Genomic DNA, 571,163 nt, shown 5'->3' on the forward strand with positions numbered 1-571,163 from the left:
AGGCACAAGGCAAGGCAGCCTCCTACCCAGGAGCATTACCAATTCCACACACGCTGCCTCAGCAAAGCCTGCAGCAGAGAGAGAGAGAGAGAGAGAGAGAGAGAGATGCCCGTGCTGTCATCATCTCCCCAAAGCACACAACCAGCTCCCATCCTGGCCACAGCAAGCAGCTAAAAATAGTGTCTGGCCACACCTAGAGCAGAGCCAGCTCCAGTGCCAGCTCCCAGCATGCTGTCAGGAGTTGGGATGAGGTGCTGCCAGCAGCATCAGCTGCTGACATGCAGGCACTGTGAAATCCTGCATGGGGTGGACAAATGCTGTGGACACCACCTTCCCAGGAAGCATTTGTCCTCCAGGCAAGATCATGCTGGATGAGCATCTGGAATGCCAGGGCTGTTCCTGTAATATGTGCAATTCAGAAACACTTCTGTGCTGCTGACACAGAGTCCTACATCTCCATGTGAGTCCTTTGATCAAGGATTTCCTCATGCTCAGTCCTACTCTATAAATGCTCCTCCAGGCACCAGCACAGCCAAGAGACACAAAGAGAGGGGAACAACACTAGGCTCACAGCTCCAGCACCAGCTTTATTTTCACCAGGGCAGCAGCTCCTGCTGCAGGGCAGGCATTTCCTGGTGCCACCAGCACCCACATGGCACAGTGGTACCAGGACAGCTTAGAGGTGACAGCCTCTCACTTGAACCTGCTGACATTTGCAGCTCAACTACCTCATTCAGGTCCTTAAAGCCATGATCTTTCCCTTTGCCCCAGAGAAGAAAGTACCAGCATTGTCATCCTCCTCCTCCTCTCAACTCCCTGGCCTTCCTACATCTGCAGCACAGAGCTGATCTGCTCCCTGCTGTCAAGACCCAGAAGAGAGTCAGCACCACCCTCACCATGCCACAGCTCACTGCTCTCCTAAGGCACCCCAAGTGTCAAAGGACATGCTGGCTGGACTGCTCAGGGCCCCTGACACCAATTCCTGCCCTGCCTCTCTGGGATAGAGGCTGAAGGGCTGGACTGAGGCTCCCCAGGTAGAAGGCATGGCACTCTCACCTCCACAGGTCAGCTATCTTGTCTTCCCTGCAAATGGCCTAGCAGGGGTACAAAACAACACCCTGGCAATGCCCAGAGTCACACCACACTTGCACAAAGCCATGAGGACATGATTTGATGCTGTTTGTGCAGACAGCCTGGGGTAAGGCTGAATTCCAAACCTTAAAAGACAGAAAAGCAGTCAGATAAGGTCTCTTCTCTGACCTGGGAGCAGAAAGAACTGCAGACAAGGAGCTTGAAATGATGCAAGTATTAAGCATGCTGATTTAAAAGACAGGCAGCTCCAGTGTGCATACAGATCTTTAGCACAGAGAACAGATCAGAAGAAATTATCAACGAGGGAGACTAAATTTCCTATCTCACTTCTACTCCTCTCCTCCAGCACAGGAAATGCAGCATTTCTCATCTCTGCACCTTTCACAGCTCCTGCTGTCATGCTTGCAGCTATTCCATGAAGTGCAGCCCTTCCCTTTTCCTCCTGCTGCTCAGCACACTGCAGCAGCATTCCTTAGCTGGTGTTGGATCGTGCTGTGCTACTGGGAGACCCATGAGAGCAATCTCAAGGACACTTCCAGGTGGCAGCTGTCCCACCTGCCATAGGACCGTGTCCCTGACAGCATCTGGCAGCACAGTGCCCAAGTGCCAGTGCCCCATGCAAGGGAGACATAACTGGGGCCAAATTCCCTCTCATGCCAGGCAATATCACCTCCTGTTCCAGCCTTTGCCTGCTCTGCAAGGTAATTAGTGCTGTGTTCAACTCTCCTCTTGTCTCTGGGGGTGGCTGAACTGAGCCAAGGTAACATAATTTTTTCACGTCAGGGGATGGCACATATTATTTATCCTTCACCTTTGGAAAGGTACAGAAGTTTCATTTACACAATAAAAGTAAACAGTAGCCATAACACCTGTCCTCATTAATGGGCTGCTGCAGCTCCTCCAGCTCCCAGCATGGAAACAGCAACCTTCACAAGCTATTTCAGCATTGCCTGTCATGCAGAGAAAAGCCCAAGGCAAGGGCTTTTTCCCCAGGCAGAGCAGCGAGGCAGCACACAGGGACATGGATTCCATGCTAGCATGAAGTGGGGAAATGTGAAAATACTGTCTAGATAAGCACTGTTTTGTGCTGAGCTCTAAAACAGAGCAAGGCCAAGACTAGTGCCCAATCCCCAGAGTCAGAGCAATATGGCTACAAACTCACCTCCTTGGAAAACAGCCCTCTGTTTAATATTCACTGTGCCACACTGAGTCCCCTTCCATCAGTCACTAACAGAAAATGACATCTGAAATCATTGCATATTAAATGAATGATCTGTGCAGAGCACAGCATCCTGATGGGAAGCCAGCTCCATAGTCCAGCAACCCTAATTTCAGACAGTTAAAAGGAAGGAAGACACCTGGCCTGACAGACCAAAAGCAGGAAAGAAGAGTCCCTTTCCCCCTTGTCCTCAAACAGCAGCACCTTTTAATGCTGGCCATTGGCACAGCCCACACATCCTTGGATATGTTTCAGCATCCCCATGTGGGCAGAGGATGGTTTAAAAACATGGCTCAGCTCCTGCACATTTCTCATTTATTCCCTGCTGTGCAATTCAGGTGCCAGGAACAAAATTACATGTAATCCAAACTTCTTCCAAAGGAGAAACCCTGAATATGTGCCAAACCTGCCTATCTTTGCACTAGTGTTCAGCACACATCATTCTCTGCAGCTGCCTTTGGGTTAGGCTTGTCCTCTTCTAGGATGTCCCCAGTGTTTGTATCTTCAAGCTGGGAAACCTCTGGGCATACTAAGACCAGCACCTCTAAAACCAGACAGGAACAAGAGAACAAGGAACATAAACATCAGCCTCTCCTGCAGCACCAGACCAGTTTAGCCAAAGTAAAATGCCAAGAGTAATAGGAAAAAATACCAAAATTCTTTATGGGAAATGTAGAAACAAACTCTCTGACAGTTAATTGCTCCACAGGGATGACATAAAGCCAAACCTCATCTCCACAGCTCTGTTCTGCATTGCTGCCATGTCCAGTGATGCCAAATCTGAGCAGTCAACTCCAGCTGGCAACAACAGCAATCTCTGCCAGCCCATGTTCTCCTAAATAAACCACTGCATCCAAAAGGCAGTTGGTAATTTCCAACAATTCCATTTGTCTTCCATTGCTAAGGCTTGCACAGGAAGGCTTTCAGCAACAGAAAGCCCTCATGGTGCAATGGATTCACAAAACTAACAAAAACATTTTCCACCCTGTTGAGGTGTGCTCCTGCTCCCAGCTAATAAGAACTGAAAAGAGTTTCTCATTAGCACTGCCCCAGTGTGTGTTTTGAGAATGTCTCTCAATGCAAGCTTACTCATCTCCAGTTCCATTTTTATGTCTAAATCTGCTTAGACTGTCAGCTGCTTGCTCTGCTTTTTTTACCATTGCCCTGCTATACACCCTCAACCAATTAAGCTTCCGTTCCTCTAATGTACACACTTCAATTACAGCAGGCAGCTCCCCAAACATATACTGCTGCTTGCTCAAGGTTCATTTAATATGGACAGCTTAATTTCATCTGCCAAGCAAAGTTACAGGCTGCTCCTGAAGTTGCTTTCACCAGAGTGAAATGAATGTAAGGAAGGACAAAATTACCACACTAACAGAGTCATATATTTTTTTTTGAGACAAAAGCATGCAGGTGCATTTGAAATGCATAGTAAGCCAGAGCAACCCTCCTGCATTTCACAGCACTAGGCCACTGGGTTATTTCAGAGAACAGGTACAAAGCCAGGAGCACTGTGGAGGAGGACACTGTTTAAAACATAGAGCAAGTCATAAAGAATTGCTGCAAGTCAGCAACAATCAAAGGGGGACAAACACATTCTGTCTTTTGGGGGAGCCCACTACAGCCCTCTGTGTTTTAAAAACAAAAATACCCACAGTCACTTGATAGCTAATCACTGTAACTGATACAAACCAGGATATTATATAACCTGCCACCCCCAAGTGACAAACGCCAACATAACAAAACAGGGCGTTTTCAGGTTTATCTCAAGGTTTCCAGTGTGAGTGCACAATGAGAGAGATAAGATGTGACAGAGGCTTGTAAATACATAATAAAATGGTGGGGTAACAAGAAAAGAAGTGATCCCCTCTGTCAGCAGGGTAGGATGTTGTGCTTGCTCCAGGTACCCACCTACCATCTCCCAGATGTGCAGAAATGCCATTTTCATTTCATTTATACAAGAGGAATGGGAAAAGGTAAAGACATCACTGGGCTGTGCATGGGGGAAGCAGGAGAGATGCTTCAGTAAACCTGCAACAATTTTGAGAGGCAATGTTTTCACCCAGGGCAACATCAGTAAGCTTCTTGTCTCATTTCACACAGGGTGACCCCATTCACGGTGCTAATGAAATCCTCTGGCTAACAAAAACCTATCAGAGATGGGCCAAGTGCAACAAAGGAATGAAAGCTTCTAATCACCAAAAAAAACAGGGGCAGAAAAGTATATATTGATATCCTTAGTGTCTGACCCAGAGATATTCCTGCAGCACTGCTGGGTGCTGAGGCCAGTGCACCCCACTGTACTTCAAAAAGTGCCCTTGGTTTTCTGCTTCTTGCTGCCCCACAACCTTCATCCTCAGTCACACATGGGTGTAAGTACTTACAGGCCATTTAGCAAGCAGTGCTGAGCTGCTGTGTCACAGCCAGAGATGCTGACTTTCAACTCTGGTGGGCTGAGTCTGCCTGTCTTGCATTTGGTGCAGCACAAACCAGGCACACCCCGCTTCCAGACCACGCTCCTGGGTGTTAGAAAAGAAAAATTAGTGTCATTTGCCACCACAGGACTAAAGGGCTGCTCTGCAGGCTCTGATCCATGGACCTATGCCAGATCACACTGCATTCCATGAGGTCTCACTCACATCATGAGTGGGGCTTGGGCAGTCCTGGCCCTCAGCCTGCACAGAGGTAAAGGAGGCAGAGAGATGAGCTGGGGGAGGCAGAAGGTAACATCCAGTTCAGACAGAAGGAGCTGGGGCAGCAGGCAGTGAAACCAGGCAGGAGAGCCAGGGTGAGCTGAGGAGAACTGCATTTTGCATGTGCTGTGTGTTTCTTTGCCCCAGGGATCCCATTCTGCTACAGAGTACCCTGCAAGATACAGACATCCCAGCTCCTCCTGACCTCAGGGGATGCACAAGCTCCCAGGGAGTCCTCCAGTGTGTGCTGGACTGCCCACCTCCCAGGGCAGATGCCTTACCCCCTCCAAGTGCAGATGTTGAGGAATACAAGCAGCATCCTGGTGAGCAGCTGCAGTGGGAGCTGCAGGTTGTGGTTGTGGCTGGAGCCACATGCAAGGGGCCATGATCTGGAATCCACCCCTTGCCCAGCAAAGGGCATGAAGACCTGTGGCTCATCACCCAGGTCACCACCAAGGGTGGCTGGTCACCCAGAGACTCTGTAGAACCCAAATGAACAGAGAGAAGATCCCAGACTAAGTATCACAACTGGAATGGGCACACATACTGAGGGTATAAGAGGCCAGGGATTCCTCAGTGCAGGGATCCCCCTGCAGGCATCAATCCAAGCTGTCCTGCTGTTACTGCACCATGATTAAATTACTTAAAGGGCCCAGGCTTCTGGGACTCTGCTATGGGAATGCTGGGGTCCAGTCAGTGAGGAAAACCTGTCTGACTGTGCAAATGTGGGGTGTGTGGGGAGTCAAGCAAGGCACACATCAGCTTAATGGAACCAGCCACTGGTGAAAGGGCTTCAGTCCCAGCAGTAACAGCCTGGGGTGGTGGGAATGTGACTGACAGTGGCTTCTGGGTGGTCAGACAGAAAAGTTTCCTTAACACAGATATGCTCAGGACTGGGACCACTTTCACCAGATTTCTGAGACACGAGGGAAATCTCTAGCAGAGTCTCAACACAGACCAAACCCACAGTCTCACACCACCACCACAAGGGCATATCTTCCCCTTGAGAATCCTTTGGTTTGGGATGCTTATAAGAAGGGTACTTACCCAGCCAATCCCCAAAGTAAAGAGTTGCTGGAAAATGAGGAGGGCAAAAAAGGGTTTATAAAAAAAAGAGACAGCTTTGCTGTGCGAAAAGAGGCTCTGAAACCATCTCCTTGCTCTGCATCAATACAGAAATGCAGGGTGATGTTATGGTAAAGCCCAGGAAGTCAGAGGCACTGTGCAAATAGACTGTCCAGTGATTGTCCTCCACCTCAACCACCCCAACCTAATGGAGCAGCAACAAGCAGATTGAGTGTTTCTCCTCCCAGAACGTACAGAGGTCTTGAGAGGGTATTAATAAACTGATAGAGGTGTTTTATTTGCTCCTCACTTTCAAAAATCACAAATGTCCAAATCGAACATTTCCAAATGGAAATGTCTTCAATCATTTCCAACCTGCACGAGCAAGCAAAGCCAAGACACACATTACATCGGAAGGGGGGAAGGAAGTCTGCCCAAAAGGTTTGTCCCATTATCAGGAAAACAATGGAAGTGTTGGGAGTGGCAAAGAACACTTAACAGGGAGGTGAAACTTCAAGTGTTGACTTACAAATAGCTTTGAAGGTAAGGAAAAACAGCCTAAGCCCAGGGGAACAGACTTGGCAGAACGTTACTCCTGATCATATTGTCTCCTTCTCCTGTAGTTATGGATGAGAGAGTACACGCCCTGCAAGGCTAGAAAAATTCCAGGTTCCCCTGCCTTTTCTACCCTGCCATTATTTTTACCCCACCAAACAGAAAACACACACTCAAGCTACAGAACTTCTCATGGGGTATAAGCAGGGCTTCTCCCACCTGTTTACTCTGTCTTTCTTACCCCTTTCACCCCTCCTCTAGTCACCTTTTGGATGCATAAGCTCCTTTCTTCATTGCACTTTGCAGCTCTACACTTCTGGAGGGATGTACACTGTCCCCAGAGCAGCAATTCCTTTGGTAAATACAACTGGTCATGGGGAAAACACCCAAGGCCTGTGAGCTGTTAGGGGACTGTGGCAGAGCACACTGTTTCTCAGGCCAGTTTTCCTTCACCAACCTCTTCAGCCTGAGGACACCTCCTCCACAGATAGAGGTGCTCTTCTTCATGTATTTATTAACCATCAAAGCCCCAGAGGAGCAGCAACCAGAGGGTAATGGGCCAGAGAGTGAGCTAAGGAATGGATATGCAGTACCCACGACTTGGATTTTGTCATCCCACTAAAGTGACCCTCTCTGGCACAAGGATTGTCTTTTGACTCTGTTGAGACCTGTGCAAATAATTTGCCCTGAAAGGCAAAGTACAAGGAAAGCAATCACAAACAGCATTTCTGTGGTGTTCACCACTTCATTGCCAGCATTCCTTATTTGTAGGAAACAATTTCCTCTGTTTACCAGTGTCTCAAGCTGCTACAACCAAAAAGTGCTGTTTGTAGGATGTTTGGGTAAACTACAGTAAAAAGGTGCAATACAGCATTCCCCTTCAAGCAAACACAACAGAGGGGAGCAGGGAACAGCTTCCAGCTATTAAATAGTGGCCAAGCCTGTGTGAGCAGCTTCTACATTGAATACAGACAGATTATTACTTTTTAAGTCTATTGAAATATCTTCAGAGTCAGACTTTCCTGTAGGAGACCACATTAAACCACCTCCAAGAGCATTCAGCTGGGACAGGACCACACTGGGGAGGTTCTCTTGCCAAGCTGTGGCCACCCTCAGTGTCTTGGCCAGCCAAAACCCACACTTGCAGTCCTGTGGTGCCAAAACTGGGCCACTGGCTCTTCTGGTTTAGGCAGTCACCACTATTAATACCAGTGGTTCCTGATGGGAAGCAGGAAATAATACAGCAAGAGCTGAAGTTCTCTCTCTAAGTACCTGGACCTCCCCCAGCTCAGGAAATTGCAGGGAGGATGCTGGACACTCTCCCCACCATTGCAGCAGATCAGCCCACATCCTCCAGGCTTTTGCTCCCTTCCTTTTGCTACCCATGGGAGAGGCAGCCCAGACCTCTCTCCAGCAGGCAGGACCATCCAGCAGCAACCTCAGCATTAAAAATGTGCAGTAATCCCCATGTGAGGCAACCTATAGCCATTTTAAAAGTTCCTTTCATGGTTTTTGAAGCTTCATCAGTCTTTTCTTCTCCTCTCATTCACTCTGCCCTTCTCTCTCCACCTGCTCCCAATGTGTTTTCCTTCCTTTTCACTCTCATCCTACCCTCATCCCTGAGCCTCAGCTGACCTCTTCTGCAACCTGCAGGGACATAAGGCGAGGAGAGACTTTTGCAAGTTTTCTTGAGACATCAAAATCCCACAATTATTCCCATTTGAGACATTCCCAATATAGACATTTTAGCCAGTGATTTGCTCACTGAGATGTCACACTGGAAATCAGTGACACAGAGGACTGTGCACTCAGAGTCCTGGTCCAAGCCTTCTACTACTGCAGCAGCACCCTCCTCACCTGCTACTACCTCCTATCCCAGTGAAGCCTTCCCAAAATACTGCCTAGGATGGCCTCTCTTTTCTCACCTTTCTTTGCTTCTTTGCTCCCACTTAAGCTGCAATCACAACTCATTGCTTCAGCTTGGACTGCAGGATTGGGACATTAAAATCTCTCTGTTGAGCCAAACCACAATCTTGCAATCTCAGGCTGCCCGGAAATGACTGGGGGGGGGAGACAAAGCCATGGATATGACAATTGTTCCAAGGAAAAAAAAAAAAAAAAACAATTGAAAACGTTGGTGTTCTTACAAGCACACATCCCTGCTCTGCATCTGAAAACCAAACACTGCAGCACAAAGAGTCTTAAAAGGGGAAATTAAACAACTGCACTTTCAGCACCCAGGTTCAGAAAATGCTGAATGGGCATGGATAATCACAACAAAACAATCTGACTTTTAATAGTTCAGCAGTGAAATCAGAAGCAAGACATTAGTCAGGCAAATAGGAATCCCCTGTCTTCACCCCATTACCCAAAGGCAGAAAGAGGGCAAGAATCGAGTCCCCTTCTTTGGGGCACTGTCATCTGTGTGAGCACAGAAAACACAACAGGCAGCCAGTGTCAGATACACCATTCACACATTGCTCTCCTCCATGTTGAATTGCTATTCCTAATTAACCAGGCATGTGTACATTGCCATGGCATGAGGATTGTGTGAATGCTCATAGGGTCGCTCTCACAAGTAGCTTTGCTTGAAAAGAAAATAAAATGGAAAAAAGAAGGCAGAAAGGCTTACTCTTAATTTCTGCAACCTTTCTACCTTAAGGGCTCTGAATCAAAGGTCTGGCACAGGCATGATGCTCTGACTAAAAGATGAGATCCCAAGCGACCCTGGACATCATCACCCAGCATTTTTCCGTCACTCAGAGAGAGGATCTCGCCCTTCCCTCCGGAGGCACCACAGCTCAGCTGAACGGCCTTTCTGACACCTTCAGTGCCCTCCAGGGAACTTAACCGGACACATCCTGACAGCACCTGCGGAGGGCAGGGCCTGTCCCACCTCAGCCCAGGTGAGCTTTTCACAGAGCTATCACCCTGCCGAGCTGTCCCCACCACGGCTGGGATGGACGCCCAGAGGGAGGGACGCCGAAACCCGGCCTGGGCGAGCAGCGCCTCGGCGGGTCGCTCATGCCCGGGGTGCGGCGGCTCCGACCGTGCCCCCAGCCCGTCCCGGGGCTCCCGGCTCCGCGCAGGCCGCGCCCCCGGCCCCAGGGGCTCTCCAGTCGCGACAGCGGGGCGGCAGCGGGCGGGAGGGAGCCCGGCGCTCCCGGAGCGGCTCCTACCTGCGCACCTGCGGCGGCTCCGGTCCGGCGGCACGGACGGCAATGGGCCGGGCTGGCCCGAGCCCCCGCCCCGCCGAGCCCCGCCCCGGACGGGCGGGCCCGCAGCCGCCGCGGCCCCGGGGCGCTGGGGAGGAGAGCGGGGCTTTGCCAGCCGGGATTGGGGTGCCGGGATCCGCCACAGCCCCCACGGAGCTCCAGGGCGTGCCTGGGGCGCGGGCGGCGGCACCGCCCGTGTGCGGCCGCGGCCCGGCGGCATGAGGGGCTGGGCCGGCTGCGGGCATGGCCGAGGGTCTGTCTGCCTGCCCAGGGCAATTCCAAAGGGTCCCTGATGTGCCTTCTTCCCTGCCCGCCCTTCCCAGGGCCAGGAGCACCTCCCCATCCCGCAGCTCCTTCTGCCCACAGCCCCCGGAGCACCCCCGCACAATCCCTGCATCTTTGCAGCCCTCCCAAAAAGTGCTGCCCTATGGATGGATGCTTTAAAAGGCTGAAGGAAGCAGCCACTCAGTAGCAAGAGACCCCAGGAAGAACCTCTTTCCCCTTTTTCCCTTTCCTACTGGATGGTGGGCTTTGTGATCTCTGTGAAGTATCCCTGTGGTTGAAATTTTGGGAAGAAGCATTCCCAGCAAAGCAGCTCAGTGGTAACCATTTGGGCTTGTTTCCTGGGATGGAGGGTTCACTTCACTCTCTGATCTTCATGGGATTCATTCATTAGTGTCACTTCTTTTTCCTTTTCCTCCCATCTCTCTGTGTCAGGATGACTGATGTTATTTAGTGACTGTCTTGTTTGTTTTCCTAAAAATCCAAATTAGGTGGCACTTAATCAAAATTTTGTCCTGGTGCCATCACTTATGAACCAACACAAAACAGACAGATGCCTAAATCCATGTCAGCCCCCAGAACTGAGCTGAGTTATACATCAGCAGTTTATCAGTATTTTGTAGGCTGCCCTTCTAGCAGGCAACACTCCTTCACTCTGCAGCTTTGGCTCTCATGGAACACTGAAGAGATTTTGTGTCTCTGATCCCCAGGGACTGAAAACCCTGATCCTCAGAGCAAGCTCTGCACCAGCAGGTCCCCTGAGCCCTTACCAAAGTGGCTGCATCATCAAGGGAGAGGACAGATGCTCCCCCAGAAAGGCATGTACTGTGTATGCTTCTCTGTGTTTTAAAGGCCAGGGGGGCTAATTTTAGAACTGAAATAACATTCTTCCTGCTTTGGTATTTCAAATCTTATGTTATCCTGGAGTAATAAATGTTTCCTTGCAGGATTTGCTTTTTTTGCAACCCCACAAAATCCAGAGATCTTAGTCAAGTTTCCCCTTTGCATGCACTACCCCATGGCACTGTCACACTTAGGAGTCACAAGTGACTTCCAGGCATGGCTTTCCTCAGGCTATTTCCTCAGCTGCTATTGCCTCCATATCACCAAGAGGGGCCCCAAAATCGGGTGCCTGGAAAAAAATATGCTTGAGGTATCAGCATTAACCATATCCCTCCCTGCAAGGCTTCTTGTGACAGCAAAAGTCAAGGAAGCTCACTTTAAAAGTAATAGAGGGCAAGTCTGAATCCCAGTGCCCTCTGGCTTTCAGGAGCTGAGGCTGAAGAAAACCTTCTCTCAAACAGGTGAGAAGTGGCAGTGCTCAGCTCCAGAGATTTTGGCCAGAAAGGAAAATGCAGCAACTAATCAGAAACTGCCTTAGTCACTTCACCTCTACTGTCAGCCAATGCTGGAACGGGAACAATGCACCATATGGGATTTTAAGACAATTTCATTTTTGGTAAACTCTGAGTGTCTGAGACATTTTGTTCACAGCTCCTTTTTGAGCAGATGGTGTCCCTCTGAGTGCTGGAAAATGCATGATGCTGACAGGCCCACCAAAAACCTATTACAAATTTAAAAAATCACAGCTTGGAAAAAGGGCACAGCCTGAGGACAGCAAGCATGTGTTGGAGCCCACCCAGTGCAGGAAGAAAGAGAGATGCAGGGAGGCATCAGCCATCAAGGGGTGATGTTAAGTGGGTCCTCAAAGATATTTTCTGCAATGACTTCTTCATGGGACAGCATGGGAGGAGCAGCAACTCTCCCACAACCCTCATCCTGCAAAGCAACCTCATGTCCCTCCAGTTGGTGTCCTTCCCAAGGTGAAATTACCATTGAAGACTGGCTGTGGTTATCCTGGACTGCTTTTATTTTTTGGAAGGAAAAGGTGCACAAAGATGAGGAAAATGGAAAAGGGCATTGCTTTGAGTTGCATTCATTTCTGGGAGATACATGTTTTCTGAAATTGTATTTGCCACCTTTTTCTCCTCTCTTGCTCCTTTCTGCCCCAAAGGTGGAGTGAGGCAAGAGAGGTTGTTTACCCAGAAGGAGGAGCAGTGGGGAAAATGGGCCTAGGCATTACTCAGCAGCAGCCATTGGATCTGCTCCACACCCCAAGTCATGTATTAAATACAATTCAAACTGTTAAAAACCTGTTAAAACTGTTTCTCAGTTGAAGTGTTAACCCTCATTTTATTAGCCAGATCATCTCCTATCAAAGCCATCTGTTCCTTTATCAAGCTTTTCAAATATTGTGATAGACTTCATATCTCCAAATGCCCTGCTGATAAACAGATGCCACCTAAGCAAGCCCACCCCTGCTTGGCTGTGACAAGGTGTGCTCAGGGTGGCTGGAGAGGCAGTGACCTGCAAGGTGCACTCTCTCATCCTAAGAAACATCCCCAGATCCCAAAACTACAAGATTAAGCTCTTCCCAGTTCACCCACATGATCCCAACTGAGAAAAATCCACCTAGATGAGGGAATGGAGCAGCAAATTGAAGAGACCCATTCCATCTAACTGCAGCAAAATGATACCATTTGAATGTTAGGAAAGGAAATGGAAACAAACTTATATTTTATTTTCCATAAAAAGAGAAGTAAAAAAAAATTACTGCTGTGATAGCAAATACATGGGATAAAGAGGACTTGTGAACTCTGGGGAAGAAATTTGCAGTGCCAGTGTATGCAGATGAGAGTTGCAGACTGGGGTGCCCTGGCCCCAGGGGATGTGTATTCTGACCTGGGGGAAAAAAAGGAATTTTTTACCGTTTTTTTTAAGAACAATGAGTTCAGGTAATTATTTCCTATTATCATTATATAAATGCTAAGGGAGTTGTGTCAGTCAGGAAAGTTTAGCAGCCACAGTGAATACAAAGGTTAGGCATGCTGTGCAGATGTGGTAAGCACCATTTCACCTACATTTCTTATCTGAGCTGCTCAGTAGAGCCTTTTCTCCAAACATTTTCCAAGCCCTGCAAGAGGGGATTTTTTTTTAAATTGTTCTGCAGGCAGGCTTTGTTGCTCATCAGCTTCTTTGGGGAGCAGATTTATCTTTAAAAATGCTTGTGTGGGACAGGGCCTTTACCTGCACTGAGGCCACACCTTTGCCCTTTTAGCTTTAACCCCAGCTTGGCCACAGCTGGTGCAGAAAGGGGAGAGGCAGTGGCACAGCTCCTGGAGTCACTTGTTTGAAATCCAGGATGGGAATTCTTTCCTCATTTTCTCAGAAAAAGCCTAAATCAGGATTTAACTCTTTGGGGAGTGGGGCAGCAGGAGATGGACTCACTAAAAGCAATTAGTAAAAAAAAAACCAGTAAAAGCCTCCAAACCATTCACTGGGCAATTTTGCTCATGCAGGGGCACCTCAAGAGTTCTAATTTTTTTTTCCCCTGTTTAGTGGGGCTGGTGCTGCTGGGTAGAGGTTTTTGCCAGAGGTTTCTGGTCCCAAGCCAGGCACAGCTGTGCCAGAGCCACTGTGGGCACATGGGCACATGTTAGTACATGGCCTCTGTTCCTACTGGGCTCTGCTTTCAGTTTTGCTTTTCATTCCTCTTTTAAGATAAGATTTTCGGGGAAATTGCACCTTGATTCCCATATACACCCAGACCATGGTGAAACACACTGTACACAAACACCCTTTCCACTTAAAGGGTAGAGCTGTAGAACAGCCTTGGGGCAAAAATATCGAGGTAATACAATCCATGTCTTTGGGACCACTGTCTGGGGGCTGATACATCATCAACCTCCCTTCAAACTGAGATGCCTCCCAGCTGCAAATACCTCAAACATCATCTAACCAGAGCCCACAGGTCAGCTCACACTTCCAGCCTTGCATGGATTCTCAGGCTCACATGGCCACAGAAGACCTTTCAGATATTTTTTTTCCCTAGGAGCCTCCCACCCCTGCAGCTGAATGTGATACCTGCAGTCAGGCCACATTTCCCATCTGCTGGGCTTATTTCTAGAAAGCTGTGTTCTGGCTGCCAGCCGGGGACAGCAGTTTGCCTTTCACTTCCAAGCTGCAGAGGGATGCAGACAATTCCCAAGGCTCACCAGGGAACAGCAGAGCCTCTGGAGAAAGCAGGCAGAGCAGAAAACCACCCCTTGTACCCCTAGAATGCAAACCCTGATGCATTTCTTCAGCACCAGCACTCACCCTCTCCCTGCAGTCTCTTCTCAAGGCGTCACTTCAGTGCCAGCAGGTTTTGCTCATTGCTCCTGCTCCAGGGATTATCCCAGTCCAGCTGCAGCAGGGATGGGGCCACATGGAGCCTGGAAATTCCCCTGCAGCAGACACCACAGCCTTGGCCTCACCTCACACCTTGACAGCCGTGTCTGTGTACAGCCCTGATGAGGGGCGGGTTTCACCGGTGTTTGCATAACCAATTACGTGCTCCAACTCGGAGAGTAAATCCTCCTCTCAGCTGTAAAATACAGATTAGAACCTCCTCCAGAGATTGTGCCAAATCCCAGGGATCCCAGGGCAGGCCAGCGTTCCCTTGCCAGAGAGCAGCTGACCTGCTCCACTTGGAAGGAGCACACAGCTCCAGAGCCAACACTGCATTTCACATAAGGGCCCCACCAATTCTGGGAAAAAGGGTAAAACCAATCCAGTGCCTGGTGAGTGCCAAAGCTGAGAGCCTGGAAACACCCAGTACATGGAGCAGAGCACAATACCTGTCCCACTGCTATGTGGTGTTATTCCAGAAGGTTAGTGTGCCAAGAACAGAGTTAGAGACAACACAAGGTCAGGCACTGCCATCAGGTCTCAGACAGTCACTGGTTAAGTCCAACCTACAGCCAGCCACCAATCCACCAGCAGTGCCTCAACACTCTTGCACTGCTCAGAAAGCTCTGGCCACCTCTTCAACTACCAAATCAGCAGGACAAGTGCCAAAGTCCACAGAAATAAGCACAGCTCATGCCCTAGTACCCACCCTACCAATGCTGCACAACTTCCCCACATCACTTTATTCAACAGTGGATGGATCCAGTAGCTACCCTGGGAAATGGCAGTGGCTCTTCTGCCTCCCACAGACCCTACATCATCTCGAGGAAAGCCACACTAAAAAACTGTAAAAAAAAATCAAAACAAATGAGCAAAAAAATGTTCAAAACAAACACAAAAATGCAAACAATCAAAAAAAGAAATGCACAGAAGTTTTTTTTTTTTTTTTGTCAAAATTTGAGGCACCCTCTTTAAAAATCTAGTTTCCTGTAAAGGCTGACACTTTTTTTATTAACTCTACCACATGGAGAATTTAATCTACAAAAAGTGGGATTCAGGTAGCATAAGCTTTTAGATAAAACATTTGATGGAGGAGCTTTTTCTATTCTGAACAATGTTTCTTTAGTTATTTTCAGTTGTTCAAAACCAGGTAACTTGACAATGGCTTCAATTTCAATTTTCAAATCCCTGAAATGCCCTGGAACTGTGGCTGCTTTTGAAGTCTTATCCCTGGGGGAGGGTGGGGGGAACATTACTTTGTAATTTCAGGTATTCAGAGTGGCTCAGAACAGCATGTGCCTCCTAGCAAGGCCACTTCTTCTTACACCAGGCACTTGACAAGAACGAGCCTAAGGAAGTCCAAGCAACAGCAGTACAAAAGAAAAATGATAAAGACCAACGGGAAGCTGTGGATCTTGGTGCATTCCCTGCAGTTCTGTGGTCAGGAAATTGCACAAAGGACGAGAGCACCGGTGAGATCAGGCATTTGCACATCTTCCAAGCCTCACTCCTACACTCACATCCCAAGTCTAAACCCATTACACACATCACTTTGAAGGCAGGCTCCCTATGATTTTTGCCATGTAAGGAACAGCTCTATCTTTCTAACCAGCAGGTCAGAAGCCTCCCAGCTCCGGGAGCTTGTGTGTGTGTGTGTAATTCCTGTGTCTGCCAAATGGCTCTGACTCCTGATGAATGCACATCAAAACACACCTTCAGGCACACCCGGGTCTTCAGGCCCATCTCAGCAGAAAAAAAGAGAATTTACAGCAAAATCTAAGTAAACTATTTAATATTTTTGGCCAAAGCATTGTCCTGCAGTCACACTGGGCTGGTATTTTCCTATTAAAGCAGGATTTTTGCATGCAAGACTGCCATGGTCTCTGTCAGCTTCCAGTTTTTTTTCCCCCCTCTATCAACTTGGCCAGGAAACCCAAAGTAATCAAATCCCTTGGTGCCCTTCCATTTGACAGCCTCCTCTTCCCCTGACATTCAAAAATGCTGAGGGGGGAGGTATTTTGAGCTGCACTGAATGCATAGCTGGAAATGCCAAGCGAAACACTGCTGTAATTCTGATGTGTGATGCACAAAGAACTTTGCTTTGAGAGATGTTTCAAAATTAAACACACTGGCCAGGCTAACTCATAACTGTTTATTGTAAATCACTCAAGAGTTTACACATCATTAATGGCAAAATAACACTTTTAAAACACCTGCTGGATGAAAGACAGAATAAAGACAACTCTTTTATATTATATGGCATCATTTGAAAAACAAGAAACAGAACAAAAAAGAAACCATTTTTTCCCCCCCCACTTTTGCATCTTTCCTGAAAATATCTGGGCCTGAGTCTCAGTTATCTTGAGATCCCTGCCTTGCCCAGGGTGTGGGGCTGTGCAGCTGGGAAACAGACACTCCCTCTCCGAGGGGCAAGGCAGTGACCTTCTTTATAAATGAAAATCATGCCCTCTATCTTCAAAAGTGCTCCAGTGCTGACAGTACAAAGCCTCTCTCCTGCACTGGCTAACATCTAACACAAAGGGCTACATGTCCCAAAATCCACATGCCTTTTTTTCAGATTTTTTTTCTTTTTTTTTTCTTTTTTTTCCTTTTTTTATTTTTTTGGTTAAGCAAGGCAACCGTTAAAATTCAGAAGCTACATAACTGTCTTTATATTTTGCTCAAAAACCAATGGATGTTGCATGCAGCTGAAACATTAGTACAGGCTCTGACTTAGATAAAGGTCAGTTTTCTAAGACCCACTAGTCAAAGGCAGAAAAAGAAATTAAGAGGCCTCTTGTGCAAAAGGAGCTAAAATATGCATGCATCGATGGCCATGACTGATTAGAATATGATTTAGGTCTCCAAACATTGAAACCAAAGCTTTATTTGGCTTAAGACATGGTTGAGCTCTATACATTTACAATTACAATGTATATATGACAACAAAGGAACCATCTCAATATAGCATCAGTTGGTATTTTGGCCTGTATAGAGACTAATCTTCAACACAAAAGCCTGCTCAGCAATAAATGGTTTTCATATTTAGCAAAGACAGCAGTGCACTGGGCTGGCTAACAGGGCTAACAAAAAAGAAGAAAGCAGGTTTCCAAACTAACATCTAACTAAACTGAGGGTGGTTTTTCCACTTGGATATACTGTTTTTCATCAGTGGTGTTACTGTCCTTTCCATGAGTATGCAGTTGACACAGCACACTGGGCTCTGCCCCATCCCCCCCAAAAGATGCACCTCAAAGCCTTATTGGATTATCAGTAGGAACAAAAATCTCCCCTAACTGCACTTGGAAAGGACAGTTAGTTCCTTCAACCTGCCAACATTTACCATGAACTAGCAAATTACAACAAATCTCAGACATGAACTACAGTGACTAAAATCAAATCTCTCTCCCGCTTAACTGCAATATTAAATAATATATAACAATTTACACTTAATAAGTCTTAAGTTTGGACATAAGACAGCTAATAAAGAAAGAAGAAGAAAAAAAAAGCTGTGGCTGAATCAATTCCTGGGGAACTAATTCAGCCCAACCCATCTGAAACAAAAAAAACCCTCCTTTTACCCAGAGGTAAATCCGGCACAGGCGCGGGCCGGCCCAGCACAGCGTCACTCCTCAGGCACTGCCATCCCCAGTCCTTTCCTTGCGAGCCTGGATCATCTCCTTCGGAGCCTGCTTGCGGTCAGTGACCAACCCCAGCCAAAACATGAAGTCAATGAACCAGGTGGTGGGGTTGAACTTCAGGCCCAGCTCGCTGGCTGAGTAGTCAAACGGGAAGGTGTGGTGGTAGTTGTGGAAACCCTCACCTGGAAAACAGAGAGGGAGTTTAAAGACCACATGGCTGGCACTTCTGTCAACACAGAACATGCCTGGGCAGGACACTCCAACACCCATTTCCTAAGTCTTGCATCTAGTGTTCACGCTCCACCCCAGACCTCTGGGGCAGACCCAAACCAGTGTCCACTTCAGTGCTCTGGGCTTTCCCCCCCACTAGGAAGGGGCACGTCCCACACCTTATGCACAGGGAAAAAAACCAGAAGTGCTTCAAGAGGGGAGAGACACAACTGAGTCAGAAGTGGGGTCACTCACTTCTGCTGCACTATCTGCTGAGCAGAGCTTGCTGCTGGGTGCTAACACCTCCCTTCCAGAGACCACGTGGTGTTATTACAATGTGGGCACCATCAGCAGAACAAGGTGTGTTGGGTTGATGTGGCCAGAAATGTGTATTCTGTCACCATCTGTTGAAGCTGGGTGGGGCAGTGACCCTTATCTCTGTGGTACATATTATCTGCTAATGGGGCATCTTTAAAACCAGGTGGGGCAGTCATCTTTATCTGTTCCACAGCCCATCCTCCCTCCAGGAGATATCATCTGCTAATGGGCCATTCAGTCCCACTGCATGACTGATAAAATTACATCATCCCACTGGGAGATGCTCCAGCCAGGGGAGGAGCCAAGCCTTTCCTACCCAGATAAAAACTGAGATTTTGGACAGCAAGATACCTTCTTTCCACTGGATTCCAGAGGAAAGCCAGACCTTTCCACATCATCCCTGGACCTTCAGAGGAAAACTGCACCTTCTACAGGAGCAGTGCTCCAGCTGAACCACATCTGCCACTGCAGGAGGATGCAGCCACCATTTAATGGGACTGCTACCAACACCCTGACTGACAGGGTGTCAGGCTGTATTCTGACTCTGTCAGGGTTGGGATTGCTCTTTGTAATACTATATTTCTATTTTAATTTTCCTAGTAAAGAACTGTTATTCCTAATTCCCATATCTTTGCCTGAGAGCCCCTTAATTTCAAAATTATAATAATAATTTGGAGGAAGGGAGTTTACATTCTCCATTTCAAAGAGAGGCTTCTGCCTTTATTGGCAGACACCTGTCCTTCAAACCAGGACACAAGGGCACCTTCCTCTAGGACACACAAGCTCCAGGCTCCTCCAAACCCCGTCTCCAAGCGCTGTGCAGCTGCAGGCAGCCAGATTCCCACCCAGGGCGAATGAGGATGTGACTGTGCCAGGGCTGCAGCACTCACCGATGGCTCCCAGGGTGACCAGGGTGTTCTGCCTGGGGTTGATGTTCTTGTCGTAGGGGCGGTTGCCGTACATGTGCGCGGCGCTGTTGACCAGCCAGGTGACGTTCAGGGAGATGGTGTACCGCAGGATGGAGGCCAGGAAGTAGGAGTTCCACAGGCTCTCGCCCCACAGGTACCATGGCACGACGGTGGGGATCACAAAGCACATCAGCACAACTGAGCTCTTGTAATACCTGCGGGCGTTACGGGGCGACAAGGGAAAAGGAACGCAAAGTAAGACACGTCTTGTTCGTCCCCCTGTGACAGGTGGAAAATAGACCCCTGCTTTCGTCGAGTTTTCTGCAAGGGATGAGGAAAAACTTAGTGTGTAACCCTGAAACTTCTTAGTAGGTGTCAGTAAGTTCTCTTCACAAAACAATCCCTTCCTAGTTAAAAAGTCAAGAACAACCATTACCCAAACAGCATAAACAAACAGTGAGGGCAAGCCAGGGGCTGAGACTTTATAACCTGGGGCTGTGGTTGGATAATTGACCCCAATATGCAGATGAACCAAAACTTACACAAGTGTAAAACTCGTGACCGGGATCCATCTTGATTTGGGTGTAGCCCCAGCTGGGCTCTTGCACATCCCAAAGTGTATCCTTTCAATAAATACCTATTTTATCCCTTTTGCTCTGTCTAGTCTCTGTTCCAGGTCAGCCTTTCCAGGCATCAAAATTGCATTCCCTGAAAGTCTTTTGGATAGGAAGAACCGTCATTTTTATTTTACAAAAACAAACAAACAGCTTTCAATTAAAACCCACAGAGAACTGGAAAAATGTTAATATTAGCAGTATTTTTGGAAGGAAAGAAGTTTTCATGAACACATGAAAACTCTCATCTGTAACACATGAGCTAGTTTTGATCATCTTGTGCATGAAATAAATCAACCTCTTGCCTTGCAAGTTCTTTGCCTGATGTATTTTGTTGTTGTTTGGAGGTTGTGCCTCACATCCTGGGCTCCAGAAGAAGATCTGCAGCTCTACAGCAACATGGTGAAGTCATGTTGAAGAGGGCATTCCTCAGCTGTCTCACAGACTTCAATCCTCACTTACCTGAGCTAAGGCCCTCCAAGCAAACAAGTTCTCTTTCTTTGCTGCACCAAAGGTACCAAATAATTTCCCACTCATATCACTGACTTCTGATAACATCTGCAAACCTCATCAGTTCAAGGCCAGAGCTGGAGGAGAAAAATACTTTCCAGTCCAGAAAACTCCTTCAAAGTTCAAAGCCTCTACCACTCTGGGGAAATAGAATAAAATATGAAAACAGCTTATCAGGCAATTAAAACTATCCTGTGAGATGGAAGAAGCCCAGACCGAAGTCTTTGAGAAAGACATGAAATCTCCCATCTGAACAAGCATCAGAGTATTGTCTCTCTTTGGCTGAAACATCTACCTTGGAGTGAGAAACCTCCTTACTTGGAGTGTAGGGAATCAATGCCTTGACACATGCCTGGGGAACACTGCTGCTTTCACCACAGGAAAACTTTGTCACGGAGACACCTTACCTGTGAGCTCCTCTCTCAAATCACTTGCAGGATTATTGCTCCCTTATTCACAGGGGGGAGGTTTTGCTGTCAGTTGTGCCTGGAGCAGTACTGTGATTTCAGCTGAAGTGGTTTTAAACTGACTGAGAGGTGCCTTGTCCACAGCTCAGCAGCACCACTAAATTCAGCAAAGCTAACAATTTGGCCTTAAAACAAAACATGACAAGAACGATTTACTACTATTCTTAGTGATCTGGCCTGCTAGTTTTTCCACACTGTCAAAAAAACCCAACGCTGTAACCTTGTAAGAAGGAGAAACCCAAATTCTGGGTAAAGGACAAAGTCCTAAATCCAAATTCAGAGCAAAGGCATTTGCTAAGACAACTTTCCTGCAGAAAACACACTTCTTCACTAGACAATCTTTGCAGCATGACCAAAGCAGTAAAGCCTGCTCCTCGTGGGATGCTGTTGTCTTGAAAAAGGTAATAACCAAGAGAAGCTGCAGCAAACTGCAAGGGAGCTGTTGGAGAAAGGCACTGCTAACTGAGGAACCAGTAAAAGCAACCTGGAAGTATTCCTCACTCCTGGAAGATTTCCATTACAAGGGCAATTTTTTTGCTTTAGCAGCAGAAAAAACCCTAATTTTTAGACTTAACTGTCTGCTCCCCTCACTCACAAAATACACAGAAATGGCCTTAAGCAGTTTTCCAAAGTGCCTGGATAAAATGCTTGCAAGCAGAAAGTCTTCTTGTGCCTAAAATGCAGGTACTCACATAGAGTATAAAGGATGTTGCTCAAATCCCAGCTCTCACAGCAAACTGAGCTAGGACTGTGCTAATTCCCAAGGGAGATAATTAATCCTGTATAGAATGGCAGTCTTGGGAGAGGTGGCACTTGGCCTGCACTGGCCCAGGGGTGCCAAAGAGGACTTTACAGAGTGAAATGTGCACTTCTGTGTTAAGGCAATTAGTGCTTGCAGAGTTTGCTCCTGTGATCAAAGAAGAAGGCCAAGATCCGAGCAACTTCGGCTATTTTCAGAACCAGCCCTGGCTTTTTGGGAAAGCAGAAGCACAAGGACAAGGCTCACAGCCAGCCACATGGGAATAGTGGTGGCCAGAGGAAAGGCATCCCAGCACTCACTGGTGGCAGGGATGGTAAAGAGAGATGAAAACAAGGAATGAGCCACAGCCAGAGCAGCAGGCGGGAGGGTCCCTCCTGGCACTCACTTTCTCTGGAACCTGACGACGGGGTCATCCAGCAGGTCAGTGAAATCCAGCTTCCTGCCCTTCTCGATGACGTCGCGGTGCTTGCGCACGAAGAGCCAGCCGATGTGCGAGAAGAAGAAGCCGCGGCGGGCGTTGTGCGGGTCCGCGTCCGTCTCCGAGTACTTGTGGTGCACGCGGTGGTCCCGGCTCCACTCGTAGATGTCGTTCTGCACAACACATGCAAAAGGTGGGGTGACAGGAGAGGGGCCAGGCACCACAGTCCAGTCCTCCCACACGTAGGAACAGCAGCAAGCCCCTCTCTGACACACTCCTCAAAAAAGGATGTTAACATCACACGGAATGGGACCTCAGCTGGGAACTGGTGACACACACTGGACAAGTGTCAGGGCTGGAAATGGCTCTGAGTGCCTCTTGGGAGTTACCATCTGCCCTGGGTGTCTGAGGATGGGTACATACACGTTTACATTGTTATTTTAAGACTGTGCTGTGGGGAACCTTGTATGTTTATTTTCGGGGGACTACTGGACAGAGACTCTCAGTTCTGGCATCCTCTTTCTCAGCTGGCTGCAGCTGGTGCCTTCCAGGCACAAACACAGTGCTGAAAATGGGACAGAGCCTGTGGATCACTACAACCACTGTAGTGAACAACACAACACTGAAATAACTCGTGGCTGACTGCAGGGAGGAAGGGATGGACCACAATTTCACACTTGGATCCATAAACAGAGACTTTCTGAGTTCACTTAGCCAGAGGGATTTCAGTTTGGTCTATAGGATGCCCTAGCTTGATGCACTGGATTAAACTGGTGGTTTTTGCAGTGGTGCTGAGCTATTAGTGCAGGGCATTGTAAGCACATTCAGCACTTGTAAACCTCAGGCCACACACTCGTCTAAGAATTGAATTGCTCAACACCAGCACCAAAACATGGAAATGTCAGCTAACGCCCAGATCCACAGGAACATGAACTTCCATCAGAGAGTTCTGAGCAGAGGTTGCTGTTTCCATCTCTGCACAGTCAGGGAGGTACCCAAGCAGAAATACCCAAGGAAGGAAAGGCTTGCGTTAGCTTTAGGAACAGCACCCACAACCACCAACCACAGCAGCTTTGCTCCCAGTAGAACTGAGAAAACCATTTGCAGTGTCTCTGAAGTAAGAACAGTACCCCACCCATCTGGGCACTGAATATACCATGCTAATGAAACTGTATGTACCTCTATTTTGTGGGGCAAAAGCCCTGTGCTGAAAGCATTGCAGAAATCATTGCTCTTTCTTTCAGCTATTACCATTTGAGAGAAAGCACTGAGGGGACTCTGGAACAACTGCAAAGAGCAGCTAAAGGATCCAGCTCAAATGGCTCCATGTCCAATTTCAGCTTTGCAGAAATGCTCTCTGCCTGCAAGAGCACACCAGGGACAAGTGAGGAACAATAGCCCAGAAAGATCTCAGCTCCACTGCATTCAGCTATGCTCAGCCCTTTACTGTTGTCATGTAGTGAACACAGTGATGCTGGGAGTGGGCTGGGGATGAGGGGGATATTTTTCTGCAGCACTAACGCATCTAAGCCACTGAGAGGAGGCAGCAAACATCAGCCCCTTGACAATGCTCCAGTGTGTTGCACCTTAACTATCTCACTGCATGGAGAAAACAAAGTAAACTGCAAAAAAGCAAAGGAAGTCACCCAAATCCTCAGTGAGAACAACAGGAGACCTCTACCTTCCTACAGAGAAATCAAAAGGAATGAAAACCTCTAGACTGCTTCAAGTGTTTTCAGTGGGAATATCCTTATGACTGGAAAATGTCAACATTAAGTAACTTAAAAATAAAAGAAGGTTATGCAAGAGGCACACTTAGAAAAGGTCTTCTTTCTTAACCAGAAATAATTTGTCAAGTGAGCCTATTGATAAGTTTGTCACAAGAGCACTTGATAAAGTCATTTGTGGGACAGCAGATAACCAGGAAAAGCAATGATACTGTGACAAATTAACTTGGCTTTTCATGCCACAGCAAATGCCTGCAGAGCTGGCAAAAAAAAAAAACAAAACAAAAAAAACAACAAACCCTCGATTCCCCAGATGAAAGTGTTAGGAAGCTGTGAAACAACTGAATTGCATCTAATTAAAAACCACAAAGGCTAAGAGGAAATAAAGGCCTGAGGCCAGAACTGTTGACAATAAATACACCAAGAACTGGAGCACAGCATGTGTAAATATGCTCCAAGTGTATTATTAGCAACCATTTTTCAAGAACACATCACTTTTGATCAAGTTTCGGGTAAACACAGGGGTGAAATCCCTTCTGGAGCAGAGAGCAACAGCATCATGTTGTGCCAGTGATGCTGCCATGAGGTTTCATTAGCAGGTCCCTTAACAAACCTGCAGACTGAAATGTGCCCATAGCCTGGGCTGTGACACAGATTTCCACACCACCCCTCCTGCTGTGTACAGATGCACCCAGCACAAACACAGGCTGTGCCACAGAGATGGCACCAGCACAGCCCAGCTGAGGTGCTGGAATTTAAATGCCAGGAGATCAACAAGCCAGGTATTACCTATGTCTGAAACAGACAAGTGACACCAAGAAGCACAGTCTTTCAAAATTATGACAGCTTCATTCTAGATGGAGAGAAGAAACACAGCTCATCATGCTCCAATCATAAAATAACCCAAAGGGCAGAAGTGGCTGCATCTGATGTGTATTCCAGAGGAGGTACAGCATGTCACAGCCCAGGCAGCATTAAGCTAAAACTCTACAGCACAGTTTCCTTCCCCTGCCCTTCAAGAATTCTGAATAGTTCCTCCTCATTTAGCATCCAGGGATGCTGTAAGCATCTCCAATGCTAACTCTTCCTCCCACAGCAAGAGTGAAGGAGATGGACCTGAAAACTCATCTCTCACTGTCTATTTGTAGTGGTGGAAATAGCCTTTACAAGCAATGGATGTCATGATAATTAGGAGCAGGCTTCAGATTTACAGTGGGTAATTTGGCCTTTCCTCTAATTTCTGATACAAAGGGCACAAGGGTGGCTTGAAGCTACTTTGAAGTACTTCCCTGCTTCAGAATCCCACTGTGTCCTCAGACAAAAGCAGTGATGAGGCCAATGCAGCTGAGAGCAAAATCCATAGCAACAGGGGAGCAGAATGCAATGAAATTCCTGTGTGCAGGCTCACTGCAAACAGCTCTACACATTCATTTAAATTACTCGTGAAAGATAAGATCTGCTGTGTAACAGGGAGACAGTAGCAGGGGCTTCTCAAAACTCCAAACAGTTGTTTAACATACTGAGCAAAGGGCTTGTAAAGCTCTGCAAGGAACCAAGCAGCAGATGGAAAATGGTTCAGAATAAAGAAAGGTTATAGTCAAAATGGACACATTTCCATTTTCAAGCAAGAGCATTGTGCTCTTTGTAATGTGTAGAGGGGATAACTAATTAATTCTTTCCACCCTAAAAAAAGAAAAAAATCAAAGATGATAAATGAGCAGTGCAGAGGTAGATAAAGGGACTCTTTTCATTCTCTGTCAAGGCAAAGGAACAAAAAGTCAACCAACCAGATTGAAAGGAAACAGATGAAAACAGGGCACAACAATATGTGGTACATGGTGCCACAAGGGGCTATGGCAGCCAAGCTCAATAACTTTAATTTTAGTGCAGGTTCCTATCTCTATCCTTACCAGCTAGAGGAGGAACCAAATTCACACTGAGCAGATCCTGGTTCAGGGCTAACTCCTACAACCAGCTGGGTGTTACACAAGTGTTTCTGTGGTCTAGGACTGCCTACAAGCAAGTACAGAGCTAGTAACACACTTCTTCACAAATGCATTTGAATTTGGCTGGTGAAAAATGCTGCATAAAACAGAGATAAATTAAGATTGTGAAATGATGCCTGCTCTCCTTTCTGGGCACAGTCTCCAGCTGTCTGGATGAACAGACTCTTGTTTACACACACACACATTTGCATTGAATTGGCCCTTATAGAAGTCTCCATGTTGTCCTGTGAAGTGTGGGGCCTGGCCTGTGCCACAGATGAGTTGCTGGGGTGCTGAGCCTCTGATTTGATCACATTCAGCTTGCTCCTAATGTAATTATTGCTCCTGGTCTGCCTAATGCACGTTGTTACGTGGGTGGTGAGAGGGGCTCTGCATCCCCTGAACCAGCAGAATGTGTTACAGCAAATAAATGTCTTTCTGTCTTTCTGCCAGATTTTTTTTTTCTTTCTTTCTTTTGCTGTCTCTAAGCAGAGAGAGCTGCCTGGAGGCCAAGAATCTGAACAAGCAACACCATCTCACCTGGAAAGCCATGGAGTTAGCTGCAGCCAGAAAGATCCTCAAAGGCAGCTTGGCTTTGTAGGAGCGGTGGCTCCACAGGCGATGCGCGCCAGCTGTCACACCCAGGGCCGTCAGCAGGAAACAGAAATATGCTGAAAGACACAGCAACAAAACACAAAGTGTGCCACGGGGCTGACTGACATTATTTGTGCTCTTTTTGGTGTAAAAGCTCCTTATCCTGCCTGCCAACACCTGCAGGGTCACTCAGGAGACAAGACTGGGCAGACAGGTGAGGTTCTCAGCCCACCTCTGCCTCACACACTCCTTGCCTAAAGAAGACAGGCTTATTTTGCAAGTGTAAAATTAAAACCAGAGCAGATTTAAACATTAAAGAATAGTACAGGACAACTTCAAATCAATTTACACTATCTGCAGAATGTGTTGTTTAGCCACCCTACACACAGACATGTTTTGGTTAAAACAGCCTATTTCAAATACCTAAACAGAGTTACCAGAACTAAAGGGAAAACGAGATCCCCAGAAAGGGATTTTGTACTTGTGTCTGTCCACCAGGGAACCCTGTTAGACAGGCAGTGTCTTGGCAGGAATTCACAGTCTGCTTTTTTCAGTATGCAATGTAAAACATTTGTCTTTGCAAAAAGAAAACAAATGTATATGTAGGTGTGTGTGTCTACTGTGTCCCTCTATCAACTCCCAGCTCACAGTGCTTGAAATTGCAGCATCTGAGAGAAAATAGCATGGAAAGATATTTGGGAAAATAACAGCAACCATATTTCACATTGCTTGTCACTCCTGCAGACTGAAGAAGCAAATGGACTTTTTCCACTCTGCTGGCAGATCCATCAAAAACAGATTTACCAAACTACTTGTTATTATGTCCATGGCCAAAATCCCCGTCTCCTGTACAGCAAACCAAAGCCTTTCTCACAAGATGCAGCAGACAGCTGGACTCAAAATGGTCCCAGTAAAAATGATACCTCTCTAAAACCTGCTTTGGGTGCCATCATTGAAGAGACAATTCTGATTTTTAGCAGGCTGAGTGCTCATGGTACTCCTAGAAAAGGCTCGTTTTTGCTGTTATGCCCAGTGCACTGAAGTCTATAATGAAACTGAAATTTCTACTTACCTGAAGACAGCCACAGAAATGAACTAAAATAATGCGTTCTCTCTGCACATTATCTACAGATTTTGCTGAATTTACAGATTACTCTTAGATCAGTAAAAATGCTGACAGAATTCCTCACACTCCAGTCTCCACTGCAGAGTTGCAGTTTTTGCATATGCCTTGTTAGAGCAAGGATTTGGACTTCTATGAAATTAGGGAATACCTATCCTGCCATTTGCTGTGTGTGATGTTGAGCTGTGCAGAAACATCACTAAATAATGCCTTCCAAATCACTCAAATGACTGTAATTGTGGGAACAGATCTGTGACACACAGAATACCAACATTATCCAGCAAACATAAAAATATTAAGGTTAGAGTCCTGAATCATTACAAGAACATATTTTCTGTGGGCTTTATGACTGGTTAACCTCCTGCTAGTCATGGGCTGAAATCTCCCATCTTCAGCAGTTTCTTTGCTTCCTTAAAGCACAAGGGGGCTTTAAAGCAACAAATCATTTCATTGACCAAGTGCTTCTCAAGGGCACCCATCCATCTTAATCATGAATGATTGCTTAAAATGAGAATGAAAGATAAATGGGTAAAGTGAGAGATATGTGATGCCAGGGTTGATTTCACTTCCCTTCTGTCCAGTGTAAGGAGGAGGCTGCATGGTAGGTAACAGACCGTATGGAATAGCTGCACTGAACACAATCACAGACAATCCCCTCTGGCCCTTTCCAGCCCCAAGGGGACTTGCCAGCCCCAGCCCACCCTTCAGTGCTCAAGTGATCAAGGAAACAGCTGGGGCTCATACCCACGCTCCATGCCTATTTTCTGGCTTTGCAGAGGAGGAATCATAAGAGCAGGAATCTTCCTAATATAAATCCTGAGGGCTGGAACATCCCCAGAAACAAACAAACAAAATTACTCAGGAGGTTCACTGTCAGAGCAGAAACAAAACCTGCCAGACAAATGGACTGCTTGGTGATAGCAAGTTTTGTGATTCTTACAGCAATTAAGGTGCCTGAAAATAATATTTGACCACTAATTCCCAATGTATAAATAGCCAAGGTAACAAATATTTGCCATGTAAGGAATAGGTCTCAAGCTCTCCTTTGCAGAATAAATTAGGATCTCAAACAAAAAGTCAGACTACCAACCACCTGATTAGATATTAATCATGTACCTGTGTGAGAAGAAAGGCACTGCTTGCTTACCTGTCCCATTTTTGGGATATGAGTGTGTGTAGGGGGTGAACATGTCAGTGAAACATAAAAGGATTGCAATGTGGAGCAAAGCAGACAGTAATTCCTCCTTATACTGAAAACACCCTCTTAGAAATGTAGCTAAAGAGGTTTCCTAAGTAATAAAGAGTAAATCATATTTATTGCAGAAAAAGGGGAAAAAAATAAAGCCACAAGAAAAGTACTAATTAACAATCTGGAATTCAAACAATTCATGCTATATTTCTTTTTAATTTAGAGGGATAGTTAATGTACAAAGAGGAAATTGAAAAAATACCCAGACGTGTCCTTTGCATGTTCTGCTAAGGTCTGACAGGAGCATTTCCAACCAGCTCACTCAATAGAGCACAGCATAGACAAAATGATTTAGAACTGGAGCAGAGGGAGAACCACTTAAAACTGAGAACAAAGAGGAAAGGGGGAAGAGAAAACAGCAAGTAAACCTGTGCAAAAAGACAAAAGAGAGACCCAGTGCACAGGGGCAGGGAGAGGATGCAAGAGAAACAAGACACAAGGTTAAAGTGATGTGCAGGCAGGGAGCTGGAGGGTTGCTAGGCTTCCAATACACTGTGCCTGTGCACAAATGCTATTTATGGGAACACGCCAGAATCAATAGGCAGAAGATTTTTATTCAACATTCTTATTAATGACCTGAAACAAAGGCAAACAGCATGCTAATTAGAACAGTGGATGATGCTATTTTTGGAGCAGCAGTGAGAGCTAAGAAAACACGGAAGGATTCATGCAGAAACCGGGAAAGTAAGGCTCAAAGTAAAGACAAAGCCAAGTAATGCAGTTGGGGAGCAGTAATTGGAGAGGGATCTGTGATGAGCATGAGAAGCTTGAGGAAGCAGGAGCCTGAAGGGAGGATCACCAACAGTCCATAAAATATTCCCAGTGAGGCATATGATAAGGCAGCAAGACATCAGTGTGATTTTGAACAGCAGGCACAGAGGTACATCTCACTGTCAGACAGAAGCAATGAAAACTACACCAGGCAAATAATTCAAAGATGGATGGGAAATCAACAACATCAAACATTTGAGGCATGTTTTTCAGAACAATTCATTATGCCCATAGCTGGATTTCCAGAAAAGCTTTACTAAGCCCACTTCCAAACTCTTCCGAAAATCTCAGTATCCAGGGAACTGACTTCTTATGAAGACATTGGAGAGATGTTGCTACAGTCTGTATCTACTTCACAGGCGTCAGGAAATCATCCTCTGATTTTAGTGGTTTCTTAAATTGGAGCAGATCTCACCCCCTGAAAATTTCAATTCTGTTTTAAGCTAAGTATCAAAATTAGAACTTCTGTTTCTGAAAGGTGGGACCATATTAGAAAGACATGTATTTGTTGTCTGTGAACCCAGCACACTATAGATTGATTTTGACTTCTATCTCGTTATTAAAAAAACAAATCAACCAAAAGAAGATGCTCAACAAACACTGGATTCACGCTGCATATCTGAACAGACAATTCTGGCTCGTGAAAGCCAGGACTGACTGGACATCCTTGTTGAGCACAGATGACAAGGAGACACTGTGGGATAGCAACTATCCACACATTACCAATGTCAAGCATAACCCAGTTCTATGGAGCAAATCACAATTATCTCAGAAGGACAATACATCAGACAGGAAAACAGGAGCAGTGAAACAAAGTCAGCTGCGCGTTCACAGCAGCACTACTGTCAGTGCACAAACCATCTTTAAAATACAGAATAGTGTCACACAGTTGCTCCCATGGGGTGGCAGCACATGGAGCCTGGCACCAGCTCACACCCAGTGGCTCTGATCCCTGATCCCAGTGCGTGGATGGCATAGACAGGAGGGAGAGCAGGAATGGGAGCAGGGAAGGGAATCAGCCCCTGCCAGTCTCACTGCCAGCATCTCTCTCCCATGTGGCTCCCAGTCCCTTCACAGGGACTTGAACACTGCATTCAACCACAGCAAGGTGACTACTCTGAACCTGGCATTTGTCTGGAGAGCCACCATCCCCAGTTTGCTCTCTGTGAGTTGTTCCAAACACAGATCCCACCATAGACCTACTTTCCCAACACACTTTGGGACTGGGCAACTTCTGTGAACCTTTTAAGTTTTTGGTATGTTACAGCATGTAAGAAACTTTTTTCTGGTCCTGGAGCAGCCTTGCTTTTAAGTGACACATCTTACACCAGCTAGGATTGGGGTGCATTACATCAGTGCCAGCAAGCAGGGTAGAAACTCACAGCCTCTCCTGGACCAACAATGGGAAAAACATGTGGGGGAAAGTGCTCACCCCTTCAAACAGGACAGACAGGGCAGGCCTTGTGAGATCAGAGCAGTGGCTTACCTGACCTCATACTTTCTTCTAATAGGGGTAAGGGGAACTGCTATGCAGAGGAGACTGAATTAAAGAAGAATTAAAAAATAAATTTAAAAGGAAAAAAAAAAAAAAAAGACAACACAGGCCAGCTGTTGTTGCACTAGCACTGCCTGCACACTTTAAGTGGTGTGGACCTTAAGATGTGACATTTTGCACAGAGAGTATGTGGAAAGCAATTACCGAGGCAAGTAATCACTGGAGACTGTCCCAGAGTTGTTATACACTTGCTCTGACCAGAAGGGTGACAGACCTTGGGTCAGGATAGCCACCAAGGGTCAGGGCCTTGGTTTTGTGTCTTGTTCTGAGGCCATCAGCCCCATTTAGTCCCGTGCTGGCTGCTGTCACCTCCTGCCAACCCCCTGATGCAAAGCCTGCTCACAACCAACCTCAGCATTATATTGTACGTGCTCAGGGAGTTGCTCCTGCAGTGGTGTCTTCGCCCTCCAGTTGCTATTTTGGAAAAACCTTGGCTCTTCTACTGCCATCTTTTGGGGACAGCTTCAAAAGCTGTCCTGATGATGACATGACATTCCCAACATTGCCTACAAGGTCTGACATTCCCAGGCCCAGCCTGAAGCTACATTCAGAAAAGGGTCATACACGTATACAAACACACACACCAGTTCAAGGATCAGGATGGGAGATCCCATGGATACAGGAGGGAGAATTTCCTCAGACGTGAATTCTAATCACATTGATGACAAAGCAAGTACATCTTTTGCTCAGGGAATTCAATTTAACAAATGCAGGGGCTGTACTTCACCTGTAGACATCTGTTACCTCTTCAACAAGAAGAGGTAACCTCTTCAACAAGAGTTCAAGGTACCTCTTCAACAGGAGGGCAGCTGGAGACAGCTGACCTTAAAATGCTGTTCATGATGAAGACAACTCATGACATGACACCATTTGGTGGAAATCCTCTCTCCACAGTGGCCAGCAAAGTCTCAAGCAAGCTGATGGGAAATTTTCATCTTAGCACAAGCCATTTTTTCTCTCCTGTATATAAAAGGATACAACTACTTGACTCATTTGTATTAAAAAAAAAAAAAATCTATTTGGGGAATTAAAGATTATGAAGGGACACGAAACTTTTGTCTGCTTACACACCAGCATCCTGTGCTTATTCAGTCAGATAAAAATTGCTTATTTGGGAATTTTACTAACCAAATGAGTCAAACCCAAGTTTTACATTATGCTGCAAGAACTGCATGAGACATACAAACAGCAAGTTGCTCAAGCACAAACATGCAAAGCTGTCTGTCTGACATAAATATGTAACACTCCTGTAACTTCCAGTAGTGATTTTTTCCTTTCTAAAAATTAAATTCCATCTGCAGATCCTGTACCTGCCTTCTCACTTGTACGGTTTTGCTGTTGTTCAGTGGCAGATTTAGGACTAATATGACCAAACCAGGGAACGTGAAGTTAGTGCCTAACTTCATTCCCACTGAAATTCAGGGCAGCATTGCCACCCATTTCAGCAGCTGCACCATGCCTGGTCTCTTCTGAACTCCTAAGAGATCCTTCCACTTCACTACACACAGAGACACAGGTAGAAGACGCTCTTTGGATTCATCATCAGAGCTCAGAACAGAAATGCAGCCATAAATTTTGTGGTGCCTCATATGCTCTTTTATGCTTTCATTAGATAATGTTGAGTTTGGGGATAGATTTTCTTAAAATGGCATGTCTCTCCTCAGAATGGAAAGTTTTCCTACCCCCAAATCAGGCCAGCAGTCTTTCCAAACACCTCAGTTAAAAATGCTGGCTGATGTCACACACTGCACCCATGGGAAGGCCAGGGCCAACATGCAGCATTCTTAGATGCAGATTAGATATCAAGTGCCCAGTACACATCTCTACTGCTAAACTCCAGGGAAACCTTGGAGATCTCTTCCTCCTCAGCAAAGAGACACCAGGGAGCAGTAACATATTATTTAACTTGCAGCATCCTACTAAAAAAGCCTTCTGTCCTGACCTGGAACTACCTTTATTAAGGAGGAAGAAATTGTCACCTTACTCCCTAAATTGCTGCCAAGAAGTGATGTTGAATTAGTGCTCTGGCCCTGGGGTCTCTGGGAAGGAAGCACTGCTCTGCTAGCCAACCCTCTGCTCACTGAGCCCTGCTAACTATCAAAGGCTGGCATCAAAAGCTCCTTGGGCTGGATTCAAGAGAGCAAATGAGAATTAAAAAGCACTGGCGTGCAGCAGCAGCAATTCCCTGGGCCGCCCACCATACAGGTCATGCCAGCTCTCATAGGGAGCTGCTTTCCTGTGGAGACCAAGCATGTGAAATCTCAGGCCAGAAAGTTTCATCTAAAATTAGATCTACACATCCTCTGAGCTACTCTAAATTGAGCCAAGAGAGACAGAGATAAGAGGAAGCACATCAAAGGCAAAGGGGAAGCGGATTTTCAGAGCTGCAGGGAAGATGATTTCTGATGATGCCCTGCTCCACTGTGGTGGAGCTCCAGGAGAAACCATCTATCACATCCCCTTGGCCCTGCCATCACCAGCTCATGAAATCCAGGCTGCCTCTGCCTGAATGCACATGCCTGCATCTGCATTTTCAGGAACATTCCCCAGAGCCAGCACTTTTGGCTGAGTATACAAAAGAGTTTATTCCGGTTGGAATAGCAGAAATGTTCATATTGACAACTGCAGCCAATGTGACATAAATCAAGCCAATAGAGAAATGGAAATCGTGGCTGACAGCAACTATTCCAGCCAGTGCTAGAACTCCCCTAGGAAGGAAATACAGATTCCCTGAACTCACCAGCAACTGAAGATTGCCTTAAGATGCAGAACAGCTTACATATATTTTTAGATCAAAAGAGAAGGCTGGAAGATGCTTTGGCTCCTCTGAAATTTTTGGTGCTTATGTGTAGCGTGTCTCAGCTCAGCTGGGTCCTGCGTCATCACAAAACCACGGGCAGATTTCACTTCTCTCCCAGTGACCTCATTGCTGTCCTCAATCCGCACACTGACTCGGGCTCTGGTGGGTTTTAAGTGCTCTATAAATGCCAAGATAGAATAAATGCCAATTTTACCTCTTTTTTTCAGGCACAGAGTACAGAAACAGCATGGCTAAAGCATAGCACAGCACCCCAGAGCCTTGTGTTGAGCAGGCAGCTCTGCCCTGAGGAAGAAGGTTTAGTTATTGTTTAGTTGTTTTTTAGCATCCCTGTCCAAAAAGGAACAAAGCCACAGCTCACAGTATGCAGAACCAGGTAAATGACAGGGGAATGCTCTGCTCTGACCCAGTGCCCTCCCCATGACCACTGAAGCAGGTATCCCATGGGTCTGGCTTTCTAGGACTCCACAGTCCAGATGCTGTTTCCTTCTGTATCACTGCACCTTGCCTCAATGCTTTGCGTTTGCTCCACTTGTGTGCTACCAGCTACACCTTTTCCTCCTCCTTCCAAAACCCAACAGAGCTCAGAGTAAAACCTATAGCAAAAAAAAAAATGGCCTCTTCCAACCTTCTCTCCTGGCAGTTTTAGCCTCAGAGCTGGGCTGCAGAAAGAGCATGCAATCATTAAAATCAGAAGGCACAAGTGCCCTGCACCCAACAGGGCCAGAGCAGTCAGGCTGGAGGATGGTGCCAGGGCAGAGGAGGAGACCTTGTGTGTGGGCAGGCTGATGCTCCCTGGGGGCACTCACCAATGACTGCTCCCCACACCCCCAGTGACTCCTCACTGTGTCCCTGCAGCATAAACAGCCCTGCCCCAGACCAGCTCAGCTCCTCCAGTGAGCTCTAGCACTCAAAACATCATCTGAGATGCCACTGTCCAAAAATGTCCTGAGAAAAATCCTCCAGAAATCCTCATTCCCTGCTGTAGAAGCCCCTGCACAAGAGGGATGGCAGGCACATGATTCTCCATGCCAGCATCACAAACAGCCTTCCCCTCTCTTTCACATCAGCTTTGCTTTACTTAGCACAGTAATTGGTAATGTTTCACTCTCCAGTGGGGCAGCACATTTTATTGTTAGCTTACATGGTAAAAATAAAATGTGATTACGAGGAATTGCTTGGCTTCAATTATAACATCAGTGTTAGTTACAAATGCAACTGTGACTGCAGGGAGGGTAGGTGGAATGGCAGAGATGAGGAACCACACTAAATTCAATGCAGTAAGCCCCTTGAGACTTCTCCTGCAGAAAAGTTCATCCTGACTCATCCACTGAAACTCCTCAGAGCCTGTATTCTGCCATCCCCACCTGCACATGTAACCAAAGATGAAAAGCTAGAGCCAGAATTCCCTGATGACTCCCCAGAGCTGCCTGCACCAGCTCAGGGGCTGTGGACCACAGCTAAAGAAGGCACTTTGTGCTTTTGTGGTCTTTGGCTGGGCTTTTGTGTGTTTGCCACAGCCAGCTCTGGGGGTGCCAACAAACCTGCTTCACAAGGATGCCTCTCCTGAGCCCACCATGTCAGGGGGCAGCCCAAACGCCAACAATCCTGCCAAATTCAGACAGGGATTTCTACCTTTGCTGGATCCAGCTGTCACCTCTGTCCTCATCACAGAGATCAAAGGGAAGAGTGCTTGAGGTTCTTGTGGCTTGGCTGGAGCACGGGTCAGAGCAGCCCAGCATCCCAATGTCAAGCACGCACAGCTTCACTGCTCACTCATCCATTGCCACTGCAGGAGCTCTTCAGAAATGCCCTGAACCCACTCCTGAGAGCATCAGGACCATCACACACATCCAGGGCTCAGCACACACATGGAATGGAATTTTTTTCCTGTTCCTTTGCTGTGCAGTGACCACATGATGTGCAGCACACAGAACAGAGGGAAACAACACAGGAGCACCAATGCACTGGGAATGAAATCAGGATAAGGAACAAAAACACATACTTAGAGCTGAACATTGTGACAGACAAGACCTTAAGGGACCATCTCCAGCAAAAGTTAAAACAAGAGAGGAGTGAACATTGGGGAAGGAAAAACATCCAACAGGCAGGAGTGCCCTCAACAGGAGATCACCTCAGAGCAGGATTCAGGAACAGACCCAGGAACACTTGTGTGACTGTATCCATCCATACCTATTCCATGAACAGGCTGCCCAGAGAAGTGGTGGAGTCTCCACCCCTGGGTGGATTTAAAAGATGTGCAGTTGTGGTGCTTAGAGACAGGTTTAGTGGTGGACTTGGCAGTGTAGGCTAATGGTTGGTTTTGATGATCTTAGAGGTCTTTTCCAACCCAAGTGATTCGTGATGCTGTTCTATCTGTGCATTATGTGAGGGTGTGCCTCCAGTTTTACCATGGACACAGAGCTCAGACCATTCCCAGACATGTTACAGCCACTCCCAGATCCAGGCCTCATGCCATTTTTAAGGACAGAAACACTGTTTAAGAAAAGACTTTGTTCTTGTCAGAGATGATGGGAGTTCAGCTCTTGATGCCATGATGGAAGAAACAAGCCAAGAATTTGGCTATTAAGAGTGGCAGCAGTATAACTACACTTTCAAATGGGCCAGGGGAGAAAAATTCAGTCGAAAACTTCTCTGGAGACAAGCAGGGCTACTCCCCTGTACAGATGTGCACCTCAGAGATGCAATTAACATTTGGATGCTCCACCTCTTCTCCACTCATCATCTAGTGGACCAGCTGCTGTCTCAAGCTGCTGAAAGCATGGTGGAGCTGGGGGCTGATGGGCAACAAGGCAGCCTCTGTATTCCACAGAAACCTCCCAGAGCTGCTCCCTGCTCATGGCTGGGACTGTTCTGGGAGCCAGCAAACAGCAGATCACTGCAGGGAGTGAGGTGAGGAAAGGTCCTTCTGTTCATTAAGCCCTTCCCACTAGGAATCCAAGATAAATGCATTTGTTCCCTATTTCTGGCCCAAAACCTCACCTGCAGGAATCACCTGAGCATAACCACTGCCATGCCACAGAGGAGCATCACCACTCTCCAAAGTGGCAGCAGGAGCGACAGAGAACTTTACATCAAATGTCTCCATTTCACTGCATGTGAAACAAAGATAATATTTCCACTCTCCTTCATCCACAGAGGCACCATGGGGAACTTCCCTGGAGCTAGGATTTTTTTATTTACAGCTGTCTGCACAGAGTTTCCAACGCTGTGCGTGGAAATGGTTTGGGACTAAAACCAGTTAACAAGCAGAAAGCCAGCAGGTGGCACTCAAGAATATCCAAGACTCTGGAACCGTGCAGGACCAATAAAACTTGCATCTGCAGTGCACAACAGCAACCTGTGTCTCATTACATGGGCGTGCTACCTATCAGCAGCCTGAGAAAGAGGTGATAATCCAAAGTGCTAAGAACACAATTGCTTTAATCTCTTTTATTGAAGGGATCCAGGCATCCCAGGCAGCATTCAGGCATCCCAGGCAGGATCCAGAGTCCTGCCTGGCAGCAATTTGCATCTCAGCAGGGGTGCAGCTGCACTCCCAGACATCCAGCACTCCTGCATGGGGAAAGCTGAGGATAAGCATGGCACATGGCCCACCGTGGCTGAACATGAACAATCTGGTGCTCTCAGGAGCACTAAAACATCTCCTAAATGCTGCTAAAACAACAGCAACAAGCCTCCCTTCCCATATGAGCACCATTAGGGCAAGGCCACCCTCCTTCCCAACCCCAGGTTCTGGCAAAGCACAGCACTCTGTGACATCCACTCCTCCCTCAGGCAGCTCTGCTGAGCACATCCAGGTGGTTTGGGATTTCTGTGTGGCTCAAGTTGTTTCAGCAGCCTGTAATTAAAGGTTCTAAAGCAGGTAAATAGCCTAACCTTTTTTTTTTTTTTTTTTGTGGTGGCTCTACTTCCTAAAATTATTTTGGCTACTTCAAGTGCTTCCTCACGAGCCCTCTGCAAAGATTAAAAAGCACATTTTCCAAACAAAATCTGAGACAATCATGATGGAGTCTTTAAGAAGTTATCATGAGCCCACCGAAAGAAACTGTGAGCAGCTGTTAGCATCGGGCCCTGCAGTGAATCATGCTGGTACTTCCCTCTGTAAAAGGATTTGAGAGTTTTTAGTTTGCTTTCCTAAATCAAATAGACAAACCTCACTAGGACTGCCACAGGATGAACCTGGCTGGAACAAGGAGGTTCCTGGCTAAGAAGCATCATTTAATGGCACATTACTGTTGTAGGGGATGAGCCTTGCACAGTTTTCTCCCAGGTGACCTCTGGAAGATGGGGCAGCATATCCAGTCCAAGAGGACATCAGTGAGCCACAGCCTCAGCAGGCCACAAACACCCCTTTGCACAATTTCACTCCTGGAAAATTTGCATGCTTGGCCCAGCCATCATCATTAGCAGTAAGCTATTCCCAGCTATTCCCACCCTGTTTCAGTTCCTCCTGAGAGCCTGGAGAGAATGGCAATGCCGCCCCTCCAAACCTGCTGAGCACCATGGAGAAAGCAGCAGGGTCTTCTCCACCCAGCCCTGCACCAAAGCAGAAGTTGGGCTGGCAAAGAGCAAGGCAAGAGCAGCCTGGGCTGCTGCAGCAGGGGACATTCCAAATCCTCTGGGCCAGTTCCACAGCCATCCCACGGGCACAGCCCGGGGCTGCTCCGTGCCTCGCACACACCGTCTGCTGCCTCTCGGGTCAAGGCAGCTCCCAGCTCATGGAAAATTTTGACATGAGTAATTTCATTGTTTTTGTTCAGCTTGGACTGAAACCAAATTCCACAGAGACACTGGGATGGCCCTGAAAGCCTGTGTTTTAACCGGCTTATCTGTACATCCCTTGAAAGATAACCCAATTCCCCGTTCTGCACCAGTTCAATCCCCAGCTCTGCACCACCCAGAGTGCTGTATGAGATCCCTTGTGCAGCCCCAGCTCCACGTGGGCAGTGGGAAGCTGCAGCATGGGCCTCAAGGTGCTGGTGCGGGAGGCAGTGGGAACAGAGGAGCACAGATAATCCTGAGTAAACAACCAGCTGAGCCTTCCTTGGCAGCGCTTCCCCATTGTCTATTATGTACAGCTGGACAAATGTCAATAAATTACCAATGGAAATGAGCCCTGCAGAGCAGGCAGCTTGGCCTGAACAGCTGTTTTCTAGGTGGCACAGTGGCATTCCAGCTCCCCTTTGCAATCGGTGCTGCATCAGCTGCCTCCGGGGGTGGGGAGGGAAGGAGGAAAGCAAGCCTGCACACAGGGAGGGTTTGTACCCAGCCTCCCCCAGGGGAGAACACAACAAGAGGTGGATATCGTGAGGGAGGAGAAGGTAGAAAGCCAAGCAGGCAGTGGTGAGTCATGGGAAGCTGTCGGCTTCCTGCCAGACACCATGGAGGTCACAGCCAGCACTGGCATCCCACTCCCGGCACACTTGTTCCTGCAGCTTATCCATGGGGGAGCAGTGGTGGGAACACGGAATGGAGCAATGCAAGGGCTTGCACAGCATCACTGGGAAACTTCCTTGGGAAAAGAAAGAAAACCATAGAGGGATGCATGGAAGGCTGCAGCTCCTCCATCTGCACCCTTCAGCGTACACACATGCCTGCACTACCTGACACTACTCTGATACCATCCCAGTTTCCCCAGCCTTCCTCCCAAGGCTGGCTGGCAGCCAGCACCCACAGAAAGGCAGTCTCACAGCTGATCTGCACAGGGAAGATGTGGAGAGCTGGGGAGGGCAAGGGACACCTCTGATTGACACTTATTACTTCCAACACAACTTCACAACTTCACAAGGTTGGCTCCTTCCACACCAAAGCGAGGTGCGTTTGTCAATCTCAGCAACAGCCACCCTTTTTTATCTACCCTGACTCGCTCAGAAACAGGTCACCAGTGTGACAGCAAGCTGATTTGTCTGACATATTCTGCAGGAGAATGTGTGTTTTCACACTGCTCAGCACCTCTGAGGGGAGCAGAGCTGGCAGCAGCCAGATGTGAGAGTGGTAGGCAGTGTCCAGGACAGCTGGAGCCAGCACACTCATTCCCTGCTGTGGAGCCCCTGTAAAAACCACCCACCAAACTCCTGTAAAAACTCTGTGGTCTGCTCTAGGGTGGCTGTTAAAAATAACAATGTCAAGAAATGAGAGGTTCTCACTGTCAGAAGGAAAGGCATTAAGCTGTAAAGTCATTGAGAACTGTTTATTATCTAGCGTCTGTTTAATCTCCACCAGGAAAAAAATACCTCAGAGGATGCAGGGCTGAATTGGTAATTCTGCCCTTTGCCTCCAGCCTCAGGGATTTTTGTAATTAAGCACAGTGAAATCAGAGATGATTTCAAATTGTCTTCTTGGAAAAGCAAAACAGAAAAAGAAAGCCCACCTGCCTGCACACAACAGGACCTAAAAGGGTTGAAAGGAGACCACAGGCTGTGCATTCCAGCCACACGGCTCCCACAGACTCTCCTGGTCTCCCTGATCTCCAAGCTGTGGCCAAGATAAACTATGAAATCAGCCTGAACACAACCAGGAATAGGGAGGCAAGAGGAGCAGCGCTTACAGAAGGAAACTATGCAAAACACATCCACCCCACAAACTTCTTCTGGTCATGAGCAAGCCAGGTGAGGTGCAAACCAGGCTGCCAGTGAAATGCAGGAGCCCTCCAGGGACCAGAAACTGAAGATGGGAACTGATGGGAACATTCACTTCCCAACTGCAAGCAGCAATGGTGATCACCTGTGAAAAAGAGATTTAGGACTTGTCCAAACAGAAGGAATAAGCCTGACTTCTAAAGCATTTAGCTGGGGCTTCTGAAGAGTCACCTCGACAGTAATGACGGCAGCCTAACAACCGAAATTCCACATTTGTGAGTTCCTGCAGCAAAGATCCTTCTTTCCTCTGTATAAAAGAACCCCAGGCTGTTCTATTCTCCACTCATCTCAAAGCAGGTTATTTATCCAAGAAATTGCATCAGCTGTAAGCAGCACTCAAGTTTTTACCCTCTTGGCCACCGAGATTTGTAAGAATCAATACACAGTTCTGCCTGCTGAATAGTGATGCTGACATTCACCATCTATTTGGTCTCACAAACCCTGACAAGCCTTGCACAATACCGCAGTGCTTCTCTGTAGCATTTTCTCCCAGCACCATTCTTCTGTGGAGAAAAGAGGACCTCACCACTGTGGGATGGAAGAAAAGACGCTATATTTCATTTTCTCTTCCTCAAACCGAATCCTTGGCTTCTCACGGCTGTCAGGACAGACGCTGCAAGCCATCTCCCCTCAGAAAGCACAGCCTGGCTTACCATCTCTTACAGCTCTTACTCGACTTTCACATCTTCCCCAGTAAAAATTCCTACCACCTTCCCCAATAAACCAACGACGAGCAGATTTTCTACTCCAGACCGGAGCAGAAAACCGTGGGTGCTCAGAAAGTGACACGGTGAAACAGCACAGGGGCGGCCAGCGCGTCCTCCCTCAGACCTTCAAACCGAAACGCCAGCGCCTGACTGGGCTTTTTTAACTAAAAAACCTGATCAACGCAACCGGAGGGAGAGCGCCTCCTGTTTCTACAGCAACCGAGGGCCCGGCGCGGCGCTGGCGACAGCATCCCGGAGCTCCGGGGGGATCGGGAACAAAAGCCACCGCGAACAGGGCACGGACACGGGGAAACCGAGCCGGGCCGGCCGCCCCCCGCCCCACCTGTAGCGCATCGCCCGCACTCACCCCAGAGCAGGGTGAGGATGTGCGCCCGCGGCACCAGGCTCAGCGCGTACACGGCGCCCAGGTGCAGCAGCCCCATGAGCACCACGTTGCGCCAGACGATGGCCTGCCCTCCGCCCGCCGGGCCCGTCTCGCCGCCGGCCGCCCTCCGGGCCGCGGCCATGGCTCCGGCCGGGCGCTGAGGAGGCGCGGCCGCGGCCCCCGCGCAGCGCGGCCCCGCAGCGGCTACGGGCGGCCGGGCCGCGCCGCCGCCGCATCTGTTGCTGCCGCCGCCGCCTCCATGGAGCCGCCGCGCCGCCGGCTGCGCCCCGCACCGCGGCGGGGACGGGCGGGGGGCGGCCGCGGGCACCGCATAGCGACAGCCAATGGTGGCCCCGGGCCGCCCGCTCCGCCCCGGCCCCGGCTCCGGCAGCGGCTCCGGCTCCGCCCGCGGCCGCCCCCCGGCGCGCCCCCGCGGCAGCGCGGCTCCGCTGCCCGGCTCCGTGCGCACCGCTCCCCCGGCCCGCACCGCTCCCCCGGCTCCCCGCAGACACAGGTTTCAGTGGCCCGTGTTTAATTTTGGGATCCCTTGCCGTCGAAGTAAAAGGTGCCGCTGTTGCTGTGCAGGAGCAGGTGTCGGAGTTTCCTGAAGTTTCCTGCCCGGGAGGGACAAGGAGTGAACACACGCGCCAGACGGGCAGCCCGCTCTGGGCAGCGCACCCCCGCACCGAGAGCTGCCGCACTTGTTCGCCCCGTCCCAGCGCGGTGTTCAGCGCTCAGCTGGGGCTCCGTGGGGCCCCCCGGTTCGGGAAAGGATCCCGGGGCACCGGGGATGCCAGCGGGGACCTTGTCGGTGGCGGGTTCGCCGCGGGCAGCAGGGCGAGGAGGAGCTCGCAGCTCCGAGCCAGGTGCTTCACCTGCCGCGGGACAAGGGCATCCGCACCAGCAGCATGCAGAGGGTTTCAGTCATTAGGTGGGAGCCAGACTCTGATTCCAGATAAAACGTTTGCCTGTGATGCATTTTGTTTGGTGTTGAGTGCTCCTGGGAGGACCAGAGGGAAGGAGCACCAGCTGCCCTGTGTCCTGGCTGGGACCAGATTTTCCGTGATTTCCAAGCCATGTGCTTCCATTGCTGCACCAGGACCGCAGAAGAAGGTGATTTAACTTGCACTCCTGACCTCCTCCAGGTGCCCAAGGTCAACTGTCAGGCTTCCTTCAAGTGTACCTAATACTGATCTAATACTCATCTCCCTGTTGGACTCCGCAATCTGATGTTGGGGGCAGTCAGGAGAGAAGACTCCATCCTTTAATAGTTTTTCCATGTCTTGGTGCCTGAGAGCAGGAAGAAGCAGGAAGAATCCCTGGCACAGCAGCTGCTCCCCAGCTGCTGCTGGGCACACCAGGCAGAAGGAACCTGCACAGCCAAACTCAGCTCTGCACACCACAGATAGGGTGCCCTGAGTGTTTAAGACAGGAATGTCAGGGTTCAAGGTGAATGAAATGGGAGTACTACCAGGCAGCAAGGAAGTCTGGAGACCCAGGGAGCACATCTCTCTGAAAAGGCAGGGTGTAACCATTCACCCTGACCTGTTTTTGCAGGCTGTTCAAGCATGGCACAGGGTAGATGTCAGTCTTGTGTGCTCATGAAGATGCAAGTGGCACTGAAGTCTCCCAGCTGCCTTCCACAGACAATTCCTGCCACCCTGGCAAGAGGCAAACACAAATTGCTTTGCCAGATTTCCAGCTAATTTGAGTCACTGATGAACATATCAGTGAAGGTTCCCTCTGTGAGCCTTGGAACACAATCGTGTAAGTTTCATACCCCACATTTATCTCTATTTCCCAGCAGTTTGCTTACAGAGTAGCCAACACAGCAGGGAAAGCAGGTGAATAAAGATGACAAAAACTGCTCTGCTGTGGCCCCAGGTCCTCTGGGTGCAGGGAGTGCTGATGCTTAGGGTGACACTGTCAGGTAACTTTGAAGGAGAAGTCCTCATGTCCCTCTCCAAGTGAAGCTGGCTGCAGGCAGAGAAAGCTTAGCAAGTGCAACAGCAAAAGTGTAAGGGGGATAGATATTCTGTGGTACCCAGCCCAGATGGCTCCAGAGCAGTCCCTAATGCTCATGGAGTTGCTGTTCCTGATGGAGGAGCAGAGGAAGCCCAGATTTGAGAATGCCATTGCACAGTGTCATTCCTCATGAGTGGAGCCCGTCACTGCTCCCCTGATCCCAGAAAATCACTGCTTGGGCAGTGGCAACTCAGTGACTGCATCAGCATTTGTCCCAGGATCACTGCAGTGGCTGTGGGAAGCAGCATATTTTGGGACATAATGCTGTGAAAACATCTTGAATAAAGGTACCTGGCTACATAGATACTCATGTCAGGACTACATGTCACAGAGAGGTCTGGACTTTCAGATTAAGGCCTTGCTAGTACCCAGAAATGCAAAGAAAAGATTTTGCAAATTTGAATCCAACTTCCCATGGTAAAAAAATAATATTGGAAAACATTCAGCGAGCCAGAATTGCCTAGAGAAAAAACCTGGGGAGCTGCAACCAAAACAGCAACAGAGTTAAAAGGAGATTTTCTCAATAAACATTCCTGGGCTCATATTTTTAAAAGTGAAGGATGTGCAAGTCTGGAAGGAAAAAAAAAAAAAAAAAAGAGCTTGAGCGTAGTTCAGAGATCTGGAAATAACTTGATTTTGTCTGCTGTACCCAATGGTAAATGTAGATGTGCTGAAAATGAGAACTCAAGGCAGTGTTTTGAGAGGAAGGTGACAGCCTCCCTCTTGTCTGCACATCTTGCCTTTACTGGCAATTCCAGCTGGACTTTCTGTTGTCATGCCTGTCCATCTGCTCGCTGGGTTTGGCCTCAGCTGCTGCAACAATGCCTTTTCTGTGCAGGTGAAAGGGACACCTGGCACTGAGCTGTGATCCAGGGCACCTGCCCCTAGCTCTTGTTCCTGCCTTGTGCACTGACTTCAGATGATCTCACCGTGTGGTCTGCCTCACACAGCTCTTGCTCAAATCTCACTGCTGGGCTGGACTACAGACTCCAATCCACCCACAGGAAGCAAGCAAGAGTGTGATTCCCCTGGGGCTGAGCCTGCCCTCCTGAATGTGAATGCTGAGATGCTGCACCAGGTCGCTCAACAGGCTGGCACGGGCTCTGGGTAGTGCCTCAGGGCACCCCACAAATGGTCACACATCCTCCCAGCCTCACCAGGGAGAGAGTCCTCATCCATTATCCCCCTCTGAGGTGTGAAATGCTGCCCTGGACACCAGCCTGGGAACACCTCACTGGCAGATTCCCACTGCTGATGGGCACAGCCGTCTCTGTGCCACAAAGACACTTCTGTCTTGCTGGGAGGAAGGAGGTTACAGGTTACTCTGCCAGCACAAGTGAGTGTCTGACAACCAAAGGACAAAGACGTGTATCTTGTGGGGCTTCCTATTCCAGCAGAGAACATCATGGACTTGCAGGAGTTCAGGGTTCAGCACTGCTGCTGGAGTTAGACACTGCCCCTTAGACAAAGCCTGTTTTCTCACTGTGCAGGGAGAAACACGGGGGAATCCACTCACACCTGCAAATGGCCCCTGCCTGTCATGTTCGTGTGTCAGTGCACACCTGGACAGCAGCAGCAGCTTGTCAGGCTGATGCTGTGCCTCAAAACTCCTCACTGCCGAGTACCACGAGGCATAGAGGATCACTGCCTTACAGGGGTGAGCCAGGCTGGGATGGTCCTCTGGAGCTGGGGCTGCCAAGGGCCTGAGAGTCTTTGTCTCTTCATGTTTTTTGTTATCACAAAGGTTTCTGGAACAGCAAAAACTGACCCCTAATGTTGCATAGCTCCAGAATTTATTTGTCCTTCTCCAGCTATTTGACCTATTTGCTGCCTCGGAAGCCACTCAAAGGAGTTCAGAGGGAGGCTTTTGCCAGGCTTTGGGAGTGGTGTGGCAGGCACCAGCTCACCTCCATCCCAAGTGGGACTCAGCACAGCACTGGCCTCGACTCCTGATGGGCCTGGACCCAGCAGAGCGTGGCTTAATGAGTGATATTGCTGCACAGCACATTAGTCTGCTGGCTAATTAATTACTAACTACACCTCCTGAGGCAACTGAATCAGCAGAGAGCATGTCATTAAACCCAAGATTGTTTTTTGCTATATTTTGAACATTCTTCTAGAATTCTCTGCCCAGAAGAAAGAAAGAAGGCAGCAATGATAAAAAGCAGTGAATGATTCATGTGAACACTTAGGATCATTTTAATGGTACTCAGTCCTGCCTGCTACCATTACATTTCAGTGCAGAGCTATTTAACATGTTGTCAATAGTGTTTTTTCTTTTCTTTTCTTTTCTTTTCTTTTCTTTTCTTTTCTTTTCTTTTCTTTTCTTTTCTTTTCTTTTCTTTTCTTTTCTTTTCTTTTCTTTTCTTTTCTTTTCTTTTTCTTTTTCCCCGTGAAAAATAATGACCCCAAAGCATTGTTCAAATGAACACTTTAAGTAAAGAAGGAAACAAAGCCTAAAAGATCAGAGGGACAAAGAATACATGCTCAGTTTTGTGGATTGAAGTTCTTCTTGTGTACCTGGCAAAGAATTTGAGAGACAATTTCTAAAGAAGACTTCAGTGTGCTGTCCAGGCAGGCATGGACTTACTGAGTGAGGTCAGCTGCAGCTGCTTTTTTAGAGTGCTTCATAATAAATCCCCTCTTAATTAGATGCTCTTCTGGATAATTTGCAGCTCTAAAGCTCAGAGGAATTTTAATCAGTTCAGCCTCTTTTGGGTGAGGATTGCATTAAATGTATCCATACATGCCTGCTGACCATTTGGTGATGTATCTGTTTGATCTGCAGGATCCCCAGAGGAAACATAGGAATGCTCAGCCCAGCATAGAGCATGTCAAGGCTGGGAGGTTACCCGTTGAAGACTGGATGTGCTGAAAGTGTTCCTGGTATCAGTACAGTATTTATTGCATTCCTCAGTAAAGGCTTGGCCCTTGCTCAAGGCTGAGCTCAGCTGAGCACCAGGCACCTCAACAGGACGCTCAGCATTCCCTGCAGGGAGCTGCTGTCAGCTGGTGACAGATGTTTGGCTGGATTTCCCTGTAGCTTTGAGCCTCTATACCTGCTGCTCTGCCTTTGCAAGGGATGCCTCGGCACAGGGAACATTTTGGGGTGTGGAGCCATGTGGGATTGCAGGTGGTGGGGAGGGGAGGCAGGGAGGGAAACACCTGGCTCTGGATCTCCTTTTTCCCCCTCTCAGGCACAAGGGGCTCCCCAGCTGGGCTGATGGCACAGCAGGGTTGGTGCTGCTGGAGCTGAGCACCAGCGTGGTGGGGAAGGTGAGGATGAAGCTGAGGGAGCCTGCAGAACTCTGGGGAGTGGTGCCACATTCTGCATGCTGGCTCTGCCATGCTTCCCAAAACATGCCCCCTCCCCTCCATGGCTCTCTGGGGAAACAGCTCTGGCAGCAACACCCCTGTCCCTTGTCTCTCAGTCAGTCTAGCACATGCTTCCTTCAGGGCAGAGAAAACATGGTTACTATGCAGCAAACCCACATTCCCAATCTTTATGTTTGGGAACTGTGATCCAAAAGGCACAACACAGGAAAAAAGTGATGAAAACTATGCACAGGCTCAAAAGGCAGCAGCAATTAAAGACAATCTCCAACATTCATGCCTAATGCTGACCTTGGAGCTCTGCCAGCAAATCCACCAATCCATTACAGAGCTTTACAAGCACAGCAAGGTTTTCACTCAAGTGCTTAACGTGGATGTCCTGCCTGCAGCCAGACCTCCCTGCAGTACTGCCACTGCTACATCCCCACCTGTTTCCAGCAAGTAGGACACAACTGCATTAACTCTGCCCTTTCCTGCTGCCCCTTTTGCTTAGATGGTGACCACTGAAGTAGCAAGGTACCTCCTCATGGCAGCTGCCATCAGACAACACCTATGCTGCTCAGAATACATCCTTGGATTTCCTGCCAACCCTTCTTATAATTCTGCAGCCTTGGGTGGAACAGCTTGGTTGGTGTTATGAAGGTATAAATCTCTCCTCACTCAGTGAGATCAAAATTAGGCTATTTGTGGCCAAATGATTTTACCAGCATAACTTGGCAGGGCTTCAGTGCCTTCTGTAAATGAAGATGGCCATTTGCATTTATCCCATCAGATGGGAGGCTAATTGCTTGGCGTTCCTTGCAGATTGGAACAGACGGCAGCATAACTGAGAATTCATCTCAGCTCTCAGGAGAGAAGTAGCAGATTTTGCATCCACTCCTGTTACACACTTGGGCAGTGCTCAGTTTTCCTGTCCTGACAATGGCTGAGGTGGAAAGCAGCTTTCCTTTCAGCAAGGAGAGGAGATGACTCCATTGCTGACACTGTGCAGGCCATGGTCAAACATCAGGATACTCTTAGGATCCTATCACCTCAAAACCCCTCCTCATTTCTCTCTTATCTGGTGGTCTCATTTTTGACCCCTTCAATTTCCAGACCAAACCTACCCCCACTCAGCTCATAACACATACACTCTCTCTAGTTCCAACCAACCTGATTCCCTTGTGCTCTTCACAAGGAGAACAAGCAAAATTTAATTTCTTCCCATTAAAATAAACTCTTTAGTTCTGTCCCTGGTATGTGTGCCTTGCTGAGTCCTTTCTAATTTGGCATCCTCATTGACAAGGATGCAAATCACTAAACATACCTTGGCTTTTACAAAGCCTTATCTTACACAGGAGATATTCCCAGCTACTCAACAGTTACCCAGCTCTCACATCCTGCTCCTCTTGTTCCCAGCTTAGGAGCTTCCAATTTACAGCAGTGCTTTTGCCTACAACTCTGCACCTGCTGGAGGGCATGCCCTTCTGCCACCAACATCAGTCTCCCCCGTTGTCACTGCCAGGAACAGCCAGCTTCCCAAAATACGAACCATACCCATCCTTCACAAGTGCCAGTGCATGTCACCAGTCCTGCTCCATGCCCAGAAGAGCTCCCAAAAACACTCAGGGAGAGCATATGGAAGGGCAGCTCCTGAATTCCTCCAGCATTACCTCCTATCTGCTGCTTTGGTCCTGAAGTACAGAGGTTGCTTTTTGTTTTCCTTGCTGAGCAGTGCACCACAGAAACCACAGGCCAGCTCAGCACAGCTGCTTTTCACCCTATTGAGAGTGAAAATTTATTTTACTCCTGTTTGCCTTGGAGTGTGTTCTTTCTTTTAAAACTTCTTTTCTACCTTGAATCAAGATACAGAGGTGCTGAATACACTGCTATAAGTACACTTATACAAGAAGACTTGCAACAATGCTTATAACCTAGATAAACCTATAACCTTATAAACCTATAACCTAGATAAAAAAAATTTACTCCAATTGTTGTTTACCCCAAAGGTAACTCCAAGCTGGAACCTTGTGTTCACCAATCTTAAAAGCTTAAGTAAGCTTTTCTTACTTAAAAGTAAGAAAATGCTGGAAAGGAAATAAAACTGCTTTGCCTAACAAATCTCTTTGAAGTCACAGAAGTCAGCAGTGATTTGCATTATTATTGAGATTATTTCTTGCAGTATGCATTGCCAAATCTACATTCCACAATTACTGATATTTTAGGTTGTTTTCATGTAAAACTGCTTCCTGTTTCCCAAACCCAGACATTTCTTCCAACTGCTGATCTTTTTGTGTTCTACACAGATCTGTTAGTGATAAAAGAGGAAAAACAAAAGTATTCTCATGCCTAGGACACAACAGAAAGCAGCCCCACTGTACTCCAGTTCAAAATCTCTCCACTGCACTTCATAAAAAAAACTTCTAATAAATTTACATTGATTGAAAATATCACATTAGCTTTTATTTTGTTCATTTGCTCCAGTGCACAATTAAGCTATTTAACGTGTAAATTGTAATGACAGAACTGCAAGCAGCTTGATAAAATGAAAGACCAAATACACTTGTAACCTGATCAGACCATTTTTAATCTGGTGGATAAGGAACAGTGGGGTGGGTAGAAGGGAATAATCTGTTTTAGGGTACAATACACAACCTATCCTGTTGTTTGAACACATACATCTGTTATTAAAAGCCACTGTTTAGCAGTGTAACATGCACCTAAAAATTGACAACGTGGGACATCATCCATTAAATATGCTATTTGTAGATGACAATCGTTAGGGATGGGAAAAGGATTAAAAGAAAAGCACCAGGGCTCCACAGCCCTTCTAGAACAAAGTACTTTGCAGGGAGAGTGTAATGCCATTTGTCAGCTCTACTGCGCCATGCTGCGAGGACGAGCGCTCGGTCCGTTTCCCGCACGTCTGCCGCAGAAATGCACTTCTTTGGGAAAGCAGCCACCCAGCCAGGGCTTTGCAGTGCAGGGCTGCCTCACACCCCCAGCTTATTGGCCTGGGTGAGGACAACCTTCAGGACTGGCATGAAAGCAGAGGTCTCGCTGAAGTTGCTGGTGCTGACGATGTGTGTGTGGATGTTCAGCCCCTCCTGGTAGTTGCGCGTCTCGATGCTCTTCACGATGTTGTGCAGGCCACTAATGATGGTTGGAGAGAGCTGCAAGGAAGGCAGGCAAGGCAGGTCAGAACAAAGGAAAAACTAGAAAAAGAGAAATTCTGAGGGTGGTGCTTGGTCATCAGGAAGGTGCAGCACTTAGTTCCTTTCTTTGGAGATAGCCATCTTCAGAGTTGCACCACACTGGGAAGTCTAACAATACTTTAAAAACAGAATGGACCTTCTCTGCAGTATTGCTACACCCTGCAAACCTTCCCTGCCAGACCCTGCATGCAATTCCCTGGGGTGTCAGACTCTTGGCACCAGAAAAACCTACTAAGCTTTTATGCCTTTGGGTAAAGGTAATTGCTCAGCAAACATGGCCTGACAACAAGAGGATTACATCACTCCAGTCTAAAGGTACTAAGACATTTAAGCACACTCCTTTATTCTGCCAAAGCCTCCTGGAAACCTTTGGAAAAATTACCAGATATTCAAAAGTACTTGCACATCTGCCTTCCAGTGAAGTCAGTGAGCCTCCAGCATCCAAGTCCCCTGGGTTCTGTTTTGACCCCAGGCTGTGTCTCAGCTCCTGCCTGGAGCACAGAAACAGTGCCTGTGCAAGATCTCTCCTTTTTGCCTCAGCACAGCACCATAAAACTCATTACATGACCCCAAAACAACACTGCAAAGTCTGCACAGCATGTGGAGCCAAGCACAGAAACTGGCTGTTGTTTAAGAAATCCATGCAAACATCCAATAAATTGTTTAGGAGCACATTTCTGAAGGAAAAATGTAAAACAGAACTTACTGTCTGTTCCCTAAGTTTGTCATACAGAAACTCCAGGCGCTTATTTGCATCATCCAGTTTTCTCTTGGTTTGCTGCAAGACAAATAAACACATCAAAGCACAGCGATTTTAAGAATCCCAGACCAATCTGGTATCATTGCAAAGAGGTCCATGCAGCACATCAAACTCCTTTCTCAACAACATTTTCCTAACACATCATTTGGATTCTTGGTTCTGTACTCCTCTCCCCTGATTTTGCTAGGAAAAACCACGACTGTAGCTCTCCACATGTAAACACTTCAGTTGTCTATAAAAAATAGCACCCCAAAAGCCACTGGTCATTTGCACATCCCACTGATAGGAATAGCATGACTGATAAGAAAAGTGACACAATCCTGAGTTGCAGCATATTTGTTTTTTTTTCCCCCTATGGTTCTGAATAAAGCATAACTGGATAGAATTTTTATTGGAATGAAGTATCCAGCAAGATTAGCGAGAACTTAAGGGCACATGCAGATTCTCCAGTTCTAAGTGTGTACAACTCACTCATCACTTATGGCAAATCCTAATTATATTTTTTCTCATTTGATTAGCAAAGCAAAGCCAGCAGTTTGTCTGTAAGTTTTTAGTGTCAATAGAAAAACTAACAGCCTAACCCAATCTGTCCTTACTGACACTTTATGCTTGTATGAGTTTTATAGAGTAAACCACCCAGTGATGTGCCTGGATTTATTTTGCCACCAAAGGCTCTTAAAATAACCCCAGTACATTTCATCTGGAGCTGCAGCTGCTGGAGAAATGAATTTTCATCCACTTTTTTTTTTAAACAACATCTAAAATTGTAGATTTTACCCCAGAGTAATAGAAAAGTAATAAAGCATCAATGTTACAATTGCAGGAGCACAAAAAAGGTGCTAGTCAACAGCAGCAGAAATGGCATCAGTGCACAAGAGTAATGGAATTTCCTCCTAAATCTGTCTGTGCATTAATCCATCTTCACTCAGGATAATTGTCATTTTCCCTGGCAACTGGAAACATTTCTCTGGACTAAATAATTGTGGGGAGAAAATAAAGCCTGTGGGAATGCTCTAGCTCAAGGGTGAAGACTGCAGGTTGCTTGCTGTGCTAGAAATTAGGGAAAGCTGTTCAGATGGCAAAAAGGAGAACACAGCACATGGATCTTGGGCCACATGCAGAAAACTCCTCAGCTGCAGTTATGTCATCAAGGAATTGAGATATCTAAGGAAAAATTACTCCAGGAGGAGCAGGTAAGAAACCCCCAGTTCTCTTGGGCTGCAGAACTCTCAGATGCATGACCAGAGAATATTTGTTTCAAAACCCATGAAAAGGTGCACATGCTATTTTCATTTTACAGATGGTCAGCTAGGACAGAGAGGAATAAATTGTGTCTAGGAAACAGCAAGACATCTCTCCAGCCAAAGCTATTAGGTGGAAGTGCAAACTGGTTGTCCTCCTCGCTCCTTAGTTCCCATTCCCATTTTCCCCTTTAGAATGTAACAGCTGAGCAGTGCCTGTATTTGCTCTGACAACAGCTGATGTGTACAGACAGGGTGGTGTCTCTTGTCTCTGTGGACTGAAACACTTTCACTGCCTAAGAAAATTAGAGAGACTTAACAAGAAAAGCAGAAAAGCAAATCCTCAGGTGCAGATATGAGTGGAATGCTTTTGCCTTCTTTGTCTGTCTGGATGAAGGGGCACTCGGAGAAAGACAAGCTGAAAGGGAATGCAGAATACACTATATACACATACAAACATATATGCACCCTACAGCCTTGAAATAAAGGATTTTGAGCAACTGGACCAACAAGACCAAGTAAATTCAGTGCACAAAGCCCACTGCATGCCACAGCACCACCTTTTAGCATGTGGAAGGCATAAGCTGAACAGTCAGGATCTGGGCTTTGTGGTGCATGCTATTTACTGGCCATGAGAAATAAATGAGAAGCTTTGGGAGGGATAGCTCATTTACAATGTACTGGCTGCCACAGGAAATATTTTTCCTATCCAGCTCCAGTGGTTGTGTCAAAGCTGTTCCCTTCCCTTTCCCAGGTAACTGTTGTTTCCCTCTGAAATGAGTTGTTATCAGAAATCACCTACCGGATCAGAGGCAGACAGCAGGCACCTCTGGATGAGGGCTTCAAAGGTAGTCTTCAGAATAAGGTGCTCCTCAGGGATGGGCTTCTTGGTGATCTTCTCTGTTGGTAGTGCCTGCACGTGCTGAACAACAGGGAACAGGTGAGGCTATTCCAGGTCACTGTGCCCACATGTTGTTTTCAGCTAAACCAAGTGGCATTATTACCTAGCTTGGCACAACTCCTATTTCTTCCCTGTGGGTGTATGGAGGTGACTTTACCAGCACCTGCTGTTGCTCCCTCTGGGAAGCAGTGAAAGTTGCAGAAGGAGGCAGACTGTTGGCCCATACTGACTAGAGGATTAGTGGCACCTTGGTGGAGTTGACAGTAACAAAATGCCAGCACGGTGCAAGGACAGTGCCTAGAAACTCCACAGTACACTTTGTGGCTACAAGAAAAGCCTGCACAACAGGATCCTGCCTGGCAGGCTCTACTGATGGACAAACAAACCCACACAGTGCTGAGGTTACCTTACCTGGATGGCATTGCCAATTGGGGCCCCCGGGGCCCCCTCCGTGCTGGGTTTGGAAACAGTGGGTGGCATGATGGATGGCCCCAGGGGCTGGGAAGCAGGCTGGAAGCCACCCTGCAGCACCATCTGCCCTGCAGGGAGGTGTGGAGGCTGGAAGCTGGCTGCACTGCTGGGTGGTGCTGGAGCCTGGGGCTGCTGCAGCTGAGCCTGTGGATCCGCCAGCGGGTTCATGATGGGGGAGGTGATGGGCACCGGGGGCAGGAAGTTGTCAGGGACCTGGGGGGAAAAAAGCAAAAAAGCAGGGCATTTATGTTGGTGTGACTGCTGCAGGCATAGCACAACACCCAGCTCTTACAGACTTCCCAAACCACAGTAAATGGGAGTGCTGGATACAGAAATGACAGGGGCAGACAACACAGAATTTCACTCTGGCTACCCAAGCCCATCCTCTGGCTGCACACTAAGAAGTGCCTTGGGGCAGCCCAGCCTGCCCCTGGCCACAAGAGCTGAGTGCAGCCACCTCAAATCAGAACCACCCTCCCTCCAACCCGGAGGTTTGGCAGACCAGCACTATTAGAAGAGAAAACTAACCCACACCTACATCTATTCTTACTATTGGGTCATTATATTTAGACTTTTGTGTCTCATTTTCAAGGGTGTATTTTTGTCCATGCAGTACGTAGGTCACAGCCAGCAACATGCCCCAGTAAAGCTCCTGAAAGCCTTTCAAGCTTCTGGCACACAGGTCTGCTCAAAGGCAGATTACATGGGCATTTCAGATTCATCCTTGAGCATCTGCCAGTCCTTACACAGGGATGTTCCACAAACATTTGGTGGAGGGAAGACACAACAAAATGAGCTACTGGCCTCTGCTACACAACATGCAGGAATCAAAACAACAGAAAGGGCTTCCATGGGAATGTGCACATGGAAAAAAAAAAAAAGATTACAGAACCCTCAATGAATGATGCTAGACTTAAGCTAGTGGTTTGGGACAGAAAAAAAAAAAAAGAAAAAAATCCCAATCCTGCAACAAAGTAAATTATAAAAGAAATGAATCACAACAATAAACTTTTGAGTGGTGAATAAGTTCTTAGTTAGGAGGAAAACAGCTGAAAATTATGGCTTGAAATGCCAGACATTTCTTCTATTTTATAATAGTCCATGTGGTGAGTCATTTTATAATATCCTAAACCACCCCTCAGACGGTGGACAGAAGGGAAACAAACATAGAAACGCAACTGACAGATTTGTTAAACACCCAACAGGGAATGCTACAAACACATTCCTCATTTAGAAGGAGCCAACCCGCAAGCCTTGGCTATGGCAGAAATTCTGGCTGTGACACACAGAAGTAGCAAACACCCTGTGTGCAGAAGGCTGCTTCTTGAGCTCTCTGCTCCAGCAGTTATTCTGACACTAAGAGATCTCTATCCAGCCTCCAAAAGCTTCTTCACCTTGAACTGCAGAGACCAAAACCTAAAGGGTAAGGGAGATTTCTGCCTTCACCCAGACCTTATCCTTGGCTGCTCTAAAGTTTTGTTCTCCCCACACTTTACATGCTCCAGACTAACTCTTGCTCCCCAGGGTCAGAGAGTGGTGGATAACACTGCTGTGGAGAAACTCCAGGCTACAGCAGCACCAGGGGATGAAAGGGCTTGCTCTGCTCCATGCCAAGAGTTCCCAATTATCCTGCCCTGCTGCAATTTAAATCCATTTTGCAAAACTACATTATCTCCATCACGGAAATTGTCTTGCTCTCATCAGATCTCTCAGGGTCAGATCCTTAATCAGGATAAATTGCTTTCAGCTCCAGCAATGTCAATAAATTGCTTTCAGCTCCAGCAATGTCAATAATCTATAACAATTTGCAGAGCCTCCTCATTTTGCCTAAGTATCATCTTCTGCAAAACTCTGCTGCTTTACTGCAGATGAAAACAGTTGGAAGTATTTGCTTCAAACCATGAACAATGTTGTTATTAACAACCACAACTTCAGCAAAACACCACCATCCCTTTTAGAGGCTTAGACATTTTGAGAGGGATAATGCATATTAGAGAGCCATAAAGGCCATTTCTGCTCATGAGATGCAGCTTGTGTTTGCTGCTAACCCTTCTCTTCCATTATCCCGCCAACACATTTCCCAGGAGCAGCTTAAATTATTGTTTTTCAAGTGACCAGCACTCAGTAGTATTGAGGTAGGACCTCCTAGAGTACCTTCTTCTTCTTGGCAGCTCTGTTGAGGGTGGGAGGGTCATTCCAGCCGTTCTGAGGCCCTGGGACAGAAAGAAGAGAGACTGTAAGTACCTGGGAGGAAGGCAGTGGTGCCTTCTTAAGCTCAGCTGGGCCAGATCCATGTCACAGCTCTACTGGCAGAGCCTGCCCTGCCTGCTCCTCTGCTCTTCCCTGAGAACATCTCCTGTGCCAGCCAGAGCCTCCCAACATCCCTGCCACCAGACCCTTTGGGCTCTGTGCCCACCGGGCAAGGTTTGGGATCTTGACCAACTGTTCTCAAGTTAATAACTCAATTATTAACTTTTTCTTCTCTTGCAGGAAAAAAGAGCTTTGAGCAGACATGCCTTTGAAGAGGGCCTATCATGCCCAAAAAAAGCTCTGCTACACACACTGTCTATGTGAAGAGAGCTCAGGACATTTGTACATGAAGTTCCCCAGCAACACCACACAAAACACCACAGAAAAAGAAGAGGCATAAGAGGCTTTGAGCATTTCAGGTTCACCCAGTCACCTTGGAAATACAGAAGAGCCATAAACCCAACTTTCCCCTGCCAGCTACAGCATGGTTTTGGGTGCTTTGTACCCCAAATCAGAGCAGAGCTGCTTAAGCAAGGTGGAAAAATCTGGCTTTCTGTACCAGGGGCGATTTGTTTGAAACTGGAAGCACAGAGGATGTCTGAGCAGATTCACTCCAAGCCTGGGGTGCTGCTCTGCACCAAACCTTCTGCTCTCCCAAGAAAGCAAGCCCCCTGCAGCTGTGAGATTTGCACCCCAAAGCTCCCATTAGTGCATTAGAAAGAGCTGCCCATCTCCTCACGGAGCACATGGAATTGAGCCCATGGCATTACATCCAGGCATTACTGCTGCCACCCCAAGTAATCAGGATTTATTGCACAAAGCCACAAAAAGCCAACAAAACCAAATCCCTGCTCAATGGACTTTTTCACCACAGTGTTTTTCACTTAGCAGATGATGAATTTACCTTAGCGTGGGTTAACATTACTGCAGAATTTTCTCAATTTATCTGAAATTTCATTTGCTCCCAGGCTTTTGTCAAGCAAGTTTTACATCCAGAGCGTGTTAACCGAAGGCAGTGCCATCTCCTGGCAGCCTCCTCTATTCCTCTCTATCCAGAAATCCCAGAGTATTTCAGATACATGGAGTCTAACTGATAGCTAACATTAAGAAAATCTCCCAGACAGTTACTGCAGTTAATTTCCTGGAATAATTTGCATGAAAAAATGGAAACATTTAAAAACACTGTTTCTGTGGTTAAAAACTCCAGATATATTGTTATTGGTTTCAATTAAGGAATTAAAAATCAATTTGATTAAAGTCTAATTGGCAAACAGCATCACACTTAATGTCTGCTAAAGAACATTTGCATAATTGATGTCCGTTCAATTAATTTCATGTAGTGGCTGTAATTATTTTCAGGTTAGGTGGTACCTAGTTCACCTGTGAAGAGTGAGGCCTGGTCTTGAGATGGTAGACTTTCTGCAGACAAAATGCAAAGATAACTAAAAAAAATTTTCTTCAAAAATAATAAAGCAGTTGGTCTTTAATTTCTGACCAGCAATTTAGTTTCACAACATGCATCAGCAGAAAAAAACCCACCTAACCTAATTACAATGCCAGCGTGGAGACAAGTCATTTGTTCAAACCCCCCATGGAATTGCTTTTGTCCACCTTCCCCCAAGACAAGCCTGTTGCTCTTTCCATGCAGTAAATTAGTGTTTCTAGTTGTTTATAACAAATGTTGCAGCATTCCGGCTCTTCTCATCTCTTCTGGTGTTCTCATTTTCTATTCCAGTGCAGCTGACAGAACATTACTCTTAGCCATAATCTTCTCAACACCATTTTACCATTCCAGAAAGCTCTTCAAGAGATGTTTGAAGTACTTCACCTTAAGGTGGATCTCCCAAGAATTTTCTCAAACCAAGGCACACTCTCAACTGCATGCAGCCCAGCAACACGAGTATGTTCACACATCAACTTTATACTCACACAAAAAAGACACACTGCCTGCTCAGACTGAGCAACAACCCAAATGGCAAAATGTAGCCAATAAATCCCTCAGCATTCCAAAGAGGAAAGGAGCTTTGGGGATAAGATAACTCCTGTCCCTGGGGTTGGCCTGCTCACAACTTCTGGTGCAAGCCCTTAGTTCAGCTCAGGATTTGTCTCCTGCATTTTCAAATACGATTCAAGATGTTGAAAATTAGAACTCCCTTGAAAGCAGATTCTAAGATCTATCACAAGACAAAGTGAGAGGGACTGAAAATAAATGTGGGCTTTTCTTGCTTATAGAAGCTTCAAACACAGCTTAACATGGTGATGTTGTGTGCCTTTGCAAAAAAACCCAAAATATTTACAGAACTCTTCCTTTTTACATGCACCTTTAAATCCAAGCCAGTTCAAAAGTCGGGTGCTTTTCAAGAGTTCAGATTTGAGATATTTTTCCTTCCTCCCTTACTCCTGGTCTTTAAATGAGTCACAACTGCAAAGTGAAGCATGATGTTCCCAGATTAGATCATCACCACACACAAAAGCACTTCATTGCCAGGATCAGCATCACTGCACCAGAACACTCAGTTACAGGTGAGATCTACTTCTGGCTGTGGATCTCAGTGGTTCTACAGGAGCTCATGCCAAGGCATCCCCCACTAGGCAGAAAATGTGTTGGTGGTTAAGCATATCAAGCATGTACACTGCCATTGCTGCACTTAGAAAACAAGGGTTTTTTCATTCTTGCTTTCTGAAAGGTGTAATCTAAACACAGGAAGAGAACACTTGGCCTTTTTTCCATAGCTCCCCAGCTGCAATCATCACTTGTGTGCATGCATGAGCCATCCTGGGCTCTGCACCTCACCATGCCCTGCAGTCCATGTCTGCATTTCAGCCTAAGGCTGCACAAATCAGAGGCAATGTCCAAGTTGGGGTTCCTGAAGGTCTGACACTTGGTACTGACAACCCTGCTCACCACAGCTGCTGAGAAAAACAGAAGCAGCATTGATAATTCTAAGAAAGCCTAATATGAACAACTTTTAACTCTGAAAAGAGCTTCACCCACTCTGAGCATGCCATGTGGGACTATGCCATGTCCCTGCAAAGAATTTAGCAAATGGCAGAGCCAAAGTGCCTGCCAGTGATACAGGTTGAGTATTAAAACAGGTAAGAAAGAACAATTATCTTGCTTCTTGCATTTATCTGGAAGTGCAGAAGCTATGCTGTCTGCATTATAATGTGCTGGTTGACATCCCAGGCCTAGAACCCTACCCAACACCTCTCCCTTCATCCAATTTAATAATTCCTCTGGCTTAGAGATTCAAGTTTGATGTGACCTGTAATGTAGGGTCAGGAGAGGTCACAGCACAGCACCTCCAAAAACAGAAAAACAGTATGGTAGATGGAAAAGGCCTTTTCTCCCCTTGCAACTCTGGCAGCCCTACACCAGTCCTATTTCATGACACAGTAGAACTCACTTTTCCCCCAAACACAAAGGGGCTATGTGAGCTGCCAGCCTCAAGGACACCAACAGGAGCACCCACTCATAGGATTCATGCTGCCAAAGGCAAAATGCCTTTTCTGCACAGCACCATCCCTAAAACATCCCTCAAATCTTGCCCAGTATTCCTTGCAACCTCTGCTTCCCAGATCTGCTCATTGACCTTGCAGCTGGACCACCTGGATATGAAGGATTTTCATGAGCAGGTTTAGAAAAGGACTGCTGATTCTTCCTGCACTACCTGACATGCAAAGCTGTTGTTTCACAGGCTGCTAAGTGAAGGGACAGGTTTGTTATGGCAGGCAAGGTCACTGTCCCACAGCAGCAACACCCAGGCAGTCACAAGCAGACATGGAGCCCCACCTCAGCAAGTGCTCTCTCACCAAGCATGCTCCAACGTGCTCCTAAGTGTCAGCCACACACACATGCTTTTAATTGACATTCAGGGAAGAGACATGTAAAAGCATTTCTAAATCACTTCTGATAATCTTTTAAGGCATTTGCAGCCACAGTACATAACATTGCAGTAAGTGGTTAGGGACAAAATAATGAAAGAGAGCTGATGCCACAGGAAATGCTGATTGAATTAAATATGCTGTCAATCCTGGGCTTAAAATGCTGCTCAAGAACCTGGGACACAGACAAATCACATCTGTAAAATCATTCAGTGAGGAGAACTGGGATCATCTTGTCTGCAGCGATTAGGAAAACCTGCTCATTTCTGTACTTGGCTCTCCAGTCACAGTGCAGGCTCTGACACCAACGTTAAAATTAAGCCATGATCCATCCATGGCATACAGCAGCCTCATATCAAGCCTGTTGTAGCATCTGTCTTTGGCAAGACAAAAACTCTGTGACTGTGGCAAGGTCTGGCTCACCAGACAAAGGTGACTGCTCATGCTGCTCAGTGCAGCAACACAGCCCTATCACAGATGCACAGGGCTGATGATGTGGTTTAGAAATGCTTTGAACAGATCTCTAAGCAAAAGCAAACTTTTTACAGAGCATTCACAAGGAAAAAAGTGCATATTTAACTGAGTGGGTAAAGACCAAAGCCCTCCCTCCTCCCTGCCTGCCCCCCTGTCCAAGCGCAGACCTGTTCTCTGGGATGCAGGAAGGTCACTGGTTGCAGGCAGAGTACCTGTTGGTCCAGTAGGTAATGCATAAGCCACAGAAGTTGCTGGAGGTCCTGGCCTGCCATGCTGAAAGGATGTGCCAGGAGGAGCAGGGAAGGAAGAGACGGGATTCAGGCTCGTTGGGGAGGGCTGAGGCTGCCCGGGGTACAGCGGAGAGGGCATGGGGTGGGCAGGGGCAGAGGGCAGGTAGGAAGGGGTGGTGTTAGGGGCAGGGCTGGGGTAAGAGGCTGAAGCAGGGGCAGCAATGGGCTGCTGAGGCTGATAGAGAGCTGGTCCCCCTGTTCCAGAGGAGTACTGCTGTGTGGCCTGATACGCTACAAACAGGGAGAAAAAACAGTCGGTCAGTGAGTTCACAACAGAGCAGCAGGTTTCATCTGCCTCTGCTTCCTTCTGCACCTCACTCCCTTCTCTTCATGCCCCTACCCCCCAAAATCCAGCCCAGCCAAATCCTGGCTCCCACAGCTCTGCCTGCACCTGCAGGTCTGCTCAAATGCCCAGCCTGTCGCTGGGAGCGGGGAGGCACAGAGAGGATGGCCTTGGCTCAAGGACTGCTGCTCTCCCACACACACCCTCCAGCCCAGAGCCACCGTGCTGCTTGGGGTGGGGCTGGGACACATGGACACTGCTGTCTTCTGGACCACTGCAACCCTCACAGGGGCTCTCAGAGAAAGGAAAGCCCTGTCCCATGTTTTCACAAAGGGAAAACTGACACCAAGGAAGTGAATACAGACTCTGGAAGGGAATGCAAGCTCACAGCCTCTTTCACTGTGGGCCCTGCAGTCTAATTTCACTGCCTCTGCCCATCTATGGCCATTTTTCCTCTCTCATGCCAGTACTTTCAGTCTCTTTGAGTGAGCCTGGACTCTTCCCCCTTCACTCACCTCTATTACTGCCCTCATTTCTTCATCCCCTCTCCCATTTCCATGGAGCCTCAATGAGAAATGGATGGCCATATGCACACAGATGAGCTGTGTCTCTCTTTACCAGGCCTGTGCTGCTTTACCAGGACTCAGACTTTGGAGTTTCTGACCCTAGCACGACCTTGGTAAGGCCAGGTGAGGAGTATGAGAGCTGAGGGGGAATGTTTGCCAGAGGGTGTCTGATGCCTGGACCCCACCAAGAAATGACAACCCTCAGATGCCACCTCATCTTTCTCCCCACCCTGCAAGAACTGTGAGACTGGTGTGGTCTGAACACTCCCAGCCACAAGGAGGGGACTGGTTATCCCTGAGTTAATCTGGCCCACCTGGGCAGGAGGGAGAGGGGGAAGCTGCTGTCACTCACTCTGTGGGTACGGTGGCCGTGCTCCTGCTTGTGAGTACATGCTGTAGTTGGAAGATGTGGCTTGCTGTGGTGGCATGCTGGGGCCAACAGCACCTGGCATGATAAACCCTGGAGGAGGTGGGTTTTCCCCCTGTCAAAAAAAAAAAAAAAAATCACAGGAAAAATGGTTGGGAGAGACAGGATTTAAATGCAGTGCTGAAGCAGAACTGTAGCAAAATGATGAGTTCACATTTCAAGGCTTGAAACCACATTCCCTGGAAGAAGGGAATCACCAGCACAGGGGTAAATGCCTTCAACCACCCCAGTGCCTTAGGGTGTCCAGCACAGCACTGAAAGCACAGCTGGATGTGCAGTGACTTCAGCAGCAAGCAGAGCAGCACACACCTGCCTGCACAAGGAAGAGTTTCCTGCCAGTGCTGCCTGGTGTTCAGGCAGCCTGAACATCTTTCAACTAAACTTAAATGGTAACTCTGAAGCTTCTAATCTCCATGGAAAAGGGGGAAAAATCATACTTCAAATATTCCAGTGTGGGGCAAGGGTTAGGGAGACTCAGGTCACACTGAGTTCCTACTCGAGACTTTCAAGTGCCACTCATCTGGGCATTGGTGAAAAAAAAAAAAGGTAAGGAGATGCAGAAGAGTAAAACCAAAGCACACATGGGAGCTGCTCCTTCCATCTATTTGTATCAGACTGTGCCAAGCACAGAGACTACACCAGGGGACATACTGGGGTGGAGCAGAGGCTCAGAGAGGAATAATGAAGGTTATACCTGTGTGTCAGAGGGACAGCCTGCAGGAGGATGGCTGGGAAGGGCAGTAGGAGTTTTGTTACTCCAGGTAGTGACAGTAGGGGCAATTCTAACCTGAATTGAACAAAGAAATAGCAATCATGGAAAACAAAACAATAAAAAAAGTCTAAAGGGTTTCACAAAACAAGATGCAAAGAAGTGAACACAAGGTTTGCATGCTGGCACTTGTAGCAGCCATGAAATCTCAGAGGAAGAAGGGAATTGCATTCAAGACAGGCAAAAATCATTGTGCACTGGAGCCAAAGTGAATTGCAGAGTGAGGACGAAGCACAGTGGAGTTGCAGCTGCAGTAGGCTGTGGAGCAAGTGCAGTGTTATGAGTGCCAATCAGCCAGGTCTCCATCTTCCATCCCACTTTCCCACTGCAGAAGCCCCCCAGCCCCTGGTCCATGACAGCAAGCATCACTAACCACTGCAAGCCCCAGGTTCCCTGCTAAATTGAAACATATGCCTCACAGAAAAGGAGTCTTTTAAACTGAGCTTCAGATGAATTTGAAAAGGTTAAAATATAATTTTTAAAGGTTAAAAACTGATATTCAGCTCTTGCACATGCACAAACACACATCATAATGGTAACTGCTTCCCAGCCAGTCCCCCATAGCTCTTTTCCTCCACCTTCCTTCTTTGCCACTCCAAACAGCTTCAATTCCATACAACCACTCCTGCTTTTCTGATGGGACAGGAATGAAGTACTTCCTGTGCCTGTGACATTCCTGAGCAAGGAGTGGGCATGCTGCCCAACAGCAGGAGACGTGGCTGGGGTTCAAGGATATAAGCAGAGGGAAAGCTGTGACCCTGGAGCCCTGGCTGGCTCAGCTGGCTTTGGTCTATGTGTCTCTAACCCCATGCAGTGCTAAGCTAATGGTGCAGTCAGCTGCACAACAGCCACTGCTAATGCCATAACTCATCACCAGAGTATCTAAAAGACTTTTTCATCCCCTTTCACGCCTGGTTTATTCAGATGAAAACCAGAGTTCAACAAAACTATGTCGAAAGGAATCCAAGTCTTAAGAACATGTTCCTATTTGGGACAGCAGTTAAACAAAGGCTGCCTCAAGCTTGAACAAGCCCTACGTACATGTTTGCTTAAAGGAAGTCAAACAAAGCAAGTATCCTAAGACACAAACATGTCATCTCTCCATTCTGGTTCATCAGCTGGGAACCTTTCTGACTGACACCTGTCCCCTTCAAGCCCTTCCTGCTGAGGATGAGCTCCCTGAGAAGACAGCAACATAGGGGGTTGTAACTCCCAGTGAACTCGTGGGGTTGTGATACACCCAGCCTTTAATTAGTGAGCAGGGCTTGCTAAAATAATTGCTTGAGGCATTCTGGAAACAGAAGGAGAAAGAGGGAACTCTAGTTTAAAAAAGCATTGCTTATGTCTCAATATCTAGAGGAGAGCTCTGGAGAGCTTCTCCAGAGTCAAACAGGAAACACAGCTTCACTTCTCACGGCAACTCCTTGGTTAGGAGGAAGAATGCTAAAGACACAGACAGCAGAGTAGACTTGATTATTAATGATGATGCATTTAAAATCATATACAATGGGGTTAGCAAGGTAAATCCTGGATGAAGGCTTTGTCACTTCTGAAATCTACCTTGCTAACACCCTGCAGAGAAGGCAGAGCCACACAATACTGCTGACATCAAGAATGCCCAACTCCCCTCCAGCCTTTCATCCCTTCTTTCTTCCTGGCCTGGATTTTCTGGCAGGCAGTGCTTGAGGGCAGCACAGACAAGAGATACCTCTGCTTGTGCCAATCTCTGCATAAGGAGAACACCCACAGCCCTAACACAGCTCTGCTCTCAGAAAAGCCCAGCCCAGAGCACCTTTAGAGGGTACCAGATGAGCTGCACTGCTGTGCTGGGGAATTTGAGACCTGGCAGTGCTCTCTAAGAACAGACATAGCCAGGGCTGCCCAACACACCACACTGACCTGATGGCCAGTGTGTTCTGCTGCACTGTCATCCTCACTTTAGAGGCAAAATCAGAGAATTTTCTTCCCCCATTTCTCCTCTTCCTCCCTGCACAGCACCCTTATTAGTCTCATACTCACCAGGTCTTTCTTGTTGCACAGCTCACTCTCAGCCTCCCCACCAGCCCATACCCCCTTACACCTGGCTGAGAAGGTGTTTTCACAGCAGGCTGCACCCACAGCTGCAGAAAAATGCCCTCAGTGTGCTATTGCCACTGCTTGGCAACTTCTGCAGCCAAAATCAGAGCTGGAGGTGGGAATAATCTGCCCCAAAGGAGGCTGGTGAGCTGCACAAGCAAGCCCCGAGGCCTGCAGGGCTGGGACAATGTCAGGGACTGTGAGAGGAAGCACAGAGAACTCTTCTGCAGTTCTCTCCCTCACAGCTGTCCTTGGCACTGAAGCACACTGCTGAACAGAGGGGGGGAAACACCTAATCTTCAGCAGTAGGCCACTTGACAAGATGTTTAAAGGATGTTTCCAGATGAGTAAAGGAGGCATCTGTGCTGACTGAGAGGAAGCACCAATGACCTTCACCACAAGGCTCTCAGTAGAGGTTTGTCACACAGCCTCAGACCAAGAGAAAGGAAAAAATTATTACATCCATCACTCTGCAGAACTAAAGCACCACATCCCTCCCTATTGCCCAAGCCCATTTACCTGCTGGTAATACTGCTGGGCTGGTGCCTGGGGCGCCTGCATCCGTCCAGCCACAGGGCCAGCTCGTCCTTTGGCCATGGGCTCTCTCTCATATGGTCCCTTGAGGCCATCCTGTCCCACTGGGAGCTCCCCTTGGGCTCTGCACAGCCTGTCCCGCAGCTGCACGATGTTTGGCTGCAATCAGAACAGTGAAAGGAGCTGAAATGCACCGCCTGGCACCCAGTGCATCACACCAACAGGCTGAGTGGCCATTGATGAGCTCTCTCAGAAGCCTGCTCTGCTTTATTCCATTGGAATAAGTCTCTTCTGCATGAGACATGAGGCCATTGGTGCTGCATTACAACTATCTGCCTCATTCCCAAATCAGCCTGTCTACAAATATCAGCTGATGGAAGTTGGGAAGTCGTAAGAGAACAACCAAATGTTGATGTCATTTCATTTGCCATGTCTGGCTTGCAGGAGGGACACCCTTTGGCAGTCACTGCCTGCAGGCACAAGGGTGCGAAACCAAGAGGGAGCAGAAGCCTTTGCACATCTGCCAGCTCAGCAGGGCCAGTGCAGGGTGAGGGGAACAGCCTGAGGTGCACATCAAGGGCAGTCCTGGTGCTGAACTGCACCATGCAGAGACCTCTGCTTCAAACACACCTGTTCAGAGAGCGAGGGAGCAAAGAGCCTGAAGCCCATACCTGGTTGGTGTTGGCAGGGAGGAAGGTCAGTGCAGCAGCCAGGCTTCCCTGAGCAGCCAGGAGGTTGGCATACTGGCTCATCTTCTCAGCCAAAAGGGCGCCCATGGCGTTGGGGTCCACAGCCTGCGTGAGCTGCACAGCTTTGCGCAGGATCACAACCTTCTCTATCAAATCCTGAAAGAACAGCAAGGAGGAAAACCCACCCACAAGTGAGAACAACTAAGTGAAGTAGGAGAAAGACTGTCCCTGGCAAGACCCCTCTCACCCAGTGTGAGTATACCACACAAGATTTCAACCATACATTACTAATACAGATTGTTTTCTAACCATTTGTTTTTCCCTACAAACCAGCATTTCAAAAGGGGCACACAAAAAAACCCCACTATCATAGTAAACAAGCCACCTAAATAGGACTTCAACAATATTTTCCAATTTTACTGCCTCAGAGAGCAAAGCCATGCAAATTCAAACTGAAGGTAAATCTGTAAATAAAGCCCTCAAAAGCAAATTATTTTATTAATTCAAAGAGTTAATGGCATGAAGCAAAACTCAGAGACACATCAGTTCCTTCAATTAACTAAACAAGAGTCTCAGCATCATCAAGTATTTTCTAAAACTGGTTCTTCAAAGGCCTTAAACAGATAGAAGAAACTAACATAGTACTATAAAATATTCTATTACTGCTTCATTCCACACATCAACCCTATGCCCTCAAGGTATCTGCTAGAAGCAATGTATTTCACAGCTGAAAACCAAGTTTTGTACAGGCAAATTCCTAGAGAAAGCTCTCATGAGAGCCTTCCTACAACTGTCTCTCTGGATTTAAATCTAATTCTATTGATTTCCTCCCCTGAACTTCCAAAAGTAGAAAAGTCCAAGTATTTCCTAACCACAACAGATGCAAGCACTGAAAGACCCAAACACCAAGTACTACAATTATTTTACACAAAAAGTGCATTAGGACTACTACCCAAAGAACAAGGCAAGCACAAGGGCCACTGTACTTCCCAACATGTTTTCCAGTATCATATTTATGTGTTATTTTTCCAGAAAGGAAAGGCTTTGCATCTTGATGTACATCAGACAGCAAAGCTCTACACTAGAAAATTTGGTTTAAGAGCTAAATGATTGCAGTCTTTTATTTCCAACATCTTTCTTAAAAGAATTACCAACCTGAAGGGACAGGGGGCTGTTTCCATCCTGAACTTTGGTCCAACAAGCAACGAGTTTATCCACATTGCCAGCACAAATATAACAGAGGCAAGCTTGTGTCTGCAGAATGCTGTCCCCCTCATTCTCCAGCCTACTACCCAGGAGATCTAGACAAAACAAGAACAAAGAAGCTGGTAAATCCCTCTGAGTATCCCTCCCCACCTCTGCTGAAGCTGGGGAAGCAGCTGGCCAAGGAACTGTGAGCAAAGCCACGATACTGCTCTGGATTACCCGCTCTGTGGTGTCCTTACCGCAAAGCGCTGTAAACTCGTCTGGCCTGGCGTAAGTGAGCACAGCAGCCAGAGCCTCTCTCCAATTCTGCAAGTCACAAGACTCCACAATCTCTTTCCAGTTCTTTGTTACAACTGCAGTGATGAGCTAGAGTAGGAGAGAGACCACAGTTAGGATCTTGTTAGGATTTCCTCTGTATAATACACAGGATAATCTGGAGCTGTTCCAGTCTACCCATTCCCACTGTATCAACAGCCATGACAGGTATTGCATTGCAGTTCAACAGCTGCCCAGAAGCACATCTTTCTTAAAAAGGAAAAACAAAATCACAAAACAAGCTCAGAACATGCAGAGGCCAATTATTCTGGCTACAAAATGTACAAGAAAAGAATAGACAAATTTCCACAAGCTGTTGCAAATGGTTTTCAGCACTATTTTTGCAGACACAGGTAACCTACCAAGTATTTGCTAGAGTCTTGTACACAATGCCCAGGGAGATGTATGAATATTGTTTGTTAAACTGTTTCATTCAGCTTTAAGCTCTTGGTCTCAAGCTGACCAGTGAGGGGCATTTGATTAGGCTGCATAAAGAAAGCAGAATTTGGCAGCAATATCAACCTCAGCTGGCTGCAGTAACCCTACCCTCCACCCACCCACACAGGCTGTCTCTGCACAGCCCTCAGAATGAAATTCCAGTTTCTTCTAAAACTCTGCCTCCTGTTATTTTGCTTTGGACAAAAGACAGACTTGGCAGCTGTGCTGCTCTTTAGTGAACAAAGCCCTTCTCATGCCAAAACTACAAGCTCAGAAACAGCTGAACAAGCAGTATATGAGTTTGGGACCAGAAATAAAAAAAAACACCTGAAAAACAAATGCAACATCCTAGCTACAAGGTCAATGTTTGCCTGTCAGCATAAGCACAGATAACTGGTCAGCTCTTCACAGAAACACCTTTTCCCAAAGGATGAACTCCATTGAAGAAATTCCTCTAAAAGCTGCCACCCTTGCTAAACCAATTGTTCTTTTAAAGCTACTTCTCCTGTTTCAACCTCCTGTCACTACTTTCTCATATTGGTAGTAAAAAAGAAAGACTTGCACAAGCAGCATCAGTAATCCCTAGCACTGCAAAAAACTGAAAATAACAATAACCAGCTGACCGTAACACGCTGTCTCCTAGACAAAAGGTGATTAATCTACCCTGGGTATACTTTCCTCTCTCTTCTGTGCATGCAGTAAAACAAAGCATCAGCAAAATCTGTGAAGACTGATCACAGGCAGAAATCAACTTAATGCTGCTGGCCCTGAGCATGGGTCATGTGTGAAAAATGAGACAGAACAGCAAACTGAAATGTGCCCTGCTTAAGGTATTCGTGTTTATTGTTGAGAATCCATTAGTGTGTATGCAACTCAGAGACACTGAAGATGGGATAAAGAGTACTCTTGTGCACTAATATTCAGGTGGTGTGCCTTTTCTCCCCTTATCAAAGCATTAAAAAAAAGTAACAGAAATCCTCCTGGCTCCAAGATCTTACCAACGTGAACACCTACTAACATTTGCCAGAAAAAAAGCCTATAAAATGGCAAAACTTTTTAAAGTGAAAAAGGGATTTGCCAAAGGGATATGAGCATGTTAGTCCTGCCCTGAAAACACATACCCTGGTAATTTTGCTCCTCATTTTGGCAAAGTACTTCTCCTGTGTCCGGGAGAGCAGCTCCTGCCCGCCGGCGATGGCCAGGATGATGGCGTCGGCCATGCGGTTGTCGTGCAGGCACAGATCCACTGCACTTTCAAAGTTCCCTGTCAGCAGAGCCTGTGTGATCAGCCCATCCACATCTGCAACGAGACAGGGGTGCACTTCTAAACACTGCCATAAGAGATGCAGCAGCAGGTGACACTGTCTGGTTGTACAAGGCTGGCACATGTGTCTGCAATCCAGCCTGCTCTTGGCCAGGTGCTCACCTTCACCTCCAGCCTCAAACACACATGGGCACAGCCAAGCCACAGGGACACTGCCAAACATTACTTACCTTATGACAGAGCAAGTTCCTTGAACTCTAAATGGCCCCTAAAACAACTACCTGAATAGTGCCATAAAAAGTCAAACCTCGACAGGGGTCAGTGGCTTCTGTGTTACTCAAGATCCCCTGGGAGTTTCTGTATAAGCAGCACTTCGTGCCTGACCAAGCGTGTCTTCTTTTATATCAGAAATCACTCAGAGCAGCTGCATGTCAGCAATGGGGTACACAAGTGCTGTATAACTTCCTTCCTTCCTTAAAAAAATTGTATTTTCAAGTGCCTTGAGAATGTGTGAGAAGTCAGTTAGCAGCAAGTAATTACAATCCTTCACAATCTGTGCAGAATTTGCCTTCTCACTGAACACCAGTATCAACATCAGCACTTATAAATAACAGCACATACAAGGAAATCAACATCAAGGTGGTTTTGTACCTCCACTAACAGAAATGTTAAATGTTGTCTTTGCAGATCCCAAATCTTCAGTTTCTTTTTTATGGTCCTTCAGTGTCTAAAAGAAAGGAAAAGCATAATTTCTGAGATCATGTAAACACTTTGAAAGCACACATTTAAAAACCATATGGCTCTTACACTGCAAGTTAAATTTAAAATTTCAGACTATCAGTCAACTCAGAGACCATTATCTTAGAAGGGAAGTTTATCCCAGTGTGCCAGTTTGGGCAGAGGTAAAGTTACTTTTCTTCACAGTAGCCAGTACTGGGCTACCTGATTTTTCCTGGAAACAGTGTTGATAGTACAGAGATGTTGTTGCTTTTGCTGAGCAGCACTTCCACAGCCCTAAGGCCTTTTCTACTTTTCCTACTGCATCTCCAGGGAGGAGGTGGGAAATGCATGGGAAGTTGGGAAGAGACACACCCAGGACAGCTGAGCCCAAACTGACCCAAGGGATATTCCAGGCCATATAACATCATGCTCAGCATAATATAAAGCTGGAGGAAGAAGAAAGAGGGAGATGCTTGCAGTGATGGCGTTTCTCTTCCCTCATCGCTGTTACATTTGACAAGCTCAGCTTTCTTAGGGGTGAAAACCTGCCTGCTCATGGGAAGCACTGAATTAATTCCTTGTTTTTCTTTGCTTTACCAATTAAGCTTCCTTCATCTCACAAGAACCAGCAGCCAGACACCTGGATCCTGGGTACCAGCTTGCATCTATAATCACATACAGACAACCCCCTCTGAGTAAAGCTACAGCTACAATGAGGAAAAAATGAGAATCCTTTTCTTTCCTTCTCTTTCAGCTTTAACCCCTAGCAAGAACAGTCTACCATTAGATTCCACTCTGGTCCACTGTGAATTTCAGCTCATCCTTGAAACCCTCTGCACTAGACATACACCTCAGTTCAATTAAGCAAATTACATATTAACACAAGCTTAATTTTCAACACAGAAGTCCAATGTAGCACTCCGTACAGCAGTGCTCAGTAGACAGAGGCTGATTTTTTTTTTTATAAAACTCCCCTGGAATTAAGACAGATACCACTTGGTGCAAGCACTTGGATTTTGGGATTTCAAACAAAACATGTGAATAAAAAATAGTATCAAAAGGGAAGTCTCTCTTCACCATCAATTTTCACAGCACAGGCTAAGTGGAGTGCAGAACCTGACCCACAAACCATCTCCTCACAAGCTATTGCTTCAGTACACGAAGGGAGTTCAGGAACACCCTGCTTGTTCAGCTAAATTCAAGGACTCAGGAGACCCAAGACATTCATTTGGATGGGGAAGTAAGTCTGAAACAAGCTTTATGTTTGGCTCATAAAAAGGACACAGTGTCTGGAAAATGATTTTGTTGTCAGCTAACACTGGATGTGAGTTTGGTATCGGTTGAGAGCCTGCTGTGACTACCACAGGAACAATGTACCCATCCAGTCACTTTATGTATATGACAGCATGCCCTTGATGCATCACCAGAGGCTTCAGGCCAGGCTCACAAATATTTAGGTAGGCTAAGGTCATGTTTGGCTGTGAATTCTCTCCTAGAAGAGACATTTGTTATGAGATATCCAGTATCTTCATGGCTGCATACAGCATAACCCTTACACAGTCAGACACGTGTCTGCCACTACAGAGCCTGAAGAATTAACAATCAAGCACCCAACCCAAGAAGAGCATTCTGATTTTAGTGTCTTTAACAGGCTGTTTGTTATGTGGAGTCAAGTGCACCACCTCAACATGCATGAGCCTCAAACCACTGCCCCATCTCCACAGACATGCTACAGACATGCACCAAGCACAGAAAGCCCAGCTACCAGCCCAAATTCCAATCCAAAAGGGAGACTGAGGGAATGGGGAAAAATGAAGTTGGCCTTTTCACACAGCAGTACATTATTTTCAGTGCTAATGACACCTCACAAGGTAGAGGATGGGTCCTTAGTGCTAATTAGAGACCTGTCTGTATGCAAAACACAGGGCTGAAAACAATGCTGATCAAATGGTGTAGGATCCCAAATGGTTGAGCACAAACTGCCTGCAATAAACCTGGCTGAACATACTGCATCAAGCAGATGAAAAAAATCTTAACAAGACTCCAGTTTTACCACTATAAATATTTTTTTCCTATTTCTGTATATCCTCAGCAGCAGCAAAAGCCAACTAAATGAAATGATATTAAAAGGAACAAAGTAAATATAGGGGAGGTCAGCAGGGTTAGTCTAGAGGGCAAGAGATACCTCTCCCAAGAACTGATCCTCTGTAGTCTGGCCTTCATCTCCCTTGCTTGGCACAGATCCATCAGATTCTGCAGGAGCCTTCAGCAGAGAGAAGATGCCATAAAAATCCACCAGCAAAAGAAGCAGAAATACTTTGCACTGCAGAGTACAGTCACCTTTCCACCAACCAACAGTTAGAACCAGACTGAAAATCACAGAAATGCATTGGCAATATATGCTTGAGCATCATAAACAGGGTACAGGCCCTATTTCCTTGCTCTCTCTCATTACACAGTACTTTGTGTTATTTTCATCTTAGCTCCCTCAAAACATGCTACAAAAGCTTTCTTCCCCATGAGGCAGCTACAGATGACTGTCTGTGGCACAAAAGCACTGCAGTCCTGCTGCAGATTTAGGCCACTGCAATTACAGTGGGCAGTGCCTGAACTGTAGTTACCACTCTTGCAGAGAAAGTTACAGGACCACACTCTCAAGTCATGCTTCCTTTAACGCCCGATGAAGGTGCTGTTCTTGAAATTAGGTGCCAGGAAGCAAGGTTCTGCCCTACCTCACAGGCAGCACAAACTGCCACAGTGGGCAAGGCACAGGCAGCAGCAAGGAAAGGTGGAGGGACACCACTGAAACCTCATATTAAAACCTGTGACTGAGAGCCCTTCATTGGAAAAGGAGGGGAACATCAGAGTGGAAAAGAGCTGGTTGACTTTTTTCTAAAATAATACCTTCATCCTACTTAACCTAGGAACTTGCCACATACTGGATTATTTGTGACTTACTTTGGGACAGCTATCAAGTGGAAAGAAAAATGATTCTTACTTTATAAATTACCATGGCATTATAAAACTAACCACAGAGTTACATACATGTCTTTGCTCACCTCTCCCAAGACACCATCTGCAAGACCTTCTTTATTCAGAGCAGATGTGATCTACAAAACAATAAAGTTTTAAGTAAGTACCCTTTTAAAGAGTCACCAAATTCTCAGATTGCAGAACTGGCACATGTAGCTACTATGTTGCTTGCACAACAGCTAACATGCAATTAAACATTTTAAAAATAAAACTAAAGCCATTTCCTTTTCCAGCCTGATGACTGATTTACTGCTAAGAACCCTGCACCCCAAGCCCTGATGGAAACAACAGCTGCCCTATGCCTTTAAACCTTTAATTGCTAACTCAAGGGCCTCAAATCTCACTAGAGTTGCTGGAAACCATAGGAATATAAGCAATATCAGAACATTAAAGACAAAACCCTCTGTCTGTTCTGGTCAGGGCAAATAAAGCAGTGACAATCCTTGTGGAACAGAGAGCCTGTCAGGAAATTGTGGGTTTAAGTACACCAGGCACTTGGCTGTGGGCTAGGATTTTCCAGAGGAAAGGAAAAAAAAAAAAAAGTTAAAAAGCCCAGCTTCTACTGCTTGGCAAAGCAAACCATGACTCCAGCTTCAATTAGGGCTCTCAAAACCAGCAATTTTATGTATAGAGTTTCTGTATTATTTCAGCATCAGGGAGCCTGGGTTTCACATTGCTCCTAAAATTATCTACTGCTTTTTGTATTGTAGGCTTTATTTTACCCTTGTAGGCTGGTTTGTGTAAAGAGCTGAATTCAAATTGCTGGAGACAGTTTTCTCTTTCTTTTTTAATCACTGGTTTACAATAAAAATGAGAAATCCAGGACTTGGCTTGCATGAGAATCACAGGTTTTAAGACTGTAATCCACCCATCCCCACGGTCTTAGCAGCTTATTACAAGAAGCTGAAATCTGTTATTCCTGTTTTTATTTCCCTAATGCCATCAATAATAGGAAAGCCAAGTTGTGATTTAGTGAGCTTTCCATCTGGGTATCACAAACTTTCAGATGAGCTGTACTGTACTGCTTCTTGACACTGCAAAAAACATGGACTCAACTTCTACGTGGAATGTTTTCAAAAACAGCTACATAAAAACAGGACCTTGTAGCTCCTCTCATTTGTTTCCTAAATACTGAACTGATGGGATAGGCCAACAATTCCAGGCCACCCAGTTCAGCTGTACCCATTTTCCCAGCTTCTCCCCATGCAGAGGGCATATCAAACCCAGAGCAAAAGCAAGCAGTAGGCTTTAATCTCATGAGGCCACTCTGCAGAACCACTACCAAATTTCAACTAGATTTCCTAATTGAGAGCTGCTTTTCAAATACAGGATTACCCTTGCTGTGCTTGCCTTTGCACGAATATTTAGAAGCTGAGGACAAACTGTTATCAAAACCATGATTTTTTTCCCCCCCATAATCATATTAATTTTGCCTTGAAGGACATTAAATATGTGAGCACAGTGACACTTTAATGGAGCCAACCTATGAAAATAAAACAGTTTGATATAAAAAAATGAGTTAAATCTTAAAATACACTGAAACAGAATTGAAGAAATACTAGACAGTTCCTGGGTAGACAACTGAATACAACAGAGCCAAAAGGCACAGCAGGTAAGTCCCTGTAACACTGAGTAAAAAATCTTCCAACTGGGAAGAAAGGTCTATAATGATGTGCAAATTGCTTCCTGGTAATACAAATTTTGCTTCTCCAAATGTAACCACGTTTGACCTTTGGGCTTGTTCTTTTTTCTTTAAAAAATGACTGCTGTCTCCCACAAACTAAAAAGACTAACCCAGGTTTTCCTAGTTAATGAAAACTGCTTACATGTTCTTCAACCAGAAAGCCTAAAATTGGATTCCATTCCACAATGCTCCAGTAGAAGGATGTCAAATAGCAAAGTTACATGAATAGCCTGAGTCAATAAATATCAAAGCTTCTTGATGAGTGAGAATTTCACATTGGCAAGGGACAGTCAGATGCAGACACACCTCTGAAGTCTGCTGCCTGATCTGACATTTCCACTGAACATCCAGATTGCAAGAAGACACAACTAATTAAAAAAACCCACAGAGCAAACTGTTTTCTGTGAGAATTCTGAAATTACTCAAGTTATTTATCTCACATATTGCACATTTACCTTGCTCCTCAGATCATCCTTCCTGTATCCCAAGAGCTCCAGGTATTTAACACGAGAATCTTCTTCGAAGTTCACCTTTAAAAAGTTAAAGACTGTATCACAATTCACAGTTTTTCATTTTCTCCCTTACTGGCACAAATGACCCAGTGAGATTTAGTGACTGAGTAGACTGAATGTGATAAAGAGAAATGTGGAAATCTTCAGTGACCTGGGCACTGTTTATCTGCTTCATTTGGAAACCTCTAAATGCTTAGAGTGAGCAGTGAAAAGCTCATCTAAAGCTATTCCAAAGCTTTAATCCTTCTCACCAGCTCCCTGTACGTGTTGACAGGGAATATCAAAAACCTCACCACCCACACTTTTGCTTTGCCACGACTCCTCACAAACCCTACAAACATCCCTGGTCCTGAGGACCCTCCCTCTTCTGTTGGGCCCCCTCCAGTGACATGGCTCATGGGCACTATTCCCACAGCCTGCAGCTTTTGGTTCCCAGCACCTCTTGATCTAAATGTGCAGAAGGAACCACATCCTGGCTTTCCCAGTCCGTGGGGAACTCGTGAAGGGCTGTCCCCCTGTTACCTTTAAGAAGGCCCACACGTTCCTGTCAAAGTCAGCCAGAGCCATGTCAATTTTCTTCTGGCAGTAGCTGACAAAGCCCTCGGACTGCACAGCCTCCTGCAGCTGGTTGGAGCGGGCCAGGAACTCCTTCTCTGTGACAACCTGGCTCACATAGACATGGGGATGCTGCTGCTGCTGCTCCATGCCCGGCTGCTGCGCAGATTTGGAATTCTCAAACGTCACCAGCTTGCCTCCAAACTGGAATTGAAGCACACATGCACTATGTGAAAATGCAAGTATACAGCAGGGAAGCATGTATGCAAATGTGTTTTATATAACATATACATGATTACTGGCCAATAACTGAACACTCCTAACATCTGCTCATTTATTTGTTTCCCATACACGCCATACTTCTACGCATGTAAGGAGCTTGCTGGATAAGCAGGTTCACATTTAATAGGATTTATAAGCACAGCCATTCCTGTACCTGTTTTTTTTCTCAGACAGAAGACAGACCAGAAACTGAGAGCTAGAACTGTGGGTCTACACAGTACCAAGCATCAGTGAGTATCTCATGATATTGCAATGCAATTGCCAAAGAAACCTATGCATAATTAAGTAAATGCTCAAGCATGACGTCTGCCCTTGCTCTTCCCAGGCTGTTTAGCAGCTGAAACTCTACTGAGAGATAGGCAGTAAGCTTTGACAACATTTGAAGAGGTAACATCAACAAAAAATAATTAGAAGGGGCTTATGATATTATTTCATTCTATAGGTCAAAGTTAATTTACATGGGCCAGCCCAGTAAAACCTGCATTAAAAAAAGGTAAAGCCTAGCCAGGGAAAAGAAACAGGACCTGGCTCCTAGGAAACCAGGACAAATAAGGGAATAAACAACATCATAAAATGACACATCAGTCAGTGGCTAGGCAACATTACTTCTCTTTGACAGGAGAAAATTCATTTAATTTGTGCATCAGATCATGAATAAGCAGACATATGATGCTGAAAATTGAAAAGTATTGCTGCAGAGAAATCAAATTCAAATAGACAGGCTAAAATCTCTAGAAGCTCCCAAATATATGGCCTGTGGTTTTAGAAACAAGCCAAAAGTGGAGTCAAGGAGCAGATGACTGCAAAAAGCAGAGCTTGCCATCCCCTCAGCTGCTCCTCTGCAAATCAACCAGCATGGCGGAAGCCAGCCTTGTGCTGCTACAGTAACTCCTGCTACCTTGATCAAAGCTAACCTGAGTATTCTCTACCACATTGACTCACATGAGTGCATTTTGAAGCTATTAAGTTTCAGATACTTGCCCAGTTTGGTCTCATCCCTCCATCCCATTTCCCCCAATGTGTATTCATTTACTCTAAAGCAAGCACTGTGCAGAACAACAGCAAAGCCCTAATGACAAAACACAAACATCTCTCAGCAACATTTCTTCTTCCCAAGCATTTTGGTCAGGCTTTTGCTGTCCCCAGTACCCTGTCTGGAAGCTGCCCCAAGCATCTCCCACTATAATGACAAACAGGAAGACCTCCCAAGGTGAAGCACCACACTGAATTCCCTGCTTCCCAAGGAATTAAGCAGGTGCCAGCACTATCTCCCTACCTGCCTGGCCAACCCTGCCCATCTCTGCCCATCCCTGTCCCCTTCCTTACCGAGAAGGACGCTCCCATGGGTCGCCGGATCCACTTGGGTGGTTTCTTCAGAGGCAGCACCACGCTCTGTGGGGCAGTCTGCTGGGGGAGCTGCAGGGGAGGCAGGGGCTGGCCTGTGCCAAATGGATCCAGGTTCCCAAAAGATGAGGAGAGCTTTGATAACACAGAGGGGGGAAAAACAGAAGTGACATTTCTCTAATAAATTAAACATTTATTTGTGCTGAAGTGCTACTCCTGCAAGCAGGGCTGAAGACTTCCCTCTTTTGTTGCCCCCACCCCTTTGTGTCCCTATTCTTAGCTGAACAGTTTTCAATACCTGGTCAACCTGCTTCTGCCTCAAGCCGTCGGCGCTGCCGCCCATGATGGAGTAGACACTGATGCGCCCGTCGAAGGAGGCAGCAGACAGCACAGCAGGGTTCCTCGGGCACCACTGGATGTCAAAGCACCACTGGGTGTTGGTGGGCAGCTCGTACAGCACCTGGGGAGCAAAACCAAGCCAACACATCAGGGCTTTCATGGAGCACCTTGCCTGATAGCAGCAATCTCCTCGTGTGCCCTGAGACTGGTCTGCTCTTCCTGCTGCCCAGCAGCCTCAATACACAACTAACAGTGGGCAAACCCTGATCATCTCCTACCAGCAATTATCACACACCACTGCTTCATCTCCTCCTCCTCCCTTTAAACCTTCTGTTTAATCCACAAATGATGCAGGTGGGCTATGTCTGTGCTGAGAGTGTGAGCTGTTGACATCCACGTTAGCTTATTCAGAGCTGACTTAGGTATCCTCACACACTACATGGAGGAAGTCTGTTTTCTCAGGAAAACTGAACAGGTAAAACCTGCACCCTGGGCAGAGAGCCTCTTGTGCCCTGGAACAGACAAGCTCCCCTTAAAGTAGACATTTAACTCTAAACCAGGAGAAACTCAAAGAACAAAATGCTGTCAGCAAATGCTGTCTCCCAAGGAACTGGTTTTTATTTTTAATAAAAAGATGCAGCATGATTCAACCACATGTAAAAACTTCATAACAGCTCATGATCCAGCTCAGATAACTCATCTACCACTGTACAGCTTTCATGCTTTAGGCCAATGTCTGAATTTCAGAAACACTTCCCACTCTACAATTACTGCCCACTGGAGGCAAGGAGCTCTCCAGCATGCCTGAAGCTTATCTCCTAGTCTAGGGACAAACATTGCCTGAAAACATAGCTGCATTTTCTTTGAAAGGTATCCCCAGGCACAAAAGGGTGGGAACACATTTGAGTGGCTCTCACTGATCTGCCACTACTATGGCAACCTACAAAAATGCTCCAGTCTGGATAAAGTTCTTACAGAAGGAAAAAGGCAATTGCAACAATGATCCAGTCACACTGGACCCAAAATAAGAGTAGTTTAAGTGAATTAATTTCCATCTCTTATAATGAACAGAGACATCACAACTCAGTAAGAGAACAAGCTGCAAGAACAAATGTGTAATATTGACAATATCAGGAAGGAATCCTGCACCACCAGAACAAGCTCAGAAGACACATTTAGCAAATAGGATAGGGAGCAACATCCCACAGAATCATTCCTAGGAATGCAAGCACAGGAACATGTGCTTTGCATGTACCACCTCTGGACAGACATTTTTGGGTTTTTTTAAAGTGGTGTGCATACAATACCTCGCCTGTGTTAGGGTTGGAGCAGAGGATTTTAGCATCCTTCCCACAGCTAAGTAGCAGCTCTGGATCTGCCATACTCCAAGCAATGGCCAATATGCCCCTGCATGAAAAGACACAATAAAAAAAAAGCTTAATGTAAATGCAAAATGGTGATTAAAAAAGCATATTTAGAAGTTCAGCGTCCCACGTCAAAATGCTCTCTCCACCCCTTCCTCTTAAAGGAGGAGACATTTTTCAATGTTATCAGGCCTTGTTTTGTTGAAATAAATGTTTTCTATTTTCTGCATTAAAAGGTATAAAGGTGCAGCCACTGTATCTGAAAATTAAATGCAATAGCTGTATGGGAGAACCTGGGCATTAGTAACAATATAGTTTGTTTGCTGCAGTGTCACCAATATCCAGTGTGCAAACCCACAGGTAAGGTCAGTGACTAAGAAGCTTTTCAGCATTTTATCAGCAAGACATTCAAGTCTGCAGAACCCACTGGCAGCAGTTTTGGCAGATGTCACAAGACTGTTCTCTCTTCTTAAATCAAGTATGGGATTTGAGGAAAGTTTCACCAATAATGGAGGAGGGACAAGAATTTAACAAAATCACCCACTATACCCAAAATAAAGGCATTTAGGGGACTGAGTGGCACAAACTGTGCAAATCCACACATGTGCCTGGGTGCAGCTTTAGTACATTACTCAGCCAAAATCAACTACTAACATTTTTTTTCCTTAGCTTACTCTTCTTAAACTTAGAAACAAACTAGCAGCTTCACTGTTTCAGCAGCCTGGTGGGTTTGTTTATTTATTTAATTGTGGGGCTTGTTTCCTTCAGAGTACCAAGCTCCAAAAAGGCAGGTCTTTCATGGCACAGGGCTGGCTGGTCAGCAAGCCAGCATACAGCACTGCCTGCTGCTCAACCTGCCACCACCAAGAGGGCCTTGTTTCACAGGGAACAGCAGAAGTGAGATGTACAAACCAGGACAGTCACCAACAGCACAAACACCATGGAGCTCCACGCTGTGCAAGACTCTTACCTCGTGTGACTTTCTAGAACACGAAGAGGTGAGGAAGCAAATCTTAGGTCCCACATCTGAATAACAGGCAGTCTATCATCCTCTGAGGCCAAAACCATCTGGGTGGCAACTTCAGGGTGCCATGCCAAGCCTGAGCAGTGCATCTGAGGGGCAACATTGGGCCAAAGCATCACATAACTGAGCAGTGCTCAAGGAAAAAGAGAACTAGACCAAATGTGTCTGTGTGCATGGTAAGACACTGCTGCAAGGGAATTTGCAGCTGTGTTTCCAGGCATTATTTCTGACTGCATTCAGACTGGGATATTCTCCTTATTCTGGTGAATGAGGAGACTTGCACTTCAGTTTCCCAAGGTCCTCTCAGAGAGATTACACTGTGCTAACTATTTCACAGTGCTATGTTTTAAATGTGAGAAAACACTAAATATAAACCATTTCATCCACTATTTTTATTGCTATTTTAATAAAAGCCAACATTAGGCAAAAGTTATTGTCATGAGAACACTATCACAGGACCACCATCCCATGATGAAGACAGTCTATTGTGATGCTGTTATGCGAGGCAACACAGAAAACACTGAAAATTACACAGTTTATCAAAATAATAATAATATAGTGAGGAAAGAGCTACTTCACAACCACCCATTTCTAAGTTTCATTTTTAATTCTTGCTGTATCTTTGGGGTTTGTTACAGCAATATTCCATTTAAATAATATAAATTTATACAAATATGTCATTCTCCAGGAGTTGAAGAGGCTAACCTGCTCAATACCACAATTCTCTGTGGCAAAATCAATAAAAATCTTTCTGTGCTAGCCCCAAACAGATAATAAGTGCTTTTTCAAAATTAAATCACCACTCTGATAGGACATGTGGGTGCCTTGCCTTGCATCATTCTGCATCCAGCTATTTTAATTTGTAATGCTGACAATTCCTCCTGCATAAATATCCTCTCAAGAGCAAATTGGGCCAGGCCCCCTTATCTCTGTCAGATAAGAAGGGGTGCCATGACCCAGCCCTACAGCCCAGCAGCTGCAGGAGAGAACTCACCCTGTTGTTGTGGTCGCTGACTTTGATGATGGGCTCATTCTTCCTGAGATCCCACACGGTGGCCCGGCCACTGGGGCTGGCAGATGCCAGGATGTGCTGGACTTGCCTGTTCCATGCAATGCAGCTGATGTCCTCCAGAGGCTGCCACACACACAACAGCCTGTCACAGCCCTGCCACGCTGCAGACTCAAACCCTGCTATTTTCAGCACTTGCTAAGTGAGAAACCTGCAAGGAGAGTGCCCCGTGTACTGGGGGTGTTCTGGCTTCCTTTCTACACATGCTGTAGTATAACCTTCTTGTCTCCAAACCATCATGCAGTAATAAACTAATTTTCCAGTAATCGTGAACTTCTGTGGAATTGTAACAGCAACAGAAGAGTATTTGCATTCAAACAACTTCCTCCCATTCTTTCACTTCCTTCACAAGACAAAATGCACAAAAGACTATTGTTTTTCCCACAGATCATCTTTAACAGAGACAGGCTAAACACTGGACCTTGAGTATAGCAATTAAGCCACTCCCAAACTCACCAAGGTAACTGCAAAACCTACTGTCTCATCTGACTTCTAAGTAGCTGCTTTTTATTTTTCTCCTATTTTTCTCTGTGTACCTTCACTATCTCCAGATTTGTGCATGCAGTGAAGCACACAGAGAAAGACTAAAAGATCTAGAGAAGGATGCTAAAATGGTTATGCTATTTGAAAAGGAGAGACTCTGCTTGTTGCTTGATAAACATTTCTCAAAGATTAAGGGAATACTACAGCTTTCCCTGGCCAAACACAATTTCTTAACAAAAAATTGCCACATGAAGACATGGCTGGCTTGTGCAGCAAGCCAAAACTGCAGGTCTGTTGTGGATAAGGAAGACAGCACATCCAGAGTTGCTGCAGGGGAAGCACAGCACACCACTCATTGCATGAACCCATGCACACCTGCACTTAGAGGCACAGCCAGGACACTGCTCTCCAGGGGTTACAAAAAACAGCAGCATCCAGTCACCCTTGTATGCAGCTACTACCCAAGTTAGACTTCAAGAGGCTTCCCCCACACTCCATGCCCTTGAGACTGCTTTAAAACTGCAAATTTCAATCAGCTCTCACTTAACTGCCATGCATCTTTTTCAGGAGTTGGCTCTGGAGAATTTAATAAACACAAATCTGATACCTGTGTCTTGACTCCTGGTGTCATTGGTGTAGCAAAGTTGTTCAAGTCCCAGATATAGATCTCAGACTCATTAGCACCAGAGGCCACCAGATTAGTCTGTAAGAAACATTAATAGACATTAAGAGTATTTTCAGCATCAGCTTTCCCAGTCTTAGCTGCTGGAAGGCACCAGATCTGCAGGACTGTGTGAATGCCCCTGTCAGCTCAGGATATAGGAAAAGATACAGGAGTGACAGGGCAGGGGAGGAAGCAGTGCTGCAGTTACAGCCACCATAGAGCTTTGCTCCAGACAGTGTGGCATTCCTGCCCTGCCCACAGTGAGTGCAGCCACCCAGAGCACTCCTGCACCTGAGATGCCAAAGTCCAGGCAGGGCAACATGAGCCAAGGTCACCAAGTGCCCTTTGGTCACATTTTGTGGCTGTTGACAGGCAAGTCCTGAGTTCATAACAGGCAGAAAGGGATAGAAAGGAATTCAGAGAGGATACAATGAACACAGCACAGCCCTGCTAGAGGCAAGTGTGCAGGGACAGAAGTGTTATTTAGGGAACAAATCCAACTGAATTCTCACACAGCTGGTGGCAACAAGGAAAAACCAACACACTGTATCTAGAAGGAAGTAAATGCTCATTGGTGATGTGGGAAGGATTGTCAGCTTTGAAAGCCCTTCTGCTAAAGAGGCCACATGGCTGTGTTTCCTTGCTGCCTCCTTTTTCCAAACAACAACACTTAGAGGCCTTGCAGGTGGATCCTACCCAATCCCCAAAGAAGATACCTGAAAACTGATCTCACCAGAAACACGAATGAGAGCACATAATTCTTTCCTGTGTGACTGGCACAGTGCACAGAATCCAAGAGAAGAGACTGACTAACAACACCCTGAAGAGCACCTCTAGTTCACACATAAGCAGAGCTAAAAAGATCAACTAAATTGACAAGGTAAACTGATGAGGGGAAGGAACAAAGCAAACACCTCAGGCACTTTTATTTCCCATCCTGAAATGCCAGTAATGGGACAGGCTTTTTTACTAAATACAGACACTCAAACACCAAATACAGTTCATGCTTTTCAGGGGAGGGGAAGCAGCAGAAACATCTGAAGTTACAAGTTAAGATAGGCCATTCCTCTGTTGATGGTATGTTAAGAGGAAAGCAGAAACACCAACCTGGAACATGTTGACATCCAGCGCTCTCACTGGTCCCGTGTGCTTGTCTTTCTGGGCTATTATTACCTCAGCCTCTCCATCTAAGATTTTGGCTGTGTCATACAGAATGACATTTCCATTTTCACCCCCAGCAATCAGGACTCCAGACACTCTGTCCCCTGAGGTCATGCTGTGAGGGCCCCAGATCAGCTTGTGGTACCTGCAAGACACAGAGGGGCCCACAGTCTTAGAATCATTCACAGCTCCCTGTAGGTTGATAATGTCATTTTTTCTTACTCCAGGTAAAGTCAGAGAAAAGCATTGCCTGCATTTTTCCTGAAGGACTAGTATCTGTACAACCCCTTCTATCAGGAAGACATGCCTCCATTCTGCTCATTAACAAGAGGTACAACACGCACAACCAATAACCCACAAACTGAAAACACCTCCCATCTCCTGGCTGCAGAATCAGGTAAGTGCTCCCAACCACACACAGGAATAATCAAAGTAAGCCCATCCAGCCACAGTCTGGAAAGAAACCTCTGCATTCTGCAAGCAGCTTCATACAGGAGAAGAAAAAGGTGAAGCTAGAAAAGTTCTATATCCTTTTCTACAGCTGTGCTTTTGGATGTGTAAGTGTTTTTCTGCCATACCAAGAACTCAGCAAGTTTACTCAACATCACAGACACATCTCTTGGACCACAGCCTGATTTCAGGCTAACTCAAGAAGAATCAAACATACTTTAAGAAATTAAGAACACTATTGTGTCTATCCGTAAATACCCAAATACCCTTCAACTCAATTAACTTCCTGCATAAGCCAAACAGCATTCCTGTGCACTTAGCCATGCAAAGAGTGAATATGTTCTACATAAAATGACACAGCCACCTCAGCTCTTATGCAAGCAGAAAGCAAACCCACATTGACTGGAAGGTTACAAGGAGATACTTTAGCATTCACTGTAATATTGCTCATCTCTCTGTTACCTCCAGGAAATCTTCAAGTAATTTCTTTAAACCATAGCAGCTTTAGCATGGTAAGATAGATACTGCAGAAAGGTACCCAAAGAGCATATGCTGGGTGAAAAATACAACAGCCAGGTGTGCTGACATTACAGCAGGGATTCACAAAGAATGATGCTACAAATGGAAATTGGTCTGTGATATCAGACAGACCCACTCCTGGGTATGATTTTTATGCTTCTGCACCTAACTATGGAAGTTTACAAGAAACTAAGTGACTGACAGAGTTGTCCAGGTACCACTAGCAAGACTGAACAGGACTTAACCCAAAATGAAGGCAGGAAACAGTGAGGAGCAAAACTCAAAAAATTAACTGTTCATATAGCTCTCTCTTGCCCTTTACTCTTTCCAAGATAAAGCATAGTTCTATAAAAGCAGTGCAAAACTTTCCTTGGAGAGCAATTAAGGATTTATCTTTTGTGGGTCTAATTACCTGGACATTTTCATTTGCCACAAACCAAAATACAGCCTGACGTATACACTGCTATCTAATCTTTAAAACAAACAAACAACCCTCAACCTCCTTTTTAATCATTTTCTGTGGGCAAAGTCAAATTCTTGTGCTCCTGGTCAAGTGAGTTACTTTCCAAGGAGCAATGCAACCTATAAGGAGTGCTTCTAGAAATTCAGTAAGCAAATGGCAAGTCTTGAATCTCAGCCACAGTTAAAACAAGGTAGAAGAATTAAAAATCCAACACTGCCTCCTGCTCTGAGCAGGTCAGTAAGACATGCTGGGCATTTAAAAAGGGATTGTGGCTGTTTCAGCTCTGCCAGAGAGCTGCTATGCTGAGATGGAAACTGGATGCTCTGATGCTAACAATATTTGTCTGGATAAGCACATGGTAAGGAACTAACAGCTAAGTGGAGCTGCACAACCAGAAATCTGGCTTCCCAGCTGTAGGAACACATACACAACAGGAGTCCCCCTGAAATGTCTAAACACAAACAGGATGGTGCAATATGAAAAGCTGTATTTTCACAATTTCACATTTTCTTCTGTTCTCTTGTGAATCCCAAAGGCTTCCTAAAATAAAGGGTCCACACATATATTCAAAAATGTTCTGTTTATGTCAAAGCATAAGATGCTTGCTTGGAGTCCAAGCTCACTACCCCACAATACCAACTGCACACACTTGCCTTCATCTTTCAGTGCTGAGCTTCTGCTTTTCTCCTCAACAAGTGCAGGCAAAGCACATGAAGTGACACTTCCACAGAAACCACGTGTAACAGTCCCATACTCTCACAACACTGCCTACCTGTGTGAGGAGGAGAACGTGGCACAGCTCTTCATATCCAGTGAAGGGTCTGCTAAGTCCAGCTCAAATATTTCTAGAGAAGCACTTGTACTGAAGGTTGCATCCAGCTGCTGAGCTGATGTACCTGTGAGGAAGCATGTTGGGAATGAGAATGCCACGATGCACTCCAAATGCAGCACAAGGGGAAAAAACCATCATCCTTCCAAAAAGGATTCTGAGATGGGGTCAGGCTTTTGTTTCTGTTACTTAGATATAGTCCCACACAACTCTCCTCCCCATGGTTCTCCCTTCAGGTGTTCCTTAATGAGGAAAAGCTTTGGGCAAGTACCTCTCCCTGATGATGCACAGAATACGATTAAAGTTACAAAGGAGCCACAAGTGACTAGTGCCTTGGATTGGTGTCAGCTTTCCCTGGCAGAAAGAGCAGGATGCTTGCTGTCACTTGCAGAATGCAAAGCATGTTTTTAATCAACACAGTGCAAGAATTCCACTCAAAGCCCCACAACACATACCCCACTCCAGCCCTCAGGACACAGCTTTCAATAATGGCCCCTTCATGGCAGCCAGCACACACAGCACGTGCTTCCCAAAAAAGCTCACCTGTGGCCAGGTAAATGGGGTGCTGCTGGGCAGGGCTCCATGCCTGCATGGCAGTACGGTCTATTTCCTTCAGTTTCATTTTGCTGAAAAGTAAGACCAAGAAAGGCGATGCTGAAATGGTGCATGGTGAGACTGCACTGCCACGATTTCGGGAACCGCATTAGGACTTGGCAGAAGCAGCCAAGAAGGAACGGTTTTCCTAAAGATATCCCACAGACAGACACCCAAGCCATCCCCTCCCGAGGAGACCGGGGAGAGGGGAGGAATAACTCTCCATTGGCAGAGTAACATTGACACGTAGAGGAAACTGACGAGCACAACACAGGAAAACGTGGGCAAAGCTTCGACAGCTGTGAAAACCCCTCTTCTCACGGCACCAAGGCATCGAATACCTTACAGCAGCTTTCTGCCTTAACCCACGAAACAAGCCCAGCCCGGGAAGACCCTCCCCAGACGGTGCCGCCGGACACCCTCGGCGGCTCCTTTCTGGGTGTTATTCCAGCCCCTCAGGGCTCCCCCCGGCCCGGCCAGCGGGGCCGCCACCCTCGCCCCGCTCCCGAAGGGAACCGGAGGAAAACAGCCGCAAACCAGAGGATTCCGCCGTGCCTGCCCTCACCTCGGCGTCCCCGGCGCTCAGCCGTGCCCGGACCGCTCCAACGTGGCAGCCCCGGCGCCGCCTCCCGGCCGCCACCGCCTTCCGGGCGCGCCCCGCGGCTTCCGGGCGGCGGCTCGGGCCGCGCCCGCCCTCACGGCGTGCGGCGGGAACCGCGGGGTGGTGGTGGTGGGAGTGGGGGTGTGTGTGTGTGGGGATGGACAGCCGCCTCCGTCCGCGCGTGTCCTCCGTGTCAGCAACCATCGGCCCTGGGGAAGAGGGAGACTGGTTAGGGGCGCCGGGACCGGGGGGAGCGCGGGGGCCGCGGTGCCGCCTGTCCTCAGCTCAAGGGCAGTAATCATGGCGTGCTCATGATGTGAACAGCAGTGAGGCTCATCACGGGACAGGGGCCGCCCCAGGACGGGGGAACAGCCCGAGGGAGCTCAGCCGGCTTCCACGGCCGGACCCACCTCCTCACGGCAGCCGGGGCACAGCTCCGCTGTCGCCTCCCGCCGCCGCGGGGCTTCGCAGCCGCTCTGCGGGCACACGCCGTGCGCGGGGCGGGCGCTGCCCGGGCCGCATGGCACAGCTCGGCAGGGCACAGCGGGAGAGACGGCGGGCGCCGCCGGCCCCGCTATAAATAGGAGCTGGAGGCCCTGCTCCCATTGGCGCTGAGGATCGCCGCTCCCGGTTGGCTCGGCGCGCTCCCGGTCCCGCCGCGCCCAATGGCGAGGCGGTGGCGGCGGCCAATGGGCGGGCCCGCGGTGGCGCGAGCGCGGCGGCGGCGTTGCGCGCGGGGCCGCCATGACGCGGAGCTGCTCCGCGCTGGGCTGCACCGCGCGTGACACCGGGCGGAGCCGCGAGCGCGGCATCTCCTTCCACCAGTGAGTGCGCCCGCCCGCCGTCCCTCCATCCCTCCATCCCTCCATCCCTCCATCCCTTCATCCCTTCATCCCGCCGTTTCCCTCTGCCGCAGGTTCCCGGTGGACGCCGCGCAGCGCCGCGAGTGGATCCGCGCCGTGAACCGCGTGGACCCGCGCAGCCGCCGCGCGTGGCGGCCCGGCCCCGGCGCCATCCTCTGCTCCCGCCACTTCGCCGAAGGGGACTTCGAGCGCTACGGGCTGCGGCGGAAGCTGCGCCGGGGGGCCGTGCCCTCCCGCTTCCTCCCGTCGGTGCGGGCGGGTACCGGGCACGCTCCCCGCTCCCCCGGGGATTCTGCCGTGCGCCATGACCGCCCCTTTCCTTCCCCCGCCAGGAGCCGCCGGGCGCCGGCCGCAAGAGGAGCGGGACTCCGGTGAAGCAGCCGCTGCCCAGCCCTCCCGCCGGGGACCACAACTACAGCCTGCAGGGCCAGCGGGCGGCCGAGCCGCGGGCCCCGCCGGACCAGCAGCCGCCGCCCGCCGCCGGGACACGGGGCCCCGCGCACCGGCGCAGGACCGTGCCGAGCATCCTCAGGGAGCTGGCGGAGAAGCGGCAGCTTCCTGGGGAAATCGTGAGTTCGCTGCAGGCGCAGTTTCCAGGTACTGCTGAGGCAGAGTGCACTCCCTCGGCCCGGTTTCGTGTCTTTGCTTAACCCATGCCGAGGAAGAGGCGAGGCACAGTGGTGTCATTGCTGAGCCCTACACTTCACGCCAGACTTGTTCCAGAGGCCACGCTGTTGCCTTGCATTCTGCAGTGCATTTGAGTCATGCATCCCAATGTTTGCAGTAATTTGTTTCGCTAAAGTTCACCTTTTGTGCTTTCTTAAGCAGATTTGCCTCGAGAGTTGCACAGCTGGAGACAGAGAGCAGACTACTCACCAGAAATGAGGCAATTTGCTTGTCTTCTCCATCTCTACCATATTAAGGCCTACGATTACCTACGGAAGATTCTTCCCCTCCCTCATCCTTACAGCCTGACCAAGCAAGTTTTTATTTATTCATTCATTAATTTCCAGGTACTTGTGTAGAAATAGGTGTTAGAGATCTGTCCTGAAGCTGCTTCGTTACTTCCCTGCATGGTCAGTGCCTTCCCTGGCTTCCCATCTGTAGGATGAGAGGCAAGAAACTCAGACTGTGCATGAAGGAAAGCACGGCTGCCTTCTTTGCCCTGCATGCCTGCTGTGCTACTCTGGGCATAGCTGACCACGTCCTAAAGTAAAAAACGCTGCCTATTGCTTCAACTTTTCCAGAATTGCATCTCCTACTCACATCCTCCCTCTTTTTTTTCCAGCTGGCTGTCTAACAAGGAGGCTGCTGCAGGCTTCAGCAGCGAGGTTTTTCTCCGGCTTCAGGAAAAGGTGGAGAGAGGGGATCAGGCCTACCGCTCCTGCGGCGTGCTGGTGCAGGCTGTGTCCCTGCAGAAGCAGCAGGAGTGGGACCCACAGAGCAGGCGGCTGACGGGCTTTGTTGACTTGGGAGCAGGCGTGCTCGATGCTGACGAAGCTCCGCTGGCGTCGGAAGCGGTAATCCTCATGGCAGTCGGCATCTCCAGCTCTTGGACAGCCCCCCTTGGCTATTTCTTGGTGAACAGCACGTCCGGCCACTTCCTTGCTCAGCTCCTTCGTCAGGCTGTCAATAAGCTGAACAACGTTGGGATTGTGGTCCTGGCTGTGACATCAGGTGCCTCTGCCCGTGGTGCTGAGACTGCCAGAGCTTTGGGGATCAGGATGGATCCCAAAAGGCTTCAGTGCACTTTCCAGCATCCACCCGGTTCTGCTCACAGCATCGCGTACTTCTTTGACATTTGTCATGCCCTCCTGCTGGTAAGGAACGCTCTGCAGTGCCTCCAGAAGATAGAGTGGCTCGGTGACACCGTGTGCTGGCAGCATGTGGTGGAGCTGGCAGCTTTGCAGGAGCAGAGGCTCTGCAGTCCTGAGTCAGGCAGGGCTAAAGGGAGTTTCCACCTGAAGGTCAACCCTGCTACCCTGCTGTTCAGCGAGGGTGTTGCTGAGGCTCTGGAGCACCTCCAGAAGCTGGGCCTGGCCTCGTTTCAGAGCTGCAGCGGTACTGTCAAGTTTGTGCGTCTGATGAGCTCTCTGTGCGATGCGTTTGATGGCACAGGTCCCTATGCAAAGGAGCCCTTGCTAGCTGGAAATCACACCAAAATAAGCAACCTCTTCGATGAGGCCAAGAGCTGCTTTGTCAACTTAACAGACTCTGCGGGGAGATACATTATTAAGAGCAAACGCAAACTGGGATTTCTGAGCTTCTTGCTCAATGCTGAAAGCCTCAGGTGGCTTTCCTCCAACTACACATGTCCAGAAGGCACTCCTTCCCCCCACCTCCACACACATGCCTTCAGCCTGGACCCCCTGGAGCAGTTCCTCGGGGCCCTCCAGCAAGCCTGTGGCAGCAGTGGCAGCCCCACCTGCACCGTGTTCCAGGCTGCTTACCACAAACTGCTGGCCAGCTGCAGCCTGGCACCCAGCTCACCACACAGCAGTGGCAATGCCAGCCCCCAGGACGTGTCCCTGTGTCACAGGAGAGCTCTGACTCTGGGCAGCATTCGTGCCCAGTATCACCCAGCTCCTGGGAGGACTGTGGTCCCAGAGTATCCCTACAGTGCAGGCCTGCTTTTGCCCAGCTGTGCCTTGAGCAATGCCCTGACAGATCTGTCTCTGTATGCACAGAGCCTCGCCTGCACTGCTGGCTGGCTGGCTGAGCAGCTGGCCTTGGACTTGCACTGTGAGGCTTGTCTTGCCTCTCTCTTCGAGGCAGATGAGAGCAGGCTAAGATGCAGGTCAGTGCTCTACATAAAAAAGTTGGGTGGAGTGAGTCTGCCCTCGGCCAGTGTGCACCATATAACAAGCATTTCAGAACAAGTCCTGAACCAATATGGCAAAGTAGGAGGTGCCAACAAAAATACCAAGTTGTGGCATTTACCTCTAGAACAGAAAGTGTTCCAGGAACTTCTGGGAGAAAGCCCCCTCTTTCCCACCCTCACAAACCACTTCTTTGAGGGGGAGCTGGGCATCAACAACCACTACACAGTCCTAGTAAGGAAAATAACACGGTGTTACCTAAACATAAGAACAAATCCTGCCCAACACCTGAATTTGAAATTCCCTTGCACAAGGCACAAATTGAAGAGACTGAAGGGAAAGCATTTATTTCCATCACCACTGGGTAGCTGTCAGTCAAGTTAAATCTACACATGGTCTAATTGAGTATTCTGGTTCCAAGGATAGCTGTTCCTTGAGGCTCAGTGCTGGACACATCTAGGCAGCACATGAGGAAACAATGCTGGCAAAACTAGTGGTGATAAGCAGTGATGTTTTGGGCCACTGCAAATCCCCTAACCAGAGTTTAACTGAGCAAAACAAGGGAGTTTATCTGATCCCCTGTTCCTTCTAGCAATCCTGCAAAGCAGCCACATATTTCATGAAACTTGTGTGGCAGATCAGGATGAGCAGTGGTTGCTTGTGGTGCCTGGGGCAGTGGTAGGAGACTCTGCACTGTCCCTGGAAGTGCTGGGTGGCTTTAGTGCTGTGAGTGCTCTTGCAAGAAGAAAACTGATAGTTGATGGGTTTGCAGGGGAATCGCATACACTGGCACTTGATTTCACCAAAGAGATGTGCTTTATAAAAGCTGGGGGCAAGAAAGCTTGCAGAGCTTCTACTTAAATAGGAAAATAAAGATGTGAAAAGAACATGTCAGCTTTCCAACACCTGCCAACATCAAACAGCTAAAGATGTGGTCAAGTCTTGATCCTCTAGCTCAGTGCTAGATTGTTGTGTCAGTGGCATCCAGGAGCACCAATACCCTCCTCCAGGGGCAGGAATACATGGCTGTGCTGCAGCAGGACAAGCATTTCAGTTCCCATTTCATGGCCCCAGCCTCCCAGGGCTGGCCTGTGTCCTGCAGCCCAGGGCACAAGTGCCACCAAATAGGACAGGCTTCTTCAGTTAGTTCATTTCCATGGAAAGGCAGCTGCCTCCAGTGCTGTGCCTAGAATAGCAAAGTTTGACAGTACTGCTGCTAAGGGCTTTCCCTTTGCCATACAGAACAAGAATTGCATCCATAGAGATGGAAGACAACTAATTCCCACAAAACCTGCTGTTCAATCACTTTCAAGATCCAGAGTGGAGTTGGGATGAAAAATGATGATCTGCCACATCCTAGGGCACTAATAATATTAAAGGTACCATTCTGCATACCAGTGACTTGACTGGTTGGTTTGGGTTTCTCTTCCTTCCCTTAGCTCTGCTGCATTCAATCCCTCAAGTTTTGCTTTGCACCAGAGAAATTCATACAATCACTGCTGGAAAGAACAAATTAGAACCTCTGGGCTTTTTTTACCCCAATCCAAATATCTATGCAGAAAACCATGTTTAAGCAACCACTGTCACAGAACCATTCCAGCTACAAGAGACACTGCAGGAAACTATTTCTTCCCTCTAAGTGATTTTTGGGACAACTGGCAAAATGCTGCTGAAATCCCAGTGGCAGATTGGTTGCAATTATGTAATATTGGAACATTTGCACTGCCTCTACCTCCAGCTCTAAGATGAATAGTTGTGAACTGTGCCATGGATTGCTGTGCATGACAGCACACCAATAACCAAGAGATACTTATTTATCTCTGATAGCATTTGGTCTCACACTGAAAATCCAAGTCAATACTTGCATCAGAAGTGGACCTAGTATTAACAATTTATTTTGATATTTCAGTGACAAACCTGAGTATATTTGTCGGTGCTGAAGCAAAAGAGTGCAAAAAAAATCATATTTACAGAATAGTATAAATGTTTATTTTTTGTGATTTATCTGACTGTTTTATTTGTACAATATAGAAAAGTGTATTCTTTGAATAGGTCTTGTAAATATAAATTTAATTTTCTACTTTTGGATGTAAACAGAACTATAAAATGAACCCTTGCCCCATTCCCAATTATTTTTTTATGTAACTGGATGAACTTGACTGTTAATCTTGTCCAGCAGTTTGATGCAAATGGCTAAGGAAGTACAAAAACCAATTAATACACTCTACACCAGGGAGAAGGGAGAGAGGAATCCAAGCTTAATATTTGAAAAAGCTTGTTAAAAACAAAATAGAAGAACTAAGAGCATTTGATTGCACCTTCAAAGTCTTTACAAGCAAAATATTCTCCAGCAATGCCATCATACATAATTACAACTGTAATCTAAATTTCACAAGTGCTTTTGCACACTGTATATAAATACACATCACAAAAGGTGCAATTTAGAGTAAGACACTGAATATATACAAAATTAACACAGATTGAAGTCTAAACAAAAGGCATATTGCAATCTGTTTGAAAAATAACGTAAGTAGGTATTACTTTATTCACTTACACTAATTTACATTTATACAAATCTTACTGGACAGACTAAATTAGGTCACTAGAAGGGAAAGGAATATCTGCACTATCTACAGGTAAAGTTACTGCACTGATTTTTTAGTAAATGCATGTCCTAATCATGAAAAAACGTGGCATTTACTTACACAAGAGGTGGATTCCCTTTTCAGAGATTTGCACAAACACTGCCATTTATGCTCAGGGAGATGTCCTTAGCAGACAGAGCCCTTCAGACAGTCACTGGCAGGTCAGACCTGGTCTGTGAGCCCACCAGTGCTGCTGCCTTCTCCCAGGCATTTCAGAGAGGCACCAGAGAAGGGTCAAGTGCCTTCTGCTCAGTGCACAGGGCTGGGAGGTGAAGCATCTTCCCAGCCTATTGCCTCCACACACACAGGCACATATCTCTGCTGCTGGTGTGCCTAGCCCCTACCTCTCCCCAGTCTGGCCCTGCTAGAAAACCTGGAGAAAGAGCTCTGCTGCATTTCTCTGTATTTACAGTTTTACAGAAGGAATACAAAATCCCTTTTGGAAAAAATGTAGCTAGTTCAGGCTGCAGTGAGACAGGTAATAAAAATGCCTGTGATTAAACATGGTTAATGGATGTTCATGATAGGTAAGTAACCCACCAGGTTAATTCTGCCAATCAAAAATGTGATATGAGATTGCCTGTAACAAATACTGAAAAAAATCCCCTGCCTTACTCTATACCCAGCTATAACTGATTGCCCCCCTTTAGTGTAAAAGGATCTGTGTCTGTTTTTGTAGCAATCCTGATTCTGTGCTAGTACTTTCTCTGATAACAGCTCTCACAATTATTCTAAACAACTGTAAAAGAGTCCTTATGCCAAGTAAATCGCCAACATGGAAAGAAGCAGCATCCTGAATACCCACAGCCAGGCTGAACATGATCCCTACCTGCATTTGCAAGTCCATTCAGATGGAGATTGTCATCTCCCATGACTCCAGCTTCTCAGGCCTAAACACTTTTCCAGGGTTACAGCTTGATCCTAGAAAACACAATGGACTACACAGCCCTACCACCAGTGGGGGATTAGGCTGCTGCAGACCCCTGAAAAACCAAGCTTGACCTAAACAACAGCATCAATCTGCTGCACACTTAGGAAACACCATGCTGGCAGACAGCCTGGCATTGTGGTGTGGCTGCTCTTCCTCACTTCTGAGGACAGGCCACTGTCCTAGCCTTCAAGTTCCAGCTCAAGAAACAACCTGAGCACTCTGCCCCATTCCTATCAAAAATTCCCTGTGCCATTCACCTCTACACTCCTTGGGCCCTGCTCCAGAAACATTCTCCATTACTTGCTCAGTGCTACATCTGCAAGAAACCTCTCTGTATTATTGCCTATGTATCTCACAGTGCTCCTTGCACTAAAGGGACATGCTGTGTCAAGTCCTACATACAAGTACTACCTTCCATTTAGATGCTTATTTCTACATATTTCCTTTCAGAATTATCTTGGATACACTGGTACCTCCATATTACAGGTCTGTCAGCAAAAGCATGACCTGGTTGTTGACAACACCTGTGTTTTCCTGTATGCACAGTGATGCAAATCCATACACTGTAAATAATATATATTATAATAATTTATATATGCCCTTCAGACAATTTTTCTGGGGGAAAGGGGAGAACACACCTAATTTTTAAGAAACCCAGGGTAAAAGCTGTACATTGGGAAGAAGAACTGACCTTTAGGTATTGTCTTATGCAGAAGAGGATTTAGCTAAGATTTAAAAGGTTCTACATCCTGTTATAAAAGAATTTCTTGTTTCAATCTTACACGGGTCAATTTACAACAAGCACCAAATTAACAAATATTATTAAATCCTTTATGCTAAACCAAAGTGTCCCTGTGCCTTAAGTGTTCTGTTCAGTCCTCTTGGTTGTGGCTCATGTGCACGAGTCAGCAGTTCATGGCACAAGGGTCACACTTGGACTTCCCTGCAGAGCTGATAACCCTCATCAGGCAGCGCCCAAACTCCTCCAGGATCATGCGCTCTGCTGCAGCTTTGGACTTGCCCGTCTTCTCCGCCTGCTCCGCCTGCGCCAGGAGGCATTCACAGGTGGCATCGGCCACCTCCTTGGTGACAAATGTAAAGGGCAGCCTGAAACAGAGAAACATCCACTTAGGGCCTGCAAAAACACACAAGGCACCTAACTCCAGGGCTGGCAACCTTTTGGTCTGAGGACTGATGGGATTTCATCTGTCCCATTGCTTCCAACAGTCTTCAGATAGTAAATAAGCCTCAGTTAACTGCCAAAAGAACTAGTGGGTCAGAATCCCTTCTGTTACAGGAACAAAGTGTTCCATTCATCTGACTGCTCCCACCCCTACAGCTTACACAGACAAAACTCAGAAATGACAGGGACATAGCTGTCACACCCATCAAAAACCTGTGTTAGAAACTGCTCAAAAAAGGTGCAGCATTGACTTACTTCCCACCACCACTGCTGAGTGCTGGTGTTGGCCTTGTCAGCAAGTCTGAGATCTGGGAAGATAACTTGGTCTTTGCAGCAGTCTGCTGCTGGACCCTGACCTCTGCAGCATCTGCTAAATGCATCAATGTCTTTCGCTCTGGGCTTTCTTCAAAATTTTTACAGCCAATGCATTTGCATATGGAAGAACACATGATTTTTGCCTGAAAGAAACAAACAGAATGTAAGAAACCTGTTGCAAGTTTGACTTCCCTTATGAGAAACCACAACAAAAAGGAAATATTGTTTTAATCTCTTACCAATTAACCACCAGAACAAACTCCCAAGTTGCAGTCTTCTCCCTACATTCTTACCTCAAGTTGAGAAGTCTTCCCAGAATATATACTTGAATCAAATCATAGAGCATAGAATGTAAATTAGTGGCTTCCCACTCATCATTTTCTTCATCAACCACCAGTTTCCAGCTGAATTTTGAGAGAAGTCTGTCTACACTGTCTCTACATCCACAGACTGATCAGTTAGCAGATGAAGTAACAACAACTTTTGCTTTTGAATTCCACAGACACATTCTATCCCACAGCATCTGTGGGATGCTGCTTCAACTCCTCCTAGGGACTTGATGCAGTAGATTGCTTTAGGAAATGGTGCTATTCAGTCAAGAACAGATCCAAGCCTAAGTTCAAAGTTGCTAAATTGTTTAAAATTAAAATTACAGAACAGTAATGAACAGTTTTTCCATGTATATTGCTTTCTATGTGCAAACTGCTGGGAGAAGAGGTAACATTATAAGAATGGAAACAAACAGAAGAGAAAACATTATAGCAATACAAGGAAGAGACAAAGCAAATGAGAGAAGTCACTACTCTAAAGGGAAAAAGCTATTTTTCAAATGAGATAATGTTCCTACCTCATAACACTCGCAGTAGTTTTTGAGACATCCCGAGCGTTTACAGTTACACCCTTTGCTGTGCCTCCGATCAGATTCTCCCTCCTTTCCTTTCCCTATTTTGGGCTTGAAGGCTTCAGGGTTTCTGTCCAGGCAGGCCTGTCAATGCAGACCCAAAGGGTCAGTCATTGCATGCAGGGAGCAGAATTTAGAGGTGCAATAAAAGGACTTAAGCCTTGCACATGTGGGAGGAGATCAGGGCATTATACACCCACTCTGCCCCGCTCTGGAGCTTCAGAAAAAAGCAGCTGAAGGACTGTGATCCCAGGGGGCATGGGAAGAGGCCCCTCACCTTTATTGCTTTTTGCCTATCGTTCTCATGGTCCAGGTTGTTATAACAATTTGTACAGTTGCAGTTATTGCAGAATTCACCATTTGCAAAACAGTCACAATACCTGAAACAGAAGATGCAGAAGGCATTTGTAAACATGACCATTACAGTGGTGTGTCAGAACTGACTCACACACTGCAGGAGCAGAAGTTCCTACTCTGGCACCAATGTGGGTAATGCTCAACTCCACACATACAAGGGGCACCAGCCTCACTTCAGAGCCAAAATCCACTAGTGCAGGTTTAGCTGCTGTCTAAAGACACAAGTGGAGCTACAGGGTGTCCACCTGAGCTCATCACATAGCACAGGTCTCCAGAGCAGCAAGACAAACTAATTTTCTGAGAGTGACTCTCAGGTCACCCACATTTTGAGGGCCAGTCTGCTGCAGCCATCTCACAGCCAGCTCCTGACACAGTCAGTCCAAGTCAGCCCTCAGGAGCCAAAACAAAAGGCAAGCAATTGGAGTGACAGTTAACAGGCAAACTAACCCAGCAAGAAGCTTTTTTTTGGTTAGTTTTGCCCTTTAGCTGGGATGGAAGAAGAGAAAAGGAATAACAATTGATACATCTGGGAGGCTTTGAAGCACAGGTAACCAGGGGAAATATCTGAATGAGGTTAAGGCTGACTTTAAAAAGGAATAAATATATGAACAAGAAGCAGCAAAAACATGGACAGGGAAAGCCAATCACGTTGCCATGCCTCATGTACCTCTGGTGCCTCCCATCAAAAACAACATCTCACCAATTCACAGCTTCACAGATCTGATGCATGGAAATACTGCATTCATCCCCAGCTCAAACATGGCTTTAGGCCACAACAAACTCTGACATGTTTCAAGGCTTCCAGGGCCACCTTCAGCTGATAGCTAAAAACTGCTGATCCTTTTCATTTGCTTTTCAAAGCTTGCTGGAAGTGTATGGTCATTTTTTGGAGCCTAAACCCATTGCTAAACTGGCTTTCTGTGGCTTGCCCAGCCTAGCACTACAAAAGCCAGATTAGGGCTGCCCTGGAGCCCAATGTAACCCATCAACAAGTTGAAATGGATTTTGGAGATTTTTAGCATCTTGAATGGCCCCAGGGACAAACTAAATCAAAAGCTTCTACAGCCCCTAATAGCTCTCCTGTATTTTTTTTTTTAATTCAGTGGTAGAATAGTCTTGGTTTCCAAAAGAAAAAACAAAAAAACAAAAAAACCAAAAAAAACCCCAAACAGTGCCAGCATCAATCCAGAATGTAAATGAGCAAATAATTTAACTGAGGAGATTTCTTAGTAGAATAAAAAGTGTGCCTATCTTGCACAAGCATTTGGGAAAAAATAACTTACTCTCCAGACAGAAAAAAAAAGGCTTTACTAGTGAGAAAGCACCTGTGTCAGAGTGAATTAACCATTTGCTCTGCACTAATGCCCAGAACACATAACATGAGTGATTTACAAGAAGAGATTTACAAGAAGAGCCATTACTCTCCCAGAATTTCTAGAGCACATTCAGGCACCAAAACCTAAACCCCTACACACCTAATATACATTGGGCACTGTGAGGTCAGTCATGTATGTAAAATATCTGAAAAACAGCTACACATCTTCCTGCTATGCAACAGACAAATCTGAGACTAGGGAACACCTCCCCATACAGAGGTGGGGTGCACAACACAAAAAGACACCCAAGCTTAAGAGTTTAAGCACACCTCTTAATTTGGATTCAGATGCCATTGCATCACTTCCCCTTCAAGTACCACACCCCTGATTTCCTCTTCATTGTCTAGGATTCAGGGAACCACAGATTAACTTTAGCATCTCCTCCCATTCCTGTCTCAAAAATACCAGTAAACTGATTTTGCCTCAAGGTGAAGAAACTCTCCTCCAAACTCTTCTCCTCCAAATGCTTTTGTGTCAAATTCTTACAAATATGTGAAATGAAAAAGCAAACTATCTCATGGACAAACAAGAGGCAGACCTATTAGTGAAGAATCACTTGTCTATTCAATCCTTTTATAAACCACACACAGCCCAATTTTTCTGAAGTATTTGATCCAGCATGGTATTACTGGTGCACTTCACCAAAGTACAGTAAATGCCCCTGAATGATACCATGAGATATCATTTCACTCATGGTACCAACAAGGCAACCAGAGCAGCTGAGTGGAATTTGCTCCACCATGCAATAAGGTACAAGATGCAAAATTAGATATTTTTAGAAGTTATGGTCCATATAGCTCACAGGAGTTACAAAATAACACATGCTCTGCAACATCTCCACCAACATCCACCTTAAATCAGCATCCAGACATACAATTTTTGACATACTTAAAGCCATTATATTCTGATACTTGGTGCATATTTGTGATCTTAAAAATAAGGCTTAAAAGACAAAAACTGTACCAAGCTGTACTTACAATTTCAAACACAGAGACTTAGTACAATTGCAAGGCTTCCTGGGGCGGTTTGCAGACTCAGAAGAAATTATTCTGTGGGGGGAAAAAGGGCATTTATATACACACAGTTTTATCAGTTTCTTCCTAGTTTAAATTAATGTGAACAGCTCATAATAAAAAACTTTGGAAAAAATCTTCATATTCTCCTTCCATTAGGCTTTTGGCTGACTGTGTTTCAAGAACTATTATAAATAGTGCCTTTCCAACCCAGAAAGAAATGCATTATTTGCTGCAAATTTGGATGCATGCCTGAAGTAGAAATTAGGCTTTAAAACTAGATGAAGCATAACTAAAAAACTGGAGTTAGGGAAACCTTCTCCAGAATCCCTTCAAGTGGAGTGGGACCAGATCCAACCAAAATTCACACAACATGATTGTGCCTTTTCTTTTGTTCTACTTGGAATTAAAAAAATCCCAGAAAACAAAAAATATCCTCTTTTGAATTATAGGAAAGCAAGCCAAACCACAGTATTCAGTTTTCAGATAAATTTTGTAGTAGACACAGTCTTTAACTGCTCCTAAAACTTGGATTTTGTGACACTAATCGCTTCTGATGAGATTTGTTCCATCCCTATCCAGCAATTTCTGCACGTAATACCATGGAGATTAAATCAAACCCGTTCATTTGAATAGCTGCATCTGGATTTGGGATTAGTTTGCATCAGTTGAGGTTGCAGCAACAAAAAGCACCTTCATGTTCACAATTTCCAGCAAACAGTAACACAAAAGGATTGTGCAGAACAGCTAAGCCTGCTTGCTGGATTGGCAAGGGAAAAATAATATACATTAGCTGCTTTTTTCATCCTTAAAGGAAAAATGCAAGACTGAAAAAAGCCAAAGCCTCCTATCAGGATCCATTTTGCTGTCTGGCTGAATTTCTGCATGTGTTCTAGCTTATATGTTGTTCAGAACCTCTGTGCAGCAATGTTGAGAAATAGTTGAGACCTGTAGCTCACAGGTACAAAAAAATGAGCAACAAGAGCTTTCAGATCAACTTTCTGCTACAAGAGTTCAAAAAACAGAAAGGAAAACACAGCTTTGATCAAGAGACTGGCTCAAATGTCAGAGAGATCCACACCCTTCAGTCAGAGGGAATAACCACACCACACTTGAGTATCCTGGAGAATTCCCCAAACCAAACTCCAAGATCTCATGCTTATCCAAGCAGCCTATTCTACAGGTTTTGGGATTTTTTCCCAACTCTTACCCGTTAAATGGCAGCCGTGCCTGGGACTGGACACTGGATGTCCCTGTGAAGCCAGTGTTGCTTGCTATAGATACATAGGATGACTGCTGCAGCTAACAAAACAAAAAGATTAATGATTGACATGAAAGAAATTATACAAGAGGATGTGCTACAGGTCTTTAAATTCCTGCACAAATCAGGAGCTTCCTTTATATACAAGCCACTTACTATGAAAGTAAGCAAAATGATTTGCATTCCACCTCCTCTGCATTCCTGAAACCACCACTTATTTTTCACATTAAAAAACCAAAATTTCTTCAGAACCTGCAACACTGCTCCAGGCTACCTTCTTTAGCATCACCTACAAGCAGCTGTTGGCACCTGCTGGGACAGGTTCTGGGGACATATTGGCACAAAGCAAAATATAGACCTACTGGGGCCAGGAAAATGGGGACAGGTTGTAACTGGAACACAAACCTGAGAGGAGAGGTTCAATAGATGCTAGTTTTAAGTAAAAATTGCAGAACTAGACTGGAAGGACATAGTAACAATCTTCAGGGTCAAACTGCAACTGTGACAAAACCAAAAGGCAACCAACCAGAAACCAGTCTGGCACCAGTAACGCCAGGACCTATCAGAGTCTTTGCTTCTACAAAGACTCTGCCTTCAGCAGAACATGAAATTTATTCCTTTCATCCTGATCTTGGCAAAGAGCAAAAAACTAATCCCTTGGCCTCAGTTGGGGTGACTGGTACCAGCTGCATCTGACCCCTAGCAATGTGCTTAGCATTAGCTAACTCCATTATAATGAAGACAGCCATACTCTGTGACCAAGCAGGTCACATATATGATCCCTTTCTCCTCATCATCAGGCCCTAAAGGTCCTGTGAGCCAAGCAGACAAACCAAAATTATTTCTTCTTCTCCTCCCTACAGGTCTCAGGATTCCTGGGTACCAGGCCAATTACTCTGTTCCTTACTAGCCATGGAGGTCTCAGGCACCCAGACAACCAGGTGCTGGTGACAGGCACAGAACAGGGAAGTGCAACAGCACAGAGCAGTTATAAAATCAAGCTGTTCCACATCCTAAGTGAGGAACCTGGACTGGAATTGCTGCTGGGCATTGAGCCCTGTGACTGCCAGTGACTTGTACTCTTCCATGTGATTTTCAAGCCTAGGTTATAATTGTTAAAGTGATGAAGCAAACTCTGTATCAAGATCTGATCCAATATGCAGAGCATCTGTGTGATTAGAAATTCCAGGCTGATCTAGATGATTTGAGTAAGTTGGCATAATAAATTCTGTACTGCACTATTGAAAATTGTACTACACTGATTCTGCTTCTAGAAATGCTGTGCTATTATGCTAATAAAAAGTCCAGGTGAGAAAACAAAGCTTCAGTTGCAACTATGATTGCAATTAAAGTGCCATCGTCATTCTGCCAAGGGTCCCTAAAAGAAACTGTTGCCTCAGTGTCAGGTGACAGTCACAGAGCAGGAATCTTTAAGAGAAAGACAAAATGTTCCACAAGAGCAGTATTTGCTTAAGCATCCCTGGGAAAGGCCATACCTGTGTGACATACTGAGCTGGAAGGACTGCATAGCCAACATTTCCTGTGCCAGGGGCTGGTGCCAGCACAGTGCCTGGGGGGAGGTTGGTGAGGTTGGGCTGGATCTGTGGCAGTGGAGTGGCTGGCATGATAAGTCTCTGTTGGGGCTGACTAGTAGTGACTATCTGAGAAGTTGAGTTGATGGGTTTGGGCACCACCTGGAGAGAAAAGAGCTCATTATGAAATCAGTGTTTCAGTCATTCAGAACACAGTTTCCTTTGTAGAACATTTCTTTACAGAGCTGGACACAGGCTTTTTTTCTGTCCAGCCAAAACAGGTGAGGAATATGACATGACAAATTGACTCACCTGTTTCACAGTCTGTGCTGGTACTATGGGAACTGACATACGCACTGGGGTTGCATTCACCACCACAGGCTTGGCTGGAGTCAAGAAACAACATCACATGAATGTGTGTTAGTCACCCCAAGCCCACAGTTCAGCCCTCCAGACTCCCACATGTGCATAACACAGAGGTACTTAATCCTGTAACTCACTTGGGTCTAGACAACACCTTTGGAAAAAGGTATTTGGCCCAAGAGCATGTGCACGCATTTCACAGCAATGGCTTAAAAAAACCAGCCAGGGTGCAGACCTCCTCTGGACACTGAATCTCCCTTACATCCCTTTTTCCTTGGAAATCTTTTATTCCATCACTGCTCTGGAAAGCATGGACAGAAACCAGCAAAAACATCTGGCACTTTTAAAGCAATTTACATGGGATGACCATGTTACAGGAGTTTTGGTAATATGCTTGTGGGCTGTCCTGCCTTCACACTTTTCATTTAGAGGAGGTGGAGGAGGTCATGAGCCACCCACCAGTCTGGTAAACTAGGGAAAAGCAATTTAAAATGCTCCCAGGACTCAGGCCCAACTACAGAGCAATTCAACAAAAAGGAGCATTTTCATATACAAACTAGTGATAGCAGCAGAATATGGAATTTATGGAAGTCTTACCACAAACAAGTACATCTGGCAGCCTTGACAGATCTGTTATGTATTTATTTTAATAGTTACAGAACAAACATGAAAGAAAAACCCAATAAAGAAGTCAGACAATATGCTACCACCAGCACTTACCCTGTTGCAGAGGCTGAGTATTCGTACTGGGATTCTGACTGGCAGATTGGGTTGAACTACTGGCTGTTGTGGCAGTAACCAGTCTGACATAATGAAACTTGCTTCCAGGTACCTGAATCTGCTGAACATTGGGTGCAGTTGCCAAGGGAATAATTGTCTTAAATTGAGATGTACCCACTCCTCCTACAGTAATGGTCTGCACTGCTGATTTCACAGCCTGTTAAGCCAACACAGACAGCACAAAGTTATTTGTACAAAGGCAGAAAGAACATCAGCATTTTTATTTTTCAATTTCTTAGTTGGCAACTCTAGCATACCATTCATACCCTTGAGAGAGAAGACAGTTACTCCCTTTTTGCTTTCAAAAGCACAACAGATGCAAAGGGATTAAATGCCTCTCAACAGCTCAGAGTAAACTCGGTTCCATTTTCAATGTTCTACACCAAACACCACAGTAAACTAGTATTTACATGAGTAGGGTAACTCAGTCTACTTCACAAGATACATCTGCCAAAACTATTTCAGGTGATTACAGAGAACATGGCTCAGTTTGTTTTCCAATCAAACAATCAAACATAGAAATATTCCTCTTATTAAAAACACATGGTGAGAACTTGCAGAACAGTTTGTGCTGGACTGCATCATGATTTTATTTGCATATGTACAGACATGTCCTGTTAAGATAGTTTGTGATTAATCCATAGAAATCACTGTGCAACCCTTGAGAGGAAAAGAGAACAGAATCCATAAACTTGTGGACATCAGAAAGAGTACAAGCTGAGAAATGAAAGAAGCAAGAACAATGAGGAATAGCAAAACAAATTCATTAAGAAAAAAGGCATAATGCTGAAAAAAAGGGAGCTTAGCAGACCTGTGCTATCTTACACCTGGAGAAACAGTATACCTGAAATTTGCAAAAGTTCGTTTTTTCCAACTTTTCTCATACTACAAACTAATAACAAGAAAGTTTTATTTTATTTATATACATTCATCAGTCTACTGGTTTGGTAACAGTCTCTTTTCCCAGACTTGCTCAATCTCAAACCTTGATTTAATCCTTCTTCTCCTTCCATTTAACTTTTTTTAGAGCTCAGCTTTTTTTCCTCAGTACCTTTTACTATTGGTATTAACCATATTGTCCTTGACATCAAGTTTAAGTATTACATTTGGTTGATGGTACATGTGAATTCTTATGAGAACATTTTCCCAGCTGCCCAGCTTTCAGCAACTACACAAATGAAATCTCAATTTGCACACATTTTACTAGAAAAACAACCCTGATCTTCTAAAAGGTGTTTTCCTGGGATTTTTTATTTTTCTTAAGACACTGAAACCTTAACAAGCTATAGCATCAAAATAAGCACTATGTGCAAGCACAGTCACAGACATTATTAAAAGGAGACCAGTACTCTCTAGCACACAAATGAGCAGCTGCTATCTAAGGACAACTGGGAAAATTGTAAAATTCAAGGGACAGTTCTTTTAAGGCATGTTCTTGAGCCCAGTGAAGATAGGTGAAGCCCCTGTGTTGTCTCAGGCAGCTTTGCATCAGAACTCCCACAGACATCTCTATTTTCTCACTTAGGGTGCTTGCATTAGAGAGACTTAACCTTTTAACAACTATTTCAAAAGACAATTTTCCCTGGGGAAAAAAAAAGAACAAATTCAAATCACTATGGTGTCCATATTCCCATATTAGCATTCCAATTATCTCCTGTATCAGTAAGATAAGACTGGAAAAATCTGAGTCTCATGCTGTACATGCATGTCCACTCCCAGCTATATCCATACTCTGGATGTATTTACACCCATAGACATCCCTTCATATTTACCACAACAAGAGTACAGATATTATGACAGAAAAAGATTTACCTAAGATCACAAAAGAGGAAAACAGCAGAAACTGTCCTTTGTAAGAAAGGTCAGTTTTGTCTTGTGATTAATTAATGGAAAACTATTTATAAAAGCTAATACGAAAAACCCAATTTTTCTAAAAATGAGACACAGGAAATAAATTTCAGGTTCTGTAGTTTTCAGCCCAGACCTCTCCAGCAGGAATATGAAGTCCACTGCTGTAAACCTCAGAAATACCTGAAAAGCAGCCCTAGGCAGTGGCACGGAAACATTGGCAGAAGAGAGAGAACCACCCAAAGAACTCCTCCTCCTGTCACAGAGTTTTTCAAGTGACTTGGGAGATACAGTAAATAAACAAGAATTTGCACCAAGTGGGGCTTTCCAGGTAGGAAAGCTGCTTTCTAACAGCATGCCCTTGCATGGGCTTGCAGTGGTTTGCACCCCTCAAGTGAAGAAGTACATGCTCCTTTTGCCAATTCCTAAGAAAACACCATTCCAAGAACACCGTGGGGACCAGTGCCAACCCGTGGTCCAACACTGCAGTTTCCAGCAAGCAATGACACAGACACACCAGAAGACAAAGGAAAGTCATCTGTACCTGGGTGGTTGTGTGGTTGACTATAGCCTTCCCAGGGGAGGAGGGTGCTGACTGCTGCACTGTGAGGATCTGCTGTCCTAACGCTACATTCAGTGGGACGCCCACCGTCTTCTGGGGGGAGTTGGGAGGCTGGGAGGCCACTGACACCACTGTTAGCTGCTTGGCAAAACAAAAAGCAGTTTAAACCTCTGTGCAGGATACAGGACCCTGTACATACACATTCCCCTCCTCAGGACAGTACAGCTCTCCACCAGAACAGAGCTCCTTCTGTAACAAGGGTGCTGCATTTCACCACAACTCACAGGTCCAGCTGTAACAACAGCAGATAGAGCCCTTAGGAACTTGAAGGCATCACTAGTTTCCAGCAGCAAAAGGCTCCTGCAGAAACCTAGCACTGCATCTGCATGGGAGTGAGAGGTTATCTTTTCATTTGTTTGTCAGGGCTTTTAAAAGGAATTTATCCCATTGAAGCCTGAGCACGGTCAAGAAGGATCTTCTAAATAACAGCGTTATAATTGGTACAATGACTATTTCACCATAAGTAGGAATTTTAAAGAAAAGCTGTTCGAAAGAAAAGAAAATTCTCACCTCACACTACTGATTCAAAGTATAAGAACATCAGTACTTCCAAATCTACACTGTAGTTTCCCACAGAGATCCAGTCTTCTGACCACATTTCTGCAGAGTGCAATGTTTGAACACTGTATATAACCACACCCTTTTCAAGACTGGTTTTCTACTTTTTGTTCTGAACTTCCTTATGTTTTAAGAAAAACCTGAAACTTAGAATTACTTATCTACAGTAAATTCAAGATGTAACCCCACAGAGTCTTTTCACACTCACTCCTAGTTAAAACAGTAACTTTAGAATAAAAATTAATTTCTTCTTGATGTTGCATCTCTTACTAATAAGTGTCAAACACAAGTCTTTTACTCCATCTATGTAACATTACATCACTAAAGCACAGCCAAACTAAAAGAATTCTTTATTCTTACTTTGCTTTTTATGCATTATATTTAGTCTGCCTTCACTGTGCATCTTGTCCCCCTACCTCCATTTCTCCAGCAATATTCCTGTTCTCAAGACAATTATCTAATCTAAAACACAAGTGTCACCTTTACCTGTGCCAATCTCCAGCTCTGTGTTTGTCAAGAACCACTGCAAATCTCATTTATTTCAGAAGTGATCAGGGAAGACTGAATTTGCCTGTGCAGTAGCAGGCAATGGTTAATAAGCACTGACCTATTAATATTATTGAGGTCTCCTCTCAAACAGCCTGTTGATGCTTTATGAAGGCATTAAAAATAGTCTGAGTGCTTGGCTAAGAGGGAACAGCTGCTCTCAGAATCAATGCTTAGGGAATGGCAAGAAATGGCAGGAATGGGGGAACTATGCAGTAATGCATATCTACTTAAAACCACAGTAAGGGAGCCAGTTGAAAAAAATCTAAATTAGGGCATTACCACAGAGCATTGTGATGCAAAATGGAGACTCTGGAGATATTTTTATGGACTCTGGAGATGTTTCTCTTGAGAGATAATAAAGAGCTTGTAGCAAAGACACAGAGAGCTCCATTCAGACCACTGTGCAGGAGGGATAGAAGGTCCTTACCTTATTGGGGGATTTGAGTGGTGAGATAGCTATTTTATTCGGTGTCTGTTGTGTTGGTGTACTCAAGGATGATCCAATGACTCCGCTCTCAGAGATGGTTATTGTCTTTGGTGGTGTCCCTGGAGCAGACTGTGAAAAAACCCTACCTATAAACAATGAAGATACCATCAGCTCCAGTTAGCCCTGCTCACAGTAACTTTTAAAGCAAAGATTTCCCTGCCATTTGTGCAATTTATCCCTGCTTCTGAGAGGGTATGGCCTGACAGGAAGGACACTGGCATTCCTTTAGTTAGATTTAGCAACAAAGAAGAAAACAATTGCTATTATTGCAAATAAAAAAAACAAGTCTGCTCTGGCTTTAAAAAAGAGCCAAAATGCACACTGAGCTTTCTGTGGCAGTCAGCTGATAATTCTTGACAGCCAGGACAGCATCCTGAGGAGCAGAGCCCTCCAATACACCTGCACACACACAAACACCCAGCCAGCTGGCAGTTTGCTGGGAAAGCCCTGGGCTGCAGCCAAGGTACAGAGAAACTGAGCATCTGTGGGGGACTACCTCCTTTGAAACCTCAGCCATCAAAAATGAGCTGTTACAGTGACAAAGAAAAAGGTGTTTGGTTTGTCTACAGTAAGCTCTGAGCTTCTGGGGTTTTTTCTTTTCTCTATTGACAGTTGTTTCTTTCACTGCCTAACAGTTCTTAGTCACACTACCACCCATGTTTCCATGTGTGTGTTATATATTCTCTCCCTTTTTACAATGCCAAAAAGCTAAAACATCAAAAATAGCAGCTCCAAATCATGACATAAGTTTCAAGAATGTTGCAAACTCCCAGAATGGAAAACAGATTTTTTTTTTTTCATACTTTCTAAGTTTCTTTCCAAAGAGTGCTTGACCACTGAGCTTTCCTCTGCTCCACTTTGGTTCAGACTCATTTCTGTCATAGCTTCTGTCACCCATTTTCTTGTACTACATTTATAAAAATAAGAAACAAACAAACAAATACCAGCATAACTTATCCATTCAAAATCAACTAGTGGCATAATAATTAAAGTTAACTGGAACTAACAAGAAAAAGCACTATCCTCATGGAAAGCTGATTTCCTCTGAAGTCTACGTGCTCTAAAATAACCACTTTTGTACAATCTAACAGCAGCTGCTCCATGCAACCTGAAGAATGTCACTCTGTGGGGAATTTCATCATCTATCCTTTGAGTTATTTGCTTGGTGAAGAAGCTTTTCCCTTCTTACTACATCTCCTTTGTACCCCTTGGCATCAGCTTCCTAAACAGAACCTAGCTGCCTCTATTGATAAGTCTTTCAAATTTACAACTTCCACCTCAGCTTGCAGGAGTTTCCAGGCAGTTAAGAATATTTATTATATTCATGAAAACATACATACAAAATCAAAATACAAACCACAAAATGTTACACCTTCCCTAAAATGATGCCAGCCTCTCAAAGCTGGTAAGCTGTGCTGGCTGTTTGGAATGGTGAGGGAAAAAACACTTTTTAAAGATTTCCCTCTCAATTAGTGAAACAACTTCACCTCCCAGTGATGCTTCTCTCACAGGCTCAGACACAGGTGATTTTTCAAAACACTGATTTAAAAACTGCAAGTTATTTCTAACGTTTTTGGGTTGGGTTTGTTTGTTAAACACAAACAACTTAATTAAAATATTTAAAAGCATAGCAATCTTCTTACAGGTCGATGTATTTGGTAGGGAATTTGAGAAGGGACAAATGGGGAGTGGGATGGGGAATTCCTCTCTCACCTGAAACACTCAAGGAAAAGATTATGCTCCAGCTATGGGCCATTCACTGGCATCTATCAGGGTTTTGAATACAGGAGACAGTTGCATCCTTTTTAAAACCAGCTCAAGTCCCAGAGCTGTAAAGACTTAAACTTCTTTTAGGCCTACTTAGGCTGATCAATCTGTAAGCAGTTAAAGACATCCTTCAAAGTTCTAAACATGACTCCAGCTTCCTACATTTGTCTTTTTCAAAAAAATTAGATGTCTAAGAGGTTTAGGAACAGATACACTGCCATCATAAAGTATTACACAGTGTTTTTTTCCTTAATTTTGTTGGTGTTTTTGTTGCTGTTCTGTGCTCAGTTTGGCTTTTTTTTTTCTTTTAAATAAGGATAGTTTTCCAAAGTTGTTTTCCAAAGAGAAAGACCACCTGTTATTTGTCTTAATTACTTTCTTAGACACTTCTGTGATGGTTATTTTTAAAGTAGGTGAGCAACTTAACAAATACAACACAGCTTTATTCACTTTCTTCATTCAAACTTTTTTTTTTTCCTGTTACTTGCATGTATTACATTTAAGTCCAAATATAAACAGATTAAAGTAATACAAAAGCATGTGTCTCCCTTTCCCCCTGAGTATTTATATAATGTTTTTACAAATACTTTCTGTTCATCAAGTAATCTTTTCTGTGGCTCTGGGATTTTTTTTCTCCTCCCCAAAATCCATGAAGTAAAAGTACCTTGCAGTAAAAGCAACTCTGCAATTGCCAAGATTATTCTAAATGAGCTAAGTATAAAGGTACCAACAACTGCATTTACCTGCTTCTACCCAAAAAGCTTTCTGATTTTTTTTTTAATTGCTTGAAGTACTTTGACAAAACCTACAGTAAAATTGTTGAGACAGAAGAATTTCTACAATTACCATTTCTTTGAAAAGCCTTTAAAAAATGGTAAAGCAAAACAAGTCAAAGTAGTACAACCTGCAATGACTGGTGACACTTGAGTGGTCTGCCCTGTAACAGCTTTGCTATTGATTGGTTTTGCAAATATCAGCTTGGTGATCACCGGGCCAGAAGTTGGGGTTCGAGTCTTCTTCGCAATCTAAAAGATGGAGGAAAAAAGATCTAAAGTAACTTGAGCATTTTGGATCTAAATTATTGTATTGTTAAGTACATAAAAAAAAAATAAAAAGGGCAATACTTGCACACATAACTAGAAGAATAAGTGTGTATCTTGCATTTCATCTCCATTTCTCCTTCTGGAAAGAACTAGGAGATTATCCTTGACACTTCAGAATGCCAGCTACCAAAACAGGAGAGCCAAATTCCCTCTCAGCTTTTTCAGAAGATAGCTCTCTGTGCAAACATCTCATCTTCAAGATGCTGAAATTATTTCTTACGTGTGGTTGGTCTACATAAAAATGTTAAAATTAAATGCACAACTCTTAGTATTTGAAGCTTTAAATGAAGCAATTTCTTTTTCAGCCAACCAGGACAAAACTGGTCCCCTGGTGATTTTAATACAACCACTACTGCTCTGAAACACCTCTTGACCATTTTGACACATTAGCACTCTTGTTTTGCAAATGGGGAAAATGCTTCTGCAACAGTTCCCCAAAAGTACATGGATCATGAGTGCCTAAAAGTTTTGAGCACTCACTGGCCAAGAACAAATCAGTTGGCTACCTCCAGGTACAAGGGGATCTATTTTCATATTGTAATCCAGTCTCCTGAAACACAGCTGGACCAAGAACACATATAGCAATTCAATGACAGATCACTTCAGCTTGACATCTTTGTAAGCAGGAGTATATAGTCTTAAAAGTTTTAAAGACTTGTCCCCCTTTTCCACACTAAGAGAAGTTATTATCAGATGCATTTATTCTAACAGTTTTGATACACTGGCACCAGCTAGTGAATAGTTCAATTTAGAGGCTGCCTGAGTCTGTGGAAGGCATTACTGCAGCCCTTACACATTCCCACCCCACAGATCAGGCACATCCACCACAGAGCCCCAGGCACATCCCATGGGCACCAGCCCAACACACCAGCAATACCAGAGAGGCACAGATTAACATCCCCGTGGAGAACCACCTCTCAAGGGCACAGAGCCACCTTTATTATTCAAGCAGCTAAATCAGAAATCTGCCTGATGTGCCAAGATACAGACCTGACAGCTACTTTTGACAGCCTGAGAAGTTACAAATGCTCAAATGAAGCAATTGAATAGGCTGGAAGGTGTGGTTTCCTACACAAAACCCTATCTAGAGAATTTGTTGCCTGAAAACACCTTTTTTACAACCCCATGAGGCAAAAACATTCAGAGTATTCAGCAGCACATAACAAATTCCTCAGCTGCTCCACAAAAAGCACACATGAGGCTCCTCAGCTGCCAGCAGCAGCCATGGCACAGCCAGGGAACTGGAGCTCCCCTCTGCCATGGCACTGGAGCCCTCCAGGCTGCTCTGGAAAGCCAAGGGCACCTCTGTGCCTGAGTACACCCAGCCAGGAGCAGCTCTGACACCAGGCACTACCAGAGAATGGATCTCATCTAAGGGAAACCATGTGCTGCCCCACAGCTACACTGCTCCTCAGGGGAAAGCTCCATCTCAGAACAAATATACTGCTTTATAGGTGATGTACAATTGTCACTTGTAAAGCGAAACAGAGGAGAAATAAACCCATTCTTCTTGAAGACATATTAACTAAAACTTTGAAACATAAGTTGTTTGAAGAAGGAAGCTTCATTCACAAATTCAACTCAAATTCATTTTAAAACTTCAAGGATTCAATTATCTTAGCACATAATACAGCTGATAGATGAGCAGGCATTTTATTAGTAAATTTTTTTTCAGCTTGGACACACTTAAATTTCTGATCAATTCTACACAGCTCATCTGCTTGACTTGAGATTTCTTGTTTTTTTTAAATTAATCTTACCTTGCCACAAGGTATTATTGCAACTCAACTGCTATTGCTTTTTCTCTGAAGTGAGAGCAAAGTCTGGCTCAGAACATGATGAACGCTCAGCAGGAACAGCCAGCTCTGGATAACAGCAGTTGTTTCCCAGTAACAGCCAATAAATGTGCTTAAATGACTTACACGAATGTGTGTAAAATACAACCAACCATTAACACAAAATATTTCAGAAAAAAACCTTAAAAATCTCAAGATAACAGGTCAACACAAGTAGCCCTGCTTCCCTCATACTCAACTTGCAGTATCCTCCTCAAATAAATTTCCGCCTGCTTTTTAGGTGAACTGTTTGTCTACAAAGAGGGAGGTCTAATAATCAAGTGAATCCCCTCAGGGTTTAGGAAACAGCAAGACAAATGTGGTTGGCTATAAATGAGGAACAGCACTCCTGCCCCCACCTGCTGCCAAGCAAGCCTTTCTGAGGTTTATGGCACTGGACAGCCCCAGCCACCAGGGAAAAGCTTCTTGGCACCACTGGGAAACTCACTGCCCATTTCAGTAAAGAGTGGAGAAGCCAGAGGAAAAGCCCAAGATGCCCCTTTGATACTTCAGAACGGGCAAGCTCTCTAGAGCACTCTGCCATTGCCTGTACTGATCCCAAGGACCCCCTGCCTATGTAAGCTAAGCATGCCCTCTGCAAGTTACTTGGAGTTAGACAGCAAATACATTCCCTTGGAGCAACAAGCTCTTCCATAAGAACGTTATTTATTTAAGAGCACACACCAACCTTCTTTCCCTTACACAAGTCAAGAGATTTACCTGCAGGCAACTTGACGTCAAAGGTCAAGTTATGTCTTCCTAAACACTCTCCATTAAAAGATGAACTAGCAAGCTCATGTGGCTGGAGCTTGTTTTCAGACTCTGTTCTACTCATACAGAAATAGGCACACTCAGACCTCAGATTTTCTGCTGGATATCCACATAGTGAGCTACCACAAAGGAGCTAATAAACTATAAACCCACTGCCTAGATGGCCTCTTGGGAGCCTGTCCATGTACCCACTCTCTGTGTAATTTATATTTGGCATAGTATGAAAAATCAGGGACTCTAGAAATAGAAAAGAACACCTTAACTTCAGAGATGAAGAAACTGAGCTAGGAATGGGAGTTTGAGGTTAGGGAATGCACAAGGTCCCTTTTCAATGATGAAATAAAGCCACAAGGATGGCTCAGCAGCTGCCTTGCTATGGTAGCAACAATGCTATGGACACTGTTAAAACCAGAGCCAGTTACCACACAAAACAAGCATAAGTCAGACTTGATGGCAGCCATGGTGATGTGTCTGGACACCTAGCTCAGAGTCAAGTGCAAGGCCAAACTCCTGTTTAATGAACCTGGGCCAAAGTAGTAGAGCAGCAGGCACACCTCCACTTTTAAGCTGTAAGCAGGAGCCAGAGGCTGAAAGCAGATGTACTTGCCCAGCAGTTTTTTCCCCACACATCCACTGCACTAGCTTCAGCTAAATCAGGACAAACTGCTAAGGACAGTAATTAACCTCTGGATATAGATGAGGCCAAAGGCCCTGTCACACTTACACCTCACAGTCTCACACACCTAGAACTGTAAGTGGAAAAAGAATCAAATTCCAAGAAACATTTTGCAGAACTCTACCAGTTATGCCTCAGGTGCTGAGACTTCAACTATGACAATTAGATTACAAGATTAGACTCAAGGCAATCGAGTTTCTCTAATGATATGCAAATCCACTATGATGGTGATCACAAGAACTGGAAAGAGCTCTTTGTCATCTAATTTGTACAAGTTCACTTTTCAGCACCAAGTCAAAATCTTGTGCTGCCCTCCACCTGAAATATCTGATTCCCAAAGTCACAAGAGAAATCACACAGGACCCATGGGGAGTCAGGGAGGCTTTCACAGCCTCCATTTCCACTCACTGAAAGCTTAAGGGGCTCCTTCAGGGTGATGGGGTAAATGAATCACTTCATTTTCTGAGACAGAGAGTCAAGGTGTGGGTTACCTCCCCTGTCATTCAGGGCAGAGTAGAGGCAGAATCTCTCACCCAGCCTCATATATCACTCTGATACTTTAGAAATTCTCTGCAGGGAAAAGCACTGTCTGTGGAACGTTAACATAACCATTTCCCCTGCAATACAGGATGCTAACCTTGTCTTATTGCTTTTCATTTCTACTCCCTTCTCTTCTTGTGGGGAAAAAAGCAATGTCAAGTGCTAACAATTCAATCTGTTTTGCAAAGGGAACCAACAGCTTAACAAAAAGAAACCACAACAAAACAAATTTACTCAAACTGCAATTAAGTAGATTTAAAAATGGATGCAAAACCATTAGTAAGAGCTTCTGCTAAAGAACTGTAGAATTTCCAATGGCAAATTGCAGAGGTTGATGGCCAAGGCACTGATTTGAATCACTGACAGCACAAATCATCTCATGTAAGGAAAAACCACATCACAGCTAAGTTGTTCTCCTCAGTTTCCTGTATCTGTCACTTGGCAGTGAATGATGAAGCCAAGTAACAGGAACTAATCCACTCTTAAATGTTCCTGGTAATGACTAAAGAGCAGAGACTTTCTTGAAAACTATAGTGACAATCATTTATGTCATTATAAATGGCCATTATTAAATAAGTTTCCAGTATGATGTAGCAACAAAAAAGGAAAAGGAGAAATTGGTGCAGGAATCATCTGTAACTTTAAAGAAAATATTCAGAATTGATCTTATTCACCTGCCATGAAATACTAATCAAGGAACATTTGGCTAATAAAATTCATTAAACTTTGTCCTTTTTATGTGCAGCTGATTATTTTAATAGCATACTTAAGAGTTTAGACAGTAAAATACATATTTTTTTTATTATAACCTGCATTGAGTTCTACTTGTCCTTCACTTTAAGAGGTCTTATTTCTGCCTCATTGCAAATAGAACAGTCACTCACATTTAGTTCTGCCACGTAGCAGATGAGAATCAGACTCTTTGGGTCACAACCCAAGTCTTTTCAACACATTTTTAGATGCAAGTAGATTCTCTGTGGTTTCAAATATCTCAAGATCCGTGCTAGAGATTGCAAACAAAACCTTGAATGTTCAGTTTATGTCAGTGTCTAGTCCATCACAGTCTATTAGCAAACTTAACTAGATTTGAGGCAGACAAGATACACCTTTCTGTTCTTTTTCAGATTGTAGAAGTTTTTCAGAGAGTTTATTTAAACAATCTGAACACAATAGGCAGAAGCTACTCTTCCATAAAGGAGCGTATACTTTGAATAAAGAACAACAGGCATATAGAGTCAAATTCGGTCTTCCTGAAAATATGTAGAATTTATTTTTGTAAAATGAAAATAATGAGAAAATTATCTTCAATTTACTGAGTAGTTCACTTTCTCTGAGGCAAACCCTAAGTTTCTAGACAGCAGCTAGAGGCAAACAGCATAAAATGGCAAACGCATCCACAGATGAAAGCATGGGCTAAGAGCAGCATTGTATTTTTTAATACAAAGAATAAACGCAAAGGCTGAAAGCAACAGTGTGTCAATCAGTGCAGGAAACAGACAACAACTGCAGCAACAGAACTGGTTTTCAGATGCTTCATCAGCACAACTCATTTTACCTGCACAGTTTTTACTTGCTGGGACTGCAGGACAGAGGGCTGGGCCGCGGTGTTTATCAGCTGACTCCCCTGCGCCAGAGCCGAGACACCCACCACGGGTTTCACCTCCGACCGACCTCCAATGACAACTTTGATCTGCTGGCCCTGGAGCTTGGAGTCTCCCCCCTGGGCTGGGGACACGGCCTTCTGCGCCGGCGGCAGCTGGCTGTGGGGCAGTGCTAGAACAATAGGCTGGCCAGACTTGCCCAAAGTTGTTACAATCAGCTTCTGCCCGTCCGGTTTAATACTCTGACTGCCTATTTTAATATCAGTGGCCTTGTTCAGGATAATCTGATTAGCTGAGATAGTGACAGGGGTCTGAGCACCAAGTTTATGGAGGCCACCTGGAAAGGCAGGCTTTCCAGCTGCGTTCACATCAGGGTTTGGGGCAGTGCTGGGCAGAGCTGCATCTCCCGGGTGGCTGCTGGGAGCAGGAGTCGAGTCCGTGCTGGCTGTGGCTGTAGGTGTGGCTGAGGAGTCGCTGGTGGTGCTGATGTTCACTATCTCTTCCAGTTCTGTTTCCATGGGAATGGAGTCTCCCATGGGTGAAGACACGATCACGGCCTCGATGCTGTCATCTTCCACCAGAGTTATGCCCGTGTCCATGATCTCCTCAGGCAGCAAGCTGTTGACTTCTGCTGAAACCACCTCCATTTTAGTAGCTGTGGCAGTGATGGCCGGAGCAGGTGCTGCAATATTTTAAAAAGTTATTGGCTTCCAGAAAACACATACTTTCAAAGCTTTATGAATAATATTACCAAAGAATAAAACACATTAAAATTTTTCAGACTGAAAGTATTGTGCGTGCACAGGAGGGATATAATGGAAAAAAAGCCCAAACGTTTTCAAAATGTAACACACTAAGTGGAATTGACTGTCAGTAATAACTTATACCAAACTTTTACAATATCATTCCCTGAAGTCAAATGAAGGCATTACCAGTCACAACACAGTACACAAAGAAGCAGTGTTTCCCCCCGAAGATATGGTCACAGACATTAAAACTCACTGAACTACAAAGCAAGAGTTAAACAGCTTTAAAAAAAATCTAATAGATGATGATGTCTTCTCATACATGACAACACTGGTTAGCAGGTTATCTTGCTCAAGAGATTCATTATCCATACCAGATGTAACATTCTTGCCAAATTTTAACTTTGGAAATCTCAGAAAAACAAACGGCTGTTTAGTGATGGACTTGAACAACCCCAAAAGCTCAATCAACAGCCACGGGATCAAGCCAAAGCCCTGCCACTCACAAGATGAAGAGATAATCCCTTGATGCTGGCTATGAAAAGAAGAACTCAGAAATTTTTTTCCCCTCAATACTCACCAGAAAATACAACACACAAATTCATTATTAATTTGAAAGGTGTTCTAAACATAAAACAAATAACACCATATAAAAAAACACAACAGATTTTTTTAAAAGAGTACCCAAATTATATATTAAACAAACCCCTGCAGTGAGATTTGAAGCCAGAGTCACTTCCACTTGAGAAACTTCACAGACATTGCTGGAAATTGTCACATTGTACCATTCCCCTAAAGCTGCATCACTGTCAAGAGTCTGAAAACAGATCAGCTTAATAAGGCATTTTCTGCACTTGCTGACCCCATGAGCACACTTGGGCCCTGGATGGGTGAGCACAGCACGTGGGTCTGCCTGCATGCTCCTGAGTACTAATTATAAACTCAAGGGGACAAAATCCTTGCAAATTTTGTTTCCTACTTGCTAGGAAAAACAGAGCTGAGTTTTACTACTAATTCATGGGGAACTGTGCCACTAAAAACACTGACCAAATGCTGAGGTGACATTGCATCTCCTGGAGTCACTGCAGACCCATTTTGTACAGCAGCTGACTACAGACCAGTCACACGAGTGGAAGGATTGGGGGAAAAAGCCCTGCTAGAATTACAGAGTTTCCATGCCCAGCTCCAGAGGCTATGCTGGAGCAGTGCTGGCTCCCTGATTGCCAAGGGTGCCACTCTGACCCTCTCAGAGTTCCAAGCAGATCAAACTGCCCTGTCACTCAAGCTCTGAGAGAAGTCAAACTCACAGCTCACTTGTTGGCAGGCATTTAAAGGTACAAAGTTATCTGATGTCAGTGCCAGAAATAAAAAAGAAGCATTGGAAAGCATATCTCCCCCAGTAATGCCAGCCCTGGTAAGCAGCCCTAGACAAACAGCCAGCTCCAGGGGACAGATTAGTAATAGTATCACATTGCTGCCTTCAAGTCAAATAGGTTAACTGCACAGATGATTACTCAAAAATAGGAATAGTAAAAGGAGACTGTTTCTGAAGACACCATATGTTAAGGCCACTTCTGAGCTGTGTCACTCGACTGTCACCTCAGCAATTTGCAAATGCTTCCAGCTCAGACAGTACAACTTCAAACTATTTCAGACACAAAAAAACTAAACCTCAAACCAAACTATCATCCTGTTCTATACTGATATGCACATAGGTCTTGGATCCAGAAGTTAGATTCCTAGTGTCAGGCACTATCCATGTAACGATTACCTCTAAGTCTGAAAGGGAGAGAATCATCTAAAACAGACAGTGGGAAAACCACCTCACTCTGTAGTTATAAATAGTTTTAAATAACTTGATTTTGGTTTGCATTTGTATATGTTTTTCCCAAGAAAAAAGGCCATTCTTAGTATCTTTTAACAGTATGACCATAAAATACTTATATATATCTAAGTAGTTTTATAGTTCATCAGTTATTTGCATTCTTTATCCTTGCCATTTGGTTATGTTACAAAGCAGTAAGTGGTTATTAAATACCTATATCTACTTGAAAGTATATTTATATTAAAATACATGGAGTCATGCTCTTAAACAGCATTTTGAGTCCAAACTAACCTCTGCAAGTCAGAATGCAGAAGAAAAAAAATACATCAAGTCTGGAATCAGAAACTGAGAATTGAAAAGAAAAGAAATATTACTCATAGTTACTGAATTAACAGCTCATGGCAATCACACTGGAAGATTTTGCAGTTATCAGTAATTTTAAACTTGGCTTCTGTCAATGTATTCAGGCTAGTGTGCCCAACAACACCAAAAAAGAACCATAACACAACCCACTTGTTCTATTTCTTCAGTCCATATTGGACACAACTGAAATAGATATATGGAGGGCAACAAGGAAAATTTCATCCTGACTATACCAGAGGCTGCTGTCAAAGGCAACTTCAACATCCCTGCAGATTTTTACTTCTTGGGATCTAGCCAGGATTTCTCAACAGTTCAGCTGTTTATTTTTTACTAATGCTTTTATACAGTTTCCATTTTTCCAGCTCCTCTACTAAAGCGATTACCAACAGTAAAACCATGCCAACCTCTTTAAAGATCCTAACAGCCTTGAGATTGTCAAGAAAGGGTAGAGAATAGCTTTAACTATTTAAACCCTTGAAAGTTTCCTTCACTTCAGCAGTTATGCTTTTAGTACTGAATAATACACAAGCTCTAACTACAACCCCATGAAAAGATGCATCACTAAGTGTTTACTCAAAATCTGAAGGAAGAAACCAATCTAGGCCAAGCAAGTGTTTAAGCTTCAGACTAAGAAACACAACAAATATCCTAGGTTCAGATCACTAAACAGATAATTTTGACCTAAAAAAATCATGGCCATACAATTAAATAGAAATTCACAAAAAAATTCACCATAATGAAGATTTATAAACATGGCTAGCTCAGGAAACAAAAACAGCCAAACACATTAAAAAAAAAAAAAAAAAAATTAGGGACTAAAGCATATTATCAACCAAGTCTTGGACCAACAACTTTGAGATGTGCTAGGTATAGTAAGGAGAGGAACAAACTCTCAGCTTGAGCAAGCCACCTGTGATCATCTTACTCATAAAACAGATTCCTATTTTTGATATTCACCAAGAACAACATACATATGACAGTGTAAAGGATAAAGAGGATTTCTAAGGAAGAGGACAAAGAAGACCAGGATTGTTAGCAAAAATAAAGAATGATGTCTGACAGGTATCTGTGAATTTTGATCTTTTTTCTCTGTCACTAGCATATCACTACAAATCTAAGACTCTCTGTTAAAAGTGCTGAAATCAATCATATCAACATCTTTGTTGATATAATATCAGAACAGCCACATTAAACAGGAAAAAAAACCCAGTATAATAAAGCACAGTGATCTAAAAAGAAGTAAACAAAATACAAGACATATTAATGCTTGTACTTGACAGTAAGTGTGTTTTATTACTTGCAGAAACATCTCCATTTCACTAAGAACAGCCAACCTTCCAGCCTGCAAGCAAAACACATGTTTATAAATTCAATTATACAGAAACAAAGCTGCTGAGACCAGCTTTACACAAACTCCTGGGAAGGTGATGCACATGAGCAAGGCCATGACAACAAAGCAGAGGGCCAAGGCACTTTTCACCATTTGTGGCTGCTGCCTGGTGGTGCTCAGCCATGGGAACACTGGGATAACCTGACAGATCCAGGAACACTGGCCAAAACTGCCTCGACTCATTGCAATGCTCATTTTTCAACCAAATTCTCAAGTGTCACTTTCACCAGAAAATAAGGAAATAGTAACAGCTTTTGTATGAACACCTCAAAGCACAAAATAAACCCACATCACCCAAAATCAAAAGCCTCATAAATGCAAGACATCTAATGCACCCCTGAAGCAGCAGGGATTCTCTTGGGACCACCATTTTATTAAGAAAATGCTAAGCAAAACTAAGTATCAATGCCAGATACAGCAGTATCTGTCAGCACATCAATAAAGCTGGGACAAGATACATTTAAGAGTAGCACTCTCAAGTGCCAGAAAGCTCAAGTATTTTCAATTTCTGAGCTAAAACTGTGCAAAAACCTTTAAAAGCAGCATGAAGAACAATGAAGCCTGCCCTCAAGAAAGGGGATAATGAAAACCTGAGATAGATGAATGGCAGAAAACTAAGAGTGGATAGCCTAACAAGTAATTATTCACTGCAAGTACAGTGGACTCTAATGAAAATACAATAGAATGCAGGATCAACAGTCAGTACAAAAGGGGTAACAGCTGGAATTTCCATTGCTGAGACAGAAATGTGCCAACACCATCTCTTTCCAATCCAGGTGCAGCAGAGGACCACCAGCAGGCTATGGCTAACATGGGAGGATTTTGACACTCAAAAATCCCACATTACATGGCTCCATTCATAAAATTGACATATTTAAACCTTAACTCGCAAAAGTTTAAAAACTCAATATATTTAATTCCTAAATCCATTCATTAGAACATAAACAAGAGTAGGAGGAAAAAGGGGAAATACAGACTGGATCCTTGATGATTTTAAGTGAGAAGGCATGAGATGCTTTCAACCACATTTTCTCCTTAAAGACTTTTCAAAATTTTCAGCTTGTGGTTATCTGCTCTCTCCAAAACTGGCAGATATGTGAACTCCCGAAGGCTGCTGAGCTGAAGAAATCAAATTTTTTAGGGCCTTAACACTTAGAGATTAAGCAATTTGAAATGCCCAGACACAAACACATGCAGTCTGCCCTAGGCTGGGTTGGACCAGATGATCTCCAATCCCAACCATTCTGAGATTCTGTGAGCAGCTGGAAGCTGCAACAATTTAACTACAATCCATTGGAAACACTGTATTGCACTAGCAATTCATTCACCCACTGTGATTCCTCTTCCTGATCTTCCAGCTCTTGGGGTGGAAGGGAATAAAAGGTGTTGCAATTATTCCACCATGAAACAGTTACAAAGCTCTCCATGAAGCTCTCCATGCTGCTATAATTAACAAATAATAGTACAAAATATTCACAGGGACACTGAAAACACAATGGGCACCTCCTCTTGCCCAAAAACACCCAACACAGAGGAAGAAAGAGATGATGGTCTTTGCAGACCTGCTGTGAAAAAAAGCATTTTAGAGTTTCAAAAAATATCTGCCTTGCTGTCTTCAAAATAGAAATGTTTTACACAACTGCATCTTCTTCCTTCACCACAACAGCTGCTACAAATACACTTTAAGACTCAGCTATCCTGTGACCTATAGCTGTTTTCTTCACATCAAAATTATTTCTCACATAGAAGCAATCTCAGCATGCTACCACAAAAATTCGATTGCACACATCAAGTACAAAAGCAATTTTCACAATTAAACTAACAAGGACCTTAGAAAGAGGTCCAAAAATAATAATAACCAAAAAATCCCCATGAGTCAGAGCCTTTCAGGCAAAATGGAAGGTGGAGAGAAAAAGGAAAAAAGCTATAACTAAGTTTTGGATAAAAGCAGCATGTCATACAAATTGCAAATGTTTGAATTATATTACATGTACAAGTGAGTGCATTGTTTCCTAGAAAACCAGCATTTCAAAACACTGGGATATCTAGCTCTGGATTGGACAACTCCCTTTCCACCACAAGAAAACACTACATTGCCCAAAGGTACCACCTACAACAAAAGATTATTAAGGAAGAACATTGCAGCTGTTGAGAGGTACAGAGTGATATTACTAAACAAAACACAACAAAACTCCAAGCACGTACTCAGAGTCATTAGTTAAAGTCTTAAACACTGCTTGTTTACCACACACTGCACTTACAGCAACTTTCCAGGAAAGTACTGGAAATAACATTCTGTGCAGCAGAATACTTCAAAGCAGTTCAGATTGCCTTCTGTAATGGGAAACAATGTTCCACTTTCAAGCAGAGCTTTAGGCAAACTAAAAGTAAAATAGAAACTAAAAATAAGAACATTCCCCTTCACCCTTCCCTTGGTTTGCATGCCAGTTTCAGTCCTTTTCAAAACATACCATAGCACAAAAGTTAAAACAGAACTGAACAGGTGCTACGACCACTAAACACATTCTGAAAGTGTTCACTACAGTGAACAATCCAAATTCTGGGTTTGTAGATTCAAGGGCCTTTACATTTAATCCAGTGCTTCTAACCTTATGTTCCATACAAACTTTGGGGTGAGACCAAAAGAAAAAACTCTAAAATAACTTCAAGTAATTTAATTTTCTGCAGTGTTTGGTAGGCCAACAGTAAGGCATTACGAATCTAAAGTTACACTGAATAAACATGTAGTGAATTTAGCTTGACTGATAAAAAAAAACCAAAAACCAAACAAACCTGAAATGTGAAAAGTACTTATCACTAGGCCCCCAAAAAATGCAGATTTTTGTCTTCTATATATAACTTGAATTAAAGGTCTTGCCTTCCAAACTCCAGAAACCTCTTGAATGTGAGGCTCCAGCAGAATTAAGAAGACACAGCAGTATCACACCAAGAACACTCTGAACATCAAGTGTTAAAATTACCACCATAGGCTTGATATTGAGCTCCACAGTGACTTTTAGCAGGTGTTATCATGTTGCACACCTTTAGGATAAGGCTTGTTGCCAGCAGTTTCAACAAGAGCACATTTTAGGGCTGTACTTATGAACAAGAGTTCATCACAACAGAATTGTAACCTACCAGTTTTACTCAGACTTTGCCAACTGGGAACCACAATGATGATTCAAGTGCATCTCATCTATACCACACCAGCACTGCCCAGCTGGGAGGTACAACACATGAAGTTCATTCTAACAAACAACCCCCCATGACACTGTTTTAGTAAAGCATTTAATTTCAAAAAAATATGCTAAGATGGCACAGAAAATTTTGCCCTAAAAACTTAATTCTGTATGTGTCTTATGCAATCACAATCCTTTTCAAAGTGAGAACACCACAGAGATGAAAACCAGAGAAAAACCTTAAGATGATAAAGTGCAATGCTTTAAAGGTAGTGCTGTCAAGATTTGAACAGCAGTGAAAGCTGCTGTGGCCACTACTGCTTTTTAAACATATCTAGGTTGGCTTTCTTAATTTTTGACTCAAGTGGAGCATCAAAACAAAAATAGTCTGAACAGTTACTTTGCAGTGATTTGCAGGAAAACATGCTTCAAGATGCAGATCTCAGCAGCTCTACCAGCTTTAAACATGACAATACTTCCCAAATACAGAATATATTTACTTGCAGAAAGGCTGAGCTGAAGATAAATAGCTCACCTGCAGGCAAACCAGGATTTCATACAGATTCCTTTGTTCAGAAAAAACACTATTTTTTCCAAACTTTCTTCCCACTTCAATCTCTAGATAAAGCATGTCTGCATTCATTTTGGGAAAACTTAAACAACTACAACTGTGCAATACCTGACTGACCTTTGTGGAATGAAATTCCACATTAAGATTTTGAGTTGAGATCAATCAAACAGGAGAAATAGGAATTTGTGTGGAATTTCCATCCCTGCTCCAGTACCACGTGGGTCACTTCAAATGCAGGCTGCTCAGACTTCTGAAGTCTCATGTGTTATAACAAGTTGAAGAGTTTCTGAAACACAAACTCATAAGTTTCATTAGCTGAAGGTAAGAAAACCAACAGCTTTGGATACAAAACCTTCAAAACCTTAAAGATGGGACCAGCCAGGATGAATCATTTTAGTGACTAGGACTGTATCTCTTAGAACCTTTTTTTTCAATATGCTGGAAGTGACACAGCAAGATATTGACACTGTATCTTATTCTATCCCTGGAGAAGCTTTATTCCACACAATAAGCCAATTTAGGAAGAGTTCTTTGCATGCACCCTCCATGCTTCCACTGGGAAGTCTATTCCAGGGCCCAATCACTCTCTGGGGAAAGAACCCTTTCCTAATACCCAACTAAACAAGCAGCAGGCTTTGAGAACAGCCCCAAATCTGTCCTTACAAGATACCCTCTGAAATTTGATTTTCATGGCAAATATGCTCAACCACCAGTTGGACAAGTCACCACTACACTGTCTGAGTTGATACAGATCCAGAATGTTCATCACCTCAGAATTACTAAGTGAAGAAACAATAGTATGCAAAGCCTTAACTGCATTTTTCCATGGAAAAAAGTTGCTTGGCTTTTTTTTTTTTTTTTTATGTAGCAAGATCTAGCTCTTTACTACATCTAAAACCAATTTGTATATACAAAAGAAGCTTTTGCAAACTGTCAGTTCATAATTTTGAGGATTGGAGATGAACAGTGATTAACATATGACAGGACATGGAGCTGACCTGCAGCTTGGCAGGTTCTCTGTGTGACTCAGCTGCCCTAGTTCATCACCACATACCCACAAAGAGCTGGACACACCTGAACCAGAGGCTGTCACTCTGTAAATTCTCCCACAATCCAGCTCAGGATACACACCCAAAAAGCTCCCTGTCAAACTGTACAGACAACTAAAACCAACCCAGCAGCAGAACTTGAAAATTACTGTGGAATGTCTTTCTGAAAATTCTATAGCATCTCCATTTATCAGTGTCATTAAGGATTTTTGTTAAGAATCCAGGACATCCAACTTGTCAAAATCTTTTAATCAGCTTACTTCTTTTTGCTGACATAACACCAAAACTCACCTTCCTGTTCAACAAAGAATGAGCTCTTATTTTTCCCAGTCATTTCAGCAGCGATGGTAAAAATCCTCAAGTAGCCTCCCTCTTGCCTATTTTCTGCTTCTCTCCTGGGGAAATCCACATTTTTTTTGTCCACAAGAAACAGGAGTGACAAACTGCCAATATCATTGAGTGCAAAACTGACTACAGCCTTTCTGGTCATTCCAGTGTAGCCAGTTCACAGCATTGGCACCAGAATTAACCTCTGCAAATGGAAAAACACCCACTGGTCATTTAATGGTCCAGGCATTCTCCCAGCAAAGAGAAAATTTATTTTAGGGAAAGATCAATGCATAACTGCACAGGGTTCATAGTTCCCAGAGATTCTTCACTGCTTTCTAGGGCAAGGGATTTAGAACATCTACCTATGCAAAGTAGAATCAAGTTACAGATTAGAAAGTGAAGATCACTTGTTTGCCTAAGTTGATTTCAAGGGGAAAACAAATAAATATTAGAGAAACAAATCCTTTTATTGGGTCATTTTATGAGCAAAACAAACTAAAGAACAGGCTTGGTAATCTCCTTGTTTGCTGTGTTTTCTCATCCCTTTCTGACAAATACAAACAAGCACATCAACTATTCCAGGCAACTGAAATTCACAAAGAACAGTAAAAATAACTAACTAACTAACTAAATAAATAAATAAATAAAATGCAGTTCTTAAGAAACTATTGGCACCAGACATGCTATCATTCATTTGTTAGAAAAGCCTCCATAGAAGCATATGTATAATCAAGACTCACCCTGCTCTGTTGGCATATTGTGAAATGAAAGAGCACAACTGCACATAGGTGATCTTGCTGCACTACAATTCTCCCAATTAACTGCCATTCTTCAATCTTGCTATTTTTTTTTCAATAACGAGTAAAATGGTGTCATTCATCTCAGGCATTCCCCATTTTCTTACTCTCTCTGACACTCTATGTTTTGTCTCTAAAATTGAAAAGTTTGTTTTGTCATAAAGCAAAGAATTACAAAATCACTCAGCACTGTGTTTTTTCAACAGAGAGGCTTTTGTTTAAGTTTAGTGAGCTAGAGATGCTTTAACAAAATGCATGTCATGAAACCAGAAAAAGATGAATCCATGAGGAAGCTATGATTAACAAGGGTAAATGGAAAAATTAATCATCTAAGACTGCAAACTCACCATGTTTGCATATGTAATAGCAGAGGGAAAGCAAATAGCTTTAACACAGTAACAAAATATGTATGTGGAACACAGACAAAATTTCCATTCTCTTTCCCAATCCCCACATAAGACAAGTCATGGAGGCACTTTGTCTGCATGCTTCCCAGACAATTGTGGCTCTAGGTTTGTCAAATACAATACCAATGGCAAACCATGGAAAGGAGAAAAACCCAAACTCACTCCTCATCAAATGCTGAACACATAACCAGTGTAAGTATCCAGTCTTTTCCAACTGTTACAAAGAATACTTAAGAAAATACCAGGTGTTCTTCTACCACAAATTAACCATCTATAGTCACAAAATAGTTCCCAAGGCAACCATAATTCCCTCAACCAACGCACACCATTCCCTTCCCCTAAATGTACATTCTGCTCAGTGAGTGCTTGCCTGAGGTACCACACAAACAACTGTGCAGCAGATCAGAAGAATGGGCAAGGTACACAAATTAGCAACTCCTGTGTGTTTACACTTGTCAAGTGATACATACATGAGAATTTTATATTACACAGAGGTTTTTGGGTTTGTTTGTTTGCTTTTTAATGGGAAGATGGCTTATGCTCATGTTTCCACTGCCATGTTTTTAACAGAGGTGCTAGTTGGTTTCTTTTTAAGACTGGGCAGAGAAAAAAAAAACCACCAACAAACCAACAAAACACCACATACCAGTTATGAGGAGATCCTTCTTCCCTTGGCAAATTCTGAGCAATTTATGCTTCCATTATAATTTTAAAAGGAAAAGCAAAAGCTAAAAACCTTATATGTCAACAAACTGATAATTACACACTAATAAAACAAGCACCTGCTACAATTTTATAGGATTTACTGTGAGCAATATCCTAGCACTATCTTTATTGCACTGTTAATTTCAAATAGCACCATTTGCTACTTTGTGTGTACACGAGCAGCAGCATTACCTTCCCTGTATTTCAATTCCCTGTCTGTATTAAGCCAGCTCTACTGCTAAAGGTCTCCTGCCCACCTTTGGCACCTGCCTTTTTGTTTCTATACATTGTCCCTCCTTATGCCAGCATACATCTGCAAGGGCAGCCCAGATAAAGGAGCCAAGCAGGAGCAAAGCCATCCAAAATCAACTGTAGGTTGTCACAAACTCAAGTAGTAAGCAAACTCTGGTGAGTCAGTGTGCTGAAACAGCTCTGTTCAAAGTCTATGAGCACCACAGCAGCACCAAGGGATCACACCTGAAAGACTTTGCACAGGAACAATAGTTTCACCCAAGGAAGATAGACTTGAGTCTATAACAGAAACTGCTGCTATTCCAAAGGAATAAAAACCCCCATTACAGTCAGTCCCTAAAGAGGGGGTTTCAGTATGTATGTACCTAGAACTCATACAACAGCTCAAAGCAGACCCAACACTAAGGCCTAACACCTGATGGCAGAAGGACTGAAAGGGATTCTGAAGGGAATGATGCACAAATTAAGGAGCTACCAATCTACATCCAGATCTGGGACACGGGAATCTCTCACATCACGTAGCTTTGTGCCCCATGACTAATCAAGGGATTATTCTGTTAGTCTCCCTCCTTCTTGTGCAAGAACATTCTTTTCCAGACTTCTAATGTTGTCAGGTGAGCAAGCCTAGTCACAGGCTGTACTGAAAGCCACATGCTGTTTATCAGCTTTCTGAGCAACTGAGGAAACCAAGGTATTCAAATCAAAGGCCTGCAAAATACAAACCTTCAAAACCACATTTTCCACTTCTCTGGGAGTTCTTGAAACTAAGAATAAAAAAAACCAACAAAGAATCCTGAGTTTATCTCCTAGGTACTTGTTATGAAGGGCCCAACTACACCCTTCACTGCTGTAGTGTGCAACCTCTGTAGGACATTGGGATGTGCCTCTCAGAGCATGTGACAAAGAAAGCACTACTTCTACAGCACATAGAGAGAACAAAAGCACAAACATACCAAGTGACAGATGAGGAACCACAGTTTGTTGCAGAAGCAGAAATCAAAACACAACACCCCCAATCTACCTTAGTTGCCCCTGCAAGCATTTTTCAAACAAGAGTGAGGGAAAAAAACCCAAGGGGCTGTGATGATTTTTCCAAATCTAAAATAAAAGATATTTCAGTGTATGCGATAACTACATCTCTAAGGTTGAATTCTTCTAGTACTCTTCATCACCACCCTTCTTATTCACCTGTAATTATTAGATACTCCTCCTGAAAGCATTTAAAACTTCCCAACAATTCTGACTGAACTGTTCAGAGCATTCAGTTACAAAGGATCTGAGCGTGGACATCACTGGAGTATAAGCAAACCAAACATCAGCAGATAGTTCTTGATACATAAGCTGAACAAGCAACCTTGCATAACAAACTGCTGAAGCTTACCCCATCACAGCAAGCATGAAGTACTTTTTTAACCCATTAGGGAAGCTGGGCTGTGCTTTCAAACACACTCTCCCAGCCAGCCTGTATGACTGATGGGCCTGCAGAGCAATAGGGCCACACATCTCTCTCTAGGCTGGTGAAACACTGTACAAGGCATGTAACTCAGGGACAGATATATAAACTGGATGTCTTGACAAAAAATAATTTAAAAAGAATAAAAAACAAGTCTAACACATTTCATTTTACAAAAAAATATCACTGACAGAAGAAATATATCCTGGTGATAACCCACTATTCTTCTTGCTTCCAATAAGATAAAAGTTATTGTGAAGAAGATAAGCACATACTCAAGGATTGAGCAACCTGCCTGTTATTGCAAGCCTCATGTAAACATTGCAAAGTGTATTTCAAATTATTTCTCTATATTCAATATTTCCTACAGTAACCATAATATATTTCAAGAAGCTGTTCAGAACAATGAAACTAAGTTAAGATGATTTAAATACCTGTCCTTTCCTCACCTGACATCTTAAGTCTGAGAGTTTCCCTTCTGATTACAGTATATTCCAGTGGGCAGTTTCATATGCTGTCAATGCCACAGAGCTTTCCAGAGCCCAAATCCTCAAAAATCAAGCATCACATAATTAGTACATGACGTGCTTCAAAGTCAAGGCCGCAAATAATCAAAAACACATTCTGAATACTGATATACCTCATAATGAGCAAGATGGTGACAAGAAGAGCTGGGACTATCCCAAAAGATGATCTGGCTATATTTACAGAACTAAAGAACTGTCAAGTTTGAAAGGCACCCCTGGAATGAACCAGTCCTACCTCCCTGACAAGGCAGGGCCACTTGGAGCAGGTGACACAGGACCATGGTCAGGCGGGTTTGGAATGACTCCAGAGAGAGGGACTCCACAACCTCCCTGGCAGCCCGTTCCATAAAGAACATAAAGTTCTTCCTTATGTTGAGGTGAAACTCCTTGTATTTTTATTTACAGCCACTTATCTCTATCCTATTGCTGAGCACCACCAAAAGCTCTGCCACCATCCTCTTGGCACCCACTACTGAGATATTTATACGCATTAACGACATCACTCTCGCCTTCTCTAGACTAAACAAGCCCAGCTCCCACAACAAGAGAGCTGCTCCCGAGCCCTCATCATCTCGGTGGCCTCGGCTGGGCGCTCTCCAGCAGCTCCTGGTTTTTCCTTGCCCGGGAGGCCAGGAGCGGCCGCGCCGCGGCGGGGCTGGGGCGGTCCGGAGCCGGGCAGCGCTCGCTCGGGGCACAGGTGCGCCTGGCACCGGGCGGAGCGGGGGCAGCCGGGGCGAGCATCCCGCCGGACGGCCGGGACGCGCTCACCCACCGCGGCCGTGCCGGGGCCGGCCCGCTCTCTCGAACGGCGCATGCCGGCCACCCGCCCGGGCCCCGGAGCCGCCGCCGCGCTGCCCCCGGCCCGCAGCGCCCGGGCCCCGCTCCCCCCGCGGCCCCCGGGCCGGGTCTCACCTGGCGGGGGCGGCCGGGGCCCGTCAGCGCCGCCGGCCGCCGCCGTATTTCGAAAGATCCGCCATTTTCAGCCCGTCACCGCCGCTCCCGCCCCCGCCGCACCTGCCCCCGCCGCCCCGCCCCGGCGCCGCCCCCGAGCCGCCAACCCCAGCCCCTTCCGCACCGGCGGCTCCCGCGCGCACCGCGCTCCGAGGGGCGGCCGAGCCGCGACCCCGCCGCTCCGCCGGGCTGCGGGCGCAGCTGAGCCCGGGGAGGGGACGCGCCGGGCGGGCATCCCCGCGGCCGAGGGGCGGCCGGGACCGACTGTCCGCGCCGTCCCGGGGAGCCCGGCCCGCCGCGGGGAGAGCGCCCGGCCAGGCCGGGCCTGTTCTTTCGCGGCGGGCGGCGGCTGTCAGCCGTGCCCGCACCCCCTTCCCTGTCCTCCCGCCGCCGCTTTCCCGCCCCTCGCACTCACCGGGCGGGCGGGCGCTCTTCTTCTTCCTGCGCTAGCGCTGCCTCTGGCCGCTGCCGGCGCCCCCCGGTGCCGCTCCCGGCGGCCGCGGCGGCGGCGGCCGCGCCCGCGCCGATCCCGCCGCCGCGTTTGTTCAAAATCACGCGCCCCGCGCCATTCCCCCGCCGCATCCCATAATACCGCGCCGCCCTGGCAACCGCCGGCGCAGCGCCCCGCGCTTCCGGGACCGCCCCGCCCCGCCGTCCGCTTCCGGGCCCACGCGCGGGCACCACCCGTGGAGGAGGAGGAGGAGGAGGAGGCGGCGGGGCCGCGGGCCGATCCCACTGGCGGTGTAAATCCCGCGGGATATCTCCGTGGGATACCCGCCAACCGCGCGCGCGGGGCCAGGCCCGCCCGCGGCCCCTTCCCGCGGCCCGCGCGCGCTCCCCCGTCACGTGACGCGCACCCCCCCCCCCCCCTCCTCCCGCCAGCGCGCGCGGCTCCATGGTGGGAGGAGGCGGCTGCCAAGATGGCGGCGGGCGCGGTGAGGCAGGACCTGGCGCAGCTGATGAACTCCAGCGGCTCCCACAAGGACCTGGCGGGAAAGTGAGTTGCCACGCCGCGTCCCCGCGGTGGGGCGAGGCCTGCGAGCCGCCCGCGGGGTGCGGGGTGAAGGGGCGCCCTGCCCTGGGGGTTGGTTCGCGCCCCGCGGCCGCGTCCTTTCCGATAAAAAGGAGACAGAAAGGTTTCACTTCACGGTTGTGGAGGTTTTTCGTTCACCCTCCCGCGTGTCCGCTCGGGCCCCTCAGGGCTCGGCTGCTGGCCCTGGGCTGTGCTGCAGCGGGAGGCCGCGGAGTTTGTTCTCTGCTGCCGTGGGTATCTCAGCGACTCTTTCCTTCTTGTTAATAATTATTGCCCTTTTCATTAGGTGGGTGTTTTGGGCTGCAGCCTTTAGGGGTTTTGCTTCTCGTGGCGCGATGTGTCACACAGCTCTTCACTCAGATGCGGATTTGTCCCCTGGAATTCTTTGGCTCCCTGTCAAGGATCAGTTGCTTGTGTTCTAGGGGGGCTGTGTCACTTTCAGGATTTAAAGTTTTCCCCTCAAAATGTAGCTTCCATGCAGATGTAGTACTTCATCGGTATCACACACACTGAGGCAAAGTTTCATTAGCTTGCTGAAACAAGAAAAGACAACTTGATATTTTTTCAGCAATAAACACTTGAGAACACATAGAGTGCACCTGTGTTCATGCCAAGTGGCTGTGACATAGTTATCACAACAGTATTTCTCAATCACACTGAATGTGGCATTTTGAATGTTTGACTACCTTGATTAATCTGAATCTATGGGCAATAGAGTTTTCATTACTTTCTCTGTGCATTATCCTGGGTATTGTATTATTATTATTATTATCTTAAGCTTCCAAAATTCCACATATGTTCTTAGATAACAAAATGATGAGCTCTGTTATTTGACAATCTAGCTCTAGTATTTAAGAAGAGCCAGGTACCAATTCCAAATGAATGTTCATGACTCTTGGAACCAAACTGGGGCATTTTCACCACAAAAATAATGAGCAAAAATAAAGTTTTGACATGGAAAGTAATCAGAGAGGCAGAAGTTCTTGGTGAAAGAAATTGTGATTTTTAACCTTTAAAAATTTATTTATTGACAGGTACCGTCAAATATTGGAAAAAGCCATTCAGCTGTCGGGTGTGGAACAGCTTGAAGCTCTGAAAGCTTTTGTAGAAGCAAGTAAGTGTGCCTGGTATAAGTGGTTGTACACTGAGTCAAGGCCAGAGGTCTGTGGGGTTGTGTATTTGTTAGCTCTAGTGAGGCCGTGCAAATCCAATATATTTTTGTCCTGTTGGAACTCAGAAACAACAGGGAGAGGAACCCTCATCAGCACACTCAGAAGTGAAGAGGGAATGGATTTTTAAGCTTTGTGGTTATTAGCTCTCCCACCTGTCAGCACTGGAAGGTGAAAACAAAGCAGTCTTTGAAGTTGGTACTGGATGTCAAGTGGTATTTGAACTGACAGTCTCCTTCTTCACCCATTTTTAAAACTGCCAAGAAATTGTTAGGGTTGGTTTTTTTTTGGTGTTGTACTGGGTATTTGGCTTATTGAATATCTCTGTAAATTATATCTGCTGTAATGTTTTTCAAGTTGAGAATAAGCTTAATGAGATTTAGCCCAAACAAGTACTTTGTCCAAGATATTTCTGCAACTGAGAACTATAAATCAAGGTGAAAAATTCATTTATTATCTGCCAGGGGTTAGAACTCTGGTGACCTCTAGTGTAAACAGTTTCTGGAAGAAAAGAAAAACCCACCTTTATAAAAGAAGAAAACAAAATCCCCTTCACTTGCGTACAATTTTTAAAATTGAAATATTCAAATTTGATGTAAAAGTAAATTATCAGCTGTAGTGAAGGCCCTGAAAAATACTGCATCCATTCTGTGTTTTCCTTCTGTGAACCAGTGGTGAATGAGAATGTCAGTCTGGTGATCTCTCGGCAGCTGCTGACAGATTTCTGCACGCATCTGCCAAGTCTCCCTGACAGCACAGCCAAAGAAATCTACCACTTCACCTTGGAGAAGATACAGCCCAGAGTTATTTCCTTTGAAGAGCAGGTGAGAGATCAATGGTGAGGGAGGTTTGGGCTTGTGGGGTTGGCTTTAGTTTTGATCTTCCTTGTGTGCTGACTATTTCAAGACTTTCAAAAAGCTGTTTAGAACGGATATTCCTGCTTAGAGTCCAGTTTTTCAGTCCTGTACACAGAAAACCTGAGCTAAATGCAGAGAGCCCTTAGAACTGTGCAAAGGACTGTGCCTTGCTTTATTGTGGTGATGGGCTGTAATTCCTCTGCTACCAGCAATTGGCTTGTTACAATGAAACAATGCTTGAGCTGCTGGAGGTGTCTCGAGAGACAGACTGCTACTCCTTGCATTGCCTTCTACCCCAGTAGTAGAACAGACAGGTGGTGTGAAGAACATGCACCTTTGTCCTGGTTTGAAGGACAATAGCTTTTGTTGAAAAATAACTTTTGTTTCAAAATAAATAAATTTTCTGTCTATGTTTATTTTAGTTGTAATCATTTTACCACGAAAAAATATTTTCTTCAAATCCTATTCTGCTTAACTACTGAATATGCTGCCCTACTTTTTCAGTTCAGTTTTGTGTTTTGTGGTATGAATGTGCAGTATCATTTGAGAGTTCTTAGAGAAGCTGTTTATATAGAAAGCCCTTAGGATCTAGTATTGGAGTAGAAAGTCAAGGCAGTTTCTGCCATGATTTTTATTTGCTTCTCTTTATATTTTGTCTTTTTGAGCAGCTTTTACTCTCAGCTGAACGTGATTGCATGTTATGCATGGTTATGCATAAATTAAATCAAATACATCAGATGATTTATTTTTTTACCCATACTTCCAGTAAAAAACCCAGGTTGTAAGCATTAATACTTTGCCTGCTGACAGCTACTCTCCAAAGTAGAAGTTTCTTCATTTGGATCTAATCACAGTTCACCTCATTCCTACCTCACAGGCATGATATGAGGGGTAACTGCAAGAAGTGGCTTGTGGCTCCTGTTGAAAGATTTGTTTCATCTTTTTAAAAACTTTATAAATGGTGGCTACTTCTGATCTTGATTTTTTTTGCTCTTCAGGTGGCTTCAATAAGGCAACATCTTGCATCAATCTATGAGAAAGAAGAAGACTGGAGAAATGCAGCACAAGTGTTGGTGGGGATCCCTTTGGAAACAGGGCAAAAGTATGTGACACCCAGTTCTGTAGTGTTCACCTGTACCTGCTCTCTCTGAATTGAACTGAGCAAGTGAGAATTTGGAGGTTTGCTGCACCAGAAGTTGCCCACTGTTAATTAGTCGTGCTGATAAACAAATCTTCTTAATAGTATTTTGCAGAAATATTTCTCAGGTTATTGAAAGGTCCTTGGAAAGTGGGAGTCTTTCAAAGTGTCCACCTTCTCAGTTCAAAACAAAGACATAATTTGAAACTGGATATTAAAAAATGCAGTTGGAGATTCTTTTGTTTGTTTTAGTTTGGTTTGTTTTAGTTTGTGTTTTTCTAGGTAGAACCCTTGCTGTTTCTTTTCTCTGGCAGTCCTTTGCCCTTTCTCAGTTGCACATAGAAGGAATTGCTGTAGGTTTTGCCTATTTAGCACCTATTTTTTGCACTGCAAGGTTGATTGTTAATTCAAGTGGCTCACCGCTGGTGGAAAACTTATAGACCACAAAAAACAGATTATGAGAGTTTGTGTCTTGGTGGACAGCATTATTTCTACTGGTGTTTGCAGGAGCCAGTTCTGCATTGGCATTCATCTCAAATTTCCTTACTTTGTACAGAATGCACTGATTAGGTAGAAGGGAAGAAGAAAGCAGGATAAAGCAGATGTTGCCAAGTGCTTAAGAATCATAACAAATGTTTAGAGCAGCTAAGAGCAAAGGTAGTTCTGGAGCAACTCTGAGCACTTGCTTTTTTCTTTCTCCTACAGACAGTACAATGTAGATTATAAACTGGAGACCTACCTGAAAATTGCCAGGCTGTATCTGGAGGATGATGACCCAGTTCAAGCAGAAGCTTTCATCAATCGAGCTTCCCTGCTTCAGAATGAATCAACTAATGAACAGCTGCAAATCCATTATAAGGTTGTCTAACCTGCTTTATTGCTTTCTCTTAGTAAAGGGAGGCAGTTCCATGATGAGATGCTTTAATGCACTGCCTCTAAAACTTTCATCATGAGAGAAGAGGCAAAGGGAAAAGCTGTATAGTGTTGGGAGCTTGAGAGACACATCCTAGCAATAATTAAACAACTCATTTTTTACCATTTTGAGAAAATAAAAAACAGGCTAAAACCCACCTGAAATATTGTTGAAAATATTGCCTCCACCTTTGTCTAAAAATCTAAGAGGAGGAAAAAATTGCATCTAATATTAGAGATCGTAGAAATCCTCCTACTCCCCAATAATTAAATAAAAAGCCCCATGCATAAAAGTAGCTTATAGACTGAAGTAGTAAATTAACTGCTGACATTCCTGCTTTTTGTGGGTTTACTGTGTACATAGTTCATACACAAATTTCTTAAACCATTTTAGTAACTGATGGGCAGTGATGACTCCAGTGTAACAGAACTGGTCAAGTTTGGTGGTGTTTAAAATTCTGTGGCACAAAGCAGATGTGCCATGAGCAGTAACTCAGCATCTGGTGGTTTTAGTTTGTTGGTTTTCCCTTTCATTTTTTCCTCATCCTCTGTTACATTTTGAAGTGTGCACTCAGTTGAAAGTGTAAGTATTTTCTGTGAATCTTAGAGAAGCTCAGAGGAAGGAAGAAATATCAGGTGGTGTTCCCATGCTGAAAGGGGAAAGCAAATACTTGAAACATGAATTGCTAAGTGGTAGCTGTCAGTGTCAGTAGTATAGGGGAAACATACACACACAAGCACATTATCAGCTGTACAAGATTTCAATTATTTAGGCTCAATACTTGTCTTTTAGACATTTGCAGTGCTTAACACATGAACAGTGGTGGGAAATGCCCTTTCAATTGATTTCCCTGATACTTCAGCAAGGACTTGTCAAGTGAATCTAATTCTTTGAAGGCACACACATCCCTGGGAAGCAGAAGAGCAGTATTTATGGGAGCTATCATTTCATAGTGTGCAATTTTTACACACCTGTATTTTGCAGCCACCTCTGCTTTGTTTCTTCTGAGATATCCTTCCTTTCCAGGTTTGCTATGCTCGAGTACTCGACTACAGAAGAAAGTTCATTGAGGCTGCCCAGAGGTACAATGAGCTGTCCTACAAGAGCATAGTCCATGAGACTGAGAGGCTGGAGGCACTGAAACATGCATTGCATTGTACTATTTTGGCATCAGCAGGTAAAATGCACCTTACATTTTTGTGTATGTGCATTTCCCCTGAAGCAAATCAGCTTGTGTATTACTTGTGTTCCTGAGATTTTGTGAGGAATCCAAAGTTGTGAACATGATGTCAGAGTTACGTGTTGGCAAACTGTTATCTCAGAGCCAAATTAATTCTTCAGTAGAGCTTTGTTGGCTGTTATTTGCATGCATTGGGGAAAAAAGGTTTTCCTTCCTGCTGTTTACCTCTAAGTATTTGGGGTTCTGGTGGTCAGTTATGAGAATTCCTCTTGACTTTCCTAGGACAACAGCGTTCCCGCATGCTTGCTACTCTCTTCAAGGATGAGAGATGCCAGCAGCTTGCAGCCTATGGGATCTTGGAGAAAATGTATCTGGACAGAATTATCCGTGGAAATCAACTGCAAGAGTTTGCAGCTATGCTAATGCCTCACCAGAAAGCGACTACATCTGATGGTACACACTTCTCTAAAACCTTGTAATATTAGGTGTTCATCCATGGGAGTTAGACTTCCCAAATCAGTCAAGAAGTGCCATGGAAAAGTTTATTATTGCTTATATCATTATTTAAGAAGTATTTTTCAGAATGTGTGGTTAGATAGTAAGCTTCTTAGATATAGTTCTGATCTGGCAAATCTTTCTAATTTTCCATTAAGGTTTTGAAATAACTTCTGGAAGATAACTTGTCATGTTTTCTTTTGCTGTCCACGTACAGTCCTCTTCACTGACAGTTTCCCAGTGTTTCTAACAGAGTCTCTGTCCTTGTGAGCTTCTCAGGCACTGAAGGTGCAGAGTAGGGTGCCTAGAAACCCATGACATGCATAAGCCATAAATGGTCTGTACTGATGATACATTTATTGGAACTGCTTCCTGACTTGACAGGAAGGTGACATAGTGAGGGGATGGTTTGGAACCGACACACGTCATCTCCACTGACATGACACAATCCTGAACCTCTGAACAGTCAAAAAAAATGTCAAGTCATGACTTTACTTTTATCCTAAACATGCTGGTCTCAGTTTTCTAGATTGGAAGAATATAAAAGTGGAAAAATACATAAGCATGAAATAGCTCTCAATCAGGAAAACCTTCCTAGTGAAAAGTAATTGTTGATTAAGGTAAAATAAGTAACCATGTACTTGCAGAAGGGAAAACTGGGTTAAAGGTACTTAACTTGCTAGCAATATGCTGCATTCCTTCCCTTGGTCAGTTTGTTTACTTATAACCTGTACTGTTTGTCCTTAAAGAATGCAGGTTAGCTGGTGTTTAATAATGTGCTTGTCTTCAGCTAGAGTTATACTGTTGAAAACAATTCAGTCAAGAGGAGAGACATCAGATAAGCTGACTGAGAGAGAGGTTAATTGTACCCCTAAGAGCCATAATGAATAATAAGAAAACCCCCAATAGTCTTTCCATTTGTCACGCTAGGGTCACAGAAGGTTAAACTTCCTCAATTCAGACAGTAAGTCTTGTAGCAAGGGCTCTACTTGCTTACTGTAGAAATTAAATTAAATAAAGGATTTAGCTGTTTTAATCAGCTGTTTAAAATCAGCCATGTGCCATCCATTTGATTTTGTTCACTGCCTCAGCACAGCTTGACAGAGATGCAAGGCAGATGCATCTGGACCTTCTGCATGTGTAACACTTCTGGAAAGAAAAAAAAAAAAGGTGTTTTGTTTGCTCTACTATATAAACTGACATTTCAATCTACACTAATCATTTGGGTTTTGTTTTTTCTTTTTTCTTAAATAATTCCAAAGGTTCCAGTATTCTGGACAGAGCTGTTATTGAACACAATTTACTGTCTGCAAGCAAACTTTACAACAACATTACCTTTGAAGAGCTTGGAGCATTACTAGAGATCCCTGCAGCTAAGGTGTCCATTTCCTACCTTTTTTTTTTTTTTTAACAAGGATCATGAATGTCATGAGAAAATATCTGTGGTAAATATTAGAAAATTTTGTTAAATATTAGGGAATAATTAAATACTACATATTATGGGGAAGGTTAAATATCTAGCACATCTTGTGAGAATGGGAGTGGCTCAATGTGGAATGAGCAACAGTGGAGTTAGATGCCACTGATAGTTTGTCTAATCATTTAATGAGTGCTGTCTGTAGGTTCCTTCCCACCTGTGTGTGGACCTGGTTAAAAACCCATAAGACTGTTAAGTCTGAATAATTTCTAGCTTCTTTGGGAATGAACTAAATTTCTGACATCCTTGTCATTCCAGGCAGAGAAGATCGCGTCTCAGATGATAACTGAGGGTCGCATGAACGGATTTATTGATCAGATTGATGGAATTGTTCACTTTGAGAGTAAGTGCAACCACAACATCATTTATTTTTTAGCACCTCTCAGAGTGAGCTTTTCATGTGGTGCCTGCCAGGGTAAGGAAAGAAGTTTTATTAATAATCCCTTTGCCTGAAGTGAGCATGCTCATCCTGCTGTGGCCAGGAGATGGCAGAGTTGGCCACAAGGGACAGCCTTTGACACCAAACACTTCCTACTCTGCATCCTCTTACCACAGGAAAATGTGAATTTATTCCATCAGCCTCCTCTAGGAACAGGTTCACCAGGAAGTTCTCTGTTCAAATCTGCTTCAATGCAGGAGTTAGGCTTGTAACAGGCAGCCAAAATAATTGTAGCTTTTGAGTACAAAAGTGGTCCTGATGCCACTGCAAGGAATGCTTCCTTTGTGAGTTAGGTGAGGGTAGCAAAAGGAAAGGTTGCAGTTGACAAGGCCAGGGAATTGCTAAGACTCAATTTGTTTAGTTTGGGTTGTTTTTTCTTGTCTTTTCAGCTCGTGAAGCCTTGCCAACTTGGGACAAGCAGATTCAGTCCCTGTGTTTCCAGGTGAACAACCTGCTGGAGAAGATCAGTCAGACAGCCCCGGAGTGGACAGCACAGGCCATGGAGGCCCAGATGGCTCAGTGAGGCAGGGGAGCTGAGCAGGACTGGGAAACAAACAAAAAACCATCTTCACTTCCTCATATTCTGCTTCCACTATGGCTTAGGACACAATTAGCTAATACCATGTTTGGTGTGACAGGCTCCCAGTTCTCTGAGCTTGGAGTGATGCTCTTGTTGCCTCTGCATTGCACTCTGCTTGTCCTGAAAACTGTGTTTTCCTTTTAAAAGAAGCTGTAATGTCTGCAGCAAGCTTTGGGTTTGGTTTATTTAATTTTATTTTTTTCCCCCACTGTGTTGCTATAGCTTTGTAGCCCATTACTTCCTATGATGCTCGTCCTGCTGTGAAAATAGGAGCACCAAGTTTCTTTTAGTTGTAATTATTCTAATAAAGGCTGAGATAAGCCACTTGGTTTAAGTGTTGTAAGGCCCTGTGGTTTTGGTTTTTTTGGTTTTGTTTTCATTTTTTTCTTAAATGGTAACTTGAAATAAATCAGATTTTTGTAATTGCATTTTCAGCCCCTGAAAATGTTGAATGAAAACCATTTTTTCCCTTCTTTGCTTATGCAAAAATGCAAGTCAAGGTGTCATGTGATAAGCAGGACTAACTTGAAATGCTTATGCACAGTGATGAAGTACAAAAATAGCCCTTCTGATGTTTATCAGTCTGGGGTTGGGCACTCTTTCATGTGCTTTGCCAGATACATTTAACAAACATGACAAATATTTGGGTCTTCAGAGGCTTCTGTGCTTGGTTAGCTCCAGTCTGTTGGAAGCTCCATCTACTCAGTTGCATATCTAGCTGCATACCTTGGATCCATCATATTTTTCAGTTCTTTAATGGCTTAAAGAAACAAAACCAAGCTGGCTAATGAAGCAAATATCCTCAAAGAAAGGAATTAATAAGTTTCAGCAGAAACTAATTGCCATTAAATCAAAATCTTTAAAACAGGAAGGAGCAGCATGCACACTTGATATACTTACAGTTGTCATTGTTTGTAAAGAATGCCTTATTTCAAGGTGTGTTGACACTACTACTCAGTAATAAACTGTCAAGTGAGTATAGGCCAAATTTTAATGTTCTTTGCTGTGCAAGTACTGCACACCTTAGTACAACAGCATCATAAAAGTAAGCAAAGTGATGGCAAATGATGAGAATAGGCTGAAGGGTATTTTTGACCACCTATTTCCAAGGGAAATTACTTACAACTTAGTGTCTGAGAATTTGCTCTCCCTTCAAGAGAAATGCAGACATAGTCATTATTAGTTTGGAGCCTGTTTTTCTTTTTGGTTATGCTCTGATTTTTGCACAGAGCTCTTCTCTTGGAGCATGCCCTTGCAGGTGGAGGTGTGTCATTCATCTACATTCCCATTTAGGCTATTTGCTGCTTCAAAGGACTGGATTGCCCTAAAAAGCCATATCAGTGTGTGTTCAACAGCTGTTTTGTGGACCTTTTCTCCCTGTGGGCCAGGACTGACTTCTGGAAAGCAGTAAATAGTTCTACTGAGCCATTTCTGAAAGGACAGACCTCAAAACTAAGGTGCCCTTTGGTGATGCACATGTCAAGCCACAGGTTGATTGATCTGATGGCCCCTGACTTAACCCAGACCTAGCCTGGGAATGCTGTGGTGAGCTAGGAAAGGGTGAGGGAAGCAGAGCCACTTCCAGCAAGGATGAGCACACAAGGGACAGAGCTTGTAGCCTTGACACGTGCAGTATTTGGGGTGTGCCATGCAACAGGAATGCTATGGAAAGAGTGCAATTTTCACATCAGCAGGGAAGATCTAATTTATTAGAGTAAGTGCAGTTACCTGCAGAAATTGCTGGAGTCCATTGCCCAGCCCACACTAGAGGCATTACAGAGACTGGTAAAGGGAATGGCTTGGAACACCTGCTCCAATGTATTATATATCTGCAAAGAGTTTGAGAAGTGGAGAAAGTGTGCTCAGTGGTATCAGCCCAACCCACCTGAGATACAGGTACATGAACCTGGACATGGAAGTGTTAATGAACATTTTCTCACAAAAATCCAAATAGGAACATAAATGACAGGGGCTGTACACTGTCATACTTTGTTCTTATTTTGCAGTTAACAATTTTAGGTAAGGAGAACTGGATTCACCATTCTCACATTAGATGAGTAGTTAAATGACTTATCAGTTGATCAGCAAGTGACTTTAGAGAACCCTTAATGATTTTATGTTGATAATCATTACTAATCCATGGCAATCTTGTTGGCCTTAATTCTGTGACATTCATTACTTATAAGGACAGTGGTCCAATACCTTGACAGTTTTATTTCTTTTTCCCTAAAGTGAATCAGCATGTATGCTCCGTTAAAACAGAGGGAGCATCACCTGCACTAGAGATGATGACCCAGCTAGTGGCTGGAGCTCCCCACTAGATGGAGAGCTAAGCACACATATCCATGGATCCCTCAGCGCCTCTGGGAGACCAGCACATTCCCACTTCCATTCTGTGATTCAACTCTGCTCATCCACAGATGAACAAACTCATTGGCCTCTGGGCTCTGCAGATTCGTGAGCCTTTAGCTGCACTCACAGCAGGCTACAAAGTTTGTTACCCACATGCAGGGCTTAGGTTGAACTTAACTTCAACAGTCCCCTGGTACCAAAAAGTTTTCCCTTCACCAAAGCTAAAAATGACCAAAAGTGAACTTTGTTCAGAATAAGACAGCATTACCACAGGGTCTCACAGGATGATTCAAAACAATATATAATATGTTTTTAAGTATAATTTGGGATTAATGAGCTCTTGGTAGCTTAACAGTTTTGGCTTTTTTTTTTTTTTTTTTTTTTTTCTTTAATAAAATCTTTGTACAATGAGTACATTAATCTAGAAATAAAAAGACTTCTATGAAGAAACCTGAAAACAATGTAAGTAATCTGTTAGAGGGACAACACCCATGCAAATGCATTTCCTTTTTTCTTGTTTAAGGCTTAGGGGCTTTGCTTTACAGATGATAAATGAGTTCTCTGTAAATGATGCTTTTATTCTTTGTGGTAGTCACTGTTCTAACTTTGCTATTCATTGCAAAAACTAATCCAAAAGCAAAGTAAAAGAGTTTACCAGACTAAGAACATCAGACTGAAAAATAAGGGGCATCCTAGGTTCACAGTGAGTGCACAGCATTCATTTTGTTGCAACAGTGTGAACTTGAAATTATGACTTTGGAGGGAAAGGATGTCACTCAGGGGCACTTTGACAGGCTTCAGAGGTGGGGCTGTGTGAACCACGAACCTCAAACTCAACACAGACCCAGTGTGAGATCCTGCATGGGGGATGAGGCAATCCCAAGCACAAATGCAGGCTGGGCAGAGAATGCACTGTGAGAACTGCAAGGAACTGGGGGTGTCTGTGGATAAGTGTTGGATCCCTGTGAGTTTAGAAGTTTCTGTGCTGCCATGCACTGATCCCCAAAAGAAAACTGCTCTTGACCTGATGCCTTGGAGAAGGCTTCCAAAATTGAATGGTAGGACTAGAATCACTGGTGTGTAGTTTGAATAGAAATGTATAACATCACATGGTAAAGGATTTGGAATTTGGGGTTTGAGAATATAGTAATAGGTATAGGACAAGATGGAGGTTTTAGGGCAGAGGTTTCTTTTCTTCTTCACCTTCCTCTTCAGTGGTTTAGGTGTCACTTCTTAATTGCATAGAAAATGCTACACTGAGGGTCACAGGGGTTTGGTCATTGGATCAAAAGTAAAAATAATTTAGGTGTTAGTTTTTAATTGGACAATTAGGCCTCAAAAGACCTTGTAACAAGAAAGATACATCACCATTTCTTCATTTTTAGCTTGTTAGGTAGAAGTGCTGCAGCATTCACTGTAACATAGGTAAGAATTAATAAACGCCGGAGTCCAAACACAAAATTCCATCTCTCATGCTTTCAATCCTGACTCTGACTGAAGAGAAAAAAGAAGATAAAAAACAATAGATAAGCAGCTCAATATGACCTACCAACATGTGCCCACAGCCCAGAAAGCCAAATGTGTCCAGGGCTGCATCTAAAGCAGCGTGGCCAGCAGGGAGAGGGAGGGGATTCTGCCCCTCTGCTCTGCTCTGGTGAGACCCCACCTGGAATACTGCATTAGCTCTGGGGTACCCAGGGATAATGGCTTTAAATTGAAAGAGAGCAGGCTTAGATTAGCTTTTAGGAATAAATTCTCTAGTGTGAGGGTGGTGAGACATTGGCACAGGTTGCTCAGAGAGGCTGTGGATGTCCCATCCCTAGAAGTGTTCAAGGCCAGATTAGATGGGCTTTGAGCAACCTGGCCTAGGGGCAGGTGTTGCTGCCCATGGCAGGGGGTTGGAACTAGACCAGTTACCATGCTGTAAATCAAGCAATTGGTGTATTTTCACAGCAGAGCATGTGTGGATTGTTTGGGGCAAGGATTGAGGAAAACATGTGTTATCAGTTCCCTCGCAGCTTTGGGTCAGTCCCAGCACGATTAAGTTTTGTTGGCTTTCAAATGCTGCAATCATGGTTGTAACATATATTTTAGGCTATATAATGCTTCCATCATTGCCTGTATGATGCTGTATTTCTGGGTCCAAAACACTTCTCAGCTGCTGAGACTTTGCTTTCCAAACATGCACTTTTGTTGCACACCTGATCACCATGAAAGCCTCCTGTGACAATTGGTGCTGATTGTTTGGGAGGGTATTTAAGAACCAGGGAGGAGAGAGACTGCTTTTCCCAGCATGGTCTGGTTGACTGGTCTTTACTAGGTATGAAGAGTCCCAAGGTGATGCTCTGGCTATGAATTTAGAGGAAAAATGGTAAGGTATGTGTACTATTTTGTAATTATTTTACATGGTTAAAGCCTGTGACCTGCTATAATATTCCCCTCTGAAGATTAGGGAATAGCCACTTTCTAGAGTTTCTACTGCCTTGCCTTGTACATTTGTGTTGGATGTGGCATTTTGTTGTGACTCTACATAGTTTCTGGTGTTACAGGCAGCAATATGACCAGGTTTTTGTCCTTTGAGTTAGCTTGTTTGTTATCTGTAAACAGATAATTGTCAGATACATTTCTGTTTTTCAGTAATGTATTAAACCAGAGAGGAATAGTTGGAGATTCTTTTAGTTCTCACAGTCTTTGTTAGATGTCTTGTTACTTGAATGTGCTCCCAGCCTGTGATATTTCCATTGTTGTCATCTTTTTGAAGGGCTGGAAATCCAGATCTGCCTTTGTAAGCCTCCTTTATCAGCAGCTTGTCAATAGCTTTGATCTGTGGGGTTTTGCTAATGGAGCTCAATACCTGTTCCCCTAACCTGAGGGCATCTTCTCTGATCAGATGCTTTTTCCTTCCAAGCAGAATAAAGATTAGCAGCCAGGGGAGGATTAGCAGAGAGGGTGAGATTATGAGTTCCCTGGAGGCTGATGGGGAATTCAGGATGCACATTCAGCCACAGGGGCTAATAGACTATGCATGACCTACCAAGGTATATTTGTACTCTAGGGGTAACTGAAAAACCAAGGCAGGATCAGAAGGAATTTTTGTTCTTGCTTGCAAAAGTTGCTGCAACTTTTCTAGTGAAAAAAGCCTGAAACCTCAATATCTACCCCAGATTTACATTTAAAAAATCAATGTGTGTTTTTTAGCTGGAATTTGCCTTTGTATTGTAAGTGCTGTTTCTCCTCCTTATGGCAGATGTGAAGAGATAAACAGATGGGAGCTGATCACTGGACTAGGAGCTCACATTAGTTTAGGGCTCATCCATAGGCTGGCTATCCTGTCAGGAGTCCCAGGGAAAATATGTCAAAACTGAAATGAGATTCACTCAATAAAGCATTACAGGATGGGAATGTATTAGTGCAAGTCAATATGGCTTAAAGGGAAACAGGTGCTGGCAAACAAGATAAGTAGGGTTATGAAGCGAGTAATTGTGCAGGGGACAAGAGGTACCAACTTCACAGGTGCTTTTTATTTGCCAGAATTAACTGCTCAGAGCTGATTGGATAAGAGTTAACAAACTGATGTCATTCTAGATATTGATTAAGGAATCCTTATCAGCTGGGGGCTTTTGTTAGAGACAGCCTCAACTCAACATTTGTTTGCAGTCTGCAAGTAAATAGCTAATAGAATATTAGAACACAGTGGGTGCTGTGTTTCAGTGAAGATAAACTGGTAAGGCAAGACATTCTGGTGGAGGGGAGTCATTAATGCAACATAGAGCTTGAAATGGCTGCATGGAAATGAGATACAGGTGTGTTAGTGTTTCATTGCTTTCTGTGTTGCACGTTGGTATTAAGCCATTAAGAGGAATAAGCCTGAAATAGTCATACATGTTTTTAAAGCTCTGTTAAAACATGAACAACACACTAAAGCACGGTCAGACTGATTTCAAAAAAGTAAATACTTTTTAGGGAGGACCTGAAGAATTTAGGCTGTTCTCTCAGAAGTCCCTGAAATGGCTAACTATCCATTTTCTTCCATGTGAATCATATTTACTGAACTAGGGTGAGAGATGGAGTAACAAATGGGTAAAAATTGAAAATATGCAGCTGTAATGAGAAAACAAAGCAGCAGTTCCTCAGAGCCAGAATTAAGCTCTGGAACTAACTATCAGGGAGCAAGGGTAGGTTTCCAATGTTTTGCTGCCTTGAAATCCAGAAAGGCTGCCTTGCTGGAAAGTGGCTTAGTCAGCTCATGCTGGCTGAGTTCAGCCCAAAGGCAACAGTGCAACTTAAGGGTCTGACCTACAGGAGGTCACCATGACCTAATGGTCTGTTCAAGCCTTAAGCTTGTTCCATCTGTGAAGTCATTTGAAGGTGAAAAGACTTGTACCTTACTCAATTCTGCACAGCAGCTGTGCTGTAGCCTGTAATTGTTTCTATTCTGTGATGCTTGTATTTGAGGCAGAACTGCATCAGAAATTTATGGCCAGACAACAAAGCAATCAAATGCATCTAATAATAATTACACTAACTTCTGGGTCTGAGTGGAAGGTTACATTCTATTTTCTGATAATGTAATCACATTTTATCTGGCAGTTATGACTTCAATAATGAAGTACATATTTAAATTCCTTGATCAGAAAGTGAGCTAGAGGATATACATGTGAAACACACTGTTGTTGTTGCTTGCCTTAGTCAGGAAAACATTTTCTGGGGAGTTATCAAACATGGGTGAGAAGCTGATAACAGCTGTGCCTTGCCTTCAAGTGAGAGACATTGACATTAGTGCTGATGAGCAGCCCTGCTGGATACTTGGGCAGAATCCAAGGGCAGGTGAGAGGCTTTCAAATCAGCCTGCCCTACCCTGCAGGTCTGTGGGCTGTTAGCAGAGTGGTGGGGTAGCTCAGAAATGCCTTCTAGCTGTCAGCTAGAGCCTGTGGCATTTGGCTTATTCTGAATTTGATTTATAGACTGATGCTGGTCATGAAATCCCATCAGACACTGCCTCCTGGCATGACTGTGGACAGCCTTTGGGAGACAGATGGGTAAGAGACCTCTAAAGGACACAGATTGGATTATCAGTTGTAATACTTCATCACAAGCTGGACTCCTGCATAATTTTTAATTGAAAAAAGATAACTGACAATTCAATTACATGTCCTGTTGTGCAGGCATTCCATTTCATAGCCAGTTGTTCCTCTTCTCTCTGCCCATCTGCTTTTGCCCTCATCTCAGTTTTGTGGCCCTGTGACCATTAATCTCATTGCCAAGCTGCTCATGCACCAGCCTGTGCAGAGGAATCCTGCTGGAAGCTGCAGCTGGTAGGAAGAGAAGGTATTGCAGGGAAGTCTCTTGCATCCAAGGGTTTCTTAGAATCCCACCTGTGCTGACAGCAGGCACTGGGGATGTTTAGGTGTGTTTATGCATGTTGTGTGAGCTGGGAGCAAAGCCATGTGCTCATTGCTGATGACTTATTTTTGTTCAAGTGTCTGACTAGGAGACAGATACCAGCCAGCTGCTGCTCCTGAGGGTTTAAACATTTCAGGTAGTTGAGAGAGATGATGGTTCAAGACGTTCCATGTGCTCCTCCAAGCTTATTTCCCACATTTGTAGAGCTTTCAGGCATTTTCTTCCATTGTTGACCTTCTGAAGTTGCTTCTGGCTGCTATTAGCATTGATTGTGGTACTAGCTTGTACTAAAATAAGAGAATCTGTGCAAATGTTTGCTTTTCTTTCTCACCAGGTCCTGGCAATCAACTTTTAAGCTGCTGAGCCTAGAATAAATTGTTGCATTTTCACGAAATGAAATCTATTCCATCTTGGTAGGAAGCCCTTTGTACTTAGCTGGATTGATCTTGAGAGCACTGTGGAGCCAGCTTAGGATTTCTGCAAGTTAGATGTAATACCTGGGAAGGGAATCTGTTGCCTCATATTTTCAGGGCTTCAGAAGTGAAACACTGATTGTGTCTCACAGCAAATGTAACTAGGGTTACATTCAGCAGATGCTTTGTATGCTAGGTGCTGTCATGAACCTGTCCTGCATCTTTCATGTGGCTGGGATATGGCCCTGGATGGGTTAGAGTTACAACCTGGCAGCCCAGTGTGCCCCATTTTCCTGTGCAGCAGCTGTAAGGATGCCCCAAAGTGCCACAGATGTGCAAGATTAACCATGTTTGTTCATAGTGAGGAGTCCCTGAGAAGGAGACCCCTGCTTGAATTATCAGAGCTGTCCTTCTGAAAGCTGGTGTTGCATGAAAAGGGGGCACATTTTGACAGGACTTCCACATAAATATGTTGACATGAGCCTGATTCTGAGCCAGTGAGAAATCTGAGGTTGGATTACCAGGCTAAAGGATGTGCAGCAGAATCAAGTTTGGAAAGCCAAGTGAAAATATCCTGTCAGGATACCTGAGAGTACAATGGCCACTGTAAAAATGGCACCAGTTTTAGTACCTAAAATATTCTGAGCTATGCCCCATTCACAAGTTACCCTTTAAACTGTTCAGTTGTTTCAGGGGCATGACTTGAAGAATCAATGGTGTGGTATTGTTTCAGCTTGTAATAAGGGCTTCTCTTTATTGCCTGGCATGGGCTATGTTTATTCATGTTTTCCATGCAGTTGGTTTTCTGTTTCCTGGAAATGGCTGCTGTGCATGATGACCTGGAGAGCCACTGACTGCATCCCACACCTGTGGGGCTGAAATGACTGAGTACTTTCCCTTAATGAGCAGCTGAGTCCCACAGTGGAAGTTTCCACTCGAGCCGCTCTGGCACCTTGCTCAGCCCATCAGAGTGGCTCCCATGGGAGCTGTGAGTGGAGACAAGAGGAATCTGCTCCAATCCTCACTGCAAAGTGCTTGTTTGGGGTTTTGCCTTGTGACAGTCAGGTGGTAAAATGCAGATTTCTGTTTTAGACTGTTTCCCCACGTTGTCTGTGCTCCAAAGGGTTTTGTTGTGCTATAGACACATCCAAGCATGTAAAACAGGCTGTGCTGAATTCTGGGGTTTTGTACCTACTCTGTCATAGGCTTTTGGCTCACCTCAATTAAGTTTGCTTCAATATCTCTTAACTGTCCTATGTCATAATTAGCTTCTGTGCATGGCTAATTAGAGGCTTTAGTTTCTTTGGAATATACAAGCTGCTTTCTCCATGTGTGCTGGTTTTGGCTGGGGCAGAGTTAATTTTCTCCATAGTAGCAGGTATGGGGCTGTGTTTTGGATTTGTGCTGAACTCACTGTTGATAACACAGGGAGGTTTTAGTCACTGCTGAGCAGGGCTTGTACAACATCAAGGCCTTTTCTGCCAGCAAGGATGCTGGGGGTGCAACAAGGATTTGGGAGGGGACACAGCCAGGAAAACTGACCCCAGCTGACCCAAGGGATATTCCAGACCATATGGCATCATGCTTAGCATATAAATCTGGGGGGACATGTTCTCCTGGATAACCCTCCCCTTGTCCCCAGTCTATCCCCCCTCTTTTTGTGTTCTACAATACTGAACAACCAATTTGCTGCCATGAAACCTGAGTACTAGCCACAGAACATTTCATAGAACATTCTCAGACACTTGCTGCTTTGTCACATGGCTCATGTTTGAAGTGCTCTGCAGCTGGTCTCCTTTGCTGTTCCTAATCTGTGATGAACAATTTTAAGCTCCCAAGAACACCCAGTGGTTCAAAGTGGTGTCATAGTTTATTTCCAGTATTAACACATTGAAATCATAATTTCACTGAACACAAGAGCCTCCTGTCTAGTGCATTAAGGACTGTCAGTAAAAACCCAGGGGCTGTTGAGCAGAGACTACAAGATCCTTTCTTAAACATAGTAATGAAGAATTTTTTTTTTGAAAACCTGACTTTTCTCCTCTATCAGAGGTCTCTTGGTGGTGGTTTGTTTAAAAAAAAAAAAAAGCTAACTTCCCTGAATTAGAGTCCCCAAGTACCAGCCAGGAAAGCCAAACATGAGGTGTCCCAAATGATCTTAGTGAGGTCAGGGAGCAAGGATGTTTCTCACAGAGCATTGCCTGTTGCTCTTTGTGCATAACTAACCATCCAGTCTCCTGAAGTTGGGAAACACATAACATGTTAGCCAGGGGTTATTTTTGTTAGATCAAAAATGCCCTGCAAGGATTTGTCCACCACTGGAGGGCAAACTGGTGAATTATGTCCATGGTGGCTCCTTCTGGGTTTAAAATCCCTCGGGGGAAGGCTTGAGAGAAGACTCAACCTGAGTGGTTTTACCTGGAGGTGGAAATGACTCTTTGCTCTTCCACTGATTTCCCTTCAGGAAAGAATAAGAAGCAGTGTGTTCTAAGATCTGCTTAGACAGGAGGAATTACAAAATGTGGCCAAGATTATGTAAAAGCTAAGGATCCCTTGAGGGGGAGTTTGAGTTTTTCAGGCTCACTAGGTTTGGAGACAATTCTTGGGAGCAGTAGCCTGAAGCTGTAATGGGAGCCACACAAAGACTTTGTCTGTGCAGGCAAAGGAGCCCAAGAGTTTTTCTCAGGGGGAAAATGTAACCTGATCCAAGTCCCTTAATGTCAGTGCTTCAGTAAGGGAGGACATGGACCATTGCCCTGCACCTTTAACTTGCAAATGTGCTCATAGGAGCCCACCTGAATCAGGGCTTCTGAGAAGAAGAGAGGACAGCCAAATGTGAATTGTCCCAAACCTCCTTAGTGTGGCCTGCAGGGTGGTCTGGGAGCAAGGATGCTTCTCATACAGCATCACCCATTGCTCTGCTGGGATAATCAATCATCCTCTCTCCTGAAGCTGAACCACAGAAGAGTGGCTCACATTTCAGGATGTGTGGGACACCTTAAGCCCAGGAGAGTGTTTATTTTCCTGCTTGCCTATGGAGGGAGCCATCCTGCCTGGGATGCTGTGTGCTTACACTGCCTTTAGACAGCATTCACTGGACAGGAGAGATGACACTCAGAGCACTGTCCCTCAAACCATGACAGCCACATGACCCCCAGGGTTAACCCTTCCTCTGACACACTCAGGCCATGCCAATGGGATAACTGCTCATCTGGAGACTGAAATAAGCCACAGATAGCTCACATGAATGGAAAATGTGGTGGTGATGGTAACAGGTCCAGTGTAACTAACATGTGACTGTACAAAAGGCCAAAAAATATAGTTTATACTCATAAAGACAGGGCTAATGGGACAAAAAAGGCTATTTCTTCTTGTGTATGTTTCTGGATATGATTTTTTGGGGGTTGTTCTTGGCTCCTGTCTGCAATAAACATTTTACTGAGGAAGCAGAGCCACTGGTACTCAGTGATCCCCAAGACTCTGATTTAATGCAAGTAAGTTTTGCTAAGGACTATTGGTATTTCTATATTATTTAAATATCCTCCCTCCCCTTCCATTTTACGTGATATAATTTGTCAGCAGCACTGACAGTGTCAGAATTCCTGTGAAGTCCTGGTTTGCAAGGAGATCTTTGAGGTAGCAATACAGAAAATCTACAAAACTTAGCCTGAAGCAAGAGCTTGTTTTCAGCTGAAACCTTCCCAGCAGCTCCTTGTCAAAGGCAAGGTGGAAGATGTATAACAGGCTCTGATGCCTGGCTGTGAGCTGAGCTGCCTTGGGATTGTGGCACAGCATCAGTACAAATATTGTCACACAGTAACAATAGGAAATTATCTTCTCTATCTACTGTAATACAGATTTTCCTGCAGTCATGGAGTAGTAAGTAATAAACACTATTGAGGGCTGTCATAAGGAAGATGGTGATTGCTTATCTTGGGATTTAGGTTTTGTTTTCCTTGCACAAACTATCTCAAGGCTTGCAGCTGGAGAAACTGTTGTGTTACTACTTCAAAATGTGCCACAGTTAACATTGTTTATGACTGAGGAAAGCAGGATGCAGTTATTCTGTCTGTGATGGAGTGGGAGCAACAAAAAAGGGACAAGAATGTGCAGAAACTATTCCCTTTCCTCTTGCATCTTCCATCAAGTGTACAGGGTCAATTATGTAGCTATTGGAAAACGTATGGAATTGGCATTCCAGCTGAGGATGTGCAGAATGATTCAGTGTGCTTTGACCATCTATGCTGTATAAATGGGGTGGCTGGAGCAGGAAAATGAGCTGAGGAGAGTAGGAAATGAGCCAGGCATTAGGGGTTTATCTGAAATTCTGAGTTTGAAGGTAGAATTTCTGCTGGCAGGGTGTACTCTCAAGACACACATCAGCAACTTTGCCTGGATATCCCACCCAGTACAAACCACTGTGCTCACCAAGATCAGTGGTGTTGGGCTTGTCATTGGGATACTAACAGTGAATTTTGTGCTGTTAACACCTCACTGCTTCTGAGCACAGGGGTCCTGCAGACACAGGTTGGAATCCAAACAAGGTAAAGGCTATTTCTCAATGAGATGGCACTAATGAAGTGTCCTGCTGCTCTCTACTGTTCTGTTTGCCCAAATGCCATTTATTATTGTGTTTTCCCAACTTGCCTGTGTGAAAGCTGAGTAGGGACTGTCTCTGCCCCTTAAAACTGCTACAAATCTGCTAGACTGTACACATCATGGGTCTAAATATACATTTAGGTAAAATATATAACACAGCTGCTAGGCAGTTTATTTTCACCAGTGGAAAGACTATATTTCAAGAGAGTGGTGAAATGTCAAGTGAATTATGGGGTTTGTCTTCTTACTTGTAAAAATAAATTGTATATTCTATAATCTGAACCAGACTAGGTTTTAATTATGCACTGTTTTGCTTTGATTTACTAGGCAGGTTATCTAGAGGCCAAAACACTAGCAGATATATTGTAGTAAGTCTGGAATGACTTAAAGGGCAAACATTAGACTGATTAATTCATTTTCAACAAGCTACCATAGGTTTTTTTTGCTAGGCTTTCTTTCATCTTTTTGCCTCCAAATTTAACTCTTTCATGGATTACTGTAACTTCATTTCTGCTTCATATTTTGGTTGTTGGCTCTGCACATGGTTTATCTCCATAGGGTTCTGGAGACATAGATGTAATTGAACTTGTCTCTGCAGGACTTTTGACTAATTAACTGATTTTTCTTGTGGAAAGATAAGCCACAGGCACTGGTGTTTCTGTGAAACGTGCTGCACACAATGGGAGATGCTCACTGAAGTCTCACATTACTGGTGGGAGCACTGATGTCTAATCCTCCTAGATATATGATAGTCCAACCAAATTCCAGGGAATTTACCCTCTGATTTTTGTATCATGCTTGAATTTTTTGCTCAAATCAAATGCCAGAGGTTTCTGCAGAGCGGGATGGATTTTGAGTTGACAAGAATTTCTTACCAGTGGATCGAGTGCTTGTGGTCAGTGATGAATAATTGAGTTTGACATTCTCCTGCATGCTGGTCATGGATTCTGACAGTACACTGAGAGATGCTGTCAGTAGGATTTCAATGTCACAGTAACATGTCAGTCTTTAAAATGGCAATGGAAAGTGTTCTTTTGGATTAGTAAAGATAAGAGCTGAGAAATGTTCAATGTAAAAATTACCTCTCAACATCCTAAATCTGGACATCAAATTTAGTACATTTGATGAAATCCATGAAATACAAGGACTGAAAACTGATATCAGACCAGAATCTCTGTGTAAAGAATCCAGTAAACTTACCTAATGTCAAGTAAAACAACACAACAAAAGGATGGTCTGAACTGATGGCTTGGAAGGTTTTTTGATGGCAAATGTTTCAAACCAAAGCAAGGAGGTGTTAACCTTCACTAGAAAGCATTTCAGAGAAAAACTTACATCAATAGCTGGGCAGCAGTGGTTGAAACTGCAGACAGAGCAGCTGTCCAAAGTTAGCAGTGATATTGTGCTGGAATAATTACTGTTTTCATATCAAGTGATGTTCTAGCCTGACCCTGCTTCCTCCTGGGATCTTAAGTATTTTTAGGCTGTAAAATGGACATATGGACTTTCAACTTGTGTACTGGAAAGTGGTTTTCTGACATGTGATCAGGTGCTGCAAGCTGGTACTTGTCAGTGAGTGGTGGGACTGGGTTTGTTCACTTGGATTTTTAATAGTAGTTACTGAAGTTAGATTTTGAGTTGCTTTTGGACTTTTCTTAGATCAGTATGAAGTTTATAAAAAGGTATCAGATCTATCTGAAGAATTATTTAAGTAGAAAGCCAATTACTTAGGAGTAGTGCTCTGTACCCTAGGAGCTCTCAAAGTATTTAGTGCCCATTATTGTTTGCAGTACTGGAACAGAACAGCATCTGCCTCACACCAGACCCATGACTGTGGTTTCTAAATTAAGTCAGGGAAGAAAATTTGGCTCTGTTCCTCAAATAGTCTTTTTCTATTTCAAAGTCAAATATCCTCATTTCAAAGAAACTCCATAACCAGCAAAACTGGGTGGAACTCTTAATTCACCCACTTTACCAAACAGTAAATGCTGAATGGATGTACTGCCCCTGCTATAAACATTGCTTTGGGCTGGCCAGAGGTGGCTCTGGAAAAAGCCATGCTTTTTTCATTTATTCCTGTAGTCAGCATGCACTGGCCAGGTTGTGGAGAGCTAGATGAATTACTAAAATTTAGCAGTGCTAGAGCTGAACTTGGCTATCTTTTAGCAGTAATTTTTTTTATTACCTTGTCACTTACACCAAATTTGCCAACAGGCTTCAGTGAGCCTGTGCATTGCAGTATAGCTGCTGAATGTAGCACAACATGGTTGGTGTGCTTTATCTTGTAGGTCTGTCAGAGGGGTTTTCATTCTTTGTATTAATATCAAGTTTATTGTATGTGGAACTTTAGAAGCATGCCTTGTAAAAACCTTTTAACAAGAAAAAAGTAATCTGTTAGAGAGAACTCTACCAGTTGAAAAACACCTTTTACCATCAAGAATCAATGCTGTGTTCATTGCCTCTTGTTGTCACAGGAGCTTCCTAGATTTTGTATTTTAATCTTTTTTTTCTGTTGTGGTGAGTGCTTGCTGTTAGAACCATGTGATCAACTGCTGCTTAGGCAAATTATAGACAGGTGTAGAAGGAAAGGTTGCACTCCTCAAAAGGAGGAAATAGCAACAGGGCAGCTAGTAAAAGTGATGTTAAGTAAAAGGGAGGGATGATGAAAGATACTGAAAGCTGAAGTATAGAGAAATATTTATGGAAAATAGCAGGAGATAAATGCAGCCTTGTGCTGCTTTTGGCCTCTGCCTGATGACTAAAAAATCAGCTGCAGTTGTCTGTGTAATACTACCCTGGCTGTGGCCTGACAATCACCATTTGTTACTTGGCAATCTATCTCTCTGAGTTTCTTCTCCTGAAGGAAAACTGAGACAATATTTATATCTGCCTGCATCATACATTTTTCTTGCTGTAAACAAGTATCTAAAAGTCAAACCTGTAAGCTGTGTCCAAGCACAACAATTAAACAGGAAGGAAAAGGAAGTTTCTCTGTAGAGAAAGACATCTTGGAAAGAAGCAGTGGATTCTTAACTTGGAAATGCTTCAGCAGTACATGGGAGGCTTGAAATTTCCTTTATTGCTTCACATGACTGTACCCACTCTGCTTTCCTGGGCACAACTGTATCCAATAAAAAATGGCATAAGGTTTTCACAGCAAGTGGCATTACTTGACTGAGGTTTTGCACTTTCTTAACTTTAAAGGTCAGTGAAGTTTCTCTGGGTCTCAGCAGAATCAGATGCTCCACAGTACCCAGCCTGGCTTGCTCTTTGCTTGACACGAAACAAGGGGTAATTCTGTGCCTCTGGAGAAACTCTGTGTATTGCTGGAATTTGGGAAGTCAGGTGTCATGATCCCATCTGCTTCCTTTAGGTTTGAAATCAAGGGATCTGTAAGTTAGAGGAAATTTAAGTATTTTGCCTGCTCATCAAGGCCAATATTTCAATTTTGCATATTCAAATGTAGCCATTGAAATTCTCAGTTTTGTGGTCATGGTTTCAGAGACCGAAATATTGAACATCTATTAACATGAATGCAGCTTAAGCATTTGCACAGCTGGGTATCATGCCATACATGGAACTTGGGTATAACCTTGGAGAAAAGAAAGCTGGTAATTTCCACTTAGCTGCATTGAAAAGAAGTCCTGTTTTCAAGACTTGCAGTGTTTTTCTAAATAAATGTTGTTGGGTTGCTGGATGTGTGGCTTCTCTTTGTATTGTTTTACAAATTACTTATGTGCTACCAAATGTTAACCTGCATTTGATGGAATAACCAAATAAAGTTTAACAAGCTGTATTACAAAGATGGATATCTATGTAGACTGGTTAATTCTTGTTCTGGTTCACTTGAACGCTGTTGGATAATAGGAATGTGGTGTTTGTTGTGGCTTATCTGAGTAGAATTATCAGGGTTTTCCAGCAATTGCTTCCAGCTGTTTCCAAGATAAGTGTGAGCAATGGAAAGCTGTGGAGAAGGGCTGGTTGCAGATATGCAAACTCTTCAGACCCTGTGCAATAAACACTAAGTGTGAATTAGACAGTGCTGCTTTGAGGGTATGTAACAAGGATTTTGAGGATGGTGCTGTGTGGCAAATATACTGAGTGCAGGCAGGAGGAAGAAAAATTATATCTGTAAAAGAAGCAATTCCAGTATCAGAAAAAAAAGTAGTTCTAACACTTCCTGTTAGTGAGATTTCCTGACTATTTGGTAATGTATGGTAGAATGACACAAAATGCAATTTCTCATTTGCTGCTACAATTCCTGAGGGTAGAAAAGCTTTTTTTAAAGTAATACTTTCATATCTGAAGAAATACATTGAGCTGGGTGCTTCAGTGAGGCCCAGTTTGGATCTCTGATGGGAAACAAACCACAGATACTACCAGAAATTATATTAAGTGAAAATGAGCATCACTTAAAAAATCAGGCACTGCATCTTAAACTGCAGAGGGGAATCCAAGGTTGGCACAGCCTCCTGTGCCATGGTTTTTTTGTTATGCAAGGGTTAGAGGTGTGAAGTCCCAACCTGACTGCTGCTGGGGCCCCTGGAGCAGGGAGCAGAGTTATTCTAGCTGGGCATCTGCTACATCTGAAAAAGTGAAGAAAAAGTGCTGTTCATCCATTTGCTGGTATTATTATTGATTTAGCAGCATCCAGTGTCTCTAACTCAGTGACTGGCACATTAAATTAATAAATGACACCTTATTTACAGGCACATTGTGCTGTGATGCCTTTGCCAGTGGCCAAATGCAAATCATCCCTGGTCTTTTAGTCCCTTTTAGTCTCTCAGTCTCCTGATTATCTCAGGGAACTTTCCAGAGCTGTCCAAAATGCAGTAGAGGCTGCTTCCAGTCACTGGAAAGAAGGCAAGGGCAAGGACACAGAGCCCAGGATCAGCTGGTGTTCCACAGGCAGATGTCAGGCTCATCTCACCTTCCACAGGCTTTATCTTGTGTCTGACTCTGTGAATATTCCTGTCAATATTCTAAGTCTTAAGGATATAATTCTTCTTTTAATTGGCTGACAGGACAGCATTGTTCAAGGTTTTTACAGGAGAGGATAACAGTTTGATCTTAAATCAGAAACTTAGTTGGTGTTTTCAGCTCCTGGAAAGGTTTCTAGAGAAGAATTAAAATGGTTGTAGTACAAGTTTCAAATTTCCTTTGAAAGGGAATAGATGTTCTCCAAAAATGTGTTTTTTCACAATAGATTAAAAAAAAACCCAATACAACAAAACCCAGGAAGTTCAGAATAAATACATATTATTGATACACTAATAGCTAAATTTTACCTCCTGTATGCTCATGTGCTAAATTAAAAATGCTTTCATAAACAACTTAGCAGTAGAGACTTAAAATTCCTCTTCTGCAGTCAGTCAAGTTCACAAAATGTGGTAAGCAGAGAAAGTTCTTAGTTCTTGGTTAAATTAAATGAAAAACATTTGATGTCTAACAGGGTCATGGCTAGAGTCTGTGCTTCAGATTATTTTTTTAAACTTTTTTGTTCTGCTTGACTGAGATGCCTGAAGCACAATTATGGTTTCCCACATTAAAATGAAAGCTCTGAGCAGCCTTTCTAGTGGTGATTTTCTGTGGGATGCTATAGTATAACAAAGATGCACCAGTCTGTAATACCATCTGCAATTCTGATGCAACTTCAGCTGTAAGCTATGGATTATAACTTGCCATGGCTTTAATGTCCATACTACTGATTCTAGGAAATGCTGATCAATATTTTCCCCTTCCACAAAAAGACACCCAAACAAATATTTGTGCTTCCCTCTCCTCTCCTAGAACACATGGTAATTCCTAAGATTTAAATGTCTGTAAGAGCAGGCATGAATATGTGGATTTTCCATCAGAATGATTTATCTGCTTGCACTGGAGTGGTCAGTGATCTAATAAATTTTCATCTCTGCAAGGGGAGAGTTAGAAAGCTGCTGCATTACTGCCTCATTTTGAAAAGCAGTTGAGGAACAGCAAATAACACACAGGGTTTTCATACTCTTTCATAGAATGATTTGGGTTGTAAGGGACCATAAAGTTCTCATTTGTGCACATTTTGTGGTGGATGAAATGACTGCTAAAGCATTTGTATAATGGGAAGTCCTCAAGGATGTGCATATTTTTCCTGCAGGATCCATGGGTCCTGTGCTAGTACCTCAGCTGAACTGCAGTCAGAAGGAAAAGGAGAAAGTGTATTCATGGCCTGCTCACTGCAGGTGAGTCAGATGATTTTGGCAATTCAAGGTGTTTGCAAAGAGAACAGATGAGAAAAGGAGTATATTTTAGAAGGGAACAGTCACAGGGTTCATATTCCTGCTAGGACAAGTTTGTATTGTTCTGTTAATATAAATCATTTCTTGAGAGGTCTTGGGAATGCAGGCAGGCAAAAATGTTGACACCCTAGGATGTTTGCCCAGGACTTTTTCCTCAGAGGCTCTATCTCATGGGACTGATCCTGATAAGGAAAAATCTTTCAAAGTAGCAAATGACCTTGTAGTTAAACCAACTCTGACTTGCTATTCACTCAGCTCTGCATTGCAAGGTTTAGTATTTTAGAAAGTCCTTTTGGGAAGATCAGCTGTAATATTTATATAAGTTTTCTTTTGTCCTGCTCAGCTATTCCTTCTGCTTGGAGGAGCTTGTCATTTTCTCACTAAGTGTTGTCAGGAATGCCCTTCAAGGGCTTCATTGTTCATAAAGGAGTTTAATCAGTTTGGAACAAGACATCTATGAGACATGATTATATCCAACAGGAAGAATAGCAAAAGAAGTGTCTTGTGTGTATGTTCACAGCAGTGCTCTGTGTGTGTATCAGTTTTGCTGTTGGCATAATTGTGTATGGGACAGGGCTCCAGAGATGTAAGTTAATTTGACACTCTCATAGCTTAGGAGAAATTATTTTGCATGGAAATAGTGCTGTAAACCCAAGGTTTTTCCTTTCAGCAGGATCAGGAAAGGAAGCTTTGAAGCTTCTCAGGTGGCTGCTATATATATGCATAATAAAATTTCTCTAAGATTGTGTGATGTTGTGTGACACTGGCCTGTCTCAGTTCTGTTACCTGGAAAACAGGGAGAACCACTGACTGCCTTCTCCTAATCCTTTCTACCCTGGTCCTCCCCATGCTGGGAGAAGGAGAGGGCTCCAGCCCTCCTGGGAATGCTTGAGGAGTGAGCAGCTGTTGTACTTGATTGTCAGCTTGGGTAAAACCACAGCACTTCCACATCTGTGGGGGAGAACACAACACAAATAGCAGCAAGGAATAATTTTTTGTTCAGTCTCACAACTGCTGTTGTCACAATCCTCACTTAAAGGTGCCACATGTGGAAATGTGCAGACTTGCACTCAGGTTAAGTTTCTGGCTTGTGCAAAGTAAAAGTTACTACTAATCTGTTTTGTCCTGGGGATAAATTGTCTCCTGATCACAGGTGAATACACATTTTTCTGTGCAGTAGGCTCCCTTCACTTGTGGAGACAATGGACAATAAAGGCTTTGCTGTGGTGCTAAAGCAAATTTGAAGTTTCAAATTATTTCCTTTCAGAGTTGGTATCTATTATTCATCTGAGTGTAGCAGTTCTGAAATCAGAGATCTGCTCAGGGAGTGCTTGGCTTTGGCTCAAGAAATAATAAAAGAGGAAGAATAAAAAGAATCGTTTCTACAATATATGGAGCAATGGCACTTTGAGATGCTTCAGTAGACTTCTGTACCTTGAGTGCAGCCTTTTGTTACCTCTGGCTGCACTCACTTATCTGCAGCCTCTCCCTCTTTCTCCTGGTTTGCTATTCTTCTCTTTGAAAGGACATTTTTTTCCCCCTGGATGAATTGTCTGGAATCCACTTCAAGGGCTTATTGATCTTGATGGAGTTGACTTGCTTTGGAACAAGCCTCTGACAAGGCATGGTCTTAAGGTGCTTCCTATACTTTATGGTCCATAGATCATATTCTTTCATCTGCTTCCTCTGTAAACTTGCTGTGGCCAGGTGTTCCCCAGTCTCAGCTTGCTCCCACACCTCCAGTGAACTGAGAGGGTGCAGTGAACCCCATCTGTCCAAGGTGACTGGAGAGCAAGGCTTGTTTTGAAAGGAGTTGTGCCAAGTTCCCCTAGATATGTGAGTTTTGGAAACTATGCAGAAATGTCTCTTAGTACTGTGCCAGTAATGAGCTCAAATAAGTTTAAGCTTTTTTTTTCTGCTAAAGAATATAGAAAGACAAGTCCCTTCTCATCTGTTGCTTCTTACTGAATTTGCCAGAGATTTCTCCAACTTCACATTTAGGAGGAAATTATCAAAGATTTGAAGAAATGTGACATGCAATGGCAGATTCCAAACCTGGAGTCATGCAATTTCTTGTTAGAAGGAAAACAGGTTTTGCAGTAAATATTGAGAGGCCAGTACATCCCAAATGGAAACCTCAGAGCTGCAGCTCAAAATCATGTTCTGGCTGGGCTGTGGCAGGACCTTTGTGACATGGGGAGGGCAATGGAGCAGCTGAAGAAAATTTCACATCACAGAGCTGGATGAGGACAGAGTGGCCCCTTGGGAAGAGTTCTGTGGCTGCTTTGCTTACAGTGATCATGTATTGTATATGTTCAATGTTGGTATTAAACTTCTTTTGGAAGGTATAATTAAATAATATATGTATGTATGATCTTATCTGACATGTGATGTGCCCAGGTGGCACGTGCTGGTGGAAAAAGGTGGTGCTGTTACAGATGAGCTCATCCTTTTCTTGCTGTGGCTCACATCTTGTTGCTGAAATAGAATATTCAATGTTTTTCTCATCTACAGCTTTTCCTTCCTTCCATCACTTTACAAATTGAAGAAGACTATCAGATACCTGAAAAATGTCTTTTCAATATCTCTGCTTCCTAAATACTTCAGTTTATTGTTTACTTTTCCACTGGTGCTGAGCCTGTTCAGTTGGAATTCAATAACTTCTATACCATTCTTAAAATTAAGTCTCTGGTTAACCAGAACTGAGCTTTGAGGAGAAACTTGTTAGTCTGCAACTCCCTGAAAGGAGGCTGTAGCTAGGAAGGTGTCAGTCACTTTTCCCAGGTAACAAGTGACAGGATGAGAACCTCAAGCTGCTCCACTGGGGGTTTAAATTGGATATTAGGAAAAATGTTTTTGCTAAGTTATCATATTGGTCAGGTGCTACAAGAGCAGAGCCACAACTGAGCTGTTTTCAGGGGAAGTGCAGTTATGTGTCTAATATTTGAGAGTTCAGACTTCCCCAGTATAAATCTTTATTCATCATGTATTCAGGTGGGCATGTGGAATTTGAGGGACCTTTGTGCTAAGGCATCAGAAGTGGACATTTGCTTTGCACAAAGCAGTACATTAATTTAATGCAGCTTTAAATTCTCACGGTTTTTTCTTCCACATGTTAATTATATATTCAATCCTCCTGTCAGAAAGTGACCAGTGGCTTTGGAGGGCCTTTTTATTTAAACAGGGTCACACAGAAGAGATAAGGATGTAGATTGAGAAGTGAAAGATGTAGTTCTAGAAAACAGTATGTGAAATAATATTTTTAAATGCATATTTTAGGAGTGCATGAGAACCCATATCTATAGCAAATCCTCTGTAAGTGCTGGAAGTAAATGGTGCTGGTTATGACCTGCCCTAATACTTGGATGGGTAAGAAAGCATTATAATAAAATGAATTTTGATTGAGAGTTAGAAGTACTTTTAGAATAGAGACAAATGTTTTAAATTGACATCTTCACGTATTAACTGCAATATTTCACTGGTCAGGACTGTGAGGACTGCTGAAATGCAAGAGTGTCAAAGTTCAAGTGTAGAATTTTTGTGAGGAAAGAAGCTTTTCTCTTCATAGTTAGAAAACAGATAAAAATACCTCTGCTCCAAACAGTTTGAAGACAAACATGAATTTAGACCACAGCTACAACTAAAAATGCAGTTTTACTCAGCAGCATTTTTATGAATTTATTAAATGACAATTTTATTTCCCTTGATGCTCTGAAAGTTATCTTAACACTGTCTTGTTACTAGACTTGTTTGCTTGAAGAAATTAATTTTAATTAGAAAAGACCCAGCTGTATCCTGTGTATCTCCCTGGTGGAGATTGTGTGGATTGCTGTGTAGCTGCAGAGTGATACCTCAGTTATTAACCTCTGAGAAATGGAGGTTGTGATAAGGGAGAGGCTGGCACGTGTTTGTGGGGCCACAAGGAGTGCTGCTGTAATAACAAGGTCTTGTTTTGCTCTGTGAATATTGTGAAGAGAGACCTTCAGCTGCTCTGCTCCCTTTGAAAAACAAATTAATTTGATCACAGGAGAAACTTTGGGATGGACAGCCCTAGAAGTGAAATGCTGGGTTTTTTAATGGAAGAGATGTAATGTGGAAAATAGAGGTGTGGGTTTCCTAAGACTTACAACTAAAAGCTGTGAATTTTTAAGGTTGGTTCCAGAGTATCACAGAATCAATTGGGCTGGGGAAGGCGTTGTGGATTATAGCTCATGTCATTTTTATAAAAGAAGTACCATGGTTTTAAACAAAAATTGTTCTATTTTCAATTAAAATACAATGCAGCTTTTCACTAGGAATGCTGCTTATTATCTGGTGCTGCAAGATGTAAAGTGAAAAACAAGATGAATTGATGACACAGTAAAATAAGGTTATATAGCATAAGGGAGGACTGCAAAAACAGAAGGGAGTGTGGTACACTAAAATGCAGCATAGAAAGTTTAGTTTCAATTTTTGTTGTTTATGGCACTTTCTTTTTTTGGGAATTATGAGTCTCCTTAATGCATACATACCATGAAAATTCCATGATTGGTTTTAATAGCATAAATTCATATGGATGTATAAAACAGTCTATTGCTAATACCAAGAAAACCTTCCCATTTAGCCTAACTCCATTAAGTTTTTGCCATCATAGAGGAGCAATAAATGCCTTCTGAACAAAAGACTTGTCTTTTGCTCTGAACAAGGTTGGAGTGAGCATGTGCTGGCAATCCCTTTGAATCTCTCCTCTAAAAAGAAGGGAGGGTGGAGTAGCTGTATTTATAAAAGTTTACTAGAAACAGTGTGTGTGTTAGTGCCACAAAACTGTCTCGTGATAGTTCTAGCTGAGATGTCTTTCCATGTTTTAAATTAGTAGACTTCATGGAATGTTTCTGTGATAAATGCAGCTTTTCAGCACATCTTGTTTTCCCACCATTTTTTTTTCTGCTGGATCAAAAGTAGATCAAAGGGGAGACTTCTGGGGAGAACTAACATGTGAATTTAAGACAGTAGAACAAGGATCAGAAAAAAAGAGGAGGGCTGGGAACTGCCTTGGGGATGATGTCTGGACAGCAGGCTGCAGCAAATGCTTTGGGGTTGGAAGTGAATGTGAAGAATGGGGACCATGGTATTTTTGTCTTCCAGTCAGCAGAAGAGGAGGCATTGAGGGTGTCAACCCCAGCAGCAACCAAGGCAGAAACAGGAGTAGAGATGGAAAAACTGCTTTTCCATGGGCTCCCCTTGCTGCTGGGAGGTTACAGGAGGGCTCCTGGAGGGAAGGAGCCTCCAGCAAACAGGGGAACAGCTTCACTCCCCAAGAAAAACCCCAGCAGGACTTGCTGGAGGAGCCTGAGCCAGGCAGCCCCACCAGCTTTCTGCTGAGCTGATATTCCTGTGGATGAGAGCTTGGCACAGACAGCAGGGGAGGCCAGACCCCTGAGGTTTTGTGTATGGGACAGTCAATATTTCTCACAGCAGAGAACAGAGCTTGGGGCTGCTTTTGGGGCAAAATGGGAGACTACTTCAGATACCCTGCAGCTCGTTCTGTGCAATGAGTAGGAGTAAGAAAATGGAGCTTTCTGCTAGACCAGAGTACCAGAGCCCTGGATATTTAGCTGATGAAGTCAATTCCACAGCTAAAGCTTTAGCAAATTAGCAGTTTGCAACGTTTTTATGCACCTAAAGGTGAACTAGAATTTTTCTGATGAAAGTGGGCAACTGGAGGAAAAAGAATAGCCTTGCAAGATTATCAGCAATGTGGTAATTGCTTCAGTTGTCTGCTTTGGGATGCAGGACAGTGACAAATGAATTGCAGTCATCCTCTGAAATGCACAGCTTCTGACTTAGCCTGAAAGAGTTTGTCACTTTAACAGTGTGTGCTTGTAATGGTTATCAGCATAAGTGGCATGAATTAGTAAAAAAAAAAATAATGATCCACTATTTAAATGAGAGTTTGGCCTAAGGAAAGTGGTTTTCTATCAATTTTTTAATAACATTTTAGCAGAAATAAGGGTAAATTGTATTTCAGTCAAGTGCATGTGATTATTTTTTTTCACCTTGCTCTCTGGTGTGCTGTTTTGGTGTTGGGCTGAAGCTCCAAACTATGAGACTCAGTCTGGATTTCACATCCTGCACTTCAGAGGCACTGGAGTCTGAGACTTGGCTGCTCAGCAAATAGCAGACACCAGCTTCTCCTGAAATCATTCCTGGAATGGAACTCGTGTTTCTGTCCAGTTTAATTGTTTGGCCCTGACTTTTCCTTCAGTGACACCTCTGATGGCTCTGTTAACCCCATAAAGTCATATGTGGCCCATCTAAGGGTGAGGACCCAGGGCACTGTGTCACAAGGCTGGCTGGACTGTGGTTCCACCCAGCTCTTCACAAATGGAAGCTGGTCTGTCTTGCTCTAAAGTGGAAGAACAGGGTGAGGAAGAAGGAAACAAACCTGTTAGCTAAGAAATAGCTTGGCTTTTAATCTTCAAGCTGTACTGAGGCAAAGGCAGCATCTCCAGTAATGAATTTCAAAAATACCCGAGTTCAATTCATCCTTCTGTCTTGGTTACCTAATTGGCTTTCATTGACTTGTTTCCTGAGTCCCTGCTGGCTGGCTGCTGCTTTGAGATTTGTGGAAATGTCCATTCATTCCAAGCTAAATTCAGGGTAAAAGTTGAGGTAAAAGGCAGAACTTTTAATGCAGGTAGGTCCTGTAGGCTGTATTTGCTCTGTAGTCAAGCATATGTACTGCTAAAATCCTAGATTTGCTGAAATAAATATCCAGTTTTGGTATTACAGGTACCAAATTAAAGAAGTATGAAAAATATTAAAGGTTATGATCAAGGGAATGTTTTCTTTGAAAATATGAAAATAGATATTCTGTCCAGTAAGGATTGCTAATTATCCTAGAGGGAAGCAGAAACTACTCAGCACAGCAGGGCAGAGAGAAGGAAATTTGTTACAAGTTGCTAAGAACATCAAGCTTAAGCTTATCTAGGCAGCTACCTGTCCTACACAGTTGTAACATCTGTAGGAAAGCACTAATATAATTAGGTGATCCTTTCATCCAGTCATGTCATTCCCCTTGTCAGACCAGAAATGAGTATTAGTCAAAGTTTTCTTGAGCTTCTTGAGTCTAGTTTTAAATGCTCAGGGTGCAAGATTCTGTGTGAACTAACCTGCAGATAGCATCTGGTGAATGTGTAAGAAAATGAAGTCCTTGATCTTTTCTTATAATTTTTGAGTGGTTTAATAAAATAATTGTACTTGCTGAATATGAGCACAACTTAAACAGTTGGATTGTGCCTTTTTTTTTTTAAGCATTTTTAATCTCTTTTTTTTTTTTTGAGGGAAAAATTTGGATTTAGCAGTAGAGTAGGGAAGCTGCTAATTGAACACAGCCATCTCAAGTTTATCCTGTCTCCAGATCACAGTAGTAGTTAGTTTTATTTGTGTGTCTAAGTAAAGACTATTCAAGTTTATAGCCCAAGAAAGTTTTGGGGGAAAAAATACCTTCTGTGTTGCCTGGATAGCCTGTGAGGCAGACTGTCCTCCCCTGTGAATTCACTAAACTCATGTTTGTTTCAAGGATTTTGGAGCTTCAGGCTGTTTTTATAGCTGCTGCTCAGACTGTGCAGTTGCACATCCCTTCACCTCTGTATCAACTGAATCAATTGTGCAGGTCTGGAAAAGAGGCTGGAAGTGTTTCTGTGCAAAGCTTGTGGGAGCTGAGACTTGGAGGTTGAATCATCTTTTATTCTGATGGTTTTTAAACTACAAGTTTCCTAACCCAGCTTGACTTAAATTTTAGAGTAACTGTTTTCTATTTAGGTAATTCAGCTTAAGTTTTATATGATGTCTGAGTAATAGAAAGTGTCATAATTTACAGGCACTGGAGATGACAGTGCTAAATTGCTCTGCCTCACACCAGGGCAAAAGGCAATAGATAAGAAATTTTTCCTGTGAAAGTGGTCAAGAGGAATCAGGTATTTCTCAGACTGTGCAATCTCCATTCTTGGGCTATTCAAACTTCATATTAACCTGGTCCAGGACAGTCTGTTGTAGGTGCTATATTGGACCAGATTATCTCCAGAGGTCTCTTCAGCTCAGTCCTCTGCTGTTTTGAGCAGGCTGTAACCATTCCCCCTGTGAGAAGCTATGGGAGGTTGAAAGCTCATTGTTTTGCTACAGTAAAAGGAAAGATTTTTGCTCAGCTGTGCAAGAAAAAAAAGATCTCAGAAATGCTGTCCTTTTTTTTTCCAGAAACTCACAATAATTTCCTGTTCTGGGCTATAAAATGTGTGGAGGAATTCTAGGCTTTATGGTGTTACCTGTAAAAATAGGCTGATTTGGTAAGATTCTGTACCTGCATGAAAGCCTATTAAGCACAGTTGTGATTTGCCACAGCCTGATTCATGACACATTTAACAGGTCTATAGTTTTCAACTTGCATGTTTCAATATCTTCTTACACTGACAGTCCTGTTAAAATATGTGCATAAAAGCAGGTACAACACCTGATTTGATAAAAGTGGCTTTTTATATGTATTACTTTGAAATGGCAACCTCAGCTAAAACCATACCAGCAAAGCTTGCTGTGGAGTTGATGCCTTATTACCTGAAAATTCCTCTCATGGATTTCAGATTCCCTTAGTACTGGCTTGAAGCTGGCTTTAACTCCAGAGTTTAAAATTAGGGCTGCGTCTTTTACTTCACTTGCAACACGTGTAGGTATTAGAGATAATGTAAATTTGCTTTTTGAGTGCTAGCAGGAGATTGTTTTGAAACAATGATTTTTGATCTAAAGAGGATGAGTTGAGGAGCATTGGTTTAGTTCAGCTTACATAAGCATCAAGTTCACTGTGGTGTTGAATTTAAAATACATTGGAATTCCATTAACCTCCAAATAGAAGCCACTCTGCCTTCTGCTATGTGCCACTATTATTGGATGAGTACAACTGTGATGTTGCCATATCCTATAGACAGTTTTCCTTCTGTTCTGCTAGGGCTTGAGAACAGGTCAGGCAGAGAAATGAATGCTTTTAAGAGTTTGCAGTTGTGTGTCTACTGCATAACAGACTGTCTGTGATGCTGAGTGCAAGTCACGGGTCTGTGTGGTTTTTTAAAATAACTGAGAAGGACAAGGGAATACTTTTACATCTCTAATGCTTCTCCAAGTGAGGTGGGGTGGAGGTTAAGGTTTGTATTTTTAACAGACTTGGTAAAATAATGCAATAAACAAGTGCAAGTAATTAATTTAACATGCTTTCTGTTAATGGACTAAGCATTTGTAAGAATGTTAGTGTTGAGAGTTGAAATTGATTCTTAGCTTGCCAAGAGGAAGCACTTACCTTTACAGAACAGTGCAGGGCTGTCCAATTTCTACACCAATGCCTCTTGCTATGGGCTCTGCTTTGGCAGGGAACTTTTAATTTATAATGTTAATTGTAGCTAATATAAATGGTATCTGACTATGGCAGGGCTCAGTTAAAGCTGCTCTGGCAGCCCTGGCACACAATTATCTGCTTCTCTTAGTTCATTTTGTGACTTCATGGGAAAAGACCTCCAGGATCAAGCACAACCTTTGACCAAAACCCACTACCCCACTCCCCCTGACTAAACCACAGCACTGCAGAGTGCCATATTCAGCTGTTTCCCAAACATCTTCAGGGATGGTGATCCACCACTTCCCTGGGCAGCCCAATCACCCTTTCAGTGAAAAAACTTCTTCCTGATTTCCAACATGAACGTCCCCTGGCTCAGCTTCAGACTATTTCCTCTCACCCTTGGAGAAGACACTGCCCCTCACCTCTCTAAAGTCTCTTTTAGGCATGTATAGAGGGTGATAATATGTTCCCTGAGCCTCCTTTTCTCCAGGCTAAACACCCCCAGCCCCCTGAGCTCCCCTTCCAGGACTTGCCCTTTAGACCCTTCTCCAGGTCCATTGCCTTTCTCTGGATTCCATTGTGGTCCCTTCAAAATCTGTTATTTTTGAGCTTGCTGCCTTTGGCATTAAATAGCTATGGTAAAGCTGAACGTTTGAGAAATTTTTTAGTAGCCAGCTGCAAGAGAAAGTATGAATGTCTTTAGCTATTTAATTCATAGAAGTCAGTAGACAGCATCTACAGCATTTTTTGGGAAATAGATAAGCTTTACTTTTCTTGGGAAAGCAGTAGAAAGTTGTCACAAACCTTGCTGTAAACAGTGGGAGAGGTATGTGTACACAGCCAAGCTATCATGAATTCCAAAGAAAAACATTGTGAATCACTTGTAAACATTTTTAAGAGAAACCTCAGGACAAGTACAATTTTATTTTGAAATAAACTAGAGTAAATATCTTCAAAAATTTTCATTCTTAATGTTGAGTAACTCCTGCACTGACTTCAAATTGTGTAAACCAAGTGTGCTTGCAAGGAAGCTGACTTTGGCATGACAGAGGTGGAACAAAATGCAATTTAGGCAGGGGTAAGATGAGAACTGGAGCCAGCTTTGTATTTACTGCTGTTTTATTTGTTACACCTACCTCATTCTGTTATTAATGGTCTTTGAGGTATCTGGTCTGGTGTTTGCAGTGCCACAGATGTCAGGAGGAAACCTGCAGCTGATGGAGGCTTGGGTTTGTGCAGGGGCTCCCCACAAAAGCAACTGCAGAAAGCATCATGCTGTGTCTGAAAGGATGTGACCTGGGCTGATGTTCTGAAGGTTGACATCAAGTGTTTGTAGTTCCACAGGATAAGGCAGAAAGTGAAACTGGATCCCAGCTGTTGCAGCTGGTCTGTATTCCTGGGACCTGCATAACAAAACCCGCCAGGACTGGCAGTGGAGGGACCTGGAAGAAGGGTTCAAATTACATCCAGAATTATGAAAGTCCCCAGTAAATAGAACCATTTACACTTTTACACTTTTTGCACTAAATGCAGCAGTGACAGTTGTACTTAATGGGCTTTGAAGGTATGTGCCTCTACAACATAAATTCTATTTTACTGATCATTTGCTTCAGTGATACTTGAATTTTGTGGTGGATGCAGAAGTTTCTGGCATTGGCTGAAATGAATTATCCTTTTAGCGTTCTCAATTGCTTATTGATTTTGATATAGAGTCAGAAGATAAAGTGTTTTGAGCTAATTATTAAAAAATAAGCACTGAGAAAATTGATAAGTGCCTCTTGGTTTTCTTAATCTGTGATTGCAGAGTTATTTACTGTTATATTGCATCATTGAACATGGAATAACACTAAGGTGGAAAGAAAATTTTGCAGGCTTTTTTAGTTCTGATATTGCTCACCACCTTTTAGGTCAGTAATGATTGAAAAGCCTTTTCATGCTATGAAGGTTTGTTTAGCAGCTTGTGCCAGGCACAGGTGAAAATGTCAGAGGAGGTGTCTTTGAACTTTTTCTGGCCAAAATAACCAGAGTTTGCCTGAAGTGATACAACAAAGCAGACAGGACTTTGCTCCTTCTGTCAAGCAGTTCTTCCCAAGCTGCTGTTGTGGAACATGTTTGTATTTCCATGCCTCCCTTTAGAAGATGAGGTTAGTATCCTGCACATCTGCCCTCCTCTGGGATTAAAGTGGGAGAGGTAAGGAAACAGTGAGCCAGGGCTCACTGGTGCAGAGTGAGTGTGCCTGCTTTGAGTGACAGAAGATAAACAGGGCTTGTGCTTACTAATCAAACACATGCAGGTGCTCCAGAATTCATGGTGCCATGGGTGATTGATTTTAAGGGGATGGAGAGGACTCTTAGGATTTCAAGGAGACTATATATATATTTTTTGAGATATTAAAAAACCCCAATAACTTGAGAAATGATACCTGTGTACTGTTTACTGTGATGTACTCTCCCAGGAACATATTTCTCATTTTGGGAAGCTGTACTAATTTAGGAGTTTGGCATCTGTAGTTCTAGATTGATTTTTGAGGCTGTAAAATTCACAAACACAACCCAGGCTCATCTCCTAATCAGTTTCTGTTGTTTTAAGTTCCTTGCATAAGATTCAGTCAATTGAATGCCCAGGAAAATCAACAGTTCTGCATGAGTTATTTGCTCATTAAATGTGCTACTCCATGGCCAGGGTTTTGTTGTCTGCTTTTTGGGCTGATACTTCAGCCCTGATATACTGTAAGGAATAAAAAGTCAGTGGTTCTAGCAGAGGACTAGCAGCAAGACCTGCTTCATTCTGGGCTGCAGTGCAGGTGTTACTATGGTAACTTCTTAAATATCAAAGTACCATGTGGGTATGGTGCCTATTGATTTTTGCCTTTTTTTGTTTTATATTTTCTCTGCATTCTTTACACATATTTGTAACTCTGTAATGTATATATAATTTCTTTTTCCCTCAGGATTCCCAAAATCTATTCAGGATCATCCAAAATCCCCCCAGGACTCTCTTACCTCCCCTCAATCCTCCCAAAACTGCCACAAGACACTCCAATTACAAATTCCAAGATCTATAAAAACTTCAGGAAAGTTACACTGGGGGAGAACCCTTGGCATTTTGTGGGGTTGCAGAGTAGGATTTAGGAATCCCAGTGAGGTCAGTGGAATGGGGACTCCAGTTTTATTCTGCTTGATTTTGAGAAACAGCTGGAAACACCTGGTCTGGGAAAGGAGAGATATGAATGAGAACCTAATTAGCAGAGAACTGTAACCAACAGGAAACCAGATACTAAGAACTAACTTGGAACCAATGAACACTAAACCAATGAAGCTCTATGGGTTGTGACTGTATGAAGTTTGTGAAAAATCAGATCAAATTCATGTCATGGAATGAATTTATCAGCACATCTGGGCAATGTGTGGATAAAATTATTTCTTGCACATCCTAAAAAAAATAATGCCTTGATTCTCTAACACTAAAAAGAAAAAATGTTGGAGGGCTTTTGTTTTTCCCATGGTTTCAATGATACTAGGAAGGTACAGCATTCCTGAACCTCCTACCCCATATTCCTCCCCTTGAACCTATTATTTTACCCCAAAGTTCAGAAGTTGAGGCTTTTGCAGACCCTTTACATCCATTAAGACCCATCTCAAAGACATTCACATCCACACTTTCACCCATCAAATTATTTGTAAAGACATGACCTTTGTCTCACTTCTGACTGCATCACCCCTTGTGCTCCTAACTGGTGCTTTTTGACAATTATGCTAATTTACTAAACTTGTAAAACTGTCTGCACTCCTGTGGGGTGAACCTCTGTAGACATTTCTCTATAACTGCCTCTGGCGGTCTCCAATAAAGACCAGCTTTTATATACCTCCTACACTAATATTATCTTGGAAGTGTGTGTTTCATTTCTAGGTTGAAAAAGGCATCAGGTGCAGAGACTGGGAGACACTTGGTTCTGTCCATTTGAGATACAGGCTCTGAGATGTATCACAGCAGGGCATCTTACTGAAACCCAGTGGAATCAGGAGCTAAATGAGTTTTTAAAAAGTCAATTCACTGATAACAGGGTTTCTGAGTAGTTAATAAAAGTGGATTGAATAGCACATGTAAGGGTGGCAGGATTGGCCCTTCACTAAAATAGCAGTGGGGAAAGGAAATATTTATAGCAATGATCTGAGGGTTTCATTGTCCAATCACCTCTAAGTTCCAAATTATTCCTTGAAGACCTTCTGCAGGCAGCTGTTGAGGGCAGGATGAATGTTTCCAAACCTGTACTGTGCCAGAGATTCACAGGCTGTCTCAGCTGACTTCCAGTTAGTTGTCACTGTGGTCTCAAGCAGGTTTGGCACAGGATATGGGTGGCAGATGGGAAAAGGCAGCACATCTGTCTTCTGCTGACTTTAACCCTTGAAGCTGTTTGTTTTTGGTGGAATGTGAGACCCCTAGCACATCAAATCTGTGTTTGCTTTCCCAGAACACAGGAAAGCTGGCTCCCTGGCAGCTGTTACGGTTTCATTAAGATCTGAGATTTTTATGGGGCAGAACATTTTGTGATGGTTTTGCTGCCACTTGACACCCTGGTGATGGGATTGAAAAAACCCTGATCTGTTTGTGTGTACACATGCCCTGTCCTAAACAGGGATTGCAAGGATTATTTCCTTCAATATGGTAACTAGATACTAAGAAACCTATCAAAAGGAGAGCTGTAAATGTTCCCACACACCCTCTCCAAGGCTCTACCCCTGCAGCTCTCTGTGGGTTCTCTTTAAAGCAGGCAGAGCTGGTGTTGGAATAACACCCAGGCTTCTCCCTGGTCCTTCAAGGGGATTTACTGTTATCTGCCTCCTGAACAAAGGTCAGACCAAGTGAAATCCACAGAAGGATTATTAATGACACCTGCCAGGACAGAGAAGAAGAATAGAACAGAGGAGACAAAAGGCCACAAAATCCCCTCACATGAACTTGTCAGGCTCATGAATGAAACAGCTCAGTCTCCTGACTTCTGACTAAAAGCAATGTTCTCAGTTGTTCCAGCTTTCTGGAGTAGCTGCACAACACAGTGACCATAGAAATGACCTCTGTCTGGATACCCAGAGGGCCCACAAAACAATTATCCACAAATCGGAGGCTGCCTCTGCAGACTGGGTGGGGAGATGGTTTACAGGACTTGTGGCTGGTGAGCTCATCAGGTGAAGGGCTGGAGCACTAGAGGTGGTGCCATCCACTGTGTGCTGGTCATTCTCTGACCCTTCATCTTCCCCCTGAAGATTTCCACATCACGTGTCATGGCAGCACTCTAAAGCTCAGTTTTGTGTTGTTTTTTTTTTTTTGATTGTGCTAATGCAAAATTGACCATTGTATGTTGTGTATTGAAAACTGATGTATACCAATTCAGGGACTTGTTTTTTGGCTTGAGTTCCAGATTCATTTGCTTGCAAGTGATAGAAATTTTCAAACAAAGAATATGAAATGATGCATAGTGCTCTTCAGGTACAGATACCTCGGACTTAAATTTCCTTCCCTTCTATAGCCTGCCCTTACCTACAGTAAAAAGGTATTTCAGATGGTACAACTGGTTCTAGGTTAAGTGTTTTATGCATGTTTTGGCATAAAAATTCAAGCATTGCTGCTCCTTTATTAACTAGTATCTGAGTTCTCTGTACCAGTTATGTGGACATTATTTCAAGTGTCAGTTTACAGATAGGGTTTGTTTGCATTCATTCTCATGCTTGCTCTGTGCCATAAGCTTCATACAGTTATAGGAAGCAACTTGTTTGAACATTCCTAGTTGAGAGTAAAAAAATATTTTCCCATGAGTATCATCTTTTTGGCAAACACTTGTGTGAGAAGGAGCTGCTGTGGAGGCTGTTCTGTGTGCTTGAGAAGATTTTACTTTGCAATCCCTTCATAATGCAGAAAAAAAAATTAAAGTATCAGTCATGACACAGAAGATCTGCAGAAATATAAACTTCACCCACCTGTCTGGGGTATTAATAAATAGCACTGTGTTTTCCAAGATTCTTTGGAGTGAGGCTGAAGTTAAGGGCCATCTTTTTCAACAATATCTGAGGAAACCTCATGACCCATTTGGATAACAAGAATATGCTCCTTGGTTTTGTATGGGTCAATGACATCTTGTTTTGTGATGATTAATTAGTGGGAAAATTTGATGTTGGTTTCTTGGGATGGAAAGAGTTCTGCTGAGTTCAACTGTTACATGCTAATTTTATTGATGTAAGCACTGTCTTAATGACACTGCCAGCTTGTGATACTGTGTCTGTAGCTGGAATCTGGTGTGTTTTTAGTTTTGGTTTGTCAGGTAGCACACTGAGGGAAAGCTGGGATCCTGATTGCAGTTTCCCCAGCTCTGTTTTTGATCTGAGGTCTGTAGGAGGTCACTGGGGATGATGGCTGGGAAGAAATGCAAGTGTGCCAGTACAGAAAGCTGCAGTGCTGTAGCTGAGCATCTGTTGCTGTAATGTGTAAATGCCTGGCATTCTGGGAGCTGGGACACAGATTGTTGCTTGCTCTTTCCCAAGGTTATTTTGGAAGTGCATGGAGCAGCTGGCAAGGTCTGGGGCAGGTTTAACTCTCTCCTGGCTTCCAAGTGCATGCTGCATTAAAAGTTAAGTACCCATCAAGAAGCAGTTTTTCTCGGCATAAGTTTTTTTTTTTCCTGTAACTTGTTTGACCTCAACACTAAATCCCTTGGTCACCATCTGAATGAGTTACATAGTGTGAGACATGCAAAACCAGAAAATAGAAAACTGCAATAAGTTTTGATGGGGTTGGGTGATTGTTTTTGAAAGGGATTGTTGAGCAGGACTGAGCAAAATATGTTTGTTGTAAGCTAACATTTACAGTATAGCCAGACATTAACTGCCCTGAAAACAACCTGTAGGATGCAAGGAGAAAAGCTTTCATCAGGCACCACTGTGCTATCCAACTAGGTAGCTAAGGATACAGCTTGCCATTCTTCCTCCAAAAGGCTCACTCCACAGCTGCACACTGTCTGCTGATAAAATACAGACTGTAACATTTTTCCTTTACATTTGATCTGAACTTTTTACCTATTTGGTAAACAGACTTGGTATAATGAAATAATAATAGGCAGGAGAAAGTATAACTCATATGGGAAACAAAGTGCCATTGGTACTTGGTCTGCTCTTAGACCTATCTTGCTCCTCTACAATTCAAATGTGTTCAGATTGCTGAAAAGCTACAATGTGAAGTCACAGAGACAGATGAGTAAGTCAAGTTAAATATAAAAGTGAATAGTGACAGCATTTTTCATGGCCTCTTAAGACTTGGCACCTTTGAAACTTGAATTCTCCTTGAAAAATTTCGGTGGTATGTTTTTATTCAGATAGAGAAAAATGGATGAGTGTGGTGAATGGCTATGGATGCTTGCTGTGCTTAACAAAGAAGTTGCTCATGGATGCCTCCCCTTTGTTGCACTTTCAGATGGTTTGTGATGATTTTGGCATATAAAAAACATCTGGAGATGAGCAAATCAAGGTGTCTAGGTGTATACAGGAGCTAAGAGTCACTGCATGCAAGAGGTGAGGTCATCCTTCAGCACTCATGTGCTGGGTGCCTTTTATTAGTTGCTCATTACACAGCATCTTCTGCTGCCCAGCTTGCTTTGAGGCACAGCTGCAGGATACTATCTAATTCACAAAAGGCTATTCATGCTGTTCATCCTTTAATGTTGAATATGATCTTATTTGCAGTGTGTTTTTATTTATTTAATCTTTAGGTAAGTTTCCTGTTGTCATCTGTCTGAAGTGTTGGATGAGGGAAGGGAATGCACCTTGGCTGGTAATTACCCTGCAGTAATCAGAAGTGATTTTCTCTGTAGGTGTTACACAAACACAACTGGCCACAGCAGAGCTCAGTTTCTCCATGACCTGGTCCTGTAGGTGCTCCTGTATCTGATGGAAGGCCTTACATCCCTTACATCCCACAGCTCTCCATTTCCCTGCTGTCTCTGACACCTGTGCTGAGTGACAGGAAGCAGGAGAATAGTGTGGTGCAAGTACTTATGCAGTAGAACTATTTATTTTTCACTTTCTGTTTCTAGAGGAGAATGTTCCTTTCAGTGCTGTATATAAAAACATCACATGTTCATTTTATGCCAAGGGATTCTCTCTTAGGTACTTGTGCTTGACTTGAGACATGAGAACTGGATCCTTATATGAGGACTAAGTTTAAAGTATAAATCCAATTGTTCAATCAGTGCAGGATATGATTTCTAAACTAAACTGAAACATGGTGGTGGTTCTCTGGTTGATGGAGGTTTGTTCACTGCATTTATTTTTTTTTTAAACTTTTTTTCTGCTTTAGGCTCTATTTCTCCCTGCTCTCCCTGTTCTCAAACCTTACAGATTGTCCACAAGTGTTTTCCTATGAATAAATTGTAGGTTTTGGAAAAAGAATAAAGGTAAAACACAGTTTATTTTTCATCCTGCCTCTGCTGTAAGAGAAGCATAAGCAAAATACACATTTTCAGATCAGTAACAGTAATTGTCAGCATATGTTGTCCAGAAACTCATAATGATCAACTCTACTTTGTCCATTCTTTTTTTTCCTCAGGCAGCCTCATGTCTACCTTGCCCATTAGATGCATGTGTAATGTGTAAACATTTTGTATTGATATTTTTCCATAAACTGGAACTAAAAGAAATGCTGAGCTACTGGCAAGTCTCAGGGGAAAAAAAAAAAATCCTGTATTGACTTAATGCCATGCTCAGTGAAACAGAAATTTTTCCAGTGTACTTTCCATGAAATTATGTACTGGATTTCTTCCTGTATGAACATGACAGGAGAAAAAAGAGATTTTGTTTTCTAAAGGTCAGATGATATAAAAAAGATGCACTGTTTTGGGGGGATTCTTCTTGCACATGTGCACTTTTGCTGGGTCAGATGTGGGTGGCCTGCGTCGATAAAATCAAATATCTGAGTAGGCTGCTTGTGGACTGCTCAGTAAACAGCTCAAGTACTGTGTCCAGAAGTGCCTTAAAACAGTCATGTAATATTTTTGACTCAGTGTATTGCAAAATCTTTGGTAGTTTCTTTACAAAAATTTGTTTGCCCTAACCATACTGTTAGATTTCTGTTTTTCTGCATTACTGGAAAAGTCTCTCTGGTAACACTGAAAGTAATTTATTCTCTTGACCAACTTTTCCTTTTATCTTGTGTATCCAAACCCCTTAAAGGGCTGTAATGGGTCAGATTATCAGCATATTGATGCAGTGCTCTCCTTTATAACAGCTTTCATGTTATTTGCTTCACTTACATGTTTTTCCTCTCCCCATTCCCTGCTGTACACAGGATGTTGCAAACAACAGGAAGCTCTATTTTCAGGCACTGTAAAGTTTCACAGTTTACACATCTTGTTTTCATGGTTGATGTGACAATAACTTGGTTTCAGGGTAGGTAAAAATGCAGGTATCTTGGTAAGCATCTTTTGTGAGAGAGGAAAGTACAAAGATGGTGTTTCAGTAAACTGTAAGAACACCTGGAATTACTTTGATATGTATTGGGCATGTTCTCTTCTGGATTTTTTTTTTTTTTTTTTTGGCTTTGTTTGGAGGGCTTTTGTGGTTTTAGTCATTGTTAGTTGTCTGATTTCAGGCACATGGATTTTATAAAGCAGGCTGAAATTTGACTTTGAGCTCTGTATTTCATGAATTCCTCCTCAACAGTGATATTAACATACTGATGATGAAAGGAAGCATAAATTTTCCTTCCTGGTATATCAACCTATATACTGGGCGAACAAGTTAAATATTAAAAAATTAACTTGACAGCTGCCTACAGTTGAGATGTTTGATTATCAGCATCTGGTTATCACAGAGCTGAACCGAAACATTCATGTATAGTCAGAGAAGAATAATCCTCTTGAGTTGCTTCCTTGCCACTGCTTCTTTGGGGAGGATCCTCTGTCTGTCACAGAGGTAGAAGCAGAAATTGAGACTGGAAACCAAGTTTGGTATTCCAGCAGTGTGAGCCATGTGCCAGAAGAAAACAGGCACATTTTGTGTCTCCTCAGTGGCACCAGCTGGAATTTGTTTTGAGCTGATGCAGTTTAAACTGATCCTAAGTGGATTTGGGCACACTGATCTTAAGTCAAGATCAAAACTACTTATGTCACACATTGGTAAAGCTGGAACCATTTATCTAGGTTCTTGCTTGTTTTGTCAGCATGGTGTTTGCAGCTGTTCTTGTTTTTATTTTATAATAGAGCTCATATTCAGCTGTAACAGACTTGATTCACTGTGGTTGCTGTCTTTCCATTTTTCTTCCACTTGCACCCATTCCTAGGCTGCCTCAGAAGCCTGGCTTAGCTGGGGCTGTCTGCAAGGAAGGTACTGTCAACTTGAAAAGGCAGGGGAAGCCTACAAGAGGAAGGTGAAAAACAAAAATTGATTTTTAAGAAGCTCACAGAAGGCAAAAGTTTGGGCTGAGCCAATATAAAGTTCTGTCAGGGGCCAGGATCACATCACAAGAGTTCTGAACACTTTTTAGCTTGTAATTTAATGAAAACTGAAATTCATAAAGGAAGTGCTTTATAAATCTTTGTGTTAATAAAATGAAGTGTTTTGGAAGATCTACCCTGGAGGTAGAAGCCACCAAAAATTAAAGATTTAAAAACCAACCAAAAATCACTTTACCCATACTTCTAGAATAAAAGCAATGAAACTAACCCAAAACTCATTCTTTTTGATGTAAAGTTGTCTGAGCCTTAGATATGACACAGTTTAGTGGCATCCATGGCAATAAATAGGAAGTATACCTGTTTTCATCATTTGGGAAATGGATGTTATCAGCTCTGATTTTTTTTTTTTTTTTTTTTTCAGATTATGAAGCACTGAGGCAGGACCCAGGATGAAAATCTAGCTTAGTGGTTAAAGCAGCAATAACCCTCCCCAGAGCTGTTATAATAAAGTTCATTTCTGATTTAAAAGAACAGCATGCTGAAGCATTAAATTTTCCAGATGAAGACATTAAAATAAATGAAATTAATTTGGAAGCTTCTGATTTACAGCATCAATAGATACAAAGCTTTAGAAGCATGTCTTGTTCAGAAGCTTAGAATTAGAGCATGAGTTTTATTGTGGGAAACTGTTTCTTTGTAAAACCAAAAAGACACATTCTTTACTAGTTTTATCATCTATTTATTTTTCCTGTTATGATTCAGACAAATCAAAGGTTAAAAAGTCAGTCTTTCATATCTGACAAGCTGTGACTCAGCTCAATTAAAAAAAAATTAAATCATACATTCAATGGGAACAAGCACTCTGGACTGCCTTTGTTACACAGAATTCTGAAGAATTGCTGGTTCTCTTCATGCACACATGTGAATTTATCAGCTGATATTTACTGTGCTTTCCTGCTAGGGCTTGCTGCCCTTCCTGTGGGTGCCAAGCAAGAGGACTCAGATCAAAAGTTGTGGAGCAGTAAAGTCAGCTGGACTGCTTGGAAGGGGGAGTGTAATCAGTCTTGTATGAAATAAATGTGTCTTTAAACTTTACTGCCTTCACAAAGAGCTCCATAGGACATGTACAGCACCAATTAATGGTGTTTAGCAACTATTGCTTGCTGAAGAAAACTCCTGATTTATTTTCTTCTCTAACTAGTTTCTCCATTGTACTTTTTAGTAGCATGTCTGATTGCTTTGAATGAAACAGTAATCAGGTTTTCTTCCATTTACTATGCAGAGATGAAAGTATTTTATGAGCATGTAACTTATTATTTCCCTGTTCCTTTATTTATGTGTGTGCTACAATAAGAGAACCCAACAGAAATGATATATATTAAATTTAAATATAATTTGTGTGTTGGATTCACTGGCATGCAAACTTTTGTGTAATGGAAATAGGGTTAAATATTTTCTTTAGTAAAGGACATATGTGTAGTTGGATGTGTTTTATTAACAAACCTATTCAATTCCACTGATGTAGAGATGATACTGCTGCAGCAGAATTCTCCAGTGGTAAATGTTGCTGGCATTTAGCCTGTAGAGGTTTTAGTGGGATTTCAGATCCCACTTAGAGGTTTTTTTTTTTTAGAATGTCAAAATAATGTGCAATTTTAAAATCTAAAAATGGTAGTTAGGACCCAAAATACCAGTTTTCATTTCTGTAAGGATTTATGCCTCTGAGCTGTTTTGGTCATTTCTTATATTCCATTTGTACAAGTAAAATGACTATTTTACAAGTCCAATGAAAAAAACATTATATGTTTTTGTGTGCAAGTAAAATGACTCTAGTAATTGGAAAACAGAAAAGAAATATATTACATAGCTTGTGATTAGCCCAAGTGTACATCTAAACTGTTTAAAACTCAGAGTTACTTGATGACAGTGATGTATGTTTGCCAAGTCTGCCTCCCTCTTAGGAATAATGTAGTAGTGCTTTCCATATCCTTTATAAGTTGTTTCAGGAAGTGAGAAGACTCTGGGATCACAGTCTAACTCAGGTTGCAGATGAGCATCTAGTCTTACTATAGTTCAAATGCTTCCCTGGATTAAGTAGAGCATGAATATTGTCCCATATTGGCATTCCCAGAGAGCATTCCTGGGCTGTGTGCTCCAGTACCTGAGGGCTGCTTGCTTAGGAGGTGCAGGAGAAGCTTTTCAGGAGTAGAAATGCAAATTCTGGGCTTTGCCAGCTTTATTTGTGACACTCTCTTTTACACTCTTCTAGTTTTTATATCTGGAGAGTGCTCTGTTTGTCTGTGCTCAGCTGGATGTCTGATTTGGTGCAGGTGCTTCCTGCCTAAAAGTCCATTTTGTACAAGAGTTTAACTGAGAAAAGGCTTAAGGAGAGGCTGCTGGAGTTTATGCCTGATTTAGGTCAGCTGTCCCACCTTTGGGAGCACAAGTACCAGCCAAGGGGAGCCTGTTGTGTGCAGTTAGTCTCTTTTTGCTACATTCCCACTCTGATAAACTGAAGGAGCTCTGACTGAATTAAACTTTTGCATCTTGCTCATATGCCTCTGTAGTTTGGCTCAGTCAAGATGGCCCTTTTTAAAAGAGTTCATGATTTAAGCTCCAGATACTGCAGTAAAAAGGAAAACAACAGAACAAGCGAGTGATGGATCCTGAGATGAGATCATTGGGCAAGATAATGAACAACTCCTTTCAGAGATGAAATACTACTGTAATTCTGGCAGTGTTCTGGCTATCAGAGTTGAGTTACTATTGCCTTGGAGGTTTTGTAATCAGCCTGCTGGAGTGTAGCCTCTGTGCAGCCTCTTGCCAGCTAAAACACTCCAGTTAAGTGACTCTCTTGGTGCAGTTGTGCTCCTTTATCAGACACTTGGATTCACTGTAGGCAGAGACATGAGGGCAATGCTCTGTGAGGGGATAATCACAACTGGGCAGGAAATTCAGCATCCATAGAGAAGGCCAGCAAATGTGCAAGGGTGAAAAAGACTGAGTCTGGATGAGTGGCTGCTTTTTGCCTGTCTCTGGACCTGCTCCACAACATTGGTTTTCCCTCCCAAACTGAGAGGCCCAAAACAGGACACAGCACTCCAGGTGTGGCATCACCAGTGCCCAGTACAGGGGACAATCGCTGCCCTGCTGGCCACACTGTTGCTGACCCAGGCAGGGTGCCACTGCCCATCTTGGCCCCTGGACACAGCTGCCTCATGTTCAGCAGGTGTCACCAGCACCCCCAGGTCCTTTTCTACTGCACCATTTTCCAGCCACTCATCCCTCAGACTGTGGTGCTGCCTGGAGTTGTTGTGACCCAGCTGCCACCTGGCCCTTGGTCAGGTGTAACCTCATGCTGTTGGCCTCAGCCTGTCCAACCCCTCTGCAAAGCCTTCCTGTCCTCCAGCACATCAACACCCCACCCAACTTGGTGTCATCTGCAGATTTGCTGATGGTAGACTCAATCTCCTCACCCAATCATCATTAAAGATATTAAACAGGACAAGAATCACTGGACACCTCTCTGGGGTTATGCAGTCTATTGAAGTTGCAGGTTCATCAGTGGAAATCTGTGCTTGAAATGTTCATTTTTCCTCACCCAAAGAAGCAGTGCTCTACTTACCTTATGTTTTGTGCTTGTACTTTGGTGCTGTGGGATGTTGTAACTCTAGCCTTCATTAACATTAAAGCAGCAACCATTTTCTGAGTCTGTGGTGAAGTAAGATTGAAAAGGTCAGACTAGTAATCTAGCCTAGGCTGAGGAAAAAAGGTTATTCTCAAATTGCTCTAACTAGTGAAGCTGCTGGTTTTTGTCTGTATGCTTTGGATGAAGGACAAACAGTAGTTGGTGGGGCCAGACCAGGTCTGTAATAGACATGGAATGTCTCAGGTTGGAAGGGTCCCATAAGGATCATCAAGTCCAATTCCCTGTTCTTCACAGGACTATTTAAAACTGAACCATATGACCAAGAGCATCATCCAGACACTCCCTGAGTTCTGTCAGGCTTGGTGCCATGTCTGCCTCTCTGGGGAGCCTGTTCCACTGACCACTCACTTTCTCACTGGGCCACTCTCAGAAACTTTCCTGTCCAGTCTGAACTCCCAGGATGAAGGCTCAGATTATGTTTGAGCAGAACAACTGTTAAGACATACATTTGACCTAATTTAAAACTCTCCTGTGGGCAGCAGAGACACCTGAAATTGTCTAGCTATACTTGTTCATGTCTTGTCTTCACCAAGTATTGCCAGTTGATGTATTTTCTTTTAAAACAAGTTTATTGGTAAATACTTCCTCTCTGATGAAATAGTTTAGTGATGACTGGATGTTGCTTAGTTTTTTTCTCAGTATGCCTTACCAAATGTTTCAGATCTGTTGTTTCCACTGTGTTCTACTGTTAATATAATTCTTGTGCAAGATGGTATTTTTTTCACCAGCAAATTGCTGACCCTTTTTCCAGTATCTCCTAATTTTTCTCATGGACCATACTTCAGAGACTGCAGGAAATTCCTAATTATGGTTAGACATAGCATTGAGTAGTTCCTTAGAAGCTTCCAGGGTCAGCTCAGATGAATTTCAACCATGCTCTGAAACCTTTTTTTACATTTTTCAGGCTTCAATTTTTCAGCCATTTACTTATGCTTGCTTTATTATATAGATTTAATGTAAAGATTAGCATGAATGCAAGAGCACTGATGATTTCTGTAATAAGGATGAGTAATTTCCAAAACAAAATGAAGTGAGCAGTTCAGGTACCCATGATGCAGGTCCATCTAAAGATATTTTGCTTGTATGAATATCAGTCTTAGTGTGGCACTCTGTGGAGAATAAATCAGAAGGAAATAACTCGGCATACTTCAGTGAATTCTAATATCTGTGTTTTCTTACATCTTTTCAGAACTGTGGATCATTTGGCTTCCAGCTGGCTGAGGCACAAAGGTGTTACTAATTACTGAGGAAAGTGAATGTCAGTGTGGTGTTGTGAGGCTTTCAGCAGTAGTGTTTGAACTGTAGGTTCTTTTTAAAAGATTTGGTTTACCCTTCTTTCTTTAAAGCTGAGGTAAACCTTTACCTCCTTGGAGACACTGATATGAAGCAGATTCAGGCTGTGGCTCTGTTGGTGTTTTGTCAGTTTTCTTACAGTGAAAATTGCAGTAGAGATAATAGTATGGATAAAAAGAGAATATTCTAAATTTTACACAGAAAATCATCGAATGCTGCTTTTGCAGAGCACAGCTTAAGATGTGTTTTGTAGTTCCCTCTCTTTGTGTGACTTTCCTGGTCTGTCTGACCCTTCTGAAGTCACTCAGCTCAAAATGCCCAGTAGATGGTTCTGTTGGTGAAGTCAAGCAGAGGAATGGCACCATTGCCTTCATGAGCTGCCACCAGCTCAGCTGAACTACCAGGCATCAGTGTCAGCCCTTAAAAGTGCAGCTCTGGAGGTGCTCTGTGATAGTGCTGGTGAAGGGAGCCTTTAGTGCTGTAGAAGAAGTGGATCATAAAAATTACATGTGACAGCCAGTAGGGAAACTCATCTATTGCAGAGGCCCCGTGCAAGGCTGAGTAATGCTGAATAACCCTGGTGAAATATTGCTGCTGATACAAAGAGGCCTGGAGGCTTATCTTGCAGGTACTTGTCTGTATATTCTTTTTAATACAAAGAAGTATTTTATCTACAGGAGTAGCTTCAAATGTGGCTGGGAGAGCTTTGCAACAAATGCCCAGAATCCGTGTGTTGATGTGAATATGTGCATGGAGTTTAGTCTAATTAGCAAATACACAGTGTAGCATGTTAGGGCAATTATTGCCTGTAAAGGAAACCATGGCCATTGAATGTTTTTTTTTTTCACCATCTGGAAGGTGAGGACAAAAGTTAAGCTATTGTTTTGCTAATACCTGTGAAAGCTAAGACAGAGCACATAATAAATGAAAAAGATTTTGTGGGAGTCCTGCCAGTGTTGTCTGTTCTTGGAAAATGGTAAAGGGAGTATGTTCACCTTTTTTGGTATGGGATTTTGGGCTGGAGGAAAATTAGTTGTAATTTTCCATTAAATATTGCCTGAAGTTGGAAGAGGAAAGAAAATGCAGAGTCCTAACATCAAGGAATGCCCAGATTGCATCATTTAGACTACAAAGTTCTTAGATTATTTTAGGTTATAAAGGGTTATTAAAGCTACATAAAATTATGTTCTAGTTCAACCCCCTAAAATCAGCTATTGGAATAGGCTTACTGCTGTATTACTACTGATAAGGCAATATCCATTGTAGGAATCTCTACTAATTAAAGGTTAATGGTACTGAACTTTTAGGAGAGCTTAAAGGTGGTAGAGATCCCTTACAGGAGAACTTGAAATAAGATGGTAATAATGGATCTAGAAACATGGAGATGAAGAATAGGTGAAAACACTTTTGATCGATATCAAACATTAGATCATAGTTGTAAGGAAAAACAAACTTGGGAGGGAGTGTCTGTGGGAGAAATATTTTTCTGCATTTAACAAATAATAACTTGTATGGCACCCTGAGTATTGGGTTTTCATCCTAGCTAAAGCCAACTTTTAAATTGCTGTCAGTGCTATCAGAAATACAAACTGTTTGTTCCTCAGTGAAAAGTTGTGTCAGATGTTCTTCCTGACCACAACAGCCATGCTTTGGCACTTGGAGAGCAGAGCTTGTGTACTGTTCCAGCTGCACAGCAGCCCTGGACTCCAAGGTCCTGTTTTCATTTTCTTCAAGCAGCACTGGATGTTCAGAGTGAGCAGGATGATGAACTCATTGTCATTGACTAAATGGACAACCAAATTATGTCCAGAACATAATTATATTGCTATAATATGTGCTTTTATTTTTTTTTAAGAATAGAATCTTACCTGTGCTGCTCTTGCCATGACACAGATAGAAGAAAGTCTGCATGATGGACTGAGTTTTTTAATGCATTTTAGAGTAAGGGCAGAACTGCTGTGCAGAGCAGTGTTTTAGCATGTGGCACAGAATCTGTGTTGTCTTTCCAGTTTCTGTTGTGTTTTTCTTGTTTGTACATGGCCCCAGGGTGCCACGTGGCTAAGAAAGCAATATTCCTGTGTAGGAAATAACTGTTTTCTATTTCCCAAAGGTAGAAAAATGAAGTTTTTACCAAAGAATCATGGCTGCATTTGTATTGACTTTTTAAGTTGACTTTTCTGTGTGTCTAGCAAAAGAATACACTGCCTGTGTTGACAGGGGGGCTATAGCATCCAGGAGGAATGCTGAGCTGTTAAGTTGTATAAATGAATAATGTCTTGCAACAGTTGGACTTGACAACCTTACACTTTCTTAAGCGGATTTACAATCATCTAATATTTGCACACCTCCTTTCAACACTTAAAGCATCAGCTTCTCTTCAGTCACCATAAATCTGGGGCTTTTTTTCCAGGAGGAAGTTCCCCCCCAGTGATTTCAATGACCTGAAATGCTAAGTGAGATGGCTGCACCTTTAATGAGAGGAATATTTCTTAGTTCATCACCAGCTCTGTCATAAGAGAACATTGGTGTTCTTATTTGGTCAACAAGAGTCTCATAATAGCAATTTCCAGATAGGAGAGAGCTGAATGCTGAAGCTCAGCTTTAATTAAGTGTGCTACATCTAGTTTAGCTTCTCTAACAGGCTTACATGAAGAAATATCAAATAATTAAAGGGATCAAGTACTAGGAGTTATAACAAAGAACCAAGTCTGGTTCCTTTTAATCATGAAATGTTTTTCTTTTTTTGTGTATGGAACATTTCAGTCCTTGTGGCTCAGTTCACTCAGCTGAAGAGAAAATTTTTTATAATGCTTCTGAAGAGGTGAAAAATAGTTGACAGAAACCTTACCAGACCTTTTATTTTTTTATGTTGCCACAGAGGAAAGCAGGATATGGTGATGGGTATGGATGAATTTTTGAAAGGTTAGCATGTAGATGGTTGCTGCAAGAACAATTACAGTTACTGTGGGTTTGCTCACAAAGAAATCTGGAAATTTGTTATGGTTCTGTGACAATGCAAATTGTGGTAATTTTTTACCAGAACTCTCTCATGCTGTAGTTTTCACATTCACTCCTTTGTAGTGCAGCTGAAAATTGCAAAAAAAAGTCAAACAAAAAACCTCCAAATGAATATCAGTTGTAGCTAAAAGCATCATTGCAATACTACAACTCCCAAGAATTTACAGACCATGGAGCAACACCACCATTTGATTCAGACATTTCCAGACTCTGGACAGTGGACTGTTTCCAATCTTTCCTCTTTGTTATCCAAATTTTAATTTCATGCCTTGTAAAGTTGCTGTGAGATGCTAATTATAACCTCATGGTCAGCTTGGCACTAGCTGTGGTCCCAATAGTTTGCAGGAGCATAAAACATACTCTAGTGCTTTTTTCCACCAAACTAAGCTCTTGCAAGGAACACATCTTCATGCTAGTGCTCCCACTGTATTACTGTATTCTAAGCAGAGAATTGCCAAAGGAAAGCCACACTTCAAAGAAGCTGAGCAAGGGGTGATGAAACACAGATGCTAGTGTAGGGCAAGATTCCATTTAAAAAAAAGAACACCACCATCAAGAGAGGTTCAGCAGTATGGATTCAGCCTTTTTCTTACTTTTCCATTCTCCTGATATTCAGATAATTGCAGTAGCTATTTAACTATGTACTATGTCTCTCTATCGTGTCCTGAGGAAATGGGATAAGGCTAAGAAACAGGGATAGTCCAGAGGAAAATGAACAATGGAATAGCACAAAGGGAAGTCCATGTCTACCCTAATTTCACTCTGCTGCAAACTGTTGAGGACTTTATAGTTTGACAACAATGACAGAGCTGTCATCAGTCCCCACTGTCAAACCTTAGACTTGTGCTTTAACTAGTTCACCACTGGCAAAACAGGAGGTTGTAATGAAATGTGTTATGTCTTGTGACAAAGCTGAGATACACAGAACACTCTGCAGTTGTACAAGGTATCATGAAAATATAAAGACAAGGATCCCAGATGAAACTGAGGGCTTGTCTTTTTATTTGCTTAGGAGTTAATTGTAGTTTACTTTTTTTTTTGCCTTGTGTGTGGTTGAATTTAAATGTTTATATGCACCAGCAATTTGCTCAGTTTATGGATCTGAAAAACTTGTGTGGAGCTTGGTGTGGCCTATTTCTAGTGATAAAGGGGGAACTCTAGTGTGAGGTTTTTCAGCACCTCAGGCTGTAATTGTCACCGGTGTGTGCTCTCATTTAATGAGGCATCCAGTAGTTAATCACAGAAATGGGAGACTTGTGCACAGTTTGTACCACTGAGATAATTGTCAAACGTGTTCATGCTTGGCAGCTGAATGTTAACTAGTGGTGACTTGCCCTGATGAAGCAAACAGCTGTCTGTGCTTGACATGCTGGAAAATAATATATTTTATTTTTGTTACAGGTTCAGAAATATCAATTAAGTGTTGGAAAAGGTTTGAGGCTATGAAATGGCCACTTTGATGGAGGATTCCTTGTTGCTAGGACTATTTCAAGTGGTGAAGTTTGGTATGGCTCCTTGTGGGGATAGCCTGAATAGAAATAACTGTTTTGAACAACAATTATTGCTTTCATCAATACACCTGACCATTGAGGCATAGGTTTTCACTTAGGCCCATTTCAGTGTTCTTGTCCTTTTTGCTTGATCACTGGATTTATTTCACAGGGCAGAAATGGTAAAATACTCATGGAAGTGATGTTACACACAGTGTAACATGTAAAAGTGAGTTGTGTGGAAAAAGGCAGGAACCAACTGCCCTGAACATCTCAGATTGGCTTGGGAATCTTGAGTTTGATGAAAGGAGGGTGAGAGAACAGTTGGAAAATTTTGAGTCTTAGAAAAAATGGTGGGTGATTGAGATTTAGAGACCTTAGGTATGTAGGCTTATCAGTGACTGACGTGGTTTCCTGAGATTGCTGCTTTAATGCAGCAAATTTGTAATTTTAGGAAAGAAAAATGGCATCTGCAGGGAAAAGACTGAAGAGAGGTGTGAAGGAAAAAAGCATTGAAAGGGTCCAGGTGACATTGTAAACCACCAGACCGTGTCTAAGTGCTTTATCATGTCACTAAAAACTCCCCCTTTCTACTTTAGTTTATATGCTTCATGGAAATTGAAAATCTGGCCTTGAAATATATTTAGAAATCTCTCAGGATTTATGGTCTGATATTGCAATAATCTTTTTACCCTGGGCTTGACAAACACCTCCCAAAAAATCCAACCCCTCAACTGCCTCAAACCACTGGAGTCTTTCCATCCTATTCTTGTCAGTGAAATAAAAATCTTTTTATTTGATAGGAAAGCTGCTAAGTAAAAGTACCCAAAGCAAATCAATCCTTCCTTAAAAAAAAATCTGGAATTACATATTGTACATGGAATTAGATGGAATTAGATATTGAACTGTGACTATCCTGCCCATATTAGGAAATCAATTGCAGCTTTTTCAGAAGCCAATCTATTTAAAAGTCAATTAAATTGCTTACTTTTCTCTCCATGGCATCTCTTTCCTGCCTATTGCATTCTGTCACAATTATCACTGGCTGCATCTCACCCCATGCTCATAACAAAATGTCATACATTATCTCATACACAAAATGTTTGGATTTTCCATTAAAACTGAACAGCCAATATAAAATAAATGCTTGCTTTCAGCCTGAAAAATAATATAAACAGTTCTTATTTGACAATAATATTCACAAAAGCAACTCACAGAATTAATGATGTCTCGGCCTGTATCATCAAGTATTTTACATTTTGCAAGTATTTATAAAGTACTTGCAAAATGAGACTGCAGACTAAAATTCTGTAACAAGGTGAAGACTTGGAGATTTTGCCTTATGATCTGGTCAAGTTTTCCTCTGGGCTGCTCCTGTAATGTGAATGCTAATGGCTGTCTTTTCAGCTTTGAGTGATGAAGGTTAAGCAAGGACAAAAACCTCTTCATTCTGCTAAAAAGATTTTCATGCTCTGATGTCACTGTAGTTTGGTTTGCTTTTTTTTCCCCAGGAAATGCCCAAATGATTAATGTAATTACATTTTATTAAAATCAACTGTGATTCACTTGTATTAGATTTTTGCTTTGCTACTTCATCTTACGAAGCCAAAGCTTATAATTCACCCTCCTAGTTCTTCTCTTTACCAGTCCTGTATTTCTTATCCTGATGATGACACCTGTTCAGTGTAATTAATAGAAGTGTTTCCTGGTACAGAGAGAGATCTGCAGGTGGTGTGCAAGAGCATTTAACCTCTGAGTTCATCAGAGACAGGGTGATGGATAAAGTGATTCAAAATATCTGTAAAGTAGTATTAAAGCAGCAACAATGCAGTGCATTTTGGCAGGAGGTACCAGGCCTATCTAGCAGCACATATCTGACTGAGCAGACATGATTCTGCTCAGTCCATGATTCAGCTTTCTCTCTAAACCCTCATCTGTGTTGTGGATATCCATTTCCTCTTTGGGAGCCTCTTCCTGTGTCCCTTTTCAAGCCAGTATCATTTCAATAATCAGGGAGTTGCTGCAGGTAGATGCTCACAGATAGGTAAGTGAAGCACTCTGTATTTTAGCAGGGCAATAAAAATTGCCCTCCTGTAGCATAGAGCTGGGTCACAGGCTTTAAAGGAGTTTAGTTACTGAGTCCACTTCTCATTTGCTCTTTTGAGATGTTCACCCCACAAAGTTGGACCAATACTGCATTACTTTTTACTTCCCTTTTCCAGACCATCTGCATATCACCAAATATAGAAAAAAACTGAGTTGTCTCTGATTTTTATGGTCTGGGTAAAAGTTGGCAAGGCATTATTTACTTGTGCTCTGTACAGTTACTTGAAGATGCATTTCCTGATCTGTTCAGATGGGATTCACAGCCCAAATTCCTCTTTACTTTGCTTCCAGTGCAATGAGTGGGTGACTTCATCCTGTTTCCCTGCAGCAAAAAATAGGGAAAATAAAATCTTGTGCCAGAACCTTTGAGAACTAAGCCTGGGTATCCTAGACTCATATAAGGTTTTTGTTGCTTCCTAATGGAAGCACAACATGATGGGCATTGTAGCAACAGAGAGTCATTGTCCTGGAGAGCTTAAGTTGAAACAGATGTGTAAGAAGTGGGGGAGGAAGAAGAAAGACATAGAATAGCAGCATGGGTTTCCCAGATTTGCTTGGCTGGCAGAAACTTGGACTAGAACTCAAATCTCAAGGCCCCTAGCTCATTGCTTTTTTTGGGCTGGATCCTGCTCTCTGTTTATACCACTCATAACATCTGTCTCATTTTTGAGACTTGCCAGGTAGGTTGAAGAAATGAAATTAACAGGACAATACCACTGCAGTATCCCTAAGTTCCCAAAGCCACAATTATAATATTTTTGAAGGAGGAGAAGTAGCAGTGTTTTTTTTTTTTTTTTTTGATTGGAGTTTTCTTTTAGCATCCAGTTTTGCTGAAATATTCCAGTTACAGCATTGACTATGCATGACTTGTAGGCAAGCATCAGGTAGGAGTGGTTTTACAGTCTGGGATGTATTTTCCTACTCTGAATTTTTCAGCTCTGTTATCATGTTAGCAGGGTAGCAACTTGCTGGGAGTGGCAGGGAAGCCAGTCAGAAGAGCATTGCACTTTCTGTTGCTTCTGGTCCCCAAGGTCTGTCAAGCAGGAAGACTCTGGTTGCTACAAAGCCCTGGTCTGTGTTTGACAGCTTGGTTCTGGCTGAGAGCTGGCAAGGGTTTTGGCAGCCTCTTTGAAAGGGATTTGAATCCCACTGCAGGCTTAATGGTAGATGCAGTATGATCCAGTTCCACAGAAAGTTTCTTTAGTAACCAATTACATTTTCTTCCTGCTCCTCAGTCTGTATTGTTTGATCATAATTAGGTGGGTGATGGGGGCTTGAGTGGGCAAGGGGAGCTTGGGTGAAACAGGGCTCAGTAAGTATCATGGTCACACAGCTCTTCTGTTGCTTACAGATACTAGTCTGCTGTTTATTTTTGGCTGATGGCAAAAGTTTTACCTCAGAGCCAGAGATTCACAAAATACAACCTCATGGGCATTTCCTGTAATATCCTAGCCTGGGGCAGGGGGAAAGTGCCTTAGCAGGAAAAAAGGTTAAAAAGAGGAGAAGTTTTTAACTTTTAAGTGCTTGGAATTTCCTGTGAAAGGCTTGGTGTAGATGATGCTGTTCCTCTATCAGCCATTGTTTGTGTGGAAAATGCTCCTTGCAGATTTCCTTGTAAGTGGGCAATTTCTGTTTGTTTGCTGCTGCCTAAAAGTCTTTGAGAACTGCTTCTCCCTAAATGGAGGTAAACAGATCTCCAGTAGCAAAGATAAAGGGTCAGTAGGGACACATCAGGTTGCAGAGGTGGTCAGACACATAAGGAAAGGGAACCTGAAGGTACTTTCTGCAGTGTAATTTCTGCTTAGTATTATTTATCTGGTTGTTTAGTCTCATCTGCTGGCTGTTGGGATTTAGCATGCTTCTTATCCCTTGGTTTCTGTTCCCCCATAAGTAATGCAGACAATGATGCACAGTTCAAGGCAGGTGTGAATCACTGGGAGCCTCTGCCAGACCACTCCCTTGTTTTTCAGCACTTCCTGTAGAATCTAAATACTGGAATTGTGTATTGGCTTAGAAATGCTCCTGTCTTCAAGGAGTGAAAGGTGGCAGCTCCCCTTATGGCCTTGGTTGTGTAGTTTTTCTCATCTGGGGGCAGCTGTGAGTTTCTTAATTTTAGAGATACCAGGTGTGATCTCAGTTTTGCCATTTTTGGATCTGGATATTTGCCACAGGAGCCTTCTTCCACAGCACTGAGGAAGCTGGTGAGCAGCAAGGGTTTGACTGTTGTAGCTTGCTTGTGAGGGGCAAGCAATAAACTCAGTGCTTACAGTATGTACTGCAAAAATGAGATTAAATTAAAAAAACCCAAAAAACAACAACCCAACATAACCTGTGTGTCAGGTCCTTTGTATATGTATTTAATACGAAATTCACTAGCACTGGTTAAATTGCACTATGAAATTGTGGGGCCAAAAACACAGGGGGTCGGTTTGTCATCTGTCCTGGATTACACTGCATTAAAGTAGTAATCCCCACTGTTTTTGTGACTCTAAAGTATTATTCTGAGTACTTAAGGAAGGGAAGTTATTTTTTCTTCTAGAAGAAATAGCCTTAATTACCTCATTGTTACAAGAAGTGACCCGTTTCGTTCCTGTGGCTGCTTGCCTAGAGGAGGAGGTCGCTTGCCATGACACTTTGATAAAATCTCTGGAATTAAAAACTTGGAGTACACAGGTCATCAGGCATACATTAGGTGCTGGAAAATACTCATAAAACTAAATGAGGCATGTGGAGATGAGTGCAGCAGCCTTTATTGCCATGATTAGGTATCCAGTTATGTTGCTTCATTTGTCTCTCTGGTTTCACGTAGCCTCTGCTCACAGCATCACCTCCACTCTCACTGCATCTATTTTGTGTCATGTTGGGGAAATTGCAACAGGAGCTTAAGACAGACCTTTGTGGCAAGCAGAACATTAAACTTTAAAACATTCAAATGTAAAAATTCTGTTCTTGTTGGCAGGGTTGTTCTTAGGTAAAAGGTCTTGATGAAAAGGGGAGTATCCATAGGGAGCTCGAAAAGAAAAAAGAACAGATGACAAGGGTGTATTGCAAGAGAAACCCAAGAGCTAGTTGAGAGGTTTTTTTTTTTCTGCTGAAAGGTTTTTATTAAGCACCTGGAAGGCATAAAATACATCTCAAGTACCTGGAGTCAATTGACTGGCCTTGAAAACAGCTTGTATGTGGGAGAAGAATGGCCAGTTACTAGAATGGCTTTTATGCATAGGATAGCTGAAAGAGGTTCCTATTTATGCTTGATCCAAAGGGAGTGTGCTGAGTGGCAAATGGGGCTTTTTGACTCTAAAGGTAAAAGCCTTACTTTTGCTATTAAAATCAAATGGCTCAAGAACTCTCCCTAGTATTTGGAAGTAAATGCCTCTGAGATGGGAGTCTCTATCAGTCATGCCTCAGGATGCATCCAAAAGAAAGGGGGAGAAATTACTTGGGACTGCTGTGTTTTCTGTTAATGCTTAATCTGTTGCTAGAACTATCTGTTGCTTGACTCACCTGTTGTAATTGGAAGGTTTTAATTGGAAGATCCTCAAGCTTTTCTTACCTGTTACTCCTGTGAAATGCATGATGAGGATTGGCAAACACTGCTGCAGCTTTGAGTGCTCAGCTTCCCAGTACTCTAGGGGTAACAAAGTTTATAATGAAAATGTGATGAAACTAATTAGGATCAGCAATCCACAAATATGAATGAGATTGCATCCTATCTTTTCCAATGAGGTAAATCTCATCTTTTGTCTTTACTCTGTAAGTCTCTGGTCTTAGACCAGATTTACTGTACTGTAAATAATGCATCATGCATTAAAGATCAAGTGCAGCAAGAACTGCTAGTGAAACTTGGAAAGCAAACAGCCCACTAGCCAAACCATCTGAGCTGTAACCATTGGAACTTCTATTCCAGTTTCTTCTAGTCAGGACCACAGTGGAACAGAAGCAGTCATTCACTAAGGCCAAGTGATTCATATTTTGGTGAGACACTGAACAATTCTTAACCATTTTTCCCCCTGGATGCCTAACTAGACTAACTGCAGAGATATGCCTTAATACATGGTTGAAAGAAGTCCAGACATGTACTGATCATCACTTATCACCAGTAAAGTAAAACTTTTAAAAGTAAAATGAAAGAAAGCAACAGCAGCCTTAATAAAAGCATTTTCAGTGGTAGGGTAATAAGAATGCATCATAACACTAACAGGAAGATGATGAGTCTCCTGGAAGGACTTAGATGAAGTAAATATTGTGCACTGTAGATGCCAATCAGTGATGTTAATACATCATGATATATTAGTCAATGGCACACTGATGGGTAAGCTATTCAGAGGGGTAGGATGTGACCACTTATCTGGAAACATTTGTTGCAGTAGTAAGATGCTGGATGCTATTCTGCCACTGACACAGCCTAATTGCATCTGTCCTGGAAGGAAGTGCTGATGGATATTCAAGGATCCTACATAAATTATTGCAGAACATAGATATTGCAGGCAATGTCCTGCAAGAAAATAATCTGTGGATTTACCAAAGGACTGAGGTTCCTCTAATGTACAATATCTTGGTGATAGAAGGTCTGGATTTTGTACAAGTACTATAAATTCAAGACACCCAGCCTGTGACAACTAGTATCATGATGATGCAGTCATGCTAGAAAGGATACTTACACTTGGAAAAATGTCTGAGAAAAGGTGAGATTTCCACAATCTGGGAAATGCTATGCTCCATTTCTAAGGCATTGTGCAAGTCCTGATAGTAGTAATCTTGACACAGTAACTTTATTGGATGAATTCAATATTTTTTAGCGATCCTTTTTGACTCACTCTTCAAAAGAATCCTTTGGTAATACAGAACAGATAATTTGTTTCCATCACTCTTGATTTTGATCACTAATGAAAGTTGAATTGAAAAAGCTATTGGTGACTTTTTTTAAAAAACTGCCTTATCCAAGTCTTCAAGAGCAAAATTTCTAATTTCTCCCTGGTGGCTAAGCATGTTGTCTTGTGCAGGAGAGTGTTTCATGGGTGAATTGGGTAATTATTTTTTGCTTTTTTTTTTTTTTTTTTTCTGGTCATGTTAATCTTACCTTTGTTCCTCTTTGCACCTTAAATGATGTAGTTCATGCAGTGGAGCTTGTCACTTCAGAGCTTAAGTCCAAGAGGTTGGGACTGATGTCTGGGAATCTCTGTTGCAGTTAAACATGGGTTTTGTTAGAGCTCTCCTCCTCACATGCCACCAGGGTAAAATATAATGCAATAGTTGTATTGGTTTTCTTAACTATAGCAATACAGATATTTCCTAGTGCAAATTGTTTGAGACACTGACTTCCTACCCCTCTCTGCTTGTTCTTAACTGATCTAATGTAGCAGTGACTGACTCAGAGGGTGATGTCTGGCTGCAGATGTCACCAGAAGTGATTGCTGTGATAGATATGGACTTGAGTGTTTTTAAACAGACAAAAATTGTGCCTCGTGCAATAACTGGACCTGTACATTTTATAAAGCTTTTTGTTGTAAGAAAGCATAGGAAGGAGAACACAGTCACCTGAGGAGGATGTGCTCTGTGGTGTTTTCATGTTTCTCCTTGAAATGTGACTGAGTGTCCTGTCAGACTGTGCAGACATCTTGTTAGAAATCATTGAATTGCAAAGCACAGAGACAGTAGCACATAAATTCATTGTTTAGGATTTTCTGAATTCTTTATCTGCTGCCTTAACTGTTAAATTTATCACATTTGATACAGTTATCCCTGTGTATTATTCCAGGTTCTCTGTGGGCTGCTGTTTTCCCTTGTAAATTTACTGCTGCTTTACAGAGTGGCTGTTTCTGGTTTTCCATGTAAACAGGAGCTCCTGTTTACTCCTGATGAGAAACATCCACTTCTTAGTGACTTGAGAAGATTGCTTGGCCAATGGTGAACTCCTCTGAGTTCTTAGGGCTTGGGGTTTTTTTCCTACTGCTTTTTTTTCTACCAGCTTTCTACTTCAGCTGCTGCTATGCTGCTTATGAAAGTGAAGTTGCTCAGAGTCTGCATCTGCTTGCATTCTTGTGCATATGCATTTTAAGTGTATCACCAGAAATTAACCCTGACACCCAGTATTTTTGGGCTTGCTAATTTCATCTTGGCTGCTCCAGCTGCTAAATAGACAAGGATTTTTTTTGTAGTGTATTGCAGAATATAAGTGTAAATGTTAATTTTTAAGGAGGAGAAATCTTATTCTGCAATGTCAGTGTTCCCAAGAGGTACAGGGAAAAATCCCTTTAATTCCATGTGAATTTCAGCTTTGAGGAAGATCCCATTATTTGGGTTTTTAAAACTTATTTTAAAAATACCCAACGTTATTTTTGCATGGCAGCAAGTACTCTGCAAAATGTCCTTTGTCAAATTTGGAAGCAAACACATTGTATTTGTATATTTGAGGGTTCTACTCTCCATATAGAAAGGAATAGAAGTAAAACTTTCCATTCTAAACTGTCCTGTGCAAATAGGATTCAGAATTTGCTGTGCCCTATAATAGTAAGTCAAGATTCAGTGATGGAATGACTACACTAGGAAGGGTTTTTATTTTTTCCTACAAGGAATGGCAGCAGGTAAGGATACATTTGCTTGTGTTTTGTGCTTGTGACCAAAGACATGAGGTCAGTTACCTTCTGCCTGTCCTGTGAGTCTAAATGAAATTTGTTTTATAGCTGAGAAAGAATAGTATGTTTATACTAGTAAGAGCTAATTCCAAAGTAATCTTGGAGAAAAACTGGAAGATGTTTAGGAAGTCAAAGCCAAGTGGTGTAATCTAATCTGAGATCCTGGCAACAGCCTTGTGAAAGAGTCAAGTCTTGTAGTGACTGAGTGCTTTAACAAAAACATTAGTTTTAAAGCCTTGTGTTGATGGTCCTGATCTTGGTTGTCTTGTTCCTACATTTCTGCCTCCCTTTGCCACACTTTATCATCATTTTATCTGCTGAAGCTCTATTCTGTGCCTTCTAATGCTTTCTCAGTTCTAAGGAATTTGTATAATTTGAAGGACATATTACATGGGTGACTCTTTTCCTCAATCAGGACACAGTGGAATCAGCTTCCTTCTGTGTGTCCAGAATAACCTTGTTTTGTTTTTCATAATAATTTTAGTACAACTCTAGACTCAACAATCTGAACTTGAAGGAAGTAGACCAGATAAAATTATTTGGACTCTTATAAGAGGAGGAGAAATTCTCTGCTGAATACTGACATCCAACCTAAATACAATGTTACTCTGAGCACTTGTACAGAAAGAAAAAGTGATGAAAAGCCTTTAAAAAAAAAAAATCAGTGTTATCATAGTTTCTTGGGATTTGATGTATGACACACACATCTTAAGAGTCCTACATTAGTCCCAGTTACCCAAACTGGAAAACAGAACATGTAGCTAGAAATTGTTACTGAGTGCAGCTATCATATGTGAGGTTCAGATGCCAAGCACAGAGATGGAGTTACAAGACAGGTAAAGCAGAAAAATCTACAAACTGGTAAGGAACAGTTTGCTGCATTTGGGGGAAGTGGATATGTAAGTGGCAGGATGCCCATGGGTTATTTGAGATAAAATGATTCCTAGTCAGACAGTTTGATAGATTTGAAGACCCAGAAATTATTCAAACATTCTTGATAACTTTGAGTAGAAGTTTCCTGTATGTGGAAGGAAGAATTTAACACTTTTCAAACCATTTTCAACATTTCAGGTTTTGGCCCTGTCTCTGAGCACTTGCATGTCTGTACTTTATGGCTGTTAGTGTCAGCAGCTTTACTCATTTCTGAAACATCTTGCAGAATCTGTCCCTAGGGAAACAGTACAGATTTAAGCCACTCTTCTGGGTGCTGTCCCTTAATTCTGAGTGTGGCTTGTGTTTTTCCTGCTGAAGACTAAAGATAGAGAAGTATATTTATTCAATGAGCTGTAGTTGTGTTTTCTACCTTGTGGCCTTAAATTTTGATGACACTTGCTATTTGAAATTCCAGTTCTTTCCTTATTGTCAGCTGTACTACTGTATAAAGGAAATAGTGGTGAACCAGTACTCAAAAATATCCAACAAAAGTTAAAACACTAGCATAAAACATAGAAAAAATACTGCCTCTTCCAAAATAATTCAGGCACTGGGGGAATAAGACAGAGTTTGTCTGTGAGTTAATGATAAGATGAATTGATTTCATGAAAATGAGAATAGGAAGTGACTGTCTAGCTTCTTCTATTGAAGAACATAACCAGTGAGAATAGGATGAGAAGAACAATGTAAAGTGAATTTAGTAGAGTCTTCTCTCTTGGTACTATACAACAATCTGAAGGGGCAGCAGATGCCTTCTGAGTTTAGTTACATGGAAAAAAAAAGTGTTTTTTTTCCTGCTTGCTTAGACTTTTGCCCACTTTGCTCACCAGACTGCATAGATGTCTGCAGAGAAGTTGTGTTAGAAAGACTGTGTATATTGATGTTTATATGGATACTTGCCTTAGGAACATGTTTGCCCAGAGCAGGGGGATTACCTTTGGAAATGCTTGTCAAGAATGTTCCATGCCTGAGCAGGGCCAAACTGTCTGTGGCAAATGCAGATTTTTTCCTTCCTGTTTGATTGTTTGGTAAAGTGTTTCTAGTTTTTGTCATTAAATATTCTGGCAAAAACCACGTGTTGTTCTTCCAGAGGCAAAGATTGAAAATCTTAGTTCCCTGTCATGCAAAGGTCAAGTCTTCAAAGTGTCTCAGTCTTAGGTTTGGTATCTAAGAAATTAGATAGAAGTTCTGACATGAGCTGGTAGCTGCTGGCAACAAAACAGGCTTTTCTTTGCCTTAATTGTGTATTGCCTGTTGGATAAGCTGTTTCCAGTTACAGGCCTGTTACTACTGCTTTTTTCCCCTGACATAGCTAATGAATGACTGTGTATTGATGATGCACATGTAAAAAAGACAGCTCAGGCTGAAGGATTTTAATGCTCATAAAACTGCAGATATGAACTGGTTTATGCTCTAAACCTCAACTTTAGAATCAGCTAGCAAACCACAAACAGAACAGGAGCCAGTCATCACCCATAAGCCAAGTAAGAAAGGAAAGCTGATTACAAAGGGTCTCCTCATTGTTATAGTTTGTAATTTTGTATTGATAGCCAGATTTCACATGTGCAGTTGCTCAAGGACTTGAAAGCACCTGTGTTGTGGGCACAAGGCTGTGAGCTGCCTGTTGTGCATGAGCAGGTCTGGCACAGCACCAAGGGGTCTGTGTTTACCCAGTGCTGCAGCCAGCAGTTCCAGTTTGCCCTCCAGCTTGCTTCCTGTGTGTCCCTGTGCTTAGGAAGTGCATTGTACCACTCTCCTGCGGTAGCTGGAAATTTCCCTGGGGTTACTCCTTTCTTAGGAGAACAGCACAGTAACAGAATAGTAATTTCCTATAATTTAAACAAGAGGTCTTGTGTCTTAATATGGCTGTTGTTCAGATAAAGGCACAGAACTACAGAGAGAAAAGTTACAGAAGTGCCTGGGTTAAATTTTTAATAGTGTTGATAACTGTGATGCATAAAGTGAGGCTGCCATACATACAAGCACCTAAACAGAGCAGGCATGGTCCTTGCTGGTGGAAGGCTTTCCAGCCCACTAAAAAAATGTTTCCTCTAGTGTGTCATTCTGGCTGTTCTCCCTCTGAGCCTGAATTTGGCAACCAAGCAAACTGAAGGCCAGCATAGGTATCCTGCTGTGCATGTGTTTCATTCTGTGCTCCTCACCATCTAAAGTCTGTGCACATTTATTTTCTCTTCCTGAGCAGCCATGTATGATATACCCTGTTTATTCTTTAAAAATTACATTGGCAGAGAGTCAGCAAGACTCAGGGGTTTCTTCAAATTGGTATGGCTCCTGGGAGAAGCTGAATTTTGGTGGGGTGCAGCATGCAGTTCCAGATGCAGCATGCTGTTCCACATCCAGAGGATCCAGAGGACCTCTGTTGGTCAAATCTCTCCATTTGGCAGGGAGATCACAGCAATGAGTTTGCTCTGCCTCCTCCTTGCTTTATCTCTGTGGATTTCTCTTCCAGAGGCAGAAGCAGGGACCAGCCCTCATACTTAATGGCTTGTTTAGTTCACTTTTCTGGCTGGCTACCTCATGAAATGCTGGGAAGCTGAGGAAAGTGCCTTGGGTATTCTCCTTTATAAATGTATGGATATCTGGGCTGACTGCTGCAGGCCACAACCCTTCCTGCATCATTAGTGAGAGACAGAGCTCTGAGGTTTGATTCAGCATGGATAACTAGGTACATTATTATTTTACTGTTAAAAGTAGAAGCTTCTACAGGGCAGTGGTATCCCATTTATCACTTCTGCAAGCTATGACATGTTTGTCTTCTGCTACTAATATAAGTAAATATTCTTCAGACCTCATGTATTGAGAAACCTCATAAATCTGAGGAATAAACCAGAAAACTGATTGCTTTTGAAAGGTTGTACCCTATTCTTGTGGTACTGGGGATTTTTTAGTGCTTTCACATTGGGTGGAGCTGGAACCAGCAAACACAGAATTGTGAGAAATGAGTATGGGAGGGAAGTCAATGGGAGTGTGGCTATATCTGTCCAAGCTGCACTCATCAGATGCTGAGATTCTCATGCAAAATCTTCTTCTAGCTTCTACAGACCTTTCAGCTCCAGTCATTAGAGAACACCACGTGCCTGGTATGTACAGCTGAAAAAGTGAATGATCTTATTAGTGTGCACAGTAGGCTGAACCCTCCTTGGGCTTCAAAATGTGATGTTGTACCATCTTCAAATATCATTATTAGTAATTTCTTTTCTTATGAACTCATTGTGGTATCGAGTTAGAAACTTCTTTTTTTGTCTCATGACGAGGATCTGAAAGAAGAAACGGGGAAATGCAGCATCTAGGATTTTCCGAGAGAGGTTCTTTCCCCCAAAAACCAATACTGCGGTGGGGTGGGAGGGAGGACAGAGGTTACATGTCATTCTCTGAGTATGGAGAAAAGCAGAGTGCAGCCTGATGATTCCTGAGTCACCCGGGAGCAGGCATCACTCCTGCCAATCCGGGAGGGGACAGCAGCTCCCAAAACCCTGACACAGCTTCCATCCTAATTCCCTGATTTCTGCTGGGCACTCGAGCCAGAGCTCGGCCTTTGGACCCTCGTTGTGCGGGTCTACGGATGGGTAAAACCCCAAGGACGGATGAGCTGTGCTGGTTTACAGAGGCGATGGGTAAAACCCCGAGTCTTTCTTAGGGTGAGTTAAGCCAGGCTGAGCTGCAGAGTGCGGCTGGAGGTGGATGGGTCGGGCCGCTCGCAGTGCGTTCAGCCGACTCAAGCCGCATCCCAGGCACAAAGGCGAAGGCAGAGGGGGCGGCAGAACTCTGCGCAGGATCTGGCTGTCCTGTGTCGCCTGGGAGCGTGGCGGGCTTAGGGACAGCGGGGAGCCCGGCACGGCTCCCGGCGGTGTCCCGGCGCTGCCATTCCCAGGGGATGCGGCAAGGCAGGCGCGTTCCTCCGGCTGCCGGCTGCCCGTGAAACCCGAAACCCGGGGGCTGGCCCGGCGAGGCCGCCCCGGCCCCTCGGCCGGCGAGCGCCCAGCACATCGCACATTATCCATCACCCTCGCACGCCGCCGCGGCCCCCGGGGCATGGTGGCGGCCCCGCCCGCGCACAGGTCGCCGGAGCGGCGGAGGGAGGGGGCAGGAGGAGAAACTTGCGAGGTTTATTTCAGCGAGCGCAGCCGGGCTGCCGTCAGCTGGCGGAGTGTGCATGGGGGAGCGGGGCGGCCCTGCGTGAGGGCGGGCAGCGCCGGGTGAGTACCGCGGCTGCGGGCCCGGCTGGGCTCCGGCTGTGTGTCTGTCTGTCTGTCGGTGTGTCTGTGCAGGCAGCTCCGCTCCTTCTGTGCCAGTGCTTCCCAGCGGGGTCCGCGTTCTCCTGCCGGGGGTCCGGGCTGAGCCTGCGTCATCGGGCACTTGTTGACTGCACGGGAGTCAAAGCGCTTTGTGCGCTCTGCGGGCTGGCATGATCGTCCTAAAATCTTCCTCTTTCCGCATAAGTGACCGTAGCAGGATTTGTCCCTCCTTGGGACACATTTTGAAATGAGGACTTTCCCTAACTCCTTTGTGATTAGTCTTCCGTGGATTTTTAGAGCCACTGGATGGATTTCATTTTAACGTAAAGGAGTAGTTGTCTTTTTCCTTCACTGGGAAGGAAATTGAAGGTAATACTTGTCTCTATCTTCCTTTGCAGTACTATGCATGTGTGTTGTCAGTTTGGGAGTTTTCTTTCAGCAGGGTGGAGAGTACTAAATAATTAATGTTTGGTGATGTTAAAGAAATTTTTGCAACAGATGACTGGAAGCAAACAGCAGGGTTGTTGTTGGGTTTTTTGGTTTTTTTTTTAAGATGGGTACCTTTGTCCTGAATAGGCAGAAATAAGAAAACAAATTTCCTGTGTAGCACAGTGACTTCACAACACAGAATTTATCTAATATCAATCTGAATTGTCTGTGGAGTGGTATGATTGCTGGGAGAGGATGATGGTAACTCTGAGATCAGCAGGTATTAAGATGTTTCAAGTTCCTCTCTTGCACAGTAGTTCTGTACCTAGGAGGTGACAGTAACTCCTGTACATTCAGGATTCCTCCCGAGGTAAGTAAGAATTAAGGGAGTGGGCAGTACAAAGAGCCAAGTATCTTGTCCTAGCTAAAAATCATTTAAGTGGAATCTCATGGTAACAAAAGATGTGCGGAGTTACAGGCAGAGGTAGAGAGAAGGAAGGATTGGAAGTCAAGTGCTTGCTTCCAATTCCATGAAATTTTCATGTTGTGGCAGGTTTAGCTACTGCAAAAAGCATCTTCTAGTACGTGATAGAGTGACTTAAAGTTAAAAATAAATGTGCTTAGAGCTTGTTCCTTTGTGCATGGTATCTAAAGTTATTAGACTGCCTCTTCTTTGATTGTTGTCCTGTCTCTCAGCTGCATTTTTTTTTCTCCTGCTCTTCACTTGGCTTTCATTAATGAAACTAACTAGGTGTAGTTTGGGATAAATGGGGTACCCATCCCAAAAATACCAAATCAAACAAAACAAACAACAACAAAAAACCACCACCCTGGAAAACAAGATGGTAATTAAGTAAAAAATCAACTGAAAACATCATTCTGTGTGGAAGGCATGACTTCTTGGTGCTGAAAGGTGATGTGCTGCTGGGGCCAGGTGAGAGGAGGCTGAGAATTGTTCCTTTGACATGTGCCTCTCTGTGTTTGCAGACTGGTTCATGAAGATCACTTCTACTAGTGGCTCTATAACTAGGTTAATTTTTCTGAAGATGGAGTTTATAAAGAGATTAAGATGCCTTTAAGAAATGGACTAGGTAATAGTTTGAAGTTCTGATAAGGGCGTATCTTCAGAAGCAGCCTGAATTAAAACCCCTGTGACCTCCATGTGCAGCTGTAGCACACAAGCCTGTCTTGCTGCTTGATTCAAAATCTTGGTGGTTGTTTTTTTTTTTTTTTTTTTTTTTTTAAATACACCAGGTGGAAGAAAGAGTTGAAATTCATGGTGGGTAGTTTGAAGTGATTTGCATCTGCTAACTTTAAATGTCTTCTGTGTAGACTTTTTTGTGTTTATTGTGATCTGATGGCCTTTGGAAGTATGTTTCATTCCTGGAGCTATTAACTGTTTTTCTCTGTTGGACAGAGGGAATGCTTGATACAGTTTTTATTTTAGAATCTGCTGGAACTGAGTGTGTTATTTCATCATATTGGAGTGGCATTTGTGTTTTACACAGTTTTGAGAGTGAATGTTTGTTAGCTTTCAGCCAGGCAGAAAAACAAAAGCTTGTCTTCTCTTGGTGTTGTTAATCAAGAAAAACATGGCAGGAGTATATCTGGAACAGTTCCAAGTCTGGAACTTGGTATTCTGTTATGTTGGACACTTAAGGTGAGTGGCTGATAGTGTTGGATGATAAGGAAACACACAGCTTTTAATGACATTTGCTGCTCTGCTGCCAGTCTTGGGAGAGATAGAAACTTAAAAAGGCAATAGAGGCCAGATTTCCAGTTTAGGTTCTCTTCCTTCATGTAAGGCTTTAAGAGGTAGGATTTAGTGTGTTGGTTGCTGTTATTATGCTGAAGCGAGAATTTTAAGTTAGAATTGTTTTTTATAGTTGCTGCCTGACTTTATTTAGAAAAATCTTGATTAAGTTTCATTTTTTTAATTGAAAGCACTGAAAAATACATAAAACTATCAAGCATCTCAAAGATGGATATACTTCAGCTTTAGTAGCATAGCAGCTTCTTGTACATTTCCTGACTTTTCTTCTGCTTCACCTTTTTGCCAGTTACATTTGGGTGATCCAAGTGGGTATGGCAAGGACAGGAGTGAAGCTGTAAATTGATCTTGTATTTAATTGAATATGGATCCAGAATAAACCATAATGGTCCTTGATTAGCTTCCATTATAAGCTAGATCATTTAGTTGTGAAGAATACCCTGTTTTGCCAGCAAAGTAATTTGATAGACTCTCCAGTATATTCATTTGGTGTAATTATTATCAGTCAGCTTTATTGCATGTTTTTGACTGCCAACTTTGTTAGCTCTGATTCTTATTAGCTCTTTGTGTTTAGCAGCCTTCTCTAGAGAAAGATTTGGATAGAGTTACTATTTTATTCTTCATCTTCTCTTTTAAAAAAAGTGAAAAATACAGTTTCTCTATTTTCTTTTCTCTTTCTCCATTCCAACATTTTAAAGATGGTTTCCAGAGAAGATGCTCTCAGGTACCATCAGTTCTTCCCAGTTTGAGCACCTGCTGAGCAAGGAGACACAGACTGGTGCACAGGCAGACAGACAGGCTGTCGGTGGCCTTTCCTCTTTGTAATTAACAGCTTCTTTGGTATTTGTCACCTGCGTAACTTTGCAGTCATGGTCTTTTTTTTCATCATTTTTCCAAGTCAGTGGTTACACTGCAAAATAAGGTAGTTGCTTGGAGACTGGAAGCCACCTGCAGTGTGGTGTTTTCTTCTGTTTACGGTCATGGTCTTTGATTTATCTGTTAAATGAATTAATCTGTTAATCTGAATTAATTTTGTCTGCTTGGCTCAGCTCTAGTTTCATTGGGCTTTTCTAATGAAAATGTCATGCACCATCAAGCCAGAGGTCTTGCAGGAACACAAGAGCCCAGTGCTTTTAACTTGAGCAAACTTCTGTTGTTCACTGTTGTACTTGTTAGTTTGGAGGGGCTTTTGTGTCTCTCTCAATGAGACAAACCTCAGCACGTGTTGAATTCCTTGGTAATGTGTATAGTTGGTCATGGACTACCTTTCATTTTCCAAATTGAGTTTTGTGTTATTTTCTGTAATGGCAATTATGATTAGTAGCTTTTTAACAAAGACATTTTTCATGTGTGTTACTTCCAAGAAGTAGTCATGCATTCCCATGGTTCTTTCCCCACATTTACCTTTGCTTTTAGAGTAGCAATTTGTTAGAAAAGAAAACAGAACTTAAAATTTAAGTGGACTGATACTCTTGGCTATCAAATTGAACAATCATGAAGTGTTAGTAAAACCCAGCAATTTGCCTCCTTTCAAAACAGGGAAATAGCCAACACATTTTGGCCCAGACCACACCAATCAGAGAAAAAGCATGTTTGGTTCTCCCACTTAGTGCTGTCTAGAGGGATCTTTCTGCCTCCCAGGTCCAGGCAGAGTGCTCCTGCAGCAGACAGAAAAAGTAGCCTTCCAGTTAATCCTTGCTTGGTTGACTCGACCTCAGCTCTGGCAACAGCATCCTGGATTTTCCATCAGCTGCTTTTCCAGCTGTATCTTTGACTTCCCCCAGCTGCCACATGCTGTGCTGTGAGAAGAAAATCATGGAGGAGGATAGAGGTGACATCAGGGGAGGTGGGTTCTAGTAATTGGCAGCTGAAGCTGGAAAAGGTCTTAAAAAGGATGAAAAGAATGGTCAAGGACGGCACAGCTTCTGTGCAGAAACAGTGCTGCAGGAGGGAACTTTTCAGCCTGGAGATGAGATGGCTGAGAAAAATTCACTGACAAGTGGCAGGAAAAGGGTGAACAGAGACTACTTCTTCCTCCCTTATTTTTCAGAAGTCCCAGAGTGCGTGCAGGAGTGATGGTGGCAGGTTCCAAAAAAATGAAAGGAGGTAATATTGTGCACAAGATCTAAGGTGTAATTAATAAGTACTTGCAGTGTAGGGGTTAGTGAAAGGAAAACCCAGTGTTAATGGATAGCTAGCCCAAAGTATTGCTGCTTGCTTTTTGTAGCTATCCTGTTTCCCTGAGATTCTACTTCAGTCAGAGTTGGATATGGGATGCTGGGCTGGATGGGCTTTTTCTCGTCCCACTGTAGCCTTCCATTTGTTCAGTTCTGACCCTCTGTCCTTTTAGTGTTACTTACATGGAGGGGAAAAAAGATCTGATATTCTGTCTGTGGCTTGTTGAAAAGGAGCTGAATAACCACAGCAGATTATGCAGGGCTGCCTTCTTCAGCTAGGAGTGTGTGGATACAAGGAAGAATAAGAGCTGCTGGTGCCAAGCAAATTGTGATCTTTAAAAATCAAGATTCATCACTGTTTTGTTTCCAGGCAGTACTGCAGGAGTGTAAGCATGGTCTTACAGGATGAGTCTTTAGAGAATGAGTAACAGTAGTCACATCAATTGAAGTGGAGCAGAGACCCCCTGAAGCCTGCTGGAGCTTGGTCAAGTAAGGCTTCATCTCTGTACCCAGCCTGACAGCTGACTCTAGAGGTGAAGATGAAGAAGTTCAAGTGCTGCTGTGCTGCAGCAATCCCAGTGTGCTAAATGATTGTTGAGTAAATGGGAGAGTGCTACAGTCAAGGGTGACTTAAAGTATGCTTAAGGCCCTCTTGACTTTCTTGAGAAAGAAAAATGATGCAGAGGCTACAGGCAATTAACTTGGCTTCTCATTCTTCAAATCCTGCTGTGTGGATCAGCTGGATGATGTGACTTCCCTCCATGGCTGTATTGGTTGACAATTCTTTCAGTATTTTGGAGGGGAAAAACATATCAGTAATTCACAAACAAAACTGTGCATTGTACAGTAGCTTCACGATCTTGTTGCTGTGTGTATTTAGAAATAGTGACTTTAATTTAGTTGATTATTAGTGTAATGGAGTTTTAATCATATTCATCTTACCTACTTGAGCATGGACTGAGAAGTAAGAATTGTGCAATTATCAGTATACAGCACATAACATGAAAAAACTAATTTTTTAATCTGTCCTGTTGGAGCATAACAGATTGCTGCTGTTCAAAGAAAAGTATGTGGACACAGACATGTATCTAGGAGATGAAGACAGACTTCTGGAAATCTTATTTATTTAATGACATCATTGCCGTATTTCAGAGTGTTGTCTTGGAAAGAGTTCTGAGTAATTTGGGGTCTTAGTGTTGTTAAAGGTGAGATAACGATAAAGGGAAAAGCTGTGCTGTACATTTGCTAGTAATTATAAACTAGCTACCATGGAATTTTGTCCAGAAGTTGGAGCAAGCAGCCTGCTTGCTGTACAAGCTTTTTTGTTTAGCCTCTAGACAGTTCCTTTGTTTTGGGTTTCTGGTTGTTTTCCCTGTGTGTTTGTATGTCTGTGGTGGGCTGGTGTTGAGCTCTTGCCTGTTATCCGTGATGGAGATCAGAATTGTGTGTCAGATGTGTGGATAGTCACTGTGGTTATCCACTACTAAGTGTTCTTGCAACACACAAACCCAGAAATCCTGGACGCTAGAAAGAAATAATTCCTCTGGCAGTTGCAGTATTTGTGCAGCTGTTCCCACAGATGTTTCTTCTTTCTCGGATTTTTTTTTTTTTTTTTTTTTTTTTAATTTCTCCTAAGAAGTAAGCAAACTGAGGCAGAAATGTTAAAAAGCCTGCCTGGAGAAAGAGAGAAAATGCAATACCTTTTAGTTTGGACATAGTAATTTATGTTCTTTCAAAATCATTGTGAATTCTTACTTTGTTTGCCAAGTCCAAAGCCTGCTTAGGCTCTGCAGAGCTGAATGGAAGTGTCCTAAAATGAAAGCTTTGCAAATAGACTTTGAGAGTAAGAATCTGCTTGAGGTAATTTGGGATCTTAATAGCATTGCTGGAACCCAAATGGACCCAACTTCAATGTCTAATTTGCTTATTTTAGAAGTGAATAGGAAACATACTGGTCAGAAAACTTGTGACAGGGTTCTGCCCTGTTGCTAAAAATGCAGTTTTGGAATGAAAACAAGGTAACAAACATCCCCCCCTCCCCGCTAGTCAATAACTGATTACAAGATTGAGGACTAACTCTCTGCATATGTAAGATGCATTTGTTCATTGCTTTAAAAAAGCAAATTTAATTCTGTTATATTGACAGTGGAAAGTTTTGAAGGTGCTATTTTAAATACAGCCTAAGTAAAAATTCTTTAAAAGTCAATGAATTAATTGAAATGTAAAACATTATGAACACTTGATGTATGATGGTGAAACCCCTTCTCCTCCTAGGAGAGTTCAGGGCTCAAACTGGAATCAGTTAACCTCATCCCCCAGAAATCTTTAATAAATGATACTTGGGCAAATATACATTTGTATAAATAGAAATCTATGTGTCTTGATGCCAGCAGCTTTGTTACATTGGGTTTTTCTCTTGAGGGTCACAACTGAATAAGCAGGAAGAAGCTCGAAGAAGGCACAGGTTGTAAGTAGTGTTTTTGAGTAATGAAAAGCTAAGAAAAATAATAAATAACTGTGAGTGTAGAAGACATGGTGCTTTTGAGTTGTTTAGCTTTCCATGTAGCATGCTAGGTGTGTGATGTCTGCTGCCTAAACTTAACCAGCCATGCTCAGGTCCTTGTTCTTCAGAGAAATTCGGACCTGGCTTTGTGCATTCTGTGTAAATGAGAAAGCAGCCTTAGACTCTACACATAAGTATGTCAGGTGTGTAAACATCAGGGAGAGAGCAGAACTGTTTTGGGGTGATAAGGAGTAAATTGGTGTAGCCTGTCTATGAGTGTGCTGTGATGAAAGAAAAAAATTCTAACAGAGTAAGGAGTTCCTGGGAAGCCTTGGGGCTGCTGGGGTGGGGGAGAGGGGAACTATTAAAATAACTGTTTTGATGGTGTTTTTTCTGTCAGAAAGTAACTATGTTGCTGGCTTGCACTGGGTTTTAGGTATTGGACTTAATGAGTAGGGATATCCTTTGCTGTCCTGCTTGTTTGTCATATGTGGACAGCTGGGAAAAATAAGTCTAGTTTTGAACTGGGAATATTTTACAAGTATTCTATGATGTGCCAGAACAAAAATATAATTGACATCAACATCAATAGTAGGACCCTTATTATTTTCACTGTGATGATTCTGTCCTGCAATGAGTCAACAGTTAATTAATTTAAAAGAATCGTGGAGCTGTTTGGTTTGGAACAGACCTCCAGGATAATTTTGAACACCAACCACTGTGCTGACTAAACCACAGCACTAAGTGCCACATCTAAGTGTCACTACTTGAACACTTCCAGGGGTAGTGACATCACTTCTTTCTTTCTTAAGAGCTTCACTGCTTTTGAAGAATTTCCTGGTTTTTAGCACTGGTGTTACAAGTATGGCCATTTGCCATGGTGATTCAGCTCTGAATTGGTCAGCTGGTATTGCTGGTAGGATTTACCACACTGGCAAAGGGTTGTTGGCTCTGTCCCTTGCAGTGGTCAATGGCTCTTTGTATGGGAGTAGTTGGTTCCTTCAAATGCTGTCTTCTGCCAGGCAGGAGGGGAGAGAGGCTCTTCTGGGAAGGAGCAGGGATGATGCTGTTAGCTGGGGAGCTTGGTGGTTTCTCATGCACACTCTTGCATTTGGCTGTTCTCCTGTTTAGTATGTGCTGAATTCCTGCCTCTTGCTGTCAGCTGGGCTCAAAGCTCCTGGTGCACTCAGCTGACACCAGGAAAGGACTAAAGCAGCCTGTTGGGCGTGCAGCACGTGGCACGTTTGGTGACAAGACTGTTTATCACCTAACAAGATTAAGCCTCTCTGCAGCACTGCTGTACAGTGCACTTCATGCAGCCCTGACACCTTGCTTGGCAACTGGGAAAGTGCAAAAGGCGAGTTGGGCATAGGTGTGATCCTCTGCCAGCACTGGAAATAAAATCCTAAATTCTCTCTGACTCACTTCAGACATTTGTGTCATGTTTGATGGTGTCACTCCTGGGACACTGCTTTGGAGATGTTCGTCTCCCAGCACCCACAGGAAGGCTCTGAAACGTGAGTTTTACCATTTTTTACGTTCATGGGGACTGCTAGAATAAAATGGTCGATTATCCAAAACAACATAATAGGTATTGGTAGTCCACATATAGCTATGCAGTATTTTGTGCATTATTTAAGTCCAGTAATGAGTGAAAAAATACTGTACAATACCTGGTGGAAATATCCAGGAAAGAAGATAATTTCTAGTCTGGCAAGGGCTGTGCACCAAGCCTACAGCCTTTTTGGAGGGGGAAGGAAGGGTTCATAGTTGAAGAGATTTTGTAGGAGGTTATCCTGCTCAAAATGCGCACCTGGGTCAAGCCTCTGTCCCATAAGCTTAGACTTCTGAGGAAAAGTTAGTTCTGGTAACTGAGCTCACTTTGTGGCACTATGATGTGCCTTTTTAAGGATCTGAGTACCTTCCTATGCCTTGAAGCTCAGTGTCTAGGCTGGAGGAATTGTATAGAAATAAGCCAAAAGCCAGTGTCTGAGACCTGTGATACCACTCAGTTGTGAACCTAAGTTAATTCATATTTATTTTCCAATACCACAAAATATCCAACACCTTTCTATACCAGTGTGGCTCTTGGGGACAAAATATGGTAACTGTGATAACAGTGTGTTCAATGAGTGGTTTGGTTCTGAGCTGCAAGAACATTGCTATTCTTTTTGTACTTTCTCCTTGGAGAAAAAGTTTTTAATTTTTCTTCTGAGTTGTGGAGGTGCCACATTCTGGACCATAGTGTGTGTGACAAGTTTCCTGTCATGTACCTAAAAGAGAATAATCTGTGTACAGTGTCATGTTCTGTGCTGACTCATATGGCTCATTCTCTAGCTGAGGAGCAGAGGTGCATGGTGAGAGATGGTTTGTATGCATCTTATGAAAAGCAGTCTTGTACTCAGAAAATTCACGTGATGCTTCTTGTTAAATCTACATCTGTCATGGAACACTTTTTACTGTGTTACTGAGCTTCCTTAGGTACTGGGGAGTTTCCTAGAAACATGAAAATTAAACAGCAGATTTGCATGGGGAGATTGCTGTACTGTCATGCCATGGACAATATTCAACATATACTGTCTGAAACTGTCAGCAGTCTTGGATGCTAGCTTGGAACATATTTAGTATGGAGCTGGTGGTAGGAAGATCCTCTGTAGATGAATGTGAAGTTAGTATCTGTGCTTAAAAAATAGGATGAGACCTTGAGCTGGGAAACAAGCTCTGTGTGCTGTTGAAGGTGTAGAAAAAGCAGTTTTTTGTGTGTTTTCAGATGTACTAAAAACACAGCTTTTTTGGCATCTGCTGTATAGATTGCAAGCAATGAAGGGTTGAAGTCTTACCACAGAACCAGAAAGATGATTTATTAGAAATGTCAAGAAATCAATCACGGAGCCTAATAAGCCAGTTAAACAAGCTTTTCAGTTTGGGTATGTTTAAAAGCAAGGAGACTTGAATGGTTCTTGTTGATAAACTTGGATGCCTAGACAGATTGCTTGGAAACTGATAGGAGCAAATAGTTTGTTCTGAGACTCATTGAAAGTAGAACAAAAAGAAATTTTTTTTGGCTAGTCTGTTATTTGCATTTTTTTTCTTTTTTGAGGCTAATAAAGTAGGAAAAAGTAAAGTGTTGTGGAAGTTGGGACACAATCCTGTAATTTTCCCCCTTTAACGAGCCATCAAAATTCAACACAGCTCTTTGGAAAATGTTTTTAAGCTCTAAATTGTCATATTTTTGGTGGTGGTAGTGCTGGAACACCTCTACAAAACAAATGAGTGTTTAGCTGAAAGCTTGTGTGAAAATGTTGGTATTGATCAAGCTGTCATGAAAAGATTACAGAATTCTAAGATAGAAGATACTCATTTGCCATCCTGGGACAAAGGAGCACAAGTAAAATTGCTGGTGGCTTGGAGTGGTCCAAGTATTATTTTATGCTGGCTCTGTTTAATATACTGTATGACAGCATATGAATGTTAATGAAATTTTCAGTTTAATTTTAATTACCTTTGGAATAATAATAAAAAAGCTTTTCTATTAAGTAGCCTCTCTTATTAAGTCCTTTGGGCTCCTTTGTAACACTAGAATGTTTATTTTACATTGTAAACATGAATTTTGTGAATAAGTAAATAAGGTATGGAAAAATTTCTCATAGTAGGTGTTCTAGAGATGGGGGAATAATACCAAAGTACTTTCATCTGAAATGGGGAGAAGGGAAGAAGACCTTGGTTTTAGACATTTGCACAGGGCAGCATTGAATAACCTTGATAGTATTCTTCAGATAATAAATTAATGGACAAGGTGACAGGGATTTTTGTTGCATGTGTTGTGTGTTTGTAGATGCATCAGAGCTGCTTTGACTTAGAGATCCTCAAAACAGTCCCACATCTGTTGTTGCCAGTTCCTGCTAGTTGCATCTAGGCTTAAATTTGGCTTTTTGAGTAAGTTGTAACTTCTTTGTTTGACTTGGCACCATTTCATCAGCTAACAAATTACTTTCAGGTGTTTGTGATTGATTCTTGTTGCCATATCATTATATATTTTAGCATTATGTATATTCTTATGCACAGTCTAAAAGTGCTTCATTTTCTAGTTGTAATGTTTTTCTACCAATTTATCTTTTGTCCCCCCCTTGGTCTGCCACAGGCAATGCTAGTTTAGTCTGGGAAAATCTTGTAAAATTAGCTTGATTTGCAGAGAGATAAATGAATGTGGCTGTTTGCAAAATGTGTAAGAATAGGGTTCTACAAAACTCTGTTGAAAATGTATTGTGGAGTCTTGAAAACATTACAGGAAAAATAAGGTACTTTGAGTTGCCTCCTCAAAAAGTATCACTGTTGAACTGTTTTAAAAATTGTTATTCTGGTTGTCTATACACATGAAAATTTAGAACTATAAATCATGTCATTTGCAGAGCTGAAGGTGGGCAGGACTCTCCTTGGCAGTAGAAATTCATTAATTCCTGTCTTTCCCCTTCACCTTAGCCAAGCTGGCACTTCCTGCATTTGCTGCTTGTTAATTGTCATGCTCAATGTCATTTAGTGGAATGAATGTGTGACTCCACACTGCTTTTCAAATTTTTAAGGCCTTTATGGAAAGGAAATATTAAATGTGGGCAGTTTGTAAGTGTTCCCTTGAAAGAAAATAAATTTTCTGCAGTCAGCAGACACTATAGTGCAGTGTTATTGATCACAAACACCAAGCACAACCAAAATACAAAATACTGCATTTTGTCTTGCTGTAGAGCTTGAGAAAGCACTGCATGGTTCAGGGTGGTATTTTGCAGAAATACTTCATTAATTTGAGCATGTGGGATGGGGGAATGGAAAGTTAAATAAAGTGATTACAAATGATCTTAAGTGTTTAGTGCCTTGAGAATTTTCTTAAATGTTATGGTGAACTTGAAACTGCTGCTTTTTCTTGAGCAATGATGAAATTGGGTCCCCCATTATTTCAATTCACCATTCATAATTTCCTGTTATCAATTAGGATATGGTGGTGCAAAGTTTTAAAAGCCACATAAATAGGCTTAAGCATAAAAAAAAAAATTAAGTACATTATGAATGGTTCAGTCACTTCTCAATTATTAATTATTTTTGTTACTGTGTGTGTTCAGTCAGGTGATGTGCTGTCACAGGTTTAACACGGGGGAGGGCTCAGAATTTCACTAGCAGGTTTAGGATCTGTTTTCGTGTGTGGTGGATTTATGGGCTTTTTCCACTGAGCACCTTCTGTCCTCTCTCTGTAGCAGGATTTTGCCACGTTTGCTTTCACAGGTTATTAAAAATTGCCAGTGACCCAGTGGCTGCTGTGTAGAAAACTGGGAACACTTAGGTGTGGATACTTGTGTGCTTTCAGCACTTTTTTGGACTGGACTTAGTGTTGTTCAGCACATTGACCTGCTGTAGAGGTTGGTGGCAGCAGTTCTATGAGCCATACTATTTTATCAAAATATCTTGACACATCTTTCTTTCAAAAAAAAAAAAGGTGTCACCATTTGACTTAGTATTGAAGTTGTTACCTGAAGTGTTGCTGACACTGTCTTGGTGTTCTTTTTGCATGAGGGATCTGGTTCATTACCAGAAGATCCGCAGCTCTGGGCTTTTGGTAGCTGAGGTGATTTTTCCCTAAAGAAAGCTTCTATTTATATTGTGTTCAGTATCTACTGAATCAAATAAAAAGGGCAAAAGAAGTATTACTGAGAAAAAAGGCATTACATACCAATTAAAGAAGAATCAGGTGAAGAGAGTAAAATAATCTCAGTTGGGTATTGAGTCAATAGTGAGTTGAAAAATGTGCAACACAGATTTATGGTAATTCCACTTGTTTGTAACAATCTGCAGACGGAAAGAGGAAAACTTCCTGCAAATAGTCATGCAGTTCATGGAATAAAATTTTTTTAATTGTTGAGAGGTAAAAATGCTTTTCTTTACTGCTGTTTTGTCTATCACACATTCACAGGTTTCTTCATGTGCTTAAATCTTTTGGTTTGACCTGTACAGTGTAGGTGATGTCGTAATAGAAAACAGTATAAAAATGGGATGGCTCTTTCCATAGAGTGGATTTAATTAGAGAGACAGTTTGTTGAATTATTGCTATCAGCTTTGGATTTATGGAATTGTCATCTGGATGGCAAAAATGTTTGAGTATTCAGGGTGCCTTTTATAGTACAGATTTGGATGCAGGTGTTAAGCACGGACAAGCTGAATTTGTGTTGAATGGTGTACATGAATTTCTGGCTCCAAAGAAATTATTTGATGCAGGAGTAGTCCTCACTGGAATCTTGGAGGCTTTTGCCACACAGCAGAAAGGTGGTGCTTGTTTCTTTCTCTGAACAAGGGGCTTTTTGCTCACTCAGGCTTCTTGTGAGAAAGTAACTTTGGTTTCTGTTGCTGCCAGTGGTACTCCTGATGTATTTCTTGAGCCACTGATTTGTCTGCCTTAGTGAGCCAACATGTGCCATCCCCCCCTTAAAGTAGTTTTTGCTCCTTGCTGTTTGCACCCATCCAACATTTGTGGAATGTGTTGTGTTCTTGGCTGTCAGGGTGTCAGTCCAACCAAATGCTTATCTCTGTTCCCCTTCCCTGAATGCCTGCCAAGCTGTCTTTGCTGTTTCCAGTGGAGAAAAATAGAACTTGGTAAAGAAGATATTGATATATTGATATATTGATATGGTGTGTTATTTTCCATATTGAATTGGAAAGCAAGTTTGCAAATAGCTTGTTATGTACTACCACTGTTAGGGAACTTAGTGAAGAAAAAGCATTTATATTTATTCTGTATTCCTTCCAGGCTATTTTTATCAGAGAAGACAAATAGTATTTTTCAAGTGTGAATCTTGCAAGAAATAGCTAAGCATTGCAGTGTCTTCTCTGTTTATTCTGTCCTTCAAATGTGATTTTTTTCAGTTCTCATGAGGATCAGATTGTCTTATAAATCTTAAAGGCAAGCTGTCTGTTCAAGAGCAATCACCTCACTGCCTCAGGATAGGAAGGAAAAATTCATATTGGTTTTGATGTAATCTGAGTTTTGCAAATTGTTCCATCACTTCCAAGTTACCACTTTTTTTTCTGCAAGGACACTAGTACAGATAGTTATGGTTTTACTTTTCAGATTTAAGCTTGAATGGGCTGCTTGAATGGTAGGTTCTTCTGGAAATATGGACTATGAATTGAATTATGCCAGGATAGTCCCTGGGTCCCAGACTTGAGATATCTTTTGAGAAACCTCCAAATCCTTGGCAGTCTCTCAGGAAATGTCATGGTGCTGTGAGAGCTACTTATGTTCTTCCTTCCTTACAGGAAAAATAAAATTCTCCAGTGAACCATAATAAAGATGATAAAACCAGCTTTGTTCTTAAAGGCTGTGTTGAAATCTTAGAACTGTTTCTGAATTTTTTTTTTCCATTCTATGCTGTGCTGCTTATCATGGGGTTTTTTTCCAGCAGAAATTTGCTTCCCTCCCCCCATTTTTTCCCCCCCGGTGGCTGTGGGTGGTTTTTTTTTTTTTTTGTGTATTTCTAAACTAATTCAAATAACTTGGGATTAGAGTTTAGGACATCTAATGCATATTTGCCAGAGAGAAAAATTGGAAGTAATATTAAAAATATTTGGCTTTCATGATATCCAGATGTGTCTAGAGCTTCCTTTGTCTATCAGCTGTGGTGACAACATCTGTTTTCTTCTTTTCCTTTCACTTTGTGTTTTTCACAGTTGAGTAATTCAAAGGATAAATTGTGGCTTAGTGCTCCATATAAACTGTGACACAGGGACATGGCCAGGTTCCCCTCAGCATCTGCTCTGGGTTGAAGTTGAGTTCTGCCTGCACAGAGGAGATGTTGTTAAGTGTGTCACTTTTTCATGCTTGATTTTGACAGCTTGTTGTAGACTAATGTAATAAATAATATAGTGTGTGTTCACTTTGAGGATGATGGAATGGATCTGAAATGATGAGTTTAAATGAAAAGTAGGACTAAGATTTAAGTTTGAGAGGAGAAAAGCCTGAGAAAGGTGAGGGGGACTCTTGACAATGTGCTAAGGCTCAGTAGGAATAGTCATAATTCTACTTTTAACAGTCTTAAAATGATGCTTCTCATCTTCTCAGAAGCACTTACGTGTACTTGAGCTTGTCCCTGGATTTGGCAGTAATTCACATACAGAAACTTACTACTAGGTGATTGCCACAACAAATATATTTACTTTTATTTTATATATTGTTATTCAATTTCTGTTGTGCCATTTTCTGGAAAATTGTGTACTCACTTTTATTGCAGGACCAGCCAATAAAATGCATTCCTGGGACAGAAGCTGGACTGGTTTTAGCTTCCCTGCCACTGTTTGAGAGGGGTGGGTGGAGTTTTATCCCCACCTCTCTTACATTTCTGCCCTGTTGAGCCAGGTGTGGAGCTGGGAAGGGCTGAGCACAGCTGTGCCAGTGTTATGCTTGGATCCTCTGCATGGCTGTTTGTGCAGGAAAAGCTGTGTGACTGAGTGGGATGAAAGAGGAGTACCAAATCACTGCCTGCTAGATTCCTGGGAATGTATTTATTTCCCTTGTACAAAAATATTTACAAAGGGAATGTTCTTTTGCCAGTTCCGAGCAGAAAAAAATTAATTGAGGTGAAATTACAAAAGAACAGTTTGAAGAGGGAACAGGGAAAAAGGAGATGCTTTGAAATCAATCACACATATTCCTCTTCCACCTGCAGGTTGGTGGATCCAGAAAATGAACCCAGGCCTCATTTCTACTCATACTAGTTTTTCAAAATGGTTTTAGAATGACTAAAAAAACTCCTCCCAAAACAAACCTACCAAAACACTCTATAAAACTATTAAAATAGTTTTGAAAAAATAATCTATTCAAGCTTTATGGGTTGTTCAACAAGCTGTAAATAACAGCATGAATTATTGCAAGTGTATTTTGCTTAAGGAATAAGACTTTTTTTTTTCTTTTTTAAATTGGGACTGCTTATTGTATATTTTCCCACTCTGCCAGAAGAAACCATTGATTAATATCAAGCCTAGGGTCTCTACAGAGATCTGGTAATAGTGATAGAAATTAAGTAGTAGCAGTTCTTGTGATTTATCTCTGTGTCTTGCACTTAGCTTTAAAACTGACAGTATTTTTCAGTGAGTTTTGTTGGAGGTTCCAGATGAATGTAGTCATATCTGTATTGTCACTGGAGTTGAGAAGGAGGAAGAGTTAGCAATTTACAGAAGTTTTCAAGGATTTTGGAAATAAACATATGCAATTTCTTCCTTAGCTGTCTGACACCTGTCTCAATGTGAACAGGATTGTCTGTATGGATACATCAGTAATACTAGCTATGTTGATGTGTTTTGGTCATGTGAATTGTCCCAGTGAAATGTATATATGTCTGATGAGAAATATTTGACACTCTTCAAAAATCAGAGTGGATATGTTATTGAAAATACAGTGGTAATGGTTGAACTCTCAAGCTATTCAAAAGCTTTTTGTGCCACTGAAGGCAGAAATAACTGCTCCTTTGGGGAAGTTTCAAACATATTTTGTGTAAGGACTAAAGCATCAACTCATATCATGGATGGACAAAATTCTCATTAATCAGCAAGTACTACAGCAAGCTATCTCATGAAAAATCTATTTCTGCTTCCAAGTGTCAAAACTATGTCCTGCAGAGCTTACAGATAAAGCTAGTTCCTGTCAAGCTGTGTGCTAAAGGATGGAGCTCCAGAAGAAGAATTTCTTCATCATTAAATAACTTGTAATTTGTAGAAGTACTTTTAGAATGGGTGAGGAAAAAACCCTGGGGAGCTGGGACTTAACTCTGCTTTTCATGTTTTGGATTTGGTCCCTGTTATGTTAATATTTGAGGACAGACTAAACACTGGGAAACTAAACATAAATCCTGCCTGCAGCACCAGTTAAAGCAAGAAAGCCACCTACACTTGGTGGAGGGAATTGGTTCTTTTCACATCTGTAAGGAGAAGTTACATTAGCAGTGGATGTACAGAAATGTTTTTTGCTATGCTGTAACTACTCAAAAAATAAAGAATGATTGAAGTTCATGTGCTGGTGGCTGAGACCAAGGACTGCAAATGCTTGTGCTTTCAATTTCTTTCTTAGTTAAACATCTTGTAGCCTTGTCTGTCCTGGGGGTGTTGGGAAAGTGATGGATTCAGTCCTTTGGTCTTGGGTTTCTTGGGGCTTCCAGTACTGAGAGGTGTACATTCTTTCCCCTTTTGTCTAATTTCCTCCCTTTGAAGTGGAGATCAGGCTTCCATTGGAAACAGAGGTTGTGCAGATACATGGCATATGAACATCTGACTTTATTTGAGAGTACATGAAAGGCTTTTATTAGTTTCTTTTAACATTTCTGTCTCATAATATCTTAAATCTCACTCTGAAATGAAATCATAATAGTTGCTGCCTGGATTCCTTGTGTGTTGTAGAAAGCTTAATGCCTTATGTACAGGATCTCTCAAGGCCTAGCTGAGATTTCAGCTGCATTGTCTGCCACATGTTTGGGAAAAAAGCTCCTTCATCATCTGCCTCCAATTTAGCAGAGAGCTGGAATGCCGGAAACATGTTTTTGGTCTTGATGAAATATAACTGTGAGCAGAAGCATCCCATTGGAGTTGTTGCTGTGTCTGTGCAAAGCAGAGATGTCCAGGTTCTAGCTGCTTTTATTTATTTGTAGGTTTTGGTCAGTTTCTCTTTGCTGTGGGCTGAGCCTGGAGCCATTGAGTCAGCTGTGGTTCCACTTAGCTCTTGGTGCAGGGCAGAGGAGCCCTGCTGCTGCTCCTGCTGCAGGTATTGGAGTGGGGTCTCACCTGCTGAATGAGCCAGCTGCTCCTGGAGCTCTGTCCCAGAGCCTGGCAAAGGACTCCTGGTGATGTTTGATAGCTCAGTGGATGCTCCTTGGATGCTCCAGCAGGCCTTGGTGCACAGGGCAGGTAGGTGATGCTGTTCCTCTGCAGTGCCTAGTCACAAACAGCAACTGGATTAGCAATTTTCCTGTTTGTTTTGCTGAAACACGTGGCAGATTTTATCATCCAAAGAGGCAAAGTGTGTCAGTTCTTGTAGGCATTGGTGTGTTTTGTGTGTGTTTTGTCCAGATTCCTTTACCAGCCTACTGCTGTGAAGCTGAATGTCTTCCACAAACAATGTCTGCCATCTGTAATCTGTGCTGGATTGTTTGTGTCAACTTGAAAATTGTATGCATAAAGCTATTTTTTTATTTATTTGAAACTTCCAGGGCATTTGGCTGTTTTGTTAGGAAATGCAAGGTCAAATAAATGTTTTTGAGTCTTGCTGTTTATACTTAACAGCTCTGAAGTGGCACCAGCAGTATTATGTCTTTGAAACAACAAAGGCCTTAGGAATAATTGGAAACAAAGAAGTGAAGAATTAGAAAAGCTTTGCCAGAGCTAATATAAGAAGGGCAGTCAGGTCACAAGACAATAATCAGAGCATCTGCTCTGCAAACTCCCAAAGCACGAGGTTCTTTGTGTTTTCTGGAAAACCCAACTGTTGCTACAGTGTTGTCTATTTGTACTGGTTCATCTGCTTTGATAAAAGGTTAATTATCTTTTTCCATTGGTCAAGGTTCAAATGTTGTCTCAAGGACCACTGTCTTGGAAGAGAATCTGAAAAATCCTACTCCGTCTACATCTGATCTAGTTAAACTTGGCTCCTAAATTTGGGTGAATGATGGATCAAACTTATAACCAGACAATTCTATGTAAAAATTGCTTTCTATGGGGTTGGTACCTAGAGATTTTTACCTTCCAAAAAGGGTACCTTCCCTTTCAAATCATTACCTGACCTAGAGCAGATGAAAAAGTAAGGGTGTAGTTAGGGATGAAGTATGAAACTACTAAGAGGCTGGATTAATTTAATTAAGCCGTACATTGGTTTTTCTGCTGTGTTTGTTCTAGAGGTTGGATGTGAGTGTGATTCCTTGGGAAAAACTGTCCATAACTGGTAGTTGTAAAATAATTCAAGTCACAGTTGTGGCTTTCATCCATCTCTACTGGCCTGACTTTGTGAACAGAATAAACTGTGGTGCTGATTCTTTTAGCAGTCAACTCATGTAATTCATACTTTCCAGAATGCACCTTATTCTGCCAAAAGAAATCCTCAAACAATCTGTGCTTTGGCAAATAAGGAGCTGCTTGAGTTTGTGAGATACTGATTTAAACTTCATTTGGTTTCCGGCACTGATGAAACATGTTGCTTTGAAATTCAGGATGGTGCAGGTCACAGATAACCTGAAGGCTACAGACAAGTTAAAAAAACATGTCCTTCGTTGTGAAAATAAAGAAAAAAAATCAAGAAAGCAACTGCAGATCCATCATGGTTATATGGAGAGAGATGGGGCTTTTTTGGGTTATGAGTGGCAAGGTTTCTCTGCTGTTTTGACTAAGTAATGTGAAATAGTATGGTCTGTCTGACTGGAGGTGATCATCTCCTTTCCCTTGGGCATGCTGATGTTCTCCTCTGCAGATAGTGACTTATATAAAACACAGACTCCTTACTGTGAAGGGAGTTAGTAACATAAAGGTAGATTTTGCTCTTTTTTCTTGATGCTGTTTTATGCTGTTAATGACCTCTGTCATTTATTACAGGAGAAATTAATATTGTCAGGATACCTTTCCTCTCTTAAATTAGATAAATTTAATAAATTGAACTCTGTAAACATGAACATGCTCAGCACAGTCTCAAAGTGGCTACAGATCCAGGTCTTGCCATCTTATTTTTCTTCTGCTTTTGCATCTATTTTTTCTAAAGTGCTTGTCCTAGTTAATGTAACTCTCTTTTTGTAGCCTGTCTAAAACCTGAAGAGTGCCTCATGTTGTTTGCTACTAGTTGGTGGTTTTTTGTTTTTTTAAAGGAAACCAAACAAAATATTTTCCTTGAGTTTTATGTAGGTAAGCAACATATACATGTTTGCTGTTTTTGAATCCTTTTAGGTGAAAAATATTTTCCCTTTTTTCTTTTTGGGTGCAGCAATATCAGTAAAAGGTACTTCCATGTTTTTAGCTGGCTTTCAGGTCACTGAAGGTAACCAGTTGAAGTATTGCTAAAGTGTTCTTGACTTCAGTTCTGCTTCTCCTTCAGCTGCCATAGCACAGCAGTGACCAGAAAGAGACACATGAACATAAAATGCTTTCAGGGAAGGCATGTTCACCTTTTAACCGTGGGTTGTGATGGTGGAGTGAGAAGACTACAGCAGAGTTGGCTTTGCTTTTAATGGTTCCTTCAATACAAGCTGGAAGAGTAGGTGTTAGCATTCATGCACAGATTGACCTTTTAAAGGGTAAGGATCCCATGAATTTATTCCATTTCCCCATATGAGTTGACTGAGAGTCAAAGGATAGTGTTGGTGCTGATTGAGGATTTCAGGGATGGTACTTGCTTTGCTTAGAGCTTTACTGGAACGGGCAATACCACAGTGGTTTTACTAATACATGATATTTTTTCATTTACTAAAAGAGTTTAGGTGGCATGACATACACACTGCTGCTTTCTGAAATATATAGGAAAGATTGTGGACTCTATTTTTCTGATGTAAACTTGGTTTAAAGAAAGTGAAATGCTAGTTCTTTAAGTATGAATTAATGCTTTTCCTGGGCAGAAGATAGAAATGTCAACTACAAAGTAATGGTGCTTATTTAGAGTTGGCTTTTTCAGTGGAAAGACACACATCTGCATTTTACAAATTTGACTATATTGTCTCCAATATTTCTAGCATGGAAATTTATGTCAGTATGGTTAATGTTTTTAAGTGACAGAGGCAATTACCATTTACATAAAACATTTCTGAACAGCATTAAAACTATACTGATTGCTGTTTAAAAATAGGTCTTTCAAGTTTAGGTCCCACTGGGGTTGGCATGCAGAAAGGACACAAATCTTGGCTCTGGTACTAAATTTAGTAGGAATGGAAGCAGATGCACCTCTGAGATTGCCAAGTTTGAGCCTTTGGTTCTGACTTGCCTGTGTTTATTTGTGTTGGGGCAGTGCCAAGATACTCTGAGGCTGGGTGGATGCTCACTACCTGTGTACAGTATGTGCCTACCTGCTTAATTTCCACATCCCCCTCTGGATGCATGCAGGACAGCTGGGAAATGGGATGGTCATTCTGGATTTCAGTGCAGGCACAGGCTGTGACTCTGTCAGTTCCTCTGGTGCCCTGGGGCAGGATGCTCACATGTGCATGTCTGTGATGCCATGATCCTTCTGGGGAGCACATGGAAGTGGGAGAGATTTGCTTCAGAGGGATCTCTCAGCAGATCACCAAATGCTGCTTTTACTTGAGCTTCTTTGGACTGAAAGGGATAAACATTACATTGTGCATAACAAAGCAGAGGAAGTAATTTTGCATGTTTTAGCAAATACAATCAAAATAAGTCCATGGATTTCTGCTTGTCAAATGTGAACTAATGTGAGACTTAAAAGGTCCTTGTGGGCTGAGTTGAGGTGGGTTGAACCTTGCTTTGTTTCCCCTGAGGCTTCTGTGGAGGCACCCAGAGATGAGGTTCCTCCTGCTCTGCACATCTGAGTATCTGCAGAGATGATTTCCTTTGATTTGCAGGTACTGCAGCAAATTTGGGAGGAGGCTTTTGCTGCCATAGACAAACTGGAATATATTTTTGCTGCTTGGCAGCATATTTAGTGAATGTCACTTGGAACATCTTAATTCTCTTGGTCAATTTTACAAGGAATGTGCTAGGCCTGAACTGCTGTGAATTGGACAACATGGAAAGTCCCATTGTGTTGGATTTCCTAAAAAAGCATTCAGCCTTGTTTCATTCTCAGTGATTCACTGTCAGAGGGCTGCTGACATCTGTACTCAGATATCTTTTGCCACCAGTCTTTGAGAACAAAGAGCAGTGCTGGAGATTATTTTTATACTTTAAGAGATCATCTGTTGAGATCCTGCTTGGGTACAACTCTTAATGCTTTTGTAAGTGAAGCCAGTATGTGCTGAAGTATTCACCACTCACATGTGGGAATTAAGTTACTTTTAAGCTGTCCTGATGACCACTTTCTCCATGTGAAGTATGAAGCTGTAAACAGGGTTTATGTATTTCCAGTGTCAGATATTCAGAGGCAGCATTACCCTTTGGTTGGAAGAGACATCTGGGGCTTGGATTCTTTCAGCTGTTCCAGATGCTGCTTTTGACTTGCTCCCTGACCTTTTCACTGCTCAGTATTTCAGCTCCTGAGACTTGTCAGCTATTCTGCATTTTTTGTCCATCTTGCACCACTTGACCCTTTCAGCTACCAGTCGCTCTTTTTTGCCTTGTCTATAGTTTTTTAAGCTTCTCCAGATAGTTGCAGCTGATCTTCTTTGTATGCAGTTTACCTCTGGCATTGCCAGTTGTGCAGAATAAGACACTTGAAATGGGAGTCTGGGCAGAAATCTGGAAGGTTAAGGATGACTCCGTTCTAATCATAGAATAGTTTTGAGTTGGGAGGGACCTTTTAAAGGTCACCTAGTCCAACCCCTCTGCAATGAACAGGGACACCTTCACTCTTCCAGTCGCTTTGGAGGCAGCAACCTTGTCTTGCAACTCTGTGCTACCATGTGAGGAAAAGCTGAGGGGGTATACACTTAATGGGTAACATGCAAAATCCTTACAGAGATGGTGTTGTCCTTGGAAGTTGTTCCTGAAGTTCTTCAAAACCCTTTCCTGTGCTGTCCCATTTTGCAGTCACTCTTAAATCAGGTATATATCTGTACTTGAGGAACAATACCCAACTAGTGTGCAAATGTCTGCCAGTTACACAAATCTTCTACAGGTGGAGTCCCTCTCCAAAAAAGTTAGTGAGATTAGGAAGTAGTGGTGAGAACCAAGTGTCCTTTCTAGGTGTCAGAAAAGGATCAGCCATCAACAAGGTACTCTTAGCTTTGCAGTTTTATTATGGCTCCTGCTGCCACAGCAGTGGTGGGAGAACAAGAAAGGAGAAAGCTGCTGTGTGGATTTACACCGAATAGGACTGAATGGCAAGAGCAGCAAAAGTTAAAGCTATGAAAATTACTCCAAATGCCAATCTGACAGTATGATGCTGCAGTAACAGAAAGGCTGCAATTGCTTTGCTTTTACAAAACTATGCATGTGTTTACTAACACTAATCATTATCATAGAAAATAAATATACACGTACTGAAGTGGATGTTTTCAAAAGTACCTGATGGAATTTCTTAACAAGTTCTTAACAAGTTGTAATTCACAAGAAGTTGAATGTCTTCTTATATTCTTTGTAAATCCTCAGGTCCCATTTTATTTGGGCTCTTTATGGCTGTGTTTGAATTCCTATAAGAAAACAGTAGGCTTGTAAAGGTTGGCTGGTCTAAGAATGTGTTAGAAGATTCTGATATGAAAATGCAGATCAGGCTCTGAAGAGTTGTATTTGACCAAGGCCTCAATTTTCTGGCAAAATTATTGGGTGTTGGTTTTTGAACTGATCCCAAAATATATTGAAAAGTAATGAATGTCTTTCCCTCGGCTTCACCTACTGCAGTTTGACTGCTGATAGTATCTCTCTGTTTTTTACTGTCTAAGGAGTAATTATTTAGACCTTGGAATGAAAATTCTTTCATGCAAATATATTCAGGCTGTCCCTGTTAGGACAAAAGGGAGAGTGAGGAATGCAGAACAGTCAGATGATCTGTGCCTAGGAACCTCACTGCCAGTGGTACAGGAGGCTTCTCAGATGTCTCAGAAAACCTTTTGGATAAATGTATAATGTCTGTTCTAAAAGTTTGTGGAGGAAAACTGCTGGCAAAGTGCACTGCTGCAGGTTTTGGAAGAGCAAAACAGGAATGCTGTAAAGTCTCTCCTTGCAGTGACAGAAACTGAGACATGTTCCATGTGATGTAAAAATGCTAAGCGCAAACAGAAAGTTAGCTGTCTCATTAAGTTTGTTTTTACCTCTTTGACACGTTTTTCCTTCCATGTGCAGTATCTCATTGGCACAACAGATGAGTAGCAACTGACTGCAAGTGCTCTGATGGTGGGAAATGTGCCAGTCTTCTGCTTCCTGCCTCTGTTCAGCAGAGATTCAGGTGTTTTGGGAGGTCTTATGAGTAAGATAAATGCTGACAGTGTTTTCACATATTCAGTGATTTTAAGAAGTTGCTACTCAGCAAGACTAAATCAAAAATAAATTGAAAGAAAACGTGTTGGTCAGAGGCAGCAACTCTGTATCTGAAAGATACCAATAAACTCAGGCCCTTATGCTCTGTATAGTTTGTTGTAAATAAGGGAACCCAAAATTGGACATCACTTGGAAAGAGGTATAAGTGTTGAAGTATTAATCTAATTTTACGTATTACCATTGTGTCACAAAGACTTCTATGAATTTTCCATGTGTATATGTGTTTGGCAAATATGTTCATCAATAACCAAGCCAATTGTTGCTGCAAAATTGCAGCCTCTAACTGGCTGTCTGGCCACATGCCTGGTGTAGAGTGGTCATGTCTGTGCAGTTTAGTGTGTGTGCCTGCTCTTTTGTGAGAGCAAGGGAATTGGATGAGACAGGCTGAAAGAGCATGGATCTGGGGCAGGCACTCTGGCAGCTTCCCACATTTATCCATTTTGTGCTGGGCTGACATTGGACTGCAAAGAACAGCTTTTGAGCAGTGGCAAAGATGAAGAGTTACTGGAACTGAACTCTGCTGATGGTTTGCATGCTTGAAATGTGCTGTCTTGGCCATGAGAAATTTCAGTGAGAAGAAAAACATTGCCTGCAAACCACCAGGGTTTCTTGCCAAACAGATCATCTTCGTGCAGTCCTGTGACTATTCTTGTAACTGGATTTGGTGCTTTAATGAGTTTCTCTGACTATTTCCTGGCAAAATGCTGGGATCTGGGGGAGATGCCCAATTCCATAATTCAAGTACTGAGTGAGTGGTAGCTGAGGAGAAACACTTCCCTGCTTTCTGTGCCTGCAGACAGACCTTCCACACTGGCAAGGAGAACATAAGCTCAGTTAGTTGCCTTCTAGACAGACCAGTGAGAGAGGCAAGTGGCTTTATGGGAGCAGGAAAAGGTTGGATTGAGGCCAGCAGTGGTGGATGGTGATGGTCTCAATGGACCAGGAGATGTTGATGCAGAGCCAATGTGTCAGGGAACATTTCTTGTTTTGTTTGCTTTGCACTCCTGATGTTCAGACAAGCCCAGGAGTGTGAGCCCACAGGCATCCCCAAATGAATATATTGCACAGAATTTATGCAGTTCTGGTCATTACCTAACTGGAGGCTGGCCAAGTCAGTAGAGTTGACTCTGGCAGCAGCTACAGGTTGTGTTTCCTGTTGAGAAGATGAGTTTGAGGAATATTCTCATTTAGGGCTGAAAATGCATGGCTTTCTGCCTCTTCTTATGAGACTGAGAGGACTTGGAGTATGTTGATGTAATTCCACACTTTGTCATGTGTTGTTTACATACTGTTTGCACCTCGCTGTTCTCTGCATCAGTGCCAGCACCCTGATATTTCTGCAATTTATTTTTATGATCTTAGTGTTGAAACAGCTGTAAAAACAAGTAGTGAAAGTGAGCCAGCTGCTGGAATTTCTGATTCCAAGTCTGGTTTGTAGTAGGCAGACATTGAAAGGGAAGGATATATGAAAAATAACACAAACTTAATCTCAGGACTTAATGGAAACAAGTCAGGTGGCTGAATTTTTCACTGCTAAAGAGAATCAAGTCACTAATGAATGAAATAATACAGGCACTTTTTTCTTTTTTTTTTTCTTTTTTTTGTACAGAGTGTGTCTAAGTATATACTTCTACTTTAAAGGAGATCTTACACTGTCCTGTGAGGACTTGGAAGCAGTAGGGCTGTTGTCTCCCCTACATCTCATTTGTTTTAGTATTGTGGAAATAGAGATTTTACCAGACAAAGAGATGGAGATGTATTAACATCTTCCTTGGCTAGATAAAAATCCATATACTTACTTTGTACACTGATGTTAGCACCATTGGCATGTGACTTAGTGAGAGAAAATAAAAAATAGTCTTTCATCCAAGCAGCTAATTGATTTTGACTTTGGTATTTAGATTCTTGTTTATAGTCCAAGTGTAATAGGGACTAATGCCTTTAGCACTGCAGTGATATGCTTAGATACTGTGTTTAAACTCCTCCTTTGTCCCTGCCTTGAGCTTGCCCAGGCAGCAGAGATGAGCTGATCAGCTCAGCAGTTGTGCACCAAGGAGCACAGGGTAGTAATGATTTTGTTCCTTTTTTCAGTGCAGTAATTTGCACAGAGCAGGTAATGCTTTCCATGAAATATTTGCTATTCACTTTCTCAAGGTGTGAGTTGGAGGGCTGTTTTTTGGCATCTACTTTGATCCAGCCAAAACCCAGCAGCATCCAAGAGATTCCTGCTGGTATTCAGAAAATGCCAATTATGACTTGGGTGCATTTCCTTCTGGAGAGAGGGCAGTGTGGTCTGAGAGCTTGTCAGCTGATTCCTTGTTATTGTGGCAATTGTAACCACAGACACACACACCCAAAAATCTTTATCTGCTCTGGAGAAGGCCTGACACCTTTGTATGTTTTGTGGTGACACTTGGCTCAAGTAAACCTCACAGTACAAGTGTTGTGGGTGACTCTAGGTGAGCTCTAAAGAGACAGGAGAAAGATTTCCTTTCTCTGAGAAGAATACCAAGTGGTTTAAGTTTTGATCCTGCAATTTGTACTTTGCTGAAACCTTTGTGTTTGTGTTGAGGCCTGTTAACCCCAGTGGCACAGGGCAGTGAGGAGTTGTAACCATGGCAAGCAGATTCCAGGGTCCAGCCCAGAGCAGGGATGTGAAAACAGACTGTGTGTGGGTATTGAAAGAAAAAACTGTAAACACCCAGCAGAGGTGGCAGCTGGAGAAGTTCCAAAGGGAATGTGTGAGCAGTAGGAAGAAAGGAGCCAAAGGAAAAAAGGAAAAGCATTTCTGATTGTAATCTATTGATTCTTTCTTGTATTGAGATTTATTTCATGGTGATGCAACACTGTCTATTAATTGTGAGAGGGATGGCCTCATCTGTCAAATGAGTGTGTTTTCTGCATTTCTAGTCTGCCTTAGAAGCTGAGTACATCCCTTTGCAATGCTGATGCCGTTCCTGGTGTTCAGTGAAGGTTGTGTAGGGGACCCAGAGCAGGAATGCCAGGCTGGGACTCACTAACCCACTTTTCCAAAGTGGGAAAATGAACCTTCTGTCTAGATACTCTTGGAGATGTCAGCTGCATGCAATGTGAAGAATATTGCATTCTTCTGTCAACCTGATGTTTGGAAACAAAAAATTGCCTAAGAAGCAGCTGTTTCTGGGCCCTAACAGCTGTGCAAGCTCCTGATGAAGCAAGAGATTGCCAGTGGTAGTAGGAAAGGAAGAGAAACATGTTGTTCTTCAAGCATTTGCAGACAGTGAAATCTCACTATTGATTGTGTACCCTGCTGTGTTTGTGGTCACAGTCACATTTTATTCTGTTTAGGCATAAATAAACTGGCACATTTTGGTAGATGTCGGTTTGATTTATATTTTAACTGGAAATGTCAGAACTTAAAATCCTGTGTTTCTGCTCTGGACTTAATAGGGCATCAGGAGAAGCTTTTTGATCGTGAAGATTGAGCATATTACTCCATGAATATATGTACAAAATCCATCAGGAAGAGTCATGACTGTCCAGAAATGGCATAGTTTTATTAAGGCCAAAATGCTGTGTGAAATTTTGTCAAGTTCAGTTCCACAATTCAGCTCTAATTTTGACACAGTTCTTTTGCCTTAAGATGGGCCAAAATTCATAATGAATTGCCAGATCTCTGTAACAAGTGTCTGGGCACATACTCATTTCAGTCAGGTTTGTACAAGGTGATGTGCAACTATTCTTGCATTTACTGTCCCCATTCCTTTAAATGGACTTTCGTAAAATGGGCAACAACAACAATACAAAGAAAAAAAACCCCTGCTTGTCTGGTGGGGTAAAATTTAGCTTTGGTGAAGCAGAGGCTTTTTTATCATTCCCTGAAAGCCCCAAAGCTACCAAGGAATTTTAAATGGGGACTTCCAGTAGTCAGCTGCTTTCCTTAGTCTGAGGAAATACTATAAATTCATTCCTTATTACTGCCTGCAACCCAGCAGAGCTCACCTCAAGACACAGCTGATGTCTTCTTCAGTGCCGATCAAAATATCTTGCACAGTAGTTAAACAAAACTTCTGCCTCTTGCCTGCATGTTAGCAGTTCATTATTATTTTAGTATTTTATAGGTGAGTAGTAATTCTCTCAGCTGATGGGGTGCTGGTATGAGAACAAGCAGGCAGGTGGCAAATCCTTTTCTAACACACTTTTGTAGCCGAGGCGTGTTCCTTTTCCAGCTGTGTTGAAAGGAACAAGTTACTGCCTGGATAATAATCTGATTATTTTACCTTTTCCTCTTGTTTGCCCTACAGGAGAGTTGCCCATTGCCAGTATGGAGGAACACAATGGCTCTTCAGAGACTCCTGCCCTGAGCCAAGGCCGGCATGTTGCCATCAAGTGTGGGTGGCTGCGGAAGCAGGGGGGCTTTGTCAAGACCTGGCACACGCGCTGGTTTGTCCTCAAGGGGGACCAGCTCTACTATTTCAAAGATGAAGATGAAACCAAGCCCTTGGTAAGTGAGAGGAGGAGATAAGATGGGAGATCAGGGAGAAAAGTATATTAATGCAAGAAGAGCTGTCTGGGGTGTAAAGCACCAAACTTCCCCATCTGTGTCACTGACTCAGCGTTGGATATGGGATTTTGATTACACTGAGTCAGGCCCTGACAGTTAATGTGGTTTCCCCATCAGACTCATTTCTAAAACTTCCTTTCCCAGGTCAGGTTTTCTCATTTCTGCATTTTAAAAGGAGAGAAGTATACAAGAAGTTCAAGTAGCAAAAATCATCAGTCAGATGGACTTGACTGAGGCAGATGAATAAGCTATATTTGACAAGCTACTGCTTGGTTTTTACATTTTTTTTTCTTCTGCTTACTGTGCAGACTATCCCTGCTTTTTGTCTTCCCAAATAAGACCCTAGCCTGAATACATTGCTGTCTGTAATATGGAACAAACTGGTGTCTGGCTGCCTGGTTCTGTTGGAGTGATTTACTGCTCCTTAACCCTCATCTCTTTTCCTATTTATTTTGCTTTTTCACCAGCATGCTTCAGGGCTGCCTATCCCCAGAGTACCATAGGAGTAGAGTTAAATAGTGCTGCCTCTTGGGTCAGGGCAGGCCTGAGGCTCTTTGATAGTAAAGATCTCCTGCTGGCACCTGCAGGAGTATGATAGTCTCACGTGTTAATGATTTTCCAGATATTTGTGACTTTAGTAAAAAAGCTTTGGCATCTGTTAGTTACTTCTGTGAAGGTACTAAAATATGATCATCATACCCTTATTTTTTATGGTTACTGAATTTCTGATGGTATACCTTTTGAATGGAATTTCACAGGGAGTTCTCAGAGATGTAAAACCCATCTAATCCAGCTTCCTGTATGGAACAGGTCATGACATTTGGCCAAGCTTTAAGCTTTCATTATAGTGCATGTGTTAAGAAAAGTATTCAGTCTTGAGGAAATCGTTTCCTAAATGTGAGTTCATTTCAAAGTAACTGTTTCACAGTCTTGGTAGCTGTTTTCCCATAAAATTCTCTCAGGTAGTACAGGCTAATCAAATAACACACTGTATATTTACACAAATTATATGATTCAATGACTACTTTGAATATAATTAATTTCTGGGAAATACAGCAGATCTTCTACTATCCATAGATATATTTAATCAACAGTGTAAAAATCAGCCATCAAAATAAAATGTTTGTGGGCCAGACCCTGGGTTTCCAGAATATAATGCTGCTTCCTAGCATTTGGTATCTGCCAGGATGTTTGCATGCAAACATTAATTTAAGAGGTGGCACAATGCTGTGTTTCATGGAACTCTCTACAGCCCAGAGCCCAAATTATTTTCTTGTCCATCTGCTACTGACCTGTGGGATGGCTTCAGAATATCCTGTTGACTTTGCTGCTTCCCTTTTGTGAAACAGAGGTGGTGATTCTCATTTGATACTTCTGATGGGTTAGGTGGCAGCTTGTGAAATATGTAAAAGCTTATTTGAATTTTTCACTCTCAATCAAGTTCATAAAGAAATATAAAGTAGGGTGGGAGAAGTGCTGAGAGAAGGGTAACTTAAAATATGCCAATGGGTTTGGAAAATTAATGGGCCTGTCCAAATTAGGGTTGATCAATACCTCACCTTGGTGTAGCTTTTGAAATGTTTCTGAAGCAAACTGCACAAGTGTCAGTGCCTGAAATATGTCCCAGGTTCAATGCCACATACAGAACTATTTTTTTCCCATTACTTTGAAGGGTTTGCTGCATTAACTGTGACAAGAAAATCACTATGACCTTCTGGGAACCCTGTTGTTCTTGCTGTGGAGAGCTAAAGTCAAGAACTCCCCTGATAACATGAATTTTCAGTTCACAGGGATATTAGGAAATGGCAAGCATATTTTTTTTATATTCGATCTGTACTTAGGATAAATACCTATTTGTTTACTGCTGGATTGTACAGTCTGTACAATTTGCAGATGTACAGTAATTCTTTTAGACAATAATATAATGGAAGAAAGTTAATGAGATTTTGTTCCAAATCAGATTGTAGTTTTTATTTTCCTGCTGGTTGGTTGTGTTTGGAAGGAGGCAGAGAGCAGAGAATACTTGAACTGAGGGATATTCTAGTTGCACACCTTATGTGTGTCTATGTGTGTGTATATATATGTTTTTATGGAAGAAGGAGAGGACAAGACAAATCAGTGAGCTTATATTCACAGCTAACATTCATATTAATGTGAAGTAGAGAAAAGCAGAATCCAGTTTCTGGTGCACATTCAGCAGGTGTCCTGAGCACCAGTCTGCTCAACATTTGGGCTTGTCTTCTGTTCAGTCTATATCAGATATTATACCATGGTGTTTGTGTTTTTGAAAGTGAGGAATATGTGAACAGAACCAAATTTTAGAAAAATTCTCATTTGTCAGATCTTATTCTTCAATTGGCTGTGTCTAATGAAAGTAAAGAGAAGGAGGAATGTTTTCTGTCTAAACCATCAGTAAATGCTTTGGAATTCCTGCAGCAGGCTCATTTTCTGCTAGTAACAGATAGGTAGCATGTATGCTTTAGTCACTGTGTGTGTACATCTCCTTGGTGTCAAGGCTATGAAATTTAAAACTTATTAACTGTCAGTGTGAGTGTGGGGAATTGCCTCTGCCAACCTGTGCCTACAGGCACACAGAGCTGGTGAAGAACAACAGAAGAAAAAGCAATGTACAGCTGTTATAGTCAAGGTCAGTGAATGGCCATTGATTCTTTATTATCATCAAACACATGAATCTTTCCCATGTAATGTTTTATCAATAAGTTAGCATCTATTGTTTTCTTTGATATTCCTGAAATATCTCTGAGGATCTGGCAAAGATGGCATTTCTGTGTATTGAAAAATGTGTGTTTGGATAGCAATAATCTAGTTAATTCTACAGGACAAAAGAATCTAACAAGTGAGCAAGCCATGTGAAGGAATAAAATCTGATTTCTGATAAATCTGTTATCTCTACTGCTTGGAAGTGAAACTGGATTTTGCTTTCCTAATGTTTTTTACTATTTTGTGCCTTAGAAAGCTAGTATTATGCTGGATCTGAAGGTCAGCTCTCTGAGCTTGAAATGTGGGCAGCTGAAGGAAATCAGAGTTTAGTGTTCCCTGTTCCACAGTACAGCTGTTGTTTAAATACAGCCCATGAAAATTCATTTCTTCCTTTCTTCTCTCCTATGGCTAACCTCTCCAGCTGTGTCAGGCTTGACATGGTCTTCACTGAAGCTGGGAGGAAGAAGTCAGTGCCAGCTCATGACACATCATGTTTTTTCTGTATTTTTGTGAGCAGCAGAAGGGAGATTTGAAGCATTGTCTCCTTTTTGCAATTTTGCTGTCTCACTCTTCTGGTGTTACTGAGGAAGTGGGAGCAAAGCTTGGTAACCTGTACTGGAACATCATTGATACTGGGTTGTAGATGAACAAGAATGGAAAAACTCATCCAGTCTAAACAGCATTTGAGTTTCAGGCACTTCTTCAATGTTGTTGAGACTCAGCTTGGTTTATGGACTTGAATTTGAGGTGTGTACAGCAGAGAGATGTTGAAAAGCTATGAATTAGCCTTCACAAACACTTGTGGTGTGTGTCTGGAAGCTGTCAAGGATCTGCTGTTTCAGTTCATATTCCATCCAGAACAGTTTGCTGTGCAGTTTTTATCCTCAAGATCTTTATAAGCTCTTAACTGTTCAAGTTAAGTAATGCTAAAAAGTATTCAGTGGCTCACAGTATCTTAGACAGGCCCTGGGATGGGACAGGAGATTGAAGTGGAAAAGTGTCAATCTTAAATGTGACATTTGAATTGGTTGTTGACTGAAAATGAGTTAACAGCGACTGCAGTCTTAAGTACAGGTCACTGTTTTGCCTCTAAGGGAAAGATGTTCTCTGATGTACAAACAGAATATATACAAAATACAACCTATTACTTTCTGGAAAAGTCCTGGAATGACCTGGATTGGGAGGGATCTTAAAGATCATCCAGTTTCAACCTCTTGCCACTGATGTCCATGAGGACTCTGAGTCTTTGACCAATACCCTCTGGATGTGCCAATCCACCTAACAGTCTAACCATCTAATCCATTTCTCGCCAATTTAGACAAAGATTTTTTGGGGAGCCATGTGAAAGGCTTTACAAAAGCCCAAATAAATGTCATCTGTAACCCTCCCCTGTCCCCTGATGGAGTCACTCCATCACAGAAGGCCGTGGGGTTGGTCAGGCAGGACTTGCCCTTGGTGAAGCCGTGCTGGGTGTCTCAAATCCCCTCCCCATCCTCCATGTGCCTTAGCACAGATTCCAGGAGGATCTGATCCATGATATTCCCAGGCACAGAGGTGAGGCTGACAGGCTGGTAGTTCCCAGTACCTGCTTTCTGACCCGTTATAAACCTGCTCTCTGCTTACAGTGGAGAGACTTTGCTCCCCAGTCCCCATCCTGCTGTCCCTCTGGAGAAGTGTGGGAAGGGAGCTTGCCCTGAAGGCTGAGGCCAAGAAGTCGAGCACCTCAGTCTTCTCATCTGTTGCTAACTGTGTACCAGTTTTGTTTTTGGGTTGGATACACCTTTGACCTTCCCTTTTTTGTTAACATACTTGTACAGGCCCCTCTTTGTTATTCTTGATGTCTCTTGCTGGATTTAGTTCTTCCCGTTTAATGCAATTTGTGTAAAAATTTCATCGACCGATAAATCCATTTAATAGCATTAATAGGAAATGTGATAAACTACAGTTGCATTTTAAAATTAAAATCGAGCTTCTAATGAATGTAAATAGAAATTACTATGATAATTACATAATTTGTATCCTAGTCTGTTGAGGAAAATCTTTCAGTATTAGTATTGAATATGATTAAAGATTGAGCATCATGGTTAAAAGGGAGTAGAGTACATTTCTATTTGGAGGGCAAAAATCAAATTCTATGTGCAGTAGGTGCTGCATCACAAGAACTGATCTCTCCTTGCTGCCTAGAGCATTTTCAGTCAAGGGTGATAAGAGGATGCACTCTGGTCCTTCCTTCTCTCTGGGAAGCAGCAAGAACCAGCTTTTGTGCAAATACTGATGAGCAGCACAGAAAGTGAAACAGCTTCTCAGTAGATTTTGCTTTGATTTTTAAGAGCAGCCCCCTCAGTCTTGTTGAAAGAAGGATGTGAAGCACCACATCCATGCTTGGCTTCATGGGCCTTGAAAATCTACAAAGCCAATTCAGGGATTTGATGTGAAAACAGCAAGGAATACCTGAGCCACTGATAATGGTTTTTTTAATTTTTCCATTTCTAGGCAAAGTTCTTGTTATTAATCTAGGAAAGTCGAAACAGTTTTGGCATGAGCATGTCCTGCAGGGTGAACGCTTGCCTGTGCAAACCTATTTTAAACTTTAAAGGGAAAATTTAATCAGATGAAATTATGAAGGTGTCACAAGAAATGGGGGTAGGGGTTGATAGAGAGATGCTTCTCAGGAATGTCACAAAAAATTTAATATACTGGATGAAGTTGAACAGGATTTTCCTGACATCAATAGTAATGTTTACCACATATCAAACTATTTACCAGGAAGACTTTCTTCTATTGGACAGTGGTGAATATAGAACTTAAAAAAACCCAAATAAGTCTTCACAAAAAAAATCTGTCAAAAAGCATGCTTTCAATAGTTCATGTGAATACAGTGGAATGGAAGGTGAAGGGAAAGGTGCAGAACTGCTTTGGGCTCTTTAATTGGGTGTTCAATTAATGGTTCCTCAATTATATGGATATAAACAAGCTTCTGCAACTAAAAGCAGTGCAATCTCTGAAATACAGGGAGGGTTATCAAAGGATAGGTCTTAGCTTTTACCTTCAGTAGAAAGTTGTGCTATTTCTAATAGCTTTATAAGTTTTAAAGTAATTTACCACTGCAGGCTTCAGCAGCTTACTCATAGAGACACATTTTTTTTACTTCAGTGTCTTATATAAGTGCTTTTAAAGCTGTAATAATACACTTTGGTCAGTAGATACCCATGGGAGTTTTGTATGTGAGAGATTAGTGTGATAAGACTGTGTTTATTTGATACCAGGGTACTTCTAGTGCCATTATTCTGTTGCTGGGGAGGGGTTTCTCAAATTCACTGAATTTTTGTCTCGGCCTGAGACAAATAGCAATAAGATCCATCACTGAGGTACTCAGCTTGGAGTGATCAAATTCCAACTTTAATCCCCTTTTCTACTTTTTTCAGATCAAAAATGTGAACTTGAATTTTCAGTGGTTATTCTTTGTTTTGTTCTTTTGAAAAGTCTTTGGGTTTGACCCAGCAGGAGTCTTACAGATTTTCACAGGGATAAAAAAGTTTTTCCTGAAGCATTAACTACCACGTTAATTACAGGAGTGTTACTAAACATTGTGCAAGATTATGCAGTTTGTGCCAAAATCAGGCATTTCTTGCTCCACGTTTTGTCCCAGCTTATGTAGTTGAAAAGTTGGTTCCCCTGTGAAGATGGTTTTTAGGTTTGAGTGCAATGCAGGGAGTATTCAGTGTCCTTTAGTTCAGATTTTCATGTAGCAGTTGTGTCATTGCTGTGTCCGCACTGGCAACATCTGCAAGCTGCTGTATCCTGCTGTTAATACCAGTTTGTTTAAATCTGTGCATGCTTCATTCCCAAGGGCTTGGAGTGTTTCATGTTCCCTGAACTTGACTGAGTTTTCAAAGCAGTTCTCAGGTGCAGTCTTTGTCTTTCTTCAGATCCAGCTCTGGCTCCCATTTCTCCTGGGTCTTCCTTTGCCTCTGAATACAGTGCCTGGTGAAATGACTGTCCCCCTCTCCCAGTCCCTGTAACATTCATAAAAAACCAGCTTGGATGGTCATTGCTCCCTAACATGGTTCATTGTCTGTCCCATTTGACAATTTGGAAAATACAGATTAAATTGTTGCCTTCCTATGGGCCTAGATGCCATGCCAACCTATGCCAAGCTGAGAATGGCTCTATCTCATTTTAGGCCTTAGAAAACAGGTCCAGTGACTGAATTTCAAAGTTCACTGAAATAAGACAGTGTTGTAGGTGGGAAGTGTCAACCTTCGAGGGTGTTCCAACTTGTGTGTTCCACGGGGACTTTTTGTTGTTATAACCAAACTCAAAATGCAAGATGGTAAAGAAAAGATGATCTCACATGACTCTGCCTCTTTGTGTGGCAATCAGTATTGCCCCAGCTCCTCTTTTCAAAGCTCTTTGGGAGCAATAAATACATGTTCCCAGACTTCTGTATCTTTAATCAATCCAAACTGGGAAATTAGTTCCAGTAAATATTTTTATAATAGAACAAAGCAAGAATGCCTGGTGGCACTGACTGAGAGTGCCAGCACCATTGACCCATGTGTGTGCATTCAGAAACTCCTGAGTATGCTACCATGTGTTATATAAACTGTGTGTGTAATTAAGACTCAGCCAACACCTGCTGTTAGATTGGAAGAGAGAGGCACTCTAATAAGATGTAAACTGGCCAACAGCTTAATTTCAGGTCTTGGCTGACAATGCATCTGCCTAGTCCAAATGTTCAGAGGGCTGCCCCCACCATTCTCTTCTTGGGACCAGGAACTGGCTTGTTTGTAAAAGCTTGCTAATGCTGAAGTTCAACCCTTAGTGTGCTTCCTTGCATTTCATGGATGGGCAGGACTTCCAAATGTAAGAAGCTGCTACATGGATGGATGCAAAGATCTGCTTTTCAGTCGTGGTGGGGCTGCCCAGCCTGTAGCTCTCTGGAGCTTTGTATTTCCCTTTATGCTCCCACCATCTCTCCTTCTCTCTTTTCCCTGTGTTTCTGACTCATGCCAGGGTTTGGGACAAGGGGAGATACTGTCTTTTTCTTTTCTCTGTTGGCTGCAAAATGAGAAGAGCATTTCTAGTCAATACTAATGAATGTATATTTAATAGATAAATGAAGCTGTGTGGAGAGGAACAAGGATGGTGTAAGGCTGGTTCAAAAATACACCTGATGTTATGTTGGATGGTTGTTATTGGTCATCATCTTACTACCACCTTCTTGTCTGAAAGGCACTGATCTAAATTCCTAATCCTGTCTGGTTTTATGAACTCCAGGGCAGTGTTCAATGCCTTGTGTCATATTCATTGAGACAACAGTGGTCTGCTCTAGATGTTTCTCTTTAGATTTCCTTGCTTAATAGAAGCAGTAAAGCAACTAATGTGAATACTGCTACACAGCACATGTGAGACCATAGGATGAAATTCCATGAAAACCAGCCTCCAGATTAGTCTTTAAGTAAAACTGATGCTTTTTTTTTTTTTTTTTCTGAGCATATATGGAACCTTAACCATTGTAAAACTTGATCTTTTTTCACACTTCATAAATTTGTGCAGCAGAGGCTATGTTGCAATTCTCTCTTATTTAAGGGCAAATGGGAGGTAATAAATAGATGAGTATGTTTTAGAGCCTGAAAGTTGAAATTCAGTAACATTTGATCAACTCATAATCTGAAATTCCCGTTCATAGCTTTTAGTTTAGCATGTGCTTTTAAGGGAAGTTTGAGGTGTGGAAAAGTTCAGTTGGTTCTGTTATCTGGTGTAGGCCACAGGTAGTGTCCCAAAATAAAGAAATCCTAGGTGTGCTTGCTTATTTCCTTGTATATTGCTAAAGATTTAGTTAATGTTGTTGCTGCAGAACTTACTGTTGTTGCTAAGAACTTACTCTAGCAATAATTTTTAGCAGCATTCATACAAGTCCACTAATTTCAGCTTGATTCAGCTGGATTGCATAAATGCTCTTACATGGAAAATGACATGAATCCTATGCACATTTGAACACAGCAACTTGGTGAGGATCTGCCATTTAACATGGACACTATGGGCAAAAAAAAGCTTCCTCTGTGTGTTGGTTGTTGGAGCTTTTGGGCTGCCACGTGTTCCTTGACTAGCTGAGCCAGACATTTCAAATCCCTTTGCATGGAACAAGTTTATGAGAATGGCCTTCACAGGTGGTATTTGCTTTGGCAGCCTCAGAAGGGAGTCCAGGGGTTGAATAGTAACTGAAGCAGCTAAATTAACTTCTAATGCTGGAGGGACATCCTTTCCAGCAGGCTTGCAGCACAGAAGTTGAGCTAACAAGAACTTTTCTCTTTTACTGCTTGGACTGCAGAATAAAATCCATTAAAAGTCCATGCAGCTACCCACGAAGTGCTCCTGCTTTGAGTGAGTAATTGCAGTGTTTCCACTCTTTTGCTCTTGAATAATAACCACAAGCAATTGAGGAGTACTAAGGACTTTCTTAGACACAGAGGTGTTTTGGAAGCTGGTTGACATGAACTGAGCATTACTGTAATGATCTGGTCACGCAGGTGATAGAAAACAGACACAAGGCTGTGTTTTGAAGTGTATGAGCTGATGCTTTAGTAAGCTACTATATGTGTATTTGGCAGGGTCCAGTGGGGATCTCAGAAGAAGCTTCTTGAAGGAAATAGAGAATTATTTACATGTTTTGGAGCCCAGTCAGGATGAGAGACCCTTGCATTTTTTTTTTTTCCACATCCTTCCTTTTCCTCACTTAAAGAGCAATAAATAATGCTCCACATCTGAAGAAGAGGTTTAGTATTTGTGTGGGAAAAGGATATTGTTAAAAACTTGAGCTTGTCATTCTTATTAAAGTCACTATTTGCCATAAACTGCCTAGTGGTAAGATGCCAGATTTCCCAGTCCTCCCTGGACTTGGAAGTGATACCTATCCCACTGTGTACCAGCCATTACTGAAACAGTTGAGCTTTTGCAAACTAAGAATGTATTTAGCAAATAATGTATATATTGTACTCCTCCTGATATTTTTTCTGCAAATGAAGTTGTTGCTCAGTACACTTCATTATAAAACCTTTAATTTCTAATGCAGAATCACTGACAGTATCTTGGAATGAGCTTCACTGCTTTCCTTGATATCTTTTGTTGACTGCAGTATTACCTCTTCACCTGCATACTCTTAAATCTTTTGTAATGATCCAATTTCATGTGGGTGAGACAGATGATGTGCTACATAAACCAACTTTTTCCATGTTCACTTTCAGCTGGAAGAACATTGCCTAGAGGGACTTTTTGAGAAAACACCCCATGGGAAATGCCAGCATGATTTGTGTTTGATACAGGTCCTGTTAGCACGTCTCTGAAAATGATAAAGAAAAAAGGCAGACTGAGATAAATTTGTTTTCACAATTCCTTACATAAATGTTTAGGAGCAGAGAGCTTGGCCATGGGAAGAGCTTGGATGAGGCATGCAGTGGTGTTGGGAAAGGAGAGGAGATAGGTAACAGTGTGAAGTTTGATGTGCTGTAACCTGCTTCATGTCTCTCAAGAATGCCAGATCAGTCTCAGGAGCACCAAACTGGCTCAATTGCCTTTAATGAAATTGTATTAAATTCCATGCAGTATCCAACCTCTCCTGTCACCAAAGTATCTTTCCTGGAGTGAGAAGCTCTTGCTGGGGATGAGGCTTAGCCAGATCTGTGTGAGATCCTGAGGGGATGGCATGGGAGTTCATTAGTCTGGAAGAAGCCTAGTGTTAGATTTCATTCACAGCCTAGGCTGTAAAACACATTCCATTTAACTACCTTCGGATCAACAGAAGATCTTTTTCCTTTTGCTTCTTGGGTTTGATTGTTATTCCAGGTGTGTTTCTTCCTTTTTTTTTTCAGTATTTATATAATGTCATTTATATACCAACACTATCTGGGAAGAAGAAGTGCCAGTCATAACTGAAAAATAAAACACACAGATCTTGTGTCAGGTTTCTTTGATGTACTGAAATTTTTGATGTTTAATTTTCTGGCCAATTGCCTCAGTTTTTTTATAGGTTAACCTAAGGTGAGGGTGGAGGGTACAGAGGAAAGTACATCTTTGGCATTTATAATGGGATAATAAGAAGAAATGCATAAGGTAATTTTCTACTCTGGTTCATACTAAGGTGAAGGTAAAGGTTTTTATGAGTAATCAAACTGTTCTGAGCCAGTTGGAGGCAAGGATTCATGTACATTATGCTGAAGACATGCTGGAGAGGGAAATGGGGAGGTTGTTTTTTTTTTGTTTTGTTTTGTTTTTTTTTTTTAGTAAATTTTTATTGAAGCACTTGTTCCAATAAAAAGCCTCAGTGTAGCAGAAGTCAGTGTTATCACTGTTTGTAGAGCAATTTTCACTGGGAAGATCAGGCCCAGTCCTTCTCACTGCTCCTCTGGAGGATTATATTTCCCCAGGCACTTGTGAGTTTGGACTGTGAAAACATGGATTTTACTCAAGTGTGAAATCATGATTTTAGGACCAGTACATTATGACCCTTGTTTTTTCTCTGAAGGCCTGTTTGTGATTGCAAGAAACAGACTACAGCCAATTCTCAAAACAAACAAGTGTGCCTGATGGCATTTGTTTTAACCTCCTTAGTGTAACAGTTAGTTTAGTAAACACAGTGATTATTTTGGTGTCCTTTTGCTACACTGGAAAGAAGTATCCAATTAACTGAGTGAAAAACCTCATCTATTGCTCTGAATGTTACAAAAGGCTGATTTAATTCTCATTCTGAGAGTATTTAACGTTGTGAGTAGAGCTAATTAAGTTGTTAAGCTGACATGAGGAAAACACAAACCCAAGTTCCCCATTCTTGGCTCGAATTCACAACACAGCTTTATTCTTGGACTTTTTAAATATGATTCATTAATAACTACATAGGTTTTTTTTCTAATTAAATGTTTAATTAAACAGAAGGAAGGTCTACTGGGTTAAGTTGTTGGTGCTTTTCTTAGTTTCCCAAAAGATGACAGTATTGAGACTTATTATGGTTATGTCCTGCTGAAAATACCCAGAATAGCTGTGTATGTGAGTGTTTGTTGTTTGCCTTGAAGCAGTGTTCTGGCTAGAGCAGTGCTGTGTGTGGAGTCTGTACTACTACAGATCTATCTCAGTGTTCTCTCCTTGCTGGAGCTCCTGCTCTGTTTTCTGCCTCTGGGTATAACTGAGTTATAAAACCAGCAGTACCAGTACTGCTGTTCAAATATACTAGGTTTCAGAAGTTAAAATGTTTTCTTTAATTGAGTGATTCATGTTTGCTGTATTTACAAAAACATAATAATTTCTCCCAAATATTCTAATATTTCTCAGATACCTTCCTTCATAAATATGCTTAAGTCTGAGACTTAAGTGCATTTAGTGCAGCTCTCAGAACTGGTGCAGCTGTGTGATGTTCTTTGTAATGGCAGCAGTATGACTGACTTCAGTGCAGGGATCAGCAGTTGTGTGTCTCCAGTATGCTACAGCACTCTGAAATGCAACATGTGTTCCAGACTCTCTTCTCTTACTTCAGAAGAATGACTACTTCTGAAGTGTACTTGACTGATGCTAGTCTGCTAGACAGTGTCCATTCTGTAGTTTTAACTTACCTTGCTTTTTTTCACTCTAAGCATCCACAGTGTGCTGCTGCTTCTCTCCCTCTGTCCCACTGCACTGTGCTTGGGAGAGGAGCAGGGCTGGGTGAAAGGCCCTTCAGTATTGTCCACACTTGGTTTCCTCTGGCAGCATCCATGTATCAGGACTGAGACCATCTGAAGGGCATGGATCATGGATTCCCATCACCCTGTCTTGCCATCTCTTTGCTGCTGGGAATGGAGTCCTGATGCAAAGACAGAGGAGATGCTGCCCAGTACTGTGACTGCAGCAGTAAAAGTGCTTTGGGGTTACAGTAGCTCAAATGTGAACTCGTTAAGTTGTTCTTTGTGGCTTGCAAACCTGAACTGGCAAGGTTGAGGGAGTGCAAGCTGGAATAATTTTAGAGAGAGGTTAATTACATGCAGTCTCTTTCAGATCAGGGGCTTGAATGTGATGCTGTGGGAGGTTGGCCACGAGTGTAGCATTTGACGTTGGGAGAGAGGGTGAGGTGGTCAGAGTGGGGCTGTGTGAGAATTCAACTGTGCTGTGTAGGCTGGAGGAATGTAACCAGAGATCAAGGGAAGAGTGTGTTAAATGAGAGGCTGGAGAGCTGCACCAGGGCTTCATAGCAGGTGTGGGGAGGAAGAGCTGAACTTCCAGACCTAAAATGTTGGCAGAACTTTGGTTTGTTAACCACTATTCTTCACATTCTGTGTTTTCTTCAGAGAATAATTATTTGCTTGCATTATTCTGCTTGGCTCACCTTATGAGCACAGTGTGCTTCTGCAGGATAGCATTTAGTTTCAGCATTTGGCTTGTAGTGTTTTCCCATAAAAGATTTCAGCTCTGTTTTTAAAACCTTCAGCAGCTCACAGTAGAGCTCATGAACATATGCTCTATGATACAGGCAGAAAAAGGCTTTTTTTGCAGAATGGTCTCTAAATCTTGATATGTAGACACTTGTGAATGAACATTTGAAAAATGATGGCGGTAAAATGAGTTTTTAGAATAATACCCATGCTTCTCTCAAATTGGTGGTGTTGCCAGCAATGGTACATAAGGCTGCTGAAGAATGAAACCAGCTAAAGGCAACCCTGCTGCCAGTTTTCCAGCAGGCTGTGTCCAGCAGGTCCCTAATGTGTTGCAAACATTCAGGAAGAGCATAAAGGCTTTTTATGTAGGGTGACTGTGAATAATGGATACTATCCAGAAAAGAATTGCTGTGCATTGTGGAGTTTGCTGATGCCTGTGTAGTCAGCAGGAAGGTTCAATTATAGGTTTCTCTATTAACTGCTTACACAGTTAATAATCCAGCTGCTGTGTGCACAGCAGGAGCGAGGCAGTAGAAGGTCCCTCAGCAGAGGAAAACTCTGATCTGCTTTGGGAAATACAATGGTCAGGGTTGGCAGAGGAGAAGAGATGTCTGCAAAAGTAAGTACTGTGAGATAGGCTCTGGCTTGACCCAAAAGTTGGTGTTAGGTTTTGTTCTACCTGAATCGTTTCAGGAAGAGATTACCAAAGGGGTACAGTTATCTGAAATTTTGGAAAGTTGTCATAAATGGCTGTTTTGCTCCCAAGTAGTAGCAGTGTTGCAGGCAATGCTATTATTGTCTACCTTCTTCAGGGCACTATGTGGAGGAGAGGGGGAAGGAAGTTTTCAGAAGGGGTTGCTGAGCTCAGACTGACTAAGTCTGGCTGGGTTTTGGGCAGTGAAGTTGAGCTGGGAAGGAGGAAAGAAGCTGTGGTTCTTCCAGAGAATAGCTCACATGTTAAGGACTGTCTGAAAAGAAATGCAGAAGGTAGTGATTTAATGAAAGGGTGCTGGAAATGTCTTTTGACTTCCTCTCTGAAGTGAAAGTAATCCTGCATGATACTTTGAAGATCCAGGTTCATGTTACTTTTGAAATGAGTCCAGTGTTTTTGTGGGGAGCCTCTCTAAGAAAATCCAAATTTTTGAGACAAGCCATTATGTATGGGGAGCCTGGTAAAAAGACTAGAAATAATTTTAGAACAGGTAGATAAGAAGTGAGCTTTAGTCTTTGGCCTTGTTTGTGTGCATAAAAGCCAAGAGAAAACCTGAGAGACCCAAGTAAGAATGGTGGGGGGGGGGAATGTCAAAATAGATCACTACATCTTTTCCTGCACAACAAGAAAGGGACTGGAAAAAGGTGTACTTCAGGTGAGAGTGAGGAGAGTGGTCCTCTTTTCATGCCTGTATTTGTCCTGAGTGGTAAAAACTAGAAATGCCTTTGTCATGTAGCTCTGGTGTCAGGTCCCATTTTGCATCTTGCACAGTGACACAAAGCATGCTCAGGATACAGTTGTATTTTACCATATAATTACTCCAGGTAACACTATCCTTCCATATTCTTCTCACTTTTGTGCTATTTAAGTGGAGTGGAAGGACAAAATGCCAAAAAAAGAGCTGGGGTTTGGAAGGTATTTGGAATGTTCATAAAGAACAAGTGTCATGGAAGAGAGAAGGGCAGGAATCCGAAGGGTGTAGATCTGGACAAATGTTCATCCTTGAATGCCCTGTGTCCTACCTAACCTGGCAATATCTGAATGAACAGAAGAGTTTCTGAACTCCACTTTCAGAAAGTATTGCCTGTTTTCTGACTTGCAAAATATATTTACACTTGTGCAGTCTTCTCTGGGGAGGAATTTAGTGTCCCAAAAGGAAAAGCCTAGGCTTGTTGTTTTCAGGTTTTTCAATTATCCACAGTTAGTTTTGGTGTATGGTAATTTAATAAACACTTTTTAGCTGTAAAACACTGCAAAAATGATTAAAAGCAGATAGAGATAATATTTTAAATACAATTTGAAAAGATTCAATTGCATTTAATATTTTGAAAATGCACAGACATTTGTGAGGGGTTTGTAGACTATTAGACAAAGAATTAAATGGAATTGATAATCACTAATTTAGTTTCATTTGTGGATTGCATGCATAATAGGATGCACACATTGATGCATTCTGTGTGGCAGTGATTTTTGTTTACAAGACAAAGCCCTGGATTCTGTCAGGAGCATGAAAAAACTTACCTTAAATAAAATAAGAGCTCTTCAGAACTGTCAGATGCATAAACAGAAAAAAAATAAGTCACTTAAGCCACTAGTGGTATAAAAGCTGAGTTTAACAATGGTTAAAAATGGGATTGTCATTTCAGGAGAAATTGCAAATGCTAGGCTGTCTTCAGCAAGATAGACAAATATCCCTGATTTGTTTTAGCAGTGTTTTATAGTGAGCTCCAGGAATTACATTTTTGTTGTTGCTCAAGGCCTGCCTTTTAGTGGAAAATAGAGGAAACATTCCTTCAGAAGAAGGAAATACAAGTTTTGTGCATTCAGCACTTCCATGCATAAGCAACCTACCGAGCCCTGTGAAAATGAGCAGAGCAATGAAGATTTTTTTTATTCACATGAAAGAATTTGGGTATACTACAGTTAGCTTTCTAGAAGAAAAGAGTAATTTTAAACCCAATGAGTTTGTTTTGTAAGGGACCAAGAGGGTTTAGCTCCCTGTGGCTCAGAGAATGGGGGCAGTGTGTCACATAAAGACTCCATGAAAATGGTAATTATTCACTGCAGCCTGGCTCTTGCTATCCAGGATATCACTAAACTTGCTTAAGAGCACATGGATCTGAATGTTAGGAGCTTGGATGTGCTTTGTTGACATCTTTATGTTGACTTCAGTGTGTTCTTAATGGGTTGGTGAGTGTGCCAGAGCTGGGGAGAACAAGTGGGGTGAGCTAGTGCTTTGGGATAATACCCTCTTCCACAGCCTGTAGGGTGGCTGCTGCTGGTGACAGTTCTGTGCCAGCCACCTGTGAGACCACTTTAGGGATGAGTAAGATGCTTCTGTATTCTCTCTAAATTAGCAGTAAATTGGTTATAAGCACAGCTGGCAGAAATCTGTGAATTCACATTTGAAATTCCTGTGTTTGAAATTCTGTAGCTCTTCACCAGAGCACTTCCCTGTCTGATGATTGTTTCTTTGGTCCCCTTTGCTTACTTCACTTATCTGCAGGAGGGAACCATAGGCTTTGTGTTAACTGAAAAGAAAACTTACTGTGAAGTTGTAATTTCTAATTTTTTGGAAAAAACATTATCTGCCCTGTCTTGAAATAAGTGAGTAAGGGCCCTCTACAATCAGCTGTGTAAAAATGAAGGACTTTTTATTACTTTCTATGAAATTAGAAATTACTTTTTACTACAGAATGTAATGGTAAATTACATTGGACCTTGCACACTGTCTCGTGGAGGGAGCTGGTGACACAGTGAAATAATATGTGTATCAAGTGTTTGCATATGGGCAATTATGTGGAGTGTTTTTCTAGGAGATGACATCTGTAGGAATTGCATAATAATACTGGGATGAATGCAGTCACTTAGCATCAGGTGAGGCCCATCTGCTCTGGTTTTGCCTCCTAACTTTATTGGTGGCTGAGTGACTGACTCTCCCAGTATCACATGAGGTGAATGGGCTGGGAAAAATCACATGAATATAATGGAGCAGTGCCTGATCCCTTTCTTTGCCAAGTGTATCCACTCATTTGTGGATACACTAGTCTAAGCCTATGTCATAAATTAAAACAAGCCTCTTCCCATGTCCATGGTTTGATAGATATTAGCAATGTGATATTAGAGGCTGGTGGGTGTTCAGTTCCTGTAGATTTTCCCATCTTGGCATGCACAGAGAATAATGGGTGCTGTGCAAAAATGCTTATTATGTAATGGGAAAGTAAAAGGGACATGGCTTTGGAATGTTAGCATGTGTGGTGCAGGAACCTGTCCACTTCTATTCCTGAGATTTGCAGTAGCACTTCTCATCACAGGATTTTTCTCTATTTTTGTGTAGGCAAATGCTGCTGCTGGCTGTTTTATCAGATTGTGAAACTGAGACCAGGTTTCTGCTTAAAGAGAGGAACAAAGATTAACATTCAATTTTATTAGCCATTTATTCCAACCATAAAATTCTCCATAACATTTATGGAAATGTTGTCTATCATGTAAAAGGATGGAAGTAATTCATTGTTGTTTCATACTGCAAGTTTCTCTGAAATAGACTGAAATGTTTCATGACCTCCAAACATTTCTGTAAGGAATATATCATCCCCTTTTCAATTCAATGGAATCATTTCATTCAACCATTAACCACAAGATTTTACTAGCACCTGCATGAGTTTTTCACAAGTGTCTCCTATGTCCCATATTATTGACACGCAGAAAATGAGTGAGCAGGTGACAGCTCCAATCAGTTTTGGATTGAGAGAATAACAGTCCCAATAAATTAGAGATGACTTGTCACCATTCATCATCCTCAGTATGAAATGAAGCTCAGTGGAGTAGAAGGGATGTCCTTGATTGTGGTGATGAGGCTCATGGCAGGATTCCTAAGATCAGAGAGAAGTCAAGGGAACAAAGTGTTAAAAACAAGGGGGGAATTCTTCCATGTGACCCCCCTGCCCTGCCAGGAGGCAGCACAGGCACTTATGCAGGTCAGATCACTTCTGGTTGGGTAACCTGAGATAACCCTGCAGCTTTCAGACAATACTCACTGTTTGCAGGCTGTGGGGTGACTGCTGCTTTTGCCAGACAGATTTTAGTAGATAAGGCAATTTTGATTTGGTTTCAGTTTCTACTGCTCACCAGAGGCTGATGTTTTCTTGCAGACTGATACTCATGTCTTACTATGTTTACACTGACTTGTGAATGCAGTAGCCTGTGCATTTAGATAGGGAGTCAGATTTGTTCACTCAGAATTATTTACCTGAATGTGTAAATGAAATTTGGGATAAACTTGTGAAAGCATAGTTGAAGAGTTTTCAGTGTTCAGGTGAAAACAGACTATATGACAAAATGAGGCTCATTTCTCAGACAAGTTGAAAGTCTGAAACTACAGCTCCCTGCTTATTCATCTCAGCAATGAGATGAATATAATAATCTCATTTCATCATCTGCTGATGCTGCAGCAGATAATTAAAATACCTCAGTAAGTCATTAATGATGGAAAAAAATCTTGAAGAAAGCATGTGACCATGTGGAAATTATTCTGCATAAAACCAGTAAATGCTTAGTGTCTGCTGAACTGTCTGCCATTCTGGCTAGCAGAGAAGAGCTTGAGCTTCAGCAATAGCTTGGACTTGAAAGGGAGTCTTTCAGACATTTGAATTTCTTTTTTACTATTTCTTGATAAGATGGACATTTCTGAAAATGATGACTGCAGTAGTAGCTTTAGAGTCTGAGGCCTTAGCAAAGAATTTTATTGTAGTTTATTTTGCTGGGAAGATTGACGGGAGTGGGAAGGAGATGAAGCAGAATTGGTAGAAAAAGGTTTGCAGGCTGTGTGAAGCAGCTGGGGTGAGATGGAATGTTGTTGCATTTCTGCCACTGGCCATCACTCTGCTCTCCAGTCTGTGCAGGCATCCTTCACAGGCTGCCACCTCTGTGCTGTAAACAGCCATGAGGAAAAGAAAAAGTGGCTGAAGGATTTCAGGTGTCATGACTGAGCTAGCAGGAAATCAAATTAGGCTCAGAGAGCCCTTTTGTCACAGCAGTAGAGAGAGAAGGGATCTAGAAGCACACTGGGCTAGCATTACATCAGGAGCAGCCAGACTGAGCTCGAGGGGCACAAATCAAATAATAGTGACTTGGGAAATGGAAGTTTTATTTTGTTGTCAGTAGCATGAGGTGCAGCACTGAATCATGGTGCCTTAATTTTATCTTTATTTTTTTTCCTGTGTTTCATGTTTTCAGTAAAGCATTAAGGAGTTTTAGCAGCAGCACAGACCACAGGCTGCTATTACTACCTGACTTAGCCAAGGCTTAAATAAATTTGTTTGGTAGATGGAGTAATAGAATATAGAAGCTACACAGATACTGAGAAAATAAGGTTTTCTTCCCCACACAAAATGAAGGCTGTCTTCCACCTTTCTTTCAAACAGCAGAAATAACTTTCTGTCCTTCAGTGGTTAGCAACCCTATTGTGTGTCTTAAGTTTTTAAAGGTGTGATGGGAGAGTTGTGGCAGTGAGAATTGGGTGGCCACAGAGGATGATACAGTGGGTGTGTCCTTTCCAGAGTGAAGGTGACATAGGAGTAACAGTGGTGCTGTTCCTTGTAATCTCAGATAATCTGTTGATCTTGTCAGATAGGAGCACTTGTGCATTAGAGTAATCATGATCAGGTTAGGATCAATGGCCTGAGAGAACCAGAATTCAAGTGTGTTCCATCCCACACTCAGTCTAAATGCTGTAAAAATTCCCAGACATTTAGGGATGATAAGCATTTGTGTGATAATCAGTCTTTTCTACAGCTTGACCTTTGTGTGGGTGATGGGCTTTTGATGATCTTCGTGTTTAAAGGGAATTCCAGCACTGTAGGAGGTCTGTGTGCATTAGAAGTCATGATGACTTTTTTCTTCCTTCCTTTTATTTACTTGGATGTAGTACAAGTGTGTATGGCTCCTGAAGTAGCAAAATGAATAGCTCACAGGAGAGCCTCATTAGTCTTGAAATTAAAATAATTGAGTTCTTTTAGCTTATTAGTGCTTAAGAATAGCCTTCTCTAAGTCCATTACCTCTGGGATAAAAGCCGTATTTGCAGCTGAATAAGCATGTACAACATGACTTGTTGCTAGGGAAAGAGGCTTTCTTACTTCTTCACCAGGCTTGTGTAGTAGAGAAAAACTGAATGACCTCAAACTGCATTCCTGAAATCCTCTTTATTCTTCAGCTGGCAGTCTGAAAATATTTCCATAAGTGACTCTGGCTTTCTGGAGCTGCTCTTGTTCCCTTTCCAGCTGAGACAGTGATGTGGGAAAAGAAGCTCCTTCTGCCTGCTGAGTATGATTCTATGATGGCAGCACTCACTTGTTTTTAATGGGTTGTCCCCTGGTTTCTGTGGAGTTGTTGATCTGAGCCTCCATCAAGAACCATTCCAAGGTTCTTCAAATAAGGTAAAAATGTGTTGAGAGGAATCTTGCCAGACTGTCTTTAAGCAAGACATTTAATTCTCTATCAATATGTGCCTCTATGTATGAGGCACATAAAAATAATTTTGCTTTTTTTAGCAGCTGAAATTTGTGATAATTGTACAGAACACAGAGCAGTAGAGAAGAGACTGAGATGGTGCTGTACTGGTCTGTACAAGAAACTTGATTACAGCAGGTCAACAGTATACAGCTTGGGTTAATCAAATTAGTCATTTTTCTACACTGGGAATGAGGGTACTTCAGTTTAAGAAATTAAGATTAGCCAATTCAGGAATTTATTGTGGATGGGAGAAACAATTTTTACAAGCTTAAGTGCCAAAAAGGGCTTGGTGATTATTGTTCTGATGTCTGCTGTCCTACTTTCAAATGCCTTTTTGTAGGAAGGACATTGCACAGGGCAGCAGGGGCCGGGACAGTCTGCAATTCCCTTGATACTTGCTTGATATTAATAACAAAGAGGGACAGAAGCTCCAAAATCCTGACAGTGTCTATCACAGGAGACTGTCCTTATCCACCCTCTGGATAGATGCTGTGGCTGTCTCAGTTTAATAACAGAGGATGAGAGTCCCATAAGACTGATGGTGACTGTCATTTGTTTGGCTGGCACTCATATTTAAGAAGCAACTTGGTCAGAAATGCCTGAAGCCTTGAACAGATGGTACAAAAGAGATGTGTACCACTTAAAAGGCCTTAAACCAGTGACAAGGACTGAATATTGGACAGGAATGTCTACAGGTTTTGGTACTTGCTCTGCTTTTCATAAAGCCATTTGTGTTGAAAAATAATTTTCTTTATCCTCAGTTCTCAAAACTTGAAATCTTTGTATAAATGTCAACACAAGCCTTTATCTTATACTCAAGAGGGAGGTCATTAAATTGTGGTACAAACTTGTGTTCCAAAAAGAAAATCTACTCAATCCCTAGAGTGGAATTTGATCAGATCAGTTCATTTCTCTGCTTTAAAGGGGAAAGAGAAAAGAGAAGAGTCCTGGAGCGATCATTGAAACAGACTCTTCTTAGGAGATAGAAAGGAGATGATTTAGACATGGGTTTCTAATTCAGAGTTGTGGAAAATACTTCTGTTCTTTAACATAAACCCTGCTAAAAATAGATGGGTATTGTGGCTTCAGATGAACTTGCTGCTGTTTGTGTTTGAGTGACTGTATGTTTATCATTTTGCAATTCAGTGAAGCTCTCAGCTGGAGAGCTTTCTTCTTCTGTTTTGCTAAGTGTATTCCACAGGGTCCCACTTCTTGATTGGTGCTCTGACAATGGATCATAGCAGTAGAAATTTTGGTGATTTGCTGCATTCTGCATAGCTCTCTCTTCTGACACCTCTGCTGATGTTGGCTGAAACTTAATCTAAAAGTCTTCTCTCTTAAGTTTAGGCTGTTGCTCAGTGGCACTCTGTTGGACTGGATCTTCATAGTATATATATATTTAAATGTTTTTTGGGCTAAATACCAAGTCTTTGTGAAAGGTTCCTAGCTGGATGGATGGGTCTGGAATGTGAGACCCTGGCTTTTGTGCATCTAAGTGCATACAAAAATAACAGTTTCTGAACAAAAATGGAAATGCAACAGTGTAACTCCTTTCCCCTCAGACAAATGTTTCTGAGGACAGCTGTTCAATGAAAAGCCTTGGAATGGCTGAAATCTTGCCTTTCCATGAAAGCAGCCCTTCACTTCAATTCCTCATGAAACTCCCAAAATCTACCTGTGAGTCTAGATGTCTTTTTTTTTGGGTTGCCATGAGACAGCACAGTGTGCCTGCTGTCTGCTTTCCCTGGAGTATCCATCCAGCCTTTTTTAATGACTCAGCCATTTGCTTGTGTTTGGTACTTCCTTGGCTATTGTAGATCTAAAATGAGCAAAATACCAAAATTGGAAGGAGAAACTAATGGGGAGAGCACCAAAGCTGTAAATGAGATGCTGTTTGTCAAAATTGATGCTAACATTTTTACAACATGATTTGATTGATGTAACACTTCAAACAGCAGCCTTGATCAGGATGCTTTTGTGAACAAGATAATTTATCTCAGCAAATGCCTTCACATAAATGTTTTAAAATGAAAGGCGTGATAAATCTGTCTAGAGCCTGCACACAATAGAGCTGCCAAACCTGCCACCTGTTAAAGCTTTTAATGAACTGTTCTGTATTTCACAGAAAAAGTTTAATTAATGTTGTCACTTTCCTTTGCTGAGACTCCCCTTATCTCAGGCACTTTGAGATATCCTGTAGCAAACGATTCTGAGTGGAGCAGCTCTGGTGTTTAATTAGACTTTCAGCAAAACAGGGAAGAAGCCATTAAATCTTAAATGTGGCTTTTGTGCAGCACAGGCCTTTTGTCCAAAGCCACAGGGAGACTGTGTTTTGTTGGGAGTCAAAGGATGCCCAACCTCACATAATGTTGTTAGATTAATGGGAAATTAGTTGCTCTGGATTTTTGAAATGGAAGATGATGTTTCTCAGAATAAACCAAAAATGTAGCAGGATGTGTTTGAGAGAGAGAGAGAAAGCCTTTGAGTGCATTAAGACCTCTGAGACAGGGGCTGGTAGAGGTACCTCTGCAACAGGTAGGAAAAAGTATTCAAGTCTTTCTCCATCCCTCTTGTAGCCCCTCTTTAGGTACTGCAGGGCTCCTGGAAGGTCTCCCCAGAACTTTTTCCTCTAAGAAACCCCAACAGGATGCTTTTTTTGGTGCTCTTCAGTGAATTCCCACTCTGTTTTTTCACCCAGAAGCACACTGGATGCTTGCTGTGTAGGTCCTTGATTGATTTCAATTGACTGTGGATGTGGAAAGCATTTCTGGCTGAGTAAAGAATACTCAGTTTTTAGTTAGGCTATGCAGTGACCAGACTAAAGCTCACTGATGTTGTAGAGGGGAGCTAGAAAAAGTAAAAGCAGTGGGTAAGGAGGTAGAATAGCAAGGGAGAAAGCTGTGTAGAGCTTTGTGAGGTACATGGGCAAAGTTAGGAGCATGATCTGTAATAGCCATTGGTAGCAGCACTGGTGTTGTAAAATGATTACTACTTCAAAAGTAGTAATCAAATGTCATTGATTACCTTCATTGTGTATTCTGACTTCAGAAAGCAGCCTGTGAAAGTATCCTCAAGCCAGTGACTCAAGTGGATATTAGAATTCAGGAGGTTTTCTGTTTTTCTTTTGGCTGAGTTACGTTTTGTCCCATGAGACAAAACAGTGTGATAGTTTTCACAAACTACTATAACCTTTCTTTTTCTTGCCACATCCTAATCGGTACCTGGGTTTCCCATGATGATCCCAGATTCGAAAATGGGGTCACTTCTGGTCAAGCTCCAAAGTAAAGTTTTTACTTGCAGATTGGTGCACTTACTAATTTGACATGTTTGCCCTATGTTTTCACTTTGGAGAAAACAAATGTGCAACAGAAATGTGCATCTAGAAATGCTTAAAGCTTCTGGAGCTGTCTCTCAAAAAAAGCGGATTCCAAAGTGTTGACAGCAGATAACTGGTGTGAGCTACTTTTTCTTAATAGCTGGAAGAAAGGCCTCTTTTTAACAATAACTCCAGGCAGGGAGCAGTTCAGTGGTCAGAATATTCCCGTGTTTGCTGGAAAACCTGGAGCTTTGTTTCTGTTCACCTGCTGTGTAGGCACTGCTTGGTTTCTCCTGTTCCATAAACTGCATTTCACCCTGTTGCTTTTGTAAAAGATTTCTGCAGTTTCTCCTGCAGACCGTGAAGGCCTTCATGGTCATTTATATTTTGATAACTTATTAAAATAGCAACATGGAATCTAAGGTATTTATATTAATATGGTTGGAACAGAGCAGCTGCTGGAGTGCAGTTATTAATGCTGGCCTCCAGTCACTCTGAATCCATTTTTACTCCAGACTGTCTGGCACTCTGCAAATACACCCCCCTCAACAGGTCTGCAGAAAGCTTGTCACACTGTCTTGTGCAAAAGCACATAAAACATGGTTTGATATTTAAATCTGTAAAATTTTAAGAAGCTATAGTAAGCCCAAGTACCCTCAGTTACTCTTGCTGTACATGTAGAGAATGTTGTAAAATACCTTTGGTAGTGGTATTCAGAGAACAGTATAAAAATCCAAATTATGAGAGTCTTATTTATTCTCAGTGAGGTAAGTGCTATTTTGAGACAGCATAATCTTGAAAAATATGGGCTATTTTTAAAAGATATCTCTAATTAAACAGGTCAGGCTCTTTGCAGACCCTGGTAAGGTACAGGAGCAAGTCCTTCTGGAAGCTTGCATACAGAGGGAGCAGCTCTGTGGCTCAGCTTTGGCTTTGGTGTGGTCTCCCCTAGTGTCCTTACAGCCAAATTGCTGAGATAAAAGATGGAAAAGTGGACTTTTTTTCTCCGTGGTTATCTTCTGAATATAGCACCTTCCAACCTGTTAGCCTAGACTTTGTGATTTTAATCACCACTGGTAAATTCCTCCTGGGGTAACAAACTGTCCAAAGAGATATTCAAGGGGAAACAATAGGTCAGTTAAACTAGCACTGAGAGAAATTGTTTGTAGTGGTCCTTGAGTGGTTGCCTTAGCCTGGGTTGCTTTTGTGGTCTCCATCAGTTCATGGAGTTGAACTGGTGTCAGCAACTTGCCACAGCTTGAAATAGTTCTGAATGCACATTGTGCCAGTTGAAGATTATGAAGAAACCACGAGTACACAGAAAACCCTCACTCACCCTGACTTGTGCAAGCAGAATTGCAGAAACGTGCATGTATTCAGCATACCTGAACTGATGCACTTGTACTTGACTTGACCTAAACTAATTCCTACTCAACTCTGCCTTGATTTTGTAGTTATTTAAATTGGAGATGATCTGTCACCTTTTCTTACATAGCTTGTAATTTAAGCCTTGTCCTCAAAAAACATGTTACTAATACTCTAATAAGAGTAATAATAAAACTCTAAATCTCATGCAAAAGCTATAAAAGTGTGATATTCAGATCAGTTATGGAGATGAAACTATCCAAGAACTCCAGTTTCAAATTGGAAACAGTATCACAGAATGAATGAAGCAAATGAAGATGCTGGACTAAAAGTAAAATGTGGAAATGTCAACTGCACACAAATGGTACTGCAGGAGAAGTGATTTGTAATCAGGGAATCAGAGTTTTCCACTTGTGTTAATTGTTGAGGTGGCACCTATTTGGTGTAGATAGCACAAAAGAAATGACACTGGTCTACTCCTGAGATAGGATCACTGCTACTTAATGTAATCCCTTAAACAAGGACCAACAGAGCATCTTATGCTAGAAAGCTAAACGAGTTTTTTATTCTGTGGTTGTGGTATTTGTAGTGTGGTAGCACTTCTTAAGCTGTGCTCATAAAAAAATTACTATATAGATTAAATATAAACAATATATAGATGTTAAACCAACAGGCAGTATAGTCATTAAAAAACCTTGCCAAACAAATAGAAAACCCTTGTCATTAATACCTTATTTTTTTTCCATATGAAACTAAATTTTTTTCTTCCCATAAGAAACTGCAAGATAATTACTTAAGTTAGGCAGATTTCTCTGCTATGTTTTTGCTAGACAAAAGCTGACAAGAATATCTGCACCAGAAAAAAGCAGTTTCAATGGAGTTGTGGTCCCACTTTCATGTCTCTCTGCCACCTTTTTTATGCTGTGAAGCTTGCACTTTGTAATTTTTAGGAAATCTGCAGCAACTTCAACCTTTACTGCACATTGGCATGGGAATGAATTGTCCTAGGTGGGATACTTGGCCATATATAGGTTTCCTGAAAAAAACATGGAGTTGGCCTTTTCCCATGGATCCAGCCTGTTCAGATCCCTCTTCAGAGTCTTGCTACTCTCCAGCAGATAAACACCACTTGTATCCATCTGCCTTCTGGATTTTACACCAATCTCTGTGCCCAGCCATCCAGGCAGCTTTTTAACCCAGCCAGGAGTGCCCCTATCCAGGCCAGGAGCAGCCAGTTTCTGCAGGAGAATGTTGTGAAAACTGTGTCAAAAGTTTTATCAGTGTCTTAGATAAACAGCCACAGCCTTTTCCTCGTGCCTTAAGGGGGTTTCCTTGTCATAGACAGAAATCAAGTTAGTTAACCTGCTTTTCATAAATCCATGCTGGCTGGTTCTGATCCCAAGGAAGGGATTGAGTACATCAGCCTTTTCTTCATCCTCTGTCACTGTTTTACCCCACATCCAGTGAAGGGTGGAGATTTTTTTAGCCCTCCTTTGTTGCTAATGTGTTTATACAAAAATTTTTACTGTCTTTTACATCAGTAGCCCGATTAAGTTTTAGTTGAACTTTAGGCCTTTGAATTTACTCTCTGCATAATCTCACCACATCCTTGTAGTCCACCTGAGTTGCCTGTCTCTATTTCCAAAGATGATAAACTCTCCTTCTTTCTCTCTCTCTCCCAAAGCTGTTCATCCAGGCTGGTGGTCTTCTTCACCAGCTTGTCTTTTGGCACATGGGGACAGCCTGCTTCTGCATTTTTAAGATTTCCTCCTTGAAAAATGTCCAGCCTTCCTGGACTCCTTTGCCCTTCAGGAATGTCTCACAGGGGATTCATGTCAACCAGGCTTCTAAACAGGCTGAGTCTCTCTCACAGTGTTGCTGTATCTGTCCAGACTGTCACTGGAGAGCTTTGTATATAAATGAGAGGTCATACTTGAAATTTTCCCCTTGTCAAATATTGTCCTTTTGGGGAATAATTGCCTTGTTTTGATCTAGATGTTCTCAGGACTGGAAGTTGGTAAATTTCCTTTGCAGAAGAGATGTGTAAAGCAAGACTTGGCCCTTTGTGTTCTGGTGCTTTACTGGGTTTTTGTCTTGAGAAAATAGTTTTATCTAATTAAAAGCTGAATTTCTTACTGACCAGAGCTACTGTAGTAAAACTCTCTAAAAATTCACTAATGCTTAGTTTCATTTTTGTATGTTGATCACAATGTAATGACCATTGTGAAGCCTAATTTTATCAAAACTTCCATATGTGCATATAATAATGCTCTCAGCTTGTATTCACGTGTTCTTAAACTCAGTGCACTCTCTGAATTTATTTATGCATCTTACTACTTTCTTTGCCTTTGGAATGTACCAAGGGACATTTCTGTGAGGAATATGGCAACTGTAGAGTGGGTTCCACAGGAAGGCACCTCCTGCCCCTGAATTCTGTGACCTGTCCTCTTCTTTTACCTGAGCTCAGTCTTACAGCTGTTTCTCCTCTCTTGTCCTTACTAGAGAAATCAAAACCATAGGCATGCAATATGGATGTAGCCTCTGGGTTTAGGCAAACTTAATTTTTTGTGCAGTCAATAGCTTAACTTGGCATGAGCTTGCTTTCTCTTACAGGACAAATAAAGGAGTTTTTTGCCTAGTGGCTGCTCAAGCCAAGATTGCTTCATTCTTGAGGAAAGAAGTTTCTCTCAAGCAGAGAAGCACTCAATCATTAAGTGAAATGTCTGGTAGGAGAGGAGGAGAAAAATCTCTTTAAAGAAACTGTAAGCACATGGTAATAAAACTGTCAGCTCTGTCTCTCATGTCACAATGAATGTTTTGGTGCTCCATATCAGGCTAATAGTATAGGTGGTGTTCACCACCACAGGAAAGAATTTACCTTCCTTTTTTTTGAATGTTCAGCTATTACGTAAGTTTGAACTTTGCTTTAGGTAAAGGAAAAAAGATCTCTTTAGGCTCCTATTTGCAGAGTTTCTGAGAAGGAAACAATAGTTCTCATTCTTTAACAAACTGTAGAGATGTGTTAGCTTAGTGGGACAAGAAAATGTCAAATGCAATGTTATTTATGCCAGAAAAATGTGTGCTGTGTAATGGCTTAATTTCATCCAGCCAACCCTGGCTTCTTTGATTTTTGATTGTTTTTGTTTGTTTTTGTAATTTCTCTTTCCTTCTCTTCATTCCTTGCATGTTACACTTAAAATCTGAAAAGTCACCCCCAGCCATTGTTTTCTCCTTGTACAGATTGCAAAACTGTAAATGTCTGCAATAGCTATGAGCCAAGGGGTCTATCTGCAGTAAATGTACTTCTTCAAATGCTTTGGTTCCTTAAGCAATATAAAAATCCATTCTTATGATAAAAATTTAAAAAATCTTCACTGACCCAGGGTTTGGAGCCAGCTGGGGAATTTGCTCAGGCCCAGTTTGAAATGCAGATCTCTCTGTGTAGGCAGTCAGAGGAAAGGGCTGGCTTTGAGTTGCTGTGCCCTTTTGTAGTGAGTGATTTCACTGGAATTTTGGAAATTAGTTGTAATAATGGAAGTAGAGTTGAATTTCTAAAAAACCACTCTAGTCAAAGTGCCTGTGGTGACTATAGTGGATGTTTCATTCAATACTGACCTCAGAACAAGGGGATTTCTCTCTGTGCTGTAAATCTTCCTCCTGACACTGCAAAGGGCTCACTTAGACTTGAGATCTATTTTTGTGGTAGCTGAAAAGCAGAAATGGCAATGCGAGGAGCAAGAATTTATAAAAACCTGATTACAATTTACATGTTCTTTCTCCTTCTTTGCTATGCATCACTTATTTATGAATTCACAGGACATGTGCACATATGTGTATACACACAGAAATATACTTGTGCAAATGTATCATGTATGTTATTTAATCTACATTGATTAATAGCTTTCTCTGTGAAATACAGTAGATGCCTTTCTGGTGGTGACCTTGTAAATACTAGTGATGTTGAGAGTATTATTCACTAAAAGTAGTGTTCTTTAGTTTAAGATACCATCTGAGCTGAAGTCCACTATTGTTCCAAAGTTTGACAGCCCAGACTTTGCAGAAACACCAACAGTGGCAAAAGAAACCACAGAACACTGCTGTGGTGGTTGTGGCTGTGAGTCATACAGAAGACACAAGTTCCAAAGATCCCTTCTGCCTCAGCTGCCTCCTTCCTGCCTCTCTGAAAGCTGATGTGAGGGGTTTTCCTTGAATCCACAAAAACAGATATGTCAATGCAACACCTAACTTGAAAGTCAAAGTAGAGTTCAGTGATCTTTCATAAATAATCAAAGCTGGAAGGGCAAGAAACATCTGATAAAACTGTTGGTGCTGTTTGCTTCTCATCCTTTTTTAAGGGGTAGCAGGACAAACTACAGCAAGCAAATAGCCCTGGGGAAGTGTATTAGGATAAAACCTGAAAACTTAATTTGGGCAAGAAAGCACTTAATTACCTCATGCCTCCATATGCATTTTGAGTAAAATCCATCCATCATGTATTTGCCTACACATTTGCCAGCCAGCATCCTCAAAGCATTGGAATTCCTTGCATCATAAGCTTTCTTGGGCAAAACCTGGTGTCTCTTGGACAAGGTGGTAAGTCTGCTTCAGAAAACAGAGTTTAAATAAAGCAGGGGAGAGTGTACCTAGGGAGAAATCATGGAGCAGAGCTGGCAGGAGGCACAGGGTCCCTTCCCTACTGCAGTGTGTTACACAGAGAGTGCAAACAGGAATACCAGCTGTCAGCTGCTCCTCATGAAGCACTTGTGCAGTGGCCATCCTGTCTCCTCTTCCCTGCTTCCTCCTGAAGTTCAGCTGCTGAATGGTGCTGAAAATGTTTCCAGGGAGCAGCATGGGATAAAACATCTATTTGAGCAAGACTGTATCATGCTGTGAGACTAAGCCAAAGTAGATTGATGTCATTCTTGCTGCACTACAGTGTTTTATCAAGCACTTCTTTTTTTCCAAATGAAATGCTTCATATATGCTGGTTTTTTAATTTTAACAAACATGTTGCTCTGCTGTTTAGGAGATCTTTGAATTGAAGCAAAAGTGTGCTGTAGAAAAATCCATGTGTGTGAGAATCTCTTTGAAAGTGGGCTTGTTATTCAGTTAGGGAAAAGGCCAATGCTTCTTGGGCAATCCAGATTGCTTCTGAGTGCTCTGAGTCATCCTGAATGCTCTGCTAGAGAAGCAGAACTGCCCTGGTAAGGACAGAAGTGTTGGAAGTGGAGAAACAACTCATATGATGGGCATATCACAGCAGGAGCTCTGCAAAATGCTGCTGACCTGGTGGAGGCACAGCCTGCAAACAGAATGGCAGTGGGAGCCAGGAGGGACTTTGGTCAGGGCCACATTTTTCTCCCACTTCCATTTTTCCTCTATTTCTATAGACTGTATGTCTTGATTCCTGCTGGCACCATGCTGGTTTGGTCTTTTCCCTTTTTTTTTTTTTCTTTTTTCTTTTCTGAAATGAGAATATTAATCTGGTTCAATCTGCAGTCTTGGGTTGAGATTTTTAAAAATACTTTGAATAAGATGAAGACTTTGATGTGAAGCTGCCTTATTATGGAACATTTGCATGCACATATGCACTGATACCCAAGTCAAAACACATATTTCCTCTGGAAATCACCTTCCTCTTTTGTATGCAAATTACTGTCTTGCTAGGTGTCTAAGGCTGTATAGTTAGTTATAGTTAGTTTTACTCTTTTTTCCACCTGGAATTAGATACTCAAGGCAGAAAGCAGAGCTTGAGCTTGTTGAAGTTTTGCAACTGACTGATAGGTCCATACTCTTGGGATTCTCCAGGGTGTAAGGACTGGCCTAATGTTGCACCTTAAGGGGACCAACAGTGATCTGGGTACCCCATTTAGATCACATCTGTGCTGTAACAAAGCCCTGGCTGCAGGGTATCTGTTCTCTGGGCATCAGCTGCTGAGAAACTCAGCCAAGGGACACTCCAGACAGCCTCAGTACAGTATGCAGACAGCTACAAAACTTAGCAAGGGGAAGTGTAGCTGTGTGGTGAAGGCAGATGGGTGTGAAAGCAGACAGAAAGGGAAGTGAGAGAGCTGCAATCGCTCTTAATGCATTCTCCAGTAGCGTTGGACACCCAGGTGCATGTTGCACAAACAAAGCTGTTTTTTTTAATTTGAAAAAGCCCCTCACATATGTATATTGAAGTATTTCATGTGCTCTGATGTTTGCAATAATAGTTCTGGAAATAGCGAAATGAAATTGTCACTTGAGGACATTTTCTTTTTAAACTATGGCAATATTCTGTATGGTGCTGCTGTCTGGTTTCTCCTCATGCTAACTTAGCTATTGTGTGTGGCTTTAGGCTTTACATTTTGGTAGATGGAATGGGTTTTATCTATGAAATGAAGGTTATAGGGTTATAAATATAACTTTTATTTCTGTGTTCTCAAAGATCTGTCTTTGAGAGCTCCCTGTAAATGGTAAAAGAGTTTCACGTCAAAGAATCAGAAAACTTCACACTGTAATGAGTCTGCAGCGTGCCTGTTGCTAATGAGTTGACAGCAAAGTTGAATGCAGCTTTCATTTACTGCCTCATTAATTGATTTTAGTTTACAGTGCTGTAGGCTAGGTCTCGTTAATTTTGTATTTTTGTTTAATTGAACAGCAAGACCCATGATGAGCTTGAATATGCTATCTGTCCTCAGTGATGCAGGCTCCTGAGACAGTGAAACTCCAGCATGAAGAGTGATCTGCTCATGCAGGGTGCTGAGTGGAGCTTCTGGGTAAAACCAGCTCAGTCTGAAAGTGGGCAAGAAAGTTATACCAGTCTTAATGATCTGTTACATGGGACAAAAATACATGTAGTTAAAATGCCTTTTAGAGATTCTTATTCCTGGTCTCCCATAAATTTCAGAAAAAATGTGTTCCTTGCATTTCCTAGTTTTACTTTGAGTGTTAATATGAGAAGTTGAACTACATCGTGACTTATGTTTTCCTGTTTGTATAATAACTTCTGTTTATGATATTGTGCTTGCCTAATATGGTATTTCACAGAAGACTTTGGAGTGTGACATCTGTTAATTAACAGGTGCTGCTTGTGGCAGGAATGAAGGAAGATAGTTCCAAATGGAGCTCTGGGATCAAGGCACTTAATGTTTATGATGGATTTGTATATGCAGTGAGTGGGGACATCTGCCCAGAGCTGTTAATACCTGCTGCTGGTACCACCTCAGCAGAAATCTGTGCTGTTTCATCTGCTTTCAGCAACGGGCATCATAGTGTTTCACAGAGGTGATTTTGTATGTTCTGGTGAAATCTCTGTGCACCCTCTCTTTGCCTTCCTGTGATAACACAGTTCTTGCTGGCACATGGCACTGACAAGTTGGTATAGAGCCCAGACTCCACATCAGCTGGTACAAATTACTGATTTTTATGAAACATTTGTTACCTGTTCCTTCAGCATTCTAGGATGCTGCCCTGAAATTTATCCCTGGACAGCCATCCCGGCATAATTTCACTGACGAGTGTCTGCTGACTAAGGTTGAAATGGTACTAGGAGGAGCTGTAATTTCTAAAAGTGAGAAGGAGTTCTCAGAGGAAAGGGGTGGTGTCAGCAGGCCAAAGGGGATGGAATAAGCTGTGCCTTCAGCACAGCCCCAGAAATGTTTTGAAGGTTGCAGGGGGTTGTTTTTGTCTTCAGGTGTTGCTAAAAGTATGCACAGCTAAAATTCCCCTGCTCTCTCAAGGTAGTGAAGTTGTAATCAAGGCTTTCAGTGCTCATCACAGAGATTTTCTGACATCTCTCTGCCTGTAGCAAACACATCTTTGGACAGAACTCTCTGTGCCTGCTGTGGCTTAGCCCCAGCAGCCTGGCACACTGCAGCCACTGGATGGGAGTGTGATGTTTTATCTGTATTTCTTCCCTGGGATGCTTTGGGAAAAGGGCCTAGGGCAGGAACTGGGTATGCACCCCACAACTGAGGGTACTTTTCTGTCCACACCCCCTTTGTCTTCAGCCAAGAAGCCTGAGTAATGAGTTCACCTGCCTCACACATGCAGCTTCCTAGCTTTTCACTAACACTGGCTTTTAAATCTCCGTTTTTCCCTGCAGAACAGTGAACTTAGTATATGTGCTAAGTACAGAACTCTGTGTGATATCAAACACCCAAGAGATTAAAAAACTCCAAAACTGTTATCAAATGGCTCAGTTAATTAATGGGATCTATGATGTTGGCTTTTGGGATAATCCCACCTCAGTCTCACTTTGGAAATCAGCTGCTCAGGTGTTTACAGTGAAAAATTCATATTTAACCCAGTCCAAAAAGAAGCAGCATTAGCCTGTCAGAACTATGGTAGCAGTTTTAATCCCATGTTTGTTCTTACTTTTTTCTTTAGGGTACCATCTTTCTGCCTGGCAACAGGGTAATTGAGCATCCCTGCAATGAAGAAAGTCCAGGAAAGTTCCTTTTTGAAGTTGTTCCAGGTAGGATATTCTATTCCATATCAAAAGCCTTTGCAGTTTGTCCTCAGTGACAAATGGCCACATCTGTTCTGCCAGAACAGAAGCTGAAGGTGATTAATGATTCAATTTAAGGAAAAAAAAAAAGGCTTAATTTGTTAATATGTTGGTTCATAAATTTTTCATTCACCTCCAGGCAGCATAGGAAAAAGATGTGTATTTTATTTGTCAGTGTAAAGCAGAATTCTTCAGGACAAGGAAGTGGCAGGTCCTGCTCTTGGATCACAACAGCCCCATTGTGGCTCTGTGGGTTGGCAGCAGAGTGGCTGGAAAACTTCCCAGCAGAAAAGGACCTGGGGGTGCCCAGCAGCCCCTGACCATGAGCCAGCAGTGCCCAGGTGGCCAAGAGGCCAGTGGCATCCTGGCCTGGATCAGCAGTAGTGTGGCCAGCAGGAGCAGGGCAGGGACTGTCCCCCTGTACTGGGCACTGCTGAGGCCAAACCACAAATCCTGGGTCCTGTTCTGGGTCTCTCACTGAAGAAAGTCACTGAGGGGCTGGAGTGAGCCCAGAGAGGGCAGTGGAGCTGGGGAAGGGTCTGGAGCACAGGGCTGAGGAACAGCTGAGGGAGATGGGAGTGTTTAGCCAGGAAAAGGAGCCTGGGCAGGGATCTTATTGCAGATAACAAGTGATAGGATGAGAGCAAATGGCCTCAACTTGCACCAGAGGAAATTTGGATTGCATATTGGGAAAAACTGCTTCACTGAAAGGATTGTCCAGCACTGGGACAGGCTTGTGGAAAGGGAAGTAGGGCAGTCAGCCATACCTGGAGTTATTTCAAAGATGTATAGATGTGGTGCTTGGGGACATGGTTCAGTGGTGGATGTTGCAGTCTTGGGTTAACAACTGGACTTGATTTCTAAGCATGTTTTCCATACTAAACAATTCTGTTTCCACATCCAGTCAGCCCAGTGTATTTATGCAATATGTTCTGTTAATCCCCACATTACTTCTCAAATTACCTCCTATCATGGCTGTTTGAAAAGGCAAACAGATAGTAATGTCTGCTGTTCTTGTTTTAAATCATCTTAGTATCAGGGCACAAATGTAGCTGTGTTCACTGATGTGCCAAGTTATAATATATTGTAAAAGTGTAAGAAATATGAAATAGACTTCAAAGCTTGATTATGAAAGCCATGGGCAGTTAGGGATTATTACACAAAGACAGCCAGTGTGGTATCTCTGAGGTTTAACACTCACCCTTGTCTTGAATCGGTCAGATTTGAAGTTTCTTACTGTCTCTCTGCAAAGTCTCTTCTTTATATGTTCAAAATATTGAAAGAAACCTGTTTATTTATTAGCATTGCAAGTTTGGAGTGGACTAAAACCTTGTTTCTTTTGGAAATTAAGGGAATTCTCTGTATGTACTGATTCATATGACACCTTAATCTGTCTGATAATGCTGACCCTGGGGATGCTTATCCTTAATGCCCAAGTTAAGCAGTTGCTCTTGTGATTTCCCAAAATGTCTGTTACACCACCTTCCTATGGAGTCAAGCTAAAAAGTAATTTGTAGTTACTTTTGAGCTGAGTTCAGTATTTATGTGGAACATCCCTGAGAATCAGGTAGGCTTTTTTGTTTTGCTTGTTTTCAATTCTGAGAATGGGGCTTTGAATGTGTTTTAGGGTAGCACCAGTGTATTTCTTTCCTCTTGCTCCTTACTAACAAGCATGTGGCTGTAGAGAGTTGCTACTGGACATATTATACCAAGGATTCATGACCAAAAAAAAGTTGTTTTTTTTTTTTGAAAATCAGGACATTTCATGCCATAGCACTAGTCTTTGGGGGATGAAATTAAAAGAAGACTGACTGTGGAAGAGGCATCACAGTGCAGATGTGGAGTAGTGAAGTAGAAGTGACAACTGTATTTTATGCAAAGATGGAGTGAGCATTGCCACTGTCGTCGTGTCACTGTTGCTTCTCAAGGCAAGAATTTGTCAGCCTTCTGTAATGGAGCTGTTTGTCATCTGTATCCTCTTAGTGACTCAGTATAAAAGTCAATTTTATAGGCTGACAGCAACACAACTGAGCTTATTGAGTGTAACGCAGAAAAATGTGTTGTAGCTAAGGTTCTGTTTAGCCTTTGTTGGCTTTCAGATGGGAAATCAGCTATGGAGCAACAGGATCTATTTGCACATTTTAAAAAAATTTGTCAACTGGGTATTGTGTTGAATGATGCTGAAACTCATGCTGCTCTTGCTTTTTTTTTTTTTTATTAAAAGCTGAAGCAATTTTAGTTACAATCACAAAAGCAAAAGTGACAAGTCCTCTTTTTGTCTCTCGTGTCTGTGGGCGGCCTGAAAACTTGTGTGCGTGTGTTTGTTTATTGGTAATACATGCAAATTATTTTGGGAATGTACGTGGGAGTAGGTTTATACTGTGAAACTAATACTCTGTATGCAGACATCTCTGAAGATGAATGAAAAAAATGTGTGTGGAGACAAGTATCTTGCAGTTTTGGTGCTGTAATTAAAATACAGATGCCTTCAATTTGCATTTTGAAAACATTCTGTTCATTCCCTAAGTCATTAGATGATTTAATACTTAAAATTCCCCCCCCCCCTTTTTTTTTTTTTTTTAATTTGGTTTGCTGACAAAATTAATTTACAGGAGAGAAACTCTTTCCTGTACAGCACAAGGCCCATGTCACACTTGAGTGTGGGAGTTTTCTGTGCTGGAGTCAGTGGCCATGAAATGATGCCTGTGCTTGTTAAAAGCTTCTCTTGCACTCAGAGGAATGTTTCATAGTCAACAAAAATCAGAAGAGGGTTTAAATTAATACATTCTTAGTGGGAGATGTGCACCTATAGCCAAGCTGTGTGATGAATTTTGAGCGATTGCATTGTATTTGCTAATTGTTCTGAGTGGATATAGTGGATAAACCCTCATTCTGTTGCATTCTAAAGGAAACCTGAGCTTTTCCTTTTGGTGTGCAGGTATAATGGGGGAAGGCATCTGTGTTACCAAGAACTGAAGCAGGTGGCCTTGCTGTATCTCAGTGGATTGCATGTCACCTGTAGGTGCAGAACGGGCACAGCTGGGGCTTGCACATGTGGTGGCTTGCAGACAGATTCCTGCACCTCCTTGGCACCAGGAGGAGCCAAGCACAGATGTGGAAGCTCAGGCTGATCCCCTGTTTCTCCCACAAGCTCAAGCATCCTTTTTAGAGTCCCCTGGACTCTGCAAGGGTTGCAGTCTGAAGACATTTTGAGCAAGTGCAGCATGAGAAGCCTTGCAGCAGGGGCCCATGGCTCTCCCAAGGATGACTGGATGCTTGTAGGAGCTCCAAGGACTTGAATCCTCATTTCCTGATGCTCTCAGGAAGCACCACAGCTCAGAATAATTTGGGATTATGCTGGTAATTGGTCTAGAAGAGATGATGGTTATTGGAGGGACCAAGGAATGTGCTTCATCATTGACTGGACTTTGATCCTGGAAACTAAGCTGCTCATACTTGTACCCCTCCAGCTTGTTACTTGAGATCCTTGTGATATCCTTCTCTGAGTCTGCTAAGTGATTTTGCAGCTTGGCCTCAGGTAAGAAGCCAGATCATGTCTCCAGTGATACTTCACCATTTGGATATTACTGAATCACATCTTCCTTTGTCCCTGCCCTGTATTAATGCAGATCTCATGAAAAATTAGCACAGAGGACAAGGTTACTTTCAGGACCATATTCACTAGCAGGTGACCTGTTTGCATGCTTTGATCTAAATTATGAATTCCCTTAGAGACCACAGATATCCTAAAGAATTTTCTGACGAGTTTTGCAGTTGCATGACTTTTAGTATTTATTTAGTACTGTTTAAACTAGAACATAAATTTCCAAATATTGGTCTTCAATATTTTTTTGTGGAATCTTTTGCTTGTCAACTTCATGCATCTGTGTTGTGTTTTTACAATTCACAGAGTATCATAGCCCAGCATGTGCATCTGTGTGGATGAATTTGAACTTTGGTCATGCTAAGGTACCAAGGTTAGTTCACCCCACTAAAAGCATTCACTGTGCTGCCCCAAGTTATGTGTCTTGCCGCTTAAGTCAAAGTTTTGCACTTAAGGATTATTCAGACTGTTAGGAAAAGTGTAATAATTCAGCAAAGTCACTTGGAGTCTCTGGTGATGCTTTTTTCTGCATTTATGTGTCTGCTGATTTCTTGTGCTTGTGGATCCTGGGTTATATCCCTTCCTATCAGGCAACACGAGATTTTATCTTGAGTCATGGATGGTGGAGACTGCAGAAGGCAAGAATTACCTTCAGCACTGTCCTCTTGTTAAAGGTCATTTAGGCTCTTAATTAAAACCTCTGTGAGGGAGTGAAATGCTAAATTCCCAGAACTTTGAAATAGGGTTTTTTTTTTTTTTTTCATTAGTCAGAGGAAAAGTGGCATCCAAAGGCCTTTTGTCTTTGTTTCTTTCTGTATTTTAATTGCATGCTGTATGGGAAATTATATTTCTTGCAGATTACCTGTTCCGGTAGGGGTTTGAAGATTGGGATTTTTTTAAGGTTCCTTCATGTGAAAGGCTGGATAATAAACGATTTTGCTGTTTCTGTTTTTGCTGCAGTAAGTTTTCACTCCTTTAGGTCACTGAGATTTGCAGAGGTAGGTCTGTGTCCCCATGGCTGAGAGTCCAGTGGGCTCTGTTCTGCATGTGTGTGTCACACTGCTCTCCCCGTGTCAGTAAACAGGGCCTGTAGCCTCCACAGTGGTGGTGTGAGGTTTGAGAAGATAAATGACTGCCACTTTGTTGGGAAGTTACCAAAACCTCTTCAGTTCCCTGTTGCTCTACAGTGTTTAGCAGATATTCAGCCCTTTGAGATTTTTGCAGTGAGTTCTCAAATGAGTCTGAAATGGGAAGGCCACACTAGGTGCTAATTTTTGCCACCTACTGATTCACAGTGGTTTCAGTTAAGGGCCCATGAAGGGCTGGAAAATGTGGATTTGATAAGTTCACTTTTTTTTTTTTTTTCCCTAAGGGACACAAGTAAGACAAAACAGGAATTGCAGATGCATCTTTTTGGCTAAAAAAGCAATTTTCTTTGTAGTGCTTTTGTGTACCTTAGCAGGTTAGATACCAGGTGCTTACTGCAGCTTCTGGTTCAATACCCTTCTCCTCTGATATCAGTACTTTTTAATCCTCTAAGTCCTGTTGACAGGCAGACCTCTGTGGGATGGGAAAGGTTGGACTTCAGAGTGGGGCATCAAGCAGGGCAAATGATTAGCTGATACGTTTGACTGTGGCTGGTATGATGCAGCATCATGTCTCAGGGATAGAAATGTTTTGGAAGGTTTCCAGCCTGTTGTTTTGAAATAGAACTGTGTAAGGATAGCCTTGTAAGAAATAAGGAGCAAGAGTCTCTTGCCTTTTCTTCTCAGGAGTAATTGCCCTGTTTTAAGTGAGGATACACCCACACATATAGCAAATAGCTTTCCTTGAAGGCTCAGCAAAGTATTGGCAACACAATGCAATAAGCACATTCTCTTCTGTTGACTTCAGGAAGAAGTTGTTTGTGTATTAAGAGGTTTCCTGCCCTGATGCAAAAAAAGGCTTCCCACAGCTCAGATGTGCACACCTGAGCGCTGAGGGTGCTCTCTCTGCCTTTGCTGTCAGGCAGATTCTCTGTGTTCCCTTTGCCATCAGCACAGCTAGCACCATTTATTCCCTTTTCTCCACAATATAAACCCCAAACCGAAGTGTTAAACCCCTCAGCTGCTCTGTCTCCGTGCCGGTGCTGAATTCCTGACTCCCGGTGCGATGCCGGCAGATTTAGCCGGTGCTGCCAGGAAGATGAATGCCTCCCCCTGTGCGTGCTGACAGCCAGCAGTGCCTCTTCATTAGTCGTCGGGAGCACAGGACCTCAAGGGCATTGCTGATAGCACCGACTGAGCTAATTGTGCCTCTGGTATCTTGCGGAGGGAGCAGACAGGCTGTTTCATCAAGCGGGCAGCAGCCTCGCTGCACACACACCTCTGTGTAACCGTGTGCTGCACTGGAGCGGCTCGGAGCGCCGCTCCTTCCTGTCCAACATCTCTGAAATCACTCCTGTCCTTATTAAGGGTGATGCATTTCTCAAAAACATGGTAGAGAGCCACCTCTCTGCATTGAACACATTGGCATGCACTGCCTCTTTCTCATCCTTTGAAAGGTGATTCAGAACTGATTGCTGGTTTTTTTGAGTGAGTCTTGGAGGTGCATGGAATCAGCGAGCCAGGGAAATGAAGCTGGCTGCAGCTCTGCCGCACGTTTCTCACAAGGTTAATGGTGAGGGCTCACTGGAAAGGAATGCTTTTCCATCTTGAGCAGCAGCTCTCGTGATGCAGGATTAGTTGATGTGCCCATAGCAGTTTTGTCTCCTTAGTAGATTTCAGAAAAACAAAACCTAAACCATCTTCAATCCTATATCCCTGTGAAATGAGATGATGGATCATGCCACTGAGCTGTTGTGCTGCCACCATAAAATCTGCTCGTTTCTGTACAAGTCAATACATGCAATATCCTTTTTTTTTACTTATGTTTTCATGTCTTTCTTGTCATGGCTGCTGAGCAACAACTGGGTGAAGGCACCGAGTTTAAGAACCCTTCTTTTTGTTCCAGTGCCCCCTTCTGTGACATTGGACCAAGTACTGCCTTTCTGTGTACATATTTAATTGAGATGATACCTGCAGTACAAGCCTTGCATATTAACAGTGTCAGTCTGAATTAATGATAACCTGTATAGGAGAGCTTTGGGGGAGAGAGGAAAGGCTGAGATTTTGACAAATTTTCAGAGTGACATGAGTAGTTTTGCCTCCTTCATATGGAAGATCCCTTCATGGTGCTGCATTTGATTAAAGACTGAGATTGGTATCACTCAGATTTGGGCTACTAAAGACCTTCCAGAAAATGTCCTGTTTATCATGCAAAGGGAGAGGAGGCACCTTTTCCCATTCAGAAGATTAGGTGGCTTTTCTAGTAGAACTAAAGCACTGGTATATAGCAAAGAAGAGCCTGAAATAACTGTTTTACACATAACTTCTTCAAATATGGAAATGTTAATTCATAGGTTTTTTCAGCCCAGAATTATCTGACAGTAGAAGTTTAGTCCACCTGCTTTCGAAGTGAAGGAATTTAATCTAGATGCAAGAACCATTTAAAAGAAAAATAGAAGAGCCCTTTATGAACATCTTCTCTGAGGAATGCAGCATGTGCAGAATAAGCACATTTCTCTTTGCTTAGATGGCTTGGGTGTTTAACTTTGTATTTAGTGGAACATCAAAAATTTTTGTATATTAAACCCATTATCTTGGATCCCTTCTATCATGGTGAATGAGTGCAGACTATGAGTTAAAAGTGTGTTTGAATTAAAAGTAGTAATGTTGCTTGCTTTCTTAATGCTATTTCCTATTTATAGTTATTTTGAAAATAGGTGAGAGAGGTGGATAATTTCTGAAAACTACTGAATAATTGTATATTTTATTTTCTTTAATTCTGCTTAATCATCTGTTCTCAATGACATTAATTTCATGTGGCAGAAGACTGCACAGACTCTATAAAAATTCACTCATTTATAAATATAAAAATATGCTGTTATTCAAGTATGGTGTATGAAGATGAAGTTAAAATGTTATTTTTCACTTGTGTCTTTTAGATTAGAAGTGGATTGCTTTTATTGATCCTGCTTAGCTGGTGGTGCATGTGATCTGAGATGTGTTAAGTTAGCAATATCAATCATTTGTGACCCACTGCTGTCATTCTGGAGGTCATCTGCTTCACAGAATTTGGGACATAATGGCAGTGGTACCTCTGGAAACTTGAGTGGCAAAAAAATCAAACTTAGTAGTCAAGTTTGTGATAAACTTTTTCCACCACTTTTGTGTACATGCACCAGATTGGCTCTTTTTGAGGGTATAGCTGATCATGAAAATTCCATTGAGGGATATGGCTTATTCCCACCCTATTTTAAACACTGCTAGTTGTAATCACAGCAACAATGAGATGTCTTTTCTCAGCCTCAGCACTGCAGCCAGTGCTGGATTTTGATGATCATTAATAATGTTGGAAAATGGCTTAAGTAGTGCCAGAAATGCAGAGTTCCCACAAAAGTGGTCTGTGGGAAGTGAGAATGGTATCTGCAGTGAGAGCTTGTTGCTTGGACCATTTCTGATAGTGATTTGGGGACCAAATTGTGTGTGTGGGAGCACAATATTGTCTTTTTCCATTGTTCTGTTAAGGGTGTGAGAAAATCCCTGAACTTTGATTGTGCAGGCTCTGTGGGGCTGGGGATAAATTGCACTCCAAAGGTATGGCTGGAATGAGTTGTGAAGCTACAGCAGGTCCTCAGTAAGGTTTGTGTCCATTAACCTGTGTCCATGGCTGTTTCATTTGCCAGTACAAAATCCTGTGTGTGGATACTTTTGGGGTGCAAGTACAAACTCTGCCTCAAAAGAAGCAAAATGCCTTTTTCTAGATACCCCCTTCAGATACCTGAAGGGCATCTGTGACAGCTAATGAGGGTTTTTTGCTTGGTTGATTGCTTGGGGGTTTTTAGCTTCATGTAAGTCCCTCTAGTGGCAACATCAAAAATTCTAGTGAAGTAATAGATCTTCTTGTGACTGGAATACCCTGTCCAGGGCTTCAGTTTTTAGCTTTATGATTGCTTTTTGGAATATCCTTGCCATGTCATGAATCACATTTTGAAACTTAGATTCCCAAACAAATTCTGTGAAATGGAAATAAAGTACTGGGAAAAAGTGAAAAGTCAGTGGCAGTGATAAGTCAAGCTTCTTTTGGGAAAAGATGTTCCTAAATGCCCATACTGATATTTTTGGATGGATTATGATGATTGTTTTGCTCACAGAACAGCGGATCCATCAGCTTTAGTCAACATGCAAGGTTTTCATTGCAACTTTCTGTATTTCAGTTGTTAAAAGATGCTCTGTATTTGATTAAGTAATGGAAATAGCATTGTAGGAAGAAGTGAGACACAAATGTGATGGAGGCAAGCTCCAAAGCATAGAAATTCAAGATGTCATTATTTGGTGGGGCATTTTTTTAGTACAGCTGTTTACCAGTCTTCTGTAATAGTAATAATAAAAACCAACATAAAATTCCCATGCTCATTACAGTTTTCAACAATAATATCTGCAGCTGCAAAATGTAACTCAGTCAAGATGCATATATACTATTTCTGTTATATAGCTGGTGGGATCCCACTCTAAGTGGCAGGAAAGACAGAGAGGACTTTGCCTGAAGCTGTCTAGAAAAATGGTGGCTGAATCTGAAGGCAGATCTCACCTCCTTGGTGCTCCAAAGAGTTGTGCCCCTAATGTGGGACAAAAATGACACAAGCTTGTGAAGTCTTCTCATCTCTGACAGTTGTAGGAAAATCCAAGTTCTGCATGGATTAAATGATGGTTTAGTAAATCATCCTCAAAATGTGTTTGTAGTGCTTAGGCAATCTGAATAGGAACTGAATTATTTTCCACAAGTTTGCAGATGTCATGGCAGACAGCTCATGTTTTCTCAAGTGCTGGGGTGTTGCTGCCTGACTGAACCCTCCACCCTGTGGCTGTGGCACTACAAGTCCCTTGCTCTCCATCCCACCCCTCTGCAGACTCTTTTATCTTCCCCCTTTTCAATTACTGGTGCCTGGGGAACACTGATCCTTATTTGAAACAAAACTTCATCCTTCTTCCTTCCCAGCCTTATATTAAAAGGGTGGGAAAAATTTTTTAAGCCCATGGTGATTGCTGGTTTCTCCAGCATGGGTGTAAAATTTAATGCTGAAAATGCAGAATATCAGCCAGTTTCAGAGTTACATCATGTACTAGTACATGGTGCTGATTTGTTATGCAGCATGGTAAAAGTGAGGTTAGGCTCATTCCTTCCCTTTGACAAGGAAGGAAAGCGTTTCCGTGGAATGTGAATGTCTCTTCCTAGGCCAGCATTGTCTCATCTCTCCTCGTGGGAATCGTAGCTTGTACTGCTACCTCTGGAGGTGGAAATCTCTGCTAATTAAACTGTCTCTTATAAATCTGATGGGCATAACTTGTGAAATCGTGATACTCTGTGCTGTACTTCAAATCCCTGCTATATCCATAAATTCAGTGAGCACTTAAGTTTTATTTTCTGGAAGAAATGGCGAGGAGGACCATGTGATTGATGTGTGTTCATGAAGAGATAGCGTGGAATAGCAAGCCCGTGTCTGACTGTCAGGTTTTACTGGAGCAGGCCTGCAATTTAGGTGATGGTTAATGCAAGCATGAAGTCAGGGAGCACTGTTTGATGGTCGATTCCTGCTGCAGACCGAGCACTGTGTGCTGCGGGAGGAGCGGGGCTGCAGCGCGCCATTCCCGGCAGCCGGCGATCCCGGTGTGCGTGTGCCGGGAGCAGCCTGCCCCTGTCCGTGCCGCCCATCCGCTGCGCAGGGCCGCTTTCGGGGTGACGGTGGAAAATGTGACAGCGGAAAATGTGACAGCGTGTCCCCACTCCGCTGTGTGCCAGCGTGGAGGAGGAGAGCGCCCGGGAAGGGTGGGATTGCAGCTTGCCAGTGCAGCGCTGCAGTCCGGGCCCGGGGGGAAGGTGCCATATGCCGCTGTTTGGCACGGCGGCTGCGGGGCACAGCGCTCATCATTGTCCTCGGCCTGGGCCGAAGGGGCTGGCAGCCTTTGGCAGGGGATGGGAGCGGGGGAGTGCTGTAAAAGGGCAAACCTGTCTGTGCCTTGCGTGCCACCCTGGTCCGAGTGCTGGGGAGAGGGACAGGGTGCCCGCCTGGGGCACCGTGTGCCGCTTGCATTCTGCCACGGAAGGATCAGGGCAGCAGCAGCCACTGGGGCCAGCACAGGCTCCCAAACCACGGTGGGATGGCGTGTCAGGAGCCATAACACCATTCAGCTCTTAATGCTAGAGTGGCAATAACAGGGGGCTTATGCCAGCTGTCAGCTGGCTCTATGAAGACCTTTCTGAACTTGGATAAACATCCCTAAACTAGATTAGGTACACCAGCGGCTGGCTTGCTCTGGAAGGACATAACACCTGCAGCTTCATGCCTTTCACTTTGTGTTGTGACTTACTAGGTGTACCCTTCATTTTCTAGAGACTAAGGAGAAAGCAGGTGCTTAAGAAAAACTTCAACTAAACTGCCTAAACCACCCAATTTATCTTTGCTCAGAGAATACAATACTGGAGTCTCAATGATGAGAAGAAAATGGCACTGAGGTAGCAGAGTGTACCTTTAGCAGCAGGCAAGCCCTACATTAAAATCAAAGTATGAGATAGAATAATGGCTGGAGCTAAGGAGAAAAAATAATGGAATTAAGCTGTTGGATACTAAAAAGGTATATAAAGGGAGAGTGTTTACATCTGAGGAACATGAAATCATTTGTGCCATACCCTTATTTCCTTACCTATTGAGAGTCAGATTGTGGTGAAGGCTCAAGAGCAGCCCCAGTATAAAATCTATTCCTGCAAGGCACACGTGCATGCCTGTGCTGTCTTTCCATTTGCAGTATTGCAGAGGAGCAGCTCTGGAAGGAGGAGAAAGCATTCTGGCAGGGAGAGCAGCCTGCAGTTGATGATGGGCCTGGGATGGTAAAAGCACATTTAGCTTCCATCTGTTCTGGTTTGCATGATGCTGATAGAAGGGTCAGAGTTTTGTCAGTGATGGATATCTGAAGTCACTGCCATTTTTATCTTACTGAAAAATTTCCCCCTTCTCTTTCCTGGACATCTGTTTTTCTTTTTGACGTGTATTGCCAGATACACTGCAGGTGGTGATGAGCTACAGGTGTTAGATCAAGGGAACTCCCCTTGCTGTCTCTCCCTCTCTCACTGCTGTACATGGTACAGAAATGATGGGGAATGGCGCTAGTTAGGGGTGTGTTTTGGCACTGTTCAGATGACTGCAATTTTGCTTTCCTGGAATCATATGCATAATTACATTGAGTTTTTGAGATGTTGTTGAAGTCTGAATGTAGCTTGAAAATAATGAGTGTAGATGTTCAGCTATACTGCAGTTCAAGAAATGGATTACCTGTCAAATACTTTATTTTCTACATACTGAAATGTGAACATTTATCATCTTTTTTATATCAGTGCTGCCTTGTGTTTAAATAAAGGCATTATGACATGTCTTAAATAATTCTCCTTTAATTAAAAATAAAAATTGTTGTGATTATGGAAAATGGTGCTCCATACACTGAATGCCCAAATACATCAGTCAGTAATTCTTCCTGGAAGGTGACAAGAGCCCAGCATTCTACTTTGGAAAGCTGTTATTATGACAGGAGTTGGACCCATGGACAAGCCTGTATTTCCTTCAGAGAGGTTTATTCTTTCTGTGTCTCTCTAGAGGCAGTCTGTAGGAACTGAAGAGTAAAATTTTGCCACAAAAGATTGCAAATCCATTTATTGTGGTTCCATATTAATAATACTTGTGAACTTTTGTGATACCCAACCTGCCTGTATTGAAAATGCTGTAATTGCTGTCTGAACTTGAAGTGCATATTTGTGATTCTCATTTAAAAGCCTTGCCAAAGGTGAATTAGACTCCAGTGTTCTAAAAACCTATTTAAAGAATCCCCAAAGGCTTTTTATGTAGCAGACTCACAAAGCCACAAATCTTTGCAGAGAAGTGGGCTTTCTTAAAGAAGGTGCTATAATAGGTGTATACATATATAATATTTTGGTTGTAATACTGTTTTGTCCACACATGCAGATGATGGGAGAAGAAAAATGTGAAAGTCACATCCCACTTGAAAGAGCTTTTGATCTTGTGGGACTCCTACACACTTCAGTGATAAAACCACAGTTCACATAGGTTTGGCAGAGTGTCAGCACCAGAGCTAGGATAACTGGGGTTTACATTCTCAGAGTACCATTAAGTACTGTTGGATCTGCAGCTGTTTTTTAGTGCATCAGCTTTCTTTTAATTCCATGGCATGTATGACACCCCCTCAAACCATGCTGGCCATGGTTGTGTCCTCCTGTCTGAATGCAGAATACTTTCCCCAAGGTCTTCTGTGGTTTTCTTCTTCAAGTGAATTTGAGATGATGCTACTGAGTTATGTGAACTTGACCTTAAAATTGTAATTGGTCACCATACTTATTACTTGACTTTTTTTATTATTATTTGTTTTAATATCAGTATTGTTATTATGTTCTAAAGCAGATGATTGGTACAATTCAGAGTTAGCCCTGCTGATCAGCAGAACTTGTCATCTCTGTAAAAGTAATATGAAGTGATGGGGAGATCAATATAATGTCAAGTGTGTGACAGTTCTTTAAGTGATCACTTCACTAATTTATGTACTTAAGTGATTAATCTTGGCCAGCTCTTACACAAACCAAGGTTTAAATCCAAGCTGTATTTTTTCTGCATCTGAGGCAGTGATGCATGACCTCTCGGGGTTCCACAGCAGTGTTTTGTTCTGAGGTGTGACAGAGAATCCTTCTCCTGCTAAGCAGACCTACTGAATAGTTTCTCTATGCTTAAAATTAATCTCAGTACTCACAGATCAGCTTCTCTTCATTCATTTAGTATTTCTACTGAGGTGGATGACAAAGCAGTACATAAAGACCTCTCCAATGTAAGGTCCTTGTAAACAGACTGTGCTGTGCCCTGGTGCAGTGCCAGCCCCTGAGCTGAGAGCACCCTTGCTTGCTGCTGCTTCCAGTTTCCTTCAGATTTTGTATCCTGTAAGCAGTGGTATTGTCACCAGGCCTTTGGCTGTTCCTGTACTTTTTTTAGTTCTCTCTCTGTCTTGCTAAAGGGAAAGAATTGCAATCTGCTTTTCATCCCTGATGACTCTTTGCTTCCCCTCTCCTACATCTTCCTGCCTTGGAGCTAGCTGAGTTTTTTCCTTATTGTTTTCTCTGGGAGCTGTCAATGCCAGTCCTGTGCTGGTCACTCCATGCCCCAGCTGCCCTTTGCAAACCACCCTGGTCTGAGTGGCCAAAGCCTTCATTTAGCCTCACAAAAAATTTTGCCCTGACAGTCTTGTAATGAGGTGTGTGGGCAGGAGTGAAAGGAGTGTTGTCCCAGCTTTTATCATGAAATGGCCAGTTATGGTTCAGTCAGCATGAACAAAGTCTGATTAAGAGTCCACTGGTTTTCAGAGAGACCTTAAAATCAAGGAAATTTTATGATCCATGCAGCCATGAGGTTAATAAAGTTAATGTTTCGTTTTTATAGCCTGTGCTGTACCAGGATGGGTAATGCAGGCCAAGTGCATGGCAGTGCTGCCCTCTGCAGCCTCCTGCTCTGTGGGCAGCTGCTCAGGGCAGCTCTGCCTGGGTGAGCTTTCTGCTTGGAAAGCTTCCCACCCTCAGCAAGGGCTTCTTAAAGCTCTCTCCTGGTGTCACCCTGCTGATGTGCTGTCCCAAGGCAGGCCTTTGGACATGCCAGTGAGCCCTTTCTGGTGCTGCTAGGCAAGCTGGACTTGTCAGGTTTCTGTGGGATGCTCTAAGCCTTAGCCCATGTTAATGATGCTCCTCCCAATTATCAGTGCAGACATCTGGTGAGTGTGGTGAGTGGGTACCCTCACACACAGTCACAGCTGTGTCTTGCTCACTGTTCTTCTTTGTCTGAAAGTCTGTGCTTTTTGTGCCTGTCACCAGTACTGGCAGCCCATGGCAAGAAGTACTGCTGTACAGATGGCATATTTTTGTGGAGTACACTTCTTTACTTGAAAACTTTTGGACATTTTTTGAAAATGGATGCTGTGCCCTTGATGTGGTGTGTTAATTTGTATGGACTGTGCACTAGGATGATGTTTTGAAGAAGAGGGGGGATTTCTGTGTTTTTCACAGCAGTAATCTTGAGTGTGCTGCTGCTGAGTAGTTAAATCTGTTGAAATACCTTTGAAAAAGTCAAACAATATTTTCCTGCTCGATTTTTGTTTCTGTAATGGATAATCAAGTCTATTTAATTAATTCAGTGTCTTGTGAGCAAAGAATGTGGTATTCTGTCACCAGATACACCTGGTCACCTCATCTGTATCTGCTGGTGTACATAGTTGTAGTGATCACTTAATGTGCCTCATTCAGCTACACATGCTCTTCTAAATGTGAAAGTTTTGTGTTTAGTCTTAGTTACAGTGTCTACGTGAAGTCATCCTTCATTTTCTTCATTGTGAGTAAGAAGAGAGTTTGGCCTTGGTGTAATTAATTTAAACTTATCCCAGCAACATAATCAACTTCCTAATAAATTATGTGAAGTCCCACAGTTGTCCGTATGATGACTTGGAAGAATTGAGCCAAGCCTTGACTTTCAGGCTGGGGAATTCAGTTTTAATCTATCCATCATGTCCTCACTGCATGTTTCTCAGCAGAAAAGCATTCAGTGTTTCTTGACTTTATTATTATTATTGCTCTTTCTTGTGTGACTATTTTATGTCCAGAAATGAAACATGAGCGAGGATAATCTTTTCGGGAAGCCAGTAGGGAAGCTCCAGAGATGTATTAAATTTTGTAAATGGAAATGATAACTCACAAAGCTTGCAGAACCAAAGTAGGATGCTGACTACAATTTTGATATTGACTTTATTGTTCTGTACTCTCAGTTGTGAGTGCAGCTGACAGAGGAAAAAGGTGTATTTTGGTAGCTAAAATAAAACCATGATGCTGTGTGCTGGAAAGACAGGAAGGATTGATTCCATATATTATGAACTGTGTCAAAGCAGGGAGTCTCAGCTGTGCCAGCATTTTACCAAGGTGAATCATCCCATTCAAAAGTTGCCATCGAGTATGAAGCAGTCCAAAAAATTGGGGATTTTTTCCTTAAAATGTTGTATCAGGTCCTGTAAGCAAAACTAGCAAGAAAGCAAAGGCAATGAATGCTTAATAGAATTTTTCACTAGTATAGTATCAAAGATGACAAATTATAAAAGGCAGCAGGTAATTGCATACTTGAGGATAGACTGTTTTCCCTCTCTGTTGATAGCATATATATCTGTATTGAATTAATATATATTACAGGAAGAGAAAATAAATATGTAAACAGTTTCTTGAATTTGCATTGGAATTACAGATTATTTTGAAATTTGAAAACCTACTGATTTATGCCAGCAAAAAGCTTTCATATATAAATGTAAGTTTGTTTCAGTGGGCTGCTCACTTGATTTGTATAAAATGCTTTCCAGTTGTATTTCTGGTAAACACTGGTACTCCTAAATGCTCTCAATGCTATTTTGTAGGTAAAAATAATGACTTAATGGTACTGTGCTAATGATACTGTAGGTGTCTTGTTGTCCAGGGTTACTTGAAAATTGAAGTATATTTGAAGCAGTGCAGGAGCTGCTGTAGCCATTTGGTGGGATGAACAACTAGGGTTCAAAAAAAATCACAGTCTGGCTGCTAGCCTGAATTTCAAGAGGTGTTGGCAGACAACAGCTATAAAGCCCAATTCATCCCTATGTACAAGAAAAAATAAATAAAGGTAATCAGAGAAATCCCACCTTCTGGAAAGTGCTGGTAGTTCAACCACATAGCAGATGGAAGTAGTTAATGGAATATAAGTACAAGAATTAAAAAGCATACTAAGAACAAAATTGAAGAATCACATGGTATTAAAGTGTATTCTTTAAAATCAAGCACATAGATGCCATTTAATTAAAACTATTTCTTAATATTTGTGCATGTGTTTATGTGCTGAAGATAATTTGCATTGAGAACAGTCAAGTGGAAAATTATGCTTGGGCTTTGCATTATGTTTTCATAAATTTTAGTTATCCCTTACATCCTGTTTGGATAAAACAGGATAGTGTGTACCTCTCTAAGGTACTCTGAGGTTCTCTCCTTGTCCTTGATGGCTCTCAGTGATGTGAAAAAGAGCATTAGAATTCTGGTGTTAGGAAAGCTCACCTGAGGTATAATACACTTCAGATACTTTTCCATCTGCAGGATGTCCTGAGAAGCAGTATTTTCTTTGTGGGCTTGTTCTCCTTGCATTGCTGCTCAACAGACTGGCTTCTGAAATTGCTCTCAGCCTCATGGGGCAGCTCTCTCCCTTCTTCTCTGCTTTCAGACTGTCTGCAGGAGAGCAGATGCTCCCAAACTCTAACATAAATACTGCTTCATAATTGCCATGGAGCTTTGGGCCAGTGACCAGCAATGGGAATGGAACCTACACTGGCTCATGCTGAAGCAGAGTGCCAAAAACAACCTTACCTTGACTTTTTACATCTCTGTCTTACAGGGCTTTCTACATCTAATTCTCTCTAGGAGAGATGGAGGATGCTTCCTCTGCTCCCAGCCAGTTCTGCTAAGTATCTCCAGAAGCAGTGTCCCTGACAATGCCAAGTCTTTTGGGTTTGTGGTCCTCTGCCCAGCTCCAACACATCTTAATTCTGGAGCTGTCACTGAGCTAGTCCTGCTGTGGTGCAGGCTAGCAAGCCAAGATGCAGTGGTGTCACAGCAATCACATGCAGTCAAAAGGGTAAATCTGGAATGGTGTTTTTTTACTAGATAAGGGGTACCATTCTCAGAACTGAAACATGGTTTACATTGCCATACTTTTTCTATTAGTACTGGGAAGATTTTATTATCTAGTGTGCACAAGAGTGGTGCTGCACTCTACAGTCACAGGAGTCCTGTGATTGTACCCATGTGGATTCTTTACCTAAAATATATCTAGGATGTGCAGCCATTTTAGAAAATTATTTCTTGAATATCTGTCTTTTAAATTTTGATTAATAAGTAAAAATTGTTCTACCTTGTATTAATACATTTCAAAATTATATTTCAAAACTAGCCTGTGTTGAAGAGGATGATTCACTCTTCTTTTCAAAGGAAGTCTCCCCTCACAGTTACTGAAGGTTGCTGAATATTAAGTGTTTGTTGTGACACTTGACCTTAATATCTGTGTAGCTCTGTGAATACTTGGAAGTCTGGTCCCAAATGGCCTCTGGGCACCTCGGAAGTTGTTTTGATTTCTGTTCTTTTCCCATTCCGCTATTAAACATTTAAATATTCAATGGTTAGGGTGAATGTTTCAGATGCTTTACTGTGCTAGCAAGTATTTAACCCTTGTGATGTAAGGAAATGAAACATAATTCCTAAACTGAGGAATTGAATAATCTTTTGGAAATGTTTTATGGGAGGCTTCTTGTACTTTAGGTTCTGTTACAATTCTTTAATGTTCTGCCTGCTGATGCTGCCTCAGGAAAACTGGAGAATTCTGTAGTCAGGCCTGTCTCTGACTGACCCCATTGCCCAGACAAGTAACAGGAAATCTGAAGCAGGCTGACATGGAGTGGGAGAGTTTCCCTCCAGGTAGCCAGGCTGGAGAGCAAGGGAAGCATAGAGCTCCATGGATGCAGGCATGGACTTGGCAGAGGATCTGGGGCTGCCCTTCCCTGTGCACTCTCAGGGACAGTCCTGGATCTGTCTTTGGCAGGGTGGATGGGATTGAAAGCTACTTCAACCATACTACAAGAGATTAATTAAAAATAAGCAGAGTAGATGGTAGAGCTGGAGGGAAAATGACAGTTCTCTGCAGGTGCTGGGATCAGGTTTCAGCCTCCTGTGCCCCAGCTCAGCTGGAGTTCTTATTCTCTGACATCCCTGCCATATAAATAAAGCTATGTGTTTAAAAAAAAGTGTGTACTATAGTGCCCAGGACTGTTTAAATTTTAAGAGTAGATTTACAGAGTAAACTAAAATAGTTCTTCTTGCCTGTTCTTCTGTGGTGCCTCTTAAATCTTCTTGAGAAATTTTTACATTGAAACACACCACATTAAGAAAATAATCCCGGGTGCAATTGGAGTCTGTCTTGGTTTACAAGGCTGGAATATTCAGCAGACTGGGTAAATTATTCCAAATTCTCTAAAAGACAGTGGGATTTAGTCTTGAGTTTTTGAGCAAATAAGGTTAACTGTAAATATAGGCTGGTTTATTTTTTTTTTTTTCTTCCTCTCTGTGGAGGTTTAGGTTGAATATGAGGAAAAGGCTCTTCACCCAGGGGGTGGATGAACACTGGAACAGGCTCCCCTGGGAAGTGGTCACAGCTGCAAGGCTGCCAGAGCTCAAGGTGGATTTGGTCAAGGCTCTCAGGCACATGGTGTGACTGATGTGCAGAGCCAGGAATTGGACTTGATGAATTTTTGTGGGTCCCTTCCAACTCAGAATATTGTAGTTTTATGGTCTGAAATTGGTTGCTTCCTGCTTCAGGTTGCAGAGGGATGGAAACAGAACTTGAATGAACATGAAGGCCATGCTGTGACTATTTCTGGTTTTTGAACCACTTCTTTTCATGTAGTTTTGTAGTAAGTGGTCAGATTTATCAGGGCTTGTTCTGGAAAGTCAGTATTATGATCTGAAAAGCTTCAGATGTGTTGGTCTTTGCTGCTATACCTCATCTATGAAATACATGAAAATGCTTGGCAAAATTGACTTCTTAGTGGAGATTAATAATAATAATGATGATGATTTTCTCCAGAAAGTAAAAATTTGTGACAAATCAGAATCCTGTCGCAGAGTTGTTTTGTTGTTTAGCATCTTGCAAGAGAGTATTTGGCCTGCTTGTTCTTATGTTTAGCTGCCAGTGTTTCAATATTTACATAAGAGACCCTATTATAAATAAAATATGCAGTTTCATTAATGCAGAGGGACAATTTAGTTTTCAACACAAAATGCTTTTGTGTCAATCCTACTTGTGACTGGCTCACGGATTCCTATAAGAATTTGCCCAAATACTCCAAAAATCTGTTGATTTTTTTGTTTTTTTTTTTGGTTTTTTTTTTTTGGGATTGATTGGAAATGACCTCTGTCTGGAAAACCACCACTTAGAATTTTGCAGCATTACAGCTGACTCCTGATCCCAGTGGCAAAGTTCCCAGCAACTTAATATAAACAAGAAGCAGCCCAATTATGACAGGATATTATGGAAAATACTATAATACTTTGAAATGGGAAAGAGGATTTTAGATTGAAAACTAATTAGTATCAAATCCTAATTTTGCTGTAACAGCTATGTTTAAACATCCTCTCTCTTCATTTCCCTGTGAATGTTCTAGGGGGTAAAAGCATTTCAAGGACTTGAGAAACAGCATGTGGTGAAGAAGTTTGTTCCAGATTTCCAGATTGCATCCAAAAGCCTTATATGTAATAAGATATACCACAGCTCTGAGAGTATATTCTTAAGCAGAAAATCAAACAATAACATTGGAAGCTAGTCTGTTGTTCTTTATATGGTTTGTTATTATATAATTTATTATAGAACTCCATGAAAAAAGAAACCCACACAGCCATGCTCTCTCTGAGATGCTCCTTATCTATAATTTATTATAATTAAAAGAAAAAAGAGGAGGACTCTGTGGTTGAGTTACCTGTGAAATGTGTTGACCTTTAAATAAGAGCAGTATCTAGGATTTCACTTTTGCTGGCTAAGAACTTTCTCTTGAATTTACTTAGAACAAGGTTTACAAAGATCAGGTCCTGTTTCAGCAATAAGCAACACAATTTTAATAAGGAAAGCATCTATGGGGTGTGTTTATATTTAGCAGAAGGAATGTGTGTATGTAAATAGAAGGATGTATACTTGGCATTGTTTATTTATAAACATAATTATATGTTTAAAAACACTTTTTCCATTCTGAGGTCAGAACTTAGGCCTACTATAGATAAAATCCATCTACAGGGGTGATTGTTTTCAGGAACTTCAAACAAGCAGTGCAACATCACAATTCTTTCACTCCTTCCCGTCCTCTGTGCAGGCATCCTCTTGGGATCCTCTTTTGCCTTTAGTGGCTACACACCCAACAATTCAGTGTTGTACATAGTGATTTATAGTGTTAGATTTATTTATACAAAGGATTTTTTCCCCTAAAAGATCAACTTTTGCATACTTGTCATTATATAGAAAAATACATTTTAAAATGAGCAAGTCAGTGTGGTATCATCTTTAAAAGCTTTTGTCAGCTATAGAAATGTCACTTCAAAGATAGTGTGTAGCTGTTCTTTACCTTTTTTTGCTTGTACCTAGAATTCAACAAGATTCTGGCATTGGAAGAATTTTATTTTGGGGGTTTGGTGATGCTGAGGAGGGTGATTCCATGTTTTCCCTTGATATTGCAGAATTTTGGTGGGGCTAATAAGGAAAGATATTTTTGTCCTATCCTGTATCTAACCAGCCAGCATATTTGACAGTGTTCTGCATATTATGAAATCATATCAGTATGTCCCATGAGGCTCAGCCAAAGATGAACTTTGTGTTCCTTTAATGGCAGGAAGCAGAAGAAAAAGGAAAAGGGCATTCATGTACTAATGCTTCCCTTTCTGAGCTGACTCTATTTTTTTTTTCCCCTCGCAGATGATTTAGTGGTGTAGCCACTTAATGACCTCAAATAGCACTAAAATAAACAGCTGCTTTCAGTACTTTCTAGCTAATGCAGCCTATCAGCTCAACGAGTCATGGCAGAGCCATTAGATCCACTTCATTACTGATGGCAGTAACTGGGACACTGCAGGCAAAGGTGTTTCCAAGAACTGGCAGGCAGTTTAGCATCAACCTGATGTCTCAAAAGTCCTGGATGCTTTTCAGCTGATTTGTTTTGGGAATCAGAGGGAAGAAAATCTGGGAGCATCCCTGGCTTCTGAGAAGCACTGGCAGTAAATTATGATACAACCCTGAGTTTGTACAGTATTCCTTAGATCTTGGTCATCTTCAGAAGCTGCTTTCTAGAGCCAAGTGAAGAGGACACATGAAGAAACTCTGAAGCAGACAGTTTCAGCTGGGGAAGTGTCTGGGTGAATAAGGTCTAAGTTTAAGGGAAGGCTTCAAGATCTTCCTCTTTCTCACTTTTCTGCACTGCCTGGGAAACAAGACTGCACAACATTTGGGGGAAAAAAATTGTAAAAAATCTCTAGCAGATATATATGCTTTTCTTCTCAGAACTTATCAATGTTGGAGCCAGTACTTAGTTGGTGAAATATGCATCCTGGAAGCATCTTTGGAACTTTAAATGACTGCTGTTGGATACCAAATGAATAAAACATGCATTCAGTACAATGGGTGCTCTCTGCAGTCTCTCAGACAGGGAAGCTGTGCTCTTGCTGACATCCAGCAGGAGCTGGGAGCATTGCAGCTCATGGTGCTGCCTTTTGACTGCCATCTAGCAGTGTCCCCTGCTCCTGGGGCCATCTCTGTCTTGAACCTTCTTCCTCCTAATTTTTGCTGGGAACAGCAGTGTAGCCAAACCATCACCAGGGATGACTGAGGTGCTCAGGTCTTCTCATGTAATGTGTGGGATTGCCATGAATCTCATTTAAACTGTTTTTGTGCTGTTGCTGAAACTTACTGTCAGGCAGCTACCCACCTGTGCAGCCCCTGTGGATCTTGTGCTCTTTATCTTTCCTGCTTTGGAGACTGTCCAGCTCCCCTTAGCTCACTTGTGTTGGGCAGACACTGCTGCCTTGTGATGAGTGGCCCTTCTGCAGCTGTGCTGGGAGCTCATGTCCCATTTCAGATTGCACAGGCTGATAGGAAGCAAAAGCCAAGCACATTTCTCCTTCAGGAATGGATGTTTGCTGGAGTGAAATAGTTATTGGCCAGATACATGTAAGAAAAATTGCTATAGTCTTTATTTTCTCCTCCTACTTCATGTAGTCATCCTGTTCCAAGTGCTGCTTGGACTGTGTTGTTCCTTGCTTGTTAATGGTTGTGGATGTAGCATGACACCTTTATCTGGGGGTTAGAACATGCTTGGGAGCATGAGAGTATCATTTACTAGTTTTAAGCATCTAAAATGAAAGAAGAAAGTGGTGAATTGAAAAGGAATTCTAAACCCAGGAAGTAAAAATGGTGCTGGCTTGAGTTCCAGTTGTTAGGAAGCCCCTAGAGTTTATAAACTGGGGGACAGTGCTGTTTCTGCTGACATACAAAAGAGTGGGTCTGGAGTCTGCATCTAGATGGTTATTCATTTGCAGCACTGTAGGAAATGTCTTGACAGTTATTTAGACCTGCAAAAATGTATGACAGCAATTTTAAAAAACCTCCACTTCCAATATATTCTTCATAGCATAATAGTTATTAGGCCATTATCTGATTTTTGGGTCCTTGCAACTGTGTCTGTCTGTTATTTCTCCCAAGGAGGCTTTTTTTTTTTCTGGGAGTAGGAATGTAGCCTAAAGATGTAGCATGGGAGAATGTATTTTTCTTTAGTGCCATGTAAATGTTAGCTTGATCTCTTCCAAGACAAATGTTTCATGACAAATGGAAATAGTAATACTCTAGTACAGGAGATTCTCCTAAGGGAGTTTAGGTTTTTGAAAAAATATTTTGATTTCTAGAAGAGAAAATTCGTATCTGCAAACTGTGGTGCCAGATGGACACTTGTGTTCCCTAAAGCTGATATTTTTGAAGGCCATTTGGAGGTTTTACATTAACTCAGAAAGTAAATAAAAGAGAAATTCAACTAGCATTACTAGCTGGAAAGTTAATTTCTTGTAAGTTTTATTGTCTCTTGACTGTGAGCCAAGTTGCATTCATGGGGTATTTGATATACCTGCAGATAATAGTTTTGTGCTGCAGTCAGAAACTTGAATGTTGGCATGACTGGTATTGCAGACACATGAGCAAAACAAGGCTTAGCCCATAATTTTTATTGATAAAGTAAAAGCATACCAGTAAAAAGAGTTTATGCAGCATAGATAACCCCAGTTTATGCTGCATTATTAAGGCAATAACTGTGAATGGGATTTTGTAATGTGATTTATTAATACATGTTTTCTTTTGAGTACTAACATTTCTGAGGGATTTTATCCTACCATGTTTTTTAATTCTATTCAGTGAAAGATTCAGACTCAGAGGGAAAATAAGGCTCATATCCTGCAGCTGCTGGAAGCCATTAAGATTTGTATATGAACATGCATCCAATTTTAAAGATTATTTAATGGAAATGTGTTACCAAAAGCACTGAAATACTTGTTGGAGCTATGTGGTATTTGTCACACATGAAGGAACAGGCATTCCCAGAATGTGAAGTTGTGAGTCCTCAGTGCACCTTTGGCAGGGTGGCTGCTGTGCACCCACACCTGGAGAAGGGAGCTTTGCTGTCTCTGTTTGCACTTTAAAACTCAGATCTACTGAACTTGAAGATCATTGGGTGTCACCAGATGAAGGCAGGGATAAATTGGTAAATAAAAGCACTTTTTCTGTCTGTGAGTCATAACCTTTCTGCTGCCTTATGGCAGTGGTATGCTAAGCCTATTGTAAGCCTGGAATTAAATGGTATGATCCCTAAGTATTTTCCCTGGTTGTAGCACGCATGGAACAAGCCCTTCCCTTCTGGCACAATACTTCCCTTCAGCCTGGCTGCATGGGAAGCATGATACAGGGATGTGAGCACTGTGTGGAAGTCCTTAAGATTTGTGTACCATGCATAGGGAAACCTCAGCACCAGTTAGGGCATTAGGGTACCCTGAACAATGAGGGATTTGCCATAAGGTGTGGAAAAGAGGAAAACAAAATGTAAGCTGGGATTTTCCAGTCTGCTGAGCCTTGTTCTTCCAGACTTACTCATTAAGAGATTTATAATAAAAGAGCTAAAAGTATCTATTAAAGGGTTTATTAAAGATTTATTAAATTAGAGGGAAATAGCCTTCAGAGGCACTTACTGCCTTTTCCCCTTCCTTGCTGACTTGAAGGCACTGTTGGAAACAGCTGAGTGCACAACCAAGCAGTGGCTTGAAGAGGCTCCACACTGGGCTCAAAATTGTAAGCATGGGTAGTTTTAAGGCTGGGATTATGAAATGTAGCAGGTTTCTGCAGAGAGCAGGAAGGTTTGGGCTCTGGGTGCAACAATTTATGCTCTGGGTCTTACATATTGATAGACTGCATACAGCACAGAAGGATGAAATTGTCCTTCTGGCAGCATGTCCCTGGGCAAGGAGTGTTCTTGGGAATGCTTCAGGGTTGTGATTTTTATGCTTAGATTTTTATGGATCTGTGTTAGGGATATGTGGATGTGGTCTAAGTCTCCTGCATGGAAGCCTGCATGCTATGAAGACCAGAAACTCCTGAGCAGACACAGAACACTCCAGGCATTGCAGACTCAAAGAGAATTAGAACAGAGTTAATAAATTTGTTGGAAAAATCAGTTTGAGGCGGTCAGCGTGGAATGGGCACTTCTTCCCAAAAGAAGCAAGGAAATTGCAAAAGCCAGGAAAAGCCCACTCTTGTAATTGGAAGCCCAGGACCTAAAACTTGGGAAATAATGTAGCTTGTTGGAGAACTCAGAATCAACACAGAGCAAGCCAAGATGGGAGATTGAATTATCTATAAAACTGCCAGTGTGAAATGGTTTGCTTTCCACTTCCAAAAATGTAATAAACATGTTGAAAATAGTTTTTCTTCTATTCTTGAAGCATCAGTGGCTGAAACAGTATCAGTTAAAATTCTCAGTAATGGAGAGACCAACACTGTCGTGGGTCTGCTATTTCAATTAGTTGAACTTACTATGTTTAAGAAAACAGTGAAGCCAGGAAGCTTGGGAAATAAATGGTAAGCCAGACTCCCCTTAGTTCCTGTTTAGAGAAATGGTTGCTCTTTTAGGCTATTAAAATGTCTCCAGAGCATCAGCTGTGCATTTAGTGTCTGAAGAGATTGGCAGTTAATAACTTGAATTTAAGAGAGGCAGAGATAAAACTGTCCATCTGTGTTGATAGTGTTATGTGTTCTGATTTGTGTTCTGGGCTCATATTTCCTGTGGTATGTGAGGACAGAAGTAGTTCACACACATTTCTAAAGACATCAAAATATGCACACACTGGAATGCAAAAGATGATTAAAATACCACCATTTTCTACTTCCTATAACTAATCAGTCCAGTCCACTGCATTTCTAAGCCCCTCATTGATGGAGTTCTTTTAAAAAGGCTTTTAGTGAAAAGGCTGAAATTGTGAGCAAAAATTATTTATTTCACTACTGTACATTTTGTAAAGTCAAGTCATGGCCACAAAAATGAGGTACTGCATTTCTCTGAAAGACTGATGGAGATTTTAAAAACATATTTTTGTAATGCCTATTATGCTTCTGCTACTGCTCTCAGTGGAGAAGGAAAGGATTTGAAACTGTTGTTCTATTTGCCCACTGTAACCCAAGAGGTTCTGCTGCTCTGCATTTCCTGGATGAGCAATTAAGAAAAATAGTGTCTTATGCGTTGTTTCTGAAAAACTTGGATGAGAAAATGCTGCTTTGTACATCTTGATGCCTGTGCTTGAGATAGTGTAGGAGTTGAAGGGGGATGTAATTTGTCTTCAAGTCTCAGACTATTTTTAATTGTTACTTGCCATTATTTTTTTTTTCCACAATTTTTTTTACCACTCTCTTATTTTCTATTTAGGATGGCCAAATAGTAGCAACCTGGAGTTGCCTAACCCTGGATGCCAGTGGTCTGAGACTTGATCCTCTTCCCTCTATTGAAATGGTTTGTGAAGATGTTTAAATGACTTGAAAGAAGTGCTGACATTCACTGGCATTAATTTTGAAAACTTTAAATTATTCTGAGCCTACAGTGTTGTTGTGCCACCTGGTGCAAGGCAGCACATGAAGAGATGCAGTTCAATGAAATGGTTCTGTGAAAAGGTCACAAGATCAGTGTGCACGTTTGCTGCATCCTGAAGCAGCAGGAAAACCTGGAGCACTGCTAAATAGTAATACTAAAAATCTGTAGTATTTTTAGGAATCAGAAATAGCATAGCATTATACAGCAAAAAGTAGCAGAAATGTGGGTAATTTAGTGTGTCACTACATTTTTTAAGGTCAGACAACCTCTCTGAATTCTTCTGCAGTAATTCCTCAGTGGACAGTGGCACTGAGTGTTCTCCCGTTGCTTTTTGAAATTGGATTAATACCACTGAGGGCTGCTGACATGAACTGTACACCAGCATTTAGATGGAAATTCCTGCCTTTCCTCTGGTGCTAAGGGATTCCAACTAGTCATTGTAGCTTTAGAAATATTTATTCAATATCACAGAACACAAAAATCTCCCAGAGACTCGTGCACAACCAGCCTGGCTGGTGCTGGCTGGGTGAGCACAGCTTGGAGTCTGCATGGGCATCACTTGTTCTGCTGGAGTTTCTGTGGGGCTCTGCATTTCTCACTTGACTTGGCAGCTGTTGTCTGCATGAACAAATCCATCTCCCCTTTCCCAGACCACATCCTACTGGCATCCTGACCACAGGAAGCTAGCAAAAGGAAACATTATATACAATACCTCTTTTTCAGGATGCTCTGAGAGTTAGGGATTCTACACAAACTCCAGATTTATATCCTGAATTCTTCTTGTAGTAGAGAAGCTTATGCCCAGATTTCTGTCAAGGGAAGGGTGGGCAAACAGCCCAGCAGGCATCAGCTGGACATTCTGGGGCCAGGGAGGCCAACTGTGTTATGAGCAGGTCAGAGAAGGGAACCTGGTCCAGTTTGGGCTCTCCAGTGAAAGGAAGATCCCTGATGTGCTAAACTGTCAGGGAGATGGCTGGAGCAGTGACAGAAGGGGAGAAGCTGAGGGAGCTGTCTCTTTTCAGCCCTGAGGAGTTGAAGGGGATGTTATGTTGCTGTCTGTGGATATATGCTGTAGGGAGGATACAGAGAAGGGGAAAGATACAGAAATGAGCTTCCCCACTTTGCTTCACCTAGGTGAAGCTTTCCTAGGTGAGCATTTGTATATTGCTGGCTGCTTTTACAGCAGATTTTTGGTACCATGGGTAGTAGAATAAAAGTTTTGCTGCACAGGGATAAGGCAAAAGAGATGCACACACAATTTTTTTGCACCAGTATAGTTGCTTGATGTTTATTTTGATCCCCCACCAGCTGGGTGCCTGCCTTCTTTCTACTCTGACTTAGCCTTTCTTGGAAAGAGAGCTAATTCCCATTTGCATTCAGGGGGGACAGCCTGCTCATGTGGCTTCAGTGCTTCCAGGGATCCTTCTGGGTTTGTGCCATGCCCCAGCTGGGGCTAGCTAGTGACAGGCATCCATATGGGAAGAATTTATATTGTCTGAGAGGCCTGAACACTGAAGTACTGTAAATGGAGTTTTGACACACTGCAGCTAATTCCCACAGTTTCCATTGCTTTAGGCTGTTGCTTCTGATGAAAAACAAACAGCACAGTCTGGGAGCTGAGGAATGCAGTCTGCAGCAGTCAGCATGCTGTGGCCTCTGCTGGGGTGGACAAATGGGGCTGGAAAGGGATCTGTGTGATGCCTGGACAAAACAGGGTGTACAGGCACTCCTCAGTGGCAGGCCTGCAGTTTTTTGAGGCTCTTGGAGCTTTATGGACTCAGCAGGGTAATTCACTTCAGGGCTAGATGCTTTACCCTGCCAGCAAATGGAAGGGATTCCTTGAAGGCACAGCAACTTCCAACTGTACAGTCAATAAAGCAAGTTTCCCAGTCAGGAGCAAGTAGATAGAAATCCTCACTAGAGCACAGTCTCTCCTGAATTTCCTAATGATAGTAGGGTAGGGGCAGTTTTTGGGGGTACACTGAACTAGCACAATAAATGTACCACAGGGCTTTAAAATGTTAGGATGACCATGGGTGTCATAATGATGCAGCTTCTCTGTTGTCCTATTGCCTGCCTTTTGCTCAGGCCTCTGTGTTCCTCTGTCAAGCCTTGATCTTTCCTGCTGTTGCTGGAGTCCCCCTTCTATTTGCATGCTGCATTTTCTCTTGAAGTGAAATGTGTGATTAAAAACCAGTCTGGTTTGGACACTACTTAATCCTTCTAGTGTGCATGACAAATGGTTCCAAATTCTGATATTGGTGATCAGCACACATTTATCACATCAATAAATAATTCTCTACTTCTTGCACAGGACTCAGCCTTTTTTGGAGGCTTCCCATGCATAGCAAAATACCTTGCTGTGTGCAGTATCTAGGAATTTTTCCTTGGCTAATTCTGCAAGATCTGTGGAATTGCCCTCTGTATAATGCCTTTTGTCTAACCACCATGTTGTGGTTTAATATGAAAAATAATTTAATAATTTTTTCCATGAGCTGCTCTTGGACATCAACCAAATCATTTTCACAGTATCCATCCACCTGTTGGGAGGAATTAACAGTGGGTTTGGGGGATTTTCATATTTTATTCGGATGCAAAGATAACCTTGTACACAAAGAGATACAGTGCTACAGGGACTTTTTATATTCTTCCCTATGAAAAAGTAGAGGTAATATAATAAAACTTTAAAAGACCAAATTGTGTTGGCAGTGGAACTTCAGACAGTGCACATCTACCTTTGGTTATTTGTGTGCTGGGAAATCTGTGCAGGTAAATTCAAATAAATGTGTGTTGTGAAGAATATCACACAAGGACGAGACTTTGTTGGAAGTGAGTCATCAAGGTTCAGCTGTGTGTTCACGACCAGGATTGGCTCTTACCCAGTCACCAAATGTCCTTTTGAGACCCACAGATGCCCAAAGACCTGCAGCATCTTCCTGACAAACTTCACTGTGTTTGCAGGGAGCAGAAGGCTCCCTGTAGGCAAATGCCACATGCTTGTGTAGCTCATACAGCCTAAGCTGAAATGTGTGAGTCAGCCCTGGCCCAGAAGGAAACCAGTTTCTGGGTAATAATGCCATGAATGTCTCTGAGCTGTCTGGGAATGCCACAGCCAGCACTCTCCTTCACTCCCTCTGGGAAATGCTGCAGCTGTGTGCATGCATGTCTGCCACAGAGGTCAGGGGAAAGGAGTGTGTGCAGTTTTGACTGGTGTTCTTCCTCTTCACTGCATTTTGGGAAGAGGGGATATTTTTGTCATATTGACCGGATCAGATGTCACAGCTCAGTATTGCCAGCAGTGCCTGGGCTCTGACCTTGTGAATGTGATGTGAGTTCCCAGCAGGACAGCACAGGCTTTTAAGATAAGGAATCCCTGGGGACAGGGTATTCAGTGCTTAATTTCTTTTGGAGTATTTCCCCTGTGACCTGTAGCACTTCTTATTTTGGCCATGGTACTTGGAAATTTCATTTGAGGTCACAGAGGTTCCTGAGTGTTGTCTGCTTGGGATTGTTGAATTGTTTCAAGGTGCAGATGCTACTGAACAATCTCTGTGTAGGGCTGGCCCTATAAAATCTCATTTTAATTAAGATGTGAGTGTAAAAGGGGATTTTGAAGAGGGAAAATGCCTTGCCCATGTCCAGGAGGTTGAGTTGGTAGTAATTACAGTTATGGAGTTGCTATGCTGAGTTCCCTCTCATGAAAAGATGATCTTGGTTTCCAAATCAGTGCTTTTTTTCCCCCCTCACAGCAGCTGGCTGACCACCCTTGACACACCTGGTCCATACATGGGGAAGTTGGGGTGGGGTAGGGGGACATGTAATCTGGAAATCTCTGCTGAGTAGCTGGCTGCACCACTGTAGTTGCAAAGTGCATGAATTTGAATTTGTGACGGCAATACAGAGCATGAGACTGAAAAGTCAGTCACCAAAAACCTGAGTGCCTCTCCTTGTGCATGCAATAAATGCAGTGTTCTTCCCAAGTCAGTGAAGATGCAGAGCAGGGGCAGTACTAGGCTCTCCCCTCTGGCCTGTCAGTTCCTAGAACTGCTTCAGCTCTGCTGTTGTCACAGATGAAACCATGGCAGGCCATACTAAAGTTACCCAAGAAAAGGGGAAGTTATCCACTTGGAGGCACATTTTTTCCCAGAAGCCTTCAACCTTTAATCCTACTAACTCTAAACAAACCCTGACCTGGAAAAATCTTTTCAGTTTCTTTTTTTCCTCTTCAAGTGTGGGAAGAGAAGTTCTACTCCTTAACCTTTGCACAACCACATATTAATCTAATTTCCTACTCATCATGACCTAGTCATTTGGAAATTGCAACTTCACTTAATTTGATTTTTCTTTCCATATTTTTATATTAAGTTTTTGTTGTTTCCCTGGCTCTTGTTTTTTGGTTCAGCACTGGTTCATTAAACTTCAGTCACAAATACCAGCTGGAGGGCTCACAGCTTGTTGTCATTTCAGCTAATCAGACATTTGTAGATCACAAGGGGTTATTGCATATGCATGTGAAAACTAGGGCTCTCTCCTCTTGTTCCTTCTCTTTTTTGGGAGACTTTGGCTGATCACTGCTTTTCTCTGTGTTGGCCCACCAGGATACACTTTTCTGAGAGCTTAGCATAATAATACTCTTCTTTTCTAGCTGATTCAAGAAGCTGTGTCATGCTCTGCTCCCTGCTGCTACTGTTGTCCTTGTGCAGTATTTTGGAAGTTAGAACAAGTATTTTAGGATGCTAGATTGCACCTTATGTTTTGCTGTACTTTCAGTCAGCAGGTGAAGTCCAATTGCTGTCTCTCATCACTTAATTGAATAATAATAATAAAAAATTCAGTTTTCCTCAGAAGAAAAAATAATATTTTTATTGCTGTAAGAAATATTGTAAGTTGCAGTTAAGGTGTAATGGCAGTAGTTCTGAGTGATCAGTAGCTGCCATTAGGTTTGATTTAAATCATTAGCAGCAAATGCTCAGATCTCAAGAGATGTTGTAATTTTTCTGTAGCATAAATGTAGTGGGAAAATCAGAAACTTATGCTGCTTTGAATTAAAAAGAAATAATAAATTGAGTTATGGTTTATGACAGGCAGTTGACACAAGTATTTTTTTAAGGACATGCACCTCTCCAAAGAGGGATGGATGTGACTTTTTTTTTTCCTCGTATATCTTCCACTTGCTGAAGGTTTCACAAAAGATTTTCATTTGAAGCCTAGTATTAGTATTTGATTAGCACCATACCTTTAACGCCCTGATACTGCATAGCATAACATCTTTTCCCATGCCTGTTTAATTGCTGCAAATCCAGCAGTTCCCACGACTTGTTAAGAATTCTTTCCACTAAAATTGCTGAATCTTGGAATTCCAGCTATCAAAAATTGCATCTGTGAAAGTAATGAATCTTACATCAAATCCTAAGTGATTTGACATCACTTCCTTAACTGTTTTCCATGTTCTCCCTCCCATTGCAAGTTTTCTTTAACTTTTTTTTTTTTTTAAAACTTTGTTCTCTCATCTAGGGGCAATATTTTTTTTCTGAATTGCTTAGATTGGAAGAGCAGTGTCATATCAAACACAGTTGTTGCTTTGATTGCAGCAGAACAACACATTCAAAACTTGGCACGAGCAAAAAAAATCTCTATAGGCCTTTCCAAAGTCCCCCAGTTATGGATTTCTTGTGACCAGCAGGTGCAACCCAAATGTGCTGGCAGAATGCTGTAAGGGAGCAGGCTGCCTCAACCAAGCTTCAGTGGCTAAATTGGAAGAAAAGCAAGTTTAAGTGACAGTAAAAATTGTGAGCTGCTAAGTTATATTGCAGTGGGTTTTTTAATCATACCTGACATTATTTTTAATAGGAATAGCAGCTTTGCTGGGGGCTGTTGCAATAATGCAGTAGATGGCAATTGAGATTCTCTGCACATGCACATTGCAGCACACATACAGATATATATATATATATACACACACACACACATATATGCTGAAAATTCAGTAGCCTGCTGGCTCCCAAAGAAGTTGGCTGCATAACCAGATCACTGTACAGCTGAGCAGTCTCTCATTCAGCAGATGTCTTGCTCCTTCAGAGCACGTGTATCAGAGAAAGAAAAATGCAGGGAAAGCATCCTGACTTCTTTCAGTGGTGTGGGGATGTGCCTGTTATTTCTGAGAAGTGAAACAAGATGTCCCTGAGAGGTTATTCTGTCCTGTCCTGTATTGACTTTTCTTCTTTTTTTCTCCCTTAAAGTAAATGAGGTCAACTTGAGCTTTCTAAAACCCTTATTGGAAATCTTTTTCCCAGAGTTAAAGAAAGTGTTTGATTGAGTTTCCAATTAAGAAAAAAAAACCCTTAGTAATATAAATCAGTTAGCACCCACTGAAGTAGTAAAAAAATAAACCCAAACAAATGAACATCAAGCCTTTGAATGTATTCCTTCCCTTGTCCAGCATAAAGCAGTGATAGTTGAGATTCTTGGTAACTCTGGGCCTGGCCCAAGAGTGTTTTGAGGGAAGATACAGGTGGCTTTTACAGCAAAAGGGCTATGTTAGAACCCTTCCACAAGGCATTTGCATATTCCATCCAAGATCAAAACAAGGCAATAATAATTCCAGTTCATTTTACTTACAGCTGCATTTGAGGGGAGCTGTGTATGCTGTAACGTGCTTCCCTACACTCACATCTTCTTGATTATCACCAGTTATTATACATTATCCAGAGAAACTGCTGCTCAGCTATTCCTCTGCAAGGGTAATTTCTCTGTTAGTAGACTTTGATTCAGATGGTTGTCCCTTGATCAAAGCTGGAACAGCAGGCCACACATCTACTTAGAATTATCTTTATTATTAAATTAGCAAACAAATAATAACTTAAGATTATTTTTGAATCAACACACTGTACAGGGAGCAAAGCTGGGTTCTTATTACCCAGTACCCATGGTACTCACCGTGCCACTATGCAAATGAATAGTTTCAGGTGAACCATCTGCCCAAAGTGCAAATAGATGCCACATTAAAATGGAGGAAGATTACATTTGTAATTGCTCACCATTTATCGTTTTTCTTGAAACATTTATGGTTCATGAAACATTTATACCCATTTATGCTAAGAAGCAAGTAGAAAATAAGTGATTGCACAGGGTCCCAGTGTTCTGAGGCAGAAGTACACACATGCATTCAGTAAACTGGAAGATGGAGTAATTTACCCACTTTCTTAGAGAGATGTGGACATTTTAGCCTTAGCTCCTGCTCTCGTGCAAAGAGGTACTTCATCTTCTCTAAGAGCAGAGCACAGGGATTTTGTCATAAAGTAGCTAAGGATAAGTGCCTAATAAAGAAGTGCTGGTGAAATTATGCACAAACAGCCAGTCCCTAATTCACCCAGGAATTTACTCCATGTTCATTCCCTTCATGTTGGCCCTTAGGACATTACCTTTGAGCAGAAAAAAAAATAAAATACTGTGCCCATGGGGCACAACTGGAGGATCCATGATGGCAGAGTAACATGTGATTTGTGGATCCCCAGCTCTGAATTGCTCCCTTACTGTGGCAGAGCAGGGATGGACCAGCCTTTTAATCCTGCTCTTTGGCATTTTAGTCCACCTGCCTGGTGCACAGCTCATCTCCAGGCTCCCTCAAGATGAAACATTTCCCTGGGCTGAAATGAAATCCCCTCTAGCTCCTGAACACATTCACGATGTGCTTCCTTGTGTGAGCTAGGTCACATCCTCTCTCCTTGTGTTGTGGGCATGGCAGACTATACCTGCAGAAGGGAAGGGAGGCTGGGGCCAAGCCAAGGCAGCTCTGATGACAAGCAGAGTCCTGAAACCCAACTCTGAGAGAGCCTTCTAAAGGAGGCAGCTCATTTTCTAGTTCTAAGTCATGCTTAAATAATGTCAAATGATTTGGCATTTGCTGGTTTCTAGCTAAATATGGTCCTAGGAAGGTGTAAAAGGAAAAAGGAAAGCTGTGTAGTAATTTTATAGATAAGTTTTGTAGGATCAGTTATGTTGAAAGATGCTGAAGTTCCTTTTGAGGTTTTGATCCTCTTTTTTCCACCCTCCCTTGTGCTGTAAAAGCATAACCTTATATTTACAGCTTGTGAATCACCTTAGCATGGACCCAGGTTGTTTTTCAACCTCTCATTATCTTTTAATATGCACTTGATAAAGTGAGCCACTTACTGACTAATTGCTCTAATTTGCATATTGATAAACTGAAGTGATGGTAACTGAGCTTGAAAAGCTCTCTGAGCAATTCCTGTGGAAGACAGGGAATATCTCTGTTAATATTACTTTCATAAACTATAGTTGTTCTCATTATCTTGGAGCATCCTTGATTCAAAGGGCATTTGCATAGAATCACAAAAATGGGAAAACTTGCTTACTCAGGCTGGAGTGGTTTTTGTTCAGAGAGGCAGATCTCTGCTAAGAGAGGATTGTACTCCTGGACAGTGCCTCTGATGACAGTGCTTGCTGTTTCTTTTGAAAGCCCTTTGCCCTTCTCCATTGTGTGGCTGACCCTGCAGCATTCCTGTGTGCCTCTGGCTCTTCCAGCAGTATTTTGAGATCAAACTGTTCACTGTGATGCATTACATATTTTAGCCTTTGGAAGTGAAACTTCCCGAACTGGAAAAGAAACTACTACCCCATCAAAATGTACTGCTTTCTTACATAATTCAGATGACCTGCTCCTTAAACAGAGTAGGGTCACATTTGCTTTAAACAGCTGTGTCCCCTTGACATTGCAGGCAATTACTTTGCCTTCACTGGTAGCTGGATTGCTTTCTGTAATGCAGGCATTCACAACTGTTTCATTAATGTGGTTCAGTGCCTGGGGCAAAGGTGTGCTGGCTCCTCTGCCCTCCCTTGCCCAGATGTGCTCTGCACAGTACAGGTTGATCACTCATGGGCTGTGCCTCTGGTTGGATGCCAGGGTGCATGGAGAGACTCTTCTGTGCACCTGCGAGGCTTAACTTTGTCCTCGGCACTCTTGATGTCACCAAAATGGGGATTATGATACCTGCATTCCCTTGTACAGGACTTGCCTTGAATGGCCAAGCTGTTCTCCAAATACATTTTTCCTGTCTTAACTCATAAAATGTGAATTTTCAAGGGAATCCTGAACAGATAAGACAAAAGAAAATCTGGAGGAAGGCCTATTTCAAATTAAGGCATGTTTTCCATCATTAAAGGTTTTTCCCCTGAAATCTTAGAAAAGGCTGCCTATAATCATATGGTATTTTCTCAAAGCAGATGACTTTCACCAAGAAACTTGGCTTATGCCTTCCTGTAGAGCAGCCAAAGGAGAGGTAATATTTACCAGATTTGACATGAGAGATCACTAGGAATGTAAATAGAGTAGTCCTCCAAAAGACACTAAAGCCAGAGCAATCATCCTGCAGCTTTGACAAATTTGCTAACATCTGTTCTGGTGCCATTTCTGCTGTACAGACCTGCCATTAACCATGGAGATGAAAAGGCTTTAATTAAATGAGCAGATTGACATGTTAAACTTTGATAGCATCGTGCCATCTGGGTGGGTTATATTTGCAATTCTCCCTGCATCTTCTTAGATTTAGGGGATGTTTCAGCACTGCCCATTATTTTTGGGAAGGTACACTGACCCTAGAGCTTTGGGGTTCCTAAGGCAAGCTGTCAGGCTTTAAGTATGTATACCAAGATGTATATTGCAGCATCTCACTTCTGAGCTGCACATTTTTGTTTTAAAATTTTAATTTTGCAGTTAGGTCTGGTTTTACTAACACATCACTACCTAGTGCTGGCTACACCTGCTACTGTAGATTTCAGATAATACAAGGAGCATAAAAATTACTTATTTATCATAACTATACTTAAGTACTAGATAGGCTGGGCTACAGATTAATAAATCTTTAAGATGTGCCTTAAAACCCCCACACTGTTCATATATTCATTCCCTGCTGGCAGTGTGTTTCTGGGTTCATACAAAGTAGTCAGTTCAAGAGAAGATTGCTCTTAATTAAGGTGGAAATTAATAAGTAAAATTTTGCAGTGCTTTGGATGCCTAATGTGCTGAGTGTATTCAACTTACACTGTAGTATTTGTCATCCCTTCAACTTGTAATAGATTGGAGCAGGGTGTTTAATATGATGAGATGCTGTTATAAATAAAAGGCTTTTATAGCTTCAGAGAAAATCTTTATACAGCTTAATTGTGTAGACAGGTTCAATTCCCAGGAAGGCCAAGAGGGAAATCAGTTGATAATTTTAATCCAGAATCAATTTTCTTTAAGCTTTTGAAACGTGCTCATCCAAGTTTTTCATGCAGCAGTTGGTTTCTGCTGAAGTAGCAGGTGGAGTTGGCTGGTGTGTTACTTCAAATGGGCTTCCCTTTATACAAAACTGAATGTCTGGTGAGCAGATGAACCTGTTTGAGTTCAGGTAAATACTTACCTGTCTGCCAGTACTTCATCTCTGAGTGAGATAATCTTTCTGCTGCAACCTATGAGCCAATGCTGAAAGCACTGTTGCTAAAGGCTGCCTTTCTGCCTTTTCAGATGCAGGATGCTGTCTCCAATATTTCATGTACCTAAAGGAAAGAATTTGTCAGGACTTGAAGAGGTTTTAATGTCTGAACAGCTGCATGGGAGGCTGGATAAATTCTAATGGTTTGGGTAGAGTGCAGGAAACAGCTTCTGACTCTCTCCTGATAATGACACTTGAAAAAATCTATAACTTGGTACTTCAGTTTTTTTGTATCTGGTTTCTTCAAAGCTCAAGATGCAAGGTTCTCTTTGACCAGCTAGGCCATCTGTTATCCAAGAGGCAACAAGCTTCTTGACAGATAACCATGACTTGCACTGTATTTCATCTCTGTGTAATCACTGTTTGAAGGAAAGGTTCAGCTATGACAGGTGTGCTTGTAAATGCTGGTGATGTCAGATTGTAGCTCACTGAGTGTGGGGAAGGACATCAGGGGTTTGTAAGTTCTGTTAGTCTGGCTGTAATACCATGCCTGTGTACACATTTTGTCTGGATAGGCTTTGAAGAGAAATCAATATAGGCATCAAATGAAGGAGTTGTGCTACCAGACGTAGATATAAAGCCAAGGAACAGGGAGAAGGATACACAAAATGGGATATTTATTCTTCTGATAGTGAATGCACATCTGCTGTTTGAAACATGCTGCATTTGTAGTATTAATGAGAAATTAATGAGAAGAGAACTTTTGAAGTCCTCTTCCTCCACTTGAAGTTATTTAAAGGATTTTTGCAGGACATCACATACCCTGTGCATCACACTGTGTTTGAATGTTGCCCTAGAACTGTGCTTGTTGGAAACATTTTGATTATTTATCCTTCAGTAAATAACACTGGCTGCTTCCAAATGTTACTGAACAGTTGTGACTCCAGGTGTGGTAGTGTGTGGCATATAGATGTATATAGAATACCTGAACCAAGGCTTGTGGATTGTCTGTGTGCCTGTGTTTCACTTGGGGAGAATGGTCCTGCTTTACAGAGCCAGGATTGATTTGGCTTAGTTCCTCCAAGTTCCCAACATGCTTGTAATTGACACAGATGCATTTAGGATGTAGCATGCTTCAGGGTGTTTAATTTCTTAGTGCTCCCTAAGGATGGTATGTTTGTGAAGGGAAAACCAACTGTGCTTTATCTCCTTTGAAAAATGTGCAATTGTAGGAGGTAGAAGAAAAGGTCATCTGACCAGTGTAAGACCATGGAACTATATTGGATTGGTTTAGGGATGGTGATTGCAGTCTAAATAGTCAAATTCTTGCTTTCCAGAGGACAAGACAAAACTGCATCTTGTGTTCCTGGCCACAGGCATCAGGGCTGCAGTGAACCTGCTGCACAGGTCAGGGGAGCATGGCATGGGGCAATGCTCTAATGAGCCCTGTCAAAGTAAAAAGCTCATAAACATCACTGGAGCAGTGAATCTATCCCCATGCCTCTCTTTGGGTGTAAAACAGACCCTTCATGAAGGGCTGGCAGCAAGCCTAGATGTTTTCTGAGGGCTCTGCTCTCAGCACATTTTGATCCTGCCCTTTGGAAGATATACTCATGACTTGTTTCTTCTCTAGCCTGGACTGACCAAGAAATTAGGGCTTTTTTAGTAGCTGCCAAAAGTTGTTCAGTGAGTGTGACAGCTCAGCTCCAACAGCCAGCAAAAATGGGCTGCTCAGGTAGGAGGCTGTTAGGAGTGGTAGATTCCAGGATTCCCCAGGGATGCCCACTCCATACTGCTGCTGAGCAAGCCAAATTGGAAATAAGCTCGTGGCTATACCCTGCTGCCACTCAGAATGGAGGTGTCTGCTGAGGACATCTCTACCCTGGGCAAAGCAAATATGTAATTTATTTTTAGCCTTGCTAGTGATGGAGTGAGTAGTGGCAACAAACAGGAAACAAATACACTCCATTTCTGTTCCTGGAGCTGCCTCTCAGGTCATACTTTACTGTTGCCCCATTACATATTCAGCTCTTTGGTCCCCAGCACAGGAGCAGGTCCAGAGAAAGGATATCACTCTGAGCTGTCTGGTCTTGTGAAAGGTGTCTCTGCCCATGGCAGGGGAATTGGAACTGGATGATCTTTGAGGTCCCTTCCAAACTGTTCTATGATACATTCATTTTGCTATTTGTGAAAGGGGATAGAGATACTTATTTACTTAGTGCAGCCTAGAGGAATAATCTGTTTAAGTAACTGCCTTCTCAAATATATTTTATTAGCATTAGCCATAGGAGAAACTATTCTCTTGTCTTGGTCCCTCCAAGGGTGTTTTCCCTTGACCCTCTCTCAGAGTTAGAGCAATGCAAAGCACAGAAACTTACCTTTACCTTCCAACTTGCTACTGAGTTTGTATTTTTGGAATAATATACTGATCTTAGCTGCCAAGTAGTAGCTGATGTGCCTCTCTGTGTGTGAGTTGTGAAATGGTGGTGCACAGCTAATTCTTGCCCTGTCCTTGCTATCCTCTCCCAGGACCTTTGGAATAGGCATAAGCTTATGGAAAGGAACAGTGATGTCTTGACAGAGCCCAAGTTACACAGGATGAGACAGGTCTCTGATGGAATTGATACTGTAACCTAGGAAAACTACTGGAGTCCATATATGTGATTTGTGTATTGATATTCTATAAATTAGCTGTGAGTCAGTTTTTTTGTAGGGTCTTTGAAGGTCTTACAGATGATATATAAAGACAAAGCCTCTTTTCTTGAGCTGGATATCAGAGGTGTTACTGATTACAGCCATTTTTATTGTGATGCTTCTCCAGCAGCCATGAGAGTCAAGCCAGATTCTCATTTCACTGGAGCTGATTTACGGGTGTCAGGCTATGGCAAGTTTCAGTCATCTCAAACTAAGGCTCTGTTTGAACTGATGACCCAGGAGGGAACAGCTTTAAAGAGCTGAATTCATAACTGATCTTGCAGATGAACTGTACCATCCTGGTGCACATGTCACTGAGCTGTTGGAAAAATTGCTGGAAACAAACTCAGAGGATAGGCTGTTTCTCGAGGGATAAGAGTTTGAGAAGTTTTGTTTGCCATGTAAGTGCAAATAATGTGCTTTTCTGGCTCACAGGGGGGATTGTTTTCCATGGTCAAACCTCAAAACCATAATCACCTTCAGAACCTTTGCTTATTTTTTGACTTCCTATCTGGATTTGAAATAACAAGATGTTGCTGTCACCAGCATTTCACTGTGATCCAGAGGGAGACACAGGTCCCGTGTGCTCTCCTTGATTGGAAGTTGACATGATTGTGTAATAAGTCTTGAATCCACATCTGAGCTTTCTGAATTCCGTGTTTAATTAATAAATTTTTATTTACTCCTTCTTTTTGTAAACCAAGGAAATAACAGCTGGTGTTTGCTTATGTCAAGTAGACAGATGCATCACACAAACACCATACTTTTCCAGCATCAAAACTGAAAGGGAGTTAATATCTCAAGGCCATTTTGTGCATGCATCTGTGTTTATGAACCTGTTCATTCCAAATGTAACAACCAGATATAAGGGGAAGATAGAAAAGATGTTGTCCTTATGGATTGCAGTTTCATAGTAATTTTTTTTTTTCCTAATGTTTCTCCTATCTCCCATTCCCCTTAGGAGTAAGTTCTTTGAAAAATATCACATTTTGGCAGTTTTTTCTTGTGACCTAGCTCTTGGAGAGGGTTTCTCTAAGCTGCAAGGCATAACAGCAGCCAAGAATGTAATTGGGCAAGTTAAATAGTGTGCAGCTGAGAGCCCTTTGCATGGTACAGCTGACAGAAGCTTCCATGAGAAGATCTCAGCATGATATTCAGAGTTATTTGGGCATCCCTGAGGACTGCATGAATATAACCAATTCAAAGCTCAAATACACAAACATATGGAGAAAGACTAATTTCTTACATATCAGCTGAACTGTATTTGGACTGCAGTGAAGTTGGAAGGAAGTGGAGGAAAGCACTCTGGATGATTTATTCTTGTGCTGGAATATTCAAAACCAGATGCTGCATCTTTCTCTCAGAGGAAATAATTTCTCTTTGTTATTATGGTTGTGTTTGACTGACTTCTCACCTGTCCATGAAATGTGTACAGCAGTTTTATCCAGCACAGTAACTGAAAGGACAGTTCAGCTTCTCCTCAGAATGTCTAGTAATGCCTACCACTGCAATGCTGCCTTCAGTAATGCTGAGGGATAAGCTGACAGCTTTGCTTTCAGCAGAGATTATTTTATTGACAGCAGGACACTTGCTGATAAAGTGGAGGGCAGATCCATATCTGGACATCCTCGCATTTTCTAGTGCTTTTAACAAAGAACCCCAAGTGTTCTTGTCATACTGAATTCCCTAGAGCAGATGCGGATTTATGGGTGCTTCAAAGACTCCCCTCATAGTCTTCTGCAAGTACCTACACTGCATAGCTGTCTTCCTCTGTACCTCCTTCTTTAATATATTTGTGGTCATATTGTTAAACACATGCCAGAAGACACAAGGGATATGCTCAACAGCTAAATTTACATAAGCATATGATACTTAATTCACATTTTTGGGTGTTACTCCCATTTTGCATGGGTGTAGCCCAGCTGGCACCTCTGAAAACATTCCTGCCATAATGTACTAAAGAGTGAAGAGGAGGCTGAAATCCCACTTAAGCAGACACTGTGAAGAAAATGATTTTGTTCTGAAGTCACATAAGTATTAAAAATTATCCCACAGTGCAAAGTTGCAGTCTCTCCAGGAATAAGTAAGAATCTTTTCAGTGGGATGTGAAGCACATACTTTAAGTGGCAGATCCCAAACCCTAGAGGCAGAGCAGAAATCACCAAGCGGTTGGTTTCGTCAGTTAAGAAATTTAATTTACTGCTGGTGGTGGTACTTGGGAAGAAAGTAAAATGTCTGGCAAAACAGCTTCCCTCACATCAGCCAGCTGGCACAAAAGGGAAACTTGTTTGGATTCAGGGAGCTGCAGTCAGAACCATGACATTTGCAGGCTGCAAAGTTGCTGTGTTTCCCATCTTGCCGTCCCTCCCCTTGTTCCCTGCCCACCTACACACACAGCTGCTCCCTGCCCAGGCGGCCCTGGTGTCCACCAGTGTCCAAAAATGTGAGGAACGCAGCCCCAGAGTGCTGTGGCCATGCTGCACCAGCCACTGAACACGTGCTGTTTACAAATACTGCTCTAAATATTCCCTGCTGCCACGGAGAACAGAAGTGTGAGGCAACTGGAGGAGATTTCTTGCCTTGTTTGTGAACTGCAGGAAAGGCAGGAGGCTGTTTCTAGTATAATTTTTACTAGGAGCAGTGACTTATCTAGGCAGTGATCACTTGTATTCAGACTCTGCTCCTCTGAGCCCTGGGGAGAGCAAGTGAACCCAGGGACTCTCCAGGCTTGTGGCACAACTTCTTCCTGAGTTTCTTCAGTGTACTCCCAAGCCCAGCTGATTCACTTAGGTACAGCAACAGAGAGGATTAAGGCTCAACCTGATTTGTAATAAGGAATCCTACAGCACAAAGCATTGGAATTTGCTCTCAAACAGTTAAAAAACAACTGCTGTTTTCCAGGGCATCGTTCTTGCTCATGTGCTTTTGACTAAAATATGCAGAGTCTTACAGGTTGGCTTCCAACCAAATCCATCTTGTAGTCTCTCCCACCACTCTATGGGACCACCACACTCTGATTTAGGTGGATGTTCAGAAGGAATTTTCTCAGGAGGACAGAGAGGTTTGACCTCAGCAGTTCAAATGAAAAATGGTGCATACTTGCTGTGATGTGGTTCAGTTGTCTGCAGGGCCTTGGCAGTAGCAATCTCATTGCAAGTCCAGTAGTGAACTCTAAATCTTGGCAGCTGTGGTCCAGTATTTCCACTCGTCTTTCCATGCGTGGTGTCGGCCAACATCTGACTCTTTGGAGAGTGGCTGGCTGTTGAATACTTACATCACTGGCTCACTGTTAAACAGGAGAGGTGAATTAGTCACCAACAACACTGAAAAGTTCTTAACACTCTCTTCTCCTCCTTCTCACCAGCACTTCTGGGTCTTAGGCTTTGGGAACAGCAATCCAGATTGGTGCAAACACAAACCCACTGCTGTTGGGGGAGGAAGAATCGGTGTGTGAACTATTTCAGGAGTTTCATCCCATGGAACAATGGGCCTTGACAAATACCCATTTGAGAATTGGTGTTGAGAGTGCTGGATGGTCTCATTGTAAATCTGCTCTCCCTAATCTTTGAGAAGCCATGGAGATCAGGGGACATCAGAGAAAGCTACAAAAGAAGGCTAAACTCACCTGGGTCTACAAGAAGGGTTTAAGAGAGGATCCAGGAGATTACAGGCCCATCAGTGATACTTCAATTCCTGTGAAAATTACCAAAGGAATCCTCCTAGGAGTTATCACAAGATACATGAAGCAGGGGATTGGAAAAGCCAGGATGTATTCACAAATTTGTGCTTGACAGAGCTGATCACCTTCTGTGGCAAAGGAACTGCTCAGCTCAAGTGGAGTGGGTGGTGGACACAGTTTATGTGGATTTCTGCAGGGATTTCCATATTGTTTCCCACAGCCTCCTCCTGGACACACAGACACATCATGGTCTAGGAAAGTGGTCCTGGCAGTGGGTGTGGAGCTGGCTGTCAGGAAGCACCAGGAGGTGCTGGCAAGCAGCTCCTCTTCAGGCTGGTGACCTGTCACAGGTGGGGTCCAACAGGGATCAATATTGGGCCCAGAAATGTGTAATATCCTTACAAGTGATCTGTGTGATGGGACCAAGTGCACCCTGGTAGGGTTATCATTATCCAGTTCTACTCACTGCTTGTCAGGCCACACCTGGAATACTGTGTTCAGTTTTGGTCCCCACAATACAACATATATAGACAAGCTGGAAAGGGTCCAGGGAAGGGCTGCAAACATGATCCAAAGACTGGGAAGGCTGCCATATGAGGAAAGGCTGAGAGAGCTGGGTTTGTTCAGCACTGAGAAAAGAAGGCTTAAGGGAGGCCTTGTATTTTTCAGTATTTAAAGGGTGCCTACAGAGATGGAGACTCTTTTTTACAAGGAGTTGCATGGAAAAGGTGAGGCTAATGGTCACATGTTACTCCTGGGGAGATTCCAGTTTCTGTGATCATTCCATGAACTCACTGGAGGAGAAGCAGCTGCAGAAAGCAGGCTGCTCAGACCTGGGGGACGGGTGATGTCTGTAGCTCTCTCATTGCCCTTCTAACTGGGTAGGATTGGGAATTATTCAGAAAAACAATGTTGAGTGTGATACTTGCTCAACATGACTGCAAGAGGCTGCAACCCAGGGCTGTGTTCATTTTAACAGCAGTGTTCCCATGGATTTTGGTAGGGAAGGAGCTGCTTTGTAACATAGGAATATGATGTATTAGGAGGGGAATATTTCTCTCCTATGGTGACTTCACTGGGTGCAGCTGGTCCTCAGAAGTGTTTTGAAGTAGTTTCTCATTAGGATCAACTCATGGGAAGTAACAGATGGTGAAGTGAGACTAAATTAGTGAGAACGTTGTGCTCTGTTAATGCTCTTTCTCTCTATAAATAATAGCTGGGGAGTGGAGCAGGCATGAGGACACTGTTATGCTTGTGGCTACCTCTCTGCTACGTAGATGTTATATGATGCCTTCCAGCATGTTTGGTCAGCACTAGAAAGGAGTAGAAGGAACTTGCCAGCACTTTCACGAGGGCAAAAATACTGCAATTCTGCTACAGAACAAATAAAATCTATTAAATGCTTAAAGGCATGTGAGGTGAAACCAGTGTGGGAGACGATTTTACATTAACCAACAGTCTTTTCAACTTCTTCCTATGAAAGTGAAGCAAACCCCAGCATCTCTCCTCTGATATTCCCAGTAAGTCTCTAACTTTTTAGTATTTACTTCTATCCTAAAATCTTCTCTTTAAATATATGTATCTTAATATGACTTAACTTGCCGTGGTTCAGACATCCTGGCTTGTTGCCAGCTACACTTCACAGCTGGAGCAACTGCCAGGAGAATCACTGTGGCTTTACCAGCCTTTTAGAATGCCACAAGTGGCTGCCCCCGGCCATCACCTGCCCCTTCCCATTTCTTTGTGTGCCACAGTGAGAGGCTGGCATCCACAGACTGGAAGTTTTACATTCAAATCTGCATCTGGCATCCCAGCTCAGATATTGGCAGCAGCTCTGGCATCTTTGTCTTGAATGACATCTTGTGCAACTTTGGTCTTCAGTGATTTTTTTTTCAGGATCCAACAACAAAAAGCTTTGCAAAAATAATTCCTCCTGAGAATATTTTCTGGATTTATCAGCCTGTGCTGTAAACTTTCCTCATGTGCCATTCTGTAGACTTTTTTTCAGACCTTATTCAGTGCCCTGCAGGATGTATGCTTCTGTTAGTAATCCTCTTGAGGTGTTAGCCAGGATAAAATTCTGCTGTTTCCCATGCTAGTCCTGACTCCACAGTGGAAGCAGGTTGCTTATACTATTACAAACCAACACAAACCGAACAGTGTGAAACTTTGATTTGCAGGGGGGCATACGGATCTCCGAACAGCTCAGAGACTAAGGAGATACACTTCCTCCAGGGATCTTTTATCATAAAAGCAGCTTAAGTGACTCACTCTTTCCCGAGGATATTCTTGAAACAACCCCACTCAGCTCGTCTTTTAGTGGTCAGACAGAAGATTTATTTTGTGCTGTCTTTCAAAAAAAAAAAAAAAAAAAGAAAAAAAGAGAGAAAAAAAAATCTTTTGAAAAAAAGTCAGTGACTGTATGTCCAAGATGATCTAGGCTGTATTAGAGGTCTGTACAGCTCTCTAATGCACGGGCTGACTGGCACTATCTTCACTCAAGCAAGTGCTCCAGTGAAAAATCCAGTGCTATTTTTAGTTCCCTTACAACAAACGGGTTGATGGTACGGCCTGGGGAGCCGTGACACCGGGATCGTGCGGGTCTGCTGAGCGGGCAGGGCGGCGGGCGGGCTGCGCCGGGGACTCGGGCCGATGCACACAGCACCAGGTATTTGAAATCGTCTGCTGAGCCCTGCTCTGCCCACCAAGTGAAGCTGCTGGCCGGAGTCAGGGCATGAAAGCGTTAGCTGGCTGCCTCTATCTGCTCCTGCCCTTAAAGATTTCATTCCATAAATTCCTGTCCTGACCGTCAGCTTTTAAGTCGTCTCCTCTGGTTTCCTAGCCTTTTCTGGGATTTTGCAGGATCTTTAGGCAAGTTAGGGAATGGCAGTAGCGGCGGAGAGCTAAGTTTTCCGAGCGGAAGGCGTCGCGCTGCGGTGGGAGCCCCGCCGGGCAGTGCCTGGGTGAGTAGCCGGCAGCAAGCGGGAGCCGCGGCGGGCAGAGGACGCGGCCGTGCCCGAGTGCCCGCCGCTCCCGCAGCCCGTGCCGGGGCTCCGGGGCTGCTCTGGGCGCGGTGGTCGCCATTCCCGGGCGGTGCAGTCACGGCGGGCAGGGCGCGGCTGCCCGGGCTCGGCCGCCGTGCCAGGTGAGCGGGGCGGCTCCGCAGGGACGGGGTGAGCCCCGCGTCCCGCCCGGCTGCGAGCGCTGTGCTGTCACAGCCTGCCCTGCAGCGAGGGTCCCGGCCTGCTGGGGACACCGGAGCGGCGGCGGGGCTCGGCAGGGACAGCTGTGCGTGTGTGAAGTGCCGCGGGGAGCGGGGCAGCGCTTTGCTGTCTCGCACCCCTTTGTTTCAACTCGGCTGTTCCTTGCTTCGGAGCGAGCCCTGATGCAGTTTAACTGCATTGCTGTGTTTTAAAATAACTGCATGAGTTTCACCCTTAATGATACCATTATCTTAAAATAGCACCATGAGCTGCCTCCCTTGAGTTAACTTGGTCGAAAAAACAAGGAAGGGGAACTGCTGAATTCCCACGAACTTTTTGTTGAGAGATCCTGCTAGGCTTTGAGCATGCTGGGCTCCGTGTACTAGCAATGTCTATTACTGAGCTATTCTCTGCTCCTGGGGTCACGTTCTCTGCCCTAGCTGTGCTTAAGGTGCATTTGAAAACACAGGTGAAGTGGCACTTCCATATTGTTTTTTTTTTTATGGGTTTTTAATGTACCCCTGCTAGATCTGTGTATTTGTGTATTAACAGTGCAGGTGGTGCAAGCAGAGTGTGTAGCATGTGTAGTATGTCTTGGCTTACTTTTGTATTTACTGAGTTATATAATTGGCTGCTAATCAGTCATGCTCATGTGAGATGAAATAGTTAATGTTTTGGTGCTTTTCTAAAAAAAAAAGTAATTAAAGATTAAAATTTAAATACCTTGTTTTGTTCTCACTGGTTCTGGCCAATCCAGATTTTTATCCTCCAGAAATAGTCTTCATCACTAGTTGCCAGTTTCAGCACTAGTTACTAAAACAAAGGCTAGTAGAATGAAAAGTCAATTACTCCATGGCTTGAATCCAGGAAACTGAGTCTGCATGGAGTAGAACTTGTTCTACTTTCAGAGTAATTAAGATGAATTAGTTGGTTTTTCTTCTGGGAAAAAGTAGAGGTGGATGAGATTTTATTAAAACTTCAGTGACAAGTGTTTTAGTGTTAGGGCACTTTTCTGGGACATGCTGTACACATCAGTGTAGATGAAAGCTCAGTGTTTGCTTATGGTGATCAAATGCACAAATTTTACCAAACTGCTGGAAAGGCTGATTGGTAAAGGTGAAAGGTGTTGTGTCTTCCCATCTCTTTGTCCTGTTATCCCGAGTGTTTCAAGGCCAAGGTACCACACAGTGCACTTCTGGGATTACTCACTGGCTTGCTGTAGTGTGTTTGCACAGAGGATACCTGTGCACAGTGCAGTCCTGCTGCCTCCTAGGTGAGCAGTGCAGTTCGTGTCTGGATGTGCTGGAATCAGCCTGGCACAGGGGACACTGTGTGACTGATTTTGGTTCTCTGGTTCCTCTGTGTTGGGAAGAGACATAGCCCCCAAAAGACAAACTCCATTTCCTCAGGGGTACTGCTGTTCTTCTCAGCTGCCTACAGATGCTGTCCACTGCCCTGCTCGAGGAGCTCAGAGCAGCAGCAGTTCACTTGGTGTTTGGTAGTGCAAATATGAGAGGTAAGGGGAGGGGAGTTTCAGTGCTCCTGAGAGCTGTTAAGAAGTGAGTATGTGTTTACACAACTTTGGGATATAAAACCCCTCTTTTCTCTTCCCTCACACCCTTAAGCCTTTTAATTAGGTCAGTGGGTGAGATGCTGTGCTGTGGGTCAGGCATCACCCTGAGCACAGGAGAAGGTGGCCCTGCAGGGTGTGTTGCAGCACCCTGATGCTGGACCTCCTCATGGATATTGTAGAGCTCCCTTCCTCTGCTCTGCAGCATGGCCTGCTGCTGCCTCTGGGCTTCTCTTTCCTAAATGGGGTTACACTTGTACTTCAGTGTCTGTGCAGGTCCTGAGACAGGTCAGAAATCCCATTTGAAGGAGGTGAAGTATCCTTCTGGCTTTATTGTACCAGTTGGGAAGTGATGGATTGCACATAAACTCTGTACCTGATATCTCTTGCAGGCCATAAATCCAAGCAATGCAGCCCAAAAGCAAACTGTAAACTCCAGACTGGCATTGTCATTTAAATGTCCATTTAGAGGAATACTGGTTTCTGAGCTATGGCTAAAGATGAGCAGGTGTCAGATTCATTCTCAGGTCCTCTAAATGCAGTGCAATAAATCACACTTATCTGTTTTAAAACAGCTTTCTGGGGTTTTTTTTATTTTTTTCCCCTCATCTTTGTTAGCTAATTTAAGTAGAAGTGGCTTATAAATTAAACATAATTTTCTAATGAATCCAGCTCATCCTTCTTAAGCCAAGTCTGATACAAAAGGAAACTCATTTTAATCATTAAATGAAGTCATTGACTTTTTTGTCTGTGAATGTCAGATGGTAGCAGATTACTGAAGTACTTAACCTGAACATTATCCACAGATTGCAGCTCTCTCTTCTTCCAGGATATAGTTACAAAACGTGCTAATACCATGCATGTAAAAAGTTGCAAGTTCTTAGTGTTCACTCCTACTGGCAGAGGAGCAATTAGAACCTTCTCTTGGCAACAGATTTTGTGAATAATGCAGATTCCTTCATTTAATTATGAAAGTAGGTGTCAGACTTTCAAAATGACCAGGCACACATTGGGATCATTTAGGTTGCCAGAAGAGCTGGTCTGCGTGTGATGCCTCTGAAGTCTTCCCCCTTTCCAGATATGCAGCTAGATCCTAGACCAGTACACTTTTCAGCCTATCTGGCAGCAGGGTAAAGAGGAAACCTTGTACACAAAACCAAAAGAATCCAGTTTCTATGGATGAGAAAGGTGTCAGAGAATACCTGAACCAACATTTTACATTTAGCCATGAATAAAAACCAGGCAGCTAGAAGCAGCAAATAATGTTTGTGAAAAATAAGGATTATATATTTAGAGATGGGATAAGCTAGAATAGAAGTAGAACAGATTTTTTTTTTTCTATTTGGAAAGGACCTATAAATGCCCATTCAGTCCTACTGCCTGTCCACTTCACTTGACCAAAAGTTAAAACTTGTTATTAAGGCCATTGTCCAAAGGCATCAGTCTTGGGACAACACCCAGATGTCTGGGAAACCTGTTCTAGTGTATAACATCCTCTCAGTAAAGAAATGCTTCCTAATGTCCAGTCTAAATGTTCCACTGCAGTTTGGAACCGTTCTCATGCAGGAAAATACAGGTAATAGTCATCTGCCTATGTGCTAAGAGTGTTTCCTGAAAATGTGTGGAAGAGCTAACAACATCCAGCAGTTGTTATAGCTTGTTTGCTGTCTGCTTTAGGCTTTATTTGGTTTCCTTTATTCTCCCCCTGGGATGTCTCTATTACAAATGTGTTGGATTTGTAATGAGGAAGCACTAGGTTTCTAATACTAAGTGAACAAACCCCAAAATGTTTCCTCTAACAGTAAAAATTCACCATGCTGTGTGGATTTTTAAACTTCAGCCAATTAGGAGGCCAATGTATGGTGGTTTGTTACCAGAGGAAAGAGAGAGTATATTTTGGCACCATTTGTTCATGTCCTCCCCTGGCCTACCATTGAGGTCTTCATTTCAGTATAAAGGAGGGTTAGTGGCTTAGGACATCTGTTACTGCATGCTACTAACATGGAAACTAATAAAATGAGAGGTTGAAGGTGTAAAATACAGGGCCAGAATGACTTAAAATATGGGAGAGATGGCTGTACAATGGGAGCTTGCAATAAATGGTCAAAGACAAAATGGAGAAATCTATCCTTATTAAAAGTGGTGTGTGTAATTTATTTATTTAGGCACTCAGAGTCAGGAGAGTTGTGGCTGCATCAATGAGAAATGTGTTCTAAGGAAATACTTTTTGTATTTAATTTGAGGAGGTTTGAAAGTAGAATTCATTTTTGTGGAATTAGATTATGCCCTGGTTGTTATATTTCACCCTTCTACATCATCATGTCTTTCTTAGTTCCACAAATAGCTTTTTCAGCTTGGTTGCCACTGGCAAAAGCCTGTAAGTAGGATTTTTTGGACACATGTGAGTGAATCAGAAATACTGTGGTTGGAAGTTTTGCAGTCATTAGAAGGAGGTGCTGGAGCAGTAGAAGGTCACTTGGCCAGATTTAAGCAAACTTGAAGTTTTGGTTGGTTTTTTGGTTTTTTTTTTTTGGTTTTTTTTTTAAGAAACAGCATGATAATGGTGAGGAGCTGGTGCCAACAAGCAGCCTCAGTGCTGAATCACAGTATCATCTGCCTTTCTGCAGCTGATGGAAGCTGTACCTCTCATTCTCTTCCTTCAGAAATCAGGGTGCATACCTTACCCAGATCACACTATCATCACACTGTGATCACTATTACTGGCAGGAATCAGTCTTGGGCCACAACCACATTTAAGTACTGACATCCTGAGGGGAACAAATGAACATGGGCTCTTTTTTCTGCCTCCAGAAGATGGGAGGATAGACTGGGAAAGGCAGATCTCATTTTGTCTTTCCCCTGGGGTACCCTGATGCATGGCAGACACTGTGTTGGATGGATAGGACACTGCCTAAGAGCAGAAGAAGCTAATGGAAGCAGCAGAGCAGTAGAAAGAATATACTGAGGTCCTTCACCAAAGAAATTCTTACCTTAAGCAGTCCTTGTCTGGTCCAAAAAGGGTGTGAAGCCACTGGTGGGATTTACCTGCTTTATAAAGGGCTTTGAATACCCTGAACAGTGTGATGTTCATCAGGCAAAACAGGAAGGGCATCAGCCTTACAAAACCTGCCCTAACACCCAGAGGCTCACACATGGAACAGAGAGCACTGTTAGGGGACAGAAAAAAATGCTGTGAGGATTTGGGACAGAGAAGATGGCAAATTGCATAAACTCTTCGTAACCCTAAGGACACTTAAGTGAACAGTCAAAAACATTTTTTGGGCCAGCTTTCCAGCAGGAGTACAAGTGCCCAGGCTCTTCTGGGAGGGTTATCCTCACCTGCCAGCCCTCTCTCTCTCAAGATGGTCAGGTTGTGCTCCTGACTGGATTTGAATCCTTCTGCTTAGCAGGATTGCAAGGCAGCAGTGGGTGCTTGTGAAATGGCGCAGTCACTGCTGTCTAATTATTACATCAAGGCCTCTGAGGTATTTGCCCTGATCCGTGACTTGACTTGTGATGCTGGCTGGCAGCTGGCAAGTTGCTAAGTCGGGGCATGGGATCCTGCTTTAGTGTGAAATCCCTGGGGGGCAAAATCTGCAGCTAACCCAGTGGAGAGGCAGCAGCCTGTCCCCTGCCCTTGCACACACCCCCTGCCCTGTCTGCCTCTTGTTTGCTCCCCTGCAGCTCGGGAGATCCTGTCCTTCAACCCTGGAGGAACCCAGGCACTGAAAGGAGCTGATTTCTGCTTTTAACACCAAAACTGAAAGGAGGCTTTTACTTACAGATAGCAATAAGCAGTAGTGAGAGACATCTCTGCTTATGTAGGCCCTCACTCTGTCTTTTTAAAACAGATAATAAAACAACTTTTATTGTTAGTGGTTCCTAACAGTTATCAGTGATTGCAAATCACCTTATTTATCTATTTAGATTCCTTCCAGTTCACTGAGTAGCATGTGAAATTGCTGCCTTTCTGATGAGTGTTCTGAGTAAAATCTCAGTTAAAGTACGGGACAGCCTGTTGTAGTTATTTAAATTACAACATTTTTTTTTTCAAACGGGATACTTACTTGACACACTTCACTTCAGGTATGACCTTTTGTCTCTACTGGTACATTTTTTTAAGTTTATGATGCACTTCACATTCCTATAAAGCCTTTCACTGGGTGCTCTTAGAGTCTTTACAAGATATAATTAAGTAAAATACTTTGTCTCCCCTGTGAGGTCAGTAAATATTCTTAATTGCTTTTTGCAGAAAGGGGGAAATACGGTAGAGGAATTTTTAAGGAATTCACCAGTGCTGGGTGAAAGCTACTGAAGAGGCAGTAAGAGGCTGTGATTCCTGAACCCTCTTTGGTGTGCATCATTTCTCTTTCTTACATAAGCATAGGAACCATGTAACCCAGTAGAGTGAGGCAACATGTAGGTCAGGTTTCTTTTGTCAGTATATCTTCTGCTTCTTGACCTGCAAGTTGCTGAAAGCAAAAAAAGCCTATGGATGAGGGAGCCTTTTCAAAACTGGTTAAAAAAGCAACAAGCAACCCCCAAAAGCCTCAGTCCCCTCTAAGGAGCTATTTTTAGAAAGCTAAATCAGAGAGGAGTCCCCTGGGGGGGTCTGTACACAGAGTTTCTGTCTGACTGCCTTGAGATAGCTTCAAGTTTTAATGCACTTGTCAGTCTGTCGCCTTTTGTGCCTGGTGAAAACAAACCAGACTGAGCTGTCAGGGGGGACAGACCCTTCTTCAAGGCTGCTGGTGCCAGGCCCAGTCACTGGAGGTTTTGGGAAGAGGGAATGTACAGTGTTAAGATGAACTTTCAGTCCCATTTTGATCAAAAGATGATGTTTATTTTGTCCTGAGTTAAAGGAGAAACAGATTTCCCTGTGTTGTTGTTGACTGCTTCATCAGAAAAGGGGCAGCACATGGAACTTTCAGCAGAGATTACCATATGTACTGATAACAGTATAAATGTCATGCCTAGTTTTAAGGACCACCCAGGAAGGAAGCTTAACAGGGCATCATTGTCCTTTCACAGCTGTGCAAAAACTTGTGTCTGTCCCTTCAACCATGCTCCACACCACGTGGAAATTCTTTTTTACACTTGAGTACTTGGTGCTTTAATTTTCCTGAAAGTACAATGGCTCTAATGACAAGGTTGGAAGGACTTTGAGGCTTTATTCTGCATTTGAACATCCTGAATGCAGAGGCAAGAGGGGACAGCACAAACTGTTCTGTTAAGAGGAAGGGGAATGAGGTGCTGGAACCAATGTCAGAGCAGCAGTGCAGAGGTGCCAGGGGGAGCCAGTCCTTGCTGCTGGTGCTCTGAAACACTTCACTGGGAGCTGAAGCACTACTGGCTTTGTACAAAGCAGGCTCTTGACTGTGAAAGTTGCAGAGAAGCCAGGAGCAGCTGGGACAAGGAAGACCTTCATTTCCTGAAGCCTTTGGCAGTGGTTTTACCATTTTCTTTTACCCAGCACATGTTAAATAGGTATAGTAGTAAATGCAGCTGTGCAACAACAGCAAATTGGATGAGCTGATTTAGGTGAAATGAAAATTGATGAGTTAACTCTAGATTATTATTGCTTTGATGTTTGCAGCTCCTATATTTTTTTCCTAAAAAATAGATCACCTTTTTTCTGCAGAGACACTAGAAAGTAGGCTTTGGCACAACTCATTGTTATTTCAGTCCAACAGATCAGGAGTAAAGGCATATCCCTGTCATGACAGCAAAGCTGCTTCATCCCAAGAAAGCCTCCTTAAAGCAGGGAAGGTTGGAGGCACTAGACATTCTGTGGCCTTGACCTGTGCTGGCACAGGATGGTTGTTGAAACAGCAGTTATCACTTAGAATTGTTTGGAATTCTTGCCTAGAGACTTCTAACAGAATTACCACCTGATAATTCTGTGTTATAGTGAAGAACTGTGATAGGTCATAGGGTGAGTTAATATAATCTAAAGCAAGTGCAGGTGCTGGTGACACTCATTTAAACCCACAGGAAACTAGGGACAGAATGAAGAGGGGCAGACCCACCATCTGCTGTGTAAATACTGGGAAGCACTTTATTAGCAAGCAGACTGTCCCAGTCAGCCAGCTGAACTGAAGGAGGCTGGAGTGTGTCACCTATGGCATGGGAAGAGACTGCAAGGTGGAGCTTTCAGCCCTTTATTTCACAGGACATAGGTTTGGTAGGTGGTGTTCTGTGAAGGAAATTGGTGTGGTGATTTTGCATTGAGGACACTCTGCCTTATCTCCTGTGGTTATTGCTGTTAAATTTGGAATGTAAGAGTGGTTTAGTTGTTGAAATGAAACTTACACAGCTGAAGTGGCTTGCTGTATAACTCTGTGCATCCATGGCTATCTGATAATGCAGCAAAGCCAAACGAGGCCCTGCTGCAACCATGCATTGGGAGCTCCTGCTTTGCCAAACCTATTTGAAATCAGTGTTAGCAAACTACATGCCTTAGTGCTTGTCAGCCAATTCCAGGTACTGAATATTTTGAAAGTACCAGAAACTTTGAAATTTCCCTTATTGTGCCAGCAAGAAGTTGGTAATACAGGCAAGGGACCTTAGTGTGAGAATTCTTCCAGCTAAGGAAAGCTTGGGATTTATTTGGGGTGGGAAAGCCCTACAAATCCTCCTGCTGCGTATCCCTTTTTCCTGTAGTCTGCCTGTGTTGTGTCTGCTGTATTGCAGATGGAACTCAATGTTTCTCTTGCATCTTATTATGAACTAGTGAAAGTTCATAAACAGCCAGAACCAGGCTGAAGACATAGTGGACCTGACCTTTATTTTTGATGGCCTGTCTTCAGAGCTCATGGTTAGTATTACCAGTGGTGGAGTATCTACATAAGGATAAGAGTAATTCCTTTTTTCCTTTTGCTGTAACTAATTATGACTAAAGCCATCATTTTACAGCCAAAGACAGATCAGGAAGTGCTTCTTGGCCCTAAGCAGGCAGGATGCAGGACTGTATAGCTGATTAATAATTGGATCTGGAAGAGGAAATGCTGAGATGTCTCTCTTCAAAGTTTTCTTTGGTGCTTTGTTAGCTTCCAGTTTGGGGAAAACTGACAGGTTTAAGGATAAAAATGTAGCTTTAGTCTAGAAAATGTAATTTACTGAATAACACCCTGTTGTTGGTAGGTACCTGAACATTTTCAGCACCGAGATCCAAGCATTGCAAAACCAGATGACAGGCACTTTCTTTTTGTGTAGTCTGCAGGATTGACCTCAGTGTTACAATAACAAAATCATTGCCCGCTGTCCATCCCTTCTGTTACACACCCCTGTGTGTTTTCTAGCTATTTCATCTACTTCTGCAGCTACCAGCTCATTGAAGTATTGGATCAGTATTTTGGCTAACTCTGAGTGCATTGCATATATTCAGAGCACTCAAAATAGTCTCCTAGTGCAGCTGAAACAACGCTGTGATCTGAATTGCATAACTAAAGTGAAATAATCCCTTTAGATTAATTGCTTGGCACTTAATATCCAAAGAAGATGGTGATTGTGTACTCAAGTGCTATAAAATGAGTATATCTAAACCTGTATACCACTGTGGAATTAAGCAGTTTGCCATCCCCTCTTGCAAGCCACTTTCACTTCTGACAAATCGAAGCTGCCATTTGTAAAGTGGGATTGAAAACAGCCTCAGACAGCAGCCCCAAAGAAGGGCTGGTGTCCCATGGCTGGCAGCCCCATCCCACTCCCCTGCCCATTTCCAGGGCACGGGGCTGTGTGGAGCAGCTTCTGCTGCTGCAGGCACGAGAGGCATTAACCAGAAATGGCCCTTCCGCGTGGAAACCGCTGTGGCAGCGTAATCTTTGTCCAGGGCTGCTCAGGCAGCACTCTGAGCTGCCCTGGTGGGAATAAAACATACATTGGAGCAAGGCTGGAGAGCTGCACGGATATGCTCTGTTGGTAGCTGAAGGTGGGGCTGAACTGGGACAAACCAGGGTGTTCACACTGTCCTGGAGACCTGGAAAAGAGGTTGGAAAGGAGCAGCAGCAGTGAGGAGCAGAGGTACTGCATGTGCTCTTGGGCTTTGCACTGGGCAAGTGAAACCAGCAGCAGCAGTTAAAGGGACTTTGTGTTCGTGGTGAGGTGGAAAGGTCTCTTTTTCAAAAGTTTATACTGCAAATTTTCTCAGCATAAATATCACCAGATTAAGTTTGTTGTGTTTTGTTTTGTTGTATTTTGTTTTGTTTGTTGTGTTCATTTCGAATGGGTTTGCCAGCACGTGGTCTGTAGTCTTACAAAGATCTGCAGCATATGCTGGAATCTCTTTCTGAAAAACTGGGTCTGCTGAAACTTACCTGTAATGTGGAAATTTCAACTTTGGTTAGTTCCTTGGAGTGAGCATGTGGGACCTGTGGCTATAATCCACCACCAGCTGAAGGGCAGAGCAGTGCTTCCTGATGAGAAATTTCCACTGTGTCTGCACTAGAAAAGCCTGTACATGTCATCATGTGCTATGAATTAATTCCCACTGCTCCTGACAGAAGAGAGGCCTTGTTCTGGAGTTTGGATTTTTTTAGGTAGCAGAAATAGAAATGATTTTTCTTTCTTGGAGAGAATTGTTTCAGTAAGTCCTACAAGAAGGCAGGATTATTTATGGGCATGTTTTGGTTTTTTTTTTCCCCGTGAAAAATGAATCAAAAGGTTAAGGAAATATCCTCTCAACTTCCCCAACATAAGATCAGATTAGAATAAATCAAGAATATGTTAGATTTTTCTGTATCCGTGCTCTCTAGCTGTTACAGATCACAGTGGCATAGAAGTGTGGTAGTTTGGAAAGTTGTCAGCAAACAGGAAAATTAATGTAACTGTCATACTTCAAACAAAATACCAGCTTCTTTTGTCAGAGACTTCAGAAAAGTCACTGCTTTTTAAATGTAGACCTGCTATGAGACAGATTTTAATGCAGCAGAAACAGAAATGCTCAGATTTAGAAATGGATGAAGTGAAAAAGAATTAGAGGGTAAACTGTTCTTGCAAATAGACAGGAAATAATATACTGAAGTGTGATAGTGTTCCAGGATATTCTCATACACAGCTTTGAGGAGAAAGCTGGTAATGTAACTCAAGAAAGAAATTGGGATTTATTGTGATTGTCTCTGAGACAGTTTTCAGATGACCTGAAGGTTTATTTGTGGCACCTTTTCTTTCCAGTGCTATAGTTCAGCTGTCAACCTTTTTACCTGAATAGAGTGGTTGGTGAGATGGGAGCTGTTAGAGAGGAGGATGGGACAATAACCTGGAAGGAAATGGCTGTGTCTGTATCAGCTCTGTACCTGCCTCTACCAAATGTCAGGACAGTTGCCCAAAAGCATAGCTGCAGAGGTTTGGGAACAGGTAAAAGTGGCAGAGTAAGTTGTAGGGCTGGTATTTTGTACCATTTCAGCAAAATTTACAAGTCTCTTGCCAGATGGAATTAGAGCTGCTGTACTCATTCAGTGTTTGGTGGTAACTTGTTAGATCTGGACAGAAAATACTCTTTGCTTTGCTAATTAAATTCTCTATTTTTTCCATCCCAATTTTCAGTCTTCCTTCTGCTGCTGTTGGTATTACACTGGTATTCCATCCTCATTGCTACTGCTGAGTTGGAAGGAACTGACTCCCCCAGTTTGTTCAGCCAGCCATGCTCATGAAGGACTTTGCTTCTATCCCAGGTGCTGAGGAAGGCAGTTCTGTTCTGGGTCAGCTCAGCACAGTAGTCTGCAGGGGGACTTGTCCTTGGTAACTCCTTTGGTGTCTCATGCTTGGGTTGCCTCATTTGCAGGGGCTTGGCTTGTAGAGAGAGGGCAGTGCCACCTCACTGCTGCCCTTGCACAGTGGGAACTCTGCCATGGGATCTGGATCAGCAGGGGCCAGTCCCTCTGGAGAAAGCAGGATCCCAAGGGGTGTAAAAGTCATGCAAGCACTGATAGCCTCAATGCTTGTCTTCCTGTTGTTCTTCTGTGTTGTATAGGGTGATGTAGTTCAGTTGCAAGATTTAGCTCACCAGTCCTGCTAGGAGCTAGAATAATTTCCCAAGGATAATCTAAAGGATGGGATCTAAAAAATATTCTATTTTCAGGCTCAATTTAAGTGCTTCTGGTATTGGAGGCAAAAAATGTCTTGCTTTGCTCTGGTGCTCACAAAAATGTGTTTTCTCTTTCTTTTTATCAGGCCTTTCAACCCTTAGCATTCTATAAACCACATGTCCACCAAATCCAATTTTTCGTGGCTTTTTTTTTTTTTCATAGCTTGGTAGCACAATGCAGGGAAACTTGGGACAAATGAGCTCCCTTCCAGCACCTGCACATTTTACTTTCCTGCCCCTTTCCTAGCACCTGCAGCTTTAAATTCCTCAGTTTGTGCTTGTTTTGCTGTGAACAGAGGCTCATTTTCAGGAGCTTGCTCTTCAGCATGGCTTTCCTGGAGAAATGTGAACGTGATGAGCGTCCCTGACCTTTTTGTCCTTGGCCATAAAAATCTTTCCATTGTATGCAGCTGCATGTACAGCAGATTGGTGTTTGCCTCTTAGAAATACGTTAGGGATTAACCTTTTGCAAAAGCAAATTGCAGACAATGAAAACTGCCCCCAGTGCAGGCTCCCACTGCTCCCCTTCCTGGGGCAGATGTTTGCCCCTGGCTTGGGGCTTTGTTTGTTTTTTGGCAAATAAAGCATCTGTCTTGCCCCACCGAAAGGAGAACTTCAATGAGGTTCTTGGAGACCTTCTGCACTCTTCCTTGAAATGTAAATTTACCCTGGGATGGAGATTATTTTGGAAGAGTGGGAGCAAGAAAGTGATGCCTTTGTCACAAAGATGGAGAAAGCAGCCTGGTGGCTGTGTTCAAATGCCTGTGCCTTTAATTAATATCGACTGAGTCTGCTCAGAAGAGGATCTTATATTATGTGATGTGGCTGAGGGGATGTTGAAATACAGGCAAGAATTGTCAAGCAGGTTTCTGTCAGGGCTGTCATCACTGTTGTGTTTCTCTTTGGCTTTTAAATACTTTCCCTGTTTGTTAAAAGAGCAATTCACAGAGCACCTTTCCTGGTGGAAGCGTAAGAGATGGATGACTGCAAGAATAATAAAGTGTAAATTAGTTAAAAATAAACATTTTGCAGTATGTTAAATACTGTCTGTGGGCTAAGACACAGTCTCCCTGTAGTGGAGAGTGATGGAAGCATTTCTGAGAAAAACAGGACTGGGTTCCTATGGGGAAATGAGTGGAGCAGAGAGGAGACATGAGGCCAGTAGAAGCTGTTAACTGGACAGGCAAGTGCAGTGATGGGGCAGAGCAGAGGGAAAGGGACCATGCTGCAGATCACCTGCATTAGCTCTGGAGGTCAGATCTGAATGCCAGCATTGGAGGCCCAGGTCCTGCAGTTCTGGCTCCTGTGGCTGCAGGTGACCTCCAAAGAAATGCCCCCCAAACATGCATGGTAGTGCTAGTCCCTGGAGCTCAGCCATCAAAAGGCACCAGTTTGGGACATTAAACAGTATTTGTGATTATTTCCACCTCAGTGATTATAGCTTTGTTTTGAGCTTGGCTATTAAGTATACATTGAGTTCAAAGCTGGAACAGCAGAAACATTTGTTTGCATTATGAACAGAAAGATCATTTGCAAACATTGAGGATGCAGATCAGCTTTCATGCTGGCAGGTAGTTGCTTGACCCAGGTCAGGAAACTGGGCAGCATTTCATGGGCTTGAGCCCAGACTGCCCAGCTGGTGCAGGGAATCAAGTTCCATCCCCTTTCTTGCTGCTGGGATCCTTCTGCTAAACCAAACAACACAAACACATCTGTCTGGTTCTGTACAGCAACAGACCAGAGAAATTGCTGCTGCTCTTTATGCCTTACATTTAATTCCCCATATAATGTATTTAATTGCCCATCTTTAATGGTTTGTTACTGGGATTACAAAATGTCATCTTGCTTATAAAATAAGCAAAATGCCAGGGTTGGCATCTAGGTCCCAGGTAATGCATTGGCATTGTATCAAAGCAACTTGGTAGCAATCAGTGTGCCTGTGGACAAGGTATCTGTGTGATAATGAATGTTTAAGTGTTTACACTGGTTTTACTCTGGTCAATAAAACAGGTGAGGCTGGAGGAAGCAGAGAGGACGTGAGGAATTGAGCTGGAGACAGTGCTTGGGGAGCTGCACTCAGGCTGTGGGTGCTGCCTGCAGCCTCTGAGAGCTTTGGCCATTGCCCTGACCACACAGGACCAGATAAAGTATTTTGTGTTACCCAAGGCTTGGGTGCTCTAGTAGGAGGACTGGGACACTTGCCTGATATTCTTGGTTAACTACAGCCATACATTATGCACATTTGAATTTGCCAAATGGGTCAGGTAAAAAAAAAAAAAAAGAGTAGATTTTGTGTGATGTTTTCAACAAGTAACTGGTTTGGTGTTTTTCCTCTTGAAAGAACCTCACACTGCTTCTAACATTATCAAGATTGTTATTGGCATTAAATGAACAAAATACTTTAAATATTGCATTATGGTGTATTTTTACTGCTCTGAAACAACCATTTGCAGTTTTGTTTTACCAAGGAAGCCAAAAAGCTTGTCATTTTCAGTCAGTGAAGGGACTGTTTGGCTTTCTTTGGCCAGCACTCCACAAACTCACTTATTCACATAGCTATAAATACCTTAATATTTTCCTATCTACACATTTTGATTTATAACAGCAGCAGCTAAAGAAAATAACTGCTTTCCCAGTCTGCAGTAAACTGCTGAAAAATACTCTCACATATGTGTCTTTTCCTTTCTTAACTGAGTTATACACATGACAGAAAAAACTTGATGATATGAAAATGTGTGTTGCCTTTGGGCCACAGCCTGTGATGGATATACAAATAAAAAGATTTATGTGGGGATCAAAGGTATTTGTTGAGAGGGATTTTCATAAACAACAGCAGTGAAGGTCAAGGTCCCTCAGGGTGCTCAGTGACACAGAGCAGACTGAATCCCTCCCTAGGTGTGGGGTGAGTTAAGGAAATACTGACTTCACATTCTCAGCCTCTTCCCCAATTAAGAACAGGTTCAATTAGAAGCAGATCTGATTCTGTAGCTGCCTGAACCATGTTTTCCTTCTCCCTTCCTCTCCTTGCCATGCAAATGTGAGTGTGTGAGAGCCTGAGAGCCTCTCCTCAAGTGTCCCCTTATTTTGCTTGTCTAGGCAGGGTTTTAAAGGAGTCTCAATGACTGTGTTAGCCTTTCTACCTCACAGCCTCATTCAGGGAACCTGTTGCTTTTTGTTGGCTGGCCTGTCAATGCATTTCAAAAAGTAAAAGCATAATTCTTTAGTGCCTCACAGGTTGCATCTTCCTGTGGAGGGTTAATTCACAGATCCTGGGGCAGGCTGGAGAGAGGATGAGGGGAAAGGCATGTTCATGCTGCTAAGTGTAATCAGTAGAGCAGAGGGCTTTGCTTGGGATGGAGCCATTTGTTATCTCTTCTTTCTTAGGTAAGCAGAGATTGATTTCCTGACTCTTGTTCTGAAATAGCAGTCTATAGTTTAATGAAGCAGCAGTGTTTCAAGGACAGCAGAGATCTGATGTGTTCTTTTAATCTTGGCAGCCCCAGAGGGGATGAGCAGCTACCTGGGTGGGTGTAAGGCTGGCTGGGCAGCATTGCCACACAAAGCTTCTGTCACTGGGGCAGAGCTGTGGCTGCTGCTGGTGCATCCCCTCCTGCTGCTCCAGGAGAGCCTGGCCCAAAGGCATCTGCTGAGGCTGTTAGCTGGTTAAGCCCTGGCTCTGATTTCATCTCTGTGGGGTCATTAGCAACTTGGCATCTGCTAGCAGCTAGCGTCTTCACCTTCTCATAATGGGCTTTTGTTACCCTTCCAGTTACAAAGGCCCCTTGTAAAGGGGAGCTCCACACGTGCATTACAAAAAGAGCTGTGTGCCAAAGCTGTAAGGGATGGTTGTTGTCACCCTGGGAGCTGGAAGTTGTCTGGTATTCTCTTCCCTGTGTGATCACAACACTTGGCTTACAAGTGAATGTTATGTGAAAAGTAGCATGGGCTCAAGGCACAGAGTCCTCAGCTCTACCAAAACGTTTCTAGGCAGAGGGGCTCAGGTGCTGCTCTGTGGTGCAGGGCTGTCACTAATGAAAATGCTTCACTCGGGTAGTTTCTGCATTTCTGTCTCTCTGATTTCATCTGCCTTGATGCTCTGTTGTTGTCTGGGCTGCTATGGCTGTGCCAGCATGAGGCTGGCTCCCCTGCAAGGAATCACAAAAAGAAGTGGCTGCCTTTCTGCTCCCTTATCAAAATATGCCAGGGGTGCTCAGCAACCTGGAAAGCCTGTGTTTGTTAATAATCCATGTCTGCAGCAGCCAGTTGTTCAGCACCTCTCCGTGCCTTTTCCCTGTGCTGGTTGTGATGGTTGCTAATGCCTTTTGCAGGTGCTGAGAATACAGTGGAGCTGCTGCTGTTCAGCAGCTCTTTAGAAGTAATCCCTGTATTAGGCAGCCTCAGCTATTTAACTTGTTTTGGGGTCTCTGTTTAGGAAGGATGTCTCCAGTGAAACAGCAGTGCTGACAGCAGGCTGCCTGGTTCTCTTGTTGTGACTGCAGTATTTCCTTGGGATATCACCAACACAAGGTGCTATTAGAGCTGCTGGGTTCATGGAGAGAATGGAACATCTGCTTCCTACAAAAGCTGTTGCCATAGCAGCTCTGTGCCTTAAGATTGGCTTCCTGATACAGTCGAGGTATTTAATGTGTGCCATAAGGGTTAAATGCAGTACAAAACAATAAGTTTAAGAGCCAGTATAGTTGGGCCTTGTGCTAAGCCATGAGCATAACTGGAATCAAGGCTTTGTGGCCAGCAGACCTCAGCCAAGCATCTCCACACCCATCACATCAGCAGTACACAGGCATGTCATGTTCAGAATTGCCTTCTGCAAGCTGAACTTAGATGGAAGCAAGAATTGGATGAGAAAGCCAAGACAGAGACTGGTTTGCACATTTTTCTGTTGCACGTGTAGGAGAAGATGTACTCAAAGAAATGAGGCTGGATCTGCAAATGCAAGCCACGGCATGGTTAAATTCCTGAACTGACTTTTTTTAGTTTTTAACTCCATGTCATGTATGATTGATCTCTAATTTCTGCCTACTGGGAGAAGGAATTTCAGTGTCAACTATGTTTTCATTCTCCTCTTGCCACTTTAGCATGGAAAATGGTAAAATGTCATTTGTTTGTATAAATATTTTACATTCTCATTTTTCATTTGTGTTGTTTTAAACAAATCAAAATTGCTTGGGACTGTAATAGCCTCATTTTAGTGAGGCACTTTTGTGAATCTGTAATGAGAGAGGCTAAACGAACAGAGAAAAGGGGAAATAAGAGTTTTGTCAGATTCTTGCACATAATGCAAGTTCAGGACCATAAATCCCAGTGGTGCATTTGAAGTCCAAGGTCTGGATATAGTGCAGGGTTTCATTCTGACTAAAATCCTCATCAAATTAGAAGCATCATCTGTAGCTGGCTAATGGGATGGAGTGCCCCTTCTTTTGTGTGCCAGCTTTGGGCTGAACACCATGAGCACTGTCTCCTGTTAGCCCTTGCTGTCATGAACAAGACCAAACCATGCACGTGCACACATTTCTAGGCCAGTTTGTTTTGTCCCCAGGTTTCTGTGCTGTAGTCAGTAGGTTTTGGGGATCCATCTACAATCTTTATGGCTGTACATGTTTATCCAAATGCTTTAAAGCATCTTGTAGAAATTGCAGCTGCCAGTTAATGTTTGTCTTCAGTATCCTGAATGTAGAAACACTCCTCTCCTTCCTTCCTCTACCATTAATTTTAGCTTTTCAGGTAAAATCTGTGGTATACATCCTGTGTGAGTAGTGCCAGAGCAGAGTTGGTGCCCATGGCCTATGCACTGTCCTGTGCTGGTCAAGAGCAGATAAACTGCTTAGTCCCCATGGCCATGGGGTGACCTGGACCTGTGCCTCTGTGGCCTGCCCACTCCAGCTTAGTTTGCACAGACCACTTGCAGGTTAGGGCTGGGAGCTGTGGGTGAGGTACATTATTACATTTCCAGCCCCAGGCACTCAGTCTTCACTCTCTCGATCTCACAATTTACCAGCTGTGTGTTTTTCTCAAATATGTCAGAGTAAAGTAAATTTGTAATTCATCTCGTTTTTCTTTAGCAATTACACCACTGTATGCTCAAGGTTATGTGTTACCAAGTTGACTTACAGACACAGTGTGTTGAGTTGGAAGTACCATTGTCAATAGATCCTGCAGTTACTGTGCAGTAATAACATACCTGTCACATCAAGGCAGGGAACCATAACAGCATGGTTTAAAGCCTTTTTCATTGTGCTCCTTTTACCAGAACTTAGTGTGACAATTACATGAATTAAAACTGAAGCAAAGTGTCTAATGATGTAAAACCTGGCAGACAACTATACTCCAGCTTGAAATGCCACCTTGGTGTGTTTTAACCTGTGCTTTACATTAATTGAAGGACTGGAACTATATCTGAAAGAATGAATTCTGAATGAGCAGAAGAGGGAATATCCTTTTTAATAAATGTTAGCCAAAAATCTGCTTTCTTCCCTTCAGAGCTTTGCATGTTAGTGCTGTCTTCATGGCTGGATCCTTGCTGCCCTCTAGGAATTTTTAATGAAATATTGTCAGCACTACCACCATACCTGTATTGTAAGCTAGGGATTCCTTTATTAATGTTCAGTAATAATATTATGGAAAATACTTCAGATTTCTACAGGGACTGCTGAATTATCATATCTTAGTTTTGTAAGACCTTCAGGAATTCTGCAGAGCCTCTCCATTACTGCAGTGTTCCTCAAGGCAGTGACAAAGTAAGCAGAAAGTGACTTTTAAATAAATTAATAGTTAAATCAGATTTTTTGTGCAGTTTCAGATTTCCAGGAGATGATGTGCAGCAAATCTAATAGAAATGTAATGTCTATTATTAGAAAGGTGTTCTGCCCTGAGTACCCTGCAGCAGAGTATTTAGCATGAATAGCATTGGACATAATGGCTCCGTATGTTATAATGAGATCTAGATTCAAAGCAAAACCCAAACTGGGAAGGAAGTTTAATTGCAAACTGGCATTTTGTAGCTCTGACAATTAGGGTCAGTATTGATGCCTCATCATCCTTCTTCCTCTCACAGGAGAGAATAAGTGGTGTGACAACATTGTGTGGGATCCGGCCCCTGTTATGAAAATAGTGGATTAAGTAATTGTCTGTGGTTAATGAATGCAACTTGGTTAGCTGGGATTAATCCAGAGAGAAGTGCGGTGAAAATGCCTAACCCTGGACAACTGAGTATCCTGGAGGGTCCTTTTTTAATTTTACAAATTTCAGTTTAAATTAAGAAATACATTGGAATACATTTCAGGGATAGATACACAACCAGTTATTAAAGAAGATATTGTAATTAATACTTAAGAAGTGGAATAAACTCCACCATGGTTGATGTGAGTTTTAGAGGCACAGAGCATCAAATACAAGAGTTGAGTGTCCTGAATTCCCTGCACAGGAATGGCACATGGGCAGCAGAGCACAGCCTGGCTGTTGGCAAGGACATTCTACCCTTACTGTCCCTGTCCTGCTTCTCGGGCAGCAGGAGACAGAGGGGGGATCACAAAGTGGAGTTTGTGTGGTGCAAGGATGAGGGATGGATCAGTTTCCTGGTCTCCAGCCCTGGTTTCCCAGGATTCATGCACTGAAATCAGCTAGCAGTACACAGGTGCTTCTCAGCAGGAGGAGGGTTTTCTGGAGCAGGTCCTGACACAGTGTGTAAATTGAGTGGAACTGCAAGAGCTGGGTGCAGGCTTGCCTCTGACTGCTGGATTCATTCTCATAGTTAAATTCATTTTTACAGGTGATTAAAAACCAAAAATCTGTTCATCTCTCACGAAGGCCAAATGAAAAGGACTGCAGTGTTTTTCATAAAATTGAAAATGAAAGATATTTTGAGTAATGTTTTTTCTTCTAGTATATTCAGTTGTGCATTCTTTCATGACATGATTACCATTGACATCAGTAGCTGTTTGGGAAATAAACAGGAATGAGATTTACATTTTTATCATAAGTGAAAAATCAGCTTGCAAAAGCCTACTATGAATATGTTTGGACAAGTTTCCTTGTCCAACTGTTCCTACTGTTCTCAGTGGAAATGTTCTAAACTTGCACTTCATATTGGAGTTAGAATTGGCTGGTTACTTCTTGTGTAGTCCCATAATAAATTCTTGATGCAAAAACACATTTCTATTTATATGTTCTAATCAATGAAACAGTGATGTCTGAGGTGAAATAAGCAGCTTAAAGTCAAGGGCTGCTGGAAGCTAATACAAATCCCTGTAGTGAAATTAGGGATTTAGTTTGCTATGGACTGATTTACAGGAAGGAAAATACTATCACCTACCCAGAGTTGGTAAGACACAATGAATTTATGCTTATTGCTGAAACACTGCTGTGTTTCAGTCCTGGCTGTGCTTTCAAGGGAGTGCAAGGACCTAGGTCTGGTTAAGGGCACAGAAACAAGTCTCAGTCCACTGCTGCTGGGTGGGTACAGCCTGCTGGAGTCCTCAAGTCTGTCCTTCAGGAAGCACTGGGGTCTAAATGCCATTTATTCCAGGTGCATGTGGAGCCAGATGCTTATCTTCCTGTGGCACATACCTGAGGCTTTTGTTCTCACAGGAGGAATTAATGCTGCTCCTGATAAGGGGCTCCCTCCTGTTGTGTGGCCATACCCCCCACCAGCCAGGGGCAATCAGGAGCTGTGTTCATTCCCTAGCTCAGCTTTCCTGTTCAAACTGGATCCTGAAGCTAGGAACAGAAAGGAGGTTCCCACTAAGCAACTGAGCTTTGAATGCCTCCTACCACCCACTCAGGGGGACATGGAGAGCTGCTGAGTCAGCTCTTTGCAAGATTTGCCATTATTTTTAGGAGTCTGTATTTTCCTTAATTTCTCTGATGGAAGAGTTATGTTTTGGATTTACTTGGAATTTCTGTTGGTTTTTTTGATACTCTTTGTTTCTATTTTATGAATCAAATAATTGTTCACTTAGAATTTCAAGCACAGACTGTTTGTGTGTGGTGTGTTTACAGTATTTTCAGCAGAGGATTTAGGCTGAGAACAGCTCCATGACCACATGCAATATGCAATTCTTTCAGAAGGCAGCGTTTTTATATCAATAACCATCATATGTGCCTTGCAAACTGGTGTGTCAGTAAATTTTTGTTCTTGTGGTAGGCCAGTGAAAAGTCTGTGTTTACTTGATGGGGTAAATTCTGCTTGATTTGCTCTGTGTAACCTCACAGACCACTCATGGAGCTTACTTTGATCAGCAGTTGAAGTAGGTGCTCCTTTTCTAAGAAGTCACAAACAATGAAATATTCACAGACCTTTCTTAAATATCTCTGATTATCTTGGGCCATTTGCAGATTACATGATAGAAAAAGTACAGAAATTGTGTGCAGTATAGGCTGTATTGCACATCTCTGTAGCAACCTTTTTTTTTCCCAGTGCACTGAACTTCTGGTAGTGCCATGGGGAAAACTGTACTGCCTACAGCAATGTGTAAGTGCAGGGTATGGAAAGGACAATGTATGTCTTGGGTAAATGTACCCAAATGTCATCACCAGGTGGGCAGGATGGCAATATACTTATTCATCACACTGTCATCTGAAATTCTATTAAGCTAATTTTCTGTGTTTTGATGAATCTTTAATAAATTTCTAATGCAATGAAACTTCTGGGTCCTGGCACCTACAAATGGACAAGTAAATTATTGGTTCCAAAAACCTGGCTGTGACACTTATCTGTTTCTCCAGTATCTCTTCCAAAACCAGCTCTCTGATCATTTTTTTTGCTTTATGGAGTTTGTGGTCAGGATCAGGAACTCCTTTATGCTTAAATTAACATTTCAGGGACTAAATATAGAGGAAGTGGGTTTGGGTATAGAAAACGTGTTTGCTTGTTTTAAATAAAGTGTCTCTACACTTGCCCAGTTGAGAAAATGCAAGGTTTTCTTTCAGAATTGAGCTTTCTTCCTCCCTTCCCTGAATTGCATCCTGGGAACAATTTCAATGTGGTTTGTCCTCAGAGAGGATTTGCTTTTTTAAGTGGTTGGCTCCTGCAAATCCCACAGTCTCCCTCAACTTGCTCCTTCTACATTAAGGGTTTTAGCTTCCACCACATAGTGTATGCACTGGGATAACTTCTTTGGATGGCATTTCATTCCTTGAAAAAGCCAAACACATACACCAGCAAAATACTGACCAAAGATATTTTTAGGTGATGGCTACATTTCAGTTCCCAGATGTATCCCATAACCTCAGAATGAAGTTCTTCATTTCACTCAGCTGAAGTGCTTCACCTCACCCTCTCACTGCAGAGAATGTTTGACCACTGTGGTTGGTGGTGCAGATAACATCAACCTGCCAGTTTCTTTCTAGCCTGTATATTGGGGTAGGATTAGCAGTTTATCCCATGTGTAGTCTGGAAGCATAACTCTTCTCTAATGGAATTGCATATTCCAGCCCAGCACTGGAAGCAGACACTAAGGCTGGAATGGCAAGTGGTATGCAGACAGCTGCTTTGAAGATGCAGCCACCACCTTTCATTAATTAACTCTTGCAAATTTACTCTTGTGAATTTACCATTGGATTGCTTTTCTGTGTGCAGGCAAGATTTTCCTTTGTGCAGTGAAGGTGCTTCTGTCTCGCCATGTGAAGTGTCCTTCCAACTAATCAGATACCCATGCTGGGAATGAGTTAAGATGTGATTTTGTTTTGACTGCCTCCAAGGTCAGAGCTGTTGTTTGCATGGCTTCAAGCAGATTTAGTAGGCTGCTGATATCCGGGTCTGTCTTCTTTTGGTGATAAGCCTCCTTTGTCCCTTGAAAGGGAGGGGAGACATATGAGAGGCCAACTGCAAAGAAGCATGTGTCTTGCAAGGCACTGCAGGTGAGTTCTATGGCTGTCAGAGCAAAAAGCTGTGGAGCTGCCTGAAAGGCTGCTTGTGAGCCAAGCCACAGGCAGCACACAGTAGCAGTGCATTTTGAGCAGTGTTTCCTGTTCCCATGTGTGAAACAGCCAGGGTCTCTCTCATCCACACTGGACATGAGCAAGGGCCAAGGTGAGCTGTTTGCAAGGTGTGCAGAGATTCCTCTGGTGGTCTGGAGTTGTGGTAAGCTGTGCTGTGATGGTGATGGGAAGTGGTGGGAGCAGCCCACCTTCTGGACAGAGCCAAGTTCAGCTGGGCACCCTGGCAAGTGACAACAGGCAGTCTGTTCCATGGGTGTGCTAGCACAGGTGACATGTCTGTGTCTTCTGCAGTAGGGTGGGTAGCAGCAAAAGGGCTCTCTTGGCACATACCAGTGCACATCAGCTGAGCTGGCTGAGCACAGCCTGCTCTAGGATGGCTCTGAAGTGCTCTGCAGAAATGTCCTGCTGTGGCTTCTTTTTCAGTGCCTTTAGAGGGAGGCCACATGCAAGAAATCCAGGTGAGAATTACCATCTCCTAGAGGCGTGGGCTGGCTCTTCCTGCAGCAGTCTCTGGGGGAAATCTAACAGGCAGCAGCCTCTGACACAGCAGGTTTGGTGCCCAGATGTGGGTTTTTTCCAGTTGTATGCTTGAAATACTAATGGGAACTCAAGTGGTTCTTTTGTCATCTCTGAGAGCAGACAAGCTGTCTGGGAGGATAAGTTTTGTTTGGTAGTGTCCCAGAGAAACTCAGTTTGCTTTGTAAACAAACTCTTGTCCAGAGGTTTTACTGAGGCAGCGTGCAGCTGCTTCCATAGGCTTGAAGCCTTATTTTAAAGGTTAGCAAAAGCAAATAAATGGATGTGTTGGTCTGCTGTGCCTGTGTTGTAGCTGTCCCACACCAGCAGATGGGGAGGTGGAATGTTTCATGCAGCCTTGTGTGGACACTGAATTTGCTGATTAAGTGGAGCTTTGTGAGGCTAATGTGACTGTAGCACATTGGGATGTGCAGTGCCAGTGTGCTGCTGTGTAGGTGGTAGTGCTGTACCTTTTATAGTGAGGTGGCACATTATTTTTATATACATTCTATATATTTTTCTATAATTATGACTGGCACAGTTACCTGCTGAGCAGATCTCTTCCTGAGCTGGTGTGATTTATGGAGTGGTAAGGGATGTTTGTTGTGCTGCATTACTGGAAGGAGATGCTCCTCTCCAGTTTCAGTATGGGGCCTCTCTTCTCTCCTGATGCTGCTTGGATGGGCTGTGTGCATCTCTTGGTCCTTCTGTGAGATATGGGGTTTTCTCATGTCATGGGAGGGTGAATGAACCTATTCCACATGTGCTGCAGTTTGGTTGTTGGATTTCAAAATGCTTCTTTCAGCCTGGGAAAAGTAATGCACTAGCAAAGTTAAAGGAAGGGAATGTTGCAAATTGTTGGGTTTATAGGATACCTGAGGGAAATGGAGCAAAGCAAATTTATTGTTGGCTGGCTGTTCACATGTATTTGTCTGGAGGGTTGATCCAGGGTCATCCTGGAATTGTTGGAGAATCCCAGGTGCTTTAGGTGTCTGCAGGCTAAACAGAGAGTGTCCAAGTCCTGTTATCACGCACCCCTCCCTTGGCATTTCCAGATGTGTGTCCTTGTCCAGTAAAGCCTTCTTGGAGCTGAAAACTTTATCCCCATTATCCCATTCCCAGAGGTCACTCCTGAGATCCTGTCTTAGCACAAACACAGTCTTTTGTGGCCTCTCTCCACAGGTAATAACCTTGCATTTTATGAGTTACCTCTTCATATCTGTGAGGTCAGGAAAATTAATCACAATAAAAAAAAAAAAGAAAATAAAAAAAAGGTGGCTATGCCTTGTAAGAAGGCCTCTCTTATAAACATGGAAATATAATTCCCCATTTCAGCTAAGAGTTTAATTTTTTTCCTGAAGACTTAGGCTTCGGGAGCATCATGTGGTAGGAGACTTTTCCTTATTTATGGCAACTTAGAAGCTTCCAGTTTTGATGTCTGGGTGGGTGTGTTGGGATTTCACCCCACAAACAGGGATTCATTCCTACCCACCCATTCATGTGCAGATAAACACCTTTATTTTGTCACTGCCTACTGGAGCAGAGCTGCTGGTTGTGATACCAGAGTCCTGCTGAGAAGCAGTTACTGAAAGAATTAACCTTTCAGTGACCCAGCCTCTCTGGCAACAAATCCTGTCTCCCAGACCTAGGAGTGTGGTGTATATTTTAATACAATCATGGGAGTTGCCCTAGAAGGTCAAGAGCAGAGATCTGTGAACTTAGTTACATGGCTAAGCAAAATCTATTTTAGGGAGAAAAGCTATTAAACTGCAGAAATCTTATTAGCAGTCCTAAATGGTAGACTTTGCCATTAGTTTTTTTGAATTGCAATCTTGGTATGTTTGAGTTCTTCAGATTTATTTGAGGCATTCTTCTGAGAATTGTGCCTACATGGTAGGAATGCATAGTGACATTTAGTTTAATAAATTGATTCATTACCTCTAGATTTGTTTACCACTCTTAATTGTATCATTATATTTCCACTATCGTTTTGAATTAACTTACACTGTCCCCTCAGATCGTGCTGCCACTTTCATTTTCTCTTCCATGGGATGTTGTCTCCTTTATAATTATTTTATCAGCATTTAAATAGTGTTTTATGCCAGAATAATAAGCAGAGTAAGGCAGAAGCATTTGTCCCCATTTAGAGTATCTGAAGGTCAGGAAAATGACACAACTTCTCCAAGATTCCTGAGTAAATAAGTAGCAAAGAGCTCTGTGACAGTGGAAAACAAGTTCTGCTCTTCTATCCCATGCCTGATTATTGGAATATCCACGTGGCAATTCAGTCCTACACAGCATAACTTCAACAGCAACTGAGTACTGGGGAAAAGGACAACCTGGTCACTGGGGCACAGGGCTGAATCTGTGAGCCTTTGGGACTGTGTTAATCCATTTGTTGATCTGTCAGTGTCCTGCCAGCTGGAACAGAAGTTATTTCTGTAAGTAAGTAGTCCAGACCCCTAAGAAGGAAGGCTCATGGATTACTGCTGCCAGATGCCTTTCATGGCATTGATAGTTAATCCTTCATTAGAGGAGAAAGCATCATGTTCTTTTATGTAAATGAAGTTTATTTACTCTCTGCATTGCAGTTAGAGAACAGATGAATCCAAATGTCAAAAGGGCCATTTCCCCACTCAGTCTCTATCCAAGGGCTAAACCCTAATTCACTGGGAGTGATTCTGCATGAGAAGTGAGTATAGTCAGAGACTGTAAAGAGAGAAATCATGGCAGAAAATGCACTGCCCTGCCACAGCAGACTTGGGAAAGAGCTCCATCCTACAGCAGGTGAGTGCAGCATTTCTCAGAGCCTGAGTAGCCTGAATACAGGAATGATTTTTCCTGGAGTGATGTCCCTGAAGTGCCACAGGGGTGTAGCCAGGTGAGGTTTTGGTTGGCTCACTCAGGTGGGGCTGAGCAGCCTGGCCACAGCCTGTTTCTTGTGTTATGGACCCTGCATCCCAGGTGGGGATTTTTAACCTGGTTGAGTTGCTTCTTCTCTTAGTCATGTCATTTCTTACTTCATCTGTGGGTATTGTAGCAGCTCCAGGCAGAGAAATGTGGTGTTTTTTGTTATTTTTAGCACGGTGTGCTTTGGTCATTCAGCTCAGTTTTCATGCCATTCATTTCAAACAACTCTTTTTTGCTCAAAAAAAATCCCCAGCTATTGAGCTGCCAAGCATAAGTTTCTCCCTTTCAGTGCTGTGTAGTCACAGAGTATTTTGCAGTGCTGGGCATTGGCTGATGTTGTATTTAATATGTAAGGAACATGATGAGATTAAGAGGATGTGACCAGCTGTCGGTCTTCAAAAATTAAGTTGTATTAAGTTTTAGTCTCTTTCCCTGTTTGATTAGCCATAATCAACTTGAGTTTTTATTTTTGTAAGATTTTATTATGGAATAAAAGGTTCTCCTCTGAATTTTGTGCTTTTAACTTCAAAATATAGGCATGTGTGATGGAAAGTGTATCCCTGTTCAGCTTGTGATCAGTAAGTGCTTTTACAGTAGAATAATCACAGGAGGCAACACAGAACAGAGTTCCAGGGAATTTACTTAAATTCTTGAACATTCAAAGTGACTTTGTATCCAATTTACTTTCTTGACGGTTTGGCAAGTGACAAGGGGCAGTATGTTTGCAGAGGATCACAGAGATGTTTTGAAGAGGAATTCTTTGAAAGGAAGTGAAATTTGCAGTGCAGGCACCTGCCCATGGTTGAGTCTCATCTAAGCATCCTCTTTGAAGTATTTTCCTTTGCTCTCCTTCATTTTTCATTTTGAAAACCTAAGCAGATGCTGGTACCTAGGAAATCAGTTCTGCATCCCTCAGCACTGGCTGAGCAGCTCTTCAAAGAAGGGTTTGATGAGACTGGTTGCCCTCCATGTAGAAACAAGAACACCCCCAATCCACAGCCATTCCCACAGGATGTTCTAAGGCTGCTGTATGCCAATATTTCCTATTGGACAGAGTAGAATTGGAATTTAGCTCTGTGTGAGTGCATAAAACAGTAGCCATCTAAATGTTTGATTTTTAGAGAGGAAACTGCAAGAGGAAAGTGGTTTTGAACTGGTGCTAATTGCTGTGTGTCTGATAGATTAACCACAAACTTTGATGAGGTTCTGTGGCACGCAGAAGAAGCAACTCTGCTTTCAATATGGGGAACTCTTTGCTGGCAGCTGCTGGCTGTATCATAAAATACTTGTGGAAATAAAGTGCTGTGTCAGGCTTACCTGGGATTTCTGCTCAGCTCCTGGGAGTGCAGCTATGCCTGTAATGGGGCTGTGCTACCTAAAACCACCATGTTTTTGAGGGTGGCCTCCCTCTCTCTCTGTGCTGAGTGCCTGGGTACACTACAAAGAGACTCAGCAGTTCAGCTTGGATAAGCATCAGAGTCTGTGTCCCTGTCAGAAGACTTAATGTGGGAAACCTTACAAGAGCTGGCTCTCACCCAGACTTTGTGATACTCGCCAGTTCTAGCTGTGCCATTGATAACGAGAGTCTTTCTAAGATACCAGTCACCTTTCCAAAAATTCACTCAGGATTTGGCAACTTTGATGTATAACATGAGATCCTACAGTTCTCTCTATATTTTGAATAGGTGATAAATCTTGGTGATGAGTTTAGTAATCTCACTGGCAAATACTTCTCCCTTACTGACTTCTGTCTTATCATACATTTTTTCTGTTCCTGTTCTTACAAAAATATCTTCTGCCATAAAAGTCATATGATTTAGGGACAGCTGCTTGCTATGTCCATGTTCAGCATACTTAACAAAAAACTATTTCATACTCTTCATATAGAAATAACATCCTCAGTGACCTGTCATTGAATGGATTACCTTTCTTTTGAATGTTTAAACTTAGTTGAAGCATAAGGCAGAATTTTAAAGAATCTGCCATAACTTGGCATTCAACAGTTTTGTAGATTCTAACATTACTAGAGAATCTTGTTAAACTTCAGTGAAATCTCTTTGTCTAGCTCCTAGCTAACATTGGCATGCCCTTCTATTGTTCTGTGAGGACACCAGAAAGTTGTAGCAGCTTCTGTAGAGTGGCTTTAGTGGCTTTAGTTTGCAGTGCACATGGTGATTATGAACAGTAAACTTTGCAAAGGAGAGCTGATGATAGTTAAATTCCTGTCTCCTGTTCTGTCAGTGGTACATATTTGTATGTCATTGTTAGGTCCTTATCCTAAGCTTATAACTTTCTCTGGGTTCAGGCTCTGTGTTTCTTGAGAGGGCAGTGATTACCTGGAGGATAGGTGCTGTCTCTTTGGTATTAGCTAATGTCTGCTGAGTATGTGGTTTTGTTGGTTAATGCATTGTTGTTGTCCTGGCTGTCAGTGATGGATTTTTGTTGCCTTTCCCATTATCAGACTTGGAATCCCTTTACTGATGCACAGAAATTTGCTAATAATTGTGAACCAAAATCAGAAATGCCTGCTGGTAGCCTCTCAGGTTTGTCATGACTTTACTATAAGAAGTCTTTTGTTTCTTTCCTGCTAGAAGAATCAAGCATCTTGAATAACTTTTTCTGCTTAATTGAAGATTACTTCATAGGTTTACTGATATTTCTTAACAAGTAAATGGTTTGTAAATACTCAGTGTGTAATGTCCCTTAAAAAAAAGAGTAGTGCAAAGTACACTGGTTTTCTCCTTGCAAGCATTTTCTGTTAGTGCACTCTGCCAGAAATGAGACCCAAGTGATTTTTGTGTGAAAAAACTTTTCTGTGGTATATGGGCTCCAGCTGTCAAGGCAAAGGTATAGACCTACCCAGATGAGAAGTAAATTCACTCTGGGATCCTTCTGTGCTCATTAATGACAGGGGAAATGCAATGTCCATGTTATGGACATATCTGTGTCATAAATGTAGCAGAACAAGGCTGAAATGAGGTTTCTGTTCATCCTGCTCTATTGCAAGGCATGGAGATGTGCAGAACACTAAGCTCTGTTTGCAGATAACTGGTATTTGATGGCTCTCTCCACTTGAAAGCTGTGCTGGAATCTTGACATTTCAGATGCTGAAATATCTAAAGGACTGGAGAGTTAAGCTGATAATTTATTAAGCCACACACTTTGGTTTGAGTCAATATTGACTTGGTATCCCAAAATAGTGCAGAGAGGAACAGTGTTCCTGGAGATGGCTGATTTTAGATGAGCTGTGGAACAAATGTCCTGAATTGATGACCCAAAACTCCTGCTACTTTAGATAAGCAAGGTTGTCTTATGCTGAGACTTAACACTCTATTTGGTAATTTGTTTTGGCATATGTCAATTAGCCCACATGCTTTATTGAATAACTTATTCTTGATTTATTTACTGAATTGCTAAAACATGAATTTGCATTATTTAATAAGTAATGTTTCAATAAAATTACATGTATGCATAATATATACTTGCTCATTTAGGATATTTGCATCCTTTTCGTTTTGTGTCTATGCCACAAAGACCTGTTATTTTTATCTGTGATTGAATTTGAAGTCAGATATGAACTAAAAGGACTCTAAAAGGCTGCTCTCTGGAGAAATGAAGAATTTTTGTGTTTGGGTCTAAATCAGTGCAGGCTAGAAAGCACCATGTCCAGAAGCAGGGAGGAGTATGGTCAGTTCTTGATGGAGAAGGGAAACTGCTTTTCTTGGAAAGACATTATCTTTTCTGTCTACAAAATAATTGTCTGTAAAATTAGAAGGCATGCAATCAGTGTTTTCTGTGTTCGGGGCAGATCACTCTGCTTGTGAATAGGTCTCTTTATGAAACAGAATTTTAAAGACTGCCTCAAGTTATGACTTAGCCACAATTCACTGTCCTGGGATACTGGATGGTAATTTCCTGATGAACCTTCTTTTTGGCTGTCCTCTCTGAAGAAATACAACTTGAATTCAGCTGTTTTGAACTGACTTAATTCCCCACCTTGTGCTGTGCACACAAGAGCTTGTTTGGACTGATAAAAGAGCATCTCAGTTTTTATCTGCTGAAGGCTCAGGACATTCCATATTCATGAGGAACGGAGAGCTTAATGAATGGATGCTGAGAGCTGGAGAGCTTAATGAGTAAATGCTGAGGGCTGAAGTGAGCATGTACTTTGAATGTTGTTCTTGTTAGTCTCTGAGGACAACCTTGCTCTGACATGCTGGCTTTGCAGCCTGAAGTTCACATGCCAATGTATATATGGGTAAGTCCTGCCAGTCCCGGGGTGAATTTACACTAGAGGACTTCCATTCAGGTATTGATCCTTCCTTTCTTAAAATCATCAGAAGTTTTAATTTCCTGCTAGATCAAATGCCATACAAATATGTGCTGTGGACCTGACCTTTCAGAAAAATCCATTTCGGGTTGAGTGTTTGCACTTCAGTGCAATTCAGGATGAGAGGCTGAAGAGCAAAGAAAGAATTCAGTAGTGCAGGGCAGTCGTTTCCCCAGCAGCAAAAGCTCCAGGATCTTGTTTTTTCCCAAAGCAGTCAAGTTTTTTCCCAGAACTGCTGGAGTCCTAACAGTCAAATTCTTTTGAAGCATTTTGTGCATGTTTGACTATGACTACACCAGCAAATGCATGGGACTTTTCCCCCTCTTTCCTTAGAAGCAGAGATATTTTTGTAGAGACTTACTCTAAAATCAGCTTGGAGATAAACCAAATTTCAAATAACATAATGATCATTTTGGTGTCCAACTTGAGATACTTCACAGAAGGTTCTCTCAAATGACAGTAATTTATCTTAAAGATGTGTCATGTAGGGCAGAAAAAATAAGTTTCTGTAAAAATTTGAATTTATGATTTTCTCTTAGAATAAATTAGTTACAACAGGTAACAGTGACATCATCCACAAGTTCTTGCACTACCAATGCTGTTTAACATTATGTGACCCTCAAACTCCTCCCTTCACAGATCATTGAAACCCTCATGTCCTTCTTTCTCTGCTGTTTATTCTAGGAGGTCCCAAACAAGTTCTGCTATCTGATAGGAGCAAAGCTATTGTTCACAAAGCAAATCTCTCTTGTCTCTGTCCCCAGGAAACAAGCCCTGACAATTTGACATCTTTTGTGTGTACAAGTTTTAACTGAAAAAGCCACAGTAGGTTTTTAATAGTTTGTGGCAGTAGGCAAAACTCTGCTTTATTTTTACTTTCTTTAACTCAAAATTTCAGAGGAAAGCTCTTTATCATTGAAGTTTTGGAAATAGGGCACTGTAACAACACTGTACATTTATATAGACAAGCATGGCATGCAATGTTGTTTTTGGGTTTTTTTGGTTTTTTTGTTTTTTCCTCTAATTGAATAAATATTTTATGTCTCAAGTCCTAATAGAAATGAAGGATATAGAGGAGTGGATTTCTTATGGCCAGTCTCTGGGCTTTTGTTTATTTATGCTTTTCCCATCTTTCTATTAAAAAAAAAAAAATCCCACTTGAAATTCCATTTCAGGAGGCAGTGTGTGCTCAGGGGCTGGTAAAGTGTAGGGCTGTGATGGGGTTCACACAGATTGATGGACTTCTATTAAAACCTGTAAACAAACTGTTCTGTGTGGTGTGCCCTGAGCAAGAAGAGAGATGAGATTTTTTCAAGTGAGAATGGCACTGGGAAAGGGCAAGGTATGAAAGTGAACTGTGTTGGCACCAACATCTTAGAGACAAGGGTGGGATGAACAGACTCCATAAAATAGGTACCACTTGGTATTTGTGGCTGGGGATAAGGTGGAGGACTGTGAAATCTGTTTGAAGCATAGCAGAAGTTCAAATTAGGAATAAAGGAAGGGCAGCAGAAGTAGGGGGGAGGAATGAGACATGCCTGAAAAGATTAAAGGACTCTGGAAAAATTGGAGCTCTTATATTGTGCGAGGGATGGTTTGAATTCACATCTCTTTTCCTCTTTAATGATCTGATTCTCACACAATTATAGCTGCTGATGAGCAAGCATCACAGTTCTTTGCTCAGGTATTTAAGCAATAATTACAGCTATGCAAATGCAAAATGCTTAAATAAGGCACTGCTTTTATGCTTTATACAAAACACTATAAACTTATTCTTACAGATGATGGTGCTGTGGCTGTAGCCCTGCAGCACAGGAGAGACCTACCTTTACAGAATGTTCATCGTGTCACACACGAGGAATTAATCTCCTGAGCCTGCTTTCATGCTGGTTCAGTGCTTCATGGAAACAGCTCTTTCTGTTGGAAAAGCCCTGCTGTCTTGCAGGCATTCTGCAAGTGGGGAAATTGTGCTAGAGCACAATGCCCACCAGGGAATGTGCTTGTTAGCAATCTTCTGCCACTTAGCACTTAAATTAGGCTTCAGCTTTTATGTTGAAAAGTTAATATGTCCCCTTCAAAAAAATACACCCATAGTTTAGACTAAAGCACCGCTGTTGCAGATCATTAATGCAAAAGATTGGCTGGATATGGGCAAGAGAAAATTACACTTGTATCAAAGTATTTAAAAAGCAGTATCCTCATTACAGACTTTTTCACAGTTACTTGATTCCCTTTCTAGGAAAATGTGTTAATTCTTTGTGAAGAGAGAAATTTAATAGGGCACCTGATGTGTTTTGCTAGTAAAAACCAGTGATTTTGATAGCTCTGTATTTCAAAGCTGAGATTTCTCAGTAATGGTGCCATCACTCAGTTAAAGCACAAATATTTCTCCAGCCACATTTTTGTCCTTGAGATGACTAAGCAACCTTGAGCCAAACAATTACAGCAGATAGAGCAGGGCAGTCCTGGGAAATTGTAAATGGAATTGTAGTTTGTAGCTCTCCCTCAACCTGATCTATTACCTGCCATTGAGGCTTTAGAGGTAATGCAACCATGTAGTATTCTGATGACATGAGGTTTTGCATGATCGTTAAGAACTTGGTTGCCCAGACTTTCTTTTTTGTAGTAAAGAAAAAGAGGGCAGTGACTTGAACTTAGGCCATATTCTTCTTTCTTCATTCTCAGATGAACTAAGAAGGAAGGCTGTAAATTCTTGGTCAAGTTTTACAGAGTTAGGAAGAACAGAACCAATTACCAGGCATATGCAGAATAAAGAAGCTTTTTAGAATTATAAATAAACAAACAAAAACACAGAAAAAAACCCCCAAACACAGAGAGAGCAAGTTTCAAACAGCTTTGTCTCTTTTGGTTTTCCAATTGGTAGTGTGAGATGCAGCAGTTGCTCAGCCTTCAACACAGATTGTCACTTGCTATGAAGAGAAGTTCTCAATGAATTCTGGACCCAACAGGACATTAAAATCTCCTTAAAATACATTTGCATTCTGTAGCTTAGCTCTTTGTTTGTCTTTGCTCAGCCTATGCTCTGCCCAAGCTTTTTGCAGACAGGTTTTTGTGCTGCCCCAGCTGGGATGAACATAAAACATTATAGTGTTTAAACTCATCTACCAGTTTGATGGCAGTTTAAAGGATAAATTGTCCCATATCAGCTCAATGCAGGAACCCAAATCATCCTTGAAAGAAGCCATGTGTGATTTTTGTCACACTCAAGGTGCACAGGATTCATGAACAGGAGTGGCCAGCTGAATAGTTCTTACATTTCATTAAAGTGGGGCATGATTATAAGTTTAACAGCTACAATGGAATTCCTTGTCTCACTTGAGGATGGATGGATCCCATGGTCTCCAGCTTTGTATGTGGAAGACAAGTGTGGATTTGTATTGTAGCACATCAGTGTGTCAAACCAGACCTGTGCTTAAAGCAGCAGTGCTTAATACTGTTTTACTATCAAGGTTGAGTGATGAAAATTCCTGAAGAAGTTTCTTTAGGAGAAAAGGAGAATAAGTTGTTCATCTTGTTCTCTGGTACTCTATCTCCACAATTTGCTGAGATGATTTCTGCTTTGGATTCAAATATCTGAATACAAATGCTTTAAAATGAAAGTTGATTAAAGAAATCTAGGTGGATTTTTCTGGAGACACAGATTAAGTGTATCAATTAGTGTGCAGTTCATTTGCAACCAAGGGAAAAATTTAAGAACACAAAGTGTAGTGGAAGAGCCGTGAATTTTATAATTATTGGTGTTTTGCTTGTGAAGAAATACTAACTGGAGTCCTGATCAGGAATATAAGTCACACAGTCTTATCATCCATCTGAACAGAGAAGAGTGTGCTGGGAGGTGGTGAGTAGACAGGAGTTTCTGTTTGGATGCCATATGGAGGTGCATTTAGTGTATTCATCTGGAACATCAGAAGGCTAAAATTTTACTATTTAGCATTTTCCTGAGGAGACAGCTATAAAGCATCCAAGCAGGAGGATGTTTCTAGAGAAAACTTAGTGAGTTCTGTTGTAAGGCCAGTCTGCCTTTCATATTAATTCATTTCCCAAGATGAAGAGAGTATGAGTTCCAGAAACTGTGGCTAAGAGAAATGCACTGGGAAGTAGGAAATGGTTTCACTTTGAAATTGGTCCCAAATTTGTTTGTTTGTTTGATTTTTTTTCCCTTTTCTTCTGTTTTGTATTGTTTAGATTGTAAATGTTCTTCTGAGGTTGGCCATTCTCAGCTCAGAAAAATCGGATTAATCCTAGTTTTTTGATGTTCCTCCTGGGAGAAAATTCTCTCTTAAACATTTGGTATGAATTTAATCCTTTCACATTCCATTCTCAAGAAATGCTGGAACCACTGTTCACAGGAAAGCCAAGATACTTTTAAAAGGACAAAGGCAGTACTTCATGCAGAGTTCATCTCGGGTATATCCAGGTAAAGGAGAGGTGTTGGCTTAGACAGGAAGAGTCTACAAAGCAGCAGAAACACCTTTCAGGAGTGCATGCCAGGATGTCTGTGCCTTCTCTTTCAGCAGATGGGCACTAAGGAGAGCAGAGCTTCTGAGCTGGTACTTGAGGAAACAGTCCCCCTGCAATGAGTCCCTGCTCCCAGTTTCTCTGTGAGTGTGAGCTGTGGTGCTGCATCACCAGAGCAGCCTGGTGCTTCTCCTTCCCCCTGCAGAGGGGATCCCTGCAGGAATTGCCTCTCCATATTGCAACTGTGGGTTTGGATTGTTTGCTGTTCTTTTTTTCTGGATGCTGGCAGGAGTTTGTAAAATCCCTTGCTGGTGCTGAGGGTGCCAGCAGCATCAGTGTGTGGGTCACCGAGCCCCTGAGCAGGCAGCTCAGAGCACTGGGTGATATGGATAGATTCCTTCAATAAATAAGAGTTCATTTCTGCTGCTGCCAAGATCATAAAGTGGATTATGGTCTGGTGAGGGTGCAGGAGTAACATTATGTGATGGTACATTGTAGTTGTGAGACTCCAAACAGTGTCAATCCAATTACTTCTGGCTGTTTCCAGAGGCTGGAATGTCCAGGGTATACACATCAGTTGTACTAACAGCAGTTTTTCATCTCAAACATGCCAGAGTCAGCTTCTTTGGTCAGGTGTCTGGGTTCTGCTCCTTTCAGCTCCTGTGACACCTGCAAAGTAAAAAAGGGAAAAAAGTGAAGTTGATATTCCAGCCCCTTGAGCTGGCTGTTCACATCAGGCAGCTTAGGCATTTCTTGGACTGCAAATGCAGTCATGGAAATTTGAGGAGGCATAATCTGAAGCTAGAAAATGATGTAGGTAAAATAGGATATGGTTTGCACACGGGAAAGAGTGTGGATTCACATCTGCAATATGACTTCATGCTGAGCACCATTTTCAAGTTGATGTTCTTAATGTTGGTATCTATAGTAGAAATGGATGTCTGATTTTTGGAGATTGTAATCATAAAAAAAGTATTAAAAGGAAAAAAAGAGCAGAAGTGGGTATTCCAAACAATGTCTCTCACAAGTGTCCTGAGGACCTACTGAAGATTCAGAAAAGTCCTAATTCTGTTTTTGTTTTTCTGATATTTCTTATCTGAGTTTTTTCCCAAATCATTGTAATTTCTTCTTGTCTCATGTTGTAAATTTTGCATTTAAAATGTAGCCTCACTAAAAATGAATATTTGCAGTAAAACACAAATTCAAGTGTTATTGTGTCCGAAAAAAAAAATCTTTTAATGAGGCTTTAATTAATAAATGATATCTACATTAACATACAAGTAGGAAAACCCTGCAAGATCCAATATTGTGTTGTGAAAGAAAGGAGTATGAATTACAAAGTAGATCCAAAATTGCTATAAAATGATGAAGCTCTTTCTGTTAGGAAAGCTTCACTTTCTCCTAACAAGGTAATATAACCAAACATTATGCTTTCCTTCTCTGCAAAATCAGGCTGATTGTGTATTGGCTCACTGGGTGTTTACCTGAGCTGAAGTACTGCTCTGGAATTCACACTGTAAATAAGATAGCTAGACTCCAGGGATTAATGCACTCTATCTGGAGAACACCCTCTGATTTGTCATAACATGATAACTTGGTAAATACTACATCATCTGCTAAGCAAGTATTACATAATCTGTTGAATTTAAATATGCAGGCTATTAAAAGAATATGGATCAATATGGCAGCACGTGAGAGGACCATCACATGTAATATTTTTTATTGTCCCTTTACTGGAAAAAAAAAAATCAAGTTTCCACCTTTTTTTTTTAATTCCTTGATCTGATATACATTATGTTTATGCATGTTTTTGGTTTGTTTTTTTTTTCGTGTGGCACCTTGAAGGATCCTAGTGCACTGAAATGAAAAGGATAAGATAATGATATGATAAGATAAATATTTTTTTTCAGGTTTTATAAGTCACAGAAAGGACTCAATTATGGTGCATTATTTTTCTCTATACTGTATTTATTCTATTATATTTAATAGCTGTGAGAATATATTGCAGTTTTATGCTTCTATCCCTATTTTTTGGTCTTTTTAGGGTGAGAATTCTAGATGATGTGTAAAATAGGCCTTTTGAAATAGGCTTAAGATGTCATGTCTCCTTTTTGTCCTTGAATGAAAGATCTGTCCTTGTTCTGGTCAGAATGGCTGTGTTAAAGGTAAAAATGGGGAGCAAATTGCCAGGGCCAGACTGTGTGTTTTCTGCAGGGCAGGGTTGATGTGGAGTGCTGAGGTCTGGGATTCTGATGTTTCCCTGTCCCTATACCCTCATTCTCTATGGTAAAAAGGTGGAACATAGCACAGAAGTAAGACCCATGTTTTGTACTTACCTTGGGCTAGTCACTGAAAAGATTTAAAAAAACCCAACCCTTAATATTAACTAGTATTGACACTTAACATAAGTTCATCCTTACTCTGTCTTAGAAAAAAACAACCCCATTGTTCTTTAGACTTTTGAACTGTGGTATGATCTAAAATGTACTGTAATTCAGGTTGTTGCATTATTTGTTTGTTGCCTTTTTGGGGAACATAGGGCATATGAATAGCTGAGTTTTGACCTCAGAAAACTGAAATCTCTGTTTACCTCAAAGTTAAAATTTAAGTTTTGAATAATGATGCAATCCTTGAGAATAAATCTGCCAATGTCTGGCTTTTGCATTCATCAAGTTTCAGTTAAGTCCCTTTTACAGTTGTGTGTCCTATTTCTGTAAAGCTGTGCCGGGATTTTCTATTCCTTAAGAAATTTCTCTGTTAAAACCTATCTGCTCCAGTGCCCAGCACTAAGCATGGCACTCTTCCAGGAGCAGTATTCCTGCTGTAATGAGCAGAGGTATTTACTTTAGATATCACTAGGATAAAAAATGGGAATGTAAGAAGCTGGAGAGGTGTGAATACGGGACTGACAGGATTTCTAGGTGCATTTGTGTCTGAAGTGCTCGTGTATGCCCTTGGCTCAGTGATAAGGTGTCAAAATGCCACTCTTTTTCTGGAAGGGTTTGGCATTCTGCAGTGCAGGAAAGGTGGTTTGAATCCTCAGTGCCCTTGCACTAACATGGTACCTTTTAGAATGGAGATGAAACAATACTGCAAGTCTGAAAAAGTGGAGCTGTGGCAAGCCAAGTTCTAGTTTTGACCTTCTTGTTGTGGAGCCATCCTTTAAAGAAAAGGCAAAAAGGCAGTGTGTTCCCTTTTAACCTAATCCTCATCAGCCCTGTCCAAGGCAGTGGGCTGTACCGTGTCTGCCTTCTCCTTAGGGAGTCACAGCAGCACTTGGCTGTATCAAGTGTTACTGCCTTCAGTGTGGCACAGTGTGTTCCTGAAAATAAGAATGGAGTCATCCCCACTTGCTCAAAGCACCCTTATCAGTCTCTGCATTTATTCTCTCCATCGTGGTACAGTAACTGCTGCGAAATTTCCAGTGTGCGTATCGAGTTACAGATTAGTGCAGGCCCCTGTGGTTCTTGGAACAGCATGGGGCTGTTTTTGTTTACTGATGACATTTATCCTCTCATTTCCTTTTGGAAGCATGACAGCTTCTCACAGTCTCATGGGGAACATATTACAGGGCCTTCTTTTCATGCCATGTCTGACAGCATGCACAGTGTCCATGCCTGCTATGGAGCTGGTTCTTGCAGCAGTCAGACTGGCAGGAGCTTGGCTGGGCACAGGAGCAGAAGGGTTTCTGAGTGCCATTATCTTTTCTTGCAGGAGGAGACCGAGAGCGGATGACAGCTAATCATGAGACCTACCTCCTCATGGCGAGCACGCAGAATGACATGGAGGATTGGGTGAAATCCATCCGCAGGGTGATATGGGCACCCTTTGGAGGAGGTGAGTCACAGTGCTCACAAAGGGCTTCTTCTCTTATCTCTGAGTCCCAGCCAGGGTTTTGAAGTAAAGAGGAGAATGGTCTAGATCTTTCCAGAAAAGTGGAGTAAACGTTTCCATGCAGAGGGCTCACTTAAAGGACTTTGAACTGTCTGGAATCACTTCCCTTGATGAGGACAGCTCTTGATAGTGTGAGGGAAAATTCTCACAGAAGATTGGTCTTGTATGAAATTGGCTTTCCTGCAGGGAGAGGCAGGGTAATTCCTTTGGTCACCAGCTGAAAAACCATCCATGGTGTTTCTTAAATGCCGAAAAGTTGTCAGCAATTTTCCTGCCAGTGATAGCTAAGACCAGAAATAGTATTAGATGAAGCTGTGCCTCAGAATATTAGCACTAGCAGTGTGGGAATTTGACTGGCATCTCCAATGATTTTAGTAGTACTGGACCAAAAATTAATGCCGGGAGTCTAGTTGCCTTTTTAAAAAGCTCTCTTATGTTGAATGGGCTGCAAATAATTGTAATAATTTTCATCATTACTATTCTGGTGATAATATCTGTATTATAATACACTTGCACAAAATGTCTGCATGTTAATCAGTCTGTTCCTTGGAGCTCTCAAATCTATAAGTCTCAGGACAAAAATATTTTCCTGCAGTGGAAGACCACCTGTATTGCAGCAAATTATTATTCTTGTCTGCAAGTTGCTGGAAAAAAAAGTAAGGAGGGCAAGATTGTCTGTGCTGTTTCACAGTGAAGAAGTGCAGTTATCACTGAAAACTCTTATTGCTGACTTCTTTCTCTTGGCTCCTGGGTAGAGCACAGGAGGGAGGAGGGAGAGACTAATGGACATTTAAAAGAAAACTTCCCTTGTAAGCCACTCATCTTCCTTTATGCTTTATTCAGGTCACACAGTATTTAGGAGAGGACTTTGACCTCACTGGTGGGCTGCACTGAGGGACTTGGTCAGCTAGGGCATCTCTGAAACATGACTGCCTTCTCCTTGGCTTCCCCTGGGGAAAAGTGCCTTGAAAAGATGGTGCAAAGCAGGCATGTCACTGGCATCAGGCCCTTTGTGTTAAATAAATAGCACTGTCCTGAATCCAGCAATGTAGGTCTTAGAATGCTTAAAAGAAACCCCAAACGATACCAAAGAGACCCCAAACTCACAAAGTGGAAGGTCTGTCTTAAAAGGCATGAACTACTACAGGTACATGGAGTTGACTTGGGAAAGGGAAGGTATGAGTAGCACAGTCTTCTGTAATTAGGTAAGAAACTTGGGTTTTTATGTAGCACAAAGATTACCCATCCCCAGGTTTCTGTTCAGAAAATAGGCCTTGTGTTGAGCTCCTCAGCATTCTCCTACTCCAGTCCAGTAGCAGCATAAGCTGCTGTGGCAGTAATAAATGTGGAGGCTTAGCAGAAGTGGATTTTTCAGGGAGCATCTTTGTGGATTTTTGCACTTTTTGGCTTCCTGGACCACAGTATGTCTCTGTGGCAGATGATAGGAAGGGCAGCCTTGCTGTTCTCTGCAAGTGGAGGTGTCTCTGCATGTCACAGGCGGGGAGCTGCGATTAGGTGAAACTAAATTCTAGCCCAAGTCAATGAACAGGGCTGCAAATAGAAACCAAATCTCTCAAGGCCTGACCCTGTGCTTTCTTCACCAGCTCCTCATTTGCTTTTATAGGGCAAGAGCTATTTCTGATTTGCAGCTGGGAATCCTTCCAGCCACCAAGAAAATTCTCAGGACACCATCATTGTTGTAGCAATGTTTAATGCCAGTTACTTAGGGAAGCACCTCACTGATGGTTTTGCTTGCTGTTTTATGTAAAACTAGAGGGGTGCAGTCCTTGCATTACCTTTTCAATTCATTTGCAGTTAAAACACTTCAAGGTATGTTCTTATTTTTCTCTTTGGGTTTCTTGAGCAAGTATCCTGATTCAGGGTTGTTTGTATTTGTCTTACTGTTAACTCCTTGGAAAATTCAAAAATGGCTGGAATATAATTTAGGGTGTAGTGTTCATGGAGAAAGTTTGACTGTGGTAACACGGCAAAGGCAGTATCATGGGATGTGTCACCATTAAGAACCAAGTTTCCAACATGTCCCCCATTTTATTAACTACTTGATAGAACTATAAGGATAAATAAATCCTGTTAACTGTTCTGTAATTAGAAATGACCAGACACACTCATATTTTTATTATCCCTTGCTATGTGGATGTTGCTACAGCTGCTGCAACAGTCTGACTCTTCTTAAGGCAGACACTTGTGACTTAAGATGTCTTAAGAGCCTGCCTTTATGATCTCTAGCTGCTGAAGTTAAAAATGGTTTTACTATTACAATAGATGTAAAAAAGATACAGGAAAGTGGCAATCACATGGTGATGACTAGCCAGTAACAAGTAATTACTTCCAGACAGCTAATTAATCAAAACACTAGTTTTATATCAGCTTCCTGAATTCAGTACTTAATGGTAAACCACAATAGCCTGGTGTCACACAAGTCAAGTGCCACTTTGAGTAACATGTGAATTTTCTGGTTCTTTTAAGCATTGTAAGTAAGCTGTGCGTGTGTGTGAAACGGATGCGTACAAGCCTTGCTGAGCCACTAATATTTAAAGTTTGGCAGTGGGAGAGGACTCCTGGTACCGAAGCGAGGAGCTCTGTAAATGATTAACTGTGTCATTAAAGTGTTATTTGTTAACCCGTGCTAGAAGGAGAAGGCGGGAGGGGGGCAGGTGGGAATCTGCTAAGCTCATCAGAAACAGGTTGTTTTTTGCTCCAGAGGAATAAGGTGACTGTGGAAAGAAAAATCTGAAAGGGAAAAGAAATGTAAATGAGGCAGGGCATGTAATGCCTGTTTGCACATGAAATTCTCTTCCTGATTAGATTAAAAAGGCAATATTTTACAGAGCCTGCAACTAAGGGGGGGAGGGAGGAGGCGAGAAGAAGGAGCATGAGCATTTTAGCAGGGGCAGTAGTGTAAGGTCTGGCACCTCCTGCAGGAGCCAGGCACAGCCTGCTGGCTTTCCCAGCCGCCGCACATGACAGGCACAGCCTGAAGTCAACTCAAAGTCACCCGAGGAGACACAAACCTGCGCTGCGGCTGCCGCGCCGCGTCCCGCCCGCACCTGCTGCACGCAGGCGGGAGCAGCACAGCCCCGGGGCCAGCCCTGCTGCCAGCCCCGCTGCCAGCCCTGCCCTGGGGCCAGCCCCGCTGCCAGCCCTGCCCTGGGGCCGCCACAGCATCCCCCGCTGCGGGCTCGGATTCCTCAGCCGCTCCCGGGATCCTGCCGGCGAGGATGCGCCGCTGCCGCATCTGACGCGCCTCTCCCCGGAGAGCTCCTGCTACTTGGAAGGCGATAAAACAGGCGAGGAGCCCGTGAGAGCATCGCACGAGGAGCTGGCTCTGTGAAAGGACTTTGGAAGGGAATGTACTATGGACAAAGAGCCTTTTGGGTGAAGGGACTGTTATTTTTGCTTCTCGGTTTCAGAAATTAAGGGTGCCAGTGTGGAGTGTTGTATCCTGAAGGATTCTTCCGTGGCCTTTTTGGTATTGTTCTTCTCTTTCCCCTTGCACACTGCACAGTGCTGAGCCTTTGCTGTGGAATTAGTCTCTGCCACTCAGCCTCCTGTTCCAGCCGGGAGGAAGAGGTCTTTCTCCCCCTCCATCTGTGCAGGCACTTCTCTTTGAGTGGAAGATACATCTTTTTGCTGAAACTCTTTTGTTGTGACATTGCATAATAGGCAGTTGTCTTACTGCAGAAAATAAAAGAAACGAAAGGAAATAGATGGAAGAAAATTGTTCCCCAAAGCAAAACTGAAGCAGAGAAGAGAACATCAAAATCGTTTCAAGCCCTACCCAAGATCTAGAAGACCACACATCTCCTAGCTCCAGAGGAAAATACACTGATAAATAAAACTCCTCAGCAGTCAGTAGCGATGAGTAATCGTGGTGCTCTGTCTGGATGCTGCTGGTAAAGGAGAGCTCTGGAGGGACGTGGGGGCTCTGGCCTGTATGATGCCTGAAGACAGAAATGCTGGAGTCCGCAGCCCAGGTGCCTTAGCAGCAGCTCCCTTCATTCCCAAAACTACCTACAGGAGAATTAAGCGGTGTTTTAGTTTCCGCAAAGGTAGGTCTGCTCTGTCGCTGTGCTCTGCTGTGCTGCTGAAGCCATGGCTGCTGAGAAGTCAAGGGGGCTCTGTGTGCAGGGGCAGATGAGAGCACTGGAACAAAAGGCATTAAACAATGCAGATGCCAACATTCACCAATGATTTATTTACTCCTTTGTTCATTTGTTTGTAGCTGGCCAGCGGATACGGATACCGTCTCCTCTACATAACAGCCCGTGAATGCAGGAGTGAGGTGGAATGAGACAAGATTATTGCAGTGCCTCTGAGCAGAATTGAGTGAGAACACTGAGGGAATTAGACCTGTGATGCTCTGAGTTGCCTATTTGGCAGAACATCAGGAAAAAGAGTTTATATTTGCATTTTGTCTGTGTGGGGGGAGGGAGAAGAGACAGGGCAAAGCAAAGTGATGAATGTTCATCTGTGCAGAAGCCTGAGTCCTTGATTTCAGAGGCTTTTGGTGAAGTGTATCTCTACAATGCACTGTCCTGGTGCACGGGCTGCATTGCCATTTCATCGTGCTGCCCTGCAGCCTGCATGTGCTTTTTCACCTGCGGCATAGAGAGGTTTATAGCCAGTTTTGTTTTGCATTGCACATGCTCCTCTTGGAGCAGAGAATGGAAATAGTCGGGGTAGGAGGGCAAAGAGGAGGCTGGATGTCATAATATGTCAGCTGAAAGCACTGGAGGGGAAACACATGTCTGAGACAGCGATACGATGAGTGATAGTAAGGTGCTAGGTGCATTTGGGATGTGTCCATGGCAAGGACAAAAACTTTGTGTGGGGAAGAAGAGGGGGGATATTAGTGCTGTTTTAAAAGCTCTGCTGGACTGAGAAATCCAAGTGAAAGGGCTAAATTGTCATGTTTTTCTGAAGTGTGAGAAATTATTTTACAAATTATACAAATTCTTATACAAATTCTGTCACCTTCTGCTGCTGCTCCTTCCTCCATGCTGCCACTTGCCCTGTTGCAGGACCATGCAGCTCTTTGCTCCCAGGGCTCAGCAGCAGTGTAGTGACATCATTGCTTTCGAGGGCTGGTGAGCAGGCAGTCAGGGGCGATGTCTTGGAAGGAAGGATCACAGCCAGCGAGGGGCTCACTGCAGAGCTGCTGCAGAGATCAGAATCACCTGCAGCTGAGGCAGCACTGGGAGCTGTTTGCCCCCTGCACCCCCCTCCCCAAGGCCCTTGGCTGCTGGAGTTCAGTCCTGCTGGAAGCTGGCCAGGAGGATGTACATGTGTATTGCATTTCAAGGTGTAGGTGTGAATTAGATCTGTCTGTGCCCCGTTTATGCCCTTAGCTATTTGAGAAATGTTTGGAAGTTGAATAAAGGATTAACTGATAATTTTGCAGACGGCTGCCTTTGTGCCTGAGTACAGCCTTAGCTGCTCCAGTAAGAGCTTCAGCTGTTGATTCTTCCCCCATATGTTGTGATACAGAAACTCTTCATGTCTAAAACTCTTAAGTGAAGCAGCAGCACTTCGGAGCAGAGGACAGAGTGATGGAAATGATGCTGCTAATTTGCTTTCCTCTGTGTAAAATTTATTTTGGTTGCTTTCTTTATACATTTTCTGTCAAGGTCCCTAAATCAGAGCTGCAGAATGCTGGGGCATGTATTTAACTTGGTTGTGTCCCACTGAAATCAACAGAAAAATGGACATTAAGTGGACTCAGTCAGGCCCTTACTATGGTGGTACTGGCACATTAGGCTAACTATACTTGTCTTATTCATTGGTTTACTGGATTATTGCAATTTCATTTGCAGATTGTATACCTAAGCATAAAAAAAAAGGCAAAACTAGTCTTGGAAAGATAATCCATAATTGCGTAAAGCAGATCAATTAGCTGTAAGCTGTGAAACATGATGCAGAAAATAAAGTCAGCAGGGAAAACCACTGGCTAGTCATGGGAAGAAGTACAAGAGAATCATGACATCATCTTCACTAATGATATCAGGTATAGGACCCTTCCTGAAAATCCAGATCAAAGTTCCATTGTGATTGGCACCAAAATATTAGGTGCCAAACTTCTGGGGTTTGGTCATGTCATAGGGGAAGTCAAAGCTCAGAGGGCAGCATCTGAACAGAAATAGAGCCAAACATCTTTAAACTCCAGCTTGAAGCAGATGCTCTCTGTTTAAGTAGCACCACAGGAACTTCCATAGAGAACATGCAAGGTCAGTGGAGAAAGCAGCATCTGCGAAGGCATGCAATGGTGGGAACATTCAATAATGTGCTGAATTTGGGTGGCAGAGTTGTGGAGAAGGAGGTAGCATTGGTTGTGGCTAGAGAAATAGTGCAGGCTTAGATGTAATCAACTGTGACAAGTTCCTGGTGATGTTTTCAAGATTTTCTCCTTTCCTTTCCTGTATCTAATTCTACTCTTATATCAGAGTTGTTTTTGCAAGCAGGTATTGGGGTGTACAAATGTCCTAAACTTCAGGGTGGGAGATTATCTTACCTTCTCTCTGACTGTGGGCTGGGAGAAGTGTTAAGGAGAAGAAAATCATTCAGGCAGGAACAAAATTCTGCTGCCACTGGTTTTGGTGGGGTTTTTTCTCTCCTGGACATTATGAAATTCGGTAGAGGGGAAGAAAATAATCCCTGTCTTTGATCCACTCAAAACAGCACTTACTGCTGGGGAACATCTGAGCAGAAAGCTGAAGGGAAATAAAAATTAAAATCTCCTTAATAGGTGTTATGTGACCATGACAGCTAGATGTGTTATTCCAGAAACTTTGTTCCCAGCCCTGCTGTTGAAAGCCATTCATCTGATCTGTTATTTTCTGTCAGTGAATTACTGATGAAGAATTAAGACCTGTTTAAAATTCACATCCGGATTCTGAGATCAGTTCCCTTAACCTTAACTGACCCTTTCTGATCAGTACAGCCCATGAAACCAGAACTTGTTTTGGAAGCACTAGGATCCCTTGATCCTTTGTTGCACATGTACAGGAGTGACTCATGTATGAAAACATCAGCCCTTTGCTGATCATCAGTGCTTTTTGCTGTCTGAAACCTCTTGGCTCACGAATGTGTGTGCTGTGGTAGATCCAGAGTGGCAGATGGGCTTTTTTGAGATATTCCTTATTTCAAGCCATTCCTCATGGAATGGCCACCTAGATTTTTCTCCTTTTTTTTCCTTCTGAATGAGAAGTCCATACACTTTAGATGTGATGCCTGCCTGTGTTCAGTTAGCTGAGGAAATAATTGACTAAGAGCATTCTTAGATTTTAAAGCCATGCTCTAACTGTGTACCGTGAAAATAACCACAGTGCTTCCACAACTCTTGAGAGGACACATGCAGAATTTGCACATAGCACTGTGGTGTTTTTCATAAGATTTCTGGCTATCTGTTAAGCATGGATAGCCAGTATCTCAAATTGTTTACAAAACTTCTGCCACGGGAATGTTCTAGTTAATGAATAACTGCTCAGCATGCCCTTCGCTAGCATGTGATTTTCCTCTTTGATGTTATGCGTGATCTTGGCTTAATTGGATATAGCTTTACAGACCTGCAAGGGCTCTCTGAAAAAGCAGTTCTGCTGATTAAATCTAATGACTGGTCAGAACTGGATCCTGTGCATTTCTCTGCTTTTCACCAGCTGTGGGGAAGCCAAGCCAATGCTGTTCTGAATCTTCTGGTTTCTTGTTGATTTATTTGCTTCTCCTCTGGCACCCTGTCCCAAGGATGAACCCAGCCACAAGTCAGCTCTTGTGCATCTGTGCATTTCTGGATTTTGGAGACATTGAGATTTAGGAGGAGCCACTTCAGTTTGGATTACAACATGAGTTATGAGAGCTCTCTTTTACTTCCTTCTCCAACAGAGATGTTCTTGCTTAGTTACTATAGTGTAAATTTACTCCTAAGAAACAGCATTTGAGATTGTCTCTGTGATTTTGGTTATAATCTAGTCTCCATAACTTGGGCTATCTTTTCCTTTCTTTTTTGTAAAGGAGGTGCAAGTAATTACCAGTTATAGCTGATAGTGTTCATAATTTTCTTTGCCAAACATTATGGAACTGCAGTTTTCACAGGAATGCCTTTGCTTCCAAATAACCCACCTTCTTGATGTTTGTATAATGTTCATCTGCAGCATCTCTGTAGCAGTTATTTGTGGCAAGAGAGGGGATAAAAGCATTAGAGAGGGGCAGTGGGAGAAGGGTACACCTTGCCCAGGAGACACCAGGATGATGAGCCAGGTAGAAGCTATGGCAACACGATGTGGAAGCAGAGTTGTCACATTTCTGTCCCTTCTGTCCCTGGCAACAAGCACCTTTGCCATAAGGCATCAGCCAGTCTGTAACTTCAGGTCAATATTTGTGCAGGCTTATCATGATTGATTCATTTCATGACCAAGTGCTGCCTGGTGCAGTGTTCTGTGTTTGTTAGGTGGAGGAAATGCTTCTTCTGGAGAATCTTGTTCAGCCTACACTTGGACACCAACCCAAGCCTGCCTGAGAGTAATTCCAGTACCAAACACAATGAAAAATAGTGTTTAATTCCAGTTACAGACATCTTAGTGCTTTCTGGTTCCCACCTGTTTTCAGTACATTTTGTGTTGTGGTGCATCAGCAATTTATAATAACATAAGTATAGGTTTTTGCTTCCACTGCACAAAAAGCCCTTATTCTGATTTTATTTATTATCTGTTAGATGGGCTTTGAAAACCCGTTTTAAAGTGAACTTAAAAAAAGGCAGCATCCAAAAATGTATTAATAGAAAGTGATATATTTTGACTGTAGTGTCATTACTAATTGGAGTTCCAAAGTACTCTGGTAGGTCTAAGAGCTCACTCTCTCTTGCAAATGGAAGCAGCAATATTCACATTACTGATTAAAGAAAGTTAGCATGATGAGAAGAAGGTATAGCCAGTAGGAGAAAGCTTATTCCTGCTAATTGTACTGTCAGTGGGCATGAATTATAATTATGTGTACATTGTAGTGGTGTAATTGGAATATCCTGTAGTATTTTGTTTGAAAAGAGGCAAAAAGTCTTGTGTTTAAAACCAGGGCCTCTCATCTGTTCTTGCGAGGAGGCTTAGGCTGTGTGTTCATAGAGCAAACTGGAGTAGGATGGCCCAGTCCTGCACCTAAGAAGGAATCACCCCAGAGAAGCAGCTCTGGGGAAGGTGCCCTGGGGGACAGTAAGCTGGACATGAGCCAGCAGAGGACCTGGCAGCAAGGAACATTTGGCAGCAGTCTGGGCAGTATCAGCAGGAGCAGAGCTAGCAGAAGGAGGAGAGCAATGAACGGCTTATACTTAACAATTTTTAGACCTTATTCCAAATATTGTATCCTTTAACAAACCAAAACCCACAAAAACCAGGAGGTGGAGGTAATACTAACATGAGTTTAGCAAAAGATCACTGAGGGTTTGGAGGAGCTGGAACACTTGCCCTTTGAGGAGAGGCAGAGAAAATGGGGTTGTTGAGCTGGGAGAAGGGACAGACTGGAGGGCACTGAAGTGCAGCTTTCCATCTATTAACAGCTTTGAAATCCCAAGACTCCCATAATCACACAGAGCCAGTAGCTGACTTAGAGTAGACCTTCCTCCTTAATTCCACTACTTTGAGAGGGGAGTGTAGCAAGTAGAAGGACTTCAGGATTTTTTTTTGTGTTGACCAGCTGCAACTGTTAACTTGGAAAAATGCAGGGAACACAAATTCAGGTAATACTCCTCCCATCCCCATAGTCAGTTTTTAGGAGGTTAGGATGGTATGCAAGAATTAAAAAAACATACTTAGCATACTTGACTCCTCTGCCAGCCTCAAGGCCCCAAACTTTGTGGATCCTACATCAGTCAATATTCCTCTGAACCTGACTCTGAAGTTACAAAAATTCCTTCTTTAACTGCTAATTGTTGGGCTTTGGGTTTTGTACAGCATGAAAAAAAAAAAGAGCTAATAAGGAGTGACTGTGTGATCTTCATTTCCCTTGCCTACTGCTGATTTTGGCATCCCCAAGTGTGGGTACCATGGAAATCACAAAGTACACTGCTCTGCATCTCAGAGACACTTTGGACGTCTTAGCAGGACATCATTTACTCTCTCCAGTTTCTTCCTGTGCTACAGTAAAAAATAATTGCCTTTAACTACAAACCCCAGACCTTTCATATGGTTAACTTGAGACTTGCCCTACATCCTTGAGCATTAGCAAGGCAGCTGCCCTACCTGCAACTGAGGTATAAGTTACTTTTGTGTTAAAGGAAAAATGTACACATCAATGGCTACCCAGATGGATGCTTCAGTCTGAATTGTAATCTATGGGAGAATTAAGTTTTAGGTCAAAATTAAAAGCTGTCTAACTCAATTTTGGGCTTCTTTTTAAAAAAAGCATACCAAAACAAGTCTGTTTTTCTTGTTGAATATTTTATATTTTTAAACCAGCAGTGCTCAGTGAAGGGCACAATTTACTGCCTCTTTGGGGTTTTTTTTACACTTTGCATTGTACATCATTGCAAAAGCAAAGTAGTCATTTGGTCTTTAATTTCTGATCGTGACTGCCTTAGAACTATTCATTGTCTTGCTATATATAGAAATTGGATTGCTTTGCTTCAGCCCTAGCACTGTTCAGCAAGTGGTGGTCTCAAGAGAGAGCTTCCAGCACAGATGACATGCCAGAACATTATTGTGCTGCTCTGCACTTGGAAAAGAGAGGCAAATAAGCTCTAAAGAGTAGCTGTCGTTCCAGTGGTAGCACTGATATCCTCAGATCAGGGTTGAAATTAATTCTGTCAAAAAGCCTCCATTTTCTTCTGAGCTTAAGGATGAATTTGAGTTTCCTGCAGTTCATCTGACATATTTCACCTTTCAGGTCAGGAACTTCTTTTCCTACACAGACTTTATTATTGCCAAAGCAGATGGTGATAATGCAGTTGGTAATGCATAATAGGCTTATCGTTGTCTATTTGGAGAACAAAATAATAATAATTTACTTTATGTTTATTATTATTTGTTATTTAATTATTAATGCTGAGTTACATTTATAAATACTGTTTTCCTCCATGTGTTACATAAACAAATAATGTTTATATGTCTTTGGAACTGATGCAGGCAGTACTTAGTAATTAGGCATTAACCAAAAAAGATGGAGATATGCATCACTTTTGAATTAGACGTTTTGTGACAGAAAATCCTGTTTATTTCTGTGTTTTCTGTGCTTGTGGTGTCACAAATAATTAGAAGTGTTTTATTTTAATTAATGTTTTTGAGCACTATTGGGAAATATGTCAGCACTGTATTTCCAGAGGAGTGTCAGTGGTGAACTCAAGCGTGTTATTCTTAAGAAAGGAGTGGGTTGATGGTGGAACTCAGAAGCTTGGGAGTTTTGAGCTTTCTGTGCTTTCTGACACTGACCCCCAAGAAAATACAGCTTTTGACTTAAGGCCTTAGAGAAGGCTTCCAAGTTTGGGTGATGGAGTTAGAGGCCTGGGTGTGTAATTTCACATGGTTAAACTGGAGTTTTTAGAATACAGTAATAAGTATGGAAGAAAACGGAAGTTTTTGGGTGTTGTCTCTTTCTGTCTTCTTCTCCTTCATAATTTCAAGTGGTAGTTTTAGTTAGTTAATACTGCACTGCAGGTGACAGAAATTCAGTTCCTGTGTCAAAGGTGCAATTAATCCAGATGCTGGCGGTTCCTGCGGCGCTGTGCGGGCGCGGCAAAGCGCGGCTCCCGCTGAGTCGCGGTGTCTCTCTGGCGCAGGGATCTTCGGGCAGAAGCTGGAGGACACGGTGCGCTACGAGAAGCGCTATGGGCCCCGCCTGGCGCCCATGCTGGTGGAGCAGTGCGTGGACTTCATCCGCCAGCGGGGGCTGAGGGAAGAGGGCCTCTTCCGGCTGCCTGGCCAGGCTAATCTCGTCAAGGAGCTGCAGGATGCCTTTGACTGCGGAGAAAAGCCTTCCTTTGACAGGTAAAGCCCTGCAGCTGTCCCCTGTCCCTGCGGCAGGACGCGGCGTGCCGGGCTGGCTGACCCGCAGCGCTGTGGAACACGTGGCAGCACAGACAGAATGACGTGTTTCTGTAGCTTTCTAGGTGTGTTTCCTATTACCCCTCCGAAATGTCTTCCTTTTTGTTCTGACTTTGATGTCTGATTTCAAAGCGTTTCTGGAGAATTTCTTTTTGTGGAAAGTTGGTTAGGAGAAGTATCGCTAATGTTTTGGCTTAATCAAAAATATCTGGATTGCCTTGATCTTAATATCATTTGAAATGCAGTGGTGATGCTGGCATTTATAGTCAGTTTCACAAAGGAAGAATTTCTATTATCACCAATCTCAGCGTGTTCTGTTATCTATAGAACTGGCTTGGAAGGGAAGTATATTTTCATGCATTTCTTTATCACTTGGACCTTTGGTCTTATAATAAAAGTCACTCTGACCATAAAAACAAACCTATGTGGTCCTGAGGGTCCAAGTCTGATTTGTATTCCAACATTAATGGATTTTTACAGAGTTAATGAGAATTTCTGGGCCAAGGAAAACCTGGTCCTGTTCACACAGCTGGGTATGACTTTACTCTCCTGTAAGTAATTGTAGTCCCCTGTTATTTTTGTACTGTCATCCTGTAAGCATTGACAGAAGTAATCACATACCCAGAGTGTGCAGTCAGGAACCAGAACCAGTGGATTACGAGTGCCACACAGACTTTTTAGCTCTGACCAGAATTAGTATGATGGTCGTGAAATTTTGGTTCCAGAGGCTATTAAACAGTGGTTGTCCTCATCATGTGCCCTAAGTGACGTCCATAATGCACCCCCACAGTGGCATTGGGATGCTTCACTGCCATTGTGGACCCAATAGGAATTAGGAGAAAGAGGCAGATTGCATTTATTATGTGAGACCTTTGTCTGATAGCAATCCAAGTAACAGGAAGGAAAGTGTAGCTTGATCTTTTAGTGCAAAAACATGCCATAATTCAAACCTGATTACTGGAAATCATTTAGGTGCCTCCATTCCCTCTTCCTGTGAAGTGAGCAGATTCATTAAGCTTGAAGGTTTGGGTGTCAGATGCACAGAAGGCAGACACCTGTAGAGCTCTTTCATCTCCAACAGTTTCTCAGTTCCAACCCTCACTTGAAAAGAAAAGAATTTATAATACTCTGGAAAAGTGACTTGTCTTCTTATGAGGTTTATTCCTTTCTCATTTGAAGGTGAGTTAGGATAATTGATGAGTAAATGGCTTTATGGAGCCAGAGGACTATGGGAAGTGACTGTGTTAGCTAATAAATGTTAATGGCACGCTCACTCACTGTTCAAATACCATGCAGTTTATTTTAAAATGATAAAGAAGTATCTGCTGGGTACATTTCCTTACTTGGACATTATGATGAATATTACTGATTATGTCTGTTTCTACCAAAGAGTAGGCAAGTGGCAGAAACAAAAGGTTATTTTTTTTCTGTGCCTGTAAACCAGATAATTGTGGAGGAAATGCTTAAGAAAACAAGCCATCCTGAACTGTGGGAAGATGATGTACTGAGCACCCCACTGAGAGGTACAGCTTGAAGGAAGTGCACAAGTTCTAACTACTCCAAACAAATGAGGCCAGGGCTCAGCCACACTAATTTTTTTCAAGGTTATCTTGCAACATCTGTAGCACAGACTAATGAGCCCTATGAACAGGTATGCTGGCAGAGCTTTAGCAGATGAAAAGGAGAAGAGATTTTATTTGCTACTGCTGTGAAGGATGCACGTAATTTCTACTTGAGCAATTAGGAACATCAGCAGGAGCTGCCTATAAATCGCTGGTCCTGCAGTTCTGTTTCTGAGGCTCAGAATTTATAGAACACTGACCTTGTATGTCCCCATGTTTTGCACAGGGTGCTTTTCCTGTTTACTTTTTCACATTTGAGTTTGCAGAGTTGGGATTCAGGTATAGCAGTGGTCCAAAAGTCAAGCAGACAAACTCTGCTCTGATCTCTGCATAATTTCCATTGGGCATCTGCTTTTTTTCCTCCAACCTGTTGTTCTATTTGTAAACTCTTGAAGTGAAGTTCATATCACAATGATTATGGAATACCTGTGTGTTGACCTTGGTTTGGGATAAATTTTCATTGTGCTGAACAGCAGCCTGGGCTCCAGTTTGATGCAGTTTCTTGAGCAAGCTTAGTTCTTGGAAAGTGGCCACAATATAAAAAGTGATGTAGAGAAAAACACACACATTGGGCATCCATGCTTACCTTTTCTTGTGTACCTCTAGATCCACTGTGTTTAATATGTAATTACATGATTGTATTAGCCAAAATTCCCATCATGTGAAATTTGCCCTGGTTCTCTCTATTAATTTACACCAATGGTAATAGAGATTTTTGCAGTTGGGGCAGAGCTGACATTTTTGTTCCTAGGGCATGGAACACAATGGAATACAGGTCACACTTCTGTAGCAGTACTGGGTCACTGGCTCTAACAGGGAGAAAGACTGGCTGCTGTCATCAGTGTTGGAACTAACACAAAGAGCTGATGTTTGATGTTTGCCATTTTTCATACTCACATTTTCTCCTTATGCAAGTGCACGTAAGTCAGACAAACACTTAAGGACATGTGAAGATGCTTTGAAATATATGTGTAGGCTTGTGTATATTTTTATGTGATAAATTGTTGTTAAATTATTCTTTTTATGCCTTCCCAGCCAATTCAGTAAAATATGTATCATAGAATTAAAAGCAAAACCAAAGGTAAGGTTCATACACCCATAGTTAGTGCTCCTTAAAATGTTATCTTTGTTTTAAGATGGTTGCACACCTTGAATTGCCATATAGGTGCTGGGAGATGGAGGCACAGATCTGTTCTTTGTCCACAGTCCTGTGGAGACCCTGCCCTTCTTTCTCCCCTCTTGCCTTCCTGTTTGCATCCCCTTGGCAGAGAAGACCACAGAGCAGGCACAGGCAGACTGAGTAAAGCAAATTAGAAACAAGAATAGCTTCACTCAAAAGAAAATGCAGCCATATTTTGAAACATAAAACATGTCAGAGAAATGGTTGCTCTCATGTGAGATAGCAGCTGAGTTTTACAATACTGAAGTCAATTATGAAAATGCAGTGGAACGAACCACTTACTAATTTTGATCTTGATCTTATGGTTGAAAGAAGATTTTGCTGAAGAATTGTGTATGAAAACAAAACAAGTGTTTAACATTTTTTCATCTCAGAGACTGAGAAAACCCTGTGTCTGATCTGAAACATCCAGCACCCCAAGCACCCTCTTACAAAAACTACAACATAATTATTTCTTGGAGTATTGGGAAGGTGAGGTGCAGCTGCTGCAGCTGGAAACTGCTGAGGCCTTTTGTGTGAAGAAAAACACAATGCCTCAAAATAGTGTCAGTTTAGAAACAAAAATCAATAAATACCTCACTCCCTCTGAACCTATCTGCACATATTGTGAAATTTGCTTTAAGGAACTAGCAGTGCAATTAGGCAATCACTCATGCTTGCTGCTATTTGAAATATCCATGGTATTTCCAGTACAGCTCCACCTCTGTGTAAAATTGCCCCCCTCCAGGGAATCAATTATTTTCCCCCTTGGGGTATTTACTTCTTTCTTCTTGTGTGGCTTATATTTTACTTATGAAGGTCCCTCATCTCCTTTACAAATCATACATTTACAATGACACAAAGTGAATTATGACCATTTGTTCTGTGAAATTAGCACAGAGAATATGGCACTGTGTAAGGAAAACTGTGTAAGGATTTGTTCTTCAGTTTTTACCTAAGAGGGGTACAAAACTGGATTTCTTTTTTAAAATTGCCTCTTTCCATCTGTTGTTCATCACAATTACTACCAGATGACATGTGAGATAAGATTGCTCAGGGAGAAAAAATATTTGAAATGTCACTGAAACAAATATTAATAAAAAAATTAGTGTGATTGATGTGTGTGGCTTGGATTTCCAGAACTATTACTGATGTACATAGTTCAGAGACTTTAAAAGTTGCATAGCTCACCTGCCAGCATTTGTGTACATGCCCAAGAGAGAAGGAAAGCAAATAAATGCATATTTAGCAAATCAAAATCCCCAATACATTCTCTTATGGGTATGGATTGCTCAAAGGAGGAACAAAATGTTACTGCTCTGGTCACCATTGCAGTCAGCTGAGAAAAAGGTGCCTAAGTTGGTAATATGTGAGAGCTGGCAAATGCTTATTCACTGGAGCCAAATAATCCAGAATGCAAAGCTGCTGTGTTCCTGTGCATTTAATCACCAGGATTGTTGAAGCAAAATATGCCGAGGTGAGGAGGAGCACATGCCTAATTCTTGTAGTCCTTCAGAGGCAAAGAATGCTTTAAAGTTTTGGTGAATGCAGGAAACTCTCAATGGGGCTGCAGTTTACACTGGCACTGTGCAGATGGCAAATAGAAAACACTGGTTGTAAAAATTGTTCCTTGTTTCCCAGATCCAAGCCTGTACATAAGAAATTTGTTTAGAAGCAGGTAATTTCCCACAAAGAAGAGGCTTTGTATGCCTTCCTACTGGCAAAGTGCAGCTATCCCTAAAACTCCACATTTTTATGTGAAATGAAGTCTTTACTCGAGAGCTTGTTCCTGCCAAACAGAAATGGCCTTAGGCCTGTGAAAATTCCCATTTTTTCCTCTGGTTCCAGGCTTTCTTCCCTGATCCTCTTAATCTGCTCATCAGTTATGCCTCTGGACCCACTTCCATGTCCTTTCCAATTCCAGCCTTTATTCTAACCAGCTAACAGAAATAACCTCTGCATATGGCACAACTTAATGACCTAGTCTAGTAATTAAATGCACATTAGGAGACATATCTAGTGTGATGCAAAGGTCATTAAATCAGTTTAATTGGTGTCCTGTTGTGTTTTTAGTTAGGTTTGGTGTCCTCAGAGTGTTTTTAGTTATTGGCAGTGAATGAACATTTGTAGTTAGTTTGCATGAATTTCAGAAATGGTTGGTATGTCAGCTCTGAATTAAAAAAAAAAAAAAAAAGAAAAGGCAGCTTGTATTCCATTTACCAGAGAAAAATGATTTCTTAGACAGCCATGGACACCTTTAAGAAAAGATGACATTTTGTTACTATGTGCAAGGTCTGAGAGAGTGGTTTTTTTCAAGCATTGTTATCTGGGTTGCAAAATTTGTGGCTTTTCTTCAAGTAAGCAAGAACAGGTAGGTTATTTATATTGGGTTTTCATGTTTTTACATATGCTTGAAATCCCTGAAAAATCTTGGAGAAACTTAACAGTTTTTTTCTGAACAATCTATCTAGTGAAAATAATTGCCGGTATATTCAGTGGAGCTGGTAGATGTTTTTCCTAGAGGGAATACATCTGTTTTTAGAACTCTGCCCACCTTAGCTGAAAGCACTTGTGTCTCTTTCTTTAAGGATCTGTACTTTTGAAAGTAATTTTTAGCACCTTTCCCTGTAGAGTTTTTTTCCATTGTGCTGTATTGCTGTCTTCATTGCTGATTTTGAAGCCTTTATAAACCTGCATAAGTTGGCTTCTGTCACAATTACTGCAGTTGGTATATAACTTGGAACAGTCTGCCAATCTTCACTATTCCCTGTGGACTGTGGAAGGTAGCATGCTTTGTAAAAATGGTCAGCACAAGGACAAAGGAGCAGGATAGGTTTGGTTTATTTCTCTGTCTAAACCAAAAAGCAAGAATAGAGGCCAGTGTTAGCTTATACTAGAACCAGACTGGAAATGCTTTCATATAGGGTTCACAAGTTGTAGGCAAAATTTAATCTGGTACCTAAATGAGGCACAGGACTGTTTTTACTAGATCCCTATATTATGTAGGAAAATTATATAGAGTGATGCTTTGAAGATACCACATAGGGGAAGAAAAATCACATAGCACATTAAGTTAACCTGACCTTTGAATTTCTGGACCAAAGCCTGTCTCCCAAAATCAGTCAAACTGGTACACAAACTGTAAATGTTCTCCTTTGTTTTATTACCAGGACTCCTAAATTAAATTACAGCCTCGCAGCTTGTTGTTCCCTACTGTTTGTTCTTCGTGCAAACTGTTTATGTGCCATCATGATCTAGAGCTATTTTTGGCACAGCATTAATCTTTGTGCAGTGTGACCTTGCCTTGCTCATGCTTCCTCTTGCAGGGTTGATGAGGGGCTGGTTGGCTTTGTGCTCTGGAGTGCTGACTCTGCTCTGAGTGCCAGGGCTGTGCCTGGATTTCTGGTGGCCTGCTGGGCTTCAGGGATACTGTTTGTGGTGCAGAGAGTGAAAAACTCCAGGAAGTGTCATTGGGCTGACAGCCATGTCCACGGTGTCCGTGGTATCACAAAGGAAAGTGCTGTCAGAGCAGCCACGCACTGAGATATTGATGGAAAGCTCAGAGGAATGGGGCTTGGAGTGTGGGCAGTCTGATGGCTGAGGAGAGGCTGGCACACATTGGCATTTGTCATGCCTGTGCATGGGCTCCTTTGGAAATGCTACCATGCAGTTTAGTATTTTGCTGAGATAAGTCATCTTTGAGACCTCCCACCACACCATTCCAAAATAGCTGTTTCTCAGCTTGCTGGTGCTTTTTATGTTCATTCAATTCCCCACTTTGTGCTCTGTCATTCCCATTGCAAGCTCGTAATTGTGCACTTGGAGAAAGTCTGGCTTGGTTAATGAGAGTTGTTCTAATTTAGATAACAGAGGATTTTCTGCCAGAATTGACATTCTGTATTTTAATAAAAATTAATGAATACTTCTAATCATGGTAATTATGAACATGTAATCATTAAACACTTTGATATTACACAGTCAGATAGCAAAAGAAATATGAAGATAGGTATAATCATTGAATTTCTGTAGCTGTAATGATTCTGGAATGTAGGCAAGAACAGTGCTCAAGGGGGGAAATTCTGCCCTGTATGAATCTGATCAGTTCTAGCTGAAAAAAGTCCATGAGGAAAAGGTCCTCCATAGGCCTGCAAAGGATCCATGTTTTAAAAACTACACCAGTTATCCTCAAGGCAGAAATGTAAGTGCTGTTGTTTGACTTAGACTGTGGATGGAGCACCATAGACTAAAAAGGGAAATAAATGTCCCCAGTCCTCCACTTCAGCACTTCTTTGAAACCTACAGCTGTCCTTTATGGCTGAAAAGTGCTTAGTGGTGTTTGTGGACTGAAATACCCAAAATACAGAAGCATTAAGACTGGATTCTGCCATTTAAAAATTTTTTCTCTGTGATTTAAACGAAAAAGGTGAAAAAAAAAACTCAATCACTACATTGCAAGGTCTAAACAAGTCTCAGATTCTGAGACAGAGTCTTTTAGTTACATTGTTAATAAAAATACTGATATTTTTATAGCCACAGTTGCACTCAAAAAGCAAAGTTACTAGCTTTGGTCTAAACGTTGAGTAGCAGGATTTAAAAGTCCAATTCTTAAAAAGCTTGGCAAGTAGTATGTCTGTGTATACAGACTGTGTCTATTTTGTTTGTGCTGTATGGTAATGCATTCCCAAATCTGTATGGTAATTTTTGTACAGATAGATTAAATCTTAAGAAGTGCTCCAGTACAGTTAAGGAAAAAATAATGAATGTTCCAAAATCTTACTTTGCAACCCCACCATCTCGTGGCAGTCTGTGGTATTGCCTTAGAAAATAATAATAATAATAATGTAAAAATTAATTTTAAATATTGTATATTTGTCTCTGTCTGCTGATTGTGACCAGGGTTTGTAATCCCATCCTATGAAACACCTTTTTATATACTTTTAAATACAGCATGTGCTTCAGGAAGTTAATTTGAGAGCTTGAGAGCAACACTTTCCAGTTTCCTTCCTCCTCAGCATCCTGCTTCTCTCTGTTTCTCTCTCAGTTCTGTCCACAATTTTTGGCACTCAACTTACCTCTTGCAGTGATAATGTAACAGTACTTCACACTGAAGAAAGAAAGTCTATAAATTTCATTCATTTTCAAGACTTCTGTCCCCTTCTTCTGCCTGTTTATCCTTCAGCTGCTGTGCCCTCTAGGAGCAAGTATCCCTCAGCAGGGACTAGTGTAAAATTATTCTTACATACTAATGAAGGATGCTCCTGCTAGTACAGAGAAGGGAAGATGTTACTGTGAAATTCCCTTACTGAGAGCTGTATGCCAATTTCTAATTGCTCTTCAGTAATTTCCCTCACTTAACCTGTTTCATTCTTGTGTTTTGGAAAGGCCTCTCCAGTTTTATGCCAATACACTCTGTAAAGATGTAGTTAAGTCCTTCAGCAAGGTGTGAGGAGTTTTCTTGTTCAAATAAAAAAACCAGTAATAATAAAATCTTCTGAAGGACCATCAGTGCTGAATTGAGAGTAAGTAGCACAGAAAGATTAGAGGCCAAATCTCAGCAAGCATTTAAAATCTCATAAAAGAGTACAATCATACCTAGTTTCATGCTAGTAGTTGCTCACATTTATAATATATGTATCCAAAAAGTGTGTGGAGTAGGTAAACACCCTTTTGAGTTCAAGCTGCTCTACAACAGGGGGTTGCAATCAAGAGACTAGAATTTGAACTTTCTTTAAAAATGTGGGTTTGCATTAGTGTTTTATGGAGTTTCTCTAGAAAATGCTTTTTGGAATTTGGGCTAGGAATTATTTATGTTGGAATTAGAAATGTTTTATGTGCATTCATTTTGAGGAGTTTGATAGTGAACATTTAAACATATAGAGTACTTGATCATCTCTCTTCTTCTGACATACCATACCACATTACTCTGAGGTTATTCCCACCATTTCTGTTAAGATTTAACTTAGTAAAAGCCATTACTGTTTTAACAGATTATTCCAAAATAATGATTAACATACCTCTAGCAAAGCTTAAGTGCATCAAATACCAATGGCACCCTTTGAGGTGCTGTGAGTTTAAAAAATACTCCATGTGTGGAGTCTTCAAAGAAAAAGAAAATACATAATAATGCACATTGTAGGCATGTGTGTGCATTTTCTGTTTCTTATTAATGAAATGAGCAAAATTTAGTGCCCCCTTCTGTGATTTTTCAGAAATCAGAGGGAGAGAACAGCTTGCACTACAATTTTTTATCTGAACTAGGGAAAACATGTAGAACATTCCAGTAAGGATTTGAATAAATACCTGAGTAGCTAAACCCAGGGTTGGAGCCAGACATAATGCTAGAGAGATTTCTTCACGCTGACTTGTGCCTTATATCTAATTTCCACTTACTTATTTTCAGATAAGGACTCCTAAGTTAGCAGAGTGTAACTTTACACACCACAGAAACATTGAAGCAAGTGTGATTGCATTGTCTGAGCTTGTGATTGCAGTCCTGCCTGTGTTACTTTCAGTGTGCCTGATAAACAGCTGAGGCTCCTACTAGCTGTATCCAAAAAACACTTAAATTTCTGCAAATGCAGGTATGGGAAGCACGTGCCATATTAGTTCTTTGATTGTTGGCCCTGTGATGTTACCTGTTCTGCAAGCATGCAGACATTTTCTGTTTGGTGCATCAGCTTATTTGGTACAAGATTTCCCAGAGATTTGTGGTTCTGAGTATAAAGTATATCCAGGTTTTCAGTGTAAGAGTGCAGCCAAAAGGCACAGTAGTCATTTAGTGGAACCCATAGGAAAAAGATGCAGTCAGGGAAAGAGCTGTAATTCCAGTAGGCAGACTTCAGCTAAATACCTGTGGTATGTATGGTTTCCTTTCAAACCTGCTTCCTGAATACTGGTAACAGAGGACGTGGTGATAAAATGGAATTGGGCATGTTTTGGGAGCTGGGGCCATCTCTTGTAGGAGAAAACAATCCCAGTGTGTGAATGCTTGTTTCTAGCTCAGGTAAAAAAGAAAAGTGCCATTTAAGATGAATTTTGCATGTCTGAAGGGAGTTGCTTGTCAACAAGAGGCAGGATCTCTCTCTTCCCTACCTGCCTCTGCAAACAGGGCCTTATGTGTAATTATTTATGGTAATAAATCACTAGAGTTGACAGACATTTGCCTGTGGGTATCCTGAGTTCTTTATAGGACAAAAAAACCCAACAAAAAACAGATTACAGGTAGGGTTTGTAAATGTATATATATTGCTGATGAGTAAAATGTGGTGTGACAGTGGAAAAGTGGCAGGTTTTAGCTTGTCAGTCTCACAATATCATCCTGATTCAATTTAATGACTTGTTGTATTCCACCCCAACAGCAACACAGATGTGCACACTGTGGCTTCACTGCTCAAGCTGTACCTAAGGGAACTCCCAGAACCAGTTGTACCATATGCAAAATACGAAGATTTTCTTTCCTGTGCCAAAATGCTCAGCAAGGAGGAAGAAACGGTGAGTTGGTAGCTCAAGTAGGATGAAATAAAAGGCTGTTCCAGTTTTCAGGAGGAGAGAAGCTGGCAGTTGTCCTAATTTAAATGAGCGTCTATTAATTGAAGCAGGTTTTATATGGAAATTGTTGCCACCTGGGTGGGTCCTTGGGAATTCTTAATATAAGGTGTGTAGCATAACCTTAGCTGTATTTATTGCATGTCACTGAATCCAGTTCAAGTAAATAGGATTGTAGTCAATAGCTTCCATTTTGCATGGAAAAGACATGTATTTTTATGGATTAGACTCTGAACTATAAAAGGAAGGGTCTGATTGGTGCTGTTCAACTCTTGCTGTTAAATCAGGAGCCATTTATTAATCAGAATCTAGTATGGACCAGAACTGGGTAAAATAACCAAGTAGTTTCTTGTAGGAAATGCCAGCTAGGTTAAACCAGAACTCTTTGTGGAACTCTAAGCCTTGTTATCAGCAGGAGGATTGGAGCTGCTGGTCAAACAAAGAAAGCATGAAAGAAGAAGAAAAAACATGATGAGACCAACATATTTATTTTTGTGTTTTTCCAGAGCTAATCCATGTTAATCTAATCCAAAATGGGTTCTACAAGCTGAGCTCTTCCGGATCATAACCTGTACTTAGTGCTGCAGTTTCAGTGGTGTGTCTGTCGTCTCGTAATTGGAATTGCTGGCTTTTTAAAAAATCTCTGATAAAATATTAAAAAACTGCCTACTCATTCTTTTATTTTTCCTTAAAGGGCCTGAAAGAACTGGTGAAGCAAGTGAAGAACCTGCCAGCTGTCAATTACAATCTGCTGAAATACATCTGTAGGTAAGTGCCCTTGCAAGAATATCACAATGGCATTTATAAGTGTGAGCTGACAGACAGACCTGTCTGTGAATGTGCCCTGAAGGAAAAACATTACTCACACTTGGAGGACTGGAGAACTCAAGTGAAGTTACTAAAACTGGAGGTTTACTGCATGACTAATTAGTAATTTGCTCTGTCAAGATTGTGACTTTTCTTTCATAAGCAGGCAAGGAGTGCAAGAAGGTAGAAGTGAGTATGGTCTGTTGTCTTGATGGACCTTTTTTTTTCCATATCTGATTGCAGTTTTTGGCTTTATTTGCATTTGGAATGCAGTACTTAAACATGTTAGGAAACAATCATGATTTGGCTTTTTTTCCCCCTAATTTTCCTCCTTACATGTTCCTTAAGGACCTCTTTCTCCTCCACAGATTCCTTGATGAAGTCCAGTCATATTCAGGTGTAAATAAAATGAGTGTGCAAAACCTGGCTACGGTTTTTGGCCCCAACATCCTGCGCCCCAAAGTGGAAGATCCTCTGACTATCATGGAGGGTGAGCTTTCTGTGCATAACTTGTAAAAGAAGAAATGTCTTTAGGTTTATTACCAGCACATACCAGTCCATGCAGTATATGCTGTACACAGGTACAGAAATTTTCAACCTGAATGAGATTTTGGGTTAAGTTTTGCAAGTTATCATGAAAGGGATTGAAACGTGCAGCATTGCAAACAGACTTTGCATGAGATTGTTCTGCCTTGGCAGCTTCACTGTATGTGGATCTTCTCTCTCAAAACTTCTGCAAGCATGGCATGTTCTTACTCAGCACATGAAGCTGGAGTGCAGTTAATATTTCACCTGTGGCTCTTGAGGACAAGGAAAAGCTCAGGTTCACTCTGCAGTGACCCGTGTAGAACCCCCACAAGGCAGTTGTGCATTACATGCCTTCCTGAACAACAGGAATCATTTACCAGCTGCATGCTCTCACAGCCATGGTCAGCTGTAGCATTTTGCTGGGATGAAAACAAAATATAGATGAGACAGTGTCCTCCTAGACTTCCTTCTAGTCTTAGTCTTTGTGACTTGAACTCTGCATGAAGTACATGATGCCTTTTCTGCCATCAAACATGCTTAATGTGTAGAGTTTACTCAGCTTTCTCAAAAACCAGGGCTGTACACAGACTGTGCATGGAAAATTTTCAAAAATGCAGTTTTCATAGTTTATTTGATGGTGCATGAAATTACTCTTTTCCTGTGAGTATGCTGCTTTTTCTCTTCCAGATACAATTCCCTCTATACTTTATCAATTCACTTATATTTCTGAAGCCTTACTTTTTCACCTCCTCCTTTTTAATTCTTATGACAATGACTGTGTTGTTGTGAACAGAAACATGGCATTTCCAAATAGTGCATGAAATCTGTAAATACTGTCTGAGCAGCTCTCCAGCCTGCTTATCAACAGCCCTACAATTAATATGATGGAACCTGTTGTAGGAAACGGGATGGATACTACATTCTCTGCAGGAAAACACATACACCTTTTTAACTAATGAGAAATAGCTTTGATTAAACAGTTTTATGACCTCTTTTAAGCATAACTATAAGATTTGACTTAAGACAGTGTTGTTTGCAATTGGGCTATTTATTATTTATTACATATTTAAATGTAGAGGGACTTTGAACAAAGACTGCACTTTGGTGCTCATGGCCACCTTTCATCATTTCTGTTTGCCTTTTGGAAGATATAGAGTGCTTTTCTTGCACAATCATTCAAAACAAAACATGGGGATGAGGAGTTGGTTTTGTTTGATTCAGCAGAGGTCTCCTTCAGAATTCCAGCCACAGAGAAATTTTTTCCTGTCAAATGAAGTCATAAAAGTTGCCTGAGGACAAAGCAATGTTTGTAGTAAAGTTCTGCACACAACAGGTAACATTCTCAGAAGGAATTCAGCTAAGTGTGCCAAGGATTAGCTAAGTGACTTTTCCTACTGCCTAGTTCTAAAGTATCATTTTACCTCAGTAAACAAACAAGTGAGAACACCTAGAAAAGATGTTAAGTACCCACACTGAATTGACTTCTGGTACTTGTATTTTAAAAGGACGGGATATAAAATCCAGAGTATTACAAAGGAGTTGATGTGAAATGATTGTGCACAGTGGGAATTTATTGATCAGAAGAGCACAGCATGCCTCTGAAAGCTTTTCTAGCAGTTTAAAAATGAGGTGGTTGTTTTAACTACCTTAACCTTGTTCCTGAAATATTCTTAATAAACCTTAATGAGGGTCTGCTTAGCAAAATAGAGTTGCACATCTTTATCATGCCAAGTCCAGTTCTAAATGCTGGTGTGTAAATTGCAGTGCAGTCAAGTGGTGTGCACACCATGGGGCTGTTTTTTTAGAGGAAAGGTGGCCATCTATTAGAGGAAGCAGCAAGCTGTGGTCCTGCATGACTTCTATAATGTGGCAGAGTTCTCTGGCTGCATATAGTGGAGTGGTTAAATGCATTCACATTAGATTAATTCTGTCTCATTACTGCACTGTTTTGCTTCAGGAGACTAAAATGTGTGTTCCAACAGTGCAAATCCCTTTTCTGCCCATTTACTGTTAAACTACCAAACACGAGTGCTGTGCCAGAATGAGACTTTGGTTTTAAAACGTTTTCCACATTAAGTGGAAAGCCATCATTTAGAATGATGATACCATGTTCTGCTCATTATCTCCTTCTGTGGTCTTCGTGGGAAGCAGTTACTGTCACAGTAACAGCTTCTTTGCAAATGTTCCTGTTGTTTTTAGGGGTCTGGGAGGCCTTGCTGGCTTGGTGTGATGGAAGGAATAGATACTGCTGATGTGGCCCTGTAGCCAAAAGGCATTTCAGCCTTGTTAAACATGCAGGGCGTTACACAGATGAATGCATTGTGTCAATGTTTGTATAAGCTGAATGTTTGCTAAGTATTTGTGGAATCTGGCAGATAAAATATATTTATGCCTTAAATGAAACAGGCCGTTCACAGCCACGTGCTTGGTGTCCCCTTTCAGGTACAGTAGTAGTGCAGCAGCTGATGTCAGTGATGATCAGCAAACACGAAGAGCTGTTTCCCAAGGATGTAGACCCTCAGACGGGACCCGAGGTGTGCAACAACAACAACGAAATTCCAAAGAAAGCCACTGCAGGGCAGCTACAGAACAAAGAGAACAACAACAGCAAGGAGACGGCGGTGAGGCGCTGCTCTTGGGACACACCCGAGTCTCCCCACAGGGCAAGCATGGACTGTGAGTCTCCGCCTGCTCTGCCAGGCAGCAAGACAAACAGCCCCAGGAACAGCATCCAGAAACCAGATGTCACCAGGAGCCCGCCGCTCACGGTGAAAAAAAACCCCGCTTTTAATAAGGGCAGCGGCATCGTCACCAACGGGTCCTTCAGCAGCTCTGCGGAGGGCCCGGAGAAGAGCCAGGCCTTGCCCGGCTGCTCGCTGCAGGCCAGGAGAGCGGCGTCGCTGAAGGGGCCGGCGACCAGGATGGGCACGCAGAGCGTGCAGAACGGCGGTGCCCTCGGCAGCCGCAGCCCCGCCTGGCCGCACAACGGCCTCGTCACCCTCAGGGACAGCAGGCACAGGGAGCCCTCGGCCGAGGCGGGACAGCACAACAGGCTCTCCACCTACGACAACGTGCACCAGCAGTTCTCCATGGTCAACTCTGACGACAAGCAGAGCGTGGACAGCGCCACCTGGTCCACGTCCTCGTGTGAAATATCCCTCCCGGAGCACTCCAACTCCTGTCGCTCATCCACCACCACCTGCCCCGAGCAGGACTTTTATGCGGGTAACTTTGAAGACTCTGTGCTGGACGGGCCCCCGCACGAAGAGCTCTCTAACCCGGGTGACTATGAGAACAAAAGTGACAGGAGGAGTGTGGGGGGCCACAGCAGCCGAGCCACCAGCAGCAGCGACAACAGCGAAACGTTTGTGCCCAGCGGCACCAACAACCACAGTGCTTTGCACAGCCTGGTGTCCAGCTTGAAGCAAGAGATGGCCAAGCAAAAACTAGAATATGAGACGAGGATAAAAAGGTGAGATGGTTCGGCGCTCTACTGACTGCCTTTTGCAGAGTAAATCCAAGTTTTTCCTCTCGTGACTTGCACTGCTGTGTCACTCACCAGGTGTTTGCCAATGGACTTGTCATCTCTCAGTGTTGACATTGCTTCAGTGATACTGTGATCCAGAAAAGTGTTTTTGCAGAGCAGTTGTTTGCCATGGTTGTTACACGCCATCCTCTTGGTGTCACGCCATTCTCTTGGTGTCAAAAGTAAAGCCAGAACCTTGTGAGTGTCTGTGTACAATTTAAATAACAAAATCCATAGGCTCTCACATTGTTTCCATTAGTTCATGCCAGTTCTTGAGAGAAAGGCAGCTGGGTGTCACCTTTCAGTGAAAGCTATGTTGTGGCATATTCCACTCCTAGTTTTTGGGGCTGGGGAGACTGCTGAACTCCTTTGCAGTCCTCATTCCTCTTAAGAAAGTGCAGCATCTGGGAGTTACCTCTGCTCATCGTCCTGTCTGTGTTGTGCTGCTGAGCCTTTCCTTCAAAGCTCAGACCTTTTAAAAGAGGGCAAGGGAGGGATGTATCTTTGTCCAGACAGTGCAAACTCTGCTCATACAGAGCAAGGTTGCTGGGCTGGGTGGTTGTAATGATCAGTGAATAACCTCAAAGTGTGGGTTTAGTGTTAATTAGTGCACTCAGCAGTGCAGAGCTGAATGTGCTCTCTTTGTTATAAAGGTTCTTCAGTCAAGCTGTTCGGGACTTTCTGTTCTCATCTCTGTTATACAGCAGCTCTGTGCACTGGTACCTCTGGCACTGCAAGTCATGGATCACAATGTGAGAGCTGCTGGCAGCAGCAGCTGCCAGTCAAAGTGCAGCACACAGTGTTGCAGTCTTTCACCCACATCACTATTTCCAGCCAATGTGAAGTGTAGTAGAGCACATCATGTGCAGTTTAATATGTGTGCTGACTGTGTTTAGTCCTGCTGACATCATAGGATGGTTTAGGTTGGAATGGATCTTAGATCATCCAATTTCAACCCCCTGCATTGGGCAGGTACACTTCCACCAGACCAGGTTGCTCAGAGGCCCATCCAGCCTGGCTTTGAACACTGCCAGGGATGGGGCATCCACAGCTTCTGTGGGCAAGCTGTGCCACTGCCTCAGCATTATCACAGTGAAGAATTTCTTGCAAACATCTGATCTAAACCTACTCTCTTCCAGTCTGAAGCCGTTCCCTGTTGTCCTGTCACTACAGTTCCTTATCAAGGGCCCCTCTGGCTTCCCTGTAGGCCCCCTTCAGATACTGGAAGGCTGTAATGAGATCTCCATACAACCTTCCCTTCACCAGCTGAACAGCCCTAACTTTCTCAGCCTGTCTTTGTAGGGGAGGTGCTCCAGTCCTCCTACAACTTCATGGTCCTCCTTTGGACTTACTCCAACAGGTCCATATTCTTCTTATGATGGGGGCATCAGAGCTGGACACAATATTCCAGGTGGGGTCTCACCAGAGCAGAGCAGAGGGGAAGAATTCTTTCCCACACCCTGCTGGCCACCCTGTTTTGCACTTCCTGGGCAGTGGGTGCACATTGCCAGCTCATGTTGTGTTTTTCATCTACCATCACTCCCAAATCCTCCTTCTCAGCAGGCTGCTCTTAATCTCTTCTCTGCCCAACCTGTAGGTGTGCCTGGGGTTGCCATCACACAGGTGTAGGACCTCTCTTTACTGGACTTCATGACACCCATATTTACAGATACATGCAGGTCCATATTGGCAAATAGATACAGCAGGCAGGTCAGCTGAAGAAAGGAGATTGCCAGTGGAACAAAGGCATTCAGGGTGCTATTCTGACCTTGTAGGTAACACTAGTGCAGCTAGCAGCAGCTGGGTGTCAACACTTCGGGAAGTAAAGGGAATTGTTAGCCTACTCCTAGAAAATTAGATTAACTGTTTGCTTCAGTGCCTTTTGCTGTTCCAAGGCATTTTCCAAATGAACTACCCAAGAGACAAAGGCATTTTTTTCACAAACTGTCAGAGAGCTTGCCCTGTGAGAACAGTTCATGGATGAAGCCGTGGTTTGTAGATAGGCTCATCAGAAATTGAGTCTAAGCTTTAGAAATGAAGACATGTATGAATTTGTTGGTGGTGTGCATTTCTGCTTGAGTGAGTGAGGAGTGCTGCTCAAGAGCTGTCTGCTTTTATTTCCTTCATGCAGCCTGGAGCAGAGAAATCTCAGCCTGGAGACTGAAATGATGGCCCTGCATGAAGAGCTGGATCAAGAGCGGAAGAAGTTCACAATGGTGGAAATCAAAATGCGCAACGCAGAGCGGGCGAAGGAGGATGCGGAGAAGAGGAATGATATGCTGCAGAAGGAAATGGAGCAGTTTTTCTCTACTTTTGGAGAACTGACAGTGGAGTCTCGCAGACCAGAAAGAGGCAACACCATCTGGATCCAGTGAGCTGTGGAAGAGTAGACTGTGGGACTTGAGGGAAGGGCTTGGGGGTGTTATACTGTATCAGGTGGCTGGTCACCTGTCTGAGGCTAGTACTCAACAAAGTGTTACAAACCCTTGAAGAAAGAAATCATACATACATTAAGCACTCATATCTACAGTGTGTACTTACCAAGTTATACTCTTTGAATGCTTCATGAGACTACTGTCAAGTGTTACAACTGGATATGTGTATATAAATTTAAAAATCACCTTAGAGCAAGAGATGTATCCGAAGAAATATTTTAATGCAAGTCTTGTATTTAAGCTGGTAAATTGAGATGTTGTTGCAATCAAGCTTTATATAAAGGCTTTTCTCCCTTGCACTTAACATAATAAGCTATTTTTGGCATTGTGTTACCATCAGCTTATTTTGTATATCAAATGGTTTTTTTGTTTTTGTTTTGTTACCCCTTTTGCTGGGGAGTGAAGATAAACAGATATGTTAAGGTAAATGTGTGGATGGTTTGCCTTGATCTGCGTCACTTCCAAACAGACATCAGGGTTGAGAAACTGAAGCAAGCCACGGGCAAAATAAAGCAATACTGATTTCACAGAGTTGATGGTCAGGGGACAGAGTTCCAGAGCACCCCTGGACCCTGGGTGCAGGTAAGTCCTTTTTGTGGTGCTGGTGAAGGGACACACAGGGAGGTTTAACTGGGGATTGTGGTAACGTTATTGGTGTGATGAGTATTGAAAAAAATAACAAAAAAAAAATGCACGTGGTAGAAGTTACTGGGGCAGCTGGCAACAAATGGTAATTAAGGAAGAAAACACATCAACATATTCACCACTTGTATTTACAGTGTATATTAGTGAGTATCACACTGTCTGAATGCTTCAAGAGATTACTGTCAAGTGTTACAACTGTGAAAATTCCAGGCTCTCAGCATCTCCAAGGGAGCACCTAGAGGGAACAGCCTGGGGTGTCACAGCATGCAGAGTGCCAGTGGAAAAGAAAGAGCAGGGCCATCCTGTAAAATAATAATCTGTTTGGCATCTTTAAACACAGTAAGTAGAACCTCTATTTTCTACACCATGTTGAGGATGTTTGGTTTTATTATTAGGGAGGGTTGTTGAGATATCTTGGCTTCCCTCTAGTGTCTCTTAAATATATTGCAATTATTTTTTAATTCTAGCTGAAAAAGAATGGAGAAGGCAGCTTCAAAGAACCTTCTTGCTTATAGTATGGATATTAAACAAGTATTAAATTGGGTGTGGGAATTACACTGGGAAGCAAACATGAGGTTTTAAATTTCACAGAAATAGAGAGCATTACATGTGGTGCTTGTGTCTGGTGAGGTTCAAAGTCCTCAGTCAGGGCAGCTGTTTTATTGATTGCTGTGAATATGTCCAGTGCACCTCCAATCTGTGTGTAAATAAGAAAAAAGTCAGGGAGAGATCAAGGCATGAGTTGCATGTTTTACATCAGTTAGCAGCAATCACAACATGTACCCACAATGGTGAGAGAATGAAACAGATTGTTATATTGATTCTTATTTTTTAAATTGAATGAGAGACATTAATGACTGATGCAGTAGGCTTCACACTTTAAGCAGTATCTGACATCTGTTGACATGACATCAAAGTCGTATTTTCTTAAATGGAATTTCTTTTTGAACACTAAATGTACACAGTAGTGAATGCTTCTATCACACCTTGTGTTAGGCAGGATTTGTCTGTTTGTTGGGCTTGACTTTATCTCCATTTAAAGCTTACATTCGTGTTCCAAAAAGTAATTCAGTCAGTTCTCAAAGAATGTTCAAATTCCAGTTACATGACTAAGCACTGACACCTAAATTTCTTGCTTTGTAGTCCAGAACAAGACTTCACCTCACCGTCTTTCAGAAATCATCTGTACAGAGGAGGAACTTGAGCAAGCACAGCAAACTTAGAAGATATCACTGATAGCAGATGTCAATTCCCACTGTGATCCATCCAGAGTACCCCACTCCTCCTGTGAGATAGCAGCAGCATATAGGCTGTGGTGATAAAGTCCTTTAAATGGCCATCTTCATTCCCCTGTTATTGTCCTAGTTGTTCAAAAGCACAAAGTCCTTGGTGTTTATTACATTCAGAATCTAATACTTGTCACTTCTCAGCTCTGTGATACCATTCTCAGGTGGCAACTCACGACTCATGTTCTGCTCTGTTCCCATCAGCCTGTGTCTAAACTGACCTGCTGGGGCCGAGTGGCCAGAGGATAAAATCACACTCCCTATCATTCAGTGCAGTGGAAAGGGACAAGATTTATTCACAGGATTAGGTTTAATGCATACTGAGCCTAAAGGCTGTGAAAAAACTACAAGGATTTCACACAATGTATCTTCTAAAGGCAGTTTTTAGGATTCTTAACTGTTAAGGTATTGATTATAACTGAGACAACTGGCTTCATCACCAGTTTGTGTAATGAAACAAATCAAGTCATTAGAGGCCAAGCTAACAGTGTTACCTGCTGCAAGAGAACTCCACGTTTCAAGTATCAATTACAATAAGGTTAATAAATTGGCTTTCAGCTCTTTCTCACAGGTCTGTGAACTCCCCAAGTTAATAATCTGTTGTGTGAGTTCACTAGCCAGCTCCAAGCTGAGAACAGCTCAGCTCTTCTAGCACATTGTTCCTCTGCCTCATGCACAGCTCACAAGAGACAAGGCTTTTACAATTAATCAGCACAGATGGTGGGGGAAAAAAATCTCTCAAGCTGATGACCTTCTGGTCCAATCCCAAGGTTCACATTACATCCAAAAGTGTAATTTCAGGACATGTGAGCAGCTAGAGTTGAGGGACAGAGAGTAAGAGAGTGATGCACACTTGCCACTGTTAATCCCATCACCTGCCACTTCATGGGGTCACTGGGATGGGTGCTCATACCTTTATATGCCTTTGCACAGCAGACTGGAAAAGTGGCAGACACACCCCATAACTCTTGAGTGTTAGATTCTGGTGTTCTGCTTTGAGAAGCTTTTGTCTCCCCTTCTGTTTGTGAGAGTCCTGCTACACATTTGGAGTATGCTCTGGTGCAGCAGAATAAATAAAGTCACTACACATCTTTGCCATGTGTTATTTTAACATCTCAAACTCAGCAACTCAGCATCAGTTTCATAAACACAAAGATTTAATAAATAAAATGCCATGATAAATGATATGCAAAACTGGTGTGTTAGGTTTTCATAGCAACAAAGAGGAAAGGAGCTTCCTGCTCTTATGATCTGTAAGCAGTACTTGATGCAGTAGTTAAAGTGCTGGTCCAGAAATTTTTGAGAAAGATACAATTTCCCAAAGAAAATTAATATTTAACAAATATGTCTTGTGTGGCATCCCTACTGGGATGGAACAGGGGCAGGGTAAGGAGAGAATGAATAAGCAGGTACAGTGATTCACATTTTGACAGCCCAGTCAAAGCAGTGAGTTGCCTCCAGCTGCTGTGCATTTGAACACTTCCTGGATGAGTGAAACTCCTAATTAATTTCCTTTCTTACTCTCAACTCCCTCTGGAGTCTGTCCATTGAAGAGAGTGCAGACTTGGTGCTCCTGGCAAATCTGCAAGGAAGTAGAGGAGATGGAAAGGGGAGATGGGCAAACAGAAATTAACACGTGCTTGTGATGTGGGCATGCAAAAATAGAGGAAACAGATGGGAGAGATGAGGAAAACAAGGAAGTTAATACACCTGAAATTGCCATGTGTAGGTGGCAGTAATTTGCCCTCAGTTAAGAGCATTCTTTCTGAGAGCTTGCCTCTACAAATGGATTACTGCAGTTGTGTTATTCTTTCAGAGCATTTTGGCTCTAAATTGCCTTGTGGGCTGACACCAGGAGCTGGCTCAGCTGTTTCACAGTAGCTGCCTTGCTGTTGTCTGTCCTGTGGGGAAGCACCCAGCAAAGCCACTGCTATGGGAGTGGAGGGAAGGAGGGAGCCCAGAAGGCTGGGCACTTCCCCTGGGCTGCCAGCACTTGAAAGAGCCAATGGCCCTGGGCTGTCATCCAGCATCCCTGGAGCAGTGCTGCTCAGGAGATGAGAGCCCATGCTGCAGAGGCCCTGCTGATGCCAACTGTTGTAGCTCTGCAGAGGTTTAGGAAGCAGTGGGAGATGCTGAGAGCTTTCCCTGCCAGGCTTTTAGAAGCTGTCATAATGTGTGTAATTACAATTAGCACTGGTGATCTAGTTTTATTGGAAAAAGGCTTGTCAGCAATAAAACAGGTTTCTTTAGTATGCCAGTAATAATGGAGAGTTCAAAAATTTTTTTGAAGCCAGAAACATGATCATGATGCAAATATATTCCTTGCTTTTTCCTAGGGGGATCCAGGATAATGAGCTTTATGTGCAATACAATTCCACTTCTGAATCTTCTAGATGCAAGAATGGAAAACCCTTTCTACCTCTGTGTATTACTGTCTTCATGTGAAAGAGGTTTAAAGTGATTAATGTTCAGCAGGATTTTGTGTTTAAAATACTATTATGAGCATGGCTGTAATTTTTAAAGTGTGTGGTACAAGGAGGCTACTTGGCTTGGGAGCAAAATAGGTAATTTTGAGCACCAGTATTTTCTCAGTTGTTCATGTGAGAAAGGTGCAATCTTGATTTTTTGACCTTAAAAGTTAACATTTGCTGAAATGTAGTCTACAGTTCTGTAAAAATAGTAGTGATTGTTGCTTGTAGAACTACTTGCCAATCAATTTCCTAAACTATAACCAAAAATGTTCTCCAAATCCTCACATTGCTGAGCTGTGCAGTAACTGGTATTTTTAATTGCGCGTTCTATGTATCAGGATGAATGACAGAACCTGGATTTTGGTAGAGCAGGATGACAAATGTAGTGCTGTTCCCACTTTTAACCTAGACTGAGCACTCTGGTGAGGTTTTGCTTAATTTCCTTTTGCAGATGTGTGCCTTGTGTAACAGTGAGACCTTACTCAGGGAAAAAGTTGTGTGTGGAAAAAGTTATAACTTCACACCTCCCTCATTCCACAGGAGTTCCCATGAGTACACATGCCCTAATGCTAATAGTGCATGTGGCTAATGGATATATTTGTATAGTTTAATGGTATTAATAGTGAGTGTATCACAATTGACTTAATTTATATTCTTCTGTCTGACTGGAGGGACCTACATCAAAGGAGGCTGAAATGGAAAGTAAGCAGGGTATGAACCATGGCAGAAATGAAGCATCTCTGGAGGCAATTCCAAAGGCCATTAAGAGAACAGTTCATGAACTATTAATGTATATCTGTGCTGCCAGCTAAGCCTGTTTTTCCCAAGGCCCAAAAGCACACTGAGCTATTAAAAACCTTGTCTAACAAGGAAAGAGGTGGAGAGCTGCTAGTATCCACTCAGGGGGAGATGCTGAGTCAAGATGGGCAGCTTTGGATGCACTGGAGCCAGCAGGGGCTGGGTTGATTTGCAGTAGTTTGCAGGACCAGGCACAGGTCCCAATTGAGGCTCTCAGTCCCCAATCCAGCCAATATGCCCAAGTATTTTAGGAATAGTTGTTCATAAGAACTGTCTTCTGTGTTCTTCTGTATTGATTACACACGCATTAGAGGTGTGTGGTGCAGTTGTGTGACAGGTTTTTGTTTCCTGACAGTTTCTGGGCAATTTTTAAGAAAATGTAAATTAATTACTTGTATTCTGCTTCTCTGTTATTCAAGTTCTACTGTCAAGGCAAACAGAAAGAAAGAAGGGGGAAAAAAGAAAATCCAGCTACAGTTATAGTATCTTTTTCTTTGTTTAAACTTTATAATCTCAGTGGACCTGTATAAATCCTATTCTTTGCAAACTTGTAATTCCAATGCTTCAGGCAAGTCCTGCTCACTGCCACTTTAGTTATGCATTGCAATACTTAACCCCTTTTTTTACAGTGGGGAGCCAAATCCACTGCAACTCAGCAAAGGCAATTAAAAATGCAGATTAGCAGGAGACTAATGTCCACACTGATGAGCACAAATCATCAGGCCTGTTGCTAACATTGATTTCCTACTTAGTAATAAAAATTTAAAAAAAAAAAAGGTCAGTTGTGATTGTTAGGTATAAATTTTGCATTGATTTTGATATGAAATACCTACAGAAGAGGGGTAGATAATTAAAAGGTGTGTGCTGAACACATTAAAAGAGGTCAGCAGAATGAGTTTGATTTGGCCAGAGAAGCTGGAATCAGATCAGTGACCCAGCTGGGGACAGCAATAATGCATCACCTTCATGGCTGACACTGGGGGTGCTGATGTTTGACTGAAAGTCTGGGATACTGCAGAAATACAAATCTACTGTTGTCCTCTATAGAGTCTCCTCTAAGTCATGCAGGGCCTCATTAAAGGCCTTATAGACTTGTTAAAAAATTTGGGATCAAATGTGGCCTACTATCAACAGAAGATGGCAACCAGAAACTTCTTGGTTAAGTTCCAGAAAACAGGCAACAATCTTGACAACTTAGTGGTTGTTCAGTGATCAATCTCTGGGCATCTACTCTTGGATTTATTTCCTTCTTTTTGATTCACTTTTGCTGAACTCTGGAGCACCACTTAACAATGAATATTCCCTAAGTTCTGTTTAATGCACAGGATGTGTGAGGTGGGGACACAGAAGGCAAGAGAGATGTCATCCTGCCAGAAGCAATGTAGCCACAAACCCCTGCTCTTAGCACTGCAAAAGCTTTTCAGTACCTTCAAGTACAGATAGCTGTGATCCCAATCCAGAAAATGTGGATAAAAACCAAAATTTTAGGAAGGATTGATCTACTCTATCAAAATTATGTGAGTTTATTCAGGCCAAGAATCACTTTAAAAACCCAACAAGAGAATCAAAACCAAATAAATCACAACACTAGAACCTGCATCTATCTCTAAATGCTTTCTCACATGCAATTCAAGTTTTGATCCTAACACTGAATGCCATTACTTGGCATATAAAACTTGTTCAATGTGTGAATTACTTATTTTTTTTAAGTGATGTAGTGGAAGGAGAGGCTGGTCTCATCCTCTGCAATCTCAGTGAGAATCATGCTTTCAGAAAAACCATGAAGGATGGCAGTGGTTTCAAGCTTTAAGGAATTCTTTAGAGGAGGAGTAGATAAATACACAGTGATATATAAACAAATAGTACTCCATCTATATCTGAAAAGATAAGCGAAATTTCCTGAGACATATATAACATATATTGTAATATATATAAATGCCTGTATAACTAGGCATTTTAATTTTTCCTATTTGACTCCAATAACCCCAGCATTTCTTGCTTGTAACCATCTGTTCTTACTCAGAAGTTCAGGTTATCTGTAAGCAGCCACAATAACATGAATTTTGTTACCAGTGAGGCAGTTCCTCTGAATACTGATACAAAGAAGAAAACCCTCACAGCCTGTAATGCACTTTATGGAGTCATTTTTGGTAGCAATACATGGGCTCTGTTCTCTCCAAGGCTTCAATCAATGCTTACACACCTGTTTTTGGAGGGTTTTGTTGGTCCTTTAGATCAGTGCTGTGTAAATATAGAATATTAAGTTTATCTGGAGCTGCTGCAGTCTATAAATATTCAAGTGTCTGCTGCCAGTTTTGTGGATGTAAGACTCACATTGCACTAATGGAAATTATAAATTCAATCACAAATGAAGAGGACTTTCAAGAGACACTTAAGTGCACTGAAGTATTAGATAACTAAGCAAAAAAATCCTAATAAAAAAGAAAATAACTGTGGCTTTTCAGGTAAGCATCACAGCTAGTTCTACAAATATTCTTTCTCTGCACCAGAATCTCAATAACTCTGAGAACATAAAAAAAAAAAAAAAAAGAAAAAAAAATCAATTTTATGTGTTTTGTGAAATGTGGTTATTTAGTTCTGCCACCATGTACATGCCACTGAGTGTTCAGAGAAAGAAGTGTTGTTTACATGGTTCCTTCAGTCTCTCTGGAAAGCCAGGCAGCTCTCCTCTGTGTTCTTTTACTTAGTAAAGAAAACTGGGGTGGAGCCTGGTGTCACAGAATTTGCCATGTAAGGACTGATCCATGCCTCGGCCTTCTCTCCTGAGAAGTCCAATACCTTTTCAATCTCTCTTATCCTGTTTTTAATTGTGTGGCCGCTTTATTCTTAACATTCTTACATCTCCTTGTGCCTTCAGTGATTGGGAGAGATGAGATTCATCAATATTCCCACTTTATCACCTGTGCCAAGAGATTTTAAGCATCAGTGCAAATGCTTTTGTAAAGGGATTTCATTCTGCTAGCTATCAAGTGTTGCAGTAGGTGCTTGCAATGCAGAGTTGCATAATAGCATGACTTGTTCAGAAAGCACATTGCAATGCAGGTTTTTAATCTGGGCACCAGTGTGAGTGAAGGATAACAATTTTCACACTGTGTAGCTTCCTGAGGCTACAACACAGGTTCCATTTAGCACAGCTCACGTGCTAATAAAGTTCAGAGCTGTTAATTACAAATTTATTGAAGGTTTATATGAGTGCTTTATCTGATAAAGCATCTAATCATGCCTTGATGGGTGCTGATCACAGACACTTCATCATTGCATAGGAGTTTAGGAAGCACTTTGCTGTTCAGAAATAATTCCAGTATATCCTGAGCAGCATTAGGGATCTGCTGGAATACATGTTCTTACATGTTGAAGATTCTCCAGTTTAATCTGTTGGTATTTTTAAATGGCAGAGAGGAGCTGGGAAAATTCTGTTTTCCAAATACATGTAATCCCTTTATTATTAAAAAAGTAAACAATAACTTCTGATTATCATCAAATCCATAAAGTGTTTCACTCAGAGCACATGTAGCAGCCTGTAGTGGGCAACAATCATCACATTTATCAAATTCATTGGAAATCACCTCTTAGGCTTTATCATTCAAAAAGCATGCCACATTGCAAAATTCCAGGTTTCTGCCATCTGTGGAGAGTCCAGTCACGAGTTAAATTTGGAATTACTAGAGGCAGCACTCCAAGTGAGCTTTTTTTATTGACCACCTCTTTTTATCTCCCTGTTCCTGTGGTTTCAACCTCTATTTATCTGATACACTTTTCCTATGCAAAAATTTACTGGAATGGTCCAATATTACTGTCAGAAATCTCTCTTGCAGGTTCTTCTACTTCATTTACAGGAAGTTTTCCATTAAATCATGTTACAGCTCTTATCATCAAAAGCACGTTGAGAGCTCTGTACTGGTGCCAACTGTTTTCACAAGGTGTTAATACCAGAAAGAAGAGTTCAGTACTAAATGCCATGCAGATCATCTTCCCTGAGCTGCTGAAAAAGCCTTTCTAGGGAAGGTGTTTACTGCTCAGTTCAGAGATTCACCCACTGGCCTTTGAGGAGGAAATTCTGCTTTTTGTTTGCTTGTTTACTCAGGAGAAAAGGAATTGTGTTTGCTGTTACAACAACTAGCAGTGGCTGCTATGTGAACTAAGATTTGAAGCTTCTCAAATGGAAATGAGACTTGCAATCCCAAACTGAGCCCCCATGGCTAAATCTTTTTGATGTGTTCATTAATTAATTACTGATAGCTGAAGGAGATTAGAGCAGAGTTCAAAGCTGAGAAATACGCAAAGGAAAATACTGTATTAGACAAGAAAATCAACTGGAAAAAGTCTAGTTGAGTTTTATTAGGGTCTTGCTCTTAGGAAAGTTTCACCACCCATTCTAGTGAAGATGTAGTTTCACTGGAATTCCAGCTCTAGAAAGGGTTGGAATCTCAGATGTTTGTGTATGGTGCCTTTCAAAACATATGCTGCCAATTTAGTGCAGCCTTCTGAAATATATTTATAGCCAATCATACCTTTGGGAGGTTGGGATGGACTGAAGCTTTAGGGGGCTGAAGAAGCCCTGGAGCTTGTCATTCCTGATGAAGTTTCTGGATGTGTAAAGCTGTTGTGGTGCATCTAACCTAAGTCTGAAGACAGTAACAGAGTATTACTTTAATTTTCTTTGTAACCCATAAAACCAGGCACAGACCCCAAGCTTCTAAAATTAGTTCACAAGTTAATTAAGATATTAATCTTTTCACCTGTAATTTCTGGTAAGTGCAGGTGAAGCAGAACTATACAAAGGAAAGATGAATTACAGTAAAAACCATACAACTCAGCCTTTTGTTCTATAATTTCTCCAAGCAAAATAAGAGAAAGCAAAGAAAACTAGCAGCAAAGCTGCAGACAATGAAATGGTTTGCAAAGATATGTAATGGTTTTACTGAATAATCATATTGAGCTGAAACCAGCCAGCCAAACAATGAAAACTTAAAATCAGATTTCCTCACTGTGGGATGGGCAGTGAGTTCATTGAGCTATGTAATTCATTAAAGATAGTTTTACAATGCAAAGGATGCAAATCTCTCTTCTAAATGAAGGGCATTGGCCTGTGTCTGCACTTACTGAATTCACTTGAAATACTTTAACTTCAGCTGTGGAATTTCCCAGTCTCCTCTTCCCCAAGTCAAGAAGGGGTTGGAGCAGCAGTACAACAGGTGAGTGTAATTTCTCTGATACAGACTTTTCTCCCTTCCTTGTCCCCTGTAACACTGTTTCCTCCTGTAATTCATTCAGTAGTGAAATCAGGTGTATGTTGCTTTGAAATGCAGTGCAAAAGTCCATCTTACTGCCTTATGAGTGTGTTTCCTGCCAGATTAAAAATGCTGTGATTTATGAAGCTTCCAGAGAAGAATCCCATAAGGTAGGATTAAACAGAAAGATGTTCTAGGGTGTTCCCTGCTATAATGAAAAACTGTAGTAAATAGTTGACTGGAATTTTGAGACCACTGGACTTAGAATTTAGGATATTAGTGTTTCTTTAAGGTAGAGTTAATTTCTCACTTAGTGAAAGCTTCATCAGCTAGAAAAGACCAATGGACACTAAATGATTTGAGATTATTTGTGAAAGAAGATTGTGCCAGCCAGGATTGAGAAGAAGAAATGCCATTCTCTGTCTGGAAATTCATTCCCTCCTGCTTGTGGAAATACAGACTGGAATGGAATATGTCCCTGGGTCCTGGTGGGGAAGAGCAGATTAATTTTCCAATAGCACCACAGACCTGGCAGGTGCAGATGGGTGCTGCTGCAGGGCTCCTGCTCTGTACACTTTTAAAGGTGGTTGGTGCTTCAAGGGACACTGGAGGAGAGAATTATGGTTATTTTTAAAAAGCTTTGACAGTATAATTTGAAAAATAGCCTGGGAGTGAGGCACAAGGATAGAGAAATAGTACTGAGGATCACATCTCTAGTGAGGTAATTCTGCCTGCCACCAGAGAGAAGATTGAAAAACCAGCTCAGGTAGGAAGAAATTGAGAGCAGGGCCATGGGTGAGCTTCTTTATCCTTGCAGATAATGGAGTGTGAATGCCAAAAAGCTGAACCAACTGCTGGGGATCTGAATAAAAAGCATATTGTTTATATAAATTATATATTATATTTACATATACTTATATAAAGCATATTTAAAGCATAACATATATATACACACAGACATATATACACACATGCATATATATATATATATATGGCTCATATAACTTAAGATAAAAGTCTTCCTCAAGTAACTGAGATGTATTTCAAGGAACAGAGATTTAAATTTGCATGTGTGTCTAAGAGCTGTGTGTTACTTCTTTATCACTTCTATACTAACAGGGCAAAGATTTCTCAATTCCCCATTTTTTCCTAGCCTTTTTAACAAAGGCTCTCTGAAGAGTGGAATTGTAGCTTTTTTTCCCTTTGATTATCTGCTATGCAGTTCTGTTCTCCAGTAGTTGCAAGCTCATGTTAATTTAGGATTTGTAGAGAGAAAAAATATAAAGGACTGGTTTCTAACTCATAATATGCTGCTTGCTGACAACATACTCATGGTTCTGCAAGCAAATTAATTTTCCCTAACTATTCTATTTTTGTGTGTGTGTGTTCATTCAGCAGCTGGAATTTATGGCTGAATATAGCAGCAGTACCATAGAATGTTTTCAGGTTAAGAAAATTATGTTTATTGGCTCTTTTGATGGAAATAAAATAAAAAACTTTGACCAAGCCCCCTCTTATAACTGTGCTGTGATACAGCTAACTCATAAGAGGTCAGCGCTTTCTCTTGAAATGACCTAAATATTAAAAAATAAATTAAAAAAAAAAAGAGAGAAATGTTTAGTTTATCTGGGATGTGTTTTTCAGTCCAGAGTGTAGAAACCATAAACTCAGGGCTCCTACAGCATCCCTAAAGTGCCACAGGATGGCAGCCTTTCAGAGTAGTGCACTGCTATCCTGTGGAAACCTTTAATTCAATTTCTGCCTGAAAACTGATGAGTGTTCTGGTGTACAGAAACCTCTTCTTTGTTACAGAAAGCACTGTCCAGCTGCATCATACTGTGTTTTGTCTGGATGCTCACAGAGCTTGAAAGGTTGTTCTCTGTAGTGCAGTCTGCATTTTAAGTCTGAAACTGAGATTAAAAAACAAGGGCTATCAAATATGGGTGTGGAGTTCTAGTTTTTGGGTTTTCTCCTTTAACCTACACCATGCTTAACAGAATCTGGAGGGTTAATCTCTTTTTCCTCTTGCATGTGATTGGTTCATGACTCAGATCCTTCATGTATTTTCAATTGTATTTTGTTTTGTATTATTCAATTGACGTTTTGTTTAAGGAGAGATTGCAACCTTAAAGAAGTATTTTGAATAAGGACAGCCATTATTGTGGATGGTATGAGAAAAACAATTATTGCTGTTGGTTGTTGCAAAAGAGATTCCTGCAGGTGTGCAGGTCTCTAAGATTACCACAGACAGTGCAGGAATTGTGTTCAGATGGAGCTGACTGTCTCATGAACTCTGCAGGAGTGTGTGACCTCAAAAAGTATACAACTTTAATACCCATATAAAGAATTAATCAGCTCCACACAAGTTTGCAGCTGTGTTCACAGAACAAAAATTTCAAACACTTCTTAAAATCTTGGTCTAAGATTCCTTAGTACATGTTTGTGATATCAGACAACAACTTTGAGGTTGCATTGGAATTCATGATTGCATCAGTTGTGAAAACTCAGTCCTCATGAAATTAAAATAATAGATACTTCCACATAAATCAGCAGAAGTACCAGGAATTGAATTATCTTCTGGAGCAGGTGCCTGGGTCACATCCAAAAATGTATGACCAGCAGATTGAGGGAGATAATTCTGCCCCTCTGCCCCACTCTTGGGACACCCCACCTGGAGTGCTTCATTAAGCAGGTCAAGGTTAGGTATTAGGAATAAATGTGCAAGAAGGGTGGTGAGGAGCTGGCACAGGTTGCCCAGAAGCTGTGGATTCCCCATCCTTGGAAATGTTCAGGAAGAGGCTGGATGGGACTCTGAGCAAACTGGTCTAGAAGAAGGTGTTCCTGCCTAAGGAACTGGGTGATCTTTAAGGTCCCTTCCAACCCAAACCCTTTTGTGATTTTATGTTGGACCCAAGCCTCATTTCAGGGCATTGAGGCACCTTGATCTTGTCATCCCCAAAGTCATCTTGTACATATTTTGTCTGCTAAATACATAGCACTCTTAAACCCAGATTTTTTCTTCCCTGTTATAGGGCATGACAGAATATTGTCATCTGCTTACATTTCCTCCAGCAGGGCATCATCCTGTAAAGTTTCCTCCAGAGGCCCATCCTGAGCACCTCAACATGAGTGAGCAGAACAATGCAGTGAATCCATCTGTATTCAGCAGGAACTTGTTGCCCACAGCCAACCCCTCTGTGGTGGAACCTGCTTGCCAAGGATTATAAAATAAGGCAATTATTTATGTTAATGGGGATCAGAGGAGAAATGGGGCCAAATGCACAACAGTAATATATAATGTTTTCCTGGCTTCATGGGATTATTTTGATTGAGCTACTCTAACCACAATTTATGAGCCAGAGTCTCAGTTTGCTTTGGTGCACCAAAGGGTGCAAATCATACTTATGCTTATGGTAAGCAGATTCTGCAAGCATAGACTTGCAGTCATAAAATCAGTGTATAGGTTCACAGCAAACAACCAAAGCTTTATTAAAATAAGGACATCAAAAATTAAGCTATTTCAGAATTTTTCCCATTATTAACATTTTCTGTGAAGAAACTCTCCCAAAAAGATGACTGCTTTTATTCTTTGCCAATTCAGTTATGCTAATTTTCGATCTAATTTCTTACTGTTATGACTGTTATATGTGTTAGGATGTGTTTCTTTCTGTACTTTCCTTTGGGATTTGTTTTCAAGAGGTCTGCAGTTTGAAGAGAAAATGAAGGAAACATTCATAGGCTTCACTGGAAGTGAGGCAACAGACAGTGCCATGCTATATCAGCATTTGAGTTTTTGTTTTGTAGTTCTTGCTTTTGTTTTGAGGAGGAGAGATGGTAACCAAAGATGGGCAGATGGTGCTCCTAGGCTAAGAAAACTCTAAGAAATCTCAATATTTAACCCAAATAGGGATTAAATAACTTGTTAAACTTGTGCTGCAGCACAGTTCTGTGACCCTACAGCTTCTACCACACAGAAAAGCAGAACCTTTTAAAAGCATGAGGCAGCTGCTCTGCCTTCTCCATCCCGGTGATTTTCCAGATCCCCAGCTCACCTACCACCCACGTGGGAAGGTGGTTCACAATTTATGTTGCACCTCAATTACCAGCAAACCACAAGCCTTTCTCAGCTTCCAAGGCTGAATGCACTCGTGGGTCAGCTGAGAGTAGCTGCAAAGGCAAGGTTTTCTACCTTTAACTTCCTGCCTCCCTAAGAAAAAAAGGGTTCTCTCAGATGAGGAATAATCTGAGGGGTGGATATTTTTGGCTCAAACTTCCCCCAGCTACTGCTGCATAAATCCAGGTGCTGCATTCTCTGGAAGCACTGATTATATGATAGGAATAGGATCATTTTTAACACAACTGAATTGGTTCTTCCCAAGTAGCTCAGACACATTTTGAATGACTAGTTCAGCCCTTTGCTTACATGATCAAGAGAAAGAAAAAATGAGTCATCTCATTTTGAGAGCTTCTTCACAGAAGAAAAAGTTCTGCTGTCCTAATGGTGGTATATGCATTATTCTCTGTGGACAGGCAAAAGAAAAAGAGGAGTGATAGAAGGATTCTATGGCTGGGATTGTTTCATAATGTGAGGGAACTTGAGGAGAGCATATGAGAAGACAGAATCACTGTTTTCCTTTTCCTGTTTCTAAAGAATTTCTTGTAATGATGGGTGACACAGTCTGTCCTACAAGGTAATATCAAGTTACAGTCCATCCTACAAGTTAATATCAAGTTGGTTTTCCCACCCCCCACAGTGAGTGGTTATATAATACCTTAGTACTGTACTCCCCAGTCTCCTAAGAAATGCAGAGTAAGTGGATATTTGATTACTTTGAGAGATATTCTGGTATGTGTATTGTGAGAAACCTGAAAAAAAGTAGAGATTGTGTGCTCCAAGGGGTCAGATAAATAAGTATTGATATTCATCTAATTTAAACTTAACTAAAAGATAATCACATATTTCTAATTTACTTTAAGAAAATAGCTTATATAAGTAAATTGATAAATAATTCTCAATTTCTTTATTAGTGGAATTTTTGGTTTTGGAGCATTCTCTTCAAATCTTAAATTCCTCAGAGGACAGTAGTTCCCTGTTTCCCTTTTGAGAGTTTGGAATTGCTTGGAATTGTCTGATTTAGGATTGAGTTGTAGGTAGTAGCCTGCTGTAATTCATAGGTAACCTGTATATATAAATGTAATGATACCTCTTAGGCAGAAACTGGAGAACCTAACTTATTTCTTGCCACTGTGTGGAGAAAAAAAGGAACCCCAAATACAGCCTTTTAGTTCTGGAGATGTTATCCACAGCATTGCAATTGTATTGTGCCTTTGAAGGACAAATAGAGATCAGTGAATTTAAGTGAAGTTTAAATTAATCTCTGCACAAGAGTATCACCTTTGAAAACTCTAAATAGTCATGTAGATATTTTGCTTTTTCTGAGCTGGGTGCTAGAGATGTAAACAAATGAGTACCAACTCTGTTCTTGGACAGGATTTTATATGGTCAATAGCTGCACTGCCATTCAGTTTCATGCAATGGAACTAGCAGAGACTGTGTGATTTTCTTTCCCCTGTTCAAATTAAGAAAAAAACTCACCATGCTTCCATCACAGTGGAAAATTTGCCTGCGTCTGTCACTGTCAACTAATGTACTGTTAGCTTTACTTGAGGCATTTCCTGTGTCAAATATACAACTGTAGACAATTCTAGAAACACAACTGGTACAGACCATCATTCTCTCTGAGCTTAATTTACACCTTAATTAACTGTGTGTCTGTCCATTGCTCAGTGTATTGCTGCTCTTTGACAGAGCATGAAGTGCTATGGTGTTAGGAATAAACAATGCAGTCTTCTGCAGGCTAATGCACAAAGCCAGCTGATGCTTATGAGGCTCAAAAAATATTTTAAAATCACTGGTTGAACTGTGCACTATGTTTTCTAGAACTTGAGCAGCAGTATGATTTCTGCATGCTGAAGAAGGCAGCAAATCAACATTTTTGTAAATTTTCAGTCCTTACTTTCTTCATGTCTCAGGTCTTGTAGGTGCTCTTTGCTAGTGGCTCACAAAGGCAGACAAGAGCTTCTGTGTACATCCTGTATGATCATATATTGCCTGGCTATGCTGATTTTTTTAGTCAAAAAATGCCTTACTGGCTTCATGCTCTGTGTGTAGAAAGCAGAATTTTTAAAGTTACTTAATTTGATATCATTTTTTTCTAGATTTCAGTTCCACATGAAAGCCAAAACAGCAAGCAGGCTGAAAATTTCCACCTCAAGTGTTTCTGTGCAGGCACAGACAGCACACCTGGTTCAGAAAAATGAATTACCAATGTACTGAAGCTGTCCTAGCTGTCCTGCACTGCCTTGGTGAAAAGGTATTTATTTCCCTGTGCTACTCCCTGTGGTGAGCAAATGTTGTGAACTTCCCAGGTACTTGGCCACGAATTGCATTTTTATTATTTGGGGGCTGAAGTTACTTTGGGAATGCCAGATGCACAATTACAGTGCTTTCCTGGTTCTCCCCTGGGGGGTGGATGGATGGATGGATGGATGGATGGATGGATGGATGGATGGATGGATGGATGGATGGATGGATGGATGGATGGATGGATGGATGGATGCAGCCCTGCAGGGATCTCCAGCTCCTACCCTGCCACCACCAAATGTGCTCCCAGGCATCCCTGCTTTAGGATGAAAAAAGGGCTGAAAAGGGCCTCATTCAGAGCACAGGTGTGAGGAGTGTGGCTGTGAAGTTTTGCCTTTTCCCCCCTTTTTTTTTATTTTTAGAATTTATTTATTTTCCTGGTTACTGGATAAATACCCTTCATAGAGAGCCCCCTCTGCAGAGAAGGTGCTCATCTTATCTGAGCTTGCAGCAAGTCACAGGTGCTGCCTCAGCTACCATAAATACACATTTTTATTATTTTTTAAACCTCTAGGCTTTCCACAAAAAGCAGTTTACTGTGATGCTGTAAAAACTTGTGTGTGTCTTCACACAAAACAAAACCCTAACTTTCTTAAGGTGCTGGCCACATGGTGAATAATAACTGTGGTTTTAATAACTGTTATAACAGAATTAATTGTTAAATTTGTTAATAATTTTATCTGGTGGCATTCTCTGAGCTACTCATTGTTTTTGTACTCTTGGTCTATACGTATTCCACAACCAAGTTGCATTCCTGATTATATAAAAGATTATTTATATATTGGTTTTGAAGCTTTTTAGGTACAATTCTATCTTCCTTTAAAAAACTGTTGTGTTTTTTCTGGTTTTTGTAATTTTTTTGTTTATTGCTGCCATAGTCCTGTTGCACCCCAAATCCACCACTGTCTGTTTCATATGGAGTTTAAACTTGTTTGAGCCCTATTTCAATTGTATGAGTCTTGGACTTCAGTGGGATTATCTCGTGAAAAATTTCTATTTTGTATTAGTAAAATTGACCATTGCTTAATCTTCCCTCAAAAAAAAAATTTTCTTATATCTTGTGTTTTCATTCTAAACAATCCTAAAAATAATTTGTTTTACTGAAATAACACCATGTGATTTGACACCAAAACCCACTAAAAGTATGAATCTGATAGCCCACAGCATTTTTAAAAAACCTAAAAAATTAGGGTTTTTTGAATTGTACCCTATATATATACATATTAAAATTGTTTTCCCTTAAACATTTCAAAATTATTTGAGATACTCCTAATGGTAACATCTATAATTTTAGAAAGTAATTATTTCTAGTCTTAGTTGTTGAAGGTAATATAAATGATAGTTTAAGTGGAAACTAAACTAAGTCCCCCAGATGCAGAGTTAGGATTTTGTAGTATACTTATTTCAGGAGGTTTAGTTAAGCTGTGCCATTTATGGGGGAATTCAGGTGCCAGGGATGGATGGGATTTCCTATTCAAACCTTTAAGGGACTGCCTGGTTTTACTGACAGGCAGATGTTCACAAAACAGTATTTTATGTAAAACATTTCTCCCTGTGTGCAGTGTTTTTTTTAATGTAATTGTTGTCTTATTTTAGAGGCAGTGCAGCAGTTAATTTAGCCAGGCCCCAACAGCAGTGCTCTGTTATGCCAGTGTAATTCTGCAATAGCATTAGTCTTATTCTGAGATGTGTTTATTTTTAATCCCTGCTATTATCCCTGAATTTTCAGGTTTCCAGTCTGCTTATCAGTTTTCTTAGAATGGTCTTGGGAGTCTCCAGGTTTGGAAAGAAGTCTGTCACATAATCTGCCCTTTTTATCCTGCTCAGTTAGTGATTTAAATGCTGAAAGAGGAACTGCTTACACTGAGCAACCACAAATAAAAAACCCAAACAAACAAAAAAATCCAAGCCCACAGATAATCATGTGCAGCTAAAATTCACCAAGAATCTTGCATCCTGCTATTTGGGTAGGTTTATAACTAAAGCTCTCTTTTTGATTACTATTATTCCCAGGAGCAAAGAGATTTTTCATTCAGCAATGTGTACATGCCTTGTATCTGAATTAGTAAATAAGTGTGAACACTTCCCATCATATCAGTAGTTATTGTATGCACACTTGTCAGACAAAAGTGCCTTCTGTGGTGTCTGTAACACCAAACACTGTCCTTGAGGCTGACCTCTTGAAGTGGGGTGCTTATGAGTGTGGGGTGGATACAGCAAGGGCAAATCAGTCAGAGCTTCCCTGCCTAATCCTAGAGATAAGAATTTGGGCTGAATGCAGTGACTCCCATGTGTGTTGAGATTCCTGAGTCCTGTGCCTCCACCCACCACAGACTGTAGTGTGAGGGATTCTGCTGTTCCTGGGAGAATTTGTATATAGCTGCTGTGAATCCCTCTGGCAAAACCTCTTTGGGCAGAGTTGAAGATAAATGAGAGCCTTTTGGTGATAATGCATTTATTAAAAGCTTGCTTTAACAGTTCAAATAGATACCTAGTGTTGGACATCAAGACTAACCAAAAAAACCCAAACCCCAAACATTTGCTGTTCAGCCATGAAACAATGAATTTTAATTCAAAGTTCTAGGTAGATCTGGTTCTGTTGGCTGTACTCCCTGTTCCCTGTGCAAGGCTTTTGCACTCAAAAAATGGAAATGGCAATGTGCCATACACCACATATTAAAATTGCACTGTTATAAAAGCAAGGGAAAAAGCACTTTGCAGTGCTTTCACTTATCATTTAGTGCCAGCTGGCAGTGTGGGATTGGGAAAGCTATTGGTTAGTCTTTTATATTTGGTCTTGCTTGCTGTGAGATAAATAATAGGTCTGTCTTCCCTGACACCTTTTATCTAGGATCTTGAACTGTTTCAATTCTGCCTGTGGATGGGAAGGGTTCAATTAAATAGTCCCTTTGCAGGTGTTGTATTATACAGGCTTGTATTTTACAGTTTCTTTACATGGCTGTGCTGATATGCACACAGGTGCTGGTGCCAGTGAAACTGTGGAATGCTGCTTGCAGTGTGCACCCATTCCATTGATCATAATCAAAACGAAATGAAAAGATGGAGCCCCATGTGCTCTGGAAGTGCAGCCCCTAGCCTATTTATATTGTGTTGTTTGCATGAAGGGAAAGACAGTGGAGAAGTGGGAGAGTTTGTGGTGGAACCACATTCCATGCTGTGCTGGGATAAAGGGAGAAGATCAGTGATGTGGGGCAGCTTGGACCCAAGGGACAACTCCTTTTAATACCAGTTGTGGTGGTGTGTGTAATGTACTATGCAGGAACATCAGGGAATATCCTGGAGATCTCTCAGTGCCACCAGGTTGGCATCCAGCCCAAAGCTGGATGTGCAGTCACAGCCATTCTGGAATACTTGGGGGAAAAGAGAAACCTGAAGTCTCTCTTCCCACAAATGGAAGTTAAATTATACCATACTCAGCTGTAAAGAAACCTCTTGATTTGTGCAGGGATCAGAAAAGTTCTATAACATGTATATAATAAGATAATTGGAATATAAATATAGCTTTAAAAAGATGGTTGATCCTTTGAAATCTTACTTGATGCCCCTGCCTATGGCAGGGGGGTTGGAACCAGATGATTTTTAAGGTCTCTTCCAAGCCAAAACATTGTAAATTCTATGATATAAATAGTTTGGAACCTGAAATAGAAATCATTGTATCTTCAGTCTGCTTTACTGACTTGAGCACTTCTTTCCCATGTTGAGACTTGTATGTGGAGAATGTGGAGAAATAAGACATGCCCATAATAGGCTAAAATAAATTTTTGTAATGGATGGTTACATTTCCTCTCTGTTTACCTGTCTGCAAAATACATGCCTGCAAAGAATGTGAAAGTAAAAAATTACATTCTGGACATGAGTTTCTGTAGTTTTGTAGAAACTGAGTATAAAACTTGTAGGACGTGATCAAATAAAAGTAAGGTGGGATTTTTTGCCAGCTTTTGTGTGATATTGGTGTCTATGTAAAATGGGCTGCTACATATTGATCTATGTGTGAAAAATAGATTATTATGGAAAAATTGGCCATGTTTCTCTGTGCATTTTCTAGGAAAGAAAACAAAAACAACAACAAAAAATATTCATGTTTATTTTTGCTTAGATGTGACTTTTCAAGAGGAGATGCAATTACATAATGAAAGTGTGGTGGCTGCACATAACTGGAATTTTCTGTGAAGATGAAAAGGGACCAACTGCTTTTGCAGTAAGTTATCACTGGCAAAAAACAAACACAAACAGGAAGCACTGCTGAACAAAAATGGTCTCCCTTTCTAGAGAAATGTTAAATGCCACAGAAAGTGATGTCTGGAATCCATATTTCCACATTTTCTTTTAGATACCAAGATTCCAGTCTTGCTGAGGTTTTGCATTTCTGTGTTCTGGAAAGGATGGGAAAGTTGTACAAGATTTTGTTGACCAGGAATCTCTCAGGTGCCCAGGATAACCACTGTAAAATGGTATTCACTCATCTGCTCATGTCTGAACAGGTCTGTGCTGATGAACTTACAAACTGTTTTAAGAATTGTAACCCAGGATATTAACAGTTTAAATAATCTAGATCCAAGTGTTAGGGTAGATTTAAAAATACCCAAACAAATGTAGTATTTCATTAATACTAAATCAAGCCAATCATTGGAATTCAAGTTTGCCTTTGCTTGTTGGTTCTGTTATCCAAGGGTCTGATTTACACTCTCACATCCAGAAACTTATGATTCATCCTTTTAGTTTGTCCAAGACAAACTGCTTGGACATCAGGGTCACTGATGGAAGTAATCTTGTAGCTGTTGCTGGTTTATTCTGCATTGACAGTAAACATTTTACTTAAAGATCTTTCTTTAATGATATTGGGAAAAAAACAAAATACCTCAATTTGCAGCAATAATTAAATTTAAAATGTTTGCTTTTTCTGAAGTAATGAAATTTTAAATGAAAGATGCAAACAAAAAGCAGAAGGGACAAAGTGAACAGACTATGAAAGAGAACAACAGGATAATTTTAAATTTTTTTTTTAATTATTTCATTCAGGCATAAAAGTAAAATATTTGGTAATAACTGTTAACTGGTATTGTTCATGAAAACATAATAAAACTAGGAGAATGGTATTCAGTCTGCAGCAACTGGAAACCATCAGATGATTTGGACTACACTCACAGTATCGTGTATTTAATATTTGACTAATATTTTTGATAAATGGTTCATCTTCAGCTGTTAGGAGCTGAGCTTTTTTAAAAAATAACTTGTTTGAAATTTTGAGGCTCGTCTGTGGCTTATCCCTCATCTCCACTTTGCTGTTCAGAGCAGTGGTGAGAAGGACAAGTGTTCTCAATCTGTGAGTTTTTAAACACACAAAGCTGTAAAGTCTTATCACTTCCTTATCTTGGCACCTGCAATTCTATGCTCTCCTGTATGTATCAGGTGAGATAATCACCTATGCCTCCCTTAAATGTAGGGATTGAGAAACAGAGCTGAAAACATTCCTATCAGTTAAGCTGGGCTTTTGTCACTGCAGCTGTGAATACTTTATTTAGGAAAAGCAGCCAGAGATAGAGGGATGTGAAAGGCACTGCCTGCCATCTTAGTGGCTTTGCACATTCAGCACAGGTCTGAGTTTATTTTTCATGCTCCAAAACCTGCTTTTCTCTGTTTAAACATTTGTGGGAATAAACCCAAGGATGCTCTTTTACCCCTTTTGCAGGGCTGCACGAGTGGGTTTGGAACACAAGCCCTATGGAGGGAGCTGGGTTTGTTTATCCTTGAGATAAACAGACTCAGGGGTGACCTTATCACTCTGTACAACTCCTTGAAAGGTGGTTGTACTCAGGTGGGGTTGGTCTCTTTCTGCAGGCAGCAACTGACAGAACCAGAGGACACAGCCTCAAGCTGCACCAATGGAAATACTGCTTGGATATTAGGAAAAAGGTTTTTATGGGAAGAGTGATAAAGTACTGGAATTGTCTGCCCAGGAAGGTGATGCAGTCACCATCCCTGGATGTGTTTAATAAAAGTCTGGATGTAGCACTCAGTGCCATGGTCTAGTTGAGGTGTTAGGGCATGGGTTGGACTCAATAATTTTGAAGGTCTCTTCCAGCCTTGTGGTTCTGTGAGTTATTTTCCCTATGTTTTCTGTTTCTGATTTTGGGGTTTTGCATTCAATTATGTGCAGTGAATCCAAGCCTGGGAAAGTGGTTATGCCACTGAGCTGTTAGCTAAAAGTGCTGCAACTTCTTCCAGCTGCTCTCCAAAAATAAACAGGAGTCCTTCCCTGGCCATTCAAAGAACAGCTGCAGGCACCCAGGGTTGTGGGAGAAGACCTGGACTGTCCTTGTTCTGGACAGAGAGAGGGGTTTGGATTGAGAGCAGTGGAAAATGTTTGCTCTGAGGCAGCAAGCTGGCTGTCATCCTTCAGGCTGCAGCTTCAGAAGCCTGGCTTGAAGCTCTGGATCACAGCTCTGAGACTGGGATCCCATCCAGGGAACCACAGGCCTGGAGGACAGATGTGTCAATGGGCCACTCCTGGGGATGCAGGCTTCTCACTGAGCCCAGGGGTTTTAGGAGAGGCTCTGCAGTAAATGTTGGGTTTGGTGGAGTGATCTGGGGCAGTTTTGAGGTGACTATTTATGGCACATATTGAGTACATTCCCCAGCGTGAAGGTTTGGTTATATAGCATTTTGTCCATCTGTTCTGTGGTTCTTTTTTTTGTTGTTGTTGTTTTCTGTGATGGGAAATAAGCTAAAATTACTTTGGATTTTGTTCTTCTTCCTTGCTGCTTGTCTAAGGGGGAAAGTGAAGTGAAATGTCATGACTTTAATAGGAATTTCATGGATTGGCAATGCTTTCTTTTCCAGTCAACATTTGAAGAATTGTTTTTTTTTTCCCATGTCTTCTTTTCCAATCTTTACAATGCCAATTGAAAAACCAAAAAAACCCAAAAAAAACCCAGAAACAATTATTATTAACCTTTGCTGGGTAACCACTAAAAATTAAGATTTACTTACTTTTGGCATCAATTTCCATGTTACCATTACTACTGGTGGTAATGGTAACTCTTGGTAACAATAACTTGCTCTTCTTTTTAATGTTTTTTTAGCACAAAACCTTTGAACTCTTCATCTCATTTCCAATAATTTTCTGTGTTAATGACAGCACCTCTTCAGAAAGTAGTGCTACAGTGCTAGTTAAGAGATTCTTTGAGAACTGTTGGTTTGAAGATATAAGCAAAACATATTTCTATCCTAAAGAGGGGAAAAAAAAGGCTGGCCAGATGCAAAAGTGGAGCAGCTTTGAACTTTTTGTAGCAAGTGTTAAGATTATACCTACAGAAGCACTCAAAAGACAGCACAACTATTTCTGTGCTGAGGTTAATAAATATGCTTGCAATTGGAAATTTTTAAAACTTTATTTAAGGAAAGTCAGTTGAAGCAAAGATACACAAGCAGTCTATAATTTCTGTTTGTGCAAACTGGATTTATTGAATCTGTGCAGTTATCACTGATGTCCAGAGTAAATATATTTTGGCTGCTGTCATCAAATGTTTTTGTTTCCTTCAAGAGGCTATCTCACTAAGTTCTGATTAATTCTATTATTTCATAGGAATTTCAAGTAAAAATACTTGTGCTTGATTTCAGGAATTAATTTTAAAAAATTAGAATGTTCCTTTCCTGTGAATCTTGCCCTTTGAGAAAAGGGTGAGTGTGAATTTCTTCACATGAAGGTGCTACCAGTTCAGAAGTGATGTTATTAACAATTGTTACATTATAGTATTAATGTTTTTTAATGCCTGTAATGTCTTTCATCCCAAATCACTTTACAGCAAGTGTGTCAGCTGTCACCTACTGGATGGTTTAATGCCTTGGTAATAACTCTAAGTGACACTGCATGCAGATGAAAGAGCTTCACTGATTGACAAGGACTCACTGGGGCACCTGGTGCTTTGTTTCAGGAGGAAAAGTGCTGTGCTTGAAAGGAATCCATGACAAGATTACACCTGGAATCTGGGATCAAGGAAGAGGAAACAAAAGATGTTTCATGGGTTCTTCCAAGCCATAGTTTCATGTTGTTACCTTGCTTCATCTGTGATAACAAGGGAAGGTGAGCTGGAGCATGTCACAGATTGCAGCTTGACTTGTGGCTGGTGTGGAGGTGATGTCCAAGGAGATGAGGAGCCCAAATCAGGGGCATCAACAGAGACCAGAGGGATGGGAAATGCCACAGGGAGTTTTGTTTGTTGTCTGGATGCTAGTTCAGGAGGAATGGAGCTCTCCCTGATGTCCAAGCCTGTGTAGATTGTTTTGGAGTACAAATGGTGTGTCAAATATCATCACGTGTTCCTGATGAGATGACAGAATCCTGCTCCATAAGATGCAAGAAGTCCAGCTCACCCAAGAGGGTTGTTTGGAATCAAAATGTATGATTTCCATGATGTGTTTGTTTTGCTTGAGTCCAGGGCAAATAAGACAAATCACTGAGGGGAAAGCACAGGAGAGAGATCTGCTAGGTAGGTGTCAGTCAGAAATGTTCCCTGGTTTTTGTTCTGGATTTCAGCTCAAGTACAACAACTATTTCAGTAGTTTTCAGTCCTGAATTTCTGAACTTTTTAAACTTTCTTTTGACTTAATAAATAGCAGTAATATGTTTTCTTCTGTAATATTCTGCCTCTTCCCCACCATAAACATAGAAGGATGTTGCAGTCCTTCCTCAGTGATGTAATTAAATCAGTTATAAGAATAATCCTTGAGAACTGACCTCTGCAAACTATTCTCAGTCAATGAAAGTGGTTGTCTAAGCCTTTAAACCTTGAGGCAGGTTATGGTCTTGACTTTTCCTGTCAGCAGAAATAATGCAGTATTAGACTGAGGTCTGCCAGGTGCTTTTGGCATAACTTTCAGGACATGGTGGTATGGGGGTTTTTATAAAATTTTTCAGCTTTGCCTAGGTTGATATTTCAATTGCTGGCTGTAGATTTATCCTGATTTACAAGATTACATGACTGTCTACATCAGATAACTTATTCCAGTGTAGAAAAACAGACATTGATCACACCATCTCTCTATTTTTTCAGTGAGGTAATAGATTAGGATCCTTCTGTTTCTCTGGCCTTGGCAGGATTTTCATGAATTCATAAATTTTGGGGGGTTTGGAGACTGGGGGGAGGTTGTTTTTGTTTTTTCTTCTTGCTGTTTCTGAGACAATCTTTGCAATATGGCAGGATGAAAAAAAAGAATGCTGAGGCAGTGAAGAAGGGGAAGGGCTAGAAGCACAAACAATGCCTAAGTGGAATGAGGATGCCTGAAAACACGAATAGCTCTGTTATATCTGAGCTATTACTTCAATTCTGAAATTGAAATACGCTGCCTTGGAATTACACTTTTTTCACATCTCTGTTCTGCACCTTTGGGCAATTATGGAACTGTTGAGCACAGCCAGTCTGTACATTGTCCCCACTTAGTTGCTGCTGTGTTCCAGAATCAGCATTGAAATGTGGTGTTTGAAGGTGTTGCTTTGACAGACCTGCATAATGCTGTATGACAGCAGCAGCCAAGCCATGGAGCAACAACCCCAGGGTCTTATTCTGTTTATCTTCAATGTGTCTGCTGCTTTGTCTTGGCCAGCAGTATCTGAGTGTGGCATTAAATGGTGTTTGCTCCCATTCTAATAGGGACCTTGGATCACACGAGGACCTGTGGGAGGAAGAGGAAATGTGGTTTTCCAGGTGTTTTCTCAGGCCCCACGCCAGGCTGTGTGCACAGAGAGGTGCAGGGAGAAGCAGCCAAGGCTCCCTTGGGCACTGTTGTCTCAGGTGGGAAGGGCTCATGCAGATGCTGGTGCAGCATCCCATATTATACACGCTCTCCTGCCTTTGCCCAGCTTTGGAGAGCATCACAAGCATTCCTGAGGCATCAGGTGTGGAAAGCAGGTGTGGTGAAGGGAATTTTTACATGCTTTGGGAATGTGCATCTCATGTACATTGCACTGGGTAGTTGCCCTACCTTATCTCACTGTGTTTTGTTGTGAATGAATTTTCTACAAATCAAATGAAAGCTTAGCTGTTCTACTTCTTCTTAACTCACAGGCAGTGCTGGAGTCCTCAGGGCTAGTTTCTGTCTCTATGAGCTGCAGCCTTTACAAGTGAAACCTTGTTGGTGAAACCTTTTAGTGAAACCTTTTTGACCTATTTCTTGGGTCAGGGCAGAGATAAAATGCTTCCCAAAATGCTTTTTCCATCATGTGATCATTCTGCTCCCAAAGGGGAACAAGAACACCTTTGAAATCACATATTTGGAAGAAATACTTGGGGGAACCAAATGGACAGAGGCAGTCAGTCCCAATTGCTTTTAAAAAATGATCATGTGCTGCTAATTCTGACATTCTATAATCTTAGTATATAGTCTTAGTTGGAGCTGTTTGGCTTCCTTGTGGGAGCAGAGACTTGCTTATGTGCAAGAAATGTGTAATCAGGACTTGGTAAATGAAAGCATCACCTGGTGAGATTGAGAAAAAAAAAAGGGAGTTGTCCAGGCTCTTATGTGAGAATTAAATTTGAGAAATGAACCAATTCCCAAGCAAGTAATGTACCAAGAAATATTTTATAAGAAAAGGCAGTGTATTGAAAGCTTTTGAAGCAACCCAGGAACCAGAGTTTTCAGTAGCAGAGGAGGTTGAGCCATCTCTCAGCAGGGTGCTGAAATCCATGTAGTTCACTAAATCTACTAAAGCATCATTTTCCCAATTCAGTAAGTCTGTGCAACTTTGAATGCATTTCTAGCCAAGAGAATGATTTGGCCCCTATCTTCTAAATCCTACCTTGGGGAACATATTATTGTCATGGTAACATTGCCAAAGCTTTCACGTTAGCTCAAGATGGGAATCTGTATTGTTTCAAAATGTATGTTTGGAGCACAACTTACTGAAATAATAAATATTTATACAGCAGATAATATCTTCAGACAGGCTGGACACCATCTGTCACAGTCTGATTTAATTTTATGGTCGTAGCAAAGTGAACTGACAGTGTGGAATTTTTCACAGAAGTCAGCTGGAAGTGTGTCATGATTTTCAGGTAGACCTCAGAAATGTTGATAATGATGACTGTGCATTCATGTTATGTAAGTAACATGGGGAGGGGTTGATTTCTGTTTGTTTGGATCCTGAAACAAGTTGAAATTCTGTTTAGTGCTCGATTGTGCTGGAATAATTTATAATTGAATCCATCATACATGCCTTATGTATCTCTGCAGGGAAAATTGAGCATGAAATCATTTGCTCTGGAAGAATTACTGAATACAGGAAGTGGCAATTTTTAAAATTAAATAAGACTTGAGCTGTTCATGGTGTTGCCTTCAGATGGCAATTTAAAATTAAGTTTGTTTTCTTTTTCATAGTAAGCATTTGGTTTGTGGCACCTTTAGCATTTTATGTAATGTTTTATATTATTGGAACAATTAATACCCATGATAAATTTATTCAAAATTGTATTAGTGCATTTTATGGTATATTAATTTGCTAGAGTTTTACAGGACATGCAGCCCTTGACAGCAAGCAAAGCAGTTTCAAAAATGGCAGTAGTGTTATTATGTGCTGAAGTTCTTCTGTTGATATATGTCATCAAATAGGTAATAAAATAATTTTTGCTAATGATGCATTAATTGAAGGTATAGATGAAATAGGTTCTTGTGAAACAATCCTGTTTCTCCAACACTTGGATGCTTGAAGTTATTAATTAAGTTCATTCCCTTAACTGAAGTCATTACTCAACAGTCCAGTTTTGTACATCTAGTTGCTGCCAGTGAGATAAATGTGCATCTTGCTGTCCCATGTTTATGGGCTTCCTTTCAGGACATCCTTTTTCTAATGATGGTGAGTGTAAAGCTTGAGCCCTCGAGGTTGGTGCATTCATGTTTGTGCATGCATTTGTGTGCACATTCCTCCTGTGTTAGTGCCTGTGTTGCTGCTGCTCAGTGCACACCTGATAAGACTCATTTTATCCTGTGTTTAATCTTGATTTAGAAATGTATGGGTAATGAAATGCACTCCTGACTGGAAGAACCACTTCTTCTGAATTTGCTCTTGTTCTCTACTGCTTCTAAACCAGGATTTCAGTATCTAAAATAATGCATTTTGGCCAGATAGCTGTTGGGTTTTGTTCTTGTTTGTACAATGTGCAAGTGATCAGTGCAGCTCTTTGTATCATTTGCTGTTATCAATCTGTCTCTTAAGCATTCTTCTGGTGCATCTATTGTGCGGATTCACTGTTTCTTTCACTTAAAACATCCCTTGTGAAAAAATGAATCAGGTGGACTTGGCCAACAGCCATGCCCTGCCCTGTGATATCACTGCCTGTTCTCAATTACCAGATTTTGTCTCCAATTACATTTTGTAATTGCAGCATCTCTATATTGGTCAGGGCTCATGAAGGTAAAAGGAAGGTTTACATTGTGCTTTTCAACCTCATAATTATATAGAAATTATATATATAATATAATTATATAGAAAGCTGACATGGTGCTGGTCATATTTAATTCTCCATCTTAGTTTAGTTTAGTTACATTTGTCCACCTGTTTAACAAAGTTAAAGAAATCCTAGGTTTAAAATGTACTCTTCTTCATGGTATGGCAGTGAAGAGGTAGTGGAAGGAAAAGGGGAGAAAGAAGGGTTATTTGGAGTGTGTGTAACACCCTTTACCTTTTAAAAAACTCTCTCACCATTAGATAATAACAAAGTGAAAAATGTAATGGCTTTAAAGATCTCTTGATGGAGATGAACATGAAATCCAAGATTATTGTTTCTTTTTTCTAGGATAAAGTCCAGGTCAACCTTCATCTGTAACTTTTGCTTGAGAATGAGACTAAATAAGAGCAATGAAGGCATTGTAAGTTTTTGGATTTTGTTAAAAGCTAGGTGAGAAATTCAGTGCAGGGGAGGGTTATATGGCAGACAAATGAGAGCTGCAAAAAAATATATTGCATCCTCAAGCTGGAAAAGTAAATTTGTTCCAAAGACACTCCTGGATTTCGTGTGCAGTGGGTACATAGCTGGGAGAGCAGCAGTGGCTGGTTCCATGGAAAGCCTGGACACCTCCACTGTTGCACTGCAGAGTGCAGCTTTGCATCAGGCTGGAATCCCACAAAACTGTGGCTGAAAGTGATGTTGAGAAATCTTTTAGTTCTGGCTTTAGCACCAGCTTGGGTGGAAGAATTTGTTCAGAGATTGGTTTGTTGCTTTATGCCTTAAAACAAGAGTATGCTTGCTCACTAGGATTTTATTTTAGTGGCCTTAATTTAATGTGATTCAGAGCAATATGATCCCTGTAAGGCAGGCAGAGATGAAGGGGGTGTGTAGCTGCTCTTAAACCATCACAGTTTGCAACCCACTGCATTTAGCCATCACCAATTTCAGGTTTTTTAATGTGCTGGATTGAAAACTGGCAATTCAGGAGTTGCTACATTCAGCCATCCATGCAGCAGGCTCTGGGGGAAATGTGTTCTCAGTGTCTCATGAAAATCAATGACAGAGGTACAGTCTAACTTTCATTTTCTGGGCTACAAATTGTATGCAGAATTTGCATTTGAAATGAAATTGTTTTTGTAGTAAGGAGGACCAACAGTGAATGATTTAGAGGCACAAAGAGGAGGTCCAAGAACTTAACTGAAATGAGTTTAGTTGGCTCATTTTGACCTTTATAGATAATTTGTGCTGTAAACATGTGCTGCCATCCAGCCAACCTTAAATTTAGACCATACCCACTTCTGGCCTTACCTGTCACAGAAAACATATCCACCAGTTAAGACTGGGGCAGCTGTTCTGGGAAACTGGTGCCAAAAGTGATTTGTTGAAATTGCTTGATGCCAATCTGATGCACTATGTCAGGCCATTACAGTGTTTAGCTGAGACCTGATTCTGTATGGAATGCATTTTTTGGCATCTTGGTGTATCTTGCCAGTAAAGCATCTCAGGAGGACTCTAATCACCCAAGATGAATTTGAAGAGAATTGGTGTTGAGCTCAAGGAAGCAGCATCCCTTGATTGGGAAAAGAAGCATTGAAAGCCACTATTTTCCAGTAGATATTTTGTTTCAAGGGCAAGTACCCTAATTATTCTTCAAAGCTGCTGTCACTTCTACAGAAGCTTAGGCTCTGTATTTCCTATTTGTTTGTCCAACCACACTCTTGTAATTATGACAGAAGCAGCCACTCTCAATCCCTTCTGCACCACTGAGTGGTCAGTTAATGGTATTTTCAAAGGTATTTTCCTGACTCATACAATAATCTGGGGGTGTTTGTTTTTCTTTAGGAAATTTAAATTTATTGTATTCAGAATGTTGGGGGTTTTTTATTTTTTCGTTTTTTGTAATACAGCAAAATATATGTATGGTTATATTTTTAAGGAAAAAATCTTCAGAGAGGTAATTAAATTCTGGTATTTTGCCTAACAATAGTGAATTGTTGAGAAGACCAGTAGTGAGGCCAGTAGCTTGACACATTAAATCTATCTGGCTTATTGCTTATTTCTGCTGGTGACAATGGCAGGACATCCTCACATCTTCTCTTAGTAATATGTAGAGTGTGGGGAGGACTTGCTGTGGTGATTATTAGTTTGTGGTAGAGCTGTTAAGCAAATGGGGGGGTGAGGAGACAACTGTGTGAAATTTGGAACCATAGAATTTTTTCTTGCTTCAACTAAATGTGTTCAGACCTTCATGCATGTATTTATGGATGCAGGAAGAATATATGGATCAAAATAAAAACCTTCAGGTCCAAAAAAATAAGAACATGCAGGAGAAATAGACTGATGGAGAAGGGGGAGTTATATATGTAGATAAGAATGAGAATAGCTCAGGGGCCCATCACAGCCATTGACCTTGTCTGTATTAGGTTAAACAATTTAAATGTTTGTGTGTCATTCCATATGTCAATATATGGGCTGCTCAAGGCACTTGGGTGGCCCTCAGAAAAGCAAGAGTTACCCAGCCTGGGTTAGATAACCTCTGTGTTCAAGTTCCTGGTCACACAGGACTGTGTTTGCCTCTGGGTGTGGTAAAACCTGTGGAATATTCAAACCTGTGGCAGGAAAGCTGCAATGAGCTCCTTGGTGTTCTTTTTGACCAATGAAATTGATACACTGTAGAAAATGGTTTGGGTTTTTTGAAAGGGTGTTTTGGCAAGATGACATATCTCCATAATAGGAGGAAAGGCAAAAAAGGGTTGGGATTGTTCAGCCTGGAGAGGTCTTTGGGGTGACCTAACTGTGGGTTTCTATAACCTGAAGGGAGCCCACAGGAAAGATGGACAGGGACTTTTTACAAGGCCCTGGAGTGACAGGATGAGGGGGAATGGCTTCAAACTGAGAGAGAGCAAGTTTATGTTAGATATTAAGAATAAATTCTGTGCTGTGAGGATGGTGAGGCACGGGCACAGGTTGCCCAGAGAAGATGTGGGTGCCCCATCCCTGGAAATGTGCAAGGCCAGGCTGGGAGGGCTCTGAGCAATCTGGTCTAATGAATGACATCCCTGCCTGGGGATACTGGAATTGGATGATCTTTAAGGTTGCTCCCAATCCAAACCATTCTATGATTCTATGACAATATTTCTGACTAGCTCTTATCCCAGCCTACATCTCATGGAAGTGTAGTAGCCTTCCAGTGCACTTTCTTTGCTGTTTAATGTCAGAAGAGAGGAGACATCCTGCAGTTTGATACGTGCAGAAGAAATGTTATCTGCTCACTTTTTAAACTGGAGGGCATCAGAAGTCACCACCAACTCTGCTTGGTTCTGTGAGCAAAGCATGCAGTAGTGGTAGTTTTTAGAAGTGGGATTTGTGGCAGTCTAGCATGGGCACAACATAATGCTACTGGGGAGATCTTTAGCAGGTCCTGAGGAGGAGATGTGTTGTAATTTTATTATTTTTTAAAATCCCTCTCCTGAGTGTGAAACTTGATTAAATTTTAAACATATGTACATTTTTTTTAGGGTGATGGGCATTTATGCCTTTGCACAGCAGCTGATGTAAACAAAAGAGCAGATCCACAGTGCTACTGCCACCTTCCCTCTGTACTGCAGATGTCTGAGCTGCTGCTGCTGCTGCTGGTAAGTGCTACAGGAGGCTGCTCCATCCCCTGATTCTCCAGGAGATACCGTGGCTGTGGCTGCAGATTAGATTTTTCTCTCCCTCCCCCTGCGAGACCTCTGTGTGCTTTGACGTCATGTGTGCTCCTTTCAGTTGCCATAGCAGCCCCATTCCCCAAGCTCCCTGCCTGTCTCCTCTGGTAGCTTCCACAATGGTACAGCCAGCATCACGCTGCACAATGGTTTCCAGGCAGTGAAAGAGCGTGATTCAGCAAGCCACTCTTCCCCCCCCTCCCCTTTTATTTCATTATTATCAGACATTTTGCCTCCCCTTTTTCTGTTCTCTTCTACCCTCTCCCCCAGGCTTTTATTCAGTTCTTTAAAGGAAAACAGTGATTTACCTTGAAACCGACTGCCCGTCTTTTTTCTTTTTTTTTTCTTTTTTTTTTTTTTTCCCTATTATTATAAATAGCCCCATTTTTTATTTTTATTTTTTTTTTCCCCTCGGCACTGTTTGGAATGTGATTTAAAACCACCACCTAAAGTCGCAGTTTGGGGAAAAGCTTTCTGGACGAGGAGAACAGCTCGCAAGCAAGGAATGGTAGGTGGCTGATGCTAATATCCTTTGACTAACTGCTTTGGCAGGGTGGGGTGATGAATATTGATTGCTGCTTGAGGGGGGAAAAACATTAAAGCAGGGGGAGAGGGAGAGAGAGGTTAATGAAGTAAGCTGCAAGGAGAAGCAGGAAGCTGCACCTGTCCATTTTGTGGCCGTAGAAGCATCGCTGCCCTGTGCTGGGGTGTGTATGAGCTTTGGTGCTGGTTCTTGGGTGCTGTAGGTGGCTGTGGCTGAGAGCAGGGCAGGGGCACCCCGTGGATGGCAGTGTGGTGGTGCTTCAGCAGCTGGCCCATGTAAACAGTGGGGTTTGGCTCAGCCTCATCACCTCTAAAGCTGCCTGCGGGCTTTGGGGGGAAGGAGGCGTCTTGGCTTGCAGGAAAATGAGGGGGTTGTGTGGTCCATACACAGCCACATAAAATTTGAATGTGGGAAAATAAAGAGAGGACGAGGAGCTGGAAGATTCAGAGGACAGAAGCCATGGCCTTTTGCACAGTGATTGAATGCCAAAAAAAGAAAAAAAAAGTGTATGTGTGGAAGTGTTTGACAGACCTTGTTGGATGTGGGGGGGTTGTTTTTAAGAAAGTAGCCTTTAATCATCACTCTTCCACATTACTTGAATTCAAGTCAACAGCTCAGCACACTGGGTTTTACAGAACCACAACAGCTTGCAGGAGAAATGTTTATAGCAAGCTACGGGCCAGTTATTTTGCAAAAGAGAATTAACAATCTGTGGATGCTGCAGTGAAATCAATGTTGCTTTGCAGGGAAATCCTCTGGCAGAAAAAGCTCCTGCTACAGGAAGAAGTATTGGGTTTGTTTTTTTACAGCAGAGTGAGGTTATTAGAAATAATGGAAATTTGCCTTGGATAATTAAGTGTTAGAGCACTGTTTAATAAGCAGCCTGTGCTCCCAGTGAACCATGATGGGCATGTTTCACACCATTCGTGTGCTGGGGGATTGTCAGCTTGTTTACATGGGCTCCCTTTGCTGCAGAGCTTCCTGATATCCTCAGTGCAACTTTCCACTCCTCTGATATGTTCACTGTAAGTTTTGCCAGAGGCTTCTACAGGGACAAACCGATGCTATGTGAAAATTCAAAATTTGAGGGTAATTATGGCAAGGAGTAGAAATTTATTAGGAGGAAAACACAAATGAGTATACTGTAAGGGATCAGAGGAGTCTGAAATCAGCTTGGTTGAGGACACAGAGGTTGTCCTGTCTCTTCAGCAGAAGAGAAGGGTTAAGATAGAACAGGCTGGGGTAGGTACAGCACAGGGCTGCTTGTCTTTGCTCACATTAAACCTGTATTCCATCCCCATGCCTTGGGGAAAACGAGTGCACCAAACCCCCACTATTTTAACCTTTTGTCAGTCCATTGCTATATTATCACTGGTCAGGAGCACTGGGGTAATATTTTCTTCTGTGTTCCTCTGGCTGTCTGCTTTCTTCCTGCTAGGAATGGTGGCACAGGAATATCTTTTCAGTTGGCTCAGCTAATGACTTTGCCTCACAGGGATGCGGATGTGAACGACAAGGGTGATTTGACCTCAGCCATTAAACAATATTCTTTTTCCCTGACTCTCAATAAACTGCACTCTTGCTCATAGCTCTCTCCTGCTGTTTCAGAGTATGCATAATTTTTCAGGGTCCTGTTGTAATTATGGTTTTGTTGAGGAGTACTAGGATTACAAGGTTGTTCCTAAATAGGATAAGGACAGAAATCACTTACCATGAAAAATAAGTTAACTTCAGCTGCCTATCTGCCTGCTTGGAAAATGTCCATCTCATTGTTAAAAAGCCCTTTCAGTGCACACACACATTTCTATGAGCAGACCACAGGGATGAGTGTTTTCTTGTAGGTTTGGGTTTTTTTTCCCTGCTGTCAGTGGCTGGCATGTTTGCAGCTGTTTTTTAGCAATTTAACAGTGCTGGATCAATATACCTTCAAACAGTGTTACAGTACCAAATCTGGCTCACTAAAGCAAAGAGAGACTTATCAAAATTTCACTGCCAGGGTATTGGAGAAGGTCATAAAGTTCACTTGTAGTTTACAGTTCATTGCAAAATTCATCAAATTTAAGGGAGGGCTAAAGCAGGCCCAAAGGAGGATGGTTTCAGCATTGCTTTTGCAGAAGACATCATAGTTTTCTTAAGACTTGGAAGAGAGAAAAGCTGCATTTAGGGAATGGCCTCCAGCTTTAAAAATTGTTATTAACAATTTTAAATTAACAATTAAACTGTTGTTCAGTAGGTACTACCCAGTTCCCTGGACAATTCCAGATTATGGAAAATAAGCTTGATGGTAAATTTTCAAATCCCTGTGAATGTTTGAATTTTTTTTATCACAAACATTCTATACCCATAGCCCCTCCCATTCCACCGATTACATTTTGAGCTTATAATAATAACACTATTAGAAATTATGTCCTGAAATCCTGGTGATTGCAGAATCACCACAGTTGCTGCTCTGTTATGCCATCAGGAGTAAAGGAGAGAGTCTTCATTGGACTACAATACTGAATATACATATATATATATATATTCTGGCCTTCAGTGTTCTTATTCTGCTTTTGATTCTTGCATACTTACTGTTCCTTTTCTATAATTCTTGCTCACTTTCTGTTTTGAAGGTTGCTTGCAAGGAAGATGAACCCTCATAAAAGGACCACCAGTGATTAAAGTAGAAATCAAAAACAGTAGAGGGGATGGGATGGAATTTGCTGGTCCCCTGTCCCCTCTTTATGAAAGTTACACAGCTGTCCTTGAGCTGCTCTACTGTGTTTCAGCCTGATAGCTGTAGCTTTGTTAGCAAGCTTTAGAATCAGTCTTGTCTAGTTGTTAGAAGAGAAAGGCAGGAAATTCAAGCCCCAAAACTTTGCAGTTTTATTGGGGTTTCTTTGTACTGTGAGATTTTTGGTAGAAGTTTTGGTGTATGAACTCACTAGTGGTGATGGTATTTTCTCAGTTTCATTTCTATACAAAGGATGTGAATTCATGAACTTTACTGTACCCCAGGATCTTCCTGACTATGCCTGGAGCACAGGGCAGTGTCTTCTTACAGCAAGAAAAAGGAAAATCTGCTGCTGTATTTTTAGGCAGGTTCTGGGCTTTTCTGCTGTCTAAGAACAAGATGACGTTGATGACCCTGTGAGTGCAGCCCCTTGCTCACATCACTGCAGTGATGCTGGAAATTTGGGCTGCTAGGACCTGATCTAACATGAATCTTTGGGTGTGTTGGACTCTCTCAGGACTTTTGTGAGGTAATAATCACTGAAAGTTGGAGGTCTAGAAGAGCCTTCCAAGTCAGTCAATAGATGCTTCACCAGGATTCTGCACTAAGAGGTCAAAACCCCAGCAAATGAGGAGCTGTAATTTGAGGGTGGGGTTTCAGGAGCCTGAGCTGGGCCCTTTTGTGTTAAGTAGTTGTTTTCTCATGAGGATTTTTCATTTTCTCTTCTGAGTAGAAAGTTTTAGTTATTTTCTGAGATACTTGAAAGCATGTCAGGATAAAGGGGTAAGACAACGTGGCTCAAAACCTTATATTTAATAATAATCACTTAGATTTTTTCAGTGGTTAGTACCAGAACACCATGTTTGATTGTTCCTTCTCTTATTCACTATTTTAACACCACAGCTTTTGCTTTTTCTTACAGTTCTTGAGGTTGTCTGTAAGTTTCTTGGCTGCATGTGCTTTGTCAGTTGAACTTTTATATCACATGCTTTATTTGTTTTTAAGAGGGTACTAATTTGATTAACAGCAGTAATTCACAGGCCTTTCCTGATGCCTATATGTGTCCATATCACACAGTTTTTAAAACTGTTCATTATGTCACAAGTCAAATTTCATTTCCATCCCCAGGTATTTTGGCAGGTGACTGTGTCCATATCTCAACTTATTATAGGTAAAGTTTCTGCTCTTCCTTATTCCAAAGAAAAGATCTGGCCTGAAAAAGATAGATAGTATAGACACAACAATAATTATTTTAGATCAGTTTTATGATTTTTTTTTAGTGCCATCTGTTCCAGTTTGAACAGTCTTAAACATGTGCTTTTGAGCATTAAGGCCTTGATGATTTTTTTCTTTTTTTTTTTTTTTTTTTTTTTCTGGTGGGGAATAACTGTGACACACTTTTCCCATTTAAACAGCACTTCATTCTGCATAATTTTTTGTCTCCTGCCTTTCTTCTTTGTGTGAAAGAAAGGAAATTTATGGTACAGATACTGCCTGAACAGGATGCATTATGGTATTATCAGAAGAAAATCTAAAGTCTTTGTTTTATGATGTGCAGATATTGATAATCCAGGTTAGTTTAGGTATCTGAAATTCTCTGTGTCAATCAAACCCCAAATATTTCTTTCTCTTTTTTTGTGCTTAGGGCTAGTATTAGAAACCTGCACCACCAGCAGGCCAGACTCAGATATCAGCCATGGCAACCCATGCATGAAGTTGATGCCTTTGAACTATTTCCTATAGATGAGAGACATAGCACATGCTGTGGTGAGTCAACAATGTATTATTTTATTAAATCATTCTTCTTGGCAAAACAAACAAGCAAACAAACAAACAAAAAAACCAGCCAGATGCCAAAAGATGCTTAATGCCAAAGTGCATGCTGATTTTTTCCCTTTTTTTTTTTTTTTAAAGTTTTTTTTTTTTTTTTTTTGGAAGGGGGAGGCAGGGATGATTAAAGTTACAACTTGTAGTAATTTTTAGCAGACATTAACATAATGCTGTCATCTTATAATGAGTTTTCCAAGTGTGTAATTTCTGCACTGCACAGTTATCAGATGGAGTACATTCAGAATGTGTTTTCAGAGGAAGTGTTAATATAGCAAAATAATTTTATAAAAGACCCTACACATGCAGTGTTCTTAGCACTATTTAAAATGGAAAAATCTGTTTCACTACTGCCAAATCCACTGTTTTGGACCGATTTTTCTAACTAATCTCTGGTGTGGGGGGAGAGGAAAGGTTGTTTTGTTTCTCTTTGAGATGACTGAAGAAGATTGTGGGGAGTCATCACAGATTATTTTTACTTATATCTCTTTATCCTTGGACAGGAAAATAGTGAGAACAGTGATGAAAATCAAATAGTCTTTTAAAAAATACTTTGTAGCTTTAGCTATCTTAAGTCTGCTAATAATTTCAGTGCATATTTCCTACATAGTAAGTTCATTTTGGTTCTGATAATTTCTTTCGGATGGTTTTGGTGTACCTTTGGGAGATAAGAAATTGTTTTGAGATTTCTCATGTAATCTCAATAGAATTGTTGTCAAAATTGGTAACTGCTACTCCAGTAAGGTGTAGCTCCTGTAAGTCCCCGAGTGTTTTTGCAGGGAGGTAGAACTCTGACTTGTAGATATGGAATGTGACACTTTCATCCTTGGTGGAGATGATGAAAAAAAAATTAAACAGGTGTCAGTTAAATGTATATGACTGCTTTGAAGTGAGATGAGTAGCAGCAAGCAGTGCCTACTAGAGTGCCACAGAGAGAATTTGTGTTCTGTTGGAACCTAGAGGGTTTCCCAAAGGGAGCAGACATACCCTGGACATGGACAATGATTGTGGATGAGGAATCACAGTCTGGATGATCACATCCTTGACCTGTGGACATCCAATGGCAGCAGTACATTTATGTAGAGCTTAATAACCTCTCCTTTTTACTACTGTGATATTTTTAACTTCTTATGGCTCTTAGGGCCTATTGTCCTAAGGTAATTCTGGCTAACAAGGCAGCCTTCATCTTGGTTTAATGTCTGGGCTTTAGAAACAGTGACACTGAGCCTTTTGCATATGAATGGGTCTGGGTGACTTCTGAATTTAAAATGAAGCCTGAAAGCATATATCTTTTTTTTTTTTTTTAATTAACATTATTTTGCTTTAATTATGTATTTAGGAGCATACAGATAACTTGCTAGTTGTAGGTAATGAGAATTTTAAATAAGCTGGCAACTGCCAAACTATATATGATTTATGGCAGTTGATGGAGTGGTGCAAATAAAGGATTTTGTTAACATGTCCATGAGGAATGGTTGTTAAACAGACATTGCATGGAATTTTTATGGTGTTTTGTACATGTTAATGCAATTAGCTGATAGTCATGGCAGCTCAGTTCCTCTCACCATTAACATTATTAAAATTGCTGTGTAAGTAGAAACATGGTTTTTAAGAAGCTGATAATCCCCCCTCCTGGTGATTTTGCATTTAGCAGTATATGCAGTGCTAATTTTGGAACACAGTGGTACTGCTGTCTACAGCAGTGTGACTTGGTCATTTGACCCCCAGGTCACCAAGATGTCTTTATCTTGATGTTGCAGCTACTGATATTTGCTGTGTGCTATTTCAAGCATTTACCAAGGGCTCTGTTCAGGTTACTTTCTGAGTTCTCTGCACATCTAAGTCACCTCCTCCAGTTCTGTTCTTCCAATTTAGATTTTAGGGTGGGTAATCAGTGCAAATACCAGGTTTTCAGAAACAACATATGAAATGTGTCAGAACTCAGAGATGTCATAGGGAGAGAGTTGCTTGAGAAGTTTTCTCCCAGATGACACAACATTAATGGGCAAAATTAATTAAATGTGCTTAACAGAAATTAAGGACTGTAAGATTTTTTGTGAGGCTACAGCTCCACAAAAAACACCTGTAGGTGTCTCCAGGCATTTAATACAACCCTTTACCATGGATTTAAAGCTTTGTCTGTATAGGAATTAGTAATGCACTTCTGTAAACAATTGTGTAGCAAATGCACTTTGAAATATGGGCTTATGCTCTCTGTGCAAGCTCTCTGCAGTTAATATTGCTCATTAAGGCAGGCAGTTTGATCATATAACTTTATTTTGTATTCAGCAATTTCTGATGAAAACACAAGCTTTGCATCTGTAGAAATTGTATGTGAAATCAGAAATCGCATCTAAAATTATCATATAATTAGTGAAGTTGGTACTACTGTCAAAATCTTTTAAAATAGTCAGGAAAAGTAGCATTTGGAGAAAAAAGTACCTATCAATATTCATCACAGAAAAGAACAAGCAAGAAAAAAACTTGGGATGTTCTGTTTAACAAAAACTAATGTTAGTGCTGTGGGTTATGGGCATATTTTTAGGCTGATTTAGAAATTTTGTTAGAAATCACATGAGAGAAAGATGTTGCTACATGTGTTCAGAGAAGCAAAATACCTGGGATAAAGGAATTTTTGGGTTTTTTAAGTACTTGAAAAAACTTTGGAGGATCTATTTTGTGGTGCCTTGGCTTGGTATCTTGCTACTACAGTCACATGTTTTTTTGGAACATTGTGTTGGTTCCTCTTATGTTCATCACAGGTGTTAAGTGCATGAGAAAAAAAATCAGAGGAACTCAGAGCACAGTTTTCTCTGAGAAACTTGTGTTCTGCTCCTCTGCCTAATAGGAAAACCATGTTTATATTAAATTTGCTGCATATGAAAAATGTAAAAACTTATTACCTGTTACTGATGATGGTGATGTAATGTGCAACACATTTCCCCTTGGAGCACTGTTGCCTGAGCCTGTTTCCAAAAGCTATTTTCATGTGATCAGCTACATGCAAGCACAGGTTTTCCAGAAGTGACCTCTAATACTCAACACTTCAGCTGCTCACCTTCTCTACTTTTCAAGGGGGCTGGATTTTTTCCAGAAAGTGCTGGGATCTTCACTTTGGCTTATAGACTTTGCAGTGGAACCACTTGATCACCTTTTATTTCACTAAACCCTGCTGGAAATGCCATAAAAGGAATTTTCCTATCTTTGCATTTTTTGTTGTTGATTATCTTTTTTTCCTTTATATGGATTTTCTTTATTGTGTCCTTAGGATATTGTTTTGCAGAGTATTTTCACTGCCCTTTAGACTCAGATGTGGGTTTATGCTATTAGTTCTTATTCTGATCCATATCCCTTGTCCCTCCATCCTTGGTTTGTCTTTAGTTATTCCTACAGCCCCTAAGATGAATATGTTAATTAAATTATATTGAAACATAGCATTGTCAACTCATGCAGTATTTGGATTTTTTTAAATCAGCCCTGGGCTGAGTATCACATACATGTGAGAAACTATGAGATTTCCTTTAACAAAATGTAGGCTTTTTGTTTATATTACTGAAAAAAATGAAGCTTGAGTATGTGAAAGAGAGAGGCTTCAAAAATGCACAGCCCTCCCACCAAGATTATTCCCTAGTGGTATATTGGAATTTTGAGATCATATAACGTGAGTCTTAGACATTTGGGACAGCTAGTCTTAAAAGAATTTTTTTTTATTTATTTGTAAAGTGAATATTTGTTGTTTTTCTAATGCTTGTAAAGACACAGACGTACCTTGCGTTGTATCTATGTCTGTATTCCCCCAGTAGTTTAACTGGCCCAGCAAAGGTCAAGCTGTTTGCATATTTAAAAAGTGAAAATGAAATTTAACTAAAAAATTCAAGTGCTTGGTGCCTGTCTTAGAGGGATCTCCAGTTGTTTAGTTTTTCTCTGGAACACTGCTGGACCAAATGCTTTTGTTCTGCCATGTGTCAGTCTGAGCTTACTGCAAAGGAGTGAGCTTAATTTATGAGCTTAATGCTTTCCTGTGTCAGGCGTGACCTGTGAATATATCCCATGAAATATTTGTGTCTGATGTATTTTTTGAGTTCCTGGTGGAAAAAATAGCTCTGAATCACCTGCCAGGCTAGTTCAGTGTTTGGCAGGCTCCTCTCCCAACCTTAGGGAGCACATCCAGGACTATTGCTGTGGAATATGGGAGTAGAATGTCAGACAAATAACTTCTGAACCTTTGAGTAGTTTTTCATTGTGATTCTTGCAAGCTGTATTAAAATAATTTTAGTAACCTGCAGAAGAATAAATGGAAATGCCAAATCAATAACAAAAAGCATCTGGAATGATGCCAGCAGAAAGGTGGAAAAGAGACCAGGAGAGCAGTAAACTCAGCTCTGCTAATGGCCATGGCATGCAAACCATTATATAAAGTGGTGGGAAGTATTTTGTGACCACAGGGCAAAAGGTTTTGCTTTCTTCCTCTTCCAGACTTGTCATTTGATGTGTCTCTGTGCCTCCTTCTTTGTGGCCTGTCCTTATCAAAAGTGCCTTTCCTCCTCACAGTTTGTCAACAGCAGCAGAAACCTGAATGTACCATATTCAGGCAGCACTGCCAGTGCTTCCTCTGCTGCTGTGTGTGCTGGAAGGATTGGGGAGCACTGACTGTGGGTGAGGGGTGTAGAGAGGAGCACCCAGAGTGCTGGCAGCATCAGCTCCTGCATCCCTGCATCCCTGCAGGAGGATTTGGGTGGGGTGGGCTCAAGGCTGCAGTGTGCCAGCTGCTGTACAGGCATTAGGTGAGCAGCTTTAAGCTTTTGGACAGTCATTTCCCAGCTATAAAAGGGAGTGGAAGAAGCCAAAGGCGTGTGTGGGGTTATCAGTGCAATGTAGCAAGTATGACATTAATGTCATGTTCCTTCTCTCTTAATTGTCCTCGTTGAGATGGAAAGTGGCAGATAAGTGAAAGCACAAAGGCAAAACTGCACAGTGGAAGATTGTCCAGAAGAGTGAGGTTATCCAGAGGTCATTCCAACTCATTGTGCATCCACAGCCTTGTGTGCAGCACTTGGTATCCTTCCTGCATTGGATGCAGGCTGAAGGTTGGCAAGAAGAGAGGGAACACTGCGGGCCTGGTGCAGCACTTGAGCATTCTTAATATGTTCAAATTCCTGGGAGAATTAATAGGAGCAACTCACCAGTGAGGAGTTTGAGGAGATGTAATTGTTAAACAGGCATTCCTGAGCTGTTGGATGTTGAATAGATCTGCATTAGTTTTATAAAAATCAGAGTTGCTGAGGCTTACAGTTTATAATCACCTTAAAAAGATAAAGAGAAATAAATTGATCTAGAAAAGGCTTCTATCCTCAGTAGCCATTAGTAAATATTTGGGGAAGAAAAGTAAGAGCAAGATAAGCAATCACCAATGGTTCTCTTCTTGTGTCCTCCTGTATTCTGGCAGTCTGACTTTTTTTAGGGAGAGAAATTATGTCTTTCCATTAAAAATTCTCTTTCCTCATTCAAATTCACTGTTTTCTGCCCAGTATGGGTTTTATGAGACCTTTTTCTAGATACTCAATATGATGATCTTGTTGTACTGAAAATCCTGGGATTTTATTTGTTTCAAAAAGTGATGCTGAGTGTATGTATTACCACTATTCTGGGAAAAAAACCAAACCCATTTCTTGTGTGAGCCCACTGCAAAAATTCAGGGGCTTAAAAAATACTATAAATGCGTAATATAACCCTGATAAGATGTTCTGCTTCTGGCAGATATGAAATCATGGCTAAAGGTAATATTTATACAGCAGGCTCTGGAGTAATTTATTTTGTGTGTAGCTTTATATTAGCATGATTGCTATCCCAAGCTGGTTTATCTGGACTAGTGCAGCAGGTAGAGTAATACAGGTTTGGCTGGAAGGGCCTTTGGAAGGCAAGCCCTTCTTTCTCTGGGATTACAGGGACTTTCTGATTTGCTTGCTCACTGCCTTTGTTTAAAAATCTAACCCCAGCAAGGTATCCAGCTGGTGGGGCTGGTTTCCTTGGAGCAGGTGTCAGTGCTCTCCATGCTGGCCTGCCAACACTGCAGGAAAGGAGCCGTGAATGGGAGGATTTTCTTGATTTATGGGCTGTTAGGGTTGAAATAGAGCACACAAGAGAAGGCAGGGTGGAATTAATTACCCTGTGCTTCATGGAGTGGATGTGATGGTTTTTTTTGGTCACACATCAGAACCAGGTGAAATGATGACCTAAAATGGTATCCAAATGTTCCTGTATTCTCAAAACAGTTGTGTCACTGAATATAAGTGGTTATTGTTATTTGTGTGTATCATAATTTTTTACTTCACTACTTCATACCTAGCTCAAATCAGTATGAACACTATATATATGATTCACCACCAAAAATTCAGAGTTAGTATTTAAAAATTAACTCCAACTCTGAAAACAGGAACTTAAAGGGCAAGTCAGAAAAAAAAATTAATTTTAATGCTGGTTTTCTTGAAACAAAAAATTCCAAGATGTTCCCGACAAAGACCTGCATAGCTTAATTGTGAATCACAATACTACTTAAATGCCTGCATTAATTTTATGTTAGATTTCAGTCATCAGCGTGTAGATAAATGTTTTTGTGGCATTATCAATGCTTGATTTGCTGTTCTACTTAAAATTAATTTTTTATCTGCCAAGCTGTGCAAAGACAATCTCATGGATGTCTTCCATGATACAACACTGTCAAAAAATAGTTGTACAAAAAATGGTTCTACAAACAGCAAGAAACTATAAACCCTTGCATAAAGATTTTTGAAGGTGGTGTATAGAGTCCTCAATGTAAGAAACTAGTAGTGCAATTATCTGCTTTTCTTTTGAGAATTTGGAAAAAATGAAGACAAGGGTATCTGCTTGGTTTTGGCTTTTTTGGGCAGATGTGGCCAAGTTGGGGTTACATGTGTGGCTGTCAACAGAGTGTAAAGCCAAGCTGGCACATGGGAAACAGCTCTGTCAGAACTGAAGTATTCAAAAGCCTGCAGTAAAACCTTCAGGCTTTGGACTGGTTTGTTTTGTGTTTTGGGCTTGTAGCCACCTTTGCATCTCATTGTTAAGGTTTAGTCTAAAAATCAAAAGGATTTGAACTTGGTGTGGTCGTGGGAACAATGTGAAGGTAGATTCTGGTGGAGGTTGGTGATTCTTTAACAGGTTAAGGGCAACAGGGCCAGATTTTAAAACAACAAAAAGTTTTACACATGAAAACTAATGCCTAGAGACCCTAGAGCACACAAATCAAACAGTAGCCCCTTGTATGTTACAATGATTATTGGTTCTAGGTATGAAGGAAAGGATAACATTTCATATATTCTGTCTTCTGTCAGGATTTGACTGCCAGTAACAAAATCCAGTGCAATGGTGATTACTAAAATGAATTTGACCTCTGACCTCACACCTGGAAACGTTGCAGAGAAATTTTGTACTGCACAGTGATCTAATTTAATTTTAATCATCTGCAAGCACACATCAGTTTAATTAGCAAGTCTACTCCTCTCTGAGATTTCACCTGGAGTGCTGCATCCAGCTCTGGAGTCCTCAGTAGAGGATAAACATGGACCTGTCAGGGCTCAGAGAAGGGCCAAAAAGATGATCAGAAGGCTGGAGCACTTCTCCTATGAGGAAAGGCTGAGATACTGGTGTTTCTGCCTGGAAAAGAAGGCTCCAAGGGAAGACCCACTGAAAAGGAACTTCTAAGAAAGATGGGGATGCTCTGTAGTAGGGGCTGTAGCAACAGGACAAGGGGCAATGGTTTTCAGCTGAAGGAGGGTCAATTTAGAGCAGGTATAAGGAAGAAATTTTGAGGTTTTTTGGGTGTTGAGATACTGAAAAAGATTGCCTAGAGGTGGTAGATTCCCTATGCATGGAAACAATCAGAATCAGTCTGGATGGGGTCTGAACAACCTGATCTGGCTGAAGTTCAGGTTGTACTCATTGCAGGGGATTGGACTAGATGAGCTTTAAAAGGTCCCTTCCAACCAAGAAGTAAGGAAATAAAAGCTTGGCTCAGTAGATAAACCAACAGCCCTGCAGTGGCTGTTTCACAGTGGCTGTGTCCATCAAGCAGCCCTGCACACTTCTTCACTTTCTCATACAGCCTTTGGGGTCATCAAGCCTTTCTCCTACCCATCCTGCTGGGTTTCAAAGCCCAGATCTTGTGATGTGAACTACTTCAGTTCCACACCTACTCCATTTCTTGCTGCTCTAGATAAACACTGCTTCTTTTTTAACATTGCCATTTAAGCACTGTGTTAAAATACATGTCATTTTCACGACCAGCACAGTTCTCTGCATGCTGGATCTTTCTGCAGAGCTCAGCAGAACTCTGGTTTGGATTCCATTCAGAGGTTTTGGAAGGATATAGAGAAGGAAGCTTGCTCTTTTTATTTCAGCCATCAGGACTGCCAGCATTTTGCTTTAGAACCTGGCTGTCATAAAAACAGATTCCAAAATCAAGTTATTCTTATTTCTGTGCCTTACTGACAAAGCCATTGTGCATCCTCTGCATCTACCAACTGCTTATTTTCAGTTTCCAGTCTTTTTCAGATGCATTGCTTTGTAGTTTCATCTTCTGCAGTCTCTGTGTTAGAAACTGTCCTTGAAAAGGTTTGGTGGATGTTTCCCAAAACAGATGCTCAAAGTAATACTGTATAGAATGCCCAGAAGAGCAACTGCACGATTTTTCATTAGATCTGCAGGCTTGTTTTGTGTCTAGTACAGCTCAAGGTGCTAAGGAAATGTGATGTTAAAAACTTGAAAGATGATTAAATGATTTCTTCAAAACAATAACATAAAAATTAAACTTTGCAAGAGAAATTCAGCCTAAACATGTAGACCAAGTTCAGACAAGCAAGTCTGTACCTGGAAAAGCTTGAGTGTGATGAGACTGTTTAATAGCCATGCTGGAAAAGAAATAGATTTCCTTGCTTGGGATGCTCCTTTATTCAATCAGTAAATCCAGTGGCTGTTTGAATTATTTCACTGGGCACCTTGTCTCTGGATGGGAAGAGGGAGAACACACAGCAAAAAAGCAGTGTCCCTTTGTTCTGCAGGATTTATCTCGCTGATTTCTTTCCCCATATGAGGCACTTGCTTTTGACACTTCAAATTTATGTTATTTATTTTCCATCCTTATGTTCTAGTGCAGAGCTTCCACTTGGAGCTGAGAGTTATCTGAGGGAGAGAGTGCTATGAATGCCTTCTGTTTGTCTGTGAGAAGAATGTCTCTGTCCTCCAGGAAATCTGTGTTGGAGCAATGAGCTGCAGTTTGGAAGGACTGTGTGTCAGTGCTCTGAAGGACAAGCATGTGTAAAGATAACTGGCTCAGCAGCCAGATAGAGGCAGAATCAGTTTTAAACAAAGGAAGATTTAGGTTTGACTGTGTCATTATGTTTGATTTATATCTGTTACATCATTGCACTTAATGCGAACATGAGGAGTTTTGTGATGTTGAATATACCTAAACCCATGGAGAGCTTTTTCATGTTTATTTCACCTTCATCTGATATTGTTTACAGTAACTTTAATAAATATATAACTAGCCATAAACCTTAAAATGTTAATCTATATTCATGGTGAATGGTGTTAGAGTATCTCTTGGTACATTTCATAGTTCTACATTAATAAAACTTTTTGCTTTTTATTACCATGCAGGCAAATAAAACATGGTGTCAAGAGAGATTTAAGCCAGTATTCCATATCCAATACTGTGTTATTCTGCAGATGGATAACATGAAATTCATGCAGAGAATCACTTTGGCCTATTGTAAAAAGAAATATTTGGGCTCAAAGCTTCTGCTAGGCTAGTAAGTCATTAGAATGAACAAGATTTTCATTGTAGATTTGGTATTATGAGTTTATGTAAAATATTGCTTTTTAGTAAGTGATGTAAGTATTTTCATTCAGTTAGGATGAGGCCCAAAATACATCTGCCTCTTTATCAAAAAGAGCAGATGCTGCCATTAGATTGTTCAAATTTACTGTCAGAAAATGGTATTGCACTTCTGTTTTGGCACTTAGTCTTTATATTCAGTTATTTTTTTATGTTAAATATCAGCCTTTTAGTGATAACTTCTGTATAACACACATAATGGTGATTGGGGGTGGAAACCTTCAATGCTGGAGTTCACTGTATTTTTTTTGGCAAGATATAAAATGCTGTAAATTTATGGAATACAAAGCTATTTCCTCAGGATACAGAACTTGGCCTCGTTGTGCATGTGGTGTTTTGTGCTATTTTCAGTGCTATAGAATTTTATGGCTTAATTGTCTAGCAAAGTGCATCATCAGCATTGCATATTTGCATTGGCTTGTCAGTCTTGTTTTTTTAAATAAATAGAATATGTAGTAAATCATAACTGGCTTTTCTGAATTAAAATTAAGTCAGGCAATGAATTGATTTGTCCTTGCATATGGTAAGTGTGTTTGTTTGCAGAGTACCATGCTTGTTGTAACTGAAGGATTGAAAAACAAGGAGAAGAGAAAGTGGAGATGGTGTGTGACAAAGGCAAAGGACAGCAGCTTTGACACAGCTGCTCTTGGAGCCCAGGTTTGGATGCTGTTTGTGACATCCTGCAATTTTTTTGCAGGAGGCTCCCACACAGTCAGTGAGGGTTTGTTAAACATTCAATAAGTCCAGCTGACAAGTGTGCTATGCTTGCAGAACCTGCAGCCTAGAAACATGGAGGACAATGCAAAGGGTGTTTGCATAAAAGGGCAGAAAAAGCCTGCTGCTAATATGACATTTAAGCCTTTGTCATTGAAGTTGGTTGGTAGGACAAGAAAGTGCCATGGGAAAAATCTGCTGAGGGAACAAGTGCAATTAGTTACCAGCATTTGAATTATCCATCCAAATTAGGACTTCAATCTGTTAATAAAGTTAGGAGTAGGAAAATATAAGTGTCAGTTGCAAAACTTTTGCCTTCAGCTGTTTTGAAGATGGGAAGTTCTAAGGACAGTGTGGGTGCATGCAGGAGGGACGAAACAGCAACCCAGTGGAACCTTGTGGTTTTCTGAATTAATTGTGACTGAAATATCATCAAGGGGAAGAGACAAGCCACAGGTACAGAGAGGACCAGGCACATGCTGGTCCTTAACTGTGAGATTTCCATCCTGCTGTAGCTCTGTGACATTGTTCGTGTTCACTGGTCCATCAGAGCCTGCCAGTACTGAGGATTTATTGCTGCAGCTGTTCTTATTTTCCCTTTGTCTGGAAGGCATCAAATAGGCTGTTCCATCAAGTAATTTTGGTGTATTTACTCTCCCAGTTCTCCATTTTCCCTCTCTCATCTCGAGCTTGGGGAGGGAGTGGTGGTGATGCTCCAGGGTCCAGCGACATGTGATGGCCACAGCTGACTGAAATCTCTTGGTTTTGCTGACAGTTTTCAACTCCTGCTGAAAATCTGGAGAGCTCTTTCTTTAAGGCTTGTTTTTTAACCTCACAGAACTTAATTTAGATTAAGTAGTCCTGTTGGTGATTAGTGAAGAATCAGTGTCTCCTTCAGTTCTGCTCACATCCTGTTTATTGATACACACATTTGGTTTTGGTCAGTATTGGTCGACATTGGACAATATTGGATGCCTCTCTTCATCTCAAATCTTGGCTTTTGCTGGATATTTTGGGTTGTTTTTGTTTTGTTTTGGATTTTTTATTGATTTGGGTTTTTTTTGTTGTTGTTGCTTCACACAGCACCTACCCACACACCCCTTCCCAGCATGAAGTGTCTTTTCTTTTTTTGTGACCATGGACAACTGCCATTGCATTCCCAGACAGCAATTTTGGGCAGGAAACAGCACAAGCCCCCAGTTCTAGAGAAGTTTTTTTAAAGGCACTTTGTTTTAGCATCAAATACTTATCCTCTTTTTGAAAACTTTATGAGTAGTGCCTTATCTAAACAGATTTTATGTTTATTTACCTCTTCTTGTGAGCCTCTGAAGTACAAATTGGTGACAGGGTTGGAGGAAATGGAGTGAGATTATTTTCTTTCTGTTTATTATCTGGAAATGATCCCAGAGCTCTGCTGTTATTTGTATACATTGAGTAAGTGTCAGAGCTTAAACTCATAGAACACATTTGCAGAAAATTTGGGAGTGATGAAGTGATACTTGTTTTGACAAATACATTATGGCAGGTAAAAGCAAATGATTTTGCTCAATTCTTTCTGTACAATAACTGTATAATCTTCAGTGTTTTATTCTTTTATAAGTCCTGAGTTGTCTTCTAGCAAGCCACTTAAAGGATTTCATATTGTTTGATTAAAGGAAGAACTGTACTGTTTAGGATTTGCAAATTTGTGGGAGAATCTTATTGCAAATCTTATGTTATCTTGGTTACTTGGTGACTTGATCTTCATAAACCCATAGAGTGGTTTGGGTTGGAAGGGACCTTAAAGATCATCCAGTTCCAAGCCTTCAGTAGACCAGGCTGCTCATCCAACCTGGGATGTGGCAGCCTGTGCCAGTGCCTCAACTTCATAATAAAGAATTTATTCCTGTTATCTAGTCCAAGCCCACCTTCTTCAGTTTAAGGCAAATCCCTCTTGTTCTGTCACTATACACCCATGTAAAAAGGTTGTACACTCCAACTCCAAAAGGCTTCAACTTTCTTGTAGCCCCTTCAGGAATGCTCTGGGACCCTTCCCTTCTCCAGGCTGAGAACACCCAGCTCTCAGCCTGCCTTTGAAGGAGAGCTGATTTAGCCTGTTTTCCAGGTTAGAGGTTGTACCAGTGGCAATCGTGTAGCTTATGTTTGTATATAGCAAACAGAATGGGTTTGTGTGGGCACTATTTTTTATTTTTTTAATTAGGCTTCTAGTGATGACAGATCACCAAATATGTTACTAGGTATTGCTCCTTGATTGATTCGACACTAAATTTAATTTGCATGTTTCCTCTTCTTTGCTGCAATATGGAAAACAAATGTAGGATTTAGAGAAGAGGGGATTAGTGATAGCAAGATGCATATAAAATCATCTCACACTGTTTTGAGAGTGAGCAATTGCTGGCTTATGATTCAGAATTCATTTTTCTAATACGCTTATGTTAACAGTTTTATAATTAAGCTTCACTTAAAATTATAATAATAATTTCCTTTTCCATTCAAGCGTAACAAAGCACTTAAACAAGCATTAATAAGCCTCATATCATCTTTGAAAAATAAGTATTATTGCCCCTATTTTATAGTTGGGTAAACATAATTGAGGGTAAGTGATTTAGTCAGAAGTGACAAATCCTGCAAAGGGCATCTCCTGGATACCCTCCCAGCTCTGTGAACCTCAGTGCTAAAGTGCAGATGTCAGGGTAGATCCTCGAGTATTGAGGCTTAGTAACAAAAAGCAACCTCAACAATGTTTAATGTAGATGGAAAACTGTGTGATAATGTGCATGGTGGCAGGAAATGTGGGTGTGAGGTTCTGGTGGAAAGGCAGGTGTGTGGTGCATCATCCTGGGCGAGGGGGAGATCTCTGTGCTCTCTGCTCCTGGGGAGGTGAGGAGCCAAGGACACTCCTGAGGAGGGGTGACCACAAAAGCAATCCATGGGCATCCTGCTCAATCTGTTATCCACATTATTTGTTCAAACTTGGAGACCCTGAATCTTGACTGGGTTGTAGGACCTTGATCCATCCCTTGACAAAATGCCCAGCCCTGGCTGGATTTGAAGGACTTTGTGTGTTACCTCAGTTCTCTGAAGTTTGTCCAGAATCTTCCAAGCAAAGACTTTGTATGTAACCTCTCCAGAATGTGTGCAAACAGAAGAAGAAAGCAGTCTAAGGTCAGTTGCATATTCACATAGGGAAAACTTTCCTTTCTTTTGGGAAGTTGATTGGTGGGAAGTTATCAAGATGCATTTAATGAATAAAAAACCTAAGAGTAAAATTAGACTGAATTAAAGCTGACTTTGCTGCCACTTCCAGAAATATATCCTCACCTGCACCACAGCAGGAAATGCAGGCTAAATAATTACAGATCCCTCAATGGAAGGCATACCACAGCAGGCTAAGAATAGAAAACCTTCCTTCAGAAGAAGAAAAAAAAAAAAAAAGGAAAAAGAAAAAATAGAAGCAAGCCATCATAAATAGTGATGAGGCTACCTGGAAATTAAAAACCCACCTTTTGGGGAGATAGAGCATTTCAGTGTGGCCAAAGACTGCTGTTGGCTTCTAACTTAAATTACACTCTGGTGTTGCTTACTGATATTTTTTAGACATATCATCCCTGTACCTGTGTAGCATGCTCAAATACAGAAGTTAATGCCATTTACATTGATCAACAGCTTGCATTCCTGTGGTTGAAAAGGCCATGTAACATATGTTATATATAACAATCATATACATTGCTGTATAACATATGGACACCTGTCTATTGTAAATTCAATATTAAAAATTTATAGGCAAAACATTTTGATATGACTGAAAAATTTTTTCTTTTTCCTGCGAGGTACTTGAGATATGAGAATATAAGATGTTTCTGTCAAGTATTTAACCTTAGTGCATATTAGAAGTTCAAGTACTTACCATATCTAAGCAGTATTTGTCTTTAAATTAATTATTAAATAGAAGTTGCATTCATGAATATTAATACTTACCCAGAGATTAAAGGGTCAATGAGTCAGTTTGTACCTGACTACAACAGAAGGAGCAGAAATTGAAATAGTGCTATCTCTTGGTTCATTTTTAGGAGTGAACAACTAGGATAAGGAAGTTTTATTTTCTAATAGGAAAAAATATAATCCTTTTGCTGTATTGTTGGTGTTGGCAGTAGACTAGAAGTAAATCTAGTCTGTCTCTAGAAGGCCTTATGATGAACCAAATAAGCAATGTAATCAGGGTACTAGAGTCAAAATGGAAGAAAATAAAAATTTGGGGTACTCCTCTGCATTATTAGCCAACAGATGGTTTTGTTAAACCTTGGTTTTGGATGTAACAGCATTCATTGACTACAAAACTTTAGTTATGAAAAAAAATATTCAGCTGCATTCTGTCATTTTTGGATGCTTTATTGTTACTATCAACAGCATTTCTGAATGCAGTATTACCCACAGGAGTGAAAAAGAGAGAGCTCTTTACCAGGATAATTGTATGCATAACTTATTTTTAAACAACTGAATCATCCTAACAAATCCAACTTTAAGCAGTTGAACAGTGCCTTAATTGAACTGTCCAGGTACTTAAAATTAAGCACAGCACTAAGAACATTACTGCATTATGTTTGAATGCAGAAAACAGAATTGCAACACAGCAGAAAAATAGTTTCCACAGGCAGATGTCAGTTCTGTCTCCAGTGTATATCTTTGACAATCTCCTACATGTACAGTTGCATGCACATCACAGTTTTATTCAACCCAGCAGTATCAGCATGTTTGTTGGGTAAAACTGATGAACTTTCTCACTGCCACTGCAGTTAGACCAAGAGTGAAATAAAAGGCACGAGGCTGAAACAGAGCTCTCATTATTAGGTACCTGACAGCTATAATCCCATCTGTGGAGATATACAGCCAGCATCTGGGTCATGTGAAACACTCCCTCCCTCCAACCAGAAGCCTTCTAATGATTATTCATGATTAATTTTAAAGCAAGCACTGCAATATATTAAGTGAATGTATTCTCATTTTTAGAATCCCTCCCACTGAACAGCATTTCAAGCAGCTATTATTATAACAGTCCTGACAACTCCCTGATTAATCCTCACCCATGTGTGTCAGATATTATTAACACTTAACTGGTCAAAGCTCAATCTTTATTACTCTCTGAGCCTGTTTCTTCATGCAGAGCCTGAGTGGAGCTGTCACATGTGTCACTCTGTCAAGCAAGGATGCATAACCCATTCCCACTTGTTAATTTGTTTACTGACGTGTCTTGTGTGAAGTGCCTCCCCAAAGATGGTGCTGGCAGTTCTCATGGCTGGTGCAAATGTCACTGGTGGTGGCTGCTGCTCTTTAAGGAGAAGTGGGTGTGCTGCAGATGTGGCACAGGGAGTGCTAGGTGCCTCCCATCCTGCTGCCCTGGTGCTCAGCCTGCTGTGGCTGCAGTGCTGGGCACAGAGAGGGCACATCCTGACCAGAGCAGGTGGCTCAGATCCTCCCAGGAGTTTGTCCTGCTGCTCCGGGTTCCTGATCTTCTTATGCAGAGTTGCTGCAGTGGGCAAGATGGGTTTCATCTGGTGTATTCTGCATCTTCTGAAACAATCAAACAGTTTGAGGTTTAGAAGTGACACTGAGTTCCCTGACTGGGTTCTGTAGGTGTCTCATGCTCTTGTCTTCTTTCATTACAAAATGGATTTTACCTGGACTGACCTTAAAATTTTCTGCTTGAGCCTTTGCTGCCTCTGGCTTCAGAATCTGCCTGAACTGATGCTCTTATGCTGTCATTAGCTATTATGTGCTGGCAACACCTTTAGGTTTCTGGGGGCTTTTTATGTTCATTAGCAAAAATACTTTGTCAGCTCATTTAGTTTAATTCCCAGAAATAAGAATGCAAAAGCATTTTTTTTCCTTCTTCTCCCCCACTCCTTCAAAGTGTGTGGTTCAGACAGCTGATGTTCTGATCTGATTTGTCAGTATCTGTATGGATGACTAGGTATGTTTTTAGCAATGTGGCTGTACTGAATGTCTGCTATGGGAACTGAGGAATGCTGTCTCTCTCTCTACCCTTGCTAAGATAACTGAAGTAGAGGTGGATTCTATTCTTGCTGTATTCTCTTAAATTTGGCCAGGCTCATGCAGAGTGGGCTTCAGCTGTGAGTGCCTCTGTTTACCAGCTCTGTCATTGTAAAGAACCTATTTCTGCACCCACATATGATAGCTGTCACTCAACAGTTGATGTATTAATTGGGCTTATTCAAAACTCTTGTACTTCATCAGATTTCTGGGTATTGTGTAATCAGCTCTTTTTTGGTATTGTGTCTCTGTTTATGATAAGATTATAATGCATGCAAGATGTAACTTTATATCTATCCAATTGACATTAAAGTAGAGGTGGGGAATTGCAGAGTGGCCTTATTCTTGAAATTAAGGATTTCACTACCAACTGTTCTCTGATCTCCATAGGTTACAAAACTAAAATTCAGGTGGTTTTTTAAGTACCTTTATTAAATGCAGAGTAGTAGATGAACTTTAGTTGCAGTACTAAAGTTGAAATGTGTGGATATATTGCTTTAACACTGAACAAAGTGCAGCTGAACTCCAGTCTTCCACTGAACTAGCAGGGTTCCTTTCCCAGTATGGCTCAGAAATGATACCTAAAATACACAAAGAGCCTGACTGATAACTTGCATTGCCTTGGTGCTGCAGTTTGGGTATTTTCATGCAAAGATTTTTCACTCTTCATCTGTGAGGTCTTACACACAAAAACAGCTTAATCGCATCTGACTTCAGCAAACCATTTTCAGGTCTTGAATTACTATTTTTTGTCTATTTGGGTGGGAGAAGAGGTATTTAATTTTCTGCATTTTTGCTGGTACTTCAAGTACTGATCATATTTTGTGTGGCTTTGTGCAGTTGCAGAGTCCTTTCAATTTGTGTGATCTGTTGTTCTATGTTTATTTTCACTGGTCCAGTTCTTGCTTTTCTGACCTTGAAAATACTTTTATGCAGGCTGGTTGGTACAAGAAGTCTCAGTTCTCTGTGGCTCTGCCATGATATGTTACTTTTAGCACTTTAAAGCAGGAACTTTGAATGCCTCTAATTTTTGTCTAGTTAGCTATTGCTAGGACTTCCTCACAGGACCTGGTGCTTTGGTCTGTCAGTCTGCAGCTAGAAACATTTTTTTCCTTAATTTGCAGCTATTTTGGTCACCACCATCCATTTTGATCCTCCTTGCTAGTTTCATTCACTGTCTTTTGTTGCAAGTGGTAAATAAACCCTCACTTCTGGCCAGTTCAAGAGGTTGTCAGAAGTAATAGAGGTATTTTTTTGGTGCATCTCAGCTTGCTTTACACACACACAAAAATAAGTGAATTATCTCCATGGATTCTCTATTTGATATAGCTGAAATAGGAAAAAGTGTGTGGAATGAGAGATTATTGGCAGGCAAATATCAGTACAAAGCAGATTAAAAAAATATTTTTAGGCTTGCAGAGAAATGTTGATTCTAAAAATTAATTTTAGGCACAAAGACCAATATGAAGAAAACTGACAAAAATCCTGCAACAGGAAGCTGAATATGTCTTCATGCAGCCTGTGCATTTGTAAATTCATAACAATAGCAGCTGCTGCACCAGATAGTCTCTCTGGCTCATTCCCTGTCCTTTCCTGTGAGAAGATAAGAGGAAGAAAAGGGGAATTGCATTATGTTTCCTGTTCCTGCTAATTTTGGATCTGGAAAGGGCTTCTGCTTTACTCTGGTAATTGGGTTATATACTGCAGAGGACCAATACATTTTTATGATTAATAATAATCTGTTTTGGCAAATTATGTATTTCTGAAAAGTACATGGAGGACACTGCATTTTAATCTTAGAATAACCATGGTTTGCTCATCTTTAAATATGCTTCTCTGCTCTTGCATAGAATGTGCATAAATCACATTTCAAACATGAGATAATCATCAGCAGTCAGTAAAAAGGATATTTCCATGGCAACAGTTGCTAAATTGAACAGTGCATTGGTACCTCCTCCCTGGTTTTGTCCAGAAGCCTCCCTTAGCTCAGATAGCATCTCCCTTACCCATCAGTAACCAAATAATCACACCTCTTACAAACCAATAACCTCACCATTGCCTGTGTAAAGAATTATTAGAGCACAAATTTGCAGAAATTATTTATTGCTGCTGACAGTACTGGGCATCACCCTTTTACATCTGCACTGCTGTAACTCTCCATGGGCCCTGTCAACTTATTATGGCCTTTCCCCATGCCTGGTGGAGTTGCTGTAATTGTATTTTGAGAGCTCTGGAAAAATCATCTGGCCTAGACTAAAATCCTTAAAACCAGTCTTTCTGGTTTCTTCTTGAAAGAAAATAAAAAAAAAACCCCAAAAACGGATAGTACTTCTCATGGGTTTATGGTCTTTCTTGCTTTTCCTTATATATGTCCAGCAAAAATTGCTCTTTTAAGGGATGAGCTGAAGTTGCTCAGCAGATATTTGGAGGTCATTGCTCCTACATGTGCAGGCAACATCAGAGTGAGCATGAGGATTACAGGATGATGGACACTGGGCTGATGTGATACCATACTTGATGGGAAATTTGAAGAGGCACAGAGGGACCTTTATAGGAGCTCACCTGTGATGGAATGTTTGAAAAGAAAATTGGGGATTATTTCCATGAACAGCCAACAGCATCTTTCTGCTGTACTGCTTTCCAGGGTTAATTACTGTTAGGCAGTTTTTAACCATAGGAAATAGTTTGCTTTTAAATCTACCTTATTACTAGTGTGAACTGTTCTAAATTTCAAATCAAAGTTTTCTAATGAAGAGCTCAAACAGGCAGAGAATTAGCTGATACTTCTTCTTTCCAGTTTTTTTTGTTCAGGTATAAGCTGAAGCACATATTTTGACTGTGTCTGTATTGAAAGAAGGAAATCTCTTTGCTAGTATCTAAAATGTTTCCTATTTACAACCTTTTACTCAGTCTCAACCCTCTCAATATCCTTTTTTTTGTTGTTGTTTTGTAAGGCATAAATTCACATTTCTCCATCACCTCCTTTATGTGACCTGGCTTATCTTGTGCCTTGTCTTTATCTTGGCCTGTTCTTCCTTCATCCTAAACTGGGAACTTGAGGACTGGAGAGAGAATGGCAGACCATGCTGATTCCTGCAGCCTTGGCAATCTGGTGGGAGGCTGAAATCTGCACTGCTCTGCTCCCTGTCTCCCAGATCTGGCTTAGGCACAGGTGGAGAATATAGGTGCTGAGGCAATCAGAAACATTTGGCTTTCCTTTTGGGGCAGTTGGAGATGTGGAAATGGATTGTCTAATGGGAGGCAGCTGAGGAATGATGAGTTGCTAAAGGGCTTGGAGGGATGATGGCTGCTGTGTCATGGGTTTTTAAATCCTCTGTGTCCCTGACCCAAATGGGATTGTCATCAGGTTGCTTGGTGTATGTTAAATTCTGAAATAAATGTAGAATGTTAGCAGGTCTTAACTGATTTTGCACCTGCTTTTTTTTTTTTTTTTAATCTGAGAAGTAAAACTAAATTTAGCCACTGTTGCTCTTTATTAAAAAAACAGAAGGAAAAATCTCAGTTGCCTTTAACTGTCCCTGCATCTCCAAACCAGCTAATTTTGCATTTCCATCTGACTCTGCATGTGATCAATTTTGCTTCATCTGCTGTTTATGAAGAGAGTTTAATGAAGTTTACCCTGGCAGGAGTAAAAGCTGTTAATATTCTGGGCCATTCTGAGTTCGGGGGGTCGTGTGATTGTATTATTACAAATTTCCTCATAAATCTGAGAAGGAACAGTTGTGGAAAGTCACAGTTTCCCAAGGAACACCACTTGCTTCTACACTAAGAGAGCTTGTCCATGTTTTCTGGCAACTGGCTGTTCCACTGGAGTAACATTTAAGAGGCTGTTTTTCATTATTAAACTTGGAAGATCAGGGACACTAATGATACCTTAATCAGTGTCATAATTAAACGCAAAAAGGCTGGTCTTGGGAAATAGTTGTGTGAGCTATTTCATTTTTAGATGCTCTAATTAACTTTGGAATGATTTGACTATTTGTTGGTTTTACCAATGTAGGAAAACTGTTTTTTTTTGTATTCTTTTGGTTTTATTTGCCTGCTGAGGTTGTGCCTCAAATTGTGTGTGGAGTTCACAGACATACTCAGCAATATTAGGAATTCCAGGTGGAGTTATCTGTAATTTAAATATTCTGATCCTTGTTTCCAGGGTAACTTAGCATGGGGGACATCACCAGGAAATCAGGCAGACTACAAAAGGGGTAGGCAGTATGGGTAGAAAAAGCAAAAATAGGGAACTGTGAAATGTGTAAAAAAAACCAAAAAACCAACATGAAAAATACAAGTGAGACACAGAGAAAAAAATATATACTTGAAAGAAGGAATGCATTGAATTGTGAGGCAGTAAGCAAGTTCAGGGGTGGAATTAAGAAGGAGTGAAATTAGTGAAGAAAGATACCATCCCCTGTCTGAATTCTGTGCTTCCCCACAAAGCCTTTCTCTGCAAACATTTCAGATGGACGATCCCCTTTGTCTGCTCTGTCTTCCTGTGCATCTTCAGTCAGCCTCTCTTTGTGCTCCATGCACTAATTCCTCACTCTGGTGGATACAGTCCCTCCAGAGGAATGGCAGCTGCTGCCAGCAGTTGAAGTGGGTCTGTGGTTGTTTAGTGTGAGTAAGAGGCTGTAATTTTATGGGTTTTCTCCTTGTACCTCACAAGAATTAAACCCCTGTTGATGAGGGTAGAAGTGAGCTCTGCTGGCTGCTGCTGTAACTCCCAAGGCAGTCACCACTTGCTGTTGGAAAAACATATTTTTATGAGACCACAGCAGTGATTTTATCTTTGGCTTTTGAAAACTGGCCAGTCCAAAATTCCTGCTTTGTGTCTCTTTTTTTCTTTGTACTTTTTCACCCCCTTTTTGGCATCTGTCAAGGGACATGCTGCTTTGAGGCAGTGACTGACAGCACAGGTGACAGAGCTGTGTTTAGCCTGTCCCTCTGAAATTGTGTGTTTGTGCCACAGAACTCATTCATATTCTTGCCATGGGTGTAGTGTTCAAATGTTGTGAAATGCCTCTGAGTGAGACCTGACCTCCTGGCCTGATGCTGATTATTATGCTCAGTACAATGCATCCAAGCTCTGTTTGCCTCTGCAAGGTTTAATAATGAGCAGAAGATGCAGTAGTTAGACATACACATGGGTTTTGTGTATTTACACCTGCTGTCGTGTGTGTTTGTTTGCTTCTTGGCTCCAGAGACAGAAGTCAATTAAACCAAATGTGGAAGTAATGGGGAAAAAATGTTATTTTGTGAGGTGTATTTGTTTCTGAATTCAGTGTCTTGAGATTAAATAAAAATGATTTAAATTAATATATAGCCTTAAATTAATATAGAAGATAAACAAGACTAAAAGATTTGAAAGATTTTTAATTTAGCTTCAGGACATCAGTTAGGTCTTTTTTCACCATGAGAAAGTTAGACTTTCATTCTTCTGTAAAATTTTTGCATGACTTTGTGCCCATTTTGGTGACATGGCTGGTGGTGACTCTGAGTAAAGGCAGTTGATGGATGGAGTGCTGGGGTGATAAATAATGCAAGCTCTGCTGGGTTTTAGCAGTGACTGCTGTTCACTGCCTGTATTACTGCTGTTGTTAATGGCCTTGGGAAGATGGTGACTTCCAGTCTGTGTCCTGCCTTAAAGTCTGCAGGGAGGGGCTGGTTTGGGTCATCAAAGAGAGGAAACTGCAGCTGACACCATTTCTGGTACATCTCTGCCAAGAGATGGAGAGCTTCCATAACTTCCCAAGCATTCCCTGTACTTGGATGTACAAAATACAACTTACAAGAAATTCAAACTGGTATGTTTGGGTCTTTACCCATGTATTAATTATAACAGTTATTTTCATATATAATATATAGTATAATTAATATTGATTTAATATTAAGGATAATTCATATATATATTATATATAGCATAATTAATTATAATAGTTGGATCAATGAATTTTAATATTCCTAATGAGTATAGAAAGGATGAAAATGAAACTGCTCTGTTAAAGACTAGTTCCTTTTGAGTCTGTGAATGGAGCTGGGCCAGGTAACAGTAACAGAGTTACAAGTTGGATATTTGACCACTCTACTCATCATTTCACTCATCAGCAACATTTCTGCATTTCAGCAGCATGCACACCTGCTTTGGACTTCGCTGCACTGTTCTGAGAACAAAACAGACACAGATCATACTAATAACTTTTTGCAAAGTGTAATGCATGAGAAGGTTGGACATTTCAGAGTCAGAGTTCAGAGCATGCTGGGCTTTGTGTTCTGCTGTGGTTTGATGATAAATTTGCATCTCAGAAATCCATATTAGCAAGCATAGAAAAACATTTAGCTCAGCCAAAGGAACTTTTTTGGTTTTTTTGCTGAGCAGTACAGCCTTGATGCAGTGAAAGGTCCTGAGGCTCTCCACATGTCCTGAAGGAATACTCCTGTTTTCTGGGTGGAAGTGACTTTGGTGGAGTTTCAATGTGTGATGTCAATGTGTATGGAAAACATCTGGGATGTGAAGCAGAACCAATCTTCCACTTCTGCTTGAAATAATTTTGGCATGTCAAATGGCCTGCTGAACTAAAGCTAAATCAAAGACTGCTCAGTGCCTTGTCACAGATGAGAACTGTAATTAATCAGCTGTTTAGAGAGTTCAGGATCTAAGCTGAAGCAAATAACCCCACTTATGTTGAAGATAAGTGGTTATTGACATGGGAAGATTTGCCAATACTATTAAAATGATCAGCAACTGTTGCACTGTCAGCAGTGGAAAATGTTTGAAGTTAATTTCAAATTGATATCTCAGAGCTTTCATCTGAACATCTGCTGTTCAGGATTGAGATATGAAACATTAACTGTGATTATTCCCACTCCAAAAGGCACCCAAACCCGAGCAGGTGTTACACCTTAAATTAAAATTATGTCTAACATCAGTGGAAAAGCTGTAATAGCAGGGACATGACTAGACTATGTAGAGAGTTCCTGGGATTCACCCTTTGTAACCAAGCACAACTACATCCTGCTGAGGGATCAGAGAGTAAATTCCTTGTGGAACACAGCCTGTGAGATATGAGACTGCTGGCCATTTCTGGGTAGAGATGAGCAGAGATGCTGTTCACTGGGAGGGACAGGAGAAGAGACAAAAAATGTTGCTTTGGTTGCCAAGCTGAAAGGCTTCCATGTTCAAAGAACTCCTTATGTTCAGTGGGTCTGGCTAGATGTATGTACATGCTGTAAAGATAGCTGGTGGATGTACTGGATGTGCTGTAAGATGTGGGCTGTGGAAGTGTTTGTGATTTAGGAAATGTAAATAGCATTAATCTGGACAGGACATATGGTCCATGCTGTGGCTTCTTTTACACTGCTGTATATCTGGTCTTACTTAGTGTGATAAAAGCTAAGAGTTTATGGGGTTGTTCTTGGAGGAAAAGAAATAAGAACTAGCTCTCAATCTTTCTGGGGTTTTTATAGTCCAATTTTGTTTTTAATCAGCTTCAGCTCACTGGGTAGTTTTTGTTTTGGATGAGGAAAAAAAGGTAAAGAAGGAGTATCTTTACTTTTTATTTTAATACACAATGGTTAAAACACTTAAAAAAAAAAAAAAAAAAAAAAGCAAGATTCTGAAGGCTTCCACTGTTTTGGAGCATTTCTCACTTTTCTGTTCCCAAAGAAAGAATACTTTGGAGCAGAATGTGATCAGACTCCTATGGAAAGTCACTGGATTTGTGAGTCTTTTACTAGTCCTACATTTCTGCTCTTGCAGACAGTTCACATAGTCAGAGCTTGACACAGGATGAAGAGAATTACTGAAATTAAGTGCCCCCTGTGAATTGTAAGTGCCTATCCATTTTTATGCCACCAGAATTGCTTTGATAGCAACACAAATGGTTTTGTTGCCTGGGATTTGAGGTGTTGGGAAACCTCTGAGCCCTGCAAGAGTCGAGCAGTAGCAGAGGGTGGGAGCAGTGCCAGCCTGCTCAGTGAGCAGAGAGCTCTGCTGTGCCATTTTCTGTGTGTTCTCTGCAGAGGGCATGGCTTATTGGATTCCATTATGGCTATTTTATCTGACTGTTCCCAATATCCCTGTGGATGTTGTGATTTATGTTTGGTATTTCCAGCCTCATTTGCTGTGGGCAGAATAGCCTTTCTGAGAAATGCATGTGAAATAATAGCTTAAACCAATGATCTGAGTAGTCCCAGATTATTAGAATTTTTACACTGCACATGCAGGTAAAAGCAGCCTCACCTGGATCATTTTGAACCTGCTGAGTTCTGTTAAGAAAGGTGCTAAGGCTGGGTCAATTATATTTCAAGCTGTTTGTCCTACTGCACTTTATTTCCTCCTTTCCTATGTCATCTTTTCAGAATGCATCTGTTTGTAGAAGGGCTTTGTTGTAGACTGCATTTCATACATAAGAAGTGATTGAAGGTGTAATTGCTTTTTGAAGCTCCATTTGCATTTTCCTTAACACATTAAATCACTCAGTTGTACGTGCCAGATCTACCTTATCTGACATCTGCATTTTAATATGTTCCTGTGCTGAGAAATAATTTCTAACCCTACTAATTCTTCCAATTTCTAACTCTCAGTACTAGATGCAGATGTTAGCTAATGTTTTGGAAATAATTTTTTTTCAGGATAATGCCTGTAGGAAGATGAAATGGAAAATGTCATAGAGTCTGTTAATTTAAATATTTTTGATATATTTCACTATCAGTGCTTTTTGTTGGTTTTTTTTTTTTTAATACAGTGGAATTTGTGGGAAAGCTTACTAAGATAAATTTGCATAAATTTACTGTAGATATTAATATACACATTCATCTGTAAGCTGTGATTTTATTTAGAGATTTTCCTGTATTTGCAATGGTTTCATATTTCTTTATCCTGATTAAAACTATGCTCTGCTCACATTTTTCTGTCCTGGCAATGCAAAGGTATCATAGACTAGCCAAATAAACAAATTTGCATCTACTTTTACCATCAGTGGCTTTGATTCAAAATTGGTTTTCTGTAATCTAAAACTCTAAAAGTTACTATAATTCCAAAATATCAGGAGTGACAGCTTTATATTTAGAACTGAGAGTAGGCATTTTGCTGTTGTCACCAACAGCAAGGAAGACTACAGGTATTGTAATAAAAAGTTCTTAGCAGTTGGCTGATTAAATGTTTTTATATGGATAGGTCAGTTTATCGTGGCTAACAGTCAGATGTGGAATATGAATATTATTCATATGCTGCTTTTTTTGCCCCATTGGAACAGCTGATGATATTTTAAAGACAGTCAGAACTGTGGTTGCCTACGGCCCTTCCCAACGAGGCTTTTTGTGTTGTACCAACAAAGTACTGTTATCTACTGTACAGAAAACAGACTGAAAAATGGTGAAACAAGACCAGCCTGGGGTTTTTGTTCTCTGTTTGCTTTAGCAAATGCTTGTGTTGAGTCTAGGGCAAGATGTATGGCCTGAAGTTAAAAGGAGGAAGAAACTTATCACTGGATGTCAAGACGTCACTGCCAAAAGGGAGAGCAATTAGTAAAATAAAGCAAGTGATCATGGAGGCAGCAGTACTGCAGGAAGCCATGGCTTTCCAAATGATGATTGGCAAGGTGCCACACAAAGAACAGAGGCTGGACTCTCCTAGCCAGGGTTTGCTGTGCTTGTAATTGTACCACACACCAGAGTCACCAAACAGCAGGACTTCATTCCAACATCACACTGCAGGCTCCACGTCCAGGTGGCACTTCAGGTTATCCACTGACTCTCCTCTCCTGCAGTGTGCTTCTTGCCATGACATTTTATCTAACTAATTAGAAATTCAAATCTCCACACAAAGTGAGTAATTTCAGCTCAGGAATGCACTGTTGCTCTATTTTTAGTGTGCTGCTCTCCTTGATCAGTGCACACTAGCAAGTTCCTAAGCGTACAAGGAATGCCATGGAACTGGATATAATGACTATTCTCTTTGAAGTTAGACATGTATTAATTTTCTGGATCAAGACAATGCAGCCAAAGAAAAGCATCTTTGGAATAGGGAATACGTTTTCTGTTCTGGGTATTACATTGTCAGTATTAGTAGCATACAACAGGTGGCTTTGATAGTTTCTTATTAGGAAATAAGAAAAAGGATGGTAGTAATAGCAGCAGCATGAATTTTGACTACAGGAACAGAAATTATTGGAGTTGGTCTTTTTCTAAGTAGAAGGTAAATGTAACTTGTGCCAGAATCACCAAGTTGTTTGTTGCTATTTAAGTATCCTAATTTAGAAAACTTATCAAATATATCTCATGGTCTCATTGTCTTTACAACTTAAAATGCTCTGGTAATGTCTTCTAATATTCATCTTGAAAATCATAAAATTTTGTGGTATAGGATCAGAGGTTGAAACCATTTTATTCCAAACATTTTTTAATACATAAGGCAAGGCAGTTGCCTTATACTGTCAACATGTTTTGTTTTAGTGAGTCCAGGATCTGAGCTTCAGTAAAGATACCACCAAGACATCATTCCATTATTATTAGAAAGCTTCAGGTGCTGTCTTCAGTGGGGAACCCATTCATCCTGGAACAGTCTGGTTTGCCCCCACAGGGCTTGGTAGGAGAGGATGTAAGGCAGTGTGGTTCCTGTGGCTGATATGTTTGGAAGGAGAATGTCTCAAAGTTGAGTCATTTGAAATATTTAGTCAAAGGTAGCCATAGGTTTGTAAACAACATAAGTTTTGTCACCAGAATTATGTGGGATGGAATCTGGCTGATGGGACAAGATTTCTGGGAAGTCAGGATTGCTGTTCTTGCAGCTGATGGAGTCAGGCTGAGGAAGGGGAGCACAGAGAGCAGCACTGTAGGAACCACTTACACTGTAATCCTCACTCCATAGGTGCTGACTTGGGAGTTACAGCTTTGGAGTTTGTTAAACTCTGCTAAGTTCAACTCTGTTAAGTTAAACTTTGGAGTTTGTAGCAACAAATCTCTCTAGTACTTGAGCACAAACATATTGGAGGCAGAGGAGTCAATGGGAATGTACTGTGCCCAGGGCCAGGCTAATATAAGTAGTTGCTTATTTTGCCTAAGCTCATGCCTGAACTTAACACCCCAAGTTTGCTTTTGCTCAAATGTGAGATATAGAAACTTACATTCTGTCATCTTCAGCCAATCCTTAAAATGATGATTACCATTTAGTAAGATTGCACATTTTGGGACAGCAGAGGTTTGGGACAAAATTGTAAAAAATGGTAAAAAATAAGGAAATAGGAAAGGAAGAACAGTGGTAAGGTGGCAGAGGAATAGAGAGTTCTACTTCTGTTTGGAATGGTGAATAAAATGTCTTTGTATGAAGAATTTAATTTTTTTCAGGCTAGAATTTATCATCTTAGGATAACTGGTGAAATTGTGAAAGGACCATTTTGAAAGGATGTTCTGAAAATAATTAGTATCCTTTGCTTCAAATCCTTTAATAACATGAAAAGCAGACAATTTCTCTTTCTATTCCTGTTAACAAAGAAAAATTTACTTTTTTGATATATTGACAACATCCTTGCATTTTAATAATAGTGAAAAACCATTTCCGTAGCAGTATTGTCCCTCCCTGTCATTTGAGTATGAAGGCTTGTTTCTGGAATTCAATTAAAGAGAAAGAAGCAGCAACTCCTGTAAATTCATTCCAATAAAGATGGAATCATTAAGGACATGATAGAATATCTTTGTCTGGGACTGGGACAAAGGCTGACAAGCTTTCAATATTTCTACACGAGTAGAAATGTCATTAAGAAAGGACATCTGCCTACTTTTGTAGTGGACTTAAGAGAATCTAGGAGGAATGCCAGGAAGGAGGAACACAAACAGGCTCAGTTACAAGAATACAGCTCTGTAGTAAAGTCAGACCAATTAATTCCTTAAAGCACCCACCAAGGCATGTCAAAGGTTACAAGCTGGGCAATAGTCTGAAAAATGGAAAATATATTGCCACCTAATTTTTAATACTTTAAACTGAAACTGCATTTGAACACTTGAATGACAAGAAGAAAATAAACCCCAAAATAACTTATTTGAAGGAAGATCCTCTGTTTGTGCATTTCTCACTCATTCTGCATTTTAGACATTTGACAAGTTTTTTGATGAATGTGCTTATTAGGGTGATGAGAAACTGTTTCACTTCTAATATGCTGCAAATAATATCCTTCTCCTTCTAGTCTTATTCTCTTCCTTTTATGGCTTTTCAAATTTATTTTTTTTTTTCCCAATGGATCTTTAAAGACTGCTTTACTACAATGGAAGCCTGTTTCTGTTGTACTCCTGTAACATTTTAGAGTTTGCTGTTTTCTGTCCAGTAAGTGTGCTATAGTTGCATATCTGACTGCCTGGTATGGAACAATGATAAGCTTGCTCTGGGACTTTGAAGACCAGAGTGATGTGCAAAAATAGAAAAATATGTTTTTGTGTTGCATCTCTGGTCTGGCTCCTGGTACAAGAGTATCTGCAGGTCACAGTCAATTCCCTAAACCATGGCATTTAAAATCTTTAACTGATGGGTAAAAATCATCTTAAAGAAGGAGGGAGCTGAAAAAGTGCAAGTTTAAGAATATATTTCTGTCCCAAGGCTCAGACTGGTAATTTGTTCTGTGTCAAAGCTCGTCTTTGAGGGATTCCTGAGTTATGACCACTTTGGTTGTTTGATGTGCATTTAGACTCTCTGAGCTGCTGTTTGTGAAGGTTGCATTTGCTAAGGGGCCTTCAGGCCATTCCAGAATTAACTAACAGATTATGACACCCAGCAGAGTTCATTTCATTTAAAACAATGTAGCGTGCAAAAAGTTGTCCAGCCCTCTTATGAAACAAAATATGGTGAATTTGTACTTTACACAAGGTCTTTGGCATTTTGCTTAGCAAAGGAATTGTCCCCCTTTACTATCCTCACCTCCATTAAATTACTTAAATGGGATAAGAGGTATTATAGACAGAGTTATTAAATTAAGCATCTTCCTTCCTGATGTTTTTTTCTTATCAAGTGTGGTTTTTTTCTTTTTTTTTTTTTTTTTCCTCCTTAAGGAACCTAAAAGATTGATCTTATCCATGCAGTCTGGGGTCATTTTTTGTTTTGGTATGCCAGTAAAATCCATTGGTTTTTTAGCAGTTATGAGGTGTAGAAAAGGGCAGTTGAGTTGATCTTTTTATTTTCTCCTAATTAGATTGCTCTTGAATAGCTTCATGTAATATTTTAAAACAGTAGAAGAACAAAACAGCCAGCCTTGAACTGTCCTAAAATTCCTAAACACTGGGAAGAGGGCAAAAAAAATAGTTTGTTTGTACCAGATGTATTATTTCCCTGAACAGGGAGAGGCAGAGAAGTTCTGTTGAAAGATTTTATCGGTTTCAGGCTTTGAAAAAAGTCCCTTGTTCTAGAAACAGTTTTAAGTTTATAAAGTCACTTTGGCAATCAGCTGCTTAGTGCTGAGGTTCTGCTGCAGTGCTGTATTTGCAGAATGCTGGTGCCTCTATCTGTGCTGCACAAGACACAAAAACAAAGGGAATTTCTGCTCCAGTGAACTCCAATCCCAGAAAGCAGACACAAAGGAGGGCTCAACTTGCTGTGCATCCCAGAGAAAGGAGGTGATTGCAGATATAATTTCATGTCATTAAATAATTTCTGGAAGGCTTCCCTTACTGCTTTTAGTTTTTAGTGATTTGGGTTGGCAGCTGCAGTTTACAAATTTACTTGGCAATGTCTGGGGGTTTTTCAAAGTGGTTTTGATAACCTCTGGCAGGGAGCAGAAGAGAATTCACTTTTTTTGGAACAAGTTTATAGCTTCTTACTTTTGATAGTTTCTTACTTCTAATAGTCACGTTGAAGTGTGGCTTTCCTTGCCTGGTGACTGAGATTTTTTTGCTCTAGTTTCAGTTCTTCAAGCTGTTGGAGATATCTTTCAATTCAGTGCCCAGATTGTTGGAAAGATGAAGGACAAACAGTTCACTGAAAGAAGTCCAGTTCATTTTTTCCTACTTGTACAGAAATGTGCTTTTACTGCTTTTGACAAATTATAGGATTGTGACAACTGCAGGCTTGTGACTACTCTTTGCTGTAGGGCTTGTGGTAGGAACAATGGGAGATAAATATAAGCTTGAAGGACAAAGATGTGCAACACCCAGCATGAAATGGACATTGGTTATCTGTCTAGATAGCTGGTAAAAAATAATGCAGCTTCTTAAAAATGAGCTCTAGGGAATAAAGCCTGTGATGTGGGTATGCCAAGTTTCTCTGGAGAGGGATGGATGGGAAGGGTCAGGAAGGGTCAGGATGGACAATTTTTTCTCCAAGGTTTTTATTGTGTACAAAATTATTAAAACAGTCTTAATAAGTTAGAATCTTCATTTTACATCTGGTGTTATTGATGTGAGACTTTTAATAAAACCTTGATTGTTCTCGTGAAAGACTTGGGTGAAAACTGGTGAAACTCAGTGAGCACACTGGTGCTTGTTGAGTGTGATTGTTGCTGGAAATTTCTAATCATAGAGGAGCAGAGATAGGATCTAAAGAGAAGGCCCACGTGGGAACAGTAGGGATTTACTTGCACTTTGAATGAATATTCCTCAGTCTCCCATGCTGCTGCAAACAGAAATTATCAGAAATTAGGTGCTCTGAAAAGACCTAGCAGGCTAGAAAAAACTACAGCCAACAAGGAGACAGAAAGTGATCTTTAATCAGAATTAAGAAAAGCTTTTTTGTTCAGAAAGAGGGTTATAGTCATCTACATATACCTCAAATACCAAACCATACAGTAGTTAGATGAAAGGATAGTATTTTTTTCTCCCAAAGATTATAGAGGCATTTTCCAGGAAGTTCTCTGGTGTACATAAATTTGTTGACACATCAGCATGCCCAAAATAGGTAATTTTAACAGTTTCACACTGTGTGCCTCCAAAAGTTCCTTTATAGTTCATAGAAACACGCAAGAGGGTGGAAAACTGCTTAAAATAAAAATGCTGTATCATTTTCTTTAATGGAAACACACACAAAAATATGTTAAAAGAAGCTTGATAAGAGACATTTCAAGAAAAGAAATGCAGAATTTGGAAATTGAGGATGTAGGCAACACAAATATGTTATTTCTGGAAAATGTGCTTGTACCATGAAGGAGACAAATATTTTCTCAGGAGTTGGTAAATAGTCAGGTTTGAGAGGTGGGGAGGGGTATACAGGAAGCTCTAAAGGGTTCTTCTGTTTGTTTTCTTTAATTTATGAAGATTGATTTTCTTCATTGATAGTAGACCTTGAAGAGACTTCCACTTAAAAAAAAACTAAACACAAAATTATTTACCTTTTCTGTTGTTTTGTGGAAGAAACAGTTCTTTTATTTAAAAAAAAAAAACAACTTCTTTTTTTCTTGTCTGCCAATTCACTAAGAGCTTAACACTACTCAGCATGGAAACACTCATAATTTACTTTATATTTCACTGTATTGTGGTTTATGGCTGTGTTTTGGTGTTACAGGCTATAGCTCTGACTGAGGGGCAGCCCATATCAACCAGTGTCTGATATGAGGGCAGCAGCTGGGGACATCCAGTGACCCTCAGCTTGTTAAACCAGTTGATTTTCTAAGCTGGGAGCTCTGACAGAGTGTTTATACAGGTTTGGGGTGAGGAGTAATGGGAGGGAGCTTTGCAGCTCCAAACACCATCTGAAAGATCCCATGTTTTCTCAGGGAAGCACTGACCTGTCTTCTGGAACAGCATGCAAAAATAGGAGTTGGTGTCATTAACAGCAACAACAACTGCAATAATTTAGCATTAAAAACAAAGTATATTTATCTATTCTTGATTCAACTGAGCTATGGTTCAACTTTTTGCTGTTGTCATTGTCTGATTCATGTTTGTTCTTTACTGTTGTACAACTTAATGCCATTTTGGATAACAGCTCTGTGGGGCACAGCTCCTGCTTTTTCTTGGTTGGGGTGGCTCCAGAAAGAGCTCCTGGTGCAGTATTTGGTGGCAGTGAGGTTGGAGCATCAACTGCTGATGCTCACTGTTTTTCCACTAGGTTGTCTGCTGTAAGTTCTGTAATTTGGTGACTCCCATGGTTGTGATGTTGCTTTACCTGTTATCTTTTATTTTTGCAAAAGAATTGATGTGCTTCCCCAAACAGCATTCTGTTCTGAGCAAGTCAGTGCTGTAGTGGTCTTCTCCTTGTAATCCAGGCTGGCAACTGTGCCAAACTTCTTGGCAGTGCTTCAGAAAGATAGCATTTGTATTAAAGGAAGGTGATGCATTGTGAAAGCTGTCATGTTGTGTTGTGCTGATGGGGGAGCCAACTGGAATTACTGAGACAGAACTCTCTTCAATCATTGTAACTTGTGATTTCTGAACTGAAAATTAAAAGCTTTTTTTTTTTTTTTTTTTTTTTTAGCCAGTGAAAATGCATCTTTAGGTACTTTGAGGCAAAAGATGCTACAAATACTATAAACACTGCCCATTTCATACATAAGGATTTTTGTCTAAATATGTCAACTGTAAAAACACTTATGAGTTAAGTTTTGTCCAGGAACATAAACCCATGGAAAGAGATGTAAAAAAACCTGACTATGGTGCATGGTTTCTAGGTCAGCCAGTTATATTTTTGACTGACCTGCCTTGTTTTACTGAATGCAATCTAAAATAAAATTCTTGGCTGGAGAAAACAATCTGATTATAGCCTTACAGTTGGCAGTCTTGTCCTTCAGGCCCTAATTTCTTCTGATCTTGGTTACATGGGTCCTGTCCAAGTGGCAGAGCTGAATGTGGTGGGCTGGCCTTTGGAAATGTCTGGCAGGTAATGGGGTAGGTAGGTAACCAGCACTAATTTCATGGTGTCTTGCCTGCCTGCAAGTCATGTGTGGGTGAGATTTGGATGGGGAAATGGGATCAGGTGCACACTGGATCCTGTGCTGTGACTTTGGAGAGACATCAGAAGAGGCTGCCTGGAGAAGCTGTGGCTGTCCCATCCCTAAATATGTTCAAGGCCAGGCTGGATGGGGCTCTGAACACCCTGGTCTGGTGAAAGTTGTTCCTGCCCATGGCTGGGGGTTTGGAACAAGATGATCCTTAAAGTCCCTCCCAACCCAAACCATTCTATGACTGTGATTTGTAAGTTCTAAGGCAGTTCATGCACTGACTTAGAATGAGGAGTGAGTTTTGGGCATAATTAAAAGGAAAGCACTGCAGAGCAAGGTTATATTTCCACATAATTGCTCTTTGAGGGCCTTTCTAAGTAGTAAGAATGTGAGAATTAAATCTTTTTGGGTATGTGCAAGGGTCACAGCACATCTAAAAAGCAGCTTCTGTGTCAGTCAGCCTTCGTGTGTTACCACAGATCACAAACTGGTGAAGGTAACTATGTCAAGGAGAGATGGGAGTCAGACAGTGAAATGAACTGAGAGGAGACCAGAATTATGACCAAAGCTAAATGAAATGTGAGCCAGTAAATTCCCTTTGATATTTCAGCTTTTGGATATCCTGCTGCTTTACTTATGCAAATTAATTTTTCAAAGGGTGGAAGAGGAGACAGATCTTCAGGAAGCACTGTTATTCATTCACTTTTCTCCACCTATGCTTCATGCAGACACTGGCAGCAAGAGGCTGACCCAGTATTTAACTGTGTCTAGTTACATTATAAACTCTCAAATCATTAAAAAAGACTTAAGAAAGATTCCTTTGAGTCTGCAAAAGTGGCTTAGAAATGCAGCTTTGAAAATCATCAGTGGCAGACATTTTCATCTAACTTGTTTGCAATTTGTTTGTGGTGGCTTAGGGCTTTTTTGAGGAGTCTAGGTCAGTGATGTGGGATTGGGCTTTGCTTCACATGTCCAGCAGTAAAAACCTAATTGGTGAACCTAACTTAGTGTCTTGGTTTGGGGACATTCAAAGCAACTGTTTCTTAAAATCTCATGGCTGCTGTGCAGCATCTGCTTTCACTAATTGTTTTAAGCTGTTTTATTTTGCATTTTAAACTCTTGAACCCTGGGGAAAGAAAAATGAAATAAGGCATAATAATCTAAATATGTGATATCCTTAAAGGTCTATATAAATATAAATAAAGGTGCATATAAATATAGTTAATAAGAATATATTATATATTTTATTATATTACTTCACTGTGAGTATATATAATTAATGAAAGATGAGATTGTGATCCTGACATGACAGTTAAGGGCCTAGAAGAAATAAATAAGCAAATAACAAATAGTTCAACACAAAAATATGACCACTGTTTTCAGCAGCAGCTCACAATCAGTGCATGATGACAGAGGCTCACCAGGTGGCTTTGCTGCCCAGAGAAGTGTGCTGAAGAAGTGAAGGACTCAGTCTCCACCTATTCACAGTATCACAAGAGCAATGGGGAGTGCCAGGGTTGAAAAACATTTTCCATTCCTCTGTGGAATTCCTTCTGTCCTCTGGTGATTAACTGGGACAATGACCTGGTGCTGCATCTCACTCAGTATTGCCACACTGATTTAGGTTAACATGTTAATAACCAGAAGTTTCTAATTTATTTCACTTTTGTTTCATCTTACCCAGCTTTGACTAAAACATATTGGTTTGTCTTGGATATTACGTAATATTTAAGTGGTGATAAGTTCCTCTTAAAATGACAGCATTTTCAAGGTTGTGACATAAGGATGATTTTGCTTAAATTTCAGTTTATCAGTTAAGCAATTTTCAGTTTGATATCTTGGATTTGTGGCACAAAGCCCTTAAGCATATCCATCAGGGAAGTAGAATGGTCCAGATTAATTACTTTACTGAATCTGGACTGTAAAGCAACCAAAAGCTATTAGGTTGGCACTATAAATATGAGACCTTTATTGCAAAGCAGAACACCTTTTAATGAGATAATCCAATGCCCAGTGAAATCAGTGGAAAGGTATCTATTGACTACAATAACTCCTTACCAGAAAAAATGTCAACTGCAGTAATTTTTTTGAGATTGTGTATGTGTTGTACAATCAGAAATGAAGTTACTGAACTGGCACAAAAAATTACTCCTAAGATTGAAACATCTATATCAATTATAGAAAGCTTCTCTCTTATGAGAGGAAGAAATCTTGTGGTTTTTATAAATAATGTAATCCAAAGACAAGATCACTCTGATATTCAGGAAATGGGGTTCAACAAATGCTGTCAGTATTTGTACACAAATTTATCAAATTTAAATTTATAAGATTTATCTTATTTTGAGCCACTGCTAGCTAATTTTTTCTAAGTGTGAGTGCCTTTGGGAGATATTCTGTGTCTTCTCCAGGCTGAGGCTGTGGATAGTAATTTCTTGCCTTTTGTTTAGTACTTGGATCATCTTTGTTTGAAAACATAGTTTCATGATGACACATTTTGTACTATCTTGACTAATCTTGCTGAGCTGTAGCCTCCATAAAAAATTGTCTTTTTTTTTTTTTTTTTTTTTCTTTCACAATTCCCAATTATTTAAACTATTTATCCATATGTGAAGTGCAGGGAAAACCAAATTATTGTGAAGTATCTACAAACTTTAGGTAGACTGTGTGATGTACTCAACTGGCTATATCCATGATTTAGTATATGTTAATTTGATGTTTACACTGTAGCCAGTGCAGGTTTTTAGTGCAAATCAGCTGATTTGGGTGCTGGGAAGAGCAGAGTCCCAGCAGTGTGGAGCTCAGTGTGAACTGCACTAAAAATGGGTTGATGCCCAGCTGGTGCTGCTCCCACTGCATGCTGCTGTGGCTATTTTAGGAGCTGAACTTGTGGTAATCCTCGTGGGTCACTTCCATGTCAGGATATTCTGTAATTCCATGGTTTATTAGCAGTGTTCAGGATGGTTTTTTCAAAGCTGAACCTGAAGCTCTCTGAAATTACTCATAATTTAATGCAGGAATGTTAAACCTGTTGTGGGAGTGAAGATTGCTTTCAATGTTGCAACAGATAGTGTGAGACCTGACTTTAGACATGGGATTCATAACAAAAATTTGCCATTCTCTGAGACCTGAAGGTATTTGGATTTCATGTCCAGGTCCAGTACAAAACAAAGGAAAGAGCCAAACCATCAAACATCTTCCTTTTCAAAGGGGGTTGGCTCTCATGTCCCTGTTAATCTGTCCCTAAACTTCACAATGTCCTCCACGGTGCCATATCAAATTGCAGCACTGGCAGTTTTCAGGCAGGATTTTAATGGAGAGGATTGTTTTGTTTTGAACTTTTTGATGAGCACAAATGCATCAAGAATGTGGATATCTGACAGTACAAAGTGATACAGGACACAGACCCATGCTTGCTCTCTGTCAGAAAGATTTTTTTAATATCTTACCATTTCATTGCACTGTAGAAGATGTAGAAAAGCTGTAGATTCAATTTCAGCATGAGTCATCTAGCAGTATATAGAGAGAAGTAGCTGTAAATTCAGGAAAGATATTAAAATAACTATCCCATCAAATTTGAGAAAAAATGCTAACTGAATTCTTCCTGTGTACCTCAGTAAATTTTCAGAGTGCCTTTCTAATATGTTTATTTATGGAAAGGCCATTGAGCCAAGTACAGTAGTTACTCCAGCCTGCCTATAGACCTCGTTGGACTTGATTTTGCACAGTAGATAAAGAAATGAGGATTTCATGGATTTCATTTCAACTTACCATCTCCATGTTGCTGAGACTGATGGTATTCCAGAGCTGGTGGTGCCTCTGAACTTTACTTCAGAAAACAGTTGTGTATGAGTCCAGTCTCTGAACGCTGTCATTTTCAGCCTTCCCTATCTGCAGCTGGTGATAACTGGATGTTGGAGGTTCTTGCAAAGACATCAGTATCTCCTGGCTGCTCATTCTGTGAGCTTCTTGAACATATCTGATGTATGAAAAACAGTGCTGAACAGCACAGAAGGTGGATGGGATCAAACTTGTCACAGCTACAGAAATATGAGTAACTATGTGAAGACATGCTTGCAAGGACTGTTGTCCATTAATGAAGCTGTACACACCTACTAATCTGAGTTTTTCTTTATGTGGATTTGTGGTGCATTTTGCCAGCCTAGGGAATCCCAGGTGTTGCATTGCTGGCAAGTAGTGCTGCTGCTTTGTGCCAGGGTTTCAGGAGGGACAAGGAATCAAGACGTGCACATGTGAGCTGAAATCTTTTCAGATGGAGGATGTAAGAGAACTCTGGGTGCTGTAAGTACAGACAACATCTGTCTGCTTGGCAGTGAAACCTAATGGCCTGTGGGGTGGCATTTCTGAAGTCTGTCACAGTGGTAGATTTTGAGCTGGAGTTGACATGAAATGAGAAACATGGGGCATTAGCATGGTGCTTTCGTGATCTAAAGCCACATTCACATTTGTAATTAAATATACCAGGTGGCTCTGTCTCCTTCAGGCATCATCTTTCTTGAAGAAGAAAGGATTTTCACAGTATTTTCCTACACGAAGCGGACTGAAGAGGAATACTTTGCTTGTTCAAAACTTATTTAGTGCAAAGAGAAGTGAAGGAATCTCAGTGGAGACACTTAAACAGATGTTTTCCTCTAAGATAAGAACAGCACCGATTGGGCTGTGAATGTTTTAAGAGGAAAAAAAAAACTGAAGGAACTGGAGAGAATTGTAGCTTATCCCAGGTTGTATACTAGTGACTTCTGACAATTACAGGATCTATATAAATATAAAGGGGGATGTTCCTGAAGTGCAAAATCACCATGTTCCATATTCCAGGTGGTGTATCATTAGGACTGTGAATAAGCTGCAGGCCCATAAGGAGGGGCTCATAGGTGGAGCAGAGTGAATTTTGGTACTCAGAAAGGAAACATGCTCCTTCCTCAGCAGATAACTGCATGCCTTGCAGGTATGGGAGTATAGAAAACTCAGAAAGTTTTGTCACCCTCACAGCTTGTGCTGTGCTGTGACAGTGACGTGTCCTAACCTGTAGGACTTCAGGCAGCTTGAGCACCAAATGTATTTCAAATTTTTTGATTCTGTATATTTTTTCTGATACTAAGTCCTTTGTACTTAGACCTTGATTTCCTTCTCTCTGAAGCTGACAGGCAGTACCAAAAGGAATTCTTTTTTATTGCCCTCACTTCTGGTGAGGTCCTTCAGTCTGTCAGGCCATTCCTTTCAAAAGCACATGTTGGAACCCAAAGTTTATGCTATTTGTTTTAAGTTTATTTAAAAATCTCAAACCAACCAAAGAAAAAACGTAATAAACCACACATTTTTCAGAAATTAACTTCTCCACCCCAGTTTCCTTTTTTTTTTTTTTTTTCCCTTAGTGAAAAGTAATCAAATTACTTGTAAAAGAAAGACTTCTATCCAAAACCAGACCACAAACTCTGTCCAAAACTAAGGTGTGTTACTGCCTCTTGGAAATCAAGCCAAATACAATCTTCAATGATCTTTTACAGCTTTATTTTTTACTGCATTCAAATCCTGTACTGGTTAATAAATGTGACCTATTGATGTTGTCAAGAATATCTTCCAAACATTTTGTCCAATCTTTATTAATAACTCTTATATTGCCTGCACTACCAAATGCTTCATAGTTTCTCTAGAGCAATTCAGCATTAGATCTGACACCCACTTTGCAGTAATTTTACCAGATCTAATGGTTGTGACAAAAAGAATTCTACTGTGAAACTCTGCATAGTGATAGAAGTTCCTAACTAATTCACAGTAATGTGTTTTGAAATAGACTGGTTTGGCCAATGCCATAGAAAGAAAGCAGAGTCCATCTCTCTCTTTTTTTTCTCTCTCCCTTTTGCCCTTCTGCCCCAGCTATAAGCTGTTAAAACTGTTCCAATCTTCATGTTAAGTAAGTGCCATTCAGTGTTTCCTCAGTGAGCAGTGATTAATTTGGGTTCATTAGAAGCAACTTTGTGCAGAGGATTTACATTATTGTACACATGAGAGATAATAGGGGCAAGTGTGGCAGCATGGATTCATACCTATAGAGCAATGAGGAAAATAAATCATAATTAAACAGTGAAACAATAATGAGCTTATTTCCCTCAGTGGTGTTAGGTATTCATAGTTCAATCTGTGTGTTTGGAGCCACTGGATGTTTTCCACCCATGTGCCTTGGCTGATGAGAGCGATATTGGCTAGTGAGGGATTCTTTTGTCTGTGTTACTACTGTGGCTCAAACATAACTTCTGTTCCTTAAGGACTGGGATTTTGCACTCAGAGGAGTTGGAAATACTCACTGTACAAGGAAAGCTCCTGTGTAATCTCAGTAGAAATGGACAGTGTATAGACAAACTCACATCATTAAAACAGTTTTTTCTCAAATTAAGCCAAGATTTCAATAGCACACAACCCCTAACATATGTACCTGTATGTATTCATAAGGGTTGCAGTAGATTTATACACTGACAAAATTTTTAAAAATGTTTGCTGTGCAGTGCTCGTGGTCACAGTGTAGATGAGATATTGTCTGTGTTTTGGCTCTGCATTACACCAAGCTGACTCTTAGTTAAAGCTGCAGAATTTTATGTCAGTGGTAATTTCTCTCAGCAGATTAATTGTCCATTCTGCTGGCATGCATTTGCTTGGGCTCTTAACTCTTGTAGAGTGATTCAGCCTTCCTTGGCAGTGACTGACACCAGTCACCAATTAATCTGCTTTTCCTCCCACTGCAGGAACTGATGGAGTTTCCTTTAGAAACTGGTGTTAGAGGAGGGCATCTTTTCAAGACAAGAATCTATTTGAATTTATAGCTAAATGTTGGTTAAATAAGCTCATGCTAGGTCTGCCTTTGCTTTCCAAAGTGGGGTTTTATCTGCATTTACTCAGAAATCATGAGTTGAAGTTGCAAGAAATTACTGTGTCATTTTGTTCTTAAATTTTGTTCTTTGTATGATCTTTCTTTATTGACCTTCTGAGGCTATTGAATATGTTCTTTGTTGCCTTTCTGCAACTATGAGGGAGAGAAACATCTTTTAAATGAAAGATAAAATTCTTAATCTGAAGCTCTGAGAAAAGCAACGAATACCACTGGACTTTGTGATTCCATGGTAAGACTTGTCAGCAATAGCTGTAGTGGGCAAAGGAGAAGTGAGCAAGGCTGGTCATGCTGGGAGTGGATCATGTCCTTTGGAGGACAGCACACACCTGGAATTGGGAGGGCTACATTGTGCTATGGATTTAAGAAAATAATAAAAAGGTTTCTTTTGCTGAGAGTTATTTATAATTGCAACAGGGCTCTGCATCTTTGATGGTAGTGCTGGCCTTCCCATTAGAGCCTTGAAATTTATCTAAGACTTGTGATAAATTCTGTGGGCTTGCACAGGCCACATATCTTTTCTCCTTTTTGCCTTCTCCTCTTCCAACTCAAAGCAGAATTCCTGCCCATTCAGTTTCCACCCTGTCAGCAGTGACAGCTCCTTTGTGCCCTGCTGACCCTGTGTGTCTTTGAGAAGTTCTGCTTCAGGAGTTGTCTTCCATTTCCAAGCATGGAAGTGCTTCTACTGTGGAGCTGGTGTAGTGCACAAGTAATTTTATTTTTAACTTCATTGAAATGCAGCTGGGACTAGGCATGAATGCAGTAAAAGGTCTTGGAAATGGAAACATCTTTCTGTGACTGGTATAATGTGTCTTTCAGTTTGAGAATTGGAGGCATCCATCTTGCTTTTTAAACATCCAGTTCATTATTGCTGCTGCTGTGAATTTCATTTGTACATCTCTTTCAACATATGGACTAATAAACTACATCCTGCTTAACAATGGGATAGAGATTTATTTTTTACATCATAGCTGAATGTTGTTCAGGAGTGATTAGCTATTGAACAGCACATGCTGGCTAGACTAGAAAAAGATCTGATGGTCTTCTCTAACCATTCAAAGACTGCAGGTAAGCTCTTTGTACCAAAAAACCCCAATGTCCCAAAATCCCAAACACTGCACTATGTGCTCAGTTTCACCTTCAAGTGCCAGTTTGACCACAAATGCTGCCTGGTTCTTTGTGTCTGAAGGCAATTCTACTAAATGAGATAGAATTAATTTCTAAACTTCACTGAAATGTTAAGATTAGTCCAGAGCTTATGCCCTTTCTGCAACCCAGTAAAATTGTTTGGTAGTAAATGGCTGTTAATTTGGGGGAAAGTAAGTTCTACTCTAGGACAGATGGATGTATGTCTCAGAGAAGATTGGGCCATTTTACAATTTACAGGCTGGGTTATTCTGCAGTAATGTGGGAATAGTAACCCACAAATATGAATTTATTTGTCTTTTAGTGTATCTTTGAGGTTGGGACTTCTGTTTAAAGTCAACTGCCACCATTTTAGTTGGGCATTGTTTGGATTATACAGAGAAAAAGGAGCTACAATTATAATACACTGTGAAAGAAACAGAGGCAAATGAAAAAATTTCATTGAGCTCTTCTGGTCAGGTTGATTAGACCTGTTTCATCAGATTATGGTAATTCAAATGCAGTGGTTGTTTAAGATTATATTTGGCATGTGAAAAGAAACTGACACAAGAGGATACTAAACACACAGGCTCTTCATTAACAGATAATACTCTCAAACTTTCTGGAGGAAAACATCATGGGAGTGGCCATAACCCTGATTAACCTTTCTACCAGCAATTAAATTGGTATATAAATTTGCTGTCAATTCTTGCATTTATTTGTAAGCCTTGCATACTGTTGAGCACTGTTCTTCTGATGCTATGTATTTTATTCTTTGTAAACAGGAATTCTCCACTGACTGTAATGTAAATTGCAAGGGCATGTTTCATTGTGAAGAACAAGTTATGAAAATATCTGTCAGAAATAATTACAGTTGATCCTGCTGTCGGCAGGAATATAGATTGGATAATTTACTGGTGTCTTCTTCAGCAGTGTTTTTTATAGCACTGCTATCAGGAATATCAGAATCTAACTCAAAATAGTGATAAAATCACTTGAAAAGGTTATTGATCTTCTACTCTTAACTTTTCACAGTGGTTTGTGGCACAGGCTTACTTGTGACTGTGTAGAAAGCAGGGTATGATCATGGATACTGTTTTTTGAAGATGCAGAGACTCTTGAATGTACAAATCCTGTTTTTCACTATCATTTAAGGCTGTCTTAAAGGCCTCAAACAGCTGTTTGCTCCTTTTCAAGTTTGTATCCTAAATCAGATGTGGCACATAGTACAAGCCTTTGTAGGAACCTAAGGACAGCTGGAGGTAAATGTGCCCTGTGATGATCTGAAGTGTGTATCTTGCCAAATCTCCCATGAAAGTGACATTTAAGCATCCTGTGGAATGAGTAAAAGGGAGAAGTGCAAGGCTATTGATTGCCCTTGTCCTCCCTCCCCTATTCTATAGATTATGAGAGCTGCTACAGTTGTTCAGGACAGCGAGCCAAAAGAGAAAGATGGAAATGCACAGTTGGCAGGTGGGTTGGTAAACAGCTCTTGTAATTTCATTAGTTCAGTACAAATTGAAGTGTCAGTATTATTCTTAAAGAGTGGACACAATACATCAATCTAATGCACCCTCTCCTCACAAATATACAGCGGATAAAATTTTATTGATTTCTTCCCTTAAATTTCTAGTCCTGATTACTTCAACACTAATGTTTTGGCAGTTTTACTTTACCTCTCCTCAAAAAGTTTCTTTATTTCTCCAGGCCAGCAGCTGTCCTTTTCACATAAGCCTTCAAGTCTGTGTGCAGAAAAAAGATCCAGGATGTGGACTCCTTAAACTTGTCTAATGGTGCATTTAAGGAATAATGCAATTCTTGATTATTTGCCTTTCAGAGAGTTCTCTGTCCATAGCAACAGAAATGTTCTCTTCTTCTGACAGGTATTACAGCCTCTGACTGTCACAAGGCATTACAGTGACCTCCAGGCTTTTTCAATCCAACAGACTGTGGCAGTGCATGGAAAGACTGACCTTAGAAAAGCTGCAGAGGGTTTAATACACCCAGCTACTCTAATGAGACAAAATGGACCACTGGGTATCTGTGCTGTTTTGACTTGGAGCATGGTAAAATGGAGCAAACAGTCCCAAAATGAGCTGACTGTCCCAACTCAGGCCAGCTCAGGCTTCCTTAACCCTGTGTTTAACTCCTTTGACAGCTGTCTTCCACTGGGACAGAGGTGAAACTCCGACAGACCGCACTTGTTGAGCAGTGGTCCCCAGATTTGCAGCTCTCCCCAGGAAGACCTCAGAACAATTCCAAGTGTGTCACCTGGACAAAATGTAAAACTTCGCTCTCAGACTGCCCTATCCCTGGTAAGGCATCTAAGGCCACCTAATTACTGATGAAAACAAGCTTCATTCAAAGGAAAATAACCTGTAGAATAAGGGGACTGCTAGGAGATGTTACGTGTTTGTGAAATGTTGGTGTTAGGCTGTGATGAGCATACTGTAAAAATTGCATGCAAAGTAATAGGAAGAAAACTAGTGCAGGAAAATAAATGCTTTCTAAAGGTGTTCTGTTTGTTGGTTTTACACATTGTTTTTAGTCTCCCTCCTCTGAGGGAGAACTGGTTGTGACCATAGATTGATTTATGAAAAATGCCTGTATGTGTTTTTATTTGCCCATTCAATGAATCCTAGAAAAAATATTAAATGAAAATTACATACAGGTAACAGCTCTGAGCCTGGACAGCATGGGGAGGTAGACCTGACCTATTTAGCTGCATATTTTACAGAGAAGTTTCACAACTACATCTAATTCTAATATTATTTCTCTTCTGCAAGAATGACTGTGCAGCTGTGGATCCTATGCAAAGCACTTATTTACCTAGTAAATATGTAGTCTAGAGAATATTGCACATGCTCCTATTCCCTTTAGGCCTATATTTAATTTTGTTTTCCAAAATCAAGGTCTTAATACACTTGTAAAATTCTCTGTGTAGTATGGATGTGGAGTATTAAGTAGAATAATAGTGTAAATGTTAATATAAAAGATGAGTTAGCAGTACCCAGTACAATGTGACTATTCTTAGGCCATCTTTGAGTGCCCATGAATTAATGAAAGATGATTAATTGTTATAATATGCTAAACACTGAGAAGGACTAAAGATAGTTCTGAATGACATTCTGTGTTAAATTAATTTGCTAAGCAATGCTGAGAACAGCTGCAGAAAATCACAAAGCATTCTTGTATATGCAGCCTACTTTTTTTTATCCCTCCTTGGTGAGTGGTTTACTTAGTTTAACTCATTTTTTTCTTTGTGGTCCTTTTAGTTTGATAAACATAGTCAATTAAGTTCATGATAGGATGTGACTGGGTAAACTCAGTTTCCTAGGAGCTGATCCTACTGGAGGTACAACTGTTGGCTGCATGTCAAATGAATGCACAGGAAATTGGAATAAATGAGGATTTTAATGTTTGAACTTAAAGTTCTTTTCCAGCCTTAATGATTCTGCGACTCTATTTCCATTTCTGGGTCCCCAGTAGGTCATGTTAAGATGACCTGCCATTAAAAAATGCTTGGCTGCTGCTGGAGAGGAGGTGTTGATGCTGCTCCAGCTGTTCTGCCTGGCATCCCTCTCAGGTCAGCTTGGGAGCACCAGTGCAGAGCCTGTACCAGGATTAGCTTTGATGGGAACAGAATTGTCATGCTGATGTTGAGGTCTGTTCATACCTGTCTGTGAGAGGTTAGAGAAGACACAGAGCTACTCATGAATCTGTGTTGTGGAGGAGTTGGCAGCTCAAAATGCAAGACAGACCCAAGCTGGGCTTATTAAGACTTCCCTGCTCTGATTAGATTAATGCAAGAAAAAACCTTTGTTCCCTTTTCACGTTGTGTCTAGTGAAACCTTGCTCAGCACCAGGGTTCTCTCAGCATTCCCAGCAACAAACCAACAAAAGAAGTCACAGAAATTGTGGAGTTGGCAGTTTATGGCTAAAGACAGGAGGATTAAGGCTGCAGCATGCAGGCTCCATGCCTCCCCAGAAGGCATTTCTTGTACATTTTTGGTAGTTTCTCTGTGCTTAATAGAAAACAAAATGAGTCCTCTTCTCTGAGAGCATAGTCTCTGTTGGCTGGAAGTACAGGGCTTACATTTCCAAGCAAGTCAGTATTTACATAGCCAAGGTGAAAAAACACTCAAGTACTTACCATATATGACTCAGAATTTTTTAAAGTGTGCAGAAGCTGTGCAAATTCTTTATGTCTTAGAACTGAGGATGAACAGCACTCTTCAGCACAGGAACATTTTCAAAATGCTGTGCTGGATACTGAAGTCCTGTCATTCACAAAATGTATCTGTTTCACATATCTAATCTGCCAAACCTCCTCTGTTTAGTTTAGAATTTTTTGGTGTTTTTTGTGACGAAAATTTAGATGGCAAGAATATAAAAATATTCTTGAATCTTCTATTTTTCAAAGTTAGTATCTTCAGCTGTAAATTATGAAGACATGCTACCAGCAGATAAAATGTTGCTGTTAATCAGAGAGCCTGAGGGATTGTGAGCAAAAACTGAAATCAAACACAGTTTTTGGGTAGGACTGAGGTAGGATCAGTTGCAACTCAGAGTAATCTGCTGAAATTATTCCCTCTTGCTCTTTCAAATAATGTGTTTCATTTAAATTACATAGCATGGGGCACAGAGCCCCTATGTGAGCAAAGTAAAGACAGCTGGCACAAGGGATTAATAGTGTTGCTTCTTTACTGCAGAGGTTTGGCCCTGTAATTTAGAGAAATAAGACAGAATCATGAGAAGGATAACAGGGCAGCATTTTCTCTGCTGTTCTGTTGAGGTCAATAAGTGGCATTTCTGCTGATTGAGTTTCAGTTTTGGAAAGTGTCTGAACAGTTTTGTTTATATTGTGTATAATACACATATCTGTGTATATTTATGGAAAATCAATAATGGTATAAAATGCCTGCCTTCAGTTTTTACCCCTTTTGTGTAAATCAGGGATGAAATGTTTTTATAACATTGTGTCTCACCAGACATCTACTGCAGTGAATTTGTAGGACTCATTAAATATGATAGAGGACAAGATGCCCATAAATTCACTCAAATGAATTCACGAGCAGCTAAACTACTAAAACCTGATTTTCCCTGCATTTCTTGCTCCTGATTAATTACACTTCCAAAAGTTATTCAATGTTGAAGGACGAACAGACAAGTTTTATTCCATTAGGGGAAAAAAAAAAAAAAAAAAAAATCTAAAACTTCCATCCTGCTTAGCAATGTCTGCAAAAATGGCAGAGTTCACCCTGAGATGCTGCAGGACAGGAGCTGTCTCAGCCTGTCCAGCTTGCAGTGTGCTGACAGTCACCTACAGGTCCCCTTCACTGGGACTGCAGTGGCTCAATGTGGCACCTTTCAGATGTGCTCTACTGTAAGGCAGGAGGGATGAAACTGCACAGAAGGGTTTGTTAGGTAACAAATGCCAGCTGAATATAAAGTTTGGAACAAGAAAATAGCAGTGATAGCAAAGCAAATTTCAAGCATCTTATGGTGACCAATCCAGTCAGTTCTTACTTACTGTTGTAAGTATCCCAAAGTGTTATTAAATTAAAGATCTTTTCGTAATGTAAACAAGCCTAATAAAAGTTGAATTTTTCTTCAGCAGATGTATTACTGCTGTATAAAGCTGTGGCATACATTTAGAACTCTACTTTTAAGCAGATTTATTTGTTGTGGCCAGCTCAGGCCAAAAAAAGCCAGAAGACTCTTTCAGTGTTGGCCACAACTAAAACCTAAACAAAACCCTCAGACCTCAAACAAAAACCAAAGGAAAGATAAGCAAACTAAATATATTGTGAAAGTAGCATCTGCTTTGATGAACAATACATTTTGTAAGACAGTTATTCAAGCTGATGGGCTATTGAGATGAAAATATAAACTTCTAAAAATTCTAGTATTATAAAACACCTTCTGGTGAGGTCTGAATCCAGTGTAAGATTTTATCTTCTGTTTGTTTTTAAGGCTCCAACTTGTGTATTGGTAGTTGTAGGTAATCAATTACACAAAATCTTAGTTGTCTTCTTTGTCATGCCCTAAAGAACAGAATATTGAGGACAAAGACGATCTGGGGGACACAGAATGACTGATAGAGAGTCTTTGTACTCATGAAGAGAGGTAGGGGCGTGGTTACTTTTACAGCCACATTTACAAGGGCTTTAAAGGCTCATCCTGCTTCAGAAATGTCACGTTCCTTTTCCTGTATCCCATCATCATCCACAAATTTCTGCCCAGCCTGAGTTAAACTCCCTGTCATTCAAAAGAACATGAAATCTGTTTTTATTCATGTATCCGTTTGATTTCACACCAAATCTCAGAAAAGCGTTGTAGGGAAAAATGATTATAAAAATACAAGATTTCACAGAGAAATGTGTCAGTTTATTCAGCTGCTCATTTCTAATCCAGTATGTTTGGAGTCAAAAAGGAAATGCAAAAAAAAAAAGAAAGCACTTGGCTGTGCAAGTAAAATTGGATTTTGTTCCTTTGTTTCTGGGAAACCAGGATGGGTTTCTCTCAAGTCTTCCTTGACAGAAACACAATCTTCCTTAACTTTTGTTTTGTTTAGGAATTTGACCTTTCTAATTTAAATTCATAGGTGGATTAAGGCCAGGCATCCAAGCCACTATTCTTGATTGAGTGAACATATAATTTATTTTCTAGTGCCTTTGTTTTATTATCTGTAAAATGTGTATGGGGGAACTCTGGAGGTCTTTACAAAAGAACCTCTTTTTGTAGAACATCTAGATCCTACTTTTGTGTGGTGCACTGTCCTTGGAATCCTTGTCTAAAATGTGTGGTTTTATCACCAAGTTTGCAGTAAACAGTCAATTACCTTGGAAATATGTTTACTATGCACATTATTGCAAGGAGTTCATGTAACAGAGTGTGAAAACTCTCCTGTAGTCTACAGGAGGATGGAAACCATGTCAAGAAATTTTCTTGTCTAAATTCAGCTGTTTTTCATGGACAGAGAGTCATTTTGGTGCAGAGCAGCTGTGTGGCATTCATGGCATGCTGCAGTAGCTCATGCTACCATTTTGAAATGGAGCAGAGGAATCAATCAGCTGTTTCACAGTGGGATAAGTCCTTGCAAGTGATGTCAGGTCAGTTGGATTTAAATTGATTTATCTTATGTTTAGTGTCTATGGGAGCTGGAAATTATATTGGAAAACACTTAGGGTCAGTCATATCTGATTCTCTGAGCATCTGTTCTTCTTTAGGGAGCAGGCTCAAACCAACTTATGATACAGGGAATTAGTGTCTTTCAGTGTTTTCAGCTTGGCACTGAAAAGCAGGCAGCAGAGCTGGCTAGCTGTGCTTTCTGGACATGTAGCCTTTGCAAGGTTCAAGACAACAAGGAAATGTGTGAATGTATTTTATATATTCCTATATTTTATGTATACATGTTTTAAATAATATTTCACACCTATTTAGAAGTCTAGAAGATATAACAGAGTTAAAGCAAGCAAGGTGCTGTAGCTTCTGCCTAGTTCAGGGCAGTTTCCATTTGAAAGTATAAAGGTATAAATATATATTTAAAGTATAAAAGCAATGGGAGGTGACTCCAGCTACCCTCACACTGCTGGTCTATCGCTTGCTCAAACTGCAGCTGCCTTCCTGTGCTGCATAATTCCTTGCCTGCTGCAAAAAAAAAGAGCTGAGTGTAATTGGGATTTTAGTGGCCAACAGATGTTTCAGAGACAGAAAACCATTCCCTGCTGAGCCCTCACTAAAGGCTGCCACCCCCTAAAAAAACCATGGTAAAACCCTTAAACCTCAATGCCAAACTCCAGAGCTCTGGCGTGTGACCGAGTTCTACTTTTTTGTCATTCATGTCTACATTTCCACCTTAGGACAGTGAATGCCAGTGCTCCAGTGGGATTGTGCAAGGGCTGTGTTATGCTTTATGAGCATGGGCCTGCACTGAGACTAATGCAAAGCTGCACTGTCCTCATGGGAGCTCTAGGAAGCATTTATGCCTTGGGCACACACACTAAATGGTTGGGATTTTCCTAGAACAAAGAGGGCATTTGGGCTTATGTCTCCCTTAAGAGCTTTCTCTTCTTCAGATGACCATGAGCATTATGAACACATGTAAGGGGTGTGATTATTATTGCTACTGATCTGATAGCTTTGTGTGCACAAAGCTTTGCAGAATGTGCAGTGTTTGTGCACTCCAAGCTTGTAGTCTGGGTGGGATGGGTTATTAGGCAGCTGGGTTAATGATTTATGGGGAATAGAATTAATCAAGTGTGAAAGGCTGGACAAAATGAAGAGTATTTATCTTGCTATTTTCTAAAGAAAGCTTGGTACTTTGGACATCAGAAGGTTTCTAGCTGTGGAGGAGCTCTGGTAATTGAGTCACAGCTGAAGAAGAAGCCAAAATCATAGGAAAAGTAAGCTATGGATTGCAGCATTTTAAAAATTGCATAAGAAGGTTTTTAAAAGAAAGAGCCTTAGAATTATTTTTGCACTTATTTAGGGAGTCAAAAGCTATGTTCTTGTACTTCTTAAATTTTTTAGTATAAGTATTCATGTAAAATACATGTTTACCCTTTTCATGTACTTTGTGATACTCATCTTGGGTAGTCCAGTCCAAATTCTTTAAAAGTAATACATAAGTTTGACATTCAACTTTTCTTTTGGTCTTTCTTTCCCTAGTGCTTCCTTGCATTACTCACCAGAGAGTTCTGGTGGCAAAGACTGTCTCAAGGATGCTCAGCTTGTTTTTACTGGGGTACACCTCATCTTGTTAATTTTGGGGGAGAAGAGCCCTCAATCTATTGGTGTACCCAGGTAAATCAAACTTGTTCCTTTACTGTCTGCAGCCCCCTTGCCTCACTGGGCCTGACACCCACAGTTATTGTCCCTTTTCCCAGCTCTGAGGGGGAGCTGGGATACCCAGGATACAAGAAAGAATAGAGTTTCTAATGTCATGTCACATTTGAGTTACATTCAGCACCTGTGAAAATCTTGGTTTCATATGAGGTGTTGGACCTTGCATGTTTGTGCAGATTTTGAAAGCCTGTTATCTTTGGCTCTGAGCCTTTCTTCCCCAGCAGAGTCAAATATTTCTGAAAACTTTCTTCAGCAACCCAAGAACAGGAGAGGCAGAGTCACCTGTTTGTCTAAAACATCAGTGCTTCAGCCCTGCTTCAATCAGCCACAGCATTTCTGTGTAACTCTGAGGGAACCCATGCTTGATGTGGTGCTGTGGCCTCTGCCTGAAAAATCAATTCAAATTGTTGTTTACCCACGGCAGGGAGACTTTCCCTGCAGTCAGAAAGATGTATGAGCTAGTGTCTCTGTGTCTTAGAGGCAATGAAGACGTAGGAATTATGAAATAATTCCTGTTTCGGTTCCTGCTTTTTCTTTTCCCAAATGGTTTGTCTAGAAAATTGCAGACTTTGCCTCTTTGGCTCCTTTTTTCCTTGCTGAAGAAATTCCTATCCCCTGGCCTTACCAAAGTCACTTTGTTCCAATGCTCCAGAACAAAGAGAAGCAAAGAAAAGGAATTACTTTCTTGTGGTGATTACATTTTGTGTTTTAACACGTTTTTCCTTGTTTTACTTTTATATAAGAACCTAAAAAGAACATGACTTGATTTTGATCACTCCTAACCTGTCCAGCCTAAGTTCACAAAACTGTAAATTCTTTCCTAATGTGCTAGTTTGCAGTTGTGTGTATAACAGGAAACTAACAATAACCTTCATGATTCTGTATTTATGCATTAATCACCTACTGTATTTCTGGTTTTGCATATGGAAAAGCAAATGGCACTTGCAGCAACACCCCTTGGCAGCAACAGTTATGCTTTCTTTAAATAGCTGATCTCCCATTGTTTTGTGATACTCTGGAACTTTAACTGTATTCAGTCCATAAATGATTATAGTTATTATACCTTATGCTTTGAAGAACTTTTACCCAGCATTATCTACAGCTAGACTGGAGCAAGGAAACATCCACTTTGGCTGGGTTTGTATCTGCCTAAATCAAAGGGGTATTTGTTTCTTTAGCCATTCTACATTAGCATGGCACATTCTAAACAGCAGCAGCATAGGTGAATGGCTGCAGTCCAGCAGGAGACAATCTCTTCTTTCCAATCAGTTATTGATCATCAGATACAGAGCATTTTCTTACTCCATTAAGAATCTTTTTTTCTCATATATTTAGGGTTTTAATCAAAAGAAGCCAGAAAGTATCAAAATATTTTCTGTGTTGTGTAAAACAATATGTAACTGCCATTTGATATTAACAGCTTGCAGAGATTTTGCAATAAATCCTGCTTGCATCCTGGAGATGAGTTATTCTAGTAGTGTTTTGTTGTGGGAGTAATTAAAATTTGCAAATGTTAAAGATTAGAAGGGGGAAATTCTTTTCAGAGGCAAATGAATCTGTATTTTAGTTGTTTGAGAAATAAGCTGTTTTGTAGCTGCAGAATTTGCAGTGTAATCTGCTCATGGCTGCAGCTTTGCACTCCATACTAAGCTGCTTATATTTTTTAGAGTAAAAGTGTTTTTAGTTATGTGGCTGCTGTATTAATAAGTGAATACAAACCTAGGCAGGGATTGAGCACCCTAACTCTGCAAATAAATGAAGCAACTGTTCTTGTTTTGATTAGAAATTTGGATTATAGGTGTCCTAAAGTCCTTTCCAAGGTGAGTGATTTTTTGGCTCTGTTCCTGAATAACCTTGAGATGTGAATTAGCTGGCTCAGTTCAGTGGCTAATCACAGGGCTGTTTTAAAGGTGTGAGGATAAGTACAGATGTTGCAGCTGAGCAAGTTACTCCACAGTGCTGAACAGCTTTTCATATCTCCATCATGCACACTTTGCTACAGGAAAGATGAGCATTGGTAGAATATAATAAAATTTTTATCAAATAAGTAAAAGCATGGCTAAATATTCTTTTTGTTGCGTAATATTTTCCTCTTTAGTGACCAAACCTGTCAATTTTTCCCCTAAATTGAATGAAACTGACAGAAATTGCTGTTTACTACAGTGCCACATAATAAAGCTACCCTGAAACAGGATCTATAACAGGATCTAAGTTCCCTGCATTTCATACATTTGTCCCAAAGTTAGAGTTTTGCTTTTGGCAGGGATATTAATTCCTTTTACAAGCACCCTTCATTAATGGGGTAGTTAACGTGTAACAGAGCAGCTTGTAAGAATGAGATCCAATGACATACAGTTCAACTAATCAGAAATTAATTCCAAAGTATTCAAACTTAAAAGATATGTTTTAATCCAATCTAATAATTTTCTTGATGCTGCTTGATGCAGACAGTAATGAAGTATTTTTCTCTATGTATTCCATAAAATATAGGTCATTTTCACCAGTCATTAAGTGCCAGGGACATCTGTGTTGAAGGCAAATGTAACTGAATTTGAATTAGGTTTGGAGGTTGACTTGAGAGCATATTAAAAATAGTTTTGATGTGATTCAGTACATACCTTCAGGCAGCTTTGCCACTGACATTTATCTAAGGAACAGCTTTATATTGATTTTATTTTTTTAATAGAGAAAAACAAATTTCCGAGAGGGCAGAATTTTTCATTCAGCTATGCTGAGACATTTACCTCAATTTTTTATCTTTTTCTTTTTTCCTCAGAAAGAGAAAGGAGATTCAAATCAAGTGCCCAAACAGGAAAAAAATGCATCAAAAAAAAAAAAAATCCTTTCACTGTTGTGGTAAAGATTATCTTACATGAGGCAGGCAGTGTTTTACTGTGCTCATCTATTTCCAATTAGATTCTCTTCTTTTTATTTTCTTTTATTTTTCTGACAGTAGTAGCCATGGTCTCACATATTTACCACTCCAGGTTCATCCTACGCAAATTCAGAGCTGCTTCCAACATCAAAGTTTAATTTCACAGCTCTAGGAAGAGGTTAGGATTTATTTGGGGACTGAAGATATTCAGCTGCAAATGAAAAGATAGTAGGTTATGACAAAATCATCATAAACTTTGACTAACTAATCTACTGCAGCATCTTGCAGGAGTAGGGTCTTTTCTCACAATAGCTGTTCATAACAGTAAGTATTACCTTTGGGTGTGATATCTTGGGCTGTGTAACTTGGGCATTTAGACCAAATAGGTGAGGAGTTCTGTCTCATAACTGGCCAGAGAAAAAACAAAAATCTGGGAGCAAGACCAGACTTAGAGCTCATTTAGAGCTCATTTAGAGCTTGTGAGCTGTGATTGTTATGAGTTTCTGCTTATCAGTCCCTTGTCTTTTCAGTTTGTTTGTTCTTTTTTGTTTTGTGTACATTTCCTTTTCAGTGCTATTCCAAAATTATTTTTTTCCTTTCCACTCTCTTCTCCAGCAGTTGTTTTAGAGCTACTTGCATGATTCTTGTGAATTTTAATATGCCATCACTTCTCTTCCCAGCAGAGGATGATCTGTTTCTGCTGGGATATAATGTTAATAATTACATTGTTCTCACTACTGCTTTCCCTGGTTATTCCAAGAATAATTAAAATGGGAGTGTAGACACAACAGAAAAGAACTCTTGCAGTAGGAACACTCTCTTCAACAATTATTAATCCACTTGCAAATTTTGGTTCATATTTATCCTCTGAAGTGTCTTGAAACTTTTTGTTAAGCACTGGGTTTCCTGTTGCAGTGCTGTGCATTAGATCTAAAGAAAAAATTATATTAAAAAAGCTGATAAGCCTAAAGATTTGGTCTCTGAAGTGAAGACCAATTTGATATGATATTTGAACATGTATATCCCCATTATAACTAGCAGCAATTATATTAAAAATGTGGGTGAATTGCAGGACTTCTTTCTTGATCCAGCATGTTAATGATGTCAGAGCCCATGTTTGAAATTCTGTAGGAGTTTGAGGATCAGATATTGTCATTCTCTGCTGGCACACTTTGTCATGCTGTGTGAATTTGTTCAGGTCTTCATTATTTCCTACATTCTTGTTTACACAGAGCAGAATAGCCAAATTTCAATAAAGGAAAAATACAGTCACAGGAGTTAGAACATTACTGAAAGCTTCAGAGAACTTATACTGTGGTGAGAGTATTTTCAGATGAAGGAAAGAGGAATTCCAGTGCTGGAAATGCACAAAATTATTCAAACTCATTTTCAAAACAGGAAGCATTAATAATTAATGAATGTTGATATTTGAACTTTAGTGTTTTTAAAGAAGGTTTTTAAGTGACAACTGAATTGATCAATTGCTCCCTCTCATTGAATTATGGCAGGATGGGTTTTTAAATACATTCAGGTAATGGTGCTATTTCATGAATTTTTTTTCATGCCCTGAATCTTTATGTTCATGAATGAAATGTAATGAGGTAGTAATAAATACTTAAATTCTCCTTTTGTAGAACAAGTAGAGAACTACAAGTCAGTGAAGTTAGGAAGCACAGTCACTATACCCATTGTGCACGTGCCATGTATTTGGGTGGTAATATCAAATAAACAGAAATGCTGGATTTGGTTACTTGATATGAGTATATATTGCTTCCCCTTATTATTGAGATTATCACAATTGATGGGACTTGGCATAGATACTGAATGTCCTTTGATTCTTTTACAATCTTCCATTTTGCAGCCATGCTATGCCAGGTTCAAATTTAGTCAAGTTTTACATAAAAGTAATTCTTTCTACTTTATCTCCAGGTGCCATTTGAGTCCTGTTTAAATTGGAACTTGCACTTTTAATTTTGTTTTTTTTTAATTCCATGTGGGGATACTTTTAAAATTAGGATTTCAATCACTTGTTTCCATTTTATTTTGTTGTACGCATGTAAATACTTCTTAAGTCTAGTGCAGCCTGGGTAGAAAACAATGCTCCTAGGCCAAAAGATTTAATCTGACTGAGCCAAATTGCCCAGACATTCCCTGGGTGCCAATATCATACAGCACTGAGGGTGAGGAAGGAATTCAAGGACAAGCAGAAAGGTTTGCTGTGGGAGGCTGTATTTGAGAACTGCAGCTGTTGTTTTTCTAGTCTGTTTTAACTGTTCTTATTGCATGGTTTCTTCTCTGTTCTCAGTAATTATACTAACAGTATTGATTTAATCCTTTCAGTCTTCAAAGAGCTGTTTGAATAATAATTAGGTAATCCTCCTGACCCCCTGGAGAAACAGATAACCATTTTTAAAAGTAAAAAGTCCTTGCAACAGAAAAGGAAGATTTGATAAGAGCATGTAGGTAAAGAGAAGTTTATGCCTGAAATTTGGGCATGTCTTTAGTCCATATTCTGTTTTGAAGAGCAGTTTTCCATAAGGAAGGAAGAGTGGAGTGAAGAGGAGGATGGCAAAGCAGCAGGCTAGGTAGAGGCCAAGCCTCAGTGGATGCAGACAGCAGTTCCCTTGGGGGCTGTGACTGTACAGCTCAGAGAATATTCAGGATTTTCTTTATCTTGCCTTCATGGCTGCTTTCCTTCTCCTGATTTTAGTGCCTCCTAGTTTTGCTTTTCCTGAGAGTACATCAAATGTTTGCTGCTGAGTCTTGTATGTTTTTATGGGTTCTGGGATACAGGTGCCTTGATCGTGATGAACATTTGGGATCCAGTTGTGGCTTTGGTGTTTCACAGACAGGTTTTCTGCTTGTGATGTTACTGCAGTCTCTGGCTTCCCAGAGTATTTTATTCTATCAGCAATGTTCTGTTCTCCCAGTTCTTACCCCCTTGGGTGATTTCACTCAATATTGAAAAGGTACAGTGTCAGAAGTGGGGTAAAGAAATATGGGATGCTTGTGCTCTCACGTAAAGCTCCAGTCCCTGGTGAGTGATGCTGTTTGTCTCACCAGCTTCTTGTTTTATAACTGCTTTATGTTGTAACACAATTATCTCAGCATCAGGCCAGTTCTTTATTCTGACACTTCTTAAACATCTCCAGTGATGTGGTGTCAGCTGGCACCAGAGGAGATGTGATCAAGGAGATCTGTGCAGCTGAGTGTGAATCCATTTTCTGCCTGAAGGAATTAGAAGTTACATACATGCCTGATTACTTACAGAGCATTGAAGGGAACCTTGTATGAATTCAAGAAGTACTTCCAATCATGAATTCAAGTCTTTTTTGTCTTGGGTACACCTTTGTGTGCCATGGAAAGGTGGCATTCATTCCCACTGTGCAACAAGAGGAACTCAGCTCCAAAGTGATTTATTCCATGTATCTCATGTACAGAGGAATATCAGTATTGATCTAGGCCATTGAAACATATCATGCTTCTATTATTTTATAAGCATTAACTGCACACAAGGACAACATCATCAATTCTAAAATGTATTCCAGTTCATAAAACTCACCAGTCTATTGTTGTGCCCAGGGTGACTATTAATAGTCACAGTAATTCCTGTGGACAGCTGAGGAGCTGGGTGTGACTAGTAATGCATACATAATGAAAAGGATGTCTTCTCAATAGATCCTCACAGCAAGTTCAGGGAGAAACCAAATTCCCCCAATTTTCTTCCCTTCCTTTCTTCACTTTTCACCATTAAGCTTTGTCTTGAACATGGCATATCATAGCTATTGATATTTCAGTCATTGATTATTATAGCAATGTAATGCATACAGCCAGTGAGTATATCTGCAGCATGACACTGTAATTACCTGCTGGCTTTCCAGAAATCATTGGCAATATGACTAATGATAAAAGCTTCCTTTTTCTTGTTCTTAAAAAAAGCTTCCTTTCTTCTTTTTTAATATAAACCATTATAAACCCTCTGAGGAATATGAGACTCTGGTAATGACTCAGTGGGCAGTGAGACAGCAATCTCAGGCACTGTAACGTGATGCAAAAAAGGTCATAAACTTGCTTTCATAACAGGATTATTCATATATTCATTCATTAAAAATTAAACACGTGTGGGAGCATATGATGCATTGAAGTTGGCAAGTATTGGTGAATACTTTCTTGTAGTTTCTTTACTCCTGAGCAATTGGTGTGAGTTGAAATTACTCCAAATTAAGTCTTGTCTTATTTAGTGCCATTTACACTTGGAGTTAGTTGGTCCTACTGAAGATAAGTGCCATAACTAGCTACATAGTGTTTCAGAATCATAGCTGTATCTTTATGGAGTGATGGTTGGATGGTTGTTTAGTTTTTATTTTTAAGTCTTTACAATGAGTTTATATTTAAGAGAAAAACATGAAGTTCTATATAACCTATCCAATTTTAGCTAAAAGTTGCTAACTTTTTCATCGTACTGTTAACAGGTTTTTGTTGTTGTTTTGTGTCTTTGGCTGGGGTTTTTTTGTGGGTTTTTTTGAGTCATGCAGAAGAATCTACATTCTCCAAAATCCTGTGGCATAGCTGCCTATCTCAGCCTGATAACATTGCTGGGTGTTTGTCATTGATGTGCCATGCTGGAATGTAGCAAGGGCAGGAGCTGGATGTGGTGCTGTGGGGCTAAATTCAAACAGCAGGCACAGGGAGCCTGTCCAGTCCAGTCTGTGGCTCCCTGGGCCAGTATCAGCTGCCTGGGGAATCCAGAAATAGGCTGGGCATGGAGGGCAGACTGTGACTCAGGGTGTCTTGAGTCAGGGGTGATATTTTTGAGGTTAAGAGCCTTCAGCAGATTTCTTCTTATGTGAATTTGCCTAATCACATTAGTGCCTATGTTGACTTCTGGCTTCCACAGCAACATGAGACAGAGAGTTTCACTGTGACAAAACAGAGTATGAAGAATTATTTCCTATTGTTGATTCTAACTCTGATAACATAACTTGGTGCCACTTTTATTTTAAAAAAAAAATGGAAGGGTGTTTTCATTTTTCACTATGCCATTCATTTTATGTACCTCCAGCATATTTCAACTTAGTTCTTTTCAAGGCTAAAAAAAATCTCCCCACTCTGTGCAGTTGTTTCTTGTAAGGAATCACTTTATGCTTTGGACCCTTCTTACTTCTTTTCTGTAGATTTTCTAATAGTAGTAGTAGTAGAACCAGAACTACATGGGATGTACACAAAGTGCATGAATTTACACAGTGATGTAACCAGTCTTTCCACTTCTATAACTGTCCTAATACTTGTCAGCTTAGGACTTTTTTTCCCTCCGCATAATAACAAGTGTTTCCTATTCCCACATTGTTTAGAACATTATTTACCTGATTGTTTTGTTGTTGGTGTAGGAATATGCAAGTGACATGGTAAACTTTGAATTAATGGCACTGTAAAATTTTCCAAATGTAACCAAGTCATATTTGGAGCCTTAACCTTGACAGGCATTGGAAAGAATTAAAGAATTTTAATTTAAAATCTTTCTTTAAAGAAATTAATTTTTTACAGTTCAATGTTGCAACATTTCTGGTTTTCACAAGCTAGGCAACAAATCAGGTTGTTTTTAGAATCCAAATGAAACTAGAGCTGCATTATACTTGCACATCTGCAGCCAGACAAGATTTCTATGTCTACTTTTCTTTATTGCAGGTATTTATGAGCCGCCATTTCTTGTATTATTGTGGTGAACCTACTCTGGATGTGAAGATTGCCTTTTGTCAGGTGTGTGTTCCTTACAGGTAAAACAAGGTACAGTATATACTTGTACTTCATTTTTGCAATATATGCTATAATAAGAGAAAAATAGACGTGAGTTTCAGCAGCTTACTGCAAATAACTCGTTATAAAAATTAGAGAAATGCATCACAAAAAATTACCTTTTTTTTTGTTTTTCTAGTTTATTTTGTAATTTGGTCTTAACGACTTTTGATTTTGTTTTGATAAACTATTGGTTAATATTCTGAGATTTTTTTAGTGAAAAATAATGGCATGGTTTTCAAACGGAAAAAAATGCAAATTAAAACTATTTTATCTTAGTCTCTGCTCTTCTGAGACAATGTAGCCTGTGACTATAATTTACCTGTACTGGAAGTGAAGGCAGAGTAATTAGAATTGTGATGTTTGTCTTGTCTCCCACTGAACACCATGTGCTGTTGTGGTCCTGAAGCCATGAGATTGCATTTCTACAATTCTGCATTTCTACATCATCCTTGAAATTGTTCGGTCACAATGTATAGAAGCCCACAAAGCTGAAACTAAATCTTTGATGCAAAGAAAAAGCTTATTGATGTATCCAGGTTTTGGTTCTCTTGGTTGATTTAATTAATTTATTTAGTAAATCTGTGTGCATAATTTTCACTTGTGAATGAAATTACTTTTTTGCTCACTTCTGAACAGTGTTTTGTGCTTGAATTCTGTCTCATTATAGTTTCAAGGTTTTTTGGGAGATGGAACATCAGAAACCTAACTAACTGGAGAGATATTAGGGAAATTCTTCTCTTTTTGGGGCTGAAAACAATGCTGCATTCTTAGAAATGAATTTATGACAAACACTTTTTTTTTATTTTATATTGAGCATAGAGTCCAAGTGAAAGCACAGTTGTTAAAAAGAAAGGGCTATTACTTGTGTGTAAGCATTTAACATGAAACAGCAACAGGTGTTGGAAAATTTGCTTTATGTTTTTTAACTAAGGGACACTAAATATTAATTCTGCTGACAAGGCTGAGGAATCATCAGCTCTGGGATGGGGCTTGGCTGCTCAGTTTGATAATCTGCTTAACTGCCTTTTCTTTTTTTATCACCAGTTGTTCATGTGCCCGTGTTTAACTGGCTGAATTCTTCCACTGCCAACTTTGTCAAATGTGGTATTTTTGTAAAGTTTTGACAGAGTTTGCTTCCCAAAAAAAAAAAAAAAAAAAAAAAAAAAAAAAAATCCTGCAATTGCAAAAAAATTGCCAAAAAGGGTTGGTTTTTTTTCTCAGATTGTATGAGAAAAGTGTTATTGATGAAAAAATGCTTCCACTGTGCAGAATAGAGGTTTTTTTCATAGCTCTCCTTTTTTTTTTTTTTTTACTTAGGCCATTTTGGATACATTTTTATCACTGAGTGAGATTAATTCCTGTTTAAAGGCTGCAGCAGGTACCCAGAATGGCATCATCCACTAAGTACATACAAAGGGATACTATCCTGACATTGCAGGGAATAGAATCCCATCCTTCAAGCACTTATCACACAGATACCTTTTCAAGGTCTTCAGACCTTCAGATTGATTCTCTTGAGGATAAAAACTGGTTTAAGCTTCATGTTCATTTATTCTCTCCATAAAGATAGGCCCTGATCCAAATAACAGCTAGAACTTTGTGCAAGAACAGTCTCTAAATTAAGTGTCTGGTTGCATTAAGACCTGTCTTGGATGCTGTTCATTTGTATTGTTTAGAGTGGGATGGAGGTTATATCTCTGTCCTTGGTCCAAGCATCCAAATCTTTATTTAGAGATTACAAATTGTGTCCAGGTGGTAATATTGTTTATTCCATTCTTATTCCTGCTTCCATTTGAAATTTATGCCTTGCTGCAGGCTTTCTCCAAACTGTTTGTGCTGAATTGCCTTTCTTAAAGCTCTAAAATTGAAGTGAACCCCAATTATTTTTAGTACTGGGCATGTAATTTTTCTTGTAATATATATTTGTGGCCTAAAAGGGATAGCTTTATGCCATAGCACTGAAGAAAAGTGACATTTACATAATTAAAGGCTCTTCTCTTTGACTTAGAGCTTATGTCACTGAACATCCTAGTTTTGTACAATGAAATGCTAATTCAGCAGGAATACAATTTTAAGGATTTCCAATTCAAGGAAAAAAAAAAAGAATGGCCCTTCCTGAGAAACACTCAGGGGCACAAGTAGGGTAAATATGTACCTCCCCACCCCTTCACCCTGTTTGCAGTGAAAAAACACCCAAATCTGGAATTACTGGACATGGGTAGCCAATTCATGGTGTGAAACATGAATTTTTTAAGGCTGAGGAAAAGAACACCTGCTTTTCTTTAGGAAAAGGAAATCTGCTTTTTTCTTTTTTTTTTATCATAATAGAAAAGTAGGAAGAGAAGGCTGTAGAATTTCATTAGACTTCTGTTAGACTGGTATCAGCAACAAGGTTAAATTCAAAGTAGAGGGCTCAGTAAATCCATGTTCATGCCAGAATTCTGGCACTTGAAATTTCTGTGAGAATTAGAGCTGTACAAGTGGAGTTTAGCCATTAAATTCATAGTGCTGTTGGCTTAGCAGATGCAGCCAGGGGAGCAGGGCTTGCCTCTAATGCACATTTTCAGAGCTGGCCAGAAGACTGAGGGTTTTACCATACCCATGAATTTCAGTCTGTACAACATTTAAGGTTAAGTTGTAACTTTAAGATATTATCCTTCTGCATCCTGGGGGAACCAAAGGCATCCACCTCTGCAGTGTGGTGTGGTGCATCCCATCTCTTTGTCTGAGGTGGGTGAGGATGTGAGGGAGCCATTGTGAATCTGGCTCAGAGCATCCTCTGAGCTCTGCTCCATCCTGCTCATCTCTGAGCTTTGTGCCAGCTGCAAATCAGGAGCCAGCCTTTCATCCTTCAATCTGATTCTTTCACTCACCTGCACTGGAGGGCTTTAATTGATTTCAGCAGCCTCAAACAGGTGTTCCTGCCAGGATTTCTGTGGGCAGACAGGGAAGGTAAAATTTCCTCTCTGCTGATGCTGCCAGTGGAATCTGTGGCAGCACTCACTGTCTTGGAGATGCAAAGGAGAGCAATTTTCTTTAAATTGCTGCTAGCATGGTTTGTATTTATTAAAGCTGAAATGTATGAGATGCTGAGCTGCAAGAAATTGCCATATTTTAAGCTCGTCAATAATAGAAGGAATGGTGCTCAGAAACAAAGGTCTGTCAGTAAAATATAGTAAGTATAGCTATTTTGTAGGATAGAAATGGACAAATAAAATGGGGTATCAGGCAGCAATTCACCTTATGATATAGAAAATAACATATTTTATTTCTGTTGGGCTTTTTAACTCTTGCTCTCTGTACTCTGAAAGAAAGGAAAAGAGTACATTTGTAGCTCTGTGTGAGGCAGTAAGTTGAGTTCCATTGAATTTTTAAATACTTGTCCTTTGAAAGCAAAATATATGCTGTCTAAACTGTAATGGTGAGAGTAGCTTTTTCCTTCCTCTCAAATACTTCAGTCTTGACAGTTTATTTTCTTTTCTCTTTCTCACTTGTCAGATTACTAAGCAAACATCATTGCAAATGTGGCTACATGCTCAAGGGAGCTAACAAGGATAGCTAGATTTTCAGGGCTGAGAAACACTCCTTACTCTTAAATTTTTCAGTATGGAGGAAAGAGAATAGCATGGGTGAATATGTGTGTGGGCATTAAAAGTTTTCAATTAGGAAAAAAAAGAGAAAATAATGGTTAATGCATTTTTGTATGTATGAAATGAAAGCCAAGTACCTATCAGTGTTGAAGTAATGTGATTTAATTGTCCAAATATTTATGGAAACTAAGAACAAATGGCATTTCCATGCATGGTTTGTCTCTGAGGAATAATCTTTCACCTTACACAGAGGTCTGGGAAACTTAGATATGTTTTGTTTGAAGTTTCACACCTGCAATGTTTACTGTTAATCTGGGACAAGTATTGTAGCTTGCCCAAGTTCATTTGAAGTTCACCTGAAAATTTATTAACTCACTGGAATTCCCTTTAGTATATGAGACCTACACGTTTTTACTGTGGTATCCTGACTGCAATGTGTATCTATAAACTTCCTTCCCCCATGTATTTCTTAATGAAGTGCTAAATCCTGGTTTCTTCTTCTTTCTTCTTCTCAATCACATTTGAAAGGAGTTTGTGGTTAGGTGCATCTACAGAATGGTGTATACTGGAAATTCCTAGCCCTGGGTTCCTTTCTGATGCCATATAAAAGTTCTAATTTAAGCTGCCTGTACAGGACTTGTAAGCATAGTGCAGTAAAACCTGAATCTGAAATAGCTTAGTGGTGTACAAGGGAGTGTCTGGGGGAATATTAATATCTGTAACACCACCAAGGCTTCTGGAAAGGGTTTAAATGAGCACTCAGGATGTAACAGGAGAAAAGCAAAATGTGGTGTATAGGCTTTTTAAGATGAGCAATGTGAAGATTTGGAGAAGACCATTTTCATGAGGGTTTGAAACTAAAACTAACATTGACATGCTCTAGAAAGAGTATGTATTCCTTTGCTAAAGGGAAAAGATTTTTTACCTTAATTTTGGAGTGAAAGAAAACTGCCATTTCCTTGTCCTCATTAGGAAGTGGCTGTTGAATCAACCAGAGATGGTTCTTGATTATGTGTCAGCTTGTCTTGGGGATCTGATCAAATGTGATAAATCCAAAAATGCTGTTAATTCATTGACTTAAGGATTTGATGTAAGTCAGCATCATGACAAGGGTAGTTACATCATTCATCTCCTGTTGTGAAAGTAAACAGTGCACTGGGCTTTAGTAACCTTACTAAGCTTTGTTTTGCTTATTTAATTTTTGTTTTGCTTGTTTCTAATTTTTGGTAAAAATTAGAAAATATAGAGTAAGGGGTTTTTTTGTAGTTTTTTTTTAGCAGTGTGAGTTTAAAGCAAGGAGGCAGCTTAGTTGATGACCTGGAGCTTGGCCTATCTACAAAGCTGAATTTTTTGTCACTCAGAGGAGGCATTCTGCTTGAAGTAAACTTCAAACTAAATCAGCCTGCCTTGAATTTGGAAGTAATGCTTGGTGTTTGCTTTCTAGCAAAGGCATTATGGGACACAAATTTTGAAGTAGGGAAAAAGGTAGTAATCTAAAAAGAAAAAATAATTCCATGGAAAATGAAACAGTCTTTACCTTCCTCTCTCAGACAGAGTTAGGAGCAGATTGTCATAGGAATGGTCTGTGTTGTGCAGAGGGAGCTGCTCATCAGCACATTTGCATTTTCTTATCAGCTGTAGTCTTCTGGGTCCACAACTTTAATTGCTGTTGACTGAAGCAATTGGATATAATAATTATCCATATAACTGAGCTACTACTGAGTGGTTTTTCTGAGCTGTTTTAATTGATTTTAAAGACATTTCTGGATGTAAAAGACCCAGCTGCTGGAACTGCAGAAGTTCAAAAATCCCACTGTATCCAGCCTGAGTTTCCTGAGGCTAGCAGTTCACAGGTTAGGCTAACTTAAAAGCAAGTAATTTTTTATTCTAGACATAGAGTGATAAAATATGTGTTCCCTTGTAGCTCCATACCACACAACAAGTTGTCAGGTGGCTTGGGAGTGAGGACACAAACAAGTTGTGGCAGGCCTGGCTCATCCAAGCCTTAACACAGTCATCCATTTGTTTAAAGACTTCACTCTATGTGCACTTCCAGAGGAGCTGGCTGGGAGTCAGGCTCACTCAGGAATGCAATTTTTATTGCTGACACTTTATACATAAACACTGTTTGCGGAGTAATGGGTGTTAATGCTGGGTATGCCCTGTGTTTTTCTGATAATGACACCAGGAAAAAGCTCCAAACGTGTTTGTCTAGCCAGGGGGATCTGTGAAATTTCTGTCAGTCAGGAGCATGTTATTAAAAATACTCAAAAAACCTCTCAGTTCCAGGTCTGGTATGAATACCTGGGCTGAATAGCCAAATTTATGCATCTCTCTTCACTGAATGGAAGATGTTTTAAGACTAAGGCTACACAATGTGAGTCAGATGCAGCCTGTTTATCTTCCAATGAAAAAAATTCAAACTTCTTTTGGAATCATTTCATCCTCTGGAAGCTTCAATTTAGTGCTGTGTCAGTGTTCATAAATCTCTCACTTTCTGTGTTAGGGCAAGGCCTCCCCTCCTGCCCCCTCACAATGTTTGATGCATAATTAAAGTTTCCACTTGGTCTCATTAGATGAGACTGTGTTTGAATGAAGAGCTGCATTTATTAAAACATTTCAAAGTCTCTAAATGAGGTGTTTAGGGTGATGCTGTCCAGTGCCAAAGGACCTTCCAGTCAGATAATGAACAGAAAAATAATAATTTTTCGAAGACAAACCTTCAAATCCAAATTATTTGCAAGGTCAGTAATCTGTTTTAAATGGCCAGATTTTTGGAACACTGGAATGATGTCCTTTTTAATTGAAAGAGTAATGTAATCAAAATCAACTTTGCTTTTTCTCTACTCTATCAAATTTCAACTTAGTAGTCCATAAACACATAATACATTATCAGGTTTTTTGGGGGGAAAGAAATTTGTAATAGAGCAAATAAGAAAATGTATAAGGTGTGTTTGGGAGCACTGGAAAAAAAAGCATAGATGGAGGCATAGCTGGCTTTTTCTTCTTTGTAGAAGGCATTTGGACATGTCTTGACTTCCATAATTGAACTGTCAACTCTTTTAGGGCAAATCTGTTGTAATAAGTTGAGCTTTTGCCTCCTGTGCTCAGCATCATGTACTATAGAATCCAAAATTGCAAGCACTTAATTCTGATTTTTATCTCAGATTACTATAAATTTGCTCCATAATCCATAGGGAACTGAGCTCAGCAGTAGTCATAAAGCGGTTATAGTGTAACTTGCTGCATGGCAATTTTATAAATTTGAGGGAGGGGAGTTTTTAAATCTTGTAAAAATTATTGGTTTTTAATTTTACAGTCTTGGGGAGGAACACAGCTTTGCAATGTTAGCAGCAGTTCTTGGTTTTGTGTCATGAAAATTGGTGTTTGCTGCATTTGTTAGGTCATGAGAGCAACTCTCCCTCCTATCCTTAGGAAACCAGAACTCTGGGAAACCTCCAGAGTTTCTGAATAAATCTCTGTGACACTGAGCCATGCTGGGTCACATTTTGTCTCATTAACTGCTCTGGTTTTTTGCATCCCCTGTTGAAAGGCTCTCAAGGCCTTCATCACCTGCTCAGGGGAAGTTTTAGCACTGGTGGGAATACATTTTCTTGCTCTGTCTGATCCATAATGAAAAACGTGATTCCTGTGCCTCTTGTCCCACTTCCACACTGATGAAAGTCACCTTATTTTAAATTAATTGCAAAACAAAGGGCAGAACCAGCACGAGCACATCCTCCAGTAGTCATGAAGCAGGAGTGATGGCAGGCAGACACCAGTAGCTGGCAGCAACTGTGTCACAAACATCAGCTGGAGAATCCACTGGTTTTCTTTAATCAGTGCCTTTTTATGGTGACTTCCTCCATGAAAGAAGGTTTGATACAGTCTTTATGAAAATGAGCCAAAAATAGAATTTACATTAAAAAATGAGTCTGACAGTACTTTATCAGTATTCTGATGTTTTACCAGCCTTGGTTTCTCCCTTTTTACCAATCCCTCTCCCCCTTCCCTTCTTCTGCACAACAGGGATTTGGGAAACAAGTGGATGTGTCATACATTGCCAAGCATTACAACATGAGCAAAAGCAAAGTTGACAACCAGTTCTACAGCGTGGAAGTTGGTGACTCGACCTTCACAGTCCTCAAACGCTACCAGAACTTGAAACCCATTGGCTCTGGGGCTCAGGGAATAGTTTGGTGAGTATCAGCACTTTCTCTCATGATGCTTTGAAACTCCTTTAGTGTTTTGCATCTCTTCACAGTTTGCCAGCCCCAGCCGTTGTCTAAAATTGCAAAAATAGAAGTCAGGCAGCAGAGATCCTGAGGCAGGAGGAGCCCAGTGGTTTGCTGATAAATTCCCCAGCTGGTGAGAGTGATAGCATTGGGTTTGTTCCTCCACGCAGCAAAATGGAGCTAGCAAGAAAGCAGGAGAGAGATCTTATCTTAATTGACAACTGTGACACTATTTCCAGAGGCAGTGCAAATAATATCCCAAGTAAACCCTGTAATTTTAGTCTTTCTACAGTAAAAATCACTGAGAGCAATACAGAAACTTGTCACATCCCATAGCATTCTCAAATATTCAGGATGGAAGCCTTTCAAATTGAGGTAACTGCTAGTGTCTCCTTTATTTCTTGAAAGTGATGTTTCAGTGATGTGAATAATGTGAACAAAAGACAAATGCAGTAGCTCTCCTAAACAATGCAATTTGAATTTAGCATGTTCAAAAGTTGTGGAATCCTGGGTGGCTTTTGCCTCTGCATTTTTAGGCATGGCTTTTAAATGTCTGTGGCTTGTATTTAAGTGTCAGTGTGCAGGCATTTGTTACCTGTTTAAGGCATTTGGGTAACTAAAACTATTTTTTATTTATAACTTGCTCAGAGGTGAATCTTAATTCCATCTGTCACCTCTGTCACTGGGGTTTTTTCAGAATTTGATGTGTTACTTTACAGGTGGAGGCAGTGGTAAAGCAAGAGGTTCCTTTAACCCAGTGACAAATGGTTTTTTCCATGGATTGCTGTCTTTGGCACCATAATTCACAATGCAACAACACTGACAACACATCCTTATGTCCCAGTCCATCACTTCCAGTGTTTAGTGTACTGAGATTGACCTAAATGGCCAAGTACCATATTCCTTATCTTAAACACAAAAGAATTCAAGGTTGCTTTTTAAGAGGCGTATTTTGGGCTCAGTACTACTGAAATCAATTGTACAATGTTCAATTGTATGTTCAATTCCATATGAAGCATAGTTTTTCTTCCTCCTTACTATCCTCTGTTTGTTTCAGAGAAAAATCAGTTTTTGTTGAACCTCTCTGCAACTGAATTACTGTAATGATCAATTGTGAGCAGGAAAAAATAGAGAAATTAAGCTAAATAAAATCAAAAGCATGCTGTGAATTTTACTTTTATACTAAGTGTTGACAGCAACATTTAAGAATTTCTTAGGGAAGAAAATCAAATCAGAAAACAAGCATGTTCAAGTGAAAGTTAACACAAATCCCCTGAAATGGTGAATAGCATGGAGAGGCCATAAAATGCCTTTTTGATGATATAGAAGTGTTGCATAGCAGATGGGGAAGATAATGAGCATTTTTTTTCTTAGTTTGTGTTACATAGAAACTGCCTGTCATAAGGCATAATTTACCAGAAATACAACAAACCATCCATCAGCAAAGCATGAAGAATCAATGGTGAAGTGATTAATTAATGGAAAAACAATTGTGAGATAAATATTTGTAGTTTAGCTAACAGAAAACAATACATGATAAGAAGCATCTTCAGTTGTGTAAGTTTCTCCTTACCGAATATTAATATGCTTACACAGTAATCTTTAATAGAGTAAGTGTCTGCTGTAGAAACTTACTCTGTTTAGAAGTATTCTGATGGAAATAGAGTAACATCTATAAAAAGCTGATTAGGTTGAAAAAATACTAAAAACCTGCCTATTTATGCAGCACGCTTGCTGTGGTGGGGGAAGTAATTTTTCCTGGTTGTCTTGTTCCTTTGCAAAGAATAGCCACAAGGAGTGTCTCTATGAAAATAGTGGAGAAAGACCTAGGATATAGTTTTGGTTTTTTTTCAGACCCGGTGGCTCTGTTTATACTCATGTTTATACATATGACTGGTTCAAGAAGTGTCACAGATTTGGGATTCTGCAATTCTGCATCCCAGAATTAGAAGTGTAGAAGCCAAATGGGTGATTCCTGATTGTTCCCTCTGCCAAGGGCAGGCACAGGCAGGATGGCACAGAGGGGTTTAGGCTCAGTCTTCTCAGGGCATGCACAGTTTCTGCATTTTCCTTCAGGATAACTGTAGCTGAGGACATTACCTGTTTTGGAGTGGAATAACTTTGGTGCATAGTAACACTTGGTTTATGGAGTGATGGAACATGGCTGCTGAATGCTAACTCCTTTTAGGAGGAGAGACCTGATGTTTTTCAGGCTCTGGAAGGCATTGCAGGGTTCCTAGGCAAAGCCACAGAATACTGAAATCTTTCTCATATGGTTCTATGAACAGGTTTCAAGATAAGCAGGAGATGTCAGTGGAAAACAATTTATGTCATGGAACAAAAGCAGCCACAGAACGCAAGGAATGGGATTATCAAAGTAGGGACTTGATGTCACTGGATTGTGCTGAAAATTTCATCAAAGAAAAAGATATATTCTTGATATGGAAGCAATAAATATATTAAATCTCCAGGAGATGATAATTTAGTGAATTACATTAAAAAGAGAAAACCATATGGTGTGATTGTTATAATTGTGCCCATGTGAAATAATTCTAAACCCAGTAAGGAAATGGCATTTCTACAGACATAGAACATACAGGATCTTTGGAAATTAATCTTTGGGCTGTTTCAATGGGTTTTGTGTTAACTATGTTCACAAAATTATTTTTAGCAGCCGAAAGAAGGAAAGAAAACAAACTGCTTGGAATCTCTTGAGCAGAGAAGCTCCTCTTCACCCTGCAAGCACTATTCTTTATGAAAGTGTGAGCTGTTTGCTCCCTGTACATCACACTGACATCTGTGAGAAAGCCTATAAAGGGTGTGTTTGCACATCATTATCGTGGTGTTATTACAGGCATGATGATGATGGGGCATTGCTGAAACACAGCTTGGAGTTTATTAGAGCAAGCTGTAGTTGTAAAATCTGCATCAGCTTGTAACCACACGAGTTAATTTTTGAGTCTGTCACAGAAACAGGAATCTTTTCTGAGTCTAATTAGATATGTGCCACTTAAACTGCTGAGAGGAGTAGCTGATAGCCCTCTGCAATGCTAGGAGGGAGTTGACCCCTGCCTTATTTTGCAAGGGGCTGAGAGAGAGACAGGTCCCTTTCAGCTTGGGTTTATGCAAGGTGGATGATGGTGGGTGGAGAGGAATTCTCACGTTCCATAAAATCAACAGAAATATGCTGATGTTGGAGTGGGTGTTTCTTTATGTTTTAGATGAATGCTTTTTGCCTGGAAGCAAGGTAATTGATCTCTAGGTTTTCTGCTGTGGTTTGCAAGCTATCATTTTTATGTTGCCTGTGATATTTTTGATACTGCCTGTGATGTCTAGAAAAATTGAGTTGCACAGAAATATTTCAAAAGCATCTTGAAGGGCCTCTGACAGTTTTTGAATTTATGATAGAAGCAAGGGTGAAGTCCAGGTTTCCAAGGGAGATAGAGAAGAAATCACTTACCAGCTTGAGGACACAAGTAATTAAAATCCTAGCAATATCTTATGAAGACATTTGGCCTGGTTTATGACCACATGGTGGCTATACCTCTGTGTACCAGGAGAAAGTGATAACTTTGAAAACAAAGTTGTCTGGGTGAACATCAAATAATTGGGTCTGATGATGCCTTCCAGCTGAAATCCTTTATCTTGGTCTTTTCTAAAAAGTGAGCACAAGCTTTTATGCTGTATGAGATGTGGTCTAATGATGTGTCAGCTGGACTGGGAAGGGCTTTATTCTGTCTTGTTGATGCAGGAAGTTTCTGTGTGAGTAATGTTTGAGTGGAGGATATGGGAGAAGGAATTATGCTTTTATGAGAGCTTTGCAGTGAATGCATTATAAATTTAGAAAGACACCTCATCTGCAGATATAGAGGAGGCTGTAAATATATTCCTGAAGTAGTAAAGTGGGAAATGTGCAACAGATATCTTTCTTTGAATTAGTGGTTTGATAATACTTTTGAGCCTGAACCTAAAGGACGTAACATAGTCTTTGGGTGTTCCCTGTAATAGATGGAGCCAGCAAAACAATAAATAACTTGCTGTGTTGCCTAATATCACCATAGGTTCTCCTTTGCTGATTTAATTGTAATTTGGTGGTTGAATTTTATGGAGTGCAGAGTTCTTTCAGATCAGCCTGTGGTGATGGTTGTGCTTGTTGTAGCTTATAAATCTGCTGATTCCTTCCCTAAAGTAATCACAGCACCATAGAATCATTTAGGTTGGAACAGGCCCTTGATATCAGTGAGTTCCCCCAGCACTGTCCATCAGTAAACCATGTCCCCAGATGCCACATCTGCACATCTTTTCCAATACCCCCAGGGATGGTGACTCAACCACTTCCCAGAGTGCTCAAAGGCTGGAGGAGAAATATGACAGCTATTGTCCACTACAAGATGCAGAAACTCTTTTGTACAATGATTATCCTTCAGTTCTGGTTTTGTGCAGCACCATTGACTCCTGAGCTGGGTATAAGGATCTCAAGGGATATTGCAGTGGGAATATTGATAAAAGCCATAGAAAGGAGCAGTTGATGCTTCTGACCATAATCAAGTCCAAACTCGTACTTCTGCTACAGTGCAGTGGGAAAAACACAGAGAATAGTGGTTCTATCAGTGTCTTAGAGCTAATACAAAATTTTATTTGTATTATTTAGCTGGACACTGGTGTATTCAAGTTCTTGAGACATTAATATTTTTCTCCATTGTGGTCCTGCTATCCCACTAATACTGTTTTGATTTCTTTCTGTCATTGAATTGAAATACTGTATTCCCTTATAGAGATCAATGTTTGTGCATGTATAAACTGTCAGAATTCCACAGAAGTTCATAGGTGCTCTCTTTGTGGGATTAATCATGAATTAGAGGAGGAGAACAAAGAATACTTGTCATTCAGAGGCAAAATGGGGTGAACAATGTATTTGGATATGCCTTGAATTTCAGTGGCCCTGAAGGGAGTGGCAGCATTAATTTTGTCAACCCCAGACCCATGTGAATCAGAACTGAGCATATGTTGTGAGTTTGGTTATTTCCATTCCAGTTACACCTTGCAGGCTTTCTGTTCTCTGCATCCTGTTGGCTGGCACTGCAGATTGATCCTGTTCTGCTGTAGATTTTTCAAATTGTGTCCATTAGTTCAGCCAGTGTTCTCTTCCTCACACTGTTGTGTGCTTTGCTGATGTGCTTTGACATCCTGCTCCTGAGGAAGTTTTTGAAGACAATTTTTAAAGAGTTTTACAAGTGTGTTCTGTGAGAGGAATGTTGGAAATAGCTGTCACTTTGCTGGGAACTGTTGCTGTGCTGATAGCAAAATAAGCATGACAGTATAAACAAATTCTGCCACGTTTCCCAGTGCTAATATAATCCCATATGGGACAACAATCCAATAGCAACATGTGGTCATTTAAATTATTTTTTCTTCTAAGTGCAAATAGTTAAAAGTATTCCCAGATTTATTTTTTTTTTTTTAATTTCTTATTGAAATACCGGAAGGCAAACTCACAGCAAGCTTCAGACCTCATTCATTTGTGCATTGCAGGATTTTTCCCCAGCTCTCAGTTTGCAGTTACACTGTGATATTCTCTGAATTTTCTGGTACATTGTTGCTCTGAAGCACCAAAAACTGTATGTATTTGGTTGCCCATTGATCTGGTGTGCATCTGAAATAGCAAATGCTTTGTGATTCTGATGTATCTATGGCTTGGTTCTTGAGAGAGACAGCAAATTTCCCAGTTGTATTTGGAATCTGGATCACCAGCAGGTGAATTTTAAGGTGCTGAGAGATTCCCAGTGGTTCCAGCAAAGGCTGAGTATGTCTCTGTATTTGACCTCCAGAATACTGAGTGGGGGTGCTTATTTAAACTGGTCAGATTTGTGTTTCTTAAGCTGATTTCTTAGAGTTTGCACATTAGCCCACATCCAGTTTTGCTTGCATATGGAGTGAGAGGAGTCTTGGAGTGCTCTTACAGCACAGAACTGGGCTTGGATATGGAAGGAACTGCTGCTAGGATCACAGAGAGCTGCTGCCATGTGACAAACTATACATAACATCTGAAAAATAGGACAGATGGATTGGGTTTGAGCATTGTTTGCTTTGATTTTTGCAGCTTCTTCTATCTACTAAGACTATAAGAGAGAAAGAAGAAGAAAAGAAAGGATATATCAAAAAATATGTCTCAATTTCTTTTTCTTTTTTTTGTTTGTTTTTATTTTGTAATGTCAATTTTTTATCAGAATGAAGAGATTCCTGGTAGGCAGGGAGTCACCACATATTTCATGTTTGCCTTCTTTTGTTTAATTTCCCTTTGCTTGTGCAGAGAAATCTAAAATTTAAAATGTAGTCACAAATGGTATGTAATAAAATGTGCCACAGTATCCTTTTCTGGCAAAGAAATCATATCTTCTGTCTCTAAAATACACTGCCTGTATTTCTATGTCCTTTTTTGATTCCTTTCTCCTTAAAGAACCCTTATGGTTTCTATGACTACAACAGTTAAGCAGGCAACATCGATTCCATATTTATGCTCTGTGAGTTTATGAGGGGAAAAAAGTAAATAATTTGTGAGGGAGTCATCTATCTCTGTGCAATCTGTTTTTGTGAAGCCTGGCAGCAATGCTGCCTTTACCTGGTCACAAATCCAGGGTCAGGCTCATTTGAGAGCTCTGGCAGCCAGGGTTTTCAGCTGGGATTGGTACAACCCTTGGGCATAGAGCAGGTTTGTTCATAGCTGGGGCTGGGGCTGTGGTCCCCTTGGAGCCATTAAAAAATGTGTCAGCTGTTAGTAAACTCTGTGTCAGCTGTTTGTAAACTCTGTCTGCAGGGAAATAACTGATGATTGTGAAACTTAAGCTTTTTCTGTTGTGGTTGGTTAGAAACTCCATTTAATTTACACTTTTTGCTCTCAGACAGTGATGTTTCCAAACCTTCTTTACAGATGTCAGGTACATCTGTTCCTACACTGTCAAATGCTTCCTTTTGGTCACTGACAGATCTCCCTTTTCTCACATTTCTGCTGGGTCACTACTATGATGCAACTTACTGGAAATTTTTTTTCAATACTCTGTTTGCTCCTCCTGGAAAACCAGGCTTGGTATGGATTACTGTCAGTGCACAGTAGTTGTTCCTTAACAGATCCCAGGCTTATCCTTCCATGTCATTCCCCTGAAATGCTGTCCCCACTGCAGTGAACACTGCTGCATCATCATCATCATCACTGATCACCGTATGTTTCACATGAGACCAATTGCACAGAGTCTGGGAGGAAATGCAGCTCAAGTAATTCAATTTTCTTTGTCAGCATGTATTGCTGGTATTTATTCTCTGTTGTTAATGGAGCCTACAGATTTTCACAGTGCCTTACAGAAAGCAATGCATTGTGCTTTGTCCCAGGACTTCTCCTTAGACCATCATAAAAAACAGTGACAGCCCAAAAAATTAAACAGAAGTTGTACAAAATGGAAAGACAGTATGAAACAAGGTACTCTGTGTGAAGCCTGGGTGAAGTTTGTGAACAATGCAAGGCATGTCTGGCATGACATGAGTGGGAAAAGTCACCAGAATGGGCAAGAGTCTGCAACAGAGACAGATAGGGAAGCAGAAAGTAGGAAAACTCAAATACAGAGTCCCTTTGGAAGTGAAAAATAGGACATGGAGGGGTTGGTTTGTTTGTTTGTGTTATTTTGGTCTGTTTGTCAGGCAAGCCAGCAAGGCTTTTAAATTATGGTTGTGAGGGGGTAATAATAACATAGTAGCTGGTCTCTATTCCAGTTTGTAGGTCCAGAAAATATCAGGTTTATCATATGACTGATAGTTTGAATGTGGTAGGCACTCAGTTTCTGCCAGGTGCACAGACTCTGCCTGAGTGACATTATTTCCCATGTCTGATAAATTGCTGTTAAACAAGGAAACTGGACTTTTTCTGGCTTTGCTACTTAACAAACTTGAAAACTGTCCAAAGTTTGCATTCCCTAGTGAGTTCAGAGCAGTAAATGTCAGATCTCTTTGCCAAATTTAGTGTCTTATTCTCCAGATGTGGGGCAAACATCCACTTAATATGGTTTACCTGCAAATTACTTAAGCTTCTTTTGCCCATATGTTTCCAGCCACTGAATATTAATAGGCACTCCATCTCTGGTCCATTCTTTAGTCTTCTGCTTTGCTCTGGCTTTGGTAAGTCCTTGAGCATGCCAAGAGTGAGGTGTGTAGTATGAAACCATGAGGTTGTCATCTCATACATACTACACATGTAAGAGAAAGTGTATTGGTCTAGAGCCCTTTTAAAGCAGAGTAGAAAAGAAACTTGGCTCCTTTTGCTTCCCAGGTTGAATTTCTTAGGCTGGCAGCTAACAAAAGCTGCTGCCAGCTAACAAAAGCTACTGGCAGCTAGCAGGCTGTGTTGTGAGTTAGTGACAAGAGACTTCAGGACCAGAAAGTAGTGATTTTACAGTTCTGTTCAGAAAAGTATTAAACAGCCAAGGCTTACAGAGCCAAGTACAAAGAATTAGCAGAGCACATGCAGATGAGAAGTGTGTAAACATGCTCCATACTCAGCATCCTCATGAATATTTTAATCTCCTGGCAAACTGAACCAGAGCCCATTGAGTGGTGTGCCAGGCAATGTGTGAACTTTATAGCTCTTACCACATTGCCTTTCCCACTGCATCCCTGTATTCCCACTGTCTTTGAGAGAGAAAATTACTATGGGAAGAGTTTTATCTTGCACCAATATGCAGAACTGATAACTGGTGGGTTACAAAAGGGTTCTTGTTAGGGCATCACCACCTTATGTAATCAGAAAGGTAATTAAATTTTATTGTAAATATGTTTATTTCAAATAAGTTTTTCGTCCTTTTTTTATCCTTGCAACTTCTTTTACATTGTCTTATATGTGATGGCTCAAACACCTTTTTTCAGACTCTCCCATCTGAGATTTGGCAGATAAAAGCTCTCTCAGCATGACTGAATTGTGAAATAGATTTCACAGAGAACTTTTCAGATCTAGATGTCCTTAGAATTATGAATGAATTCTGCTTCCAAGTTTATCTTTGCTGTAAAGGCTGCTTGGTTTTGACATTTTAGGCAATGACTGTAGTAGCTGAAAAAGAATGAGCAATACAGATCTAAAATTGGACTGCTATGGATACAACAATGACACTGTTTAATTTTTTGTGGGGGGCAGGAAAGGGACTGGATGATTTTTGGGCTTGGACTTTGTGTTTGCATGTAAGCATGTAAGCTGTTGAGCCAGGTAAGAGACACCTGTACCAGAGAGAAGAGGAGGTACTTGTCTTTTTCCCTCAGCCTTCAGGGCAAGCTGTCTTCCCACACCTCTCCAGAGGGACAGCAGGATGGGGATTGGGGAGCAAAGTCCCTCCACTGTAAGCAGAGAGCAGGTTTATGACCACTGAGGAACACACTGAATGTACTTGTGTCTCTGGGACCCAGTGAGAGCCATCCCAGAGTGCTGAGGAACTGGCTGATGCAGTTGCCATGACATTCTAAAATCCATGGCAGGCAGGTGAAGTCCCAGGTGACTGGAAAAAGGGAAACTTTGTACCCACCTTCAAATGGGGCAGAAAGCAGGTACTGGGAACTACCAGCCTGTCAGCCTCACCTCTGTGCCTGGGAATATCATGGATCAGATCCTCCTGGAAGCTGTGCTAAGGCACATGGGGGATGGGGAGGGGATTTGAGACACCCAGCACGGCTTCACCAAGGGCAAGTCCTGCCTGACCAACCCCATGGCCTTCTGTGATGGAGTGACTCCATCAGGGGACAAGGGAAGTGTTTCACAGGTAATTTATCTGGACTTCTGTAAAGCCTGTGACATAGTTCCCCCATATCATCCCTGTCTCTAAAATGGCAACAGATGGATTTGAGGGGAGGACATGTGCATCCAGAGGGTTGTGGTAAGCAGGTTAGAGTCCTGATGGACATCAGTGACAAGTGGTGCCCCTCAGAGGCCCATATTGGGACCAGGGATGTTAAATATCTTCATTAATGATTGTCCTGCTTTGGAGGACAGATTTCTGCTAACAAAGGCAGAAGACTCTTTGAAATGGAGAATGTAAACCCTCTCCCTTCAATTTATTATAATTTTGAAATTAAGGGGCTCTCAGGCAAAGATATGGGAATTAGGAATAACAATTCTTTACTAGGAAAATTAAAATAGTAATACAGTATTACAAAGAACAATCCCAACCCTGACAGAGTCAGAATACAGCCTGACACCCTGTCAGTCAGTCAGGGTGTTGGTAGCAGTCCCATTAAATGGTGGCTGCATCCTCCTGCAGTGGCAGATGTGGTTCAGCTGGAGCACTGCTCCTGTAGAAGGTGCAGTTTTCCTCTGAAGGTCCAGGGATGATGTGGAAAGGTCCAGCTTTCCTCTGGAATCCAGTGGAAAGAAGGTATCTTGCTGTCCAAAATCTCAGTTTTTATCTAGGTAGGAAAGGCTTGGCTGCTCCCCAGTGGGATGATGTAATTTTATCAGTCACACAGTGGGACTGAATGGCCCATTAGCAGATGATATCTCCTGGAGGGAGGAAGGGCTGTGGAACAGATAAAGATGACTGCCCCAGCTGGTTTTAAAGATGGACCATTAGCAGATAATATGTGCCACAGAGATAAGGGTCACAGTCCCACCCAGCTTCAACAGATGGTGATAGAATACACATATCTGGTCACATCCTGTATTGCAACCCAGGACACTGATAGACAAAGAGATCAAGTACACCTCAGCAAATTTGCAGATTTATGACCTTTAACAAGACCAAGTACAGGATGATGCACCTGGACTGGGGCAACCCTGGGGTCAGCACAGGCTGGGGATGAACAGACCCAGAGCAGTCCTGCCCAGAAGGACTTGGGGTGCTGGTGGATGAGGCTGAACATGACCCAGCCAAGTGCACTGGCAGCCCAGAGAGACAAACACACCCTGGGCTGCATCCAAAGCAGCGTGGGCAGCAGGGTGAGGGAGGGGATGAGTGAGACCAGCTGTCTTTCCTGATAAAACACCGAAATGTAAAAATAGAGCCACACTTTTTTGAATTTTTTTCTTAAAATTCTGCGGTTTTAGTGGCATGTCTTTGAAGTTTAAGCACTGCAGAATTCACTACTAATCTTGAAAGCAATGCTGAATTTTCATTCAAGGATTGGGATGATAGTCCCAAACACTTCAGGCACTTCAGTCCTCTCTCATGTTACTTGATTCCAGTACATAGATCCAACACAATAGATGTTTGTGTGCATTGCAGGAAGGAACATTTTGAACCCAGTCAGTAATATCTGCAGTGATGTAAAATATGCACTGTTTGTATGAATGTCTGCTTACAGATAACTCAGAAATTATATGTGAGTTATCTGTCAAGAGGAGAAAAAAAGTTAGGAATGAGAAAGTCTAATTTCATTCTAAAATTTGAACTGATTCATGAGGGCAATGTAAGGAGCAAGAAAACCAAACCCACCAAAAAAAACCCCTACCAGAGTACACTCAGAAAAGTTTGCTTAAAGCAAAATAACATGTTTACTCTTTTTTTGGTTGGAGTACTTGACTGAAGGGCTACAAGTGGAGAAAAGGTAAAGCACTCAAAACATTTTATGGTTAAAGCTTCATAAATCACATTTACAGAAATTTTGCTTGATACAGGAAAAAAGATTTGGCTCCTGTTTTTCCTATAAATGACTTCTTCAGAAACTGCAGTAGTGATAGTAATCTGAAGCCAAGGGCTTTGAAGACAGAGAAATTGCTGTGGAAATGATTTATATATGCATCCATCTATACTTTTCATTTTATCTCTCTGTGCATATGCATTGAGATGTGTATCTGAGCATTTCTGTAAAAGGTGCTCCACTCCATATATTGGTGATGATTGGTTGTTGAGGATGGCCCATCATTAGCATTCTTGTTAAATTGATTTTGAGATTGTCCTTTATTATCCTAAGAACTCATTCCTAAGGGTTGACTTTAAAAAATGCACATTTTCTGTGGGTTTAGCAGTCTGTTCTGGGGCGGACTAAAATGGAATTGATAATGTTAACTTTCCCTGTTGATGAAAAGATAGGAGGAATAATTTTAAGTATTTATTTGTCAAGTGTCTATTGAAATAGAAACTTGGATATGAAACTAGAATGCTTTCCATTTCCTTTCAAAATAGGTGTAAAAATGAATGCCTGGTCCTCCAAGTACATGACAATAGATCATTGCTCATTGATCATTACAGTCTGAGATCACACAGAATGTTAGTGGTAAATGATGACCTGGGTTTGTGTAAATCTGACTAGGAGGAGTTTCTTTTTTTTTTCCTGTCAAAGTCGGCAGAACACCTTGTTAAATAGCTGTAATCACGTGTCTCTTGGTAGTCATGAATTTTATATTCACTAATTTTTTTATCTCTGCTAAATAGGTTTGTTTCAAATTATTTACTGTTTTAAAAGGCATTTTTAGCACTAACATTTACCATGTCAGACTAACTGTAAAGAGAATTTATAGGGAAAGACTTTATTTACTGCCTTTTCTGTCTGTACAGCTGCCAGAGACATGGTAGTAAACTTGGAGGATTTTTCTGAGCTCATGTTGCAGTAAAGCTATCATTTTATTACAAGACCAGGGGTAATTTAGAGTCTTTGCTATAAAATCAAGAAACTGTATAAATTAAAAAATAAATTCACAGTTGAGCAAGAGGTATTATGATAGAGATCCCAGAGAAACTCTTTCAGATGCAAGTCCAGTGTCTTATCTGAGATTTAGAGTGACTTTCATACTCAGCCTATTCCTCACAGTTCACAGACACTCATTACTCTCTCTCCCATTCCTGATCCCTGGAGCTGCATGTTTATACAGCCACTCTCCTGCCAGTGATTGAAGTTTGTCCAAAAAAGGCTTATCATCAATACTAACCTTGGTAAAGAGTTTGTGTAGCAAGCAGCAGAGAGGATCTGGTATCTGTAATTTCACTGTGGTCAGTGCAGAGCTGGCTGTAAACAAAAGCTTCTTTCTGGTGAACACAGAAAAAACCCATCAGGGCTGTGGATTTACCTGGTGCAATGAATTTGGCTATTGACTTCTTTAAGTAGTTGGACACCTTTCATTTGATAGAAGACCATGATAGAATTGCAGTCAAGATCCTTGTATCTAAAAGGAAACATCCTCTACAAAGGATTACTTTAGTTCTTCTAAAGGTATGCAAAGTGGTATGGAAAGGATCAGGAATGGATCATAAAAGCCAAGAGTTTAAGAAGCCTTTGGTTTTCTGATTTTAGGTTGATGGTTTTGTCTGTCACTGTAACAGAGAGAAAAAATTCAGAAAAACAAACAGAGATTGGAAGCTGAGGAAAACGTTTGCCCAGACAAACTTTTATTGTTTTCTAACTCCTAGTCAGTAATTTTGTGATGTATCTAATGAGATTAAAATATATTAAAAAAAAGAATATTAAAATGATTCACAGTACTCTAACACAGCTCAGATGAGTCTTAACTAGAACTCATCCTAAAAGAAGTTGGGTGATCAAGTAATATGGATTAGCTGAGAGATTTGTCTGCTGTACTATATGTGCAATATCTGTCCATGAACAGTAGGGACAAAATATTTAACTGTGGAAAGATATTGGCTTTTTTAAATCTTTGGGCTTTGCATTTTATTTGTTCAGTGCTTTCTTAGTGGAATTAAGGGGCATTTTTGTTTGCCTTTATGATGCCCTGTTGTGGCTGAACTACATCAGGAGAGACACAATTCTGCCAGCTGCTCTGGAGTTTTGCTTTCTGCTCCATACTGTTAGGCTGTAAATCACACATCATGTTCCTCCTAACACAAGGTTTAGCTGAGTAAAATTCTGTGGCCAGAGAGAAATCAAGTCAGGCTGGATCTCTGATAGCCTTGTCACCTAAGCTGCTGCTTTTATGGTTCAGTGGTTTTATGGTGAGAGCAGCACCTTTGTTTACAGCAGGGTATTAGCTGGGTCAAGAAAGTTACATGTCTTATGAATAGGGGAATAAAGAATTGTTACCAACTGACAGAATGGATGATGTTGGAGTACACCTGGTCAAACCCACCTGTTCAAAGCAGAATGAACTAGAGCAGATTGCTCAGGACCACTGGAAGAGTCTGACTCCATCTTCTTTACTCCTCCCAGCAGACACTTAAGAAAATTGATAAGATCCACCCTAAGCCCTCTTCAAATAATGTATTTCTTTATTTTCAAAAGTTGTAACTGTGCATATGTAACAATTTTTTTTTATTATCAGGAATTGGTAAAAAAACTTGTGAAATGGTTCTGTTTCTAGGTATGTCATTGAAATTGGATGATATGGTCTCAAAGAATGACTAAATAACTTGGTTCCATTAGAAATACAAAATTCATTTTGGATCAATAGGTCTTTGGTCATTGTGAAAGTGCTCAGAAAAGCTTTTCTGCTGTACCCATGCACAGAGAGTTCCTTTATGAAACAACTTCTTTCTCATCCAGTTTTTATTGTATTTTTTTCTGAAGTTACTTGATTTTTTTTGCCCCACCCCTTGAAAACAAGTGTTCATTTGCAGTGGAACTGGAGTTCAGAAGTAGTGGTGTATGCTGTCTTCTGCTGATGTGATCGAACATATTTCCTTTTGATTTTTTTTTTTTGGGGTTTTTTTTTTTTTTTTCCTAGAAGCTCTCTCCTGCTTTTGAGCCAGTATTTTTCTCAGTGGAAAAAAAGGGAAATGGTAGACCTGATTTTCAGGAATTAGCTGTGGGAAGTGCTGCTGGGTACCCTCTGAGATGCATAACCCCTGTGTTTGTCTCCACTGCAGTGCTGCATATGATGCCGTCCTTGACAGAAACGTGGCCATTAAGAAGCTCAGCAGACCTTTTCAGAACCAAACCCATGCCAAGAGAGCTTACAGGGAGCTGGTCCTCATGAAGTGTGTGAATCATAAAAATGTAAGTTTTCAGCAGGAGAAATGGTGTGTGCGTTGCTGTGTTAGAAAGGAAATTGTTTTGTTGGGTTCCTTTTTTAAATTGAAGAAATTTGAAGTAAATTATGCTCAAGAGCTACATTCTGTCTGGTACATGCCCACAGAGAGACTGAGGATATTACACATGCTTATTTAAAGGCTGTGCCAAACTGGGATTGTTCTAGATCTTCCTACTTCTTGTACTTCTTCTTCCTACCATCTACTGTATATCATTTAGTATCCATCATGAAGTGTTATTTCATGGCTGTATTTTAATTTTAACCATTATCTGTTAGAACTATCTGCCTGACACTGTAACAACTTGCTTTTTTGTACTGAAATATGTAGGATTGCCACGCTGCGTTGTAAAGGGATGTCCCAGGGATTTCATTTTCCTCCACCTCCTAGATTTCCTGCTGCCAAATCTGTGTGCCCCTTCCTTTTCATTAGGAGTGGATTTTGCAGTTTGCAGTGTTTACCTGTCCCTCAGATCTTGCAATGACTTTTTCCTTATGCAAAGCATAAATGAGCTTAAAAAAAATGTGATGTAAGGGGAGATTTTACACTTGTTCTCAATCACAAGTTCACACAGAAAGAGAAAGGACTGACCCAAAAATGGCAAATTGCAGGAATTGACACTAGAGTCCTCTGCCTCACTTCTGGCAGTGATTTATCCTTAAATTCCCACTGTGTTGATCAGGACTGTTCCTGTGTCTTCCCTGTTGACTTGATGGAAGCTGCCCACAGCCAGCACAATGGATGGGGATTTGAAATTGCAGGGATGAGCATGAAAATTTTTAATGGGCTGGAAAGAGCAGAGGGGCAGCAGGAATGGCACTTATTTTAAATACATATTTTTAAACATGGTGAATGAGAGGTGCTAACAGCTCATAGGTTGGGTCAGAGCCTTAATCTGTGTGTACAAAGTGCAAAGGGAAGAGAGGATTGTAAAGGCACCTTTGCAGAGGTAAGATTCAGTCAGAATATGTGGAGTAAAGAGAAAGAATGCTGAATAATTTCTGTTAGAAAACCTGAAGAGGTGATGGAGATGGCAAGGGAGATGTTCAGATGTTGCCTTCATGGCAGCAGTGCTTGGTGTCAATTACCCCTGCTCCCTGCACAGAGGGAAAACAGGGGAAATCCAGATCTGTGAGGTCACATTGTTTATTCTTTTTCACACATTCTTACCAGTGTCTTTCAGCAGCCCAGCCTATTTAAAATCAAGAAACAAGGGAAAGAGAAAAGGAGTTGAAGTATGCAAGATGCCTTTGCTCAGGGTGTCTCTGTTTCAAAGTGCTTCTAATGAAAATTGTACCTCTCCCAAAGGAATTGGTGTCAGCCAGCATGTGCATGTGTGCCCTCAAAGGAACTGAGGCCATGAGAGAAGGAAGGACTAGTGTTTAATAAGATGGTCCCTGATTATTTAATTAGCATTCCTCATAAATAAGAAAATTCTGGCTGTAGCACAAAGACTGCTATGCTAGTTTGAGCTGAAGTTGGTCTTTGAACCTGTAACTCCAAAATTGAGAGGAGTGTCTCACCTTTAGCACTTTGTTTTGTCCCTCGTTATCTTCTTTCAGATGATTTCAAACAAACCTAGAAGAAATCTGGGAGATCCATGGTATTTTATTTTGAATGTTGCCAATTTTTTCACCGTTCCATAAAGTGAGAAGTGTTAATGTAAATAGAGCAGTGAAAAAAGTTTGTCCTTTAACACACTTCAAAACAGGTTCAACTGATTATTTTTTCACTTATCTTTATTTTTTTGTCTTACTTTGCTTTTCAGATTATCAGTTTATTAAATGTCTTCACACCACAGAAATCTCTGGAGGAGTTCCAGGATGTGTGAGTAACAGGGGCAGTAATTAAACTAAAGCTTTAGGAATGTGTGGGGCATAATGGTGTACCTTGATTTCAATAACTCAGCAAAATACAAAGATTGTAGCCCCCTCTAAAAAAGATAGTGTGAGTCCAGTGGGTAGGAAAATATTCTGAATTCCCATATTGAGAGCTCTTTTCACTTTAAAGTGAAAAACACTGTTTCATATTTGTTGTGATATGACCTTTGCCTGTGTAATGTTATTTGCTGGGAAACTGGGCGTAGGTGTAGAGGACAATCAGCATCTCTGTTGGAACCTTGCCCTGCTGGAAAACCACTGTGCCTAGTACAAACCTGCTGTGAATGAAATTTTAAGTATTGTCTGTTTTATATTGTTGCTCTCCTTTTATCTTCCTGTCTTTCCCATATTCTGTATACATTGCATGGAACTTTGTTACTTATTTGAGATGATGCTGTGATTTGCCTCCAACACAAACACAAAAAAAAAAAAAATTTAAAAATCCCATGGCTTTGCTTTTCCATTCAGCTACCTGGTAATGGAGTTAATGGATGCCAACCTGTGCCAGGTCATTCAGATGGAGCTGGACCATGAGCGAATGTCTTACCTTCTGTACCAAATGCTCTGTGGAATCAAGCATCTTCACTCTGCAGGGATTATTCACAGGGTAAGGGGCCTTTGGCTTAAAACTTAGGGCAGCATGTGAAATGATCATAAAGACTTTAAATGCCACTTGACTCTCTTGTGTACTGCATATCAAAGCCCTGTCTCTCAGTAAAATGCGTATAAAAATAAGAGCCACAGTCAGAGGTCAGGGGATATGGAATTGGTATTTTTCATTATTTGCATGTGCTGAAACAAATGGACTGCTGAGTCTGTATTAAATACATCCTCTCATTTTGCTTTTCCACATCAGTGCTGTGCCTGTAAGGATGTGGTGCTTGGCTGGGGATGTGTGATAGTTGATAGCAGGGGGGATCAGTCATGTCACTGTGAGCAGGAGGGAATTCTCAGTGGGTTGAAAATACCCTGACTTAACTTCTTTATTGAATAGTGCTTTTGCTAGTTTGGGATTTCCACATTAAAAACAAAACAAAACAAAAAAAAAAAAAAAAAATCAAAACCTGTTTCCCTAAAGAAAAGAAAGGCTGATAAGGTGAGTTAAAAAGTGGATTTTGCTCTACAAAGTTCTCCTTTCATGGCATGTCATGTGTTTAGCAGAGAGTTATAGAATTGGTTTCCAGATAGTCATCCAGCAATGGATGAGCTGAATTATTATCAATGAAGCATTAAGGCATCTCCACACGTGCAGTTGGAATGGCTCTATCAGGTTCAAAGCATTAAGAGAAAATAATCTAATCAAAACAGCACTCAGATACTAATCCAAGTCTCTCAATCTGCTAAATACAATTAATTTAACACCAGTAGGCTCCTGTTATCCAGGTAAAGCCCCACAGTGTGCTGAGGTAGAGCAACTTCCAGAACAGTTTGTTAGAGAAACAATAGCAAGGGTTTGCTGTATATTTGCAAGTATTTCTGATTATAACTGTGTCAGAAGAGGGAGAGAGTATTTGAAGGGTGACCTAAAGTCTGTATCATAGCTGTGTCTGGCCCTATAAAGGACAGTCACATGGGGTTTTCTCACTGTCTTTTGCAGGATTTAAAACCAAGTAACATTGTAGTGAAGTCTGACTGCACGTTGAAGATTCTGGATTTTGGGCTGGCCAGGACTGCAGGCACGAGCTTCATGATGACCCCGTATGTGGTGACACGTTACTACAGAGCCCCGGAGGTCATCCTGGGAATGGGCTACAAGGAGAACGGTAGGGCTGCACTGTCACTGCCCTGGGCAAGGGGCAGGCTCTGCTCCCACCAACAGGGACACCCAAAGGAGGGGCAGGAATGGGAAATGGTGGGAAGTGACGCCTGGAATCAGAGCAGGTGCTCGGCGTTGTGAGCTGCAGCTACAGAATGTTTTTGGGATGCACTGCTGGTGGATTCATCAGTGTGGGATTGCAGAGTAACAGGAAACTCAGCTATGCTTGAGGTTACAACTACAGGCAGCTCGTTTTACCCAGAATATCTTTGTCTTCTGTGGCTGTGAAGCAATATGGGAACCACTGGAATTGCTGAAAGAGTGATGTGCTCTAAATTTGAGTCTGGATCTCTTGAGGGAACAAGAAGGACCTGCTGAAGCAGCAAATCCTAGCCCTTCCAGAATTTCTCTAAATCCAGATCTAGATCTGAATTCCAGGAATAATTCCTTCTTCATGACAAATTTAACGAAGTCACAGGTTTTGCTGATAGGTTTCATCTTGTCAAGATCTAGGTATAAATTTGCAGTTGAGTTTGGTTTTTTTTTTTTTTTAATGGAATACAGAATTTCAGAGAAGAGGAAAAAGCTGAAACAAAAAAAAAAAAACAAAAACAAAACATATAATTTGTGTGTAATCTCCCTAGAAGTAAATAGGATAGTGCTCTGAATAGTTTGAGAGAGCATGGTAATATTGTGAATAGCAGGTGGGGGTGCTTCCTATAGAGAAACAGGTAAGGAGGAACTCAAATTTTGCAGAAGATGAAGGGAAAACTCTTAAAGTTGTTCTCATTTTGTAAAAAACCTGAGAATTGCAGAGTGCCAGGAAAGTAGACCTGGCAGGAAAGGAGGGAATGTTCTATGGCTCAGATTTTGCTGTCAAAGGTGTCATTTGTCTGTTTGAGGAGGCTTTTTGATGGCAAATACAGCAAATGGGATAAGACCAGGAATTTGTTAAAAGGTGTCCTACTTGATTTATGTTGAGGAGGTTATCTAAGCTTCAGAATAACTTTTACTAAAGCCAACTGCATCTTATAAAGGGCAGTGAAACTTATTTTGGGAGCTGATTCCATGACTTTAGCAATATTTAAACATAATCACACAACCTCTTCTGAAATCAACAAGTTCCCATATGAATTATTTGTGATCTTTATGATCTTAAAGTATAAATTTTAATATAAAAGTCTAAAAAATAGATATTGTTATTGTCAATATGTATTTTTTTGCTTAGAGAATAATTCTAGGGGGAAAATAGGAATAATATTCCTTAAAGTATTTTGTTTTAAATTTTTGCTAAGTGCCAATAGAAATTTAAACTAGCACTCTTTAAATAGTTCTTCTATTGTCAGATGAATTATTTTCCTTGGTTTTTTTCCCCTCCAGACATTTAGTAGATGATGAGGATTATTGTTGTCGTTATTGTCCATGAAAGGACAGAGAGAGCATTTGCTTTTCACCTGATTAAAACTGCACCAAGAAAAAGTTAGACAACCTTTTATGATAAAGTACACAGCTGGGAAAGTTCTAATGTTTGCCACATCCAAAGGTCCTGATCAAATGCCCATTAAATTTAACACAGAGACTTCCTTTGACTTCCTTTGAATCTGGCTTAAGATGACTAATCTTGTCTTACTTGGACAAGGCTGAAATAAATGAAATGTTTGAAAATGAAGCTGAGCTGTCAGAGGAGCTGCTGTGCTTGGAGGCTCTGACCCAGCTCCCAAGGAAGTCAACAGAAAGGGTTTTCTTTGCTTCCCTGCTCTGGCCTGTGCTGCCACATTACTGAAGCTCCCTGACTTTTTTTCCCCCCTGACTATCTACACTGCCTGTATAAGGACTGTTCACTGCTTTCATTTTCTTTCTGCACTTGGTTGGCTAAAGATGCAAAATTATCACTAGTTTGCTGCACTTCTATGGAAGGTCCCAAAACTGTCACTAGGAAGAAAACTCTGCCACTGCCTCAGGCATGCTTTTGCTGTCCCATGCCCCTGATTCCTGTACCCTCCTTTTCCCAAATGGAGCATTTCACCTTTTTTGTTTTTTGTTTTACCAAGAAATGAGTTGTTTGTTTGTTTCTTTGGTTTGTTTTGGATTGCTTTTGAAGGTTAAGAAAGGTGTAGAAAAAGAGGAGAAAACTGGCAGTGTAGGTCAAACATGACCAGAAAATTAGGATTTCAGGCTCAGAAACAACATAGCCTTTCAAAGCAGTTTTTTCCTCTTCACATAGAAGACAGGTTTGTTTGGTTCTTTTGTCTGTGAGTACTGTGTCACTATCTATCCAGCATTTTTTCTTTAAAGGCTTAAAGACAAAAAAAGCCCCCTATTCAAGTCAAGCAGATAAGTTAACTCTGGGTATTTTATCTAAAAGCTGAAGGCAGGATTGGGAATAGGAAATGCTCTTAGTCTTGTTGATATTTGGAGCTTTTGTTCCAGCATTTATTTTGAGTACCTACACAGTACAAAACAGAGTCCACTCAGGTCCCACTCTCTGGGTGTGGAGTACATAGGATAGTACCTATAGATAGGACATGGGTACAGATGCTGCAAGAGGTGTTTTAAATAACCTTCAAGGGTGGTATTTGTCCATATGGCCTTTACCTATGTGAACAGTTCCATTTGGAGCCTCTTGTCAGCTGCTGCAGAGAGACTCAGTGCTGGAGAACAAAGCCTAGAAATTCTGCAAGTAGGATTTATTCCAGATTATCATAATCCTGCTGTTTTGGTTAAAAAAAAAAAAATTTAAAAAGAGTTGTTTTTTAACCATAAATTCAGTGTATACCATGGGTCTGTGCAGTTGTTATTGATTTTAAACTTTTTCCTCTGTTGTAATTAACTGCTGTTGAGCTGACACAGCTTTTATTTATTTAGTTACTTACTTTAGCTTTTGGTGAGACATGAAATAGCCAACAAAACCACAAAACAAACTGTACTGTTCTGATCAACCTGCTCTTTTTCCCCTCCTTTAGGAGTGAAATGTTGTAGTTAACTTTGCTTTTTTTCCCTCCTTCTTCACTTCCCTGTCTCTGCTGTTCTAGTGGATATATGGTCTGTGGGATGCATTATGGGAGAAATGGTTCGCCACAAAATCCTCTTTCCAGGAAGGGACTGTATCCTTGTGCCATTTGCTGCAGCTTCACCTATTATTTGTTCCTCTCCTCCACCCCATCCCTTTTGCCATAAAATGACTTTACCAGGACTGTAAAGATAGAAGCAGAAAGTTGAACCCCAGAGGTATGGCTAAATGAAAATAGTGCACTACTGATATGCACAAAATTGAAAATGAAAAACAGATGCACAGAATTATTTCAGTCAATTAAGTTGCTCTAAAACCTGTAATCATTCCATTTTATATACTATTTATGTCATGTCAACAAGCAACATAGAAAACAAGCATTATAATGGCAAATTGGAAAGCTTTATTTGCTATTCTTCAAAGGAAAAATAAGAAAACATGAAAAAATTTCTAACTTGGCCCATCTCATTCCTGTAAATCTGTTTTTCTGCTTTTATGTTTTGGAAATATTGACTTCATAACATTTGTGGTGACATCATAATCTTTTGCTTGCTAATGCATCATGGTTTTGGATTCATCTCAATGCTGTATGGGCTCAGTGTTGAGTCAATACAACATTTCTTTTTTTCTTTAAAACAAAATGAAGAATTTGACTCACCCAGTTTAAAGCAACCATTTATCTGCTGTGGTTTCCAAATTGGCCTGAAATCAGATTCTCTTGATTTAAAATGAATTTCCCTTTACTTGCATGAGGTCTGTGTTGTCAGTTAAACCACGTTTCCCTCCCATCTTGTTCTTCATGTCTTGGGTGATATTATTTTTACCCCTTCCAAGTTGGTGAAAGCAATATTAGAAATTGAAAACAAAAGAGGAGGACTCTACTTAGCCTCCTGTTTATCACAGGCTAAACCTGCCCATGCTGGCTTGGAAATGTAAGTAAGTGTGTTTTGCTCATCAGAATAGAATGAGGCAACATAACAGATCTTCACTTTCAGAAACAAAAAGCATCTTATTTTCAGCTAGTTGGCAGAAAGGCACCACGAAAATCTGGCATCAGCAGCCACTGGCAGTTGGTGGGAAGAAAGCTCAGCTTTCACAGACGTGTAGCCATGGAAGCAATTTTATTTTTTTGCTAACTTTTGAGTAATTCCTGTCATGTTTGTCAAAGTTGGGTCCTGCCTGTCCTCTTTTCACAACTCTGTCAACTTTCTCTGAGAGCTGAGCCCTGCTTGGTGGCCCAGGGAAGATGCAGTTTGGGGGGATGCAGGGACAACATCCAAAAATTCCTGCTGTTTGCTGAGGGGTGACAGCAGCACTCTGCTGCTCCAGTCTTATAAGAAGAGGGGATGGAAAGCTATTGGATGCAAAACAAGGCAGAGAGGTTAGAATGGGGATTTTTATTATTAGTACGTAATTTTGAGATGCTTAAAAGTGCTGAAGTGTCCCTGCAGCTGTCACCTCAAAGTGCAGAGCAGCTCCCAGCATTCCCAAGACTGTAATTGTGTGATAGCTATGCTGTGTTTCAGTGGGAACACCACCTCAGAAACACCATCACAGCCCTTCCTCCAAACAATGCACTCTTATCCTCTAAAAACAAAAACAAAAAAACAATTAAACCAAACAAAAATCCCAAACAAACAAAAAACTAAAAAAAAGCCAAAAAATTGAAGAAAAACTGAACTGTCTATAATACACTTGAGGTTTAGCTGCAGATTCTGAGGATATTTCCATGTAATCTTTTCTGAGCCAAGTCTGAGATTTTAGTTGATAAGCTGCTAGAATTCATACAAAGAATGGTTTCAGGATAAAAGCATAGTAGCATAGTTAATGGGCTGCTCTCCTTTTTCAACAACAAATTGCCCACATCTAGGAAAATGTTAATGCTATATAATTTAAATAGTGTAGAATTACAGAATGACTTTGTTTCTGTCTGGCTGTGGAAACAGTCTCTTAAGACAGTGTTGTATTCAGGGATAGCAGTAAAATATTTTTAAAGCATCTTTTAACATTTCAGCATCAGTTGAAAATAAGTACTGAATTTCTGAACAAAAGCAGCAAACATTGTATAAATTGTGGAATAGTCCTACTTTTTAAATCACTGGAAATCCCCTGTCCTGAAATAGAATGTAAGTGGGCCAGGTCACAATTGATACTGTGCTTTAATGGTGGGTTTATTCAGGTGAGTGGGAAGTTTAAAAAAAAGAAAAAAAAAAAGAAAGAAATTTTTAAAAAATCTATGCATTCATTTCCAAGTCAGTACTCATTTGTTAAGCAGTGTGACCCCATGACTGTCAGTGTTGGAAAACCTGGTTTGTGTAGGGTCCATATGATTTCCCACCCCTCCATGGCTGTTGATGAGCAGATCTAGTTTCCCTCCCAGGTGCAGGAAGAGCTGGAGAAACATTTGTGCAGCTGCAGGTAAACTTCACAGAAGCACATTACATACTTCCCTTGGGTACTTAAGGCTTTCCAGCAGAGAGTTTTCTAGCTGAAAGAGGCAAGTCTATATAGAAATCAAAAATACCAGTTCCTTTTAATCATTCAAAAGACTGTCTACCGTGTATACTTTCTATCAATATGAGCTGACTCATTTCTAGTCTGGAGTAGGAGCATTGGTGAATGTCAGTGTATACATCTAAGAAAAAATCCACAGCTGCTGCCATGTTTTATGGAAAGAAAATATTTTAAAATTTAATTTCACCTAAACCATCACACTGAGTTACCAATGTACTCAGGTACTGCTGATGTGAAATGAAATTTCATTTTTGAAGTCTTTGTGGAAATTCAAACACAGAGGTGATTAATTCCAGAACCTTTCATCTGCATCCACAAGAACCTCTCTCCTAAGCTGCCATGAGAAAGCTCTGGATTCTGGCTAGACTGCAGCTGGTTTTCAGACAAGTGAGAAGAGCCTTCAATGTTCAGGAGAGTACTGGCTAGAAATTGCCTGGCAGGGTCCCTCATTCCTTATTATTCGGCTAAGGCAGACATTTCAAAATACTGTCAGGGAAACTTCCTTGTCAGAAATCAGACCTTCATGAGAAGAAATCCACCTTTCAATCCATTTCCAGATGGATTGGCAAACTAAAATATTCCTGGCAAGTTCTGGTAAGCTTTTGTAGTCCACTTCTGAGTTTCTTGCTCAGTGTTTCTTTGATGCTTATTCCACTTCTGTTAAATCAGAAAGAATGTGAGCAGCCAAAAACTGCCTGAATTCTTGGATGCCATTGGAAATATGTTAGAAAAATCCAGTGCTTTCCCAAAACCTGGTTCAGCTCTAGATAATAAAATCTTCAAAATCTCATAAGATTTCAATTTAGGATTGGAAATGTATTTCTATTTTTTTTTTATTTGAAGAGAAGGGAAAGCATAAAATGAATGCTTTCAGGTGAGACAAGTTTATTAATATCTGAGCTGCCAAGTCTAAAGTGATGTCCTACAGGCACATGTGATTTAGTGGGGAAAATAAAGTGATCAGAGCATTTATTTTCAGTGCTGAAATGAAAGAAGCATATAGAGGATGGTACTATAGCAATTTCACGTGTGAGTCCTTCAGCAGATCAAAGCAAAACAGTGATTTAGCCATAGAAATATATTGTGATATATCGTCCTAAGTAGTCAAGTGTCCTAACTTTGGCTAGGCCTGAATTTCCACTGTAAATGTGGAGAACAGAATTCCTACTGCAAGTGGTTTTAAGTCTAAGACAGTCAAAAGAGAAAATTCCATTGGAATAGGAAGAGACAAAAATTCCAACTTTCTTCTATGAAATTATCAAGATCCAAAAGGAATTGTGAAGAGAAGTCAGCATTAACTGATGCAGTAAATGTTTTCTGTGGCCAGATTTTCAAAAACTCCCTTGCCCACCAGCTGTCTTTGGGAGTGGTGGGATTAAGAGATGCTTTCTGACATCTGAAAGAAAGTGCTCTACTGCCTTAGGAAAAAATTTGCATCAAGAAAGTCTTTTAAGAAAAGGTGCTGCCTTTCCACTCCTCAAAAGCAGAATTTCTCTTTGCATTTCATTTGCATTGATTCATAAGTGTAATTTTAAAGTTTTGAGGGCATTTTTGAGTGTTTCTTAAACTACAGTGTAATAACTTCTGCACTTTTGTTAAGTGCAGTCTGTTGTTTTTCTTGCTCTGGGTAGTGTTTTCTTAAGGCTTGTTTTGTCTTAAAATCAGGAGCAGCAATCAGGATTATTTAAAACATACTCTTAAGTGTGACTGGCCTGGCTTTCCAGGTAGGATCAGCTGGTTCCTGTGACCCTGCTGCTTAAGTGTGTCTTAGCTATGATGGCATTGATGGCTAAGTCTGGATTTTGTTGACCTGGATTATTCTTCCCTGGGTATTTGGTTTTGGACTCGGGATTTGTCCTAAAGTTTGCTCATATGAGGTGAGACCTGTTTCAAAGAGATCTCAGAGTAGATGTGAAGATGATTTGGCTCTTGCCATTTTTTTTCTCTTTTTAAAAAAATTTTATTTTTGTTTTTATTTTTTTTTTATTTGTAATTCAGATATGCATACTCCAACAGTTTAGAATGTAATTTGCACTTAGCATGAAACTCCCATGCTGCCTGTCATCTGTGTGACTCTTGGACTGCATCCCAGGTGCTACAGTGAAGATGATCCACTGCTTGTTTCCTATCATTCACCTTAAAGATTTTCAGGACACACTGCTGCCTTGTATGAATTTCAATCAAGGAAAGTTTTAATTGGGTTTTCTGGTGCCTATGAGAATTGGATGGTCTCAAATGTATAGTTTGGTTTTTTTCTGTGGCATTAGTCAGCTTTTTCTTGATAGCAGCTGTGCTAAATTGAACTGAGGCAGACTGGAACACCTGAGCAGAGAATTTATAACTTTTAGACAAAACAGTGGCTTTGAAGTGCCTTTTGTCCAGAGCATGCAGCTATTTGGATGGGACCAAAATAAATAACTGGAACACATTGAAAATCACATGAAGCTGAGTCAGGGGAGGTTTAGATTGGCTGTCAGGAAAAGGTTTTTCACTAAAGGATGATTGGGCACCAGAACAGGGTCACAGTACCAGTCTGACAGAGTTCAGGGAATGTTTGGACAAAGCTCTCAGGTACATGGTGTGACTCCTGGGCTGTGCTGAGCAGGGCCAGGAGCTGGATTCAATGATCCTGATGGGTCTCTTCCAACTCAGCATATCCTGGGATTCTGTTCTGTGATTCCTGTTCCACATATGAAAGCATACAAGCATCCTCTGTGCTAATCTGTTTGTATTGTCACAAGAGAGATTAGCTGTGGGTTTCCTCCTCAAAGAGGTAACACACGTGTACTTGAATACTCTTTGAGACCTGAGAAGAGTTACTTCAAAATCAAAATGTAAAAGAAGCTAAAAAGAGGACCTGAGGCTGGGAAATGCAGGATCTACAAACAGGTTTTCAGTGCCATGGTCTGTTAGACACTGTGGAAGGTGTTTCACATTCCTTGGCAAGATTATCTGGTCTCTCTTACTGTGGTGGTTTTTTTATATAGTCATATCCAAAAGAAAATGGGAAAAAGGGAAGGATGTGTCTCATCCCTTATGCCTCCATTCATTCTTGAGCTTGCTGCTCAGGATTCTTATGGTTTTTTTAGTAATTTTTTTAACAGTCTTTTTTTAGCACTTGTTTGGCACTGAAGCTTAAGAGGCAGGAGCCTTCTCCAGTGCTGGCTTCCCACTGAGTCACAGAAAGTTTTTTTAAAAAGACAGAAATTCATAGGTTGTATTGAAGCCTCACCCTTGAAAAATTGTGTCAATTCCCTTTAAATTCCATATAGCATCTGTCAGGAGAGCACCTGTTTTCCACAGTATTTGTCAGGAAGAAAATTAGAAGTCACTAAGGCAATTTTTCAAACACTTAGGAACCTTATTACTATTATTGAGAAAATTTTCATAACATCATATGGAAAGTCATATTTCAAATTAGAAAGAAAATGCTTTCTCAAGAAATCTTAATGGATTGAGCTGATACTGTGCTGAGGGAGCCCTTGTTAAAATGTTGAAATTCAAGCATGTAACAAATGCAAGCACAAAGGGAAGGGTTTGGGGGGTCTCAGCAAGGAGATTGGGATGTCAGAAAACTGGGAGTTTGCCATGACTTAGCCAGGATTGAGGGAGATAAGGGTTCAGAGTTTTGGGGAGGGTTTTAATCCTTTTCAAGAGTGTAAGCCATCTCCATAGTGGTCATCGGGAGTGTCACACATGCTTTCCTTGGCATTGGCAGGTCTGGAGCCTTGTAGCTGTATCTAGAGGATGTGGAAAAAAAAAGCAGCTTTGCCCATGTATTACTGAGAGTTATCAGTATAAACCATGCTCTTGTTTTCTGTTTCATAGAAATAACAGAAAAACCTTTAAAAACAAGGTACAGCATCCAATACCAGCTACTCTGTTTTTCATTCTGAAAATTCAAGTAAAGGCCTAGAAGTTGTTCTTCAGAGCAGACATCAGTACAGATCTGCAGGATTCTCCAAACAGAGATGGAGGTAAAGAGATCCTGCCCACAAGGTGTCTGTCCATTTTAGGAGAATTTGGAGAGGAGCTCACTTTTATCACAGATGTACTCAGCTGCCTTGACATTTCACTGGAGTTTGCACCTTAGCCATTGGCAAGTAGTGTTGTGTGCTAAATATTTTGGCCTCCAGTTGCACAAGTAAAATCAGGTACCATGATTTGTTTCATTAATATGTCTGTCATTACCTTCTTCAGTTAGTTTTGAGGAGGTGAACACCTTTTTTCAGCTGGCAGAGTGGCAATTTCTGCATCAGTGAAACAGGAGCTGTTACAAATGTGAATGTTTAGTGTGCTCACTAGTGCTCTGGGAAGAAAGTGTGAACCAGCCCATGAGGCTGGAAAACATAGCAAAGCTCATTCAGCTGTGCCTGCATCTCTGGAGTCTGGAGTGTCCTGTGGCTTGCATTGAGTGAATTTTAATTTGAAAGTCACAATTTTCATTGAATGACAGCCAGGTCTTACTGAGTGCACGACTGAAAAGCCACCACAGTGGGAGTGGCAGTCACAGATTCTCCCTCTCATTTTTTGGTGAAGTCTCATAGAACCTGCAGTTTTGCAGGAGGAGAATGTAGATTTACCAGGGAGGTGTCTATGAAAGGTTGACTTGGGTCCTCTCCATACAGAAACATCTTTGGGTGGCTCCACCATTCCTCACCCTTATGCATCTCTGCTAGAAGGAATCTGAAATCTGGAAAGATATGAAAGCATTCATTTGGGTCAGGAAGTACCTGTTTGGTGAGGAATCAAAACCAGGAGGTGGCCCAGGAAAGAAGATTCTCCACTTCTCCTCTTCTCCTCTTCTCCTTTTCTTCTATGGTTAAAATGTTTTGGTTTTTGTTCAGGAAGAAACACACTTGTGATTTCTGGTGAGCATTTGTTCAAGCTGGCTATGCCAGGGTGGCATTTGCTGCCTTGGCAAGTTTACTCATATTCTGAAGTATGTGTACACATTCAATAATGTGTTCCAGAGTGTGCAGTAATCTGGTTTGTAGAGATTCTGAACACATAAAAAATTCCCTACTCCTAGTAATCCAGGACCTGGATATTCCAATGGTGAGTGGGCTTCCCATCAAGGGCTACCCAAATCTCAACAGTTTCACTTCAGAGAGCCTTGAAAAAGCCATAGGTTAAATTCATTAACACTGTTTCATGTGTTAAAAACATCAAAGCAAATAGTTGCTAAACTGGAGCTCGCCATTGAATCATGCAGAGATCTGACACTAGAAGTTAGCCTGCCCTTGATTAAAGCTTAGGGATGTTCCATGTAGCATTGCCAGCATTTGTGATTATCTCACATCTGGGAAAAAAAAATTCTTTTACCAGGTGTAGATTTTCAGTGCTTTGGAGCTGAATGCAGGTATTTAGAGATCGTGGTGAACTTGTTTTTTTTTTTTCTGATGCTAGTACCAGTGAAATTACTTGGACTGCAACATCTGGATTGATGTTGGACTAAATGGGGCAATGGATCAAGGCACAGATCTCTGTTTTGCTCTGTTCTGTTCTGGAGCTTTGCACTAGTCTCAGTGCCTTGACTGGGGCTTCTGACAGCTGCTGCTGTATGTGCTGAAATTCTTAACCTCCAAGCAACTACTTCTAACATGCAGCCAAATCCTGGTTCCACTTTGATTTATTTCTAATTGCCTCAGGAGGTGAAAAAGAGGCAGCAGTCAAGAAGGCTCTTGGGATGCTGGTTATATTTAGGTGTTTATCTTTGCTCTTTCTGATTTGGAAATTTTCAAAGAGCTTCCTTCCCAAAACCTCAGGCATAGAGGGGAATAATCACCTCTGATTTTACACAGTTTGCAGTTTAGCAAGGCACTAGTTCAACTTGTGTGTGTGCCCTCTGGAGCATAGCACAGAGCACTGATGTCAGGAGGCAGGCTCTGAAAATAAAAAGGAATTAATAACAGACGAACAAACAACTGCTTGCTCTATCTTTTCCTGATATTTTGCATGCCATTTAGCTTGTGATGAAAGCAGCAATAATTTGCATCTCTAGGTCTGCTTATTGCTTCCAAACAAGTAGCCTTTTCTTTAGTTCTTTGTTTTTTGTTTATTGATTTCTTTATTGTGTAGTGTTGAAGCTTTTCATATGCTAAATAAAGCAACAAGGGAACCTTAGACCCAGGCATGCTAAGATTTCCACAGATAGGACATTTGCCTTCAAAGTCAAATGCACTTTAAGCTGTTACTAAATATGAAATTGTAAGTGTAAATTTAACCAAGCAGCATGATGCTTTCACATTTTTTCCCCAGTTTCTGGCCCTGAGACACCAGTCTGTCCCTGTGCTTGCTTTCATGCCCTATGACTTACCATAGAGCAAGGACAGCAGAGGTAATGTGGTTACATGGAATCAGTATGGGGGAAAATGCCACCTTAATCCTGAGCTGGATATAAGGAGTCTGATTTTCATCTTGTGCTCCTGTGTAAATTGTGGTGAGCTTTGCTTGACCCAGCTGAACTGCTCCTCCCTGTAGAGGTAAACAGGCCTCAGTTTTTCCTGAATTTCACTGCAGAAGGTACAGTTTAGCACTTCTGTGCCTATTTAGAAATCACCGTTTCTTATCATGGCAAATGGAAATCTTATGAGATTCTCAAGATTCCTGAGATGGACTGCTGGCTTCACTGAGATTTGCTGGAAGTGAGCCAACAGGCCTTAAAGCAAGCATTGTTGGAGCTGAATGATCTCAAAAATTCTATTCATAACCCTGAATCAGTGGTGGATATGTCTTCACAAGGACCCAAGTTCCTTTTGCGGCTTCTGGCAGTTCAGCTTGTGAAAATATGCATGGATCTCTGGTAGCTGGAATGATAAAGGAATAGCAATTTGCATATCCTTATTGAATACAGAGACCAGCATTCATTTACAAGACAAAGCATCATAAACCTAGGTAATGAATACAAATAGAAACTTGAAAAAGACAAAATTAATTGGCAAATTTTAATTACAAAGTTGTATTGTGACACAGTAGCCAGCTGCAGGTCTCAGTTGGGTTTCTGTATTTAATGGCATTGTCTTTCATCCACACTGGGGTAGAGGAAACTGTTGGAGGTGATTTTTCTCAGACCTGCTCTGTTGTATGAAATGTGTGTGCTCAGGCAGAAAAGCAGCCGCCGGGAGCCAGAGGCAGGTCTGTGTCTGCAGGCACTGTGCTATGGCATGGTGGGGCAAGTCTTCTCATTTATTTGTTGTTCTGTTCCTGTTTCCTTGTTTACCTTCATTTCATTTTTGTTTTCAGTTGACATGTGGTCAGTAGGGTGCATCATGGGAGAAATGATTAAAGGTGCTGTGTTGTTTCCTGGCACTGATCGTATCCTTCCTAGCAGCAAGCTGGCCCCAGTGGGTGCCTCCAACCCTTTCCCTTCCAGCCCCTTCCCACTAGACTAGTGCTGACATACCTCTGTCCTGTGCCTAAAGAGCTGGGTTAAGTCCCACTGCAAAATTCCTGCAAACCAAAATGCCAGCAAAAACCCATGACTGCCTCTCAGCAAAGCCTTAGGTGAAAACCGCAGTAAGTACAGCGTGAGGAGATGGAAACAACATCCCAAACTGTTCCTCAGAATCACTTTCTGCAGCCAGTGACCACAGTTTTGATGTGATAAATGTCTCTTTATTAATTGGTGGTGTGTTTTTGGGAGGGGTGTGTTTCAGAAGTGAAGGGGTTTTTTTATTTAAAGATGGTAGAAGGGTAGGCACAAGTCACTGCTTACCTCAGGGTGAGATGTAAGAGGTTCTGCATTTCACAAGCATTTCTGCATCTCTAACTCAGATATGAATCATAGAAATGCTTGTTATAGACTCATAGAATTGCTTATTTGCTTTGTTTAGTTGCTCTTAAGTGGTATTAAAGTACAAAAGTAGGAAATGGTTTCAGTTTGGGCACAACTTCTTCCCAAGACTAATGTTATCACTTGCTACTAGTTTAATGACTCAGAGTCTGGATGTTTCTTGAGAAACTGTTGTGATGGGCTTGGGTCTACCATCTTTTATTTGAATACATAGAACTATTATGTGAAAGCAGAATGTATTCTTGACATCAACAGCAAGTGATTTACAAATGCACTAAATCACTGGACAAGCAGACTAGGAATATATTTGTTTTCCTTAGAGACTATTCTACATTCAGAGCTGAGACAGTCATATTTCTTATTTTTCCCATACTTTATTAAAGCACTGCAGTATTTATCAGATTGTGGAACACTCTCATGTGTATTAGAATAACTGAGGTCAGTATATGCTTGATCTAACCCCAGTCTTTTACTGTCCATAGGATCATGAATATGAGAAATGAACATGGCCTGTGTACAAGTTTTCCTTCCATTTTAAATTCTCTACTTAGATGACAGAGGAGTTTACAGGCATTAATTTTTATGTAGCTTTCTCTGAGTAGGTGTGCATGTACACTTGTGTGTGTATATATATGTACTTACCAGCTCACTTCAGCACTTCTGACCTCATTACAGCTTAAAGGGTTCAATATTTTTGATCCGAATGGGTAAAAAGTATCATCTGAAGATCATTAAAGAAATGAAAATATGTAATTATATCTTTAATATTTTCACAGCCTTGCCTAGTAAGACTCTAATTTGTGTTTTGCCCAAAATTCTGGCTGAGCATACCCATACTAAAATGAGCAATACACTTTCCCTTTGTATGATCTGGAGCACATGTCCTCTGCCTATGTGTAAGTAAACATTTCCCTTCTGTGTGTTGATGGAAATCATTAGATTTCTCCAGATTTGCTGTGCTTCTGTTTTCTGTCAATGTGGAGTCAGACATTGGAGTGTAGGGGTGAGCATCCCTCAGTGTTGTAGTCAGAACTGGTTTTATGTTCATAACCTACATTTCATAAGCTAACATTTAAAGATATCTCAAAATAAATCTGAAAATAATTGAATATGTCTGAAATAGCTCTTCAAAAACTGATTTCTTTGATACAGCTGCAGGCTTGTTAAAAAGAACTTGCACAAAGCCTCTATAATTAAACCATTGTGTGCCATCTATTATTTCTATAACTCCACAGAAATTGTCATTACCAGCTGCTGATTTCTTTGGGATTGGTCTGTAATTGAGCTCACATTCTTCATTTTTATTTATTTATTACATTGCTAAACTTGCTCTGTGCTTTCTGTACCTCTCTGTTTTTCCTCTGCTGTTCCATGGGTGCCCATTCCATGGACAGAGAACGATGCCATTGCTTTGTTTCAGGCTGCTCCTCCAATCCTCCTCTCCAAATCCATCCCCCACACCCCTTCCCTGCTGCTGAGCAGCCACAAGCAGGGGTTCAGCAGTTCTGGCTCCCCTGCCCATCTGTGCAGCTGGAAACCAGTGGGGAAGCTGCAAGCTCCAGCCCAGCCTGCTGAGATTTGTGACCTCGTGGCATCCTCTGCCTTAAACCTGCACAGAAAATGCTTAGCATTGCTGTAAAAAAGATTATTTCTTCAGACAAGTGATGCAGTTGGGCAGCTGGATAATTCCATCAGCAGGGACTATAAGCCCTCAGAGCTCGAGGGCTGCATGCTTAAGGATGGGTTTAAGTGCAGGAGCAGGAGTAATTAAACATCCTTTTCTTTAAAAAAGTTTCCTCTCTGACATAAAATGGGTTAAGCCTGGAAGTGTACCAGAATCTGCTATCAGCAATTTTTTTCTTAACAGGCAGTGCTTCATTTCACATCTACACTGTGATTTGAAGAGTATTTAATACTAATTTGTGTCAATTTTTATGCATAAATAACCATGAAAAGCAGTTTTGAAGCTAAAAGATTGAATATTCATGAGAAATGCACTGTCAGTCATATATTTGACTGCAAATTTTAATATTTTCCATTTTCCAGTGGTTAAGGACTTTAGGTCATTTGATGCTGTTACTGTTTACACAGCTAAATAGTCCTTTCAGCTAACTTTAAAAATTTCAGTAGCAAAATTCAGAAGCAGAAAAGCAGAAAATGCCTCTAAGTAAGTGCAGAGGGGAGTGCTTAGCTAGGCTGCTGCTTTATCCCACTCCTGCAGTCCATCTGAATTCACTGAAATCACTGGGGTGAAGCTGAGAACAGAGCCCACCTCTATTCTCTTTCAAACTCCTAGTTGTGAAGAATGATTTGCAGTGTCCAAAATCCTCATGGTCTTTACTGATCCTTGAGATTTTACTATTTCTCCATCATTTTTGGTGTATGCACTTGATGCACTGAATTGTGTGCTAAAGCTTTTTCTTTTTATCCTTTTCTTTTTTTTTTTTTTTTTTTAATTTCATGTGAAAACTTCATTTCAATGTTGACAGCAGTTGTTCTGCTTTCAAAAAGCAATTAGCATGAAGCTTGCACCTGGTTCTGCCTCAAGCAAGGACATGGGGTGTTGTGTTGCCTCAGGAACAATGGGACAAGCTGGTTGTACCTGTGAGCCTGACCCTTGTTCCACGTGTTCTCCTCAAGGTTTTAGGACACTTAACCTTTTCTCACTGCTGCATAATTGATCTGGAGAAGTGAAGGAAGTGAGCTGTGAAAGTGTAGTTACACATTTTTTAGCCACTGTAGGCATTTTGGGCAGAGAAGGATGAATGTGCCTTTAAATCCTGTGTTTGGACAAGCTCAGGGAGACAAGTATATATTCAGTAATATTCAGTGGAGAGATGTGATGTCAGCTGCTCTCAGGATATGTCTGCACAAGCTTATTCTGCCTCATTCTACAGCTGCAATCATGCGAAGCATGCTGCAGGGATTGGGGTATAAGGGGTTTACTGGCTCTTGTGCTCTGTGGAAAGTGTCCTAAAATACAGCTCTGTTCTGCCCCCTTGTCCCTGAGGGCAGTATCCCACGGGGTCCTATTGCCTGACTCCTTGAACTGCTTGACCTTTGCTTCCCAAAATTCAGGGTCCTGACTTTAGTCTTCTCCTGACCCACATCCCTCAGGCCTGCAAACTCCAGCAGTGCAGCCCAGGCAACCTTCAGTGGCCTTTAGTGGTGCCTTGTGCTGGGTTAGCAGCTGGGCTCAAGGGTCCTGAAGGTATTTCCAACCTAAACAGTTCTGTGGTTATATGAAATGTCTCCCCAAAGTTGCTAGGAATCAGTCTTATCAGAGCTCTTGGAATCTTCAGCTGGTGCCAGGTGCTGCAGCAGATGTTTGTAGAGGAAGCTCTCCAGCCATCAACAGACTTGATGAGCTTATACTTCAGCTGAGCTGCTGAAAAAAGTGCTGGGCAGGGCTTCAAAGCCATATTGTGGAATTCAGGAATTCACAGGGCCTTTTTGAGCTCAGCAAGGACAACTGAATTTCAAAAGATAACCAAAATCATTAAAGATTCTCACAGAGTTAAAACACTCTTTCAGGCCTTGAGCTGAGATTCAGTGCTCAGAAATTGAAGAACATGATGGTGTGAGATGAAGAAAATAGGAATACACGTAGCCATTAATACCCTTGAAGGCCTCTTTTTTAAATCCACACTTCTGGCCATTTCATTTCAACAAAAACAAAACTATATTTTTCAAGACTCATGTTCTGAAACAATAGTTTCACCCTTTGATAGATTCTTTTCAGGCACAGAGTTAATTTACTTACAAACTTCTCATCAAATTGATCTGAATTGTTGGTGAAATGCAAAGCAGAAAAGTTAGGCAGTTTCTGAAAATACTTTTCAATATACATATTTTGCCCAATAACAAAAATTCCATAAACAAATACTGCTGAATTGAGTCAGACTTACCTACAAAGTCCAGCAATATCTGTACACAAGTCATTATATCACTGGCCATAAAATTTTTTAAAAAGATGGGTTTTTACTTTCTAGGATTTGTGGCAAAATTTTTGCAGGCATCAGAGAAGATCTCAATAACTGCCCTAAGGCTTTCTCTGCTTTGTTCAGATGATGCAGGGACTGTTTGACAACATAAGAGAACAGATTATTGGAAACTGTCTCAGCAAACCTTCTAAGAACTGATTTTTTGTGCTTTTTCTCTGTTAGGAAATCTGAACTGATGGGAAAAGACACAGAGACTGCAGAAATTTTGCTCAGAAGTCTGCTGTGGTCTTGCCTGTTAAAAGAAGTACATATTAAATGGTTACAACATTAAGCAAAACAGTATTTTGTGATTTTCAGGGTATTATTGGCAGTTAGAAATCATAAAGTCCTTAGGAAAATCAGCTTTGTGTGTTTGCACAATAAATTACTTCTGCTTTAAATCTGAGATGAGAATTATACTCTGTTTGAAAAGTAATTTTTAGTGTGGTTTTCTGTGAGCATCAATGCTGAATGAGCAGTGGTTCCATGGAAACAGTGATGTTTGTGGATGAACCACCAAAAAAATTTGTACCCAGGCTGCAAAAAACCACTCCCAGCACTATTAAATGGATGAAAGGTTACTCAGTGCCTACTTAATTATTTTCAATACAGCAATGTAACATTTTTAGAAACGTTTGTACTAAACACAAATTGTTTAAACTTTGACAGTGTGCTAACAGCTTATAATTTTATCTTGGAAAACCTGCCATCTGTATGTAAATGCAAGGAAAATGAGAACACTTGCTGCTATCCAATAATACAACTCAGTTCATACATTTTGACCACTGCTCTATTGCATATTTATTATATTTTCTCATGAAGACTTTACATTTCTCTCTTTATTCAGCCTTTTCTCTTTGCTGACTTCCTATCTTTTGAGTGATGTGATCAGCTTCTGCTTCTTGGATGTCAAAGAAATGTAGAGAAAGAACTGATGCAAAAGATTTGTGAAATATCAGTGAGCTGAGGTTTTGCTGGAGGTGGCTTAGCTGATATAAACTGATAGATGCATGAATATATACAGTGGTGTATGTTTAATAGTCTTGAACGTCAAGGCCACAATTTGTCTTTTCTAAAACACTGGGAAGTTGAGTAATTGTTAACATTGTAAAAACTCACTTGTAAAGGGCAAAAGGAGCTTTTGAATAATTGCACAGATGAAAACACAGAATGGTGCTGTTTTCTCCTGATTCAGGAAGAGAGCAATCCTACAGTTTCCAGGAACTTGGTTCCTGTTTTGAGCTTGAGGAATTTATTCTTGATTTCTTATCCAACTTGTTGCAGGCACACCTGAGTTACAAGCAAACTGAGCCCACACCGACTTCACTGACAGTAAAAACAGAAACATTTTAGGATTATGCTGTATCACTGAGATCCTACTTCCTATGCAGACTCCTAGGTGTCTTTCACAAGCACTTGTAACGTGTTTGTGGTGTAACACCTGGGGCTGCCCCATCCCTGGCAGTGTTCAAGGCCAGGTTGGATAAGGCTTTGGGCAACCAGGTCTAGTGAAAGCTGTTCCTACCCATGGCTGGGGAATTGGAATGTGTCCTGGTTTGAAGGACAGGTGTCTGCCAATAAAGGCAGGAGCCTCTCTTTGAAATGGAGAATGTAAACACCCTCCCTCCAAATTATTGTAATTTTGAAATTAAGGGGCTCTCAGGCAAAGATATGGGAATTAGGAATAACAATTCTTTACTAGGAAAATTAAAATAGAAATGCAGTATTGCAAAGAACAATCCCAACCCTGACTGAGTCAGAATACAGCCTGACACCCTGTCAGTCAGGGTGTTGTTAGCAGTCCCGTTAAATGGTGGCTGCATCCTCCTGCAGTGGCAGATGTGGTTCAGCTGGAGCACTGCTCCTGTAGAAGGTGCAGTTTTCCTCTGAAGGTCCAGGGATGATGTGGAAAGGTCTGGCTTTCCTCTGGGATCCAGTGAAAAGAAGATACCTTGCTGTCCAAAATCTCAGTTTTTATCTAGGTAGGAAAGGCTTGGCTGCTCCCCCTGGCTGGAGCATCTCCCAGTGGGATGATGTAATTTTATCAGTCACACAGTGGGACTGAATGGCCCATTAGCAGATGATATCTCGTGGAGGGAGGATGGGCTGTGGAACAGATAAAGATGATTGCCCCAGCTGGTTTAAAGATGGCCCATTAGCAGATGATATATGCCATGGAGATAAGGGTCACTGCCCCACCTACTTTCAACAGATGGTGATAGAATACATAGTTTTGGTGACATCCTGTATTGCAACCAAAGCCAGTATGAGATGATCTTTAAGGTCCCTCCCAACCCAAACCATTCTATGTTTATATGATTTGCTTGTTGCTGTGTAAGCACAGATGATCAGCAATGAATGAAATACCAGATAAAAATAGTATCTGAAAATTTTAGTTATGGAGTCATAGATGGGCATCCAAAATGTTAATGACATCTGCACAATGAACATTGCTATCTCCTCACTCCTGAATGATCAATGGTAATCTTCTCAAGTAATGTTAGTTTTTGTTGTCACTGCATTCTGTTATTCCATATAAATAGCAGTTATTATTCTGAACACTACCCAGTATTTCATTTTACAAATGGCTCATTCTTCTCAAAGTGTTCACCTTGGAACAGAAAATGCTTTTTAGTTACTGTCTTGTCAGATGGTAGCATTTTCAATTCCTTTGTGTGGGGTTTTTTTTTTGTAAACTGTGTTGGCATCAATATGTAAAATTTGGGATTGTGGAAAATATGAATGTGACACTGATGTCTCCCACAGTGAAGCTGGTTAGTGTATTTTTAGCAGATTTATTTTTAAAAGAAAGGTTCAATTAAATTTTTTGTTTAAAAAAGGTTGGTTGCCACAATTTGGTGTTGAGGAGGGAACTGCAGATCCGTTCATAGTAATTATTCTAAATTTGACAAGTTACAAGCATTGAAACATTGCCTGAAATGGAGCAGGTTTTGTTAGTGGAATATGCAGATTTAAGGAGAAAACAACCAGCAAGGTGATTCCCTCAAGATTTTGGGATTGAAAAGAGATGATCTTCCCCATCTGTGTGGTACAAACAAAACATCCTATGTCAGTTTTGTTTTCATTGTGCCTAACTTAAGCAGGATTTGGCATGTTGGGCAGGGAAGTGTGATTCCCACCAGCAGCCCCCTGTCCAGCACAATTCCAACAGCTCTCTTATAAACAGCTGCTCTGGCAGAATTGCTTGTGTTTCCCACATCACAGTCCGCAGATGCTGCTTGAGGAGGGTTTTAGAAAAAGGCTTCTCTTTCAGGTGAACAAGCATAAGAGATCAAGTTATTTGTATTGCAGTACAACTGAAACATCCTAAGGCAGACACTAACTCTTCCTGCAAAACTTGGCTGTTGAACTCAACAAAATACAATTCTTCACTCAAAAAAGAGTGTGATTTACACAGACATGTCATGAGAAGGAAAAAGAAATATTGTTGTGATTTTGGGGCTAGATAGGAAGACAATAATATGTTTTGTCTAATTTTTTTTTTAAATTACAAGCTACTACTTTGTACACTGTAGAAACGCTTTTAATATTTTCTGATTGAGACAGAGAAGTATTGTAAATTTTCTCTTATAGCCAAACTCAATTTCCTTATAGTTGTTTGGAAATTTGCAGGAATTTATCTGAGGTTTACAGGCCAATTGAATGAACAAAACACTGGTTCTTAATCCACACTTTGGAACTCTTTTGCATCAATGCACAAAGAAAAAATAAATACAGGTTCACTTTCAGCCTGTGCTTCTAAATAGATGGCATTACTGTGGAATCTGTTTTTTTTTTAAAGAAACACTTTATTGTTCATTCTCAATATTATTTTCCCATTAGAATTTTTATGCCTTTGCTTTAGAAAGATATGTTGCTTAATCTACAGTTCAGCTTTGTGTTATTTTCCAAATAAATAACCAAGTATTTAGAAAGCAAAGGAGAAAAATCCATAGGAGAGTATAAAGCTGCAAAGAAAAAAGGTGGTTAGTGAGCTCAAGGCAACCTAAGGCCTCAGAGATAAATGTTCATTCAGATGATACACCTTTTAAATCTATTTTCTTAAATCTTTGCTGTAACTCTGTATGGCCATCCTAATGTTACTAAATGCCATATTGTCAGTGCCAGAGGCGAGTTAATAAATCCAGGTTAGGTCCCTTCTTCAGTCTTAAATCATACAGATGCTGTTGTGAGAAGCTGACACATTTTCCTTGATCCTGCTTGGGGCAATGGACAGCTGAACTAATTCAAATAGCTTTTAAGCAGGTATTTCATAATTTTCCAGATCTTTGGGTTGGAATTCTCTCCAACTCTGTCTGCCTAACATTTACTTAATTTCAAGAGGAAAAACAGGTTCCTCTTTTTTTCTTCTTTAAGAGATTTTTTCTGTCAGGGTTATGTAATCACTAACTTTTAATACCATTTTTTCAATAATATCAATAGTTACAATCTCTAATTGATTAATGTAGGTTACTGTAGATTTTTATTCACATTAGGGCTGTCCTGTAGTAACATTTGTTTATTGCAGAATTGCTGAAGCTAATGCTGACTGGCATCTAGAGAAAACTGTTTCTTTGCTTTGATTGAAAATCTGACCTCAGATTTTTTCCAATACTTTTTTTTTTTGATCTCATACCATGATATGTACAACTTCTCATCACCAGGTGCATCATACCTGGTGACTGCATAAAACATTGCAGTGAAATGGAGCTGGCCCAGCATTCTGCAAGAACTTTATTACATTTTTGCACATTTTCATGTATTGGACCTCAGAATATAATCCAGTGGTTTTAAGGACTAGGTAAGGGGAAAAACATTACTAGAGAGAACATGTGTGTGTCCATCTGACTAAAACATTATCTAACTGCTTTCATTTATCAGGGTTTTGTAATTGCTATTATCAGGGCAAAACCAGTCCTGAGTGCTCCACCATGTCAGTTTGTGTGTGTGTATGTGTGTGTACATGTAAATGTAAAGAGCAAATGAATGTATTATATTTAAGGGTTTTGGCAGTATATGAACAACCTAAGTCAGAAAAAATGTGTAAAGAAGCACATGGAGATCATTCATTGCTCAAAACCAGTCCCTGAGGTTGCTGTGACCTAAATCCTGACCTTTGGCAAGAGCAGGGCTGCAGCAGGTCCAGTGCCACCCTGCAGGTCAGGTCAGACAGGGAGCAGAACGTGGGGCTCTGCCAGTCCTGCTGCCTTTGGCTCTCGTTTTTGCTCTGCTGACTCCATCTCAAAATGTCCCAGCTGTGGGTGGTAGTCTGCTTGTGTGCTGTTTCTTAGTCAGAGCCTTTCTGTCAGCTTAGAGGAAATGTGTGCAGTGGGAGCTCACCTGTTGTCTGTGGATTTTCCTTCTCCTTTCTCCATCCCCTCTGACAGTGCTTCCCATCTTACTACATCTTCCCCCTCAATGTGTCCAAGCTCCACATAATTCTGTAACCCCAAAGATCATTTTTTCTTTGACCTGCACTAAATTCCTGGGAGATGGTCACCTGCTCTTTGAAGCAAGTCCTGTCTTTGGCCCTCCCTGTTTATCCAACACTTCCCTCAACTTGCACAGGTAATGCTTCCAGTGAGGATTTTAAAGCTTGGCTCTCTCACCCATTTAGCTTCTCTTGGCGCAACTAACAGCATCTTCACTTCTATGCTCTCTGTTCTTCTCTGCAAAGCATTTACACACTCTGTATTCTCCAGTTCCTCAGAGAGACCTGCTCTGAAGCAGTCCAGCCAGCAATCACTGAGGTGTCTTGACATGACCACAAGTTTAGAATGTCAAACCACTTTATTTTCTGATTAAATAGTTAATGAAATATTCAGGCTACTCTTTGAGCAGCTGTAGACATAGATAACTTTACTCTTGTTGCAATTGTTCAGTTTTCTGTTAAAAAAAAAGGTATTTTTCATGGACAGTACAAAATAAGCTACATACAACCTACAGGGAATTTGTGTGAAGGGCTTTTCTACAAAAATCTTCACTTTAGTTTAAAAAATAAGAGGTACTCAGAAAAATCTTTCCAGGCTGCTGCTGTTTCTAGCAACCTTTTTCAGCTGAAAGTAAAGCCATTCAAAACACTGTTTTGGAATCTTTAAAGCATATGTTTAAATTATTTTCATTCCTTTAAACACTTTTGATTAGTAAACCTGCAATTTTTTAATGTTGTTTGCTTGGTTTTTTTTTTCAAAGAAGATATTTCATGTAAATCCAAATTTAGTCAGTCTTTACTTTCTAAGGTATGTGAAAAGACTGTTTCCATTTCTCTAATTTTTTTTTTTTTTTTAAATCTGAAATTGCTACTGCAACCAAGAACTGGTTTTTGCTTGAAATTTTTTTCCTGTTATCTGTCTTAATATTTGGAAAATGCCTCCACTCTTACAACACTTATGACAATAATAACTTAAAAGAATATTTTTTAAAAAAGAAATCTCTGTGCTGAAATGCTTTGAATGTTTGTCTTTTGAAGGCCTTTTCTTTCCAACGTGCTCCTAACAAAACTCCCTTAATCATATTGCTTAGTATCAATGTACCCATGGCTGCATGTAATCATCCTTTTTTTTTCCCCATGTAGTCATCAGGTTCTTAGCTCTGTGAATTAGTATGATGTAGAGATGCTACTGATAATTTGCTTTTTTGTTAGAGCAGTAAGTCTTATTCTGAATGTGGCTGAAAGGAAAGTGCTACATAACACCTATCAGGGGCCTAAATGTTAGCAAACTAAAGAAAACTAAAATATCAATACCTCAATAAATAAAAAGCTCAGTACAAAATGCCTGTAATATATTTCCTTTTTAAGCATTAAGCCTGTTTCTCATTAGCCAGTATCAGTTTAGCAATGTAGCTGTCATTTCTTCAGTTAAAGAGAAACAAACATCTCTTTACACCTGTGCATAATTTGTCTGTATAGAATGAGTCCCAGTGTGTTCTTATAAAATCAAAAATTGTTCTTGAGGGGTTGGCTGGTATTGAAAAATTAACATCAATTGAGTTATTGGAGAGAGTAAAGTGCAAATCAGATGAGTGGAAGAAGATTTTTGTCCTGTGCAGAACTTCTTTAAGCCAGCTGGGTCTCCCTCTCCACAGACTGAATAGAGGCAGGTGCACACGTTGTTCTTCCAAGCTGATGTAGTAACAATTATCTGCATGTAAAAAAAGGGAGTGCAAGTCACTGGATTTCAAGTTTAAAAAAAAAAATGGTAACAAGTGTTGACTTAAAGAGAAGAATCTGTGTTGTTCTGTAGTGGCCATGGTTTTAGAACTGCACAATGTCCTGATGTTATGTGAGAGTTTTTCCCTGTGCAGGCTGTAGGACCTGAAGGAATAATGAGAAGAGAAGGAAAGATAGTGACTACAAAGATGCTGTGAAGGGAGTTAAACACCTCTGAGGATTCTCAGACAGCACAAGCAGAAATGTCAGGAGGCTGCATGGGGGGCTGCATTTTGTTTCCCTTAACTACTGGTGTTCAGATATTGATCAGTGGAATAAAGTAATTGAGCAGCTGGGAACACCCTGTCCAGAATTCATGAAGAAGCTGCAGCCGACAGTGCGGAACTACGTTGAGAACAGACCCAAGTACGCTGGCCTCACTTTCCCCAAACTCTTCCCAGACTCTCTCTTCCCAGCAGACTCAGAACACAACAAACTCAAAGGTATGTCTGACAAAGGGACATGGTTCAAGCCATGCAGCAGCAGCTGCAGGGGAATGAAGGCTTTTCCAATTTTTCTCTGTAATTGCACTCCATTTAATGCAGTTAGCTGCAGACCAGTGACTGCATGGGGTTTGTCCTGGTGCTTGGGGAGCCAAGGAAACATAATCACTGATGCATTGAGAGTATTCCCATGGTGTTCCATGTGATGATCCTGTGCCACAAGGATTTGAGGTGTTCCTTTTATTCTTGAACTTGTAGCACAAAGGAAACAATGGAATGTCCATTGGGAGATCTCAGCACTTGCAGTGGCTTTTTTTAAGGTGAAAAATATCAGTTCAGCCAAATGCATGCCTCTACCTTTACTAGAATATACAAATATATATAGTAGAATATACAAATATATATAGAAGAATATACAAATGTATTATCAACATCAGCCCGAATGAAGTAGCCAAGGTTTAATATCCACTGGGGTGGATTTCTTCTTTTGAAAAAATCCTGCAGGTCACTTAATATATGTGAAGTAGAAAGCTAACTTAATTACAGTGTGACAAGATATCCCCCTGTAGAAGAAAAATTGCCATGATTTTAATCATATATTGGAGTCTTTTCACTTTAATGGGGCATTGACCTTCAATGGGAAAGAGTGATTATTGTGTGTTTAGTGCACAGCCCTGGAGCCCCTGCAGTCCTGTGCTGTGTATTGGCTCTGCACCACTCCAGTCCTTGGAGCCACTCACCACAGTGGCATCTAATGGTTTTCAATTGCTTGCAATTTACATGTCATTACACGACCCAGAATTTTCTTCCAGTTCACATTTGCATCCCAGCCAGGCTGCTGTCCTGGCTCTGGGAGTAAAGGGAAAGGTCTGAGCAGATGCTTTCAGATACAGAATTTTATACTCCTACCACAATACAACCAAATAATGGAATTTCCCTGCATTTGCAGCTAATGAATAAAATGACTGTCAAGCAGTGCTGTTATCTTTTGGATACAGAAAGGACAAACATTTGAGCATTCTGAATGTCAGTTTTTAAGATATAGCCACAAACCAAGAAACAGTGCATTCAGAAACCCCTACTTATGCAGCATTGTATCATCCCATGCCCTGCCTAAATATTTCACCATAATGTAATGGTTTAACTACATACTCACCCATGTATGATGAGATACCTAATAATATTTTTGCACTTACTGCTCTTTGCAATTTTTTTTCCTTTCATTGTCTTTTTCACTTACACAGCAAATGATTTTGAGCATCTGAGAGCTTACAACACTACATGGTTAATAACAGTAATAATAATAATAAAAGAAATATATATTGTTACAAATTTTTTGTGTGGGTTGAGACAGTATTATATTTTTGCAAACTCCAACTAGGAAAAATCCATTTGGGTAATATAAAGCTGAGTTTGTGGCTTTGTTGCAGCATTGTTTGCCTGATAGGCACAGCAGAATATATTATGAAGTAAAATAAATCAGTGCTGCAATGTAAAATTCAATGTGTGTGCATGTATATATATGTAGTGGAGGATTATGTGCCCCACTGATTTAAACTTCATTATACAGAACAAACAAGACTCAAGCAGTTCCAAAACACTTCCATATCACTATGGTGCCAAGGCTACAGATTTGAAATTATTGCTTCCAAGGGGATGCCTTAAGATTAGCCTAGTCTCTATGCCTCATTAAAATGTTTAATGCCTCACAGCAGATGAGGTGAAAAACTTAAAAACATCCAGGGAAGTGTGGATGTATTTCTGAGCCTACCTAAAAGTGCCTGTAAGTTTCAGGCTTTGATTCAGTAATGCCATGATTTTAGACTTCTTTATGTGAACTTTTGTGCTCTGATCCTGTTAATAATCACAGATACATCAAGCACATTTTTCTTGGGGATATTATTCAGCCCTCTGCGTGGAATCTGCACACATGTAAAATGTCACTAAAGCTATTTTGGGAACAGGGAGTCAGCCCTGATTTTGGCACCTTTCTAATGGATCTGATGATTGCTGAAGAGCTCTTCAATGAGGAGGCAGGGGAGCAGGAGTACATACACAAGCAATCTCCAAAAGGGTTGTGCCACTGCTACTTTCCCTACTAACCCTCCTCTGGAGGCTGTGGCTGTTTTGTGCTAACACTGTGTTTCTCTGCTTTCCCTGTTCCAGCCAGCCAAGCCAGGGACCTCTTATCAAAGATGCTGGTCATTGATCCAGCCAAGAGGATATCAGTAGATGAAGCCTTACAGCATCCATACATTAATGTCTGGTACGACCCAGCAGAGGTGGAGGCGGTAAGTGGGGCAGCTCCTTCCTTCAGAATGCCAAACACAAAGGGGGTTTGGGAATTCCTGCTGCTTTCCAGCAGCACCACGGTGAGCATGCTGGAAAGAAACAGTGCTGGGGCAATGGTGGCCTGGGATTGATGTGAAATGAGATCTGTAGGGATACTTCTCTTTATTAGATTAGTAATAGATGGGAGGAGCAAAAGCTTCAAGCATATGAAGCCATTTTCTGCTTTCTTCTGGGCTGTGGTTCAATGTACAGTATCATGTACACTGTGTGCAAACAGAAATGGATTTTTTTTCTTATAATCCTGTCATGCTCTAGACACTTCTCTAAGCCTTGGTGAGGCTGGTGTTAACAGGGATAAGTGCAATCTGTCAGCACTTCTGTGACATGGTATCAGAGCTATGGTATAGGTATAAATTAAGAGAGGTGCTCTGAAATACTCTGTGTGAAATGTATGGAAAATACAAAAAGGTCTAGAAATCTTATTTAGCCACCATAGGAAATGAAGACCTTGTAAAATTAGATCACTGCTGTTTAGTGATATGCTCCAATACAGTCTGTGTCCTGAAAGTGCAATAAACTTCAAAAGTAAATGGAATGTTCAAACCCCCATCAAATTTCCAGCACATGGGATTTTTTCAGAGGATGTTATTTAGGAGTACTTTATAGATCTTCATTTTGCCAGTCTCATTGTCATAGGGAAGGTTAAATTGGAAGACTTTCTTTTCATAATGAACAGTTTATTAAATTATAAATATCCATCTGTTCATGCTGTTCAGTGGTTAGCTATAAGTAATTTACTAATTATTTTCTGCAGAAAAATTACAAAAAAAAAATAATTGTGGGATATTGTGGTTTTCTGTTCTTGCTCAGAAGAGTGTTTTCCACCAAGTACTCCACTGAGATATCTGCGCTGTTGCAGTTTCAGAAGAATTAGAATCAAATTCTGTAAATATTTCCTAATGCCATGCATTAAGCATGCCATGGGCAATGGGGAAATGTCTCATGTATTTTTGTTAGATCTTCCCAAATTTATAGCAGAGGTGAGACTTATAAGACATCTAAAAACTTCCAACAAATTAGCTGTTTCAGAGGTGGATACTTCTGCTCATTCACTTAATAATCTGACTCTGTGAATTTGACTGCACAAACAAAAGCACCAAAGTTATAATAGGGTACAACTGAACAAAGAAGTAATATTTGAATGACATTTAAAATCCTAAAAATGGCCATGTGGCTCGTTAATGTGGGATTTGCAGCATGATGAGGCTCTATGAGGCAGCCCTGCTTTTCAGCCCTGCAAATGTGCAACCAGGGAACCTGACAAGAAAGCAAAGGAAAAATTAGTGACAGAGTTGTTTGGTCACTTGCACAGTGCTTAACTTCCTACTGTTTTCCTGGTTTCCCCACTGGGTTTTCTAAGCCTGCAGTGTGTTGCTTCTGCTCATGTTCACCTCACTCTTTTATTTCTTTGGCAATACTTGGTAATACTTGATAAGCACTTTTACACAGAAATCTTGAATCATGTAGCTAAAGGTTTGGTAGTGGGATGTTTTGGGGTTTTTTTTTAAGTTCTCACATTGTAACATGAGACAGGATTGCTCCCACTATCAGTAATCCTGTACAGTAGGAATAACAGAAATTAGGATACAGAGGAATTAAACAAGATGACCTCTTCAGCCAGAATAGTATTGCTGTCTAATTAGATTCCTCCTCCTCCCCAGTAAATGGCTTCATCAAAAGCAGCCAGGAATCTGTTGAGCAGCATCCATTTCATTCAGAACAGGTAACTGGAAGCATTTAATGTGACAGGAATTTTGAAGTGAGCTGTTCCAACGTTGTTAAATGTCAGCCTGTGCTGGAGTAGACAATGCAGAGCACTGAAGCCAGCTCAGGGAATAAGCAGAGAATTTGGTGTCAAAGTTTAACCTGGAGGTAACAACCCTCTGTGTCTGCTCAGATTTACAGCATTATAAATGTGAGGGAAACAGATAAAGCAGCCCTACCCAGTTAAAAAGCAGACTAGTGAGACAGTTACAGTCCCTTTTTATAAGTCTATTATAAGTTTATGGTCTTTCAGAGACTGTGTGGGGGCAATAAAACTATGATGTCTCGTTCTAATGAGCAAACACAGTGCACAAATGGGAAGTGCTGGGGATGCAATACCCTTTCCCCTTCAATTAAACTCTTCTGGGTGGCCCTAAATGCCAAATGTGATTCCCTGACACAGAGAGGAGGACAGGCTGTTATTAGATGTGGGACTTGCTATTCACCAGCCACAGGAGGTTACTCAAACAGGGCTGTGCCTCTCCCACAGAACTGCATGAAACAAACCACAGCCAAAGCCCCCAACAGCTCTGGAACAGCATCACACTCAGCTAGAAACAGGCACAGCTTTTGAGCTTGCCTGTGGATTTTGGATTTACAAGGAATTTTTGTGTCAACATAGGTGGTTTGCCAGGTTCTTTTAAGCACATGCAGCTTGCCACAATATCTCTGATAAGAAACTCACAATGTTAGGTTCTCCAGAGCATAACACTATTGTTCTGAAATTATTTTGTATAGCATTACAGTCAAAAAAAATTATGTATTCAGCCAATGACAACTAAAATATGTATTTTTGAAAAATAGGAGAATATGCAGATAATGTATGGCTTGGGTTACATGGAATTCCTGAATGTTGAAATCTGTTATCAATCTTCACATGTCATTTAAATGTAGGGAAGCAACAGTTCACAGGGCAAAAGTATTATTTACTAATATTACACAGGAAATATATTGTAAAATCAGAATAGGAGCTTATAGACCTTACTTCTCTGTTTTATTCTTTAGTTCAAGACTCTCCTGGAAGTCTTTTTTTTTTTTTTTTTTTTCCCCCAGAAACTCTCTCAGATCCACTTTTAAACAGATAATATATTTATTACTTTCATGTTAGGATTTTTACCTATATGGACTATATTTTTACCATTTGGACTATTACATGAATAAATGACACACACAATACATTTTCTCCTTCGAATTGTTCTTGTTCTAGTTCCAGGAAAGAAGAGGTTTCAATATCTCTTGTCTCAACATGCAGACTACCCTGTTTATTGTAGATAATCTCACTATCTCCCTGATGGCATATTAGTTTCTCTATTTTCCTGTCTGAAAATGCTGTGCTTGAGACTGTTTTCAATTGCCCAGCTGCCTTTTTTTTTTTTTTTTTTTTTTTTTTAAGCTACTACACATTCTCAACCTTCACTGAGATGATTTGTGAGTAAATCTGAAATCTGGTATTTAATTTTTCATATCTACCCTAATGTTTAAGCCTATTTGCGGGTCTCTGGGTTTTATCCCAAAATGATCAAATTGTGAACAAAATTAATTCCTACACATTGCTTTAGCACAGTTAAATTCTTCCTTTTGTTATTGGTATTTTCAAAGAAACAATTCATGTCATATTGGATTCCTTTTTGGAGCATTTATAATGTATGTGTGATCTCATATTGATTCCTGCTTGGCAAAACTTGTTCCATTTCATGGGAACAAATCTAGTAGAAAAACTTGTTGTAGATTATTATGTGATATTTTTGATTAACTGGTTTCAAAACTTGTCTTGAACTTTCCTGTACCTGCAGTTATTGTTTGTTATCTGATATGTGCCATCCATTAGAAGAGAGATTTCTATGAAACAGAAAGATCAAGTGTTAAAAATACTCCTTTCAAGCATTCCTCCATGTTGGCAGTATTTTACAGCAGGGATACATTTTGTGAGGTTTTATTCACTGGTTTTATTCATAGCTTTCATTCCTGGTTTTATTTTCGTAGGATTTGTATTTCACTGGACTATTTCTGCATCTAGAACCATCCACAGGGGGTTGAGTTGGGAATTATCCTTCATTTTGCTGTGCATGCCAATCTCTCTGTTACCTTCTATTAATGTGATGCTGTTTTCACTGTTACTAATGAAAACAACTTGGCTTATGGTTCTCAGTCTGAGGTCCAGGACAGAAATTTAAAGGAGGTATCACCTCCTCTACATGACAAAAGCAAGGCTGTCAGGTTGTGCATCTTCTCTGCTGCTCTTTTCTCTTGCTCAGCTCTGTATAGATGTTGTCTATAGAAAGTCTTCGATGAGCTGCCACATTTTTTAGCTCTCACTTACAGGGCTTGTTTTTCTCCTTAGAAACTGATGGAGTGCATCTGTTCTCTCACAAAAGAAGTGTGCAGCTCTGCTTTGAGCACAAGCACAGATATTTCCTCTAGCCAGCAACATCTACCTGTTCATAGCTGATTGATTACAGAAGCTGAACACAGCTTCTACAAAAATCTTTGTTGATGTCAGTGAGGAGGAGTGGCTAGAGAAGAAAGAGGAACGTATTTTTCCCTTTTGAACTAAACCTTATCTTTTTTCTGCTTGCTTGTTTTATCGTCAAGCTGTTCAGTCATCTGTGTGCAGCCCAGTAATCTTGACTCCTGCTGCATGGCATCCTGACAGTGAGAAACAGCTCAGTCCACAATTTCATTGATGCACTTTATGTGTGGAATTTTCCAAAAGCCTCTGCAGAAACTCTAAGGAGCAAATGAGCCCAGAGTCATGTCTTCTTCCATACCCAGAGCTGAAATCATCCCCAGCCCACTGTGGAATCCCGTGGCAATACTGGGTGAAATCCCAAGCACTTTGCAGATAAAGAGATGCCAGACCTCTGGTGAAAAGCACAATGTACTTGGACTTGCACTGCAAAAATAAATACATGAATGGTAGCAGTAACACAATTTAGGTTGTAGCAAAGCACCAAGGAATTTTTATATTCACTTGTTATGAGGATCTAAGCTATTTAATAAAATGTTTAACCTCACACCATTAATTTTTGCATCCTCCAGTCCCTCTGCATTATCTTGCTAATCCCATCACTGCCTTGTTGTGCCTCTTCACAGCTACTGCCCCAGACCTGCAATTCTGGGAACAGATGCAGACTCAGGCCAAGCATTCTAAAAACAGCTCATCCCAAGGTCTCCTGTGCTGGCACTAGCTCTGCAGAGGCAGGGACAGAGATGGCAGGATTTGCTTTTCAGCCCATTCCCTTTGCTTTCTCTCTGTGGCATACAAACCAATCTGTGTTGCTTTGGGAAAGTGAGAATACATCAGTTTCAACACATGTTTTGCTTTTTTCTCTAGTGAAAAAACTTCCCCTCTCTCAATATTGGAATAGTATTTAACAAATTCAGTAATCTCCTGCTGTTTATCTGATCACATAAACCCCAGTGTCTTTTGTGTGTTTTGTTTTTTGGTTTGTTTTTTTTATTAGTCTTGCTTGGTTGTTTGGTTTGCTTTTTGTTTGTTTTGGTTTAATCTTTTTCCTCAGAAAGAGACACATGTGGATATTTGCTGTTGGGGTTTTTTGGTAATTTTTATTATGTCTAATGAATGTTACATTTAATGAAAAAAATATTTTGAAAATCAATTTGTAAAATGGAAAAGCCAAGAATTGTTGAAACAACAGGGAGTTTTTCAGTATCTACATGAAAAATATAATTCATTCCTTTGCTTCTGCATCCAAAAATAGATTCTACTCTTTGTTATTGCTGCCAATGCAACTGCTTGCAAATCAATCTGTTTTGGGGAGAAAATGGCTGCCTTAAACTGAAGCTAGATGCTGCCACCCCTAGGACTGATCCACACCCTGCCTTGATTCAATGCTACTTGAACTCTGCACTTTTTCTGAGACTTGCAGAATCAATCAGATTGGAAAAAACTTTGGAGATCCAGTCCCACTTATGACCTAACACCACCTTATCAACTAAACCATGGCACTGAGTGCCACATTCAGCCTTTTTTTAAACACTCAAAGCAAACTGTATAACTCTCAGTTGGCACGTGCAGTATGAAGGATTTATGAGAATGGCTACAATACTGAATCTCATCCACATGGAAAGTTAGTGATTATGAACTCAGTCATTCCCTAAGATGTTTGATTTAGGTAGCAAAGCCAATTTTAGGCAAAGATTTGCACCAAGACTAAAATCAAGTGCCCAGGAGGACATGGGTATGGCAACTGCTCTGATTGTTCCTTTGCTGTGGCAATACTTGTGTATTATCTTTAAAAACCTCACATCCTCCTCTAATTTTAGAAATTGTTTTTTTTAAAAAGTCACAAAACAAATTAGCAGAAAAAGGGGGGTCAGTTTGGAGGGGATTACAATCTATTGATAATGGTGTATCAAACTTTGTGGTTCTCATAAGAGTTAATGACAAATGTGGGAAAATAAATTCTCAAAATAGTTTTGGTGTTCTCAGCTCATCTCTGTGCCTCAGATTGATAAAAATGGGAGTACTCAGGGAATTTTGATGGGAAAGCTTCACTTGTCCCAGTGTGAAGCACTGGCCTGGCCTCTCAGCAGAGCTCCATTCTGCTGTGCTCTGCACAGGCTTTAGAGGTTACAGCCCCTGTGAAGAGCAAGGCTTTATTCAGGCTGCTGTCCTGCTGAATACTTGTTACCCTTGGCTCCCTCATGCCTGCCCAGAGCCATGTTTCATAGCTGTGGGTTCTGCTAACTCACAAGTCAAAAGTCTGCAGTGTAAGCCCTGGCAGAGAAGTAGAATGCTGTGCAGGTGCAGCTCCTGGCATCCTGCAGTGTGTGAAGGACTGTTTGGATGCTCTCCCTTGTCTGACTCCACAGAAAAATGGGAGCTCGGCAATGAGTGAGATTATTCTGGGCTCCCTCCCTGGAAAATGCCTTGTTTCCAGAGTGTATTAATCTAGGCAATGATTACTGCTGATTTCCTTGTTGCTTGTTAGCCAATTAACCCAGCTTAAGAGGTAGCTGAAATAAATTAGAAGAGAAATAAGCCAAAGATTCTGTGGTTGTGTGAATTGAGAACAAGTATGTGCGTCTGATCACTTGTTCCTTTTGATTCTGCAATTTGTTCTTGGGAATTAGAGTATTGAAGGAATCTATCCTCTTATTTCTGTCTGAGGGAGAAATACAAGTTTTTCTATAGAAGGTATAAAAAGAGTTTTAATACTTGGTAGAAGCAATTTTACCCCCGCCTATACTTTTTGTAGGCTTCTCCCTGAAGACTTTAGAAAGCTGCTGTCAGGATATTCTTGTCCAGCTTGGTTAATATGTTCTGTTTGTACCTGGCAGAGAAGAGGTGGTTCTGCCACTGTGGTTCAGCTGCAGCTCAGCCAAACACCTCCCCTGCTGCTCCTGTAAATTCCTAGCCCCTCAATTTTCTTGGCTTGGCCATGGCTGGGTGGCTGAGCAGGAGCCCAGGGGGCTCAGCTGGAGGAGTGGAGCTGAGCTTGCTTGTCCCACCCCACAGGTCAGTGTGAGCATCCCCTGTGCTCTTGGAGCATCCAGCTCTCTGTCAGCAGGAGCACAGGATCCCCACAGAGGCTGTGCTGATCTTGGTGGCATCAGGAAGGAATGAGAAGTTGTTATGCTGAATGAGAGAACAGCTGCACTGATCTGGGACTCACACTCTCACAGGGTTGTGTCTTATCTTGCAGATGTAGCAAAACCTCAGGTACCAGTGCTGGCACTCACTATAATTCATGATGTGTTTGCTCAGCACCTTCTCAGCTATGAGACTTGGCAATCCATGGTTTCACCTAATTCCCTTATCCTCAGCCCTGATAGAAATGTCACTCTGGGGAAACTTCTCTTATTTTCAGTGGACTTGTCCAGTTCAGCTATTTCCTGGTCCATATCATGTCACTGAGCTATTACCTTTTCAGTTGTATTTGTAGCATGCAAATACCTTAATCGACTGATGGAGTTAGAGTTTGAGAGAGAATTTCTAAATTCTTAGTGATTCATGAAAACAGCTTGGTAAATGTGCATTTAATAGGAGGATGCTTTGAAGGGGACAGAGTGGCAGGTGCCCAAGGTGGAAGTCAGAGGAAATACATATGAGCAAGAAAAATATTGAGCATCTTGTTTCCATTTTCATTAGTACTCTTATCTCAGATGCTGGAGCTTCTTGGTAAAAGGAAGGAGGGGAGAGTCTTCTGCCTTCTTTGGCTGCTTTATTTGGCAGCCAGCATCAGGAGAGGCAATGAATACATGCCTTGTATTCAATGAAATCAGGTGTTCACTGAAATTCTAGATGTCTTTGTCTCAGTAAATTCCAGGATCTGATGATTTTCTGACATTCCCATCAACTAAAAGAAATACAATATAAAAAAGAAAATTAAAAAAAAAAAAAAAGAAAATAAAGAAATCTTCCTGTCCAAAGTAAAGTTATTTAAAAGTAGATATACTGGAATTTTTGGTAGTTTGAAATATGGTTTAGAGACTGTGGCAGGGAGACTTAGTTAAAAATTAGGGTTATTTTGGGAAGTCTGTATAGCAGCAAATCTAAAGAGGAACTTAAAAATTAATATGTTAATGTTACTACTAATTAATCAAGACTGGTATTTGTTTGGTATTCTGACAGTACCTCTCTGCTGGTACAAACAATTTGGGTGTGGAGCTTCTGGGCTCAGCTCAAGCACAATGACATTGTTGACCTGGGTTTTATTTCAACTGCAGCTATGCCTCCTTTTTGAGAAAGGAAAACAGAGAAGTATGTTGATTTCTTCTACAAAAAGAGTTGACTTGCAGAAGTGTTAATCTCCTTAATATGCAAATGTATTTCAGATGTTTTTGTATGTAAAGGATGGATTACAAATAGGCAGAGGAGAAATTATCTTTAAGTAATTTTTCCTAATTATTTACAGTATAACACACAGTTGACTAAACAGCTGTATTTCTTTCCTGCAGCCTCCTCCTCAGATATATGATAAACAGCTGGATGAAAGGGAACATACAATCGAGGAATGGAAAGGTAATTGCAGTTCAGAATTACATGGGAAGGGATATTTGAGTGGAAAAATGGCAAAAGCATAGCAAAAATATGGAAAATGTTCTGAGGGTATCATTATCTACATAGGTTGATGATAACACAGGAAGGAGGAGAGGGGAAGGGGAGGGGAGGGGAGGAGAGAGAGGAGAGGAGAGGAGAGGAGAGGAGAGGAGAGGAGAGGAGAGGAGGGAGAGGAGAGGAGAGGAGAGGAGAGGAGAGGAGAGGAGAGGAGATAGAGGAGAGGAGAGGAGAGGAGAGGAGAGAGAGATAGGAGAGGAGAGGAGAGGAGAGGAGAGGAGAGGAGAGGAGAGGAAGAGAGGAGAGGGAGAGAGGAGAGAAGGAGAGGAGAGGAGAGGGGAGGAGAGGAGAGGAGAGGAGAGAGAGAGGAGAGGAGGAGAGAGAGGAAGGAGAGGAGAGGAGAGGAGAGGAGAGGAGGAGAGGAGAGGAGAGGAGAGGAGAGGAGAGGAGAGGAGAGGAGAGATGATAGAGAGATCTTAGGTGGGTAGAGCTATCAGACTTGGGAAGACAAGGCAGGGCAGACTTAGGGAGCTCAGGGCTACAGCAGAGGGTAGTAGCTGCTGTGTTCCTGACCACAGGCACTGGCCCCTGTCATTAACTGTCACCATTCTCTCTTCCAGAACTCATCTACAAAGAAGTAATGAATTCTGAAGAAAAGACTAAAAATGGCGTAGTAAAAGGACAGCCTTCTCCTTCAGGTACTCAGCCCCATTGAATAACTTTGATGTGTGTTCTGTACTGGCAAAGAAATTGGAGATTGCTGAAGTGCTTGGGCTACACTTGCAGTTATGTAGGACAAAGAAGAAGTTTTTATGAGATCCAGTGCTTCTAATGGGGTTGACCTTATTAATGTACTCTGGTGTCATGCTAATATAATACTTAAAAATTGCCTTCTTGCTGTTTGAGAGATAGTTGTGCTGATATTGTCTGTGGTTGCAGATTAATTCCTCTGAGTGTGGAGGTTTCTCTCACACTGTATTTTCATTCTGTTTCTGGGTGGATAACTGAACTGAAACTTTGCTAGTTGAAATAAGGAAAACTGGAGATGTTGGCACACATTAATCTGCTGGGCACACAACACTGCACACCTGCCCCATGTAGGTGTCTGGTACTAACCTGGTAGTCTGTCCTCTCAGAAATCCAATCACATTAGAAGATCTGACTGACAAGGTTTGATGACACTTCAGTGAAAAGGCAAAGTTGTCCTCAACCACTGACTCTTAAAGTCCTGTCACAAAAAAATCACAACTAAGTGTTTTCTGAGTAAAATTCACATCTGCAATCTTTTCACAAAAATACAAAATGTTACTCCCAGTGCACAGAAATACATATTTGTGAAGGTACAGTTTCTCTGGCAAATTTGAAGTGCCCAGCTTTGGAGCACAATGTTCCAGCAGTATTTATGAGTAAAACTGCCTTTCCTCAAAGTACAATCATTTAACTCAGTGTTCTCTGCATATTTTCAGATATTTTTTTTTATTTTGCACTCTCATTTTTTACTTGCTGCTGAGCCAAAGTAATGTTAGAACAAGAAACACTAGTAACTGACAGGACAAGGGGAAACATGGCAATAATGCAGGGAGTTAATAAAGTGTTGGGTGGTGATGTTGGAGCACAAGCCCTGCACCTGGATTTTGACATGGATGAAGTAATATATTGGAAACAATCCACTGTGTTCTTGCCAAGTAGCAAACAAGGAACAGAACTTGCAGATTTAATTTACCAAACTACGGTACCACCACTGAAAAGAAATCTGGAGCACTAAAAATAATCTGATAAATCCTCATTTTTAAATGTTTCTCCCTTGCAGCATTGTGGTTGCAAGTTGATTTATGATCAAGAAACACTGTAGTTGCTTGTTTCAGGAATTAACTAGAGATTTCTTTATTTCTTCTATTTTTGCCATGTAGAAAGTTTTTATTGTTTATGTAAAATATTTTCAAACATACAAAATTGTCATGTTTTGCCTACTATTTCTTCTGCTGTTTCCCTTTAACTGTTTTTTGAATGTTAGGCAGCTACAAGTTCAAAAAATACTTAAATACTGCTCTCAGATGAGGCTGTTTCATGAAACAGTAGCTTTCCTGCTTTTCTTCACTTTGTGTGCCTGACTTAAATCCTCAGCTGAGTGAAATAATGGAAGAAAGAGGTAAAACACCAGTTCTGAGCATAAGGAAAATGAGAGAGGCTCTACTTATTGGCTGGTGTTCTTGGCAAGAATTCAGAAAGCTGAGATTTAGTGCTCCATCAATAATCATAGCAAGCAAGCTGGAGATTAGTTTCCATGATTACTTGATCAGAGTTTTAGGGGAGGCTGCTGCAGCTGACAGCCCCAGGGATAATAATTGCCCATTGATGGAGCCACTTAGAGTGCCTGTGTATCAGGGTGTCAATCTCTTGCTCTGTGAAGAATTGGTGAGTACAATATATCAGCTTGGAAACTCAAGTACCTGCCCCTCATGCTTATGTTCAATGAACAAAATCAGCAGGGTCAAAAGCTGTTGCCAGCAGAGCCTACTTCTGCCTGTCCATACAAAGTGTTTCTGTTACTATCAAACAGCAGCATTAAAAAAAATAAAAAGCTGTAGATTATTTAAATTTAAATTCTGTCCATGCTATCTAATCTCCTCTCACACTAGCCTTCACTACCCAGCTGTAGTTTCATTTTTAACATGTTCAGCTGTCTTGTCCTTTCTGGGTATGGAATATAATAAATAGCACAGATCTAAGTGCAGCTTATTTTTAGCCTTCCCTTTCTAGGTGAAAATGGATGTTTTATTCTTCCTTTCCTGGCTTTTACTTGCTGTCTGATTTGCCATCACCCAGGAACTACTGGGCACCTTTACCAGCCCTCTTCTGTCATGTGCAGATTCTAAATTAAGCAGCTGGTGGACTTGCCAAGCACTGAAACACTCAATACCAAGAGTTGCTATTTACACAATTTATCAGAACCTGAGCAGATCCCCAAGGAAGGCACTGGGCTTTTTTGGAAACTGCAAAAGCTGCAGTTCTCCTTTCAGTTCCTTCACCCCTAAATCTGTACCACTTCACAGCTGAAGCCTCAGAGGCATATCCATTGGTGCTATTAAACAGCTCTTCCCAAGAGCCCTCTGAGGAGGGAATCCCTTCTTTACAGCACACAAGCTGGTGTGTGCTTTAAAAGAGAAACTGTGAAGGCAATAGCAGAGCCAGGAGCAGATCCCAGGAGCTGTTTCTCATCTGCTCTAACCTACAGAACTTTTCCTCAATCCTGCAGCCAGTGAGAAGCTTCCTGCCAAACAGCAGCTTCAAAAATGGGTCTCTTTTTCTCTTTTGAGTGCACCTCTGTCATATCTGTCATATCTGCACTGTCTCACCTGGCACACAAGCTGCTGTAGCACCAGGCAGATGCTGAGCACAGCAGATGGAGCATTCCTTACTGACTGGGACAGCTTTGTTTGGTTTTCTGAGTGTTACTGCCCAGGTGCTGCTTTGTGCTGCTGAGCTCTTTATTCTGTCCTTGGGGTTTCATGTGGTTTATATTTGTTTTTGTGGATACTCTGTGAGTCTGGGTGCTTTGGGGCTGCAGCAGCAATTATCACATCTGTGTGTTGTGTCATGTGGAATTGTGCTGAAAGGTAGGAATAGCCATAAAAATGCAATTTCCAGAAACTCATGGGCTGCACTGATACTTGCTGAGAAGAGCATAGCAGGGTTTATTGAATTCAATGGTGCTGAATCAGACAGAGTATAACAAAATCTTTAGCTGTACAGTTTCTGCAGCTATTTCTTCAGTTATTTTGCCTAGCTAAGTTGAGTGCACATTCATCAAAGAAAACTGCACAGCAACACTTTGATCAAAACTTGATTGAATCTACTGGAATTCTTTCCATTTGATTCTTGGGATAGTGTCCATGACTTAATGGCAGGCTTCTGCCCAGCATGGTAAACATTTAGAAAGGTAATATGTTGTTTAGTCACTAATATCAATTCATTCAGTCATATTTTGACTACACATAAATGAACTTGTCTTGACTGATTATTATTTTCATAAAATGCCACAACTGAATAACATGTCAACATGAAGTAACAGTGTTGTACTGGATGATGAGGTACATGTAAATAACCCTTTGAAAACACGTTTTCTGGCAGACAGGATGGATGATTGCTGTCTGCAGACTTCATTAAGATTGCTCTGTCTTTTTGTAGCACTTTAAAAATGAACTATTTTGTTTTTCAAATGTATCAGGAAAGTAAATTAATTTAAGGTTGGTTCTGATGCCATAATGCACTATTAGAACAGCAGAAAGCAGTTCCCATCTGGAGCTCTAAATGTGAGCATATCTGTCTCTGTTTTGTGCATATTTATAATGGATGTGTATAAGGGAAGAAAAAGTTGAGGGATATAGAATTGTGATTAGACAAGTGGTATGGTGGCTTGTCTTTTCAAAGTAATGTTCTCATTGCAAACTGGAAAGGGACAAAAATCCTTTCCTTTTGCCTATAGCAGCATATTTTGCTTAGGCTGTAGAGATAACTTTTAATCTCTGTATTAGAAATATATGAGTTGTGCAGTTTTACTGGATAATAGATGTTAGTTTCTAGCCTTTGATGGAAATGAAAGTCTGCAAAAGTTGGCTGAGCACACTTTTCAGACATAAGAGTGAAATGTCATCTATCTGCAGAACAAAGACCTGTGTCACCTACCTAGCTGTAATTTCCAGCTATGCATGATCATACAAAATTACACATTTTATTGTCATGAATATTTAATGGAAATTGATGTATCCCTCTCAAACTGAAGACAGTGATAATTTTGGTATAAAGAGAACCAAAAAGATCACCTGAAAGTTCAGTGGAAAAAAATACCAATCAAACAGATTTTTGCCACTCCGAGAACTTTAGTTTGAGCTGAGGTTAATGAGCAGTAACAACTGAGCAGTCATAGGTGCACAATAAATACATTCTTCATATGGCTCTGTATTTTTCATTCAGCTGTCTGAATTTATCAGACAGATAATTCCTGATATTATTCAGGGATGTGATGAATGTTCAGTTGCATTAATGATAATCTCAGGAAGGTTCATTCTTCATTTCGTAAAGTCAAAGTGATTTTTTGAATAATATCTGGTACCATAATCATTTTAGAGATGCAAGGTAAACTTGGATGTACAATACAGTCACAGCTGAAATCCTGGGTTAGTCACCTAATCCCAAGCAAAGAGAAAGAAACCACTCTGCATTTCCACTGGGTGATTTGATCCCACCCACTCTATTAGGCTGCCACTAAGAGAACTAGAATTTTGTGAGGAGAATTTGGAGGAACAGGTGGAGTCTGTTTTTGTTTTGATCACACACTGTATGATCCTGGCATGCCTCTGACCATTGGGTGTTTTGGAGCTCCAAGCAGCCTGGAACAAGGTGAGCTATGTATGAGCTGTAACTTTTCAAAGTGAGGGACAGAATTTTCTGATAAGATACTAAATATTATCTGCAGGAGAAACAGAACTTCTGGACAGTAAACTAATATGATTATTCAGAAGCTGATTTATTGTTTATTTTTTAGCTTTAATTATACATTTAAAGACTATTGTTCACGTGATTATGTGTTTTTTCATTGGTGCTTTTGTGCTGTGCCTTGCATGAGCCCTTCTGGTACGATGATTGGTGCTTGTCTAAAACATCACTGCCCACCTTTATCTTGGGTCTTCTAAACTTGGTATTCTGTTTTTTAGCTCCTTCTCTCCCGATTTAGTACGATTTATTTTTTAGTGGCCTTGAAGGGTCGAAAAACATTTATAAATGGCTCGTTTTATGCACCTGTTGTAAACATTGGTCTAAACTAAGAAATATACAGAAAAACAGCTAAGTGTGTGAAAGAATAGCAAAATATGCAGAGAAACAACTAGGCAGCAAAATATGGAGTAAACCAGCTAAATACAGTTTGGCTGGTGCCTACCACACAGAGCACGGCTTGGACCTGTTCAGACATGTCCCTGTGGCCTAAACATGTTCAGTATTGCTACAATCATCCAATGCCTAAAGTCTGTGTGGCCCATTTGCCAGTAGATGCAGTGTATTGTGCAGTGGCCTGTGCAGCAGCAGGTTTGCCAGTAGATGCAGTGTACTGTGTGCATTGGTCTGTGCAGCAGCAGGTTTGCCAGTAGATGCAGTGTATTGTGCATTGGTCTGTGCAGCAGCAGGTTTGCCAGTAGATGCAGTGTAGTGTGCATTGGTCTGTGCAGCAGCAGGTTTGCCAGTAGATGCAGTGTAGTGTGCATTGGTCTGTGCAGCAGCAGGTTTGCCAGTAGATGCAGTGTATTGTGCATTGGTCTGTGCAGCAGCAGGTTTGCCAGTAGATGCAGTGTACTGTGCAATGGTCTGTGCAGCAGCAGGTTTGCCAGTAGATGCAGTGTATTGTGCATTGGTCTGTGCAGCAGCAGGTTTGCCAGTAGATGCAGTGTATTGTGCATTGGTCTGTACAGCAGCAGGTTTGCCAGTAGATGCAGTGTATTGTGCATTGGTCTGTGCAGCAGCAGGTTTGCCAGTAGATGCAGTGTAGTGTGCATTGGTCTGTGCAGCAGCAGGTTTGCCAGTAGATGCAGTGTATTGTGCAATGGTCTGTGCAGCAGCAGGTCAGCCCCTTTGCTCTCCCCGCTCCGCCTCCGGGGGTTTCGGGTTTAATCACGCCGGTGTTCGTTTCCGTAGCACAGGTGCAGCAGTGAACAGCAGTGAGAGCCTCCCTCCATCCTCATCTGTCAACGACATCTCATCCATGTCCACGGATCAGACCCTGGCGTCGGACACGGACAGCAGCCTGGAAGCTTCTGCGGGACCCCTCGGTTGTTGCAGGTGACTAGCCGCCTGCCTGCGAAACCCAGCGTTCTTCAGAGGATGATGGAACCCAGGAGGGAAACGTTACGGGAGCTAAGAGATGAAAAGAAAGGGAAATCAAGTACAAAGATTTTAAAGCGAAACAAAGAAACAAGCGAACAAACAAAAAAAATTTCTTTTCAGCCTGCTTCTCCTACAGAGTTATGTAATGCAGCTAAGCTCAAGTGTGTATTTAACTTATAGTTGCTCTGCTTTGGTCTTCTTCCAGTGATGCTTACTGGGGGGGAAAAGGAAAAAAGGAACTGAAAAAAATCCTTTTTTTACCCCCCCTCCCCACAAGATGTAAAATGAATGGCTGCAAAACCAGCAACCTGCAACTGTCTTTTTCACACTGGCATGACAAGGTGTGCAGTAGCCACGCTCCACCCTATGAGTGTGTGTCTGCCTTCACTCTCTGCTCTGCCATCTGCCCAGTGGGGCAGGCAGGGATCTCCATGCATTTCTTCTCACACACAGACAGCACATACACACACAGGTGCCAACAGAACCCTGGCAGAGCACTCAGCTGAGTGCCTGCACATCTCCACTCCACAGCTATAAATGGCCCATTCCAGGTGAACTGCTTGACTGCATATGGGATCTCACAGTACATATTCTATCTGTTTGCTCATTGATGAGGTTGCATTTACTGGATGAGGACTTGTGGAAGTGTAAATAACCACACAGAACTGTGGCTCCCTCAGACACTTGAAGATGTAGCACCAAATTTCTGCTGAGAGTTGTATATATATTTTGAAATAATTACCAGTTTTATTGAAAGAAGAAGCCACAGAGCTTCATAGAAAAATGCTAGTTTGTGAATGTTAAGACTTGTTCTGATTTTTAGAGCAGATATGCCAAGATAAGACTGGGTTAGAAGGAAGCACATGTATCTTTGCAAGCTACAGGGAACAAGAATGAAGGGGTTTTATGCATGTCTAAGCCCAGAAAGGTATCAGTAAGAAACTTTTTCTGTCAATATTAAGTGAGTTATCATCTTAGGTCATAGATAGGCTCGCTATTTTGAAGTACATGTATGTTTGTAAATTAGAGGGTATGACAGGGTTGGGGAATGAGCAGGCTGTGATCAAAAGGACGTGCACCAACTTGTTTTTATTTTATGTCTAGATATTTATTAGGTTAGCTAGAGAAAGGATATTTGCAGCCCACTCCCTCTCAGTGTGTGTTTGCAGCTTAGAGGTTGTTTTCCCTTTTCACCATTCCCTTGCAGTCACTTCTGCTATTCAGAGAGCAGGCATTGGCTGGGTGCTTGTGGCTGTTCATCTCCTCATGACAAATCAGTGGACTCCCCAGGAAGTTTTAGCATCTGTGTTACATGGAAAAGAACCACAGGGTGCATGGGTGTCATTTTCCTGTATTCTAACAGCCAAGGTTAATCAAAGGTCAGTCAATTCATGTGCTGGGCTGGAAGGGTCACAGCCAGGGGTCTTGGGCAGTTTGGACAAGTTCTGAAGAACCCAACAGTGACTGAATATCAAATTGAATTTGCCAGGTAATAGAGCAGAGGATTTCCCATGGTGAGTAACAGCAAGTGCTTTTGGTAGAGAATGACAAAATTCCACACAGTATTTCAGAACAACCAAATATTTTTCCAGCCAAAACAGCAACTGACATTTTCCACTGCGAGGTCATCATTATCTGAGTTGGAAATTAACTAAAATCCAAGTCATCTGTCCTTTTACCAAAGTATGCCATCTAAACTGAAATGAGCTAAATCCTACTCTAATGTTTTTCCAAATGCCAGAGAGAGAAACTGTTTAGACCATGTTAGTGGATATTTTAAATTCACTAATTCTTTTGTATTCAAAACTCTACCAAAATAGGACTGTTCCATTGGGTGGCTTTACAAGCCTGCCATTCTGTGGTAGGAAAAAAGATTAGATTTTGTTCAAAGGGAAGAAAGAAAACTTCTCTCCAGGGTGGGGAGGAGGGGAGATAAAAATTAAGAGGATACAAAATAAAATCAGACTTGGTAAGTCTGAGCTGTATCAGAATTGCTGTAGGAAGTGGGGGTCTTTCCCTGGTTATATTTTTGGTAGATTTTTATCAAATTTTTTTGAGAATAAAATTAGGTTGTTAATGTTCTAAAAACTCAGAGCAGTAATTTTAAAAGCAATAATTTACTACTGCTAAATATATTTAGCAATATTCTCTCTTAAGCCATGAAACATCAGGTCATCATTGAGTGATGTAACTCTCACTCCAAAGCCAATGATCATAAAAGTACTGAAAGGTTAACAGCAAAGCTCTGTAGGTATGTAGGCAATAACACCAAGGGTGACTTCTTAGCAATAATTAAATCTATCACCTCCAGATTTAATTCACCATAGATACATATTAATAATATTCAGGTAACTAGTATCTACTTTACATTCCTTACTGTGCACCATTTGGGTGTTTTATTTAAGCAAAGCTATGTCTCATCGAGGCAAAACTGCAAAAATATCACCAGTGTAGACTAGAAACTTGGAGCAGTCCCAGTTCATTGCCAGTGACATTATGGAGATGTGGCATAGGCAATAGCAGAGAAGCCATTTATAGCAAATGGAGACTTGCAGACCTCCCATGTTTCATCTCTTGAAGGCAAATCTGTACTCTTAGTGCCATGGCATAATTCAGTCCTGTTTGGGTTCATGAGTGTGGGGTGGAGAAGCAGCCACCAGAGAAGGTGTCCTTAGGTCAGCACTGAAGGGACTCACAACACAGGAGTTACATAATCAGCTTTATTCCTAAGCACCAGAGCTTGTTCAAACATATCATGGAGACTGTAGGATGCTTACTAAAATTTAACTAGCATGTGCTTTTGTCCTTTGCTCAGCAGTGATCGACATCAGCATGTGCTTAAAGTGCCTTGCTGAAATGGGGCCTGGAAGAATTACTGCATCTCTTTTTGTCCTCAAATTAGTCTCCTTCATGGGAAGCTCTGTCTGGGGGAGGAGACTTGGAGCTGTCCACATTGGACACCAAACAAAATAAAAGCCATCAATGAAGGAAAGCATTTCTTTACAATTCTGGTCCTTGTATGTCCAAATTGAAGTAGCCACCATCAAGCAGGAATAGCATCCTTTGTTTTGCATTGTGCCAGGAATTCAGTGCTGACAGCTGATATCTTACAATAACACATGTGCTCTTGAAGAAAGGATTGTGGTGGTGATGTTCTGAGGCTGTTTTAAGGGAAACCACTTTTTTTTCCTGATTCTACAAGTTTTGATACTGTCCTCTAAAAGTCTGCTCCACTTTATTCTAAAATTTGTTCAGCTTGATAATGATAGATTCTCTCCTTTATTTTGCCATTGATCTTTTAAACCTTCTTCTGCTTAACATGGTACTAAATATAGTACTTTGGCAACAATTTTCACTTAATTCTCTGAGGTTTGCCGTTGTAAGCACTATTGCCACCACAGCAAGAAGTGAAGGAAATTGGGAAGCCAAAGATCTATGCCACATGTTCCAAGGGGTATTTAGGCACCAAAGGGGCAGTCAGAGAACCTGTGCCAGAAGTGGCATGACCTCCATCATCCTGAATGGCAGCTGGACACCTTGGCATTTCTGAAAATATACCTAAGAGCCTCTTGGTATCCTAAGTGCCTCAATACCCAAGGAAATTCTGTCCCAAGTGGCTCACCTAAGTCGTGTATGAGGCATCAGCAGGGTGAGAAGGATGGCACAAGCATTATCTGTCAGTGACTGCTAGAGCACTAGCTGCATTGAGATGGTAGAGAGGAAAGTTGCTGCAAAACATCCCTTTTTTTTTTTTCAGGTGAAGAACTTTGGGGTAGTATGAGGAAAAAAGAAATAAGTCAGAACAGCTCTTGAAAGACCCTCCCTCCATTTTCTTTCTCACTGCTGAGTTTAAACGAGGATGAGGCATTGATTTATTAAAAATTGATGCAAGGTTATGTATGTTTTCAGTCCAAAATTTTTGGTAATTTTTGAAAACAGTCTTCAGATACTGACTTGGTAGCTGCAATAGCATTTTGTGAGTTTTGACTGTATTCCATTACAGCATATCTTCAGAGATTTCAGATATTTGAGTTGATCACTGTGGTTTATGCAAATTGTATTGTGGTTGATGTTCCCTCCTCCTATCTAGAATTCCATGGCACAAATGCATCCATGAATCATAGCAAGTTTGCATTACATAAAACAGACTTGAATTGGAATGCAAGTATGGCAGTGAGTCAAAAAAAACCCACAAAAACCCCACAAAAAAATCCCAAACAGCAAAGCTGCAGAAAGCCTGATCAGGTTTTCTAAGCCCTAATGCACTGATGGCTTTCCTCTGGAAATCACCATTTCCTGCACAGCACTGGCCTCCCAAGGCTACATGAGACAGATGATCATATCACTATGTCACTCTTCCAAATTTATAAGCAATTTGGTTTATATATATTCCTTTATCTTCGTATATTTTGCTTTACTTTCTAATTATGGGATGATAGTACTGAAGAAATTAGACCTGTTGCAGTGCCTTTAGGGAATTTCCCAAAGTAGTACTACTTAACTGATTTGGATTCTAAATTTTTCAGTGAGCACCAGTGATTTCTTTTCCACCAATTTATTTTCTCATTAAAAACATGCTAGTAGTAATTTTTAGAACTGCCCGAAAGAGCCACTTTTGGAAAATCTCCCAATTTTTTTATTGAGAAAGTGTTTTGAATATGCTGGGTTTATTGTAAAATGGAATTGGAATATTTTAATCCAAAGTAATTTCTAGTAACCAATGCTATATATATATAGCATTATATATATATATATATATATAAATATATATATATTTATATAATATACATATATATATAGCTTTTATATATTGCAAGCTTCACAGTAGTTCAATGGATCAAAAACTATTTTAGTTTCAGATCTATTTATTTCTATTCAGATCTATTTATATTTCATCCCTCATGCTTATTGAGAGTTTAAATTTTTGTGTGAATTCAAACATGGAAAAACAAACATAAAAGGCATTTTGCAACAAACTCTGTGCTTCCAGGGAGAGCAATATGAACGAAAACCTGCAGGGACCAATTAGTTTTCTTTTAAAAGTCTGAGCTAGTGGTTCAATTTATGTTTAGGCTTTTCTTTTCCTTTACTTCTGTATGTGTGTGTAGGGAAGAGAGAGTGTACATAGGGATTTTTAGAACCTCGTTTTTCACTCGTGCTTGATCCAAGTTCCCAGTATGGTTAAAGAGAGGAATTGTAACAATCACACATCTTCAAGAATCTGATGGTTGTGCTTATTTGAACTTCCACCACTTTACAAAGGACACAGTTAACTAATTGCAAGCTCAAGGTGATCTTTTTCACATACACACACACACATACACAAAGAAGAAAATCATTGTGCAGTAGGTTTAAATATTACATGAATATGTAATTGTCTTAATTAGTAAGATGCTTGAGGTGTGCAGGGGAATGGTGAATGTGTCATCTTCACCAATGAGCTGGAAAACCGACCTGTCCAGTGGAATTTAGTGGAATCTGCTTAGTGTATTAGGAACTTGCCAGTGTGGCCTGGTTTTTCTTTCCTTTTTGTTCTTGGTTTGGGCTTTTTAATGAAGTATTGATTGCAAGAAGTGAAATGTTTTAACCTAATGCATGTTCAGGCTCATTGGCCTATGGCAAGTTTGAGTTTAAAGAGGGTTTGATTTGACAAAAGAATGTTGAAAAACTTCAACTGAGGCTAATGGTGCCTTTTTACCTAAGAGGGAAAAGCTGAAAAGCACATATTGAAGGAAGACTCAGTCAGTTTGGGAAATAAATGTATCCTTACCATGCTTATCATTTCAGACAGGTCTCTTTTGCTAATTTTCACTGAACAGGGCCATTCTTGTCTTCTGGAAAGCAAGATATTTATAATGTAAATAGTTGTATGGATTTATTTTTTTTTTCCTTCCTCTGTAACTAATATGTAATAATCCAACATGCTATTTCTGTTAAAAACTTTTACAATAAGGCTGCTGTTTGCCTGAATATGGTTGACCTCTGACCTTCTCCTGAGTCAGTCTTGTGCTGATAAAGGAGGGTGCTGGAAGTTTCAGTGTACATAGAATCATGTATATTTAGTAAATTGGGTAAGTGGGACTTATGGCCAGTATACATTAAGCCACAACAGTAACAAAGCTCCAGATCTTAACTAGCAAAAACAACTGTTCACCTTGCCATGTCCATCCTGTAATAAGATCTTAAGTTGCACCTGCCTGTAGTTCTGCATGATCAGACTTCAAAGTATAACTAACAAGATCTGTAATGTATCAGTGTTGATAAACGTAGATGTAAACAAGAAAAAAAAAAAAGGAAAAACAAAAAAAAAAGGAAAAACAGAAAAATAAAAGAAAAATTATATAACTTGACCAACAAAAGAAATTCAACAACAGCAACAGCTCAGTATCAAGACTGGAAGATGAGACATGTCTGATTTTGTTGCACAGTTATAACTGAAAAGAACAACCGGTGTCAGTCAGCATAAATGGACTACAGAAAGACATTTGTTAAGGAACCAACATTATTCCCACACTGTTTTGTTCTTACCCTGTTTACTTTGAGCATCTGTTGTTCCCTGTGTGTGGCACAGGGGAGAGCAGGGCCTCGGTGATCAGTGTTTTATGGGTCAATGTCGCATCAACGATTTCCGATTTCTGTTTGTTTAGCAATTACTGAACGAAGATGGGACTCTCATGTTCTCCCATGTGTCAAAGGGAATCCTGTCAGAGCTTCCTCATGAGGATACTCTTCTCACTGCTGTCTTGACTCCTGTCTGCTGAGTGACTTTGAGTGTTCCCAGGGAGGAGCGTGGTGCTGCAGAGCGAGGGTTCCGCTGCCGCGCCTTGCGCTTCCCGGGGCGCAGAGTCACTCAGGGACAGGACTCAATAGAACCATGGTATGTACTCTATGCATGACGCCTATATTACACCTTTATGACCTTATAGTGGTAAAAATGGTGATCTTTACAGATGTGGATTTGGACCATCTGTTTGGGTTTTTGTTTTTGGGAGGAAAACTGTCCTTATCCCACAGACCACTCGCTCCTATCCAGAGCAGCTAAATGGAAGTTAAAGAGGTGCAAGGGCCTTCTTGGGACTGTGCCCATGGGTGAATTTCATGCTGTTTGAATGTGATCTTGCCAAAAAGCCTGTATGTCTAGCAGGGGAGACTGTGACTGTCCTATAAGGAGTGTTTGTGTTGTTTACTTTAAAACAAGCTTTGCTAATTAAAGTAGTGTATTCCGGAGTCTATTTGAATGGCATGAAGGGTATCAATGAAGAAGGTGGAAAGAATGTTCCTACAGCTCTCCTGGCTTCTTGTTTCTTTTCTTTCAGCCCTTTCTAGGGGGCACAGATAAAGCAGTAAACACATGGACATTCCCAGGATTACTGAATTCAGTGCTGCTTTGGGTGGGCTTTACCTAAGAAGCATCTACATCACTACAGAAATGTAGAAGTATCTTAAGACATATGAGACTCAGACATTTTGTCTTTGAGTAGGTCTGGAGTCTATTCCTCTGGCTGATTGCCTAACAATATTGGAGGGAGTGGGGGAAATGTCATTGTGACACAACTGGTCAGAATGAAGAAAATCTGCCAAGGTAAACCTAGCCCCTCTCCCAGCTCTTCCCCCATTAGACAATGTAAACCAAAATCAAGCCAACAACAACAAACCCAGAAGAAAAACAACAACAACAAAAAAAATATCCCTAGACCTCCATACTAACTGCAGAGTTACTATTTGGAGACAGATTTTTCAAAGATTTGAACACACACCACTCTAGAAAACAAAAAGAATGAATTGGGGAAAGGTGATATCATTTGGAGAACACTGCTGATTTTTTAATTCTTGCACAAGCTAGCTATGTCCGTAACATTTCCAAGCAAGTCAAACCATAATACACAAAGGAAATTATTGTATTTGGATTTATCATGTATAGAGATAAAAATTAAAATACCAAACAGCTTTCTGCCAAAACAATTTGAAGTCAAGAGCTGGACAAATTAAAGGGTGAATTAAAGCACCTCATAAGAAGTGTAAGGAAAGAAATTCTTACAGCTGTTTGTACTTTGTTGTTTCAAGCCTAACATGCGCAGTAGTACTCTTGTTCTAACTTGCTATCCTTCTCCCAGTTCACATATGCAGAGATTGGCCAAACTACACCATCTAATAGAAACCTCTGATTTGCAGTGGCTGGGGAATTTTGGTTCTGTGATTCTTGATTCAAAGCGCAGGGGGACACAACACCCATTTCATATAGGGACCAGCTTTTTGTTTTGTTGGGTACCCTTTGACACAACTGAAGGATCTTTTTTGAGAGTTTTGCACTTTTCAGGGGTCACAACTTTCACAGCCACAATTCAGTGATTTGTGCACCACCAAACCCAGATGTGGAGCTGTGATTTAGCCCGTGTGCTGGCCCGGACACCCCGCGTGCAGTGCAAGGCAGATCCATGGAATCACTGGTGTGGAAAGAGATCTGAGTGCCTCTGCTACCCCCAGCACTGTGCTTGAGGCAAAGCAAGGGGGTGAAGGTCAGTGACCAGCCCTGATGTGGTGATGAGCATTCACCCTGGTGCTGAGAGCAGCCCACAGTGTCATCACGGTGAGTGGCCGTGCCACCTGCGCGGGGCACTTGCTCCATGGATTGATGGCAGAGGTGGAGTTCTGCTTCTCCTGTGGACCCCTCTCTGAAGGCTGCTCAGCTTTGTGTGGTTTCTGTGTGCTGATGCTCACAAAGCAATGATTCCCCATCCACCACTCTCTTCAAGTACAGACAGAGACTTGTGTTGCTTTCCAGCATTCTCTCCCAGCCCCTCTGTTAATGGCATAGCTTGGAGCATGAATTGCAAAACTGCTTGGCCTCCAGGAAAAAGTGATTTCCTGTACAATGCAAGAATCCAGGGAGAAGGTTTAGCTGGTAAATTAATTCCAATTTCCTAATCTATTTGTCTTATTTTGAAATTGGCTGCTGGGAAGAAGTGTTGTTTGTCTCCTCACACTTCCACATGATGTTCTGCCCCATTCCAGGAGCACTTATGTATGAAATAGGAATTAGGGTCCTGGATAAAATAGCTGTCTTTCTGAATATGTCTATTTAATAGATAGACTGAGAATTTTGTTAAGTCCCATTATGGGAAATAGTTGATTGTTGCTGTCTGGAAGATTTTAGCCTTTCTTGCATCATAAGCCTGATACTAACAATGGGGGTATTTAATGTTCCTCCAGGCTAAATTTAAAATGTGTGAAGTAATTCCCTGCTCTACTCCACATCTACCAGTGGAAAATATGGGAAATTATTTTTGATAGTTACAAACCCATGAGGAAGAAATTACAAAGTAGCTGATGCAAAAAATACCCTTTCTATTTTCCAGAACAGTTAATGGCATAAGGTGTAGATGAGGAATAAAAGCTGTACAAAGACCCCTTCTGCTGTCAATGACAACTAGGTAAAGACATGTCTGATGTTACAAGGTTAAGCTGATAGTAATTAACAAATCAATGGCAGATCTTATAGAAATGTCTTTGAGTCTTGATTTGCCATCAGTAAATGTTCAGAAAGATTACCTCTGCAAGATTATTTTGCCTTGAAAGATACATTTATGCCTATGCTTTGATGGGTTTGTCCTCAGCATTCTCTAGATTATATCCCTGCTCTTGGAATAATCTTGTATTTTTAGTTCAGTTCCATCATCTTAGAAGGAAAAGGGTATGTTTGAAGTGTATCATCAGAATGCTAAATCATAGCTAGAATAAATGTTATTTTTTTTGTTTTCTTATTTTTTTAAATATGGATAGTTATCCAAGGTGCCCTAATAGTGAAAATCCAGCACAAGGTACTGTTAAATGTGCCTACTTCACATCTGTTTTCCAGGGAGCAGTTTGTCTGTCAGAGAAAATCTGTGGATATGGGTGTTCAGGGGGAATGGAGGCCCTTTCTTAATGTCAGCCTCAATTTAGACTTAACAGGGTTTGAACTCAGATAAATTCAGAGTATGGGCAAAAGCTTTCTTCAGAAAAATTGGAAGTACTGTAGGGTCCAGCATGTCACTGAGGAGACTAAAGGATGAAGCTCTGGTTTTAAAAGCAAAAAAGCATTATGAGAATGTCTGAATATTTCTGATTTCAGAGTTCCAAGCAGTTCAGAACATTGTCCAAATTCATTTTCAAAAGCCTAATGCCATATAACAGAAAGTACAGCTATGTTCTCAAAGCAAGGAGTACTCTGAGGGTTTCAGTGTATGGCTTTCTGCAATGCCAGTTTGTTGAAGGTTTATGATTCTCTTCATAAAGGAAGACACTAATTTTTTGGCAAAGTGCAGAACTCCCACGTTTTTCATCTGAAAGGAGAAAAGTATTATCTTGAACAACACTGCAACACAAGACTCTGCTGCTGGCTGCAGGTGGGTCAGTGGGATGGTGCTGGTCCAGTTTCAGCACAGCAGTACTCATCAGTTTTATCTTTCTGACATTTTGTCACAAGCTCAAGAGAGGGTTAGTGGACACAACAAATTACAGCATGCATTGCTAAAGTAATTAATCTGCCAACATTGTCATGTGATTTCTGAAATTCATGAAGGCTGTTTTAATTTTCCTTCCTGGCCATAATTATGAGCATGAACAAACTGACAGGATGGCACCAAGCCATCCATCACTTTTAGTGTTGAATTTCTAAGCAGTTATCACACATCCTTGTGCTGCAAAAAATTTACTACCACTGTTGTGTGACAGTAAATCCAGTAGGACTATGACTGTACATCAAGTTTGCACTGTGTTGCAACCAATTCACAGGAACATCCAGCAACAGGGGAGGGGGAAAAATTAAAAAAATCAGAATGTGCAATGTTACTGATGGAAGACAATCAGCATGACTGTCCCAACTTCTGCTCTGTGTTAGATCAGATCCCTCATCTCAGGTTAATTTTGCACTCTGCTTGCTCCTCTGAAAGTGATGTTGCAGAGCTGTAGCAGCAGAGCAGCCTTGGAATTTCTCTTCACTGGTTTGGTGAGGCAGACACAGCTCCTTTCAGCGAGGATACACGGTACAGGTGAACAGTGACACCTAAAGGCACAAATGTGCTCAAGGCTCCAGCAAGGGCAAACTTCAGCAAACTCTTCAGCCTGTGAGTCATCTGCTTGTTGGATTTCTTTGCCAGCCAGAAGGACTCCTGACAGCTCATCGTGTACTTGATGGTCTGGAACATTTCCTAAATGCTCCTGCATGCAAATTCTACTTTTTTCAGTAAGTTTTTGTTATTTTTTCTTCCATTTTCAATAGCTTTTCTGTATGGTTGAGTGTAAAGGGCTCCCTGTAGCTCCCGGTAGGGGATAAAAAAAAAGATGGTCAAGTGAGCAGAGCTGAGGGGTAGAAGAGAGTGGTGCTAAACCAGTTGGGGCTGTGGGTAGATTTAGCCACCCTCAGTCTCTTCAAAACTCTGGAATCCTGAAAGTAAGAGGCCAAAAGAATTCAGACAAATACCTTTTATGTATTTTTAACTCTCTGCTCTGTGACCAACTAGAAATTATGTAGTGAAAACTTCTTCCAACAGAGCATGCAAAGCTACATCCAAATAGACAACTTAGATTAGCATGTTCTTGCTCCCTTAAATAGCTCAGCCATCAGACAGCAGGGCAGTTGGACAACACCACCACTTGGGGAAATTCCTTTGTGTTGAGTTATTTTCAAATCTATGCTCTATTTGTTTTATGTCCACTTTAACACAGAGGCAATCTCTGGGTAATTTGTGCCAGTGCCTCATCACCCCCACAGTAAAGAAGTTCTTCCCAATATCTGACCCATTTTCAGTTTAAAGCCAATCCTCCTTGTCCTATCACTGTAAAAAGTCCCTCTCCAAATCTTCTGTAGGCCTCTTTAGACACTAGAAGGGGCTCTAAGGTGTCCCCAGAGCCTTCTCTTCTCCAGGCTGAGCAACCCCAGCTCCCTCAGCCTGTCTGCATGGGAGGGATGCTCCAGCCCTTTGATCACCTTCATGGTCTTCCTTGGACTCCTCCAGCAGGTTCTGCACTGAGGACCCCCAAGCTGGGTGCAGGACTCCAGGTAGGACCTCACCAGTACCACCAAACTATGGAGATCAACCTTATCCTAACATTAATTAATTATTAATTATTCCTTACTTCTATAACAACCCCTCCAGCAGTGCAAACAGCCAATGACTACTAGTAATAGGCTAAACTTTCATTTAGATCTGTACAATTGAACCTGTTCCCACACAGACCAAACATTGTGATATATTAAAAATCACATATTTTGTCAAGAGATACAGCTTTTTATCTTCTGTTTTATGCTCTAGTGCATTTATTTATTAGTGCCTACTCCATCAGCTCAGGAAATGAGTTCTCTTAAAGGTAATAGCATTCAGTAATTACCACATCTCTCATTTCACCATGTCAGAGAAGCCATTTGAAACAATGATCACACAGAAATTCCTGCTACATTGCCTGTAAGAAGTATATTACAAATTAAAAAAAAAAAAAAAAAAAAAAGTTACAGCATCAACACTGCAATTTTGCTGTGAGGAGCTAATGATTTGCATTAACTAGTGAAGTCCATGCAAGAAATTCTATTGTCATTGATTTGATGTTTGAGGTGGTCTAGGGTTAATATGCAGGGAACAGGTACATAACACAGTAAATGCACATGAGAGCACTCTCTTTTTTTCTTCACAGAAGGGCATTAGGAACAGTGAGAGTAATAATGACATAGCCACTAACTGAAAAAGTGTAATTCATTTGACAAGCCAAATGAAAAATATTTCCTTACAAAATTTTTTTATAAAATAGAATCCAGAAAGGCCTGGCTCAGGCAGCAAGTTTCTGTCAGGTGTTTCTTTAAGCAGGAATTACCTCTTATCTGTGCTATGTGCGTGTGAGTTAGTTGTATCACAGTGCTTAGTATGTTCAAAGGCAAGTTAGAAAAGTAAATGACATTGTATGTGGGCAGAAGTTCATTACAATTAGTGTGGTGCTTGGAGAAAATATCCCTGGAAACATTTTGGCACAATAGCTTTTGCTTTTTTTTTTTTCCTTGCAACACAACACTGAAATAAGTGTGTAGACTTGCCCCCAGGTCACAGCAATGCAGAGGATATTTTATGTTCCCTTTCTTCCACTCTTTTTAGCTGCTGAGGAGCACAATTTTCTCAGTAGTATTAACAAATTAATCTACCACAGTGGTATTTTTTTGCAATAATCAAGCCAATGAACTGATACTGACTGGAGTGATGAGCAGCTGGTTGAAACAGCTCTGACACTACAGGCAATTTGGTTGTTGATGCTGTGTTCAGCATTTTGAACTGATGAATAAACACCTGACAGCCACGCTGGTTTCAGTCATCACTCTTTTAGGAAATACCAAGTTTAATGAGCATAATGGAACAAAACAACACCTGCTAATGGGAAACAGTCTCTCTGTAGGCAAATGGTTGTTAATAACACCAAATCAGAACTCCACCTTCAGCCCAGGTCAAAACTTGGATAAATACCACATGTGTTTTTGGAGCTTTAGGCTTCTGTAACCATGTGTAAGATTACCCCTAAAACACCTACACACAGGAATGCACATCAGGGTAGGGAAAAGGGATAGCTGGGAGTGGCCAGCCCATTGTCCCACTGTGTGAATGCAGGTGTGACAGCTTTGCACTGCAGAGAGGCAGTGTATTCCCCATCATTCCTCTCCATGCCAGGAGGAGTTCTCTGATTCTGCATGGTGCTCTGAGAACAATTGCTGGTTTTGGGGTTGTGGCCTTTGATGCCAAATAATTCAACTTGTAGGTTTTGTTTCAGTTGGCACATAATATTTTCCCTGAGGTTCAGTAGTGGGAACTGGAATGTTTATTGTCACACAGACTAAGATCTAGTCCATGGTTTGCCTGTGGGAGTCCTCTTCTGACAAACACATGTTTCTGACCTGCCCATTCAGAGAGTTTGAAAATTAAAAGTCTAAGGCAGGCAGCTCTTAAGGCTGGGAATGCAAATTACTGCTCTTAACTGAGCAGTACTTAAAATAGCAATTAAAAGGACTAATGTGACAGTGAAAAAGTATGGGAGGTGTATTCTATAAAGTACCCTATAAAGTTTAACTCTTTCCCTCCATGTTCTTGCCACAATAAAACCTTGTCTTGCCCTTTCAGGACAAAATGTTGCAGGAGCAGCATGCACTAGTGAGATGCATTACAGTCTCCTCCTGATCTCAGCCATGGATGGCACAGCAGAGTAGAGCTAAAATCTCAGTGAGAAAGGGAAATGCAGGCACCTGCTGTAGCCTTTCCTGCACCTCAGACCTCATATGTGCATCCCCCTTCACTAACAGCACTCACACAGGATCCCCTCTTCAAACAAAAACTCCTCCTTCACTGTCTAAGAGAAGATTTGGCTGAAGGAGGCCAGAATCAAGGTCAAGCCTTATACAGAGATGAAGGCTGAGAAAGAAACTCCTTATCTGGTGAGACTTTTTACTGATAGTGACTAATATTTTTCTGGTGTGAGGAGTTAAATGCAGTGGTGTGGTATAAGAGTTTGACAGTTCCATCTTTTTCTCTGCTCCCTGTGATCTAACCACCACCAGATTTTCAGAAAAATATAATGATTTCAGGAAATTACTTACATGTGTCTTCCATCCTGAACTAATTATATTTTTTTAGAAGGAAGAACCAAAAGGAGGCTTAAGATTTTAAAATTTCTCTTTATGAATAACTCTGTGACTTAAAATAAAAACAAGTCTTTGAAATCAGAGTCATAGTGTGGACCCTCATGCACTTTCACCTCTCAAGCCTTGCTTTTCAAGAGTATCATTACAATCAAAAGTGGAGCCATGTTTGGCAATTGCCCTCTGGAAAACAGAGCAGCAAATAAAAAATACTTTGTCTTCCAAAGTAGATATACTGGATTTTGTCAGTTTCTCTGCTGTGGGAATACTCTGGCTGTGGTAAATATTTGACATGAGACCATATTTTCAGCCACTTCCTTTACAAGATAATTGAAAGTTGAATAATATACTGAGGAAGAAAACAATTTGCTGCCAGGATTAACTCTATTTTGTTTATTTTCAAATAATTTAATATTGAGGAATGGTATAAAATTATTGTCTTTACTTACTCCAGCACTTTGATTACAACTAGGATTTTTTAACTACTGAAATCCATTTACAACTCACTTTGTTTTTCCTCCTGACATTCTTCATAAATGCTTTTTATACAAAGCTGTGACTTCCACTTAGAGATTTTATTAGAATGAAAATAGAAGGTACTCTCAGTTAAAAAAAAAAAAAAGTTATTTCCATATTTTATCTTGGTCATTTGTTTTCTTGTAATATTGGTTAGGAAACTAGATATAAATGAAATGCCTAGCATTTCCAACAGTTGGCTGAAGTCTCAACAGCACCAGGATATTAAACCAGGTTTTGTTGAGGGAAATCTGGAACTCACTCTGTATCAGCTTTAGATTTTTACAAAAGTATTGGTGCAAACAGCACAACTTTAAGGTTGTATATTTGCATAATGGCTCTGTTGTCCACAATACCTGTGATTCCCCTCTTCTCTTAGAAATGCTGCAAATCAGAACAGGCTGTCTGTGAGTGTTATCTTAAACAAGTTGCAAATTCAGCCTCTGACATTTGGAGCTAAACTTCCCAAGATGGCTACAACTCCACTAAAATCATGTGCAGGAAACCAGTCACCTCCCTCTTCCCTACCCGTTTTTATCAGATATAAGAGATTGTCAAAGAGGTTGCAAATAACAACACTAAGATGTACATTAAAGTACTTTTTGTATGCTGATGATGCAAATAATTTTTTTTATTATCCTGCAAATAGTCTAAAATAACTTTGCCTGGACCTCTCTGCATTTAAGAATCTGTAAAGTCAGATATCAGCTCATTATAAACTATAAAAAGTTAGCTTGCATGCCTACGGAATGGAGAAGCAGAGGTAAGGGATTTGCTATTAACTCATTTATGAATGCTAAAGCATGCAGGAGCAAGCAAGAGACTGCAGGTAAATTTAACTGCAACGAAAGTAAAAGAAGGTACAGGGGAAATACATCCATGAAAATATTTTGTATTAATAGTACTGGAATTTCAGCCACACCCTTCTATTTATTTAAACATCATTACAGGAGCATGGGGTCATTGCAGGAAGCTGTTTGTTCTGGAGTTGGAAGGAGGCTGAGGTTTTGGTCACAGCATCCATGTTAATGGTGTGCTACCTGTGCCAAGAAAGTGCAGCTTCACTGCAAGTGCTTGAAGCACATTATATAGAATATAAAACAGGCCTAACACTCAGCCATGCAGACAGAAAAATATTAGACTGAAAAATTAAATAGCATGCTAATTTCAGATGCATTTATGAGTCTGCTTGTGTTCATTTTTTGCTTTAACAATGAAAAAGATGAACAGGGTGAAAAGGGAGCTGCTTTGTTTCCTTCAGACCAGAACAGATGCACATCAGATGCTGCAGTCCTTTGTGTAAAGAAATACACTGCAGTTTGCAGCATTCCCAAGATGAACAAAATCAGCAGCTTCAAATTTCTTTTTCTGAACATTTAACTAGTTGACTTGAAGTGTCTGTGGAACAGGTTTACAGTAAAGAGTGTTTTTGAGGAAGAAAAGATTATCTGCAGTGTTTAAGCCAGTTACAAGTGGGCAAGTACAGTAAGACACCTGTTTTTGGATTACTGTTTAGCTAGCATTCCATAATAGAAAGCTTTCCAGCAGTGGCATAAAAAATATCCTCTGAGCCCCTTCTTGGGTAATAATTACGCAACCAATGGTAACAAGGACGTCAATCTGAGTTTCAGCAGGCATAGTTAATCAGTGCAGCTCCATTGCCCTCAGTGTATTTGTGGCAGTATCAGTAAATTAACTTACTTGGAATATCTCCTTTCAAAGAAAATCCACATTGAATTCCATCTTCTAAAATAGAATAATTCTTATTATATTTCCTATGCTTCATACCATATTTGCACATCAGAAGTATTAGATAGAAGGACAAATAACACTGGCATTGGACTAATGCACTTTAAAAAAAATAAAACTGCTTTGAAATTATATTTTCTCTGTATAAAATAAAGTGGATGCTGCACCAATGGTGAAAGCAACTCCCAGCCAGAGTAAGACAGAAAAGAGATGGAAAGAGATGAGCCAGTGAATGGAAATATACAGGACATTTCAAGTCAAAAGATTAAACAAGTCTGCAGAGAATTACAAACCCATGAGCAGAAAGTATTAGCATTACTTGGGCAAAGAAAGGGCTAAGAAGGCAACCAAGAGTGAAGTCATCTCATCTGCACCCTGGAGAAGGAGTGGGGACAAGCCACAGGACTCCAAACTCCCTGGATCTGGGAATGTTTAGGTTCCAAGAGCAGACCACATGGACGCTGATGTGGGGCACCACTAGGAGTCCTTTATGTCCAGAGGAGATATCGATTTACACCAGGGAAGGAGGCTGAGGAGCAGGGATGTAACAGGAAACCCCTGCTGCAGGATGGAGAGTGTTGAGAGGAAGTTAATGCGTACAACTCAAATGACTGCTGATTTGCTGATGGCTCATGCATTCAGTGTTGAAGATCCCCATACAGGTTGCTTTGTTTCTTAATTTTTGCTCAAGAAAGAGAAAGGATAATAACCACAAAGGATTTGAGAATCAAATAATACCAGTCCACAGAGTGGAATTTTGAAAGTGATTCCCTTTGTTTTGCCTCTTCCAAACTACATCATAGACTGCTCTTTTCCTCCCTGGTTTTCTTTTGATAAGTACCTCTCAGTAACATTTTATACATAAGTGACACTCAAAGGATTCCAATTTAGAACCCAACAACCAAGCCCAACTTGGTTTTTCTTACTTCTCATCTATATGTACTTTTAACCTCCAAATGTGGGTTGCCTCCTCACGGAAGAGCAACCACTGCATTTGTCTTGGGTGTGCTGGAATAATGCCAAGGACTGAATAACCAAAGTACACGGGCTCATGATTATTTACACAACTGCTGATCAGGCCACTTAAAAAATAATTTCACAGTTTATGTGCAGAAAAGTCTTAAGTCAGAGGGCAGATTTCTCTGGCTAAACACTTCAGAAACTTTTGAGCTAATCTAGCTGCAATTCTCAGTCTTGTTCCACTACCCAGGTAAGTTTGTTGAATATTGTGACACTGACCAGCATACTGTCAAAAAAGACCTTTGATTCACATCAAAATTGAGCAATGTCATGTCAGCTTCTCTTTAGAATAAAGAAAAATTACAATATTGGAACCTGCTAGGCTTTCTTAGAGAAAATGCACTGCTCATACTGGAATAAGGCAGCCATACCAGTAGGGAGTGTAAATCCTAAAGACAATTTTTAAAAATACTAATATTTTTCTCCAGGAACAGATAAATTCTGTAAATTTTCAGTAATCTTCAGAGAAAAAAATATTCAGTAAGTTATATTTTTTCTCCCACTATCATACAGCTTTAAAAATACAATTTTTTTCCTCTGGTGATTTCATACCTAATGTATTCCTGCAGTTATCTAACAATGATAATTTCACTAAGAATAAAATAAGAAACGAAAAATCAATTCATTCATATTTTGTTTCCTGAATGTGCAGAACATATGACTAAGTTTGCTTGTTTAAATCTCTGCCTGATAAGCCTTAGAGACAATGGGTCTATTTAAAAGTTGTAAAGGAAACAATTGACGCCAGAGAGTTTCCTGTAATAGAAGAGACACTTCTTCCCAGTCACATTCAGCTAAGGGTTTGATCCAATAGTACAGGTTAGCCCTCTTAAGTTTCCTTTTAAACTCACATATAAACCAGGTAAATTAGAGATAGATTTGATCACACTGCATTTGAGTACATTCCCCATAATTTTGGTTTGGTTTTTTTTTTCTATTAATCTGCTGTTTTTAAAGTTGTCAGGGTATGTCTCTATGGACTTTTGGTTTGTGAGGGCCAGAAAACATGGTGTGGGCAAACATATACCTACATTTTTCTCTGTAAATAATGGCAGTTTCCCAATTCTGACCTCAGGTAGACTGACTATGATATGTATTACAGAGGACTAAGTGTTATTGTAGTTGTGCAATAGTATAATCCAAGTAATGAAAGCACTCTGTTAAATGACAGCTCCTGGAGTTTTTTCTCCATTTTAAATTGGTAACATGGTTATGATTTGCTGTCATGGCATGCTGTATGGTTTGGACATATCCCTTCAACATATTTTGCATTCATGGTAAGTGCCTTCCCTAGAGCACTATTATTTACTCTTTCCATGCAATGGGGTAAATTACATTGAGATGTGGACAATACAGTCAAATCCTAGCTCAAGAAACAGGGGGGGAAAAAATCCATATTTCCCACTTACATGGAAATTAAACACTTTTAAAAGCTTCTTTTATTTTAGAGCTAGATTATTCTTAATACCAGTGGTGATAAAGACAGCGAATGTCTCACAGGTGGCTGTGTTTTCCCATCACTCCAGATACCACATCACAGATTGTCCTGTCCAGACACAGAGCAAGCACAGGAATTAGCAAACTTTCCTCACTTCTGTTGCTGTTCACTGATGATGTGGAGTGCTGGGGCTGACTTTGAAAAGAAAGTGTTTGAAGTGCTTTAAAGTGAGTTTAATGATGCTATGAAGAGACAGGTACCACATGCTGTTGCTTCGGTTCACCCTGCATTTCTCCTTTTAATGGATTCAGCCAGAGCTGTGTGGATCTGACGATGCCTGATTGTATTAGACATAATAAGATGCATTCCCTGAGTGTACAGTAGCTGGGCTGTAATTAGTCATGTGATAAATAAGGATGCATGGTACATTTTGTGCTTGCATTCTTGAAAATACAAGCTGCCAAGCAAAAAGAATGAGATAGAGTTTCTTTGATTTTTAGGTGGCTCGTGTACATTAGGTGGTGTCGAGCCCGAGAGTGGCAACCTCAGAACAGTGGAAGTTACTCAAAAGATCACAACATTCTTCTGCTCTGACTGCATTTGTACACACTAAATTTGCTTGCAAATGTAGCCTGCAATGCTCCTTGTGTGCAATGCCCTGTAATTTTTAAACATGCTGAGTAAAGATTTTATTTAAAAGCATAAACTAGTGGTTTCACTATAAGGAAGTATTTTACAAAGAAGCCCTTTGAAATTTAAATAAGATAGTCTTCTACCGAACAATTTCCACAGTTGCAGGGAGAAAAGGGCATGTTTTAAATTATAAAAAAAAATAAAAAATACAGGACTCACTGTGGAAGGTAGTAAAGTGAAAATAGATTATTAACTACTGCTATATGTAGCCAGAGGAAAACCTTCCAGAAGAGCAACAGTCTGATTCCTTCTGACTACCAGCTCTTCTGGAAGAAGAGTGTGGAACTGGGACTCACACTTTTTCACCAATCAGTACTTTGCACCAAGTTTCCTGCATAACTCTGAATATATCAAGTCATGCCTCAGCTTTTCCTTCTTTGAAATGTGGATAATTTTATCCTTTCATGTGCTGTGAGATTTAGCAAATCCCATATGGACACCTGCTTTGAAAGCTTCAAGAGGCAGGAGTTACAGATGCCAAAATATTATCAGACATACATAAAAATATGTAATTAGGATTATAAAGGCAGAATTGAAAATTGAGCAATTCATTAACACTTCATCCCAATTGTGAAGGGTTTCCTTCACAGGGATTAAAGGATGACCTGTCTCTGAGAAACAAGAAACTTTTCCAAGGGCGTGTTTCTGTTACAAATTGTTTCCTGTCTCTGCTTGTTCTAAAAGTAATTTATGGCCAGGGGATACTAAAGAAATTTCTCTTTGGGGCTAATTACTTGTAGAAAATCTTTTTATGTTTCAAGTTGTGGAAATACATAGCACAAAAGCAGCATGAGGAAGACTGTCCATCACACTGCTCCATTTGCTTCACACTTCAAAAATACTTTCCAGTTAACAAAGCAGTAAAACATTACCAAGAGAAGCAACGTCACACAGCTAAATGAAAGTTGGAAAGAATTGTCCAAAAATTATCACATCATTATATTAATCAATATAATTTTTTTTAATCACCAAAGTGTGTAACTTTCACAAGATGTTCACATGCAATTCTCACAGAAGTCAGCTAGAGTGGCTGGCCTGTGTATTACTGGAGATAAAATTTACCAGGGAGAAGGGATGCCACTCACTCTGTGAATTCTCTTCTTCAAAAGGAAGTATCTCATCTCAAAAGGCATTTGATTTAAAATCCATGAGGGCAAAACTAATTAATAATGAATTGCAAAAAAAAAAAAAAAAAAAAAAAAGGGTAAAATTAACACGAAACCTTGGTATTAATAAGCAATTAAGAAAGGTAAAATCAAGAAAAAATTCTTGCAACAAATGCAAAAGCACATACTTATTATAACTTTTTATTCCAATAAAATGAAAAATAATCCACTTCAGTGGGTGCAACTGTTTGAAAAGGTTAACTTCAGTCCCTTCAGTATGACAAAATAGTTTTTTACCTAGTCAAACCAAAATTCTCATTTGATATCCCAGCACATATCTTTTAAAAGCACAGTTTTGTACAATAACATTAAAGAAGTATATAAAATAATCCCTACTATTACATGGGACACAAGACAGCTTTTTGGTCAATTAGTTCACAGCTTTTTATGGTAAATGTAATAAAAATGTAAATTACAATGGCTTACAGGGTGTCATAGTAATTGTCACCTACAGTCAGATTATGGTCACTGTAACTTCAATGTAAAACTGGATTAATTCCACAGATTTCAGTGTAATAACTCTGGAATAATTCTGGTGGAATTCTTGTGGAGAATGATACCCTTAAGTGATTTTCAGACAAGCAGAAGAGATTTTTATGAATATGAAAATGAATTCAAGCACCTTTACAGTGAGTACAATAATTCTATGTCATTAGATATGTTTTCTTATTTTTGTTTTCTTCTGACTCTTTGTTACCTCCTTTAGTAGTTTATACAGGTGTTCTACTTCTTAAATTCTGTTTCTCTGCTATGTTCTCCTAGAGTCTATCTTCAAACTTCTTTTTGCTGGTTTTCCAAAGCATTTAAGGACTCAACAAACATGGTTGCATCAGTGCATCTTATTATTGTCTCTTCATCCATTTCATCACCTGTGATGTCAAACACTTGTTTATGTACCTTTGGCTGCTCCTAGGAAATGCAAGGATCCTGGTATTGCCTCTGTAAAGACTGTACTGGAACATAAAAAAGGATAAAGAAAATATTGAGCACAATTTTCAGGACCCAAGGGTTTGTTACACTGTTACTACAATCAGTGTCCCTGGGTGAATGCTATCCATGAGAGAAACTGGAAAAAAAAAAATCTTACAGATGTCAATAATCAGTGGTAAAAAAGTTAGGGAAAGAGAAGGTTGGATTATGTTAATTTGCTTTGCTAACTTTTACTGGGTTTACTCCCTTTTAATGAAAAGCATTGCAATTACTCCATTCAGTTCCTATCCCTTCCAGTTAGGTTTAAGATCACCCATCTGAATATGCACATATTTGCTAGTCAAAAAGAGCAAAATCATGCAATGCTTAAAGATTAATATGAACAATTTAGTTTCCAGTCATTTTTATCACTTTAGCAAAGTGGGATTTGATCAAGCAGAAAAAATATAAAGCTGTCATTAGTACAAGCCAGCTCCCTCTCTGTTTGAGGGAACTATGAAGTCCTCTCTGTGTTCAGCAGAAGTTGTGCTATCACTTGTACACAGGATGATGCTAAGTTGCATTGCAGCAAGAGGAATTATTTGATTGAAGACAAACATAATGCTTGTAGATGCTGGAGAGCTACAACAAAAGAATATTCAAAATCCTCAATGCCTGGCCTTTACAATTTGGTCAGCAGAGAGTCATCAATTATAGTATTATAGAAATTATAGAAACACTGCAATTTTGGGGAGGAAAAAAAAATCTTTTTTCTCTGTGCCCCCCTGTCCCCTTGGCAACTTTGTCTAGACTTTGGTCTGTCCCTCCATACAATCTAGCTACTGTTGATGTGAGAGCCTTTTCTTCCAAACAGGCTGCAGTCTGGGACAGCCTTTGTGTATTTCTCAGCCTTGGTGACCCTTCATCTCATTTCAAATCTCAAATAAAAACAAGTCCTTTTCTCCTACTCTCCCTACACATTTTAATGTCTCTCTTCCGCTGCTCTGATTTAACTCTTCACTGTAATATCCCTAAACAAAACCTTCATTAAGATAGACTCCAAAGTTAAATGCAGAAAGGACCAGTTTGAACAAGTAGTTTCTGTCTGGGCAAGATTGTTCTCCACTGTATATTTACTACTATTTCAACCAGTCTGGTTTTAAGTATCTAGAGCTAATTAGCTCCTGTAAATTAGATTTTCTTGAAGATTATCCTCAAGAGCTGAAAGTCCTGATGTAAGAACTACTTTCCTGGTAAATGCCCTTTTTTTTTTTTTTACGAGGTACTAATACTGCCAAACATATCTCAGGCCTCTTTTTTGCAACTGTACTGATATGGAGCTACAGACTTCACTGACATTGGCCTAAAAATGGATTTCATTGGAGATGGGGACTGAAAATACTTCCTCCCACTGGCATTGAGCCTCATCAAATGTTTGTAGGCAGTGTTTTCCCTATCCCTTGACTGTCATTTAGCCAAAACATCATAAAATGGCCAGTAGTTCTAAAGGGATCTGTGAGTCAATCTGCCAAAGTTCAGATAGCACTTGTTCTGTACTTTTTGTAAATAAGGTCCCCATTTGTGCACCAAAACCAGGAAACACCCAAAGTTAATTGTCGCTTTTAAAAATCTCAGACAGTCACTGTACTGTCTTAGTGTTTCCCTGAGATTTAATCTTTGTGGTAGCTATTCCCCTTTGCTGCTTCTTTCTGAGCCACTCATGTAATTTTCTTAGGATCTTTCAGATAATATAAGGACAACACCTAATACAGACAAACAGATGGTGCTTTATGGCCAAGTGTGTGAATTATGGTAAGATGCACCTATGCTGGCCTTTTTTCTTTTTTCTTTTTTTCAATAGTTTTCCTTAGTCACAAAGTGTGAATTGTCAGACTTAGTCTCCCTCTAAACTGACCTTTACATGTACACTGCAGCAGGCCACACAATTTTTGGTTCTCTGTTGAGCTTAAGGGATGGTTCTGTCCAGGTTTTGTCCTACATACACCCCAGACCAGGAACTTGGAGGTGCTCTTGAATCTCCCAGTTTAGCCATAGATAGAGACCCAACTTTTTATTAAGGAAGTTTCAACATAAACTGTAGATAATATTAATTGGCTTTATTTTTTCTTCCTTAAGCAAAGTTGCACTACATTAAACATAAGCTGTAAGTAAATGATGCAAGATTTTGATGGTGGATTAATGGGAGGACACTTATTTGCCAGACAATCTCTTCAGAGGAAAATTTAATGCTTGCAACTCTGGTTAGTGTGGAAACTGTCTCTGAACAGGTAGGAAAAAAATCACACTCAGAATCTCCTAAGTGCTAGAACATCAATCTTTGCAGGAAATGTGTTGTGCTCACAACAAATCCAGAAGCACTGCACTGACAAAAGCCATTTCATTTTTCCACAGTGGAAGCATTCCAAGGCATCAATCTTTGTGCACAACATGCTGTGTCTTTCTTTTAGTCAGTGATGTAAGAAGTTTCTAAAGTTATGGCAATGTTTTCCATGTATTTGCATCCCTGTAAAATGCACAGTAGGTGAAGATGGTAATTAAATTTTTCATTGATCCTGAGCTCCAAGTTTCCTTGTCGAAGATGTTTAATTAAAAATACAATCAAATAGTCTAATGAGATAATTGTTAAGGCACTCACATACATTTACAAGGCCAAGGAAAATGCTGTCCCAAACAGATGCTCATTAGGAGAATGAAGAACAAGGAACTAAATCTTCTTTTGAGGAAAGTAAATTGCAATCAAATTTACAGTCTTTTAAGAGAGGTGGCTCTTTGGGGTGGAGACTTCTATATTCAGAGGCATATTCTAGTACAAGTATACAATATTGCCTGGTTATGTAGGCTGGGTTTTAACACATCCCCAAGTCCTGCTTCACACTTTTTTTTTTTCCTTGAATTAATTATCTGCCATTTTTTTTGCTAAAAATTATATTCCTACAAAGAATTCTTTCTGTGGCCTAGCTTCAAACACAGTGAAGACAGAATATATAGTGGCATATATTAGGGCCACCATGAATTGAAGTGTAGAAGCAGAGTTTTAGGATAAAATCTATTACAGATCATTGACACCTACAAAAATTTTCTTTCAGAGAGACAGTAACCTGTAGAAAGAGAAGTTGCCATAGAATGTACAAATGTACAGGGACCAAAATGAGCTCCTTTTGTAAATGTGGATACCAATATAGTCAGTTCACCTTAAAATGTAAGTAGATAGTTATCAACTTAAAGAACTTGTATTACAAGAAAATTATATTTAAATTACATAACTAACAACCTCTCAGATTACTGTAGCCTCTTACTATGTAAATTAGTTTTACTACTCATCTTTATTTTTGTTATGACTTACACAAAGTCCCTGACATTATTAGTTATGGCAGACTGAATTTTATGCTGAGTCCTTAATACTTTAGTGAATACATAGCAATTGGTATTTTGCTAGAAAACAGTTATGGTCAACAGTTATGGTTTATTTACTCTAAACAATTCACAAATTTTTAATTTTTTTTTTTTTTTTTAAGAAATTACTCTTCCAGACTATCATTCTGAAAGTTCATTTTTGCATAGCCTGAATGGTGCCATTATTCTTTGTGACTTAAAGTGCTGTTTTGTGACAATTCTAAAAGGCAAATCCCCCAATTTTTCACCTCATCAAGTGGACCTTTCCCCCAAAGTTTTTCTGACAGCTACCAACAATCGGCCGTGTTTCAAAGCTTTGACATTAAGGCGTTTGCTCATGTTTGCGGACCGAGTTTCCAGCTGAAGAGCAGAGGTCTGGGAGCAGCCAGATCAT

General features: G+C 41.5%; 8 protein-coding genes across 61 annotated transcripts in view; 4 read left to right on the top strand and 4 right to left on the bottom strand.

Moving 5' to 3' along the window:
* TMEM150C (transmembrane protein 150C) overlaps positions 1–14,456 on the bottom strand; it is a 24,739-nt gene extending 10,283 nt beyond the window's left edge. For 2 of the 7 annotated variants that reach the window (XM_079306554.1, XM_079306552.1), the window contains exons 1-2: positions 14,283–14,437; positions 4,699–4,833 (exon numbers count right to left, since the gene is read on the bottom strand). In XM_079306554.1, the coding sequence (XP_079162680.1) occupies positions 4,699–4,705 (7 nt within the window). In that variant the 5' untranslated portion in view covers positions 4,706–4,833; positions 14,283–14,437. Of the gene's footprint in view, positions 1–4,225; positions 4,346–4,698; positions 4,834–9,806; positions 9,920–14,282 lie in introns of those variants that run through there. The other 5 variants (XM_079306551.1, XM_079306553.1, XM_079306556.1 and 2 more) reach the window with 5 other exon arrangements.
* A 2,036-nt stretch (positions 14,457–16,492) lies between these two features.
* SCD5 (stearoyl-CoA desaturase 5) lies at positions 16,493–42,112 on the bottom strand. Its single transcript, XM_079306545.1, has 5 exons — positions 41,759–42,112; positions 26,453–26,583; positions 22,168–22,373; positions 19,414–19,646; positions 16,493–18,177 (listed from the first exon to the last, which is right to left on the bottom strand). Exons 1-5 carry the CDS (start codon positions 41,916–41,918, stop codon positions 17,987–17,989), a joined length of 921 nt encoding a protein of 306 aa, XP_079162671.1. The 5' UTR covers positions 41,919–42,112; the 3' UTR covers positions 16,493–17,986.
* Positions 42,113–49,553: 7,441 nt separating this feature from the next.
* Positions 49,554–87,419, bottom strand: SEC31A (SEC31 homolog A, COPII coat complex component). Of its 17 annotated transcripts, none has more exons than XM_079306492.1 (30): positions 87,268–87,419; positions 86,822–87,066; positions 86,206–86,288; positions 85,606–85,729; positions 83,348–83,546; positions 82,184–82,279; positions 81,019–81,159; positions 79,971–80,113; positions 78,944–79,043; positions 77,596–77,757; positions 77,280–77,432; positions 75,639–75,875; positions 75,060–75,134; positions 72,947–72,997; positions 72,073–72,150; positions 69,819–69,894; positions 69,025–69,203; positions 67,390–67,516; positions 67,100–67,245; positions 65,927–66,100; positions 65,241–65,414; positions 62,571–62,663; positions 61,802–61,931; positions 60,523–60,831; positions 57,332–57,370; positions 55,856–55,914; positions 53,642–53,914; positions 53,132–53,251; positions 51,035–51,106; positions 49,554–50,286 (listed from the first exon to the last, which is right to left on the bottom strand). In XM_079306492.1, exons 3-30 carry the CDS (start codon positions 86,282–86,284, stop codon positions 50,107–50,109), a joined length of 3,789 nt encoding a protein of 1,262 aa, XP_079162618.1. In that variant the 5' UTR covers positions 86,285–86,288; positions 86,822–87,066; positions 87,268–87,419; the 3' UTR covers positions 49,554–50,106. The 17 variants fall into 17 exon arrangements, with proteins under 17 accessions (XP_079162618.1, XP_079162616.1, XP_079162615.1 ...); XM_079306490.1 differs by having other exon boundaries at positions 57,323–57,370; XM_079306489.1 differs by having other exon boundaries at positions 60,478–60,831.
* Positions 87,420–87,538: 119 nt separating this feature from the next.
* Positions 87,539–89,124, top strand: THAP9 (THAP domain containing 9). 2 transcript variants are annotated; one of them, XM_079306560.1, is made up of 5 exons: positions 87,539–87,681; positions 87,774–87,969; positions 88,053–88,317; positions 88,549–88,733; positions 89,009–89,124. In XM_079306560.1, the coding sequence occupies exons 1-5, from the start codon at positions 87,602–87,604 to the stop codon at positions 89,018–89,020; spliced, it is 738 nt and encodes a 245-aa protein (XP_079162686.1). In that variant the 5' UTR covers positions 87,539–87,601; the 3' UTR covers positions 89,021–89,124. The 2 variants fall into 2 exon arrangements, with proteins under 2 accessions (XP_079162686.1, XP_079162687.1); XM_079306561.1 differs by lacking the exon at positions 89,009–89,124 and having other exon boundaries at positions 88,053–88,289; positions 88,549–88,737.
* A 3,381-nt stretch (positions 89,125–92,505) lies between these two features.
* Positions 92,506–130,808, bottom strand: LIN54 (lin-54 DREAM MuvB core complex component). 7 transcript variants are annotated; one of them, XM_079306499.1, is made up of 15 exons: positions 130,514–130,808; positions 129,070–129,169; positions 115,508–116,235; positions 109,932–110,052; positions 107,201–107,346; positions 105,589–105,744; positions 103,137–103,353; positions 102,366–102,439; positions 102,018–102,215; positions 100,471–100,562; positions 99,225–99,296; positions 96,792–96,894; positions 96,461–96,598; positions 95,554–95,756; positions 92,506–95,222 (listed from the first exon to the last, which is right to left on the bottom strand). In XM_079306499.1, exons 2-15 carry the CDS (start codon positions 129,074–129,076, stop codon positions 95,021–95,023), a joined length of 2,457 nt encoding a protein of 818 aa, XP_079162625.1. In that variant the 5' UTR covers positions 129,077–129,169; positions 130,514–130,808; the 3' UTR covers positions 92,506–95,020. The 7 variants fall into 7 exon arrangements, with proteins under 7 accessions (XP_079162625.1, XP_079162626.1, XP_079162627.1 ...); XM_079306500.1 differs by lacking the exon at positions 130,514–130,808 and adding an exon at positions 130,060–130,078; XM_079306501.1 differs by lacking the exon at positions 129,070–129,169.
* Positions 130,809–130,967: 159 nt separating this feature from the next.
* On the top strand, positions 130,968–139,718 carry COPS4 (COP9 signalosome subunit 4). The gene is made up of 10 exons (XM_079306544.1): positions 130,968–131,095; positions 132,166–132,245; positions 132,973–133,124; positions 134,156–134,259; positions 135,001–135,154; positions 136,235–136,385; positions 136,671–136,841; positions 138,146–138,261; positions 138,619–138,703; positions 139,189–139,718. The coding sequence occupies exons 1-10, from the start codon at positions 131,019–131,021 to the stop codon at positions 139,320–139,322; spliced, it is 1,224 nt and encodes a 407-aa protein (XP_079162670.1). The 5' UTR covers positions 130,968–131,018; the 3' UTR covers positions 139,323–139,718.
* A 4,367-nt stretch (positions 139,719–144,085) lies between these two features.
* ARHGAP24 (Rho GTPase activating protein 24) lies at positions 144,086–379,059 on the top strand. 15 transcript variants are annotated; one of them, XM_079306515.1, is made up of 11 exons: positions 145,438–145,536; positions 146,497–146,558; positions 229,964–230,163; positions 263,622–263,709; positions 348,792–348,914; positions 360,745–360,952; positions 371,149–371,281; positions 372,030–372,103; positions 372,511–372,632; positions 375,113–376,142; positions 378,328–379,059. In XM_079306515.1, exons 3-11 carry the CDS (start codon positions 229,984–229,986, stop codon positions 378,569–378,571), a joined length of 2,202 nt encoding a protein of 733 aa, XP_079162641.1. In that variant the 5' UTR covers positions 145,438–145,536; positions 146,497–146,558; positions 229,964–229,983; the 3' UTR covers positions 378,572–379,059. The 15 variants fall into 15 exon arrangements, with proteins under 15 accessions (XP_079162643.1, XP_079162632.1, XP_079162641.1 ...); XM_079306517.1 differs by lacking the exons at positions 145,438–145,536; positions 146,497–146,558 and adding an exon at positions 144,086–144,107; XM_079306506.1 differs by lacking the exon at positions 146,497–146,558 and having other exon boundaries at positions 145,350–145,534.
* A 9,986-nt stretch (positions 379,060–389,045) lies between these two features.
* MAPK10 (mitogen-activated protein kinase 10) lies at positions 389,046–549,933 on the top strand. Of its 11 annotated transcripts, none has more exons than XM_079306534.1 (15): positions 411,733–412,183; positions 416,578–416,699; positions 460,484–460,640; positions 475,736–475,834; positions 483,466–483,635; positions 498,449–498,578; positions 500,379–500,437; positions 500,959–501,097; positions 502,088–502,253; positions 505,279–505,350; positions 527,019–527,201; positions 529,368–529,492; positions 538,242–538,305; positions 538,962–539,039; positions 545,034–545,669. In XM_079306534.1, the coding sequence occupies exons 5-15, from the start codon at positions 483,514–483,516 to the stop codon at positions 545,174–545,176; spliced, it is 1,281 nt and encodes a 426-aa protein (XP_079162660.1). In that variant the 5' UTR covers positions 411,733–412,183; positions 416,578–416,699; positions 460,484–460,640; positions 475,736–475,834; positions 483,466–483,513; the 3' UTR covers positions 545,177–545,669. The 11 variants fall into 11 exon arrangements, with proteins under 11 accessions (XP_079162657.1, XP_079162660.1, XP_079162659.1 ...); XM_079306539.1 differs by having other exon boundaries at positions 411,794–412,183; positions 545,029–545,669; XM_079306537.1 differs by having other exon boundaries at positions 411,808–412,183; positions 475,736–475,807; positions 545,029–545,669.
* The last annotated feature ends 21,230 nt before the right edge of the window (positions 549,934–571,163 follow it).

This window comes from Erithacus rubecula (assembly GCF_903797595.1).
Source record: "Erithacus rubecula genome assembly, chromosome: 5".
Lineage (NCBI taxonomy): Eukaryota > Metazoa > Chordata > Aves > Passeriformes > Muscicapidae > Erithacus > Erithacus rubecula.

What these genes read in the sequence shown, in the direction of transcription:
- SCD5 (XM_079306545.1), bottom strand. Translation starts at nt 41,918, where the DNA reads ATGGCCGCGGCCCGGAGGGCGGCCGGCGGCGAGACGGGCCCGGCGGGC. An exon ending in CATCCTCACCCTGCTCTGGG is followed by an intron (nt 26,584 to 41,758) that starts GTGAGTGCGGGC and finishes TGTGTCTTTCAG; the next exon opens with CATATTTCTGTTTCCTGCTG. An exon ending in GTCGTCAGGTTCCAGAGAAA is followed by an intron (nt 19,647 to 22,167) that starts GTGAGTGCCAGG and finishes TAACGCCCGCAG; the next exon opens with GTATTACAAGAGCTCAGTTG.
- SEC31A (XM_079306480.1), bottom strand. Translation starts at nt 86,284, where the DNA reads ATGAAACTGAAGGAAATAGACCGTACTGCCATGCAGGCATGGAGCCCT. An exon ending in TGGATGTCAACATGTTCCAG is followed by an intron (nt 82,280 to 83,347) that starts GTTGGTGTTTCT and finishes TGTTTCTTACAG; the next exon opens with ACTAATCTGGTGGCCTCTGG. An exon ending in ACAGCCCCCTGTCCCTTCAG is followed by an intron (nt 66,101 to 67,099) that starts GTTGGTAATTCT and finishes CTGTTCTTTCAG; the next exon opens with GATTTGATAGAGAAGGTTGT.
- THAP9 (XM_079306560.1), top strand. Translation starts at nt 87,602, where the DNA reads ATGACGCGGAGCTGCTCCGCGCTGGGCTGCACCGCGCGTGACACCGGG. An exon ending in CCTCCCGCTTCCTCCCGTCG is followed by an intron (nt 87,970 to 88,052) that starts GTGCGGGCGGGT and finishes TTCCCCCGCCAG; the next exon opens with GAGCCGCCGGGCGCCGGCCG. An exon ending in GCTGCAGGCGCAGTTTCCAG is followed by an intron (nt 88,318 to 88,548) that starts GTACTGCTGAGG and finishes TTTCTTAAGCAG; the next exon opens with ATTTGCCTCGAGAGTTGCAC.
- LIN54 (XM_079306499.1), bottom strand. An exon ending in AGTGTCACCAGTCATTGCAG is followed by an intron (nt 107,347 to 109,931) that starts GTTGTACTACTT and finishes CATTGTTTATAG; the next exon opens with GTAGGGTTTTTTCACAGTCT. An exon ending in CAGCACAGACTGTGAAACAG is followed by an intron (nt 102,216 to 102,365) that starts GTGAGTCAATTT and finishes TTTTCTCTCCAG; the next exon opens with GTGGTGCCCAAACCCATCAA.
- COPS4 (XM_079306544.1), top strand. Translation starts at nt 131,019, where the DNA reads ATGGCGGCGGGCGCGGTGAGGCAGGACCTGGCGCAGCTGATGAACTCC. An exon ending in CCTTTGGAAACAGGGCAAAA is followed by an intron (nt 134,260 to 135,000) that starts GTATGTGACACC and finishes TTTCTCCTACAG; the next exon opens with ACAGTACAATGTAGATTATA. An exon ending in TGGAATTGTTCACTTTGAGA is followed by an intron (nt 138,704 to 139,188) that starts GTAAGTGCAACC and finishes TTGTCTTTTCAG; the next exon opens with CTCGTGAAGCCTTGCCAACT.
- ARHGAP24 (XM_079306517.1), top strand. Translation starts at nt 229,984, where the DNA reads ATGGAGGAACACAATGGCTCTTCAGAGACTCCTGCCCTGAGCCAAGGC. An exon ending in TCAGCAAGGAGGAAGAAACG is followed by an intron (nt 371,282 to 372,029) that starts GTGAGTTGGTAG and finishes TTTTCCTTAAAG; the next exon opens with GGCCTGAAAGAACTGGTGAA. An exon ending in TCCTCTGACTATCATGGAGG is followed by an intron (nt 372,633 to 375,112) that starts GTGAGCTTTCTG and finishes GTCCCCTTTCAG; the next exon opens with GTACAGTAGTAGTGCAGCAG.
- MAPK10 (XM_079306529.1), top strand. Translation starts at nt 416,676, where the DNA reads ATGAGAGACATAGCACATGCTGTG. An exon ending in CCTCTTTCCAGGAAGGGACT is followed by an intron (nt 505,351 to 527,018) that starts GTATCCTTGTGC and finishes ACTGGTGTTCAG; the next exon opens with ATATTGATCAGTGGAATAAA. An exon ending in AGAACACAACAAACTCAAAG is followed by an intron (nt 527,202 to 529,367) that starts GTATGTCTGACA and finishes TCCCTGTTCCAG; the next exon opens with CCAGCCAAGCCAGGGACCTC.